The sequence below is a fragment of the Heterodontus francisci genome, chromosome 14, assembly GCF_036365525.1.
Source record: "Heterodontus francisci isolate sHetFra1 chromosome 14, sHetFra1.hap1, whole genome shotgun sequence".
In the NCBI taxonomy this organism is placed as follows: domain Eukaryota; kingdom Metazoa; phylum Chordata; class Chondrichthyes; order Heterodontiformes; family Heterodontidae; genus Heterodontus; species Heterodontus francisci.
Genome location: NC_090384.1, coordinates 52,519,010 through 53,056,659, shown reverse-complemented (window position 1 = coordinate 53,056,659; position 537,650 = coordinate 52,519,010). Strand labels below are relative to the sequence as shown.

General features: G+C 43.4%; 2 protein-coding genes and 1 long non-coding RNA gene across 7 annotated transcripts; all 3 read left to right on the top strand.

Annotated features, from left to right (window-relative positions):
• The first annotated feature begins 17,881 nt into the window (after positions 1-17,881).
• On the top strand, positions 17,882-18,915 carry LOC137377302 (uncharacterized). The gene is made up of 2 exons (XR_010976385.1): positions 17,882-17,944; positions 18,886-18,915. It is a non-coding gene; the product is annotated as an uncharacterized lncRNA (long non-coding RNA).
• A 9,731-nt stretch (positions 18,916-28,646) lies between these two features.
• Positions 28,647-37,902, top strand: LOC137377301 (troponin I, fast skeletal muscle-like). Its single transcript, XM_068046861.1, has 5 exons — positions 28,647-28,683; positions 28,787-28,918; positions 29,868-29,957; positions 34,725-34,907; positions 37,771-37,902. The coding sequence occupies exons 1-5, from the start codon at positions 28,672-28,674 to the stop codon at positions 37,861-37,863; spliced, it is 510 nt and encodes a 169-aa protein (XP_067902962.1). The 5' UTR covers positions 28,647-28,671; the 3' UTR covers positions 37,864-37,902.
• A 54,919-nt stretch (positions 37,903-92,821) lies between these two features.
• On the top strand, positions 92,822-482,316 carry lsp1a (lymphocyte specific protein 1 a). 5 transcript variants are annotated; one of them, XM_068046217.1, is made up of 14 exons: positions 92,824-92,996; positions 312,857-313,021; positions 350,317-350,776; positions 356,948-357,090; positions 399,649-399,895; positions 402,917-403,057; positions 414,682-414,723; positions 417,494-417,537; positions 419,637-419,718; positions 422,399-422,530; positions 425,204-425,302; positions 441,442-441,534; positions 445,482-445,590; positions 478,960-482,316. In XM_068046217.1, exons 1-14 carry the CDS (start codon positions 92,926-92,928, stop codon positions 478,989-478,991), a joined length of 1,860 nt encoding a protein of 619 aa, XP_067902318.1. In that variant the 5' UTR covers positions 92,824-92,925; the 3' UTR covers positions 478,992-482,316. The 5 variants fall into 5 exon arrangements, with proteins under 5 accessions (XP_067902321.1, XP_067902318.1, XP_067902319.1 ...); XM_068046218.1 differs by lacking the exon at positions 92,824-92,996 and adding an exon at positions 266,838-267,196; XM_068046221.1 differs by lacking the exon at positions 92,824-92,996 and adding an exon at positions 309,989-310,005.
• The last annotated feature ends 55,334 nt before the right edge of the window (positions 482,317-537,650 follow it).

Genomic DNA, 537,650 nt, shown 5'->3' with positions numbered 1-537,650 from the left:
CTTCTGGCCGCCGAGGATAAAATACCAGGGTCGGTGGGAGGAGGCCCTTAAGTGCCAGTTAATTGGCCTGGGGCAGGCGAGCCATTCTTCGCCGCCAACACCCTGCCTCCCACTCAATTTTAACCCCCCCCCCCCCACCACCACCAACAACCGGCTCGTTTGGGGGGCCGTAAAATTCCGGCCCTGGTCTCGGGGTACTATTAAAATACAGGTCTGGTCACAGGTTGGTACTTACATAATGTGATGCAGGCCAAAGTTACATCAGTAGCTTTGTATCACATTCTGTTCAGCAAATAGAAGTTCTGAGTGTGAGCTCAAACATTCAATCACAGAAAAATAGAACTGGTAATAGTGTACAAAATCATGAGCTGGACGGCAAGCTCTTTGCTAACATAACTATGAGGTTTAAAGAGTTCCAAGGTTGTGATGTCTGAATTTTGCACTGCACTGGAGTTGTACTACAGTTATGCCAAAGTCTAAGCAATGCAAAACTATTTCCAGAGGTGGTGTCACATCTCTTGACCTTAGTGCAACTTGCAGTCAAATTGTTGGTCCTAATCCAGTTAGATTGCCACCCTTGCATTGCTGTGTGTCTGAAATCATTTTGCTTCAGTGCAAAATAGTATGGCATCAAAATACAACTCTGATTTACTTAAGGCAAATTTTGTAAACAACTGCTCCATGCCTGGAGATTAACTGGCCATACAAGTCCACTGACCACTGCATTGTTTCAGTGCTTCAGTTCAGCTAGACAGTAAGAAAAAGATACTGTCAATTTCTAACAGTTGTTGCCATTTACTGCAATATTACAGTTTTTCCTTTGCCACTGATCTGATCCAGGAACTGGGTGGGGGTGGGGGGAGGTGTGGTTGGTTGCTGACAGCTTCCTTGCAGGCATGGGGGAAGCACCTGCTCCTTCTGGCCCACAAAGAGAGCTGAAAAAAATACTTACCTTGCGGAGCTGGAAGCTCATATCTCCTTTCATTGCCAGGTTTCCCGACCCCCTGGTCCTTGTGGGTGTGGGGTCTTGATGGTGGTGGAAGGGTCCGATGTCGAAGGGGGAGGAGCAGATGGATCATTGTGGGTGGGTTTACATGGTAGCTTGTTGGACCTGGAGTAAACACACCTTCTGTTCCTGACTCTCAAGGAGTGCTATTAAGACACTTAGCTGATGGATTCAACCCTTCTCGCCTCCTTTAAGTTGCCAAAATCTCAAAGCTTGTTAAATCTGCCTGCCTGTGGTCAAAAATAGAATGACTGTTAAAATGAAGGCACGCAACCTCATTAGAATATTTCAATGACGAACCCACTTCCCGTGAGTGGATTGGTCGCCCGTCCCTCGTCTCACCTTCATCAAACTGGGAGTGAGTGGGTCTGATTCCTGTACTAGATTTTTTGCATTGTAACTTCTAGCAGGACCCTAACCCAGCTGTGTTTGGGAGTTATGATTCATCCCATTGTCCCCACAGCAGGAACATTGAAACTGTCTCAGGCATGTATGGTTGACAGGGTTTTACCCTCCCTAAAGTAACCTATCTCTGTTTTAACATTTCCAGAGTCATTTATTTCACATATTTTAATTCAATTTTCATAAATACAACAGCAGGTTGGGGGAAATTAAAATAAGACAGGAAATTAACCTGCAAATAGTAAATGCTCCCAACTACTTCGCTATCATTGACTCTGTTCTGCATTACTATCGACTCCATTCTGAATTAGTATTGCCACACATCTAGTCTCATGGCAACATCACGGTATCATTCAGTTGTAGAGAAGGGGAGGGGGCTGTATGCTTATACTTTGTAACACTTTAACGTAGATATGTTTAGGGTAGGGAAACTCAAATCTAGTCATTCTCAGAAAGGAATGACTCACAGTACTGATGGGCTTAACCTTAGCCACTGTAATGAAGGTGTAAGTAAGTATGCTCCATTTCCAGAATTCAAAAGAAGAAGATTATGCATTCTTTAATGTGGCCCATTCCCACACATTGCATTCAAGGAAACAGTGTACCTAAGCAGCAAAAACAATGTAAAAACCTCCGTCAGAGACAACATGATGGCTGAGGTAGGAAATGGAAAAAAGTCACCCTATGTGGTATTCTGAGATAAAAACAAGAAATGCTGGAATCACTCAGCAGGTCTGGCAGCATCTGTGGAAAGAGAAGCAGAGTTAACGTTTCGGGTCAGTGACCCTTCATCGGAACTGACAAATATTAGAAAAGTCACAGGTTATAAGCAAGTGAGGTGGGGGTGGGGCAAGACATAACAAAGGAGGTCTAGATTGGACCAGGCCACATAGCTGACCAAAAGGTCACGGAGCAAAGGCAAACAATATGTTAACGGTGTGTTGAAAGACAAAGCATTAGTACAGATTAGGTGTTAATACACTGAATATTGAACAGCAGCAAGTGCAAACCTGAAAAAAAACAATGGGTAAGCAAACTGAACAAACAAAGATGAAATGAAATAAATGCAAAAAAAAAGATTGTAAAAAATGTAAAAAAGAATGTTAAAAAAGGAAGAAAAAATAACTAAAAATGAAAGTAAAATGGGGGGCTGTCATGCTCTGAAATTATTGAACTCAATGTTCAGTCCAGCAGGCTGTAGTGTGCCTAATCAGTAAATGAGATGCTGTTCCTCGAGCTTGCGTTGATGTTCACTGGAACACTGCAGCAATCCCAGGACAGAGATGTGAGCATGAGAGCAGGGGGGAGTGGTATTCTGAGGTAGTGGGGCAGAGTGCAGGAAGCTTTACTCTCCATGTAACCAGGACGTGCTTGATACTCTATTCAGCTCCCAGTATTAACAACCCTCACCTTGTAAAACACAGAATTCATAAATTATAAATTATTTATGTAAACTGCTAATTATGAAAATATTAAAAATGACTGCTGAAATGTGAATGGAAGACTAGCTCCTGAACTGTTCCTTTTGAACTGTAGGATTTGGATTAACAGAAAAGTAATAGTCTATGTATGAGATTGAGCAGGCCCGTTATTGATTGCCCCTACACTGTAGCAGAGTTGCAGGATGCAGATGGATGAACTCCACGCACAAGCAACTCAGCATGTATTTGAACTCCGATACAGTGGAGCCAACATTACTATCGCAGCCACAGCCCACTAACTCTTAATTAGCAGTACCTTAAGCATTCTGAAAAATATATCAATGACTGACTTCAAAGTGGATAATGCACAATAAACTTTACATCATGATTCATAATATCGCTAAACTACATTTACTTGATGTTCAGTAACACCCCATAAACAAATCTATTTTATTGTCCTGATTTCATTTCATTTATACATTACTGTTTCGTTAGTTTAACTCCAACAGTCCCTCAGCCTGGCCGCTTGTCAAACTCTGCCTTAGTTTTCAGAGCACTGTTTCTGTCTCAACAGGAAGACGTTGTACATTCTATATCAGGAAAATAGAAGCTCCACTTACGTGGATTTCTCTGTCGCTTGGTTCAGATACTCTTAAGCATGTTTATAATTTTTTGTCTGTTAGACACTCAGTTCACCAAAACGCACACACACACAGACTCACACACATCACCAAAACCACCATTTTAAAAGCAGTAGGTGAACTTGTCCACTATTTTGTGTAAAAAAATGTCATCATTATTACAAAATGGTTCCTTCTTTGCTCTGTGATATTTTTGGTAAAATTAATCGACCAAAGGAACTTTATCCACAACATCCCAAATAGATTAGCTATCCCAGTATGCAGAGTAGCATCAGAGCAACATAACCTATTAGAGTTCACCATTTAAAAAAATATAGACAAAAGTGGAAATTTTGAGGTAACCTGCTGATCGATTTTGATAAAGTGTTCTGGAAAAATTGTTCATGCTGTTGAAGCTTTCATAAACCTGGAGAACCCCAATTAAACATTCGTAAGTTAGGATGAAATAGTGAATTCAGGCAAAATCACAAGAGAAATAATAGACACATAGGATGAGTATACCAGACAGGGCCATTGAAGCAGACAGTGTCAATGTGTTCATGAGACAACCAGGTACGTTTCTGCAGAAAGAATTCTGAGCTGGTGACAAAAATAGGAAGATGGATTAAAATCAACCAAAAAGGACAAGACTGGTCAGCTAAATGGGATCTTCCTGTTCCTAAAATACCTTCATTAGTAGAAACTTATAAAGAATTATCGACAGTGAGTCACATAGTTTTGACAAATATAACTTGTTAAGTAGAGTACAGTAGATCCTGCTTAATTGAACATATTGAGAATTTACTTCACTTCAAGTAGTTCTAAAGTATCAATTTGTCAAATTATTAGATTTGCAAGACCCTGTACAATTCACTGAACCAATGTGAGTCCCACCCTGTAGTTTACCCAATACAGTATACTAACATAGCATGAGCCCACCCTGAAGTGTACCCAGTGCAGTTAATTGACTCAGTGTGAGCTCTCCCTTTAGTGTATGCAGTACAGCATAATGGACCATAGTATTGTACCCAGTAATATACAATAACACAGTATGAGTGCCACCTGTATTGCACCCACTACAATGCACTGATGCTGTGTAAACTGCCCCTGTAGTGTACCCAGTATAGCACAGTGATGCAGTGTGAACACTCCCTGTAATGTACCCAGTACCATACATTAACACAATATGAGCTTCTGCTGTAGTGTACCCAGTTCAACACATTAATGCAGTGTGACCTCTCCTGTAGTGTACCTAGAACAGTACATTTACACTATGTGAGCTTTCCCTGTAGTGTACCTCGTACAGTACAGTGACACAGTGTGAGCTCTCCCTGTAGTGTACCCAGTACAGTACAGTGACACAGTGTGAGCTCTGCCTGTTGTATGCCCAGTAGACGACAGTGACACAGTGTGAGCTCTCCCTGTAGTGTACCCAGTACAGTACAGTGACACGGTGTGAGCTCCCCCTGTAGTGTACCCAGTACAGTGACACAGTGTGAGCTCTGCCTGTTGTATACCCAGTAGAGGACAGTGACACAGTGTGAGCTCTGCCTGTGGTGTACCCAGTAGAGGACAGTGACACAGTGTGAGCTCTCCCTGTAGTGTACCCAGTACAGTACAGTGACACAGTGTGAGCTCTGCCTGTGGTGTACCCAGTAGAGGACAGAGACACCAGAGACACAGTGTGAGCTCCCCCTGCAGTGTACCCAGTAGAGGATAGTGACACGGTGTGAGCTCCCCCTGCAGTATACCCAGTACAGTGACACTGTGTGAGCTCTGCCTGTAGTGTACCCAATAGAGGACAGTGACACAGTGTGAGCTCCCCCTGTAGTGTACCCAGTACATGGTACAGTGTGAGCTCTGCCTGTAGTATACCCAGTAGAGGACTGTGACACAATGTGATCTCCCCCTGTCGTATACCCAGTAGAGAACAGTGACACAGTGTGAGCTCCCCCTGTAGTGTACCCAGTACAGTGACACAGTGTGAGCTCTCCTACAAGAGAAGGGGCGGTATTGGACCTAATCCTCGGGAATTAAGCCGGTCAAGTGGTAGAAGTGTCAGTGGGGGAACATTTTGGGGATAGTGACCATAACTCTGTAAGATTTAAGGTAGTTATGGAAAAGGACAAAGAGAGACCGGAGATAAAAGTACTGAATTGGGGGAAGGCCGATTTCAATATGATAAAACAGGATCTGGCCAACGTGGACTGGGAGCAGCAACTTGTAGGAAAGTCTACATCAGACCAGTGGGAGTCATTCAAAAAGGAAATAGTGAGAGTTGAGGGCCAACATGTTCCCATAAAGGTCATAGAGTCATACAGCACAGAAACAGGCCCTTTGGCCCATCATGTCTGTGCTAGCCATCGAGCACGTAACTATTCTAGTCCCATTTTCCAGCACTTGGCCCGTAGCCTTGTATGCTATGGCATTTCAAGTGCTCATCTAAATACTTCTTAAATGTTTTGAGGGTTCCTGCCTCTATCACCACTTCAGGCAGTGTATTCCAGATTCCAACCACCCTCTTAGTGAAGAGTAGGACCAACAAGTCCAGAGAACCCTGGATGTCAAGGGATATAGAGGATTGGATAAGGGAAAAAAAGGAGGCTTATGGCAGATTCAAAGTGCTGAAAACAGATGAGGCCCCAGAGAAGTATAGAAATTGTTTGGGGGTACTTAAAAAAGTAATTAGGAGAGCGAAGAGGGGACATGAAAAAACACTGGCGGACAAAATAAAGGAAAATCCGAAGGCATTTTGTAAGTATATTAAGGGCAAGAGGATAACCAGGGAAAGAATACGGCCCATTAGGGACCAAAGTGGCAATCTGTGTGTGGAGCCGGAGGACATGGGTGAGATTTTAAATGATTACTTTTCATCTGTGTTCACTATGGAGAAGGACGATGTAGGTGTAGAGATCAGGGAGGGGGATTGTGATATACTTGAACAAATTAGCATTGAAAGGGAGGAAGTATTAGCCATTTTAGAGGGCTTAAAAGTGGATAAATCCCCAGGCCCAGATGAGATGTATCCCAGGCTGTTATGTGAGGCAAGGGAGGAGATAGCAGGGGCTCTGACACAAATTTTCAAATCTTCTCTGTCCACAGGAGAGGTACCAGAGGACTGGAGGACAGTGAATGTGGTACCATTATTCAAGAAGGGTAGCAGGTATAAACCAGGTAATTACAGTCCAGTGAGTCTAACATCAGTGGTAGGGCAACTATTGGAAAAAATTCTGAGGGATAGGATTAATCTCCAGTTGGAGAGGCAGGGATTAATCAGGGATAGTCAGCATGGCTTTGTCAGGGGGAGATCATGTCTAACAAACTTGATTGAATTTTTCGAGGAGGTGACTAGATGTGTAGCTCTCTCTGTACTGTACCCAGTTTAGCATAGTGACAAAGCTTGAACTTTACCTGTATTGTACCAGTACAGTGACACAGTGTGAGTTCTTCCTGTAGTGTACCCAGTAGATGACTGTAACACAGTGTGAGCTCTTCCTGTAATTTTTTTTCATCGCTCATGCGATCTGGGTGTCGCTGACTATGCCAGCATTTATTGCCCATCCCTAATTGCTCTTGAGAAGGTGGTGGTGAGCTGCCTTCTTGAACTGCTGCAGTTCTTTGGGTGTTGCTACACCCACAGTGTTGTTAGGAAGAGAGTTCCAGGATTTTGACCCATTGACAGTGAAGGAACGGCGATATAGTTCAAGTCAGGATGGTATGTGGCTTGGAGGGGAACCTGCAGGTGGTAGTGTTCTCATGCATCTGCTGCCCTTGTCCTTCAAGGTGGTAGAGGTCGCAGGTTTGGAAGGTGCTGTCTAAGGAGCCTCGGTGAGTTGCTGCAGTTATTCTCGTACACGGTACACACTGCTGCCACTGTGCATCGCTGGTGAAGGGAGTGAATGTTGAAGGTGGTGGATGCGGTGACAATCAAGTGGGCTGCTTTGTCCTGGATGGTGTTAAGCTTCTTGAGTGTTGTTGCAGCTGCACCAATCCAGACAAGTGGAGAGTATTCCATCTCACACCTGACTTGTGCCTTGTAGATGGTGGACAGGCAATGGGGAGACAGGAGGTGAGTTACTCGCCACAGAGTTCCTAGCCTCTGACCTGCTTTTGGAGCCACAGGATGTTGTCCAGGTCTTGCTGCATCTGGACATGGGCTGCTTCATTACCTGAGGAGTTGCGAATGGTGCTGAACTTTGTGCAATCATCAGTGAACATCCCCGATGAAGCAGCTGAAGATGGTTGGGCCTAGGACACTACCCTGAAAAACTCCTGCAGTGATGTTCTGGGCCTGAGATGATTGACCTCCACAACCACAACCATCTTCCTTTGTGCTAGGTATGACTCCAAACAGCGGAGAGTTTTCCCCCTGATTCCCATTGACTCCGGTTTTGCTAGGGCTTCTTGATGCCATACACAGTCAAACGCTGCCTTGATGTCAAGGACAGTCACTCTCACCTCACCTCTGGAGTTCAGCTTTTTTGTTCATGTTTTGAGAAAGGCTGTAATGAGGTCAGGAGCTGAGTGGCCCTGGCTGAGCCCAAACTGGGCACCACTGAGCAGGTTATTGCTAAGCAAGTGCTGCTTGATAGCACTGTCGATGACCCCTTCCATCACTTTGCTGGTGATCAGGAGTAGAATGATGGGGCAGTAATTGGCTGGTTGGATTTGTCCTGCTTTTTGTGGACAGGACATAGCTGGGCAATTTTCCACATTGCCGGGTAGATGCCAGTTCTGTAGCTGTACTGGAACAGCTTGGCTAGGGGCGCGGCAAGTTCTGGAGCACAAGTCTTCAGTACTATTGCTGGAATGTTGTCGCGGCCCATTGCCTTTGTAGTATCCAATGCCTTCAACTGTTTCTTGATATCACATGAGCTCTCCCTGTAGTGTACCCAGTAGAGGACAGTGACACTGTGTGAGCACTTCCTGTGGTGTACCTAGTAGAGGACAGTGACATAGTGTGAGCTTTACCTGTAGTTGTACCCAGTAGATGACAGTGACACTGTGTGATCACTTCCTGTTGTGTACCCAGTAGAGAACAGTGACACAGTGTGAGCTCTTCCTGTAGTGTACCCAGTATAGCACAGTGACACAGGGTGAGCATTCCCTGTAGTGTACCCTGTAGAGGACAGTGACACAATGTGAGCTCTTCCTGTAGTGTACGCAGTACAGCACAGTGACACAGTTTGAGCTTTACCTGTAGTGCACCCAGTACAGTGACACAGTGTGAGTTCTTACTGTCGTGTACGCAGTAGAGGACAGTGACATAGTGTGAACTCTCCCTGTGGTTTACCAAATACAATACATTGAACAATTGTGTTCTCCCCCTATAGAAACATAGAAACATAGAAAATAGGAGCAGGAGTAGGCCATTCGGCCCTTCGAGCCTGCTCCGCCATTCATTGTGATCATGGCTGATCATCTAACTCAGTGACCTGTTCCCGCTTTCCCCCCCTCCTATCCTTTGATCCCTTTCACCCCAAGAGCTATATCTAACACCTTCTTGAAAACATACAATATTTGTGGTAGCGAATACCACAGGCTCACCACTCTCTGGGTGTAGCTTGCACATAGTGGCAGCTATTCCACCATGAGAGCTGTCTTTGCCTTGCTTTGAAGTTGCAGTTGTGGCTGCTGTTGTTGACAGTTTCCAGTCATGGCTACTTGTGTGAATCAAAGGTGTTTCATGCACTGGCCCTCATTGAAGTTGAGGAAAGTGAATTGCTATCTGGTGACCCTTGGCAGATATGGCCTCCTCCTGAGAATGCTTCTCCCCTTCCCTTCCTCCTCGTCCCTCTGCTAGCAACTTGTACTTCTCTGCTTGGCCTCTCTTCATTCTTCCAGTCATGCACAATTCCCAGAGGAGGCCATTTCTATCTGGAAGCAACTTGTTTCAGCACAAAATTTTAAATCATCAAAAAACTATTCAGGACCAGTCAAACCTGTTGAGTATTAAAACTTTAGCCTAGCATAGGAAAGCTCCAAAAACATGTATAATTGTACCAGCAGCCAAAAATAAATAATCCAGCAACTAACCCGTAAATGTTACACCCTTAATCAAAAAAGATGTAAGTATAAATCCAGCAACTACAGAAGAGTCAATTTAACCTCGGTGTGGGAAAGCTTTTAGAAGCGATAATTCATGACAAAATTAACAGTCATTTGGACAAGTGTGGATTAATTAAGGAAAGCTAACACAGATTTGTTAAAGGCCAATTGTGTTTAACCAACTTAATTGAGATTTTTGATGAGGTAACAGAGATGGTTGATGAGGGTAATGTGGTTGATGTGGTGTACATGGATTTCCAAAAGATGTTTGGTAAAGTGCCACATAATAGGATTGCCTGCAAAGTTGAAGCCATGGGAAAAAACCGAAAGTAACAGCATGGAGGAAGGTATATAGTGGGGTTCCCCAGAGGTTGGTACGAGGACCACAACTATCATTGATCTATATTAATGACTTAGGCTTGGATATTGTTATGAAAGTGCTTCCGTTTTTTATTTATTTTTATTTTTTTGAGGACTTGCATTTAAAAATTGTGGAAAGTGATTAATTTGAAAGACTGACGAGATTCCAATGATGCTGGACTTTGTTTTTTTTTCAAAAAAGGGTCACTGGAAGGACTTGGAAGTTTGTGTAAAAACAAACCCTTACTGGAAGTCACATGTCTTAAGTTAAGTAAACAGCAGGAGCCTTGATGATTATAGGAGTTGTTTATAGAGAAGTGACATGTCAAGATTTATGGTGGTCAAGAGTTGGTTTCATTTTTGGATATTGTTTTGGTTCAGCTGGGGGTAAGCCTGCAAAGAGAGAAGCCACCAGCTCATCCTTTTTCCACCTCTTTGAGAAACCCTGAGAACCTAGCATGATAGCTAAAATCCCTGATGCAGTGATTCCCCTGGAATGCCTGCCAGACTAATCCTCGACGTCACCTGAAAAGAACTGCTCCAAAAAGATCCCAGAGACAATTGTCTACATGTATTTGGATGCCAGAATAGGGACCACCTGTGAACATACCATATTATCCTTTTCTTTCAAGAATTAACAAATATTTGGCCAAAGTATTTTTGTCTTATTTTTGGAAAGAGAGCTCTACAGAGAAAACTTAATTTTTCCTTTAACCGGTGTGTGTGTGTGCTTGTGGGTTGGGTTAATTTAGAAGGGAACTTTTATATTTCAACCTGTACGTTAATAAGCTTTGCATTTTTATTGAATAAGTCCTGTTTTATAATAAATTAATAATTTTGTTATTTATTAAAGAAACTTGGTTGGTGGATATTATTCTGAAACTAAAATAGATAAAGTATATAATTGCCCGTATCAGTAACTGGGTAAAACATTTAAATATCTGTTGTGACCCGTGGAGAAGTGGAGCGAGAGAAAGACAGTGCACTCCTCCAGTCTCCATTGTAACAATATACATGGTATAATTTCAAAATTTGCAGATGACACAAAACTTGGAAGTATTGTGAACTGTGCAGAGGATAATGATAGACTTCAAGAGGACACAGACAGACTGTGGGAATGGGCAGACACGTGACAGATGAAATTTAATGCAGATAAGTGTGAAGTGATATGCTTTGGTACGTAGAACGAGAAGAGGCAATCTAAAATAAAAGGCAAAGGGGTTGCAGGAGCAGAGAGAGCCCCAGGTATATGTGCACAAATCAAATAAAGTTGCAGGACAGGTTGAGAAAGTGGTGAAAAAGGCATATGAGATCCTGAACATTATAAATAAAGGCATAGAGTACAAAAAAAGTTATAAAACACCTTTATAAAGCACTACATCAGCTTCAACTGGAGTATTGTGCCCAAATCTTCACTGTCCAGAATGTCCGCGGCCACGGCGTGCGGTAAGTCCATTGTAGAGGAGAAGGAGCAGCGGGACCCTAGGGAAATAGGTTTACCACAGAGGGGAAGCCTTGCGTAAAGGTGCCCCGAACACTCAAAAAGCCATGAACGGCTCCTCGGCCGCAACTTCAAAGCGCCCGCCGGAGATGGCTCGGAGAGCATCTGCAGCGCAATGTCGGCAATGCTGGTACCGGCGCCCGAGGATGTCACTCACCTCCCGAAGGACGCGAATGAGCTTTCCAGACGTCGATGGTGGGAACTGAGGAAATGGCTTATTACCTGCACGCCTTTCCCCCCTTCCCCCCCTTCCACCCCCCCTTCCCCTTCCCAGCTCCACTCTCTCAGCTCACCCCCCCCCGCACCCCCCTCCCCCCCTCACAACCCCTTCCCAGCACCCCCCTCGCACCATCTTCCCCCTGAACCCCCTTCCCCTGCACCCCCCCCTTACAGCCCCCTTCCCAGCTCCCCCTCGCACCCCCTTCCCTCCACCCCTCCCCCTCGCACCCCCTCCTCCCACCGGCATCCTCCTACACCTGTGTAGGGGCCCTAACAACCCCACTGCCTTGTGGGCATCTCGGGAGAGACTAAGGCTAAGGGAGTAAACCCTAACAGAAAATCCGGAGCTGAACCCCGTAGGCGGTCATGTGTCACCCTTGGCATGTTTCCGGCAGTTCCTGCAGCCATACCGGTGCCAAACGTCGTGCTCTGCACTCCTTTGGACCCCACCAGAAAGGCCGAGAGGAGGGTTTTGACGCTTGGGCAACTCTCAACCTCCTTACTGTAAATACACAATCTTTAATAATTCAAAAAAAGGTACAATTGCTTCAACACAGATCAGTAGATCACATTAACAACAGTGGATGGTGCTGTATGACAGGGATTCTCAACTGGGGTCCATCAGAATGTTTCAAGGGGTCTGCCTGATTCCAGATGAAACTGCCTTCCACCCAGCATCACCTCTCATCACCGATTGGCACCAAAGCCTTTTGCATCTTTATTTATAGCAGGAAGGTGGAGCTGTGGGAAAATACTTCAGTGCAACCAATAAGGATTGAAGGTGAGGAGTACAGAGTCTAATGGAAGTTGGATGTATTTCAACATGTTCCAGTTACCCCACGCATCATGTTGTGCAGCCTGAGCCTGGGTTTTCTCAGTGCAGCTGCAAAATGTCTGTAGACTTGCGCGAGTGGTCTAGACCTCTCACCCTGACCAAGGTGGGTGAGAAGCTGATGCCACTCCTCTGCTTCAAATATGGCAATGCAGACATGGACATGATAGTAAATTACTGACCCCACCCAGGTACTGACTCTGAGAGCCAAATACACAGGTACTGTTAATGAGCTGCAACGTGCAACAAGAAGCAAACAAAAAGGGATGAATTAACCTGCATTTGAAATGCTCAATGGCACTTTGGGAATCAATCCAGCTGCTGTAAATTAACAATTTAGGGGGTGAGGGAGCAATGTCAGGCTGACCTTAACATTGGGCTACATGTTCTGTGCCATTGTATCACTTTTGGTTTCTGTTACTATTAAAACTGGATTTCAATTTAATTACTATTGGAAAGCAAACTGAATAAATAATGAACTATTCCTTCAAGTGACTACAGTAGAAACTGTGTTTATTTTGCTGCTGCAAAGCTTGCCACCATCTTCTTACATCGTGGCCTGGGCCTCGTGCATGGTCTTTCTTCTGCTGGTCGCAAACTTCCCAGCAAAAAATAATTAACAAACTCCTTTATATATTTTGATAGTTCTTCTCAGATTTTAAAAAAATGATGTTGAGTATTTATTAATATTTTTATAGACACCTCTGCTTATGTCCAGTTTTGTATAGCTTTAGAAACAGGCAGCTCTTTGTGGGGTATTTTATTTATAATTTTATAATGAAAGTTGGGGCAAATTCCTCAGGATATTTTCCTGCTCAATCCCAGGCTCAGAAATGTCCTTGTTATATTGTATGAGAATTGCTCTGCAGCCCAGTCATTGAATATCATGGGGCCACCACTTCCAACTCTGACTAACCTGATTAGTGCTAACAAAATATGGTCTGAGAGCCTTTTCACAAGATCATGATAATTACAGATGAGGTAGGCTTTTTGGGCCACATTAATTCACCCATTCAAGGTTCATATTAAGTAAGTAAAACAAAAATAATAATAAATATATATGTTTAATTGTATAACTAATTTTTATACTGAAAAAAATATTTTTGCTGTGTTATGGGGGTCCGTGGAATTTTTAAAACACTGCAAGGGGACCTCAGAAACAAAAGATTTAGAACCCCTACTCTATGGCATAACAAGGGAGATGTTCCTAAGGCTGGACCTAGTCATGCTGGGGGCCTTATTCCAGGAGACTGCAGATATCAGCAGCGACCTGCTGTGAGAACCTGAGCTTCCTGAGACACTGGTGCTCAGACATGTCGAGAGATCTGACCCTCTGCTTGTAGATCTAGTTTCAAGATCTTGCCTCCTTCCAGCTGGATCTCAGTGTCCATCCCCTCTCCCCTGTGGACTGAGGAGAAGCTGTTGCTGGTGTTACTCCTGTTACTGCTGGGCTGATTGCAGTGGTGTTGCTTCTGTTCTTGTCACTCATCAGAGGTGGAAGGTGGAGCTGCATATGCTGCTTCCATGCTGTGCTGAAGGCTGGCAGCGGGGAAGTGCAGCTGAAGGTGAGTGAAGTGCTAGACAGGTGAAGTGCCTTCCAAGAAGTTGGCAATCACCTGTCAAGCAGTGATATCACTCTCTGAGTGGAGGAGCGCTTTGAACAGCAGCCTTTCACCTGGCGATGGCTGGAGCTCTTCAGTGTAACTGATCAAAGCCTTCTCAGCTTGTCAGTTTCACGGAAGAAGCTCTTGCCGTTGTGCATTCTTCTCGGTAACACTGGTGTTTTGCTGACTGGTCTGGAAACAGGTTCCCTGGCTGGGAAATCCAGAATTGAGGGTTAAAACATATCTAATTGCCTTTTTAATGAACTTAATTACTTACCCCACAGATCCAAGTGCGCTCCCCGCTTGCCTTCAATCCCGCCCTGGGTGAAACCTGGAAGAGGGCAGGATGATGTCGAGATCCCGACCCAATGTCATTTATAGAGATTTAACTCCCCACATGCACCCAAATCACCTGCCCTTGCCTGGGAAAATTCTCCCTTTTGTGTCCCCCTCAGAGCTTTCTTTCCCACCTAATTTGGTATAGGCAGCAAACTTGGATACATTACACTCAGTCCCTTCATCTAAGTAATTAATATATATTATAAATCACTGAAGTCCCAGCACTGATTCTTGTTGTATCCTACTAATAACAGTCTGCCAACCTGAAAATGACCATTTATACCAAATCTCTGTTTCTGCCCTCTATCCATGTTAATATATTACCCTCAACCCCATAAGCCTTTACCTTGTTTATCAGCCTCATGTGTGGCACATTATAGAATGCCTTTCGAAAATCCAAACATACTACATCCTCTGGTTCCTCTTTACTAACAACATCCTCAAAATATTTTTATAGACTTGTCAAACACGATTTCCCTTTCATTAAACCATGATGATTCTGCCTAATCATACTGTTGGAGAAATTTTCTGAGCTTTGCTAATTATTACATAACTTTGTAGAAGCAGAAAAGCAGGACACAGCTTGTAGCTAATCTAACCACAACCAACGGTCATAAATTGTAGACAGAGCAACTAACCACAATCAGACATTATGGCCAAATATGGTGTCTGGAGTGGGCATTGAATTAAGGAACTAGCTTGTTATTGTTGAAACTGATGTTTTGCTGACCTCGGACCCTGCATGGTGCACCGTTATGTAGGCAGTCTTGTGGGTGCTTATCTAATTGTGAAACTGTTAGCTCTGCCTTTTTTATAATATATAAGTCCACGGCGATCTGTAGCTCTTTGGGAGTAGCGCTGGACCGCATTTAGGTAAGGTGTGCTCCCCCATGATATCATGCAATAAAGGGTTTGATTCTCAACGTCTGAGTCCGGAGAATTTGTTCAATAATTGGGCACAATCTGGATTTTCTCCAACACATACTATGATTTTTGAATTTCGAATTGCCCTGTTACTATTTCCTTAATAATGGATTCCAGTATTTTCCTGATGAGAGATGTCAGGCTACTCTTTTCTCTCTTCCTCCTTTCTTGAATAGGGGTGTTATATTTGCTACCTTCCAATCTATTGGGACTATCTCAAAATCTAGGGAATCCAGGATGAACAAGGATTCACCAAGGGGGAGCTAAAAACACGGTGTGTTTAAAATTAAATCCTGTTACAGTAAGTCCAGGTGAAGGCTGAGAGGAACCCCGAGACACCTTACTCACCTGGTCATGACACTATCTAAGTGGTATGATACAACATTTGGCTTTCGCTTCTTATAGTTGGTGAAAATATTGTTACATGGCCATAGAAAGTAATCTTGAAAGTGTGACAATTTCCAGAATTCTGCAGGAATCATATACAGGACTTTTTACCTGAATTTCTTTTTAGAGTGGCATGACTCTTGTAGGAAAATGCACCGATGTCTCACAAATAGAATGATCAATCATATTTTTATTTGTTGAAGAAGGAATGTTGACCAGGACACCGGGATTACTTTTTGGATAGCACTATGGTATCTTCAATGTCCACGTGAACAGAAAGTCAGAAACTCAGCTTAATGTCACATATGAAGGGCAGCATCTTGGACAATGTGGCAGTCCTTCAGTACTGCTCTGATGTGCCAGCATAGATCATGTGCTCATGTCATAGGCAAGAAAGCGATTGAGCTAAGTGATTTTCTGAATCCTATTGTAAAAAGAAGACTGCAGCATCACAATGCAGCTGAATGGCTGATCACTATTTTAAGGAGAGAAGCAAAACAATGCTAGATCTACTCAAGGCCCTTTTGTATTAGATTTGGCTTCAAGGGAGTGACTCAAAGGAAATCTCATTGTCTCCAAGGGCTACAGATCCCTTTTTCATATGCTGCCAGTTCCCATTGGAATGCCAAAGGAAAAGAGGTGCTTGTTCCTATGCTTCAGATCTCTGTTCTAGGAACCCACAAAGGTTCAATTCCTGAATTCTGTAGGAAGCAACCATATTGTATCTGGCAGCCAACAAGACAATATCAATGTAAACATGCCTCTGGTGATGCCTGCTTGTGAACAACCCTGATGCTTATAAATTGGTGTTATGTCTAGGTTCACAGCATGATGTAATCTCACTGGTCAGATATAACTTTTAAACAAAATCTGATCCAATTTATATATCATAAACTGCAGCTGTAACAGGCAAATCACATCTACAGAAATCAATCACGCTAACTATACAACAGCCTTGCAACAAATTCCAACCAGGTTCAGTGAAACAATTTTACTTGCCAGAGCCTCAGACACCAAAAAAAATTAAACCAATATAAAAAATACACAGCAAGTCAATCAGTTTCTGAAAAGTTGAAAGCCAGTTTATATTTTGAGTGGAGACCCTGCCTCATTTCAGATTTTCAGCAGACTGCCATTCTACCTCAAATTTTATGATCATTTTTGTTTGTGGTTATACTGTGCTGCCTGTTTGAGGTCAATAGCTACAGATCACATTTATACCGCTATGCTGTAGCTCTGAATGTCAGGAGAGATCTCTGCAAATGCTGACAATGTATTGACAGAGCTCCATTGCCAACCAATGTGTTTTGAGTGTTTTGAAAGCAGAGGTAGAAATGTCCACAGACAGATCATTAATAATCAAGGGAGCAGGGAATCTTCCATGGGTTCTCCTACTAGCACTGTAACTTTGGCAGAAGTTCAATGGAACTCCACAGAAATGGCATAGACAAACATTTTTACCATTTATGCCATTTCTCTGGAGTTCTGCTGACCTTCCATCAAAGTTTCAGCAGGAGATCGTGAGAACCCCCATGGAAATTCTAGGCAAAGGTTCTGCTTGTATTTATAAAGCAGTAAGGAGGCTTTACTGATTTCATGAGCACTTTTAAAATCTGCTTAATATGCCTAATATTCCATGTGGTGTCATGGCCAAGCAACGTGAGATGGCACCCCTAAGACCTTTCAGATTGAGACCTCACTCCAAAGCTTTCCTGTCACTTTTTGCGATGTTGTGAAGTGAACCTATTTTGCAATAATACAAAAGGGACAAAATAACTGCAAATTAAGGTCATCTGAAAATGATCCGATCTGTTTCTCCTTTCTGAACATTTTTAATCTCCTTGTAAGAGTCTTATGAGGAAAAAATAAGAATTAAAATACTCCAGTTGCTTTCTGACATGTTTAATGAGTTCATGCAGCAGTACACCATTACTTCTGATGGTTGAATGTCAATTCATCCTTTGCAGTCCTGCATTTATCAAGTACCTTCAAGCGGGTGAAAGTTTTCACAGATTTTTTTAAAGGTCTCCACAGCTCTACAGTTCCTTGAAGCTGTCTTGCAGCTGATTTATTTATACTCTAAAAGCACAGCTCGGGTATTTCTGGAGGCTGGTGTCTATTGGTCTAAGGAGAACTCATTGCCATAAAGAGAAAGCTGTGTTTTGCTGACCCATCACACAAAGCAATTTATACCGCTTGCTTTTGAAAACTGTCTGTGGCTCACAAGTCGTCACCTCAGCACTCCAGACTCACTGTCCTCTGTACGTCTTCTTTGTCCCAGGTGAGCTTTAATTTTGATTTTCAAACCTTTTTTATATCCATTTTAGTAATCTTTCTTGCTAAATGTTAATATTTTCAACCTGCAACTGTCAGGTTTTATAATTGCAATCGAACATCTTTTATTCAACTGCCTACCAAAAGTATTTGAATTTGTATTGCGACCATGGATGTATGAAATAAAGCAAAATTGCTTCTATGACCGTGAATTAATATTTTTCTATACATATTAATATAAATATTTGTTGGTGTGTTAATTAATTTTTTAAAAATCTTTTAAAATAATGAGTCATATGAGAGTATGTCCAATTAGGCATACTATTAATGTTTTAAAATCATTACATACAATGTGGGATTTTAAAGAATGTTGACTATTCAAATAATCTCACAATAAGTACATTACAGTTACACACTTTCAAAAGTTAATGCTTACATTTTTCCTCATTAGTAATTTGTTTTCATCAGTAGAAGCAAGGGTATAACAGTTTAGAGATGTTTGTTGGATTTTGCAAAGAGAAAACTTGGTTTTATTGGTATTTGCCTTGCAGCCACTTGGCACTTGTCTTCGACTGTGTGAGATTGAGAAATGACTGACATTAAGGAGCCCATCGACAAGCACCTGCTCCCCATGGTGCTCTGACCAAATTTAGAAACACTTTCTCAAATTAATTTCCAAATGCCACCCATTCTTAAGGATATAGTTTCTGCACAGCTCATCTTTCCCTCTTGGGTCTGATTTTGAAAACTGTTACAAGTCATCAATACTTTGAAGTTGAGGTTTTTTCCTTCTTCCTCATTGATTAATTGAGTAAAACAGCAATGCCACCAATAGCGTCTTTGTGCAAAAACGTTTTCATTGAGGATATTTGCATTGAACATTACCCATAAAATAGATATTTTAGGTTAAATGATTAAGTTAGTAATCCAATTGTTCTTTATCAACAGGTCATCACACACAACTATCAAAATGGGAGAGTGAGTATTACCTGTAGTTTTAAAATAACTTATGTTTGGTTTGTACTGTTTTGTACTGTTTCTGGTATAATGGGCATATAATTGGCAAATTTATTTCAATATAGATGAGTTTGAAGTGATGCATGTTGGTAGGAAGAATAAAGAGGCCACACATTACTTGGATTATAAGAGTGTGAATGGAGTAGAGGAGCAAAGGAATCTAGGGAGTACAGATACATACATTTCTAAAAGTAGCAACACAGGCTAATAAGGCTATAAAAAAGCAAACCAAGCACAGGGATTCATTTCCGGAGGGATAGAATTGAAAAGCAGAGACATTATGTTAAACTTGTATTGAACTTTGGTTAGACTACACTTGGAGAACTATGCAAAGTTCTGATCTACACATTATAAAAAGGATATAGAGGCATTGGAGAAGGTGCAAAAGAGATTCACAAGGATGATACCAGAACTGAGAAGATATACTTATCAGGAAAGGCTGAATGAACTGGGGCTTTTTTCTCAAGAAAAGTGAAGACTGAGGGCTGACCTGATAGAGGCCTTTCAGATCATGAAAAGGTTTGATTGTGTAAATGTAGCGAAAATACATACGAACATACAAATTAGGAGCAGGGGTAGGCCATTCGACCCCTCAAGCCTGCTCCACCATTTGACAAGATCATGGCTTATCTGATTGTGGCCTCAACTCTACTTTCCTGTCTACCTCCTATACCCTTTGACTCCCTTGTCAATCAAGAATCTATCTAACTCAGTCTTAAAAATATTCAATGACCCTGCCTCCACTGCTGTCTGGGGAAGAGAATTCCACAGACTCACGACCCTCTGAGAGAAAAAAATTCTCTTCATCTCCATCTTAAATGGGAGACCCCTTATGGTTAAGGCTGCTTTTGCTGACAACACAACCACTAGATGGTGCACTACTTGCAGATGCGCAAATGCAGTCACATCAACTGAAACGTCACTGTCTGCGACATCTCAGGCAGCTGCCAGTAATAAAGATGGCACTGTTCAATTTGACAGAAAAAAAGTGAAATTAATCCAAACCCCCTCACCCCTCAATGGCCATGATTGCTGCCTCCATCCCCCCCAACAGTTCCCCCCTCCCTTCTGCAATCGTCACCTTAATCACCACTTTCGTCCACTCGGTGCATGATTACGCCATTACGTTGTGACATCATGACATGGTGATGGAGCGCACATGCGTGGATTCATACTGGCAAGCTGGCAAGTTCTGGGACTCACTGATGACATCGGCGATCACTCTGCGCATGCTCTGCACTGTCAGGTGACACTTGTATTTTTAATATTGTCCCCTGGTTCTAGTCTCACTCATAATTTGAAACATCTTCTCAGCATCCACTGTGTTGAGTCCCCTTTAGATCTCACAGGTTTCAGTCAGATCACCTCTCATTCTTTTAAAGTCCAATGGATACAGGCCCAACCTGTGCAACCTTTCCTCATAAGATAAATCCTTCATCCCAGGAATCAGTCGAGTGAACCTTCTCTGAACTGCTTCTAATGCAATTAGATCCTTTCTTAAGTAAAGAGACTAAAACAGTATGCAGTACTCCAGATGTAGTCTCACCAATGCCCTGTACAACTGTAGCAAAACTTCCCTAATTTTATATTCCATTCCCTTTGCAATAAATGACAACATTCCATTTGCCTTCCGAATTACTTGCTGTACCTGCATACTGACTTCTTGTGAACTGTTTCCACTTGTGGGAGTAACCAAAACTAGAGATCATAAGTATAAGATAGTCACTAACAATTCCAACAGGAAATTCAGGAGAAAGTTCTTTACCCAAAGAGCAGTAAGAATGTGGAATGCACTACCACAAGGGGACATTGAGGTGAATAGTATAGATGCATTTAGGGGAAGCTAGATAAGCACATGAGGGAGAAAGGAATAGAAGGATAGGCTGTTAGGGTTAGATAAAGAGGGGTGGGAGGAAGCTCATGTGTAACATAAATAAGTTGGACCAAATGGTCTGTTTCTGTGCTGTAGACTCTATGTAACTCTATATAATCTCTAGCGATAGTTATACATTTCTGGTACCCTTTAACTTTGTGTTAATAAACAATGAATGTGGAGAATTTGAACTTTGTTTGGATTCTAATGAACTGTTCTTTTCTTTTACAGCGATGAGGTATGGTGTTGGGTGCTAGTCCCAGAGTAAAGTGTTTGTGACTGCATGATACTGGGGAAGACAGAATGAATGTAATCTTATTCATAATTCAAAGATCACATTCACTGTGCAGCCCAATGCACTTCATGATAGTGCTCTGTGTTCTAACATAGCATCAATAGTGTAGTCATTAGGATATCTGCGAAACCTAATGCTAATTGTGTGAAATGTTCCTGCATGTTCCCATGAAAAGCTTTTTTACCACATTGTGGTAAAGCACAATAGTTAGCTTGTGAAATGGTGTGTGATTTACACTTGACCTTTGCAAATAATTATGGATAATATCCTTCCAAACCTGGGCTGTGTCTGGAACTACATAATGCACAGATGAAGTAATGTTACTTTGCCACTGGAGATGGTGATGATAGAGTGATTGGAGGTAATGAATTATGAGTAACACACAGAAGAGCACACAACAGCAAAATACTGAGGATGCTGGAAATCTGAAATAAAATCAGAAAAGGCTGGAAACTCTCTGCAGGTCTGACAGCTGCCATGGAGAGAGAAACAGAGCTAAAATTTCAGGTCGATGATCTTTCATCAGATCTGCTTTTATGCACATTTGCAATGTAGGACTGTTTTTTCTCTCCATTTTTTCTCCCCTTCTCTTTAAGATGATGACTAATAGTCAGGAACAGGTCCTGGGCCACTGGTAGCCTCTGGTACTTGACAAGCAAAGATAATGAGTTTTAGGCTATGATACAAGTCTTGACAAAGCCATGCCCGATATTGTTCTGAACCCACAACTACACATTCCAATATTGGTGACCAGAGAGTAGACAGGAGTAGCAATCCTGTCTGATCTTTCCCCTCCCCAACAGAAGATGGTGAAGCTCACTGCAGTGCCCTCATTGTTGCCTTGGCCTAGTTCAGCACAGATAGGTGAACCTCTGTCCCTTCTACCTCAATGTGATTCAGTACCACACCGTAGGGTGCATTTACCCACCAAGCCATTGGCAGAGCATTGACTTGGTCCTTTTTCTCACTTGCAGATATGTTTTCCAATTTTTCAGGGAAATTTATTTGGGATTGCCAAAGACACAAATAATTTGAACTATGCAGCTATCAGTGTAAATAAATATTTTAGATGAACGGTAGGTGTTGGGGACAAAAGGGCAAGGGAATAATTATACATAAAACTTTGATGGAGCAGGATTGATGGATGCTATTGTTACAGACAGTGGTAAGTGGTATGGGTAACTTTCACTCCTCACTTCACAACTGACCGCAATCATGTTTTCTTAAAAATGGTGTGTTAGTGCCTAAGTGTTTTAGGCTCAAATAAACAGTCAAATGACAGGTTTTGTCGTAGGTTGAAGAAAAAGAGATTACATTTCTGCAAACAGCAAGAACCTTAATTTCGCAACCTTTGCCTACTCGCTCATTCACCCACATGCATACACAAGAATAAAGAGAGAGAGAAAGGGTAGGATGCAATTTAAGTTCAAAGGGAGGTAAGAGTTTGTGGTTTACAGAAAACCTGTTGTATCTTCTCAAAATGAAATGTCTTTTCAAAGGTGCAGGCCTGGCTGCTTGTAGTTGTGAACTTGCTGAGGTGTTGAAGTTTTCTGGTGGTTAAAGCTCCAGACTGGAGGCGGTGGTCACTTTAAGTTCTCTGCTGCAGCAAGTTGAAGTATAGAATTAGCAGCAGGGCTTCTTCCTTGTGCGGGTCCAATATCACAGCCTTTGGCTGGACTGGCTTTCGTTGTTTTGTTCTCGATCTCCCCTCTCTCTCCAGAGAGCTTCCTTTTAAGGTAAAACTCCATCAGTTTTGATTTTCTGTTAGTGACACATGACCCTCTCCCCGGTGTGACCACACAATAGACCAGGATATGGAAACCATGGCTATCTGTTGATGTCTGAATGGGGGACATTCTGTTATAATGGTGCTACTCCACGTCTATTCATTTTGGTTTGGGCTTTTAGTCAGCTTGTCTTCAGAACCCTTTGTTAGTTCATTCATGTAGATAGGAGTCATCAATAAGCAATGGTGCTCCTTTCAATTTCAATGGATTCTCCCGAGAGCTATTCAGACACAGTTAATGAATTTCATCTTTGCAGGCAGGTTTGTTGATTTCCAGTACAGGAGGAGTCATATGACTGCTGCTCCATTTTGACTGTGGTGCAAGTGTCCATGTTATTGTGGTTTAGTTTAACAGTTGACATTTTTATTTTCATAATTCCTCCAATTCATTGTTCATTTCATCATGGGTCTTTCCATTCATGACAGTGCGTTCTTAAAAGGATTTGCACAGTTACTAATCGAGAGTCCCAAATCATAGGGTCAGATTAAGAGGAGAAACTACTCCCCTAATATTAATGTTAAGGGAGAAGTGAAATGATTGTCTTTGTCTTACTTGAGCTCTGTGCCTAAATGGTATGATTATATGCTCGCTTGATATGCCCGCTTGATTGGCACCCATCCACAAACATTCACTCCCTCCACCACCGACGCACCGTGGCAATAGTGTGTACCATCTACAAGATGCACTGCAGCAATGCACCAAGGCTCCTTAACATCACCTTCCCACAACCTCTACCACCTAGAAGGACAAGGGCAGCAGATGCATGGGAACACCATCACCTGCAAGTTCCCCTCCAAGCCACACACTATCCTGACTTGGAACTATATCGCCGTTCCTTCACTTTCACTGGGTCAAAATCCTGGAAGTCCCTTCATAATAGCACTGTGTTTGTACCTACCCCACATGGACTGCAGTAGTTCAAGAAGGCAGCTCACCACCACCTTCTCAAGGGCAATTAGGGATGGGCAATAAATGCTGGCCTAGCCAGCGACACCCACATCCCATGAATTAATAAAAAAAGGTATAATTTTAAAGAGGGTGCAGGAATAGGGACCTGGGGGTTCACATATACAGATCCCTGAAGGTAGCAGGACAAGTTGATCAGGCTGCTAAAAAAAAACATATGGGATTCTTGGCTTTATAAATAGAGGCATAGAGTAAAAAGCAGGGGAAAATATGATAAGCCTTTACAAATCACAGTGTGTTCAGTTTTGTTCTCCCAATGATTCATGGAAGTACAGGTTGGCCACTTAGCTGTGCCATAGAGGCCAGCTATGGGACTTCTTAAATTTTAAAAATCTGTAGCTGGAGCTAAATTTTTAATTTGCAACTTTTTGAACAACTCATAAATGCAAGACTACGTAGATGTTGTTTCTCTGCTGTCACCAATGCTCTAGAGTTTACCTCAGGATATATGTGGCAGATTCCATGACACTGGGATTCAAGACAAATTTCAACAACTTCCATTTAAAGTGCTTCAATATAATTAAAAGAGAATGTTAAATACAGCCTATGAATTCAGTTAATATATGTCAAGCTTTCCACTGGTCACTAAAACAGAGATTGTACCATTGCTTAAGCTGTACTCTCTTTGTTCGCTGGTGGTAAAAAGCTGTATGAAAGGTTACCTATACAAAGTATTTTAAAGAAACATTGAAGGGACAAACTGCCCATTATTTTATCATTACACGTGGATTGACCACACTTCATTTAAATTCATACAGCTCTTTGCAAAGTAACTTTCAGAGAGTCATCCACGGTTTGGGGAGGTTATCAGATGTACAGCACCTCCATTTAGATAAAATATGGCTTATTAAACTGATCTCTTGATGGTTCAGTAGGTAAAAGCATGACCCAATGTGGAACAGCCCACTTGATGCAGAATGGTCCCAGGTTTAATCCTCTTTCCGTGCTTATTTAACTGTTTGCAGTTGGATTTTAATAGGAGTGCAATGAATGCCCTGAACTTTACGACTACTCAATCTGCCAATATGATACATACAGATTCTATTATATTGAAAACTGATTCAGCACCGTACATATTTTAGCTGATGTATTTTTTGCTGCCAATTTTCTTCGCTCCTTACCTGAAGATAGAAACCCATATTAAGGTATCCTTCCACAGGTGCCAGTCAGTCTCTGGGACAATGCTTGAGACTTTAACCCCAGCCTCAGCATAGCATTCCCTACTTCTGCAAAAGAAATAATCCCAAAGTGGAATAAATGTTAACATGTTAATTTATATATGGAACGTATCATTGAAATCAAGTGATCCGCTCTCATTAATTACAAGAGAGATCCAAATGAGAAGACTCAATGCACTGAAAGTTGCACTATGTAAAGTCCAACAGATTGTAGGTGCCAGATGGAGAGATGGGTGGAACAGTATGTTGAGTTGTACTCCAGGGAAGGCTCCGTCCCCGAAGAAGCTCTTGAAACCATAGAGAGCCTGCCTGTCATGGAAGACCTAGATACCAAACCTACGATGGAGGAGCTTGGCAAAGCAATTGACTCATTTGCCATTGCCAAAGCTCTAGGTGATGATGCTATACGACCTGAGCTCATCAAGCATGGGACACTGGCACTCCTGCAGCGTCTGCACAAACGTCTCTGTCTCTGCTGGAGGGAGGGCGCAGTGCCTCAGGATCTGCATGATGCAGAGATTGTGATCTTGAACAAGAACCAAAGCAACTGCAGAAATTACAACAACTATCGAGGCATCTCCCTGCTGGGCATCGTGGGAAAAATATTTGCCTGTACTGCCCTTGTCAGACTGCAGATCTTGCCTGAATGTATCTATCCCGAATTCCAGTGTGGTTTCAGAACTGGAAGATCCACAATTGACATGATCTTCTCAGTCCGGCAGCTGCAAGAGAAATTTTGTAAACAAAGGAGACCACTATATATTGCCTTCATCAACCTCACCAAGGCAGGCAATCATGTGAGCACAGGCGGTCTATTTAAGCGGCTGAAGAAAATTGGCTGTTTGCTGAAGCTGCTCAGCATGATCTCCTCCTTCCATGGCAACATGAGGGGTAAGGTGGGGTCAAACAGCATTGCATTCTGGCACATTTTGTGCTGTTGTCATCGGTCTTCAGTTCATCTACAGAGAGTGTCTACTTACAAACCAGAACCGATGGAAAGCTGTTCAGATTTGCCCGCCTGAGAACCAGGACAAAAGTTCACTAATTCCTTGTCAGAGAGTTGCTGTATGCCGATGATACTGCATTAGCATTCCATACTGAGGAACACATTTGGCAGCAAATGGACAGACTCTCTCATGCTTGTAAAGAGTTTTGTTTGACCATCAGCATTAGGAAGACGAATGTCCTGGTTCTGGATATTGCTGTACCACCATCATTCAGCATTGATAATAGGACCCTAGAGATTGTTGATAGCTTCACTTATCTAGCCTTCATGATCACTAGCAATCTGTCACTTGATGCTGAAATCAATATGCCCATTGCAAAAGCTACAGCTGTTATGTTCAAGCTGACTAAGAGACTGTGGAACAACAGCAACCTGATGGAGAACACTAAACTGCAAGTCTACCAAGCTTGTGTCCTCAATGGATTCCTCAATAGTAGTGAGACCTGGACAACATATGCCGGGCAGGAGAAAAGGCTGAAGAGTTTCCACCTTCACTGTATTATTGGCATCTCTTGGCGGGACAGGGTCACCAACTCAGAGGTCCTGGAGCGTGCTAATTCCGTCAGCATACTCATTGCTAAGCCAACTACATCTGCGCTAGCTCGGCCACATTCATCGGATGGATGACGGCTGTATATCCAAAGAACTTCCGTACGGTGAATTGACCACCTGCTGGATCTCCATACCTCCACTACAAGGACATCTGGAAGTGAGATATGAAAATGGTGGACATCAACACGGACAACTGGGAGACAGCAGCCGACGGCAGGGACTTCTGGTGGCTGAGTGTTCAGAGGGGCATCGGAAGAGGCGAGGAGAAATGGAAAGCTTAGTTGGCTGAGAAGAGGCCCAGAGAAAACAAAGGCCAGCAAATCCTTCAACTTCTCAGCCCACCACCTTCTTCTGCAGCAAATGCAGCAGAGACTGCTTTGCCGGAGTGGGGTGTCTGATACACGTCAAGTAATGTTTCACACACAGTTGGCAACAAAGATGCAAACCATCATCCCACAAGACAGAAGGATGCCAAGATTTATAAATAAGTATAAAATTAGACATGAGCAAATGGATTAAGACTATTGAAGAAATTATTGCCCTGTAATCACTTCTGGGTGTCTAACATTTTCTGAATTTGTTTGACTCTTCAGAGGATCTTTAGTCCATTTTGAGAATATATTTTCTGAAATCCTTCCATATTATTAAACTGCAAGCTGCCGTGTGGGGCAAGGAGCAACAATCAAAAAAAATAAGTACACTTATTTATATTCAGTCTGAGGATATGGGTGTCACTGGCAAAGCAAGCATTTATCCCCAGCTGCTCATAACGAATCTGTTTTTATGACAATACAAAAATTGTATGGATAATTTTACTAATATTAGCTCTTTGTTTTGTATTTTTTTAACTGAATTGAAATTGCCTTGGAGAAATTTGAACTCAAGTCAATTTAGTCATGTAACAACCAAACTGAATTGACTAAAAATGCTTCAGGTGCTTTACTGGTGATAGAACACAATGATGTTTGGGTTTGGACAGAAAATCAAAATTCCACAGCCAATAAAATGGCTACTTAAGTTACAAGAATATATCTCAGTTCAATTTTTTAATGGAAAACCATTAGTGAAATGATAAGGTTCATAGTGAAGATCATCAACAAAGGGCAGAATTTTCCCCAAGGGCTTCGGGACCCAACCGTCAGGGTCACAAGGGGGTCAGAAACCCGCACCGTGTGGGGAACAGTCACCTGGCTGTGCTTTTCCCCAAATTAGATAATTAAAGACCTGAGAGCAGGCTCATCGTCCAATTAGGGACAGTGGACGGGTTCAAAAGCTGGACGGTCAATAGGAGGCCCTCCAGCACTGAAGAAGCAGCAGGTTGCCTTGTCAAATAAGTAAGAGAGAGGGTGCTACCATTTTGAGATGCCCTATCTCTCACTTTTTTAAAGTTAAAAAAAAAAAGCATTTAGCAGCTTCCCACCACTGTGAAAGGGGAGCCCAGCAAAGTCATGCAGACAGGAAGGGCCTCTAAGCCTGCCTGGAGCACTGGCCCCTCCGGTCTGCTGTTGGGTGGCTGCCTCCAGGAAGTTACACTGTTCCCCAACACCTCAGGGGACCTGGAGGCCAAATGGTAAATTCCACTCAGCCGCCATCAATGGCCCTTAATAGGCCTTTAACAAGCTGAATTGGCTACCTGGTGCTTGCGGGCGGGTGGCCCTGCTGCCCCCACTCCCCATTCTGCCTTCAGGAAATTGGCCTGGGGCGTAATAGTGCCAGGAAACTGGCAAGCCGTCCGGTGACGCAAATCTATGTGCTCGTCCCTATCGAGGCCTAAAAATTCAGCCCAAAGTTGGGAAGAAAAGATAGAAGATGAAATAAATCAAGTGGTTGAGCGACATCAATCCTGGGCTTTAAAAAGTGTGGGTCATTGGAGGAAGGTTTCTTGGAATTTAATTCCAAGATGAATTGTTGAACTGGAAATTCTTGCACACTAACTGCATGTTCCTTTGCTGTGCCAGCTATTTGCATTAATCTGCTTTTAAATTACTTTCTAATCCTTCTTCCCTTTCTCTGATCTTGTTTCACTACAGAAAAAATCCAAGCTAACCTCTTCTCGCAGAATGCATCTAAAGGTAACTTGTCAGCCTAAGGTGCAATTTCTTTATACTGATTGTCATGTACAATATGTTAATTGTTTTCTATTTAACTAAATGCTTCATCACAAATGCATTTCAGAGTTTGCTGCTCTCTCTTGCCAAAGCTGCACTTGAGAAGGAAGAAGCTGAACGGATAGCGGAAAAGGAGAGGTATATGGAAGAACATTGTGGACAACTGCAGACTCATGGGCTTTCAATGGCAGAGTTACAGGTTATTTCAAGATCATTTTCTGAAAAAAGCAATCTACTTTTCTTTTTGGCCAAGATGAAATAGAGGGTAGTGCTCTCACTGAGAAAATGAGAAATGCTGCTTCACTTACCAATAGTCCCACTTGAATACAGACCCAAAACCATGATTTTCTAAACAAATGCATTTTAAAAGGGTGACATTCTCATATGCACTTGAATCCCTGTTCCCTTCACAACCTAATGACCTAACTTGTAAAATTTAATGCAATAATTCACAAAACACATAGTATAAAACAACTATCAGCAATTTTTTGCTTTTCATATTTTTCCTTTTCTAACCTCTCCCTCATTGTAGCCATCGGCCCCATGCCCTAGTTCAAAAGTAACCTCCTTCTAAGGGTTTCACCACCTATTCTGTTCCACAGGTGGACCCGTTTGAAACTGCTGCCTTATGGGTGGAAGCAGACATTTTATCAATTCCCTTTACTGGAGCAATACGAAGATATACAGCCTTGAGAACTATTTAACCTAAAACATGCATTTTGAATAAAAAAATGTTTTGAAAACTTTCTGCTATTGTAATGTCATAACTTCACTGGAAATTTGGCGTAAACTGGGTTTCTGCCTCACTTCTGGCGAAGTTACATGGACGCAGCAAGAAGTCTGAGGAAATTCAGGGCCAATGAGTAAACTTGTACAATGATTCCTCTCCTTCATTTTGACTTCTCGTGGACTGTTCCGCAGCTCACCAATGCTGCCTTGCAGAGGAAGAATTCAAACAGGACTTTCTAGACAGTCAATTATTTCTTCCCATTTGGATTTCACTGTTCCATCCAATGCAGTTCCCAGCAGGCCTTTTTGCCAATTCCAGTGATAACATGGATGTGCTTTAAACTGCACTACATTTCATAATGAAAAGAAAGACTCATGGCCATTGCTGTGTTGAATATTCTCACTATCTGTCTCAACAGGACTTATGTAAAAAACTTCATGCGAAGATAGATGTGGTTGATGAGGAGAGATATGACTTGGAATCCAAAGTTACGAAGAGCACCAAAGAGGTAATGGTCACTTTGACACGTATCTCCCGTGAACAACCTCACCATATTTTGTTCCTTTTTGGAGAAATATTTTAGAATAATCCCAAGGACTAATACAATATGAAGTCCTTCTAAGCGTTTTAACTGTAGAAAAGATTCTTAACCTTTAAACCTGTGCTTATGTTATTGTATCATATGAAATAGCTATAAAGTAAAGCATTAATACTGAAACCAAAAGTACAATCAAAGGAAACAATAAAACCAAGGATATCAACAATGCATGATAATCTAGAAGTCCTCACTCTAAGAGGGTGAAATTGGCCAATGCCAATAGTGCAAAATGGACTGGTAATGAATCAGCAGCTCACTTCACACCACAATCAATTTTCTTTTCCATAGAAGTCACTACCGATTCACTATCTTTCTATTTTGCACTATTGGCATTAATCAATTTCAGCTTCTAAATCTTTTTTCATAGATCATAACATGAGAAAGAGTGCAATGAAGAAAGGTCATTCAGCCCTTTATGCTCACTCCTTCCACAAGACAATAGACTATCTACTCAATTGTGGATATAATCCCATCCACTTCATCTGCATAAATACTTGTTGATTCCCTGAAAGTAATTAAGTAAAATACAATATTCATCTCTCCCCACATCTCCTCCATAAACTTCCCACCCAAACATTTCTCATTCCTCTTCTTCCAGTGGGTCTTACAGCAGATAAACCAATGGGGTGGATTTTTCTCCTCATTGCACCTAAGGAATGCTCAGTTCACAGAGTAGCAAAGAGGAAATGAGGGTGACAACCCACTGCACCAGGTCTCTGCTTCCACAAAACTTCCCTAGGATTTCCAGAACTTCCTTTGTTCAACATAACTTGGAATTCACCATCTTTATTTCAATGTATCTCCGTAATGTTTAATATTGTTCCCAACCAGATATTTGGTTATTTTCTGAATGAATGAGTCAATGAACGTCAAATGCTTTTGCTTCTATTTATGTTAATAATTCATAAGCCTTGTATTATGAACCAATTACAATTTTCAAGCTTAAGTATTCAAAATAAGCGCCATTAATAAATACAAGCTTCATACTTGAATACTTTAAGTACGAATCATATGTTAGCAAACATCCTGGAAGGACTATGCCATCACTGAGCATTTGTGTCTTTCAATTGTCTCCCAAATATGTACACTTGATTTGGGCATTGTAAAGGATGCCAAAAAGGCACTCTGTTTTTCCTTTATTGAGGTCAATACAAAGACAAATTAGATGACTCAGATTCATTTAAAAAAAAATGTTTTTGCTCTTTTTCAAATATTTGTGTCTCCCTATGCTACTTGTAGCACTTCTGCTAAGAAGGTGGGCATGTAACTCACTTTAGATCTCTGCCAACGGTTCTCTGAAAACCAACACTGGAAATGATTGAAAATGGATGACTATTCATCTGGTTTCTATGGGAAATATACAGCCTGCAGTCTGTGTCTTTTCCCAACAGTACAGCTCTATTTCAAATCTTGCCAAGCTACAATGTGCTGTTCCACCAAAGAGCTGTTAACCATGGTTCATATGAAGAGGGACTGTACAACTTTGTTGGCAGAGATTAAAATGAAAACATATTTGGTGTCCCACATGAAAGTCAGGAGAATATTTCATTGCTGAAGAGTCAAACTCAAATCTAGGTAGGGAAGACCATGCATGTCTTCATGGACACCAGTTGTCTCCTCCAAGGCTTTAACTAAAAGGCTGAATTATGGAGTAGTACTGTTTTACAATTGGTTAAGATTTAATTAATACTAATGTCAAGTATATTGTTGTCATTGTACTAACCAAATCTTTTGCAATTCTGCAGTAGTAGAAAATATAGTGGGGTTGAAATTAGTCTGAGCCTGAACAAACAGGCCTGCACTGTACCCCAGAGGTAGCTTGGCCCACAAGAAAAAGCGGGTAACTGCTAATAGCAGGCAATGGAGAGGGTGGGGGGCCCATCAGAAGGATTTTGAGTTGGGGGGAAGCACTCTGCTGTTCCTGCTCAATGGAAAGGGCTGCTTAAATAGAAAATTAAAATTAACTTTTAGTTGGCAGCCACAGGGGCCACTGAGCAATCCTAAACAGGACAGGCCCAACAACTGCCCTGCTCATCGGAAACAAATTTTGGAGAACGGTCCTTCAACAGGTGCTAAACCTCTCATTAACATATTCATATCTTAGGTAGTTGCCTGGGACATCTATAAATGGACATGATGAAATTATCAGAATGGCCGCAGGCTATCCCACTGCTAAATTGGTATGTTTTCCGCCTAATTTACACCCAAAAAGCGCAATGCGTTCCAATTTCTACCCCATAGAATATAGAATCCTCATTTGGAGCTACTGAATTTCGGAAAAATGGTGTCAAACTTGCCCCAATGAAGTAGAGCACTGGAGCACAGAGACAGAAGCACTTTTGGTATTTACATTTTCCTCACTTTTTTAATGTACTTGTTATCATGGTAATCACTTCCACAAAGGCACTTGGCTAACTAATGTAGCTAAATGTCCACAAAATGCTATTGCCCACTGCAAGGTTTCAAGCGACCTTGTCGGTCATATCATACCAGTTGTTTCCCTGCAATACCTAGTAGCTTCTTGTTCATTATCTGTAATTTGCATCCTCTTGATGCACACCAATGAAATTCTGTGGCGAATAAGTAGAAAGCTAAGAGTTATCAATGAATAGAACATATAATTAATCAGTTGCAGTGTTTCTAACAGAATCTTGAAAGTTGCATTTTCTTTTAGCAGAATATAATACAATACAATATCATACAGAAGACTGCTTGGTGTGAGCTAACGTAAAACTAAGTTAAATGTATCTTCAAAAATAAAAACAGAAAGTACTGGAAATACTCAACAGGTCAGGCAGCATCAGTGGAGAGAGGAGCAGAGTTAACGTTTCAGGTCTTGACCTTTCATCAGAACACTTTGTGTTCTTCATGTTGATGAACACTATCATCTTTGAGTGGTCAGAATCTTTAAGGGTTCATTAAAGGCAGATATTACAGTCAGATCCTTACTGGGTCGTGTGCTTGTGGTGGATTAATGTATATATTTTAAAGGTAAAGTAAGATTAAAATTCCACAATGCCACAAACATTTTCTGATTGCAAGATAAAGGATTAAGATGAACTAAATCAGGAAGTAGTAATCTGGTGATTTTAAACTTGGGTTTTAACAGGCTGTAGATAGTAGGAGAAATATAGAAACAGTAATACACCATTGAGCCCCTTGTACCTGTCCTGCCATTCAGTTTGATCATGATTGATCTGTATCTTAGCTCCATTTACCAGCCTTGGTTCTGTAACTCTTAATACCTGTGCCAATCAAAAATCTTATCAATTTCAGTTTTGAAATTTTCAATTGATCTAGCTTCAACAGCCTTTTGCTGAGAGTTCTAGATGTCCACTACTCTTTATGTAAATAAGTGCTTCTTGACATCAACCCTGAAAGGCCTAGTTCTTAATTTAAGTTTCTGCTCCCTTGTTCTGAACTTTCACAACAGAGAAAAAAGTTTTTCTTTAGCTAGTCTATCAACTCCTTTGATCATCTTAAACACTTTAAATAGATCACCCCTTAAATCTTCTATATTCAAGAGATTACGAGCCTAGTCTTATGCAACCTTTTCTCATAGTTAAACCCTTTTAGTCCCAGTATGATTTGTTGAATCCGTACTGCACCCTCTCCAAAGCCAGTTATAACCTTCCTGAGGAGTTGTGCCTCGAGCTGAATGCAGTACTCCAGATGGGGTCTCACCGTAACTCTATACAGCTGGAAAATAAATTGCAACAATTGTATTCCAGCCCTTGAAATAAGGGCCAAAATTCCATTAGCTTTCTTGAATATAACTTATAAATTTCCACTAACTTTTAGTAATTTCTGTGCTTGGACCCCTAAATCTCTTTGTTCATCCACAGTCCCGAGCTTCTTGCCATTTAGAAAATATTGTGATCTATCTTTCATAGGTCCAAAGTAGATGACCTCACACTTTCCCACATTGAACTTCATCTGCCACAGTTTTGCCCACTCATTTAATCTATTTGCCCCATTGCAACTTTCTGCTCCTTTCTGCAGTATTTACTATGCCACCTAACTTAATGTTGTCAGCAGACAGAGAGGTACTGTGAAACTGAGTTATAGTAGAAGACATGAGGGATTGCAGAAGGGGCGAGTGGCAGTAGGCCCATGGCAGCAGTAGCAATATTGCTGAGCATCAAATTAAAGGGAGAGGGGCCAGTAGTCGACTTCACGCCCTCTCTTAATGCTCCTCATCTCTTCAATGAGGCACCAAACCTTTTTCGACGTTTTTTAGAAGATCTTCAGGACTCTTCTGCTCCCTCTAATTGCTCTGGTAGTGACAGACACTTTGGTACTGGTGGGAATTCCATCAGGAGTCCACCCTGCATAAATAATCAGCCCCAACTCAGGAAATAAGTTTGAGGTAAATTAAAAGCAAAATACTGCGGATGCTGGAAATCTGAAATAAAAACAAGAAATGTTGGAACCACTCAGCAGGTCTGGCAGCATCTGTGGAAAGAGAAGCAGAGTTAACGTTTCGGGTCAGTGACCCTTCATCCCAATCCAACCCGCTTCCAACATGAGTAAGAGATTGTGGACCTGATTTCAGCACAGTGAGGATGCAGGAAATAGAAAGATTGTATCGGATGATCAATTTACAGCCTGCAATTTATTTTGGGCCACTTCCTATTTACATGTAAATGTTAATGTTTGACTCTGTCAATGCTGCAGATTGATGACCTGAATCTGAAAGTCTTTGACCTGAAAGGCAAATTCAAGAGGCCACCACTCAAGAGAGTCCGTATGTCTGCTGATGCCATGCTACGCGCTCTGCTAGGCTCCAAACACAAGGTGTCCATGGACTTGAGAGCCAATCTGAAGCAGGTGAAGAAAGACGACACTGAGAAGGAGAAGGTAAGGCAACATCCCCGAAAACTGTGGCTGACATTTTAATTCTCCCTTTGATAGCTTATACCTCTGCATTGGCCACTTGAAGTGAGGACACGTTTTTGAATCAAAATTTCCTTAGCCTGACTGAGGTATTACTGTTACTAGTTTAAAGTACCTGACCTCAATCGGGTTCAAATATCAGATCACGTAGCTACAAGCTGACTAATTGCCAAATTATTTATTTTATAGGTACACTGTTATCCACTTTGATAAATTAATTTTTTATTTCTATGATAGCTTCACTCTTTTAGACTTCCCTCCATCTTCCCTGACTACTTATCTCTGAGGCCCATATTGAGGTCTTGTCATTAGGCAGTGTAATCATCCACTGGGAAATCCATAAGTAGAACTGAATTATGTCACCTCTTCCCCTCTCTACCACAAAAAATGATTAGCCTGCTATCAGTACCTCTTTGGTAGCCAGACTGTGATTGGGAGCTCATCATGTGGGATTACCATGGATGAGTATCTATTTCTTATTGTTCTGTGCTATTATGTCAGTGTGCCAAAAGTGCTGCCCCATGGGGGGACATGTAGAAATCAACTTTCAAACTTGGAAAATACTGTATCTTTTTAAGAATTAAATCCTGTATCTAGCCATGGATTTAACACATTTGTCATATGAAAGCAGCAAAACAAAACTTTATCCTGCCATTTTTGTCAAAGTAGGAAGTCCTACGTGTCCCTGTTTGGTATCCCTGAGGGTAGTCCATCATCTCTAGGCCACAGCCAATGGTGCTCCAACAGGACTGCTGGGAGGTGCAGAAGAATAGCTCAGACATACTTCTCCCTATATTTTCTTTTACTCATACCTCCGCCCAGGAGATTTTCTGCTTCCATTCAGCATCTCCCCGCAATGGCACAGCTAAGAACAGAAATTTAATGGGATGTTCAATTGCTGACTAGGGCTGAGTTTTCTGATCTCAGCTGGGGTGACAGTAGGGATCTGACAATTGACCTTAACCTCACTAACTAAGGAAGAGAAATCAGCAGAGGTTTCTACCTCTAACCATTGCCCAGAAATTCCTGCTGGAAATACGTAAGTGTGCAAAATAGTTGAGGCGGAATCAGGTTTGGCTTTAATACCATTCAAGTAAAATAGCTTGTTGACACAGCATCAAGGATCACATACAAGAATGGACATCTTGCCTACATTGAACTAACTGATTGCAAACTGCAAATTTAGTGCTTCAGTTCCTAATTTTCATATAGAATTCCTTAGATAGCTTCATGATAGCTTAGTGAGTAAATGCATTTTGTGAAGTGGTTATGTACCACATGAACTAGAAGGTTCCAGAGTCAGTAACCAGCCTTTGTTGATTTAGCTGATCCCAAGTAGCAGCAGGAACATCATGCAACAACAATGTATATTTATATAGTGCCTTTAATGTAGAAAAGTGCCCAAGACACATCATAAAGCAATAAAAAAGAGACTTTGAGCTCAAGGGCAATTAGGGATGGGCAATAAATGCTGGCCTGGCCAGCGTCGCCCACATCCCATGAATGAATAAAAAAAAAGGAAGGGGAAATTAGGATGGGTGACCAATAGCTTCAACAAAAAGGTGGGTTTTAAGAAGAACCTTAAAGAAGGAGAGGCAGAAGGTTTTAGGGAGAGAATTCCACTACATGGGGTCTAGGCATCCTTGGCATGCCCACCAAGGTAAAGGGAAGAAGGGACGCACAAACGGATTCAGAGGAATGGAGAAGCAACATTTCAGTCTGCAGAATTAGTCTTAATGGGAGTAATTTTAACTTTTGGTGGCAGTATTTAAAGGGTGATATTGGATCAACTGCCTGTTATGCATCTCACCCGGTTTTCAATCGGAGGAGGTATGTATATTATGGGCAATCAATCTGATATTGTCCATTTTACACTATCAGTAAAAGTTAAAATTACCCTTAGTATTTCTGAGCTAGAAATAAAGAAAAAAAGATCCTCAGGTTCCTATCCCCACTTAGCAATTCATTCAGGGAAGTGCACCTATATGGACATCTGGCAGGGGTAGAACCAGGCTAGTCGTAATGCCCACACAGTGCTTGCCTTCACTGTTTCAGGTCACTTACTAAGAATGACCATTCAAGCAAAATGCTGGAGCTGGGTCAGTGCTGTACCCCAGCATGAGTCAAATGCTTTGATGAGAGGAAGGAAGAAAACTGAAATAAAAGTCACACAGAATTATATTTGTGTTTCTCTTGCTGTAAATCCCAAAATGGTTGTGGGTGGGTGACGGAGGGGCAGAAGGTTCCATCCTGTCATCCTCCTCTTCTGAACGTGCTTATGGCACAATTCCAACATCATTCAGAGTCTCGCAGAGGTTGTTTTTCTTGATGTATGAGGCTAGACAGTGAGTTTCAGCAGGCTAATTTAACAGAGAACAACATTGCCAAGCCCAATGCTATCCTCAGATGACATCCATGCAATTTCTAGCAAGGATCTCTGGATAACTATCAGGAGCTGCAGAGATGGCTGATTTTTATTTCCCTTTCTGCCTTGGCTGAAGTCAGCTAATACAAAATAGACAGGGAATGATTCCTGAGACCTCTGTGGTCTGTAAGTTTCAGTTTCACCTGGGCATTTATCATGCAAGCCAATCCAAAAGCCACAAAACTGGGATTAAATGTACATTAATGTTTATCCCAGTTTTGGAAAATTGAGGGAAAAATAAATTCCATAGGCCTGTGGGTGTTCACACCTATGACTGTGCCCATGTAATGTGCATTTGTATCACATGTTTGTTCAGTGTTTGTGATAGACCAGGGAAGGAGAAGCCAACTGATTGTTTTGCTGAACCTCATCCTTAAATTTCACAAACTACTCTCACTGCAGGATCTGATGCGTGATGTTGGAGACTGGCGTAAGAATATTGAAGAGAAGGCTGGAATGGAAGGCAGAAAGAAGATGTTTGAGGGCGCTGAATAAAACCTGTCACCATAAAACCAAATACTGTATTACATTTAACATTTGTAATAAAATATACGTAGGTCAACATTGTTCTCATCGATATTGGAAATATGTTGTGCTGATTTAGTTTGTCCCATTTGGAATGAGAGGATAAAACAGCTGTTGGAATGCGGGGCTGGGACCTATATTGAATTCAATCTATAATTTTACTGCTTGATATTGCGCCATTGGTTAGGCTTGCCATTTCAATTTAATTGTGATGATATTTTGAACACCAAGTTGCTGAATGTGCAAGCTGATAATGTCACTGTGAGGGAAACTCAGCGTCTGGGACCTTGTTAAACTTGTGTATCACCTTAACCAATCAGAATGAAGGTTGTGAAATTGACAGTGCAAGGACTGCAAAGGAAGTGTAAATTAGAGTGGGTGTATTCAATGCCAAATAAAGTACAGAAAGAGAAATAAAGAGAGGGAAAGAAAGGTTGAATTAAGAGAGAGAAAATAAAACAGATAGAAAAGTGTAAAATAAATAATTTTTAATTTTACATTTTTCAAATCTCCAACAACAATAAAACCTAAAGAATGAGACTTTATACTTACAATTGTTCACTTTCGGTGTCAGAGAGATTGGTTGACAGTAGTTCATACTTATCATGTCATTAAAAAGGTACTAAGATTGAAATGAATAGGACTTAACCATATGTGGCGAGTTTAGTTCGTATCTACCATGCAAATACAGCAACTTCACACCATTCAATGCATTTCAATGCTGAGCCAGACAACAAGCTGCCATTTTCATGAAGCTAATGACAGTGTGGCACATCTTGGACAACTTTTGGAATTCCACATTTGCCCTCACCTGAGGTTGCTGTACCATTTGCCTATAAATAATGGTGGGCGGCTATTAGCCTCACAGTTATTTTGACAGCAAATTATGGCCCATCACGTATCTCCATGCAGACCTAATATATGCTAAGTGTCCATTATTTAGGAATGACAAAAAGGCAAATAATAACTTTGTAGCATCAATTGTGAGAAAATTTATTTTATGATTTATGTACTGCACATCTAAAATTACAGTGTAAATAAACTCTTCAAAGCAGGGTTGATTTTTTAAATCATGAGTATTTTGAGGGTTCTTTTGGTCACCTCTGCTGTAATGTAGGACATTCATGCAAATACATGGTGAAGTGACCAGCATCCTTGTGCAGTGTTCTCAATGTCAGTAATGGAGTCTGCAACATGTCAGTAGCAATGGGGGTTTTGGCTACAGGGTGACTTGGTAGAAGACTGCATGGCCAGAACAACGATATCGCAGCATAAAGTGTCAGAGCCTAATTTCCAGCTGTGGCACCCAGCTATTCATTCTCAACATAAGCATGTGCAGGAATTCCACCTGCTATTTTCTGTTTGCAATCACACTAGTTTAGGAAAGGAGGAAGATAGGAGCATGGAACAAAGGGTAGGTGATTCCCCATAGGGACAAAACAAAATCTTGAGTAGTAATAATACAAGGTCGGCATGGATTTGGCAGAAAAGGGTTTGCTCGGAAATCTCCTGAAAATGTTACAAATAAAATAGTTAAAGAAGCTCCTATGATATAATTTATTTGATCCTTTCAGAAAGCATCTGATAAGATACAACATAAAAGCTTCTGATTAAATTAAAGCTGCAAGGATCCAGAGTAGTACATGGGACTGAATAAAAAATAGTAATTGGATATTACTTGTGGATGCATTGATTTGGAGACCCCCAAGAGTCAGTGCTTGGAATTCCATTGTTTCCAATCTACATAAATTGCCTGGATATTAAACTAATTATAACCTGGGCAAATTTGCTAATGCCACAAAAATAGGAAGCACAGTAAAGGCAGATGGTGCAGCAAAAGGTTTTCGATCTCTTGTGTGGGTAGGTAGGCACATGCTAAATGGAATTTAACAATAATAAATGCAATGTATTACACATTGATCAAAAATGTGTAGCATAGGCATATAATGAGCAAAACTGAATTAGCATGGAGCCCCTTCTTCCATTGAAGTCAATGGAAAAGAAAAAGCATGTGAAATGGGTCGCCGGGTTATCACCCATTTAGTGCTACAGTCCAAGATGTTCAATCTCAGGGGGTTTTAGAAGGTTACCTGTGAGTAATAGATATTGAATCACTTTCAATATCTAGACCGGTTAATGAAGCAATTTAAAAAGCTAATAGAACTGTGGGGCATGTAGCCAGAAAAGCAAAGTATAATTCCACTGAAATTATGTTAAAGGTTCACAACGTAACTCAGTATTACCTTGAAATTTGAATCGGTTTTCTTAGCAGAACATGTAGTGTTCTTCTGTCTCTTACTTTAGCACAGGCATATTATACTTTAATTCAGTAACATTGCCAACAGTACACGTATATCACAAAACAATACAGTACTTCCCTTCGAAAGTACAGAAAAAAGCCACAAGAGCACAAGAAAAATACAAAAAAGACAGATTAAATAGGTAAAGAGAATAGACCAATGAAGAAAAATGAGAGAAGCTTACATTTTCAGTTTACAATAAAGGTAATTAAGGAGGTGCTGGGGGGGGGAATATCATAAAAATATATGAAATAAAGAAACAACTTTAACTTGCATAGTGTTTTTCATGGCTCCAGAATGTCCTAAAGCTCTCAAACCTCACAGCCATTGCAGTACTTTTCAGTGTAGTCACTGTTATAATGTAGGGAAACATGGCAGCCAATTTATTTCTTATAGTAAGGTCCCATAAAAAAGTGATGGGATAAATGATCAGATAATTAGTTTTGGTGTGGTTGGTGAAGGGTAAGTGCTGCCCAGGAGCCTGAGAAAGGTCCCCTGAGTAAAATATTAAACCATAAATATGTATAGAAAATCATAGAAGTATAGAATGGTTATGGCACAGAAGGAGGCCATTCGGTCCATCGTGTCTGTGCCGGCTCTCTACAAGGGCAATTCACCTAGTTCCACCCACATAATTCAATGTAAGTCAAAAATACAGGGACAAAGCTGTAAATGGAATTTAAAGAAAGGTAAGATTAGATATCAGAGAAAACTTCTTGACTCAATGTTGAAATGTTTGGAATAATCTACAAAGGAAAATAATAGAAGCACAAATTTGGGGGTTATTAAGAATGTATTGAGATGCCATAATGGGAGATCTAATGCACTGAAGGGATGAGTTTTGATAGGCGAATAACCTTTACTTGTCCTTGACTATATATTTTATTGCATTCTTTCCTATAAGTCATAAAAACTCAAGGCCATCAGTAATAGAAGTCTATAAGACTGGGATCTCGTGGTTAGGTAATGGTGTGCACTGTCAAAAATCAAAAAGGATGAAAGAAAAGAAAGAGAGGCAACTGATTTTTTTTTCTACAATTAGAAAATTCAGGTGACTGTTGCAAGATTAGCAGCTTTCTCTCATCAGATTAGAATTGTTGAATTGCATGACAGCCAGATTCAGCATTCTAAATTCATTTTCCATCTAATTTACCTGAACACCAAGGGCTGAATTTTGTCCTATGGGTCAAAATAGGTCATGCTGGCAGCATTGGAAGTGGGTTCCGTTTTCATTTGGCAGTTAAACGACGGCTGCAGTCAATCTCGTGACGGCCAGCCAATTAAGTAACATGAGGTGCGGGGGACGTCCAATCCTTGGCCCAAGGTGGGAAGTCAGGTCACGAGGTCGGCTTATGTTATGTGGGTGGCACAGTGGCGCAGTGGTTAGCACCGCAGCCTCACAGCTCCAGTGACCCGGGTTCAATTCTGGGTACTGCCTGTGTGGAGTTTGCAAGTTCTCCCTGTGTCTGCGTGGGTTTCCTCCGGGTGCTCCGGCTTCCTCCCACATGCCAAAGACTTGCAGGTTGGTAGGTAAATTGGCCATTATAAATTGCCCCTAGTATAGGTAGGTGGTAGGGTAATATAGGGACAGGTGGGGATGTGGTAGGAATATGGAATTAGTGTAGGATTAGTATAATATGGGTGGTTGATGGTTGGCACAGACTCGGTGGGCCGAAGGGCCTGTTTCAGTGCTGTATCTCTAAATAAAAATAAAATGTTGACATCACGGCAAGTGCTGGCAACATATTTAAAGGGCTGCCAGCCCTGCATTCATTGTTGCTCGAGCAAAGGACTCCATTCTGGTATTGCAGCATTGAGTCATTCTGCTACTGCTGCCTTAAGCCATCCTGTTATTGCTACCTTGAGCTATTCAGCTGCTACTACATTGCGACATTCTGCTACTGCTGCCTTGAGCCACCCTGTTATTGCTGCCTTGAGCCATTTTGTTATTGCTGCCTTGAGACATCCTGCTACTGCTGCTGCTGACCTTGACTGAGGAGTCCACCATCCTGCTGCTGCTCTCTTGACTGAAGCCTCATACCAACCAAGGAGCTCACCAGAAGGCTACAACAACAATGGCAGAAGGAAGGCTCCGGATGGCCCCACAGTTCAGCAATGCCTCCCTGCAGGTTCTCCTTCAGGCTGCAATGGCATCACAGGAGATCCTCTTTCCTGGGTACAGGAGGAGGGGAGGGTCCTGCCTGACCAAGCAAGCCTGGATGGAGATTGCAGAGGAGGCCAGCAGCCATTGGGTCAACCCCGCACCCTCCTGAGCCTGGATCCAGTGCCACAAGCACGTCAATGGCCTCATTCAGTCTGCAAAGCTGAGTACTCCATACCTCCTTTCCCTTTGAGGCTTGCATGTGGCAACGCGAGAGAGCTGCGAGAGAGTGTACTTGGTGGAGTGGGTATGACCACCTATTCAATGGCAAGGGGGTCATGCAGCAACCTATCCTGTCAGAGGCATGGCTGCATCTCAGTGAGAGGCACCCTTCTGTGTTTGCTGACCCCCACAAGGACGCTGTGTGTAAGTGGCATTTGAATGACCCCACTATAGCCGGCTGGCCCACCACCAGCATAGGCATTGTGCTTTTCTCCATTGGGAAACTAACAGTCTTCTTTTTAGTGCTTTCAGAAGAAGACAGCACACAACAACAGGGAGAGGACCAAGACTGGCGGAGGGGTGCCATACCTCCACATCCTCACCCCCATCGAGGAGGAGGTCTTGGTTTTGGCAAAGCACCAAGGTGACATGCAATTGCTTATGGAGAGACAGGGGTGCCAGCCCAAGTGGGTGAGAGAATGGGTGGAGCTGCACAAGGGTGCATCTGGCAAACACAAGGCATAGTGCCCATGTCACCACTGCTGGACACATGAAGCTCCACAGCAAGCATGTTTGGGATGAGGCGATGGGAAGCCCTTAACCCATAAATGTTTATGTTCTCTCATGCAGGTCAGGGCCAAGCCGGGGCACAAAGAGCTCAAGAGACCGGGGGCCAGCCGGCCCCCTCTGAGCAGGAGGAGGGATCCTCAGAGGGTGCAGTGTCACATCATTCCCTTACACCCTCCACCAGAGAAGATACTCTCATGTTGCTGGGTATGCGTTCATGATCAGATTCAGGGTTACAAGCTGGTGAGCACATCACAGGCATGCCCGAGCAACTGACGAAGGCTGTAACAGCCACAGCCACTGATAGTCGGATGATTACGCAAGGCCAGGCCTGTGCTGGGCCCCAGACTGATGACGTCCCTCTGGAGTTGGCTGCAACATGGCAACTGCTACAGCTGCAGTGAGAGTTAAGGGAACATCTGGCAGAACTTCCAGAGGCTATGCATACCCATGCACGGATGGAGGAGTCCATCCAGGCCTTGAGTGCTGCCATGTTGCTGGCAGGTGTGTGCTTGGCTTCTTCCATCAAGAGATTGGTGACCCTTAAGGAGAGTCTAATCCAGCAGACCACTCAGTGGATGCCGGAGATGTGTGCAGTCCTGCATTCCATCACCTTGTCCATGAGCTCTATGCGGCAGTGGCAAGGCAAGAGGGGGCAAGGCACCTGGATTCTCCACCAGGTCCTCGTCCTTCTTAGGTCAGCAGGTGTGCCTTGCAAGGGAGGCAGAGCAACTGATTTCTGCATCTGGGAGCTCCTCAGCCCCCTGCCAGTGGCACCATCGCCTCAAGAAGCCACGGTGACAGAGGAGGGATTTGCACCTGTGCAGGAGCCCCTCAGCATTCCGCGGCCCTCCAGGTCTCTGGCAACCAGAGGATGGCTGCCAAGGTTATTCCAGGGCATGGGGCAGCATGATCAGCGGCCTGCCTCCACTTTAGCTGCAGGCACAGGGGTAGCACCTCACAACAGCACTCACAAGCGAGGTAAGAGGATCACCTAGTTGCACTTAGTGTTCACAGGTGATCACAGCATGTAGATGTTAAGTCTTGTTTCTAAAGAGTGGCTCAATAACTTTTCTCTCACTGTTGATGCTTCTCATTCTAATTCTTGTTGCCCTGTGAGATCTCATCTACAGCCTTGTTCCCTCAATGGACTTCAAGCGATAGACCAAGGTTCGTCCGTCTAACTCCTCAGCCTCGCTACTGCACGCTGTGCACATGAGTAATGGCTGATGGAAGGCAAACTGAAGGGTGCGACAGCAGGAATGATTAAAGTAATGGCAATCTCTCTGCACCTCCATCCCCCACCAGGGAAGTCTGAGGGCTCTCTGCTTCTTCCTTGAACAGAGGCCCAACCAGTCCCCATCCACCACCACTCTCCTCTGCCTGGCTGAACTTGTTCTCATATTGAACAACTTCTCCTTCAACTCCACTCATCTCCTTCAAATAAAAGGTATTGATATGGGTGCCTAGTTATGGCTGTCTTTTGTCGAGTATGTTGAACATTCCTTTTTGCAGTCTTACTCTGGCCCCCTCCCCAACACTTTTTCCGGTGCATTGATGACTGTATCGGTCCCGTTTCCTACTAATGCCCCGAACTGGAAAACTTCATCAACTTTGCTTCCAATTTCCACCCTTCTCTCCGATACTTCTCTTCCCTTCCTCAACTTCTCTGTCTCCATCTCTGGGGATAGACTGTCTACTAATATTCATTATAAGCCCACCGACTCCCACAACTACCTTGAATACACTTCCTCACACCCTGCTTCCAGTAAGGACTCCATTCCATTCTCCCAATTTCTCCATCTCCGACACATCTGCTCTGATGATGAACCTTCCACAATAGCATTTTTGATCGGTCTTCCTTTTTCCTCAACTGAGGATTTCCCCCCACTGTGGTTGACAGGGCCCTCAACCGTATCCAACCCATTTCCCGCACTTCTGCCCTCACCCCTTCCCCTCTCTCCCAGAACCGCAACAGGCTTCCCCTTGTCCTCACTTTCCACCCCATCAGCCTCCACATCCACAGGATCATCCTCTGCCATGTCTGCCAGCTCCAACGTGATGCCACCGCCAAATGCATCTTTCCCTCCCCTCCCCTACCCTGTCAGCATTCCGAAGGGATCGTTGCCTCTGTGACACCCTGGTCCACTCCTCCATTACCCCCAACACCTCGTCCCCTTCCCACGGCACCTTCCCATGCAATCGCAGGAGGTGTAATACCTGCACTTTTACCTCCTTTCTCCTCACCATCCAAGGCCCCAAACTATCCTTTCAGGTGAAGCAGTGATTTACTTGTACTTCTTTCAATTTATTATACTGTATTCGCTGCTCACAATGTGGTCTCCTCTAGATTACAGAGACCAAATGCAAATTGGCTGACCGCTTTGTGGAACACCTCCGCTCAGTCCACAAGCATGACCCTGAGCTTCCGGTTGCTTGCCATTTCAACATCCCCCCCCACAACCCCCGCACCCCCCCACCTGCTCTCATGCCCATATTTCTGTCCTTGGCCTGCTGCAGAGTTCCAGTGAACATCAACGAAAGTTCAAGGAACAGCACCTCATTTTCCGATTAGGCACTCTTCAGCCTTCTGGACTGAACATTGAGTTCAATAATTTCAAAGTATGACTGGCTCCTTTTTATTATTATTTTATTTTGTTTAATCATTTTTTTACCATGTGCCTGCCTTTAATCAGGTTTTACATGTTTGTGCTTTTGGCTAGGGCTGTACATTATTCTGTCATTAATTTGTCTTTCACCACACCATTAGCACACTCTCTTTGCCTTTGCCCCATGACCTCCTTGTCAGTTAATCTCTCTGGTCCTCTGTCCTATCACAGACTTCCCTTTTGTTCTCTTTCTCCCCCACCCACCCACCCCAGTTTTACTTGCTTAAAACCTATTACATTTCTAACCTTTGCGAGTTCTGATAAAAGGTCACTGACCTGAAACATTAACTCTGCTTCTCTCTCCACAAATGCTGCCAGACCTGCTGAGTATTTCCAACACTTTCTGTTTTTATTTCAGATTTCCAGCATCCGCAATATTTCGCTGTTATTATAAAGGTATGGCTTTATTGGAATCTTTATGAAAGGGCAAAAGGGGCACAGGAAATAGCGTCCCGAGCCTTCCCTGGACATGTATCAATATGCTTTTCCTGTGGTCCAAGGGGTCCCTCATCTTGCACCACATAGTCAGCTGGCTCCTCCACATCCTCATTGTCAGAGGAGACATCGCGATCAGCTATGTCCTCATTGCTCAACACCACCCCTCTCTGCAGTGCTAGATTTTGCAGTGCACAGCAGACCAGAACAATATGCGAGAGTCTCGCTGGGGCAGACTGAAGGGCTCCACCAGATTGGTCTAGGCACTTGAATTGCATCTTCAGAAGACCAATGGCCTACTCGATGGTTGCTCGAATTGACCTTTGGCGTGTGTTGAACCTCTCCTCTGCATCTGTGCGTGGGTTCCTCACATGCGTGAGTAGCCACATCTTTAGTGGGTTGCCCTTGTCTCCAAGTATCCATCCCTGAATGTGAGCAGGGTGCCAGAAAAGCAGTGGCATCTGGGACAGGCGAAGTATGTAGGCATTGTGGCTGCTTCCCGGGAACCGTGCCCACATCTGCAGTGGTCACAGACCCGTTTGTTATTGATAGAATGGAAGCCCTTCCTGTCGATGGCCACGTGTGTGCAGTCGATGAGGTCTTGTGCCTGGGGACATCCAGTGATGACCACGAACCTAATGGCCTTCTCTGCCTAACATTCTGGATTGGTGTGGTAGAGCACATAGTTGCTGGCCCTCTTGAACATGGCATTTGTCACCTCCTTGATGCAGCAGTGGGCTGCAGACTGGGAGACCCAACAGATGTCCCCAGTGGATCCTTAGAAAAAGCTGGAGGCATGGCAGTTGAGAGCCATGGCGATCATCAGGGCCATAGGCATTGTGTGTCCACCAACCCCCTGGGCCTCAGCTCATCCTGCAGAGATTAGTGACAGTCTCCCTGGAGAACTGCAGTCTTTGCTGGCACTGTCGCTTGGACTTCTGCAGAAACTGTAGCCTTGAGCAGTACACTCTCTCCTGGGTATAGCCTCTTCTGCACACTGGTGCCTATTGACGTGCCCCTCTGTGCTCTTCTCCAGCATGCCCACCCGGAGGTTGACCCTTTTGCTGGTCCTGAGGTTGGTGATGTGCCCCCACTGATGCCTGGACCTCCTTCCCTCTGACTGTACCTACTCCTCAACTGGGGACCAAGGCCTGCTGGATGAGGCCCATGGCAGGGGTCCTTTCTTTGACTTATAGGCCTGCTTTGCAGATGGCTGCCCCACTCTCAAACCTGTCCTTGAGTCCTTTCCTTGGATTAAGTGCCCACTTATGTGGTCCTGGCAACATGTCCCCACAGTTATGGCACCTTCTCCCCACTTCTGCTGACATCATTGCACGCCACCCTTCCTGCCACCACTTGCTGGCACTCCCAATAGTTTCCTGAGAGAGCCAGCACTTATCCCCCACTTCCTTGCCACCTCATTTCACTAGGCAGGGCTCTGAAGCCCCATGGTCCCTGTGCACCATTAATAAAATGAGAAAGCCTCCCAAACCTCTCAGTGTGGGAGCTATGTTTCATGTTCACTCTTGACCCCTCTGGATGCATTTGAATAAAAATATACTGATTTTACAGATGTGAACATTGCTTTGATGTATTGGTTGACTCCCGATTGTCTTAAACAGATATGTTATGTGAGAATATCTAATTCTGAGGTGGCTGATTAATTTTGTATTCCAATGTCCCAGATAGTTTGTCACTTTGGAAAGAAAGTATGTAGAGTGAATCTAACTTCATAGCAACGCCACTACATAAATTAAGCTGAAATCCCTTCCAGGCCAAACCGATTAAAAGCTCGAAATGTTGTACTTACTCATGAAGAATGGTGGACAGCTCACCAAGACACTGGAGAAAGGCCAGTATCTATGCAACAATACCTCAGCCCAAGTCAGTCAGGTGAAGGGAAAAATACACACCATGGATTTTTAACCATTGAAGTTGACTTGGTGTCAATATGTGAAAAATCTCCATTTACCCCCCTCCCACCCCCAAAATGGAGATTTGTGGTCTACATTAGCAGCCAACACATTCCATTCCATTGACAGACAATTATATTCAAAGAGAAAGAATGAATTAGAGATGAGATCACTGGAAGATTCCAAGAATTTAATCTTGGTAAATTTCAGGAAAGAACACTTCTACATATCAAAATGAGACACAACATCTGAGAACAATTTTGTCACATTCCTGATGTGTGATACCTTCAGAGACTGACATGGCATTGTTGATCCCCTGAAAATGGAAGCACCCTGCCCCATTAGGTACACTCATTGCAAAGAAATTTCAGTCAAATTTGCCAATGAAGCAAAGAGCAATGGACAATTACTGTATAATGGTCTTTTTACAGAGTGGTTATAAATTACACGATGAAGGCAACTCATACTCTGGCAGTGAGTCATGTTAAAAAAGCTGAATCTTTACAGCTTGAGCAGATGATGAAAGGAAAGGGGGAAGAAAAATTCTTGCTGAAGTACATAAAATATTAAATTTCTTAGATAAGGTAAATCGGAATATTCCTTTAAAATAAGGCAGCTTAATAGGACCATAAAAAGTTATTTGAAGTCTGTAGAAATAGCCCATAAGGGATCAAGTATATACACTGCAGCTGTGGCTGATAACACCACTGAATCATTCAAGGATAAGACTTGAGAAAATGATAAAATGACACATACTTCCACCAGGGTTAGCTAATTGCACCATCAGCATCCTCAAGCAGATTCAAATACCTTGACAGATCAAGGGATATGTCATAGTAACAATCAGCTAACTCTCAAAGTAATCTGTTGTGTGCTGCACAACTTTTACAAAATTACATAGCAATGAAGCAGTGCGGAGACGAAAGGCAGCAGTAATCAAAGGAAGATGATGGACTGGATTGCATGCTGGGAGACTTAGCAGCACAATGAACACTTCAGTCAGTAACAGTCAGCAGACAGATTAAAACTTATACTTTCAATACACCAACAGTCCTCTCCACAAATACCTGATATCCTTGCCAAATAAAGCATCACTTCCATTGAGCCTAGTCATAGGTCAAAACTTGCAAATGCCAAAAGAGCTTCCAAGACATTTTTTTTTATCAGTCTTGTATCACCAAACCTGTGACCTCTACCACCTAGAAGGAAAAGGGCAGCAGATGCATGGGAACACCACCACCTACAAGTTCCTCTCTAATCACAAACTATCCTGACTTGGAAATATATCACTGTTCCTTCATCATTGCTGGGTCAAAATCCTGGAACTCCCTAACTAATAACACTGTGGGAGTGCCATCACCACACGGACTGCAGCAGTTCATTAAGGCGACTCACCACCACATTTGCAAGGGCAGCTATGATTAGGTAATAAATGCTGGCCTTGCCAGAAATGCCCACATCCAATGAATGAATACAAATGCCAGCTTTTATTCGTCCTCCAAGTGTGTGGTGCAAGTGTCTTCAATGTCTTCGTGAATGTACGATGCATATCTCCTTCCTAAATGTGTGCTGTTTTTAAATGTCCTGCTAGTGGTAAGGTTGATGGACAATGGTGTCTGCTTCAAGGGATGGATGTCACCTGGTACCCCCTTGCATTGAGTCAGTAGATGGCGCTGCAACTACAGGTGTCACAGGGATTGATGCAGTGACTGTACCTGTATGTTTGGGGAATGACTGCAATCATTTGAATCGGGTAGCTGTGATGTGGACACGCGGAATTGCCCTAAAAGTGATCTCCATTATCTGACACAATTCCTGCTATTCCACCATTGCTGTGCACTCTCCCAGCACAGCTAGCAATCTATGTGAAAACAGACTGCTGCATAGCAGTGAGGTTGTTGTAGCCCTGTGGAATGACTGCCTCAAATTGATTCCATAACGTGGTGAATCTAGGCACTACATGATCCGATAGAATGGAGCCCAAGGCCCAACCATAGCATTTGCAATGCTTACTATACATAAATGTATGACCTCAGCTAGGGGTTGCTGCAGTAGAGGCTAGGGGAATCAGAAATTGCCACATTTTGCATGGTGGTTTAAGTTTGGTCAGGTGGCCATTAGGACTGCACAGATACAGGTTGTGAACTCCTCCATATACCCACTCCCTCCCGAATTGAACTGGTATCCTCAGTGTGAAGATGGGACTTTGTCTCCACAGGGACTGTGTGACAGGTAGATTGGCGAAGGTGAGGTCAAGTAGGTTTTTCTTTCGTGTTGATTATCTCAGCACCTGCCAGGGCTCACTCTCTCCTGATTATATACCACTGTGGGACAGGACCTACCCAGGGATGGGATGTTGAGTTATGGACATGATTCTGTGAGTATGACTGTGCCAGAGTGTTATTAATAAATACAGTGAATAGTTGAGGCCCCAGCACAGATCCTTGTCCAACACTGCTAGTCACTTCCTTCTTAGCATGGGACAAAGTGAATACAAGCTTGGGCCAAATAAGTTTTTCTTGTCCAATTAAAAAAAAAAATGTTTTCAATTCCCCAATCGACCCCTGCCCTTCTGGAATCGACCTCCCATACTGACATCCGCCCCATCACCAGTATCGAACCCCCCTCCCCAGAATAGATCCCTCTCCCTGGGGATTGACCTCCTGCTCCCTCCCCACTGATCGACCACCCCCTCCCTCCCACCCACTGCCAAGATCAAACCCTCCCCCCCTTCCTCTGGATTGGACCTACCTTGTCCTGAGCCCTCCACCCACCTTTCCCCATCCAACTAGAAGCGAAACCTGTCAATCAGCCTTGCCTGTGGGCGGGGAAACTATAAGTGACACTGCAGAGTTAAAACTTTACAACATGCTGGGGAATCCTGGGTTCCAGGTTCCCTGTGCCTTACCGACACTCCCACGCCTGGTGGACCAGATAAGGTAAAGTCCAGGCCTATAGGTTTAAAAAAAAATCAGGAGCAATATGGTTCATCATGAGACTTGGTACTGAGTACAAAATTAAATGATCTTAGTTTCTGTAGTTTGCAAAATCGCTCTGAACTGCACAATTATTACATTAATGGTAAACAAATTGATGAAAAGAAACACATTTAATGAGATAATGGAAGGCATCTCTTATATGATCCTTTTATTCTGGTTTTATACGGCCTCCTTTGTCCACCAGGGTGCAGCAATTTGTCCACTAAACAGCCGATCAACTCCAAATGCATTCCACCCACATTCTGAGCCTTAATTCATATTGTGCTTGCCAATAAAATCAACCAACAGTTCTGTGGTTAGGAAGGTCGAAAGCTAGACTCTGTCCAGCCACAAAGCCACGCCCAGTCATCTCTATACATGACGCTTCGTTTAACACCAGTTGTACCACAAACTCTCCGACATTTGCTTCAAAAAAGTTTCCGAATAGACATCACTTGACATTCTTTTCATGTGTTATTTTCTGATCAGCAGTCGAGTTATTGGACTCCAGTTTTTTTCTCCCCATCTCTCTGGAAGGTGCTGATTTAAGCTGTGCTATAGTTCCAAGGATGCTGACCGTCTTCTTGAGCCACACTCAATTGGCTGTTCTTCATGTACAAGCCTTCATAATGAGTGCCAGCACATTATCTGACTTGGTGGGGCAGAATCACATGTAAGCCTGATCCTTTACCCAGTTGAAGATCAAACACATGTACGTTCTTGGAGGGATTGCTGAGTAATGACTCGAAGCAGGGACCATGGTGAATGTTATGAATAATAACATGGTTTCCTCTTGGTTCTCTGTTTCACACAGATAGTGTTTTTACCAACTGAGCCATTGGCTGAGTTATGGTTCTGCTTTTTCCTGGGGAGTCTTCAGTGGACACAGTTTCTTTTGAAGAGCAGCATTGTTTTAATACAAGTATTTGGGACTGGTGATTTATAGAATAACAAGGGCACATACGAACATACGAATTAGAAGCAGGAGTAGTCCACTCGACCCCTTGAGCCTGCTCCATCATTCAATAAGTTCATGGCTGAACTGATTACTCCACATTTCCACCTATCCCTGATAACCTTCCACCCCCTTGCTTATCAAGGATCTATCTACCTGCCTTAAAAATATTCAAAGACTGCTTCCACCGCCTTTTGAGGAAGAGCATTCCAAAGACTCATGACCCTCTGAGAGAAAAAAAATTCTCATCTCTGTCTTAAATGGGCGACCCCTTATTTTTAAAGTGTGACCCCTAGTTCGAGATTCTCCCACAAGGGGAAACATCTTTTCCACATACACCCTGTCAAGACCCATCAGGATCATGTATGTTTCAGTCAAGTCACCTCTTACTCTTCTAAATTCCAGTGGATACAAGCCGAGCCTATCTAATCTTTCCTCATAAGACTGCCCACCCATTCCAGGTATTAGTCTAGTAAACCTTCTCTGTACTGCTTCCAAAGCATTTACATCCTTCCTTAAATAAGGAGACCAGTACTGTACACAATACTCCAGATGTGGTCTCATCAATGCCCTTTATAGCTGAAGCATAACCTCCCTACTTTTGTATTCAATTCCCCTCGCGATAAACGATAACAATCTATTCGCTTTTTTTAAAATTCATTCATGGGATGTGGGCATCACTGGCTATGCCAGCATTTATTGCCCATCCCTAATTGCCCTTGAGAAGGTGGTGGTGAGCTGCCTTCTTGAACCGCTGCAGTCCATGTGGGGTAGGTACACCCACAGTGCTGTTAGGAAGGGAGTTCCAGGATTTTGACCCAGCGACAGTGAAGGAACGGCGATATAGTTCCAAGTCAGGATGATGTGGAATTCTTTCCTAATTATGTGCTGTACCTGCATACTAGCCTCTTGTGATTCATGTACTAGGACACCCAGATCCCTCTGCATCTCAGAGCTCCGCAGTCTCTCACCATTTGGATAATATACTTCTTTTTTACTCGTCCTGTCAAAGTGGACAAATTCACATTTTCCCACATGATACTCCATTTGCCAGGTCTTTGCCCACTCACTTAACCTATCAATATCCCTTTGTAGCCCCCTTATGTCCTCTTCACAAGTTACTTTCCTACCTATCTTTGTGTCATCAGCAAATTTAGCAACCATACTTTCGATCCCTTCATCTAAGTCATTTATATAAATTGTAAAAAGTTGAGGGCCCAGCACTGATCCCTGTGGCACACCACGCGTTACATCTTGCCAACCAGAAAATGACCCATTTATGCCTACTCTCTGTTTCCTGTTAGCTAACCAATCTTCTATCCATGCCAATATGTTACCCCTACACCTTGAGCTTTTATTTTCTGCAATAACCTTTGATGGATCACCTTATCAAATACCTTCTGGAAATCTAAGTACAATACATCCATCAGGTCCCCTTTATCCACAGCACATGTAACTCCCTCAACGAACTCCAATAAATTGGTTAAACATGATTTCCCTTTCACAAAACCATGTTGACTCTGCCCGATTACCTTGAATTTTTCTAAATACTAGCTTCTAACATTTTCCCTAAGACAGATGTTAAACTAACTGGCCTGTAGTTTCCTGCTTTCTGTCTCCCTCCCTTTTTGAATAATGGATTTACATTCACTATTTTCCAACCTAAAGGAACCTTCTCTGAATCTAGGGAATTTTGGAAAATTAAAAATAACTCATCAACTATCTCACTAGCTACTTCTTTTAACACCCTAGGATGAAGTCCACCAGGACCCGAGGACTTGTCAGCCCACAGCTCCAACAATTTGTTCAGTACCACTTCCCTGGTGATTGTAATTTTCTTGAGTTCCTCCTTCCTTTCCATTTCCTGACTTACCGCTAATACTGGGATGTTACTAGTATCCTCAATAGTGAAGACCGATGCAAAATATCTGTTTAATCATCTGCCATCTCCTTATTATCCATTATTAATTCCCCAGACTCACTTTTTAAAGGACCAACGCTCACTTTATTAACTCTTTTCTTTTTTAAATATTTATAGAAACTCTTACTATCTGTTTTTATATTTCTAGCTAGCTTTCGCTCGTACTCTAATTTTACCTTCCTTATTAATCTTTTAGTCCTTCTTTGCTGTTTTTTATATTCTGTCCAATCTTCTGACCTGCCTCACATCTTTGCGCAATTATAGGCTTTTTCTTTAGAAACATACATAGAAAATAGGAGCCGGAGTAGGCCATTCGGCCCTTCGAGCCTGCTCCAACATTCATCATGATCATGGCTGATCATCCAACTCAGTAACCTGTTCCCGCTTTCGCCCCATACCCTTTGATCCCTTTAGACCCAAGAGCTACATCTAACTCCTTCTTGAAAACATACAATGTTTTGGCCTCAGTTCTTTCTGTGGTAGTGAATTCCACAGGCTCACCACTCTCTGGGTGAAGAAATTTCTCCTCATCTCAGTCCTGAAAGGTTTACCCTGTATCCTTAGACTATGACCCCTGGTTCTGGACTCCCCCACCATCGGAAACATCTTCCTGCATCTACCCTGTCAAGTCTTGTTAGAATTTTATATGTTTCGATGAGATCCCCACTCACTCTTCTGAACTCCAGCAAATATAATCCTCACCGACTCAATCTCTCCTCATATGTCAGTCCCGCCATCCCAGGAATCAGTCTGGTAAACCTTTGCTGCACTCACTCTATAACAAGAACATCCTTCCTCAGATAAGGAGACCAAAACTGCACACAATATTCCAGGTGTGGCCTCGCCAAGGCCTTGTATAATTTCAGCAAGACATCCCTGCTCCTGTACTCGAATCCTCTTGCTATGAAGGTCAACATACCATTTGCCTTTTTTACCACCTGTTTCACCTACATGCTTAGCTTCAGCGACTGGTGTATGAGAATACCCAGGTCTCGCTGTATATTCCCCTCTCTCAGTTTATAGCCATTCAGAAAATAATCTGCCTTCCTGTTTTTGCTACCAAAGTGGATAACCTCACATTTATCCACATTGTACTGCATCTGCCATGCATTTGCCCACTCACTCAACTTGTCCAAATCACCCTGAAGCCTCTCTGCATCCTCCTCACAACTCACCCTCCCACACAGTTTTGTGTTATCTGCAAATTTGGAGATATTACATTTAGTTCCCTCATCTAAATCATTAATATATATTGTGAATAGCTGGGGTCCTAGCACCAATCCCTGCAGTACCCCACTAGTCACTGCCTGCCATTCGGAAAAAGACCCATTTAGCCCTACTCTTTGTTTCCTGTCTGCCAACCAATTTTCTATCCATCGCAATACACTACCCCCAATCCCATGCACTTTAATTTTACACGCTAATCTCTTATGTGGGACTTTGTCCAAAGCCTTCCGAAAGTCCAAATAAATCACATCTACTGGCTCCCCTCATCAACTCTACTAGTTACATCCTCGAAGAATTCTAGTAGATTTGTCAAGCATGATTTCCCTTTCGTAAATCCATGCTGACTCTGCCCGATTCTACTACTGTTCTCTAAGTGCTGTGCTATAAGATCTTTGATAATGGACTCTAGAATTTTCCCCGCTAACGACGTCAGGCTGACTGGTCTGTAATTCCCTGCTTTCTCTCTACCTCCCTTTTTAAATAGTGGGGTCACATTAGCTACCCTCTAATCTGTAGGAACTGTTCCTGAGTCTATAGCATCTTGGAAGATGACCACCAATGCATCCACTATTTCTAGGGCCACTTCCTTAAGTACTCTAGGATGCATACCATCAGGCCCTGGGGATTTATCGGCCTTCAATCCCATCAATTTCCTCAACACCATTTCTCTACTTATACTGATTTCTTTCAGTTCCTCTCTCACACTAAGCCCTGTGTTCCCCAGCATTTCTGGTATGATATGTGGGTCCCCCTTTGTGAAGACAGAACCAAGTACGCATTTAGTTGGGTCAGCCATTTCTTTATTCCCCATAATAAATTCCCCTGTTTCTGTATGGGACCTACATTTGTCTTCACCAATCTTCTTGTCTTCACATACCTATAGAAACTTTTACAGTCAGTTTTTATGTTCCCCGCAAGCTTGCTCTCGTACTCTATTTTCCCCTTCTTAATCAATCCCTTGGTCCTCCTTTGCTGAATTCTAACCTGCTTCCAAGCCTCAGGTCTGTTCTTTTTTCTGGCAAATTTATATGCCTCTTCCTTGGATCTAATGCTATCTCTAATTTCCCTTGTAAGCCATGGTTTGGCTCCCTTTCCCGTTTTACTTTTGTGCCAGACAGGGATAAACAATTGTTGCAGTTCATCCCTGTGCTCTTTAAATGTTTGCCATTGCCTATCCACCATCATCCCTTTAAGTAACATTTCCCAATCCATCATCGACAACTCGCGCCTCATACCTTCGTAGTTTCCTTTATGAAGATTCAGGACCCTAGTCTCAGAATCAACTACGTCACTCTCCATCTTGATGAAGAATTCTATCATATTATGGTCGCTCATCACCAAGGGGTCTTGCACCACTAGATTGTCAATTATTCCTCTCTCATTACACAATACCCAGTCTAGGATGGCCTGTTCACCAGTTGGTTTCTCAACGTATTGGTCCAGAAAACCATTCCGTATAAACTCCAGGAATTCCTCCTCTACGGTATTGTGACTAATTTGATTTGCCCAATCGATATGCAGATTAAAGTCACCCATAATTACAGATGTTCCTTTATCACATGTGTCTCTAATTTCCTGTTTAATGCCATTTCCAACATCACCACTATAGTTTGGGGGACTATATACAACCCCCACTAACGATTTTTGCCTCTTAGTGTTTCTCAGCTCTACCCACACAGATTCCACATCGTCAGAGCTAATATCTTTCCTCACTATTGCGTTAATTTCCTCTTTAACCAGCAATGCAACTCCACTGCCTTTTGCTTTTTGTCTGTCCTTCCTAAATACTGAATACCCCTGGATGTTCATTTCCCATCCCTGGTCACCTTGCAGCCATGTCTCTGTAAGCCCAACTATATCATACCCATTTACATCTATTTGCGCAATTAATTCATCCACTTTATTGCGAATGCTCTGCGTGTTAAGGCACAAAACCTTCAGGCTTGTCTTTTTAACATTACTTGTCCACTTCCCACTATTTTTCACTGTGGCCCTGTTTGATTCTGGCCCTTGATTTCTCTTCCTATCACTTTTCTTATTCCCCTTACTGTCTTTTGTTCTTGTCTTTGATTCCCCCCTCCTTTGACTCCTTGCAAACGTTTCCATCCCCCTGCCATCTTAGTTTAAACCCTCCCCAACCACTCTGGCAAATACTCCCCCTAGGACATCAGTCCTGGTCCTGCCCAGGTGTAACCCGTCCAGTTTGTACTGATCCCACCTCCCCCAGAACCGCTCCCAATGTCCCAGGAATCTAAAACCCTCCGCCTCACACCATCTCTTCAGCCATGTATTTATCCGATATATCCTGCTATTTCTACTCTATCACATTAAGTTTGATACTACCTTTAACTATTTTAGTTAACCATGGATGGCAGGTCCCAGCCTTGGAATTTTTCTTTCTCGTTGAAATGTATCTTTTCTGTGTATTCTGAAATATCCCCTTAAATGTCTGCCGCTGCATCTCTATTGACCTATCCCTTAACCTGATTTGCCAGTTCACTTTAGTTAGCTCTGCTTTCATGCCCTCATAATTGCCCTTATTTAGTTGCCCTAATACTTGTCCTGGACCCACTCTTCTCTCCCTCAAACTGAGTGTAAATTTCAATCATATTATGATCGCTGCTACCTAGGGGTGCCTGAACTATGAGGTCATTAATTATTCCTATCTCGTTGCACAGTACCAGGTCACAGTAGGCGTAAGGAACACCTCTACCTACCGATTCCCCACACACCATACACACCATCCTGACTTGGAAATATATCACTGTTCCTTCACTGTCACTTAGTCAAAATCTTGGAACTCCCTACATAATAACATTGTGCGTATACCTACCCCAAATGGACTGCAGTGGTTCAAGAATGCGGTTCACCACCAACTTCTCAAAGACAATTAGGGGATGGGCAATAAATGGCAGCCTTGCCAGAGATGCACACATCCCTTTAACAAATAAAAAAAGGATAAACCACGGAGTGGATTGATGACTGAACTAAGCCATTCATGTGACAATTTGTTTTCTGTAAACCATTTTTGTTCAGATTGGGATCTATTTACATCTGAATCACATAATAAATTTGGAGGGGATTTCTTAAAACACAACAAATCATGCATATCGAACAAAAGCTATGAAATAGCTGCTCCAGGGCTCTGTGGGATGTCTGGCAGTGTGTGTTGGTATGCTAATGTTCACAATCAGAATCTATAGAGACAAGAGCATTGGCAGACATGGGAGGCAAAGAAACCAGGCCAGGATGATACTAACCTTCCAGGTAGTAAGCAAGGAAGAGGCTCTGAGTTTCCATAGGCCATGATATTTACTGGGGCAGCATTTCCAAGAGGGAAGCAGGAATTATGACCAGGAAACCTAGAGGTCCGGGTTTCTTCAAATGCTGTGGAGGTTTAACTATACAAGTGTGTGTGTATGTGCATTTTTAACAGGTTCCTCATCCGGAAGCCAGGCTAATTGCCAGGCTTTGCATCCTCTCGGGCAGCGAATCTTGCAGAAGAGGTCACAGGCCAGGAACTAGTAAATTACCTGTTCCTTGGGGTAGAGATTGCAAAGAAGGGGAATGGGTACAGCGTGGTTTGGAGGATCGGGGTGATCAGCTGGATTCAGAGACAGATCATGGGCAGACATGCGGGATTGATGATTACCAAGAGGGATGGTCATGATCATGGGGGGGTGCAGGTGGTCAGCTATCACAAGGATTGGTCGGTGATCAGGGGGGTGTAGTTGTTGATCACAGGGATTGGTCAGTGATCACAAGGGTGTGGTCATTGCTCACGGGGATTGCTCAATGATCGGGGGTTGTGGTCAGTGATCACAGGGGTTGGTCGATGATCACCGGAGGTTGGTCGGTGATCATGGAGGATGTGGTCAGTGATCTCGGAGGGGTGGTCGGTAATCACCAGGGGGATGGTCGGTGATCATGGGGTGTGTGGTCAGTGATCATAAGTGTGTGGTCGTTGATTACCAGGATTGGTCGGTGATTAGGGGGTTGTGGTCATTGATCACAGGGGTTGATCATTGATCACGGGGTGGGGGGGGTGCGTGGTGCGGGGGTGGCTGTTGGTGATCCTAGGGAGGTGTGATTGGTAATCATAGGGGGCTGGTCGGTGATCGGGGGGGTGTGGTCAGTGATCACACACCCACACACCCCATGATCACAGACCATCCCCTGTGATCAATGACCACACCCTGAAGGCCTGAATGTAGTGGGGTGGGGAGCAAATTGTTGATCTCAGGGATATGGTCTGATAGCGGGGAGGGACGCAGGTTAGTTTGAGAGGCTGGGAAGATGCACTGTTGCTTCTCCTGGCCCACAAGCATTACTGGAAAAGGACTTATCTCTCCCATGTTCGATGGTTCTATGCACCAGTACTCGCATTCAGTTATCTGCCTGGTTTCCCGACCCAGGAAACCTTGCTGGCTCGCATTAAAACTGGAAGAGCAATAAAATCTGAGACACATACCCTCATTAAATATTCAAATAACTGTTACCCCCTTCTGGGAGTGGATTAGTCATTCACCTCCCTGTCCACCTCCATTAAAACCAGAACTGGGCGAGTTTGAGGCAGGTTGGCTTTGATTTTAAGATTTTTAAAATTTTAATATCCCACCTGATCCAAAGCCATGTTTTTGGGGTTAAATTATCCCCCTAGAGTCTACAACAGAAACAGGCCATCAGCCCAACTGGTCTATGTCTCCTCCCAGCCCTCTTCATCTCACCCTATCAGTATATCCTTTTATTTCTTTCTCCCTCATGTGCTTACCTAACTTCCCCTTAAATGCATCTATGCTTTTTGGTTCAATTATTCCTTGAGGTAGAAGGGAAGCACAGAAATATAAGTCAGGAGGGTTGTATAGTAAAATAATAGTTATGGTACTGGGCTGACAAACCAACGTTTAAATTTCACCATGACAAGCTGTAAATGTGAATTCAATAAATCTGGTAATTTATGGGCTGGTACATGTAACTCCAATTCCACACTACTTGGTTGATTTTTAGTACCCTCTGAAGTGGCCTAGCAAGCCACTCAGTTCTAAACAATTGCTACAAGATTCAAGAATAAGGAAAAGCATTTCCACATGGTACAGTTTGCACATTGCATGATACCAAACTAGCAACACAGAGGTCATGAGTTCAAATCCCACATCCCAAGAATGAAAGTGGAACATTGAAGGAGGGAGCTGTAATAAAAGCAATATTACAGAGATGAAAAGGCGATACAGAAAATAAATGAGCAACAGTTTGGAGTTAAGTTGTACTGTAAAGGGAAAGTCTGTGTGATAAATTAATTCGAGCAGTGATGAGATGCAGATACCAAGGTGTATAACGTACCACAAATAACTGTTTTGCCATCTCCTATATTGCAAAGAGCAATGACCCTAACATTATCAACCTGGCATAAACTTTTAATTACCTCCCCTGTCAACTTAGTATTTATCTCTATTTTCTATCCTTTAGCCAACTTCCTATCAAACTTGCCATATTTCCTGGTACTTTATCAAATACCAGTCAGTGACCCTTCATCAGAAAAGTCTTTTATAAACCTGTGTCAGTGGTCCTTAATTAACCCATGTTCTTCAGGGTGCCTATTAATTTTATGATGTATTATGGTCTCTCAGAGCTTAACCACTCCTATTGTAAGGCTGACTATTCTCTCAAATCCCAGTTTATCCCTTTCCCATCTTGAACAGAGGTCTTCCATTAGCAGCTCTCCAGTCCTCTGGTGTAACTTCCATTTCCAATAATATTTGAATAATTAGAGCCTCCAGTATTTTCTCTCTGACTTCCTTTAGCGCTCAAGGATACAGAACATTGTGGCCCACTGACTTTCCACGTTATCTTCCTTACCAATATTCTACTTTGCTACTTTGTCATTCCCATTATCTCACATTTGTATTAAAATTGAGGAAAAGCACTTGTTTAGTATCTAAACCATTTCTTCCTCCTCCATGGGACAATTTCCTTTTCCATCTCTAATTGGCCCTACCCTTTCATTAACTATTCTTTTATTTTATTCTGTATTTGTAAAATATTTTGTTATTTCCCTTATGCTACATGTTATTTTCCTATACACGCCCTCTTAGTCTTTATAATCTTCTCTATTTGCCCTTTATATTTTCTATCCTCCACTTGATTTCCCTTATGCAGATTTGTCAGAAGGGCTCTTGTTCAAGTTTCATTTTAACTTTAACCATCCCAGGGAACTCTTACTGTGACAAAAGCAAAATACTGCACATGCTGGAAATCTGAAATAAAAACAGAAACAGCTGGATATACGCAGCAGGTCTGGCAACATCGGTGGAGAGAGAAACAAAGTTAATGTTTCGGTTTGATGGCCTTTCATCACAGACCTGACAGGTTAACTCTGTTTCACTCTCCACCGATGCTGCTTGACCTGCTGAATATTTTCAGCATTTTCTGTTTCTATAACATTTACTGCTTCTTGAATGCAATTAAATGTCATCATAATGTGACCTTTATTTGGAAAGCAACTTTGAAAGCTCTTGCTAATGAAATACAGGGAATGGATTACACTACCAACAGATGTTTCAATAAACACAGGGACAGACATGATTTCTTGATTTAATTACTTAATATGCTGTTATGGCACACTGCTGCACGAATTGAAATTCTAAATTACTTTTCAGCTCATTTCTGCAATAATAGATTAGAAATAAGGAGATACGGTGATCTAGCCCAATTCACAGCAACTACTCTTCCTCTACTGTGTCTGGAGAAAATATCAGGCCAAGATTTTGTATAAGTCTCCAGCATTTTCTATGCGAACAGTTAAAAAGGTAGCTATCAAATAGAGCTGCCATATATTCAACTCCATGATGAAATAGCATCTGCAAAGTTGCCCTTGGCCACGGTATTCATTTCATAAACAACACTCTCTGTGGTTAAGTAGAGTAAGTAGGATCCATTCATTCTTCCTCTCTCTGTCCTCACAGTCTGTTTACAATAAGCCAGTGCTGTAGCTCTTGCAGATCATAAACCTGCCTCTGCAAATCCTTTGGGAACAGATATCATTATTTGTCTAATAACAGAAGATCAATCAATGTGACAGTTACAGAGAGTTCCATATGGCACCACAAAAACTCAAGGAAATTGCCATTAAAAAAGAAACTATCTTGGTGGGAAGGCATTGGGCTAACTTTCTCTAAACAAGTTCAGTGGGGGATAAAAACGAGAAATGCTGGAACCACTCAGCAGGTCTGGCAGCATCTGTGGAAAGAGAAGCAGTGGCCCTTCTTCGGAACTGAACCAAATCTTAGGCTTTCTGAATATCACATATTCCAGTTTGTGGGACATTAACATACTTTATTTGTTTGCTCAATGGATTTCCTTTGTTTGATTGAGAACCTCCCCTCAATCCTGTGGCATCTGAGCACAATAAGTGATTCATGTTTTGTCTCTACTTTATCTTAAAGGCAATGGGGAATTTGAATTCTCAGACAGTCGAGCAGTGCAGCACACAGCCCAATTGCCCAAAATGTGCAGTGGGAGGTCCTGTCCATGTTAAACGGCCTGTTGTCATTTAAACAGAGTTGGCGAGACCCCCGCCCCAAATAGTCATGCAGAGGCAGCTTGTCAAGTCTAGGTGGCACATTATCAGGGAGCCTAAAGGACAGACAGCCACCACAAGGTAGGATGTTGGGTAGGGGGTTTCTGGAGCATTGAAGTGTAGGCGGGGGTGAGGGCAATGCTAGGGTGGCAGTGACCCATACTATTTTTAAAGTGTCTGGAGAACATTCCTGCTTCTTCTGGGCCCTGAACTATAAAGCTCTGGTTTTAACTCTAAGTGGGAATCGGGCGTGGGCACAGCAAGTAGCAAACGTTCCCTGATATTGGCAGCATCAGGTCCAGGCGATTTTAACACCTTGACTAAATTTCCCCAGTCAGTTTACCATCTGAAACCAGTAGGAAGTGGCAGCTGGCCAGTGGATTGGAATTGAATATCTGCAAGCCCAATGCTGACAACCAAGACTGAAAGAACTGTTCCCAGCACGCAGAGGTACATTGTGGGGAAAAGGTTTTGTGAAGGTCTCATGATTGGAAATTGCTAGGGGAGTTCCAGAATAGGGAAGGCCTAAACTTTTCTTGTGGGGCAATGAGGAGCACTCCTGTTTCTTCTCTGTCCAGAGATGTTTGGGCTAGTCTCCTTTCTCGCAGTATAATGTCCTAGTGAACCACAGGTGTTTTCAATTTGTTGACTTCTCCTCTGGCCTGTTTTATGACCTTTTCAGTACTGCTTTACCCAGCAACCCAGAAGTTTCAGCAGCAAATTTGTCAGTGGCTTTTAACCCAATTACTGGCTGGGATTTTATAGGTGCCCCCCCGAGGCTGCGGGGGGTGGGGGGGGGGGGTGCGGTGGTGGGGTGCAGTTTTCTGCCATGGTGTATCACGATGGGTGATGGCAGGCGTCAAGGGCCTGTCGTCAAGTGATCTTTCTGAGAGTAGGGCAGGCCATCGACAGTCTTCCCACCCAGAGGCCAATTGAGGCCCTTAAGTGGCCTATTAACGGCCAATTAAGGGCCTCTTCCCGCAGCCCACTGGGATCTTACCAGCGGTAGAAGGGGCCTCCACCACACAGGGAGGGCACCTCGTAACATGAAGCACCCTCCCTATGGGCTTGGGGGAGTGGTCCCTTCTCCGTGGGCAATCTCCGGCCAACAGAGGAACCCGCCGGGAACTACCCCCTGGGACTCCCCTCCCCCAGACAGTTTGACCACTCCACCCACCTCCCCCCAACCCGCAGGGGCTTTCCGGACTGGACCCGCCGACACCACTTCACTTACCTGAGGACCGGGGTTCTAGCGCTGGGCCTGGGTCCAAGGCCTCTTCAGTAATAGCAGCTCTTGATGGCACTGCCAATACTGCTGAGCTACTGGCCTCTGATTGGCTGGCAGCTCTTGGAGGCGGGATCTCTGTCTTTAAAGGGACTGGAATCCCGGCTCTTGAAAATTAGATTTAAAAAGATTGGAGGATCACTCCGGGGTGGGGGATGAAGGGGGGGAGGTGGCGGTGTGCACGAAATGGCGAGGTGGGCTTTTCTCTGCCTTTTCAGCCCAGTGCTGGGGCCCCCGCCTCCGATACAAAAACCAGCCCACTGTATTTGCCTCTGCCCTCCAGGTTGTTCTATTTCAGAAAGCTTGTTGTTGAAGAATGATACTGGAGCCAACCTTTACTCAGTCTTAAATTTATTTTACAGTGTAAAAGGATTACTAACATATAGCTCCTTACTCAAACCTCCACCAGTCTCAGTAAGTGTCTCCTATTAAGTGCTCAAGTAAGACCCTAATTAATACCCTCCACTTGCATATAATTAAACAACTGAGTCCCTTCTTTCGCTTCAGAAGAAGCTTAGAGTTTAACATGCACAAAATACATTTCAAAATAAATTCCATATTCTGTACAAAGTATTACATTGCGAGACACCATTCCTCTAGGATCCCTAACAATTTCTTGCACAAACATTTCTTTTTGTAAAACAGATAGCTGATGAATTGCATCTACCCACTTAAATTTGGAGATTTCCTTTCTCTCCAGCATTTGTTTCAATGCAGCAAGATCAATCTGTAGTCTTTTCTCACTCTCACATTTTGTAGCGTTGTTATTATCCCACAAGGAACTATTATCTACATACCATTCAATGGATATGCTATATTCAATATGCCCCTTGTACAGAATCTCACCTAAAATAGTTGACAAATGCCTCCACAAGAGCCAGTGTTTCTGCAGCTAATGTACCTTGAACAACCCTTTTTATTTTCTTAGCTTCCCATGCTAAATGACAACATTTCACATTTTCACCCATCAGAGATATTATATCAGCTGCACTCAAATACCTATCAGGAAGATTAGCATATGAAGCATCACTAAAAATGATTAGCTTCATATTCTTTGGGTCACCTAAGGATGGGAACTTAAGTATGTATTTCTCCAGATTGCAATTCTCCATATTTAATTTTTTTAATGTTAATATTTGCCCTTAAAACATTCTCAACTTTCAGGTGTTTCATTGTAGTGCTTTACTCCAGCACATCAAAACTAGCATGCAGAACCAGTTCAACCAGTTTCTTTGACCAATCAAACTTTGCAATTGCTCTGTCTCTTTTATTACGGACAGGGAAGAGATGATAGGGATGGCGTTCCCTTTTCCAGCTCTCGACAAACCAAAGATAGTGTGTTTAAAAAAATTGTTTTTCCTCCTGAATGCTTAAATCGTCAGGAACAGACAAATGACAGGTTTTCTCGTAACTTTTACAAGAAAGATAAATGTTTATTGTGCAACACCCGAATATGCGGACCGACACCCACCCTCACGCTCATACAGATACACACACACTCAAGAACAGATTGCGATTAAAGAAGTAGCATGCGTTTAGATCTTATGATTTCTCCCTATCATCTTTCCTCTGTCCGTTATAAAAGAGACAAAGCAATTGCGCCACCAAAAGAGAGACACACAATTCTGAGCCTTTACTGTCCCTCATGCTGATCCTGATGCTGAGACCAAAACTTATCCAGTTCCAGCACGATCATCCATCATTTTGATGAGCGCAGAAAGGGGGTGAAGTTGGACCATGCAGTTCTCATTTTTCAGATGCAAAATTGTCCATGTTAGGCAGTCAATAATGTTGGAAACACGTCCAATATGTCTCAGCTGGCCACCTGTAAACAGGTGCTAGACACCTTGGCAATGCTAATAAGTGGCCCAACATTTGCTTTAAGAACCAAACTGGAAATTGGTTTGCCCTGAATGCAGCAGGTGCAGGAGTGCTCCTATTAGCTTTACATTGGATTCGTGGCCTGCTATCAATCACTGTTCACCCCTCTACAAATTGCCACCTCTACATCCTCCTCCACCCCGCTCACCCCTGGTCTCAGGCCCTTGGCTGGGATCCAGGTGGCATATCTTGCAACCTGGCAAGCTTTCTCTGGGATCATGAATGAATCCTCTATCTCCTCAGTATTATATGAATGAGGCCGGTGGACCAATTTGCCAACCTCATTATATGCTTGTCCCGATTCAAGAATGATCAAATATCGAGGCCAGTTAGAATACCTAATTAAGACAGGAGTAAAACAGGAGAGGCAAGAGGGATGACTAGGAATGTTGATGGAGACAGAAATGTGAAGAGTTTTGGCATCAAGCAGAGAGGTACATTTTGTTCATCTTTTGATTTCAATCTTTCCTCTACTCTCTGCAGCAGCTTTTGCAAATTGCAGAAACTTAAAGTTCAATCGAGCTAAAGGGCAGGATTTTGGTGGCCAAATGGTGATGGGAACAAGGTCAATGGGCATGTAACTTCCCAACTCCAGCTGTCGTGCCGGTTTCCCAATGCCATTATGACAGATCAGAAGAACGAGAGGCGATCTCATTGAAACATATAAGATTCTGAAGGGTCTGGATAGGGTAGACACTGAGAGATAGTTTCTGCTGGTCAGAGAATCTAAAACACGGAGGCAGAGTCTCAGGATAAGGGGCTGATCATTTAGGTCTGAGATGAGGAGAAATTACTTCATTCAAAGTGTTGCAAATCTTTGGAATTCTCTATCCCAGAGGGTTGTGGATGCTCCATCGTTGAATACATCTAAGGCTGGGATAGACAAATTTTTGGACTATGAGGGAATCAAGGGATATGGCGAGCAGGCAGAAAAGTGGAATTGAAGCCTAAGATCAGCCATGATCGTTTTGGCTAACGAAAGAAATCAAGAATTGTATTACAACAAAGGAAGAGGCGTATAAATTTGCCCAAAATAATGGTAAGCCTGAGGATTGGGAGCATTTCAGAAATCTGCAAAGGAGGACCAAGAAAAAGATTAAGAAAGGGAAAATAGAATGAGAGTAATCTAGCACGAAATATAAAAATGGACTGCAAGGCCTTCGAAAGGTATGCAAAATGGAAAAGTTTAACAAAGACAAATGTGGGTCCATTACAAGCGGAGTAAGGAGAATTTATAATGGGAAATAGGGAAATGGCAGAGAAACTAAACAAATACTTTGTGTCTGTCTTACAGAGGAAAATACTAAAAACCTCCCAGAAAAAATGGAGAATCAAGGGACTAGTGTAAACAAGGAACTGCAAGATATTATTATTAATAGTAAAAAAAAAGTACTGGAGAAATTAATGGTACTTAAAGTGAATAAATCCCCTAGACCAAATGATCTACATCCCAGAGTATTGAAAGAGTTAGCTGCAGAGATAAAAGATGCATTGGTGGTCATCTTTCAAAATTCTATAGACTCTGGAATGGTTCCTGCAGATTGGAAGGTGGCAAATGTAACCCCACTATTTAAGAAAGGAGGGAGAGAGAAAACAGGGAACTACAGACCTGTTGGTCTTACATAAGTCATAGGGAAAATGCGAGAATCTATAATAAAGGATGTGATCACAGGACACTTCAAAAATAATGGTTGAATTGGGTAGAGTCAACATGGATTTATGAAAGGGAAATCATGTTTACCAAACCTGTTGGAGGTTTTTGAGGATGTTATTAGCAGAATAGATAAGGGGAAACCAGTGGATATGGTATATTTAGATTTTCAGAAAGCTTTTCATAAGGTCCCAAGAGGTTAGTAAACAAAATTAGAGCACATGGGATTGGGGGGAAATATACTGGCATGGATTGAGAACTGGTTAACGGACTGAAAACAGAGAGTAGGAATAAATGAAATAAAAACGAGAAATGCTGGAAATACTCAGCAGGTCTGGCAGCATTTGTGGAGAGAGAAGCAGAGTTAACGTTTCAGGTCAGTGACCCTTCATTAGGAATAAATGGGCCAAAGAACAAAGAACAAAGAACAGTACAGCACAAGACCAGGCCATTCGGCCCTCCAAGCCTGTGCCGATCTTGATGCCTGCCTAAACTAACACCTTCTGCACTTCCGGGGCCCATATCCCTCTATTTCCTTCCTATTCATATATTTGTCAAGATGTCTCCTAAACTTTGCTATCGTATCTGTTTCCACCACCTCCCCTGGCAGCAAGTTCCAGGCACTCACCACCCTCTGTGTAAAAAACTTGCCTCGCACATCCCCTCTAAAATTTGCCCCTCGCACCTTAAACCTATGACCCCTAGTAACTGACTCTTACACCCTGGGAAAAAGATTCTGACTATCCATTCTGTCCATGCCGCTCATAACTTTGTAAACCTCTTTCATGTAGCCCCTCCACCTCCGTCGTTCCAGTGAAAACAATCCGAGTTTTTCCAACCTCTCCTCATAGCTAATGCCCTCCAGACCAGGCAACATCCTGGTAAACCTCTTCTGTACCCTCTCCAAACCCTCCACGTCCTTCTGGTAGTGTGGCGACCAGAATTTCACGCAATATTCTAAGTGTGGCCTAACTAAGGTTCTGTACAGCTGCAACATGACTTGCCAATTTTTATACTCTATGCCCCAACCGATGAAGGCAAGCATGCCGTATGCCTTCTTGACTACCTTATCCACCTGCGTTGCCACTTTCAGTGACCTGTGGACCTATACGCCCAGATCTCTCTGCCTGTCAATGCTCCTCAGGGTTCTGCCATTTACTGTATACCTCCCACCTGCATTAGACCTCCCAAAATGCATTCCCTCACATTTTTCCGGATTAAACTCCATCTGCCATTTCTCCGCCCACGTCTCCAACTGATCTATATCCTGCTGTATCCTCTGACAATCCTCATCATTATCCGCAACTCCACGAACCTTTGTGTCGTCCGCAAACTTACTAATCAGACCAGCTACATTTTCCTCCAAATCATTTATATATACTACAAACAGCAAAGGTCCCAGCACTGATCCCTGCGGAACACCACTAGTCACATCCCTCCATTCAGAAAAGCACCCATCCACTGATACCCTCTGTCTTCTATGACCGAGCCAGTTCTGTATCCATCTTGCCAGCTCACCTCTGATCCCGTGTGACTTCACCTTTTGTACCAGTCTGCCATGCGGGACCTTGTCAAAGGCTTTACTGAAGTCCATATAGATAACATCCACTGCCCTTCCTTCATCAATCATCTTCGTCACTTCCTCAAAAAACTCAATCAAATTAGTAAGACACGACCTCCCCTTCACAAAACCATGCTGTCTCTCCACTTTTGGATTGGCAGGCTGTGACTAGTGGGGTAGCGCAAGGATCAGTGCTTGGCCCAGCTATTCACAATCTATATCAATATAAATGTAATATTTCCAAGTTTGTAGCTGACACACAACTACGTGGAAGTATGAGTTGTGAGGAGGATGCAAAGACTCTTCAAGGGGATTTGGAGAGGCTAAGCGAGTGGGCAAAAATTTGGCGCTTGGAATGCAATGTGGAGAAATGTGAGGTTATTCACTTTGGTAAGAAAAACAGAAATACACAATATTTCTTAAATGATGAGAGGCTGGGAAGTGTTGAATTTGAAAGGGATCTGGGTGTCCTTGTTCATGAGTCACTGAAAGCTAACATGCAGATGCAGCAAGCAATTAAGAAGGCAAATGGTATGCTGGCCTTCATTACAAGAGGAGTTGACTATAGGTGTAAAGATGTCTTACTGCAATTGTATAGAGCCTTGGTGAGACCACACCTGGAGTATTGTTTGCAGTTTTGGTCTCCTTACCTAAGTAAAGATATACTTGCCATAGAGGGAGCGCAACAAAGGTTCACCAAGCTAATTCCTGGGATGCAGGGATTGCCCTATGAGGAAAGATTAAATAGACTGGGCCTTTATTCACTGGAGTTTAGAAAAATGAGAAGTGATCTCATTCAAACATACAAAATTCTTACAGGGCTCGACAGGGTTGATGCAGGAAGGACGTTTCCCCTGGCTGGGGAGTCCAGAACATTCTCAGAATAAGGGGAAGGCCATTTAGGACTGAGATGAGGAGGAATTGCTTGACTCAGAGGGTGGTGGATCTTTGGAATTCTCTGCTCCAGAGGGCTATAGAGGCTCAGTCGTTGTGTATGTTCAAGACTGAGATCGATAGATTTCTACATATTGAAAACATCAAGGGATACGGGGATAGTGCAGGAAAATGGTGTTGAAATAGATGATCAGCCATTGAATGATGGAGCGGGCTCGAAGGGCTGAATGGCCTACGCCTGCTCCTATTTCTTTTGTTCTTGTGTTCCTGAGAATGGCAGAGCAGGCTCAATGGTTCATATGGTCTACACCTGCTCCTATTTTTCGCGTTCTTGTGAGTCTGGAATGCTATAAAGTGCTCAGTCGAAAGATGAGGTGCTATTCCTCAAGCTTGGATTGAGCTTCATTGGAACACTGCAGCAGGCCAAAGACAGAAAGGTCAAAGTGGGAGCAAGGTGGAAAATTAAAATAACAAGCAACAGGAAGTTTGGGGTTGCACGTGGGGACTGAATGGAGGTGTTCCGCAAAGCGATCACCCAATCTGCGTTTAGTCTCCCCAGTGTAGAGGGGAACACATTGTGAGCAGTGAATACAATATACTAAATTGAAAGAAATACAAGTAAATCGCTGTTTCACTTGGAAGGTGTGTTTGGGTACCTGGACAGTGGGAAGGCAGGAGGTCAAAGAACAGGTGTTGCATCTCCTGCGCTTGCATGGAAAGGTGCCGTAGGAAAGCGAGGAGCTGTTGGGGGTGACTAATGAGTGGACCAGTGTATCGCGGAGGGAACAATCACTTTGGCATGCTGAAAAGGGAGAGAGGGAAGATGTGTTTGGTGGTGGCATCATGCTGGAGATGGCAGAAAAGGCGGAGGATGAACCATTGAATATGGAAGCTGGTGGAGTGGAAGGTGAGGACAAGGGAAGGAGGGGAAGGGGTGGAGAGCAGAACTGTGTAAAATAGATCGGACACGGTTGAGGGCATTGTCAACTCTGGTGGGAGCAATCCTCAGTTGAGGAAAAAGGAAAACATATCAGAAGTGCTAGTATGGAAGGTTGCATCGTCTGAACAGATGCAACAGAGATGGAGAAACTGGGAGAATGGAATTGAGTCCTTGCAGGAAGTGTAGTCTAGGAAGCTGTAGGTGTCTGTGGGCTTTTCGTGAATATTGGTTGATAATCTATCCCCAGAAATAGAGACAGAGAAGTCGAGGAAGGGAAGGGAAGAGTCAGAGATGGACCATGTGAAGGTGAAAGAAGGGTGGAAATCGGAAACAAAGTCAATGAAATTTTCCAGTTCAGGGTGAGAGCAGGAAACAGCACTGATACAGTCATCAATGTACCTGAAGAAGAGGTGAGGAAGGGGGCCTGAGTAGGACTGGAACAAGGAATGTTCCACATATCCCACAAAAAAGGCAGGAATAGCTAAGACTCATGCGGGTACCCATAGCAACACCTTTTATTTGTAGGAAGTGAGTGGAGTTGAAGGAGAAATTGTTCAATGTGAGAACAACTTCAGCCAGGCAGAGGAGGGTGGTGTTGGATGGGGACTGTTTTGGGCCCCCATTCTACGAAGAAGAGGAGAGTCCTCAGACAGTCCTGGTGGGGGATGGAGGTGTATAAGGAGTGGACATCCATTGGTGAATAGGAGACTGTGAGGACCAGGAAACTGGAAACTGTTGAAGTGACGGACAGCATCAGAAGAGTCATGGAAGAGACTGGGCAAGGGGAGTAAAAATAGAGTTGAGATAGGATGAAATCAGTTCAGTGGGGCAGGAACAGGCTGAAACAATCACAAATCACAATCACAAATGAAAGTCACCCAAGTGAACCACTTAGTGCAATGATCGAAGCGCTGGCCTTCACTCTTGGCTGCTTCTGCACGGTGCTCCCTTGTGGACTCAGATGAGGTGAACGCAGCCAGTTCATGTGTGCCTGCTTGTGGCTGAGATGCCTGTCGCGGTTGTCCTTGTCATGGAGGTACCAGTGGGGGCAGCCTCCGCGACAGCGGCCTGCTGCATAGATGGTCCCTCAATCAGAGGAGCTAAGGAGACCGATGATGATGATGGCACCCATGAGGGGAGACTCCCTCATCCTCATTGGTGAGCTCCTCAGCCCTTTGATGGTGCTCTGGATTGCTGGAGGTGTAACTGACAACTTTGTGCCATCTTTTCCACTGATGGATCAATGCTACAGAGCATTGCATGCATTCTGTGCATGTCAGTGCATATCAATGCGTTGTTCCTGTATTCACTCCGAGTGCAGCTGCATATGGCTCTCCCTGAGGTTGACGACTGTCTCAATGGAAGAGCTCATATGTTAAAAGATCTGAGCCATGGCGGTGCACATGAGATCAATGGACTCCTCCATTCTCTGCCCATCACTCCACACTGCCTCAGTGTGGGTGCACACCTCACGTTGCTGGTCAAAGTAAAGCCGCCTTGCTGGTGACTGCCGCTGTCCTGCATCAGCATCCAGCTGAGCAGGGCTGTGTCTGTCCTCCAACCTCTGAGGGGAACTACCCACAGCTGCCTCGGCCACTCTCACCTCTCCCTGCTCACTAGTGCTGTGCTGTTCATCCCTTTCTAACTGCACACGAGGACCCACTGATGTGAGTGTATCTGAGCTGGTGGTGGGAGCACTTGAATGCTGAGATGGTGCTGGCTCTGTGGCTTCCACGTCGTTCGAGGACCGCAGTGTTGCCGCTGTGGCACTGGCATGCTCCCACTCCATAACTGGCCCTGTGGAAGACAGAAGCAGGGGATCATGAGAACTCTACTGACAGCAGATGCTTCTGCAGAGCTGAGGCTTCCCAATGCAGCTGAGGCTTTGGCATGCTGTCACGTGGGGATGGGTGCATTCCATCCTATTCATCTACAGAATACAATATCCTTTTACCCTCTCCTATAGGTATTCCCATTTCTCCATCGCCCACTTCCTCATAAGGTGCCACCCTGGTGTTGTCAAATGCTGTTTCCTCCATTGCAGTCAGGATGGCGAACTGGGGCACTCCTCCTCCTGTGCATGCCCTCTCCCTCAGATTTTGTGTGCTGTCCTCCTGCAAGGACAAAAGAGAGAGTGGTAAGGCAATGCTGGCCTCTCTCACCAATTCCAATGGCTCCTTCAAACAAGACATTGCATTTATCAGTGTCGCCAGCTCCTCAATAGTGCTAAGGGCTTTGAGTCTTGCTGATGGGTCAGTGATTATCCTGAACATGCATTTCTCCCATATTCAGGAGCACCATGCGCCCTCAGGCTGCTCAGCTGGGGTGTCTGCTAGTGGCTGCAGACAGGTAGACTGTCATCTGGGTGTCGCACTGCACTCATCTTCCCAGAATGAAGCAGGTCATTAAACCTACAGTGGCACTGCACCCAAGTCTTCCTGATGACACCGCGGCTGCTTACACATTCTGCCACCTCCAACCAGGCCTGATTAATTTAGCTGGGTGGCCTTCTCCTGCCACCCTCCGGGAACAAGACCCCTCACTTTTCATGCACAGCCTTCAACATGACCTCAAGGGCAGCATCACTAGACCTTGGAGCAGCCCCAACTTGGCCTCTGCCTCGCCTCCTGCTGACTTCTGCCTTCCATTGAGTTGCAAGATGGCTGCCACATGAATGGCTGCTGTAATGCCTTTAAATCAGGCCCACTCTTGAAGACTCCTGCCTCCTTCCCAAGCCTGCCAGCACTAATTGACTGCCAAACCCACCCTGCAGCCAATTAGGGCTGACTTTGGGGAAAATGGGGACCCATGACTGCTTTGCCCTCAGAGTGGGGTTCAGACCCCAAATGGAACATTCTGTCCAAATGTTAATAACTTCTCACGATTGCAGCCCCCAATAATATTATTAAAAAAGGCTTCTACAAAACAAAGCATAAAGTTACTCATTTACCAAACTGATTTTTTGAAGTGAACTGAAAGCTCTGGGGTGCTGTGTGATAGAAACCACTAACAATGCATTGTGGTACTCTTAGCCCTTCATTGCTGATACTGATAAGTCCTGATATTCTTCCACCTTTACCCACCTTTGCATAGATGCAAATGGCTGGATCTTGTTCTCCCGCCACTGGGATCAGCAGTGGGTGAAGGAAATGGCGGCCGCCCCACATGGGCCCCGTGCTGCCGCGCCACTGTGATCTTGCTGGGGCGGCCTCAGCGATGGCACAAACGGCATCACCTGATCCCAGAGAAGTTGGTGGTGCCATCTTTAAAAGGCAGCCAGCCTGCATTCAAGCTCTGCCTGCAATGTCGGGAAGCATGCTGGAGCAGGAAGGCCAGGAGTGTTGTACAACTCTTAACAGTCTGCAGGCAGCACCCCTGGGCATCCCTGTGGCCATGTCGGAGGTCTGAGCAAGAGTGCCCCCACGGGTTCAGCGAAGCTGTCCTGCTCACTCTCCTCCAGGCTGCAAAGGAACAGCGGGAGGTCTTTTTCCCCAGCGATGGCAAGAAGAGGTCCTCCCACCTGACCAAGCAAGCCTGGACAGAGATCGCAGAGGAGGTTAGTAGCCGTGGGGTCACCCGATGAGACTGGGTCCAGTGTTGGAAGAGGGTCAATGACCTCATGCATTCGGCAAAGGTAAGTGGCATGTTTCAAAATTGCTCAGTGTGAACTGGTTGGCACACCTGGGTGCCACTGCCATTTCATAGACAGGAAGGGATGGCAGATGACTGGCTGCATATGTTCATCAAGTCACCCTCTTTCGTACCTCAGAGTGTGGCACACCCATGACAGGGTGAGTCATATGCCAGACAAAGCATCCCCCAGGTGTTGTTGAAGCGCCCATGTTGGTACAACCGTGATGTTGATGTTTAGCAATTTTCAATATCTGCATCCTTGCTCTTCCAGGAGAAGAGGGCCCTCAACAGTATGGGTGCCCACCCTGAGGCTGCTCTCGCAAGATGGAAAGGAGGCACTGGATCTAGCCGGGAGCCAAGGAGCCCATGCCATTTCGGACGTGGAGTTTGGGGTCTCAGTTGAAGAGAGTGATTATTGCCAAACACAGAATGATTTGAAATTACATCGTATATGCAGAGGATATGCTGTCATTATTGCGAAATGTGTACCATAACACCTAAATGTCTGTTCTTCACATTGTATCTTGCAGGGCAACAGTCCGAGTTGGCCTTGGAGACCCTGGAAACGACGAGAACCTCTGAGGAAGAGATACACTTAAAGGATGCACCGTCCCATATGGCACTCCTGCACCTTCCACCAACGCAGATACTCTCACTTCAGTGGATATCCGATTGCCATTAGGTTTGGGGTCACATGCTGGTGAGAGCACCACACACGCCTGAGCGGTTGGCTGAGGCTGAGGCAGCCGAGCCTCTGACAGTTGGAAGACTGTGGGTCACCAAGCCCATTCTGAGCCCCAGGCTGATGACGAGCCTCTGGTGTCGACAGCACAGGGAATGCTGGAGTTGCAGGGATAGGTAAGGCAACATCTGGCAGAGATGCCAGACGCCATGTGCAGCCTTGAGCAGATGATGGAGGAGTCCATCCTTACCATTACTGCTGCCATGTCCCAGGCATGTGAGCGCATAGCTTGATCCATGACGAGGATGGCCACCCTCATGAAAAGCCACATTCCACTGATGCTCCATAACCTGCAAACCCTCACCTTGGCCATGACATCAAATCAGCAGTGGCTGGGCGAGAGAAGGACAGGAGCATGGAGAGTGTTCCCGCTTGATTTTTTTTTTCTAAAAATATACTTTATCCATAAAAATCTGTAAAATAAATAAATTACAAAACAGTTCAAGGTTGACATTCCAGAAAGTGCAAAATAAATCAATTTTCTTCAATACAGAACGTGAGTTGCTTCACAACCCTTCCATTCCATTTTACATACAATGTACATTTGCATTACAAAGCAAAACCATATTTCGGTGCATACAGCCCGAGGTGTTTTACACAGGTTCCAGTCCCTCGGTTCCCTATGGCGGGAAGACCTTACACAGTGACCTTTTCCCATTGAGCCTTTGTGGCGGCAGCCCCGAGCTTTAGTGCGTTGCTCAGCACGTAGACCTGGACCTTGAAATGTGCCAGACTGCAACACTCCGTCGTAGACTACTCTTTGCAATGGAAGAACAGCAAGTTTCGGGCAGACCAAAGAGCGTTCTTCAGTGAGTTGATGGTCCTCCAGGAGCAGTTGATATTTATCTCGGTATACGTCTCTGGGAACAGACCGTAGAGCACAGACTTCAGTGTTACGGATTTGCTCGGGATGAACCTCGACAAAAACCACTGCAACTCTTTCCACACCTGCTTTGCAAAGGCACATTCCAGAAGGAGGTTGGCAACAGTCTCTCCCCCACCACAGCCACCTCGAGGGCAGCGCGTAGAGGCGGTGAGATTCCAGGCGTGCGGGAAGTATCTGACGGGGAAGACCCTTCTCACCACCAGCCAAGCTACGTCTTGGTGCTTGTTAGAAGGTTCTGATGATGAGGCATTCTGCCAAAAATCTTTGGCAGTCTGCTCGGGGAACCATCCGACAGGATCCACCACCTCCTTTTCCTGTAGGGCCTTGAGGACATTCTGTGCAGACCACTGCCAGATGGTCAAAACTGTTTTTCTGCACAAACATTTCCGTGAATGATAGGTGGTATGGCACGGTCTAACTAGATGGAGGGTTCTGCGACAATGTGGCCAGACCCATCCTTGGCAAACATTTCCAGGGGACAGATAGAACCTCAGTACGTAGTGATACTTGGTGTTTGCGTACTGGGGTTCTACGCACAGCTTGATGCAGCCACACACAAAGGAGGCCATCAGGATGAGGGCGACATTGGGTATGTTTCTCCCCTTTATCCAGAGGTTTGAACATCGTGTCCCTCTGGACACGATCCATTTTGGATCTCCAGATAAAGCGGAAAATGGCTAGGTGACCGCCAATGCACAGGAGTGGGGTATGGGCCAGACCTGCGCCACGTACAACACAACGTGAACGCCTCGCACCTGAAGACCAGGTTCTTACCCACAATGGAGAAAGAATACTGCTCAGTTTACAGTGTGCCATGGCTAGTTGCTGCTGCTAGATTTAGACGCACGCCCCGGCCCTTCCGAACCATATCCCCAGCACCTTCAAGTAGTCTGACCTGACGGTGAAGGGGACAAAGGATCGGCGGCCCAGTTCCCAAAGAACATGGCCTCGCTCTTGAAGTGATTTACTTTGGCTTCCGAGGCCAGTTCAAACTGGTTGCAAATGCTCATCAGCCTGCAAGTGGATGGCGGATCCGAGCAGAAGATGGCTTCGTCGTCCATGTACAGGGAGGTTTTGACCTGAGTGCCTCTGCTGCCTGGGATTGTCACCCCTCTTATGCCTGCATACTTCCTAATGGACTCAGCAAAAGGTTCGATACAGCAAACAAACAAGACAGGGGAGAGAGGACAGCCCTGATTGACCTCAGATTCAATCAGAAAACTTTCTGATTCTCACCCATTGATTGAGACTGCGCTACTGATGTTTGTGTAGAGCAGTTGGAGCCAATTGCGGTTCCCTCCCTAAACCGCATTTTGGAGAGCACGTCCATCATGTATGTGTGCAATATCCTGTCAAAGGCCTTCTCCTGGTCTAAGCTGATGAGGCAGGTGTCCACCTCCCTGTCCCGTACATAAGCGATCGTACCCCTGAGTAGTGCGAGACTATCAAGAGATCTTCCTGCCGGGTACAGTACAGGTCTGATTGGGGTGAATCACCAACTCCAGAGCAGACTTGACCCAACTGATGATGACTTTGGGCAGAATCTTGTAATCTATATTAAGCAGTGAGTTGGGCCACCAATTTCTGATTTCTGCCCTCTCCCCCTTCCGCTTGTAGATGAGGGCGATGATGCCTTTCCTCATGGATTCTGACATGCTGTCGGCCAGAAGCATACTCTCATACACTTCCAGCAGGTCTGAGCTGATCCAGTCCCACAGAACCGAATACAACTCAACCGGTCAGCCATCGCTTCTGGGCGTTTAACTCGTCTTGAAGGACCTGACGGCCTTTCTCAGCTTGTCCAGAGTTAGCGGTTTGTCCAGACTTTCCCGTTTGCTGTCACCTAAGACCTCCAGGATAGATGAAAGGAAGGACTGGGAGGTCGTGCTGTCTGTGGACTTCACGTTGTACAGCCCGGCATAAAAGGATTTGCTGATCCTTAGTATGTCAGACAGCGATGACACTACCGGGCCATCCTCTTCCTTCAGGCTGCTGATCACAGAGCTCTCTCTGTGTATCTTTTGGAAGAAGAAATGCAAGCACGTCTCATCCTGCTCAACGGAACAGTCTCTGGACCGTAAGATGATCTTGGAAGCCTCCCTGGCAAAGAGCGAAGCCTGCTGGCTGTTCACATTTTGGAGATCCTCCTTGATCTCGACCCTCATCGACTGCAGCTGGAGCAGATTTTGCATTCTTTTCTGGAGTCGGGACATTTCCCTCCGTCTCTCTCTCATCTTCTGAACACCTTTGAGGATAACGAGCCTCTTGATGTTCTCCTTGATCGCCTCCCACCAGTGTACTGGAGACTCAAAGAGCAATTTCATGGTTCTCCAGCCCTTGCAATCCCTCTTGAGTTCCTCAATGTTCTCTGGGGTCAGCAGTTTTATGTTCAGCTTCCATGTCCCCCTGCCAACCTGCTGGCCATCCTGTAGGTGATAGTCGAACAGTAGGAGGCAGTGGTCAAAGAGTGTTCCCGCTTGTAGTCCTTCTTCAGAGAGCAGTGAGGTTCCAACGAGCCTTCAGAGGGAGGAGCAGAGGCTGCACTCCACATTTGTGGTCTCCCCTCAGGGTGATTCTAGTGTGGACACTGACTCCTCAGCCTCTCCGCTGGTAAGTCCAGCTCCAGCAGCCGCAATGCCTGAGGACAGCCGGGATCTTCCAGGCCTCAGGCGCCCAGAAGATAACCGCCAAAGTCATCCCAGGCCAAGGGGCGTCCTGCTCAGCAGCCTGCCTCTAGTTCAGCAGCCAGTGCAGAGGTAACACTGCGAAGGAGCACCCGCAAACATTTTTAAAAGACTCCTTGACACATATGGGCATTCATGGGTAAGACAGATATGTCATTTGTACTTAAATTAAATGTGCTTTTCTGACAACTGTAGCCTTTCCTGTGTGAATAACACATGCCACCATGTTCTGCTTATGTGTCTTCCCATTCCATCATTAGCCTGACAGTACTGCCAATGTAAGGAATAACATAAAAGCAAAATACTGCGGATGCTGGAAATCTGAAACAAAAACAAGAAATGCTGGATTCACTCAGCAGGTCTGGCAGCATCTGTGGAAAGAGAAGCAGAGTTAACGTTTCGGGTCAGTGACCCTTCTTCGGAACTGACAAATATTAGAAAAGTCACAGATTATAAACAAGTGAGGTGGGGGTTGGGCAAGAGATAACAAAGGAGAAGGTGCAGATAGGACCAGGCCACATAGCTGACCAAAAGGTCACGGAGCAAAGGCAAACAATATGTTAATGGTGTGTTGAAAGACAAAGCATTAGTACCGATTAGGTGTGAATATACTGAATATTGAACATCAGCAAGTGCAAACCTGAAGAAAAACAACCTGAAAAAAACAGTGGGTAAGCAAACTGAACAAACTAAGATGAAATGAAATAAATGCAAAAAAAGATTGTAAAAAATGTAAAAAGGAATGCAAAAAAAAGGAAGAAAAAATAACTAAAAATGAAAGTAAAGTGGGGGGCTGTCATTTGAGTTGCCTGCAGTGGACCACCGGCAACAGGAACATATATAGTTTCACATTGTGCCTTCCCCCCAAACAAAAACGGTTCATCCACTTCCAGTGTTGCACCCCCCCAACATTGGTGCCCGAATGCAGGGTTGCCCCCTACCCGCCCCCATCCATGAAGAGGTGCAGAGTGGCCCACTTCATAAAACAAGGGTGCAGGGTGGCTCCCCACCCCACAGCATGGATGCAGAGTTCCGACCCCTTTCCTACCACCGCCCCCCGCCACCACCCACTGCAGCATGGAAGCAGAGTTCCGAATCCCGTCAGGCGATGTAACTCGGCTTTGCAAAGAACACGGAGGAGTGCAGGACAACACGTACTGACCTTCACAGGCTCCAAGGTCTCTCACCTGGTGGCGCGGGCTTTTCCAGGATGGGAAAGTGATGGCACGTGTGTGCCGCACATCCAGCTGAAGATCGTAAACTGCTGGTAGAATCGCACTGCGATACATGATAATTTATGACGATAGGATCTTTTACATATGCAAAGTCAGGTTCTGTTGCAGAGCGGCAGAGGGGCCTCCACACAGCTTCCCCACTGCTTGGAAGATCGGGCCCAACAATCCTGGTGTCGGGTTTCATGGTGGGCCGCTGTCACTCTGGTTTTCTGGCACCACCCCCCCAACTCCTGCCAAGGAACCTGATGTCAGGAGGAGAACAACATCCAGCCCAAAGTGTACTGTCCCTGCCAGGCCTTACGAGGGCCTGAATTTAGTGGGCCGAGGAATCGTCATGCCTGATTGCAACTCTGCCGTTGACAGGGCCTTGTGCCAGACCATGGTGGGTGTAAAGTGCAGCTGCAGGCTTGAGAAGTCTGCAACTGCAGGACTGGCCTCTTGTTTTGAGACCTTCTGCCTTGATGGTTGATCCCCACTATTGTCTGATCTGAGTGTGTCTCAGGTGCATGGGCTAATACCAGCTTCCTTGGTTACCCCTCAAAATGGACACCACTCATTGTTTTGAGAGGAAGCTGAGACAGAAGGGCCAGAACTGCCCCTCCCACATCACTTCCACCATTTTCCTTTCTCTATTTCTGTTGTTGGCACAGATTAGATCCATCTGTTGTGAAGCGAAGAAACCCAAAAACAGTGTTGTCCAACATACGGTCCGTGGGCCAGAGTACAGCCCGTCAAAGGTTTCAATCCAGTTGACTAACAGCAATCTGCCCAGGCGGGGTGAGCACTGATTGGTGTGGATTGGCCATCCTTGCTGTTTTTGTGCTGTTTGGGGAGTGAGCAATTCAATGGCTTCTGTGGGGATTAGAAAGAGAGAGACTGAAGGGAGAGCTGAAAGCGGGCAAGCACACAACCATTGGCACGGGGTAAAGAGGCGCTGAGGAAACACATAGAGAGAGAGTGAGGCTTTCTACACAATCGCGAAGGGTTAAAATTCCTACCAATAATTGAGGGGTAAGTGGCGAAGAGGATTTGTGCCTGTCAATGACCTGCCAGATCTTCATTTCCAGTGGTTTAATTGAATGGTGAAAATAACCGCCACCAGGGTTGGTGTTGATTTTAGGGAGTCCGATTAATGTTGCATCCTGGCCACCCTGCTTCTCCCCTCTCCCACCTCCACCCCCCTCACCCCAACTACACAACCAGGTCCTGCACTAAAGACGCTCTGCGATTTTCATGACCCCCTGTCTTGATTGATTTTGGCAGGCGATTTGTGAGCACTAGACAGGAGTGCCAATGCAGCTCGGTGCTCTGGCCCGGACATCAGCACAAACCTCGGGATGGGGAGGGGGGTCGGGAGGGAGGGTAGGGGGCGGGCTGGCCGACAGCTGCTCACAAAGCGTTTGTGGAGCCAGGCGGAGGAGAATTCCTGCTCATTCCTGCTCCTTCCAGCTCCACGAAACAATCACCAATGCTGGGGGAGGAAAGACACCATCAAATAACTGGACAAAGCCTCCCATTCCATCCATGGGTCCTGATAAATGCTGGTGAACACACTGTGCCAGCAGTTAGCCTAACAGTGTGCCTGTCAGAAAACTGTGCCTGTCTCCATGAATTTAATCCAGCACCAGCCTGGGGAGCCGGTGGGGAAGAGAGAAAGAGAAAAAGGGACAGAGATAGATAGAGAGGAGGGGGAGGGAGATAGAAAAAGAGGAGGGGGAGAGAGGAGGAGAGATAGAGAGAGGAGGGGGGAGAGGTCGAGAGAGGGAGGGAGAGAGATATAGGGAGAGAGGAGGGGAGGGGGGAGAGAGATGGAGAGAGAGGAGGGGAGAGAGATGGAAAGAGAGGAGGGGGCAGAGAGAGAGGGGAGAGAGAGAGAGTGAGGGAGAGAGAGAGATTGGGGAGAGAAATGGGGGGGAAGGAGAGGGGGGGGTGAGAGATGGGGGAGCGGGAGAGAGGGAGATGGGGAGGGGAAGAGAGGGAGAGAGGGAGAGAGAGTGAGAGGGGAGAGATAGGGAGAGAGAAAGATAGGGGAGAGAGAGAGATAGGAGAGCAAAGGGGGTAGAGAGAGAAGGGGACAGAGCAGGAGGAGGGGGAGAGAGCGAGAGAGAGCGGTAGAGGAGGAGGGAGAGAGTTGGGGAGAGAGGGGGAGGAGAGAAAGTGGGGGAGAGAGAGGGGAGAGAGATAGACACAGAGAAAGAAGGGAAAGAGATCAAGATCACTCCTGACAAATGGGCATCGATCTGGAATACACCACATTGCTCCATCAAGTCTGTGGGCAGAGATTGACTACTAATGCAGTAAAAACAATGCCAGGTATGTCACATGTTCAATATAGTGATGAGAAAGTAAGTCAATAAAGTAGTCTTATTTAAAGTTTCTTCACAAAAATGAACATTTGTTGATGCTTTGATTAATAGTAAGATACATTTTTAATGCCTTTATCTTTCCAAAATATTCTCTCCAGCCCCCTGTGTAGGACAAAAATTATAGTGTGTTTCCCCCATGCAAAAAGGTTGGTCACCCCTGATGTAAAAGGATAACAGACTTGATGTAGTGGTCTCCACTTAATTTCCTCTCCATAGTGTCTGGGAACTAAGCAATCCTTAGGCACCAAAGAAATGAATACTGGAGTCATAGTAGTTAAAACAATGAATTCTACAACTACATATGTACAGCCCTACCACCAAACCAAAATAGCTTTATCGTATTTTTTCAATAACCCTGTGAGACAATATCCTTAAATTGTTTTTTTCCATTTTTTACTGTTGATAATCACTTGGACAGGCATCCAATGGCTAGTAAGTGTTCTGACACATGCAAACATTTCTTTTTGTTCAATTAGTTGCTCCCTCTGATGTTAATTCACTCCATGTGGATGCTCCATGTTCTCCTCCCCTCCTGTACTTTGCAATCAGGGAAAAATAAATATCTTTTTATTATAATCTTTAGGGATCTGGTCTCAATATCAGGTGGTTAGCCTGTATGACTAGATAGATATACAAGTGCGGACCCTGAGTAGCCCGGATATAAGGCTGATTTCAAAAGGGGACAAATTGACATCAGTGGGTGGGAGGAACTTGCCGTTAACCGTGCTATGTGGTGACCTCATCCAACAACTCACAAGACAGTCGGAAACTGGCCACATAAACTCTGCTGCGGAGAAGTATTGAAAGCAGAAGGACAGAGAGTAGACCCCTAGCTTGAGAACTCTCCTCCCTTAGGGCAACACTTGTCCTCACTGCGCAAAGACCAGTGGTTCCAGGATTGGCCTGCTGAGTCACCTGAGGACACGCAAAATCATGAACCCTGGCAGATGTCATGCTCGTTTTGAGGGACTGATGATGATGATGATGACTGGTGTTCAAATTTCAGTCTGAAACAGCGGTTGGCTGATTTTCTGCTGATGTATAGAGCAACCCCACATTCTACTGGGGTAGATACACCTGCTGAGCTTTTGATGAAGAGAAGGTTAAGGACATATTGGAGTTTGGTCCTACCTAACTTGACTTGTAAAGTTGAAAGCGAACACTTCAGACATAAATGTCAGTTTGACGCAATCAACACAGAATGCAGTTTCAAGAAGAGTGAGCATGTTTGTGTTTTGAGCCCTTCTCACAAGTGACACAAGTAGGATGTGGGAAATGCAATAGAAGTGTGCGGAATCAAAAGATACTAGGTTGAGATTGATGATAACGTGAGAAGTATCCATGTCAATCAAATCATCCTGGCAAGGGATGAACCAAAACATGAGCACAATCCGCTTGATCATGAGCTCATATCAGAGTTTGAACCAGTTCAAACTTCAGTATCTGAAGTACCAATTTTTGAGAAAGAAACAAGTTCTTCTCTAAGTTCTGAACCAAAACTAAGCAGCTCAAAACCTGACTCTACACCAAAACCTGTGAGGAGACCAGAAAGATTTTGTAAGCCTGTTATTAAACTTGATTTGCTCATTGCGGAGTAAACCACTTTTCTTTCGAAAGGGGAAGCAGTGGAATGCATTTGTACAATATGCTAATGATGTGATAATAGCATGACTTGATGACATCATGACGTAATAAACACTTCCTTGAAATGACCATACTTGGTGTCCATCCTGTCTGTTAGTGCCACCTAAATATGTCACAGAGGTTATTTAGCCCCTCGAGCCTGTTTCACCATTCAATTTTTTTTTTTTTTTTTGCGAGGAGCAGCTTTGACAGAACGAGGTGCGGAGCGGACTTTCAGCTGAGCGGTCAATTTCAGTAAGTTACAAGTTAATCCCCTTTTGTTTCGGAGGACCAGGGGACTGCTGGGTAAGGGAAAACTATTTATTTGGGCAGTGGCAGTACCCGAGACACTACACGTGTAGTGTCTCCCACCCACCCTCCTCCTCTAACCAAAAAAAAAAAGGACTCTGGTGTGTTGATAAGGTAAGCTTTTTATTTAAAAAGTTCAGTCCGTCGGATTGCTAAGCGAACAAGTTTTGACTTTTTTTTTCGTTTGGTTTTTCAGTAGATTTATTGGGAATCTAGAATAGTGGGAATGGAGGTAAAGGCAGTTGTATGTTCCTCCTGCAGAATGTGGGAGGTAGGGGTCGCCAAGAGTGTCCCTGCTGACTGCATCTGCGGGAAGTGCACCCAACTCCAGCTCCTCGCAGACCGCGTTAGGGAACTGGAGCTGGAGCTGGATGAACTTCGGATCATTCGGGAGGCGGAGGGGATTATTGACAGGAGTTATAGGGAGGCAGTCACACCTCAGGTAAAAGAAGTAGGTAGATGGGTTACCGTCAGGGGAAGGAAAGTGGAACCAGCAGGCAGTGCAGGGATCCCCTGTGGCCGTTTCCCTCAACAACAGGTATACCGTTTTGGATACTGTTGGGGGGGACGACTTACCAGGGGTAAGCAATGGGGTGCAGGTCTCTGACACAGAGTCTGTCCCTGTTGCTCAGAAGGGAAAGGGGAAGAGGAGCAGAGCATTAGTCATTGGGGACTCCATAGTTAGGGGAACAGATAGGAGGTTCTGTGGGAACGAGAGAGACTCACGGTTGGTGTGTTGCCTCCCAGGTGCCAGGGTACGTGATGTCTCCGATCGTGTTTTTGGGATCCTTAAGGGGGAGGGGGAGCACCCCCAAGTCGTGGTCCACATAGGCACCAACGACATAGGTAGGAAGAAAGATGGGGATTTAAGGCAGAAATTCAGGGAGCTAGGGTGGAAGCTGAGAGCGAGAACAACCAGAGTTGTTATCTCTGGGTTGTTGCCTGTGCCACGTGCTAGCGAAGAGAGGAATAGGGAGAGAGAGGAGTTGAACACGTGGCTGCAGGGATGGTGTAGGAGGGAGGGTTTTGGTTTCCTGGATAATTGGGGCTCTTTCTGGGGTAGGTGGGACCTCTACAAACAGGATGGTCTTCACCTGAACCAGAGGGGTACCAATATCCTGGGGGGGAGATTTGTTAGTGCTCTTCGGGGGGGTTTAAACTAAATCAGCAGGGGAATGGGAACCTAAATTGTAGTTCCAGTGTACAGGCTGTTGAGAGTAGTGAGGTAGGGGATAAGGTTACAGGGACGCAAGAGGGCACTGGCAAGCAAGAACTTGGTTTAAAGTGTGTCTACTTCAACGTCAGGAGCATCCGGAATAAGGTGGGTGAGCTTGCAGCATGGGTTGGTACCTGGGATCCTGATGTTGTGGCCATTTCAGAGACATGGGTAGAGCAGGGGCAGGAATGGATGTTGCAGGTTCCGGGATTTAGATGTTTCAGTAAGAACAGAGAAGAGGGTAAAAGAGGGGGGGGTGTGGCATTGTTAATCAAGGAAAGTATTACAGCGGCAGAAAGGACGTTTGAGGACTCGTCTACTGAGGTAGTATGGGCCGAGGTTAGAAACAGGAGAGGAGAGGTCACCCTGTTGGGAGTTTTCTATAGACCTCCGAATTGTTCCTGAGATGTAGAGGAAAGGATAGCGAAGATGATTCTCGACAGGAGCGAGAGTAACAGGGTAGTGGTTATGGGGGACTTTAACTTTCCAAATATTGACTGGAAATACTATAGTTCGAGTACTTTAGATGGGTCTGTTTTTGTCCAGTGTGTGCAGGAGGGTTTTCTGACACAGTATGTGGACAGGCCAACCAGGGGTGATGCCACATTGGATTTGGTACTGGGTAATGAACCCGGCCAGGTGTTCGATTTAGATGTAGGTGAGCACTTTGGCGATAGTGATCACAATTCGGTTAGGTTTACCTTAGCGATGGGCAGGGACAGGTATATACCGCAGGGCAAGAATTATAGCTGGGGGAAAGGAAATTATGACGCGATTAGGCAAGATTTAGGATGTGTAGGATGGGGAAGGAAACTGCAGGGGATGGGCACAAACGAAATGTGGAGCTTATTCAAGGAGCAGCTAATGCGTGTCCTTGATAAGTATGTACCTGTCAGGCAGGGAGGAAGTTGTCGAGCGAGGGAGCCGTGGTTTACTCAAGAAGTTGAAGCGCTTGTCAAGAGGAAGAGGGCGGCTTATGTTAGGATGAGACGTGAAGGCTCAGTTAGGGCGCTTGAGAGTTACGAGCTAGCCAGGAAGGATCTAAAGGGAGGGCTAAGAAGAGCAAGGAGAGGACACGAGAAGTCATTGGCGGATAGGATCAAAGAAAACCCTAAGGCTTTCTATAGGTATATCAGGAATAAACGAATGATAAGAGTTAGAACAGGGCCAATCAAGGATAGTAGTGGGAAGTTGTGTGCGGAATCAGAGGAGATAGGGGAAGCGTTAAATGAATATTTTTCGTCAGTATTTACAGTAGAAAAAGAAAATGTTGCTGAGGAGATTACTGAGATACAGCCTACTAGGCTAGATGGGATTGAGATTCACAAGGAGGAGGTGTTAGCAATTTTGGAAAGAGTGAAAATAGATAAGTCCCCTGGGCCAGATGGGATTTATCCTAGGATTCTCTGGGAAGCCAGGGAGGAGATTGCAGAGCCGTTGTTGTTGATCTTTATGTCGTCATTGTCGACAGGAGTAGTGCCGGAGGACTGGAGGATAGCAAATGTTGTCCCCTTGTTCAAGAAGGGGAGTAGAGACAGCCCTGGTAATTATAGACCTGTGAGCCTTACTTCGGTTGTGGGTAAAATGTTGGAAAAGGTTATAAGAGACAGGATTTATAATCATCTTGAAAAGAATAAGTTCATTTGCGATAGTCAGCACGGTTTTGTGAAAGGTAGGTCGTGCCTCACAAACCTTATTGAGTTTTTCGAGAAGGTGACCAAACAGGTGGATGAGGGTAAAGCCGTGGATGTGGTGTATATGGATTTCAGTAAGGCGTTTGATAAGGTTCCCCACGGTAGGCTATTGCAGAAAATACGGAAGTATGGGGTTGAAGGTGATTTAGAGCTTTGGATCAGAAATTGACTAGCTGAAAGAAGACAGAGGGTGGTGTTTGATGGCAAATGTTCATCCTGGAGTTTAATTACTAGTGGTCTACCGCAAGGTTCTGTTTTGGGGCCACTGCTGTTTGTCATTTTTATAAACGACCTGGATGAGGGTGTAGAAGGGTGGGTTAGTAAATTTGCGGATGACACGAAGGTCGGTGGAGTTGTGGATAGTGTCGAAGGGTGTTGTAGGGTACAGAGGGACATAGATAGGCTGCAGAGCTGGGCTGAGAGATGGCAAATGGAGTTTAATGCGGAGAAGTGTGAGGTGATTCACTTTGGAAGGAGTAACAGCAATGCAGAGTACTGGGCTAATGGGAAGATTCTTGGTAGTGTAGATGAGCAGAGAGATCTTGGTATCCAGGTACATAAATCCCTGAAAGTTGCTACCCAGGTTAATAGGGCTGTTAAGAAGGCATATGGTGTGTTAGCTTTTATTAGTAGGGGGATCGAGTTTCGGAGCCACGAGGTCATGATGCAGCTGTACAAAACTCTGGTGAGGCCGCACCTTGAGTATTGCGTGCAGTTCTGGTCACCGCATTATAAGAAGGATGTGGAAGCTTTGGAAAGGGTGCAGAGGAGATTTATTAGGATGTTGCCTGGTATGGAAGGAAGGTCTTACGAGGAAAGGCTGAGGGACTTGGGGTTGTTTTCGTTAGAGAGAAGGAGGAGGAGAGGTGACTTAATAGAGACATACAAGATAATCAGAGGGTTAGATAGGGTGGATAGTGAGAGTCTTTTTCCTCGGATGAGGATGGCAAACACGAGGGGACATAGCTTTAAGTTGAGGGGTGAAAGATATAGGACAGATGTCAGAGGTAGTTTCTTTACGCAGAGAGTAGTAGGGGCGTGGAACGCCCTGCCTGCAACAGTAGTAGACTCGCCAACTTTAAGGGCATTTAAGTGGTCATTGGTTAGACATATGGATGTAAATGGAATAGTGTAGGTCAGATGATCGGCGCAACATCGAGGGCCGAAGGGCCTGTACTGCGCTGTAATATTCTAATTCTAATTCTAATTCTAATGAGATCATGGCTGATCTGCAATCTGACTCTATATACCTGCCTTTGCCACATTTTCATTTAATACCTTTGGCTAACAAAAATCTATCAATCACTTTTTTAAAATTAGCAATGGATCTACCATCAATGGTCATTTGCAGAAGAGAGTTCCAAACTTGGACCAGCCTTTGGGTGAAGAAATGTCTCCTAATTTCACCCCTGAAAGTTCTGGCTCTAATTTTTAGACTATGCCCCAGTCCTAGACTCCCCAACTAGTCCCTCCCAATCTACCCTATCTGTTCCTCTTATTATTGTGAAAAGTTCAAATAAATCACCCTTTAGGATTCTTAATTCCGGGGAATAGTTTAATCTCCCTCAGAGTTTAACCCTTGGAGATCAGGTATCATTTTAATAAATCTACGCTGCACTCCTTCTAAGGCCAATAAGGTGTGGTGCCCAGAAATGCTCAACGTACTTCAGGTGTGGTCTAACCAGGATTTTGTACAGCTGAGGAATGACTTCGATCCTCTTGCATTCTAGTCCTCTAGTCCAGCATTCCGTTAGCCTTTTTGACTATATTCTGTAATGTTCATGGCATTGAGTGTACATTTGGCCAATGATTTTTGTTGTCCATTCATGGTGGATTTATGAATATCTCTTTCAATTTGTTCATGCCTTGAATAAAATTAAGGTATATGCTCTTGTAATTTTATTTTTTTCTCATTTCCCACCAATTTCACCATCAGTTGTCAATCTTCCTCTTTCAACCAGGGACTGGGCAGTGCCAGCAATCAGTTCATTGATACTAATATAAAAGCAGAAAATGCTGAAAATACTCAGCAAGTCTGGTAGAGTTAATATTTCAGATTGATGACCTTTCATCAGAAGTGTTTCTCTCTGCACACATGCTGCCAGACCTGCTGAGTATTTCTAGCATTTTCTGTTTTTAGTTCAGATTTCCAGTATCCACAGTATCTTGTTTTTGTATTAGCTCATTAGTACTGCTGTATGAAGCATGACCCTTTTATTGCCATGCAGCCCTCCATGCTGCAGCTTTGGTGAAGAACTGTCCAGATATCATTTAATTGGGGCAAGCAATGAAATTGAAACAATAGCTGAGTGTTAAGTTCACACATGATCTTCCATTTGTCGCTAGAGTCACTGCTCTACTTTATTCGAGCATAAAGTCATCATAATTCTAAATAAAAAGATTGCAACCAGAGTTTGTTTTCTCTGCTATGTTGTCCGTGTGCCACACTTTGGCATCATACTTGTACAAATGGAAAGTTTTTGCAGTTAACTGGTTCAAATGTCAGATTTATAAAACAACAAATCAGAACAGAACAGTGATGGAACCTGTTTCGGAAACCACACCTGCCAAATGGAAACATATTAATTTCAGCAGATGGAACATTACTTGAACCTTTTTGCTGGACATTGCACAGAACTTGTTTAAAAAAGGCCACAGAGTTGGACAGCTGAAACATGGCTGCACATTTGCATTCTGAGAGACAGTTGAATAGAAAGAAAATGGGAGTGTTCACTGATTCAATTAACAAGATTGGTCTAGGCAATCATAATAATCAACCTTCTTTGTGTAAGAGCCAGAGTTCCACACCCCACCAAGTATGACTGGAGAACTTTGAGAATTAACAACCCTTGCAGAGGATGCTGTTTCAAACAAAGAGCTGGTCACATGACTTACCTGCTGGCCAGACTGGGAACTGTTTGAATTGTGTCTTACAGTAAGGTTTGGGGCAGACTGCAATTTGAAGACCAAAGAGAAGGAAGGTCTCTCCCTCTAGCAAACTCCCAGCGACCTATGACAGCCGCATGAGCCTCAAGACAGAGCACCTCTACAGCCTCTGGTACCAGTGAAGCAAGTTTGAAAGTGTGCTGTGGGCCCCAGAAAGAACTACAACACCACAATTCCAACCAAGGACTTTACAGCAAAACTGAAGACAGTATCTAAATTCTATTTACTATTCCAACACCCGCTCCCTTAATACTTTCTCGCTATCTGTATTTGTGTGTGTGTTTATCTTGTATGCATGCTAGTGTGGTTGCGTCGTGTATCTTAGAAATTTTAACCGAGTTAGAGCGATAAGGTTAAAAAACTTACATCTTTCCTGTTTAAACATGAGAAAACCTGTCTGGTTCCTTCATTTACAACTACAATTAGAGAGCAGTGAGCAGGGACTCACTGAGGTGCTAAATCCTGTTACGGCCAAACCAGGAAAGGGCCAAGAAGGGAGCCTGAGACCCCTTCCTCACCTGGTCGTAACAGATATTTTGGGGGCTAGCATCTGGATTGGACCCACAGGACCCACCAAATGAGAAATTTTAAGTGGGAAATCAAATTGATCCCAATCAAAAAAGAGATTAGGAATACAGGTTTTCTTGTGGTTGTGTGTGCTAGAATAATAACATGTCCATGTCCAAAGCCAGTACAATCCCAAGCCAGGGTGAAGTAACTGGAGATAAGTTTTACAGTATCAGCCACTACAAAGTACTATTCAGTTAATTGAGGATATGTTTCAGTTTAGTTGTTATAATAAAAGGCTTAAAACATGAAATCTAGTTATGCAATTCTTGAAATATCTTGTATTTTCACGTTAACGGTCTCACTGAGGTTGTAACATCTGCACCAGGATCTCCAAGCAAAGAAATTCAGGGCCACAGTCGCCTTCAGTCACTCGCTGTGCCATCCTTGCCCTGCTTTGAAATTGCAGGCTAGTTGTAAGAGGTGGTAAAGTTCTGTGAGCACCTCCTTCATAAAGCACAGACAACACACATGCTGCTCCTGGCTTAGGGTGAGGTATGAGAAATGCTCCAGGAAGACCCTAGTTGGGTAAGGACTCCTGCTGAGAGCCCTTCTCCTCCTCCTCCTCTTCCCATTGCAAGCAACTTGTCCTCTTCTGTACTGCTTCTGCTCCAACTCCCTTCATGCTGCAGCCCAAGGGGAATGGTAACTATAGCACCATGACTGGAAGCAATGACCAGACCTGGCCTGACCAGAACCCTTGAGGTCACAACCAAGGCCATCTCCAGTAGTAGTACCACTCCCTGTCGACTTCACCAAATTTTAAAAACCTCTTCAAACCACCAAGCACTTCTACAAACTCAAACAGAGCCAATAGAAAGTGGTTGATGTTTCCTTTAAATAGCGCTGGTTGGGGGTTCTTCCTGCTGCTGAACATCCTGTTCATATTTGTGTGTTTAAGACAGGGTGTTGGCTGGAGTGCTGAGGTCGTAAACGTTACACACTGACTGGCACCATGATCTTCTACCCTGCATACTTTCGGCACATGTGCTTAATACCCACACTAATGCCCTCACCAAGGTAGCATTTGGCACGAGCTGTGCCGGAAATATTCATGTGTGGCACAGACGCATTGTGATGCCAAAAAAAGCACCCATAACACCAAAACTACAGGTGCAAATGAGCTCAGTTTTGTTGCTACTTAATTTGTAATCTATGGGAAGATCTACTGGAATTCTTTTTCCAAATTCTGTGATTGGAGATATACTCTTTTCACCCACTTCTACACCATAGCACTTTGTTAACACCGGCATAACTCTGACCGCACCCACCACCCCCCCCCCACCCCACCTCCAAACAACATCAAGGAGACTGAGTTAGTCTATAAAAAATCTGCTATTTTATAAATAAAATATTGCATTCAGTGCATGTCCCTCATATTGCCAAGTGTCAAAAGAGTAAAAAAAAAGAATGACAGTTATTTCAGAGTGATTTCTTCTGGCTGGGAGCCAGTCATTTACAATCACCTGCCAATCTCAAAATTCCTTCATCAATTACTATTGACCTTTAATGAGCCTCAGGCTTTATGAAAGTTAAATGTTATGCCCTTAAAGGAACAGGGCACCTAAAGCAGATCTTCACCAAACCGACAGGATAATACATTGCTCATTATATGGTAAGGCAATCCTTAAAGCAGCTTATCATCTGACTTACTATGAGAAATAGTATGGGAGATTCATTACTGTAGAGAAAGAGAACAGAACACTAAAAAGAGTTATGAGCTTGTTGGCACTTTAAGTAAGGATGTTTATATAAAGCACCCATCTCAAATACTTCAGAATGTGTTTTGTTTTGGGGTAGGATATAAGGGTTGAGGGAACCAGATGCCAATATGCCCCTGTCTGAAGGCCTCCTTCTTTGGCACAGCTGGAAAGAAGGAAAGGCATTTCAGCTAGATTTCTCTGTGACTGGCTTCCTGTTTGGAGGGGTTTTGCTTTCTAACATTACAGGAAGAATAATCACCAGCTAAGACTCAGCTGAACACCCAACGAGCAAAAACCTTGAGCTTTGTGCTTTCCAAAATAAAAGGGGGAAACAAAAGAAGAGAAAGGCAGGATGGATGACTTGGAACACCGACGTGAACTGCAGAAACAGAAACGTGAAGAGCTTTGGCGTCAAGCAGAGAGGTACAATTTGTTCCTGTTTTGATTAGAGTCTTTCCTCTGCTCTCTGCAGAGCAGTTTGTGCACATCGCAGAGACCTAAAGTTCAATGGAGCTGAAATACTAATAACTCCCAGTGACTGCAGCCCCCACTTTATTATTATTCTACAAGGCCAAGGCATAAAGTTACTCATTTACCAGACTGATTTTTTTTTAATTGAACTAAAATCTCTGGAGTGCGATGTTCTAGAAATCACTGACTGGGTTATGGTACTTTCAACCCTGTGCTGTTGATACCTGTAACTAATGAACTGATAACATTTAAGATCATGAAATCTGAAGCTAGTTATGCACAGTGGTAATGTTGTCCAAATTGTTTTCGCATATAGTTTTAAAAGTGTAGAATGTTTTCTTGAACTTCTATATATCCCTTGTGAACTGCTGATGACTGGGCAGACAGTAGCACATAATGGATGCTGTGTGATCTGTAGCATGCAGTTGTGTTTTCCATTTGTATTAGAAGCAAGGGAGTACAACCTGCTATATTTTTAACCCTTTCCAGTGCATTTATTTAATTTTAGAAACCTAGTTGCTAGCCTATGTTGTACTGTTCAATCATGAAGTCTTAATTACTTGGTTTGTATTCTGTTGATTACAATGACACTGATGTGTTCAGCCCATTATCTCCTCAGGATGTGGATTTTCTTTTCACAGGCGTTTGTGGTTTCTGCTGATACTGATTGGCTCATGTACATAACCTCATTACTTCTACTGAGATGATAAGCTCAGAAATAGTTATAAGATTTCTAGGGTGATTGTGGTGACTGATTTACAGCTTGGGCACTTCATTATAACACCACCAATTCATCCTTTATTCTGCTTCTGAGGTATATACCCAGCTGGGAAGGTTTTGATCATTGCCTGAGTAACTAGAGCAAGCATCAAGTGGAGGTCAATTACTTCCATATAGGGAGTGAGTGTCACTCAAGGGTGCACTTGCATGCCTTCCATTGTTTTGAAGTATCTTTTATATAAAAGCTGACTTAGCGTTGGCAGGAACAAAGACAGAAGTGCAAGGAGAGAGCCAACTGTGTAACAGCCCTGACAACCAATTTTATCTGCAGCGCCTGTGGAAGAGTCTGTCACTCTAGAATTGGCCTTTATAGCCACTCCAGGCGCTGCTCCACAAACCACTGACCGCCTCTAGGTGCTTACCCATTTGTCTCTCGAGACAAGGAGGCCAAAGAAGATGATGATGATATAAAAGCAAATGTGAGAAAGAAAGTCTTGCATTTTATACAGGGACTTTCATGACCTCGGGACAACCTAAGCACTTTACAGCCATTTAAGTACTTTTGAAGTATAATCAGTGTTATAATGTAGGAAATGCGACAACTAAATTGTGCATAGCAAGGGTCCACAAGCAGCAATATGGTAATAACCAGACAATCTGTTTTATTTTTGATGTTGAATGGTAAATATTGGCCAGGACACTCGGGTGAACTCCCTTGCTCTTCAAAGTAGTATCATTGGATTTTTTTTGACACCAAATGGGGGGGTTGGAGGGGTGTGGGGGAGGGTTGGGGAGTTAGTCAATACTGAGGAGGGCTGCAACAATTTAAAAGACATTAATAAACTTGCAGAATAGCATATAATTAGCAAATGAATTTCAGCACAGCTAAGTATTACAGTTAGTTGAGAATAATAACAAGGTCAAATACTACTTGAAAAATAAGACTCTAAATGGGGTAGAGGAGCAAAGGGATCTCGGATACAAATACACAAATCACTAAAAGTAGTGATGCAGGCTAATAAGGCTGTTTTTTTTTAAAACAAGGACTAGGATTTATTTCTAGAGGAATAGAATTGAAAAGTAATGACATTATGCTAAACTGCTATCGAACCTTGGTTAGACCATGTTTGGATTATTGTGTCATCATATGATAAAAAGGATATAGAAGCACTGGGAACGGTGCAAAGGAGATTTATAAGGAGGTATAATCTCATACTTCCATCAAGAAAGAATGAACAGGGTGGGTCCCTTCTTGAAAAGAGAAGGCTGAGGGGTGACTTAATAGAAGCATTTAAAATTAAGAAAGGTTTTGATAGTGGACAGAGCTAGTGTTTTCACTTGGCGTAATCAATTTAAGGCTATTAATTTAAGACAGTCACCAAGATATCAAATAGGGAATTCAGGAGATACTTGTTTATCTAGAAAGTGGTACGAATATGCAATTCTCTACCACAGGGAGTGGTTGAGGGGAATAGTATAGATGCGTTTAAGGGGAGGCGAGATAAACATGTGAGGGAGAAGGGAATCGAGGGTTATGCTGATAGTTAGATGATGATCAATAGGAGGAGGATAGAATGGAGCATTATCGCCATCAAGGAATGATTGGGCCGAATGGCATGTTTCTGTGCTGTATATTCTATGTAATATCACTCAAGAAGGCAACAGGGATTTTAGATTTCTACAATTTCCTTTAGTAAGGACTAAACCAAGCACTCAGCATATATGATATATGGGTGGCGTCAGATACAGTACAGGAAAATAGCTTGGAATCCGTACAGGGTAATAAATGTTTATAGGCATCCTACTGCTTAGACTTCACAGGACTAACAGGGCGGCACAGTGGCGCAGTGGTTAGCACTGCAGCCTCACAGCTCCAGGGACCCGGGTTCGATTCCGGGTACTGCCTGTGTGGAGTTTGCAAGTTCTCCCTGTGTCTGCGTGGGTTTTCTCCGGGTGCTCCGGTTTCCTCCCACAAGCCAAAAGACTTGCAGGTTGATAGGTAAATTAGCCATTATAAATTGTCACTAGTATAGGTAGGTGGTAGGGGAATAGAGGGACAGGTGGGGATGTTTGGTAGGAATATGGGATTAGTGTAGGATTAGTATAAATGGGTGGTTGATGGTCGGCACAGACTCGGTAGGCCGAAGGGCCTGTTTCAGTGCTGTATCTCTAATCTAAAAAAAACTATAGATTCTATGTAGAATAGCTGGTATACTTTGCAGTCAGACCTCATTTGGTGTTTGTGAACGCAGCCTGGACTCTTCAGAACAGGGCATATAAATGACTTTGAAATAATCCAAAGGAGGACAGCAGCATTCATCATTAGGAATTAGGGAAGGGCCTGCAATGTCACTGAATCTCTATATAAGCTCAGGTAAGTTCCAGTGGTGTGGGCGTAAATAAATATTCCTGCCAAATACTGAATGACAATTGTACTACAGGCAAGAATGTGGGTTCATCTGAAGAGCGGTTGCAAACAGAATGGGCTGAATTTTACCAGCCCCTCGACGCCGCGGGTCGTAGCGAGGGGGCCGGTAAATTTTCACAGGGAGAGGTCCGCCTCGAAGCCCGACGTCGAAGGGCCTGCCGCAAATTACCGACAGCGGGGTGGGGGGGGGGAGAGCATCGGTGCGGTTCCCCTGTCACCTGGTGGTGAGCCCTTCATCTGCATATTTAAATCAAGATTAATGATATTTAAATAAACTTACCTGCAGGCAGTGGCCTTTCCACGCCGATTTTACAGCTGCCATTGGCGCTTTGCGCACCTTTGGAACTCCATACGGAGTTCTGAGGCAAGAACCTAGTGGGGAGGAATAACATTTTCAGGGCGGGAAGGGTGGAGGAGCGGGGAAAACAATTTCTATTGGATCTGGGGAAAGCGGGAAGTGGTTGAGGGCAAAAGTTAGAAGGTTGGGGGGTAAGTTCAGATAGGGGAACAAAGGCAAGTGTTGGTCATATCGGGTAGTGAAATGACCACTGAGGAGTTGGGAAGGGCCTCCACGTCTTTATTATTTAATAAAAAATTCCAATAATTTACCTTTTAAAAAATTAATTATAAGGGCTTAAAGCGCCTTAAAAATGGCAGTGGCACCGGACGCTGTTGCCAGGGACGTGACAGGTGCTACCTCTACGTCATCAGGAGCAGCCGCTCCATCCCCTTTATTTAAATCGACTCCTGCATGTAATATTGTAGGGGCTCAGGGACGGCACATCCACGCGGGATGCAGGCCACCATCAGAGTGCACCACACTCGTAAAATTCAGCCCAATGTTTCAATGTAACAATTTTGCTGTCTGCCATTCAATGTTATAATGGCTGTTTGAAATATTACTGCCAATTTTGTTCTGAATGGGGAATGTAATATATTTTACAATGAATACGGCTGTTATTTGGTGGTGAGTCCTGAAGTATAAATTCAGAGTGAGACTTGAGAAGTGCATTTTCTATCCTTGACTATTTCTTCACCTCACTTTCTGAAGCTCATGACTTTCTGATGGACCACAGTTCCACAGGCACTGGTTACCCTTTAGTATCTTCCTCACCAGTGAGTCTTGTAGGTTATGCCACCATGCATAAGTCCACATGCACATACACTTCTGGCAGGAGTCAATGGATAACCATGAAGATTGGGAACACTGGCTGCTCTTCTCTATGACCCAAGATTTCTAAAATAACTTTTTGCTGTGACCTACCTCTATCAAGAAATGCTGACAATTGTCTTAACTCTTTTCACATAGGATCTTGATAACCAGTAGAAAGAGGATTGAAACCCAACTCTTAGAAATGAAAGAACGATGTCTAATCCAATGCACATCTTGGTTTCCTCTAAAGGTGCATCTGGTTTACATGAATGTTTGAAATCTGGAATAACAACAAAAAGAATTGTAAATATGTAACAGGTCTGTCAATGTCTGAAGGAGAAAAATAGATTAACATCTGGCCAGAATTCCTTTGCAAGGACCAAATTCTTCCTAAAACATTAACCCTTTTTCAGATTGATAAGCCTGTTGTAAATCTCCAGCATTTTCTAGTTTTATTTGTGCATTCAGATCATAGAATGATTACAGCATAGAAGGAGGCCATTAGGCCCGTCACCTCCGTGCTGACTCGCTAAAGGAGCTACTCAGCTCGTCCTACACCCTCACCTTTTTCCCATACCCCTGCAATTTTTTTTCTCTTCATATAATTGTCCAATTCCCTTTTGAAAGCCACAATTAAATCTGTCTCCTCCGCACTCTCAGGCTGTACATTGAAGATCCTAACCACTAGCTTTGTAAATAGGTTTTTCCTCATATTGCCTTTGGTTCTTTTACCAATCAGTGTCCTCTGGGCTTTGGCCATTCCACCAATAGGAACAGTTTCTCCCTATCTTCTCTGTCCAGACCCCTCATGATTTTGAACACTTGTATTAAATCTTCTCTCAGTCTCCTTTTCTCTAAGGAGGAGCCTCAACTTCTCCAATCTATCCCCATAACTGAAGTCCCTCATCCATAGAAAAATGCTAGTAAATATTTTCTGCACCCTCTCTAATGTCTTCATATCCTTCCAGAAGTGTGGTGCCCAGAATTGAACACAATATCTGAGTTGAGGCTGAACCAGAGTTTTTAAAAGTTCATCATAACTTCCTTGCTTTTGTACTCTGTCTTGATTTATAAACCCCGGATCCTGTATGCCTTATTCGCCACTTCTTCAACGTGCCCTGCCACCTTCAACAATTTGTGCACATATACCCCCAGGTTCCTCTGCTCCTGCACCCCTTTAGAATTGTATCCTTGTTCTTCACTTTACATTTCTCTGCATTAAATTTCATTTGCCACGTGTTCGTTCATTCCACCAGCTTATGTTGCCATGGACACAGATTCACACTTTAATGACTGGTTACTTTGGTTTTCAGAGCTGTAACTGTCATGTGACTGAAAACGGATTGTTAACATTATTACAAAATTTTATGCATCATTGCCTATCAGCAGAAACAGTGAGAATTTCTCCTTTTGATTATTCCAGTGAAGCCAATATTTGGGGCTTGCATTAACAATTTATTGATTCTTCCATTTTTGTTTTGATATGTTGACTCATTGGGTTGGAAGGTAGGCAGTGTGTTTTTCTGTCTTTCCCTTCTATCGATGAATCATATAGTTTAAAATACTGGTGTAAAGTCATAAAATTGTTAACAAAATCACATGTTGGCTATATTGCCATATTTACTTCAGAGAGATTACATTATGTCTGTTTCCCTTTCACCAGAAAAGATCTTCGTAGGCCAAATCTATGGAGATTAAAAAGTCACTTTAACTGCAAATGCATCTCTGTCATCCCAAATCAGACAGACTCCAATTATCCAAGTACCCAAATATCCACTTGTTTTGAACGCAGTAGATAGATCAGACTTCTAGTGGTACTCAAACCAAGTCAAGATTCAGGCTGTAAATGCTCTCTTTCAAATATGTAGATAAGAGCTCCAAGTGTGAACATTTTGCAGCATTGATAATATCTTGCTGAGCTGCAAGATGCTGTAAAGTGTTGCACTACAAACTGCTTCATTTGAAGCTTAAAACAATGAGGACTCTGGAAACGAGAAAGGCAAGAATCTGACAACAGCTGAAACTCATCAGTCTGTCAAGGCAAAGTCGTGTGCGTCAGTTGTTTATTTAGATTAATATTATGAGGCAAATTGTGAGAGGATTTTACACTAACTTGGCAAAAGTTCATGAAAAAATTACGAAGATTGTAATTTCCATCAGAACTTGCCTGGTTCTAAAATAAACATAATACATTTTTTTAAATCGCTGTAAAGAACTGATTTCAAACCCTTAGGTTTGTGCTGTGGAATTGGGAACGTCATCATAGGTTTATACTATATCTTTCTCAACGTGTAAATCATTACAAGAATGGTGCAGTGTATAAACTGTTAAGGAAATCTGCTTATTTTCATAAAATTCCTTAAAACTGTGTTATCATTGCCTATAAGAATCTCCTTCCATTCATAAAATAAGAGAAAGAATTGTAATCTCAGTAGTGAAAAAAAAATGGTAAAAGCCTGTTAACTGCTAGGTAATGTTGCAAAGTTATTGTGGATCTATTTCCTCTTCGAACAGTTAGTGATTGCCTCAGCATAGATTTTTTTCCAAACTGATGATTGAACATCTAATCAGAACCTATTAATTTATGAAAGATGTCACCCGAACAAAATCTCTTTGTACTACGTCTGGTTTAGCCCTACATTTTCAGCCATTACCGATGATCTTCACCTAACCCCTGCTACTACCACATGATTGTTCCTATTTGTGGCTTCTCTCCGCTCTGCCCTCAATTGCCATGCAGCCTTCAGTTTTCCTTTGCCATTGGCCTGTCAATGTATGTTTCACATGTTAGATGGGTTTGCAGTACTGTAGTATACTTAACCTGGATGTGTGCAGTAATTAGTGCAATTGAAACACAAATTGAAGTAATGAAGACATTTGGGGTACTAATACAGCAGGTCAGAAAAAGATGAATAAAATTGCAGCTGACATGACTGCTATAACTTAACTATGTGCGCGAAAGCCATTTATATATTATGACCAAGGCGGGAGGAGTGAACTGTTCCATTTCTCCACGGGTCACAACATATATTTAAATTTTTCCCAGTTACTGATAGACTCTATTTCTATCCCAGAATAAAACACATCAGCCAGGTTTCTTTAATAAACAACAAAATTATCAGTTTATTATAAAACAAGTCTTAACCAGTAATGAAGTAAAGCATAAACACACAGATTGAAATATTAAAGTTCTCTTTTTCTTTAGCCTCTCACACAAACGCACCAGTTAACCAGAAAAAGAAAGAGATTTTTGTTTTTAGAGCTCTATTACAGACAAAAATCTTGGGCTGAATACTTGCTCATTCTTGAAGAAACAGCAGATGAGATATGTTGTGTTCCAAAGCTGGAATACAGTCCGGCTTCTGAGTATGGGTCAATGGGATCTTTTAGAACTGCTCTTTTCAGGCAGCATTGAGAATTAATTTAGCAGGCTTTTCTTCAAAGACAGGAGACAAGATGAGTTGACACAATGGACTTCACAGGGTCTTTACAGAGGTGCTGGAAAGCTCAGCTGGGTTGTGGTCTTCTCTCCTTCGTTGGGCATTCTCTTCTCTCCTTGGAAGTTCTCTCCCTTTTTATACAGTTCAACCCCATCTCAAAACAATTCAAAATCGAAACCAACAACAGGAGGTCAACCTTTTGCCCTCCATCAATCTTAACCTGTCACTTCTTTATAAACAACTTCTCTAGGTGTCCAAAATTCTCTGTTGTCTATTGAGCTGGAAGTCAGGTAGATTCCTAAAAAGGCTTGTTGTTGCTGGAAGTCAGGTGGTTTCCCAGAAAGGCTTGTTTTTCTCACAAGACCTCTCAGTGCCCCTTTATAAAGAAATAAATTTCCAGGGACTGTTTTTCAAAGTCTTTACATAACTCCCTTTTGAAAACCCCAATGTTTAACATTTCTTCAATCATTCAAAAATTAATCCTCAAAAATATATTTAACTAAACACAGAGGCACTTTCATAACACCTCCATCCTTGGAGGAATGAAACACCATTTTAAAACGTATTTCATTACAAAGTCTGGAAAAGATAAAAGATGAAAAATTTTAAAACACACTTTCACACTCATACTCATTCACTCTTGTAACTTATACACTTCTATTTTATACCATCTTTGCACTTAGATAACTCAAAGCAAAGTTAGCTTTTAGATAAAGCATCTGCAATCACATTAGTTTTTTCCGCAATGTGGAAAATCTTGTGATAGGGCTGTAATAGTAAACTCCATCAGAATAGTCTGGCATTCTGGTTTTTGAATTTTTCCACCAAATCAGCTGACTGCAACCTTCCAAACACAGCCCTTCAGTTGTTCCAAGTGGCCCTTCCAAATGTCACTGCAGACAAGTACATCAAGGTAAACCACACAGTTAGGAGCACTGGCTACCACTTGGCTCACTAGCCTCTGAAAAGTGGCTGGGGCATCCCCTAGCATGTATGACATCACTGAAAAGACCATCTGGTGTGACAAAGGTGTGTTTCTTTAGCTTGGGGTGTTAAAGGAACCTGCCAGTATCCCTTTAACAAATCTATTTTTGTAAGGAACATGGCACTGCCCACTCTGTCAATACAGTCTTCCAAGTGAGGTATTGGGTAGGAGTCTGTCTTTGTTACTGCATTAACCTTTCTGCAGTCTATGCAGAGTCTAGTTGAACCATCAGGTTTAGGCATTAATACCACTGGTGAACTCCAGTTGCTTTGACTGGTTTCAATTAGATGATTTTCCAACATGTATTGGATTTCTGCTTTCACCTGGGCCTGTTTCTCTGGACTTAAGCAGTAAGGATGCTATTTTATAGGAAAGGATTCCCCTACATTCACATCATCTTTTAAATGCTGTGAGTAGCCTTGTTAGGTCTTCTCATTGTTCTGCATCTAAATATGAAAATATAGTGTCCAATCTCCCTAACAATTCAGTATTAGCTAACCAGACAGTAGGAGGTTCAATTTGAGAATTGCCTAAGCCTCCTTCTGCCTCATCCTCACTCTCCTTTACATCCTTCACCATCCCTACTACTTGACATACCTGTGCTTGCTTATCCTCCTCCTGATGATATTGTTTCAACATATTGATATCACACAGCCAATTCCTTTTCCAGCAATCTGGGGTGTTAATCAGATAATTTATCTTACCAATTCTCTTAACCTCTTTCTATGGACCACTGAACCGTGCTTTCGATGGTTCACTCTGTAAAGGCAGTAATACTAACACTTCATCCCCTGGTTGAAGTGTTCAGGTCTTGGCATCCTTGTCTGCCCATTTCTTCATGGTTGTTTGGGAAGCTTTAAGGAGTTTGTGAGCCATTCCCAGAACATGGATACACAATCCAGCACCGAAGACTCTGCCTTCTGTTCAACAATCCTTTCTTTAATTAGATTAGGTTAGATTAGATTAGAGATACAGCACTGAAACAGGCCCTTCGGCCCACCGAGTCTGTGCCGAACATCAACCACCCATTTATACTAATCCTACACTAATCCCATATTCCTACCAAACATCCCCACCTGTCCCTATATTTCCCTACCATCTACCTATACTAGTGACAATTTATAATGGCCAATTTACCTATCAACCTGCAAGTCTTTTGGCTTGTGGGAGGAAACCGGAGCACCCGGAGAAAACCCACGCAGACACAGGGAGAACTTGCAAACTCCACACAGGCAGTACCCGGAATCGAACCCGGGTCCCTGGAGCTGAGAGGCTGCGGTGCTAACCACTGCGCCACTGTGCCGCCCTATTAGTTTTAGTGGACTTCTTATCTCATGTCTGCAAATTAATTCAAAAGGACTAAAACCTGTAGACTCATTAGGTGAATTCCTAGTGGCAAACAAAAGAAAGTCCAGCCCTTTATCCCAACCATAGGGATATTCATGACAGTATGCCCTGATCATCGTTTTGAGGGTCTGATGATACCTTTCTAAAGCTCCTTGTGCATGTGGGTGGTAGGCTGAAAACTTTAACTGTGTTATACCCAAATTACCCATAACTTCCTGGAAAATTTTAGACACAAAATTGGATGCTTGAATCTCAATCACGAGTCCATATCTAGTGAAGAACTGGGTTAACTTTGCTACCACTACCCTAGCAGAAAGGCAACCAAGTAGCCATATCCATGAAAGTGGTATATATTGGTGTCCTGCTTTTGTTTTCAGTAAAGGTCCTACACATTCTACCAACACTCTACTAAATGGTTCCCCAAAAACTGGTATGGGAATTAGAGGTGCCTGTTTTATAGCAGGTTGCAGTTTTCCCACAATCTAGCACGTATATCACATTTTACAAAACTGCACCAAGTCCTTGGAAAGACCTGACCAGTAAAAATGTCGACTTCTATGTGACTTGGTCTTCTGGATCCCTACATGTCCCACTATAGGAATGTCATAGTTCCTGGCAATACTTTGGCGGTACCACTATCTGATGAGCTACCGTCCATTCTTTGTCCGCAGGTCTGTGAGGAGGTCTCCATTTCCTCATCAGAACCCCATTTTTCATGTAATAGCCTTCTGGATCTGCTTTTGCCTCAGCTTCAGTTAGAGCCAATTGTGCCATTTTATTTAACTCTGGATCAGCTTGCTGAGCCTTGATCAGAGAAGACTTATTAAACATTTCCTTCAGAATATCCAAATGCCCAAAGAAAGTTTCAGATATTCGACTGTCTGACGGTGGTGCCAATTTTACCTCCGACAATGGAACTTGTTTAGCCATTGTGCGGGTTACTACAAATGAAGGAAAAGTTCCTGGAACCTTTTCCTGCAACTGTTCTGTCTCCTTAACTTTGCTTGGTTTTTCCGTGACCACTGGAGAAGCTACTACATTTGCTCCGGCCAAATCATTCTCCAGGAGTAGATCAACTGTCTACTGGCAATCTATGGACAGCTCCGACAGTTACCATTCCAAACATTAGGTCACACTCTAGGTGCACCTGCTACAAAAGTACAGGTATATACTCCCTGCCAAAACCATTTACTAAAACCTTGACATTCTGTGCGCTCTCTGGTGGACATGTTATGCCTTTCCCCAGCAAAAGAGTTTGGATGGCTCCTGTATCCCTAAATATAACTATAGGTTTGCCTGCCTCACTTGAGGGATAAGGAGTTACTTTTCCTTTCGACAAGAATTCCCTATATCTCTCGGGTATCTTATTCACAACCCCTACAATCACATTGGTTTTTGTATTTGTCCTTACAGCTGCAGTCAGAGCTATGGCCTGATCCATCGTACTCTCGGTCAGGGCCCCTTTCTTGTTTGGCTTCATTTACCCCAGTAAATCCCATGGGTTTACAGCACAACTTCCAGCATTCTGAACGAAGATGTCCCACCTTGTGACAATGGTAACACTTAGGCTTGCAGACCTCCCTTCCACCCTTAGCATCTTCCGTTCTGGCCTGGGGAGGAGATCTTGGGCATTCCCAGCTGTCCCTTCTTGATCTGGCTACTTGCCTTCCTTTCACTCTCCCACCTTCTATCCTTCTCTGGTTTGTGGGGTGACGGGCAAAGGCTTATAAACAAGGTCATAATTATCAGCAATTTCCGCCAATTATGTCTGCTTTCTTAGCTCCTGGTTTTAACTCTAACACCAACAGTTCTGCCAAATCCTTTAGTTTAACCTTGGTTAAGCTAAAGCACTCAGCAATACTTCCCCTGAAAAGTAGCAGCAACTGATAGAGACATTGTAGTGGACTAAACGTTAATCGACTGCACAAGAAACCTGTTTTTTTTTTCCCTTTTCCTCTTTTCAATTATTCCCCACTTACAATTTTACGTCGTTGGTGTTGGGATTATCCCACAAAGGGACCCTAATTATATGTTATGACCGAGGTGGGAGGAATGCACTGTTTGTTCTAGTTCCACTTCTCCACAGCTCACAACATATATTTAAATTTTTTCCCACTTACCGATACGGTCAATCATAGACTCTATTTTTATCTCTGAATAAAACACACCAAACCGGTTTCTTTAATAAACAACAAAATTATCTGTTTATTATAAAACAAGTCTTAACTAGTAATGAAGTAAAGCATAAACACACAGGTTGAAATATTGAAGTTCCCTTTTTACCTTAGCACCACCACACACACACACACACACACACACACACACACACACACACACACACACACACAGGTTAATCTGAAAAATAAAGGGATTTGCCTTTTCGAGCTCTATTACAAAAGAAACAGGCAAAGCAACACTTGGGTTAACTACTTTCTAAATCTTGAAGAAAGAGAAGATCTGGAAATATGTCCTTTGTTTTGGTTTGGTGTCCTAAATGTGTATGCATGGCTGTCACTGGGATCTTTCCAGAACAGTTCTTATCAGACGATGTTGAAGATCAGTTTGGGTAGGCTTCCAGGAATTGTAGCAATAGAGGTTTCTGACACAGGCCTTACAGGAGGAATGAGCCACAATTTTAGTCTGCTTCTTGCACTTGCATTTTAGCTCCTCAAGAGATGGAAAACTGGCAGGCTTTTTCCAAACTGCTGGAGCAGACTGAGTTGGGGTGGTTTGTTCTTGGCAAGATTTCTCAAACTGTCTTTTCAAACCATTTTCCATATCCCAACTCACTGTCCAAAGCGAAACCATAAACAATGTCACAAGAGACAAGCCTCCTGACCTTTATAAATCTTGACCTATCGTTTGTCTGTATACATCTTCCCCAAGTCAAAACAACCCCTGCTGGATAATTATTTAACTGTTTGTTTTCAAAGCCAGACCTCTCTGTGACCCTTGTAAAAACCCACCCATGGAGATTTTTCAGTTTTCCCAAAATAAACCAATGTCCAGCTCTAAAATACTTGAGTCCTCAAAGATTACTTAAAAATATAGAAGCTCTCTTAACAATATGTCATCCACAAATTCCAGAATATAATACATTATAAATGCCAAATCAATTTCTGCATTAGGGACAACCGACCTCTTCTTGAAATGACAGCAGAGAATTGAGCTATTGTTAAATGAAATGGATGGTCATAAATGGGGATGTGCTTGTTTGTGAAATATATGAATTCTGCTTTTTCATAGGTAACATTTGGATAACACTGTCTTAAATCTCACCTATCTGTAGTGACCATTGAAAATACACCCAACAATAAACCAATATTTTTCTGTAAGTCTCTAAGCAGCCCCAAAGGCAGTCACTACAAACCAGTTTCACAGTAGTATCTCTCTCTCTCTCATCAGATGAACTTTGCAATGAGCTGTGCAGGAAACCCCAGAAAATCCTTCCTTAAGGTCCACTTCGCAACCCAATACCTATTTAACTGCTTTCAGAAAGAAAGGGATCTTGGTACAGAATATAACCTATCATCATCAGCAACTTCCTCAGTAGGATGCCCAATCTCCTCTGACCAACAAATCTTGAAAGTGATATATCACCGTGACTGCAAAATTTAAAAACTGAAAAACTTCTTGTCTGCAAAATTTGGCTCTATAGCGCCAGTGGTGCTTATAAAATGACAGCTGAACCACTTCCAGCATGACCTGTGCAGCACACCATGCTTGTAGGTACACTAGCGCGGGCATGTCCTGTGTCCACTGGAAACATGCAGAGTGGGAAGATTGTAACATCAGTCACTAATGCTGATTTAGCACCAAACCTGCCAATTTGGACCTCGCAGGTCCTGTTAATGTCCTCTTTTAAACATGTTTAGCTGCACAGAGGATCCGCCACTAGTGCTATTTATAGGAATCATCAAGGGATTTATAGATGTGGTGCTTTTGACTTTCTTTTGCTACTGCAGGGTGAGTGGAAATACTGTGTTGGAGTTCTGAAAAGTTGCTTGTTTCAGAAAGGAATGGCATTGGACTTTGTCAAGGAGGTCACAGGAGTTTAGCCCATCAGGAAGCCTGCTATCACTAATGGAGGCTACAGTTTCAGTCCCTCTTGGGTCACAACAGGGAGATGGAGCACAAGCAGCAGAGAGAGGAATCTGTGCCCAGAGGGAGAAAGAGGAGGGTCTCAATAAAAAGCCAAACCCGCCAAGTGTTGGCAGGGAGCACTTCTCCTATCTCCACCTAAGCCAGGAGCAGTGTCTGAGGTGGCAATGCTTCACCAAGGAGGTGGTCACTGAACTTTGTCACGTCCTACCACTGAACCTGCAGCCTGATAGAAGGCCGGGAATGGCACTGCCAGTAGTTGTGAAGATTACCATGGCCTTCAATTACTATGCCAATGGATTCTTTCAGGTGAGAGCAGGCCACATTGCCGACATTACACAATTGGCCAGCCATTGCTATATCAGGGAGGTGACAGAGGCCCTGTATGCCAGTAGAGGGGACTTCATAGTCTTCTCTCTTACCAGAGAGAAGCAGGAGTAGCGGGAACATGGCTTTGCCAGGCTAGCAGGTTTCCCAATTGTGCAGGGAGCCATCATCTGCATGCGCATGACTCTGCGAGCGCCACATGTTAATGGGAAGATGTACAGGAATCTCTGAACATGCAATTGGTGTAGGACCATATACAAAAGATCCTGTCGGTGAATGCCTATCATCCTGGCAGAAGTCACAGCATTTTCACCCTGCAGTAGTCAGCTGTACCCACTATCTTTGAGCCACCACAATGAACCAGAGGCTGGCTGTCAGGTGACAAGGGATGTGCACTCGGAACAAAGAATCTGGCTCAGATTCTGTCAGACCGGGAGGAAATTGCACACAACATCCAGACAACACTTGATGTTGCAACGGGTGAATGGGGCATTAAGGTTGAGCGTGTAGAGATCAAAGATGTGAAACTGCCTGTCCAACTCCAGAGAGCAATGGCAGCTGAGGCGGAGGCATCGAGGGACGCCAGAGCCAAGGTGATTGCGGCCGAAGGAGAAATGTTGGCTCATGACTCCCCTCCCCCACCTGATCATGCATGGACAGTGCCACCTGGAATGTTGTGGAGCAAACCATTGGCATTCTCAAACAACAGTTCCACCAATGGGTACTCGCCATGTTCCTTCCCTCAAAGACTTTCAGAAACAGTTCCACCGGTTGCTGTAGCCTGAGTGCACCTCCCCTTTAAGGGGGCAGGCTACCTTTAAGTGCAGGCTACCTGTACATCATGCTAGCCATGCGCACTCCTGGGCCCCCTGCTGTGCGTATAGCCAGTCAGCAGCATGTTTTGCACTGGGCTACATGCAACATACATGTTGATAAGCAGGCAACACCAAGTTTGTGTGCTGCCTGCCTCAACTCAACCGACCACGTGTTATCGTACATAGCGATTCCCACGCCTGCTTACTGGACTAGTCAAATTTTTAGCCCCCTTTTGTCTAGGCAGATTATAGTTGATTCATATCTTAAAAACAGATGTATGGTACATGAAAAAAGGGTATTCTGCTCGTCTTTCAACAGTCCTCACCCATGTTAATGTGTTGCCAGTACGGTATACAATGTACACTGTCAACACTCTGCAGAACTGTTTATAGATTGAATGCAAATTAACTGTAATATGGGATCTCTTAACACTCTCGCTAATGTTATTCAAATGGAAAGGTGCAGGATAATTTTTCTTAGATTCCCAATGGAAGTGGTTCTGTTGAATCTAAACAAAAAAAAGGATGGCATAAAACCAATAAAACTCATCAACCCTTTCCTTCCTGCTACTGTTGATTGAAAAAATATTTCTTCCTTCTGTTGTTTATTAACCTGTGGCTGTGTTTATTGGCCATGTTTGCATTCTGCATTATGATTTGGGAACTGTTGGTGCACAGATAGAGTAGTGCTTTGCAGCCCATCTAATATTTATTGTAGAATTCCACTCTCCGTTCAAGGATGCTTGTGGGTACATTGGATGGTTTTAGGGTAGATTCCATTTTTCCAACAATGAGGAATGGCCCGCTCCAAAAATTGCTTTGTAAGATCATTTTGGGAGGGAGAAAAATGTTCTTTTAGTAAATAAACATTGTTAATTGAAAGCTTTTAAAAACTAATTTTGGCTATCACCGTGTATTATCTTTTGCTGTACAGAGCCAAAGAGTGATGGTCTTCCAGATCCAGTCAAGCATCCAGGACCATTACAATGGTTGTAAGGTGTTTATTACTTAACTGAGACAAGCTAATGAATTGTTCATTATTTACACTCTATAAGCAAACAACATCAAAGCTAGCTCATTAGCTTTTTTATCGTATTGGGGCCGAAATTCATAGATGATTTCACCAGCTTCCTGCGGTAACTCTGACAAGAGGCTTGCAGAACCATTCCCCTGATAGAAAACAAAGGATTGATTCTCAATCTTATCTTAAATGTCTTTATCTTTGCCAGTTTTGTCTCCTCCTTCCAAATACTGTTGCTTGTTGGAGTAAGGTTCCTTGGATATCAACCATCTTCTAGTAATGTGCCCAAACGATCATTCATCAAGTGTATTATGTAGATAGGGTGAAATGAAGTAAGGTGGGAGGCCCATGTGAAGCATAAATACTGGTGTAGATCTGTTGTGCTAAATGGCCTATTGCAGTGTTGTAAATTTTTTCTATTCATTCATGGAATGGTGGCATCGCTGGCTAGGCCAGCATTTATTGCCCATCCCTTATTGCCCTTGAGAATGTGGTGGTGAGCTGCCTTCTTGAACCACTGCAATCCATGTGAGGTAGGTACACCCACAGTGCTGTTAGGCAGGGAGTTCCAGGATTTTGACCCAGCAACAGTGAAGGACCGGTGATATAGTTCCAAATCAGGACAGTGTGCTTCTTGGAGGGGAACTTGCAGGTGGTGATGTTCCCATGCAACTGCTGCCCTTTTCCTTCTAAGTGGTAGAGGTTGCAGGTTTGGAAGGTGCTGTCTAAGTAACTTTGGTGCATTGCTGCAGTGCATCTTGTAGATGGTACACACTGCTGCCATTGTGTCTCGGTGGTAGAGGGAGTGAATGTTTGTTTGTGGATGGGGTTCCAATTAAGTGGGCTGCTTTGTCCTGGATGGTGTCGAGCTTCTTGAGCGGTGTTAGAGCTGTACCCATCCAGGCAAGTGGAGAGTATTCCATAACACTCCTGACATGTGCTTTGTAGATGATGGACAGGCTTTGGGGAGTCAGGAGGTAAGTTACTCGCTGCAGGATTTCTAGCCTCTGACCTGCTTTTGTAGCCATGGCATTTATATGGTTACTCCAGTTCAGTTTATGGTCAATGGTACCCCCAGGATGTTGATAGTGGGGGATTCAACTATTTGTAATGCCATTGAATGTCAAGGGGAGATGGTTAGATTCTCCCTTGTTAGGGATGGTCATTGCCTGGCACTTGTGTGCGTGAATGTTACTTGCCACTTCTCAGCCCAAGCCTGGATATTGTCCAGGGATGGCTGCATTTCTACACGGACTGCTTCAGTATCTGAGGAGTCACGAATGGTGCTGAGCATTGTGCAATCATCAGAGAACATCCCCACTTCTGACCTTGTGATTGAACGAAGGTCATTGATGAAGCAGCTGAAGATGGTTGGGCCTAGGATACTATCCTGAGGAACTCCTGCAGTGATGTCCTGGAGCTCAGATGATTGACCTCCAACAACCACAACCATCTTCCTTTGTGCTAGGTATGACTCCAACCAGCGCCGAGTTTTTCCCCTGATTCCCACTGACCCCAATTTTGCTAGGGCTCCTTGATGCCATACTCTATCAAATGCTGCCTTGATGTAAAGGGCAGTCACATTCACCTCACCTCTTGAGTTCAGCTCTTTTGTCCATGTTTAAACCAAGGCTGTAATGCGGTTAGGAGCTGAGTGGCCCTGGCGGAACCCAAACTGAGCATCACTGAGCAGGTTATTGCTAAGCAAGTGCTGCTTGATAGCGTTGTTGACACCTTTCATCACTTTACTGATGATTGAAAGTAGACTGATGGGACGATTGACTGAACCAGGGTTGATCCCCTGGCTTGATGGTAATGGCAGAGTGGAGGATATGCCAGGCCATGAGGTTACAGATTGTGGTTTTATACTATATAATACTATGTCAAGACAGTGGTATTTTACTATGGAGGGTATCACAGCTGAGCAAAATCATGTACTAAACAGCTAGCGTCACTGGCTAGCGATGAGGAGTCGGAACTGTGGCCAACATTCTTCCCCGGCTGCTTCCTTCCACAACCACCACCAACCAACAACCCCCCCCCCACCCCCTCCCCAATTCCCCAACACATTGGCAGCAAGGCCAGTTGCAGCACCCATGCCATCGCTTGGATTAACTAACTTAGCAAAGACTGGAGATAAAACTTGGAACCATCTGGTCTGTATGGATTTTCCTAAGTTTCAGTCTCTTTCTGATCCATTACTGCAGCTACTTGGATGAATAAGTGTTTGAGAGCAAAAGGAGTGATCAATGCTGCTACATTTAAGAGGTGTTAGTCACAACAGCACACAATCATGCCTTTCCTGTCCTATGTGCTGACTACACATGAACACATGTGAATATTGGTAGTTTTTAAAAAACTTGTCAGTGATGAATTTTTGTGATTTCTATTATCTAACAGTTCAGAGCTCCATCTATTGCATCCATCAATAAGCTTTAACCCTGCCTCAGAGGAAACCCTTGCAACATCAGCCTGAATATTTCACTTTCTGCACTTGCCATTTTAGGCCTTTCTAAGATTATCAATTTAATAATAGCTCGTTCTGAGTCATGGGCATATTTTGCGCCATAGACCCATCCATTACAATTCTTTATAGTTTCTTCTGTCCTCAGTGGCTGGATTTGAAGTCTGGAGCCGAGAGATGAAAGGACAGTGTACTAATTCCTTGTGCTACCCATTTCACTCTCTGTTTGATTATTTCCATGTTTTTTCAGTCTTCTCCCCTTCATGTCCTGATTCTTGCTTGGGTACTGTTTTATATTCACTAACATTAATTCAGTCAAATAGCTACCATTCATATTTGAGCTTGTAGGGTATCACCAGTGCTTCTGACATTGATCGAGTTAGGGTACATGGTAGCCAAACCTATCATCTGTTGACATCCATGCAACTCTACTTTCTAGCAAGGAATTACTGGATAACGATGGAGGGTGGGAATTATGCTGTTACATATATAAATCAGTTTCTTGTATTGCTTCTCTTTGTTTCCTCCAATAGCTTCAACCCTGTTCCAGTTAATCCTCCAGCCTTTTGTATGACCTGTTTCCACTAGAACGGTGGAGCAGACTGATAACCACCTTTACCATTGCAGTATTACCCAATAATCAGCCAGTAGAAGGAGCAGTTACATTTGGAGTGAGGAAGAATAAAGCAAGATTTGTCATCCTCTGAAGTGTGCCTCTGTCATGGAGGCTGCTCTAAAAATGGAGACAAAATTGATCCCAGCTACATGAGTAATGGCCAGCTATGTGAATTGGACCCATCAGTTTCTGATCATGCATGAGCGCTGTGGCAGCTGGATGAGGAGGGAGCCACTAAATTCATCTTCTGTAGTCATGGAAATATTTAAAGAAATTAATGATGAGGTGGGGGAAATGGGAAGTTAAAGATGTTTTGCCAGAAATTACAGTAAATTAGAAACCAATGACTGGAAATAGTCCCCTTGAAAGAAAAATCAAAGGAAATTTTGAACAAGTGTTCTCAATGAACTGTGGTTCTTTTGGAATTTGCTTTCCACTCATATAATGACAGTTTTGTTTTCTTTTGTTCCACACATTGCATCAGTGAGAAGTGACTTTAACTTTGTGTCACTACAAACTATGTATTGTAACTCTGGTATGAATTTCCCAAAATTTTAATTCTGACAAACTGTATGTGAGCCAACTTGAGTAAGTAGTCTCAACACTGTTGATTCTCACTGCAACCCACAAACAATTCAGGGCTACGTGGAAAGTGCAGGAACTAGCAGACTTACTCTTGCAGAGAGCCAGTGTGGACACTATGGGCAGAAAGGCCTCCTTCTGAGCTGCAACCATTCTATGATTTTAGAACTTCAATTTTTGTTTTATTTTAATGTCAGTGAAACATGCTTGCTAACATTTAACATTTTCAAACTATGTTTGGACACTTATTTGAAGAAATCTGCACATTCTTATCTTGTACTGTTATTTACAATGCAACTGTATCATTATAAACCATGAATCAGAAATAAACTTGAATTGTATTCTACTGAGCTCTTGTGGACTTTAGCAGTGATGCATGGACCCGATTTGAATTGTTTGCCCCTATGGCAAATGCATTAGATTTATTTCCGTGAAGGTAAAAATCCTTACAGATATTTATTAGCTTTGCTATAACAATGCAACGCATATGTGTCGTAAGGTGGCAGCTGGACAAGTGGTTCCCAGGTATCTATCCACACGCTGATTATTAGGATGAATGCATAAACAAGCTGAGGATTATTCCATGCATAACACCAACAACACCCCAACCCCAACTGCCTCCTATTTCACCTTTCCTGCTGAGAGGAAGTAAAAAGCAATTCTTTGGTTAAGTTTGCAAGTGGCTAATTGTTGAAGATCAAGTGAGACCTGTTATTTAGGAGAAAGATGGGGTAGGTGGGAGCTAGCTTAACTATATATAATCACTGTACAAACTGGCATTTCTGCCCAAATTTACAAATACAATGCACAGAGCAGAAATACAGGCAGAATTCCATAAAGTACACCAATCAAACTTACACTAGGTACAAATGGGAATGATTTTTTTTGAAATAATTGGCCCAAGTTCTTTGAACTTCTTTTGGTAAACTGTTAAAATATCAGGTGATGCATAGATTAAAGTTTTTCCTCTAGTTCTATCCAACTCTGTATGCCAGGAGTGGAGAAGCAATGAATAGAAATTTGAAGAATGGTCCTGTGACCATCCATTGATACACTGGACCCTTGATGGAGAAGCAGTCTTTTTGAAGATTGCCTCAAACTTGTATAAAGATAAATGAACCTGACCCATTTTTAGATCTTTTGAAAGTTTTTCCAGAAAGAGTTTACTTTAAATGTTGTGCTTTAAAGAATAGTGCGTTCATGCAAGTTTTCAAAGTGTGCCAGATGAGGTCAAATATTCACAGGACACAATCTTTGTGTAAGCCCACCAGCAATGTAAAAATATAAACCTGCCCAATTGCTTTAGGGGATTCAGGCTGCTTCCCTGTCCTGGATCTTGCGAGTGGATTAACCCTCTGGAAGTTAGGACACCTCAGTTCACTCAGACCTAATGGATCCAATGGACTGGGAATTCCTGGCATTGGGAAGCTCAATCACCCTGAGACATTTGCCTTTTAATGGGTGGTTGGAGATTCCATCCCTTAAAATGCAAGTTGGAAACATCTAAAATTAAAATTATTCTGTGGAAACAAAAAATTTGAGGGGTGGGTGGGAAGGGTGCATAACAGGCAGCTGACCCACTACTGTTGGTTTCTGCCTGCTGTTACGACCAAGTCGGGAGGAGTGCAATGTTTATTCTAGTCCCACTTCTCCACAGGTCACAACATATATTTAAACTTTCCTAATTATCAATATGGTCAATGATATACTCTATTGTTCCCAGAATAAAACACCCCAACCAGGTTTCTTTAAACTGAATTTTGTTGTTTATTTATTATAAAACAAGTCTTAACCAGTAATGAAGTGAAGCATAAACACACAGGTTGAAATATAAAAGCTCCTTATTTATTTTAGCCCCCCACCCCCAACATATGCACACGTATACATACATACATACATCAGTTAACTGGAAAAATAAAAGGGATTTTGGTATTACAGCTCTGTTACAAAAAAAAGGAGAAAAAAACACTTTGGTTGAATACTTTCTCATTCTTGAAGAAAAAAGAGAAGATATGGAAAAATGTATATAGATGGCTGTCACTGGAATCTTCCTCGAACAGTTCTTTCCAGGCGATGTTGAAGATCAGTTTGGGTCGACTTTCCAAGAAATGCAGTAACAGAGGTTTCAGATAGGCCTTGCAGCAGAAATGTAGCAACAGGATTTTCAGTTCCCACACATTTGATATGCAGGGTTTCATCAAATACAGGAAAAAAGAGGAGACTGCCAGAATGGATATGCAAGGTTTCTTTCCAAGAAAGAGATGAGCAGGGTTTTTCTTGGCAGGCAAAATCAAGTGACTTTTTTTTTAACAATTTAAAGTGAAACCAAAAACATTCCGTAAGTCAAGCCTCCTGACCTCTATAAATCTTGACCTGTCTCTTCTCCGTAAACATCTTCTCCAAGTCAAAACAACAAGCTCCCTGGTGTTACTTTATCTGAAAACAGGTGCCTTCCAGTAAGGGCTTGTTTACAACCCTAGTCCAGAAAGCCTTCTGGTGACCTTTTTTAAAAAAAACCCACAATATTCAGCATCTCTTCAAGCTTCCAGATGAATCAATGTCCATAATTCAACTATAAGTCTTGAAAAACATATTTTACAAAAAATAGAAGCACTCCTGTTCTACTGTCCCCAAAATGTAAAGTGCTCCCTACACCACCCCCTCCCCGCCACTCCCCTCCGCCCAAAAAAATGCAGCAAGTGCAAGATCAGGGGTTCAAGCTCACAACCTGCTAAGTTAGCTCACATCCTGCCCATTGGCTGCACTATCACACCTGATGTCAGGAATTATAGGAGTAATTCCATGAATCCACAACTTAATGGGGATGTGAACTCACAGGGAGCCCTGGCCAGAGAATCATTGCTCTAGTGTTGTAACTCTACCTCTGCTACTGATTCCCCTCCTTGGAGAACAGGATCACAGAATGATCCTCGAGATTCCAACCATTTTGCATGCAATTGCTTAACCCTTAACCTTTGCTCAGATCTGAGGACCTGGCAGGTGATCTAATCCTACATTGGTCATATTCAATTCTCAAAAGGTCAGTGATGCCTGTGACCAATAGAATGATTCAAGAAAAAGGAAACAAAATTGAGGTTCAAGTGCAAATTAAATCCATGCCAATGTAACAGCTGCTCCTACAACAGGATGTACATAGTGTCAGCATATTGCTCTTGTCCCTATGTGCTCTTTACCGGATTAAATCTGAAATCTTTGCGAAATTGAACATGCACTATGCCTGTCACAAACATCTAATGAAAAGAACAGTAAACAGATGTAAAGCACTTCCACTTTGATCTGGTAGCCAAATTCAATAAAAGAGGATGGGAAAGTTCTATAATTTAAAATTGGATCCAGATTGTACATTTTGTGCAGTTGCCGTGGATACTGGGTTTTGATTTAGTGACTACAACTTGTAAATTCTGCATATTTTGCAAAATGCATCCAAAATAATGAATTCTATTGAACCGTATTAAAGCCAGAACATAGAACTTAGTGATGCAGAAGAAAGACACACTGTGACCAAAAATGAGTTTAAAAAAAAAACTGGCAGTACCATTTCTGGCTGTCAGAAATTGAAAGGAGTTAGTAAAGTATTTGGTAATAAATTTGAACGGAGGCAGCAAAACACACTTCGTTTGAAAGATATGCAGCTAAAAATTCAATAGCTCCCATTTTCAGGCCTATGGGTTGTGATTTCTGAGCATCCTGCGCCCAAACCGGTTGAGGTAGGCAGCTTTCAAACTTTGTGCTGCTTCCTCATTTGATTGTAGCATTTAGCCGAGCACAACTTGTGCTACCAGCTGGCTGATAGCTCAACAGGGGGCTTAGTAACATGAGTGGCTTGCACATATTCCAGCTAGTATCCACCTCTGAAAGACATGCCTGCCCCTCTTAAAGGGGAGCTGCACTCATTAGATGGAAGCTGCTGTTGACTGGCTATAGTGGAAGCAAGTAGAAGTTAAACAAATGGAGCACCAGGGAAGAGTGAGGGAACACAGATACAGTAATGGAGACCTTTGTTTAAGAGGTCAACAGGAGAGAGGCCTCGTTTCTGCAGGGGCCAGGAGGACCTCAAGGAACACCCTCAGAAGGGAATGGGAGCAGGCAGCTAAGGAAATCAACTCCTGGAGTCTGGCCCCAAAGACCTGGCAGTAGTGCTGCAAGAAGTTCAATGACTTCAAATGGGTGGTCAAGATCAGTGAATGCAGCTTCAAATAACATTTCATGCCCACCAGAGCAGCAGCCTTTCAGGTTATTCAATGTACCACGCTCCACTCCAATCACTCACCCATCAGTTGTCCCTAGCAGTCAGGACTGAGGCCGAACATTCAGTTGCTTCACCTCACCCTCACACACCTTCCAATGATGCAAGCCTCATATCCACTTCTTACTGCCTGCACATACCTCCAGTTATTCAGCTATAGCAGACACACCACCCAAGTACACAGTGTAACATAACCATTGACATTCTTCCCTCTCTGTTGAAGGACAAGGTCTCACAATAGAAGGGAGCAGAGCAGAATCAGTGGGGTTCAGGCACGCCTGCACCTTCTGAGCCCTACAGAGGAGATGGCTCTCCACATCATGGACTGGCTGCAACAAAGCCAGTGGCATCCGGCATTATCGATAACTTGTGGATGACGGTATGCTCCTGCCTTATGCCCCTTCTTGAATTCCTAGCTCACCTTCATCCTGTTAACTGGCATGTGTGCAAGCTGCTGATGTGACCACAGATCATTTGCTTTCCACCCCACCCCATGCCTTCCCTCACCCCAAAGTGATCCTTTCTGATTTTCTGCTTTCAATCACCCAAGAACTGCCATCCAGCCCAGCTACAGCAGCCTCAGGAAGAAGGGTAAGAGCAACGCAACAAAACTGATGAAGTATCGCCATTTGATTTGACACTCTCAGCCACCAGTTCAGATGCTGGCACTGTGCGATCTTCAGAAGCTAGTATAGACTTGGGATCAGCACATGGTGAGTCATCAGGCATGAGTGGGATGCAGCCAGACCAGGGGAAAGGATAGTTCGAGCGCCAGCTTGCCAGAGGATGAGGTTGAACATGAGTTCTGATACAGAGGACACCGATGAGGACATTGACATGTCGGCCTAAAGGAGAACGTTGATGGTGATGCACACTGAGATGCATGGTGCATTGGCAGGCCTACCAGACAGCCTCTTGTCACTGAGGAGCATGGCAGAGTCTGGGTCCAATGTGGCAGAGGGCATCATGCAGAGCTTGGCTTCCATTGTTTCCAATAGTGAAGTGGTGGTCAACTCCATGACAGCAATTGCAGACCCAGCTGTGATGAGGTGTCTGGATGCCATTGTCTCAGCTTTCACCTGCAGCACAGGCAGAAGTCACCAGTGCTGTGGTGGAAGCTCAGACTGAGGTCATGAGATTCATTTACACTTCCATGCAGGCTCAGGCTGCTGCCTTCCTGGCTGTGGATCTCCGTGCTCAAAGGGACTTGCAGGGTCTCACAGCAGTTGTGCAATCTGTGTTCCAGCAAATTACTAGGATTGGTGAGGTGCCACCATATGGGAGTGCAAGTGGTTCAGTGGAGCACAAACTTACTGTCCTCTCTCTGACAGCATTTGTGGTCCCACTACTGTCACTCTGCCGATGCCCTTGCTGCTGTCTCTCAACCAGCAGACCAGACTGCTACTGCCCATGACAAGATGGCACAGTCTAAAGTCAGGCCTTCGAGGCCCAGAGCTGCTCGAGGACCTCCTGTAAAGCTATCTGCAGTCTTCCACATTGAAAATCAGCAACCTTCCACCAGCCCTGCTGCAGCCACTGGAGTCACACTGTAGGAGCACTAGGAAAGGCAAAGGCACCTGTAAGGCGGGCACTAAGGGGCTGCACAAGGGTGATTAGTTCATTTATGGTTGTATAATTGGATGTGGTGTTGGATAAAGATGTTTTGGCAAGGTTTTTGTTGGTGGCTTTTTTGCAGGAATTTGTCCAAGAGGATGCTGTGATGGGATGTTGTAGATGGATGGGAAGGTGGGGAACAGTGAATCAATGTTTGTTTGTTTTATATTCATTCATGGGATGTGATCATCACTGGCAAGGCCAGCATTTATTACCTATTTCTAATTGCACTTGAGAAAGTGGTGGTGAACTGCCTTCTTGAACTGCTGCAGTCTGTCTGGGGTAGGTACACTCAGTGCTGCTAGGAAGGGAGTTCCAGGATGTTGACCAAGCGACAGTGAAGGAATGGTGATATAGTTCCATGTCAGGATGGTGTGTGACGTGGAGGGGACCTTGGAGGTGGTGTTCCCATGCATCTGTTGCGCTTCTACCTCTAGGTGGTAGAGGTCGGGGGTTTGGAAGGTGTCGTCGAAGGAAGCTTGGCAAGATGCTGAAGTGTATCTTTAGATGGTACACACTGCTGCCACTGTGCACCGGTTCTGGAGGGAGTGAATATTTAAGGGGGTGGATGTGGTGCCGATCAAACGGGCTGTTTTGTCCTGGATGGTGTCGAGCTCCTTGAGGGTTGTTGGAGCTGCATTCATGCAGGCAAGTAGAGAGTATTCCATCATACTCCTGATTTGTGCCTTGTAGATGGTGGACAGACTTTGGGGAGTCAGGAGATGAGTTCTCACTGCAGAATTACCAGCCTCTGACTGATCTTATAGCTGCAGTATTTATATGGCTGGTCCAGTTGAGTTTCTGGCCAATGGTGACTCCCAGGATGATAGTAGGGAATTCAGCAATAGTAATGCCGTTGAATGTCAAGGGAGACATTCTCTCTTGTGTGACACTTGTCTGGCGTGAATGTAACTTGCCACTTTTCAACCCAAGCCTGAATGTTGTCTAGGTATTGCTGCATGCAGGCACAGACTGCTTCATTATCTGAGGAGTCTTGAATTGTACTGAACACTGTGCAATTATCAATAAACATCCCCGCTTCTGACTTTAATAGAGGGGAAGTCATTGATGAAGCAGTTAAAGATAATTGGGCCCAGGACACTACCCTGAGGGACACCTGCAGTGATCTCCTGGGGCTGAGATGATTGGCTTCCAACAACCACATGCATCATCTTCTGTGTTAGGTATAACTCCAACCAGTGGACAATTTTCACCGAATCCCATTGACTTCAATTTTGTCGGGTCTCCTTGATGCCACACTTGGTCAAATGCTGCCTTGAAGTCAAGGGCAGTCACTCTCTCCTCACCTCTGGAATTCAGCTCTTTTGTCCATGTTTGGACCAAGGCTGTAATGAGGTTTGGAGTTGAGTGGCCCTGGTGGAACCCAGTTGTCCTGGATGGTGATGAAAGGATGACATCCTAAGGGAAATGGAGTCTGAATAGGCACTCATGAACAGGGCATCTGGAGTGAAGGGCTCCCAGTTCCTTCTGCCTCCCCTTCTAAACAATGGATGATCCTTAAGGCTACGTATGTTCCAACAGGGGTGAAAGGTAGGGGGAACAAAGCCAGGGCTCCTTGTATGACGAGGGAGATAGAGAATATGATGAAACAAAAAATGGTGTATGATGCATGTCAGGTGCATTCTCCAAACAAGAACTAGGCCAAAACAATAAGTTGGGAGCAAAAGTGAAGTGGAAAATAAGACTGGCAAAGAGGGAATGAGAATAGAATGGTAAGTAACATAAAAAGGAACCCAAAATCTTTCACTGGCATGTAGATAGTAAGCAGGTAGTAAGAGGCGGGGTATGGCCTATTAGGAACAAAGAGGGTGATATGCACTTAGAGGCGCAGAGCAAGGCTAGAATAATTAGTGAGTATTTTGTATCGGTGTTTTCTCAGGAAGAGGATGCTGGCAAAGCATCAGTCGAAGCAAAGGGAGTAGAGGTAATGGATGCGGTGAAAATTGGCTGGCTATACTTGGAGTACATAAGTCACCTGTTCCGATGACTTGCATCCCAGGTTGCTAAAAGAAGTGGGAGTGGAGATAGTGGAAGGACTTGCCATAATCTTCCAGTCTCCCCTAGATACTGGGGAAGTGCCAGAGAATTGAAGAGTGGCAAATGTGACACCTTTATAAAGGACATTCCTTGTAAGTACAGGCCAATCAGTTTAACATGTGTGGTGGGTAAGATTTTAGAAACAATAATCAAGGAACAAATCACAGGCACTTAGAGGTTTGAGTTAATTAAGAATAGCCTGTATAGATTTGTAAAAGGCAGATCATGCTTGACTAATCTAATTGAATTTTTGATGAAGTAACAGAGAAGGTTGATAAAGGGAAAGCGTTGGATGTTGTCTGTATAGATTTTAAGAAAGCGTTTGACAAAGTACCATATAAAAGGCTGCTTAACAAATTTGAATATATTTAAATAAAATTGACTCCAATCTTATCGTTGGGCCGCGACCTTTGAGTGGTGGCCGACACTCATGTGCCTTCACTTCCCCATCTGGGGAAAGCAGATGCCGCAGTGGTGGGGAAGGGGAAAACTTAAGAGTTTTAGTGCGGGGATGGGGGACGGGTCATATTTATACCATTAGTGCAGGGTATAGTGGGAAGGCGTGACCTGTGCACTTTGTTCAGTTTGTGGGGGGGGGGGGGGGGAAGGTCATGTGGTAGGTAAGTGCTTTGGGGGAGGAGAGGGCAAATAATGAATTTTACTATTGGGGGGTGGGAAAGGAGTGGCAGATTTTTAATCAGTTCTGTGCGGGGGCGGGGCATAATTTAAAAAATTTAAATTAGCCGGCAGGGCTTTAAAAGTGGTGCCAGCGCCTGCACACAGGCTGCTGATGCCATTGCTGGTGTCCGAGCCCACCGCCTCCATGTGATTGAGGCATATTTTGTGGGCCATCGCGAGTAAGATCACAGCGGTGTGTGTGCTGCCATTTTTATCATCTGCCACAGCTACTGGCAGTGGGTGCATACAGTCCAGCCCATTGAGTACAATAGCAGGGACGTTCTGCTGAACCTTTATCAAGCTCTGGTTGGGCCACAACTAGAATATTACATCCAATTCTAGTCATCTCACTTTAGGAAGGATGTGAGGATCATTGACAGGGTGCAGAGGAGATTTACCAGAATGGTTCCAGGAGGGAGGGATTTTAGCTACAAGGTTAGGTTGGAGAAGCTGGGGTTGTTCTCCTAAGAGCAAAGGAGATTGAGAGGAGATTTGATAGAGCTGTGCAGGGTTAGATAAAGTAGACAGAGAAAAACTGTTCCCATTAGCTGATGGTATGAGGATTAGGGGACACCAATTTCAGGTTTTGGGCAAGAGCTGCAGGGAGGATGTGACTAAGAACTTTTTTATGCAGCGAGTGTTAATGACCTGGAACTTGCTGTCTATGAGGATGATGTAAGCGGAGGCTATGAATAATTTCAAAAGGAAGTTGGATGGGAACTTGAGGGAAATAAACTTCCAGGGCTACAGGGATATGGCAGGGAAATGGGACTGATTGAATTTCTATATAGAGAGCCGGCATGGACTCAATGGGCCAAATGGCCCACTTCTTTCCCATAATGACTCTGACTCCTTCTCCCAAGGTGGACTTTGTATGCTTTGTAGAAATGACTCAGAAAAGCAAGATTTGGAGGACCGAGCAGACCACCATGAATATGGAGACACACTCCACAGAGTATTGTAAGGCCTTTCCTGTACACTCCAGGCAGCAAAACCATTGACGAGAATGCCGATGGTCTGCTCCACAATGTTTCTGGTGACAGCATGGCTCTCAATGTACACCATTGTCCTAGTTGGATGAGGCATTGTGTGGGAGGTGTGGTCATCAGCCATCTGTGGTACCCAGATCTCCAAGCAACTACCCTGTGGTCACATCGAAGTTTACAGCGATGGTGATCTTGTCGGCCACTGGCAGTGGCATCCTCGTCCCGGTGTGAGTGCTACTCCTGTTGAAGGAGGTGGCACAGTTCTGTGACCACCTCCTTGGTGAATCTGAGCAGCCTAAGGCATTGTTCTTGGCTGAGGTGGAGGTAGGATAAGTGATTCCTGAAAACCTTTATTGGTTAATGTCTTCTGTGGAGAACCCTTCTTCTCCTTCTGCGCAGAGCTTTCCCTCGCTGCAGATTCTGCTCCATTTGCCTGTCCTGCTGCAGATCCAAAGGCACAGCAACTACAGCCCCCATAATTGTTGCAGCCTTTATGTGGACAGGTCACAAGACTCCTCTGCCCTCCCTGTGACAATGCAGCAACACTACCAAATTCAGCAACTCGCCACAATACCTCCAAAAACACTTCACAGTACTCCCACAACTTTGCCAAGGCAGAAGTAAGTCAAAAGCACCTCACCTGCAAGTTAGATAGCTGGCCCTTTAAATAGCACTTGTGTGGGGGGTGTGGAATTCCTCGTGCAGCTGAACACTTGTTCAGCTGTGAATGGTTAACACAGATGTACACTGGATGCGCACGGTTGAAGTTGCAGAACGTGCATCAAATTAGCCAGAACAGGTATTTGACATCTCGTTCTGCCCAATGTGAAAGCTACCAGTGCACCACATCCAGGCTAGCGCCCTTCCCAGCATGAGATGCCATTGCTGGAAGTGGCCAGAAGCACTGTACATGCCATTTTCTTACATCAGGTTTCAGTAGTTCAATCACTAGCAGCCATAGAGTTATGCCGGATTGAAGGATGGGTTCTGGACCAGGCCACCAGAAAAAGCATTAATGCTGGGTCTGTTGTCACCGTTTAAAAAGAAACTGTTTAAAACTGAACTGCGGGTACTTCAGATAGGGTCTGACCAAGGCTGCATACAGAATTGGATGCAGATTGGGCACCTGTTATCTCTTTTAAGGATGTTAATGAAACAGGAAAACAAAATAAAGGGTAATTGGAAGAAAGAAAACAATTTTTTAAATGGTAACATTGAGCACTGCTGCAAATGATTAAAATTAATTTTATCTCCAGGAAATCCTGGAAGCTGTTCTTAAACTGACAGAGGCTGTCAACAGGAAACCTGGGTTTTATCTATATAATACATGTCGTCAACTATCAACTTTAGGCTACCACATGATGCACGTAAGTGGAACAATGATCTGATGCCAATGTTTGTTGACCTGGTCTGATCCAATTCATCTTCTATTCAGCAACCACCAGTACAGGTATCACATTTTATAGTTGACGGTAAAGGCAGTAGGGTGGCACGGGATGTTGGTACTCCAATGTGATCAGCCATGTAATGGTAGGCCCCAGGCGTCCACATAGCAAGGCCTGATCAATGCTGGCTTGCCAAAGGAATATGACCAGCAAATGCAAAGTTCTTCCCCCTTAGGATATAAAGGGACCATTGAACAATGAGTCACCTGGGGCTTTATGATAGTAAAACCATAGAATGGTTGCAGCACAGAAGGAGGCCATTTGGCCTATTGTGTCCATGCTGGCTCTCTAAGAGCATCTCGCCTAGTCCCACTCCGCCACATCTTCCCTGTAGTCCTGCAAATTTGTTCTCTCCAAATAATTATCCATTTTCTTTTGAAGGCCTCGATTGAATCTGCCTCCACCCCATTCTCAGGCAGTGCATTCTAGACTCTAACCATTCTATGTATAAAGTTTTTCCTCATGTCGCCATTGCTTCTTTTGCTATTCACCTTAAATCGGTGTCCCCTGGTTCTGGATCCTTCCACCAATGGGAAAAGTTTCACCCTATCGACTCTGTCCAGACTGCTCATGATTTTGAACACCAGCTTCTCCAATCTATCCAAACTATCCATGCAACTGAAGTTCCTCATCTCTGGAACCACTCTTGTGAATCTTTTCTGTACTCTCTCTAATGCCTTAACATCCTTCCAAGAGTATGGTTCCCAGAACTGGACGCAATACTCCAGTTGAGTCCGAAGCAGTGTTTATTCAGGTTTAACATAGCTTCCTTGTTTTTGTACTCTATGCCCCTATTTATAAAGCCCAGGATCCCACATTCTTTATTGTCCATTTTCTCAACCTACTCTGCAATCTTCAATGATTTGTGTATATTTACCCTCTACCTCCTCTGCTCCTGCACCCCCTCTCGAATTGTACACTTTAATTTATATTGCCTCTCCTTGTTCTTATCAAAATGAATCACTTCCCACTTTTCTGCATTAAATTTAATCTGCCACTTATCTGCCCATTCCAACAGCCTATGAAGTTTATCACTATCCTCCTCACAGTTCACAATTCTTCCAGGTTTTGTGTCATCCACAAACTTTGAAGTTATGCCCTGTGCACCCAAGTCTCTGTCATTAACAGATATCAAGAAAACCAGTGGTCCTAACACTAACCCCTGGGGAACACCCCATCCATTCCTCTAGTTCAAAAAACAACCGTTCACAACTACTCTCTGTTTCCTGTCACTCAGCCAATTTTGTATCTATGCTGCTCCTGACCCTTTTATTCTATGGGCTCTAATTTTGCTGAGAAGCCTGTTGTGTGGCACTTTATGAAATGCCTTTTGGAAGTCCATACACACCACATCAACCATATTACCTTAATCAACCATCACAGTTACCTCATCACAAAAATTCAAGCAAGTTAGTTAAACATGATTTACCCTTAACTAATCCATGCTGACTTTCCTTAATTAATCCACATTTGTCCAAATGACTATTAATTTTATCCCAGATTATTGTTTCTAAAAGCTTTCCCACCATTGAGGTTAACCTGACTGGCCTGCAGTTGCTGGGTTTGTCCTTGCACCTTTTTTTTGAACAAGGATGTAATATTTGCAATTTAACAGCCTCTTAGATACAGGGGTGGTGCCAGGGGGATTGGCAGATTATGGCCAGTGACTGCAAATTCCACCCTCAGTATCCTCAATACATCTGATCCGGTCTTGGTGACTTAATCAAATTTAAGTATTGCCAGCCTATTTAATACCTCCTTTTTATCAATTTATAGCCCATCCAGTGTCTCAACTACCTCCTTTTTCACTATGACTTGAGCAGCACCTTCGTCCTTGGTAAAGACAGATGCAAAGTACTCAGTTAGTACTTCGGCCATGCCCCCTGTCTCCATGTGTAAATCTGCTTTTAGGTCCATAATCAGCACTACTCCTCCTTTTACCACCCTTTTACTTTTTATATGCCTATAAAAGACTGATGAAAGGTCATTGATCTGAAACACTGGGCTGAATCCTCTCTGTGGAAGAAGGAAATGGAAGTCGAGTCTGTTTCCAGGCTGCAAACCCAGCCCTGGGGGGAAGCAATAATTGGCCCCCAGTTTCAAGGGGGCACCCCCTTAATTAGCCTGGAGATGGATTTGGTGGTCAATTGGCAGCCGTGGGGGCAAGAATGGAGGCAAGACTACTTGTGTAGGCCTGATTTACCATTTGAGTGCTGTTTCTTCAGACTGGAAGGCCAGAGAATGTCTCAAGAGAGCCAGAGGCCTGGACCCATGGAAAAGCAGCCCCTCGATCCTCCGATGCGGATCTGGAAGTCCTTTTGGAGGCTGTGAGGGAGAGGAGGGAGGTCCTTTTGCCTGAGTGTGGCAGGAAGAGGCTACCCACCCAAAGAAAGCAGACATGAATGGATATTGCTAAGACAGTCAGAAGAAGTAGTATGGTCTGAAAGAAGTTGGATCCTGTGTAGGAAGTGATTTAATGACCTGATATGCTCTGATAAGGTGAGTGCTACCCCCCAACCCTCAGGACAGGCCTCTGGGTATTAACCCTCCAGCAGACAAAGCGCCTGAGGAGTCCGAGGCCGCTTGCTGCTCCTGAACATGGGAGGGGTGTGTGCCCAAGGCACTCGCTCACCCCTCAGAATAGCTCAGCCATAGTGCTGATGCTGATTTCCAGCACTGAAACATGCAGCTTGTAATGATTTGGAGCAGCTGACATTGGCCATAGAGGACAGTAGTACCTTATCTCAGTCTCTTTTGTCCTTGCATGAGAAATGGGTTCATAATGCTCAAGAGAGGGCCACACTGGTGGGGGGATTCCTTATCTTCAAGTCAGCACACCCAAGGAGGAGGGAGCAATGGAAATAGCCAAGATCGCAGACAATGAAGGAATCGGCCATTGCAAGCTGGGCACTCATGGTGGACCATGGTGATTAGAGAGGGCAATGTGCTCATTAAGGGAGAGTCTTGCACTCCATCCCATCTGACAGCATACTGAACACTGTGGTGCATTGGGAAGCCTCAGCACTGCAGAGGCTTCTGCTCTCCAAGGCTAGTTCTCACGATCTCTTCTTGTGTCTCCCATGGTGTAGATGTTGAGCCAAGGAGACCAACTTCCTCACCATCACCGAGCTAAGAGCTGCAGAAGAGGTCCGGAGAAGCACTTTCATAGCTTACAAGTGCACTGTCCACCAGCACAGATACACTCACCTCAGTGGATACTCACACATGGTTAGATGGGATGGCACTGGGTGAGGAGCACGACTGTGCAGGAGGAGGTGTCAGTGACGGAAGCAGCTGCGAGTAGTTGCCCTCCGAGGATGGAGGACTGACACAACCCTATTCAGCTGGGCACAGATGCAGGGCATCAGGAGTCACTGGAAAGAAGACTCCACCTAGATCAGCAGCATGCTCCCACATGAGTTCGCTGAGGCAGAGTGGGGTAATGGGCTGAGAATGGAGGAGTCCATCCAATTCATGTGCATCACAATGGCTCAGGGCTTTGAGCACATGAGCTCCTCCATTGAAAGTGTGGTCAACCTCATGGAGAGCCAAATGTGGCAGCACTTGGAGTGCATGCAGGAACTGCGCACTGACATCCACAGGGTGCATGCCACACTATTTAGCCTGGACCGATCAATGACACTGGTGGCTCAAAGTTGTTTGGAGGGGATACCAGGTGAGCCCTAGCTGGTGTTGCCCTTCAGTCATCTGAAGAATGGCTGAGGATGTCACCAAGGAGGGTAAGGGTGCCACCCCTCACAGGGCATTATCATTATCATCTTCATCTTTGATCTCCTTGGCCCCCTTGACAGAGGGAACATCTGTGATGCAAGACCATTGACAGAGGCTGCCCCTCCAAAGATTTAGGTTCAGCAGCCTTTGGAGATGCCCCCATGAGCACCTCCATGATGAGGACAACTGCCAGGTGCATCTCAGTTGCAAGCCGAGACAAGTGAGCAGGCTGCCTCCACATCCTCCCAGGCCACAAGGGGAGCACTATGTGGAAGTGGCTGAGTGCACAGGCCACCACTTTACGCAGAACATTGAATGGGCCACTGGGGTGTCTTTTTCCTGTAACTGTGCACTGTTACCCTTTTATGAGCACCATGTAAATAATGGCACTTGAAGCCAGACATGATGTTCTCCTTTTATCAATGGCGGTACATCAAAAGAAGAATGAGGAGATGAGGGACAGCAAGGGTGCATCTACAGTGACTGTGAAACCTCTGGGTATATGTGCATCCTTCATTGGCAGTAAGAGTTCACATTCCAGGCTTCAGTGGAAGTAGTCGTTTGGTAGTACAGAACTTGAGTATTGCTGAAAATAGAGACATGTTGTCGAAGATTTTCATCTTGCACTCATCAGGACAATTTGCAATAATACCAATGTAAGGGAAAGCAACAACTTTATACTGTACGAGAAGACCGTGCTGATTGGTTAGCCCTTACCAACAAAGTCCATTTGCCAACCAATCAGCACTCTCTTCTCATACAGTATAATGTTGCTTTCCCTCACATTGGTATTCTTGCAAATTGTCCTGATGAGCTCAAGACGAAAAGCCTCAGCAATATTTCTCTATTTTCAGTAATATTCACTGGAAGTGTTTAGTCCAGCTTTGGCAAATAGGGCATCTGTGATCTGCAAAATGCAGTGATGTGTTGCCATTTGAGAGATGTCACCAGGTTCTGCAGCTGATCCTTGGAAGGAGCCAGGAGTGAAGAAGTTAAAGACCACAGTGACGATGACAGCTATTAGCAGGGCATGGTGAATAGTGCTGTGAGGTATGAGGTCCTCAGTGATGAGGGCACAAATGTCTGTGACCATCTGCCTGGATAGTCGCAGTTTCCTGTGGTGTTGGATCTTGGTCATCTCCAGGTAACTCTGTAGATCTTGTGCTGAGGGTATGGCTTCCATTGCCTTCCTGCCCTTCATCCTCACCCCTGCCCTCCTGATGCCCCAGGTCCACCCTTCCTGTGAAGAGTGTTGTTCCTCATCGCCACTGGGTCCAAAATCAGAGTCGTGTCCCCATTGCCATGTGCTGCTATCCTTGTGCTCAGGTAGCCCCACCCCCAAATTTTGCTTGGCAACCTTACCCCCTCCTCTTATGCCCCTGTGATGCCAGAAGGGCGCTGACCCCACTGCACTACCCAAGCGCATACTGCCCACTTTCCCCATTACCTATGCTGACTCAATGGCACCATTCCCCCAGTGGGCGAGTCCTCCTTTGTGTCATTCGCCCTTCTATGGGGCAGAGCTAAATTGTTGGGGTGGCCATGACTGTCTCCCCACTGTGTGTCCACCTCCATTCGGGTGGTTTGCCCCGACAGTGCATGCAGCCTGTGCGACCCCGTGCCCACCTCCCCACCCCACCACCCCGTGAAAATCTCAACATCCCCTCAACAAGCTTTAGATCTCCTAAATGATCTAAATAGGCCTTTGTAATGGATCAGATGAGATACTGGCACTGGAAATGGCATCAGGTAAACTGGCATGTTGGCTGGCGCTGGTATTTTTGACCTCTGTCCGCTGTCATTCCCGCCTCCAGTGGGACCCGAAAATTCAGCCCATTTACTCTGTTTCTCTTTCCACAGATGCTACCTGACCTGAGTATTTCCAGAATTTTCTGTTATTATTGACCATTATTTAGGTATGATCCTTGATGATTTGTGTTAATAAGCATTAGGTTTAAACTCAATCTGGCCACAGCTGGGGGTAGATTTTACCTCCTTGGCCAATGACCCCATAGTGAGGATGGGGTCTGGTCCATTTTGAAGGCCGGGCCTGGCTTATAAGGCCAACAGGCCCAAGAGAAAAATCAGTGCCTGAGGGCAACCAGGAGATTCTGGGCCACTGCAATATTTGCTTCCAGCCTTGAAAAGTTGGTTCAGGGATCTGTTCTTGGGAGGGGTGGGGGAGAGAGCATACGGTGGCAGTGGCCCAGGTCCTGGCCTCATTAAAAATAACTTCTTATAGAAACTTGCCTTTGGGCTCCCCTTCAGCTGGGCAGGCAGGTAATACTTGGTGAAGGAGCCTGTGTGGTGCACACCCCACCTGGTTGAGTCCCAAAGTGGCATTGGGGTCTTAGTAACAATACAGAACCCTGATTTAACTATGCATCTATTCCAAGGGCTCCAGCAATATGGTGTCAGGTGCAGTGACAATGGGAACAGAGTGATAAGTTCCTCTTTTGTCACTTTTGGGGTGTTGCCTTCATTTTTCTGTCAAGTGGGAAGCTTTGCTATCTCCCCACTGACATCCACATACACAATTCTTTCAGTTGCAGGGATAGTGATCAGGAACAAGCTGATTGTGTCTTTCTGTTCCCTAAATAAGGGTACTGACAGTTATAACAGTTCTACTATTGCCCTGGCTGAGATACTCTGACTTGGTATACACAGGGGTCATGCCTACGGCCTTGCCTGTATTGCTTACTTATACATTGGACATTTTACCAGATAAAATGTGAGAAGGGGAGTGCTTTATTTGTAGAGCTGCTGTGCAAGGTTCAGGATGTTGTCACTTGCCGATCTTCCCCCACAACCTGCCGATCTTCCCCCACTTCGTTCACATCATTGTCAATGGTGCCTTCAGCTGTCCAGGCTCTCAACTCTGGAATTCCTTGCATAAACCTCTCTGCCTCTCTAGCTCTCCTCCTTTAAGAAATTCCTTTTAAACCTATCATTTTGAACAAGAGTTTTCTCACACTTCCGTATGCATCCTATGGCTTAGTGTCAGTTTTTGTCTGATTACTCTCCTGTGAAGCCTTGGGACACTTTATTACATTAAAGGCACAATATAAATGCAAGTTGTTGTTGGCAATCAACCAGAAAATTCTTTAACTACATGTCAGCGGAGTTCACAGCAGAACAAGTGGTTTGAAATTTAATTACGGACACTGAGGAATGTCTACTCAAGGCTCTAATTTTTGGCAAAAGATTACGTGAGATGATTTTTATGATCAGATTAAAACCTTTTAGTCTCACCAGGGGCTGAGAGGCCATTTGCCCTCCCTGGGATCTCCATGGTTGGAATAACTCAATTTGGCACCAGGCTGTGTATATACTGTTCGAGGTATTGTAGGAATCTCTGTTCACTTTTCTTTCAATAGGAGAGAAGAAGAAAAATGTTTTTTAATTAGAAAGCATCCTCTTTCCTTTCACATTAACACATTTCCAATCATAATATGACTACATGACATGACCATCTGTTACACTATCATTTACCAAATATTTAGCAGCCTGACTGAAATGCAAGTCTTTCTGACCCTTTGATTAACAGCTGTCATTTAGCATTCAAATGGCATCCAAGAGTGATTCAATATATTTGCTGTCTGGAAAAATCTGTTAATGCTGTTGATTATATTCAAGGACGAGGTTGCACATTGCTTGGCAGTGGCAACAAGGGTGAAATATATATTGTATGATGCAAGGAAATTATATCCAGTCTACTGTGAGCAAGTTCTTCACTAAAAAATATACAATTAGGAACATGAGTAACCCATTCAGCCCCTTGGGTCCACTCTGCCATTCAATTAGATCATGGCTGATGGGCATCTCAGTTGCATGTTCCTGCCTTTGCTTCATATCCCTTTATATCCTTACCTAACAAAAATCTATTTATCTCTTGCTCTTGAAAGCTCAACGTGTCTGAGCATTTACAACCTTTTGGGCAGAGAATTCTAAATTTCTTCTATCCTTTGTGAAAAAAGTACATCCTAATTTCCTTCCTAAATGGCCTAGCTCTAATTTTAAGATTGTCACTTGGTTTCCCCATAATTTTGCTCTATCTACCCTAGCAAATCTTTTTAACAGCAATAACATCCCAGGGTCCTTCACAGGAACATCATCAAATAGAATTTGACAATGAACCACATAAGGAGATGTTAGGACAGATGACCAAAAGCTTGGTGAAAGAGATAGGTTTTATGAAATGTCTTAAAAGAGGTGGAGAGTCGAAGAAATTCAGGGAGAGATTTCCAGAGCTTAGGGCCTTGGTTTTCATTCATGGGATGTGGGCGACGCTGGCTAGGCCAGCATTTATTGCCCATCCCTAATTGCCCTTGAGAAGGTGGTGGTGAGCTGCCTTCTCGAACCGCTGCAGTCCATTTGGGGTAGGTATACCCAGAGTGCTGTTAGGAAGGGAGTTCCAGGAGTTTGACCCAGCGACAGTGAAGGTGATGCCGGGTGGTCTGTCCGGTTTCATTCCTTTTTATTGACTTTGTAGCGGTTAGGTACAACTGAGTGGCTTGCTAGGCCATTTCAAAGGGTGTTGGAGAAAAATCCAGATTATGCCCAATTATTCAACAAATTCTCCGGACGCAGACGTTGAGAATAAACACTTTATTCATGATATCATGGGGAGCACACCTTACCTAAAAGCGGTCCAATGCTACTCCACAGAACAAAGGAAATCCACAATGGATATACAGTTACTCAGCCCATCCCGGCTGGACATAATCCAATCAGAATGGTTATTGATTACTTACATTACACATAGTACCAATTAGATTACTCATTAGGCATCAAGTGGCAACGTGATCAGCTCATGCAAGCCCCTGATCACCAATTGATGATCTCAGGCCCCATCAATTATTCCAACTGTCACTTTTAATTGGGCCTGCATTCCTGAGTGCTTCGTGTAGTCTGCAGTTACACTGATAAGAGGGGGCCCTCTTGTTGTCTGTGCCATGCTGTACCAAGCTCCAACTGTGAACTAACTAATCTGTCCCACAATGCCTCGGTCGAAAACTCCATTTTGTATCAATATGTGGCTATACTTTCAACTCATATATGAAAGAATATATGTATATGTATTCACTAGGATTATATTAATCTACTTACTAAAATAATAGTTATAGAAGCAAAAGCTCAGCAAAACTGCTCCCACAGAGGGCATGTAAGAGTTAACCACATTGCTGTGGGTCTGGAGTCACATGTAGGCCAGACCAGGTAAGGACAGCAGATTTCCTTCCCTGAAGGACATTAGTGAACCAGATGGGTTTTTACAACAATCGACAATGGTTTCATGGCCATCATTAGACTAGCTTTTAATTCCAGGTTTATTAATTAAATTCAAATTCCACCTTCTGCTGTGGTGGGATTCGAACCCATGTCCCCAGAGAAATATCCTGGGTCTCTGGGTTACAAGTCCAGTGATAATACCACTACGCCACCGCCTACCCTTGCTGAAGGCAAGGCTGCCGATTGTGCAGTGATTTACAATCTGAGATGCTCAGGAGCACAGATATCTGAGGGTTGAAGGGCTGAAAGATATTAGAGATAGGAAGGAGAGAAGTCATGGAGGGATTTAAAAACTATGATGAGAATTTTAAAATCAAGGCATTGCATAACCAGGAGCCAATGTTGGCCAGCGAGCACAGGGGTGATGGGTGAAGAGGACTTCATGAAAGTTAGGACACAGGGAGCAGAAGTTTGGATGACATAGTTTACAGAAGGTAGAATGTGGAAGGCCAGCATTTTCACACATGCCGGGTTGGACTTTGTGCAGGAGGTCGGGCTCAGTTGCTGAGTCGAAAAGGCAGGGGGAACCACGCCTCTGCATTTTCTTGGCCCCCAGAGTGATCCTCCAGTCTTTGGGGTCAAAGTTTTAGGAGGCGGGATCCCCGACCCTTTAAAGACTTTATAGGGACAGGCATCCCGCCTCCAAGAGCTGCCAGTCAATTAGAGGGTCGGCAGCTCAGCAGATCTGCGGCGCCACCAGAAGCAGTGGCCACCACTGTTACTGCAGAGGCCTCAAACCTAGATCCAGTGCTGGCACCCTGGAACACAGGTGGGTGAACACACAAGAACAGAAGAAAAAGGAGCAGGAGTAGACCATGTGGCCCATCGGGCCTGCTTCACCATTCGAAACAATCATGGTTGATCTTAGGATTCAACTCCACTTTCCCGCCCACTCGCCATACCCCTTGATACCTTTAGAGACCAAAAATCTGTCTATCCCAGCCGTAAATGTATTCAATGATGGAGTATCCACAACCCTCTGGGGTAGAGAATTCTAAAGATTCCCAACCCTTTGAGTGAAGTAATTTCTCCTCATCTTAGTCCTAAATAATCGGCCCCTTATCCTGAGACTGTGTGCCTCAGTGTTTTAGATTCCCTGAACAGCAGAAATGATCTTTGTCTACTGTATCCAACCCCTTTAGAATCTTATGTTTCAATGAGATCACCTCTCCATTCTTCTAAACAGCTCCCCCGCCCCCACCCCTGCCGGGGCCAGCCTGGAAGAGGGGGGTGGGGGGGTGAGGGGGGCAGGGTACAGTTGCCCACGAAGGAGGGACCCTCTGCCCAAGCCTGCATGGAGGGTGCCTCATTTTACAAGGCCCCCCTGCCATCGGTAATATCCCAGCAGCGGCTGGAAGAAGCCCTTAATAGGCCACTTAAGGGCCTCAATAGGCCTCTGGGCACGAAGGTTGTCGTCAGCCTATCCCAACCCCAGGAAGATTGGAACCAGGAATCCCAGCGTTGGTTTCCGTGGCGGGTGGTTCTGCTCCAGTTCTCCAGGATAGGTTCCAGAACCTATCATTCTAAGAAACTGTCCCTAATGCATTCTATGAACTTTCTATAGGACCAACACTCACGTTGTTAACTCTTTTCTTTTTTAAATATCTATAGAAACTTTTACTATCTGTCTTTATATTTCTAGCTAGCTTTCTCTCATACTCTAATTTTACCTTCCTTATCAATCTTTTAGTCATTCTTTGCTGTTTTTTATATTCTGTCCAATCTTCTGACCTGCCACCCACCTTTGCGCAATTATAGGCTTTTTCTTTAAATTTGATACTATCTTTAACTGTTTTAGTTAACCACAGATAGTGGGTCCCACCCTTGGAATTTTTCTTTCTTGTTGAAATGTACCTATTCTGTGTATTCTGAAATATCCCCTTAAATGTCTGCCACTGCATCTGTATTGACACATCCCTTAAACTGATTTGCCAGTTCACTTTAGTTTGCTCTGCTTTCATGCCCTCATAATTGCCCTTATTTAAGTTTAAAATGCTAGTCTTGGACTCACTCTTCTCTCCCTCAAACTGAATGTAAAATTCAATCATATTATGATCACTGCTACCTAGTGGCACCTTAACTATGAAGTCATTCATTAATCCTATCTCATTGCACAATACCAGGTCTACCAAAGCCTGCTCTCTGGCTCCAGAACGTATTGTTCCAAGAAATTATCCTGAAAACACTCTGTGCTCCTCATCTAGGCTACCTCTGCCCATCTGATTTTTCCAGTCTACATGTAGGTTAAAATCCCCCATAATTATTGCTGTACCTTTTCTGACAAGCTGTTATTATTTCTTCCTTTATACCCTGTCCTACAGTATGGTTAATGTTAGGTGACCTGTACACCACTCCCACAAGTGACTTCTTGCCTTTATGATTTCACATTTCTTTTTGGTATCCTCAGCAATTTTATCTTTCCCATTATGGCTGTCCAACTTTCAGGGTGTGGGACAGGAGCAGAATTTTTTCACAATTGTGATACTCGTCCAGCATTATAATGGCATCAACTAAAAATCATATACTTCATTTTACAAAAGTGTAACAACACCTGTATATATCAAAATACATGGTATTGTTTGATGGCCAACAAATGTTTAATGAATGTCCCTTTTCCATAGTGCATAACATGCAACAAAACAGAAAATGGTGGCCAAATTAAAAGCTTCCTGGAGTGCACTTTAAAGCAGCTCAATTATTTTTGTTTCCATGGATTTCATTCCTTTGTCCTGTCTTATGCATCATTCTTTTTCCCACAATATTTCTGGCTGAGTAGTATTGCTGCTGTGTCTGAAGCTTGACTTATGTCAAGAAAAGCATTTTTTGCATGACCCTACCTTACTCTGGGCCACTGCTGAAACTTAGGGGCCCTGATAGATCCCAGGCCAAGTGTAGTGTGAGGTTACAAGAGTCTCAAAAGGGCTAAGGGAATCAATGCTTAAATATTCATCCAGTTCAGCACGATGGGTCATGTTCAGCTCTCAGGGCAGCTTATATTACTCTGCATAGGTCTGCAGCAAAGGAGATTTTTTGGTGGTGTCTATGCATTATTGGTTGTCTCTCTCCAATCAACATACATTTATTTTGATCTCCTTTTAGAGTGAACAAGGTGAAGAAACATTTGAGGAAAGAATGCAGTTTATTTGTCCTTTTTTATTTATGTCTGTATGAAAGGGCAGCTCACAATAAACTGTTGGCTGCATCAATTCATGCTTCAGATTTGGGCCTTATTTTGCCCCCTGCTCATTATTAGAAATGTTGTTGCTAGGCAACTAGATAGCTAGCCTTGCTTCATTATACAAGGATCTGATGGTTTTCCCCCAGAAGATCAACTTGGAATTTTGGTAGTCACTTCTCAGATCAAAAAGTAGTTGGATGGATACCCTACACTAAATCATTGGCAAGTTTAAAGAATAACCCAACTAAACCATCAGTGCTTTACGGCAAATACCAAGCTAGAGTGAAATGCTTTGAGCAGTTAGACCACCATAGAAAGCAACAAAAAAAAAAATCAATTTAAAGTAATCCAGAAAGAACATGAAAAACACTGCAGTACCAGTCATATAATGCTGCACAGTTAGGTTCTACCCTTGGCTTTTATTATTTTTTTGTCCACATCATACTGTGCTGGACCTGGGGAAGCACAGTGGTAATGGCCCTGAAGTGCGTCCATGGAGGAGGAGGAGAGACTTTTCATGGCCTATTCTCCCTGAACACTGTCCCCAGTGACTTACGTGCCCATTGAAGCCTCCAGTCTCTGTGAGGCCTTCAATGGGCTCTATATTTCCACATCTTTGTGGTGCTTCTACCTCTTTAACATTTTCTAGTACTGCAGTGCTGTCTCTGCTTCAGCATTACCAGGGTTTTCTCCTTTGCATTGGTGGATTCCCTTTTGGCAGGAATGCTGCTTGGAACCCGCTGCGCATACTTAATGCCCCTAACCTAGAAAAGTGGGTGGATGTTGGGGCAGATATAGGGGGAAAGCAAGGCATGTGGGGTAGATGGGATGGGGGGGTGGGGGGGAGTTCTTCCCCCAAGCAGAGCATTTCCATTCATCCCTGCCCTGTCCATGATTTTAACAATACATGAGGAAGATCATTGAGATGAGGTGTATCACAGTTCATTGTGAACTATTAGAACAGCCCACTCTTGTGATATTATATTCTACAAATCCTTTGTAATCTAACCCAGCATAAGCACTAACTTACATTCATGTAACACATGTTGCACAACAACACATCCCTACACACTTTAGAAAGAGATTGAGGATATTGAGGAAGTGGGGAAGCAAATTAGTGGAAACAACCATGGGAATGGTTGAAGATGTAGGATTTGAGTAAGATTTTAAAGGTGAGGTAGCAAACAAAAGTTTAAGAGAATGCTACAATACAGGGGCAGAGTGGATAAAGGTAAAGGCTCTTGACATCCATGATCGCATGGTGGGGGGAGGAGAAAAGAAAGTAAACCACTTGAAAAGACCATTTATCAAGACATAACCATGAACCCCGTGGTGGTGGGAGGCCAGAAATCACTGACGTCATGTTGTACCTTTTTTTATCCATAGATCTCACGCAGCATCTTTTAGTGGTCTATTCTATGTGCACAGTGCTCAGAATAGTTTGAACAGAACACCAGTTTAAAATAGAATGATGATTAGACAAACTCCAGATGGGTTAATGTTACTGTTAAATCAGTGGATAAAAGACATTAATTTTCAACAGCATCATTTCAAATCAGAAGACTTTATTCACCTCTACCATTTTGAAACAAGAAGCTGTAATGGAGATTTTTGAGTCCTATTTGTGTTCTACCTTTTATTTTGACGAGTGACTTTACTATTATTTAAGCCTGGATAAAACTAAGCACCCTTGGCATTAATGGTCCAGTGGGAGTCTAAACTGACCTTATTCACAAGAATAATAGTGAATGCATTTTACGTAGTTAAGGGGGCAATTTTTGCACAGCCTGTTAATTTTTTTAAATCTTACTGTCTTCCATTAATGTTGATATTAATTATAATAAAAGGTATCAGTGATCTGATGTCATCACAGCACCACATGCCCTTTTATTTCTGTACATGCTTTGTGAGTTGCTTTTACTTAAAGAGCCAAGTCAGGAAAGTAATTGGGTTTTGTGTCTGATAACGCTTACTCTTAACTGCTGTGGGAATACTAATTGCTCCATCTATGGATAGCAGAACTTGACTTTAGTGTCTCAGCAGCCATCTTTTCACTTGTGAGCTCCTGTAACATCTATTACTGAGATTAGTGGCTATAGAGTTTCACTGAAGTGCTCAAATGTACGTCTGCAAGGAGATCTCTTACTAAGTTTGTCACACAGCACAGACTCTTGGCATGGAGAAGAAGAGCATGTGCTATCTTTGGACTGATTGAATTCAATACCATTCATGGAAGAACCACTATGATACCAAGCTTCATAAGACATTCCATGTGACATTCCAAGAAATAGCCAGAGGTATAATTTAAGAAAAAGGGAAAAAATATAACCTCCTTCCAAGCTAAACTTGAAATTTTTGAAACGCTGCAGTTGGCCATGTGTATCTAACTTTTTATGATATGAGTTTAGAGATACAGCACTGAAACAGGCCCTTCGGCCCATCGAGTCTGTGCCGACCATCAACCACCCATTTATACTAATCCTACACTACTCCCATATTCCTACCACATCCCCACCTGACCCTATATTTCCTTACCACCTACCTATACTAGGGACAATTTATAATGGCCAATTTACCTACCAACCTGCAAGTCTTTTGGCTTGTGGGAGGAAAGCGGAGCACCCGGAGAAAACCCACGCAGACACAGGGAGAACTTGCAAACTCCACACAGGCAGTACCCAGAATTGAACCCGGGTCCCTGGAGCTGTGAGGCTGCGGTGCTAACCACTGCGCCACTGTGCCGCAGTGGTAATTGGTAATTGTGTGGTAATTGTGTGGAAGTTTTCAGCAGATACACGAGGTGCTAAAGAGCCTTCAAGGTGACCAAGATGGAGTCTCAAGCTACAATGCCGACTTAGCCCACGTTTAGTGCAAGACACCATCTTGGAGTTGAAGCCAATGCTTAAAATGATGTTGATTTCTGGGTCCCAACCCTGCTGTGTCTGTCGGCACCTGCCTGGGAGAGCTTCCTGCCCAATTAGCAGGCTTCCTCCAGGTCCAGAGTCCAATTAGGGACAGTGGGCGGGTCACTAAGGCTGCAGGCCCAATCAGAGTGCCTGCAGCCTTGGAAGGCCAGCAGCCCCACTGCCAGAGGAGGCGCTGTCATTGTCAGAGGGGGGACATGAGAGTGCCTACATCTTGAGGCACCCTCTGAAGAGATATTGAGTTCAATTAAATAAACGGTGGCCACAGCTGTGAGGCCACCCCTGTGTAGGGGAAACTCCTCCAAGAATGGCCGGCAGCTGCAATTCTGGCCATTTATGGACATGGCTCTGGTTGTTGGGGTTTTAAAACAGGTGGCCTTGCGGACCTCCAGACCAGCCACTGGCAAGCCACCTACAAGAACCTGCCTGGCTTAGCTGTCAGTGGAGGGCCGGTCCACTGCCAGGAATATCCCAGCACCGTGCCCAGTCAGCTCACAAATGGGCATTATACAGATTGACTACTTGTCACTGATGGGTTGGTAGCCTCTTCAGATGCTGTCCTGCCTCCGAGAAAGTTGCCTAGAGGCGGGAACAAGTAAAGCTGCTGACATTTGTATTTCTCATAAATTCCTTTCTGTCTCGCCTTGAAGCTTGCCCCCATGGGACCAAGAAGTTGCCACCCTTTATGTTCTGGGTATATTGCTGGACCTCCTCTCGATTTTGCCAGTTTGAAATTTTGAGATCTACAACTGGGTCCAACATCAATGCCACTATCAATGCATTTTTCCCTCTCCTCCCCTTTCAACAATCTGATTGGACCATTCCCTCCAATGACACCCTGGTCCACTCCTCATTCACCCCCAACACCCATTCTCTTTCCTATGGCACCTTTCTATGCAAGCACAGGAGTTGCATCACCTGCCCTTTTACCTCCTCCCTTTTCACAGCGCAAGGCCCCAAATACTCCTTCCATGTGAAACAGCGATATATTTGTACTTTTAATTTAGTATACTGTATTCGTTGCTCACAATGTGGTCTCCTCTACATTGGGAAGACCAGATGCAAATTGGGTGACTGCTTTGTGGAACACCTCTGTTCAGTGTGACCCCGAGCTTCCAGTTGACCGTCATTTTAATTCTCTACCTTGCTCCTATTCTGACCTTTCTGTCCTCGACCTACTGCAGTGCTCCAATGAAGCTCAACGCAAGCTCGAGGAACAGCACCTCATCTATCAACTGGGCACTTTACAGCCTTCCGAACACATTTAATTCAACAATTTTAGATCATAACCTATGCCTCTACTTTGTTTCATGTTTCTTTGCTGGTTTGGTTTTGCCCCCTCATTTCTCTTTTATTTCCTTTTACTTTGCTTTCGGACAGCAGCTATCCTGCCATTCACACCTCCTCTAGACACATCTTTTGTTTCTTTACTTGTCCCATTAACACTCCCTTTGGCCTTGCACCATGAAACCTTTTGTCATTGAATCTCTCCTGCCCTTCACCTTATCACAGACCTTCCCTTTTGTTCTTCTTCCCGCACTCCCCCACCCTCCCTTGTTTGCTCAAAACCTATTACGTTTCTAAGTTTTCACAGTTTTGATAAAGGTTCACAGACCTCAAATGTTGGGCTGGATTTTGCAAGTCTTCTGGGGATGGGCTAGGAGGTGGGGGGGTGGTGGTGCTCACAAAATGGTGAGGGAAGGCTGGGTGGAGTGCATGTCATCTTCCTGCTGCCATGCTTTACCAGCAGGGAAGGTAGAGGATGGCCCTGCCACTCAGAGGCCAATTGAGCCACTTAAGTGGCCAATTAAGGGCCTCTTCCCACCACTGCTGGCAATTTACCAGCAGCGGGTGGGCCCTCCGTCACATAGGGAGTCCACCTGGTAAAGCTGGGTGTCCTCCCTGTGGGCTCAGGGTGGGGCTCTCTTCCTTGGGCACTCCTTGGCCCATGGACTGTCCCCTGGCAGCAAAGGGATGGCAGCCCTGACTGTCGTGTTCAATGGTTTAATTCATCTGTGTCTGATTGAGTTAGTCTGTTCACTGATGTTCACTGTGCTTATTTGCTTCAGTCTGTGGGTGGAGCTTGAGAGTTAAGGAACTGAAACCATACGTGAAGGTTCTGGAATAAACAGTCCTGAGTTCTGGTTGACATAATGTGTAAACATTTTGTAAGTGCTGAGATCTTTAAAGTATTGTAAATAAACCTGTTGTTGACTTGGAACAAGTGTCATCTCTGCATTGCTCTGAGATAAATCAGATATATAAAATATCCAGCAAACGGGCGAACACATAACACTAACGGCATTTTATTCATTGCCCCCCGACTCCAGTAAAATGTGGCCGGAGTCCCACAAATGACTGAGATGGGGTTGCCCCCATCTTTCCGGTCCATTGTCAGGAACCCCCCAAGTATAAAATTCAGGCAGCTAAATCTGTTTCTCTCTCTCCACAGATACTTCCTGACCTGCTGAGTATTTCCAGCAATTTCTGTTTTTATATCAATCATTTGCGTTCTTTGAGCTGTGGAACAGCTTTATCAACAAACTTTTTTTTTCTTATTGCAATAAATTCTAACCATGATAATCAGAACTGAACAAGAAGAAATGGACAAATAAAAACTGCATTTTACAGTGATTGGGTGGGGTTTAACATCCCAAGATACATACAGTAAGTACATAATATTTGGTAAACTATCTCTCCTTGTTACATTTTTACTGGTTGTACTATTGCTATTGTGTAATTGAATATATGAAAAATAAATGGATAACTAGCTGATATAATTTGGAAAATTGTAACTGGGACATTGATCTAAAGCATCAAAAATCTTTGTTATCCCTGCTACAGACTGAGTTCCACTTTTAGTGCTCAAAATTTCTCTTATTGTTTGAGCCACTGTTTTACTTTATAGGCCTTGGAAGCTTTTGAAAGAAAGATTTGCATTCATATAGCACCTTTCATGATCTTGTGACACCCGAAAGTGCTTTACTGCCAATTAAGTACTTTTGAAGTGTAGTCACCATTATTATGTAAAACAGGACACTTTGCAGCTAATTTGTGCGCAGCAAGGTGCCACAAACAGCAATGTAATAACTAGACCAAATGGTTGTTTTAGTGACTTTGAGGGATAAATATTGTCCAGGACACTAGGGAAAACTCCCCTGCTGTTCTAATGAAGTTTGGAAACTTTTACATCCACCTGAGGGAGCCTTGGTTTGACATTTCTGAAAGACGGCACTTCCTACATTGCAGCACTCTCTTCGCGAATTTGTGCTTAAGTGTTTGGAATGGGACTTGAATCCACAACCTTCTGACTCATAGTAGAGAGTGCTACCTCTGAGCCATAGCTAATGATTTTGATCTCTGCCAGTGAAGAAAACTAAAGTGGAAAACTCTATTCCACTGACATGTTAGCATTTCAAAGGCAATCATGTCTAATCAGTTTTGCTTGAGTTTTAACACAGTTTTAAGACATCAGAATATTACTTTCAAACCCTTTTCCTTCACTTTCATTTAACTTTCTTGAGATTCTAACTACAGCTTTACCAATACATCTTGAGTGCTTCACATTCAGTCAATTGCCATGAAGTCATGACTGTCATTATATAGGTGAACACTGCAGACATTTTGCAAGATCCACAAACAGCCATGAGATGAATGAGCAATTAATCTGTTATTGATGGAGAGATACATATCAACTAAGACATGAGGACTCCTTGTTTTTCTCTGAAAAGTGTTCTTTGTGTACAACTGTGATATTTTAACATCATGTGGAACAGTTGACAATATAGCGTTCCCTCAATACTAAACAAGAGTGATGAGATTAAAGTCGTCTTTTGATTTCTACAAGGGTCCAATGAAAAATAACTTTTGTAAAAAGCAGCAAGCAAATGAATTGCCGACTGAGCTACTGCAGTAAATACCATGTTGCTGCATTTTGCAGTTTCTTACAGTAAATTTTGACATCGCGATGCACATTGTGTTTTTTCAGTTACTGGTTATTCTGAACAGTTCTGGGAATTGGAGAGAACATAAGTGTGTCACTGACAAATGTGCTGTGAATAATTCCTTATCCTCTTGGGGGCTGCATTTCCCACAGGAAAATTCACACACATGGACACAAGGCTGCATATTCATCAACCAAAAACAGTTTCGTCAGTCATTCGTCTTACTGCTAAATGTTCGAGCTTGCCAAAATGGCTTGTCATGTCTGCTACATAATAACATATTGCACTTCAAATTCATTTATAGAATGTAGAGCACTTAGAGATGTAAGATACTTGATAGAAGAGATTTTCTTGGCTCTGTTGACGGGCATTGGATCAGCAGGGTGCAGTTATTATAAGGAAATCTGGAATAAGGAATGCACCTCTGTTAAAGAACCCAGTGGAAGTCTTCCTTCTCTTTTTGCTCTCTTGTCTGTCTTCAAGCATGCCAACCATCAACATTTTGTTTAATCTCCCTGTGACAGCTTGTTACTGTTTCTCAAGATAAAACAGTTTTGTTCAGTGCCTTTGGAAGTTGTCAGTATCAACCAATCAGAATAGTAATTTCCAGACTTATGTTCTTTGGACATTTAGAAACAGAAGGCCCAATTTTAACCCTGCCTGCCTGGTGATAACAGGGTGGGAGTTAAATGGCAGTCTGGTGCTACCAGCTGTGTGTCCCATGCCATCATCCCAGTGTCATTTTAATTCTTGGATTTTCAGCGAATAATGGAAATGTGTTCTCCATTTCTTTTCAGCTACTCAGAGTTGCCCTTACTGATGTGTACTATTTATTGTGTGAATGGAAATCGAGTCATACAATTCATTCCTGCTCCCTTCACGGGTCCACCCAACATTGCATGGCCTACCAAGACAAACAAGAAGCCTGCTTTCAGGCCCTCTGATTACAATGCTCTTTTATCTGTGAATTATTATCTAATCTTCTCCCTCTCTATAAAAGAAGAGTGATTCATGCCAGGCTGTCTCGTACATTCTAGCATTCTAGAAACACAAAATTGGCAGTGAGCAGGTCAGCAACCTATCCTCTTGACTGGGACTTGCCCTGCAGGACATGAAGGAGATCCAAGAGGGAGGAACCATTTAATGGTAAAACTAAACATTAAACTATTTTCTTGAGACCTTTCAGGGTAGTACTAGGAGTCATGTAATTTTTTAAAATTGGAGATTAAACTGTCTGACGATAATCAGAAAGAAAGAGGTCAGATCAGTATCAAGGCAGCATAGAGCTGATTAGAGCAAAGATTCTGGTTATCAGTGGCAAGAATGACTCATTTCCATGGACGAAAGTGATCACAGATGTGGAACAGAATCCAGCCTACTGTGATCTATTCTCTAATCAGCCCAACTAGCGTAAGATTTAAACCAGCCACTATATGTAAAGGTATGTTTGGATATTTTTCATAAAAAATAAATAAATGTTTTGGAAATTTATTTTTATCAAGCAATCCCGAATCATGCATTGAAAGTTTACTTTGATAAACCTAAGTGAAAAACCCAGAACAGGGGCCTAGTAAATCAAAAATTAGTCATTAGCAATGTTCCCTCTAAAATGTGCGTGTGAGCAGCATTCTGGAATGTACTGTGCATTGAAATAAACAGACTGCTCATAATTTCACAGCTCATCAAGAGGAATTTCCAGCATTGTTACGGTCAGGTGAGGAGGGGGTCTCAGGCTCCCCTCTTGTCCTTCCTCTTACTTGACCGCACTAGGGTTTATTCCTTTTTTAAACAGTGGTTGTGCGAACCACCTTGGTCAGTTTTTTACCTTTTACCTTCAACGTGATCATGAAAGAACCAATCAGACAGGCTTTCTTGAGTTTAAACAAGAAAGAGGTGAGTTTATTATATGTAACAATCTAAAACCGATCTAGAAAATTAATACATTTACACCACACATTCACATGAGACTCTCGCACACAAATAGTTTACAGAGAGAAAAGTCAATTTTGTAGTTGGATTAGAGTCCAGAATAAATGGAAATTACATACACAGTCTGTGAGGTTGGTGATTTGATTCGGTGGTCTTCTGGCTGAAGTTATATTTTTGAAGTCCTTGGCTGGTCAAAATGCACTTTGTGGCTGGCCCACTTGGCTCAAGGCTTTCTTGGAGGCTGACATGTAGGTGGCCTTCTTCCCCTGGTATCTGTCTGTAGCAATCGGTAGATTTGGAGGATCCAGAGTCGCAGATGGGGTTCAAACTTGCATTGGCTGGAGAGAGAGAGAGAAAGGCACTCAGCCATTCTCTTGCTGCACAGTCTGAGCTACTGCCTGTCTACCTTTGTTCAAGGAAACTTTTAGCTTTCACAGAGATGGATAGACAGATACATGACAGGCTGCAGGATGCCAGTATTTAGCATTTGCATCCATCATCAGCCAGAAGGGCTGAGTGGATGATCCATTTCTGCCTCCTCCTGAGGTTCCCAGTATCACAAATGCCAGTCTTCAGCCAATCCGATTTACTCCATGTGACCAAGAAATAGCTAAAGGCACTGGATACTGCAAAGACTATGGGCCCTGACAACATTCCGGCAATAGTACTTACAACCTGTGCTCCAGAACTAGCCGCATCCCCCCCACCCCACCCCCCCAGTCAAGCTTTTCCAGGACAGCTACAGCACTGGCATCTATCCGGCAATGTAGAAGATTGCCCAGGTATGTCCTGTGCACAAAAAGCTGGGCGATACTTGGTCAGTCGGATTTGTCCTATCTGTCTACTCTCAATCATCAGCAAAATGAGGGAAGGGGTTGTTAACAGTGCTATCAAGCACCAGTTGCTCAGCAATAACCTGCTCAGTGATGCTCAGCTTGGGTTCTACCAGGACCACTCAGCTCCTGACCTCGTTCCAGCCTGGTCCAAACATGGACAAAAGAGCTGAACTCCAGAGGTGAGGTGAGAGTGACCGCCCTTGACATCAAGGCACCATTTGACTGTATGGCATCAAGGAGCCCTAGCAAACTCAATGGGAATCAGGGAAATCTCTCCACTGGTTGAAGTCACACCTAGCACAAACAAAAATGGTTGTGGTTGTTGGAGGTCAGTCATCTCAGTCCGAAGAGATCACTGCAGGAGTTCCTCATGGTAATGTCCTAGGCCCAACGATCTTCAGCTGCTTCATCAATGACCTTCCCTCCATCATTAAGTCAGAAGTGGGGACGTTCGCTGGTGATTGCACAATGTTCAGCATCATTTGCCACTGCTCATATACTGAAGCAGCTAATGTCCATATGCAGCAAGACCTGGACAACATTCAGACTTGGGCTGATAAGTGGCAAGTAACATTCAGGCCACGCAAGTGCCAGGCAGTGACCATCTCCAACAAGAGAGAATCTAACCATCTCCCTTTGATGTTCAATGGCATTACCATCACTAAGTCTCCCACTATCAACATCCTGTGGGGTGGGGGGGGGGTCACCATTGACCAGTAACTGAACTGGAGCAGCCACATAAATGCTGCGCCTCCAAGAGCAGGTCAGAGGCTGAGAATTCACCTCCTGTCTCTCCAATGCCTGTTCACCATCAACAAGGCACAAGTCAGGAGTGTAATGGAATACTCTCCACTTGCCTGGATGAGTGTAGCTCCAACAACACTCAAGAAGCTTGACACAATTCAGGACAAAGCAGCCTGTTTGGCACCCTATCCACCACCTTCAACATTCACTCCCTCCATCACAAACGCATAATTGCAGCAGTGTGTACCATCTACAAGATGCACTGCAGCAACTCAGCAAGGCTCCTTCGACAGCATTTTCCAAACCCACAACCTCTACCACCTAGAAGGACAAGGGCAGCAATTGCCTGGGAACACCACCACCTGCATGTTCCCCTCCAAGCTGCACACCATCCTGAGTTGGAATGATATTGCCGTTCCTTCACTGTCACTGAGTCAAGATCATGGAACTACCTTCCTAATAGCATTGTTGGTGTACCTACACCAAAGGACTGCAGCTCACCACCACCTTCTCAAAGGCAATTAGGGATCGTCAATAAATGCTGGCCTAGCCAACGATGCCCACATCCCATGAATGAATAAAAAAAACACTTGGAGGGGGTTTGCTCTTTCAAAGTCCAGGTGTTAGGATTGCCTTGAATGTACTAATGAAGCAATCTTAGGTAATTAAATCACTTAAAGCAAGGCACTATTCTAGGTCCATGCTGCTCAGACCCCTGTCTCCAGGTGGGTCTTTGGAATGTGAAAAGGTGTCTCAGATGCAAATTGCAGTGGCGTTCTTGGCTGCTAACTTTTTTTTAAAAGTTAACTGCAGGATTTTTTTCCATTAAAAGATTAATGTAAGTTTCCAACTGATGTGTTAATAATCCCTCATTTGGCATATTGTGTTTTCTTCACACCATGGACAAAAATATAGTGCTCAAAGGAGTTTGTAGCACATTCAGTACAAAGAAAAGGGTAGAGTCAACATTGGTCATTTGCGAATACAAAATTTGGGTTTCAGCAGCTTGAACATTGTCGAAGATAACAAATTCTGAAGCAAAGAAACTCCATGAATTTGAGCTCCTGGGAAAGAAAGAACTAGAGTGGAAGACAATGTGACACAATGAGGCTGAAGAATGAGTAAGGGAATGTTTTGCAGTCCAGGAGGAAAAAGAGAGCAAATTTCAGAGATGGGATGTCTATAGAAGTCTGAATAACAGCAAAAAAATAATAACATTCCAATAAGGAGGGAGGAAGAAAGGGTTTGGAAGGTGGCAGTGAGAGAGGAATAATACATCTCATGACAGACATTTATTTTCTATCTTGTCCAGGGATGCAAAGAAGATGTTAGAAGAGCCTCTTCCAATATAGGGGCAATATTAAAGTTATGGGTGGATTCAACTATCTTCTAAAAGTTCCTGAGGGGAAAAGGGTTTGGCATGCAAGGAGAGACAGAGGTAGCTTTAGAAGTTAGAGTTCCACTTGAGGTCAGAGAAGATGATGAAGTGTTAGAAGTAGAGTAAAGCTTAATTTGCATTGTTCATTGGCATCTCCGAAGACTGCCAATTGTGTACTCCTGTGACATTTCCATTTCCCACATCTGCCTTTCTTTTTAGCTTTCCTTGTGCCTGTTAGAATTCAGTTTTATGTTGTGAAGCAATTTAGAACCTGTAAAGACTGCTCACTTACAGCTAGTAAACAGAGTAGACTTTCATCTCATCAGCCTCAGCTGGATTCTAAATCAAGTCCCAAAGGTGAAAGGACCATATCTAATGCAACTGCATCACCCAGTGCCTGAATCTATTTTTTAATCTTTTTGCTTAACAAAATATTTTGTTTCTGGTTCTTAAGAACTTACAGCTGTTGTATTCCCAGAGAATGTTTGTTTCGGATCAGTTTGTTAATCATTAATATTTCCAGCCATTTCTTTGAGGACGTGATCGAAAGTAAATCCTTTGATGTGCAGCAGACAGAAGTAGAAAAGGAATGTAATTTTCAGAACAGCTTTTATCGTAGCACAATACAATAGGTGGAGGTGGTAGCGTAGTGGTATTGTCACTGGACTAGTAACCCAGCGACTGAGGGTAGTGCTCTGGGGACATGGGCTCGAATCCCACCATGGCGGAAGGTGGAATTTGAATTCAATTAATGAATCTGGAATCAAAAGCTAGTCTAATGATGGCCATGAAACCATTGTCATAAAAGAACCATTTGGTTCACTAATGTCCTTTAGGGAAGGAAATCTGCTGTCTTTACCTGGTCTGGCCTACATGTGACCCCAGATGCAATTGGTTGACTCTTAATGCCCTCTGAGATGGCCTAGCAAGCCACTCAGTTGTATCAAACTGCTATAAAGTCAATAAGGAATGAAACCAGTCGAACCACCCGGCATCGACCTAGGCACCAGAAACGACAACGGCAAACCCAGCCCTATCAATCCTGCAAAGTCCTCCTTACTAACATCTGGGGGCTTGTGCCAAAGGTGGGAGAGCTGTCCCACAGACTAGTCGAGCAGTAGCCTGACACAGTCACACTCACTGAATCATACCTTACAGACAATGTCCCAGACACTGCCATCACCGTCCCTGGGTATGTCGTGTTCCGCCAGCAGGACAGGCCTAGCAGAGGTGATGGCACAGTGGTATACAATTGGGAGGAAGTTGCCCTGGGAGTCCTCAACATCAACTCTAGACCGTATGAAGTTTCATGGCATCAGGTCAAACATGGGCAAGGTTACCCCCTGCCCCCTCAGCTGATGATTCTGTATTCCTCGATGTTGAAAACCAACTGGAAGAAGTACTAAGGGTAGCAAGGGCACAGAATGTACGCTGGGTGGGGAATTCATTGTCCATCACCAAGAGTAGTGCCACTACTGACCGAGCTGGCTGCATCCAAAAGGACATAGGTGCTAGATTGGGTTTGTGGCAGGTGGTGAGGGAACCAACAACAAGGAAAAACATACTTGAACTGGTCCTCACAATCGGCCTGTCGCAAATGCATCTGTCCATGACAGTATTGGTAGGAGTGACCACCGCACAGTCCTTGTGGAGACAAAGTCCGGTCTTCAGATTGAGGATACCCTCCATCGTGCTGTGTGGCATTACTACTGTGCTAAATGGGATAGACGTCGAACAGATCTAGCAACTCAAAACTGCGCATCCAAGAGGCGCTGTGGGCCATCAGCAGCAGTAGAATTGTACTCAACCACAATCTGTAACCTCATGGCCCGGCATATTCCCCAACCTACAATTACCATCAAGCCAGGAGACCAACCCTGGTTCAATGAAGAGTTCAGGAGGACATGCCAGGAACAGCATCAGTCATACCTAAAAATGAGGTGTCAACCTGGTGAAGCTACAACCCAGGACAACTTGTGTGCCAAACAGCATGAGCAGCATGCGATAGAGCTAAGTGATCCCACAACCAACAGGTCAGATTTAAGTTCTGCAGTCCTGCACATCCAGTCGTGAATGGTGGTGGACAATTAAACAACTAACAGGAGGAGGTGTCTCCAAAAATATCCCCATCCTCAATGATGAGGGAGCCCAGCACATCAGTGCAAAAGAAAAGGCTGAAGCATTTGCAACAATCTTTTGCCCGAAGTGCCATTTCAGCCTCCTCCAGAAGTCCCCAGTATCACAGATGCCAGTCTTCAGCCAATCCAATTCACTCCACATGATACCATGAAATAACTGAAGGCACTGGATACTGCAAAGGCTATGGGCCCTGACAAAAGTCCGGCAATAGTACTGAAGACCTGTGCTCCAGAACTTGCTGCGCCCCTAGCCAAGCTGTTCCAGTACAGCTACAACACTGCTATCTACCCAGCAATGTGGAAAATTGCCCAGGTATGTCCTGTACACACAAAGCAGGACAAGTACAACCCGGCCAATTACCGCCCCATCAGCCTACTCTCGATCATCAGTAAAGTGAAGGAAGGTGTCGTCAACAGTGTTGTCAAGCGGCACTTGCTTAGCAATAATCTGCTCAGTGATGCTCAGTTTGGGTTCCACCAGGGCCACTCAGCTCCTGACCTCAATACAGCCTTGGGTCAAACTTGGATAAAAGAGCTGAACTCCAGAGGTGAGGTGAGAGTGACTGCCCTTGACATCAAGGCAGCATTTGACCGAGTGTGGCATCAAGGAGCCCTAGCAAAACTGAGGTCAATGGAAATCGGGGAAACTCTCCGCTGGTTGGAGTCATACATAGCACAAAGGAAGATGGTTGTGGTTGTTGGAGGTAAATCATCTCAGCTGCAGGACGTCACTACAGGAATTCCTCAGGGTAGTGTCCTACGCCCAACCATCTTCAGCTGCTTCATCAATGACCTTCCTTCAATCATAAGGTGCGAAGTGGGGATGTTCGCTGACGATTACGCAATGTTCAGCACCATTCGCAACTCCTCAGTTACTGAAGCAGTATGTGCTGAAATGCAGCAAGACCTGGACAATATCCAGGCTTGGGCTGATAAGTGGCAATTAACATTCATGCCACACAAGTGCCAGGGAATGACTCTCTCAAACAAGAGAGAACCTAACCATGTCTCCTTGAAATTCAATGGCATTACAATCGCTGAATCCCCCACTATCAACATCCTGGGAGTTACCATTGACCAGAAACTGAACTGGAGTAGCCATATAAATACCATGGCTACAAGAGCAGGTCAGAGGTTCGGAATCCTGTGGCGAGTAACTCATCTCCTGACTCCCCAAAACGTGTGATGGAATACTCTCCACTTGCCTGAATGGGTACTGCTCCAACAACACTCAAGAAGCTCGACACCATCCAGGACAAAGCAGCCCGCTTGATTAGCACCCCATCCACTAACGTTCACTCCCTCCACCACCGACGCACAGTGGCAGCAGTGTGTGCCATCTACAAGACGCACTGCTGCAACATACCAAGGCTCCTTCAACAGCACCTTCCAAACCCACAACCTCTACCTCCTAGGAGGACAAGAGCAGCAGTTGCATGGGAACACTACCACCTGCAAGTTCCCCTCCAAGCCACACACCATCCTGACTTAGAGCTATATCGCCGTTCCTTTGCTATCGCTGGGTCAAAATCCTGGAATTCCCTTCCTAACAACAGTCTGGGTGTACCTACCCCACATGGAATGTAGTGGTTCAAGAGGCAGCTCACCCCCACCTTCTCAAGGGCAATTAGGGATGGGCAATAAATGCTGGCCTAGCCAGCGATGCCTACATCCCAAGAATGAATAAAAAAAATTAATGTAAAATATGAATTGCTTCCTACTGTCCAGCTTGATCACACATGAATTGTATACTGGAAAAGTTGTGTGAATAGTGCCTGGGCTTGATTTTGCTGAGGTCCCAACATCAGGATCCGTGATGGTGGGTAGTGGAGGGAGTGGGGGAGCAGGCAAGAAGATTGTACCGGCAGCGGGCCGCCATGGAGCTCGATGTCGGGAGTGCCGGGCCCGATCTACCCAAAGGCGGTGAGGCTCCGTGGCAGCAACCAACCCCCCCCTCCCCCCCTCCATCCCCCGGCCAATGGGCGACGGGACCCGATTTTGATTATGTAAATTAAGAAAATGAATATATTTAAATAAAATTGTCAGTGAGCTTATCTGCTGCCCGCATTCTTCCAAGCGGCGGTCAGCACTCATGCGCCTTCACTTTCCCGTCCAGGGAAAGCTGGCGCCACCGAGGTGGGGAAAGGGGTACTTAGGTTTTTCAGTGTAGTGGGGCGGGGGGGTGGCATTTTCTGGGTCAAATATGAATTAATAGTGTAGGGGAGGGGGCGAAGGGTGACCTCTGCACTTTGAACAGTTTGGGGAGGAGAGGGGGGCAAAGTCAAATCCTGCATGTAATCTTTTGGGGGTGGGGGTAGAGGGCAACTATTTAAGTGTTATTGGGGAGGGGAGGAGTGATATTTGATATAGCGGGGTACACTGGGGGTACAGTTTGAAATATTTAAATTTAGCGGCAGGTCGGCTGGTCTTTTAAAAATGACGCCATTGCCGGTATCGCAGAGCCCACCCCCACCACATGATTGGGAGGGGGGGGAGGTGTGGCGACCTGACCAGCATATTATCTTGAGCTGCCATGTGGTAGAACGCGGCCGCATGGCGGCACGCAGCCCACACCATTTTTTTCGCCCACCACCGCTCCCAGCAGCCGGAGAATAAAATTCAGCCCAGTGAATGGCATAAGGTGGATAAGCTCTTCACAGTTGTGAGTCTGATGAGATTTCAAACCACTTTTACTTTTGCAACTGTACTGTGGATTTAACAGAATGGTGGTCCCTGTGCTAAAATGGACAGTATCAAATGCAAAATGAATCCAGGGATGCACATTGGAGGTCTTCCTGCAGTGGAAATAATCCTGTCAAAATAAACTGGGAAATTGAGGCCTCTTACCTGATGGAGATGGATGGTCATGTCCTGAAAATGGATGGGGAAGACAGACCACCCTCTTCCTGCTGACACTTCCCCTGGGCCTACTACTGGGTGGCTTCTAAGTTAGGCCCATTTAAAATGCATTTTGGGGATCCCATGATGAACACAGGACCCCTGTTGCCATTTTAGAACAGTAGAGGTCGAAATGTGCGTTTATGCACGCTCTGTCCAAAGCGGTGCCAACTGTTATTGGTAAGTCTGTTCATTTTTTGGGGCAGGGAGAAACAGTTTTGTTCTGTTTGTCCCCACCCACCTTCTGAGGTCGAACGGCGCCCTCCCACCAACCCTCCCCCCGCCCCCCCACCATCCTGCACCCCACTCCACTCATCCTGACCATCAGCATTTACTGCAAGGACTTACTGCACTTACCTGTTCTAGCTCTATCAATGAATTAAGCAGCTTCTTCAACCCGTTCAGTTGTTAAACAAGAAGTTCTTATTTCTGTAGCAGCACAAGAACTAACCTGTGGAAAGCATATGGGCAATGTGTAAGTTGACATGCTTTGCAAACTGAGACATGCTACAGATTGCCTTAGGTACAAGAGCCCAACCAAATTTTTTTTAAATTCATTCATGGGATGTGGGCGACGCTGGCCAGGCCAGCATTTATTGCCCATTCCTAATTGCCCTTGAGAAGGTGGTGTTGAACTGCCTTCTGGAACCGCTGCAGTCCATTTGGGGTAGGTGTACCCACAGTGCTGTTAGGAGGGGAGTTCCAGGATTTTGACCCAGCGACAGTGAAGGAACGGCGATGTGGTTCCAAGTCAGGATGGTGTGTGACTTGGAGGGGAACTTGCAGGTGGTGATGTTCCCACATATTTGCTGCCCTTGTGCTTCTAGTTGGTAGAGGTTGCGGGTTTGGAAGGTGCTGTCTAAGGAGCCTTGGTGCATTGCTGCAGTGCATCTTGTAGACGGTACACACTGCTGCCACTGTGCGTCGATGGTGGAGGGAGTGAATGTCTGTAGATGGGGTGCCAATCAAGCGGGCTGCTTTGTCCTGGATGGTGTCGAGCTCCTTGAGTGTTGTTGGAGCTGCACCCATCCAGGCAAGTGGAGAGTATTCCATCACACTCCTGACTTGTGCCTTGTAGATGGTGGACAGGCTTTGGGGAGTCAGGAGGTGAGTTACTCGCCTCAGGATTCCTAGCCTCTGACCTGCTCTTGTCGCCACGGTATTTATATGGCTACTCCAGTTCAGTTTCTGGTCAATGGTAGCCCCTACGATGTTGATAGTGGGTGATTCAGCGATGGTAATGCTGTTGAATGTCAAGGGGAGATGGTTAGATTCTCTTGTTGGAGATGGTCATTGCCTGGCACTTGTGTGGCGTGAATGTTACTTGCCACTTATCAGCCCAAGCCTGGATATTGTCCAGGTCTTGCTGCATTTCTACACAACTCCTCAGATACCGAAGCAGTTCATGAATGGTGCTGAACATTGTGCAATCATCAGCGAACATCCCCACTTCTGACCTTATGATTGAAGGAAGGTCATTGATGAAGCAGCTGAAGATGGTTGGGCCTAGGACACTACCCTGAGGAACTCCTGCAGTGATGTCCTGGAGCTCAGATGATTGACCTCCAACAACCACAACCATCTTCCTTTGCGCTAGGTATGACTCCAGCCAGCGAAGGATTTTCCCCCTATTCCCACTGACCTCAGTTTTGCTGGGGCTCCTTGATGCCATACTCGGTCAAATGCTGCCTTGATGTCAAGGGCAGTCACTCTCACCTCACCTCTTGAGTTTTCAATCCTGTTAGCCCTGAATTGGGATGATAAGGAACTGGGCCATGTGACTATCTCTTAAATAGCAGCAGGAAAGAAGTCAGGAATAAACTATCTCCTCCTTCCAGCTTTAGTATATGACACACAATAACTGTGTGTAGGTCATGTGACAGGAGCACTGAGTTTTGGTAAATATATCTGCATGCCAGATAGATTCTATAACTCAGCTCACTCATCAGCTTCGCAAAAGGAGATACTTTTCATATCTATCTTTTTGTCATAACATACATTAAAGCATGGCACAAAAAAAAATCATTTGGCCCATTAAGCCATTTACAGTCTACCCTATCATGAACTATGAATTACAACTTTGGTATGGGCTCAAAATAGACATTAGTCAATCAGAAGCCCATTATCCACCCCACCCAATGTGTATAGCAGGCTGCTGTTCCACTAATGCCTGTTCTGCATCGCTGCCAAAGATGAATCTCACCCTGTAACTCCTTACTTTGCTGAGGAAAAATGTATCATCAATACTTACTAGTTCCAACTGAAAACTGCATAATATTTGGGCATCCTCATATCGCCAGTGTTTATCCTGGTCAATTTGCCACCTGATCCTCACAGCACAGGAGTCATCATCTGCTGTAGAGATAAACGGAATAACACATGATGTTCTCAGGACTGGAGCAAGGTTTAGTTGAGCTTAGCAAGAAATATGAGGCAGAGACTGAGACGGAAGCAGCATGCAGTTGAACATAATGGAGTCTTTATTCTGTTTTACTTTCACTTCCTCTCCTGGCTCGTGTGCAAGGTAGCCTCAAGTGAACAATATGTACAATGAAATTCTCAAAACACTACAACACACAGACTGGGATATGTTATGAATAGTGCTGCTTAAAGGAATTCAGTTGACATTGTAAACCAGGAGATTACAGGTGGAGATAATCATCATAGTCATTCAAATTTAGAGATATGAAACTGGCTTGTAATAAGTTTCTGTTATTCTTTAGAACACTCACTGCTCACTACTGGTCTTAAATTGAGGTTTTTGCTTTTTACCAGGTACAGTAGCATAAATATGACAGCACTTTTTCCATTGGCCAATTTCCTGATGAAATGTCATCATTTTCGTGAAATGTGTAGGCTATCTTGGAGTTGCATTGGAGGCCTAGACTATTTTGAGGTCCAGGCTTCATTGAAATAGAACTGACAAGCTTACTGCCCCAAACCAGCATCCTGATTCAATTTAGTGGATTCAGGCAGCTGCGATATCAGATGGCCCAGAGACAGTTGATTTACAGCTGAATAGCTTACCAAGTCATTTCAGAGACCATTAACAGTCAACCACATATTGTGGGATTGGAATCACATTCGACCAGCTTAAATAGGGTATCGGGTTAGCTTCCCTGAAGGGCATTAGTGAACCATTTGAGTTTTTAACAACAATCTGTCTTTGTTTCCACCAGCAACTTGCCCACTTGCCCAATCAGACTAAAACGTCAATGCCCTCTTTAACCCGGACTTGAGCTCCATATCCAACATCTGATCTGTTGCTAAGACTATCACTAAACTATTAACCGATATTTTACCTCTTGCTCAACATTATTTAAATGCTTAATAACACTTTTACCTCTTCAAAGACCAACTTCATACCACATTCCTACTGTTTGCCTCCCTGCCTGCACCCTCTCCCCCTTGTAAATGTTGTTATCTTCACTTTAATTTTTTTTAAATCCAGTTTTCTGACCTCCATAAACTGCTGCCCCCATTTATTTACCTCACCCTGCACTACTCTCTATAGATCCACAGCTCACTGGTTGGGTATAAGGAGACATATTTTTATGTGGATCTTTGTTTCAATCACAACATTTTAATTAGCCAGCTTTTAACACTGCTGATATCCTGGTGCCAAGTACACTAACCAACACCAGGTTTCATGCCATCTAAGACTACTCCTGAATTTAACTTTCCTTCTTTCCTATTCTTTTCAATTGTATTGGGTTCCATCTTCGGCTCATGTGGAGCATAAATGCTGACATGATCAGGTGGGCTGACTGGCCTGTTTCTATGCTGTAGGCTTGATATAACACTGCAGCTCTTTTATTCGGGGTTTCTCAATATGAAAAAGTAACATCTTATGAATGAGACGTTAAACTGAGGCCCTGTCTGCCATCCATCTCAGGTAGATGCTAAAGACCCCTGGACACTATTTTGAAGAAGAGCAGGGGTGTTCTGCTCAGTCTCCTGACCAACATCACTGAAATAGATTATCTGGTGATTATCATTCTGCTCTTTGTGGGACCTTGCGCAAATTGACTGCCACGTTACAAAAATAAGTATGTTTTAAAAGTTCTTAATTGGTTGTTACGCACTTTGGGAGGTTTTTAGGTTGTGAATGTTACTATATAAATGCCAGTCTGTCTTCCTTTTTTGCACTGGCTTATGGTGACCACTATTTGAATTTTCCACAACCAAGGGAGGGCGCTCTGTGTCAATGTGCCTGCTGATCAACCAAGGTCGCTTAACATCTATGAAGTGCAAAGTTTCTGTTCTGCAGAATGAAGTTTAACCGTGCATATTTATTCGGCAGCTTTTTTTTTATCAATGTAGAAAATCTCCTTGTGTGACAAGAACTTGCACATTGCTCAGCTAAGCCCATAATTGTTTCCATCTCTTCTTTCAGGTTAACACAGAAGTGAAAGAGAACATTTTAATCCATGCTAATTTTTTTTTTGGTGGTGGGGGGTGGAATATTCTGACTGGATTATTGGGGAAGTGAGTTGTTATTGTTGGAATCCACTCAAGCCAGAATTTGCACTGCCTCCATAATTTATATGTACACCTATAGAAATAAATAGACCAACAACACAAAACATATTTATAGATATTTCATTAATTCCGAGAATATGAGTGCTGCTGGCAAAAGAGGTATATTTTGCCCATCCTGAGTCCTGTTTACATTTTAAAAAAAATGCCCAAGGTGCTTTACAGAAGTTAGTTTTAAAGAACAAAGAACAAAAAAAAAGTACAGCACAGGAACAGGCCATTCGGCCCTCCAAGCCTGCGCCGATCTTGATGCCTGCCTAAACTAAAACCTTCTGCACTTCCAGGGACCGTATCCCTCTATTCCCAGCCTATTCATGTATTTGTCAAGATGCCTCGAAAACGTCGCTATTGTACCTGCTTCCACCACCTCCCCCGGCAGCAAGTTCCAGGCACTCGCCACCCTCTGTGTAAAGAACTTGCCTCGCACATCCCCTCTAAACTTTGCCCCTCTCACCTTAAACCTATGTCCCCTTGTAACTGACTCTTCCACCCTGGGAAAAAGCTTCTGACTATCCACTCTGTCCATGCCGCTCATAACTTTGTAAACCTCTATCATGTCGCCCCTCCATCTCCGTCGTTCCAGTGAAAACAATCCGAGTTTATCCAATGTCTCCTCATAGCTAATGCCCTCCAGACCAGGCAACATCCAGGTAAACCTCTTCTGTACCCTCTCCAAAGCCTCCACATCCTTCTGGTAGTGTGGCGACCAGAATTGCACGCAATATTCTAAGTGTGGCCTAACTAAGGTTCTGTACAGCTGCAGCATGACCTGCCAATTTTTATACTCTATGCCCCGACTGATGAAGGCAAGCATGCCGTATGCTTTCTTAACTACCTTATCCACCTGCATTGCCACTTTCAGTGACCTGTGGACCTGTACGCCCAGATCTCTCTGCCTGTCAATACTCCTAAGGGGTCTGCCATTTACTGTATATTTCCCACTTGCATTAGATCTTCCAAAATGCATTACCTCACAGTTGTCCAGATTAAACTCCATCTGCCATTTCTCCGCCCAGGTCTCCAACCGATCTATATCCTGCTGTATCCTCTGACAATCCTCAACACTATCTGCAACTCCACCAACCTTTGTGCCGTCCGCAAACTTACTAATCAGACCAGCTACATTTTCCTCCAAATCATTGATATATACTACAAAGAGCAAAGGTCCCAGCACTGATCCCTGTGGAACACCACTAGTCACATCCCTCCATTTGGAAAAGCACCCTTCCACTGCTACACTCTGTCTTCTATGACTGAGCCAGTTCTGTATCCATCTTGCCAGCTCACCTCTGATCCCGTGTGACTTCACCTTTTGTACCAGTCTGCCATGAGGGACCTTGTCAAAGGCTTTACTGAAGTCCATATAGATAACATCCACTGCCCTTCCTTCATCAATTGTCTTTGTCACTTCCTCAAAAAACTCAATCAAATTAGTGAGACATGACCTCCCCTTCACAAAACCATGCTGCCTCTCGCTAATAAGTTTGTTTGTTTCCAAATGGGAGTAAATCCTGTCCCGAAGAATCCTCTCTAATAATTTCCCTACCACTGATGTAAGGCTCACCGGCCTATAATTTCCTGGATTATCCTTGCTACCCTTCTTAAACATAGGAACAACATTGGCTAGTCTCCAGTCCTCTGTGACCTCACCTGTAGCAAATGAGGATGCAAAGATTTCTGTCAAGGCCCCAGCAATTTCCTCCCTTGCCTCCCTCAGTATTCTAGGGTAGATCCCATCAGGCCCTGGGGACTTATCTACCTTAATGCTTTGCAAGACACCCAACACCTCCTCCTTTTTGATAATGAGATGACTGAGACTATCTACAGTCCCTCCCCTAAGCTCATCATCCACCAAGTCCTTCTCTTTGGTAAATACTGATGCAAAGTACTTGGACGAGGTACTCATTTAGTACCTCGCCCATTTCCTCTGGCTCCACACATAGATTCCCTTCTCTGTCCTTGAGTGGGCCAACCCTTTCCCTAGTTACCCTCTTGCTCTTTATATACGTATAAAAAGCCTTGGGATTTTCCTTAATCCTGTTTGCCAATGACTTTTCATGACCCCTTTTAGCCCTCCTGACTCCTTGCTTAAGTTTCTTCCTACTGTCTTTATATTCCTCAAGGGATTCGTCTGTTCGTTGCTTTCCAGCCCTTACGAATGCTTCCTTTTTCTTTTTGACTAGGTTCACAATATCCCGCGTTATCCAAGGTTCCCGAAACTTGCCAAACCTATCCTTCTTCCTCACAGGAACATGCTGGTTCTGGATTCTAATCAACTGACGTTTGAAAGACTCCCACATGTCAGATGTTGATTTACCTTCAAACAGCCGCCCCCAATCTAAATTCTTCAGTTCCTGCCTAATATTGTTATAATTTGCCTTCCCCCAATTTAGCATCGTCACCCGAGGACTACTCTTATCCTTATCCACGAGTACCTTAAAACTTACGGAATTATGGTCACTATTCCCGAAATGCTCCCCTACTGAAACTTTGACCACCTGGCCGGGCTCATTCCCCAATACCAGGTCCAGTACAGCCCCATCCCTAGTTGGACTATGTACATATTGTTTCAAGAAGCCCTCCTGAATGCTTCTTGCAAATTCTGTCCCATCCAAGCCCCTAGCACTAAGTCAGTCCAGTCAATAGTAAAATCACCCACCACTACAATCCTGTTACCTTTACATCTTTCCAAAATCTGTCTACATATCTGCTCCTCTACCTCCCGCTGGCTGTTGGGAGGCCTGTAGTAAACCCCCAACATCGTGACTGCACCCTTCCTATTCCTGAGCTTCACCCATAATTCCTCGCTGCACGGCCCCTCCGTGGTGTCCTCCTGCAGTACAGCTGTGATATTCTCCTTAAGGAGTGTCTTAAAGTTGGAGAGGTAAAAGGATTTCTAGAGAGAACTGCAGATTGTGGGGCCTACATGGCTGAAGGCACGGCCAATATTGCTGGGTAAAGAGAAGGAGAATGCATAATGGACCAGTGGAATGGACAGTAGGGGCCTGGGAGTTTATAGGGCTGGAGGAGGTGCAGAGAAGACTGAGGCCATGAAGAGATTTATACACAAAAGATCAGAATTTTAGGTCAGTGAGAACAAGGGTGATAGGTGAAAGGGACTTGGTCTGGCATAAGATATGAGCAGCAGAGTTTTAGTCAGCTGCTGTAAATAGAGGCTGGAGGATGGGAAGCCCTTCAGGGGAGCATTCTAATAGTCAAGCCTTGAGGTAACAAAGGCATGGATGATGGCTTCAGCAGCAGATGGATAGAGGCAGGGGAGAAGATCTTTGCTATGGAGAGGATTATGGAGTCAGAAGCAGATCTTGGTCAGAATCGGTGGTGAGGATACAGAGTTTATGGTGGGGTCTGAGGACAATGGCTTTCATCTTCTCAATGTTTAACTGGAAGAAACTGTGGCCAGCAGTCTGACTAGAGGCAGCATAGGTAGTCGAGGGAAGATAGAGCAGGGTGCCATCTGATCTTCAGACTGCGGATGATGTTGCCGAGAAGAAGCAAATAGATGAGCAAGAGAAGGGGATCAAGGATTGATCCTGTGGGTACTCCAAAGGGAACGGTGCAGGATCAGTAAAAGTGAACTAAACTAGGACAGTCCTATTGTGCTCAGGCACCAAATCACTCTCTTTATTTTAGGTGTGGAAATTTGCACTGCACCAAGTTACTTCTGATTATTATATACTGACCAGTGCATCATTTGATTATCACTTGATAAGTTTGCAGTGATTACCTTGCATTCATTTGATCTTCCAGTGGGTGATTAGCTATAGGAAGCCTATCCTCTGTTGCCATCACTCATACCAACTGTTTCCCATAATAAGACTACTCTTTATTCATGTATATTGTGGACCTCATTTAATATTAATTTGTCAGTGGGTAAAGGAATTACCTGGTGCAGTATTAACCCAAATAACAGTTCTAATCCCAGTCTACGCTGTATTAACATAATGAGCTGGGGTTGGGGGGAGATCAGCCAGGATTCCTGCTCTTGGTCACTATTTCATTGCTCTGTTGGAAAGTCTATTTGTAAATTTGTGGATATTGGGTAAGAACAGATTTTTTCTCTTGTGATATCCCTGTGGGTGAATAGCCTGCCAATACATAGTGTATAGCCACCTGCATGAAAAATGGCCACTTAGACAAGATGCTCTAGGACAATACATTGCTATGGATTGGACCCCTTGCACATTCAGGGGAGCAGGAAATAAAATTAGAAAGGAATAAGAATTGACAACTCGGGGATCAGGAGACATTGATAAACCTAGAATAGTGCTCCTGCAGTTTATGAAATCACTGGGCGTATTATTGCCTTGCAACAGGCTGAAGCTCATGTGTTGTGTAAACAGTGAAAGAATATCAATCATTTAGGGATGTGTGTTCAAGGCAGTGATTTACTGAGAAATTCAAATAACATCTAAAACCTTCCTTGTTATCTATTGTCTTGTATGTATGAGCTATAGAAATTACAGCAAATGGGGCATGGATGGATACACCTGCTTGTCCACTCTAACTTTAGTGAAAAAGCCAGTGAAAACAATAGTAAGACTGGCTACACTGCTTTTCTGGCATAACGGTTCTTCTGCCAAAGTTACAGCAGGCAAACGTGAGTTTGCCCCCAACTGTTATACCCCATCTGTGTGATGCGGACATTGGTTGTCAAAATGGGGAAGTGCTCCAATCTGACCCTCACTGTGATGATGTTCAAAAAAGATAAAGGGATCATTTTCACTTTGGGCAATGATGTAGAACAGACGATATCAAATTAGCTGCCTACTCTATGCCCGATTTTTTTTTTTTTTTCTTCTTTCCGTTACCATTGACTTCAAAGAATAGGAGAATTGGGCACGGTCTATATGGGTGACTAATTTGGCCTAACCATCAGCCTCAAGAAAATGAACATCATGGGGCAGGATGTCAGAAATGCTCCATCTATCAATATTGGCGACCACGCTCTGTAAGTGGTTCAAGGGTTCACCTACCTAGGCTCAACTATCACCAGTAACCTATCTCTAGATGCAGAAATCAACAAGCGCATGGGAAAGGCTTCTACTGCTATGTCCAGACTGGCCAAGAGAGTGTGGGAAAATGGCGCACTGACACGGAACACAAAAGTCCGAGTGTATCATGCCTGTGTCCTCAGTACCTTGCTCTATGGCAGCGAGGCCTGGACAATGTATGTCAGCCAAGAGCGACGTCTCAATTCATTCCATCTTCGCTGCCTCCGGAGAATACTTGGCATCAGGTGGCAGGACCGTATCTCCAGCACAGAAGTCTTCGAGGTGGCCAACATCCCCAGCTTATACACACTACTGAGTCAGCGGCGCTTGAGATGGCTTGGCCATGTGAGCCGCATGGTAGATGGCAGGATCCCCAAAGACACATTGTGCAGCGAGCTCGCCACTGATATCAGACCCACCGGCCGTCCATGTCTCCACTTTAAAGACGTCTGCAAACGCGACATGAAGTCCTGTGACATTGATGACAAGTCGTGGGAGTCAGTTGCCAGCGTTCGCCAGAGCTGGCGGGCAGCCATAGAGGTGGGGCTAAAGTGTGGCGAGTCGAAGAGACTTAGCAGTTGGCAGGAAAAAAGACAGAGGCGCAAGGAGAGAGCCAACTGTGTAACAGCCCCGACAAACAAATTTTTCTGCAGCACCTGTGGAAGAGTCTGTCACCCTAGAATTGGCCTTTATAGCCACTCCAGGCGCTGCTCCACACACCACTGACCACCTCCAGGCGCTTACCCATTGTCTCTCGAGACAAGGAGGCCAAAGAAGAGAAGAATTCGATATCACCACAAATTAAAATTACTCCTAATGTGCCCATAAAACTTTACTGGAAGTCCTTCCTTTTAACGAGTCAGACCAACTGTGGGGGAGTTCAGCCAGGCCTTGGCGCCTCCAGTCACTGTATTGACTGAGGAGTAGCATTGTGACAGAGGACAGATTGTGGCCATCTGTACTGAGTTAGACCAGTCACTACCAACCTTCACTTGAGTCAGCTATTTTTCTATTATATGTGCTGCTATTTTACTGTGTTTGGACTGTATGACATTGCTGATTTTAGAAAAGCACGTCCTCAAGAGGTTTACAAACATATGACACAATAATGTCAATTCTATTGAGAGAAACAATTTGTTAGTAACGTGCAAAAAGGCAAAAAAGGCACAGCACTATACTACCACCCCAAACAAAGTTTATTTCAACACCTCTGGTTGAAACTGAGCTACATAAAATCAGAGTGTGATGTGTTGGATAATCCCTTTGTCTGCTATGTTAATAAAGACTTTAACTCACTTATTTTAAATAGCTAATAGCATTGTTAAAATAGCAGACAGATAAATTCATATGAACGTGTCCATGGGTTTGTTACTAATATCATAATGCAACTCAACCCATTTATCATGGAGAGTGTCCCTTTAATTTTGGAGCTGATAAGTTTTTTTTTTATTAATAGGTTCAGAATGGGGCTGGTTTACATCAACAATTTATTCTCACAATGCATTTAGAGCACTTTGAAGCTGCTGGGCATAGTTTGACAGCAGGAAAGACCAAAATTCAGTACTTTTACACTGAATTGACAGTCTCATTCAGGTCAAAGGAATGGCTGATGTTGGAACTGCAAATGTCACTTGCATGTGGTGGGGAATGCTCTTTTAAGATTGGAAAGAAGGCATGTTACGGGAGCAATGGGGGAAGCTTTGCCTTTTATCTGGCTCCTGTTATAACACTTCAGTTCTGACACCAGATGCCCAAAATTAAAAAAAAAATGTTGAACTCTAACACTTCACCTCAATTAGCAAAAAAATTATTCCATGCCTCAAAATCTAATAACAGAATTGAAGCAATATGCTCCTGTCAGCAACATATCTATATGCATATCAAAGCAGAGGTATGGAGAGTAATTCAGCTACCTGAAGGAAGCCACATCAAAATAATAAGAAAGGCGAAATACCAGCAGCCATTAGAAGGGTGGTTTTGCATTTGTAAAAAGTGGGTAATGTGGCAAGCTATCAGTATAAAACCACCTTCCACCAAAATAAACTGCTGGGCCCAGCCACAAGGCACTCAACCCTCATGAGCTTAGTCATCAAGCACTGCGCTGCTTCAGGACCAGATATATATATATATATATATATATATATCCTGTTATGACACTACTTTTTTGTTTGCACATGGAGGTTGGCCTGTCCTTGTCCTTGATGTAACTGTCTTAGTCTCAATTCTCAGGCCTTCTACTTGTATGGAAAACAAGCCTTGAAAACAAGTTTTAATCTAATGCTTTGAAAGTTTACTTTGACCTTCAAAATGAAACAGTAGGAGCCAGGGGAAAAATAATACATGGAAGTAAAAGGTTTAAATTATTTTTAGAAGGGTTACTGTAATAGATCACTGTTGTATTGTCGGGAAATGGGCAGTTAAGTTGTGCACAGCAAGGTCCCACAAACAGAATTGAGATAATGATGAGACAGGCCTGCAAATTCTTCCGAGCTGCTCCCACTCTGCTGTTGGAATATCTGTTTCTGCTGCACTGCAGGTGAACAGAGGCAGAGTGGGAGCTGCTGGAAGGAAATTCTAGGGCAAAACATTTTGAACACTAATACTTTTCACTTTATTTTCTATTTACCCCTATTTTATCTTCTTCCTTATATTCCTCCTCCCCACATTTCATGCTTCAATTTCAGTTTAACTTTTTCTTTTATCTAAGGCTGTCAGCTTCAGTTCACCGGTAGCTAAAATATACTCATTGGTTCAAAACTCATTCCAGAAACAAACACCTCATCTAGACAGACAGTTCAATGCTTAAGGAATGTTGCACTGTCAGAGGTATTGCCTTTTGGATTAGATGTTATACCAGGGCCCCAACTGTGTTCTCAGGTGGGCATCAAAGAATGCGTAGCACTGTCAAAGAAGAGCAAGGGAGTTTTACTGGTTTATGTTTCAATGATTTAATTTTGTAGGTGTCGGATAAATATTACAGTAATAAGGCAAGTCCTTATGTTTGTTAGCCCTAAAATCATGCTTTAAGTATTGAATTAACTTGCCTGAAATTCTCCTCTCTATCAGTTTCGCATAAAAGGTTAATGCCTCTAAGATAGTTGAGCAAGGACTTACAATGTGTTAAATGCTCATCCTTTAATATCCTGTGGTCTAACCTCAAAGCCTAGCAGTCTTTCTGGACCAGCTTTTCTTATGTTTCCAGTTTTTGGTATGTGCTAAAATCAGCCAGCCCAGAGAAGAAGTTATTTTACTGAACTGCGAGCAGTCTAAGCTATAACACACACTGTTGGTTGCTCTCCACATTAAATAGCAGTGTGTCTGTGATGTTTAATGCAATACTCCAATTGAGAGATAATTGGCAACTTAAGAAATATGTGCATCACAGTATGATAATAATTGTGCCTAAACAAGCCTACTGTATTCTCACAGTGGGCGTGCTGCTGGCTTTAGTGCATCTTGGTCTTTCACATGATTATTCAGGGTATAGCTCTCCAGCGGGGTATAGCTCTCCATGTGGCAATGTCCACAGACTGGCAAAGGCTGCATCATGGACAGTTAGTGACCATGGATCTTTTGATGATCGTTTATCAACCTTCTCTATCTGTTGTGTTTATCCCGTATTCAACATCTGCTCTGTTAATAAGAAATTCAGACCAAAGAATTGGCACTGCTCTTACCTCTGATTTGTTGCCAGGCATATTGGATGCCATGTGGTATGTGGGTAGTAGTAGAGGGCTGAACTGAAGGCTGATCTGTGTGTGTGTCCCCCTCCCCCACCCCCACACCAACCTTGGATCGATTTTTCAGTTTCTCTAATTGTAACCCTACCCCAATCCCGTTCCACCCACCCATGCACCAAGCTCTTTTTCTCTGATCCTCTTCCATGAGTTTGTTAACTTTGGATGGGTTGAAACTCCACCTTTCTTGGTCCCTTCTCCACAGTTAGGCCTCCTATTACCAAGAGATACAATGTCAATATCTCACTGATAACATACCACATGTTTGCCACCAGATTACCAGCATTTTGGGCACATGGATGGCTCAGTGGACATATGCTCTGTACCTTGTGATACTGATCTATAAACAACATTTCCTGCATTGGCTGAATCCCCGCATTTCTCATTTGGGGTGAGAGTTCTGCCTGGGTGGATAATGATCCTGGCAGCCCTTGGCCATGTGGCACCATCAAGCTTGGCTGATCCACTTTGGGGTAGCCCCAAGGCTGAGAGAAAAATTGCATTAAAAATATAACTGCTCCCACTGCTTATATGTTTTGTGTTGATGGCTTTCTCCCACTAGCTCAAATGTTACACTGAGATTCAAAATGCTGCCAAATCACCAGTAAACTGGTGTGTATGTGGGTTCATGAACTTTATTTAAACTACACTTGTTTTTTAAAAAAAAAAGAGTAATGTAATTGTACTGGACTGTATTTTAGAGTTTGCAGCACAGCAATCCTTCTCACCTCCAGTGAAGAGCTCTACACTGTCTTTTTCTGGCTCATCATTGGCAGCTAATCCGTCTTGTTTAGGAAGACAATTTTCATGCTGAGTCTCATCGCTTTGCTGTTGCAGTCAATACAAACTGTAGCCTGACAGAAATGGCATGGGGATGAAGTCGGCAAGGTAATCGCACTTTAATGAGATGTGAATAGTTGATTGAGCAGCTGAGTTAGCCCAACTAACCAGAGCGTTTAATATGGTATTAGCAGTGCCTTTGTCATTGACATCTATGCGAACTGCAAATGGCTAATGTTAGTTGCCCAGTATAAATGGATACCTGCTGGAACCATGGGTTGAATAAGTGTTGGGGAGTGTACTGCCTGAGCTTCTGAAATCAATCATGCTGTGAAATATCATACAGATTCAAGCAGCCTTTCATTTTAATTTTTCTGCCTCAGCAACACCAGATGCCAGGAGCAAACATTTAATGTTGCTAGGGCGAAAGTGACAGGGAATATGTTGGATGATAAACTCCCTTCATTTTCATGCAAAATGCTCATCCCTATTGGGGGGGCGTAAAATTCTGGAAGAGACAGTGGCAAATAGGAAGCCAAAGCAGAATTTCCTGAAGAATGTTTCACTTTGATCTGCTACAGTTGTTCAAAGCTAGAATAACCGGAAAGCTAAGAATCTAGGCTTAGAGTTAATCCTTGGACTGTGCTGATTTTGCTTATCTGAAATAAAAGAGATCTAATGAGGCGCAGAGAGTGTGTGAATAGCTAAACGAGGATGGGTAGGTAGCAAGGGAAGCATAAAAAACTGGCAAACTGGAGCAGGTTACGGTGGCCCAGAAGTTTGGTTGGTGGAAGAAACAAGCAGGCCGACACTAATGGGGTATGACCTTCCCACCAGCCATGAGCCTGTACTGTTCCCTGTGTTTCTGCTCTTCTCCCACTTTCTCAATCTCTTCCCCATTCCCCAGAACCCTTATAGGATTCCTACATTGAAAAGCTGCTGCTGATTTTCAATTCTCAAACCCACAACCCTGTGGTCAACTATAATACTTAAACTGCTGCCCTAACTTGACATCAGCAAAGTCAGGACAGGCCAGGGATCTTTTTGGCCTGTTTGCCTCAACTACTTACTGCCTCAACCTTTTTTGTGCCTTTGTCAGTAGATATTAGTCATAGAATCTGGTAGATGGTCAGATAGATGGAACTAGAGGTGGACTGGCTTCCCCCCCAAAAAAGCATGGGATTCTCATGCAAAACAAGTCTGTTGATAATATATTGTGCACTGAAAACATTTATGGGAAATCTACTGATTTTCCATATGGTTAGTCTGCGCATAAAACCTGTGACCCCTTCCTTTCACTAAGTAGTGGGGTTACTACTATTTCAATTCATAAATTCCTTCTCTGAGAGATGCACAGCTCCTCAAGACACAGTGCTTAAAGTACAGTGTGACAAGAGCACTGTACAGTTTGATCATTATGTTCTATGGCTTATTTTATAGTTTTAATTATGGAGTTCAACGTCCATTAAATACAATAGCATGGTGGTTATGTAACTACACTAGTAATTGACTCTCACTCAGGCTGTTTGACTATTTGAATTTAATTTAGTGTGTAAAATGTTTTTTTTTAAATCTGGAAATAGGGGGCTGGACGGCTCATTTAAATGGCTGGGGCAGACCACCTTGCCCGATGACGTAGAGGGGGCGGGCGGGCGGTCCATCCTTGACAACAGTGTCAGGCACCAACGCCATTTTTAAAGGGCCTTGAGCCCTACATTATGATTTAAAGTTTTAAAGAGATATTGCAATAAAATTTATTTTTAAAAAATTAAATAAATTTTTCTACCCCCTCTCCCACCACCCCTCCAATAACCATACACTCTATTGAAGGATCACTGACCTAAAATGTGAACTCTGCTTCACTCTCCACAGATGCTGAGTATTTCCAGCATTTCTTGTTTTTATTTCAGATCCCAGTATCTGCAGTATTTATTTTGCTTTTATTACCATACACTCATTCCTTGCCCTCTTTCCCACCCCCAAAATACTTACCTTGTGTACCTGATCTTCACCCAAAGTTCACAAACTTTTAACTTCACCCCTTCCCACATCCCCTACACCAATCAGATTAGTTTGATCCTGCTCCCCCACTCACACACTGAAATACTTACTTGCTCCCCCCTCCCCACCAGTGACCCGGATCGGATCTCCAAACGGGTATCCGAAAGCACGGGAGTGCTGGCCACCGGCAGCAATATCGCTCCGGAACTTGCCTATAAAAATTTTGGTCCTGTTGCTGAGTGGCAGGGGGGCCGCCACGAGGTCTCGCCGCCGCCAATATCGGGCCAGGCCTTCCCGGCCTCGAAACCTGTGGCAGGCCTCTCCCGGAGCCATTTTCTGGACCCCCCAACGACCCCGCCACAACCCCCACGTCAGGGGGGCTGCAAAATCCAGCCCAAGAAGTTGGTACCAGTAAAAGTGACCACGAAGCTGTCAGATTGTTGTTTAAACTCCCTCCAGTGTCCCACTTTTTTTTCATTCTTTCATGGGATGTGGGCGTCGGTTGTCAGGCCAGCATTTGTTGCCCATTCCTAATTGCCCTTGACAACGGAGAGGCTTGCTATGCCATTTCAGAGGGCAGTTAAGAGTCAACTACATTGCTGTGGCTCTGGAGTCACATGTAGGCCAGACCAAGTAAGGACAGCAGATTTTCTTCTCTAAATTAGTGAACCAGTTGGGGTTTTACAACAATTGATTGTTTCATGGCACCATTACTGATACTAACTTTCAAATCCAGATTTTTATTAATTAATTGAATTTGTTAATAAATTAAATTTAAATTCCACCAGCTGCTGTGATGGGATTTGAACCTGCATATCCAGGGCATTAGCCTGGGCCTTTGGATTACTAGTTCAGTGACATTACCACTCCGCCACTGTCTCTGCTTTAATTAATGCCCTTTAAGAAGGAAAGGAAATCTGCCATCCTTATCCAGGTCTAGTTGATGTGTGACTACAGTCCCCCAATGTTGTTGATTCTTAACTATCTTCTTAAATGGCCTAGACAATCACTCCATTGTGTGAAACCACGAAAAATAAATTAAATAATAAAACTGGATGGACCACTCTGCTGCAACCTAGACATTGAATCAGGAAATGATTGAGGCACACCAAGCCAAGTGGACCCTGCAAAATACTCCTCACTACCTTCTGGGAACTGGTGCCTTGTCAAGCAACATTCGAGTCAGATTTTCAGAACCATAGCCAAGAGTCAGCAGGCCAAACCGCTCCCTACTGATGGGACAGACCCACCAGAGGTGGGGCACAGTGGTATAGTTGGGGAGGGAGTGGTGCTGATGATTACCACCTACCGCTGTCCCTCAGCTGATGAATCAGTGCTCCTCCATGTTGAACACCACTTATAAACACCACTTAAGCAAGGGCACAGAATATACTTTGGGTCAGGAACTTAAAATGTCCTAGTGGTTAGGAAGTACCATCACTGATGAGATAGCCAGATCCTGAAGAACACAACTGCCACTCTGTTTTCAGCAGGTCGTGAAAGAGCCAACTCAAGCTAATAACCTACTTGACCTTAGTCTCATCAATTTATTTGTCGCAGGTGCATCTGTCTGTGATGGTATTGGTAGGAGTGACCCCTTTCTGTGGCTCACCACCTTGGCGTGGAGAGGTTTGTGCATCCCAAAGATGCCTTGAGTGATGCTATTGGAAACTCCTTGCTCCTGGTAGGGCCCCTCATGGCAGGAAGGTCAGGGGAAAGTACCAGACAAAGTGCGGTCCATGTCCTCAACGGCAGAGCAAGAGAAAGAAGACATTCGGTTGAATTTTATGATCCCACCACTGGGAATGGCAGTCCCACTTGTGACATCAGCGGCTGCGCCACTGCAATTAAGCGGCGGACAGCCATTTTGTATAATGGCAGTGGTTGTCCCCCCGGTCATGTGGCGAGGGCAGCAATAGAGACGCTGTTCACTGCGTCATCTAATGTTGGAGCAGGTGCTGGCGCCATCTTTAAAAGCCTCCTAACCCTGCATTTACACTCTCCATGCATTCAAGCCCCTTGCAGAGTTCTCCCCCCCCACCCCCCCAACCCCCCCACCCCCCATTCACACACAAGCCCCTTGCAGAGTTCCCCTCGGTCACACACAGGCTCCTTGCAGAGCTCCCCACCACTGCCCCCCCATTCACACATAAGCCTCTTGCAGCAATCCGCACCCCCCCCCCCCCCCGCATTCACACAAAAGCCCCTTGCAGCGACTTTCCCCCCCCCCCCCCATTCACACAAAAGCCCCTTGCAGAGTTCCCCTTGGTCAGAGTCAAGCCCCTTGCAGAGCACCCTCCATTCACACACATGCCCCTTGCAGAGCTCCCCCTATTCACACATAGTATGCCATGGTACTTTGCCACCTCCGACAAAAGCGGCACACTGCGTGTTTCATGGCGGACAGCTTTGTGGAGATTCTCCGCGGCCCCCCCCCCCACCCCCCCAACCCACACCATTGAGCCCGCCTCCAAAAAGAGAACACCTATGCGTGTCACCGGTTGTGAAGGCAGAAGAAGGCTGCAATGACAAGGTGGTCCCAGTCATTGTGATTTGACACATCATCGAAATATGACCACCAAGCTATCAGGATCGTGTGGGCAATGATGGCACCCCAAGGTTCCCACATAAAATGAAGTCACGTGCAGGTTTCTACCAGGTTCCATCTGCCAAGTCCTATGGCGAAGGAGGATTGGTGATGGGGACAGGGCTGTGAACCTGGGAGTCCCTAATCAAGAATCTGCACACAGGCAACAGATACATGAAGGTTGTTGGTCTCCTGTGTTGGGACAGTGGAGTCCTTGGACAGCAGAATCTGTGACTGAGCAGTCCTTCCCAGGATACCACTGCTCACCTAATGGGGAAGGGGCTAGAAAATGTGCCCCATAAATAGACTGCCCCACTTTCTCCTGGCTGGGGAACTGCATCCAACGGGATCACCAATTTTTGTGGTTAATAAAAGAAAACTCTAAATTTTGTAACTTGGAATGTTAGAACACTCATGGACAATCTCAAGAGCAATCATCCGGAAAGAAGAGTTGCAATTGTATCATGTAACTCCAAATTGACATCGCTGCCCTCAGTGGGACCCGCCTTCCCGGGCAGCTGAAAGAATAAGCAGGGTGATGCACCTTCCACTGGAAAGGAAAGGCTGACAGCGATCCTTGTGTCCATGGAATTGGCTTTGCAACCAGAATAGAATCTTGGATGCACTGCCAGGACTCCCCAACTACATAAATGAAAGACTCGTGACACTTCACTTACAGCTCAGCCATAACCAATATATCACCCTCATCAGTGCTTATGCCCTGACCCTTGACTCTGATGAAGATGTTAAGGAAATGTTCTACTGCGACCTTGATGAAGTCTTCACTGTCATCCCAAAAGAAGAAAAAAAGTCATCTCTCTCGGGGACCTTAATGCCAGGCTTGGCTGTGACTGCGAAGACTGAAGAGGAACCATTGGAAAAAATGGGCTGGGAGAAGCCAATGCAAATAGCGCATCCTGCTGACAAAGTGTGCTCAGCATGGCTCCATTATAACAAACACCCTCTTCCATCAGAAGGACAAATATAAAACCACATGGAGGCATCCTAGATCAAAGCATTGGCACCTCCTGGATTATGTCATTGTTCGAGTCAAAGATCTAAGTGATGTCAATATGACTCGATCCAGGTAGGGGATTGATGCTTGCTGGATAGCTCACTGGCTTGTTCAATTGGTGATGGACATCCACCTAACACCAAGACATTGCAGGGCCCAAAAGTCCAAGAGAAAGAAGATCAATGCCTCAGCCCTAAAAAAAAAAAAATGCCCGACCAAAAAGAAGAATTCCAACTGCAACTCATGACCAATCTGGAAAATTTTCACACATCCAACTCAATTCCAGAACAGTGGAATCAAATAAATTCAGTTATACTCGACTCTTGTGCTCAGACCATTGGGTTTGGACATTGCCATTACCAAGACTGGTTTGACAAAAATGTTGCTCAAATATGTGATGACCTGGAACAAAAATGAGTAGCCTTAGTTGCCTGGCAGAACAACCTAAGGTTGCAATTCAAGGCGGCAGCATACCAACAGCTCAAGGCTGACAACCAAAGATAACTGGAAGATAAAGGACATGTGGGGGGAAGAGAAAGCCTGAGAGATCCAACAATATGCTGACTATAATGACGTGAAGCTTCTTTGAAGCCACCAGAGCCATCTATACACAGAGGTCAAATGGGCAAAATCCCCTTCATTCACAGGGTGGTGTTTCTGTTCTTAAATATGACAACGCCATCCGTAAACACTGGAAAGAACATTTTGAACAACTCGTCAACCATGAATCCACAGTAGCAACTGATACTCTCCAGACTATCCCCCAGTATCCTGTGGTAGAATCCATGGGTAAACCACCATTGATGGGAGAGCGGCAACAGCGGCATAGTGACGCAGTGGTTAGCACTGCAGCCTCACAGCTACAGGGACCCGGGTTCGATTCTGGGTTCTGCCTGCGCGGAGTTTGCAAGTTCTCCCTATGACCGTGTGGGTTTTCGCCGGGTGCTCCGGTTTCCTCCCACAGCCAAAGACTTGCAGGTTGATAGGTAAATTGGCCATTGTAAATTGCCCCTAGTGTAGGTAGGTGATAGGGAATATGGGATTACTGCAGGGTTATTATAAATGGGTGGTTGTTGGTCGGCACAGACTCGGTGGGCCGAAGGGCCTGTTTCAGTGCTGTATTTCTAAATAAAAAAATAAAATTAAATAAATGGATGAAAAACAATAAAGCCTGCGGCCCCAATGGTATTCCATCTGAGGTCTTCAAAGCTGGTGGTCCATTGCTCACATCAAGACTCCATACATTTATCCTATGGATCTGGGTGGAAAAAGAACTCCCTCTCCACCCCCCTAACTTCAGGAATATGACAGTTTTACCTAACTTCAAGAAAGAATGCTGTGGAAATGATCAAGGTATTTCCCTCTTGTTCATAGCAGGGAAAGTCCTGACACATATTCTCCTGAATCGCCTACTTCCAGTGACTGAGGAAATTTTCCCAGAGACACAGTGTGCCTTTAGACCTTCCAGCGGAACCTCCACTATGGTCTTTGTTGCCAGGCAAATCCAAGAAAAATGTCGAGAACAACATCAGGAACTCTTCATTGCATCCATCAACCAGACCAAAGCATTTGACTCAGTAAACCGAAGGCTCTGTGGGTGATGTACCAACGATCTGGATGTCCAAGAAACTTCTTCAGTCTTGAAGTTGCTTCATGGTGATATGTCTTAAGTGGTAGATCTGAAACAAACGCCTTCAAAATCCAGATTGGTGTCAAGTGTGGCTGTATGATAGCACCCATACTATTCACAATCTACCTGACGGTGACTATTCTCCTCATCAAAGATCAACTGCCTTCTGGTGTCAGTATTAAATACTGTCTAGATGGAAAGCTCTTTAATCTCAGTCGCCTCTGTGCCAAAACTAAACTGGCTACCATAGATATAGATGAGCTACAGTTTACGGATGACTGCAGTGTCTTGGCCACTCTGCACCAGATTTGCAAGCCACTCTCGATCTCTTCAATTCTGCATTCAAGAAATTAGGCCTGTCCTTGAATGTTGTCATATATAGCATATATCAACCCACACCTGGTCAGCCAAGTATTCCACATATGTTGAAGGAGTGACTCTGGAATATGTTCAGCATTTCTCATACCTTGGCAGTTAACACTCTCAAAAGGCCACCATTCACGAGGAGATCCAACACTGGATCAGTTGCGCTAGTTCAGCCTTCTCCAAATTACATCAGTGATTGTTTGACAACAAAGACCTCCACAAATCAGCAAAAGTCTTAGTGTATACAGCAGTTGTCATCATTGCGCTCCTGTACTGTAGCAAGGCCTGGACTGTGTATCAGCGATACATAAGAGCACTAGGGGAATTCCATCAGCAGTGCTTCCACGGCATCCTCCGGATTCAATGGGTCGACAGTTGAACAAACGCCATTGTCCTTCTTGAAGCCAGATCCACAAGCATTCATTCAGGCAAAACTCCTGCAAAATCAACTCTAATGGACTGGCCACTGTGTCCACATGGCTGAAAATGTTCTTCCCTGCCAAGTCCTGTTTGCACAACTCTTAAATGGCCAACATTCCAGGGTAGGACAAAGAAAATGCTTCAAGCTCTCCTTGAAGCATGGCTGCATTGACCTTAATGATTGGGAGGAGCTTGCTGCCAACAGCTCAGAATGGCGACAACTTGTCCACCAAACTGCATCATGCTTCAAGTCCCAATACCTTAATGATGAGGCAGAGCGATGGAAGGAAAAGGAAGCAAATCCTACACTCTGGATCCCACTACCTGGTGGGATGTCCTGCTCCACGTGCCCAAAATTGGCCTGTTTAGTCACATGAAGACCCATGGCAGAAATTCACAACCCTGAGTAGACATCCTCATATCGAGGGATAGTCAATGTCGGGAGTGACCACTGCACCGTTCTCATGGAGACCAAGTCCTGTCTTTACACTGAGTACATCCTCCATCGTTTTGTGTAGCACCACCACCATGCTACATGGGATAGATTAAGAACAGATCTAGCTGCTCACAACTGGCAATTCATGAGGTGCTGTGAGGCACTAGCAACAAGAGAATTGTATTCCATCACAATCTGCAACCTCATGACCCAACATATCCCTCAGTCCTCCATCATTATCAGCTCAGATGACAAGCCCTGGTTCAATAAAAACATACCATAAATACCTGAAAATGAGGTGACAACCTGGTAAAACTACAACATAGGAGCATATGCATGTTAAACAGTGGAAGCAACATGCTATAGACAAAGCTAAGTAATCCCATAACCAACAGATCAGGTGAAAGCTCTGCAGTCCTTCCACATATTGTCTTGAATGGTGGTGGATAATTAAGGATGAGGCTTCATGAAAATCCCGAGTCTCAATAATGGTGGAGTCCAGCATGTGAGTGCAAAAAACAGTTGAAATGTTCGCAAACATCTTTAGCCAGCAGTGCTAAGTGGAAAATCCTTGCAACTTTCCTAAGCTCTCTGAACCTGCCACTCTGGCCTCTTGTGAATTTCTCCTTCTTTGATTCACCAGTGGTGACTGTACCTTAAGCTGCCCAGGCCCCACGTCCTTGTTCATGGATACCCTCCCTAATCCTCACCATGTAATTGTCCTCCTTTAAGACCCTCCTTTAAAACTCACCTTTTTGACCAAGCCTTTGTTTACTCCTCTTAATAATCTTCTTTGGCTTGGTGTTCATTGCTTTTTGATAATGCCTCTGCAAAGTACCTTGGGATGATTTTCGATGTTAAATGCACTATATGAATGCAAATTGTTGTTAGATCCATGCAACTTATTTGAAAGATTTTAATGTGAATGTTTTTAACACTACATGAAATATCCTCACAGTAGCTGATTGATGAAGTACTTACCAGTTTTAAAATCTCTTGAGACACCATTTAATCCACTTTTCTTGAGGATTTTACAGGAAAAAAATTCAATTGGTCTTGCAATTGAATAATTAGCAAAACTATGGCACTTCAGATATACTAAACAATCTAGTCGGTAAGACTGGTCACAGTAAAAATACTAAAAACAGAAACATATCAAGGCACAGTCTCAACTAATTTCAGAATAGGCATGCCATTGGCACACAACGTAAAACTGCAACCTCATTAAGCAAGATCACAAGATCATTGCTACTGTGACAAATGAAAAGTTATCGCTTGGATAATCCGTCTGAGCTGAGAAATTAAGGTAGATTGCTATAAATACAGGAAACTTTACTCCATTTAACCCTTGCTATACTTGAATTGGAACTTTGCAATGGGTCACTGTAGAAGAAGCTTTAGTTTGTGTTTAGCCTGTGCTCTACCAGACCTGGGAGCCCTTGATGCTGAAATATGGAGGGATAGTTAGCTTCCATCTATCCCTTTCTGCACGTAACCTAGAATTGCCTAATAGGACAATGCATAGAGAGAGATTACTTTGTATGTAACTAAAGTTTTACCTGTTCTGTGAGATTTAATTATATAGTGTATAACAACAACTTGTCTTATATCGCACCTTTAACATAATAAAATTTCCCAAGGCACTTCACAGGAGATTAAATTAACAAAAAATGACAACAAGTCACAAAAGGAGATATTAGTGCAGTTGACCAAAAGCTTCATCAAAAAGCTAAGTTTTAAGAAATGTCTTAAAGGAGGAAAGCAAGGTAGAGAGGCAGAGAGGTTTAGGGAGGGAATACCAGAGCTTAGGTCCCAGGCAGCTGAAGGTACAACCACCAATGATAAAGCAACTAAGATCAAGGATACTTGAGAATCAGAACTATAGCAGCACAGATATCTCGAAGGGTTGTGGAGCTGGAGGCGATTACAGAGATAGGAACGGGCGAGGCGATGGAGGAATTTGTAAACAAGGATGTGAATTTTAAAATTGAGTCATCGCTTAACCGGGAGACAATACAGGTCAGTGAGCCCACGAATGATGGGTGAATGGAACTGGTGCAAGTAAGTGCATGGGCAGCAGAGTTTTAGATTAAGTCAAGTTTATGGCAGGTAGACTGTTGGAGTTTTGTCAGGAGTGCATTGGAATAGTTAAGTCTGGAGGTCACAAAGACGTGGATTTCTACAGGAGATGAGCTAAGGCCGGGGCTACAGAGGTGGAAATTGTAGTATAAGGGCCTGAAAGGGTTAATCTTGTGTCTAAAGAATACCTCCTATCATGATGATGGAAGAGATCACATATGAGAGAGACTTGAAGCTAGTTGCAGCGTGGCTTTTGGCGGAGTTGTACAGACTAGTGTGAAGATGTACATAGTTCTAATATAATAAATATCAATGTTCTAACTAATTCAAAAGTATCTCTATCAGCTAGACTAAGTAAGATGGCAGCATACCAAACCAACATACAACAGAAATAGGTGGTCTTAGTGATGGCGCAGATACGTGGTCAGAAGCTCATCTTGGGGTCAAATATAATGCCAAGGTTGCGAAGAGTCTGGTTCAGCCTCAGACAATTCCCAGTGAGAGGGATGGAGTTGATGGCTAAGGAGCAGAGTTTGTGGCAGGGACCAAAGGCAATGGCTTCACTCTTCCCAATATTTACTTGACAGAATTTCGGTTCATCTGGCTCTGGATGTCGGACAGGAAGTCTGATAATTTGGAGACAGCGGATGGGTCAAGAGAGGTGGTGGTGTAAAGCTGGGTGTTCTCAATGTACATCTGGCAGCGGATGTGATTTCGGTTGATATAGCCAAGGGCGGCATGTAGATGAGAAATAGGAGGGAGTCAAGTGTAGATCCTTGAGGGACACCAGATGTAACTTTGTGGGAACAGGAATTTTGTGTAATGCAGAAGCAACTTTACTCTGCATCCAATCTGTACTGTACCTGACTTAGAAGGGCTTAATACTGACACTGGGTGCAAATAATGGAAACTATTTGATTTCTCATCATGACTGACCTTCACCTTGAACAAAAATAAGGAAGAGGCAGCATTGCAAAGAGAGCTCAGAATGCTGATGTTCAGACTGAATATCCATTATTATCATACATATATTTTCAGTGACATGCTGCTGGGCAATGGAAGTGCACAGACAGACTAGTTAAGGGCACAATCATCTAGAAAGGTCTAAAGCTATAAAACTCTTGTCTACATTTTTTTTTGTATTTTTATCTTATTTCACAGTTGTTAATCGATGTGCATTTTTCCTGGCTGTGTTAAAATATAATAAATGCCATTTCTGAAGAGCCAGAGTTAAACAAATGCATGTAAAATGATTAATGTACAGAGTTCTTTAAGGAGTGAGGATGATAAATTTGTATTTCTGTTTGCATTATTAAACTAACATTTTCTTTGATAAGTCTCTTCTTGTAGAGTTAAAATGACATAACTAATGGTGTGTTCATGGTTAATATATAACTCTGTTGTGCATTATTGGCAGTTATGCATACAATAGTCGTAAGTAGTCACATAAGATACCATCTTATGCTTCCATTGTGGGATTTTCTGAGTTGTCCTTTTTGAATTTGTGCTTTCTGTAAATGCATAAATGAAAGATATGAATTTGTGATATTTAAGGCAAAAAAGATATCTGTTACCTGCTCCCTGCCTCCAGAAGATTTCCGACTCTGGAAGCACGAGCTTTCTGCTATGTCTGGAGGCTTGTTCCATGTCCTCAACATTCCACACAGATTATGTCAGTCTGTTGGGAATGCTGGTCAGGATTTTGGGGCTGCATTTGCATTGGACTGATCACTTGTGTCTGTAACAAGAGGCAATTTTTTTTAAAGAAAGGGAAAATGTGAAGAAATCTGTGAATAAAAAAAAATAGATTACTGTCTGGAAATATGAGGAATTAAGACTTCAGGGACTGCAGTGGGATTTTTATTTCTAAATGCCTTCCCTTTTAACTGTCTCTTCCTTCATTACCTCATCCAAACTATTATGTGTGGGCAGGGACAGTGAGTGTCAGCAGGCCATTGAACCACAGAGCACAGAAGACATTGAACCATTATAGTAGGACAAAAGGACAAATTTAGCAGTCATGTTAGGAACTCATTCTTCAGAGTGATCAATACATGGAACTGAATTCCAGGTAGATTAGTAGCGGCAAAATCTTAGTCATGGTGGGTTGCTGTGATGGAGGAACTGCAGGCTCTTTCTGATATGTATTTTTCAACTATGTGTATCTTGTGATCACAGCTGGGCTCAATCCTGTCCTCACCCAAGATCTATTGGCAGGCACTCTCCTCGCACCACTCCTCAGTCCAAAGGTGTCTAAAGTACCTGTAGCATTCTTACAATTGCCTCAACTGAGATCACCTAGTTCTGCACAAGCTAGGATTGAATGAAGTACATGTGAAGTGCAGCCACTGTTGTAATGTGGGAATCATGACAGTCAATTTGGGGTGGGGCTTGAACCTACAATTCTGTGATTCAGAGGTGAGTGCTACCACTGAGTCAAGCATGAAGAATTTCTCTTTGGAAAGCTTTCTCTACTTTTCTGTCACTGTGACAAATTAGCAGAGCTTGCTGGAAGTACTTAGTATTAATAAACTCTACACCCATCAATGCATCTAATTGTGTCTTCTGTCATGAACCTTGAATGGAGAACCGTATCCTGTAACATTAGCCATAGTGGAAGAGAACTGTATGCCCAGCATGGAATGTTGAGGCTGTCCATCCTTGAGCATCAAAAAAGCTTCAGGCTTGTTTTTTTTTCACTTGTTCTTTCATCTCTGTGCATGGATATCTTTTGCTATCAGGTTTAAAGAATCCTTATAGCATTAAAACAGCAGAGTTCCCTCCAGGTAATGCATGCTGTTTCGAAGTAGTGGGTTGGTACAGAGAACCCAGATGGGTTTGAAGGGAACAACAGCTTTCCTATTGACAGCTCCTTCTGGTAGCTATCGATATCATTAGGTAATAACTTGATTAACAGGATACTTTGGTGCGCTTGTTACTGTCTGACTTTTAACTCAGTGGAAACACTGACAGCAAGTTTGCAACTTCTTACAAAACCCCCATACTAAAGACTGGGTGATGCAATGAGTTAGTCACAAGGATGAAAGGAATGTGCTGAGTACAATTTCAATTTAGATTGATGGGATGAATTTGAATGCAGATCAACCAACCATAAGGATATAAATGAATTTATTTTGGGTAGTCTGAAACAGTTGAGCGGGTATAGGTGGAGAACAAATTGGCACTGATTTGCCTCAGTTACAGGATGACATGGGAAAGAAAAAATCCACACTAGTGCGGTGGAAAACACTTTTCTGAAGCTAGGATGAAGGCTGTTGTTGAGGGCCATCAGTGTGAGCTTACTCTAAAACATCTGACCCAGGAATGCTTGCTTACCAGAAATAGCTGTAAGAATGATCAAAGATATTTCAATTGACACCTGGATTAGCACAGGAATGTATCTTCAAAAAGTTTGTATAGATATTAAAAGTTGCTTAACAAGTTTCTCCTTTTATGAAATCTACACTGTACAGTCGTTGAACCATATGGACTTTGACCCTGGATAGAGGTACACAGAGGGAAATCACATTATTAAGTGAAATCCAGGTGTTGGCTCTTTGCTGACTATAATAATGCAATAAATGCACCTGGATGTGACTTGATAATGTTCTGAGATGATTCTTGCAACTATGCCTGCAATACTATGAGCAAGTGTTCAACTTGGTACAATGATGTATTAGATCACTTTTCTTCCTGCAGATGAAACTAAACCAAAATTTCACCCAGCTCTTTAGATTGATGTTAAAGATCCTACAGAACTATGCAAAAAAAAAAGCAGGTAATTCTGTGTCTAGGCTGAGATTCCTCCCTCAGACTAAAAACAGATTAACTGGTCATAAAGTCTCATTATTGCCTAGACTAGTCACTATATTACAAAATGTAATTAAAGAAAGACTTGAATTTATATATTACCTTTCATGGCCAGAGGTTGTCTGAAAGTACTTTACAGCCAATGGTGTACTTTTGAAGCATAGTCACTGTTGTAATATAGGAAACACGGCTGCCAATTTGCACACAGCAAACTCCCACAAACAGCAATGTGATAATGACCAGATAATCTGTTTTTATGAAGAATGATGGAAAATACTGGCCATGATACCAGGAATAACACCCCTGATCTTCAAAAGAAGTGCAATTGGATCTTTGATGCCCACCTGAGAGGGCAGACGGGGCCTCGGTTTAATGTCTCATCTAAAAGACAGCACCTCTGACAATGCAGCAGTCCCTCAGGACTGCACTGGAGTGTCACCATTGATTTTTCTACTGAAGTCCTGGAGTGGACCTTGAACCCATAACCTTCTGACTCAAAAATAACAGTGCTACCAACTGAGCCACAACATTATTTAGTTGAAGTGCTTCAACATATTTTGATAAGATGCTGATTAAGTGCAAGGATTATTCTTCTCTTGCTATAATTAGTCTGTCAAGTTGGACAATATGCTATTACTTACTGCTGGAATAACCGGATAATTTGTTATGTGATATTAGTTCAGGGATGAATATTGCCTGGGACACGAGGAGAACTTCTTGCTGTTTCACTGATGCCATGGGATATTTTATAGAATCATAGAAAGTTTAAGGCACAGCAAGAGACCACTTGGCCCATTGTGTCTGTGCAGGCTGATAAACAATCCACTTATTCGAATCTCAACTTCCAGTATTTGGTCCGTAGCCCTGCAGATTACGGCAATTGCGGTGCATATCCAGACTCCTTTTTGAATGAGTTGAGGGTTTCTGCCTTAACTACCCTTTCAGGCAGTGGGTTCCAGAACCCACCCCCCACCCCCCCACCCCCTACAACCCCCAGGTGAAAGTTTTTCCTCATCGCCCCTCTAATATTTCTACCAATCACTTTAAATCTATGCCCCCCTCATTACTGACCTCTCTGCTAAGATGAATAGACCCTTCACCTCCACTCTATTTAGGCTCCTCAAAATTTTGTACATTTCAATCAGTTCTTCCCCCAGCCTTCTCTGTTCCAAGGAGAACAACCCCAGCCTATCCAATCTTTCCTCATAGCTGCATTTTTCCAGTCCTGGCAATATTCTCGTAAGACTCCTCTGTACCCTGTCTAGTGCAATTACATCCTTTCTGTAATAAGGTGACCAGAACTGCACACAGTACTCAAGTTGTGACCTAACCAATGAGTTATACAGTTCCAGCATAATCTCCCTGCTCTTACATTCCTCACCTCAGCTAATAAAGGAAATGATTCCATATGCCTTCTTAACCAGCTTACTAACCTGTCCTGCTACCTTCAGGGATCTGTGGACATCACTCCAAGGTTCCTCATTTCCTCTACACTTCTCAAGATTTTCCCATTAATCGTGTATTCTTTTACCCTGTTTGACCTCCCCAAATGCATCATCTCACACTTCTCCAGGTTGAATTCCATTTGCCACTTTTCTGCCCATCTGACCAGACCATCAATATCACCCTGTAGCCTACAGCTATCCTCCTCACTATCTACTGCACGGCCAATCTTTGTGTCATCTGCAAACTTCTTGATCATGCCCCCTACAGTTATGTCCAAATTGTTAATATATACCACAAAAAGCAGGGCACCCAGTACTGAGCCCTGCAAAATGCCACTGGAAACAGCCTTCCAGTCGCTAAAACCCCCGTCAACAATTACCCTTTGTTTCCTGCCACTGAACAAATTTTGTATACACCTGGATCCCATGGGATTTTTTTTTTTAACCAGTCTGTCATGTGGGACCTTGTCAAAAGCCTTGCTAAAATCCATATAGACCACATCAACTGCACTACCCTCTTCTATCTTCCTTGTTATTTCTTCAAAAAATTCAATCAAGTTGGTCAAACAAGATCTTCCCTTAACAAATCCATGTTGACTATCCTTGATTAATCTGTGCCTTTCTTAGTGACAGTTTATCCTGTCTCTCAGAATAGATTCTAGTAATTTGCCCACTACTGAGGTTAGACTGACTGGCCTGTAATTATTCAGTCAATCCCTCACTCCATTTTTAAACAGAAATGCAATGTTAGCAGTTCTCCAATCCTCCAGCACCACACCTGTATCCAGTGAGGTCTGGAAAATGATGGTCAGATCTTCTTCTATTTCCTCTCTTGCCTCTTTTAATAGCCAGGGGTACATTTCATCCAGCCCTGGTGATTTATCAACTCTCAAGGATGCTAATCCCATTAATACTTCTCTTCCTATGTTTATCACATCCAATACTTCACACTTCTCCTCCTTAACTACAAATCTGCATCGTCCACCTCTTTTGTGAAGACAGATGCAAACTATTCATTTTACACCAACAAATTTAAGGAGCTTTTACTTCTATGCTAGATCGTAGGATCCCATGTGCTCTGTTCTTTGCTGCTTTTAAATTCAATGTCAGGAGCGATTCTCCACTGGCACACTGGGTTCCATTGTTAACAGAGTAAAAGAAATGGATTACCTTGACAGACCTAGACTACACCTGCAATACTATGAGCAGTTCTGGGCATCACTCCTTAGGAAGGATATATTGGCCTTGGAGGGAGTGCAGCATAGATTTACCAGAATGATACCTGAACTCCAAGGATTAAGGTGCGAGGTGAGACTAAACAACCTTTGATTGTATTCCCTGGAATTTAGAAGATTTGATTGGAGTTTTCAAGCTATCAAGGGTAGGTTGGGCAAAAATATTTCCCTTAGTTGGGGAGTCTGGCACTAAGCAGCATAGCCTAAACATTAGAGCCACATCTTTCAGCAATGAAATTAGGAAACATTTCTTCACACAAAAAGTAGTAAAAGTTTGGAACTCTCTTCCACAAACAGCAATTGATGCAAGATCAATTATTAACTTTAAATCTGAGATTGATAGATTTTTGCTAACCAGAAGTGTTAAGAGATATGGGGCAAAGACAGGTATATGGAGTTATGTCACAGGTCAGCCATGATCTCATTGAATGGTGGAACAGGCTCAAGGGACTAAATGACCTACTCCTGTTCTTATGTCTCTATCCAATTTACTCCAAAGGGGTAATTTTCTGTCTTCCCCCTTTTCAAGAGGGACCTTTTATAATTCCAGTGTGTATCAGAAATTCAGGCAAGCACTCTGCAGAATTTGCTGACCATTTATAATTAAATGTTGAAAATTCATGCCCAAATTTCCAATACAGTCTCGGCAAGTGAAGAAACCTGCTGGAGCGCACAGTCAGAAAATTACCCCTTAGGAACTGCCCATAGACATCTTTGTGAGTCTAAAATGTAGTCAGGACCTAGGTTGTTTACACTGTGGCGTGCATCTGATGGAGGGATACCTTGCAGTCTAAATGTGCCTTTAGAAAACCCAGCAGCTTCTAACAATCCGAGTATATCTGTATTGGGGAAAAGGTATGTTCACTTGATACCTTCTGACTCCTGGAAGTTGTCACACTGTTCCATTCAGTTTGTAAATGAAAACGTAATAAAAGCCACAAGCGGTCGAATGACCTTTGTGCTGACATCTTTTATCTTTGAGATCTTACTCATAATCCCCCTCTGTACCTCCTTTGTAGTACAACTGCTGAGTTACCTGCACCTGGATGGAGCCCTGGGCTATTCAGCTACTCATTAGAAGATAACACACTGCTTCTTTTGCTGAGCTCCGGCCCCTTATACTCCAATATATAGCCACTGTTCCATAAGTGCCATATAAATCTTTCTTTGTATTGTTCTTGTGGTCTGCATTAGGGGATAATGCAGAAAATGTCACACATCTTGCATTGCCAGGAATCATAACTATTACAGCCAGTAAAAAAATCACATTTTTCTTTGTGATTATTATTCCTATTGCAGCACACATCTCATGGGCCCACTTCATGAGGTGTCTAAATTTAGACACTAATATTACCCAAGAATAGTTTAAGCAAGCTCTCTGGGTTTGATTGCTGGTCTGTGTTGAATCAACTGAACGTAGTTGGAGCAGTCGCTATGCCATTGCTAATTGTCTCAGTGCTCCGAGCCTAAGAATGGTGGTGCAGGGGGAAACAAAATTCAGCCAGGGTTTCTGCTCCTGATTGTTGTTCAATGACTTGCTGCAAAGTGCATGTCTAAAAGTTGGAGGGTCGGTTTGAGCTCAGCTATAATACAAGATACTGGAGAGCTCCTAAAATTTCTGATGCCCTCGTGATTTCGGGTGAAGAGAATAGAAAACTGAAGTAGCATAAGAGAAAAAGAAACTTTCCCTGCTTGACCCATGGCAAAGCACTGCATCCAGAATACTCCATCCTCTGCCTGATTCATAAGCTTTTTAGAAGCAACCAAGATAAGACTGATGAATTTTTTAAAAATTCATTCATGGGATGTGGGCGTCCCCGGCAAAGCCAGCATTTATTGTCCATCCCTAATTGCCCTTGAGAAGGTGGTGGTGAGCTACCTTCTTGAACCGCTGCAGTCCAGTTGAAATACCCTAAATAATTCTAGTGATCACACCAGGAAACACATAACACATAGGTTCATGAAGCACATGGGATTAGGTAACTGCTTTGGGCCCAATTTTGGGCCTGAAGTGAGGGCTGCATATAGAGCTGGAGACCCAAACTGGCCCAAATTTGTGCCTCTGGACTTATTAACATTATTTGGACATGCTACTGACGCCTGCCACAGCTCCACAGGCAGCTTGCCTGTTTTAAACAAATGTCTCGCTGGCAGGTAAATCCGAGGGGAGGGGTAGAATGGCAACTAGGATGCTAATTCACATGCTGTGGAGTCAAGGGAGAAACCCCGCTCTTCTTGACTCCACAGGAATGTTTTTTAAAAAAAAATAATTTTTAAAACTGCTCTGCTCTGCCTAATTTGGCAGATTGGTGCTGAAACAGGCAATAGGCCAAGCATTTGCAGATGTAAGGGACCTAACACCTGTTTTAGATGGCCAATAGGAATGCCTGAAAAAATTGTCTACCCCATTTTAGGATTGAGTGTCTCAGGTGTTGTATGGGTGCAGGATGTTAGTCCCTAAAATTGGCCTTTGTTGCATTTGTATTATACCTGTAAAATGGGAAAAACCATTCCAATTTCTACCCCAGGGCCTCCATCTTTCAATGAATCATATTCTATTGTAAGGGCCTACTCTTATTGTACCCTTTATACTGAGAAAAGTAGCAAAGACATTTCTAAGTTTAAATTTTAACAAACAGATTAACTTTTATTGAACAAAGCTAGGAATAATTCCATACTCTGCCCTCCTCAAACCCAATTTTCTGATCCCTACCTTTTTTATACTATTGGAATTTCAATTTTCGCTTTGTTGTCCAGTTGAGCAGATGGTTTATCCCAGTGTTTTTTTTTTCATCAATTACGTCTGCACCTTTCTCAAAATAACAGATGAAACCACCTCTGCTTTTGCTTCACGAAATCTCCAGAACTTTCCAGTGCAATCATAAATCCCTCCAACTCTTTACATATGATTGTGTTTCTGCTGAGATGCTTCCTCCTTTCACAGTAGTTCATTTGATCATCTGACCATTCAGCGTTGTTATGTCAGCTCTTAGACTCAACACACACATTTATGGTTTCTACAGCTCCTGGGTGCTCTGAGCAGAAAGTCGCAGGTTTAATCTCTGTTCTGAGTTGAGTGAGATAATCTCAGCTAGCACAGCAGTGGAGGTTGCTGCAATGGTCCCAGCACTCCCTTCTCAGGAGGTGGTGACAGAAAATCAGCCTGGTTTCCTGTTTCAGATTAGTATTAAGAATGTTACGACCAGGTGAGAAAGGTGTCCAGGGGTCCCTCTCAGCCTTCACCTGGTCTTACTATAACAGCGAATAGGGTTTAATTTTAAATACACTGTGTTTTGAGCTCCCCCTTGGTGAATCTTTGTTCACTGCTTTCCAATTATCAAGCAAAGAAATGAGCTTTAGGCTTTCTTAGGTTTAAAGAAGAAAGGTGAAATTTATTAAAGCTTAAACTCTAATTCGGTCGACACCTACGGATACATGCCGCGCCCACGCTAGCATGCATATGTGATACACACATGCAAATAGAGACAGAAAAGAGCAGAAGAAAAATCAAGTGGAAAGGTTTGAGGCAATATCTGAAGAGTTTGTTACGGTTCTTCGAGCTCACTGTAGAGTCCTTTTGAAGGTTGATCTTGTTTTTCGTTGGGGCCCAGTATTCTTCTTAAACCTTATTCACTGTAGGAGACTTTTCTCTCTTGGTGTTCATGTGTCTTCAGTGGGTTTCAGTTCCATGAGAAAGAAATGGCAGCAGACAGGAAGAGAGGAGGTTTGTTCCAGTCCAGGTTAAAGAGCTTTTCTAGTTCAAACACTGTCTCTACAACTTAAAACTCCCCAAGTTGGCCAGCAGGGTAGTCACTTGACCGGTATAACCACTTCTGGCTTTGTGTATTGGGTGGGTCAGGGAATAGTCCTTTGTTCCAGGCAGTGTTTGTTAATATGAAAAAATGTCCTTCCAGCCAAGGGCTTGGCAACCCCTCATATCAGGTCTTCTCTTCTTCCCAGTAACAATTTGAAATTTAATTCCACCACATGGACATTAATGTGCCTCATTCTTAGCAGATGGGGGCCTGCATGACCAGAATCAACTGCTGGAAAACTTGTGCGAATGTTAGATAAGAACAGATGAGGCTCTGTTGCGATGCCCTCCAAGACCAAATAGTCTCCTGGCACTTGATGTCTAGACATGCCTGAGAAAAATGGGCATATAAGCAAGAGAATGGTTGTGGACCTGTAACCCAAAAAAGGAATTCAGCGTTTTCAAGACAGGAAGGGTGGAAATTAGAAATAAAAATAAAGGAAAGTAAATCAGCTGATTGTGGAGATGGCTGTTTTGATAACTGAAGGTGACTGAGTTTAAATGAATCTGAACCCCTTGCAGTGCATTTTATTGTATCCAAGAACATGGCTCTATCACCCATGTAGCTGCTTCAAATTTCTTAGTTAATACACAACAGAAGAATGAAAGGTGTTGAAAAAGAAAATGAGAAAATATCCTCGTCTCTGATGTTGAGTTTAGGGGTTTAGTCTATTTTCAAAAAACACCTTTCCCAGAGTTGATGGGGTAATGTTGATTTTGTGGGGTAGTGCAAAAATAGATTATAACAATTCTGAAATAAAAGTTAGAGATGTAAAATGGCTGCCAATTCACTCACCCATTTTGTGCTGTTGCACAAAATAAAAATTAACCCTTTAGGCTTTTTTCCTTACATTTTTAAATTATTTTATTTTTAGTTTCACACTTTTTCTTATGCCTCCTTTTTGTCCTTTCATATATTATCCCTCTTCTCTACCATCTTCTTCATTTTGGAATAATTACTCATGCACCAAAACTATTCTTTAAGGTTGTCATGTTTTTGGCTTTTACACTAGATGTTCTACTCTGATTCAACATCATCCACCACTCTCATTAGGGCCCCCTATATCTTTATCTGCCCAATATCTAGGTGATTGATAGGCAGACCTAGTGCTCAAGCAGAGAACCCTGGCTACTGCCTGCTGGCAGACAGAAATATATCTTGTGCTGTTAAGTGAATCTCTTCACCTTCGATAGGTGGATTGAAAATATGCTCAAAATCTCAGTTACAGAACAACAATTTATTTAACATTGTGCAGGTGAATGAACAGTAGTTCGTACAAAAGTGTTTAGCCATTTATAAAATTTCACACTGCAATAAAAACACTTGCACTGAGCTATCTTTTAACATACATTGAATCTTTAGCAGATATTTACTTCTTACATAATAAAACACGATCATGGATCAACAACCTGGACTCTCTGCTGGCATTAGACTGTAAATTGCCTGGTTTCTGAGGTACACTCAGCCACTGAAGTATCATTTCAATTCCTCTAACATCTATTAACAGGAACCTGCAGTTACTTAAACTATATTAAATGGATAGCAATTCCTAATCAATTACATACAACATGTCTAATTGAATGAGATGGCTGGTTTCATTGGAAGGCTGTGCCAAATATTTTGACTGGCCTGCCAGACAGGCCCCTCACCCCTATCCATTTCAATAGCAGCAATCGGGTCATGCATGCCAAGAACTTCCAGAACTACACATATCACTGCCTTGCATCGAGGTGTAGACACACAAAAAAATTAATGGTATGGAATTTGCGGTAGTAATAACGGTGATGCTGATGGCATTCATCATAAACCTGTGTATAACTGATAGCCACTTCTGAAAAATGCTGAATTTTGTGGGCTCCCTAGGAATGGAGATGGAGGCCAATTTAGTCCAGAACGGGGGGGCCAAGAAGAGTCTTCCAGCCTCAAGACAATTAAGGCCCTTACATGGCCATTAAATGGCCACGTAAGGGCCTCTTCCAACCTCCACCTTAATTTAATGGAAGGCATAGGGGCCCACTGCCACGGGGAGATGGCGCCAGGTAAAACTTGGCCTTCTAGCCGGGTCAGAAGGTCCTTTCCCACACCCCCCCCCCCTCCCACAGGAAGACACTCTCCACCCCCACCCCACTGCCACCCATCCTCACCAACTCCACACCCCCACTGCTATGTCAGGGCCTGCCTAAATGGCCCCAGCGACCCTGGGCCCACTCACTTCTCACAGGATCTTCTCTCTCCTCAGTACTGTACCGGCAGCGGCCACTGTGCCCAGTGGTACTGTTGGTACTGCAGAACTGCTGGCCTTCCGGTTGGCCGACAGCTCTTGGAGGCGGCAGCTTGTCCCAAAGAGGGATGGCAGACAGTTAATTGCCTGCCTGCCTGCCATGAAATAACAACTGGGGTCTGGCAAAGGGCCGTGGCGGGATCTCCCCCAACATTCCAGCCCACCGTTTGGACCTCCATCACCAGAACAAAATTCAGCCCATGCAGTTAAACGTGAAAATCCGGAAGATTTTGTCAGAGGTACCCTGCTCCTTTGCAGGATGTACTGTTGTAGTCTTCTACAAAGGAATCAATTAAAAATCACTGATTTATCCTGAACCTCAAATATTTACACATTATTCGCACTGTAAAAATTGATAAAGTTAAGCCTTGCTCAATCAGGAGTAACTGAGTTTTTAAAGGTACTCTAAGTCATAATTACTGCTGGAAAACCTCTCTGACCCTGAAAAATATAAGTTTATACGTGTGGAGCCTCATTCCTTCAGAAGAACATTTAAAAATTGTAGATTTTTAACTTAAGTTTTTGTTCTCATACTTACGTTTTGCCCTGCATCCCATGTTTATGCCCCAATCTTTATTTTGTTTTCTGTATAATGATATAAATGTGACATGTTGTTTCCTGCTTTGCTGTCTATGAAAATTCTTCAATCTTGATTGGCTGATCAGCCTGTCTGTTACCAGTTCTGTAGAAGACGTCAAATTTAAAATGAAAAGAGGAAATCTGCACTCCAGAACTCACTAATCCTTTACTGGCAATTTTCTTCAAGGTCAGTGTCGAGTGCTGTCCTTTCAGTGCTGATCACAAAATCCAGGCATTGAGTAATTTGGTCGGTTGGCCAAATGGTGCAATATTCCTACTAGAGTATATTAGGAGTGACATGTTCGATGAGTAAAAATTCCTGCCATTTGGACTAAGACAAGCGGAATTTGAGTTTTGTTTTAACTTTGTGTCTGAATCACAGGTGGCAAGCAAAAATATAGGCCCCTGATTAAACTTACATCTGTTCTAGATATTCGGACTGAGTTTTTTCATGCTTCATTAGGTAAGGTGCAGTTTTTCTGCCCTGTCACTCTCCCGTTGTCTTTAATGGGAAAACACAAAGAGGTAGTGTTTGTAACAGGCCTGCACACAGTTATATGATTGATGTTCTGTTATAGGAGAAATATGATATCTTTCCACATCAGTATGACCAATCTCCACAGCATGGCCAGAACCACAATAGCAGCATGTGGAGTGAAACACCTGCAGTCCCATACTGAGAAATACTGTGCTAGATTTTACTTATTTTTCAACAATTTTGCTATTCTTTTTAAATAAGATGATTTTTGTTTTGCCTGGACTGGATATAAACACAAATGAGTTGAGAGGACAGTATGCTAACCCATTGCATCATCCACACCCTAATCTAAATCCCAACTAACTGAATGGTATCGATACATTATTTGTTAATAAGAGAAATGTTGGTGAAAGCCCAGAGGAAATTAGTCTGCATTTCGGAGGTTTAAGGTAGCTTTAGAAACTTGAATAAATTTTGCATGCTGCTCAATGGGATTTCAAGTTAATAGCCTAGAAATTGGATTGCAGCACGTTTGTTTTCCACGCATGAAATAGGCACCTAATGCTCCATTGTGGATTGTGGCCTGCACCACAGGCCATATTGGATCAGGTTCCTCTGCAGCCATCCAAGGCACTCACTGGCACTAGAATCACAGAATCATGCAGCACAGAAGGAGACCACTTGGCCCATTGGGCCTGTGCTAGCTCTTTGAATGTGCCAGCCAATTACTCCCACTCCCCTACTCTTTCACATAGACATGTAGATTTCTCCTTTTCAAGTTTATATCCAATTCCCTTCTGAAAGGTCCTCTTAAATGTGCTTCCACCATCCTTCCAGGTATTGCATTCTAGATCATAACTCCTATCTGCCCAACAACCCCACCAACACACCCGTGACTTTTTTGTCAATTATTTTAAATCTTTGTCCTCTGCTTACTGACCCTCCTACCAGTGGAAACAGTTTCTCACTATGTCCTCTATTAAAACTCCTCATCATTTTGAACCTCTCTATTAAATCTTCCCATAATCTTCTCTGTTTTAAGGAGAACAACCCCAGTCTCTCTGGTTTGTCTGATCTAACTGAAGCTGTTGTACCATTCTAATAAATCTCCTCTGCACCCTCTCCAAAGCCTTGATATCCTCTCTAAAGTGTGTAGCCTAGAATTGAACACAACATTCTAGCTTTCGATAAGTCTTGGTGGAATAAATTTGCTCCCTCCCTCCTCAATGATTTGCTCCTGCTTTGCGTGGGAGGTTTGCTTCTGGTTCACCATAAAATATCTAAATAATTCCAGTGGTCAACCAATGTTATTGTGACATAAACTGTCCCATGGATGTTCAGGTCCACTCTTCTGTCCAACACTCCCAGTTCATACTGGCACTCCTCCTTGAGTTCAAATTGACACTCGTTTTTTCTCTTTTCACCCAATGCCCACCCCCAACCATAATTCATGCTGGTCCTCTTCTGGTACCCTGCCCCTCTCACGGCGTATTTCACTTTGTTTAGAGTGGGAAAGGAAAAAGAGGCCAATCACTTGCAACATTTCGTCCCATTTCCCCCACAAAGCACAAACTACTGTCTCTTCCCCTTCTTTGCTTCTTCACTTCCATTGATTTCTCCATATAATTTCTATCCATTTCCTTTCTTTTGGTGCCTCCTCTGCCCATTCAGTCCTGTTTTCACCCATGTCTAGTTGCTATTACACTGAACTCCTTTTCACTGTGCTCCCAACACTAACTGGGATTGCAGTTTGTGTTACTAAAGATGGGACCCCCTGTTCTTGTTTACAGTATATAAAGGCTGCAATTCCTGCCATTTGCTAGCAGTCATGCTAAGAGGACAATGGAAATCGCTCCAGTTCAACTGCAGTTAGACACGGAGGAGTGGGACTAAGGCATTTCGTCTGGTACATGATGATGATCAAAATATATGCATGTGGGCATAAATCAGCACAAAATTTCTTGTATCTGGCATTTAGTTGAAAATGTCATGGAGATAATCCGTTGAGGTGACTGGTGTCAAAATGAGGAGGTAGGGGTTGCTCTGCTGGATCTAGGACTGACTGTCCAACTACCAACAGGGAACTAGATCAGTGTACCACAACTAGTAAAAGGGTCTCTAATTTTGAGTCAGGCAGAATTGAGATTAATCAGAACCAGTTCCCAATCCAAATGGTGCTTTTTGGGCTTCTGGAATCTGCCATTTCCACTTCATTCATCCCCTCTCTCTCTCGCCCCATCACTTCTATCTCATTTTCACTTTTTGACTTCCATTTCTGTCCTCCATTTTTATCTTTCACTCTCTCTCCTTGTTTCTCACCCCAACTCATTTACCTCTTTGCTATGTTGCTTTACATCTCCCTTCTTTGCTTCTGTTTTAATCTCTCACTCTTGCTTATCTCTGCAAGCACAGGTGGCTATAGACAGCAACATTGTGATTTGAATGGGAAGACAGTTTAGAGACGACAGTATTGGTCACTCAGTTTGAGAATTAATGGATAGGATGATTTCAGGATGCTATAGCCCTGCAGTTGGAGAGAAAGTCTGATTTTTGGGTGCACAGTCTGAATGGGCAGAAATCTGAGCAACCCTCTGTGAATTTATTCAAGCAAGGTTTTATTGTGCTTAGGTGAGTCCTGTGATCATAATAAGCACTGAATAAGGCTGACAAAATCCACCCAGTCATACCTAAAACACAATCTAATTGACAGACATTATTACAATCATTTAAGGTTTTCTGCCACTACTTGCTTTTTGCCCAGATGGATACACCACCAAATACATTCCAGCTGCATATGAATCATCTTCAGCCAAGTCTGGCTCTGATCTTCTCTCAAACCCACAAGGCTGTCCCTGTCTCTTCTTCCTTTGCTTTTCCCTCTCTTCAATTTCTTTCTGTTCGCTCTCCTTCAAAAGCACAAGCTGGCAGAAATAGCTCATCTTCTTCAAATCAGAATAAAGCAAAACTGTTGGAAAAGTGGTACTAGATCTCTCAGAAGAATTCCAGTGGGCTGACGTGCTTCCATCTCATCATAGCTTGGCTTGTCTGGTTAGGACCTGCTGCATGTGGGATTATTTTAAGAGCAGACAACCTTAAGGAGCTGTAAGTGAAGATCATCAGAGGAAGTGATGTCATGTCACACATGACCAGTTAGTTGTGGGTGGAGCCCGATAGAGCAAGACGTGTTTAGATGTAGCTGTGCAGTAACTGTTCCAGTTTACTCCAGATAGTACTTGTAGTCCTGTGAGACCTACAATAAATTACACACCAAAGGGACAAGTAATGTTACATGGTGGCAACTTGTGGATATATTTTTTTTGAAGACCACCAAATATGATATGGTGACAAAATTTGGGATATATTCTTTCTGAAGACCATCAAAAACTACATTGTGGCAATGTTGGATTTTTTTCTGAAGAATGCACCAACAAAGAGCAAACAAAGAACAGCAGATTGCCTACCTGGAGTGGCTGAAGAGACTGGACAGAAGTCAGCAAGACACTCCACAATACTGCAGTGAGCTAGACTGCAGACAGGACCCCAGGAGTGTTAAACTCTGAGTACAGCAGGCAATTTGCCTGGAAACTGGAGCTTTCACCTATCTGGTAGAGGGCCAAAAAATTTGAAAAGCAGTAGCTGAAGCCATTACTGTTTTTTAGTTTTCCCTTTTCTTTTGCTTCATGGACAGGTCCTAAGCTGAAAAGAGTGGGAAGAACCCAACGATTCCACTGGAGGTTCAGCACAGTAAGAAAGGCTGGTTGTGGCAGCTGCCGGTACTGCAAGCTCCAGCCCACTTTAAAAAAAACTTTCTCTCAGTTCATAAAAAAGCTCTTCAAGTATTTTTGTTCAAAAAATCAAACAGCTGTGTCAACAAAAAGCTGATCTCTCTTGATTTTTTTAAAGAAAGGACAAGCTGTGTAAATAGGCTGTCTCGCGGTTAATAAAGATGTAGTTTCTCATTCTTAAAAGGGGGAGAGCTGCAAAAATGAATCTGCCTTAAAAAAAGAAACAGAAAGAAGTGTGCCTGTGAAAAGAAAACCTGTGAAAATATCCTATATTTATATAAAAAATTCGGATCATCAAGACAATTGCTTTCATATATTCTGTTAAAGATTTTATCTTTGGATAAATGGGGGATGTTATGGGACAACCTTAGAAGTGGACCACCTTTAGGAGCTGTAAGTGAAGCACTAGAGGAAATTATGTCATGTCACACATGACCAGTTAATTGTGGGTGGAGCCCAACAGAGCAAGACATGTTTAGATGTAGCTCATGCAGTAATGGTTTGTATATGTTCCAGTTAAAGTATAATAAAACCCATATTTACTTCCAATATTACTTGTCCTGTAAGTCTGACAATAGATTACATACCGAAGGAATGATTAATATTACAGTCACCTCCAGTTAGGACCTGCCTGAGGAACTAGCAGTACTGGAAGTTCCAAAAGGAGAGTGAGTTTGGGACAGGACATGTACATCAACCAACTGCACTCCCAGAGCCTATGGTGCTGTTGCTGTTTGAAGACCTTTCTCCAATCCGGTGCAGCTTGTTTCAAACCATAAAGCAATTTAGATTCAGCTCCCATGCCAGTTGTTTGATTGTCTTCGATATGGATAAATTGTTGGGATAAAGAAAAGAACTTGCATTTATAAAGCATTTTCACGACCTTAGGAGGACCCAAAGTGCTTTACAGCCAATGAAGTATTTTTGAAGTGTAGTCACTATTGTAGGAAACACAGAAGCCAATTTGCACCCAGTAAGGTCCCACATCCAGCAATGTAAAGGGAACGTCTCCTGCTCACACTATGGGCTGAATTTTACTGGCCCCTTGACGCTGTGGTTCGCGGCGTGGGGACCAGTAAAATGCTGTGGGGAGAGGCCCGCCTCGACCCGCGGCATTAAGACGGGCCCACTGCATTTTACTGGCGGCGGTGGGACCTCATGGAGGCCCCCCCCGTCGCATGGCGGCGGCACCACAATTAGCATGTAGTAATGCCTCCTTACCTATGCTGATTATGCAACCCGTGGCCTCTCCACCAACACTGCCGGATTTTTCGTTGAACGGGGGGCCGTCACGTGTCATCCCGTTCACAATCTGAAAAGCTGCTGGTCTTCACTGTGCATTATGGAAGGGAGGAGAGAGGGGGTGATACACAGGGGTCTAACTCTGCATTCTGAAAGGGAGAGGCTCTGGGATTACTGGAGGGAAAGCTGTACTGGCATGAAGGGAGTTACCATGTACCATCCCTCCGTTAACAGTGTACGCTCTGTGTTTGTGAGGAGGCTATGGCAAACTAGGCACCCTGTGTGTGGGGAGGATGCCAGAAAGGGCAGGAGTATTAAGGTGTTATGGAGGATGGGGGCAATCAATTCAGCTGGTAGGATCTTGATGTGGTCATGTTGTGCCACTGAGTGTTGGCCAAGAGGGGAAATGCCATTGCACACCACATAGTTGATCCAGGAAAGCAGTTGATGTACCCGTCAACACCAATCCATGCCTTGTTAGGAACCTTCAAATACATGAAGGGTTCAACTTTATTTATCACATGGAAATAGGTATGGCTCATCCTACATTGTGTGATCCTCTGCACGTGACGATCCGTATGCGCCAGAGGCAATATCAACAGGCAGGTGTGAGCCACGTAGAAGCCCCCAGTCGTGAGCAGCAGCCCTCAAGGCAAGCCCGCCATTACGGTTGCCATGCATCTACAGGCCCCACATGACATACCATCGAATGTCAGAGCACCAGTGTCAGAGGAGATTGCGCATATAGAGAGGGTGGTGACAGGCCTCTGTGCCCTGCTCAAGGATGACCTGCAGCCTATGGGCTCCAGTGGACATCCCATGCCTTTGTTCCTCATAGTGGCAGTGGTTCTCAAGCCTGACGCCTCTGCAGCCTTTTAGGAGCCCACCAGAGACCTTTGTGGGGTCACACAGTCAGCAGTGCACCGCTGTATCAGGGAGGTCACCAATGCCCTGCACCGGAGGGCCAGTGAGGATGTCTGCTTCAGGACGGACTCTCACAGCCAGGCCCAGACGGCCATTGGTTCTGGCACCATTATCGGAGAACCATAGATTATAATGTTCGTAGACTGTACTCATGTGGCCATCAGGCCTACTGCCAGGCTACCACCTGCAGACGTCACCATTAAAGGAGCCCTCTCAGTCTAGGTGAAGCTGGTATGTGAACACCGCAGATGCTTGCAGCGAATGTGTGACTGCTTCTCAGGCAGCTGCCATGACACCTGGGTCTTGCACCAGTCCCGGCTGTCACCGCTGTTCACTAAACTGGCTCAGATGGAGGGGTAGCTTCTTGGAGATAAGGGCTATCCTTTGCAGACATGGCTCCTGACACCAATGAGAGACTCCACCACTGCTGCAGTGGAGAGATACAACACCAGCCACTGAGTTACATGAGGCACCATTGAGTAGGAGATCGGCATGCTGAAAGAGTGTCTCCAATGCCTGGATGGATAGGGTGATGACCTGTACTATGGGCCGAAAAGGCCAGATCCTTTCTTTGCTGCTCTGCACAACTGCACACCCAATAGGCCTGGCATGATGAGGAGAGACATCAACAGGATTTCTCCTCAGACTATGAGGACGCTGAGGACCTACAATCTGAAAGACGCATGGGAGGGCAGATGGTACCCAGGCTCTGCACGCAGGGCTAGCAGTGAGCTAGGGATGTACAGCAGTGGCTTATCAGACAAAGGCTGTCTGCTCCATAGGAACCGACATGAACTCTGCAAGCCACACATCACCCTCACCCACCTGTTGTGCACCAGTCTAAATCTGTAGCATCCCTGTGTAAACCATTAGAGGCAGCAGCTGACTGAGCCAATGTCCGTGTCACTGAGTCTGTGGAGACGCTCATGAGTAGTGGCGGCATGGCAATGCTATTATTGCATACGTTGGCTCTCCTGAAGGGCCAACAGTGCAAAGGGATGTGACATTGACACTACATGCTGGCATACATCATTCACACAGAGAAAAGGACACCTATGTTGGTGAGGAACATTTAATGAAAGACGTATTTACGTTGCTGTGACATCCATGCATTCCCATTTGTGTCAATGTGTCCTCTGTAAACCTCTAATACCTTTTATGGTCTATTTAAGCCTCACGGCCTGGAATGTGCAAATTTAAGATTATTCACCCAGGTGCGGCACGCCTATAAGAAGGAATGTAACACTTGAGTGGAAGAAGAGGATCGCAACTTCACAGGACACTGGGACACAGCAGGGTAAGTATGTGGCAGCAAAGCAGAAAGTGCTGGGGTAACTTTCAGGTCTGTGAACTTGGACAAGTTAACTCTGCTTCTCTCTCCACAGATGCTGCCTGACCTGCTGGGTTTCTGCAGCACTTTCTGCTTTGCTGCCAGATTGACAGCAGCCCCACTCTTCAGCAGTCAGGTAAGTATTTCTTTGACAGCTGTCAGGAAGTTTAAAATGGGGCCCCAGCACTTGCTACACAGCTGTCAATGGGTTCCTCACTGTGCCGAATGTCCCACCTCTCCCCACATAATATCGGTGGAGGGTGGGTGATGCGGCTCGACGCAGTGATGCGAATGAGCCCCCACATGTAATATTGCGGGGGCTCTGCGACGGCCACTAAATGCGGGCGCCCTAATAAAATTCAGCCCCATATCTGACCTATTGTAAGGTGATGTTTAAACATCAATAACAAGATATTGGATTGATACAGAACCTTTAACATAGGGAATAATAAGACAAAGAAGGAAAGGTGGGTCCTTTTTATGCCAAAGTCTCACTACAAATAGTTGTTTATAAAGAAATATTTAAGGTGCACATGAAATACTTGAAAACAGCACATACCATTTAATTATGAGAAACGCTATAATAAAAGGCAAAGACAATAGTGTCAAAATGTAATATTACTGTTCCTTTGGTATGTGAACTATTGTAAGATTCACAGGACTCCAAGTAATATCCGAAGAAAACGTGGGTTGTTATTATAACTTTAACTAGAACAGAAATACATACAACTACTACAGGAGACACATTTACACACAGCTTACTCTGTCGGGCTACACCCACAATTCCCTGGTCATGTGTGATACAACGTCACTTCTTCCAGTGACCTTCATTGACAGCATCTTAAGGTGGTCCCACAACATCCCCTTTTCTCCAAAGATAAAATCATATGTACAAAGTACAATGATGTTGCAGATTGGACTAACTATACATAATTAAAACAAAACATTATTTACAAGTAAGCAAGTTTAACACTGTCTAATATGTAGAGGATGTTTGTTTATTCATCCTGATCTTGTTATCGTAAATCTCTTCTTCTGAGCTCGTCTTGACAACTCCTCTAAGACTCTGGTAACTCAGACCTCTGGTTAGCATGTTCTTCCTCTGTACCTGTAGCCTTTGGACTTTGTCTTTTTTGACGTTGTCACATGTACAGTTGTCGTCCAGCTCCCTGAGTTGATTTCAGTTCCAACCGAGAATCGTACCATTGGGTGTCTGAACCTCGTACAATCTGGAATGGTTGCATATCCTAGCAACCTCTGCAGGATACCAAGTTCTCGACGCATGATTGAGGACTCTGACCTTCTGTCCAACTCGCAATCAAGCCAGTTCTGGTCCTGCTTGCCTGTCGTACGATGCCTTCATCTTCACTTGTTTAGAAAGCTTAGAAAAATTATGACTGGCAACATCATTAATCAATGACAACCCCTCTGGCCTCCGGATATTTGCTGCAATGAACTGAAGCCCAAGGAGAGACTCCTGGTCATATTGCCTCTTCGTGTCAAGACTCCCAGCCATTGTGTCGTCCTTTATGTGTGCTAACCTGATACATTCAGCCGAGATATTTTCTACCATGTTTGGTGCATTACTGACTTCATGTATTGTGACTGTTCATAGACATCAGCATACTGGAAGTCCTGCAACAGCTGGTCCAATTGTGTCTGCAATATAAAACATTTGTGGTAGGCATTCTGAGCTCCCATAGCTGCACTGTAAGGTTATCATTGCAATGCACTTGACTGGAGAACCATTGTAGGCAGTCAGCCTAGCTGTGGTGAGTCATACCATAGATTCCCATTTCTTTAAGTATATGTCCTTAAATATATGGATGGGCAGAATGTTTGCACTTGCTTCGGTGTCAATTTTCATTCTGATCATATGCCTGCCACTCTTCTGTGGACACATAATCCCGATCATGATGAATGCTTCAGATTGTGTGATCACATTGACATGTTGATCCAAATTAACTATGTGAAATGCTTGCTCGCTGTTCGCAAGAGTGCATTCTTCACATGTGTCCTCCTGACAATCTGTCTCTCTGCTGACCTGCTGTATCTACTTGGGCTTTTGTTGTGTGTTGGCATACCTCTTGTTGTGTTTGCCATCTTGTCTTGCAGACATTCTCTCTGCGTGTGATCTTCCACCATTCCTGTGTGCAGTATCTGAGCTCAGCTTTCTGCATTTCTTTTCCAATGTCCTTGCATGCTACAAGCTTTGCACTGGTCCTGGTACACCAGACAACCATGAATTGGGTGAGTCAGGCGACATTTGCCACAAGGCTTAGCAGACTTCTGAGTCTTGTTTACCATACCTATTGTCATAGTTGCCCCCAACACTTATAACTGTTGGCGCCCAGCCATGATGGCTTCAAATTTCCTTCCATCATTGAGTAGTGTATCGATGGTGCGCCTTTTCTTCTTTTCTAGCAGGTCTTTTTGAAAGTTCTTTATTGGGGTAGATGCAATTACTAGCTCTATAATCCATTACAAAATTCAGTATCTGTGAAGTTACATTCTTGAACTTTGTCTCGACACCTTGCTACAAACTGGTCAATGGACTCATCTTGCCTTTGCCGGTTGGTCATAAGCTCAAGCCTATGTACTCGGAAATTGACCTTTTATCTTGAATTATTCCTCCAGGAATGTTCATAGCTTGCTAGGGTTCTTCTGATCCTCAGCTGACAATCTGATGTGTTGATCCATTGCAGGCACTCGTTGCCCTGTGCGATCCTGATTTTTACAGCTTGTTTCTCTGGTTCGCTCACTTCTTGATCCAGGAAACACAATTCCATCTGCTGTCGACACAGTTTAAATTCAGATGCTATAGTCAACACCTTCCATTCCATAACTGGATAGCTGAAAAGCATTTTCTAGATTATCCTGCTTTTTTTTAATAAATAAAGGACTTTTCACAGGTTTTTTGTCTCATAGATATGGCTTTCAGTTTCCTTTTATTGACAGGTTCGTTTTTGCAGCCTTGTCACTTTTAAGAGTGAGACAACAGCTGCTTTCTTTGCTTACACGGCTTGTTTGATTTTTTTTTTTTAAATGGTCGGACAGTTTTTTTCCTCTGCAGAGGGCTGAAGCTTGCAGTACTGGCAGCTGCCACCACCTGCCTTTTAGTTTGTGCTGGACCTCCAGTGACACTGCTGAGTGCTTCCCGCTCTTTTTGGCTTAGGCCCCATCCACAAAGCAAAAAAGGGAAAACTAAAGTAGTTATGGCTGTGCTGCTTCTTTTCAAATTTTTTGACCTAATGTCAGATTAATTGAAAGCTCCGATCCCCAGAAAATTGTCAACTGTACTCAGAATTTCAACACCTCCTGGGGTGCTGTCTGCCATCCTAGCTCACTGCACTGTTGTGGGGTCCACTGCCAACTGCTCTCTGCCTGAATCTTCAAACACTCCAGGTAAGCAAATAGCTGTTCATTGTTCTCTCTTTGTGTGTTCTTTAGAAAAAAAAATCAAACTTTGCCACGATGTAATATTTGGTGGTCTTCATAAAAAAATATATCCCAAACATTGCCACCATGTAGTATTATGTGTTCCATTGGTATGTAAACTATTGTAAGATTCACATGTCTCCAAGTAATATCCAAAGAATACATGGCTTTTTGTTATAACTTAAACTAGAACAGATAAATACACAGCTAATACAGGAGGCATATCTACACATATCTTACTTTGTCGGGCTACACTCACAACTCCCTGGTCATGTGTGATGTGCCTTCACTTCATCCGGTGACCTTCACTGACAGCCTCTTCAGGTGGTTCTTTTATACAGAACCTTTCAAGTAGGGAAAAATAAGCCAAAGAAGGAAAGGCAGGTTTTTTTTATGCCAAAGTCTCACTAAAAATAGTTGTTTATCAAACAAAAATTAAGGTGCACGTGATATATTTGAAAAGAGCACATGCCATTTAATTATAAGGCAAAGACAATAGCATCAAAGGCAGGGGAAAGGAGCAGATATTTTTCTATTGGAATGAAATATCATAAAGCTGTATAGTTGCGGAAGGGAACCCATTATAAACTTCTGTGGCATATAGATATATCTATATCTTTGATTTACAGTCAACTGAAAACTGTTGGGTGTAATTTTTATGCAATTTTGGGAGAACTGCTTCCTCTGTATAATATATTCTCTTGGCTGTTTAGAGAGAGCTGGACTGTTTTCAATGAATGGGACTGAGCGCATGATCGATTGCTGACCATAGCCTGCCAGATTTCATAATTCATTACATATCTCATAGCACAAGTGTAATGCAGGTTCAAGTCTTTCCACACTGCAAGCATAATATTTACCTTTCTCACCTGTTTGTGCTGAAGTCAGTTGTTGATGTCACAGGGACCCTTATGATATTGGGACAGCAGAAGACCATCAATCTAGCAATGGTATAATGTATTGCTGGAGACAATAGGAGGAATTCCATCTCCTTGGCAGGAAACTGGAAATAATAGAAGTGACTTTTTTAACCTTACCCACCTGTGGAGACCAGGCAGCTGAGCGGTTAAAATTGACCTTGCAACTTATCGACTAACATCCCGCTCCAATCTATTCTAACCTGCTCTTTTGAGCAGGTAGCAGGGATACCCACCTGAAACTGCCAGGGTCTTACCTTAATTATGCAGATCGGAATTTGATGAAGTCATTTTTAACTGTGGTTTTCATGGAAAAGCTGTTGTGATTTTCCCCAATCAGGTGAAAACATTGGGAAAAGGATTTGGGGCCTGAAGTGCCCCAAGAAAGTAAGTATTTGTTAAATTTCTTGTGGGGACAGTAGGAACAGCAGAGTTTCTCTGGGCTGCACAAAGAAAGCTTAGGCCTCCCCTGCCATGGGCTCCCCCACTTTGATCCTGTGACATCCTTCCAAGTTCAATGGAAAAGTAAAATGGGTGGAGTATAAAACAGGCTTACAAATCACAATTGCCCATTTTGTTCTACTGCCCAGGTGAATTTCTACCCCTTACAATCTTGGGCAAGTAATCAAATTCTTAAATCATAATGAGCTATTTCCATAAATCTGTCCTTTGACATTAAATGGTAAAGCCTTCCATTATATCTTTACTTTCCAGCCACACTTGTCATGTGTATTTGAGCATGATGAACTGTTACGACAAGGTGAGAAAGAGGTCTAGGATTCAGCCTTCACCTGGTCTTACTGTAAAAGGATTTAAATTTTAAACACACTGTGTTTTTAGCTCCCCCTTGGTGAATCTTGTTCACCACTTTCCAATTATAAGGCAAAGAAACCAGCACACACAAGCTTTCTTAGGTTTAAAGAAGAAAGATTGAAATTTATTAAACTTAAACTCTAATTCGGTTAATGCCTACGGATACACGACGCTCTCACGCTAGCATGCATATGCGATACACACATGCAGATAGGGACAGAAAGAGCAAAAGAAAAATAAAGTGGAAAAATTTGAGGCAATCCGTAAAGAGGGTTTTTTGTACTGTGCTTCGAGCTCGCTGTAGAATCCTTTTGTAGGTAGATCTTGCTTTTCATTGGGGCCCAGTATTCTTCTGAAACCTTGTTCACTGTAGGACACTTTTCTCTCTTGGGGTTCATGTGTCTTCAGTGGGTTTTGCAGTTCCATGAGAAAGAGATGGGAGCAGACAGGAGAGGCCATGGCGAGTCAGCCAGGAGAGGTCTTTTCAATCCAGCAGCAAACAGCTTTCTGCTGACCCTCAGTTCAAACAGTACAATTCAGAACAAAACCCAGACCTAGTCATGTGACTAACTGGTTTGACCAGGTCTGTTTGTGGATTTTTTTGGAGCAGGGGATAGCTCCTTTGCTCCAAGCACTGGCTGTTAATATGCAAAAATGTCTTTATAGCCAGGGGCCTGGAAACTCCTTGTCACAGGCCTTCTCTACTTCCCAGCAAAAACTTGAAATTTAATGCCCATGTGGTGAAATTAATGTGCCTCATTCTTGGCAGATGACATTAAAACAAACTTTTCCTTAGCTTCATAAAGTTCTGCTTGATTGTTTACAGTGTTAAGTCATAAACACCAAGAATAGCAAATTTTATAACATTGTTACAAACAAGTGAGAGATGATAAGGATGGTTCCCCCTTTTCACCTCTTAACTGACCGAAGACAGCGTTTCTTTTTAAAGGGTTTTTTAAAAAAATCCCTGAGTGCTTTAATTGTCAAGAACAGACAAATAACAGGTTTTCTCATAAGTTTAAAAGAAAGATAAATGTTTATTATACAACACCTGAAATATATGCAACAACACATAATCTCACACTCCGACAGATACACGTACATTCAAGAAAATATAGAGATTATAAAGACAACGAATTTGGTCTGATGATTTGTAAAGAGTTCTCTGTACAATTTGCTTTTCCCCGGGGTGAAGATTTGAAAAGATTCAGGCCTGTAATCTTTTCCCTTGTTCACTGAAGAAAGACTTGGGAGGTTCAGGAAGATGGATGCACTGCTACAGACTGCTGTTATATTCCAGCCAGAGATCAATGGCAAAGTCCTGGTATGATTTGTCAGGTAGGGAGCTCAAGGCCAACTCCCGTCTCTATGTACATGTAGTTCAAAACTGTTAATCTTAGGCAGGTCCTTTCTCTTCAATGGCATAGCTGGATCTCTTTGTCTGACCAGAATATACCTTTATTAAAACTCCTTATCAGGAACCTAGTTTCTGTCATATGACCATAGTTTCTTTTTCCATTGTCCTCATAAATAGTTTCTGATGGCCATTGTTAGACAATGGAGTCTGGGTGTCATTCATCCTCATCTCACTTTGTTAAAATAGGGCTTTTCACACCCATTCTTTGGAATTTAAGTTTGGAATCCAAAGATCTGTATCAGTATTGTCAACCCAATCAGCTGGAGAGAAGCAGCCATGACCAAAGAAAGGGTCGTTTGCATTTAATGATTTCTCAGGGATGTGTCCAGAAAGGTCATTTGTATATTAATGACTTCTTCAAGACTTGTCCAGACAGGAAAATTAGCTCAAGGTTCTTGTAGTTTTACATCTATTGACAGGAAAGGAAAGGTCACCTGACCTCTTTTGTTTACAAGAAAAGTGTCAGTTTCAGGTTTACTTCCTAAGTTCATTTCATAGTTCATAAGTTCAAATTGCATGGCATTACAATATCATAGTGCATTCTATCAGCATGCTTGACAAGAGAAAATGCCACAAACACCTTCTTGTTTAATGATGTTGTGAATTGACTGGTCCTTCATTTTTGCCCCTTGTGCCATGACGGGCTAGCAATTCAAAAGCCCGATAACACTATCAAGATAATTCCCTCTTTAAAATTTGGAATATGGGTTGACATAATAACAGGATGTTCAATGAGCTCACTTACCAGTCTTACTGTTAATGAGCATTTCTTTGCCAGTTCAATATGCTCCTTGTTATTTTGAATTGGCCTCATGCTGCTGCTATATCCTTCACCACCTTTTTGGTCTTGAGTTTTCATCATTCCCTCTCTTTTGGCCTTTTGCTCTCACTCTCGCTCCTCTTCCGATCTATACTGTTCTTGCTCTTTCTCACCTGAAGTGCTTGGAATCAACTGAAAGTCCTGCTCCTATAGTTCAAATTCTCTCTCTCTTGTTTTTTCTTCTGAGTCTGATAGTGTCATTTCAATTTCTCTTTGACATTTTTAGAAATGATAGAGTTTCTATTTGCTGATCATTTCTGCAAGTGGTCTGAGCAGCTTATATTTGGGCCTCTGCCTATATTGCCCAATGTCTGGTATTACAATAGCATTATCCAGGTTTGTAACAATAGCTTGTTACCAATTATCATATAGGTGAATTTATGTAAGGATCCAACTTCCCAATGAGCATTCATTTATTTGGAATAGTAATGGAGGATGTGCAGCAGTGCCAGAAGGAGGAAAAGAAAATGAGGCAACTTATGAGGAGAGTATGCCTACAAGATATTACCCCACTTCCCACAAAGAATGTACGGAACATACAGATTCCGTGACCTGAGTGAGGAACGCTGATTTAGACAACTGCTTTTCACTAAAGTGGCAGTAGGAAAGCTGAGCCAACTATTGCATGAAGACTTGCAAGAAAGATCATTTGGATGGAGAGCTCTGCCTATGGCTGTGAAAATGATGACCATGCTCAGTTTTTATGTCACCTGTTCATTTCAAGTAGACATAGGGGTTCTGCATAACATCACCATGTTGTCATGTGGGCAACTATCTGTCACATATTTTTAAAGTGAATTGGGGAATTCATCCTGTAACATCCTTCACCATTCAGTATAATATGTATATCCTTTAGTATTGTGCCTCTTCATGCTGCGAGGTTAGTACCCTTATTAAGCGTTACTGTGACAGTTGATCTAATGCAGATGTACGTGGAAGCACCAGCACTTCAAAGATTGCTATTTCTTTATTACCACTAAAGACGTTCCCTTTTTCCCATAAAGCTATTGCTTTTCAAAGATACTGAGGGGTAGTTAACCTCAATCATCTCAGGCATTTACTGTTTCCGTGGAATGTGCAGATCAAGCTTTAGTGATGGGAATAGACGTTATCTCAAGTAGCAGTATGGTTAACTAATTTTCTTCTTGGAAAGAATTTGTTTCCATCCCTCCTTCTGCATATTTTTGTGGCACATTTCCAAACCTATTCTATAAACTTGTTTCATAGAGTTTGTCTATTGCTCTAGATAAGGTGTACTTTTGAAAGCATGCTTCTCTTAGAATGTGTCAGGATTTGTTCAGTCAAGCTGGCTGGTGATCTGCACATCAGACACAGCTGGGTTTAGCTGTTTGATTTCATCTGAAATATAGGCACTGATATTTGCATTGGGGGGAGTTCCCGAAAATCACAGGAACAAGAGTTTCCTGCCAAATTTAATAGCAGGACCTCATTACCATTTTTTTCTTCTGTTTCCTGTCTGGCAGCTGACTAGATTGACAGGGTGGCTGACTGCAGTGTGGGAAAGCCAGTGGCAGAAGGCTGCAACTGAGTATGGTCCCTGGCAATTAGGAAAGATTACGAAGTGGGGTGGGGGATGTTGAATCAGCAATTGGGAGGGAGGGATTGTGGGGCATGAGCCTTGGAATCACGGCTGGAAGTGGGATGTCGGCAGTTTGCGCACGAGGAGGTTGGGATCGTGGGTTGAAGGGAAGGGGTGTTATCAGATTGAGGGGAAGGAGGCTCGTATTGAGGGCTGGGGGAGCTGTCATCATATCGAGGGGCAAGATGCTCAGGACTGAGGGCACTGTTGGCTGATTGAGGGGCAGGAGGCTGGGATCGAAGGTTGAAGGGAAGGGGTGTTGTCAGATTGAGGAGCATGAGGATTGGGATCGAGGGTTGAGGAGGTGCTGGAAGATCATGGGGCAGGAAGCCGGGATCACCAGTTGGAGGGTTGGGGTGGGGAGTGGTCAGCAGCAAGGAGAGTCTTCGATTGGCGGAAGGTTTGTTTGAGGGGCTGGGGAAGAACTCCTGCTCTACCTGACTCACAAGCAGTGCTCCAAAATGCATTTACCTTTTTATTTAGAGATACAGCACTGAAACAGGCCCTTCGGCCCACCGAGTCTGTGCCGACCAACAACCACCCATTTATACTAACCCTACAGTAATCCCATATTCCCTACCACCTACCTACACTAGGGGCAATTTACAACAGCCAATTTACCTATCACCTAGCAAGTCTTTGGCTGTGGGAGGAAACCAGAGCACCCGGCGAAAACCCACGCGGTCACAGGGAGAACTTGCAAACTCCGCACAGGCAGTACCCAGAATCGAACCCGGCTCCCTGGAGCTGTGAGGCTGCGATGCTAACCACTGCACCACTGTGCCGCCCCTCTGCAAAAGCAAGAAAAAAAAGTGACCTCCTGTCACCATCTGCTCCCATCTCCATTTAGCTTCTGGGTTTCCCGAGCCATGGCAAACCTTGCAGGCTACCACTAAATTTAAGTCAGGTTCCCCACTTTAAATATTATAATGATGTGCCCATCGCTCCAAGACGGGACACAGGCATGCCTTGCAACCTATTGCCATAAAAATAGGAGAGGCATGTACGTGGTGGGTGAGCATCATAGTTTTTAATTTTTAACCTTCTCCAATGAATCGTCAGGGTGGCATTAATGAATCAGACTGAAAAAAGATGTGATTCCATATGGATAGGTGACATGATGGCTCTCACCAAGATAAATTGAGCATTAGAGAAAGTTTCACCATTCAACCCACCCTACTTCCCATTTGCAACTGTTTAATTTTTAAAGAACTGTGATTAATTAACATTTATTCCATCTCTGTATTTTAAAGTGAGTAGTGATGATATTTTCAGGAATTGGGCTTGGAGAAGATAGGCACGAGGGAGCAAAAAAATCTTAACGTGCATGGTTGAAATTACAGGAATGTAGAAGTAGCTAAGATGATTTATATTATCTACTGGTTTAATCCAGCCCCCTCATGCTCCTCCCAGTCCGCGCCTTGAATTAGTTGTTCTATCTCTGCTGATTTTAATGCAGTTCCCTCATACTGTTGGCCTCAGTAACTCTTGTCAGCCAACACCCTGTAATAATGATGATCTCTTCTGACATTGATCGAATTCCTTTACATTCCTTGAGTCACTACATCATGTCAAGGACAGGGCTTCCTCTGATGTGAATTTAGCTCCCGTAAAATCCATGGCTCAGTAACTTCAGCCAGCCAATGTTGTGATGATGCTTACTGTAGTGATTTTTTAAAAAGTCATTAAGTGTAAGTGTTTAACTTCAACCAGGCATGTTAAGAGGTATGCCAAGCCCTATAATTTGCTGAGAAACTCCTTTCCCTCTGTATATCAGTGTGACTTGCTGACATTGTTCATGTTGAGAAAATTTGATACTTTGACAAAATATCATGTCTTTCGTGTGTGACATGATTACATAGAATTACGTAAAGAGTCCATTTGGCACGAGTCTGTGATTGTGTTTATACTCAACGTGAGTCTCTTTCCTTTCCATCTACCTCATCTCAGCCTTTCATCATATTTGTCTGTTTCCTTTCCTCTCATGTACTCCTCTAGTTTGTGGTGTTCAGGAATAAATATTGATCAAGACACCAAGACAACAGCCCTGCTGCACCTCAAAATACTCCCGTGGGATGTTTTATGGCCGTCTGAGAGGACAGATGGGGCCTTGGTTTCCTATTTCATCCAAAAGACAGACAGATTCAATGAACAGTGCAGGAGGGCATGCCAGGAGCAGCACTAGGCATACCTCAAAATGAGGTATTAACCTGGTGAAGCTACAACACAGGACTACTTGCATGCCAAACTGCGTAAGCCGCATGCGATAGACACAGCTAAGCGATCCCATAACCAACGGATCAGATCTAAGCTCTATAGTCCTGCCACATCCAGACGTGAATGGTGATGAATAATTAAACAACTAATGGGCGGCACAGTGGTGCAGTGGTTAACACCGCAGCCTCACAGCTCCAGCGAACCAGGTTCGGTTCTGGGTACTGCCTGTGCGGAGTTTGTAAGTTCTCCCTGTGACTGTGTGGGTTTCCGTTGGGTGCTGCGGTTTCCTCCCACAGCCAAAGACTTACAACTTGATAGGTAAATTGGCCATTGTAAATTGCTCCTAGTGTAGTAGGTGGTAGGCGAATTGAGGGAAGGTGGGGATGTGGGGAAGTTGGGGAAAATGGGATTAATGTAGGAATTGTATAAATGGGTGGTTGATGGTCGGCACAGACTTGGTGGGCTGAAGGGCCTGTTTCAGTCCTGTATCTCTCTATGACTCTAACTGGAGGAGGTGGCTCCACAACTATCCCCATCCTCGATGATGGGGGAGCCCAGCACATCAGTGTGAAATATAAGGCTGAAGCATATGCAACAATCTTCAGCCAGAAGTGCTGTGTGGATGATCCATCTCGGCCTCCTCCCGAAGTCCCCAGCATCACAGATGCCAGACTTCAGCCAATTCGATTCACTCTGTGTGATATCAAGAAACAACTGAAGGCACTGGATACTGCAAAGGCTATGGGCCTTGATAACATTCCAGCAATAGTATTGAAGACCTGTGTTCCAGAACTTGCCGTGCCCCTAGCCAAGCCGTTCCAGTACAGCTACAACACCGGCATCTATCCAGCTATGTGGAAAATTGCCCAGGTATGTCCTGTACACAAAAAGCAGGACAAGTCCAACCCGGCCAATTACTGTCCCATCAGCCTACTCTCAATCATTAGTAAAGTGATGGAAGGTGTAATCGACAGCGCTATCAAGCAGAACTTGCTTAGCAATAACCTACTAAGTTTGGTTCCGCCAAAGACACTCAACCCCTGACCTCATTACAGCCTTGGTTGAAACATGGACAAAAGAGCTGAACTCAAGAGGTGAGGTGAGAGTTACTACCCTTGACATCAAGGCAGCATTTCACTGGGTATGGCATCAAGGAGCCCTAGCAAAACTGAAGTCAATGGGAATCAGGGGGAAAACTCTGCTCTGGTTGGAGTCATGCCTACTCAAAGGAAGATGATTGTGGTTGTTGGAGGTCAATCATCTGAGCTCCAGGACATCACTGCAGGGGTTCCTCAGAGTAGTGTCCTAGGCCCAACCATCTTCAGCTGCTTCATCAATGATCTTCCTTCAATCATAAGGTCAGAAGTGGGGATGTTCGCTGATGATTGCACAATGTTCAGCACTGTTCGCGACTCCTCAGATACTGAAGCAGTCTGTGTAGAAATGCAGCAAGACTTGGACAATATCCAGGCTTGGACTGATAAGTGACAAGTAATATTCACACCACACAAGTGCCAGGCAATGACCATCTCCAACAAGAGAGAATCTAACCATCTACCCTTGACATTCAATGGCATTACAATCGCTGAATCCCCCACTATCAACATCCTAGGGTTTACCATTGACCAGAAACTTAGCTGGAGTAGCCATATAAATACCGTGGCTACAAGAGCAGGTGAGAGGCTAGGAATCCTGCGGAGAGTAACTCACCTCCTGACTCCCCAAAGCCTATCCACCATCTACAAGACACAAGTCAGGAGTTTGATGGAATACTCTCCACTTGCCTGGATGGGTGCAGCTCCAACAACACTCAAGGAGCTAGACGCCATCCAGGAAAAAGCAGCCCACTTGATTGGCACCCCATCCACAAACATTCACTCCCTCCACCACCGACACATAGTGGCAGCAGTGTGTACCATCTACAAGATGCACTGCATCAATGCACCAAGGTTCCTTAGACAGCACCTTCCAAACCCATGACCTCTACCAACTAGAAGGACAAGGGCAACAAATGCATGGGAACACCACCACCTGCAAGTTCCCCTCCAAGTCACACACCATCCTGTCTTGGAAGTATATCGCCGTTCCTTCACTGTCACTTGGTCAAAATCCTGGAACTCGCTTCCTAACAGCACAGTGGGTGTCCCTACCTCACATGGACTGCAGCGGTTCAAAAAGGCAACTCACCACCACTTTCTCAAGGGCAATTAGGGATGGGCATTAAATGCTGACCTAGCCAGCGATGCCCACATCCCATGAAAGAATTTAAAAAAAACTCCACTGGTGCAGCACTCCCTCAGTACAGCATTGAAATACATAAATTTAAGAATTGGACAGGAAGAAACATACAAAAATATGTTCGAGATAAGGCTGAATCTTTTTGTTTCCTATTGATAAAAGGAACTGCTGGTTATATTTTAAGTGCCGTTACTGAACTGTAACAAAAATGTACATACTTATAGTGAGCAATCTCTTTATTTAACATGTGTATAGCTCCTTGTATCTCAGCCTTGATCCAAGCAAAATCAGTCAATGGAGTTTTCTACTGAACTTTTTTATATTTTTAAAGTTTGAAGGGAGTTACGACACAGGACAGCAGAATAGAAAATAAAGGAAAAAGATGGAAAAGAGCAGCAAACAAGAAAAAGCAAAGGGACAGTTGAACTTCATTTGAACTGGAGCTGATGGGGAAAGGGGGAATCGATATGTCACATCAACTAATTAACTCCCGAAAGGTATATCTTTCATTGGAAAAAGGTCACATTCTTAGACTGTTTTTAAAGACTGTTTTTTGAGGTGTTGTTAAAGTTCTGCTTTGTTAGTTTTAGTTCAGGACAGGGGCAAAGGGGAGGGTCAAACAGGTGAGTTGTTAATGTATACCTTTTGATTTTTGTTGGCTTTAAAATTGAAACAAGTCTCATTGCATCACAAGAACAGCAGAACCTTCAGCAATGATTTCCAATATCCCAGATATTGTTTGACAACAGCGAGAAGTGCATTTTAATTTGATTTCAGGCTAGATATTGGATGAAGAATAACCTTTGTTGTAGCTTAGCTCAGTTTATATAGTATCTTTTTTAAGCCAAGTTTCTTGTGCAGGACATCACTAAAGTTTGAAAGAGTAGGAGAGATGAGGTGAACAAGATGCAGTGGTTTGATGATAAGCTTGAGTTTAAAAACCTGAACATTGTAGAAAGGGAAGACCGAGCTACATAATAACTTACAGTTGGGGGTTTCAGAGGTCGTAAAGGACTCGGTAAGATGTCTTGCTTGGGACATTTTATTGTATTTAAGGTGCTATATAAAGGCAAGCTGTTATTGTTAATTTCAATGTAGTGAGGATGCAAGGAGGAGGAAATTCATTTGGAGCTCACAAGGAATGAGATACAAAAGTTCAGCAAATTACTGACCATAATAGTATTGATAAAACTGAAGAGAGAACCACTTGGATAAGAGTGAGCATCTGGGGGTAAGAAAGAGTGTTTAAATATGACTATTCAGATGATGTGTGAATGGGTAGATTTGTAATTTGTTCATATGTACACAAAGTACACTTACTCACAACATAAAAGTGCTGTGAAGGCTCTGTCTTGCCTTAAGTGTTCTCCAATAAAAAAAGACATTCTGAGGGGTGACAACGTCATAAATCACATTTTATTATTAATATTCAATTGAATCTTTGCAAAAGGAATAGTCTTATTTTCACTGGTCTTGCCTTAAATTAACCAGCTATAGTCTGTGACTTCATTAAAACTGGATTTTCAGTTTCACATAATTTTTCATTTTATATTTTAACAGTTGGTTGACTTAAATATATGACAAGTCTATTATAGGACATTAGGTGAGGCAGGTGCCCTGATGACTTCATGCATAAAGTCTCCACCCAGCGAAGGACTATAGCACGCAGGTGAGGAGATCCTAGGTCTGTGGTAAGTTAGTGAATCTCAGCTGGTGCAGTAGCAGAGGCTCCAGTGCCTCTGTCTAGGGAAGGGAATAAAAACAATCAGCCAGTGTTCCTACTGCCGATTTACTAGAGATTACTGCTGCAAACTGCACATGTGTATAGAGGGTGAGGGTCGGATTGAACTCAGCTGTATTGCCCCCTTCACAGTCAAATGCCTCAGGTGCTTTCTGTTTAGGCTCATGAATAAAGAAGCACTTGGGTGACATACAGGCAGGCAGCCGGTGATTGTGGAACCATATCCCAGCATGAATTAATTGCCTGGAATTTCCTGAAGATCACATATGGAGAAATTTATGCTGCTTTCTTTGGTGATCTTGCTGATGGGAACTTGCACTGAAATTTCCTGTGAAACTGAGTTATCTACACCACAATGTAAAATTCAGCAAAACAACAGCACCAACAATAGAGGTTAACAACGAGTGGGCTTCTTTGTCTTCTGCCATGGCTCCTCATACTTCGAGACTCTTGCCTCTGTTGCCCTCTCTTTCTTATTATGCAGAATCGAGGAATTCCCATCGGGAAAGCAATTCCAACTGTTTAGGCCTTCTGCAAGCATGGGGAGATAATGGTCCGGACAAATTTCCTCCGGAAAAAATATGACATGGCACGATTCCACGCCCAAGTAATTAATGCTTCTATTATACTCTCCACCAGCAACCACAGCATCTTTTAAAGTAAGAGAACACACGATCAATGATGCATAGAGGGTGCTTTCTTTTTTCTGAGAGTGTGGGTCTGAAGCCCTGAACTCACATCAGCAATATGACCGGAATGTAGTAATGATGGTTAAAAACTCCATAAGCATTCAATGCTGGATCTGCTTCAGGAGCTACATGGGAATTTTCCATCCAGCAATTTGCCAGTGATCTTGCTTTGCCTTTCTACGTGGCCTCAAAAATCTACAGCTGCACCAGTGTATGACTGGAAACTGGGCTGAGACCTGGTTCTGCCAGGTCCTGACTTTGCAGCAAACATTCCAGAATTGCCTTCTGGGACAGTATCCTTCACTTGTCCCTCACAAGGCATTATCATAAGGGACGGGAAGGGGACAAAGGCTCCCAACAAAAGTTTTAAAAAAGGAATATTTTAAGGGGGCACTGGGGGCATTTATAGTTTTTTTTTCGCCTGCAGACTCCAGCCCCAAACCAGCCCAGAACTACTCTGCCAGATGTTCTGCAATTATGGCAATAGTTGGCACCTAGATCCATCTCCAGAGGGTGCCCACCATTGACAAGATAACAAAGGTCCCTTCCCTAACGCTGTTAAGTTTGATAAGGTCAAGGGTGAGCAACAATCTGAGAAGTGTCAGTATTTGGATTTTCAGGGGTGTGGGAGATGATAGCTCTCCAGCTAAATGACATTTTATTTTATTCATTCATGGGCTATGGCACTGCTGGCAAGGCCAACATTTATTTCCCAACTCTAATTGCCCGTGAGAAGATGGTGGTGAGCTACCTTCTTAAACCACTGCGCTCCGTGTGGTGTAGGTACTCCCACAGTGGTTCTGGAATTAGCAGTTCTGCTGTTGGAAAACATAAATGGCTGTCATTGAAACAATTTTAATGTCAGCAGCTTCTGGCAAAGGTTTCTGGCCAGAGAAAGAAAGTTCCAATCATGACTTTTGAACAAACTGTATAGTTGTTTCCTAATTGCTGCTAACATTGTGGAATTCACCCTGCAATGTAAATAGGGCACATTTGAGAGCACCAAGACCCCAGTAGATTGCAGAACAAGTAGGAGCTTTCCTGTAATATAAAAGGGGCCATTAGTTTTGTATTTGTAATTAACGCACTGAGCATGTATTCTTAAAATGTGCAGGACAGCACAAAATATTTTTGATTAGCAAAATCATTTGTTTAACTGGGTATGTGAAAGTTTCCAAAGCCAATGTATTTAGTTAATCTAACTCAATATGAATCATCTGAGAGAACGTTATGTCAGTGACTGGGATCCAAAAGATCAGCTGAGATGCAGAACTGTAAAAAGAGCAGCCGTTACATTTACTGGCCAGATGACTCCTCTCTTCGTTAGCACTGGCTCTAGAATTTGGTGGCATCCAGATATGATTGGGGCAGCCACTTCACACTCTATAACAATGTTACTTAATGCATAGCCGCAGAAACTAGTCTATATTAACCCCAAAGTTAAACAATGAAAACAAGCCAGAAATCATTGCCATAAAATTTATAGCTTTGGGAAGATATTAGGCGAGCTGTGAAACGTTTTAGTTGAATTTGCTTGCATAAAACTGTTTAAATAAATTTCATTATTCTCTTCAGCCAAAAGTATGAAGGTTTCTGGACTCTTTCTGAACTAGCCATGGCCTATTGGCAGCATTAATGAATGAATGCAGCCAACATCTGGAACTGATAAAGGACAACTGAACAGTTTCCTTTTTTATTTAGTCTACAAAAGCTTTTCAGGTTTCCGTGGCATAATGCAATGTATCACCCTTCCCCCTCATAATACATTGTAACTTCTGTTTATGCTGATTAAAAGGGATGAAAAATGTTTGCACTATTTGCCCCCACTGTCAGGTCAGTTATAGAATAGGACAGTTGTATTGTCAAGTTCTTTCAACACAGAGCTTAAATCTGATATCACCTTGCATTTGTATAGTGCCTTTAGCAATAAAAGAATTCTTATGACACTACAGAGGGAAAAAGATGTTGGCATCAATTTTCCCTTTAGTTTCTCTTCATTTGTTGCACTGCGTGCTCCCTTTTAAGCTTACTTTGCAACCCCGCAACTTAGAAGGAACGTTGGTTGGCTCCAAATATTTTGTGGAAGATAAGGAGCGATGACTGAAAACATGGTTAAAGACATGTTTTTGAACCATAGAACCAAAGTCTACAGCAAAGAAGGATATCGTTTGGCCCATTGAGTCTGTGCTGGCACTTTGCTAGAGCAATTCAAAATTAATCCCACTGACCTGAGCCTTCACCATCACCATATATCTTCCACTGCTTCAAATATTTATCCAGCTATCCCTTAAAGGATACAATGAGCTCTACTTCAAATACTCCCTGTGGTAAAGTATTGCCAGCTCCAACAACTCTTGGTATAAAGAAATTTTTCCTAACTTTTCTCCTTCAGACAATCCTTACGATTGTCATTGTGATGACCTTAAATCTATATACACTTACTGTGCTGAGTCGGTTTTGAAATGGTAGTGCAGAGCATTAACCCTTTCTTGTTTTTAAATCCAGCCTACAGCAATTGTGTTGCCTTTTACATAGGTTGCCTTTATTACTCTCCAGTTTTCTCCGCTCCCACCCCTCATTGCACCTCAACTCCACTGAAAGTGCTAAGCACTAAGGTGCTCCAGTGACTTGCCCAAGTGACCATTCTTCTGCGAACCTAGACATTGATAGTTGCCAGGCTATTAAACTGTGGGCAGTATCACAACACAGAACAGCCTTATCCTCTTATTCCCTGATACATACACTTTCTAGCAAAGGTCACTCAATGATCATAAAACCATAGAATGTTACAGGTCAGGTAGCCCATTAATTCTACATGCACATTCATTTCCACATGAATCACCTAGTTTAATCCGACACACTCATTCGCAGTCTATGTCCTCTGATATCCTTTTTTCAAATAGCTATCAAATTCCCTTTGAAAAGTACTAATGAATTCTGCTTAAGCATGTGGTGGAGGCTTCCAAATGCTAATCACCTTCCATGTAAAGATGCCTTTTCTAAACTTCCTTTTAATTCTTTTGTGATTAAATTTGTGCCGCCTTGTTAGTCTATTACTGACCAATGGGAAGAGTCTTCCATGACTTACTTTATCATAATCCTTCATATACTTAAAGACCCTGAACAAATCACCCCTCAACCTTTTCAACTCCAGGGACGAAACCATAACTTCTCAAGTCTTCCTTTATAACTGTTACTCCTTCATCCCAGGTAACATCCCAGTGAATCTACCCTGCATCGTTTCCTTAGCTTTTATATTCTTCACTTAATTGGTTTGCAATTCATATATATTGTTCCAATTGTGGTCTGAGTAAGTTCCTGTGCAAGTTCAATACGACCTCCTTACTTTTATGTTCTATGCCTGTGGATACAAAACCAAGGAAACAAAAGCAAAATACTGCGGGAGCTGGAAATCTGAAATAAAAACAGAAAATGCTAGAAATACTCAGTAAGTCTGGTAGCATCTGTGGAGAGAAACAGAGTTAACGTTTCATCAGAACGGATTCTGTTTGCCTTTTTTATGCCCTACCCACTTACGGTTCTCCCTTTAATGACCTGTGTATCAACGTATTCAGGCCCTTCAGCATTGGAGCATCACTCGCAGCAGGAATTCTGTTTTCAGCAGCACACACCCTCAACCTCACCTAATACAGTATGCTGTCTGTCTATCTTTTAAATTGGCATCTTCCCAATTGTTCTGATCAGTGCATAATATAGTTTATTCAATTGCTTCTGATTTTAGTAGGAAGGGGACTTGGTGGGAGTGAACTCCTTGCTGCTCCTGACTTAAGGGCACAAACTATTATGGGTAGAATTCCTGCTGTTGCTAATAGTGCAATATAAATGGGATGGGGGATATAAGCCTGTTTACATCTGGTGTATCGGTTCCAGTGGTAACACAAAACCAGAGAGTTCACAATCTTGATGTCCAGCCTCCTTGCTAACTGATTCACATCAATTCAGCTTTGTGCCATCTGCACTCAGATGGTTAAAAAATAATCAGAAGGCTGATGAGTGACTGAACCACTCTCTTGTGGAATTTTTAATTGCCTTTTTCTCAGTCTTTTTGTCCAATTTTCTCCACTCCTCCCCTGAAGGCACCCACTCTTACTGGGGTACAGTAGTGGCAACTGACTACCAATGGAATGTGAAGCCAAACTGTGAACGTCAGAAAGTTCACAGCTGATCCTAATCCTGTGCTCAACTGACATCCACACATTCACACTTCCTTCAGAATGTCAACCACTGAATAACATGTTGCTCCCTAGCCAATAGATATTGAGGTAGATTTCAACTTGTCACCTGGGAGTCAAACTGGAATTGGGGATGGGCTGTCCGTTATAGAAACCACTCACTTTTCATTTTCGTTGAAATCACACACATGCACAAATACATCCCCCATGACTGAATCAAGTCCCCTTGAAGTGAGGCATGGGAACAGGATGTGAGGGAGATTACTGATTTGGTTTAGCAGTGAGGAGAAACAGTATTGTTCCCTGTCGTGGATTTGTGCTACAGGAATAGTCATGTTACAAGAAAGAGGCCTTCAATTTTGTATGACATTTGACACCCGTCCATTACAGCAATCTGACTAAACAGCACAAGCCAAGCTCCTCTTGCTGGTGCATTGCTCCCTTCCACACAGATGCTCCTGTCTAGTAATTGTACATTACTGTATCTGAAGCAGCCTGAGGTAGGGGTTTATGATTTCTTTGGAAAGGAAATGTTTTCCTTGTGATGTACTTATTGTACTGTGCCTAAGGTGGAACCACGAATGTTCATACTGTATATTTATCTCATTTGGATAGGATTAATCTATCCGTATATTTATACAAAAACCAGGCCTGTTTCCATTGGCAACCCCAGTTCAATTTTGAGTAGCTGCTGCCTTGAGGGTTCAATGTACTATGTAGTGTGGCCACACCCCCCTCAAGTTGTTATTCAGTGCCACATTTCATGTAATTTTCCTCTAGCGGAGATCCAAGATGTGCACCCGTTAGTGCAAGCTCCCACCAAAGGTAAGGCACTTAAGTGACCCAGGCCTGACCTCAAATATTGCAGTGGTGTCAGGAGTGGAGATCAGCATTATCTGTTCCAATGCGTTAATGCTGGTAAATGGCCCTGCCGCTCTTCAGGGCTGCATTGTCTAGGCTCACAAACAAATAGTGGCCACTAAGGTGAGGCACCCATGAGGACTTCTGGCATCTGGTGGCCTACATGGCACTACCAGCAGCAGAGCTATGAAGTCGATTGAAGGTGGCAGAGGGGGTGGGGGAGAATTTTGTAAATCTAGTTCAAACAAGCCACAGTCTTGTCAGTGAATTTACTTCACATGAAATACACACCCTCTCCACATGATTGATATCGTTGTTTTCTGCTGGTGAATATAAGGAGAACAGATGTCTGGCAGGGAACAGACAAGACAGCAATTGAATCAAGCAATTAAGATGCTGTCATAAATGCTGAGAATGCTTTTTATGGAATGGCCTATGAATGTTACCACAAATCAGATTAAATTATATCTAAAACTTAATACTTTCTATTCTTGAGTTGTGAACATGTTTTTTAACATTTTTTTTTAATGTAATAAATATTGAGCACAATGTTGACCATTCCAAAGGTGGTATGACGTAGATGAATCTGTAAGACAGCTGTTACCCCAGTTTAAAGTACACAGAACAACAGAATCAATGCCAGATAGTAGATTTTGGTTCTTTCCCAAAGTTCATGCCTCCTTTCCTAAAAGCACTGGCTTATGCAGGATTTAATTCTGCCTCTTCCTTGGGGTGCCCATTTTTATAACTATGCCCAATGAAACATTTACCCATTGAGCCATCACGGAGTTATCCTGTTTTTCCTATAGCATTTAGAAAATATCCTTTACATTGGAAATGGAAGTTACTGATCATGCTAGTTGATGCTGTAAAGGATCTGCTCAGATACTGTCCTTCTTGCTTTGAAAACTGCTGTTACACCTGTCTCAAACTCTGACCACGGCCCCTCTACCCTGGTCAAATACCACCCACATTTCCAATCTCCCTTTTCTCTCCAAAGTTCATTTGTCATGTGTCATCCATCTTTCCTGCAACTCTGTCTGAATCTCTCCAATCAGGTTTCCATCCCTGTCACAGCACCGAAAAAGCCCGAACCAAAGTCACAAAAGGCATGCTCCATGACTGTGGTACACTATCTTTCTTCGTCCTCCTTGACCTCTCGGCAGGCTTTGAAGTGGTTACTTGCAGTAATGCTCCTCCAATGACTGTCCTCTGTTGTCTAGCGCAATGGGACTACCCTTACTTGGTTTCATTCTCCTGTATCTGATCATAGCCAGAGCATCTCCAGCAATGGCTCTTCTTCCTGCTCCTGTATTGTTAGCTCTGCAGTCCTGCAAGGATCTGTCCTTGGCCCATTGATATTTCAGTGTAGTACTGAGGGAGTTTTGTGTCAAAGGTGCAGTTCTCCAGATGAGACATTTAGCTGAAGTCCTGGTCTTTTTGTGGGTATAAAAGATGCCATGGTACCTTTCTGAAGAAGAGCAGGGAACTCCACTGATGTCCTGACTAATCTTCATCCATCAACCAACACCGCAAAGCAGATTTAGTGGTAATTCATCCTGTTGCTGTTTGTCGTGTACAAATTACAGTCATGTTTACGCACAAACAACAGGGAATACATTTCAGAAATAATTAATTTTCTGTGAAGCATTTTGGAACTTGTGAATATAGAAGATACTATATAAATCTTTATTTAAAGATCCGGCATACATGCCACACAAATACTATATCATCTGCAGCTGATAAGGCTCCAAGAGTTAATTGCCTGGCACTACCCATGGTATGAATTACTTCAGTGCCAACTTCTACTGAAATGTATCATTTTCATATTTTTTTGGAATTTCAACTAGTCATGACCATTTTCCACATTACAATTTAGAAATGAAGTTAATACATAGCTAGCAACCAGTACAGTGCTGTTAAATTGCAGTCTCATTTTAATATTATTGTGATCAAATTGCAATGATTCAGTAATAGCATAAATGCTTGCATTATATCCTTGTTATAGTTAATAGTGGTGGCCAGAGGAGATTCAATACAGTGTTGGTAATGAAGGGCAGAAATCTGATTAGGGTTCACGTCAGGCATAACTGTTTGAGAAGAGATAGTTGCAACTGTATCCATATGCGTGAGGAATGTGAATTAGTTCAAGCTTGTGAGAGAATAAATGAACAGGATTTAGTCTGGAAAAAACAGGGAGAGTGTATATTGGCAGTAGCATAATGTGTACAAGGGAGAAGCAGAAACATTAATCAATGGGGTATAGTTGCTTTACAAACTGAATTTAGTGGTGATTAGTTTGCACAATAAGGCTGTATATGGACATGGTGACATCTTAGAATACAAATGCAAGCAGATCAGACTGTGACATTTTTACACCTCAAAACAGGAAGATATGCCAAGTACATTTATTGGCAACCAAAAGATGAACATTGTGCCCAGGCAAGTAAATTTGTCTGCAGTGCACCAAAGATGAAAGCTAAAATAGAGGAGAGTGAGAGACCCTTTATATTCCCCTTGTGGCTTGATATATAAAAACACCTATAAGATATTATAGACCGAAAGATCCCAGATTCAATCCTCAGTATGTGCAGAGTTTTCTGATTTCTCTGAAATAACTGTCGTACTATTACTGTAAACCACAACATCCCTAGATTAAGAGGAGAAACTAGCCAGGATTCCAGCCCAGGATTGGATATCCAATAATTCCTGCTTAAAGGTATGTATGTGCCTACGTCAAACAAGAATTGGTGCAATTTTAAAGGGGGTGCAGGAACAGAGAAACCTGGGGGTTCACATAAACAAATCTTTGAAGGTGGCAGGACAAGCTGTTAAAACCACTAAAAAAAAGTATAAAGGATACTTGGCTTTATAAGTAGAGGCATATATGGGTTGGATTTTATGTCGAGCGGACGGGAGCTGGCTACCAATGTAAAAGTCGGTGGCGAACCCACTTCCGCCTGGCCCGGGGATTTGACCTGCATTTTATGGGTCTCTGGGCTTTAATTGTTTCGAGGAGGGACTTCCACCCGCTTGAGGGAGGAAGTCCCGCCTCATTGAGCTGCCTGCCAATCATCAGGCCGGGAGATCTTTCTCCTGGCAGTGCCACCGGGAGCGGTGGGACTGCAGCCCAGCGGAGGACATGGAGCCAGGAGTCCAAGTAAGTTGGGGTTTGCCTCGCCGGGCTAATCGGTCGCACCCCAGTGTGGCAAGGATGGTCGTTTGGAGGCAAGGGGGGGCGGGAGGGTGTCTCAGGTCCTTCAGGTGGTTGGGGAAGCGGGGGCGACCCTCAATCGGGCACCCGTGCCTGTTTATCCACTCCCACAACATACACCCCCACCCCCGGTGCGCTGAGAGGCCGCCAGGTATCACTGGGCAGCCTTTCATGTCTCCCGGACGCCCACTTGCCACGGGTAGAATCCCCATGAAGGCGGGCGAAGGCCCTTAAGTGGCTGTTAAGTGGCCACTTAAGGGCCTTGATTCGCCTAGGACGGGTGGCCCATTTCCTGCCCCCCGCCACCCACAACCCACCCACGTGAAGTGGGGCAGAGGCGGGAGCAGGTCGGGAAGGCCTCCCAGAGCCTCCCACTCAATTTTACTTCACCCACCCCACCCCCCCGCCCCCCCCCCCCACCATCCGGCTCGCTGGGTTTGCGTAAAATTCCAGCCATAGAGTGCAACAGCAAGGAAGTTATGGTAAACCTTTATAAATCACTGATCAGGCCATAGCTGGAGTATAGTATTCAATTCTGGGTACCATACTTTAGTTAGGATGTCAAGGCCTTGGAGATGGTGCAGAAGAGATTTACTAGAATGATACCAGGGAAGAGAGATTTCAACTATACAGAGAGACTAGAGAAGCTGGGATTGTTCTCCTTGAAACAGAGAAGGCTAGGGGGAGATTTAATAGAGGAATTCAAAATTATAAGGGGTTTTGATTGAGTAGATAGTGTTACAACCAGGTGAGCAATGTGTCTAGAGGTTTCTTGTTGTCTTCATCTGGTCTTATTGTAACAGGGTTTAATTTTAAACACACTGTGTTTTGAGCTCCCCTTTTTTGTGAATCCTTGTTCACAGTTTCCAATTATAAGGCAAAGAACTTTTAGTGCACACTGGCTTTCTTTGGTTTAAATCCGACAGAGGAAATTTATTAAAACCTTAAACTTAAACTCTAATATAGTTCACAGCTATGGATATACGATGCGCTCACACTAGCATGCACACACGATATAAACATGCAGATAGGAATAGAAAACAGCAGAAGAAAAGACAAGTAGAACAGTTTGAGGCAATATCTTGTTACTGTTTCTCAAGCTCACTGTCGTGCTTGATTGAAGATATGGTCTTGTGATTTGTTGGGGCCCAGCAATCTTAAAACTTTGTTCACATGGCAAACCCTTCTCTCCTTGAGTTTCACATGTTTTCGCAAGATTCAGTTCCATGGGAACAGATGAAAGCAGGCAGACAGGCAGGAGAGGAGATGTTCTCAGTCGCAGGTGAAGGTCTTTACTCCATAAGCACACAGCTTTGTCTCAAATCCCTTTGTCTGAAGTTCAAATTCAAAAACGCCAGTCAGCTAGCCATGTGACCAAAACTGGCTTGACCACTTCTGTGTATTGGATCTGCTGGATCCCCATTGTTTCAACATTGTCTGTTACCATGGAAGTGTCTTTGCTGTCAGGGCTTGAAATTTTAGGTTTTAATGTTCATGTGGCAAAATAATGTGTGCCTCAGTCTTGACAAGTGGGGTTTGCCTGACAATAGTGAGAAACTGTTTCTTCTGGCAGGAGGGTCATTATCCAATGGAAACAGTTTTAAAATAATTGGCAAAAAAAACCTAGGGGTGAGATGATGAGAATTTACTTTATACAGCCATTCTGATCTGAAATGAACAGCCTGAAAGGATAATTTTCAAAGGGGAATTGAATATTTACTTCAAAAGCAATAACTTTCAGGACTATGAAAAAAGAGTGGGGGAGTGGAACTAATTGGATGTCTCTACCAAAGAGCCCGTAAAGGCAAAATAAGCCAAATGACGATCTCCTATGCTGTATGATTCTCTGAAGAAAATTGGGTTCCAGTGTGATGCTGTCCCTGGTTTAAAAAAATTCATGTTTAAGTAGCTTGCTAACACCTTTTTAGCTCACTCATCAGGCATGGACATTTGGACAAGGTTCTTTATCACAAAGCAAAGAGTCAGAAGGGTCAGGAAAGAAAGAGAAAATTAACGAAAAAGAATCCTTCCATTATATAAATGTTAATATTGTCACCTCTATACCATGCCACAATGGTTAATCATCTGGTAAGATCTTCATTACAACATCCATCACAAATTCATTCCACTGAGGAAGGAAAAACAAGCACAGCACATTTTAGTTGAACAAAGCTTCACTTCATGAGATAACTTTATCATTATTATCTGTCCCAGATGTGTGGTGATCCTGTAGTAGTTCACTTCCCTGCTCACTGTTGCCAATAATGCCTTGATAGATCTCTCTTGTTGATTGGTGGATGATTATGCTATCAGTCTTCCCCTGTATTTGCCATCAGTCCTCAAGTGACCCAGTTGCTGACTGAGAACCTAGCAAGATTGATCTTCTGTCTCCAGGCTACTAGAACTTGTCAGAAACAATGAGGAAGGATGAGGGTTGAATGGATACATGGCAAAAGAATGTTGTCTCAGTATCCAGAGTAAGGAAACAGAATCTCAATAGCTAAAGCAATATGTTGGTTGTTCTGCAGGATGTGGAATATCACTTCCATGTTTGCAGTCAGCCTTGGATGTTCCACTGAAGGTAGAAGAGATTAGGTCCTTTCCCCAGAGAGACTGAGTGAATGTCATTGGACCAATTACATGCTGCTCCTGATCACCCTTATTCAATTCCTGGTGACCACTCAGAGTGTACTAGGAGAGACCTGAAAATAGATTGTTTGTGTTCTCTTTTGAAAGGTGTAATTTATCTGAACCCTTTATATTCCTAATCAGATTGTTAGTCTGGAAAGCAATCTGATAGAAAAGAATAGATATTTATCCAGCATTCGGTTTATTATTCCTCTTCCTCTTCATGTCATATTAGGCCCTTCACCTTCATGTATTCCACCGCAACTAATCTTAGGCCTTTTAGTAAATATACATTGTGGAAACACAACAAAGTAGATTGTTGAAAAGCTGGTCTTCTGATTTGGATTTGTAGAACCAAAAATTGACTGGATATTTTGAAACTGAAACGGAAGTTCTTGAATGCCAGATTAAGTTGCTACAAGATAGACAGTTCATTGCCTTTATTCCACTCCCTGAAGTTGTTGACTTCTGCTGGTAGGGTTCCCTGGGTATTGGTTGCCTCCAGTATCTCAGCCAAGTGGCTAATCTTTGTCAATGAGCCTAGATAGTAAGTATTGCCTGTTTCTCTCTCCACAGATAGCACCTGACCTGCTGAGTATTTCCAGCATTTGCTGTTTTACTTCAGATTTCCAGAAACGACAGTATTTTTTGCAGTATTGATAGTCTATTCTAATAAGAGGGGCACCAATGCATAATTCGGTATGTGGTTTGTGCTAATGTGCACTTTCTGGCAGGGTTCATTGGATAGAAATCACAAGGGAGACCCTGGCTAATTTCCCCCTATCAGGACCAATTTTCATAGGCGTTACATCATCCAGGGTGAAATCAGCTAAGTGCGTTCACATGGGAACTAAACCTGGGTCCTTCTGATCAGTATGCTTTAGATATACACTGTCTTTGCCAACTGAGCCATGACTTGGATCTAACTCATTGGGACCATTTTACTGACTTTAAGACAGGCTGTTTGATTCTTCCATGCATAAAAATGCTTGTAGTGCCATCCAAGTCAGGATGAGTCAACTTCCCAGCAAAAGGAAGATATGAACATTCCTTTTAAGAAGGCAGATGTAAAGGATGAGGATGAAAGTGTTTCAAAACTAGAAACTAGTGAAGGAGGCTGGGTGCTACAGGATGTTTTATCTTTTTTCATTATCATCTTGATTCAAATCAGTATTTTGGTTCAAATCCAACTTGCACTGCCAGGAAGAAAGTCTTTCTTTCCGAGCTGCCAGTATACTTGGGGCAGTCTGAACCCAACTCAGTTAGTATGGTATCACAAAATGAAACTACATTTACACTAGCAATAATTTAACAACCTTACTCAAAGATGCACCAGGGTGGTGATATGAAGAATGGAAATATCATGTTGGTACATTAGTGTTTGTACTTCTAAAGTTACAACATTGAGGGTAAAATCACTAGTTGTGATATGAAGTGAATATAGAAATGAGCTGATCAGAGATTCTCTGGTTGGTGTTTATCGTGAAGTCATAAGCACATTCAAAAGGAATGTGTTTGATTTTTCTTTTTACCACTTGGGTGTAAGGCATTGTCTGGGTGGAGTACACAAAGGAAAATCTAGCGTGGAGGATCGCTTGCCTCTTGCAGAATCTGCTGGATTTTCCTTTCATTAATTTCAATGGGAGGAATATCAGTCAACTTCTGTTACCAGTGTGAATAACTATCCCCAATGTGTTTACAGTTTCATTAGGAAAACTTCAGAGGAGATTTCCTCAAATGCATTTCTGATGATGCTGCATGGAGTAAGCACTGCAATTCTTCTCTCTATTGTTCAGACAGGCCAGTTAACCCATACTATACCTGACCTTGAAGTGGGAGTACTTAATGCTGCAACTTGGTATCAAAAATGTTTGATTTTTCTAGCACAACCCTCTCATTACTGAATACAAAAAAACTCTTTCAAAAATATATTAGTCAAAAGCATTGAGAAATGGAAAATATTGTGCCCATTTAGTTATGCTCAATTGGAAATTCCCTTTTACCCTCCAGACAGGCACCATTGGAAAGATGGATTAGCCCCCTGTGGAATGACTGACCATTCATCAGAGAAAGCCACACAGGCAGTTGAGCTGATATTTGATTAGCTTCTCTTCTACCTCTCTGTTAACAGCCATTTTTCTCATTAATCCTAGTCTTCAGGTGGCTAGTAAACATGAAGCCATCGTGCGTAGGCCGCAGAATACAAGGTACATCTGTGTTCCTCGTCTCTGCGTGAACCTTTCCCCTCAAATTCATGGCAGTCAGTTTGTTTCGATTATCAGGATTTAGCAGCAGCTAAGCCCACCCTAGTGCAAGCACAGGGTAAAGTTCAAGGGAACATTAATCAAATATTTAGAGAACATTTAGCAAGGATTCCACAGGATTAAATTGTGCCTCTTGAAGGATTTTTACATTTTAGAAAACTGCAACTGATAGGAAACAAGTGGCCCTCAGGTGTGGTTGCTGATGTGAACTGCTTGACTTACACTGTTCTGGGATCATGAGACTTGTTTTTTACTGGGTGTTAGGAACTGCAGAATAGGGTGCCTTGGCCCCACTTTCTGCCCAGCTGTAGCAACTGTTGGAGAGCAGCATAGGGTGGAACTATAAATAGAGGAGGGCCACTCTTCTGAAAACGGGATCCCATCGGTTAGACGGCTGGAGTGTGGTACAGAAAGATGCCTAACAGTGTGAGTTGAATCCCCATACTGGCTGTGGTAATTCATGGAGGCCTGCCTTCTCACCTTACCCCAAGACTCTCAAGCTATACATCACCAACTGTCTCTCTCCAATGGAGAGAGATGATGACTATGGCTGCAAAACAATATGTTAAAAGCACTTATTGTCTAATTCCATTTTATTTTTTGGCCCAGGTTATATAGTATTTAAAGCACAGAAACAGGCCATTTGGCCAACAGGTCTTGCCAGTGTTTATGCTCCACACCAGCCTCCTTCCACTCTTCTTCAACTAACCCCATCAATATATCCTTCTATTACTTTCTCCCTCATGCTTTTATCTGGCTTCACTTTAAATGCATCTTTGCTATTCACCCCAACTACTCCTTGCAGTAGTGAGTTCCACATTCTAACCACTCTCTAGGAAAGAAGTTTCTCCTGAATGACCTATTAGATTTATTCATGACTATCATCCTTCTAGCCCCCAGTTCTGGTCTCTCCTGCAAGTGGAAACATCTCCTTTACATCTACCCTATCAAACCCTGTAATAGTCTAAAAGACCTTTATGAGGTCAACCCTGTTTTCTCTTTACTACCAGCCTGTTCAATCTTTTCTGATATGTATAACCTCTAAATTCTCGTAACATCCCAGTAAATCTTTATTGCCCTTTCTCCAGTGTCTTTGTATCCTTTTTATAATATGAAGTACTCCAAGCGTGGTGGGTTGCCCGAGCTGGATTTACATTACATTTGTGTTTTAAAAGTCTGAAGTAGCTTGGCTTTAAAGGTTTAGGTAGAGAAGTGAGTTAATGTTTAGAGAGTCAGTAAGTTGTGTTCTTTATTACTTCTCATAACTGAGGAACATAGCAGAATGAATTGTTCTCATTGTTCATCCGTGTGTTTTATATGATATTTTAAAGCTGTGTCTCAACTTGGTAACATCCTATTTCAGTCTATAAAAAGAGAATTCATGTGGTGATACAATCCTATATCAGTAGCCAGGGTCTGTTGTGATCCCCAGATTCTGCTCTCATTTAACTTGACTCTAGGCAGAAAAGGGAGTGAGCAGTGACACTGAACCTGAGAGAATATCTAGCACTAAAATCTGAAAAGTTGACAGAAGTTGTCCGTCATTTTATAATGCTGTATAATTTGTGATCGGAGTTGAAGGGCTTTGGCAAAAGAAACTTGCAATGCTTCAGGCATTTAGCTGATTCCAGATATTTTCAGGGGTTCACTGACTTCATGAACTGTTTCTTGAATTAGCATCCATTTAATTAGGACCACTTTAAGGATACGTTCTGTGAAGCCACATCATATTCCTGCAATATGGTATACAATCCTTACACTTGTACATCATATTGTGCATTGCATTGGATGGAAATGGTTAAGCACAGGAAACATTTTTACTCTACGATGTAATTTGATCTTAAAGTAATGTTCCTTCACAACAAGACTCCTGGAAAATGTTGAAGGATCATCCATTCATAACCATGCTCTCATATACTGAGATTAATAAACAAACATTTTTTCAAAACTGTTCTACTGGATAAATAAAATACTTCTGCCAGTGATTTTCCCTCCTTTCCTGAAGGCTTGGATTCTTGCTGGGACGTGGCTTCCTGTTTTATTGGCGCTCTCTGGTAACTCACTCAATTGACCATTCTTTGTACGAAATTAGACAATAAGGCCCTGGATATTTTAATCATAAATAAAAGCAAAATACTGCAGATGCTGGAAATCTGAAATAAAAACAAGAAATGCTGGAAATACTCAGCAGGTCTGGCAGCATCTGTGGAGAGAGAAGCAGAGTTAACGTTTCAGGTCAGTGACCCTTCATCAGAACTGGATATCATGATCCTGCTCTATTACCATAATTACAGTGGAGCAGGAAGCATGGCCCACTGGTCAGAAGCAACCTAACCTCTTCCAGTGTTCCTGGGGTCAGGCGATTTTGCATACATCATATGGGTGCATGTGCCAGTATTGGTGAGACTCTGGTGCCTGCTAGAGGAGGCAAGGCAAAATGTGGCACTGGCAAATTATGTGTGAACAAAGCCAGCAGGATCGGCTTATTGAGTTTTTTGAGAAGGTGACCAAACAGGTGGATGAGGGTAAAGCCGTGGATGTGGTGTATATGGATTTCAGTAAGGCGTTTGATAAGGTTCCCCACGGTAGGCTATTGCAGAAAATACGGAAGTATGGGATTGAAGGTAATTTAGTGCTTTGGATCAGAAATTGGCTAGCTGAAAGAAGGCAGAGGGTGGTGGTTGATGGTAAATGTTCATCCTGGAGTTTAGTTACTAGTGGTGTACTGCAAGGATCTGTTTTGGGGCCACTGCTGTTTGTCATTTTTATAAATGACCTGGATGAGGGTGTAGAAGGGTGGGTTAGTAAATTTGCAGATGACACGAAGGTCGGTGGAGTTGTGGATAGTGCCGAAGGATGTTGTAGGTTACAGAGGGACATAGATAGGCTGCAGAGCTGGGCTGAGAGATGGCAAATGGAGTTGAATGCGGAAAAGTGTGAGGTGATTCACTTTGGAAGGAGTAACAGGGATGCAGAGTACTGGGCTAATGGGAAGATTCTTGGTAGTGTAGATGAGCAGAGAGATCTTGGTGTCCAGGTACATAAATCCCTGAAAGTTGCCACCCAGGTTAATAGGGCTGTTAAGAAGGCATATGGTGTGTTAGCTTTTATTAGTAGGGGGATCGAGTTTCGGAGCCACGAGGTCATGCTGCAGCTGTACAAAACTCTGGTGCGGCCGCACCTGGAGTATTGCGTGCAGTTCTGGTCACCGCATTATAGGAAGGATGTGGAAGCTTTGGAAAGGGTGCAGAGGAGATTTACTAGGATGTTGCCTGGTATGGAGGGAAGGTCTTACAAGGAAAGGCTGAGGGACTTGAGGTTGTTTTTGTTAGAGAGAAGGAGGAGGAGAGGTGACTTAATAGAGACATATAAGATAATCAGAGGGTTAGATAGGGTGGATAGTGAGAGTCTTTTTCCTCGGATGGTGATGGCAAACACGAGGGGACATAGCTTTAAGTTGAGGGGTGATAGATATAGGACAGATGTCAGAGGTAGTTTCTTTACTCGGAGAGTAGTAGGGGCGTGGAACGCCCTGCCTGCAACAGTAGTAGACTCGCCAACTTTAAGGGCATTTAAGTGGTCATTGGATAGACATATGGATGAAAATGGAATAGTGTAGGTCAGATGGTTTCACAGGTCGGCGCAACATTGAGGGCCGAAGGGCCTGTACTGCGCTGTAATGTTCTATGTTCTAAAACTTCACTGAAGTTTGAAGTTAGCACTCTTTATGAAAGGCAGCCCCTTAACTTCCAAAGTGTTCCAGGTCTGCAACGCTCTTGTGGATCCGACTTACGCTTCTGCAGTCAACTGGATGCTGGTATCTCAATGGTGTTCAGCTCACTGATGGTAGAAAAGACAGAAGCAGCAAATGGTATGCACCGCCTCCTTTTTGTTTGCTGGTGGTGGACAGAACTACTGCCTGTTTCTGCCCATAGTGGAAACTGTCTTGGAATGATCTTTGAATGAATACAATCCAAGATTATGCAACCTGTTCTCATAATTTAACTTTTTAAACCCTGATATACTTCTGGTGAATCTGTGTTGTACCCTCTTTAAGGCCAATATATGTTTTCTGAGGTTTGGTGCCAAAAACTAAATGCAATTCTCTAGATGCAGTTTAAGGTTTTGTACAACTGAAGCATCACTTTCTCACTAACAAACTCCAACCCCTTTGGGGGATAAAGGTCAAAATTTGTCTTTTTAATTACTTCCTGTATTTTTGCACTGGCTTTTAGTGATTTGTGCACATGGACACTCAAATCTCTTTGTTCTTCCTCAGGTATCTCCTCATTAAGAAAATATTATTTGCCTTTGTAAACCAAAGTGGGTGACCTCACACCTCCCTGCACTGAATTCCATCTGCAATAGTTTTGCCCACTCACTTAGTCTGTGTCCCTTTATAACTTCCTGTTCCCATCCAGACAACTTATGTGCCTCCTAACTTAGTGTACTGCCTATATCAGGCTCAACTTCAGTGTCAGCATTGCAGTACAAATGAAGTCATGATCCTGCTGAAAGAGTCAAGCACCATCACAGGATGTGGTTTTCTGGAGGTTGTCCATCTGCACCAGTGAAGACAGCAGGGAATATAAACAGTTTTCAGTGAGATAAATGGACATTGCTGGCTTTCCCTGACTTCAAGGAAAGTCCGCAGTCAAAAAAAGAAAAGTCATGATTGTACATTAGTAATAAGTATGCGGTGCTCTGAAATCTACCTCACAGCAATGGGAGTTCCCACTCATTGCAGAACCTCTTCACAGAGAAGTGATTTGTGCAGTATAAAGGTATACAGTTAGACTGCTAATTTCTTGTCATTGTGCTGTGGTTACAGCTGGGTGACGAGGGCTCCCGGGATCCCTCATGGAGCTGGCAGGAATAGGCTGAAGCAGAAAAACCAGTATAACCAGTAACCAGTCACAGGCTCAGCAGGAGACTGAAGTCTCTCAATCACCAAGGGAAAAGCAGTAACTGATCAATGTTACTTTAAATAAAAACAAGAAATGCTGGAACCACTCAGCAGGTCTGGCAGCATCTGTGGAAAGAGAAGCAGAGTTAACGTTTCGGGTCAGTGACCCTTCATCGGAACTGACAAATATTAGAAAAGTCACAGGTTATAAGCAAGTGAGGTGGGGGTGGGGCAAGCGATAACAAAGGAGGTCTAGATTGGACCAGGCCACATGGCTGAGCAAAAGGTCACGGAGCAAAGGCAAACAATATGTTAATGGTGTGTTGAAAGACAAAGCATTAGTACAGATTAGCTGTTAATACACTGAATATTGAACAGCAGCAAGTGCAAACCTGAAAAAAAAAACAGTGGGTAAGCAAACTGAACAAACTAAGATGAAATGAACTAAATGCAAAATAAAAGATTGTAAAAAATGTGAAAAAGAATGTAAAAAAAAAAGGAAGAAAAAAATAACTAAAAATGAAAGTAAAATGGGGGGCTGTCATGCTCTGAAATTATTGAACTCAATGTTCAGTCCGACAGGCTGTAGTGTGCCTAATCGGTAGATGAGATGCTGTTCCTCGAGCTTGCGTTGATGTTCACTGGAGCGGTCAGTCTGCAAGCAGGACCCTGAGCTTCCGGTTGCTTGCCATTTCAACACTCCCCCCTGTTCTCATGCTCACATCTCTGTCCTGGGATTGCTGCAGTGTTCCAGTGAACATCAACGCAAGCTCAAGGAACAGCATCTCATCTACCGATTAGGCACACTACAGCCTGTCGGACTGAACATTGAGTTCAATAATTTCAGAGCATGACAGCCCCCCATTTTACTTTCATTTTTAGTTATTTTTTTCTTCCTTTTTTTTTTACTTTCTTTTTCACATTTTTTACAATCTTTTATTTTGCATTTAGTTCATTTCATCTTAGTTTGTTCAGTTTGCTTACCCACTGTTTTTTTTCAGGTTTGCACTTGCTGCTGTTCAATATTCAGTGTATTAACAGCTAATCTGTACTAATGCTTTGTCTTTCAACACACCATTAACATATTGTTTGCCTTTGCTCCGTGACCTTTTGCTCAGCCATGTGGCCTGGTCCAATCTAGACCTCCTTTGTTATCTCTTGCCCCACCCCCACCTCACTTGCTTATAACCTGTGACTTTTCTAATATTTGTCAGTTCCGATGAAGGGTCACTGACCCGAAACGTTAACTTTGCTTCTCTTTCCACAGATGCTGCCAGACCTGCTGAGTGGTTCCAGCATTTCTTGTTTTTATTTCAGATTTCCAGCATCCGCAGTATTTTGCTTTTATTTTAATGTTACTTTAAATATCGCAACAGAGCAGCAATTCAGAGACAAAATTGGGTCTTTCGCTAAAACCAGTGTGGTCCAGAGCAAAAGCATCTTCTTGATGTTGAGATAAGTCCAGAAATTTAAAACTAAGTTTCAAAGAAGATCTATATGTAGATTTTTCCAGACCTTTTCCACAGCTCACAGATCAGAAAAACAAAAAAAAAGCAGCAAATTATAGACGGAAGCAGAGTCTTACATTTTTCTAATGTTGTCCAGTGCAGAAGCATGATCTTGATGTCCAGTGAAGCCAGGAATTTGAAGCCAGATTTGAGACAGAAAAAATAAACACATCCTGGTCATATCCAGATCTTTACCAGAGCTCACCAGGTAAGGACAGGGGATGAGGTTAGTACCAGCAGACAGAGTCTATTTAACCAGCAGTTAACTTGAAGTTTGGGCTAAAAATGTACCCACTGTTAGAATTAGGAGAACTTAAACAGCAGAAGAGAGGATTTAATGGGGAGAAAGAGCAATGGAAGGCAGAAAATGGCCAGGGATAGATGTGAACATTGAGGAGCACCCTAGCGAGCACTATTACTGCCCCTCACCCCTTGCCTTGTCACAGCAACCTTCGGAGCAGGCTTTCAGCAACCCCTTCAGGAACGCCCTGATGCAGATCCACACGGCCTGCATCCGGGCTCGCCAGCTGGACATACTGGCCATGTATATGTGTTAGTCCATGTCCGTGTAGCCAAGCCTGGTCTCGAATTGTCTGTCATCCCTGCCATTGGAGAAAGACCTTGCTTCGCTTGGACCGTGTGGTAGTTGGTGTGCAATGGCCACCCCACATTAAAAGAACCCATGCACAGGCATCTTCCACGCTCTCAAAAGACCCACGACCCTGGAGTGGAAGTGAGACTGCCTAAGTAGAAGACAGCTGGGTACTGATGTGAAAGTGGCAGTATAATTCTGGCATCAGAACCTGGTATATCTTTAGAATGCGCAAAAGCCAGTTGATGAGATACCATCTCAGGGAGACTGTCTCACACCTATTGGGCTTGACACTGTGTAGAATGTAAATTGAGTGACGTGTGAAGCTGAGTACCCAGGTGGCCACTTGGATCTCCTGGGAAATCTGTAAAATTAATATTTAGTATACTTCATTTGTGGGAAAACAGACATTCCCACCCATCTATTCATAATATTTCAAAACATATGCTGGAGGGCAAGATGTAATGTGAAGCCTTCAGTCTAATTGAAGATTTGCCTATTGTGCTTTTCTCTCTATTTTCAAGTTTCAGTGTAATAGTGCAGGATAACTACTGCCTGATTTATGAATCTATGGAATATTGAAGTAACCATAGATCTTTGTTGGAATGCCTCCATAGAATCTGGTAGGAAGCTAGCAGCACTGGCTACATTTGCCTTGCAGTGGCCCCAAACCAAATTTCGGTTTGGGGCCCCTTGATGAAGTTGAGAGAAATTTACCTCACTCCTTAAATTTATCACTGAATCCACTCAGAGCTGCTGATCGACTTAGGGCCCTGCACAGGTTGCACTGTCCTACTGTTGGCCCTGGATTCTTTCACACATAGTTTTGGATTTGCACTTATATAACAACTATTCTCAGGACATTCCAAAGAACTTCACAGCCAATGAATTGCTTTTGAAGTAGGGTAACTGTTGTTATTTAGATGCACAGCAAGGTCCCACAAACAGCAATGAGATAGTGACCACTTAATATGGAGCAGTTGGTTGAAGAATAAATATTGTCCCGGGTACCAGGAGAACTCCCTTGCTCTTCTTTGAATAATGTGATAGAACCTCTTGTGTTCACCTGCCAGGACAAATGGGGCCTTGCTTTAATGCCTTGCCTGAGAGATGGCACCTATTGTGCACTGACGTCTTGGGACAAACCCATGACGTTCTGATTCAGTGGCGAGAGCGCTATCACTGAGCCAAGACTGATTTGGAGAAATTTTTCTATAGGGCCTTGGTTGTACGAAAAATGACTTCTCTGATAATACAGCACTCCTCAACACAGCACTGAAATGATAGCCTAGATAATGTGCTTAATCCTCCGAGTGGTACTTGAAACTGCAACCTTCTTGCTCAAGTGTTGAGAGTACTACCACTTAGCTAAATTTAGATTAAATTTGACTGCATATTAAATTGAGCCCAGAAACTGGTTTCTGAAATTTAAGATAAAAAGTTGAGACTAAAATTACATTTAAATTCTTTCTATAACTAAACAACATCTGTTAGTAACCTACAACTCATGGACATTGAAACAGATAAATGGTTTTAGGTATCATGCAATCTCCAGTTTATTATTTTCACACATTTCTAGTGGTCTTGAATATTCAGAAGTAAAACTAAAAGTGACATATTTCAGACATAAATTTTGGGGTGAAAAAACTATTCCTGAAAAGACTAGAAGAAAAATATGGAAAACAAAAGCTGCATTTTAAACTGTTTTTCTAATACTAAAATTGAAATTTGGAAATGAAAGGCTAGATTAAAATTCAGACTAAATTGCTTCTAAGAATATATTTTTAAAAAGACCTAAACACAAGTTTCAAGGCTAAAATAAACAATAAAATGAATTTGATGACTGAAACAACACTTGTTGCATTAGCACTGTGAAGTAAATGCAGTGTAATTGGAGTCAAACCGCTACAAACAGGCCCCTTGAGTAAGGGGTGGGGGATGGGAGCCTTAAAGCGAAAACTTGGACACCAATCACAATCACAGCATACAATGCAATGGGCTTATTCTCTGTAGTCCATGATAACATTTTACAAGCCACATCCGACAATTTGACAAGGATCATTTATTTCAGTTGGTACAAATAACTGCTACCCAGGGTGCAATGGAAATAAAGGCTCATAAGCACGCAAACAACAATGACCAGGCACTCCCTCCTGGCACTGAAAGCATGTGCTAGTCAGTTATCAATGAAAGATGGTGCTTATTATTGAAATAAAGTGTATAGTTCTTGTTTTAAACATTCGCATCAATTTATCATAAGCCAGTTCTGTATTCTATTTCCAGAAAGTTATCATTGGTCCAGGTTTGAAGCAGTTCATTCTATTTTGACATGGGCTACATGCAGTTCAATCAACCTGTCAACTCACAGCTCGCCGTATTCAAGGGAATGACCTGCACAGGTCACAGGTCATCAAGAATCCACACTGCCTTCTAAGGAAAGTGGAAAAAATTCTTCTCGTCAAAATGAGCAACAAAATCATAAATGTGAATATTTCTCCTGTTTGGTATCCCTCATAAAATTATGAATGCTTATGATTTTATGAGAAATAATATATGAAGAAAATATTCTCATTTAAGACATTGCTACACATTGCAACTTGAAGAATTCCCATCCCATATTTACTTGAATAGTTTGTAATTTGTTAAACCAAGCTAAGGTATAGGCTGAAATCTAATTGAAGGGTTAAGATAGTTGATAGTATCAGCAGAGCTCCAATGGCATTATTCATGGTCAGTTAATGTTTATGCTCTTGCAAGGGGTGGGTGCTGGGGTGCAGAATTGAAAAAGACACATGTGCTACTGAAAGGATTTGGCGGGGGTTGGGGAGGGGGGGGGATGTTCAATATTTGTGCTCCATTACAAAGAGGTGACTGTTTTTTGATTGCTTTCTGGGATATTTGACCCAATTCAGATCTTGTGCATGGCAAACTTAGGCTAGATACTTGTAGGCTGAAATCCCTTGAGTCTGATCCCAGCAGTTGCACTGGGATCACGATTGCCAGTACATTCCAGCACTGACGCGGTTTGTGGGGTCAGTAGAAGGGCACCACATCAGCATGTAGCAAATTGGCAGAATTGCCACAGGCAATTGCCACAGGCCCAACCCTGTTGCTCACCTGCTCCTGGCTCTGCCCCTTGCCACCATTTTTATTATAATAATGAAAACCTGGGAGTGATTTACAGGTTGAATCTAAACAAGTGGCTCTCGTGTAATAAATAAATAAATAATGGATACATGGGAGTTACTTTCAACCTGGAATCTACATCAGGAGTTCACGAGTTTTATATATAGAATAATGGGTACACCAACATTAACATGCAGGCTAAAATCTAATCGAGGAGTTCAGATATCATATATTGGAAGAGCAAAGCTTGAGTAACTTAGTTTTCCACCTTACAACAATAATGGCATTTCAAATACACTTCAGTGGCTTAAAGGACTTTCGGAAATCCTTACCCTGAGTCTACTATACAAGCTCATTTTCTCAGCTTATTTGAGCCTTCCCAGGCCACACACTAAAGGTAGTGTGAGAAAGAAACAAATGTTGACACATCCTTTCATGTTTTCTTTCCTTGCAGAATGAGGTAAGGGAGTTGCTGTAACATGGGCATTTATTGAACAATAATTTCTATTTGATGATTAGGGAATGTTTTGGGTAGTATATATTAGAAAGCTTAATAAAGTTCTTCCTGTGAAAGGTGCTTGGTGTCCTAAAGTGTTCTTCTAACCAGGTAAATAAATAAAGAATGAAATGGGGGGGGAAACTGGGCTTTTGAATGAATGCACATATATGAAATCTTCTTATAAATAGGCTTCATTGTATTTCTGTGTCTAAGTTTGGCTGAAAGCCAGGAGTGATTTTGTACTGTAACAAAATTGAAATTCCAAGCATTCTTTTTCTCTGTTAAAGGGACAATCTCAGTTTATTTGGAGAGTTTTCAGGTAGATTCATTTCCAATTAAAGGCTCAAATCACTCAGGAGTTTTCAGGCCAGTTTATTGCCTATTAAATAAACATTCCCATCTCTTTAGAAAGTTTTTGGGCTGCTTCATTTCCAGTGGAAGAGGCAATCTCACACTACATGAGAGATTTTTGGGAGGCTGTTTTAGTTCAGGATGCAGTCCCCTTTCGTCAGGCTCAGTTCTTGTTAAGGGGTGGTCTCAGGTAATGAGGACATTTTTAGATTTACTCAGAACCTATAAAAACAGCAGGATTACCTCATGGGAATCATCCAGCTCCAAATTAGAAAAGTGATCTCACCTAATTAGGGAGCCTTTGGGTGAGCTGAGTTCCTGGAAGAGCGAACAACATGAATCTATGAAATAATCTCTTCGATGTCTGCTTTGTTGATCCCCATAAACCTATGCCACCCATTCCAGTGTAATGTTTCGCCTGCACTTTTAATTTTTTTCTTTTTTCTTTAATTCTAGCTGAAACAGACAGTTCAGTGCGTGAATCGCACCAAATTATGCATGAGCATCATAGTCATAAATTCTAGTGTGAAGAAAGATAGATTGCATTTATATAGCACCTCATCAAATATTTCAGAAATATCCCACATGCTTCACATGCACTGAAATATTTTGAAGTGCAGTGACTCTTGACATGTAGGCAGACATGGCGGCCATTTTGCACACAACAAAATCCTAGATACAGCAATGAGATGAATGACCAAAAGCAAAGGAAGATGGTTGTGGTTGTTGGAGGTCAATCATCTGGGCTCCAGGACATCACTGCAGGAGTTCCTCACAGTAGTGTCCTAGGCCCAACTATCTTCAGTTGCTTCATCAATGACCTTCCTTCAATCATAAGGTTGGAAGTGGGGATGTTCGCTGATGATTGCACAATGTTCAGCACCATTCGTGACTCCTCAAATACTGAAGTAGTCCGTCTAGAAATGCAGCAAGACTTGGACAATATCCAGGCTTGGGCTGATAAGTGGCAATTACATTCGCACGACACAAGTGCCAGGCAATGACCATCTCTGACAAGAGAGAATCTAACCATCTCCCCTGACATTCAATGCCATTACCATCGCTGAATCCCCCACTATCAACATCCTAGGGGCTACCATTGACCGGAAACTGAACTGGAGTAGCCATATAAATACCGTGGCTACAAGAGCAGGACAGAGGCTAGGAATCCTGCGGCGAGTAACTCACCTGCTGACTCCCCAAAGCCTGTCCACCATCTACAAGGCACAAGTCAGGAGTGTGATGGAATACTCTCCACTTGCCTGGATGGGTGCAGCTCCAAAAACACTCAAGAAGCTCAACACCATCCAGGACAAAGCAGCCAGCTTGATTGGCACCCCATCTACAAGCATTCACTCCCTCCACCACCGACGCACAGTGGCAGCAGTGTGTACCATCTACAAGTTGCACTGCAGCAATGCACCAAGGCTCCTTAGACAGCACCTTCCAAACCCGTGACCTCTACCAACTAGAAGGACAAGGGCAGCAAATACATGGGAACACTACCAGCTGCAAGTTCCTCTCCAAATCACACACCATCCTGACTTGGAACTATATCGCCGTTCCTTCGCTGTCGCTGGGTCAAAATCCTGGAACTCCCTTCCTAACAGCACTGTGGGTGTACCTACCCCACACGGACTGCAGCGGTTCAAGAAGGCAGCTCACCACCACCTTCTCAAGGGCAATTAGGGATGGGTAATAAATGCTGGCCTGGCCAGCGACGCCCACATCCCATGAATGAATTTTAAAAATGTAGATAGCATTTTTTTAATGTCTCTGTAGTTGCCTATCCAGTAGATAGCTGATCTGCCTCTAAGCTTACACTTCTCCATTCCAATGTGGCCATCATGTATCTTCTGAGACGTTGTCTCTGCATCATTTTGGGCAAGACTGTCTTCTTGTGAGATGTCATTTCTGATTAACCAATACTGCTCTATTACTGGTTGTGTTTGTTGCATCTTGGTTCACTAATGTCCTTTAGGGAAGGAAATCTGCCGTCCTTACTGCAGACCCAGTCTAGCAGCTATGTCCTCTAGGACTCGGCCAGCTCGGTAAGTAGTGGTGCTACTGAGCCACTCTTGGTGATGGACATTAAAGTCCCCCACCCTGAATACATTCTGCGCCCTTGCTACCCTCAGTGCTTCCTCCAAGTGCTGTTCAACATGGAGGAGGACTGATTCTTCAGCTGAGGTGGGGCAGTGGGGGGTGGGGGGGGGGGGGCGGTAGGTGGTAAACAGCAGGAGGTTTCTTTGCCCATGTTTCACCTGATGCCATGAGACTGCATGGGATCCAGAGTCGATGTTGAGAACTCCCAGGGCAACTCCCTCCCAACTGTATACCACTGTTCCACCACCTCTGCTGGGCCTGTCCTTGCTGATGGGTCAGGACATACCCAGTGATGGCGATGGTGGTATCTGGGACAAGAGAGAATCTAACCATCTCCTCTTGACATTCAATGGCATTACGATCACTGAATCCCCCACTATCAACATCCTGGGGGCTACCATTGACTAGAAACTGATCTGGAATAGCCATATAAATACTGTGGCTACAAGAGCAGGTCAGAGGCTAAGAATCCTGTGGCATAACTCACCACTTGACTCCCCAAAGCCTGTCCACCATCTACAAGGCATAAGTCAGGAGTGTGATGGAATACTCTCCACTTGCCTGGATGGGTGCAGCTCCAACAACACTCAAGAAGCTCAACACCAGCCAGGACAAAGCAGCCCGCTTGGTTGTCACCCCATTCACAAACATTCACTCCCTCCACCACCGGCGCACTGGGGCAGCAGTGTGTCCCATCTACAAGATGCACTGCAGCAATGCACCTAGTCTCCTTAGACAGCACCTTCCAAACCTGCGACCTCTACCACCTATAAGAACAAAGGCAGCAAATGCATGGGAAGACCACCACCTGCAAGTTCTCCTCCAACCCACACACCATCCTGACTTGGAACTCTATCGCTGTTCCTTCACTGTCGCTGGGTCAAAATCCTGGAACTCCCTTCCTAACAGCACAGTGGGTATACCTACCCCACATGGACTGCAAGTAGTTCAAGAAGGCAGCTCACCACCACCTTCTCAATGGCAATTAGGGATGGACAATAAATGCTGACCTAGCCAGCGATGCCAAAATCCCATGAACGAGTAAAAGAAAATCTATTCTGACCATCCCTGTATCACTTGCTAACACAGCATCGGTGACTCTTCATCTTTTCTGGTCTCAGCTCTGATTTGACTCAGTTCCAGTGATGTTACATTCACTATGTGATGTATTTTTATACCTAGATCTTTTATCTTGTGTTTCTCCTGTGGTGACAGATGAGGTAAGGTATCTGCTGGCACTACTTCTCTTCCTGGCTTGTATTTCAGAGTAAAATTGTAACTCTAAAGCCTGAAGAGTAACCTCTGCAGTCTTGCTGGTGCTCTACACAGATTTTTCTTGTAGATCTGATCTAACGGACAATGATCACTCTCCAGTATGAATTACATCCCATAGAGATATATATGAAATTTCTCACATCCATATACCACTGCCAAAAGCTCTCCTTCTATGTTGACTTATCTGGTCTCAGCTGATGTTAGAGCTTTGGTATGAGTGCTATCAGCTTTCCTTCTTATAGTAGGGCTACTCCCAGTCCTTTTGTAGAAGCATCTACTTGCGGTGACAGCTTTCACTTTGTTGTAGTATGACAGATTTGTCTCCTTGCATATTACTTCTTTGAGTTTGTTGAAACTCCTCTCATGTGATTCTGACCACTGGTACTCAACGTCTTCTTTCATCAGCTCTCATAGGTTTGCTGTGCGCTCTGACATGTGAGGTGTGACAGACCTCAAGCCAAGAAGACTTCTCAGGTCTTTCTTGTCTCTCAGAGCTTCCATCTCAGAGATAGCTGTGATTTTCAGGACTCGGCTTGACTCCATCAGGTGTGTACACCATTCTGTCTCCTTTACAATGCATTTGTCTGCATTTAGCTTGATACTAGCTTTTCTGGTTCTCTCCATGGCTTCATGTATGTAGTAGTTATGGGTTTTCTTAGCTACACCATATATCTGGATATCATAAGTGATATGACCAGGTGTGGAAGATGTCCAGGGGTCCCTCTCAGCCTTCACCTGGTCTTTCTGTAACAGGGTTTAATTTTAAGCACACCGTGTTTTTAGCTCTTGCTTGGTGAATCCTTGTTCACCGCTTTCCAATTATAAGGCAAATAAACCAGCACAAACAGGTTTTCTTAGGTTTAAAGAAGGTTGAAATTTATTAAACTTAAACTCTAATTTGGTTAACGCCTACGGATACATGACGCGCCCACGCTAGCATGCATACGCAATACACATGTGCAGATAGAGACAGAACAGAGCAGAAGAAATAAAGTGGAAAAGTTTAAAGCAATCTCTGAAGAGCAGTTACAGTTCTTCAAGCTCACTTTCGAATCCTTGATTGTAGGTAGATCTCACTTTTCGTTGGGGCCCAGTATTCTTCTTAAACCTTGTTTGCTGTAGGAGACTTTTCTCTCTTGGGGTTCATGCATCTTCAGTGGATTCAGAGACTTGTGAGAAAGAAACGGGAGCAGACAGGAGAAATCTTCTCAGTCCAGGAGCAAACAGTCTTTTTTTCAGTTCAAACTCTCTGTGGCTAGTTCAAAAAACCCCTGGAACAGCCAGTTAGTCATGTGACCAGCTGGTCCAACCAGGCCTGACCCCTGTGGATTCCATCACCCCAGCAGGCCCAACAGGCCCTGGAATGCACTTCCCCACCCCCTCATTGTCCGGTGATCACATACATTGTGAGTTTAATGTGTCAGGGAATGGTCCTTTGTCTATACAAGAACTATCTGTTAATATGCAAATGTTGTTTTCCAGCCATAGTTGATCTGTTTAACAAGTCATTTCCTCGCCCCAGCAACAGATCAAAATCAATGTTCATATGACAAAACCAATGTGCCTCATTCTTCGAAGGTGGGGCCCTGCATGACAATAAGCCATGCTGATTGCTCCTTTGCATCCCTGTATCTCCTGTATCACATCCTGGCTCATTATAAGGCCAAAAGGTAGGTGCAGGAATTTGTACCGACCAAAGGGTGTGTTGAATGTTGTCACCAGCGAAGATTCCTGGTCAAGCTTCACATTTTAGTCACCATTTCTAGCATCAAGCTTGCTGAAAACCTTTATCCCATGTTATGTTTACACCAAGTTTCGGGATATAATATGTATATCTGATTTATCTCAGAGAAATGCAGATATCACACTTACATTAAATCACCAACTGGTTTATTTACAGCACATTAACTATATCAGTTCTTATACAATCCAATCTCCGTACATGTCTTCACAGAGCAGAGCAGTCAGTGTGTTTTCTGTAGAAGATCCAACCAGTGTCTTTTAGTTTTACTTTTAACTCTTAAGCTCCACCCATAGGCTTAAACAATCAAACACATGAACACAGATAAGTGGACAGACAAATACAATCAAACACAGATCAATCAAACACTAAACCCCTGTCAGTGCTTGCATGATCTCTTGCAGTGTTGGAATAGGGTAGTGATTTCTCTATTGCTTGATTAAGATCTTTGGGATCCATACAAATTTGTAACCATCCATTTGACTTCTCTCTCACCACAATGGAACTTTGCCAATCTGGAGGCTTTGTGACTCTGGCAATCATTTTATTTTCTTCCTTCTCTTTGAGTTCTTTTTCAAGCTTTCCTTTTAGCTCTATTGGTACTTTACATGAGGGATGAATCAATGGTTTCTTCTCGGGGTCAATGGTGATGTGATACCCAAAATCTTCAAAGCACCCAACTGTCCCATTGGATACATACGCTCTGGATACATTTGGACCAGATCTTCCTTGCTTTTCAATGGGTGTGCTACCTTTGACCTTTATTGATGCCTCCTTCACCTCATGGTTTAGTGAAATCAGCTGCAGCTCTTCACAACTGCTCAAGCCCAGAATAGCTAGACCATCTGTTACAGAGAATATACAGTTAATGTCTTTTCCTTTGTGCGTCCCTCTGATTTGGATTATTTCCGGCTGTTGCATCTTAGTTCCACCATATGCTGTCAGCATGACGTTGCTTGGTTTCAGAGTGTCTGTCTTTGTGTAACCATTCTCTGTCAATTTTTCAGAAAAGATCTTCTGGTATAGTCTGATGTTACTCTATGCTCCAGTATCAAGCTTCAGCTTCATGTTTGTGGTTGTGGGCTTACCTCTCACCTTCTTCCTGATCCATATGGTTGTGTAAATTTCTTTTCTCTGGGAACTTTAGCCTCCTGAAATTTCATGTAGCTCTATGATTCCAATGTTTATTGCATCCTCAAACTCCCCGTCATTTTCCAGGCTATAGATATTTTGGGTTTTTTTTATTTCTCTTTTGCCCTGTTGCTCTGCCTCTGATAAATCCTTTATCACTGACTTTCTTTGGCCTGCACGTCTTTTCCCAGTAACTGGGCATTCCACATGCTCTGCAGTTTGATCCGTATGCGGGACATTTCTTTCTGTCAATGAACTCGTGGTCGTCCACGTCTCTTGCGTGTCTTTCTCTGTCCCTGGTGTGCATTCCTTTGTTGCTGTTTCCCTATATCACTGAGCCTTTCCCTTGATTTAACTGAAGACTAGCCATTAGGGTAATCAGTGTCTTCAACAGTTAACTCATGGCTTCATGTGCTCTGGCAGTATCCACAGCCTGCAATATTGTGAGCTTGTCCTTTCCAATTAAAGCTTTTTGTACATCAGGGTTGCAGAGCTCCACATGAGCTTATCTACCAGCTTTTCATCCATGTCCTTGAATTTACACTTGCTGGCTATGTTTCTCATGAAGAAATTGTCAATAGGCTCCCCTTGTTCTTGTCCCAGGCTCTGAAATTCCTAACAGTGGATCCGATGGGTTGACTTTGACTGAAGAAGTGCACTGAATTTCTTAAAAATCGTGTCTGTGTTTTTACTATCGTCCTCACTCATTTCCCAGCTATTGAAAAGATCTATTCCTTTCTCTCCTGTCTACAAAGGATGTAGCTGACCTTTTCATCTTTTCTCGTGCCTTTCAGAAAACTACTGAATGTCAGTTTGCACTTTTTCTTAAATGTTTCAAATGCCTCCACGATGTCATCAGCCACCCAATGCATCATGGGCTGGAACTGCATATTCATTGCAGCAGCGGCAACCATGTCATATTTCTTTTACAAGATTTATACAGTGTTTTTTTTCTGGTACTATTTCTGGTTGTTTTTCACAGTCAAATTCAGCATTTGTATTGCTCACAGGGTTTGAATTCTACTCCGAAACACCTTGTTGCCACCATATTACATCCTGTGGTTCCCAGAGCTTTTTAGATAGTCACACTTTGGTACAGATACTGGAACTTGCATCATATTTTCTCACATCTCTCCATTTGTGATGGAATGATACAATGTGTGTTTGGTACATAGGTTATAGTGCAGTAGTGAATGATGTGGCATTGTGGAGAGATAAATATACATATTCTTGAACAATGTAGTTCCTAAATCATTTTTGGATAATAACAATATTACATAATCTAATAAACTTTTGAAACCTTTCAAGAACTTTAAAATAAATAAGAAAGTGCACTGGACAATCTTTAAAAAGATGAGCTAGGTAAAACAGTTTTTTGAAAAGCACTTATTACTTGCTTACAGAAAAGAAGATGGCAGTGCAAAAGCCAGATGAGAGGAACAGGTGTCATAATTTTAGTGAGTAAGACCTCAACACACTTCTCAATGAGGTGGAGGTGAAGCGTCACCGGCTTATCGGTAGCGATAAGCATAGGGCGCCTAGAAAAGTTACGACCTTGATGTGGATGGAGGTTGCAGAGGCTGTGACTGCTAACAGCACTGTTCCACAGACGGTGGAGCAATGTCACAAGAAATTGAATAAATAAATGCAATCTGCCAGAGTTTGTAGCATTCTTGGGATGTTTTTCATTTAGATTTTCATTTAACATTTCAAAAGTTATGAAGCAAAGATCTTGTTTTTGAGGTGGATGGGGTGTTCAAGGTTAGATGACATTAAGTAGTTGTAACATTCAGTTGCCTTTGTAGATAGGGCTCACTAAGAGCTTGTAAAGATCTTTTATCTGCCCCCCTCAGAGTGGAAGTGTGAAATTGTCTCCAAGCCACCCAACAAATCTTACCCAAACCAACAGAAGGATATTTATTTTGTATGTCAGTTTAGAATAAGATGGCTCATAAGGCCTCCGGGCCTTCATTTACCAGGGCGTGTGGGGGTTGTTGTGGCTTTTCTGAAGTATCTTAATGAGTATGAAGAGAGGTATAGGCAGTGTTATGTTAATTACTGAGAATTATAATTATAAACTTCTGTTTGTGTTCTAATTGAGTCTGCTGTTGTATTTACACATTGGCCTTTGATAACTTTAGAATATTTTTATTAACATGAACCATTTAACATTACAACAGTTTACAAAGTAGAAAATACCTAATTAGCACAAATGGTATGAAAAGTCTTGCACTGAGCAGCTGAAGTTTACGTTGTTCAGCAATAACTACCTCAAAAGACTTGCAGTGATCCTTTGCTACTAAAATAAAATGTTACTTGTTTCACTTTCCATCTATATGTTCTTTGATCTGATTTCCTGGGGGAGGGAGAGGAATTTTGTCACTCTCAATGTCCAAATGTATCAGCCACCTGCTGCTGTCTATTCATCCTGGCGCCCGCAGCCAGAGCTTCCTCAGGTGATCCACGAGGAATTTCTCCAACGACATCCATGTTGGGATCCTCCATTTCATCCATTTGTGGCACAATCTCGTCTGCAGTTGGGGATACAGCAAGGCAATGATTTGCAGTAGTACTTCTGGATCAGCTTGGTGCCTGACTTTTTGTTGATCCCGTATTGGACTGTCATATAACAGGAACTATACAAAATTGGTGCACAGACCAGAAAAGGCATCGTTCTCCCTCAAAGAATTAAATTTTATTGCAGTACCTGTTAGAAAGATAAAGCAAGATTTTTGGGCCTGCCGGGGCGAGGACAGAGGCAGATGAGGCCGTAAAATACCAGCGTTGGCCGAAGGGCCGGTTTACCAACCTTATTCCTGGTGCCGGCCTTTTTTGCCGAGGCAGGATTGGGACCGGAAAGGGTACTTGTCCCCAAGTGGCGGGTAGTCGATTAGGCTCATTAAGAGCTGTGTTAAGCCCACTTAAAGGAGGCCGGCTGAGATTTTCCAGTGAGCCTCCAGTTTCTTGCACAGGCGGCAGCCAGTTTAGGTGGCTGGAGGTGGGCACCTGTTGGCAGGCCAGACAGCCAGTGCTCCAGGCAAGTCTAGAGGCCCGCCCTGCCTCCCTGGTTGTGGATGCACCCACAGGCTGCCCTGTAGAGGCATCCTCCCCCACTCCACCCCTAACCCGCCCACAGTGGTGGCCTGGCTGCTGTTGCTGTTTTTTACTTTAAGATTGAAAAAAGTTGGTTAGAGGACACCTCCATGTTGAAGTGCCCTCTCAGTTACTTATCATCCATTACAGGCTGCTCCTGTCAAGCTGGAAGGCCTCTTTTATTTGTGCAAGTCATGGGCTGGGGGCATCACTGGCATTTGTTGCCGATCTCTAATTGCCCTTCAGAAGGTAGTGGTGAGCTGCCTTCTTGAACCACTGCAGTCCATCTGGTGCGAGTACACCCACAGTGCTGTGAGGGAGGGAGTTCCAGGATTCTGAACCAGCGATGGTGAAAGACGGTGTTATATTTCCAAGTCAGGATGGTGTGTGGTTTGGAGGGGAACTTGCAGGTGGTGGTGTTCCCATACGTCAGCTGCCCTTATCCTTCTAGGTGGAAGAGGTCACGGATTTGGAAGGAGGCATGGTGAGCTGCTGCAGTGCATCTTGTATAAGGTACACACTGCTGCCACTGTGCATCGGTGGTGGAGGGAATGAATGTTGAAGGTGATAGATGGAGTGTCAATCAAGCGGGCTGCTTTGTCCTGCATGGTGTCGAGTTTCCGGAGTGTTGTTAGAGCCATACTCATCCAGGCAAGTGAAGAGTATTACATTACAGTCCTGACTTGTGCCCTGTAGATGGTGGACAGGCTTTGGAGAGTCAGCAGGTGGGTTACTTGATGCAGAATTCCCAGTCTCTGACCTGCTCTTGTAGCCACAATATTTACGTGGCTGCTCCAGTTCAGTTTCTGGTCAATGGTACCCCCGGATATTAATAGTGGGGGATTCAGCGATGGTAATGCCGTTGAATCTCAAGGGGAGATAGTAGATTCTCTCTTGTTGGAGATGGTCTTTGCCTGACACTTGTGTGGCACAAATGGTACTTGCCAATTATCAGCTCAAGCCTGAATGTTGCCCAGGGCTTGCTGCTTATGAAGACAGACTGCTTCAGTATCTGAGGAGTTGTGAATGGTACTGAACATCATACAATCATCAGCAAACATCCCCACTTCTTACTTTATGATGGAGGGAAGGTCATTGATGAAACAGCTGAAGAAGTTTGGGCCTGGGATTCTACCCTGAGGAACACCTGGGGTTGAGATAATTGGCTTTCAACAACCACAACCATCTTCCTTTGTGCTAGGTATTTCTCAAATTAGTAGAGAATTTTCTCCCTGATTCCCATTAACTTTAATTTTGCTTGGGCTGCTTGATGCCAAACTTGGTCAATTGCTGCCTTGATATCCAGGGCAATCACTCTTGCCTCACCTCTTGAGTTCGGCTCTTTTGTCCATGTTTGGACCAAGCTTCCAATGATGTCAGGAGCCAAGTGGCTCTGGCAGAATCCAAACTGAGAATCGGCGAGTAGGTTATTGCTGTTTAAGTGGCGTTTTATAGCACTGTCGACAATACCTTTCATCACTTTGCTGATGATCGGGAGTAGACTGATAGGGCGGTAATTGGCCAGGTTGGACTTGTTGCTTTTTGTGTACAGGACATACCTGGACAATTTTCCACATTGCCGGGTAGATGCCAGTGTTATAGCTGTACTGGAACAGCTTGGCGAGAGGCATGGCTAGTTCTGCAGCACAAGTCTTCAGTACTATTGCAGGTTATTGTCAGGACACACAGCCTTTGCAATATCCAGTGCCTTCAGCCGTTTATCACGTAGAGTGAATTGAATTGGCTGAAGACTGGTATCTGTCAGCTGCGGACCTCAGGAGGAGGTCGAGATGCATACAACATGATGGCATACAACATGATGGAGGGTATCCTCACTGGGCACTTCTGGCTGAAGATGGTTGCGAATGCTTCGGCCTTGTCTTTTGCACTGATGTCCTGGGCTCCCCCATTGTGACCATGGGGATATTTGTGGAGCCTCTCCTCCAGTTAGTTGCTTATTTGTCCAGCACCATTCATGACTGGGTGTGGCAGGACTGCGGAGCTCTGATCTGATCCGTTGGTTGTGGGATTGCTTAGTCCTGTTTATTGCATGCTGCTTCTGCTGTTTGGCATGCAAATAGTCTTGTGTTGCAGCTTCACCAGGTTGACACCACATTTTTAGGTATGACTGGAGCTGCTCCTGAAATGCTCTCCTGCAGTCCCCATTGAACCAGGATTGATCCCTGACTTGATTGTAATGGTAAAGTGAGGGATATGCCAGGTCATGAGGTTACAGATTGTGGTTCAATATAATTCTGCTACTGCTGATTGTCCACAGCATCTCATGGCGCTGCCATGATCTGCCAGATCTGTTCTGAATCAATCCCCTTTAGCATACAACATGATGGAGGGTATCCTCAATGTGAAGATGGACTTAGTTTTCACAAGGATTGCACAGTGGTCACTCATACCAATACTGTTATGGACAGATGCATCTGCAACAGGTAGATTGGTAAGGTCTAGTAGGTTTTTCCCTTTTGATGGTTGACTCACCACCTGCCACAGGCCCAGTCTAACAGCTATGTCCTTCAGGATTCAGCCAGCTCGATAAGTAGTGGGGTGCGGCAGAGCCACTCTTGGTAATGGACATTAAAGTCCCCCATCCAGAGCACATTCTGTGCCCTTGCCACCCTCAGTGCTTCTTCCAAGTATTGTTCCACATGGAGTAGTATTCTGATAGGCCCTCCAGCTTCAAGAGTCCACTTGCCACCCTTAGTTGGACAGGGAAACTTTCTCCATGCCAATTAAGAGGACCCACCATCAAAAGGGGACTGTTTACCCCTAGGGGAGGGTTCAGGACCTGGAAAAGGTCCCAATGGTTAGAGAAATATCCAAGCCTGTTTGCGAAGAAGACACTGAGACTAGGATGCTTTGGTGGAAATTGTTTATTGCTTGCTACAGAGCTTACTTCTGCTCTCCAAACAAGACCTCCAGACAATGCTGGCTTGATCTTTATATATACACACTTGAATACAATTAACTAATTAACACCCAATACCTGTTCATTCTATTATCTTGAACTACCAGGTATTTATCATCCATTAAAAGAACTTCAGACCCTAACACCAACTTCTGTTTCCCATCCCCATACAGAAAATCCAGTCCATAGTCACCGTTATTTTGAAGTCATCTTACAATGTCATATTCATGTAAGCAGGATTTTAAAACATCAGATAATTTTTTTTAAAGTCACTTCAATCTTGCTCAAGGGTCTTTTACATTGAAACGTCAAGTAAGTCAGATAAATACTGATAAAATGTCATGTACATTTAAAGACGCAAACAAATGAACCGCTGGGTTGAGCAATATCGAGAACTGTACTCCAGGGAGAATGTTGTCACTGAGACTGCCCTCAATGCAGCCCAGCCTCTACCAGTCATGGATGAGCTGGACATACAGCCAACCAAATCGGAACTCAGTGATGCCATTGATTCTCTAGCCAGCGGAAAAGCCCCTGGGAAGGACAGCATTACCCCTGAAATAATCAAGAGTGCCAAGCCTGCTATAGTCTCAGCACTACATGAACTGCTATGCCTGTGCTGGGACAAGGGAGCAGTACCCCAGGACATGCGCGATGCCAATATCATCACCCTCTATAAAAACAAAGGTGACCATGGTGACTGCAACAACTACCGTGGAATCTCCCTGCTCAGCATAGTGGGGAAAGTCTTTGCTCGAGTCGCTCTAAACAGGCTCCAGAAGCTGGCCGAGCGCGTCTACCCTGAGGCACAATGTGGCTTTCGTGCAGAGAGATCGACCGTTGACATGCTGTTCTCCCTTCATCAGATACAGGAGAAATGCCGTGAACAACAGATGCCCCTCTACATTGCTTTCATTGATCTCACCAAAGCCTTTGACCTCGTCAACAGACTCTTCAGACTACTAGAAAAGATTGGAAGCTACTAAGTATCATCACCTCATTCCATGACAATATGAAAGGCACAATTCAACATGATAGCTCCTCATCAGAGCTCTTTCCTATCCTGAGTGGCATGAAACAGAGCTGTGTTCTCGCACCCACACTTTTTGGGATTTTCTTCTCCCTGCTGCTTTCACATGCGTTCAAGTCCTCTGAAGAAGGAATTTTCCTCCACACAAGATCAGGGGGCAGGTTGTTCAACCTTGCCCGTCTAAGAGCGAAGTCCAAAGTATGGAAAGTCCTCATCAGGGAACTCCTCTTTGCTGACGATGCTGCTTTAACATCTCACACTGAAGAGTGCCTGCAGAGTCTCATCGACAGGTTTGCGGCTGCCTGCAATGAATTTGGCCTGACCATCAGCCTCAAGAAAACGAACATCATGGGGCAGGACGTCAGAAATGCTCCATCCATCAATATTGGTGACCACGCTCTGGAAGTGGTTCAAGAGTTCACCTACCTAGGCTCAACTATCACCAGTAACCTGTCTCTAGATGCAGAAATCAACAAGCGCATGGGAAAGGCTTCCACTGTCCAGACTGGCCAAGAGAGTGTGGGAAAATGGCGCACTGACACGGAACACAAAAGTCCGAGTGTATCAGGCCTGTGTCCTCAGTACCTTGCTCTATGGCAGCGAGGCCTGGACAACGTATGTAAGCCAAGAGCGACGTCTCAATTCATTCCATCTTCGCTGCCTCCGGAGAATACTTGGCATCAGGTGGCAGGACCGTATCTCCAACACAGAAGTCCTCGAGGCGGCCAACATCCCCAGCTTATACACACTACTGAGTCAGCGGCATTTGAGATGGCTTGGCCATGTGAGCCACATGGAAGATGGCAGGATCCCCAAAGACACATTGTACAACGAGCTCGCCATTGGTATCAGACCCACCGGCCGTCCATGTCTCCGCTTTATAGACGTCTGCAAACGCAACATGAAATCCTGTGACATTGATCACAAATCGTGGGAGTCAGTTGCCAGCGTCCACCAGAGCTGGTGGCAGCCATAAAGGCGGGGCTAAAGTGTGGTGAGTCAAAGAGACTTAGTAGTTGGCAGGAAAAAAGACAGAGGCGCAAGGGGAGAGCCAACTGTGTAACAGCCCCGACAAACAAATTTCTCTGCAGCACCTGTGGAAGAGCCTGTCACTCTTGAATTGGCATTTATAGCCACTCCAGGCACTGCTTCACAAACCACTGACCACCTCCAGGCGCTTATCCATTGTCTCTCGAGATAAGGAGGCCAAAGAAGAAGAAGACATTTAAAGATCTTTTTAAATGTCACTTCAATCTTGTTCAACAAAAGTCAGATAAATAAAATCCATTTTAGAAGTCTGATAAGTCATGCTAAAAAGTTACATAGAATTAAGAAATAAAATTCAACATTTAAAATGTCTGCACTTACCTCTGAAAGTTCCCTTCTGCTGCTGCCAGTGCCATCCTGGAGTTGTGGAGCTCCTGAACACAACAGGAAAAACTCTCTCAAGCAGGCTCTGTGCCTCATAATACCAGCTCTAATCAAACTCATGTAAAAGTCAGCATTAATTGTGGGCAAATAGCCAGAATTCACGGTTTATGGACCCCTGCCGCTTTGCAAAGCAGTTTGGCAGGATCATCAATGGAGGCTCCTGTGGAGTGTACTCTTGCATACCGCAACTTCTGGTTTTCGGCACAAGCATGCTCATTTGTGCACGTCAGCAGTTGTGGTGTCATAGCGACCCTCAACACCGGTGAACATCTTAGCATTCCCCACTATTGGGACCGCAAAATCCCGCTCAAAATTACAAGCTCAGAATATCCTAAAGCATTTTACAGACAGTGAAATACTTTTAAAGAATAGTTGTTATTGCTGCAGTCAATTTGTGCACAACAAAGTTCCACAAATAGCAATGAGCGAAGATAAAATACCAGATAATCTGTTTCAATTATATTAATTGAGGGCCTAACATTGGCTAGGACACTGAAAGAACTCCCCTGCCCTTCTCCAAAAAGTACCATGGGATCTACTATGTCCACCTAAGAGGGTAGACTGGTCTTCAGTTTAATGTTTCACCTGAAAGATGTTGACTCCAACAGGACCACATTCCCTCAGCACTGCACTAAAAAAATTAAGTAGCTTGTCAAGTTAATCTATATTTCTTGTAATGGTCTGATTTTCACAAGGAGCCCTGATGGGTGAAACTGTCTTTAAAAAGTGATGCTAATGGTGAGATTTTCTAGTTTCCCTAACTCAACGACATTCCTCCCATCGCAAGCACACCAAAAACAGATTACCTGGTAACTCACCTCATTTGTTTTTTGAAATACATTGCTGTCTGTATTTGCCTAAATGATGATAGTGACTTCAAGAGTAATCCATTGAGTGTGAAGTACTTTGAGGTGTCCAGGAGATGATTGCCTGTTGAGCTCATTGAAGAACTCATTAACAGGCTTGTCAGAATCAGTTTTTAATTTTTAAAGGCTGGGAACATGGAGGATGCCGTGGGGGGAACACTACAGGGAGTTCAAGACATGAACGTAGTGAGGGTGGGGGGGTGGCATAAGGGCTTTGGGAAGGGCTGATTAAAAGACTGCAGAAGCACAAGGTAAAGCTCAGCTGCCTCAAAAGTGCCACAGAATAGCTATTGCTGCAGCTGTAAGACTTGCTTTTCTTAGTGGAGAGTGGCAGGAATCCGGAAGGGACGTGAGCCCGTTAGCATCACTTGTGCATCTGGAGTTGGAGGGGAAGAAGCCGAGCTGAGGGAGGCCAGATGGGAACAGGCCACTCTGACAGTGGGCAGAACAGCCAGGATGAGCTGCAGCAGACGCAAGCTCCTGGACAGCAGGAGGCCAAAGAAGCACAGCGGGGAGTTTCAAAGGGAAGAAGGCACTACCCAAGACATTGGGCTGGATTTTAAAGCCTCTCCGCCACTGGGAACGGTGGCGGAGAGGCAATGAAGATTGCAATGGAGGAGGCCCGCCACCAACCCCGATGGCAGCAGGTCCCGTACCGATCTCACCGCTCGGCGACAACGCCCGCATTAAAATATGTTAATGCCTACTTACCATGCAGGCCGCAGCAATTCAGCCACTACGTTCCAATCTTTATTCTGGTGGCCGACAATGCCGCGGCTTCAAATCCCCATTTGGGGAAATGAGGTGCAACACCTGTGGGGAGGGGGGAGGAGGTGACTTTCTCTGTGTGGGAGGCAGGGGAGCGGGGTAACAAAGCTGTGAATTGGTCAGGGGTGGGGATGATGAAAAGGGGTAAAGGACAAAGGTTCCGAACTTTGGGGGTGGGGGGGAGGTCAAATTGTCAAGGGGGGGGATAGGGCAGGAATGTTGTGATATGCCATTGGGGGTGGGACAGTGCATGGAAAGGTGATTTTATTCATTTTTACAGTAACTGCCCTTTAACTTTCAAACGCTCATAGAGGGCTGTAAGCTCTTTAAAAATGGTGCTGGCGCCTGCACATTGGCGCCGGACGCCATTGCCTGCGAAGGCTCACCTGCCCCTCCATGTGATCGGGGGGATGGTCGCCCCAAACATGGTAATGAGCTGCCGCGTTTGGAATCGCGGCGGCTCCGCGACCTGGTGCTCACGTGCGCGGGTCGCATTTTTTTACGCACACCGCCTATTTCGGCGGCTAGGTCTTCAAATGCAGCCCATTGGGTCTACCACCAAGAATCAGCTACTTGCAAATGACAGAGCACCAGTGCTGTAGGTAGCTATGCCTCTCCAGGCAGATGGTCTCGATTATTGTGTGTTCTAACCCTCAACAACCTGAGATCTCACAACCCCCATGGCAGCCCCTTACCTGCAGCTGTCAAGGTCTCCATTGCTCTGGATCTCTATGAAACCGGGTTGTTCCAGGGATCAGCTGTGGACCGAGGTGGCATTTCGCAGTCGGCAGCTTATCTGGCCATCAGGTAGGTCACTGATGCCATTTTCAGGAGGGCAGGTGACTCCATCCACTTTGGCACAGATGGGCCTGTGCAGGCACAGATGGCATTAGGTTCAGCCTCCATTGCTGGATTTCCCCAGGTGCAGGGCCGCATCAGTTGTACCCATGTGGCCGTCAAGGCGCCGAGCGACTGGCCAGTGAGATCCATCAACAGGAAGGCCTTCCACACCCTAATGTCCAACTGGTCTGTGACCACAAAAGAGCTTCCTCCATCTGTGTGCTTCCTTTCTTGACAGCTGCCATGACCTCTTCATCCTCCGCCAGTCCAGGCTGCCTTGGTAGTTCACTCCATCCCCCAATGTGTGTAGATGGTTACAAGAAGACAAGGGAAATCTCTTGAAGACAAGGCTACTGAGCCCTCTATGGGAGCTCCAGACAGAGGCACAGAAGTGACACATAGAAACATAAACATAGAAAATAGGAGTGGGAGTAGACCATTCGGCCCTTCGGACCTGCTCTGCCATTCAAAAAAGATCATGGCTGATCGTCTGATTCAGTACCCTGTTCCCGCTTTCTCCCCATATCCCTTGATCCCTTTGGCATTATGAAATCTATCTATCTCCTTCTTGAATATATTTAATGACTTGGCCTCCACTACCTTCTGCGGTAGAGAATTCCACAGGTTCACCACCTTCTGAGTGAAGAAATTTCTCTTCATCTCAGTTCTAAATGGCATGCCCTGTATCCTGAGAATGTGACCCCTGGTTCTGGACTTCTCAGACATCAGGAACATCCTCCCTGCATCTAGCCTAGTCCTGTTAGAATTTTATAGGTTTCTATGAGATCCCTTCTCATTCTTCTAAACTCCAGTGAAAATATAGGCCTAGTCAAAACAACCAATGCCACCAGCTCAGCAGGCCAAACATTGAGCCGGGTTTATGAGGAGGAGAAAGAGGGAGCAGAGGGGGATAACACTGAACAGAGAGGTGCCCCTGCTGCACCACATGGTGGCCTCCTCCTGCCACCCTCTGGGAAGAGGACCTCCCTTCCCTCCCTCATGGCCTCCAGCATTAGATCCAGGTCAGCAGCAATGAAGGGTCTGCCCTGCCCCTAGTACCAGCCCTCCAGCTACCCTGTAACATCTTGCTTCCCTCTGGTGCTTTGGAAGGCAGATCTCTCCCTCAAGGCAACTAGCAGCCTCTGTGATGGCTGCTGTGGAAGTCCACATGAGCCCCACACTTGATTTGACTTAGTGCCATTTTCAATCCCATTGGCTCGAAACGGACAGGAAACCTGGCTCCATGCCAATTAAGGCCTTATCCACTTGAAAATTGCAATTCGAATCAGCTTCCCACAGGAGGCAGAATTCTGACCCAAAACCAGACTCCGTTCCTGTTTCCTGCCTCCATAATGAAAATCCAGTCCCCACTGTTTAGGTTAAGAATGGTTACTGGTGTTACGACCAGATGAGAAAAGGGTCTCGGGATTCCCTCTCAGCCTTTGCCTGGTTGGCCCATAATAGGGTTTAATTTTTTTTTAAACTGTGGTTTTAGCTCCCCTCAGTGAATCCTTGTTCACTGCTCTCCAATTGTAAGGCAAAGAAATCAACCAGACAGGTTTTCTTAGATTTAAACAAGAAAGGTGGAAGTTTATTAACTTTAAAACTCTAATTCGGTTCAAAGTACTACGAATACACAACGCAACCACAGTAGCATGCATACACGATAAACACACACGCAGATAGAGACAGAAAATAAGTAAGGATAAAGGGGAAAAATTTGAAGCAATAGCTGGGGTTCATTTACTGTCCTTTGACTTCAATGTAGAGTCTTTTATCGCAGTTAAAGCTTGCCGTTTCGTTAGGGCCCAGTGCACTCTTTCAAACTTGTTTTGATGTAGGAGTCTTCTCTCTTGAGGTTTAAAATGGCTTCAGTGGATTTGGAAAATCATGAGAGAAAGAGACCCAGGGAGAGAGACCTTCTTTCTCTGTTGTCTTCAAAGCAGTCTCTGTCTTCAAACCTGTCCTGTGAACACAATTCAAAAAACCTGGGCCAGCAGGTTAGTCATGTGACTAGTTGTTTTTTTATCAAACTCTCCTGCATTTTGTGGATTCCTTTCATCTTAGCAGACACCCGCAGTGTGCGGTGGGGGGAGGAAAATGGAATGCTCGCTTGTTCCACGTTCAGTGTCTGGTGATCAAAATCCATTTGGGTTAATTGGATCAGGGAGCAGTTCCATTGTCTTTTCCTAGGTGTTACGACCAGGTGAGAAAGAGGTCTAGGGTTCCCTTTCAGCCTTCACCTGGTCTTACTGTAACCGGGTTTAATTTTAAACACACCGTGTTTTTAGCTCCCCCTTGATGAATCCTTGTTCACCACTTTCCAATTATAAGGCAAAGAAATAAGAACAAACAGGTTTTCTTAGGTTTAAAGAAGAAAGGTTGAAATTTCTTAAACTTAAACTCTAATTCAGTTAACACCTACGGATACATGCTGCACCCCACGCGAGCATGCATATGCGATACACACATGCAAATAGAGACAGAAAAGAGCAGAAGAAAAATAAAGTGGAAAGGTTTGAGGCAATATCTGAAGAGTTGTTACGGTTCTTCGAGCTCACTGTAGACTCCTTCATTGCTTTTCGTTGGGGCTCAGTATTCATCTTAAACCTTGTTTGCTGTAGGAGACTTTTCTCTCTTGGAATTCATGTGTCTTCAATGGATTCAGAGGCTTGTGAGAAAGAGATGGGAGCAGACAAGAGAAAGATCTTCTTAGCCCAGGAGCAAACAGCTTTCTGCCCAAACTGTTTGTACAAATTCAAAAAACTCAGGTTGCCCCGCAGGTTAGTCATGTGACTAGCTGGCTTGACCATGTGTATTTTGTGCATTTGGCCATCAGTCAACCTGGAATGCGAGCTCCCCCACCATCAACGTCTGGTGATCAAAAGTCCTTGTGGGTTGAATGCATGAGGGAATGGTTGCTTTGTCCTTCCAAAAACTGTCTGTTAATATGCAAATGTATTTTCCAGCCATGGCTGATCTGTTTTAACAAGTCCTTTCTTAACTCCAGTAACAGTTTAAAGTCAATATTAATGACAAAATTAATGTGCCTCATTCTTGGCAGGTGTGGGCCTAGCATGACACTAAGCAACTGTCTCTTAGAATGCAAATTTTTCCAGCCACTGCTGATCTCTTTAAACAAGTCATCTCTTCAGTCTAGCAACAGTTAAAAATTAATGTTTATGTGAATAAATTAATATGCCTCATTCTTGGCAGGTGGGGTCTTCATGGCACTGGGGTTAAGGGTTTCTGAAACTGTTGGAGTGATACGCCAGCAAGTCGCTTCAGAAAAGGAAAAAAATGATGAAAATAGTGGATCTCTGGTGAAATTATTTCTTTAAAATTAGCCCCAATGGTAAGACCCTCTCTTTAATGAAGAACCAGTTTCCTCTCAGGTCAAAGTGCCTCCATTATCTGCAAGTGCCTAAAGAAAGAAAGACTTGTATTTACATTGCATTTGTCAAGTCTCTCAAAGGACTTTCCACCAATTAATTACTTTGAAATGTCTTGTTAAAGAAGGCAAATGTGTTAGCCATTTTGTGCATAAACCAGATTCCATATACAGCAATGAGGTGAATAACCAATTAATTTCTTTTTGGATGAGTGATGAATGTTGGCTAAGTAAGCAAATTGCTGATTAGTTATTTTTAATCGATACGCCTTAAGAATTTTACCCCCTACTTCAGTTCCTGAACATAAACGTTTGGCAGCATAATTACAAATGTAAGCTAGTTACGGAACTATTAATTAACTTCTGTGCTCAAATCCTCCCAAAGTTCTTCACATCCAATGAAATATTTTTGAATTGTAGTTATTATTACAATAGTCAATTTGCACACAGCAAGATCCCAGACGATGGCTGTGAAGTGGGGTGGAATCAATGGCCAAGCATATGAAGTTTGTGGTCTTGCCAGTGTTAACAGGAAAGGATTGCGGCTCACTTAAGATTAGATGTCAAACACACAGAGTCAATGGACAGGTCGAGGGAGGTGGTAGAAAGGTAGAGCTGGGAATGGGTTAGCATACATGTGAAAGCTGATGTATGCCTCTGGATGATGTCACCAAGTAGTAGCATATAGATGAGGAACAGGAGTCTGGAGGTAATGGCACAGGAGTAGCCATTGCTGGAGATGCTATAACTATGATTGGGTAGGTGAGAGTTGAATTATCTGTGACTTTGATTAGTGCCTCCTCCTGAGGTCCCCAGCATCACAGATGCCAGTCTTCAGCCAATCCGATTCACTCTATGTGATATCAAGAAATGGCTGAAGGCACTGGGTACTGCAAAGACTATGAGCTCTGACAACATTCCAGCAATAGTACTGAAGACGTGTGCTCTAGAACGTGCCCCATCCTTAGCCAAGCTGTTCCAGTACAGCTACAACACTGGCATCTACCCAGTAATGTGGAAAATTGCCCAGGTATGTCCTGTGCACAAAAAGCAGGGCAAATCCAACCTGGCCAATTACCGCTCGATCATCTGCAAAGTGACGGAAGGTGTCGTTGACAGTGATATCAAGTGGCCCTTGCTCAGCAACAACCTGATCATTGATGCTCAGTTTGTGTTCTGCCAGGACCATTCGGCTCCTAACCTCATTGCAGCCTTGGTCCAAACATTGACAAAACAAACGAACTCCAGAGGTAAGGTGAGAGTGACTGTTCTTGACATCAAGGCAGCATTTGACCGGGTATGGCATCAAGGAGCCCTAGCAAAACTGAAGTCAATGGAAATCAAGGGGAAAACTCTCCTTTGGTTGGAGTCATACCTAACGCAAAGGAAAGTGGTTGTGGTTGTTGGAGGTCAATCACCTCAGTCCCAGGATATTACCTACAGGAGATCCTCAGAGTAGTGTCCTAGGCCCAACCATCTTCAGCTGCTTCATCATTGACCTTCCCTCCATCATAAGGTCAGAAGTGGGGTTGTTTGCTGAAGATTGCACAATGTTCAGCATCATTCGCGACTCCTCAGATACTGAAGTAGCCTGCGTCCATATGCAGCAAGACATGGACAACATTCAGGTTTAGGTTGATAAGTGGCAAGTAACATTCGCGCCATACAAGTGCCAGGCAATGACCACGTCAAACAAGAGAGAATCTAACCATCTCCCCTTGATGTTACCATTACATTACCATCCACTATCAACATCCTTGGGGTCACCATTGATCAGAAACTGAACTGGACCAGCCACATAAATGCTGTGGCTACACAATGGGTCAGAGGCTGGGAATTCTGCAGCGAGTAACTCACATTCTGTTTCCCCAATGCCTGTGCACCATCTACAAGGCACAAGTCAGAAGTGTGATGGAATACTCTCCATTTGCCTGGATGAGTGCGGCTCCAACAACACTCATGAGGCTCAACGCCATCCAGGACAAAGCAGCCCATCCACCACCTTCAACATTCACTCCCTCCACTACCGACGCATAGTGGCAGCAGTGTATACAATCTACAAGATGCACTGAAGCAACTCATCAAAGGTCTTTCAACAGCACCTTCCAAACCCGCGACCTCTATCTCCTAGAAGGACAAGGCAGCAGATGCATGGGCACACCACCACCTGCAAGTTCCCCTCCAAGCCACACACCATCCTGACTTGGAACTATATTGCCATTCCTTCACTGTCACTGGGTCAAAATCCTGGAACTCCCTTCCTAACAACACTGTGGGTGTACCTACACCCCAAGGACTGCAGCGGTTCAAGAAGGCAGCTCACCACCACTTTCTAAAGGGCAATTAGGGATGGCCAATAAATGCTGGCCTAGCCAGTGATGTCCACATCTCCAGAATGAATACAAAAAAAATCAATGCAATGGCAGGGGCCAAAACCTGTTTGGAGGGATTCATACAGAGACTTGCAGGAAACATGGGCACGAATGCATAAGATGACCATATGTTCTCGGACTTTGTAGAGGAAAGGGAGGTTAGAGTTCGGGTGGTATTTTGCTCGGAGAGAAGGGTAATGATGACAGTATTGAAAGGTTGGGGGACAGTACTTGAGAAGAGTGAACCATTTACAATGTCTGTTAGCATGGAGACCAGAAAGGGAACTTGGTTGGTCAGCAGTTTACTGGGAACAGGGTCAAAGGGATCAATGGATGTTTTCATTGATGAGCTGAGATCATAGAGGACATGAGGGGAAATTACAGACCAACTAGAATATGTAGGGCCAAATTTTCAGGCCCCTCCGACGTCAGGAACTGACGTAGATCGGGCCCAAAAACCAAAAGGCCGGCCAGTGTGCCAACTTCCTGACGTCAGACATTTTGGCCGACGCGGGTTCAGGGAAGATAGCCCAACCCCACGAGGCAGGTAGCTAGTTAGGCTTGTTCAGAGCCTTATTAGGCAGGGATTAAGGAGGCCAACTGACATTTTCCAGTTGGCCTCCAGTTTCCCCACGTGATGGGGCAGATTTATTGCCTGGAGGCAGGCACCCAGTGCCAGCGCTCCATGCAGGCCTACAGGCCCTCCTTGCCTGCCTGGATGGGGGTGCAGCCAAAGGCTGCCCTGTAGGGTTCTTCCCCCTCCCCCATCCCCACCCCACCCCCAATAGTACTGACCTGCTGTTTTATGTATTTTTTAATGAAAGTTTTTAAAAGGTAGTTGAAGTGCCCACCCAGTTACTTACCTTGTACTGCAGCAGGTGCTGCTCTGAGGAAAGCCTTTGATTGGCCCTCCAGCTTTGAGAGCCCACTCACCGCCCCTAATTGGATAGGGAACCTGTCTCCATGGCAGTTAAGGGGGGACCCTGATCAAAATTTGAAACAGTGACTATTTCCCCTGGGAACGTAGGAACATAGGAGCAGGAGTAAGCCATTCAGTCTGTCGAGCCTGCTCCACCATTCCGTTAGATCATGGATGATCATCTACCACTTTCCCGCTCTGGGGGTGCGTTTGGGACTCAGAAACAGTCTGGGCTTCTGTTTCCTACCTCCACGGCGAAAATTCAGCCTGTAGCTTCAACGCTAATGTAAGGGAAGATCTAGAGGCAGGTCTGGTTTAGTGCAGATGAGAAATAATGGCAGCAACTAAAAGGATTGGTACAATCTTCGCAAAATGAAATTGCTGTAAATTGTGATTTTTAGTAAAATCCAAGAAGGAAAATGCAGATGTTGGTAGTTCATTTTCTTAGGGGAGAGATGTAAAGTGACTATCACCCTGAGGTGTGCTGGGTGATGGCCTAATAACTCTCCAGCTAATCAGCTATCCGATACCAAGTCCACAGCAGGCTCGTTCTCCAATTTACTGCCGAGGCTTACAAAGAATTTCTCATTTTCATGGTAAAGTTATGAGGGGAATTTTCTCCAGAAAATTTCACCCATCATGGGCCAGTCTGAATGCCAGTGTGCCTTCTGACAAAAGATTACAATGTGGCATTGACAGTAATCATGTATTATAAATTCCTATACAGGTTGACATCCTGGACATCGTTGACTAACTAGGTGAAAAACAAAATGTGAATATGGCTTCCAAGTGTACATTTTCCAAATACATCTCTTAAGTGCAAATTGGGCATTGTGTTATGAGCATTCAGACAGCTATTAGTATGGTGTGCTGTGTGATTTTGTATTGTCAGCTTCATTTATATTGTGTGGGTGAGCTCATAGCTCCTAATAAGCTTGGCTTTGGGTGCTCACCAGAGAGGGCAGGAAGTTGTGTGTAACCAACTTGGAAGGGGAAATTGTAGCACATAATCTGAATGGTTGTGATATTATTTTGCAGTGCGTTACAGGACAATAGTCTAGCTTACTTTAATTATTACAAATTAATAGAGAGCTGAAGGGATTGGAAGAATTGTGGCCATTTCAAGATAAGTGGCGATTTTGGGCATAACAGTGTTATCAGCTATGTAAATGTTATTTCGGAAACAAAAGTAGCTGGCAAAAATAAATGGCTAGCATAATAATTGTCATGGCAAGCGATGGAGCCTATGGTCAAGTGATAGAATGGCACAACACTTCAACCTCTTGTTTGATACCAGGCAAAGTGGATGTGCTGCAGAACTGATTCACTGAAGTGTTGCAGATTCCTTTGTGGACCATCTTATTAAAATTTCTCAGATGGGGAGTTTTCAAGGTCATTTTTGCAGTCTCTGCCTAGGTGGTTTAAAGATGGTACAGCCAGGGCCTTAGTCTTGACAGGAATAGATGTCTCAACTTCCTCGCTGGCTGGCTTTCTCGCTCTCTCTCTCTCTCTCTCTCTCTCAGAGAAATCTCTCTTTTTTACGAAAAACCCTTTTCAGGCTGGGGTTTGGTCACATGACCATAGATGTCCTTCCCTGGTGTGTACAATCAATGTCTTTGAATGTGGGGCCATTATTACACAATGTGGTTGGAATGTGGTTTATGTTGATAAAGTGGTGTTACTTCCCACCTATTATCTTGGCTTTGTATCTGGAGTCACTCTGTCTGCGAAGGTCTTTGTCAGCCCAATTCTTGAAGGTAGGAGCCATTTAGTATTGGCCTACTTAACATTTTAATGTGTTTTCCCTAGAATTAGTCCAGACATGATGATGAGTATATGTGCAGTATATTTGCAGTAGAGGAGGGGTCAGCTGGCCTCTTACTCTATCTAGTCTGCAGCAACATGTGTCCATTTTTTGGAGTTTAATCCACCAGTTCATTTTTACATTTCTTAATTGCTCCAGTTGAATGTAGTTCATCACTGTTCCTTTCATGAGCATGACACTACTTAGTATGCTTGGGCATCATCCCATTGGGTAAAATACTGAAAAAGGCAGAGGAAGAGGACTTGAGGGTGCTGCTGCAGTTGGGCAGTGGTGAGATCAAACTCATGATGTATATTAGTTGCAGGCATTCTTGCAGAAGATGGCTGCATCTGACTGTCTGCTGAACAAAGCCTTGGTAGATGCGAATCAACGATGCAATGTGAATGCAGACCTGGCTGAACACTCCAGGCCTCCTCCTCTTCCCTTTTCATTTCAATCTGTATTTCTACCCGTGGGTCTGATGTGTTCTGCCACAGACTCTGTTACCTATCATGACATTAATTGTGCCAACCATTTGGTTTTATCCATCATTTTTGATGTCTAAGACAACCTTTGCATTGGCTGAAATACACTTGAAATGTGGATGGGAGGGTTTCAGCAGTGGGCAATGCCTCCCTCTGATCTGCTTGACATCCCTACATTATTTTAGTAACATAAGTAGTGGAAGATTTCCATTTGGAAACCCATTGTCCCAATATCTGAGATGTAACAAAAAAGATTGCCCGTGTCAGAGCACTTGATGCAAAGTTTTCTGACAAACTAGGTTGAACCAGGAAACTAGGAGAGAAATAAATAAAAGTTAACTGGTAAAATTCTTTCGGGGGAATTTGTGTTGATTCTACATGTTTATATAATGGAACAGCGATCAATATTACTTTTTTTCAAAGGAATTTAAAGATTTCCCTGCTCTGTCTCACTTGTCCTAATAGTGTAATTTAAAAATAATAAATACTCCTTTTTAAAAATAATCTACAAAAACAGGGTAAGCCTGCAGGCATGCAGAAAAGGAAAGAAATATGACTCCAGATTATGCCATGTCTGACCCAGTGATCCTGCAGGCTGATAAGCCTCACATTCTTACTGAACTGACTGTGCGGAAAGACAGGCTCTCGTCTGGTTGATTGGTAACCCTGCAGTGTAATCTTCACAAACACACCTCCCCCATTTAGAGAAGCCTACCTAATGAACTCTTGCTATCCACAATCCTTACTGCAGGAGTCAGAGTAGAGAGTTAGAATGGCCAGCAGCAGGAGGCAGCATCAGTTGTATTACATCTAGATTGGGAAGGTATCATTGATGTGGAAAACTTCATTATAAGCTGTAAATCAGCACCCCCACCACGACCACCCAACCACCACCCCGGCCCCACCCCCCCACCAACCCCAGCCCTTGTTTGCCTTGGAGTAATCCAACATGTCAGTAGCAAAGAATTATCTTTATCTTTCAGCTTGAATAGCTATCTCTTGCCATGGAAACCATATTATCCAGTACTGTTGGACTACTGGGAAAGGTTACGGCACATCAGCACATGTGCAGTTTTCAGAGGAGAAAACTTTGTGTGTTATTTTGCAAAGGAAGAAAAGCTGGAAGTAGTTTCTCTGGCAGAGCTGAGGTGTCACAAGAGTCTCTCCTCATAACTTAGAGGCGGGCAGAGCTGCCAACATCTCAGGACTGTTAAATAAATCAAGATTTATTATTTAAAAAGAGCGAAAAATCACAGACCAATTTAAATACTTAAATCTCAGCAGGAGCTTTTACATTTAGTGCTTCTGTAGTCGGATCATGTGCGATTGACGTCAATCCTCCAGCTCCCCATGTTTTTATTGGCAAAAGCTGTGCCCTTATTCCAACAGCAGAATGTGGGTCTACGATTTTGCTATCAGAATAAGGGAAACCGTTTTGGTTGTGTAAATGCTGGGAGCTGATCCGCAGATGTCACTCTCCTCCAAGCCAAACTACGTAAGCTCTAAATAGACAAGTAGGAGCAAAATAGGTCCAAATAAGTTACATTTTAAACCAAAATCAGCAAGCCTGACTCAAAACCATAGAATTATACAACACAGAAGGAGGCCATTTGGCCCATCATGCCTGCGCCAACTCTTTGAAGGAGCTATCCAATTAGTCGACTCCCCTATTCTTACACCATAGCCCTGCAAATTTCTCCTTTACGAGTATATATCTAATTCCCTTTTAAATGTTACAATTGAATCTGCTTCCACCACTTTTTCAGGCAGTGCATTCCAGATCACAACAACTCGTCGTGTAACTAAAATTCTCATCGTCTACCCTCTGGATTTGATTGAGAGTTGATAGATCTAAAACAAGCAATCGCTGATCAGTGTCTGAAGGTTAATTTTGAACGAGTGAAATTAGAGTTGGTTTTCTTTGTCTCTAATATTAGGTGGAATGTGGTATTGCCTGGGATTTCTTTCTCTCTCCCTTTCCTTCAGGAAGGTCACATGGCCTCTGGAGTGTGTGGATTTGGGTGAAGGGAGGGAAACGATGCAATCTGTGTTAGCAGTGCTGAATGAGAAACACATGCAGCATGAGGGAGTGTGGAGTTACTGAGCCTGTCTGACTGTGGGGTTGTACAGAGAGAGCTGGAGGAATTAACACTACAGTTTGCACGAGAAACCCAATAAGAAAACTTTACCCAACAAGAGGAGCTTTCACTGAGCATTTAAAGCTACGGAGCCTTGAGACAAGAGGAGACACATCCAGTCCTGAACCAACAACTAGGGAGAAGACTTTTTCCTTTGTTTTGTGTTTGTATGATTTACACTGAAGGACATGACCAGTGCAGTATTTAGGAGAGGATCCAGCAAAGAGGGTTTGAAAAACCTCTTGCGGTAAGTGAAAAATATGCCTGAGGGAAGAATTGCCCTCTGCCCCTGTTAGAATTGTGAATGGAGCTTTTTAAGATATATATTTAATCTAGTATAAATTGCAGATCAGCGTTCCCTTCTTTGCTCAGGAGTTATTCAATTCTGTGCACCATGGTTAATTTAGTTCTCTGAGCCAGGAAATATATTTTTTCTCTGTACATACAATTGGATTCAAAAAGCATTGCTTTACAAACAATAAGCTGCCAATATTGCAGAAGACTGCACAGGCAGTGTGTGGCATGTTATGCTTTTACATTTGTACGTGGAAATAAAAGCTGCTTGAATTGCTTATTATTTTTAAAGGGGGTTGTATCTGACTCCCAAGGCTTTTGACTTTTCCTGCCGTTTGGCAGCTGAACAGTGCATTGAGTCAAAGGTTTTTTTCTTCAGCAGCAAAGCTCTGTGCTGAGCCTATGGTTGTTTTAATTCTGCTTTTAAACTGTGGGACATTTACTGGGATTAATTGATCTCCATCACTGCTTTAAACAGCTTTCAAAACATTGAATCTTAAAGGGCCACCACATTCATGAACAAGTGGTGGGGCAACCGTATTCCATCCATTTACAAATTCTTAATGTAAATTATGTTAAAATGTGTCATAACTTCACGTGGAATCATCATAATAAAAATTACAGCACCCTGCTCTCTGCAAAAGAAAAGTTTAAAAACATATTTTCCCAAGAACTGCCCCTTTAATAGAAAATCAGTGATCTTGTTGGCTACAACCCTATCCAGTTTTTAGTAAAAGCATAAAATATATCCACTGAGGATGACTATTGGTTAGGTTAGAGATACAGCACTGAAACAGGCCCTTCGGCCCACCGAGTCTGTGCCGAACATCAACCACCCATTTACACTAATCCTACACTAATCCCACATTCCCACCTGTCCCTATATTTCCATACCACCTACCTACACTAGTGACAATTTATAATGGCCAATTTACCTATCAACCTGCAAGTCTTTTGGCTTGTGGGAGGAAACCGGAGCACCCGGAGAAAACCCACGCAGACACGGAGAACTTGCAAACTCCACACAGGCAGTACCTGGAATCGAACCCGGGTCCCTGGAGCTGTGAGGCTGCGGTGCTAACCACTGCGCCACTGTGCCGCCCGCATCGACACATTATTTAACTTTTAACTCTCCAACCTATTTGCCTCACAAGTCCAGTGGTAGACATATATATTTGAAAATTGGATTTGTGATACATACTGAATATGCAAGAACACAAGAAATAGGAGCAGGAGTAGACAATATGGCCCATCGAGCCTGTTCCGCCATTCAAAATGATCACGGCTGATTTTAGGATTCAACTCCACTTTCCCGCCAGCTCACCATATCCCTTGATTCCTCAAGAGACCAAAAATCTGTCTATGCCAGCCTTAAATGTATTCAACAATGGAGCATCCACAACTCTTTGGGGTAGAGAATTCCAAAGATTCACAACCCTTTGAGTGAAGTAATTTCTCCTCATCTCAGTCCTAAATGATGGGCCCCTTATCCTGAGACTGTGCCCCCCGTGTTTTAGATTCCCTGACCAGCGAAAATAATCTCTGTGTCGACCCTATCCAGCCCCTTTAGAATCTTATATGTTTCAATGAGATCACCTCTCCACTCTTCTAAACTCCAGAAAATACAGGCTTAATTTACTTAGTCTCTCATCATAGGATAACCCCCTCATCCAAGGGACCAATCTAGTGAACCTTCGCTGTACTGCCTCCAATGCAAGTATATCCTTTCTTAAATGTGAAGACCAAAACTGCACACAGTATTCCAGATGTTGTCTCACCAAAACCCTGTACAATTGTAGCAATACTTCCTTATTCCTGTACTCCAACCCCCTTGCAATAAAGGCCAGCATGCCATTTGCCTTCCTAGTTGCTTGTTGTACCTGCATGTTAACTTTCTGCATTCCTTGTACAAGCACTCCCAAGTGCTTGTACATCCCTCGAAGTGACTTCCAAATTGGAATCAAATTCATGGGGTTCAGATGGCAAAGTGTAGCTAAGCACTACTTGGGAATAAGTTACAGGCTGGAATCTAATCTGAGGTGCAGATGGTTTAAATGTAGAATAATGGGATACCTGGGAGGGAGTGAGAGGCTGAAAGCTAATCAAGTGGGTGTGGATGTTTTTTACATAGGATAATGACACCTCACAGTGATTAACAGGTGGGGATTTAATCAAGGGTTGGGATGAAGTACCAAATTGTAAGTGTGAATATGGTTACAGTTTTCTCTTGTGAGTTTGGTTTGTGTTAAAGTTTGTCAGTTATTGGCACATTTCATTATGCTGATATACAATGACATTGATCCAAGATGATTAATAGGATGCTACACGAGCAGGGTTATTGAGAAATTGCAGATTACAAATTAAGAAGGTTTCTGTCACTTTCCCTTGATGACTCCGTGTGTAATTCAACCAAGGATGGTCGGATGGTATTGTGTCATTCAGATCGGTTTGATCCCTTATGTATGCTGAGTTGGTTGACCTTAGCTTCAGTGGCAATTTGGAGTAACAATTGATTTAATAGAAGGGTAAACATAATCCTATCCCTGATTTCCCAAGAATTAGTATAAAATTGCCAATCTCATGTCACACTTATGGCTGCTATGGAAAATAGATAACCGTTAGATTGGTGCAATGGTGAGTGCTTTTCTGAGATTGGATCTGAGGTACACTGTTGGACAGGGCAGTGCCGAGCAGAACAGAAGGAGCTTTAGTCTGCATCTAACTGCCAAATATGACTTTTAAAGTTGATAAAAAAAGGTCATTTATGGAACAAAATGGGTTATGTCAATGCAGCTGCTGTTGGTGAGAAAAGCATTTTGTAATTCAACTAAATTGATGCTTGTCCTTTCTGTCATATTCTGTGTTGTTCCCACCAGCTATGGTTGGGACAATCAAACTGTTGCACTGCGCAGTATGGCTGCACTCACATGACTGGGACTGAGTCAATATACCTGGGCAGAATAGAATAAGCTTAACTCTATCTAACCCATACTGTTTTATGCCTTTGTTTTATTCTTTCATTGGATGTGGGTGTCACTGGCAAGGCCAGCATTTGTTGCCCATCCCTAACTGCCCTTAACAACTGGGTGGCTTGCTATGCCATTTCAGAGGGCAGTTAAGAGTTAACCATGTTGCTGTGGGTCTGGAGTCACATGTAGGCCAGACCAGGTAAAGATGGCAGATTTCCTTCCCTAAAGGACATTAGTGAACCAGATGGGTTTTCACGACAATCGATGATAGTTTCATGGCACCATTACTGAGACCAGCTTTCAATTCCAGTTTTCTATTAATTGAATTTAAATTTCACCAGCTGCCAAAGTAGGGTTTGAACCCATGTCCCCAGGGCATTAGTCTGGGCCTCTGGATTAGTAGACCAGTGACATTACCACAATGCCACCATCAACCCTCATGGGTATCGCTGGGTAGCAAAAGTGGAAAGTGTTTCTCTTCCATCACTAACGTCCCTCACCATCATGAGACCTAGGACTCCAAAAGTCAGTGCAGTTTTACGATCTGTTACTCTGTCAGTTTCGTCGGCAGACGTGGTCTCTTCAGACTACTACCAAAGATCGGATGTCCACCAAAGCTATTAAGTATCATCACCTCATTCCATGACAATATGAAAGGCACAATTCAACATAGCGGTGCCTCATCAGACCCCTTTCCTATCCTGAGTGGTGTGAAACAGGGCTGTGTTCTTGCACCTACACTGTTTGGGATCTTCTTCTCACTGCTGCTCTCACATGCGTTCAAGTCTTCAGAAGAAGGAATTTTCCTCCACACAAGATCAGATGGCAGGTTGTTCAACCTTGCCAGTCTTCGAGTTAAGACCAAAGTATGGAAAGTCCTCATCAGGGAACTCCTCTTTGCTGACGATGCTGCATTAACATCCCACACTGAAGAGTGACTGCAGAGACTCATCGACAGGATTGCGGCTGCCTGCAACGAATTTGACCTAACCATCAGCCTTAAGAGAATGAACATCATGGGACAGGACGTCAGAAATGCTCCATCCTACCTACCTAGGCTCAACTATCACCAGTAACCGGTCTCTCGATGCAGAAATCAACAAGCGCATGGGAAATGCGTCCGCTGCTATGTCCAGACTGGCCAAGAGAGTGTGGGAAAATGGTGCACTGACACGGAACACAAAAGTCCGAGTGTTTCAAGCCTGTGTCCTCAGTACCTTGCTCTATTGAAGCGTGGCCTGGACAACGTATGTCAGCCAAGAGTGACATCTCAACTCATTCCATCTTCGCTGCCTCCAGAGAATTCTTGGCATCAGGTGGCAGGACCGTATCACTAATGCAGAAGTCCTCGAGACCGCCAACATCCCCAGCATATACACCCAACTGAGCCAGCGGCGTATGCGATGGCTTGGCCATGTGAGCCACATGGAAGATGGCAGGATCCCCAAGAACGTATTGTACAGCGAGCTCGTCACTGGTATCAGACCCACCGGCCGTCCATGTCTCCACTTTAAAGACGTCTGCAAACACGACATGAAGTCCTGTGACATTGATCACAAGTCGTGGGAGTCAGTTGCCAGTGATTGCCAGAGCTGGTGGACAGCCATAAAGGCAGGGTAAAAGAGGGCTGAGTGGAAGAGACTTGTTGGCAGGAAAAAAGACAGAAGTGCAAGGAGAGAGCCAATTGTGTAACAAGCCCCAACAACCAATTTTATCGGCAGTGCCTGTGGAAGAGTCTGTCACTCTAGAATTGGCCTTTATAGCCACTCCAGGGACTGCTTCACAAACCACTGACCACCTCTAGGCACTTACCCACTGTCTCTCGAGACAAGGAGGCCAAAGAAGAAGAAGACTCTGTCAGTTTCAGGCTTTCATGAGAGAAAACTACAGGCTAAAGTTTTTTTGTGTGTCATCACTGCACAGTACCACTAATACTATTCCAACAAATTGCATTTATATGACACCTTTTAATATAGAAAAGCATCCCACAGTGCTTCACAGAGGCGTAAACTGAATGCCTCAGAGTGATATTTGGCTTGTTGGCATCAAATACTATTTCACAGTATCGAATAAATGCTAATCACATTATTTTTAAAAGCTCCTGACACATGGATTTCACGGAGATAATAGGACAAAGGGCTCAAGCATAATGAATGGAAAAGAAAATGGTAATTGCTGTCCTATGAAAATTGCAGGATAGCAAGCCTATAAAAGAAGGCCTGAAGTAAATAACCCTTTTCAGATTCTGCCTATTAAAAGGATTGTGATACTCTGCTGTGCCAAACATTTAAGTCTATCTGCAGAATGAGAACATTTTGGTAAATCCGCTTTAAGATATAGGATCAGCATCATTTCAACATGATGTTGTTAGCTTTGTGTAGCATTCCTTGTCACTGCCAAGGAATCGTTGCCAGGTTTGCATGAAGAGCTTACTGGGTGGTATTAAACTGAACCTCACTTGGTTCTAACTTCTTCTGATGCAATCCAATCAATAACAATTTTGTGCCTATGTAGTATTCTGAGAGATCCAGACAAACCAATTTAAACATTTCAAGGACAGCTTCTGTTGTTTTTACTGACCAATATGGAACTGAGCCATGCAGACCGTGAGGTTTCCAAGTCCCATCCCTGATGGATACCGAGTTGACTAATTTCATCTCACAATTGGTTTGAGTGGCCTGATCTGGTAAGAGAAAAGGAATCAGTCATTTTTCTCATTCCTAACTGCTACCCAGCGACTCCTGCTGGGAATTGTATGTGAAGCTGCTGAATGAGGAAGCTATTGCACTCAGCTGCAATGATTCTACAATGAAAAAATCCATTGGCTCCCGTTGCCTTTGTTCACATCTGAAAAGTAACTATAAGGGTGGGGTACCAGAGGATACACATAGAACCAGTGAGAGTGAGCATATTGTGAGGATAAAAGGGGAGAAAATTACTTTGTTTTTTAAAAAGCAGCCTTGGAGAAGCTGTCCACACAGGAGTAAATTACATAGAGTCCATGGCACAGAAACAGGCTCAACTGATCTACACCAGTGTTGATGCTCCACAAGCCTCCTCTCACCCTTCACCTAACACTATCAGCATAACTTCAGTTAGTACTCCAACCTTACCAAGAAACCTCACAGTAGGCACTGATTGATTTAATACCATCTTGACAGGAGATCCAAATTTATTTCAAGAGAAAACGTATAATTTATATTTTGAGTGGGAAAGTTACTGTGCCTGCATATACATTTTCCTTAATACATTCAATGGGATGTGGGCGTCGCTGGCCAGGCCAGCATTTATTGCCCATCCCTAATTGCCCTTGAGAAGGTGGTGATGAGCTGCCTTCTTGAACCGCTGCAGTCCATTTGGGGTAGGTATACCCACAGTGCTGTTAGGAAGGGAGTTCCGGGATTTTGACCCAGCGACTGTGAAGGAACGGCGATATAATTCCAAGTCAGGATGGTGTGTGACTTGGAGGGGAGTTTGCCGCTGGTGGTGGTGTTCCCATGAATTTACTGCCCTTGTCCTTCTAGGTGGTGGAGGTCGTGGGTTTGGAAGGTGCTGTCTAAGGAGCCTTGGTGCATTGCTGCAATGCATCTTGTAGATGGGACACACTGCTGCCACTGTGCGTCGGTGGTGGAGGGCGTGAATGCTTGTAGATGGGGTGCCAATCAAGCGGGCTGCTTTGTCCTGGATGGTGTTGAGCTTCTTGAGTGTTTTTGGAGCTGCACCCACCCAGGCAAGTGGAGAGTATTCCATCACACTCCTGACCTGTGCCTTGTAGATGGTGGACAGGCTTTGGGGAGTCAGGAGGTGGGTTACTCGCCGCAGGATTCCTAGCCTCTGACCTGCTCTTGTAGCCACGGTATTTATATGGCTACTCCAGTTCAGTTTCTGGTCAATGGTAGCCCCGAGGATGTTGATAGTGGAGGATTCAGCGATAGTAATGCCGTTGAATGTCAAGGGGCGATGGTTAGATTCTCTCTTGTTGGAGATGGTCATTGCCTGGCCCTTGTGTGGTGCATATGTTACTTGCCACTTATCAGCCCAAGCCTGGATATTGTCCAGGTCTTGCTGCAGTTCTACACGGACTGCTTCAGTATCAGAGGAGACGAGAATGGTGCTGAACATTGTGCAATCATCTGCGAACATCCCCACTTCTGACCTTATGATTGAAGGAAGGTCATTGATGAAGCAACTGAAGATGGTTGGGCCGAGGACACTACCCTGAGGAACTCCTGCAGTGGTGTCCTGGAGCTCAGATGATTGACCTCCAACAACCACAACCATCTTCCTTTGCGCTAGGTATGACTCCAGCCAGCGGAGGGGTTTCCCCCGATTCCCATTGACCTCAGTTATGCTAGGGCTCCTTGATGCCATACTTGGTCAAACGCTGCCTTGATGTCAAGGGCAGTCACTCTCACCTCACCTCTGGAGTTCAGCCCTTTTGTCCATGTTTGAACCAAGGCTGTAATGAGGTCAGGAGCTGAGTGGCCCTGGCGGAATGCAAACTGAGCGTCACTGAGCAGGCTATTGCTAAGCAAGTGCCGCTTGATGGCACTGTTGATGACACCTTCCATCACTTAACTGATGATAGAGAGTAGGCTGATGGAGCGGTAATTGCCGGGTTGGATTTGTCCTGCTTTTTGTGTACAGGACATACCTGGGCAATTTTCCACATTGCAGGGTAGATGCCAGTGTTGTAGCTGTACTGGAACAGCTTGGCTAGGGGCGCGGCAAGTTCTGGAGCACAGGTCTTCAGTACTATTGCCGTAATATTGTCAGGGCCCAGAGCTTTTGCAGTATCCAGTGCCTTCAGTCGTTTCTTGATATCACGCGGAGTGAATCGGATTGGCTGGTCTGGCATCTGTGATGCTGGGGACTTCAGGAGGAGGCCGAGATGGATCATCAACTCGGCACTTCTGGCTGAAGATTGTTGCAAATGCTTCAGCCTTATCTTTTGCACTGATGTGCTGGGCTCCCCCATCATTGAGAATGGGGATATTTGTGGAGCCACCTCCTCCAGTTTGTTGTTTAATTGTCCACCACCATTCACGACTGGATGTGGCAGGACTGCAGATCTTAGATCTGATCAGCTGGTTATGGGATCGCTTAGCTCTGTCTATTGCATGCTGCTTACGCAGTTTGGCACGCAGATAGTCCTGTGTTGTAGCTTCACCAGGTTGACACCTCATTTTGAGGTATGCCTGGTGCTGCTCCTGGCATGCCCTCCTGCACTCTTCATTGAACCAGGGTTGGTCTCCTGGCTTGATGGTAATGGTAGAGTGGGGGATATGCCGGGCCATGAGGTTACAGATTGTGGTTGAGTACAATTCTGCTGCTGCTGATGGCCCACAGCGCCTCATGGATGCCCAGTTTTGCATTGCTAGATCTGTTCGAAATCTATCCCATTTAGCACGGTGATAGTGCCACACAACACGATGGACGGTATCCTCAATATGAAGGCGGGACTTCGTCTCCACAAGGACTGTGTGGTGGTCACTCCTAATAATACAGTCATGGACAGAAGCATCTGCAGCAGGCAGATTGGTGAGGACGAGGTCAAGTATGTTTTTCCCTCGTGTTGGTTCCCCCACCACCTGCCGCAGACCCAGTCTAGCAGCTGTGTCCTTCAGGACTCGGCCAGCTCAGTCAGTAGTGGTGCTACCGAGCCACTCTTGGTGATGGACATTGAAGTCCCCCACCCAGAGTACATTTTGTACATCTGTGTACTTATCCATGTCTATGCGTGTACATGTCTATGTATGTGCATGCCAGTGTGACCATCTGTGTGAGCACACCAATGGGTGAGTCCATGTGTATGCATGTCAGTGTTTCAGTTCCATCAGTGTGCATCTCATTGTTATAGTATGTGCTTTGTGTCTCCAGACTCTTCTATGCTGCGGGCTTGATACCAGTACCAACTATTCAAGCTTGCTCTGTGCTATTCAGTACTGAGGGATGTAATGAAATGCACACCTTGGGGTACTGTTTGTATTTTTGCAGTTGGTGAAGGAACAACTGTTGTCAGCTCTTCACTAAAATAAAACAATAAAAAGTGGTCCAGAAGATACTTGGGAAACATATCCATTTTAAAATGAAAACTTTGCTCCAATTGCCATTATATTTGTGAAGCCCAAGTGGAATGTGTTACCATTTCAAGAGTAGAAGTGTGCAGTCTCACATCACTTACCAATCTCGATGGAACATTAGGATCAGTGACTCCAATCCCCAATTATTGTGTCAGTCCAACATCAAAATTGTGGTACTTTGCATTAAATGCTACAGTATAATTGGACTTGTCAGTGGGTGACTGAATGTTTGAATCAATTGTGGTCAGAATACATGCCTCACTGTTTATTACAGCTATACTACAACTTTTGCATCAATACTATTTTGCAACAATATGAAAGTGGCAGCATATCTCCAAAGTCAAATGCAAGGTAGCTCCTGAGCAACTGAAGGCAAAGGAAGCCAGCATGCATTACTTGGGTTTGAGAGCACGTGGAGCATAATTCCTGTACAGTATGAAGTCGGTTTCAAAAATGCTTAGCTAGATCTTTATGGCTGACTGGATGCTTTATAAATTTGGCATTGAACCTCTTCATTGTGATGTTGAAGTGCAGATTACTCGCCATACCTTTGTCAAAGTCACAAAAAGAGAGAAACCCATAAATCCATGTTAAGCATTGGACTGTAGAATCCTTTCTTGGTCAATAAAGTACAATTTACAGTCCACAAAATAATTCCAGTCTCACCGCTTTGGATTCTACAACGTGATAGTAAACCGAATATCTGGTTATTACCTCACTGCTGTTTGGGGAATCTTGTTGGGTGCCACATTTGCTACATCACAACAGTGATTACACTTCAAAAGTTCTTTGGGAAGTCCTCAGGCAATGAAAGCGGCTATCTGAATGCAACCATTTCTTTTTCAATGTAGGACCACAGTTTGAATTGCTGTTACTGTGCTTGTTTGTGTAGATTTGTGTATGGGAGGAGGGAGAGAGGAGTTAGGAAATCTGAGCTTCACCACTTCAGCTTTGATGAGTCTGCTGCGGTGACTAAAATCTCAGCCAAGCTTCCAAACTACATTCAGTTGATCACTTGGTGTCTACAGTGCCAAAGATTACATCATCATCATTAAAGTGCTTCTCCTTTATTCTTTTCTCACTCAGACATGGACATATATGATTCACAAAGACTGTGAAACAAAGCTCAACATGTCCTGCAAGACTGCAGCATTGTTTCCAGGCCAGTAGTTCAAAAGTTCAAGGAAAATGTCAAGGAAAATAGATTGATATTTTTAAAAAGAGAAGACATTGAGATGACTCATTGAAAATTCAAAGATAACACCAAAGCTGATGCAGACAAATTTCTCATTATGACAAACGGTTCAAATGCCAGAGGAAAATTGTCAAAAAATAGGATATTGGGAGTAAGAAGAGATATCAGGGTATTTTTTTTTCCTCAAAGACTTTGTGGAATAAATGACCAGAGAAAGCCATTGAAGGGGACAGTGTAAATAGATTTTAGGTAGCTGGATGCAATTTTAGATAGAAAAATGACAAGTAGGTAGAGGAGTTGAGATAAATGATGTTGAACCTCCACAGGAATTCTCCTAATTTTTCATGGTAACTATTGTGGAAGATCTGCAGAATCCATGGACAAACAGCAAAAATGGCATTGGTGCCATCACTCTGGGGTTTCCCTGGATCATCCACTGAAGCTATGGGAAGAACTCCCATGAAAATTCAACCTCAGCAAATGAAATTGGAGGAAATGGCTTTTTTAATATTCCTATTGTTTAAAAAAAGCTTAGAGGTTTATTAAATGTCATAAATTGAGTAAAGTTTTTTTTTAAATGATCCTTTTTGATAACTTGGTCCAATGTTAATGTTTAGAGAGGCAGTCATCAACAGCTTTGAACAGATTTACAGCACACAGTTAATTGACAGAACAGCAGTTATTTTTCAGTTTGGGGACTAACTGCAACAGTTACCTCCGCAAGACACTGTCTGGTACTGAAAATAAAACAATGTCAATATTACAGAAAACATTCTTAATATAAAACATTAGAAATAAAATACTAATAAGTCAACAAACACAGATGACAGATAGAAATTCACCATTGTCAGTGGCCCTTTAAGATCGGAGGACCCAGTTTGAAAACCTGTGCTGTACGACTGCCCCTCATCTTGCCTATTAATCTGCAAAGCTGAACTCTCCTGGCATGGCATTAAGGAATTCAGACTAATAGGTCCTGAATTTCATTCCTGCTAGAATGAATGTAAATACTGACAAACAGGTTGTGCAAGATGAAGCCATAGTCACTTTGATCAAACAGGTCAGCTATATGGTGTTGCCAGGGTGTTAGGACATATGCAAAGTTGTAAGTGTCTGGTCACCCAGCAGTCAGCACCATCTCACTGCGGACTGATTCCTTTCTTTTGGCTGTTTTCTTCACAATATTTTTTTTGTTAAGAAAACGTGCAGGCACCAAATGAATTATTGAATGTTCAGACTTTCCCTCCCCCTCTCCCTCTCTCTCTCTCTCACACACACGCACACACACACGCACACACCCCCAAAGGTATGAGTGCACATAGCTTATAACGTATTACATTTCTAACTTTTGCCAGTTCTGATGAAAGGTCACTGGCCTGAAACATTAACTCTGCTTCTCTCTCCACAGATGCTACCAGATCTGCTGAGTATTTCCAGCACTCTCTTATTATTTCAGATTTCCAGCATCTGCAGTATTTTGCTTTTATATTATTATGGGAAATATTTAAGCTGGAAATGGAAGAACTATAAATTATATGCAACTAAATAAGGTAAAAGAATTTGTCAAACACTGAATAGGTGGGTTCGATTAAATTTGAAACTAAAGTAGGAGCATTTAGTATTAACAGGGTGAATAATAGAAATAGAAGTCACAGCAAATATAAAGAATATTTCAGAGCTACAAAAAGATTAAGAAGTCTAAAACAGGAATATTAGGGGAAAATTAGCAACAACATTAAGGCCAATAAAAATGCTTTCTCTGGGCACATTAGTCGGATGAGAGTAATCGTGTAGGGGTAAAATGAACAAGAGATACAGGAGGTAAACTTGTGTGTGGGGGGGGGGTATAATTTTAACTATCATTGGATGGTGTGAGGTGATCAATATTGGATTGACTGCTCATTATATGTCTCACCTGATTATCTTTTCTGTTGACTTCAAAGGAAGGGATATTTGAGCAGGATCTACAAGTCTGACAGCAACCATTTTACACAATCCAGCAATGGTTAAAAGTACCCACCAATAGAAAGTAAGGGAATGAGAGACATACTAAATAAATACTTTGGCTTGGACTTCATAGAGGAGGTGAATATTCAGATCATAGAACCACAGGAGATGAGTGGAGGTTATAATAGAAAAAGCAATACGACTACCGAAGTTACTTAAATCACTGAAGCCTGATTGTTTATATTCAAGGACCCTGGGGGAAGCTAAGGAAGAAATAAAAGAGGCTCTTGACTGTAGTTTCTGAAATTCTATGAAAAGGAAAATTGTGTCAGAGGGTAGGAGAGAGTCAAATACAACATTCCTCTTCTAAAAGAAATAAGAACAAGCCAGAATATTATAAGACTTGGTTCATTTGATGATAAAGTACAAGAGTCTATCAATACTTTTTTTAAAACACACTAGGCAAAAAAACAGACAAATTTATGGTGCACGGAATTCAGGGGAATATGATGACATGCAAAAAGGAACAGTTGGAAAGCAGAAAACAAAGAATAGGGAAACAAAGACATTTTTAAGAGTGGAATGATGCAGTAAATAATGTTATACAGGGATCTATGTTGGGTCTGTTCTTATTTGCTGTGTAGATAAGTTATTGGGATTTAGGAATTGAGGAAACAATATCAGAGTTTGCTGATGATATCTAATCGGAAAGATGGCAAATATTAATGAAGATTGGGAGCACAAATGCAGGACATAGCTTCACTGGGCTCCGAGTGAGCTCATCTCTCGAGGACTAATACAGAATAATATACTTCAGATGCTAAAAATAATCTGAAATAAAGACAGAAAATGCTGGAGATACTCAGCAAATCTGGCAGGATCTGTGCAGAGAGAGAAACAGAGTTAACATTTCAGGTCTAACATTACAATGAAGGGAAACTGGACATCAGGAACCTGAGTGAACAGGAGAAGCAACTGCATAACTCCCAACCAATCAGATTGAAGGATTGTGATATTAACAGTGCAAGGACAGAGAAGGAAATGTAAATTAAAGTGGATAAATTCAAAGAGAGATCAGGAACAGAAAAAAAAATATAGAGGGAAAGAAAGATTAGATTAAGAGAGAGGGAAGAAAAGATAAAATGGAAATTTTAAAAATGTAAACTTTTTAAATAGCATTTTTTAAATTGTCAATAATTAAAACCTGAAGGATTGAGACTCCACACTTCTAATAGTTATTTTTCAGTGCCAGAGAGTTTAGTTAGCAGCAATTAACATTTATCATGTCATTAAAAGGGTTCAAATGATAAGACCTAACTTTCTATGGTGAGCTTAGCTCATACTTACTACCCAAATACAGGAATTTCACATCATTCAATGCATTTCATGGTGAAGCAGACAGCGAGATGGTATTTTTGCATTGCCAATCACGAAGTGGCAAAACTCAAACAGCAACTTTTGGATGTTGGAATTTAACTGTGCATCTGCCGTTAAGCTGAAGTTGCTGTACCATTTGTACGTAAATAACAACAACACCATTAGCCTCTCCATTATTTTGAGAGCAAAATCTGTCCCATAATGATTTTGCTGTGGTGAGGCTTTACTGATCAGAGGAACCTGCTTACTTATGTTCAGCCATTTATATCTGTTTATAGAGTATTTACATATAGTTATATAGTTTACGGAGGGAATCCATAATTGGATCAAATTTCTCTACACAAACATCAGTAGGGCAGTCTCAATTAATGGGTGGGAATCAGAAAGTTTCCAGGTCAAATCTAGAATCAGAGAGGGCTGTCCTCTCTCCCCTGTCCTTTTTGTTTGCTGTATCGAACCTTTTGCTGAGTCCATTAGGAAGGATACGGGCATAAGATGGGTGACAATCCCAGGCAGCGGAGGCACTCAGTTTAAAGCCTCCCTGTATGTGGACGACATCGTCGTTTTCTGCTCAGACTCGCTGTTCATTCGCAGGCTGATAACCTGTGACCTGCTCGAACTGACCTCGGGAGCCAAAGTAAATTGCAGCAAGAGCGAGGCCATATTCTTTGGGAACTGGGCTGACCGATCCTTTGTTCCCTTCACCATCAGGTCAGACTACCTGAAGGTGCTGGGGATATGGTTCGGAGGGGCCAGGGCATGTGCCAAAACCTGGAAGCAGTGAGTAGCCATGGTAAAACATAAACTGAGCATGTGGGAGTAGCGTTCTCTCTCCATTGTGGGTAAGAATCTGGTCATCAGGTGCGAGGCGCTCATTTTACTCTATGTGGTGCAGGTCTGGCCCATAGCCCAGTCCTGCGCCGTGGCGGTCACCCGAGATATCTTCCGCTTTATCTGGAGATCCAAAATGGACCATGTCTGCAGGGACACGATGTTCAAACCTCTAGATGAAGGGGGAGAAATGTACCCCTCATCCTGGTGGCTGCATCAAGCTATGCATAGAACCTGAGTACCCAAACACTAAGTGAGGTTCTATCTGTCCCCAGTGTTACGTAGGATGGGTCTGGCCACATTGCCACAGAATGCTCCATTCAGTTGGATCGTGCCATACCAACTATCTTTCGTGGAAAGGTTTGTGCAGACAAACACCTTTGACCAGCAATCCATCAGGTAGTGGTCTGCACAGAATGTCCTCAAGACCCTACAGAAAAAGGAGATGGTGGATCCTGTTGGATGGTTCCCTGAGTCGTTTGGCACAATGTCACATCACCAGAAATTTCAAACAAGCACCAGGATGTAGCTTGGCTGGTGGTGAGAAGGGCCCTCCGCATCAGATCCTTCCTGCACGCCTGGAATCTCACTGCCTCCACAGTGGGGAAGACACTGTTGCCCACCTCCTTCTGGAATGTGTCTTCGCAAAGCAGGTGTGGAAAGAGATGCAGTGGTTTTTGTCGAGGTTCATCCCGAGCAGCACTGTAACACAGGACTCTGTGCTATAAGGGCTGTTCCCAGGGACACACACCAAGATAAACATCAACAGCTGCTGGAGGGCCATCAACTCAGTGAAGGACGCACTTTGATCTGCCCAAATTTGCTGGTCTTCTAGCACAAAGAGTAGTCCATGACTGAGTGTTGCAGACTGACACATTCCCAGGTCCGGGACTATGTGCTGAGGGACGCACTAAAGCTTGGGGCAGCCACCGCAAAGGTTCAATGGGGAAAGGCCACTGTGTAAGGTCCTCCCACCATAGTATACCGAGGGTCTGGAACTCATGTAAAACCCCTCGGGCTGTATGCACCAAAATATGGTTTTGTTGTATAATGCAAATGTACATTGCATGTAAAATGAAATGGCAAGATTATGATTATGATTAGATATACAGCACTGAAACAGGCCCTTCGGCCCACCGAGTCTGTGCCGACCATCAACCACCCATTTATGCTAATCCTACACTAATCCCACATTCCTACCAAACATCCCCACCTGTGCCTATATTTCCCTACCACCTACCTATACTAGTGACAATTTATAATGGCCAATTTACCTACCAACCTGCAAGTCTTTTGGCTTGTGGGAGGAAACCGGAGCACCCGGAGGAAACCCACGCAGACACAGGGAGAACTTGCAAACTCCACACAGGCAGAACCCAGAATCAAACCCGGGTCCCTGGAGCTGTGAGGCTGCGGTGCTAACCACTGCGCCACTGTGCCACCCCACAAGAGTTGTGGGGAAACTCATGTTCTGTATCGAAGGAACCTGATTTCTTTTGCACTTTCTGGAATGTCAAATTGGAACCGTTTTGTAATGTATTTTGTTCAGATTTTTATGAATAAAGTATATTTTTAAAAAAACATTATATTTATATTTGATCCCAAGATGAGCTTATGGTCACATATCCGCACCATTGCAAAGACTGCCTATTTCCAGCTCTGTAACATCACCCAACCTCTGGACTTGACTATTCCAAAGCACTCCTGGCCAGCTTCCCACTTTCTACATTCCATAAACTCGAGGTCATCCAAAATTCTGGTGCCCATGTCCTAACTTGCACCAAGTCCCGTTCACCCATCATCCCTGTGCTCGCTGACCTACATTTGCTCCCAGTTAATCAATGCCTCAAATTTAAAATAGTCATCCTTGTGTTCAAGTCTCTCCATTTCCTTGCCTCTCCCATCTCTGTAACCTTCTCCAGCCCGATAACCCTGCCAGATATCCGTGCTCCTCCAATTCTGGCCATATGCACCTCCCTGATTTTAAGTGTTTCACCATTGCTGTCTAGGCCCCAAGCTCTGGAATTCCTTCACTAAGCTGCTCTATCTCTCTTTCCTCCTTTAAAGTACTCCTTAAAATTGACCTATCTGAGCAAGCTTCTGGTCTTCTGCTGCAATACCTCCTAATGTGGCTCATATCATTTTGTTTTAAAAAGGTCCTGTGTCTCACCATGGGCGGCTCAGTAGCACAGCGGTTAGCATCACAGCCTCACAGCTCCAGTGACCCGGGTTCAATTCTGGGTACTGCCTGTGCAGAGTTTGCAAGTTCTCCCTGTGACCGTGTGGGTTTCCGCCAGGTGCTCCGGTTTCCTCCCAAAGACTTGCAGATTAATAGGTAAATTGGCCATTGTAAAATTGCCCCTAGTGTAGATAGGTGGTAGGAGAACTGAGGGAAGGTGTGGTAGGGAATATGGGATTAATGTAGGATTAGTATAAATGGGTGGTTGATGGTCAGCACAGACTCGATGGGCTGAAGGGTCTGTTTTAGTGCTGTATCACTCTATGACATTTTACTACATTAAAGGCACTATCTCAATACAAGTTATAAGTTAACCATATTATTAAGAGGATTTAGAGGCACTGAAGAGGGTGGAGAGAAGATTTACAAAGATGATACCAGAAATGTGTCAGTATACATATCAGGAAAGGATGAACAGGTTGGGTTTCTTTTCTGCTGTAAAATGAAGGCTGAGGGGTGACCTAATAGAGGTATTTCAAATAATGGAAGGTTTTGATAGCGTGGATACAGAGAGAATGTTCCCTCTTGTGAGGAAGAGCATAATAGAGGTCATCAATATAAGATCATCACCAAGAAATCTAATAGGGAATTCAGAAGAAACTTCTTTACCCAAAGAGTGATGAGAATGTGGAACTCACTACCACAGGGAGTGGTTGAAGTGAATAGTATGGATGCAAAGCTAGATAAGCATATGAGGAAGAGCAGAATAGAGAGTTACGATAATAGATTTAGATGAGGAAAGATGGGAGGAGGCTCAAGTGGAGCATAAATGCTGGCATGAACTGGTTGGGTCGAATGGCCTGTTTCTGTGCCGTATATCCTATGTATGTAATCCTATGTAAAGTTGTTGTTGTAAAAAGTAGGAACTAACACAGAATGAATTGTTGTTGCACAGACCATACACAGCATATTTTGTACTATACCACGGTCACTACTTTATACCTGCTGAAACAAATATGCACAGTTAAATTGTGAGATTATAATCATGCAAGCTGCTCCAGTTTGTGCGTCACCTTGACATGTAAGCCTCCCACTATGATCTTATGATAGCCTCTTTGAAGCTGGTAAGGGGCAGAATGTGCTGCATCTGCCACTGGTTTGACTGCAGTGATTTTTGTTGAAAGCAGTCGCCTTCGGTAGAGAGATAGGAGCAGATATTTTGTATGGTGTATTTTAGGTTACAGCACAATCTTTCCTTGGCCTGGCGCTTGTTCAGCAGTATTAGTAGAGTGGGTTTCCAACTGGCCATTCAGTTAGGCATTAGTTTTGCATTCCTGACAGTCTGTTTAAACAGTGAAGAAAGAAAACAGGAATTACCATTTAGTGCACTCTGCTTAAAGAGAAATTTCATCTGCTCGCTGCACACACTTTATCAGGAATATATTTGACCTACCAACAAACTGTTGACAGTGGATCAAACACAAACCAATTTTCAAAAAGATTCCTCTTGTTCAGCATCAAGGAGTACATGATTTGCTCAGGATACTGTCACTTCAACCATCAGTATGCTTTCAAACCATTTTTCCCATTTAGATCATGTAGCTCTTATTTATCTTAACTTTCACTGAGGTAAATATCCATTAGGTGACTTATAATCAAATACAAATGGACAAGGAATTTAAGAATCTGAAAAGGCTGCAGTTGTTCACCTATGTTTGACAATGCTTATTTCTCTCCTTATCCCTTCCACCCACCAACCTGCTCCCCTCCCCCACCAACCTCCCCCACTAGCGCCCTCACACACACACACACACACATACATACATACATAATGCTAATCACAGTTCTCTGTGGGGTTTAATTTCCTAGTAGGATTGTGTCGGGTAACATAGTATCTTCCTAAGTGATGCTTATCAGCTCATTGCCACCTCCACCAGCATTCCAGTATGTTTGCTAGGAAGAGTAATCTTACAACATTTGCCTAAGAAATTGAATATCTCAGATTACAGTCGATTCATTGGAAACTGTTTCCTGCAGGAATTCTCCCTGCTTTGCCGGTCACAAACAAGAGGCGGCATCTTCTCCATAATCCATGTATTAGTTTCAGGTCAATTTCATCTCTTTAGACACATCAACCAGCTATAGGAAGAAAGAAGGAAAGAACTCACATTTATATGGCACCGTTCCCAAGCTCAGGATGTTCCAAAGTACTTTGTAGCCAATGAAGTACTTTTTGAAGTCTTGTCACTGTTGTAATGTAGGAAACATAATCATTTGTGCACAGCAAGATCCTCCAAACTGCAACGTTTGTGAGAGATAAATATTGGCCAAGGCACCAGGGAGAACTCCCCTCCTCCTCTTCGAACAGTGCCTTGGAATCTTTTACATCCACCTGAGAGGGCAGATGTCATTTCAGTTTAAGTTCTCAGTTGAAAGTAGGCATTTCCAGGAGTGCAGTACTCCCTCAGTACTGCACTTTAGTAGTACTGTCAGCTGATTTTTGCACTCGAGTCCCTTGATTGCACAGCCTTCTGACTCAAGGATTATCTGCTGATGTGCAAGCAGCTCCACTTAGCCACTCACCTGGAGGAGGTAGTTAGCGATGTTGCAACCTGTGCAATGTTGCCAAACTAAAGAATAGAAACCAAAATTAGTAAGGGCTCCCATTCTCAATCCTAGTCATAAGTACTTCCCATAGCATTGATTCCACTTTTTCTTGGCATTATTTGTAACCTGTAAAGTTCCATGGGATGTTTGTTATGAAAGGTTCTATTTAAGTAATGCTCCACATGTCATATCAGTGTTACTCGACTCTATCCTTAGCATGAGAAGCATGAAATAGCACAGATGGGCAGACACAAAAGTTAAAGCATCATTTGAATTTTGTGTGGTTATGTTCTTGCTATAACTGATCTGGAGAGATGGCCTGAAAGCACCTTATGACCTATACTGCTATATATTTATGGAAGGTTATGTACAGTTCACAGTTCATTGTATGGATTTTGCAGGTTTTGTGCCAAAAGCCCCAAAATACCCATTACAGATGAGATAACAAACAGCAATTAGTTTGAATTTGCAAATCAGAAACAAATAATGGTAATGTACCAGAGTTTGTGGGAAAATAACAGCGAGTTTATCAGTGCGTTTAAAAAAAAAAGTAATTTGAGGCAAGGAAGAGATACACCATGAGTTGCAAATTGCCATGAATTGCTGAATGATTTGCGTCGCTTCACATGAACCTTGCCAAAACCAGAACTCACTATCAATTTTCATGTGAGTTTCAAGAAATTACTGCACTTATGCTGTTAGAATGAATTCAAGTCACCATAGAAAGTTGGAGTTGGTAACCATCAATATAAATACAGTTTTTTATTCATTCATGGGATGCAAATATCACTGGCAAGGCCTGCATTTATTGCCCATCCCTAATTGATGAAGAGATTTATGTTCCTGCAATGTCACTCAACCTCTCTGGCCCAGAAAGGCAACAAGTGAAACTGTGGATTCACGTTGCTGCAGGTACCAATTTGTTTCTAGAAGTTTTTAAAATTTAAATTTGCAAAAAATTTCTTGCTTTCCTTTTCAGTCGCTTTTTATCATTCTCTTCATCCATTTTTACTTTCCCTCACTTTATTTATCTTCCCCATATCTAATTTGACTTTAGTCACCCTATTTCCTTCTCTGTCATTCCTTTTGTTTTTTTTCTTCTCTGTCCTTAAATCTCTTGGTTAAGGAGATGGATGTAGGTCTTGTCATTCACCAAGGTCTCAGTTGCCCCATTGAGTTTGCTGTGTCATACATACATACACCCCCTACAATAAATGCCAACATTCCGTTTGCCTTCCTAATCACTTGCTGTACCTGCATATTAACTTTTTGTGATTCATGTACCAGAACACCCAGATCCCTCTGTACCGCAGAGTTCTGCAACCTCTCTCCATTTAAATAGTATACTGCTTTTCTATTCTTCCTACCAAAGTAGACAAGTTCACATTTTCCCACATTATACTCCATCTGCCAAATTTTTGCCACTCACTTAATCTATCCAAAATCCTTTATGTTCTCCTCACAACTTACTTTCCTAAAATAAAAGCAAAATACTGCGGATGCTGGAAATCTGAAATAAAAACAGAAAATGCTGGAAATACTCAGCAGGTCGGGCAGCATCTGTACAGAGAGAAACAGTTAATGTTTCAGGTCTGTGACCTTTCATCAGAAGTGGCAAAGATTAGAAATGTAATAGGCTTTGACCAAGTGAAAAGGGGGAGGGGGCAAAGAAGAACAAAAGGGAAGGTGTGTGATAGGGCAGAGGGCAGGAGAGATTAAATGACAAAGATGTCATGGAACAAAGGCAAAGGAAGTGCTAATAGTTATATAAAAAGACAAAGCATTAGTCCAGAGAGAGTGGTAATGGCAGAATAATGAACAGCTCTGTTCCAAAGCAAAAACCTGAAAAACATGTTTAAGACAGACCCACGGTTCAAAACTAAAGCTTTTTAAAAATTTAATTCACCACCCTGCTCCCATGCCAACATTTCTGCCCTGGGGCCATCTGCAGTGTTCCAGTGAACCTCAATACAAGCTCGAGGAACAGCCTCTCATCTTCCGATTAGGTGCTCTACAGTCTTCTGGACTCAACATTGAGTTCAACAATATCAAAGCATGACTGTCTTTTTTAAATTATAAATTTTATTTTATTTTTTAACCATGGACCTGTCTTAAACATGTTTTTTCAGGTTTTGCTTTTGAACAGTGGCGCAGTGGTTAGCACTAGCGACCCAGGTTCAATTCTGGGTACTGCCTGTGCGGAGTTTGCAAGTTCTCCCTGTGTTTGCGTGGGTTTCCTCCGGGTGCTCCGGTTTCCTCCCACATGCCAAAGACTTGCAGGTTGATAGGTAAATTGGCCATTAGCAATTGCCCCTAGTGTAGGTAGGTGGTAGGGAAATATAGGGACAGGTGGGGATGTGGTAGGAATATGGGATTAGTGTAGCATTAGTATAAATGGGTGGTTGATGGTCAGCACAGACTCGGTGGGCCGAAGGGCCTGTTTCAGTGCTGTATCTCTAAACTAAACTAAATAAACAGAGCTGTTCATTATTATACCATTAACATTCTCTCTGGAATAATATTTTGTCTTTCAATACAACTATTAGCACTCACATTGTCTTTGTTCTGTGACATTTTTGTCATATAATCTCTCCTGCCCTCTGCCCTATCACACACCTTCCCTTTTGTTCTTCTCCCCCCACCTCCCCTTTTCACTTGCTCAAAGCCTATCACATTTCTAACCTTTGCCAGTTCTGATGGAAGGTCACAGACCTGAAATGTTAACTCTGTTTCTTTCTCCACAGATGCTGCCAGACCTGCTGAGTATTTCCAGCACTTTCTGTTTTAACTTTCCTACCTATTTTTGTGTCATCGGCAAATTTAACATTTGGTCCCTTCATCCAAGTCATTTATATAGATTGTAAATAGATGAGGCCCCAGCACTGATCCCTGTGGCACTCCACTAGTTAAAACTTGCCAACCTGAAAAAAACCTATTTATCCCTACAGCTAACCAATCCTGTATCCATGCTAATATGTTACTCCCTACACCACAAGCTTTTATTTTGTGTAGTAACCTTTGATGTGGCACCTTATCCACGTTGTTTGTTACTTCCTCAAAGAACTCTGCCTGATTACATTAAGATTTTCTAAGTACCCTGCTATAGCCTCCTTAATAATAGATTCTAGCATTTTTCCTATGACAGATGTTAGGCTAACTGGCCTGTAGTTTCCTGCTTTCTGTTGCCCTCCTTTCTTGAATAGAGGAGTTACATTCACTATTTTCCAATCTGATGGGACCTTTCCAGAATCTAGGGAACTTCGGAAAATTACAACCAATGCATTTACTGTCTCTGCAGCCACTTCTTTTAAGACCCTAGTATGAAGTCCATCAGGTCCTGGGGACTTGTCAGCCTTTAGTTCTAATAGTACTCTCAGTATCCTTTCCCTGGTGATTAAGTTCTTCCCTTGCTTTTACCTCTTGATTTATAAGCATTTCTGGGATGTTATTTGTGTCTTCTACAATGAAGACAGACACAAAATATCTGTTTGATGCTTCCTCCATTTCTTTATTTCCCATTAATAATTCTCCAGACTCACTCTCTAGAGGACCAATGCACTCTTGAGTTACTCTTTTCCTTTTAAATACATGTAGAAACTCTTACTATTTTTATATTTCTAGCTAGCTTTCTCTCATACTCTAATTTCTCCCTTTTTGTTTTAGTCATTCTTTTGCTGGTTTTTAAATTCTGTCCAATCTTCATAAAATTGCACACTTTTTCTTTCAATTTGATACTATCTTTAACTTCCTTAGTAGTCAAGGATGGAGCGTCCTTCTCCTAGAGTCTTTCTTTCTCACTGGAATGTATCTTTGCTGAGTGCTATGAAAATGTCTCCTTAAATGTCTGCCATTGCAAACTACCCCTTAACCTAATTTCCCAGTTCACTTTCACCAGATTTGTCTTCAAACCCGTGTAATTGCCTTTATTTAAGTTTCAAACACTAGTCTTAGACCCACTCTTCTCTCTCTCAAACTGAATGCAAAATTCAATCAGGTTATGATCACTGCTAATGAGAGGCTCCTTTGAGGTCATTAATTAATCCTGCCTCATTGCTCACTACTAGGTCTAGAATAGCCTGCTCTCTGCTTGGCTCTAGAACGTGCTGCTCTAAGAAATTATCCCAAACACTCTAAGAATTCCTGGTCCACTCCTCCATTATCCCCAACACCTTGTCCCCTTCCCACTCAATCGCAGGAGGTGTAATACCTGCCCTTTTACCTCCTCACTATCCAAGGCCCCGAACACTCCTTTCAGGTGAAGTAGCAATTTACTTGTACTTCTTTCAATTTAGTATACTGTACTCACTGTTCACAATGCAGTCTCCTCTACACTGGGGAGACCAAATGTAGACTGGGTGACCACTTTGCTGAACACCTCTGCTCAGTCCAGAAGCATGACGCCGAGCTTCCGGTTGCTTGCCATTTCAACACTCCCCCCTGATCTCATGCCAACATTTTTGTCTTTGGCCTGCTCCAGTGTTCCAGTGAACATCAACGCAAGCTCAAGGAGCAGCACCTGATCTTTCGATTAGGCACTCTACAGCCTTGCGGACTAAACATTGAGTTCAATAATTTCAGAGCATGACTGGCCTTTTTTAATATTTTATTTTTTAACCATGTGCCTGCTTTTCATGTAGTCAGAGCTGCTCATTCTTCCGCTATTGACAGTCTGTCTGGACTAATGCTTTGTCTTTCACCACAAGCATTAACACATGCTTTGCCTTTGTCCCAGGACAGCTTTGTTATTTAAACTTTCCTGCCCTATCACACACTTTCCCCTTTATTCCCTCCCCCACCTCGCTCCCCTCACTTGCTTACAACCTAATTCTTTTCTAACCTTTGCCATTTCTGATGAAAGGTCACAGACCTGAAACATTAACTTTGCTTCTCTCTCCACAGATGCTGCCAGACCTGCTGAGTATTTCCAGAACTTTTTCTTTTTCTTTCAGATTTCCAGCATCTGGAGTATTTTGCTTTTACTCTATGAATTCACCTTCCAGGCTACCTTTGCTGATTTGATTCGTTCAATCTATGTTTAGATTAAAATCATCCATGATTGATTATTGCCCTACATTTCCTACAAGCCCCATTATTTCTTCCTGTATACCCTGTCCTACAGTGTAGTTACTGTTAGGGGGCCTGTAAACTACTTTCTACATTTTGCTATTTCTTATCTCTACCCAAACTAATTCTACATCTTGATCTTTAAAACTAAGGTCATCTCTCACTATTGCCATTATCAGCTTGTGCTTCCAGCAAATGGCAGTGCAAAAACTTTTCCAACAGAAAGGTGCAGGAGAAAAATCTAACTCGTAGGGTATGCTCCAGCAAATTCTAGGCCAATAATTAGTAAAACAAATGTTGTTCGCTTGGGATGGCTCATGATGCAATGTCATTGGGTGGGAGACATGGGTGGCAATAAATCAAAGTGAGACATATTGGTCCAAATTGTCCTGGGTATCACATCCAGGAGCACCTGAAAGGGAGGTTCATGAAAATACAGCTTCCCATCGGACTGCCCATAAACTTCATGTCCTCATCTGAAAAGGTATTGTCCTGCAAGAGGCGCAGACATTCATATAAATAGCTTTTGTCATGTTTGATGTCAGAATGAGCTGCAACCAAATTAGGAGGATGCTAGTGTAAGGGGTGAGGGCTTGCCCCAGTACCCAGAAATGCCTCGAATGTCGGATGTCTTGTTCAAACGAGCGATCTTTATTATGAGCATGCAAGGAGAAGTCCTATTCCCACGAATGATCATAGGCGTTCTATTAGTACAATGCTTGAGCAGCCTATTTCTACAGTTACAAGAGGTTTACTTGACAAGCTGTTTCTTTAATTACATCATCTTCCCACCTTACTATCTGCCCTGATCTCATCTACCTCTTGATTAGATTATTCATGTGAATTTCTGTGTCTCATGGACAAGCGTTTCTCAAGTTTCGGGGGCCTAAGTTTTCCGCCAAGTATCCCATGATGCCCATACGCCAGTCTCCCCTTACACTAGCAAAAGGTGTTATAAGACCTAAATCAGCAAGTATTCTGAGGTACAGCAACTTAAGTCATGGAGAAACTGTCATTGCTTGGTTGATATTCTGAACATTAAAGGAACGGTGTTTCTCAGACATTTTAGCTGCCATGTGGACATCTGTCAAAACTGCACAGTCAACATTTCCTGAATTTATGTTGTCTGGAAGAGGATGATGAGCTGGAAGCTCTCTTGGCTGTAAGATCAGTACAACTGTCCAATGCAAAGTACCCAGCTGAGTGGGTTAGTGGATCCGACAGACATTCCTGGACTATTCTAAAAGGAATGCCTCTGGGTTAATATGTAGGTTACCAGAGAGTTATGTCACCTGCTGGGAGAGGGTCTGGAACCTCGGTCCTGAGCCTCCATTCAATGTCTATGTCAGTGAAAATCAGCACAGTACTCAGTTTCTATGCCACTCGCACTGGAGGATGTCAGGGACAAAGATTGTGCAAGTCATAGGTTCGTCTATGGATGCCTTGTTTGCTATGTGCCCTAGGAAAATTAGCTCTATTGTTACACTGTCAATACATGTTTTGAAAAAAACACTGTGGTCATTGCTGTTCTATTCCAGAATGCCAGTTGGTGAAGGGTGAAAATGGAGTCAGTCTTTATTCAGTCTTATATTTATTTACCGAGTCAAACTTTACAAGCGTATACCTCCTTACTCACCCCCACAATGTTTCAGTAAGTGTCTCTTTATATGTGCTCCAGTAAAACATCAATAATGCCCTCCACCTGCATATAATTAATACAATTGATGTACAATTAATAGTTGCTTTACATCTGCCTCATACTCAAGTCTCCCCAGATGATGAACTGGCCAAATCAACTGGACCATAGTATGTATTGCTGACTAGAGGAGCAGTGTTTAATCTTTGAAGATGAATAACTTGGAGTTACAACTGAGGTGCATGCTACATCAGTCCAGGTGCTGGTAAGTTGCCATATGACTGTGACTCATTAGTCCAGTTCATAGCAAACTTGGGAGGAACGTGGTAGACATCCTCATGTTACAGGAGTTTGTTTCTTATCTCTGGAACCTTGGAGGAGAAGATGATATACAGCCTCAAGGCAGTGATTCTTTAGTCCCAGCTGAGGAAATCAATTGAAAATATCAGAATTTTTTGTGCATAGTGCTTTGGATAAATGGAATTTCACCAACATTGAGAAATGTGGTTTGGAACCACATACTCTAGAAGTTACATCCCACAGTATTAGGATTTTGTACGTCAGGTTAGAATTCGGCTTCTATAAATGAAATAGAGTCCCCATCACTTGCACCATCCACAGGCAGCTCCCTTATTGTGCAAATGGTGCTAATTATTTGCCATTTACACAAAGGCACTGTTTATAACACATTTAGTGTGCAAGCTAAACTTATATTACATCCTATACCAAATACTACACTTGGACCATGAATCTCAAAATAGTCATCCCATAAAATGTTTCGGATGACATCCTACTGGCCATAACACCACTTGAGGCCTTTGGTGGACTAAAGCCTTATCATCCCCAGGCACTTTGTCATGGATGAGAGCCATCACCAGACCATTCTTGAAAGAGATGCTCCAAGATATGTTGTTTATACCTCACAGATGCAGGTTTATCTTCCGCTTCTTATAGCGAGCAAATCACATTAACAGGAACACGTTCACTGTATGCAGTGATGATCAACTTTCCCTCCAAGCTGCATAGTCACACAGCAATCCAGAACTTAGCACTCGGCCTAAACAGGCCGTGCACATGAAGCGGTCCCTTTAAGATGTGTCTGTGTGCGGCTGCACAACAATCTTAAAGGAACTGTGCAGTGCAACAAATGGGGTGTGCACAGTGAAGGGAACATTAGTGAGGACTGTATTGATCTGTCATTTTTGACTGGAATTGAGTTAGTCCTGGTTACTGAGGTAAACTAGCAAAATCATAAGAAATTAGTGGTTTGTAAATTCTGCCCTATGTTTGATGGTATGAATGTCACTGGATAGTGTGTCCCTAACCTCAACTGCTGTCCTTGCTAATTGGATGCCCTTGACTTACAGATGAGCAATGTCATAAGATAAGGGTTACTGAAACTCAGTTCACTAATTCAGAGTAACTGGGAGAAGAAAAGGAAGATAATTCACCTATTCATCCAGTTGGCATCATGCCACAGTCCATCACTGGACATAGATTGGTAATGAATGATGAACCTCAGATGCAGATAACAGTGTGCAAGGTTAGCAAACAGGAAATGTATGATAAAAAGATGTTGAAGCTTTGGAAAAAGAAGCCAGCAGTTATGGAAAGGGGCATTTTGAGAAGCAGATAATTTCATTAAAAAAATGGCTGAGCACTTTAAAATAACCTGGTAAAGATATTACACCTGTATCATGATCCATATAGCGTCAGTTTGGCTCAATTCATAGGTCATCTCAACTCTTGAGTCAGAAGATTGTGGCCTGGAAATTTGGATCCTGGAAACAGTCCCAGACCTGAATGTTGAGGCCTAGGAAGCACCCAATATTAGGCCTTGGGCTTCGTTATTACTGAGCCAGCTAACTGCAGATTTGTAGTCCCTTGAGTTTAAACATTGAGGAGATGATCTATTTGTAAACTATAGACTGATAATAAGATAGATGCAGAGAAACTATTTCCTCTGGTGGAGGAAATCCAGAAGAATGGAGCACAACCTTAAAATTAAAGCTAGACAAATCAGGAAGCATATCATCACAAAGTCTAATTGGAGATTTGGAACTCTTTCTCCCAAAAGATTGTGATAGCTGGGTCAGTTGAAATTTTCAAGCTTGATTTCTGGATTTTTGTTAGACAAGATTGTCATGAAATATGGAGTAAATACAGGTAAATGGAGTTGAGGTACAGATTAGCCATAACCTAACTGAATAGCAGAACAGAATTGAGGGGCTGAATATCCTACTCCTGTTCCTTTTTAAAGGCCAGCTCAGGTCTGCAAATGAAACCCGACCCGAGCCCAACCCGGCCCGAACCCTTTCATTTTTTTCCCGTACCCGACCCGACCACCGGAAGGCTCAGTTAACCTAGCTTCTGTTTTTCACTTTTTAAGCTTGTGCAGCAAAAACTGAAGGATGTTTAAAAAGTACATTAAGATTGTAGCCGGAGGTGGTGATAGAGTGTGTCTGACCCGGCGCGACCTGAGCCCGAATGCCAGACCCAGAAGAGCGACCCAACCCAACACATGTCGTCGGGTCCCGTCGGGTTCGGGTCGGGTAGCCATGCTCTCGTTCCTATAGTAGAAACAGCCTTTGTAAAATTGGCATTCTGTAATTACACCCTCCCACTAGTGGTGGCACATGAAATTTGCATCACCCATCTCCTCAGCCTGTACTGTATGGAAACTCCTAAACTGCAACCAATTCTACTTCTCTGCTTCCCAAATTGCCATAATATTTGTCAAAGTATTGTATAAAATTAAGAATTAGAATGGGAATTGAATTATGCCTGCACACTCTGATCTCATTACACGCCTGCCATCTAAACCAATTTCACCTGAAGGCTACACTTGGCCTTTACTGCCCATGTGCAACAACATGGATGATCTGACTAATGTACAAAAAAATACAATTGTAATTCTCTTCCTATTGCAAGCAAGAAATGTTTTGGGCAATAATTTTAATTTGAGTTGAAAAAAGGAGCTTGCCAGAGCTGACTGAATTAAAACATAGAAACATAGAAAATAAGAGCAGGAGTAGGCCACGCGGCCCTTTGAGCCTGCACCGCCATTCAATACAATCATGGTTGATCGTCCAACTCAGTACCCTGTTCCCACTTTCGCCCTGTATCCCTTGATTCCTTTAGCCCTAAGAACTATATCTAACTCTTTCTTGAATATATTTAATGATTTAGCCTCAATTGTTTTCTGTGGCAGAGAATTCCACAGGTTCACCACTCTGGGTGAAGAAATCCCTCCTTCAGTCCTAAATGGCTTACCCCTTATCCTTAGACTGTGACCCCTGGTCCTGGACTCCCCTGCCATCGGAAACATCCTTCCTGCATCTAGTCTGTCCAGTCCTGTTAGAATTTTATAGGTTTCTATGAGATCCCCACTCATTCTTCTAAAGGGTACAGAAGAGGTTTATCAGGATGTTGCCTGGTCTGAAAGGTATTAGCTATGAGGAGAGGTTGGATAAACTTGTATTGCTTTCACTGGAATGACGGAGGTGGAGGGGCGACCTGATAGAGGTTTACAAAGTTATGAGTGGCATGGACAGAGTGGATAGTCAGAAGCTTTTTCCCAGGGTGGAAGAGTCAGTTACTAGGGGACATAGGTTTAAGGTGCGAGGGGCAAAGTTTAGAGGGGATGTGTGAGGCAAGTTTTTTTACACAGAGGGTGGTGAGTGCCTGGAACTTGCTGCCGGGGGAGGTGGTGGAAGCAGGTATGATAGCGATGTTTAAGAGGCATCTTGACAAATACATGAATAGGATGGGAACAGAGGAATACGGACCCCGGAAGTGCAGAAGGTTTTAGTTTAGACAGGCATCATGATTGGCGCAAGCTTGGAGGGCCGAATGGCCTGTTCCTGTGCTGTACTGTTCTTTGTTCTAGCGAAGACAAGCCTAATCGACCCAATCTCTCTTCATACGTCAGTCCTGCCATCCCAGGAATCAATTTGCGAGTTCTGATGAAGGATCACTGACCTGAAACGTTAACTCTGCTTCTATCTCTCCACAGATGCTGCCAGACCTGCTGAGCATTTCTAGCATTTCTTGTTTTTATTTCAGATTTCCAGCATCTGCAGTATTTTGCTTTTATTTTACTGCTACTCTTGATGTGGGTTGACACAGTCTTTGTGATCACTGCGAACTGTGTTCATATCATTCACGTTTTCAGGACCAAACAACATGATCATCATGGAAATAATTCCAGTTCGGACCCATCTAAGTGTTCACAGAAATGATCTAGAGCTGGGACAATAGGCATATCCCAGAGTAAGAAATGAATCAAGGGCAGAATATGTGAGGGAAGGATGCAGGAATCAGGCCTTGTTGATAATAAATTTCACTGAAAACCTTAACACATTCCTTCACACCATGACACAATGTTAAGGAAGAAAAAGTTGACTTCATTTCCTCAGATACTTTGGCATTAAAGACCCTCCATGGTGGCCAAGTTGGGGTCTTAAGCTGAAACACTGGTGTTACGACCAGGTGAGAAAGGGCTCTCGGGTTCTCTTTCAGCCTTCAACCGATCTTACTGTAACAGGGTTAATTTTAAACACTTTTTTTTAGCTCCCCCTTGATGAATCCTTGTTCATTAACTTCCAATTATACAACAAAGAAACTAGCCAAACAGGTTTTCTTAGGTTTAAAGAGAAAAGGTTTAACTTTATTAAACTTAAACTCTAATTCGGTTAAGACCTACAGATATGCAACATTCCCACGCTAGCATGCATACACGATACACACATGCAGATTGAGACAGAAAAGAGCAGAAGAAATAAAGTGGAAAAGTTTGAGGCAACATCTGAAAATGGTTTTGGTTACTGTTCTTCGCTGGTTATAGAGTCCTTTATTGTAGGTAGGTCTTGCTTTTCATTGGGGCCCAGTATTATTCTTAAAGCATGTTCAATGTAGGAGACTTTTCTCTCTTGCGGTTCATGTGTCCAGAGGCTTGTGAGAAAGAGATGGGAGCAGACAGAAGAGGTCTTCTCACTCCAGGAGCAAACAGACACTCTCTGAGTTCAAAATCTCTGTGGATAGTTCAAAAAAAACCTGAACCAGCCAGTTAGTCATGTGATCTGCTGGTTTAACCAATTTGTGGATTGTATCACCTTAGCAGTCTCTGGCATGCTCCTCTTACACACAATACCTGGTGATCAAAGTCCATTTTAGGATAAGTGGATGAGGGAAGTAATCTTGTCCTTATTGGTATGCAAATGTCCTCCATCCAAGACTGGCAGCACTTGTAACAGGCCTTCTCTTCTTCCTAGCAACAATTTGAAATTTAATGTCCTTATGGCAAAATTAATGTACCTCAATCTTGGCAGGTGGGGGCCCAGCATGACACTGGTTTAGCCCCATTTAGCGCAAGACACAATCTTAGTATAAAGGTTGAAGCTTGCCCGAGGACTGATTGTCCAGACGGTCGTTAAGGGGCTGATTGTTATTTAAATTGCCTGTTCATGCTCGTTAAAAAGGCTGTATGGTATTTTCGTAAATAGCACTTGGCCTAACACCCTCTCCTAACAGCTGATTAGGAGTAATTAAGTCATTGCAGAGGATTTTGAGCACTACCTAAAGGTATATCATCTTTTACTGTTCACTTGCTGACCGAAGTTTGAAGAGGACTTTTGAAAGATATTAGGAGTCTTTCTGAGACGGTTTGTCAAGACTTCACCAACACTCTATCAATACTTATTCTGGAAATTCTCTGAGGACTTCACCTAAAAAAAGAGTAAGTGCTGTGCTACTCTACCTTATTGTATATCTTATAGGAGTTACAGGGAGAAAGGGAGTGATTGGTCATCTTGCTAGGGGTTCCCCTTGTCCAGCAGAAAGAAAGGGAGGAGACATGAGGCCAGGCGGAGCAGCACCAGCAGCTGCAGAAGAGAGTGACAGGAGGGCAAGATGGACTCCTTTCCTCCACCTGAGGGTACAGGGCATCCCTCCTTCACTGGTGCTCGTCCACCAGGGCATCCAGTACAGTGTCTGAGACCCTGTGGGCCCTCTCCTTTGGTTCCTGGCACCTGCTACTGTGTGCTAGTCAACCCACTCCAGACCTTCATTGGAAGTGGGTACATGGAGCTGACATATACTGCTCCCTGAAAATTGTGTCTGATCAGTGCTGTTGTTAGAATGGCACAGAAATACAAAATCAAAAAAGGAGGAAAAGATGTCTTAAAAAGTCATAGCAGAGCCATTCAGATAAGGAAATGATGACATTTAAGCTTAGTGCAGTAAGACCCCAGCATCAAAATTTGTGCACAATGTATCCATATCGTATCACTAAGTCCAAGGCTTCTGATGGGTGTTAAGGTCCAACAAGACGACTGTACTGATATGACAATCATGGATATTGTTCTGGTGTTGAAGCCAAGCCTTCTTTGATGAATTATAGTGCTCACAGTAGTCAGCTATAGCTCAGCTGCTGCACTCTCACCTCTGAGTTAGAATACTGTGATCTCAAATGCCACTCCAGAGACTTGCACACAAAAACTAAGCTGACACTCCAGTTGATGGAATGGCACTGGCAGAGCTGCTGTCTTTTAAATGAAACATTAAACCAAGGCCCATCTGTTCTCTCAAGTGGGCATAAAAGATCCCAAGGCACTGTTTGAACAAGAGCAGGGGAGTTCTTCCTGATTTCCTAGCCAACATTACTTCCTTAATCAACATCACTAAAAACAAATTATCTGGTCTTTATCTTGTTGCTATTTGTGACACCTTGCCGTGCGCAAACAGTGACTACACTTCAAAGGTATTTCATTGGCTGAGGTTGTGAAAGGCACTGTATAAGATATAAATCTTTCTTTTAGAACAAGGAGACGATTTTTAGCCCCCGATGAGGGTGGGCACAGAGGCAGGCGAGCGTGAAAATTCGCTGCCCACCGGCATACTTGTTCCCCAGCAACATCCTGTTCTCATGCCATTTTCCTGGATGGGACATTGGTGGGGGGCGGGGAGAAGCGTGACAGGACTACCCGCCCGCAAACAGTGGGTAGCTGATTCAGCTAATTAAAAGCCTATTAAGGCCTAGTGTCAGAAGCCATCTGGAATTTTCCTGGAGGCCTCCAGATTCCTGGAGGCATCGGGGAACAGTGTAGCTTTTCGGAGGCAGCCTCCCAGCAGCAGACCCTGAGGGCCAGTGCTCTCGGCAGTCCTACAGGCCCTCCCTGCCTGCCTCGCTTCAGCTAAAACCGCAGGCCATCCTGTGGAGGCGTTCCTCCCCACCCCACCCCCCCACCACCGTCACTATATGGGGGCCCAACTAATAAGGCCATTTTTTTTTTTAATTTTAAAAAGGTTGGCAAGAAGGTGGCTCCATCTTGAGGTGCCCTCTCCCTCACTTACCTCTAAAGGCATTCAGCCACAGCTTCTGAGCTGGAGAGCCTCCTATTGACCTTCCAGTTTCGAGAGCCCGCACGCCATCCTCAATTGGACGCTGAGCCTGCTGTCTGGCCACTAATTGGCCAATTCAGGGAAAATCATAGATGAGTGACTGTTCTCCAATTTGAACCCGACGGCAGGGTCCTGAAGCCCATGGAGAAAATCCTGCCCCAGGTCCATCCTTACCACAGATTTTTGGGCAGGTTTGGTGTCCTCTGCTGGGTTCAGAAGATTAACACAGAATAAAAGTTTCAGCAAAAAACAGTGTGTTGTGGAGGGGAGGGATGTGATGTATTTAAAATTTAATGGATTGCAAATGGACATTATAGGAATTCTGGTGAAATTGTGCTCTTAGAATATTTATTAACATTGTTTATTTCTAAGCTGTCATTCAAACTTTGCAATGGGGAGCTCTTTAATTAACGTGACTCCCCAAAGGGTTATCAACAGCCATCATTCAGGCAGGTGGGGTCATATCACCTTTCCTTCCCCTGTACTGTACTTTAAAATTAAATCTTTAGAGCTCAATGCAGCGAATAATGACATCTACCATGGTTACAGTAAACATATAATATAGTATTCTCCTCTATATCTCCTCCAAGGAAAAATGGTACCTACTCACAAATTATTTTTTTCACCTTTATTACTGTATTTCAAGCAGAAAATATTTGTGCCACTTAAAAGATACCCAATGGTACTGCAGGAATTCATTATGGTTACTTCATGTTGCCAGAGAATTGGTGAGCTTTGCATCTGCTGGTCCCTCTGTGATGGGACCTGCCACTTTGTCACTGCTGCTAACAAGTTTCTTTGGAAAATACACTTAGGAAATTCTAGTGTGTGTTAGTCTAGTGGTTATGGTGCTGAGCTAACAACAAAAAGGCTTTGAATTCCAATCCCACCATGGCAATTTCTGAAGCTAAATTCAATAATGCAACACTTAGTTTAACACCAGGAAAAAAAAATGAAGTAACCAATTGCTCAAAATGAACAAAACAGTTCACTAAGTAGATCATAGGGAAGCTGTTACTCTTATTCAATCTTACCTATAAGTGATTGTTGATGCTCAATGCTCTTTGAAGTGATTAAACAAGCCATTCTGTTTCACAAAAAAATAAGAATAGTCAAGGAATGTGACCATGACAGTGGCATTCACATCCTGAGGAAAAAAAAGAAAATGTTGGTGTCTATAATATTTTCTATTTGATTGGATTTGAAAATGTAGCGCAGTGTTAGAGCTCAGCTGAAGAGCTGCTGTCTCTTTCAACTCTGCAACCCACCCTCCCCCTTACATAATGCAAATCCATCCACATTCTAGTCAATTCACTTATTAACGCAATATTAATTTCTATGGGTCTTATATTGCTATAAATATGGTAGTTGTGATGAAATCACCTCTTTTAGTATTGCTGATCCACGACCTTGACAATGAGTAAACAAAAAGGAAATGACCAGTTAGCACCTCAGTGTAAGCATGCAGGATAGCTAACTTTAAGTTGCCTGCACAACTGAAGTTGATTTTTGTAGAAATATAGAATGTGGTCATTACACGCGGTTGGTTGTGAAGGTGAAAAGTCTTAGAGGAGTTTGTTTGTGACAATGAATTTTATTGGCTTTATGAATTCACCAGCTGTCAGGAAATTCCACAATGAATCAGTATTTTGAGATTCATCAACAAATGTTGCCAAATATTTTGACCACGGCATATGTGACCTAGTTTCTAGCTAAAGTGGTTATTGTTTTCTAAGTTAGGGCCTTTAAAAATAACTATCTGGCTAGGAAGCAGTATGATATTATCAAGATTAGTGTGGATGAATATCATACAAAACATGCTGGTTTCTCAATGTTGACACCATTGAAATGTCATGCAAAGGAAGGTGATGGATCTGTGGAAATGTTAGAACAAGAAAGGCAACTAGACATGAATAAATAATGTAGGATTTAATATTTCCTGGCAGTTTACTTGAGTTAGGGGCAGGGGAAAGCTTTGCAGAACCTTCCCTTTGAAAATAAATTTGAGTTGGATACATTCCACGATAGAGCAGATTGTACTTGATCTGTGGCAGGTCATTTCACGCTTTTCTTATGGTCACGTGACTATATTTAAGTGCCACACCTTTCCACAGGTTTTGGTTCTATCTTGCTTAAAGGAGCTGTACGATTCATTTTTTGTCCTGTTGGTATTTAAAATGCTAATATTGTGATTCTACCACCAAAAGAAAGGTTTAGGAACTAGAAATTAATTTGACCGGACAGAGACGATTGAACATGCAATGTGTTCTGGAAAATGGTGGAACGCAAATCCATGCCCGAGACCATCCACTTAACGATTTTATGATCTGAGTTTTGATGTCCTGACAAGATGCCAATCAGGCAGACCATATATTAGTAAATATATCAATCTCTCACATCCTGGTGTTGAGCAGCAAGATGCCATTGATAGAGGCACTGATACTAGTTGCTTGCCTGCCACTTCATCCAGAGGACAGGAAGATTTGAAAGAGAAAGTATTGTTTAGAAGGGACTACACAACAATTATTTACATCACTCTGATGTACATTTATTTAAAGTTGACCACTTTCCAGTTGCTAAAGATACTTTTTTTTTTATTTGTGTAATGGTTTGTTACTGCACATAACGGTTACTGATCTGAATTTCACATTTGTTAACATGCCTGGGATTGACAAAAAAGGAAACTTTTTTTCCTTCATGTTTTCCCTTATCTCTAATTTTGAAGGTGTTGACTCATTGCTGGAGTGCAGATCCACTGGCACTGTTGCCCTTGCCTCTGGTGCAATGACATATTACATATATTTGTGAATCCCCCTTACTTCAACAAGTGTCTATCTTATGCCGACTCAGCAAAGGTATCAGGCTATTCAAGCATAGAGGACATTATAACCAAGTCTGATCCTATCTTAACCTGAAGTTCACAAACATTTAAATCCAACAAGCATCCATGGATAATGCTGAGGGATAGAAATCCTGTTAATTTTCTATTCAGTAATCCAGGGGCACTGAGGCCAATTATAGTGGCCTATTGACACTCCAACTGAGATTAGACAATTTACTACACAGTGGAGGGAGAATTTTATGCTCTCCCCGCATTGGGTTTGGAGGTGGGGAGAGCATATAATCGGGCGGAAGGGTGGCGGGGGCACCTTGCCACCTTCCTGCCTCCACCCAAATTAAGTCTGGGGTGGGAAATGGCCGTTCTGTCCCGCTGCCAATTGAGGCCCATAAGTGGGAAATTAATGCCCAATTAAGGACCTCATCCTGTCACCGCTGGAATTAGTCCAGTGGTGGGCGGGCCTGTCGCCACACGGGGAGGACACCAAGCAAACCCATGCAGGTTGCTTGCTGGCTCCGGGGTGTTGTGGGGGGGGGGGGGGGGGTGTCACTCGTTAAAGGGCACTTAGTGCCTGAACGAGGGACCCAGCATCGCGAAGGGGGAGCCTGCTGAGAGCCAACCCCTGACCTTGCTGCTGACCCCCCTACACCCCCTGCACCGCAACCCCCACCCCGCAAAACCTCTCCCCCCGACTCACCTGTGGCCTTGGTCCCTCAGCAATCCACAGCTACCAGTGGGGCCATTACTGGCAGCAGCCACTGCCTCCGCGGTGGCGCAGCTCAGTAAAACAGCTGCCAGCCTCTGATTGGCTGGCAGCTCTCAGCAGGCGGGACCTCCGCCGCCGGGTTCCTTAATCCTGGGGAAGGCTCGCTGTTGTCCTCTTAAGTGCCTAATTGGCACTTGATCTTGTGGCATTTCCCCAGAGGAAGTGATGCGTGGCTCTCGCCAATGCTTTTGCAGGTGGTTGAGACCCCTGTTGTCTGGATAAAATCCTGGCCTTAGGATTGAACCTGGAGCCATCTGGTCTGAAATAAAAACAGAAAGTGCTGGAAATACTCAGCAGGTCTGTCAGCATCTGTGGGGAGAGAAACAGAGTTAACATTTCAGATCAATACCATCTGGTCTATATTACTTAAATACCCAGTGGGAGAGAGAAAAATGAAGCTAAAGTAAAAATCAAATGCAAGACGGTTGAGAGTCCCCAGGTATCGTGGAGAGAGTGGATTCCCACTTAAGAGGGAGCATTCCCACTAAGTAACAAAAAATGTGTTAATTAAACAATATGTTTAGCACACCAAGAAAATCTTCTCCTATTTTGAGTTCCCAATCTCATTTGAGATGGAAAAAGGCATTGAAGAAAGGTGAGGGGCATTCTCACTGGAGTTCGGGTGTCTGGGTAAAAGAAATAAAACAAAAAATGAATGGATAAAAACATTTTCTCTAAAGCAGGAGCCCAATTGCTATGATATGACGACTGAAGTTTGTTTTTGTTGGCTGGATGACTGCTCTTTTTAAAAACTCAATTACATTGTACCGAAGGCATCTGTCTCCCAAATGCCCATTCACAGAATCAGCACCCAGGCATGAGATTCCATTCGGTGTGGACAAAAGTGAGAAGGCAGCTTGAACAAGAAAATATCAGTCATATAGCCCACAAGATACTTGTGGCTGTAAAATATATTTTAAATTGAAGTCATCAGAGGTATCTTTTTAAAAAGTCCAGGACACAAAACAGACAAGAGGGTTACTTCACATTGTACTACTGTTTGTTCAGGACATGCTGACCAATGATCTCCATTTTCAAAGTAGTAATCATACGAACATACATACAAACATATAAATTAGGAGCAGGAGTAGGCCACTCGGCCCCTTGAGCCTGCTCTGCCATTCAATAGGATCATGGTTGATCTGATTGCAACCTCAACTCCACATTCCTGCCTACCCCCAATAACCTTTCACCCCCTTGCTTGTCAAGCATCTATCTACCTCTGCCTCAAAAATATTCAAAGACTCTGCTTCCACCACCTTTTGAAGAAAAGAGTTTCAAAGATCCCAACGCTCTGAGAGAAAAAAAATTCTCCTCATCGCTGCCTTAAATGGGCAACCCCTTATTTTTAAACAGTAACCCATAATTCTAGATTCTCCCAAACGAGGAAATACCCTTTCCATATCCATTCTGTCAAGACTCTTTATATGTTTCAATCAAGTCACCTCTTACTCTTCTAAACTCCAGCGGGTACAAGCCTAGCCTGTCCAACCTTTCCTCATAATACAACCCGCCCATTCCAGGTATTAGTCTAGTAATCCTTCTCTGAACTGCTTCCAATGAATTTACATCCTTCCTTAAATAAGAAGACCAATACTGTATGCAGTACAGTACAGATGTGGTCTCACCAATGCCCTGTATAACTGAAGCATAACCTCCCTACTTTTGTATTCAATTGCCCTTGCAATAAACAATAACATTACATTAGTTTTCCTAATTACTTGCTGGACTGTATACTAACCTTTTGCGATTCATGCTGAGATCATCATGGATAGCACGTTTAGCAAGGTGGTCACACCGCAGGCAAATGCTGCAAAGGCAGAAAGGGAATGGGTGACCACCAGGCAGAGTAGAGGAAGGCAGGTAGTGCAGGAGTCCCCTGTAGCCATCCCCTTCTCTAAAAGATATACCGCTTTGGATACTGTTGGGGGAGATGGCTCAGGGGAAAGCAGCAAGAGCCAAGTTCATGGCACCATGGGTGTCTCTGCTCCACAGGAGGGGATGAAGAAGAGTGGCAGGGCTATGTGATAGGGGATTCAATCGTAAGGGAAACAGACAGGTTTTTCTGCAGCTGCAAAAGAGACTCCAGGATGATATGTTGCCTGCCTGGTGCGAGGGTCAGGATGTCTCTGAGCAGCTGCAGGGCATTCTGAGGTGGGAGGGCGAGCAGCCAGTTGTGGTGGTACATATCAGTACCAACAACATAGGTAAGAAAAGGGATGAGGTCCTACAAGCCAAAGATAGGAAGTTAGGACGTAAATTAAAAAGTAGGACCTCAAAGGTCGTAATCTCAGGATTGCTACCAGTGCAACATGCTAGCAAGAGCAGAAATAGCAGGATATATCAGATCAATACGTGGCTGGAGAAATGGTGTAGGAGGGAGGGATTCAGATTTCTGGGATATTGGGACTGGTTCTGAGGAAGGTGGGACCAGTACAAGCTGAATAGGTTGCATCTGGGCAGGACCGGGACCAATTTCCTCAGTGGGGTGTTTGTTATGCTGTCGGTAAGGTTTAAACTAGAATGGCAGGGGGATGGAAATCTGAGCAGGGAGACAGAGGAAGGGGAAACAAGGATAGAAATGAAAGACAGAAAGGTAACAAGCAAAAGTGGAAGGCAGAGAAAACAAGGGCAAGAAACAAATGGGGCTATAGTGCAAAATAAAGCTAAGATGACTAACAATATTAAAAAGACAAGTCTGAAGGCATTGTGTCTTAATGCGCGGAACATTCGCAATAAGGTAGATGAATTAACAGCGCAAATAGATATACACGGTAATGATGTAGTTGCAATTATGGAGACATGGCTGCAGGGTTACCAAGGATGAGAACTGAACATCCAGGGGTATTCAATATTTAGGAAGGACAGGCAGAAAAGGGGAAGGAGGAGGGGTAGCATTGTTAGCAAAGGAGGAAATTGATGCAAAAGTGAGGAAGGATATTGGCTCGGAAAATCATGATGTGGAATCTGTATGGGTGGAGCTAAGAAATACCAAGGGGCAGAAAATGTTGGTGGGGGTTGTCTACAGGCCCCCAAACAGTAGTGGAGATGTAAGGGATGGCATTAAACAGGAAATTAGAGATGCATGCAATAAGTGTACAACTGTAAACATGGGTGACTTTAATTTACATATAGATTAGTCAAACCAAATTAGCAATAATACTGTGGAGGAGGATTTCCTGGAGTGTGTACATGATGGTTTTTTAGACCAATACGTTGAGGAACCAGCTAGAGAACAGGCTATCCTAGACTGAGTATTGTGGAATGAGAAAGGATTAAATAACAATCTTGTTGTGCGGGATCCCTTGGGGAGAAGCAACCATAACATGATAGAATTCTTCATTAAGATGGAGAGTGAAGTGGTTGAATCCGAAACTAGGGACCTGAATCTAAATAAAGGAAATTACAAAGGTATGAGGCATGAGTTGGCTATGGTAGATTGGGGAACTTTACTAAAAGAGTTGATGGTGGATAGGCAATGGATAATACTTAAAGAACATGTGCATGAATTACAACAATTATTCATTCCTGTCTGGCACAAAAATAAAACTGGAAATGTGGCTCAACCATGGTTTACAAACGAAATTAGGGATAGTATTAGATCCAAAGAGGAGGCATATAAAATTGCCAGAAAAAGTAGCAAGTCTGAGGATTGGGAGCAGTTTAGAATTCAGCAAAGGAGGACAAAGAGATTGATTAAGTGGGGGAAATTAGAGTATGAGAGTAAACTTGCAGGGAACATAAAAACTGACTGTAAAAGCTTCTATAAATATGTGAAGCAAAAAAGATTAGTGAAGACAAATGTAGCTCCCTTCCAGTCAGAAACGGAGGAAATTATAACGTGGAACAAAGAAATGGCTAAATGATTAAACACATACTTTGGTTCTGTCTTCACAAAGGAGGACACAAATAACCCCCCAGAAATGTTCAGGAACCAAGGGTCGAATGAGAGGGAGGAACTGAAGGAAATCAGTATTATTAAAAAATGGTACTGGGGAAATTAATGGGGTTAAAGGCTGACAAATCCCCAGGACCTGATATTCTACATCCCAGAGTACTAAAGCAAGTGGCCCTGGAAATAGTGGATGCATTGGTGGTCATCTTCCAAAATTCTATAGACTCTGGAGCAGTTCCTATAGATTGGAGGTTGGCAAATGTAACCCCACTATTTAATCAAGGAGGGAGAGAAAAAACAGGGAATTACAGACCAGTCAGCCTTACATCAGCAGTGGGGAAAATGCTAGGGTCTATTATAAAGGATGTGAAAGCATAAATGGGATTGAACAAAGTCAGCATGGGTTTACGAAAGGGAAATCATGCTTAACAAATCTATTGGAGTTTTTTGAGGATGTAACTAGTAGAATAGATAAGGGAGAACCAGTGGATGTGGTGTATTTGGATTTTCAGAAGGCTTTTGATAAGGTCCTACATAAAAGGTTAGTGTACGAAATTAAAGCACATGGGATTGGGAGTAATATACTGGCATGGATTGAGAATTGGTTGACAGACAGGAAACAGAGAGTAGGAATAAACGGGTCTTTTTCTGGGTGGCAGGCAGTGACTCGTGGGGTACCGCAGGGATCAGTGCTTGGGCCCCAGCTATTCACAATATATATTAATGATTTGGGTGAGGGAACTAAATGTAACATTTCCAAGTTTACAGACAAAGCAGGGGGGGAATATGAGCTGTGAGGAGGATGCAAAGAGGCTCCAATGTGATTTGGACAAGTTGGGTGAGTGAGCAAATGCATGGCAGATGCAGTATAATGTGGATAAATGTGAGGTTATCCACTTTGGTTGTAAAAACGGAAAGGCAGATTATTAGCTGAATGGTGATAGATTAGGAAAGGAGGAGGTGCAATGAGGCCTGGGTGTCCTTGTACACCATTCACTGAAAGCATGTATTCAGGTGCAGCAAACAGTTAGGAAGGCGAATGGTATGTTGGCCTTCATTGCAAGAGGATTTGAGTACAGGAGCAAGGATGTCTTACTGCAGTTATACTGGGCCATGGTGAGACCACATCTGGAGTATTGTGCGCAGTTTTGGTCTCCTTATCTGAGGAATGATATTCTTGCCATGGAGGAAGTGCAAAGAAGATTTACTAGGCTGATTCCTGGGATGGCAGGATTGACGTATGAGGAGAGATTGGGTTGACTAGGCCTATATTCACTAGAATTTAGAAGAATGAGACGGTATCTCATAGAAACCTATAAAATTCTAACAGGACTAGACAGGCTAGATGCAGGGAGGATGTTCCTGATGGCTGGGGAGTCCAGAACCAGCGGTCACAGTCTCAGGATACGGGGTATGCCATTTAGAACCGAGATTAGGAGAAATTTCCTTCACTCAGAGGTTGGTGAACATGTGGAATTCTGTACTGCAGAAAGCAGTGGAGGCCAAGTCATTAAATATATTCAAGAAGGAGATAGATATATTTCTTAATGCCAAAGGGATCAAGGGATATGAGGAGAAGGCGGGAACAGAGTACTGAATTAGACGATCAGCCATGATCTTTTTTGAATGGCGGAGCAGGCCAGAAAGGCCGAATGACCTACTCCTGCTCCTATTTTCTATGTTTCTATGCACTAGGACACCCAGATCCCTCTGCAGCTCAGAGCTCTGCTATCCCTCATCATTAGATAATATGCTAATCAGGAGGCCAAAATCCTGTCTTGACAAAGTGTCAATACGGCAACATATTTGTTGGGACATTTTACTACTGTATACAATCTGTGTTCACCAATAGCAAATCAATTTTTTCCTCCAAATTTCTTCCATCCCCACCTGGAGACATTGAATATTGATGGGATATGGTTCCAACAGTGACAGCAGCCATTCAGTGCCTCACCCAAGTGGATCTTCTTAATGTGAGTACATACATTGTGAATGTCAACAGACTATTCTTTTAACACAGTTGATACTTAACACATGATTTTTGCCAAGACACAGTGTTAAGGCCCGACCACAGACATACAATTGGTCATCATGCAAGATTGGGTTGAGATGTTAGGATTTTTCTGATGTTTGGTGCATCACTCACAATAATTTGTCAAATTGTATAGGCATTCAAAACATAGAAGTCATGTCTTAGTTGGTATATTTACTGCCTGGCGTGGATCAAGAAGGCAACAGATTTGATCACTGGTTTGTAAGGAGTTAATTGATCACAACCAGGATGGCAGAACAGGTGTCATGTTGGACTCTAGGGTTTGGAAAAGGAAAGATATGACAAAATTCCTGCCACTGATTGCTATTCATCGACCTGAAATGTTAACTCTGTTTCTCCACAGATGCCACCAGATCTGCTGAGTATTTACAGCATTTTCTGTTTTTATTTCAGATTTCCAGCATCTGCAGTATTTTGCTTTTGTAGATATAAGATAGTTGGAGTTAGGGGATTGGGCAGGAAGCCATTCCACCAGCTCCCTGGAACCTATTGCTACTTCTGGACTTTCCAGCTAGAAGTAACAGGCAAATTTGAAAATGTCTACTCATATTTGGCAGGATATATTCAAATTAGATGTTAATAATTGGAAGTTTTTCAGATGATATATTCCAATCATTGACACCTTAGCAATGTTGTGCATCAGAAATGCAAATTCTCCTTACTGTCTGTGGGATCTTGCTGTGCACAATTGGCTACCCCAATTGCTTACAGAACAATAGTGACTACACATCAAAAACTAACTAATTTTCTCAAAGAACATTTTGGAGGTCCTGAGGCCATAAAAGATATACATAATTGCAAGTCTTTTTTTCTTTCCTTCTTTCTTTGCCATATTTAATGTTATATTAGTGTGTCAGTTGTGGTTCAATGGGTAGCCCCCTTGCCTCTGAGTCAGAAGGTTGTGAATTCAAGTCCCACTCCACAACCTGAGCACAAAAATCTAAGCTGACACTCCAGTGCAGTGCTGATGGAGTACTTTTGGATGAAGCATTAAACAGAGGCCATTTCTGTCCTCTCAGGAGGACATCAAAGATTCCATGGCTCTATTTCAAAGAAGAGGAGGGGAGTTATCCCTAGTGTCCTGGCCAATGTTTTTCACTTGATTGACATCACTAAAACAGATTATCTGCTCATTATCACATTGTTGTTTCTGGGAGCTTGCTGTGTGCAAATTGGCTGCTGCGTTTCCTACATTACAACAGTGACTACAATTCCAAAGTTGTTCTTTGGCTGTAAAGTGATTTGGGACATCCTGAGGTTATGAAATGTGCTATATAAATCCAAGTCTTTTTTTCTTTTTTTTGTCTCTACATTTGCTGTGGCTCAATCAAAAACTGTAACTAACTGGGATATCAAAGCATAAAATCCTTGGAGAAACAGTCCTGCTTTTGAGAGCTCACTTGGCAAAGACAAAGGCACTTTACTTAAACAATGAATAGCAAAATCTATGAGCACACACAATTGTATGTTTATGGCCACTAGTGGTGTCTGAGCTAGGGTGGTCTTGTTTAGATTAAGTCAATCCTTAATACTCTGATGATATACATTGTTTGTAGCACTTTAGTGCATTCAGTGATTATTTTCCCAAATGCACATGTCTGTTAGTAATCAAGTGTGTTGGCCTGGTTGACTTACTGCTGCTCCACTTTATTTAGTCAAAAAAATCAAAGCCAATTTCCTAGAGTGCAGCTGAAGAAGCCATTTTGAGTACCGTCTCTTTCTGAAGTGCACCTCGCATGGAACCTCTGTGGATGTTCTTCCAATCTCCCATGATACCTTTGGTGAAAGATTTGTGGAAACATTGCAAAAACAGTGTAAGAAGCTACTTACATTGTTTATGCAGGATTTCCTCTGATCTACTGCCAAAGTTCTGGTAGGAGATTGACAGAACCCTTGTGGAAAGTCCACTCACCTGTTTTTAAGCAAAGAAATCCATGAGCTACATACAAAAATGTTCCTTCTTTATCCTCGTAACTTCTAATAAGGAGAGGACTATTGACAGTGCTGACACCTTGTATTCTGAGTTCTAGCTCGCTCTGTGTCCTGGTAACTCCCCAAGCTGCTTTCTCTTCTGGTTGTTCCCACTTAGTACTGTTTTTACTTCTGGGTAGTTGGATAGTTGTCATCAGTGATTCTTTAGAAGCCTCTGTAAATTACTGGACCTTGTGTGACTGGATATCCATTAAAGGGATGTTGTTTTCAGCAACTACTTGCATTTCCATAGAATTTATTATGAACAGAAAGCTGCAATAGACCCCTTTCCTAAGAAGAAAAATAGAGGCCAATGAGCAAAAATGCAAAATTAAAGTTGATAAGTAATTTTGAGAAGAGGCAATATGAAAAATTTAGGGAGGGAGATCTAGAGGGAAGGAGATGAATGGCTGAAGGAGCAGCCAGCAACAGCAGTGCAGAGGATTGAGGAGTAGCCCACTATTGGGCAAGAGAAGGATTTGACACAGCATTTTATTTGCATGCAGAGAGAAAAGATGATGAGTTTATGCAATGGTGCATTTGAAACCCAATTTACATGGTTTGGGGTGTGTTTGCAAACAAATAAATCCCCTTTTAAGGAAAAATATTTCAACATATTTTTTCAACAACTTTTTGTAGATAGCATGGTTATGAAAAGGTCTTTCATTCTAAACTTCCTTGCTGCATAAACAAAGATTCTCCTCATCTCTCCCCTCGTTCTTTTGCCAATTAGCTTTCTAGTGACTGTGAACAGACGAATATAATCCAGTATTACTCACAGTATTGCTCTCTTCTGATAGGCTGACTGCACAGAGGAGCATGGAAGATGAGGAGGAAATAGCTCGTGAGCGCCGCCGTCGAGCACGTGAAGAGAGACGCTATGACCAAGATGACAATGGGTCCTACACCAGCAGCACATCATCTACACCAGTATTTGAGAGCCTCAGAACAACCGAGGAAAACCAGTAGGTCCCTGAATATAAGCAGTTTAAAAATATTTCTGAGAATTGGACACACAGCAGTTACAGTGGGAGTTACAGATGAAGTAAGGCATGTGGACACAAATACCTCAAAAGATGTAACAATTTGTGATCTTGTAAGATGAGACCTTTCTATTTTATTAACGCTTGCTTTAATTTGTTCACTTTGTGGAAGTTGAAAGGTGTAATGATTTTGTGCGTCCTTGTTCCAAATTCCACTTTTACTGGCCCAGGTTGTACTTCTTGGACATGTCAGAGGAGACCTGCCTTTGGCTCCTCAACCTAAGGATGGAGGCTGCCACAGAGCTGTCAGTATATATCACAAGGATGACTCGGGGCTTGAGTGCTTTCAATTGCACTCCTGTGTTTAATTTGTAAACAGGAGAAAAAGGGCACTTAAGAAGAGATGGAAGTGAGAAGTTGAGAAGCTAAACTCAATAGCAAAAGTATTTATCAATTTCAGCACTGAGAGAATGGGGGAGATTTTGCAATTTAGTGTTCCTATCAAAGAGTTTCACATGATGCGTGATAAGGGTATGGTTATGTTACTGCATGAGTAATCCAGAGGCCTGGATCTCACCATAGCAGCTGGGGAGTTTAAATTCAATTAATTAAAAATATCTGGAATAAAAAGCTATATCAGTAATGGTGACCATGAAACTACTGAAATGTTGTAAAAACCCATCTAGTTCACTAATGCCCTTCAGGGAAGGAAATCTGTCGTCCTTACCCACTCTGGCCTATATGTGACTGCAGACCCACAGCAATGTGGTTGACTCTTAACTTCCTTCTGAAGTGCAAGCCACTCAGTTGTATTCAAGAAGGTGGCTCAACACCACCTTTCAAGGAAAATTAGGGATGGACAATTAATACTGGCCTTGCCAGCAACAACCACATCCCATGAATGAATAATAAAAAAAATAAGATGGGGTTACTTTTCATCAACAGAAAACCTTGGGGAGCAGCATCTGATATGTGCTCCCAGCATGCAGAGCTCTGCACTGGAAGCACTATAAGCACAATATCTAAAAATTTACTCCAATCAGCCATCATAATGGAACTCTCATCCCATTTACGCCATAAATAGAACTGACAAATATTTGCTAGCCATTTTAAGTTAAATGAGCCTGGCACACATTTTTAAAAAATCCCTCTGTTGTTTAATGTCAGAGCACAGAAAGAAGTTGAACAAGAGATCAGAGTAAAATAAAATAATTTTATTTACACCCAGCAAGAAGGAAGTAGGCTTAGGTCAGATGCCCGTTTTTAGTCGCCACCCTATTTAATGTTCCATTGGAGTTGGACGGTGTAAAATGGGTTTCCAATCCTTTACTGCTAGACAGTCCAGGTTTAAGTTACCCACCTTGTGGCTTTTCCTTTTCCCAGAATGGAATGTTTTCATGTTCGTCTGGTTGGACACAAAAAAGATTTTTTGATATGGAAGTAACCTATACAAGAAAGCTACAGATACAGCAAAAAGAGTAATGGGCACCAGATACCAATACAAATGGTGCAAGGCATTGTGGGAAAATGGCAAGAGATTTAAGCCAGCAGCATATTGTTGGATAGACCTGTACTGACCTATGCTTAAACATCCCTGGTTGGTGAAATCTGATCAAAGATAATAGTTTGGAAAACACATACCACAGCTATGCAACCAGAAGTGTTAAGTGGATAGTTTCCTCCAAAAAGAAAGAAAAAAGACTGACGGACTAACAGGCATACATTTATAAGCAAGGCTCTCCCAAAGTGTTTTACAACCAATGAAGTTCTTTTGAAGTGTAGATACTGCTGTAATGTAGGAAACACAGAAACCAATTTGCATACAGCAAAGACCGACAAACATCAAATAAATAATTAACCAGACCATCTGTTTTGCCTGGGATTTTTTTTACATCCACCTGAGAGGGCAGATGGGGGCTCAGCTTAACATCTCGTTCGACAAATGGCACCTCCCTCATCATTGCACTGAAGTGCCAGTCAAGATTATCTGTTTAAGTGTCTGGAATGGGACTTGAAACTACAAGCTTCTGGCTCGGAGGTGAGAGTGCCACAACTGGCACTATGAGTGAATATTTAGAGATACAGCACTGAAATAGGCCCTTCGGCCCACCGAGTCTGTGCCGACCATTAACCACCCATTTATACTAATCCGACACTAATCCCATATTCCTACCACATCCTCACCTGTCCCTATATTCTCCTACCTATACTAGGGGCAATTTATAATGGCCAATTTACCTATCAACCTGCAAGTCTTTGGCGGTGGGAGGAAACCGGAGCACCCGGAGGAAACCCACGCAGACACAGGGAGAACTTGCAAACTCCACACAGGCAGTACCCGGAATTGAACCCGGGTCGCTGGAGTTGTGAGGCTGTGGTGCTAACCACTGCGCCACTGTGCGAATATAAAACGGGTTTCACTCTCATTAGTGACTGAAGGAAAAAATATGCAAAGGAGATGAAGAATGTTATTAAAAATTTAAGTAATAGTTTTCCATTTTGAGCAGGCAATATCTGTACAAAGATCTACCTGGTCAGATCTAGCATTGGTTAGATGCACACTGAAGCTTCCAATTCTCTATCCCTTCAGCCTACCTCAGATGAACACCACTTGATGCACAAATATGTTTTTTTTTCCTACTTTTCCACATTTATTATCCTTGTGATCTCGGACTCAGATTGCTATTTGTGCTCTCCATTGTGCTCAATTTTATATTATTAACCTGTACCCACTAAGAGGTATATAAGATTGTAAACAATATAGAAAAGATAAATCTGGAATACCACTTGAAATTGAGCCATGACAGTAGGACTGGGAGATAAATTTTGCCTTCACTGCTTGGTCTGTTATCTGGTGGAGTGGATTGCCATTCTGAACAGGTTCTACAAAGGGAAAAGCAAAAAGCAAAAGGTAAAATATTTCTGATCAGCTGTCTCTGCCAGATCCCTCCCTTCCACTAGACCACCTGGCCAAACGTCCTTTGAGGTTCCCCACTGCCCTAGCCCTGAACTTGCATCTTTCTCTAGTTTCTCTTCTATCTCACCTCATGCGCTCTCTGACTTCATCTTGTCCATGAACCCACCTCCTAAGCCCTCGATTCTATTCCCACTAAACTGCTGATCACCCAACTTCCCCTCCTGATCCACATGTTAGCCGATATTGTAAACAGTTCTCTCCCCTTTTAAATCTGCAGTCTTCACCCCCTCCACAAAAACCAACCCTTGCTCCCACCATCCTTGCAAACTACCATCCCATCTCCAACCTCCCATTCCTCTCCAAAGTCCTTGAACTTTCCAAATCTGTTCCCATCTTTCCCAGAACTGCATGCTAGAATTCCTCCAATCAGATTTCCGCCCCTGCCACAGCACTGAAACAGCTCTTATCAAAGTCATAAATGACATCCTATGTGACTGTGACAAAGGCAAGCTATCCTTTCTTGTCCTTCTAGATCTGTCTGCAGCCTTTGATACGGTTGACCACACCAACCCCCTCCAATGCCTCTCCACTGCTGTCCAGCTGGGTGGGACTACTTTCACCTGGTTCCATTCTGATCTATCTAATCGTGGCCAGAGAATCACCTACAGTGGCTTCTCTTCCTGCTCCTGTACCATTACCTCTGGTGTCTCCCAAGGATCTATCCTTGGGGCCTCCTATTTTTCATCTACATGCTGCCCCTCGGCGACATCATCCAAAAGCACAGCAATGTACGCTGCCAGCTCTACTTCACCAGCACTTCTCTGAACTCCTCCAACATTACCAAATTATCAGACTGTTTAACAGACATCCAGTATTGGATGAGCAGACATTTTCTCCAATGAAATATTGGGAAGACTGAAGCCATTTTTTTGGTCCACACTCCAAACTCCATTCTCTAGCTAGCAACTTCATTCTTCTCCCACACAACAGTCTGAGATTAAACCAGTCTGTTCACAACCTTGGTGTCACATTTGACCCCAAGATGAGCTTCCAACCTCATAGTCGTGCCATCACTAAGACCCCTTTTTCCTACCTCCATACCAATGCCCAACCTCACCCCTGTCTCAGCTCATCTGTTGCTGAAACACTCATTCATACTTGCGTTACCTCTAGACTTGACTATGCCAATGCACGCCTGGCTAGTCTCCTACATTCTACTCTCCGTAAACTTGAGGTCATCCAAAACTCTAATTCTACACTCTTGTGCATCCTTGATTTTAATTGCTCCACCATTGGTGGCTGCACCTTCAGTTGCCTAGGCGCCAAGCTCCGGATTGCTCTCCCTATACCTGTCCACGTCTCCACCTTGCTTTCCTCCTTTCAAACACTCCTTAAAACCTACCTCTTTGACCAAGCTTTTAGTCATTTGACCTAATATCTCCTATTTTGGTTTAAAACACTCATGTAGAGCGCCTAGGGACATTTTATTACGTTAAAGGGGCTATTTAAATATAAGTTGTTTTGTAAAATATTTCTAACCTGCGTATTCAATTCAGTTAATGTTTCAGATATTAGGGTGGCACAGTGGTTAGCACTGCAGCCTCACAGCTCCAGGGACCCAGGTTCAATTCTGGGTACTGTCTGTTCGGAGTTTGCAAGTTCTCCCTGTGACCGCATGGGTTTTCGTCGGGTGCTCCGGTTTCCTCCCACAGCCAAAGACTTGCAGGTGATAGGTAAATTGGCCATTGTAAATTGCCCCTAGTATAGGTAGGTGGTAGGGAATATGGGATTACTGTAGGGTTAGTATAAATGGGTGGTTGTTAGTTGGCACAGACTTGGTGGGCCAAAGGGCCTGTTTCAGTGCTGTATCTCTAAATAAAATATAAAATATAATTCAGGTCATTACAACATGAATTGCCCCTGAAAGTAGCAAGTCACATTTGAATCATTCTTTTATCTTCATTTCTGACTGAAGGGTTGACACTGAGTGCAAGATAAGGATGCACGCTTTCCAGATAAAGGCAGAAGGAACAAGATCCTTGCAAGTTATGGTTAGGGGCAGAACTGCCCCTTTGGCATGTTTCAGTCCAAATATGCTGGACTTTAAAAAAAAAATTGGAAACATAATTAATTGAAATTTTTTTTCCTAACAGCCCACTAGTTGACAACAATGTAGAACTACAAAGGGCAAGTACTTTTATGCTGGTTAATAGTTTGTCTAGGATGATCATAGAACTCAGCAACATTTCACCAAGTCCAAAGCCATACAGGGGAATGGAATAAAGAGCAAGAGGTGGAATCCTGTTCTACCATTTGCTTTGTGGCAGATGGTTTTCCCTGTAATTTCCAGCAGTCAGCTCGGAGTGACCTGCCTTGGGTTACAGTGGAAACACACAGGTCTTCAGGTCTCACTCTTGCTCTCAGCACCATCTTTTTTGGCTTGAGGAGGGCCCCCTGTATGTTCAGCTTTCCTTTCTCGTCCAGGGCTGCTCGGACTCCTATCACCCTCCCACCTTTTATCCTTTTTGGGGTTGTGGGAGTAACTAGGGAAGAGTTTCCCTTGAGGCAAGGACTTATGTACGAGAGAAAATTCATCAGCCAGAACTGTGGCCTGCCTGGCTCTGTGAACCTTTTGTTCCTCTGCATGGGTTTTAATAGAAAGGGGAAGTGAGTTTTTAAATTCCACGAGGAAAATCACCTCTCTGAGGTCGGCTGTACCTTAAGTACCCTTATCCATTGGTCAAAAACAAGCTGCTTAACTCTTTCAACTCGAGGTAAGTTTGGAGAATTAGGAATTTCTAGCGGTACGCTTCCGGTACTAGTTCATATGACCCGAGGATAGCGTTTTTAGTAAACTCATAATTCAATGAACTTTCATCCGGCAACAGTGAATTAACCTCATGGGCTTTTCCTGTTAGCTTGTTTTGTAACAACAAGGTCCAGCTCTCGGCCAGCTATTTCAACCATCTTGCAAGCTGTTCAAAAGAGACAAAAAGTGCTTGCACATCACCCTCATTGAACTTCGAAATCAATGGGGGAGAACTTTAAGAGCTCAGAACATGGCCCTGGGCTAGGGGTGGCTTCCTCACTAGCCATGCTTTCACTGGGGGTACAGTGTCGCCTCCCCTAGTTAATTCAAGCGGCCTTAGCTCTCTTTCCTGCTTCTCCTTCTGGAAGGTTCTCTCTTTTTCCCTTTCTTCCCTCTTTTTCCATCCCTTTTTCCTTGTCTTCCAATACGGGTTTCCTCTGTTCTCATTGTATTTTAGCTAACATTACCCTGTTTGTTTCTGACCCCAACCCTTTTTCTGAATTTTCAGATTCAAGTGAAAAATGGTTGGCCACAAGTCTTAGGATTTTGGATTTCTTAGCTTTTGCATGGAAAGCAATCCCAAACTATCCAGCTACATTCCTCAACTGTTCAATAGATAGGGCCTTTAACTTATCTCAAGTTACTTCACCCTGACTTGGGAAGGTACTGGCCTTGGATGTGGATATGTTAGTATGCTCCTATTTTCTATGTTTCTATTCTAGCAGCAAAAACCACAAGAAAACCTGTATTGAAGTTTAAAAAAAAATTTGATAAGGATCAATTTGGTTTCCCACTTCCAATTTTTTGTTTGTCATTAGGTTACGATCCCAGAGTATAGCCCCCAAATTTCCGTTATGGCCAGGTGCAGAAGGGGTCACCCTTCCTTTCGTTTGACTGCAACTGGGTTTATTCCTTTTTTTAAAAAGTGGTTGTGCTTACCACCTCAGTGAGTGTTTGACCGTGTTCCTCAACCCTGATTGCAAAAGAAACAATCAGATATGTTTTCTTGAGTTTAAACAAGAAAAAGGTAAGTTTATTACACTTAACACTCTACCCGGGTTTAAAAATACACGACACATTCACACGAGAGTCACACACGCACAAATAGATTACAGAGGGAAACAGATTTGGGGGGTTGGATTCAAGTCCAGAATAGAGTCATAGAGAGATACGGCACTGAAACAGGTCCTTCAGCCCACAGAGTCAGTGCCGACCAACAACCACCCATTTATACTAATCCTACATTAATCCCATATTCCCTACCACATCCCCACCAACTACCAACACTAGGAGCAATTTACAATGGCCAATTTACCTATCAACCTGCAAGTCTTTTGGCTGTGGGAGGAAACCGGAGCACCCAGCGGAAACCCACACAGTCACAGGGAGAACTTGCAAACTCCGCACAGGCAGTACCCAGAACCGAATCTGGGTCGCTGGAGCTGTGAGGCTGCAGTGCTAACCACTGCGCCACTGTGCTGCCCGGGAACTTAAATGCAGTCTGTAAGTCTAGTCGTCCTCGGCTGAAGCTGTAGTCCTCGTTCGTCCAAGTGCACTGTGATTGGCTTGCTTTGCTCAGGGCTCCTGAAAGCAGAATTTGTTGTTGATTCTCCTCCCCTGGTTGCTGGCTGTAGCAGTCTGTAGGCTTGCAGGAAGTCCCCTAGTCGCTGCCAGTTCTTTTCTTGATATTTTCTGGGGAGACACACACACACACGCACGCACGCACACACACACACACACACGGAGCAGCCGCTGTCTTCAGTACTCTCAGTTACTGCCTATCACATGGTTCTATCAATTCCCTTTGTTTCCAATGAGGCTTTTTCTGGACTCTTCTAATGAAATGTAAGGATCTACATGCCCAAGGAGGGGGTTGGCTCTTTCAAAGTCAATGGTTGGGAATGGCTGTGCTAATAAAGCCATTCTAGGTAATTCAATTACTTCGAGCAAGCTATTGTCCTAGCTGAGCTTCTGTTAGATTTTTTGTCTCCAGTCCAATCTCCTGGTATTTCAAATGTAAATTGCAGTGGCCATCTTGGCTGCTAGTTTTTGTTAAAAGTTAACTTGTAGAATTTTTCCATTAAAAGTCTAATGTAAGTTTCCAACCAATGAAATTAATATGTCCCATTTGATTTGTCATATGGGATTTTCCTGACAAAAGATATACTTGCATTGGAGGCAGCACAGCAAATATTCACTAGTTTAGCTCCTGGGGTGAGAGGGTTGTCCTATGATGAGAGGCTGAGTAAATTGGGTCTATACTCTCTGGAGTTTAGAAGAATGAGAGGTGAACTCATTGAAACATTCAAGATTATGAAGGGGCTTGATGGGGTAAATAATGAGATGTTGGTTCCCCGGCTGGGGAATCTAGAGCAAGGGAGCACAGTTTCAGGATAAGGGGCCAATCATTTAGGACTGAGATGAGAAGAAATTTCTTCACTCAAAGGATTTTGAATCTTTACAATTCTCTACCCCAGAGTGTTGTGAATGTGCCATCATTAAATACATTTAAGGCTGAGATAGACAGATTTTTGATCTCTCAGGGTATTCAATGCATCCATTTAAAAAAGATGGTCCCTCAGTGTACTGCAATAGCCTACATGAACAGAATTGGTTTCAAATCCACCAATGTGAAGGTAATCAACAATGCTGTATCAATGTAGGTTAATGCATTTTTTTCAGGCACCAGTCACTACGCTTTAATTTTAAGACAATTATTTGTGTCGGGTTTATTTGGAGGCAAAGGCAAACCCAAGGATGGATCCTCGAGTCCAAGACTATCCTCTTCAACCATAGTTAATGCTTTTGCACAAGTCACAGATGGAAGCATAATACAGATGCAATGATGTCTGTGCAACAACCAGGATCATTATAGAGCATATCACGGGCAACTTGAAGCATCAATGAATTTGTCGATAGATCATAGGGCACCTCATTATACAGTCCACCAAGTCTATTATTGTCTGCTGCATGCTCCACAATATTGCAGCACAAAAAAAAAACTTAACCATGGAGGAGGAAGTTAACTCACAGTCAAGGCTGAAGCAGAACACATACTCTGACCAGAAGGATACCATTACAGAAAATGCAATGCAACTGGGAAGAGTGGCACATCAGGCACATTTACCTTAGTAAAAAGCACCAAACTATAGATACTGGAAATCTCAAAATAAAAACAGAAAAGACTGAAAATACTCATCAGGACAAGCAGTACCTGTGAAAAAAATAGAAGTCAACATTTCTAGTCTCAGCAGCTTTGAAGTTGCATGACTTGCTTAGCATTTCCATCTTTTTCTGTTTTTACATTCAACTTGGTGCAAGTGCTGCTCCTTTAAGGAACCCTGTTCGCATGTGGCCATCCAGGCTGTGCTGCAAGTAACTTCCACAACACTGTCCTCTGTTTGTAGTTCCTCCATTACTATCGACGCCTATGCTTTGCTGTGCTGCTACTTCCTTCTACGCAGTCAAAAGGAAACTCTAAAAGTTCAGCTGCAGTGTACCATTTTATTCACCTATTTTGTGTCATATGTCATTGTTGTTAGTGTCTTTTCCCATGATGCTTTACCTTATTACAAATGTTAGGGCAGCAGATGCATGGAAACACCACCACCTGCAAGTTCCCCTCCAAGCCACACACCATCCTGACTTGGAACTATATCGTCATTCCTTCACTGCTGCTGGGTCAAAATCCTGGAACTCCCTTCCTTACAGCACTGTGAGTGTACCTCCACCCCAAGGACTACAGCAGTTTAAGAAGGTAGCTCACCACCACCTTCTCAAGAGCAATTAAGGATGGGCAATAACTGCTGGCCTAACCAGCAGTGCCCACATCCCATGAATAAAGAAAAATAACTTCTAACCTCTAACCTGTAACTTCCTCTAAGTGATTCCCAGTTGAAGGGGTAAGCGCAGTGGCTGACTATATGGTTCAGTGGAAGGGCTTGAGATTCAGGTGTCCTGCACTCAGTAAAGTGAACATGTATAGGTTTTGAATCAATACAGGGCAAGGATGACTTTGACACTCCTGCTGTTGAATGGTATTGAATACAAACACACACAGTCCAGGCTTCCACGTGAAAAATGTGAGGTAAAGAAAGAAAGAAGCCACTTATTTATATAGTGCCTGAACAATTGTTTGGAATCCACTAAAGACAATGAATTCATGGAATGTGAGCAGTGCTGGCAAGGCCAGCATTTATTGCCCATCCCTAATTGCCCTTGAGAGGGTGATGGTGAGCTGCCTTCTTGAACCGCTGCAGTCGGTATAGTGTGTGTACACCCACAGTGTTATTAGGGAGCGCGTTCCAGGATTTTGATCCAGCAATGATGATGGAATGGCAATGTATTTCCAAGTCAGGGTGGTGTCTGATTTGGAAGAGATGTAGTCAAACATGACAGCCAACTTGCATACAGCAAGGTGAACGTAAGCAGCCGATGAATAAATAACCAGATATCTGTTATAAGGAGAAATGGTAGCCAGAACTAGATTGCAATATTCTTCTTTAAATAATGTCATGGCATCATTTATATCCACCTTAGGAGGCGCAGTTTAACATCTCATTTAACATTGCACCTCAAACTTTGTAGCATCCCTTCCATACTGCAGAAAAGTGTCTGCCTCGATTATCGGCTCAAATTTGTATTGGGGATTTATCCACAATCTCTCTAACCCAGAAGTGAGACTGTTAAGAAGTCAGTCAAGCTGACACACATCACATTGTACCTTAAGAACAGTCAGCACCTTCAAACAAGAATTAGAGTTTCTTTTAAAAATTCCAATAAATCATCAGTTATGTGACTGGTTTTCAATGCCCTGTTTTGAGTTCTGCCAATATTTAATGTTAGATATTTGTTCCTGAAATACATGACTGAATTCTACTAGCCCTCGTGTTGGGAACAGAGGCGGGGGTGCCAGTAGAATCGCGGGGTGCCACATCGGGACGCTCCCTGTCGCTTTCTCAGCAGTGGGCTGCGAAGCGGATCAGCTGCCCTCTCCACAGAGGTGGGCAGCAAATTTGCATAATGGCCCTTTTAAGCCCCATTTTAAGGGTGTCACCATTTTGCTGACAGCAGAGCGACCCAGCGCCGCATGGGGAGGCTGACAGCTTCATGGAGGCGGCCTCCCTATGGCAGCCCAGGGGGCCTGTCGGAGCCAGAGGCACCCTGGCCGAAAGAGGGGGACATAGGCATGGAAGGCAGCCCCTGTGGCTCCACCAATCCCCCAGGAGGGGTTTCTCTTCCGTCTGTCTGGCCTAGTGCCTTCGGTCTCCTAATTTTAAATTTTACTTCACTGCCTTCGGGAACCTCCATTTTGAGGTGCCCAAGGTTTCCGACCTGCCTCTGCAGCATCCACCCCTCCCGGTAGGGCGGCTGGGGCTTCAGAGCTGCAGAGCTGCCAGCCCTCTGACTGTGCCAGCAGCATCAGGAGCCCACCCGCCACCCTTAATTGGACTGCAGGCCTGCAGGCAACCAATTAGGAGCCCCCCTGCAGTAAAATCGCCAAGCCGGTCCCACTGCCAGCAAGTGTGGGCTCGGGACCCACTTTTCTGTCTGATGTCAGGATCCCGTAGCCCGCAGTAAAATTCAGCCAGTAGTTCCTTTCTGAATTTTCCTCACCATGTGGAGAATAAGGAATCATTAATTCTCTGGACAATGGTGCTGGTTGAGTGGCGAGAACAGCAGAAGGATGGCCTGACTTGACAGCAAACCGCGAAGTACCAGAAGTTTAGGGCACAGTCGTACATGTTGCTGAGCTATTGTCACACCTGGCGCTAGTTTAAGCCCCGGTGGTTGAGAATGTGCAAGAGAAAGACAGTTTCCAAATTTCTCTTCATTTTTCAAAGATTATTTATCTGAATTTTGTCCTCTGCTGAAGGTGCTCACACCTTGCTGGTTATCCAAAGACATTGGTGCCTCCACCCTTCTTTTTTTCTTCTTTGGCCTCCTTATCTCGAGAGACAATGGGTAAGCGCCTGGAGGTGATCAGTGGTGTTTGGAGCAGCGCCTGGAGTGGCTATAAAGGCCAATTCTAGAGTGACAGACTCTTCCACAGGTGCTGCAGAAAAATTTGTTTGTCGGGGCTGTTACACAGTTGGCTCTCCCCTTGCAACTCTGTCTTTTTTCCTGCCAACTGCTAAGTCTCTTCGACTCACCACACTTTAGCCCCACCTTTATGGCTGCCCGCCAGCTCTGGCGAACGCTGGCAACTGACTCCCACGACTTGTGGTCAATGTCACAGGACTTCATGTCGCGTTTGCAGACGTCTTTAAAGCGGAGACATGGACGGCCGGTGGGTCTGATACCAGTGGCGAGCTCGCTGTACAATGTGTCTTTGGGGATCCTGCCATCTTCCATGCGGCTCACATGGCCAAGCCATCTCAAGCGCCGCTGACTCAGTAGTGTGTATAAGCTGGGGATGTTGGCCACCTCGAGGACTTCTGTGTTGGAGATACGGTCCTGCCACCTGATGCCAAGTATTCTCCGGAAGCAGCGAAGATGGAATGAATTGAGACGTCGCTCTTGGCTGACATACATTGTCCAGGCCTCGCTGCCATAGAGCAAGTTACTGAGGACACAGGCATGATACACTCGGACTTTTGTGTTCCGTGTTAGTGCGCCATTTTCCCACACTCGCTTGGCCAGTCTGGACATCGCAGTAGAAAGCCTTTTCCATGCGCTTGTTGATTTCTGCATCTAGAGACAGGTTACTGGTGATAGTTGAGCCTAGGTAGGTGAACTCTTGAACCACTTCCAGAGCGTGGTCGCCAATATTGATGGATGGAGCATTTCTGACGTCCTGCCCCATGATGTTCATTTTCTTGAGGCTGATGGTTTGGCCAAATTCATTGCAGGCAGCCGCAAACCTGTCGATGAGACTCTGCAGGCACTCTTCAGTGTGAGATGTTAAAGCAGCATCGTCAGCAAAGAGGAGTTCCCTGATGAGGACTTTCTGTACTTTGGACTTCGCTCTTAGATGGGCAAGGTTGAACAACCTGCCCCCTGATCTTGTGTGGAGGAAGATCTTAATGTCAGCTTAATAACAGCTGTGGGTGAGAAATTTTGCTTGTGTTGATGCACAGGTGGCCTTTCTGCTTGGAATGATGCAACTTCTTTGGTCTGAGTCTAACCTTGCTGCACACCAGGGAGTGGTCGGTGTCGCAATCCGCACTGTGGAAGCTGCGTGTGATTTGAACACTGTTTAAGGCGGCTCGCCTTGTGACAATGAGGTCCAGCTGGTGCCAACGACGCGATCTTGGGTGCCTCCATGAAACCTGCTGACAGGGTTTAAGTGTGAAAGAACAAGTTGGTGATGCAGAGGTTATGATAGGTACACAACTCAAGCAGTCTCTGCCCATTGTCATTCATCCTTCCAATGCAATAGCGCCCAAGGCAGGAGGGCCATGAGTCATGGTCGGCCCCAACCCTGGCATTAAAGTCCCCCAGCAGGAATAGGTGTTCGGTGTTGGGGATGCTGCTAATGATGTTATGGAGTTCCTCGTAGAACTGATCTTTAGCTTCATGTGACAGTCAGAGTGTTGGAGCATAGATGCTGAGTAAGTGTACTGGACCAGAGGTGGTGAGCAGTCGGATGGACAGTATGCGTTCCGAGCCATTTGAGGGAGGCTCTATCATGCTGACCAATGAGTTTCTAATGGCGAAGCCCACTCCATGCTGTCTTGGTTCTTCAGGATCCCTGCCCTGCCAGAAGAAGATGTAGTCTTGCTCTCTCAGAGATCCGCTCGCAGGGAGGCGTGTCTCCTGAAGTGCTGCAATGTCTACATTGAGTACACTGAGCTCGTTGTTAATGATGGCGGTCTTCCGAGAATCGTTTATTTGTGTAAGGTCTTCCGACAGGCCAGGACACATAGTTCTGACATTCCAGCTTGCAAAGCGAAGGGCTGGTACCTTCTTTCCTTTTTTCGTGTTGTTTGGTGCAGTGTTTCAGTCCACCTTTCGGGCAATGACCCTGAGCTCCAAGCACCCATTGAAGCAGGTAGCCTCCACCATATGGTCATTATTCATGTGTGTAAGGGGATTATTTGATTGTGGGGGGTATTGTACCCAAGCAAGCTCTGTCCTCATGCAACATATACACACAGACACAGAGCAATAATGAGAGTGAGGATTCAGGCCAACTTTTCTTTTTCTGCTTAACCGAAGGAAGCTGAAGTCAAATGTACCACAATTAAGACTATTCTTGAGTAGACTCAGCGCAAACTAAGAATTTTATCTGGCACCTTTCTGGTCTGTGTAACTCATCTACTCGCTGAAGTATCAGGGAGGCAGGTAAACATTTCAATCCTGTTGGTGTCCCGTAATGTGGGTCTTAGTCCTTTTTATGTAGGTTTCTAATTAAATTCAATTTCTCATCCCTAATTTGAGTCGTAGCTGCTGAAAGCATGGAAGGTTTACAGTCATGTTACAGGAAGGGAGGAATGTTTTGGGGGATTTTTGTTGGAGCAAAATTCCTATTAATCAGACTGGTTGTTGGCATTTGGTGTTTAAAGAATATTTCCCTTGTGGAAATGTTTAAGAATTTCTCTTATTCCAACACTTCTCGGTGCCAAATGCCATTACTTACAAAGACTTTTTCTATTTGGGTGGCTGCACACTGGGTTCAGATCTTTGCTAGTGTTACAGTCTGGAATGTTTTAAGATTAACCATTTCTACTTTGGCCTCCTTTTAATTATTGTATCTTTACTGAGGTTGTTCTCATTATCAGTGCTGGAAGTACTTTTAAGCCACCCTTTAGTGGAAATTGAGGTACAATGAGCATCATTGATAGCCCATGGACAAAAGTATTGGGAAGTAATATTGACTTTGTGTGATAGTGTAAAACAAGCGATAGCAAATGGGCAGCCCATCTAACATCTTTCCTGCTTGACTTCACAGGAAATAAAAGCTCAGGAGAGATGTAAAATGGGTTGGCAATTTCATTATCACTCGTTTTTACAATATGGGACAAAGTCAACATCAATGCCATCGTGTAATGTGATACTGAGCCACACGAACCAGGAGGTTCCCATTCAATCCCCAACCTATAAGTTAGCTGATCTCAGCCAACATGGTGTGATACAGATAGACTCAGTGTGTCCACAAGATAAAAGGAAAAAATGAACTAAAAGTTGTCATTCTTGATCATTATCCAGTGATCCTTGCTTGAAATTGTAGGTGGAATTTTGTGCTCACCCCCACGGTGGGTTTGGAGGTGGGGAGAGCATAAAATGAGGTGGGATGGTGGCAGGAGTGGGGGACTCCACCACCGTCCTGCCTTCGCCGAAATTTAGTCCAGGGCAGGAAGGCCTGTGAACGGCCTTCCCGCCCCGGCACCAATTGAGGCCGTTAACTGTGTAATTAACCCCCAATTAAGGGCCTCTAACCGCCACAGCCACAATTATCGTGCGTCAGGCTGCCCTGTCAAAGGCACTTAGTGCCTGAACGAAGGACTCTGCATCAGGAAGGCGGGGGGACCTGCTAAGGGCTAGCCCCTTGCCCTTGCTGCCACCTACCCCACCCATGACCCCCACCCTACATGACCCCTGAGCGACCTTAAACCTGGTTCCAGTGCCACTTCTCAGTGTCTGGTCGCTGCAGCTACAGTAGCAGCCACCTCCTCTGTGGTGGCACTGCAGTGGCCGGCTTCTGATTGGCTGTCAGCTCTGCAAGGCCAGACTTCAGGCAACAGGATCCTAAATCCTATGGAAGGGCTGCTAATGTCCAGTTAAGTGTCTGATTGGCACTAAATTTGGCAGGCCTTCCGGAAAAGAGGTGATAAGGAGATTTCGGCATCAGTTTCCCCCGACATCGAGACCCCACTGCCAGCATAAAATTTCCCCTGTGTGTCTGTGTATGGACACAGGGCAAGAACTAGAACAAGCTTGGCTCTGATGCCATTACAGTCAAATGGCCTGCCAATATTCAACAAGAACAACAACAACTTGTGTTTATATAAGTGCCTTTATCATAATAAAATGTCCCAAGGCACTTCAGAGGGGCATTATAAAACCAGATATGACATTGTTATGAAGAAATGAGGAGGGGTCAAAGGGCTGCCCTCTTTCCCTCCCCTTGTTTGCCCACAACAGATTTATTTCTTTTTGAAGTGGATATGCTTGCCAATTTAGTGAGTGTACACTTGTTTATATGCCGTGATCGTAAAACGAGCCAATCGGACAGGTTTTCTTGAGTTTTGAAAAAAAAAGGCAACAGTGATGTCACAGGAAAGCTGCAAGGTGATTGGTTGGTTGGTGAGGGAATAGCTCTAAATAGCTGGGTAAGTATCTAAGGTAAGAAAGGTTTACAGTTTATTTCATATATAGTAAGTAGTGTTTTTTTTTAGGGAGTTCTGTAGTAACGAGGACCAGGGAAGAAGGGCCCTAGAGTAATTGATATTATTTGACATTAAGATCTTCCAAAAGGTTATTTTAAAGGGTTAAGTCATGGCAGGAGAGCTCAAAGCTGTGGTGTGCTCCTCGTGCTCCATGTTGGAAGCCGGGAACATTTCCAGTGCCCGGGACCGACATGTGTAGGAAGTGCCTCCAGCTGCAGCTCCTGGAAGCCCGGGTAAGCATTCACGAGGCGGAGAGTATAGAGAGGTGGTCACACCGCAGGCTCAGACTCCACAGGCAGCAAGGGAATTGGTGACCACCAGGCAGAGCAAAAGGACAAGGCAGGCAGTTCAGGAATCTCCTGTGGCTATTCCCCTGAAAAACAGATATACTGCTTTGGATACTGTTGAGGGGAATGGCCTCTCAGGGAAAAGCAGCAACAGCCCAATTTGTTGCACCACGGTTGGCTCTGCTGCACAGGGAGGGAGTAAAAAGTGTGGGAATGCAATAGTTATAAGGGATTCAATTGTAAGGGGAATAGATATGCGTTTCTGTGGCCGAAAAAGAGACTCCAGGATGGTCTGCTGCTTCCCTGGTGCTATGGTCAACGATGTCTCAGAGCAGTTAAAGGGCATTCTGAAGGGGGAGGGTGAACAGCCTACATTGTTTGAAAAAAAACCTCCTCAAAACCTGGGGAAGAGTGCAACAGTTACAGAAATGAATTAAGTGCAATTGCTCTTAAACATTCTAATTGTGTAGTATTGTCATTTCTTCAATATAATCTTAGTCTGCATGCATTTCCTGTCTGAAATAAGCCTTCTTGCTGTATCATACTTTTGTGGCAACTCTTTCCATTCTATATTCCAATGTACATGTTCATAATGGAAATGGTCGATGTAAGCTTACACATTGGTACAAACGGCAGAGGTAAAAAAAAAAAGAGGATGAGGTCCTAAAAGCAGAATATAGGGAGCTAGGAAGTAAGTTGAAAAGTAAGAACTCAAAGGTAGTGATCTCAGGATTACTACCAGTGCCATGTGCTAGTCAGAGTAGAAATCGCAGGATATATCGGATGAATACGTGGCTGAAGAGATGGTGTGAGGGGGAAATTGGGACCAGTTCTGGGGGAGGTGGGACCGGTACAAACTGGACAGGTTACACGTGGGCAGGACCAGGACTGATGTCCTGGGGGGAGTATTTGCTAGAATGGTTGGGGAGGGTTTAAATTAAAATGACAGGGGGATGGAAACCTTTGCAAGGAGTCAGAGGAGGGGGGATCAAAGACAAGAACAAAAGACCGTAAAGGGAATAAGATAAGTGATTGGCGGAGAAATCAAGGGCCAGAATCAAACAGGGTCACAATGAAAAATAGTGGGAAGGGGACAAGTAATGTTAAAAAGAAAAGCCTCAAGGCTTTGTGTCTTCATGCGCGGAGCATTCGCAATAAAGTGGATGAATTAATCGCGCAATAGATGTAAACGCGTATGATATAGTCGGGATTACGGAGACATGGCTGCAAGGTGACCAGGGATGGGAAATGAACATCCAGGGGTATTCAGGATTTAGGAAGGACAGACAAAAAGCAAAAGGCGGTGGAGTTGCATTGCTGGTTAAAGAGGAAATTAACGCAATAGTGAGGAAAGATATTAGCTCTGACAATGAGGAATCTGTAAGGGTAGAGCTGAGAAACACTAAGGGGCAAAAAACATTAGTGTGTGTTGTATTTAGACCCCCAAACTGTAGTGGTGATGTTGGGAATGGCATTAAACAGGAAATTAGAGACGCATGCGATAAAGGAACATCTGTAATTATGGGTGACTTTAATCTGCATATAGACTGGGCAAATCAAATTAGTCACAATACCGTAGACGAGGAATTCTTGGAGTGTATATGGGATGGTTTTCTGGACCAATACGTTGAGAAACAACTAGAGAACAGACCATCCTAGATTGGGTATTGTGTAATGAGAGAGGAATAATTGACAATCTAGTGGTGCGAGACACCTTGGGGATGAGCGACCATAATATGATAGAATTCTTCATCAAGATGGAGAGTAACGTAGTTGATTCTGAGACGAGGGTCATGAATCTTTGTAAAGGAAACTACGAAGGTATGAGGCATGAGTTGGCTATGACGGATTGAGAAACGTTACTTAAAGGGATGACGGTGGATAGGCAATGGTAAACATTTAAAGAGCGCATGGATGAACTGCAATAATTGTTTATCCCTGTCTGGCGCAAAAGTAAAATGGGAAAGGTAGCTAAACCATGGCTTACAAGGGAAATTAGAGAAAGCATTAGATCCAAGGAAGAGGCATATAAATTTGCCAGAAAAAACAACAGACCTGAGGATTGGGAGCAGTTTAGAATTCAGCAAAGGAGGACCAAGGGATTGATTAAGAAGGGGAAAATAGAGTACGAGAGCAAGCTTGCGGGGAACATAAAAACTGACTGTAAAAGTTTCTATAGGTATGTGAAGAGAAAAAGATTGGTAAAGACAAATGTAAGTCCCTTACAGTCAGAAAAAGGAATTTATTATGGGGAATAAAGAAATGGCTGACAAACTAAATGCATACTTTAGTTCTGTCTTCACAAAGGAGGACACAAATATCATACCAGAAACGTTGGGAACACAGGGCCTAGTGAGAGAGAGGAACTGAAGGAAATCAGTATTAGTAGAGAAATGGTGTTGGGAAAATTGATGGGATTGAAGGCCGATAAATCCCCAGGGCCTGATGGTATGCATCCCTGAGTACTTAAGGAAGTGGCCCTAGAAATAGTGGATGCATTGGTGGTCATCCTCCAAGATTCTGTAGACTCTGGAACAGTTTCTACAGATTGGAGGGTAGCTAATGTAACCCCACTATTTAAAAAGGGAGGTAGAGAGAAAGCAGGGAATTATAGACCAGTCAGCCTGACATCGGTAGTGGGGAAAATTCTAGAGTCCATTATCAAAGATTTTATAGCAGAGCACTTAGAGAACAGTGGTAGAATCGGGCAGAGTCAGCATGGATTTACGAAAGGGAAATCATGCTTGACAAATCTACTAGAATTCTTCGAGGATATAACTAGTAGAGTTGATGAGGGGGAGCCAGTGGATGTGGTTTATTTGGACTTTCAGAAGGCTTTCGACAAAGTCCTACATAAGAGATTAGCATGTAAAATTAAAGTGCATGGGATCAGGGGTAGTGTATTGCGATGGATTGAAAATTGGTTGGTGGACAGGAAACAAAAAGTAGGGATAAATGAGTCTTTTTCCGAATGGCAGGCAGTGACTAGTGGGGTACCGTAGGGATCGGTGCTAGGACCCCAGCTATACACAAAGTATATTAATGATTTAGATGAGGGAACTAAATGTAATATCTCCAAATTTGCAGATGACATAAAACTGGGTGGGGGGGGTGAGTTTTGAGGAGGATGCAGAGAGGCTTCAGGGTGATTTGGACAAGTTGAGTGAGTGGGCTAATGCATGGCAGATGCAGTATAATGTGGATAAATGTGAGGTTATCCACTTTGGTAGCAAAAACAGGAAAGCAGATTATTATCTGAATGGCTATAAACTGAGAGTGGGGAATATTCAATGAGACCTGGGTGTTCTCATACACCAGTTGCTGAAGGTAAGCCTGGTGGTCCAACAGGCGGTAAAAAAGGCAAATGGTATGTTGGCCCTCATAGCGAGAGGATTCGAGTACAGGAGCAGGGATGTCTTTCTGCAATTATACAGGTGAGGCCACACGTGGAATATTGTGTGCAGTTTTGGTCTCATTATCTGAGGAAGGATGTTCTTGCTATAGAGGGAGTGCAGCGAAGGTTTACCAGACTGATTCCTGGGATGACGGGACTGACGTATGAGGTCGGTTGGGATTATATTCACTGGAGTTCAGAAGAGTGAGGGGGGATCTCATAGAAACCTATAAAATTCTAACAGGACTTGACAGGGTAGATGCAGGAAGGATGTTCCTGATGGCAGGGGAGTCCAGAACCAGGGGTCATAGTCTCAGGATACGGGGTAAACCTTTCAGGACTGAGATGAGGAGAAATTTCTTCACCCAGAGAGTGGTGAGCCTGTGGAATTCGCTACCACAGAAAGCAGGTGAGGCCAAAATATTGTATGTTTTCAAGAAGGAGTTAGATATAGCTCTTGGATCTAAAGGGATCAAAGGGTATGGGGCGAAAGCGGGAACAGGTTACTGAGTTGGATGATCAGCCATGATCATAATAAATGGCAGAGCAGGCTCGAAGGACTGAATGGCCTAATCCTGCTCCTATTTTCTATGTTTCTAAGAAGCTAGCTTTATTGTACTTAAACCAATCTAAGTAAAATAATAAAATATGCTCCAACTTTCACACACGCACGCATACATATACACACGTTACAGAGTGGGGAAGGATAGATTGGTCAAAGTACGCTCCAGAGAAATAAAAGGGGCGTACAGTCTGTGGAGGTTGGTGACACGGCTGGCTTCAGGCTGAAGTCAGTGGTCACGTGACTTTCTTTTGGTCCTGAGGCTTCCAGTTTGAAGATGCGGATACTGATTTGGTGGTTCTCCAGAAAGCAAAATTGGAACCATAGAAAAATTATGGCACAGAAAGAGGCCATTCAGCCCATTGTGTCCACGCCGGCTAAAAAAACCTAACCGCCCAATCTAATCCCACCTTCCAGCACCTGGGCCATGGGGCTGATTTACTTCAAGAGGGTGAATTTGTCTGTTCTTTCTGGAAAGTTCTCTACTCTCAGTAGCTCACCCCTCAGGCTTAAGTAATTAAGCAACGTGAGCATCGATCGGTGAACAAACACGATCAAACACAGATCAGTTATACCACTGAACACTACAGGCTGCTGCAGGGGATATGCCTCGGTGATCACGGTCAGCAGGCAGAGTTTGAAGTTTCCAAGGTTTGAGTGATTCAGCACCACCGGTTTAATATTCAGGTTTACAGCCGGTGGATTAAAAAACTTGTCATTCGACATAGTGCATTTTCGTAACCACACCGAGCCATATCAGGAGCTATTAGGGCAGATGACCAAAAGCCTGACCAACGAGGTAGGTTTTAAAGACCAACTTAAAGGACGAGCGAGAGGTAGAGGAGGAGAGGTTTTATAAGGGAATCCGAAAGCTTAGGTCCCAGACAACTGAAGGTATGCCCATCAATGGTGAAGCGATTAAAATTGGGGGTACTCAGGAGGCCAGAATTAGAGGAGCACAGATAGGATTGTAGGGATGGCGAGGTTACAGAGACAGGGAAAGGCAATGCCATGGAGGGATTTGGTTAACCGGGAGTCAATGTACGTCAGCAAGCACATACCTAACAGCACTGTTGGTGTATCTACACGACATGGACTGCAGCAGTTCAAGAAAGCAGCTCAATGGCACCTGCTCAAGGGCAATTAGGGATGGGAAATAAGTTCTGGCCTAGCTAGCGATACCCACATCCCAGGAACGAATATTTTAAAAAGTGTATTGGGTGAACAGGACTTGGTGCAAGTTAGGACATAGGCAGCAGAGTTTTGAATGACCTCAAATTTATGGAAGGTAGAATGTGGGGGACTGACCAGGATTGCATTAGAATAGTTAAGTCTAGAGGTAACAAGGGCATGGATGAGGAATTCAGCAGCAATTGGTCTGAGGTGGGGGTGAAGTTAAGAGATATTACAGAGGTGGAAAGAAACAGTCTTAGCAATGATGTGGATATATGGTTGGAGGCTCATCTCGTGGTCGAATATGACACCAAAGTTGCTCACAGTCTGGTTGAGCCGCAGACTTAACCAGGTACAGGTACAGAGATGGAGTTGGTCGCTAGAGAATGTAGTTTGTGGAGGGACCAAGGACAATGACTTTGGTCTTTCCAATATTGAATCAGAGGAAATTTCTGCTCATCCAGCCAGTACTGGATGTCAGACAAGCAGTCTGACAATTTAGTGATTGTCTGGGCTGGCACATGAAATATATGTACTTGGGTGAGGTAGCAAAGGACACACAACAACTGTGGAACCATAGCCCAGTGAACAATCAACACCTTCAGGAGAGGAGAAAAGAGTTGATGTTGATTGTAATCCATAACTTAAGTATAGAGCAATAGAAGTTTACAGCACAGAAGGTGAGTCAAACAGCCTATATTAGATGTGCCAGCTCTGTGCTAGGGCAGTACAAATCTAATCCCACACTCTTGCTGTCTTCCTTTCTCTTCGTACCTTCCTCTGTACACAAGTTAATTGGTGACACAGCATGTTGACAGAAGGTTTCATTAAGACTGAAGGCTTTCCACCTTCAATCTTAACCCATATCAAATGTTTGCTCATGGCCAGCCTAGTGTTGGGTAAAGGGTTTTGCATGTGGTTGTGGAAGGAAAGCAGAGTCATTGTGAATTGCTCTTGGTGATTCCATTCAAATGTTTCTTCAGGTGTACAGAGACACATTAATAAATAAATTTTACAGAGGCTTTAGGTTATGGTTGTTGGTTCTTCTATTTCATATAAATAATCGATGTTCCCTCTAAACTGCACAAGTGTACAAATGCGCAGCAATTGGGATTGTATTGCACAGTACGATAAGCAGGCCGCACACAATCAACCTTCCCTTTAAGAGGCACATCTGCCAGCCATGCAGTAATCTTGACTGTACCAAGTAGTGCAATAAACAGGCTGTGCACCACCAAGAAAAATTAGAGGGGACATTGATAATAAGGCTTGCATTTATCACATCAAAATGCCCCAAAGCACTTCATACAATGAAGAACTTTCAATGTACAAGTGGGCTGGTTTCTTTTGCATGGGCAGTGGGGGTTGGTGAACATTGGTATCATATATTCTGCTCCATGAGCTTGGGGAAAAGTAAGCTGGCATTTATACCTAGGAGAGAGAGGGAGGAGTCCACCACATTTGCTTATTGGCAGGGAGGGGTGGATGAGGGGAAGGTACAATGATCACTGTTTGACATGGTGTGGATTGCAACATTTCTGTTCAATGGGAATCTTTGGCCAACAACTGTTCACTGGGCATGATGTCTGTAGTATAATGTAATATAGGGTTGTTAGTGGACAGAATATGTAAATAGACTGTGAACATCATCACAGGAAGTAATGTAATGTAATCTATACAGAACCTCATGGAAGAATTGTAGTGGAAGCCTTAGATGCAAGACGTTTGTAAATAACTCCTGTTATTTTAACACTCAGACTCATATATATTCTGTGCTAAGTCAGTAGTGACCAGAGTATTACACTGTCTAGATTGATCAGGAGAGACAGAGAGATTGGGATGATCCCAAGTTCCAAATCAACATGAGGTGGAATCTCTGCTGATTTGGAAGGGGTTGGTCACCTCTATGTTCAGTTGCAGGGAGAGTGAGCACTATCTCTGCTCTACATGAGGGTGGGGGAACCCATTATATGAAATGGTTACTGCTTTGTGGGAAGGATGTTGTTTCCCTTTTTGCTCAATGGGGTAGGGCTTTGGGCAGGAACTCTGCACATTTTTGAGGTTGGGGTGGGGGGGTGGATAATCAATCTCTGACTAATGTGAGGCGGCTGGTGTCACCATGGTTACTGCTGAGTGGTGGACAACGTGTTTCACACAATCTGTGCTTAATGCGAAGGTGCAGCTGCCATGTTTGTTGATTGCTATAGAACAAGAGTGGTCGTAGTGGGGGAGTGGAGGGAAGGCAGGAGAATGGCTGGTAACTCTAGGCAGGAGGACTAAGTTCTTGATTTGCATGTGCACTTTTGACCCTTTTCCAAAAATTCCACTTTGCCTTGCATGCTTGGTAAACATGCATCCATTGCATAGGGATTGGGGGTTTAGCTGACAGCTCTTCTCACTGTCATCTTGTTTCAATTTCTGCTCTGTGGTGGGCAGGGAAATGGGGTGCACTTCTTGAGGGGGAATCAGCTTCAGAGGGTACTGTTCAAAGTGCCCTGTCATTTTGCACTATTGTCATTTTTGCCTACTACTTTTCTTTGATCAGTGTGGAGGCCCTGCTCTCACTATATGCTTCCTGTGTCCACTCCCTTCTGCCTTGATTTTCAAAATGTTTCTGCCATGCTCAAAACAACGTTCCCACTTTCATCCAGAAATTTTCAAGTCATGCATTTGTCATGCTTCAGTCCATTTGGCAACAGAGTTTTAACAACCCAGGATTTATTTTCAAAAAACTCTGGCTGTTCACAAGTGCAGGCTGGTACATTCAGACCACAAAAGTTGTTCTGCATTATTGTCTGTTTGCTATGGCAACCATGGGAAGCAACATTTGAGTATTTTCTTTCTTTTTTAAAACAAACAAGTGCACGAGGAGTATGGCGGTGCAGTCTGGTGCTGTCACCTAATGTTAGGTGTTGCTCTATTGTAATCATGTAGTCATGATGTCACAGTGAGGTCTATATCTTCAGCATTCTGAAAGCACTCAACATTTTTAATATATAATAGATATTGGTTGAGGGATCAATCTCAGGAGCTTGTCACCAATAGAGATATACAAGAAGTGATATCCATTAAAGGAAGTAGAAATTTCAACCCATGAGTCATCATTCCACAGCTAGTATCTTGCAACACTGCAATGGAAATGGGGATGGTCCTGGCTGCAACGCAGTAATGTAAATGCAGCATATCAGAGACATATCAGATGTCTTCCCAGGATCAATAAAAGAACAGATGTGTTTGCTCCAATAACTCAAAGTCGATAGAATGTGAAAATCTCCCGCCTTGAAAACAGACAAACGCTATTCTTGACCTTACTGCTTCAGTGTCTACAAAGTGCTAGAGAATCAAAAGACAAGTTGGATAATCCCCAGTTTTTGAAGAATATGAGGGTTCAAGATGTCAAAGACCAGAAGCATCTTGGAAGTTAGGTTTCAAGTGCTGTTACTTAGCAATTAGTTTGATATTATGTGATGTGGATGAGCCGTTCATAATAAACATCGGCTAAAGACGCAGGCTGCAAAATTGAGCTCAGTAGTGTGCATAATTTTGGTGCTATGGGTGCTGCTTTGGTACCAAAATGGTGTCCTTGTTATGCATGTTCTGCCTCTTTCAACAGTTTAGGTGGAACTTAGATCATGGGAAGGGCATTAGTGCAGGCATTAGCAGCATGCACTGGAAGCATGCAGAGTAGGCAGAATGTGATGTGAAATGCTGATGTGACACCAGCGCTGCCATTTTCGACTTCACTGATCTAGCTAACGCTGTCGCCTAAACACACACAACTGAGTGTGTTCATAGCAGAAAGGACCCCACCCCCACCCCCCACCCGCCACTAGTGCTCTTTAAAGGGATCATCAACGACTTGCTGGCTAGTTACAGATTACTCTCTACTGAGTTCGTGGAAGTGCTTGGTGTCTTGATGAGTTGGTGTGCCTGGCCAGATGACAGTTATTGAGTATCTGAAAGGAGAAAGATACAGGGGTAGAGTGGTGGTGAGGGAGAGAAGTAAGAGGTGCATGCTTACACCATCTGCAGCTGGAAATAGAGAAAGTTTCAGGGCTATGGGGAAAGTGCAGGGAGTGAGAAAAATTGGATAACCATGATCATGCCTGGAACACAGGTAGGATTTTAAAAACTTTTTTTGTAAAGTGCTTTCATGTGCAGTAATATAGTTTTTATAAAGAGCTCTGGCTTGTTAGATATTAAATAAGGCACTAATGAAGTTTATATGTTTGAAAACAATAGAGCCTCATGATATGTGTATTAAATCTCTTGATTTTTAAGAGTTTGTCTCATGATTTATGAGATGGTGTGGTCGGCATGTTTGTGTGAAGTTATGAATGAGTGAGGATTGTTGGTAGGTGAGAGGTTAGTGAAGGGGTGTAGTGAATTGAGCAGTGTGTGAGGCTAATTTGAAGATGAATTTACTGATCTTGACCACTATTATGAGATCATTAAACTTCTTAAAGTACTGCATCCAGGTTCTCAGGGCGACAATGTTTGCATTGACCTTTTGCTTCCTTGCCCTTCTAAGCGTTTGTCTAGAGGGCCTCCTGTGGATACAGGACATCACTCCTCCTGTCCACTTCTTGCGCAGGGCCTTAAGTGGTGCATCAGAAAATCTGGGTGCCCAACCTCTGCCATGTTGCACTATCTTCACTCTTCTTGTAGGTCATTCATGCTTCTACAACGATTTTGAGTACCCGCTGCTGCTGGAATCCACTTCTCCTTTAAGAGGTGCAGGCCTTGCCCACGGATGAACAGCTATTTGTTGTCACTGACGACTACAGCAGATACCCAATCATGGAATTACGAATGTCAACTTCAACAAAAGCAGTCCCAAAGCTTGGCCAGATCTTCGCTGTGTTTGGAATCTCTCAGAGGCTAAGAAGTGACAATGGACCCCATTCAACAGCGATGAGTTCAGCAAATTCGCAAACAACCTAGGGTTCGTTCATAGCATTTGCTACAATATTCAGCCAGAAATGCTGAGTTGATGATCCATCTCTGCCTCCTCCTGAAGTCCCCAGCATCACAGATGTCAGTCTTCAGCCAATTCGATTCCCTCCACATGATATCAAGAAACGACTGAAGGTACTGGATACTGCAAAGGCTATGAGCCCTGATAACATTCCGGCAATAGTACTGAAGACCTATGCTTCAGAACTTGCCATGCCCCTAGCCAAGCTGTTCCAGTACAGCTAAAACACTGGCAGCCACCTGGCAATGTGAAAAATTACCCAGGTATGTCCTGCACACAAAAAGCAGGACAAATCCAACCCGACCAATTACCACCCAATCAGTCTACTCTCAGTCATTAGTAAAGTGATGGAAGGTGTCATCAACAGTGCTATCAAGTGGCACTTGCTTAGCAATAACCTGCTCAGTGATGCTCCGTTTGGGTTCCGCCAGGGCCACTCAGCTCCTGACCTCATTACAGCCTTAGTTCAAACATGGACAAAAGAGCTGAACTCAAGAGGTGGGGTTGACATCAAGGTAGAAGTTGACTGAGTATGGCATCAAGGAGCCCGAGCAAAACTGGAGTCAAGGGAATCAGGGGAAAACTCTCCGTTGGTTGGAGTCATACCTAGCAGAAAGGAAGATGGTTGTGGTTGTTGGAGGCCAATCATCTCAGCTCCAGGACATCACTGCAGTATTTCCTCAGGGTAGTGACCTAGGGCCAATCACCTTCAGCTGCTTCATCAATGATCTTCCTTCAAACATAAGGTCAGAAGTGGGGATGTTTGCTGATGATTGCACAATGTTCAGCACCATTTGCGACTCCTCAGATACTGAAGCAGTCCATGTAGAAATGCAGCAAGACCTGGCAATATCCAGGCTTGGGCTGATAATTGGCAAGTAACATTTGCGCCACACAAATGCCAGACAATGACATCTCCAACAAGAGAAAATCTAACTATCTCCCCTTGACATTCAATGGCATTATAATGGCTGAATCCCCTTGTATCAACATCCTAGGGGCTACCATTGACCAGAAACTGAACTGGAGTAGCCATATAAATACCGTGACTACAAGAGTAGGTCAGAGGCTAGGAATCCTGTGGCGAGTAACTCACCTCCTGACTCCCCAAAGCCTGTCCACTATCTACAACACACAAGTCAGGAGTGTGTTGGAATACTCTCCACTTGCCTGGATGGGTGCAGCTCCAACAACACTCAAGAAGCTCGCCACCATCCAGGACAAAGCAGCCCGCTTGATTGGCACCCCATCCACAAACATTCACTCCCTCCACCACCGACGCACTGTGGCAGCAGTGTGTACCATTTACAAGATGCACTGCAGCAATGCACCAAGGCTCCTTAGACAGCACCTTCCAAACGACCTCTACCACCTAGAAGGATAAGGGCAGCAGATGCATGGGAACACCACCAGCGGCAAACTCCCCTCCAAGTCACACACAATCCTGAATTGGAACTGTATCGCTGTTCCTTCACTCTCAGTGGGTCAAAATCCTGGAACTCCCTTCCTAACAGCACTGTTGGTGTAGCTACACTACATGGCCTGCAGTGGTTCAGGAAGGCAGCTCACGACCACCTTCTCAAGGGCAATTAAGGGATGGGCAATAAATATTCACCTAGCCAGTGATGCCCACAACCCGTGAATGAATTTAAAAAAATGAAAAATCACATCCCGTTGGTCAAGAGCTAATGGAGAAGTCAAGAGCTTTATGCGAACCTTGAAAAAAATGATACATACAGATACAGCTGAGAGCAAGTCATGGATGCAAGAACTATATCACTTTTTTCGTAATTACGGAGCGACCCCTCAATCGACTACTGGAAAATCTTCAGCTGCACTCATCTTTGCACGTCCTATGTGCACACTGAGCTACCTTGTGGAGGTAATGATCAACATGAACTCAAACGCGATGGAGAACAGAAGAATCGAATGAAAACAATGCAGAGCGAAACATGAAATTTAGAGCTGCACCGCTTAAACCAGGGGATAAAGTACCTATGAAACATATGGTCATGTTGGAAAACATACAACCCCATATGACATCCAACCATTTATTGTGACCAACACATGAATCAATGATCATGGCTAAGCGCGGTTCACAAATCATCAAGAAACATGTCATTCTTCAAAGCACTGAAAACAGCACTCATAAACATTGAATTTGATTCCGACATCAACACATTGGCACCCCATGAGTCAAATAAGACGCCGTTCGATGTCAGATAATATCCTACATGTGAGAAAAAACACCCACCATACTTAACTGACTATGTTACGAAGTGAACTATTTATGTTTAAGTTTATAGTTTACACGTTGGGAAACGAACCATTGAAACATGATATGTCTCTCATTTGCTAAGAAGGGGAGGAATATAGTGCTTTGAGAATTGCATTGTACATATGTGCATGATAGTCTCAAGTGGACCATATGAGCCAGCAGAGGAAGCTGAAAGAGAAGGAGTAAGTAAAACAGAATAAAGAAGACTCCATTGTGTTCAACATCATGCTGTGTCTCAGTCTTTGCCTCATATTTCTTACTAAACTTGGCTAAACCTCACTCTAGTCCTGAGAATGTCACAATTCCCACACCCGTTTTTGGTGTCTATTGAATTTTTAGCCCATGATCTCTTTCCCTGAGAGATTCATTCCTGGTAGCATCACAACCATTCACATTGCATCAGCTGAAGCCATTGAATGGATTATTAACCATGACATTGAACTATAACAGCTTCCTCAGCCACATAGCCCATGAAATAGTTTTCCATCTACCTGCCTAAAGAAAACAGTGGTTTTCCACTGTTCTATGTGAAGGAGTTCCTGCAAATAGTGACACATTCCCAGGGGCTTTCCTCCTGTCCCAGATTCCAAAATTGATTTCAGCTATCTGAATGAAAACTACTATTGCAGAAAATGTTACATATGTCAGCTGAAGTAAGTCAACAAATACAGGAAAATAAAATTGACAATAATGGACCATAAGGCTCAGAGTTTGAAAACCTATGTTATAAACATATACTCAGTCCTTCAGTGATACCTATTAGTCTGGAGTGCATTCATTCAGTGTTAGGCAAAAGAAACAACGCTTTTAGCTCCCCCAATGACTTACAACATTTCTCCTCCACCATCTTTCCCTCACTTTAATTTGGGCTGAAAGGCTGTTCAATGATAGAGGACATCACAATGCAGCAATGTCCTGGCTGTGTCCTGTATTCACACTTGCTCAGTTCCGTGGCTAAATTGGTGGTATCTCAGCTCTAAGTGGGAAGGTTTTGAGTTCAAGCTCTGTTTCAGAACTTGGCCACATATCTAGACTGACACGTTAGTGTAGTACTGAGGGAATGCTGTATTGTTTGAGGTACCACCAATTGTTTGAGATGTTAAACCAAAGTATTATCTGCCTATTTCAATAGTTTAGGTGGAACTTAGATCCCTTGCCTCTATTTGAAGGTTCTTTTAGTGTTCTGGCTAACATTTTCCCCATAAAGCAAAAACAGATTAATTGGTCAATAATTTTCTTGCTTGGTTGAGGAATCTTGCTGTGTGCAAAGTGTCTGCATTTCAAAGTTGTTATTTATATGTGAACCTCCGAGCAATGGGATGAGACACTACAGCAATGCATGGCTTTTCTTTTCATTTTTCATTACACCGTTTGCTTTCCTGACCTTTCCTGGTTTGGTTGTCCTAACTTGGAAGAATCCCAAATATATTTAGTCTGTGTGCCAAAGACCTCTCAGAATAGAACCTCAGGAAAAATGTGGCATCCTCTTCCTAGATTGAAACAATTAAAATTTCTGCACCCACAGACTTGGAGGTTTCCAATGGCATAGGGTGATATTTCCAGGTTCATTAAGTTTTACACAGGCCGGATAGAGTGAAAAAAGCAACTCCCCTCACATATATCAAACCCCTGATAAATGTCATTGGATGCTGTGTGATGTTGGTTGTTGAAAGTGGAGCCCATGACTGTGTTCCAGAACTTGAAACTCAACACTGTAATATGCTGTTTTGAAACAAAATTGTTTTGCTTTAATATAACGAAGAAAATAAAGAGTTGCATTTATCCAGTGCCTTTTACGACTTTTGGCGGCCCTGAAATGCTATACAATCAATGAAGTATATTTAAGTGTGATAATATGCATCCCAAGTCTCCCTCTTCCCCTTTTGTTTTAAAAAAACTTCACAATGACTGTCTGTATCACAATAAGACTTTTTGCTTAGATTTTTTGATCCATTTAAAATAACACTGATGTTTAAAATAATGCTAATTGGAAAATCATGAATTTTGAGTGAAAGAAGGCAATAATAGAGTGGCCGTAAAGGTAGAATTTCTGTGAAAATAGTTCCCCAATGAATTTATGAATGAGTGCATTGCAGTCATGTTGATAAGCTGCATTGATCTGGCGACTACCAGGTTCCATCCCTGATCGGTGCTGAATTAGCTACTCTCAGACAGGAAGTTAATTGGGTTGCTCCAATTGGCCTCAGTGCCCTGCACTCCAAAGCAAAAATTGCAGCAAGCTTTTCTGCTATCCACTGACATCCTGCTAGAAAGTGTGTGCAAGAATGGCTACTTGGGTGTGATACTGGAGGACTTCTGGCTCCCAATGAACCAGACTCCATCATGATTCAGAGCCTTGAAACTGGAAAAACACGAGATACCTTATAGATAAAATCTTTGTGATATTTTCTGTACTGTAGTATTGTATGAACCACTGTATAATTAAACTTACAATAAGGTGCAAGCCTGACATGAATGAGATTATTCACAAAGCCCTTGAATACAATTTGAAGGATAGTTGCAATGATTCTGCGTGAGGCCCGTCATGTGATCTCAGTCTGCAAAAAATACGGCTCACGTCCTTGACATTGACATCGTACAAAGCACCAAGGCAACCAACCGATCTGAATGTACAGATTACACAAAGAATTAGCAAAACATCTTGTTTCAATGATTTTCTTTTACAAAGCACACAGTGGCTGCAATGGATAGACTCATGTTACAGTACATGGAGTCATTGAAGGACATAAACTATACACAAGAGGAAACCACACTATTAATGTTTGCTTTCTTTCCAAGCCAAGCCATTTGCTGGCAAGAAGTCTATGAGCTAATTAAAAGCAGGAGGTTCCTTTGCTGTGAAGAGTTCTTTCAGAGGCTTCCCATAAAAATTCGGTGTTAATTCTATGCGAATCTGTGCTGCTTGTCACTTATCAGTTGTGTAGACAGCCATGTTGTTTAAGGATGGGCCTCGGTGGCTCAACAATTGACAGAGCCCAATCCTGATCATGAGAGAAAAGCCAGTTTGACTCATTGTATTTATCTCCTCCACCAAAAGAGTGTAAGGTTGCCCTGAGTGTGAAGCCTGATATAGTTCAAACTGAACATTTTGAGTTCCTGTTACCCGCTCTTAATCTTTGTTTTGGATCCTGGTTGGTTTGTGCTTTTTGTGGTGAACTTTTGTGCTCATCAATATAAGAAACATCAGGATTGGAGAATGGAGTGCAGCATTGTGGTTTTGCTCCAGTGACAGTATCTACTGTGAACCAACGATGTGGCTTAACTCCAGTCACTGAGAAACATCAAACTCCCTTATTGTTGCAGCTCCATTTTTCACATCGACGTGTATGGAAAAGCATAAAGAAAAATGTGAGTTATGACACAGAAGAGATTGTACAAAGAAGAGCAGCAACTTAATGCAGCAACCTTCCAACACGGAACAAATCAACTTTATCATACCATCACTGAAAGACAACAACTATGGTGGGTGCAATGATATTAACTGCTGCCAAGGAAATGAACAAGGCAAACTTGATCAAATGGAAGAAATTGATGCAAATTTGGTCACTTTTATGGTGGGAAGAATTTTGACTGCAAGATGAAAGACCAGGAAAAACCTGTGAGAAAACCCGGGATAGAGAGAGAGAAAACCCAGGAAAGAGAGAAAGAAAACCCGGCATAGAAAGAGACAAAAACTGGGATAGAGAGAAAACCCAGGATAGAGATAGAGAATACCTGGCATAGAGAGAAAAACCTGAGTTAGAGAGAGAACGAAAACCCGGGATAGAGAGAAAAACCATGATAGAGAAAACACCCAGGATACAGAGAAAAGCAGGGATAGAGAGAGAGAGAAAACTCAGCATAGAGAGAAAAACCGGGATAGAGTGATAGAAAGAAAACCTGGGATAGAGAGAGAGAAAACCCTGGATGGAGAGAAGGAGGGAGAGAGAGAGAGAGAAAACCCAGCATAGAGAGAGAAAAGTGGGATATAGAGAGAGAGAAAAGCCGAGACAGAGAGATCTATCTAAAAAAGAACAGTGTGCAAAGTTATGGGTAGAAGGCAGGGGAATGGCACTCATTGAATTGCTGATTCAGAAAGCCAGTGCAGACACGATGGGCTCAATGGCCTCCTTCTGTATTGTAATTCTGAGATTCCTTTAGTTGCAGTATGTTAGAAACATCGTAAAAACAGGAAAATTTCCTATCCTTGCTATTTCCAGCAAAATAGTAGATTTTGAGACGTAGGAAACTATGACACAGGAGTAGGACATTCATGCAATAAAAGCAGAAAGTGCTGGAAATACTCAGCAGGTCTGGCAGCATCTGTGGAGAGAGAAGCAGAGTTAACGTTTCAGGTCAGTGGCCCTTCTTCAGAACACATGCACAGAACACAAAAACTTTCTGTTTTTATTTCAGTATCTGCAGTATTTTGCTTTTATTTTAGGACATTCATTGTTACAAATGTGGGTCTGCTGTAGAAACTTTTAGTGCTCAGTCTCTCTCATAGTTTGTCTCACCTCTTACATGCTGGATTAGACTCACACTGCCAAATAACATCTCGTACAATGGCGTAACCTAAAAATATAAAAATAGGACTAGTTTATGATCTGATTTGAGTATTCGTAACGTGTTTGTATGTCTCCAAACTTCTTGAAGGCAGACTGTGAAAAAACCTGGTAAAATGAGGCCCAATATGAATTGTTTTTCACAGCAATGGTTATGTTCAGATTCCATTCAATTAGTGCAATCCTTGTATAATAATACAAAATAATGAACATGCTGTGCTTTTCCACATCAATAGGTCATCTTAATTGACTTAATCAAAGTAACTCCTAACTGCATGCTAAGCTTCAAAGCCTGGCAAAAATCTGCACTTGTAGCTTTCTGTTTAATAATCTTGCTGAGTGCCAGTATGTCTGTCTTTTTTTCTTATCTACCTGCGTTCACAACCATAGGGAAGAACTATGCCAGCCAACAGCTGCCCATTGCCTGGGACCAGAGACCTCCCAGTGCAGTGGTATGAGGTGATTATTGATTGTTTCCCATAGATTGAAAAAATAATGTCAGAGCCAAACTCAATCTGTCACCAACACAACAGCATGGCTGCTGGGGTTCCAGGTTGTCTGGGTGGAACGGGGGGCGGGGGTGGGGGGTTCCTACAATATGCACCAGGAAGAGTCTCCCAAACTATAGTAGTGCATTCCATCCTGCACAATCTTGCCACACAGAGATGCCTGCATTTGGAGGCAGCACAGTCGCAGCAGTCCTCATCGAATGAGAAAGACCAGAATGAAGGCAAGGAAATAGCAGAAGAAGGAGTGCCACCTCAACTGGGAGGAATGAGTTAACAGATCATTGACCCCAGTGACCAGTCCATTCCCCATTCTGAAAACCTGTACAAAACCCCACTGCATCAACAACCCTTTACCACCTCCTTTATCATGTATCGAAGAATATTGAAATCATTCAGCCAACTTCTATAACAGCAGCATGCTGACAATGCAGACTAAGAAGTGATATAAATATATGTGAGTGAAGGGAGTTATGTTGATAGAGGAGTGACCATTTTTTGGAGTTGTAGAATGCACATTTTTACAGCACTATATCCCATGCCCCATGGTGCATGAGACGTTGACGTATCAGGTCTGATACAAAGACTGCAACAACTACAGGGGAATCTAATTCCTTAGTGTCAGAGGAAAGGCCTTTGCTAGGGTTATACTTAAAAGACTCCATTTAGTTGCAGACCAAGTCTACCTGAAAGCGCAATGCGTTTTCCATGCCAGCAGATCTACTGTGGATGTGATCTTCTCCATACGCCAGCTACAAGAGAAGTGTAGGGAATAGAGTATACCCCTTTACCTTACTTTCGTAGATCTCAGTAAGGCAATGGACACCATCTGCAAAATATTGTCTCATTCGCTCCTTCCATGACAACATGCACTGCACTGTACAGTTTGATGACTCCACTTCTGACAGTTTTGGAGTGAAGAATGGCGTGAAACAGGGTTATGTCCTAGCCCCCTCTCTGTTTGGCATCTTCTCCATGCTCCTGACCTTCGCCTTCCCTGTAGATATGGAAGGAGTCCACTGGCACATTAGGTCAGACGGCAAACTCTACAATCTATCGAGGCCGAAAGCGAAGACAAAAACACATCACATCCTGATCAGACAATTCCTCTATGCTAACGATGTTGCGCTAGTCGCTCATACGGAAACTCAACTACAAAGACTCATGGACTGTCTCTCCCATGCCTGTAACTTGTTCTCCTTGACTATAAGTGTCAAGAAAACTGTGGTGATGGGACAAAGGTGTTGCATCTCCGTCCCTGATCACACTAAACAACACCCCACTGGAAGTGGTTAGAAAATTCTGCTACCTTGGGTCCACGCTGACAGACAATCTGTCCCTTGATGCAGAGCTCGATACACGCATAGGGAAAGCAGCTACCACCTTTGGCTGACTTATGAAATGCGCATGGGACAACACCAAGCTGACCCTTAGGGTCAAGCTGATGGTTTATAAGGCCCGTGCTCTCAGCACCTTGCTGTATGGCTGTAAAACATGGGCGACTTACAGTACCAGGAAAAGAAATTCAATAATTTCTTGGCTGTCTGCAACGCATTATGTATATTCTGACAGGACAAAATTGCAATGCGACAGTCCTCCCAAAGGCAGAGCTCCCAAGTGCATTGGCACTAATCAAACCAAGGCAAGTTGGTGAATCGGGACACGTCCACAGGATGGAAGATGGTCACATACCCAAGGATGTTCTGTATGGTGAGATTGCTGGAGCCAGATGACCAGTGGGGCGCCCAAAGCTCCAATTCAAGGATGCTTGCAAACATGACACGAAGGCCCTAAATGTCGACTATTGCACCTGGGAGTCACTAGCTGGTGAAAGAGGGAAATGGCGACACATCCTGTGGACTGGTGTGCTCTGCCACGACAGCCAGTTGCTACAGCAGCTTGGTAAGAGGCACCAATACTGAAAACAACAACTCACAGCGTCATTTGGCAGCTTCACGTGTGGCACTTGTAGCAGATACTGCCTACCAAGGATTGACCTTCACAGCCACAAACAAAGGTGCACCAAGAGAAGGCACCCCACCGAAATGGATTGTTTTCTGCGTGTCCATCATCTTTCATAGATGAAAGGATGCCAACCAACTGTGGTAGACTGTACAAAAACAATTCTGAAATACTTTTCACTCCCTGAGCTTTAATAAGTACAACACAGGGAATGGATTTCTGCTGGGGTCCTTCTGCTGATCTACCACAATTTCAGCAAAAAAGCCACAAAAATCCTGGAAAAACACCATAAATGCCATCTTTCCAGAATTTCCATGACTCTTGCACTGAAGTTATGGCAAACATTTGGGAAAACCCTTCCATTTCATCCCCATATAGATCAGTACTGAACTCTATACACTAAGAAGGTTCCAGGTTCAGTTATTGATAACTATTAGGTAGTAACTGCTGTAAAGTGCATGCATATGTATGTCAAGTGAGAAGATAATCAAGCTCAGCTATGATTTGCCTCCCATGGCCAAATGGTCTGCTGAATATTCAGGGTCACAAATGATGGGCTTGATCTTGTTCATCCCCCAACAGCGGTTTTCATGGCGGGGGGGTGGGGTGGGGGGATGTGGCTGAAGAATCTCAGTGGCTGCCCCGGAACCCCAATGCCACGATTGCAGGTTATGATTCTCTCGGGGGCGGGATAGGCCAACATCAGCCTTCCCACCCAGAGGCCAAATAAGGGCCTCCTCCTGCAGCCGCTGGGATCTTACCAGCAGCATGGGGGTTTGGAGGGGGTGGGGGGGGGCGGTCTCTGCCGTGCGGTTAGGATGCCTTGGAAAACGAGGCACATTCCCTGTGGGCTTGGGGACGGCCCCTTCCTCCTGGACCGAATGCCCACCTTCCCACCCCCACTTCCGTACTAGCCCCAGTGATCCCGCCTCACCTACCTGTGTTCTGGGGTTCCAGCGTAGGCCTGGGTCCGAGGCCTCTCAAGTACTGGCAGTGGCCTCCGCTCCCGGTGGTGCTACTGATCCTGCTGAGCTGCCTGCCCTGTGATTGGCTGGCAACTCTTGGGGGCGGGATCCCCATCCCTATTAAGACTTTAAAGGGATAAGGATCCTGCCTCCTTAAACTTTCACCCCAAAAGACTGGAGGATCACGCTGGAGAGCTGAAAAAATGCAGAGGCGATGATCCGCCTGACTTTTCGGCCCAGCAATGAGAGCTTTGTCTCCTGCAGAAAATCCAGTCCTACAAATGGTGCATTAGGTGAGGTCCTGGAAGACCAGAGACACTACTGTACCTGGTATGAATCACCTCGGGAGAGAAACGGCTGAGGGAGAAAATCAATGGGAGCGGAGGGAAAGCTAGGTGCTTCCTTTTGGTAACATGGAATAGCTCAGATTTTGAAATTGCTTTTTTTATTGTGACAGAATACATTTGTGATAATTGATCATCAGGTTAATGAACCTGGAAGCAACAACTATTAATAATTCACAATTTTTGGTTTCTCATAATAATCACAGGTATGACTTCAACTCCAAGTCGACCAGTTCTACCCTGGATGAGGACGAGGGCTTCAGTGATTGGACTCAGAGACGAGAAGAGCGTCGGCAGAAACGCAGGGAGGAGCTGGGACAGTTAGAGGAAGACCATGTTGATGAATCGCGAACGGGGCATACTTATGCTCTAAGGGACAGAAAAGGGCAAGAGGATCAGGAGGGGTCAAGTGTTGGTAAACTGAAAATGTGGCAGGTTGAGGAGGATGAAAGAAGCAGGTTCCAAAGAAAACAAAGAGAACAAGAGCAGGAGGAGGAAAAATATCAGCAGAGAGCCCGCGAAAGGAAGCAAAGGGAGTTGGAGGAGATGGAAAGAGTGCAGAAAGATCGTCATGATAGAGAGAGATTAAAGTATGTGAGAGAAGAGCAAGAGCGACTGGACCAGGAGAAAACCGAAAAAGAAAGACGAAAAGTGGAGGTGGAAAAGGTAAGGAATGAGACATATTCTTACATGTTTTTGTCTTCCTTCGATAATTCTCTTGGGTACTGTGGTGCTGATCACTCCAATAAGTGCTTTGAATATCCTGCATTCAGGACTGTACCCATACTGCCTAATATCTAATTATACTTGGACAATAGTATAACCTGCAGGTGTAATAATAACATTGCCTTGAGATCTGAACATTGTGTCTATTGTATGTGTGCTTGCATGCACAGCTAAATATGAATTGTTCAGCTGCATTATTTTACAGAGTAACAGAGGTAACTAAATCTTGCCCAGTATCATAGAATGTTTACAGCACAGAAAGTGGCCATTCAGCCTGTTGTGTCTGTGCCATCTCTGCAAGACTACTGAGCCAGTCCCACTCCCCGCCCTTTCCCCATAGCACTGCAAATGATTTTCTTTTCAGGTGCTTATCCAATTCCCTTTTGAAAGTTCCGAATATATCTGCCTCCACCATACTCTCAAGTGGTGCATTCCAGAGCCTAACCACTCGCTGCATAAAAACGTTCTTCATGTTCCTCTTGGTTCTTTTGTCAACAGTCTTAAATCGGTGACCTCTGGTTCTCGACCCTTTCGGCAATGGGAACAGTTTCTCTCTATCTGTTCTGTCTAGACCCCTCATGATTTTGAATACTTTGATCAAATCTCCTCTCAACCTTCCCCTTCTCTAAGGAGAAAAACCGAATCTTCTCCAATCTAGCTACTGTTATGGTGGCATGGTGAGGGATGTGGGTGGTCCCCACTGTTCAACCCCCACCTGACCGCAAGTGTTTTAGTTATTAGGGTTTTAACTCCTTTGTGTTTTATTTGTGAAATAAACAAACAGCAACATGTTTAAAACAGAAGATTAATTATTTATTGAGCAATATGCCTTAACTTTTCCTGGCCAGCAAGTGGAAAGGCTGCCCTTTGACTTTTTCCCCTTTCAATGATTCGTCTGCAGGCATGTCAATCAAATTAACTATCTGACATCCCACTTGGACTCTCAAGACACCATCTTTTGTCAACCTCAAAATAAATATACCATCATGATTTAATTAATCTGGGATGAGTCAATTGTTCTCATTGTCTCCAATTAACAAGTAGATGATGAGCTATGACATTCCACAGAATGGCTCTTCGAATACACATCTGTAGCTGTGGTTTTCTGGAACTTTGCAAATTCACTTTGTTTAAAACAACAGTAAATATATCCCATTCCCAAATATCTTCTGTGGAAGCTCTAAGAAGATTTGAAATCCTGAAATGTCACACTTATGTACAATGGAAATCAGGTTAAGCAAAATGAAACTTGGAAAAAGATTATTCATGATGGTTCCATCTTTACCAGGAGGTTTTATTGGGGTGTCAGTGATGAGAGAGAGCGCGGCACAGTGGCGCAGTGGTTAGCACCGCAGCCTCACAGCTCCAGGGACCCGGGTTCGATTCCAGGTACTGCCTGTGTGGAGTTTGCAAGTTCTCCCTGTGTCTGCGTGGGTTTTCTCCGGGTGCTCCGGTTTCCTCCCACAAACCAAAAAAGACTTGCAGGTTGATAGGTAAATTGGCCATTATAAATTGTCACTAGTGTAGGTAGGTGGTAGGGAAATATAGGGACAGGTGGGGATGTTTGGTAGGAATATGGGGTGAGTGTAGGATTAGTATAAATGGGTGGTTGATGTTCGGCACAGACTCGGTGGGCCGAAGGGCCTGTTTCAGTGCTGTATCTCTAATCTAATCTAAAAAAATACATGATCCATATTAGGCATTCCCATACTAGATGTATAGTCAAGCTCACTTAATCTGCCACAAGAACATATCTTAACTCCAGTCTAAAAGGCAATCTCTGACTGCATCAGCTTGAAATTTTTCATTTTGTATCTCAGTCATCCATGTCAGTCAGATTGCTATCTTAGTTTTGTGTGTAGATCTCCACAGTCTAGGAACTGGTTTCACATTTTCCAAACTCTGATCACTTTGACCATTATAGCCAGCAAGGAGAAAAAACTTTCAGGTAATCATCTTGGGACATTTTCTATGTCAACTGCACTATATAAATGCAAGTTGTTCTTTCATCAATCTGGCTGGATTTGATTCAGATTTTAGATGTGATAAGACTGTGTGCTGACTCAGTCCCCTAGACGCAGATATTTAAATCCTATACCCTTTTATCATTCCAGTAAAGGCTTGCCTATCTTTCAGCCTTGTGTTCCAAAGATGGACCCAGTCTGAAACATTTTCTATCCACAAATGATGGTTTCATTGCTGTACTTTTCAAGCACCTTCTGTTCTTTAAAGAGTGAATGCTGGTTCTCTAAAATTAGCTTAAGACCCTGTGGTTTGGCATTCTGCTAACTATCTGGAGCTCAGGGTGATCTGAATTCAAGGGCTGGATTTAGTGTTTGCAACATGGCTTCTGTGATGCACCAAGTGAGCTCAGTTGCCACTGGCTGGCCAACCAAATCACATGGTGGGTAGCCAATTATAATAATGGAGGCGTGGGGCGAGATTTGAGGTGCTGAATGCAGTGTCGAATGATTCTGGAGCAGGTGCCTACGCCATATTTAAAGACCTTCCAGCTGTTCTTTCATTGCTTCCTTTGAGTCCTTCATTGTTTGCTACTGAGACTGGTGCTGGAGTGACTCCTGGACCGCACCCCCCCTCCCCCTCCCCATCCTCAGGCAAGACACTGGGTGGCCCCACAGTTTAGCAATGCCTACCTTGAGATTCTCCACCTGGCTACAAGAGAAAGGTGGGACCTCTTCTTCCCCTACAATGGCAAGAAGAGGTCCTCCTGCATGACCAAACAAGCCTGGATGGAGATCACAGAAGAGGTCAGCAGCCCTGGCGTCACCCCACCATACATAAGCCCAGTTCAGTAAGAGAGTCAACGGCCTCGTTTGGTTTGTCAAGGTGAATGCTACATACCACTCTCCTTTTTGGGGCTTGCATGTGACTATGCAGGACGGTGCATGATATGGGGAGGGAGGCACCATAAAGGCACAGGAAAACGGGGATAGGCATCAACACATCCTGCCAGATACATGGATGCATCTCAGCCACAGGCCACCTTCTTTCACAGCTCACCCCCATTACCTCCCTTGAGAGCTGATGTGGGGATGAGCCGTAAAGGAAACCCCAGCAGGGAGCAAGGGGCTACCACTTGCAGATCTGTCATTGCTCTTCCTGTGAAGTATGACTCTTTCCACTTGCAGGACAAGCAGGCCCATAACAACGGGGAGACTTTGCAGACTGACAGAGGTATTGCAGACCGATGGCCTCTCTCAGCTACTGAGAATGAAGCACTGGAATTGGCGGCAAGCCAGGGTGGCCACTCAATATCAGTCGGTGAGACTGGAGTCTCTGAGCAAGAGAGTGAGAATTGTCTTCACTAGACATCCAACACACTTCTGAGATCCACTTACCACATGGATATCATGACAAGATCTGCAATGCCTACCCCACACATGTTTGTGTTCTCTCATGCAGGTCGTCACCTGCAGGAGACTCCAACTGAAGGGGAACAGCCATCACCCTCTGAGGATGAGCAGTCAGAGGATGCACCGTCACATGACTCTCTTGCACCTTCCACCAGCACAGATACTTTCACCTCGGTGGGTTTGTACTCGGCTGTGGAATCAGGGTCACAAGCTGGTGAGAGCATTGCACACGCGCAGCTGGCTGAGGCTGAGACAGCCGAGGCCTTCGACAGTCGGAGGACTGTGGGTGGCCAGGCCCGTGCTGAACCCCAGGCTGATGACGAGTCTCTAGTGTTGACAGCACAGGGTTTGCTGGAGTTGCAGAGAGAGGTAAGGCAACATCTGGTGGAGCTGCCAGAGGTCATGCGCAGCCATGAGCAGACGATGGAGGAGTCCATCCATGCCATGAGTGCTGCCGTGTCTTAGTCATGTGAGCGCATGGCTTCCTTCATGAAGAGGTTGGTGACCCTCATGAACAGCCTGATTCCACAGATACACGCAGACCTGCACATCATCGCTCGGCCGTAAGCTCAACGTAGCATTGACAAGGCAAAAGAAGGATGAGGCACCTGGAGTCTTCTCCTTGTCCTTCTCTGGTGAGCAGAGAGGTCCAAGTGAGCCTTGAAAGGAAGCAGCAGAGGCTGACCTCCACATTTGGGGGCTACCCTTGGTGTTCTGAGTGTGGACAGTGGCTCTTCAGCCCCTCTACCTGTGAGCCTGCTCCAGTAGCCATGACGCCTGATGAGAGTCCTGCACCTGTGCGAGAAACCCTCAGGCAGCCGGGCCTTCCAGACCTAAGACAGCCAGAGGATGTCTGCTGAAGTTATCCCAGACCAAGGGGTGCCTGATCAGCAGCCTGCCTCTAGCCCAGCTGCTGGTGCAGGGGTCATACTGTGTAGAAGCACTCGAAAACGTATTTAAAAAAAAACACCTAAACACACTTGGAGTTTCATGGGTGCTTGAAATTTGCTTATTTGTTTTCTGCTATCAAGTTTATTTGCTTTTGAAGTTGACATTGTGCAAAATGCTTATTCCTTCATGCCTTAATTGTGAGATGCTAACTTCACCCTTCTCCCATGGGCTTCCAGTCTATGCTCAGCCCTCCTTTCCTAAGTGCCTCGGATGTGCCAGAGCACGTGTGTGATCTGGGCATTAGGCACAGAACCCGAACAAAAAGGAGGCTACAGACTGAATGCTTTTAAGTAAGTTTTTATTGCTTTCACTTTGACAGGCAAGCATGGTGGCTGGAAGCTGGTAAGTATGAGACCATCTCTTGCCTCTTGGCCCTCCCTCCATTGGAGGTGCTGCATCACACCACGGGGGTCCACAAAGACATGGTATAGGAGACTCATGCCAGGTGATCAGAAGTCCTCAAGTCCTTACAGAGACAAAGTTGACCTGGCATTTTTGCCTTTGCGCCTCCTCTCAGCTTACTCACTGACTGCCCTCAGTGCCCACCCTTGCTGACAGCCAACCCTCTCACCCAGCAGTATGGCCACCTGAGATCAAGCCCACCCATACCAACCACCCGTGCAGAGCACAAAGCACTGCTGGCCAGCAATGTCCTCCGCTACCCCCCACGTCCCCCCTCCCCTATCCAGTGATGGTCATGGCTGCCTTCCCATTGCGGCACTGAAGCCTCGCCTTGGTGTCATCAGCTTTCAACGACCGGGGATCCAAAGGCATGTGAGGGCCGCCTGTCGACCACTTAATTCCAAGCCCCCCATTTAATTGTGATCAATTGCATGCAAATGTATTAAAATTAACTATTCAGCAATTCAATTGGCAGTCCCATCAGGACGGCAATGTTGCCTTGGTGCTTTTCCGTCTACTGACTAAATCCAGAAGGGACATCACAATGTCAGATTTCCGAGCGGATGCGTTGATCGCTATTCTCCGGTCCACCATGGCCCCATTCCCATTCCAAACGGCCTCACTAAATTCCACCCCAAGTGTGTGGAAGATTAGGCACTTCAGCAGCAGTCAGCATGTGTTGACACTCATTGGCTGTCTCCCGCCAGCATCATCAGAATCACTCTTTTGCTTCTGAACTGACTCTTTTTCCAAAAACACTGAGCCATTCTAAATGCAACATTATTTCTTGATGTAATTTGTTTTCCTGTTTATTGAACTGTGCTTTTACCTGTGCTAGATTTTAACACTTAATGGTTATATCTTATGCTCACATGCAAGAAAATTCTTCAGTCACAGTGACTCTTAATACACTGAGAGTCCAGTCTATCTGAGTCTAAATAGATGGTACCCTTGGAATTTCTGATTATTACCTGTGATATAGTTTTGGGTTTGTGAGAGGACTGCAAATCCTCAAATTGCATTACACTTGATAAATGTGTTAGGCTACTTTTATCCAATTTCCCACTGGCTAAACACCTGTCCACAATTTGGCATTAATTGTTTATCTCACTCAGTGATGGAACATGGTGGGTGTCGAAGAGAGATCAGTCAGATTGATGCCATAGAGAGTGCTACTCTGAGGATGCTGTTAAACATGAGTTTATACCCAAATACTTTATTGAATTTGATGGTGCTTAATGCTGGAGAGAATAAATGAAAGTATTCTAGAGCCCAGTACAAATGGCCCTGAGTTCAATTAATAGAACAATTTGTACCCAGAAATGACAGAATTGTGTTTTGAACCTGAATTCACAAACTGCTTATTTTATTCTCTGTCATTCAGAGACCTAAAGAAAATGAGATTAAGCTGTCCCACATGGGCATGGCATGGACTGAGCATAGCGATTATGAGGAGGAAAATGATGATGATACACAAGACAAAATGGTATCGTACCATGGCTACAGGACAAGCAAGACAATTCTGAGGTACAGTTCTGTAAGAAAAGTTACTAACAGAATTGATAAAGGGGAGTCCGTGGATGTGGTATACTTGGATTTTCAGAAGGCTTTTGAAGTCCCCACAGGAGGTTGGTTAGCAGAATTAAAGCACACAAGGGAGGTAATATACTGGCATGGATTAAGGATTGGTTAACAGGCAGAAAGCAGACAGTAGGAATAAATGGGTCATTCTCACATGGGCGAGCTGTGACTAGTGGGGTACTGCAGGGATCAGTGCTTGGGCCCCAGCTGTTCACAATATATATCAAATGATTTGGATGTGGGGACCAAATGTAGTATTTCCAAGTTCATGGATGTCACAAAACTAGGTGGGAATGTGTGCTGTGAGGAAGATGCAAAGTGGCTTCAAGGGGATTTGGACAGATTTAGTGATTGGGCAAGAACATGGCAGATGAAATATAATGTGGAAAAATGTGAGGTTATCCACTTTGATAGGAGGAACAGATGTGCAAAGTATTTTTTAAATGGTAAGAGTTTAGAAAGTGTAGATGTACAAAGGGACCTGGGTGTCCTCATCAATAAGTCACTGAAAGCTAACAAGCAGGTGCAGCAAGCAATTAGGAAGGCTATTTTTTATGTTAGCCTTTATCGCAAGAGGATTTGAGAACAGGACTAGTGAAGTCTTTCTTCAATTGTATAGAACCTTGGTTAGACCGCATCTGGAGTACTGTGTGCAGTTTTGGTCCCCTTACCTTAGGAAGGATATTATTGCCATAGAGGGAGTGCAACGAAGATTCACAGACTTGTTCTGGGATGGCGCGAATGTCCTCTGAAGAGAGATTGGGGAAACTGGGTCTGTATTCTCTAGAGTTTCGAAGAATGAGAGGTAATCTCATTGAAACCTACAAAATACTTAAAGGGATAGACAGGGTAGATGCAGCTAAGATGTTTCCCCTGGTTAGGGAGTCTAGAACCAAGGGACACAATTTCAAAATAAGGGGGAAGTCACTTAGGACAGAGATGAGGAGAAATTTCTTGACTCAGAGGGTTGTGAATCTTTGGAATTTTCTACCCCAGCAGACTGTGGAAGCTCAGTCATTGAGTATATTTAAAGCAGAGATTGAAAGATTTCTAAATACCAATGACATAAGGGGATATGAGGATAGCGTGGGAAAAAGGCTTTGAAGTGGATGATCAGCAATGATCATATTGAATGTCGGGGCAGGCTCGATGGGCTAAATGGCCTACTCCTGCTCCTATGTTCCTAAAACACGTGTGGAGCATCTGGGTAGAGCAAAATGACCTTTCACCTCTCATTCATTTCTGTTTACACCCATTCTGCTTGTTAACCAAACTTAAATCAGATATTTTCCAATTGAGATGCTGTTACTTTGAAGTCCTTTTGTTCTTTGGAATTCTCTACCGCAGAGGGCTATGGAAGCTCAATTGAGATTGTTCAGGACAGAAATCAATAGATATCTGGATATTGATGACATCAAGGGATATGGGGATAGTGTGGGAAAGTGGCATTGAGGTAGATGATCAGCCATGATCTAATTGAACAGCGGAGCAGGCTCAATGTACTGAATAGCCTACTCCTGCTCCCATGTTCTTGTGTTCCTATGTTCTGTTGTTGCTCACTAGTATCAGAACTATAAAGATGGACAACTTATGGAAATTACTATATTATTAAAAACACATGTTATTTGTCAACCACCAGTGTATCTCTTTGAGTCTTATGTCATTTCCAACTAGGAATTTTACGGCTGCACTTGTTTTACAGTTCAACTATACTATAGGGTTAAGCAATAATCCCAAGTTGGTCAAATGAAGTTATTTGGGTAAAAACAGATGTCTTTGGAATTTTGAGTCTCTTTGAATCAGAAACGTTGTCCCCTTGTCAATGTAAAGTTGGTCTATCATGGTGGTTGTATCCAGCTGGGATAAATGAATAAGTTCAGAAAGAGAGAGTGTTGAAATGTACCTGACCAAAAGAATCAATTAAGGCCGATATGTTCAGTCCCTAAATCAAAAAAAAAAGACGTTTTGTGCATTTCCTTGAGCCCGACTGGTTTCAATGTGTATACATCCTTTTTTTTAATAATGTGCTATTTTATTGACAGGTGACCTAGTGGATGTATTCAATCTATAGTTTATGTGTAAGTCCTTGGTGACTTGGAAACACTCCCTAACCTCAGGTACATCTATGACCTCAGGTACACCTATGTCAACTCTATGATTCTATGACACCAGCATGGCCACTGCTTTTTGGTCCCTGAATTTAAAGATAAAGAACAAAGCTTTGTTGACTAGGTGGGTAGGATTTATAGCTAGCTTCTCCACATGGGGGGAAATTTCATGCTGTCCCCGGCGGTGACTTTGGAGGTTGGCATATAATCGGGTGGGGGGAATCCCCACCACCTTCCCACCTCCACCCAAATCAAGTCTGGGGCAGAAAGGCCAGTGGACGGCCATCCCACCCTGCCGCTACTTGAGGACCTTATGTTGGCAATTAATACCAATTTGCAGAAATCAACAAGCGCATGGGAAAGGCTTCCACTGCTATGTCCAGACTGGCCAAGAGAGTGTAGGAAAATGGCGCACTGACACGGAACACAAAAGTCCAAGTGTATCAAGCCTGTGTCCTCAGTACCTTGCTCTACGGCAGCGAGGCCTGGACAACGTACGTCAGCCAAGAGCGACGTCTCAATTCATTCCATCTTCACTGCCTCCGGAGAATCCTTGGCATCAGGTGGCAGGACCGTATCTCCAACACTGAAGTCCTCGAGGTGGCCAACATCCCCAGCATATGCACCCTACTAAGCCAGCGGCGCCTGAGATGGCTTGGCCATGTGAGCCGCATGGAAGATGGCAGGATCCCCAAAGACACATTGTACAGCGAGCTCGCCACTGGTATCAGACCCACCGGCCGTCCATGTCTCCGCTTTAAAGACATCTGCAAACGCGACATGAAGTCCTGTGACATTGATCACAAGTCATGGGAGTCAGTTGCCAGCGATCGCCAGAGCTGGCAGGCAACCATAAAGGCGGGGCTAAAGTGTGGTGAGTTAAAGAGACTTAGCAGTTGACAGGAAAAAAGACAGAAGCGCAAAGAGAGAGCCAACTGCGTAACAGCCCTGTCAACCAATTTTATCTGCAGCACCTGTGGAAGAGTCTGCCACTCTAGAATTGGCCTTTATAGCCACTCCAGGCGCTGCTTCACAAACCACTGACCACCTCCAGGCGCTTGCCCATTGTCTCTCGAGACAAGGAGGCCAAAGAAGAAGAAGAATACCAATTGGCAATTGGCCCAGCAGTGTACAGGCCTGTCAGCGCATGGGGAGCAAGCCAAGCAACCTCGTGTGGGTTGCTTCCTGGCTCCAATGCGGGGGGGGAGGGACAGCAAGGGCGGTCCCTCGTTAAAAGGCATTTAGTGCCTGGTCAAGGGACCTAACATTGGGAAGGGGGGGCCTGCTTTGAGCCACCCCCTTGCCCTTGCTGCCCACCCCCGTACACACCCCTCCCCACGACCTCCACCCCATGAAACCCATTCCGTCCTGACTCACCTGTGACCTGTGTCCAGCACCTCCAGTGAGTGCTATACCGGCAGCAGCCACTCCCTCTGCAGTTGAAGAGCTGCTGGCTTCTGATTGGTCAGAAGCTCTCAGCAAGCAGGAGTTTCGTTGCCAGGGCTCTTAAACCCAATGAAGGCCCACCGCTGTCCACTTAAGTGCCAAATTGTCATGTGATGCAGCGGGCCTTCCCCAGAGGAAGCTCTGGTTGGTGCTTTAGCCAGTGGCTGAGACCCCCATCACCCAGATAAAATTTCGACCATGTTATGCAAAGTACCAGGTTTTCTGGTGCACTCGACAGAAGTATGTCATTTATTCATGTGAGTTAAAAGGAAAAGTATCATAGGAACTTCAAAGAAAGAATAGACTTCCAAGTATTGAATGCCATGGCTGAAAATATGAATTCCCACATGGTGTGAAGGTGGAGTATAATTACTTTAATGTTTCCCAAAGACATAACTCATTATGTGGGTCTAAGACTGGTGTTTTAAACTTAAATAAAGGCAATTAGAAGGCTATGAAGACAGAGTTAGCCAAAGTGAACCAGAAATTTAGGATAAAAGATAGGACAGTGGAGAAGCAGAAGCAGATATTTAAGGAGATTTTTCATAACTCTCAACAAAGATATATTCCAGTGAGAAAGAAAGATTCTAGGAGAAGGATGCACCATCCATGGCTAAATAAGGAAATTTAAGAAAGTATCAAATTGAAAGAGAAATTCGGCGAAGATTAGTGGTAGATCAGAAGATTGGACAGATTTTAAAAGGCAGCAAAGAATGGACTAAAAAACAAGAGGGAGAAATTAGAGTATAAGAGAAAGCTAGCTAGAAATATAAAAACAGATGGTAAGAATTTCTACAAGCATTTAAAAAGGAAAAGAGTAACTCAAGTGAGCATTGGTCCTCTAGAGAGTGCGTCTGGGGAATTAATAATGGGTAACAAGGAAATAGCGGAAGTGTTGAGCAGGTGTTTTGTGTTGGTTTTCACTGTCTCATAGGTACTTGAAAAACCAGAGGTAAAAGAGAGGGAAGAACTTAAAACAATAACAATCACCAGGGAAAAGGTACTGGGAAAACTATTAGAGCTAAAGGCTGACAAGACCCCATGACCTGATGGCTTGCATTCGAGGGTCTTAAAAGAAGTGGCTGCAGAGACAGTAGATACATTAGTTGTGATCTTCCAAAATTCCCCAGAGTCCGGAAAGCTCCCAGCAGATTGGAAAATCACAAATATAACACCTCTATTCAAGAAAGGAGGGAGACAGAAAGCAGGAAACTATGGGCCAGTTAACCTAACATCTGTCATAGGGAAAATGCTAGAATCCATTATCAAGGAGGTTATAGCAGGACATTTAGAAAATCATAATGTGATCGGGCAGAGTCAACATGGTTTTGTGAAAGGGAAATCGTATTTGACTAATTTATTAGAGTTCTTTGAGGAAGTAACAAGCAATGTGAACAAAGGGGAACCTGTAGATGTGGTGTACTTGGATTTCCAAAAGGCCTTTGGATAAGGTGCCACATCAAAGGTTACTACACAAATTAAAAGTTCATGGTGTAGGGGGTAGCAAATTAGTATGGTAGAAGATTGGTTAGCTAACAGGAAGCAGAGAATAGGAATAAATGGGTCATTTTCAGGTTGGCAGGATGTAACTAGTAGAGTGCCACAGGAATCAGTACTGGGGCCTCAACTATTTACAATCTACACCAAGGAGTTGTATGAAGGGACCGAATGTACAGTAGCTAAATTTGCAGATGACACAACGATAGGTAGGAAGGTACATTGTCAAGAGGACATAGAGTCTACAAAGGGATATAGATATGTTCAGTAAGTGGGCAAATATTTGTCAGATGGCGTATAATGTGGGAAAATGTGAACTTATCCACTTTGGCCTAGAAAAGCAGAAAATTATTTAAATGGAGAGAGACTGCTGAACTCTGCAGTGCAGAAGGATCTGGGTGTCCTGGTACATGAATCACAAAAAGTTAGTATGCAGACAGAGATGAGAAATTTTTTCACTCAAAGTGTCATTAGTCTGTGGAATTTGCTTCCTCAGAAAGCAGTGGAGGCTGGATCATTGAATATATTCAAGGCTGAGTTAGACAGATCCTTGATAGGCAAAGGAGTCAAGTGTTATGGGGGGCAGATAGGAAAGTGGAGTTGAGGCCATGGTCTTATCAAATGGCAGAGAAGGCCCGAGGGTCCGTATGGCTTCCTCCTGCTCCTAATTTGTGTGTTTGTGTGTTCGTATTCTGTAGATGTGGGAGCAGGAAATTTGTCTGCTACTGGGCTTCTACCATTGATGTTCATGAGCCAATCACAAAGGCTTAGAGATGTAATATATTCAGGTGGCATTAGCAGAGAAAATGGACATCAAGTAGGGCTATTTCAAGAATGTGTTTAGTTACATCATCACATCCCTTACCCCCCCACCCCCACCCACCCTCCTCCCCGGCACCGGATTGAGAGGCTGGCGCCTGCTCATCTCTGCTTGTTCCAGGTCCCATTTACCGGGTGGTGGTGGCACCCCTCCACCGCCTTTGTTCGGCGGAGAGTTTCATCTGTTGACTTAGACAGGAGTTTTAGAGAAGTGGTTACACCCAAGCTGCAGGCAGATAGATGGGTGACCGCTAGAAGGGACCGCTAGAAGGGGCAGGCAGTCAGTGCAGGAATCCCCTGTGGCTATCCCCCTCTCTAACAAGTATACCGTTTTGGATGGCCAGACATTGTGGTACACATCGGTACCAATGATATAGGCAGGAAGAGTGATGAGGTCCTGCAGGGGGAGTTTAGGGAGTTAGGTAGTATGTTTAAAAAAAAACAGGACCTCTAGGGTTGTAATCTCTGGATTACTCCCTGTGCCACGTGCCAGTGAGGCTAGAAATAGGAAGATAGTGCAGCTAAACATGTGGCTGAGCAGCTGGTGTAGAAGGGAGGGTTTCAGATATCTGGACCATTGGGCTCTCTTCAGGGACAGATGGAAACTATACAAGAAGGACGGGTTGCATCTAAACTGGAGGGGCACTAATATCTTGGCTGCAAGGTTTGCTAGCGTCACTCGGGAGGGTTTAAACTAGTGTGGCAGGGGGGTGGGAACCAGAGCAGTAGGACAGCTAATGAAATAAATGAGGAGGACATCGTAAATTAGGCCAGTAGGACTAAGAGGAAGAGCAGGCTGGGACATGTTGCTGAGCACAGCGGGACTGGTGGTCTGAAATGCATTTGATTCAATGCGAGAAGTATAACAGGTAAGGCAGATGAACTTAGAGCTTGGATTAGTACTTGGAAATATGATGTTGTTGCTATTACAGAGACATGGTTGAGGGAAGGGCAGGATTGGCAGCTAAATGTTCCAGGCTTTAGAAGCTTCAGGCAGGATAGAGGGGGATGTAAAAGGGGCGGGGGAGTTGCATTACTGGTGAAGGAGAATATCACAGCTGTACTGCGGGAGGACACCTCAGAGGGGTCATGCAGCGAGGCAATATGGGTGGAGCTCAGGAATAGGAAGGGTGCAGTCACGATGTTGGGGGTTTACTACAGGCCTCCCAACAGCCAGCGGGAGGTAGAAGAGCAGATAGGTAGACAGATTTTGGAAAGATGTAAAGGTAACAGGGTTGTGGTGGTGGGTGATTTTCACTTCCCCAATATTGACTGGGACTCACTTAGTGCTAGGGGCTTGGATGGGACAGAATTTGTGAGGAGCATCCAGGAGGGCTTCTTGAAACAGTATGTAGATAGTCCATTCTGGAGCTGGTATTGGGGAATGAGCCCGGCCAGGTGGTCGAAGTTTCAGTGGGGGAGCATTTCAGGAGCAGTGACCATAATTCCATAAGTTTTAAGGTACATGTGGATAAGGATAAGAGTAGTCCTCGGGTGAAGGTGCTAAATTGGGGGAAGGCTAATTATAACAATATTAGGTAGGAACTGAACAATTTAGATTTGGGGGCGGCTGTTTGAGGGTAAATCAACATCTGACATGTGGGAGTCTTTCAAACGTCAGCTGATTAGAATCCAGGACCAGCATGTTCCTGTGAGGAAGAAAAACAAGTTTGGCAAGTTTCGGGAAGCTTGGATAACGTGGGATATTGTGAACCTAGTCAAAAAGAAAAAGGAAGCATTTGTAAGGGCTGGAAGGCTAGGAACAGACAAAGCACTTGAGGAATATAAAGACAGTAGGAAGGAACTTAAGCCAGTAGTCAGGAGGGCTAAAAGGGGTCATGAAAAGTCATTGGCAAACAGGATGAAGGAAAATCCCAAGGCTTTTTATACATATATAAAGAGCAAGAGGGTAACCAGGGAAAAGGTTGGCCCACTCAAGGACAGAGAAGGGAATCTATGTGTGGAGCCAGAAGAAATGGGCGAGGTGCTAAATGAGTACTTTGCATCAGTATTCACCAAAGAGAAGGACTTGGTGGATGATGAGCCTAAGGAAGGGAGTGTAGATAGTCTCAGTCATCTCATTATCAAAAAGGAGGAGGTGTTGGGTGTCTTGCAAAGCATTAAGGTAGATAAGTCCCCAGGGCCTGATGGGATCTACCCTAGAATACTGAGGGAGGCAAGGGAGGAAATTGCTGGGGCCTTGACAGAAATCTTTGCATCTTCATTGGCTACAGGTGAGGTCCCAGAGGACTGGATAATAGCCAATGTTGTTCCTTTGTTTAAGAAGGATGGCAAGGATAATCCAGGAAATTATAGGCCGGTGAGCCTTACGTCAGTGGTAGGGAAACTATTGGAGAGGATTATTCGGGACAGGCTTTACTCCCATTTGGAAACAAACGAACTTATTAGCGAGAGACAGCATGGTTTTGTGAAGGGGAGGTCGTGTCTTACTAATTTGATTGAGTTTTTTGAGGAAGTGACAAAGATGATTGATGAAGGAAGGGCAGTGGATGTTATCTATATGGACTTTAGTAAAGCCTTTGACAAGGTCCCGCATGGCAGACTGGTACAAAAGGCAAAGTCACACGGGATCAGAGGTGAGCTGGCAAGATGGATAGAGAACTGGCTCGGTCATAGAAGACAGAGGGTATCATTGGATAGGTGCTTTTCTGAATGGAGGGATGTGACTAGTGGTGTTCCGCAGGGATCAGTGCTGGGACCTTTGCTGTTTGTAGTATATATAAGTGATTTGGAGGAAAATGTAGCTGGTCTGATTAGTAAGTTTGCGGACGACACAAAGGTTGGTGGAGTTGCGGATAATGATGAGGATTGTCAGAGGATACAGCAGGATATAGATCGGTTGGAGACTTGGGCGGAGAGATGGCAGATGGAATTTAATCCGGACAAATGTGAGGTAATGCATTTTGGAAGGTCTAATGCAGGTGGGAGGTATACAGTAAATGGCAGAACCCTTAGGAGTATTGACAGGCAGAGAGATCTGGGTGTACAGGTCCACAGGTCACTGAAAGTGGCAACGCAGGTGGATAAGGTAGTCAAGAAGGCATACGGCATGCTTGCCTTCATCGGTCGGGGCATAGAGTATAAAAATTGGCAAGTCATGTTGCAGCTGACTTGCTGCCAAGCCTTAGTTAGGCCTTATTGCGTGCAATTCTGGTCGCCACACTACCAGAAGGACGTGGAGGCTTTGGAGAGGGTACAGAAGAGGTTTACCAGGATGTTGCCTGGTCTGGAGGGCATTAGCTATGAGGAGAGGTTGGAAAAACTCGGATTGTTTTCACTGGAACGACGGAGGTGGAGGGGCGACATGATAGAGGTTTACAAAGTTATGAGCGGCATGGACAGAGTAGATAGTCAGAAGCTTTTTCCCAGGGTGGAAGAGTTAGTTACTCGGGGACATAGGTTTAAGGTGCGAGGGGAAAAGTTTAGAGGGTATGTGCGAGGCAAGTTCTTTACACAGAGGGTGGTGAGTGCCTGGAACTTGCTGCCAGGGGAGGTGGTGGAAGCAGGTATGATAGCGACGTTTGAGAGACATCTTGACAAATACATGAATAGGAAGGGAATAGAGGGATATGGGCCCCGGAAGTGCAGAAGGTGTTAGTTTAGGCAGGCATCAAGATCGGCGCAGGCTTGGAGGGCCGAATGGCCTGTTCCTGTGCTGTACTGTTCTTTGTTCTTTGTTTTATGTCAGAAAAGACTTTATAACTTCTTATTCCTCCTAACCCTCATACAAACACACCTACATTCAAAAACCAACAGTAAACTGGTTCTAAAATGATGCTTTAAATTAGAGCTGTTTCTTAGGAATAAATAAAACAACTGGGTTGTAAGTCTTGGTGGGTTACGTTCCTGGTTCGGTGAGGTGTCCCAGAGTCAAACAGTCAGATGCCACTCAAAGTTTCCAGGCGTGTTGATGAAGTGTATAATGGATAGGCATTCGCAGCACTTCAGCTGCAGTAGGCGTCACACAGATCTTTCACAAGGAGTACAATAACAGCTCTATTCAGATTTAGAATTAGCAGTCTATCAGTAGAAACTTTACTGAGTATGCAGAACTCCCAGAAACACAAAAGACAACAGAAAGTCACTCCTGAGGCAGAGACTTCTTGGAGACTCGAAGTAAAAAATAATTTCCTACCTCCAATAACGCGAATATACCTTTCCAAGGGTCTTTTCCTCTTTAGGCAAAACACAGCCTGTCGGCCAATGTCGATTTTCTGCTGAGAGAGACAAATTATTCCTTCCTTCAGGAGAGCACTCTTCACTGGTCTGCCAGTTCAAACCAGTTCTAGCCAGTCTTTACATACAGTCAAACTGATACAATATGGCATGTGATCTCTTTCTCTTGCTGTTGCTTAGGAAACAGGCTTGCAGCTCACACAATATTCCCAGAGAATATAAAAACTGCTCTCAGTCTTAAAGGCACACAGACCCCCTTTAGTTTTTAAACAGAGAAAAAAAAACACTTCCATGACAGTCTTCATATTTCTAGCACCTCGCCAGAGTAGGTTTTCAACTTAACTGTGTTCTCAGTTAGAGGTACATCACTGAATTTGCTCTCGTATGCATATCTACCCATAATTTGCAGCCGTATCAATCGCGTGTTGATGTACTGTCAATTTACCAACAACTTTGTACAAAAGTCTCTGTCATTTGAGTTATGTTCATGGCATAAATTTTGTACTGTCCTAGCTCCTCACCACTTAGGCACTCAGGATTCACTGTAAAATTATGAACTCCATCTTTATGACGTTGCTGTTTTCCATTCCCACTGGGATGAGTTCCCTTTCCTGCTTTAGCCTTCACACGGCAAGCAGTTGCAATATGGCCTTTCTTTTGACAGTTAAAACACTGGGCATTTCTGTACTGACATGCCTGTGCTGTGTAGTTGTCCTTGGTGCAATAACAAGACACTAAACTGTTATCACCAGTACTTTTCTGACTAGGTCTCTCCACCTTTGGCTTGGTGGAAGCCTGCTAGCAGTGGACAGAAGCAGTACTAGTCACTGGCATAAGACAAAATTCTGCCATCTCTATAGAAAGAGTAATCTTACACGCTCGCTCAAATGGAAGATTTTGTGTGTTTAGTAGCTTTAATTGGATTCCTTCATCCACCATTCCACATACAAATCTGTCTCGTAATGCAGGGTCTAAGAATGTGCCAAAGTTGCCAAAATATAACAATAAATTCTTCAGTGTCACAATGTACTCACCAACTGTTTCACTGCTTTTCTGAATATCTGGTTCCAAATTGTAGCTTTCTGCTATCTCTAGTGACTTAGGGTTGAAATGGTCCTCCAACTTGGTAATGATTGTTTTGAATGGCACATCTTTTGCCTTGTCAGGAGCAAGAAGGTTTATTAACTTGCCAGACATTTCTGGGCCAGTTTCCATTTGCAAAATTGCTTTCTTGCACTCAAGAATTGCCTTATTCTGAGTCTTGGCCTCTTCACTTTCACCTTCAAATTCAGTCAATTCAATCACAAATGTTATTAACTCTGAAAAACATGTCCATTTTTCAACATATGAATTGAATGGTTCTCGAGCCCTCTCATATCTTCCTAGTCTTCCGATGTATCCCGTTGGTGCAGCCATATCACAGTAACCCAGTAAGCACTTCACTACAGCTGTCCTCGGCAGTGTTACGGACAAGTGGGAAATCATCGGGGTGGTTTCCCTTTTTCACCTCTCAACTGACCGAAGACAGTTTATTAGAAATGTGTTTTAACCCCTGAGCGCTTTAATGGTCAACAAACAGACAAATGACAGGTTTTTTCATTAGTTTAAAGAAAGGTAAATCTTTATCAAACAACACCTGAAAAAAGACACACACACACACACACACACACACACACACACACACACACACACACACACACACACACACACACACACACACACACACACACACACACACACACACACACACACACACACACACACGCAATGGGCGGCGCAGTGGTTAGCACCGCAGCCTCACAGCTCCAGGGACCCGGGTTCGATTCTGGGTACTGCCTGTGCGGAGTTTGCAAGTTTTCCCTGTGTCTGCGTGGGTTTTCGCCGGGTGCTCCGGTTTCCTCCCACATCCAAAGACTTGCAGGTGATAGGTAAATTGGCCATTGTAAATTGCCCCTAGTGTCGGGAGGTGATGGGGAATATGGGATTGCTGCAGGGTTAGTATAAATGGGTGGTTGTTGGTCGGCACAGACTCGGTGGGCCGAAGGGCCTGTTTCAGTGCTGTATCTCTAAATAAAATAAAAAGTAAATAAAAAAAAAATAATGAGAGATTAAAAGATAACATGCGTTTAGGTCTGATGGTTTTAAGAAGAATTTACTGTAAATCTGGCATTCTTCACCTGGGATGAGGATTTAAAAAATGGTGCAGGCATGTTTTCCCTTTATGCTGGTTCACTGAAGACAAAACTTGGAAAGTTTCAGGAGGGCGAATGTGTTGTTGCAGACTTCGTTTTGTTGTATCTCAGTCACAGATCAATGTCAAAACCCTGGTACAATTTCTCAGGTACAGAGTTCAAGGCCACTTCCAGTCACTTCCTTCTTGTAGTTTAAAGATGGTGTTCTAGGCAGGGTCCTCTTTCTTATGCTGGAGCAGATGGAATCTCTCTCTCTCTCTCTGGCTCTCTGTCTTTGTCTGCTCAGCATATACTTTTATTAAGCTCCTTATCAGACCCCTGGTTTCCACCATGTGACCATGGTTTCTCTTCACCATTGTCCTCATAAAGGGTATATGATAGTGGGGCCATTGTTAGACAATTGGCTCTGCACATCACTCATCTTCATTCCATTTTGATAAAGTGGAGTTTTTCACACCCATTCATTTGGGTTTGAATTTGGAGACACCATGTTCACCATGCTATTGTTGACCCAATTTGTTGAAGAGAGATATCCATTAACACAGAATGGGCCATTTACATTTTAATGCTTTTTCCAAGGTTGGTCCAGACATGAAGATTGACTCAGGGTTCTTGTAGTTTCCATGTTTACTGACAGCACACGATAAGGTTACCTGACCTCTTGACTCCATCTTGTTTTTCAGGAAAAGTGCACATTTTCGGGTTTATTTTTTATGTTCATTATATAGTTCGTATTTCTTCCTTGCGTGAATATGTTATACCTAAAACCTGTCTCGTTGGTGGTTGAAAATTTTCTCTTACACAAATGAGCACTTTGAATTTGATGCATATTAGGATCCTGCCGCATCCCATTCAACTTAGGAGACAGTTTGAGGCTCGGGCTTTGCACAAACCAGCCAAAGTTTCCACCATCTGGACAGGTAGGTCTGTGGGAGCTGGCTAATCTTGTTCACCACAGTCCCTGCTGCAGTTTGGTGCCTCTATTTATGGATTTTTATCCATACTCATTGCCATTTTCTGTAATATAGTCAGGTGGTACGAGCAGACACAATGAACACCAAGCATGGCCCGTTCAAGGAAGTGTTTATTTGCATCATTGTGTCATTAGCATAATATAAAAGAGACAGAACTCCGATTGTGTGATTTGTGTGATATGAATGTACAAGTACATAGCACGTTCATGTGAAATTGAATTGTCTTTTCCATTGTTTGGTGTTTTAGCACCTCCATTAAAATAACTGATAAAGAAATTTCATAGAAACATGCAATTTTACTTCATTAGAATTTGAGAAAAGTGAAGCTCACAGCTGTCCTCCAACACATTACCATTTCTGAATAAGTTTAATAGCACAGTGGGCTGACTTTTATGTTGCCATTTAATTATGCGACACCCAGTGTGGAGGTTTTAACTAGGTAAAATTAAATTCCCCCATTTTACAGTCACCTGTTCAATAATAACCTCTTACATTTTCGTGGTATATGATCGTCTCCATCATATGGAGAGGACATTACAGACATAAGTAGGGCTATGATTGTATGTCACAGTGTGCAGTGCATTAAATGAGATTTCCTTATTCACTGTGGGGAAGCGCCAGCTCCATTGTGGCACATTTCTTGTATGGAATTAGAGATGCAGATCCAAGCACTAAACTAATGTATAACTTCCTTCTTCACCCCCAGGCCAACTAACAGTGTGTTAACTTAATCTTGGGAAATTGGGAAAGCTTGATACCAGGAAGTTCACAGATTTGAGTCCCAAGCTGTGCTGAGTTAGATGATCTGAAGCAGGGAGCAGCAGGAATGAGAATTTTGGCTTCAGTCTCTGTGGACTAGGGATGAATAAAATAAAACCACTTGGGACTACTGCTGTCTATCTACTGACCCCTGCTGGAAATGCTCATGTATCGGTGTCAAATGACAGCCGAATCAACTTCCCCATGAGCAAATAAATGGTGCATTTAAGAGGAAGCTAGACAAACACATGAGGAAGAAAGAAATATATAAGATGATTTTTTTTTTATTCATTCGTGGGATGTGGGTGTCACTGGCTAAGCCAGCATTTGTTGCCCATCCCTAATTGCCCTCGAGAAAGTGGTGGTGAGCTGCCTTCTTGAACCTCTGCAGACCTTGGGGGTGTAATTACACCAACAGTACAGTTAGGAAGGGAGTTCCAGGATTTTGACCCAGCAACAGTGAAGGAACGACGATATAGTTCCAAGTCAGGATGCTGTGTGACTTGGAGGGGAACTTGCCGGTGTTGTTGTTCGCATGCATCTGCTGCCCTTGTTCTTCTAGGTGGTAAAGGTCACGGGTTTGGAAGGTGTTATCAAAGGAGACTTGGAGAGTTGCTGCAATGCATCTTGTATATGGTACACATTGCTGCCACTGTGCGTCAATGGTGGATGGGGTGCCAATCAAGCCGGCTGCTTTGTCCTGGATGGTGTCGAGCTTCTTGATTGTTATTGGAGCTGTACCCATCTAGGCAAGTGGAGAGTATTCCATCACGCTCCTAACTTGTGCCTTGTAGATGGTGAACAGGCATTGGGGAGACAGGAGGTGAGTTACCCAACACAGAATTCCCTGCCTTTAACCTGCTCTTGTAGCCACAGCATTTATGTGGCTGGTCCAGTTCAGTTTCTGGTCAATGGTAACCCCCAGGATGTTAATAGTGGGGATTCAGCAATGATGCTGCCTTTGAATGTCAAGGGTAGATGGTTAGATTCTCTCTTGTTTGAGATGGTCATTGCCTGGTACTTGTGTCGCGCAAATGTTACTTGCCACTTATCAGGCCAAGCCTGGATATTGCCTAGGTCTTTCTGCATATGGACATGGGCTACTTCAGTAACTGTGGAGTCGCAAATGGTGCTGAACATTGTGCAATCATTAGCAAACATCCCCACTTCTAACCTTATGGTGGAGGGAAGGTCATTGATGAAGCGGCTAAAGATGGTTGCGCCTAGCACATTATCCTGAGGAACTCCTGCAGTGATGTCCTGGGACTAAGATGATTGACCTCCAACAACCACACCCATCTTCCTTTGTGCTAGTTATGAGTCTAACCAGCAGAGAGCTCCTTGATGCTATACTTGGTCAAATGCTGTCTTGATGTCAAGGGCAGTCACTCTCACCTCACCTCTGGAGTTCAGCTCTTTTGTCTGTGTTTGGACTAAGGCTGTAATGAGGTCAGGAGCTGAGTGGCTCTGGTGGAACCCAAACTGAGCATCAATGAGCAGATTATTGCTGAGCAAGTGCCGCTTATAGCACTGTCAACAACCCCTTCCATCACTTTGCTGATGATCAAGAGTAGACTGATAGGGCAGTAATTGGTTGGGTTGGATCTGATCTGCTTTTTGTGCACAGGACATCCCTCAGCAATTTTCCACATTGCTGGGCAGTTGTAGCTATACTGGAACAGCTTGGCTAGGGGGCGCGGCTAGGTCTGTAGCACAAGTCTTCAGTACTATTGTTGAAATGTTGTCGGGGCCCTTAGCCTTTGCAGTATACGGTGCCTTCAGTCGTTTCTTGCTATCACATGAAGTGAATCGAATTGGCTGAAGACTGGCATCTGTGATGCTGGGAAATTCAGGAGGAGGCCAAGATGGATCATCCTCTCGTTACTTCTGGCTGAAGATGAAAGCAAATGCTTCAGCATTGTCTTTTACAGTTATGTACTGGGCTCCCCATCATTGAGGATGGGGATATTTGTGGACCCTCCTCCTCCTGTCAGTTGTTTAATTGTCCACCAGCATTCATAACTGGATGTGGCAGGACTTCAGAGCTTAGATCTGATCTCTTGGTTGTGGGATCACTTAGCCTTTTCTATTGCATGCTGCTTCCGCTGTTTGGCATGCAAGTAGTCCTGTCTTGTAGCTTCACCAGGCTAACACCTCATTTTTGGGTATGCCTGGTGCTGCTCCTGGCATGCCATCCTGCACTCTTATTTGAACCAGGGTTGGTCCCCGGCTTGATGGTAATGGTAGAGTGGGGGATATGCTGGGCCATGAGATTACAGATTGTAGTTGAGTACAATTCTGCTGCTGATGGCCCATAGTGCCTCATGGATGCCTAGTTTTGAGTTGCTGGATCTCTTCAAAATGTACTCCATTTAGCATGGTGGTAGTGCCACAGAACACGATGGTGCGTATCCTCAATGTGAAGATAGGACTTCGTCTCCACAAGGACTGTGCAGTGTTCACTCCTATCAGTACTGTCATGGACAGATACATCTACGACAGGTAGATTGGTGAGGATGAGATCAAGTAGGTTTTTCGCTCTTGTTGGTTCCCCGACTACCTGCCGCAGACCTAGTCTAGCAGCTATGTCCTTTAGTACTTGGCCAGCTCGATCAGTTGTGATGCTATCGAGACATTCTTGGTGATGAACATTGAAGTCCCCCATCCAGAGTACATTTTGTGCCTTTGCTACCCTCAGTGCTTCTTCCAATTGGTGTTCAACATGGAGAAGTGCTGACTCATCAGCCGTGGGGAGCGGTAGGTGGTTATCGGCAGGAGGTTTCCTTGCCCTTGTTTGACCTGATGCCATGAGACTTCATGGGGTCCGGAATCAATGTTGAGGACTCCCAGGGCAATTCCCTCCCGACTGTATACCACTGTGCTGCCACCTCAGGTGGGACTGCCCTGCCAGTGGGACAGGACATACCCAGGGATGGTGATGGTGGTGTCTGGGACATTGTCTGCAAGGTATGATTCCGTGAGTATGACTATATCAGGCTGTTGCTTAACTAGTCTGTAGGACAGCTCTCCCAATTTTGGCACAAGCCCCCAGATGTTAGTAAGGACGTCTTTGTAGGATTTGCTGTTGTCGTTTCCGGTACCTAGGTCGATGCCGGATGGCCCATCCAGTTTCATTCCTTTTCTTAGGCTTTGTAGCGGTTTGATAAAACTGAGTGGCATTTAAGAGTGAACCACATTGCTGTGGGTCTGGAGTCACATGTAGGCCAGACCGGGTAAGGACGGCAGATTTCGTTCCCTAAAGGACATTCGTGAACCAGATGGGTTTTTACAACAATCGATAATGGTTTCGTGGTCACCACTGGACTAGCTACTAATTCCAGATATTTTTATTGATTGAATTCGAATTCCACCATCTGCCATGGTGAGATTTGAACCCATATCCCCAGAGCATTAGCCTGGGGCTCTGGGTTACTAGCCTATTGACATTACCACTATGCCACTGCCTCCCCTATGTTGATAGAGGTGAATGAAAAGGGGAGGGAGGATGCTTCTGTGGAACATAATCACTGGCATAGACCAATTGGGCTGAATGGCCTGTTTCTGTGTTGCACATTCTATATAATGTTATCTAAGGAATAGTCCGCTAACCTTTGATCCAGTTTTGCACATGAAGGACGGAATTTTATGGTCCCCCGGGAGACAGGATTGGAGGCGGGGGGGGGGGGGGGGCCCATAAAATAGTGACAGAAGGCGGGGGATTGGGGGGTGTGTGGAGTGTCTGTTGCCTTCCCGTCGCCCTGCAATTATGTCAGGGTGGGAAAGGCCAAAAAGGGCCTTCACATCCAGAGGTCAATATGAGGCCCTGAAGCAGGCAATTAATAGCCACTTAAGGGCCTCTTCCCACCTCCTCTATAATTTCGCCAGTGGCAGGTGCTGGAGGGTGCTTCTGCCACGTGAGACGGTCACCCAGTAAAATAAGACGGTCTCCCTGTAGGCTTGGGGTGGTGGGAAGGCCGCCTCAGAGGACAATCTGTGGCCCATGGAGGGCCACCAGTGGCAAAGGCTTCCCCTCCACTGCCCCCTGACCCCAGTGTCCACCTTACACCACCCCCCCCCTTCTCTGGGGCCTGCTGGACTGGCCCCAGCAACACTGCCACACTTACCTGCGGTCCAGGACTCCAGCACTGGGCCTGGTGTGGTATCAGCAGTGCCTGCTGCTCCTGATGGTACTGCTGATACTGCTGAGCTGCTGGCCCTCTGACTGACCGGCAGCTCTTGGAGGCTGGTCCCAGTCCTTAGAGGGACAGTGGCCCTGGCAGCAGCCTCTTAATTGACCATCAACGGCAATATGCCACCCAGGTCCCACCAAAGTCGACTTCCCCGTTAAAGACAAAATTCAGCCCCAAGTTTCAGGTCTCAGCTACCATTAGAATCACTTGATGTGCTAATGCAAAGCTGCATGGTTCCCTTAAAACAAATTGTTCTTGGAATGTGGGTGATGCTGGCAAGGCCACATTCATTGCCCATTCCAGGAGATGGTGGTGGACATTCTCCTTGAACCATTGCAGTCCGAGTGGCTCCTACAATAGCATTAGGAATGAAATTCCAAGTTTCTGACCCAGAGATGATGAAAGAAGATGATAAATTTTCAAGTCAAGATAATATGTGACTTTGAGAACAACTTGGAGATGATAGTGTTCCCACACATTGCTGCACTTCTTCCTTTTAGAGGTGGTGGCCACAGAGGAAGGAGATGTTACTGAAGTAATGCTGGCAATACATTCCAGTACATCCTGCAGATCTTACATACTGTGCCACAAAGGGGTTAATGTTGTGTCCTGTGACAAGGGCATCAATGAACAAATTGCTTTGTCCTGGATGTTGTCAGGCTTCTTGAATGTTGCAGATGTTACAATTCAGTTTCAGCAACTTTGTCACACTTCTCCTCATGGAGCATTGCTTATTACTTACTCTGGTAACCAAGAAGCATTATCCCAAGTAGACATGGCAGCTGAACATAGTATTTGTTAAAAGCAAAATACTGCGGATGCTGGAAATCTGAAATAAAAACAAGAAATGCTGGAATCACTCAGCAGGTCTGGCAGCATCTGTGGCAAGAGAAGCAGAGTTAACGTTTCGGGTCAGTGACCCTTCTTCGGAACTGACAAATATTAGAAAAGTCACAGATTATAAACAAGTGAGGTGGGGGTGGGGCAAGAGATAACAAAGGAGAAGGTGCAGATTGGACCAGGCCACATAGCTGACCAAAAGGTCACGGAGAAAAGGCAAACAATATGTTAATGGTGTGTTGAGAGACAAAGCATTAGTACAGATTAGGTGTGAATACACTGAATATTGAACAGCAGCAAGTGCAAACCTGAAGAAAAACAACCTGAAAAAAACAGTGGGTAAGCAAACTGAACAAACTAAGATGAAATGAAATAAATGCAAAAAAAGATTGTAAAAAATGTAAAAAGGAATGTAAAAAAAGGAAGAAAAAATAACTAAAAATGAAAGTAAAATGGGGGGCTGTCATGCTCTGAAATTATTGAACTCAATGTTCAGTCCGGCAGGCTGTAGTGTGCCTAATCGGTAGATGAGATGCTGTTCCTCGAGCTTGCGTTGATTAGTATTTGTTAATGTCCCTGAGTAGATTGCTATGAGGTACAGAAGAAGTGCTGCAGTGACATGTGTTGTAATTTTCTCCACATTCCCTTTGGGGAAGCACCTCAACTAATGTAGTTCTTCCCACTAATGGGGACATCAGTGACCTGTTATATATGAGACATCTTCCTATAGTCGATAGGGAGACAGATCCATTGCATCCAGTTCAAAAGAATAGAGGAGTTTGTAGTATCCCATTTGTTGGCCGCACTGTGACATTTTGTTAATGGTGGAATGTGATACATTAAGACTCCCCTGCTAATGATTACACTGTGATATGTTGACATCCTATTAATGGGTCGATTATGATACTACGACATGCTGCTAATGGGACCAATGGGATATATTGACCTTCTGTTAGTGAACAGGCACTGATACATTGGCATTGTGATAACCAATATGTTGTAATATTCTGAATCTGATTAATAGATCCACTGTAATACATCCACATCCTGTAAATCGGAACACTTTGATGCATTGTCATTCTGTTAATACGCATGTGGTGCTACATCGGCATGCTGTGAATAGGCACAAATACAATGGCCCCTGTTTTAGGCATTATGGCCTGGAAATTGGGCCATTTTTCAGAGACTGCATGGTTTGCTATGTCCCCAAAATGGCTGACAGGGAACGCATGCACAGTTCTGACTGGAAGTGCACTGATTGTCATATTGGATACAGACAAATGTCCTTTCCCTTTGTCTGAAGCAGGCATTGGATCCTTTGCATATGCCTGAGGTCCCTGCTGTAAGATTGATATGCCCTGAGTCAACCAGCACTACCTCTTGCTTCTCTCAATCCCACACTTGACCACCCTCCCAATGGCCACTGCTCCCAGCAGAGAGAGCCCTGACCTCCAGGTTCCCAAGTCCTGAACCCTGATCTCTATCTTTTGCCACCTCACCAAATTTGGCCTGCGTTTCACTCCAAGGCCATCACTTACCAATGGGCTGCTGCAGCACTAGCAACAGCCTAAACATCCACCATTTACTTTCTTGGCTTTCTCCCACAGCACCATTGCTATGCAAACAAGGTCTGAGTTCCAATATCCAAGGCTCCACGGATCCTACCATTTGTGTGCATCATAAGTGTCCTAAAAGTGGGAACTCCCTAATTTCCAGGCCATTGTGATGCTTTGACATCCAGTTAAAAGGCACATTGATATATTGGTTTTGCATCATAAGCATGCATTGTATTTTATTAACCAGCACACTGATACATTGTTGTGCACTAGTTACTGTGATGCACTGGAATCCTGCTAATAAGCATATGCTGTAATAAAATTGAATCCCGTTAGTGGAACATGTGGTATCCTAGTAATGAGTAATACTCTATTCCATTCATGGAGACTCTAATCCACAAGTGGGCCATTTCAGCACACAAAAACTAATTGAAAGTATAAATGCATTAATTACACCCATTTATTTCCACTAATTCCAGTGACAGTAGTTGCATGTTAACATTACAGAGGACTTTCTGGCTGTAGCTGTGTTATTGGCTGGAAGTATGACATCAGCTTCTGCCCAAAAGGTTGACCTCACCCATTCGTTTCACAAAACATCTGTTGAAGTGACTCACAAGCTGAGCTCTGATTTTCCAGCATTTCCTCTACTCTCCCCTTTTAAAACCTCCCCTGAGTTTTAGTAGGAGTGTGATGGGTATGACCTGAGAGACCGACTGCCTCACTGTATTTAAACAGTACATTAAAAGAAATGGAACAATAATTACACGACTGCTAAATGTGATTGTGAAAAATGGGGAATCGGTGTAACTGATAACATTAACTATTAATAATAAATGTGTGAGTTGTTGAACACTTTTAAATTAAAGAGAAAGCTCTGAAATGCTCCAGTGGATCAATGCATGGCTCAGAATGCTACTGAGCTATACAGATGAGAAAAGACACAAATTGTCTTGTGATCATTGGATCTCAGCCAAGGCATTGAGCGTCATTTGAAAAGTGTGGTCTGTAGGCATGTGTACAGCAATGCAGATAGATATGACAACTTCCCTCCCCTGAACAACTTTACTGATCCAGTTGCGATTTTACAACACTTTGGCAGCATTCACGGTGATGTTTTCAGGTGTTAGCCCAACAGTTGTCAGATTTATTAAATGCAGTTTTACCACTTGTCACAGTGGGATGTGAGCTTTCACTCTCTGATTGCTGATCCAGTAACATAACCACTTAACTATCATACCCTCATTGCCATCCATTTACCATTATCCACTCAGTTCTATTCCTGCCCGCGTCTGGCAACTAATACACCATACTTTCCCTTCTCAACACTGTTTCTAGAGCCAATGACAGGGTTGTGGCCTTTGTACATTAAAGGGAGGAACTGTTATTCTTACTAGAATTCCCACCTACATTAGATGGAGATGCAGTCCTTGCCATCAGCGCTGGGAGGAGGGAAGCACGTAGTCTGGTGAAATTGCAGACTTGTGTAAGAGTGGCGCTGGGAGAGAGGAGCTAAGCTTTGGTGATATTGTCAGCAAATACTGGCACACTGATCGGACGCCCAAAATATTGTCAGTGTGAAACACTGGTGATTGGCATATATGGTTCCATGGATGGGTACAACTTTGGGGTTGTGCCAACTGTTTTACACAGTGAGTTCCTTGCATCAGCTATGCTGTATGCCAGCAATGTCAATACTAGATAAGTACTAGGTGTACGCTTTGTGTGTGATTAATAGAGAAAGTTGCTTACTGCTTGAGGGTTTTTAAGGACGACCAGGCAGAATTAATATAGTCACTTGCTATCCTTCTTTATTGTCCCCTTTCTGCATTTTCTCTTCTTTTCCTTTTGCTTTTTCATCCTCTATATTTATCTTTTTTTCCATAGTCTGCTAGTTGTGAAATCTGAAAGTTTTACTTCTTGATAGAGAGCAAAAGAGTAATCAAGAAAATGCCATAATAACATGGCCATCTCAGTGTACACAGTGCTGGTGAAAGCCCTCTATTTAAACTATAGGCCAGAGGGTAAGAAGATTGTAAATTCTAACCCATTACGAGGACCCCAATGCATAATTATGTACTGAGGGAGTGCAGCACTGGCAGAGATGCCATCCTTAAAATGAGAGATTAAATTGTTGAGGTGGTGTTAACGATCCCATGACTGAAAAAAGAACAGGGACTTTGGCTATGTTGCTGAAATACAAAGGGGTAGAAGTTATGTTTCAGTAATATAAAGCTCTGTTTTGATCTCACGTGGAGTACTTTATTCAGTTCTGGGCATCGCACCTTAGGAAGAATATATTATCGTCGATGGGGTTGCAGCACAGATTCACCTGTATGATACCCTGAGGGTTAAATTATGAGGACAGGTTGCATAGACTCTGCTTTATTTCCTTTGAATATAAAAGATTAAGGGGTTCTCTAATTGTGGTGTTTAAGATGATTAAAGGATTTGATAGGGTAGATAGAGGGAAACCATTTAATCTCATGGGGAAGTCCAGAACAAGGAGCCATAACCAAAGTTAGAGTTAGACAGTTTAGGAGTGATGCCAGGAAGCACTTCTTCACACAATGGGGATTGGAAATCTGGAACTCACTTCCCCAAAAAGCTGTTGAGGTTAGGTTCATTGAAAATTTCAAAACTGATAATGATGGATTTTTGTTAGGTAAAGATATTAAGGGTTACAGAACCAAGGTGGGTTATTTGAATTAAGATACAGGTCAACCATAATCTAATTGAATGGTGGAAAAGGCTCAAGAGGCTGAATGGCCCAACAATAATTGCAATCCAATAAAAATTTAGTTTCATTTACACATTTTGAACTATACAGAGTTACATTGTGTGCTATGCCCAATTGGCTGCTACAGGGTCTGAGTGTAACCATCACCTGACAACAATTTACAGCTAGTGTTAATATAGACCAACAATAAGCCCAAGGCATAGGTCCTAACTTCTAAAATAAGTACCTACGCACATGTCAATCTGTGCTCAAGGCTCCCTCCATAAATTGGTTGGTAAGGGCAGTGCCCAGTATGGACATGAACCATGTAAGTCAGGAAGATCCCAGATTCGATTCCCAGTATGTGCTGACCTACTTGATCTCAGCTAGGCGAAGGAGATGCTAAAGTGTTCACTGCTGGAATGTACATGGCAGGCCTTATACCCAAACCTAATCTGATCATCACTCGGCATCACTCCTAGATCTTTCACTACTGCTTGACATCTTTTTCTCCTCTGTAAATCACATTGCTGAATCCATTGAGGCTGGAGATGCTGGAGTGGAGGGAAGGAAGATTGCTTGGAGAGGTTGAAGGGCATGGCCTGAGGTGTAGGACTGAACAAAGATGCAGAGAAGGTGGAGTGTATCAACAGAGTCATTTATAAATGAGAACAGGGATTGTAAAATGTAGTCACAGGGACCCAGGGCCGTATCTTATAATGGGCTGCTGCCAGGGCGGCTGTTCCCCCAAGAGCTGCCAGCCAATCAGAGGGCTGGCAGTTCAGCAGCGCCACCAAGAGTGTTGGCCACTGCTGGGCTGCACCTGGAGGAGGCGGGCACATCGATGGACATGTGCCCTCACAACTAGGTAAGTGGGGTCTGGGGGAACCAGGGTAAGACAGGCAGGCCTTGGTGAGGGGGTGGGGGAATTTGATGAGCCCAGGTGGCACCATTGCCACAGGGGGAACATTTCTGCCAGGGGGCACCTCCGTGGGCCAAAGAGTGCCCAAAAAGAAGGGTCCCCCCACCCCCGGCGCTCACTGGGAGGCTGCCATGGTTTTCCTGGCAGTCTCCCCACACGGCAGAGTGCCCCCCTGTCGCTGGTTAAATGTCAGCAGAGGCAGGAAGAGGCCCTTAATTAGCCACTTAACTGGCTTAGTTGGGCTCTGGGCAGGAGGGCCGTCAGCCACTTTTCCTGCGGCTGGCAAGATGGCGTGGTGGTGGGAAGATAACGGGCATGCCATCCGCCACTTTCCCACGCCATCTTGCCAGCCGTCCCGCCTCCCAGCCTGTCCCCAAAGGGCTGGTAAAATCCAACCCATTGTCTCTGCTGTTTGCAGTAATTGTTTGTTGGGGACAAAGACAGAGTGATGACCAGTTTTGATCCCCAGTCTTATAAATTTTTAACCTCCAATATGTCACTGTTCGGAGGGAGGGAGTCACTAAGAATAGGGGCAGTGCCATCAAGAGAAAAACAAGGACTTCCTTATGGAAGGGCAGGAAAATTGATGCAAAGTTGCTCCCCTCCCCTACTTTTACACATTTCCAAATTGTTAGTTCATACCGACTTGACAAAAATTGAGACTTCACCACTTATCTGCACCTTTGGCAGCAGCTGGTGAATGCTCTAGATGTTTGGGTAGGGTATTGCAGGAGTAGGAGGTTCTTTTCCTGGCCCTAATTTTGAAATTGTAAAAATGCTTTTGCATTGCTACTAAGAGTTAACGTTGTGACTCTCATGCATTGTGGTTATCTTGTACAGCTTCCTTCCTGTGTAGCTCCTTCTCTATTTCTTGGTATTGCACTGAGGCAAGACCTGTCTTTGCTTCTCCGATGGCTGAGAATCAGAAATGTTCATCGCGACACTCCTCGTACAGGTAATAGAATCCTTATCACCTTCTGCAGCAACTTTGGACTTTGTATAGTCCAGAGTAATGCCGATTGAGTGACACAAATTTTGGTGCAATAGATACCGCGCCTGTGTAGGAAACACTCAGACCTCTGTGCGACAACTGTGTATGTGCACTGAGTTCCACCTTGAGTTTGTCATAAGCATGATCTCTTATCTCTCTTACAGCTAGGAGTTTCATTATAACAGCTTTCTGAGGTCACACACCAACGAAACAACTGATTTATTTTTATTCAATCATGGGATGTGAACGTCGCTGGCAAGGCCAGCATCTGTTGCTCATCTCTAATTGCCCTTGAGAAAGTAGTCGTGAGCTGTCTTCTTAAACCACTGCAGTCTGTGTGGCGAAAGTACTCCCACAGTGCTGTCGAGTGGGAAGTTCCAGGATTTTGACCCAGCGACAATAAAGGAACAAATGAAGTCATCTTGGTGTGTAACTTGGAGAGGAACTTGCAGATGGTGGTGTTTGCATGTGCCTGCTGTCCTTATCCTTCTCAGCAGTAGAAGTTGTGAGTTTGGGTGGTGCTGTCTAAGAAGCCTTGGCAAGTTGTTGCAGTACATCTTGTAGATGGTACACACTGCAGCCATGATGCGCTGATGGTGGAGGGAATGAATGTTTAATGTAGTAGATGGGGTGCCAATCAAGTGAGCTGCTTTGTCCTGGAGGGTGTTGAGCTTCTTGAGTGTTGTAGCTGCACCCATTCAGGCAATGGAGAGTATTTCATCACACTCCTGACTTGTGCCTTGTAAATGGCAGACAGGCTTTGATGAGTCAAGAGGTAAGTTGCTTGCTGCAGAATATCCAGTCTCTGACCTTCATTTAGTATGAAATAGCATAATCTGTGCAGCTTGGAGCAGGGTGGAGCTTTCTACAGGATTACTGTTCTTAACACAATTACTCTGACACTCTTTCCCAGTCTTGCCCATCCATCGGGGAACATGGTACAATTCCAGTATTTTGGATGTTACCAAATATAACACCAATATTCAAGAAAGGAGAGAGAAAGGAAACGGGGAACTACAAGCCAGTTAGCCTGACATCAGTCATCGGGAAAATGCTGGAATCTATTATTAAGGAAGTCTTAACAATGCACTTAGAAAATCATAGCATGATCTGACAGAGTCAACATGGTGTTACAAAAGGGAAGTCGTGCTTGATGAATTTATGAGAGCTTTTTGAGGATGTAATTTGTAGGGTGGAGAAAGGGAAGCTAGTAGATTTCGTATACTTGGATTTCCAAAAGGCATTTGATAAAGTGCCACACAAAAGGTTAATACGCAAGAGAAGGACTCATGGAGTTGGGGGTAATATATTAGCATGGATAACAGACTGGTTAACAGACAGGAAGCAGAGTGTAGGGATAAATAGTGCATTTTCAAGTTGGCAGGCTGTAACTAGTGGGGCACCACAAGGATCAGTGCTGGGGCCTCAGCTATCTACAATCTATATAAAGACTTAGATGAAGAGACTGAGAGTAATGTATCCAAGTTTGTTGACAATACAAAGCTCGTCGGGAATGTAAGCTGTGGGGAGGGCACAAAGAGGCTGCAAAGTGATATAGACAGATTAAGCAAGTGGGCAACAAGGTAGCAGATGGAGTATAGTGTGGGGAAGTGTGAGGTTATTCACTTCGGTAGTAAGAATAGAAAAACAGAATATTTTTAAAAGGTATGAAACTTTTAAATGTTGATGTTCAAACAGACTTGGGTGTACTTGGATAAGGAACACAGAAAGCTTGCAGGTACAGCAAGCAATTAGTAAGGCAAATGGCATGTTGACCATCATTGCAAGGAAATTGGAGTACAAGGTCAAGGAAGTATTGCTAAATTTGTACAGGGCTTTGTGAGAACACACCTGTAGTATTGTGCAGAGTTTAAGGAAGGATATACTTGCCTTGGAGGAGGTACAACGAAGGTCCACTGAATTGGTTCCTGGAATGAGAGAGTTGTCCTATGATGAGAGGCTGAGTAAATTAGGCCTATACTCTGGAATTTCAAAGAATGAGAGGTGATCTCATTGAAACATACAAGGTTATGAAGTGGCTTGACAGTGTGGATACTGAGAGGTTGTTTCTCCTGGCTGGGGAATCTAACACACAGGAACACAGCCTCAGGATAAGGAGACAATCCTGTAGGACTGAGATGAGGAGAAATTTCTTCACACAGAGTTGTGATCTTTGGAATTCTCAACCGCAGAGAGTTGTGAATGTTCCATTGTTGAATATATCCAAGGCTGGGATAGACAAATTATTGATCTCTCAGAGAATGACAGAATATGGGGAGTGGGTGGGAAAGCGGAGTTGCAGCAGAAGATTAGCCATGATCATATTGAATGGAGGAGCAGGCTCAAGGGGCCGATTGGTCTACTTCTGCAACTATTTTTAATAATCTTATGTTCTTAACTCAGCGCTATAGGAATGAAAGTTAGGGGACAAGTCACTGCAAGCTGCTCCTGTGTGCTGGGACAGCTGGAATCTTAGGAATGACCTCCTGATAGCTAAGCAGGCAAATGACCTGCTCAGTGTGGTTCTGGGTGGTGCAGAGTGGGTGGAGAGCCCAGGTTTGTTCCCAAGTCTGTGCTGTATTGGTTGATTTCAGCTAAACGGCAGTACATATACTACAATTCATCTTAACATCCCTGAGCTAGAAGGATAAAAATCAGCAGAGGGTCCAGCTGCTGATCGTGATCCAGTATCCCTTGCTAGAAAGTGCACATGTGTAAACAGGATATAATGGCAGCATTGAGCTCCACCAATAATATGCTCTTTAAGTGACACATTAAAAATATTTAGTTGGGTCAAGTACTAGAGGATTGTCAGTGCCTGTGGAACAGGATCCCAGCATGTCTTAGGAAGGAAAAAAAATGGGAGTGGTTATCTGAAAGCTGTCAGTTTTGATTGACAGCACTTATAGTGAATTGAGGATATCTCTATATTTACTGGTCGTGTGACATAGATGAATATGCCTAATAATGCTGCCAGTAAAATTCTGAGTGTTAACTCAATTGAACATCAAAGTTATGGGCAGTGTTGCCATTTTACTTTTTAATATATGTTCTCAATGTGCAGGAGACACTGGCAAGGTCACATCTGTTGTCAATCCCTAGTGTTTCTGAGAAACTGATGGTGGGTATTCTCCTTGAACCACTGGAGCCCATGTTCTCACGATGGTGTTTGTAGGGAGCTCCAGGATTTTGACCTTGATGATGAATGAAAGGCTGGTGTATGTCCAAGTCAGAATAGTGTGTGACTTGGAGGGGAACTTAAAGGTTATGATGTTAACTTACTCTTCCTCTTCATCCTTCTTGGTGGTAGAGGTCATGAAGCCAGGAAGTAGTGTTGAAGGATGTTTGCCAGTTGCGGCAGTGCATCCTGTAGATAATACATACTGCAAGCACAATGCAGTGGATACTGAATTCAGCGGCAGAGATGCTGATCAAACAAACTATGTTATCCAGGATAGTGATGAGCTTATTGTGTCTTGTTGTATCTAGGTTTTGCCCTCCTCTTGCAGGCATGGTGTTGATGTGACTAGTTCAATTAAGCTTCTGATCAATGGTAAACCTTAAGAATTTTATTGTGGGGAAATTAACTCTGGTGAAATCATTAAAGGTCAGAAAGGATGTGATTGAGTTTTTTTTGTTCAAAACAATGATTGGCTAACTCTTATTTGCATTTATATAGCACCTTTCACAGCATCAGGACATTCCCAAAGCGTATTCCAACAAAATTAGTACTTATGAAGTGTAGTCACTGCTGCAGTGTGGCTGCCAGTTTTGTGCACCCCCAAACAGCAAAGTGATAATGACCAGATAATCTGTTTCTATGTTTTGGTTGAGGGATAGATATTAGACAGGACACCAAGAAGAACTCCCATGCTTTTCTTCAAAAACCACACCATGGGAACTTTTACATCCACCTGAGAAGGCAGGTAGGGCCTTGATTTAATGTCTCTTCCAATGCTTTGCTGGAGTGTCAGCCTAGATCTTGTACTCAAGTTCATGGAGTGAGATTTGAATCCACGGCACAGTGGCGCAGTGGTTAGCACCGCAGCCTCACAGCTCCAGGGACCCGGGTTCGATTCTGGGTACTGCCTGTGCGGAGTTTGCAAGTTCTCCCTGTGTCTGCGTGGGTTTCCTCCGGGTGCTCCGGTTTCCTCCCACATGCCAAAGACTTGCAGGTTGATAGGTTAATTGGCCATTATAAATTGCCCCTAGTATAGGTAGGTGGTAGGGAAATATATAGGGACAGGTGGGGATGTGATAGGAATATGGGATTAGTGTAGGATTAGTATAAATGGGCGGTTGATGGTCGGCACAGACTCGGTGGGCAGAAGGGCCTGTTTCAGTGCTGTATCTCTAAACTAAACTAACTTAGAGGTGAATGTTCTACCACTGAACCACAACTGACACTTCAGCAATATAGATAGTATCTGTTATCTGTCAGTGCAAGCCTGCATGCTGTCCAGGTCCTACTGTAGGGTAGCATGGGCCGTTTTTTTACTGGAGGAGTTGTGAGAGCAGCTGTTACTCCAATGAATGAGCAGTACCTGGAGAAGATGCAATATAAAGTTTAGAACTATGAAAATATTTTCATTTTGGGTGTGGATATTGGGTTCTTTCCATTGGAGGTACAGTAGAGATACTTGTGACTCAGGCGATAGTTACTTTGAGCTCTTTCATTGGTCAGATGGTGTATATAGAAAGCATGTCTTTGCCTTCCTGTGCATTCTTGTTCCCTCTCGTGTACAGGATACACTGTTGAAACTGTGGGACACAATTTCAACACTACAAGCCAGGCTGACCACATAACCAGAGAATGGCACAGTCGTGAATCCATTGCCCTTTTGTTCACTTGGTGAGTGATAGTTGTATCGCATACCACAGTATGTGCTGCCCATAATTGTGTTGGGGTGTTTTGTAAGTAAAAACTTCTTCCACCGTATTTAATTTCTTTATAAATTCATCTTTGGAAGCTTTCTCCTCTTCCCTCATAAAGGCCCAAATTCTTTCTGAAATACTGTTCCCCAGAGGTTGGCAGTCCTTGGTACTTCACTCAACCAGCTTTTTTCTTATTCGTTCATGGGATGTGGGCATCACTGACAAGGCCAGCATTTATTGCCCATCCCTAATTTCCCTTGAGAAGGTGGTGGTGGTGAGCTTGTTTAAAAACAAACACTTTCTGGAAATGACATGTCTTGTGCTAAGTAAACAGCCAGACTCTTATGGACTATGGAACTATTTGGAGTTATTTACAGAGAAGTCATATGTCTAGAGTTGTGGTGGTCAGGAGTTTTGGGCGTGGACTGTTTGAATGCAGTTGGTATGTATGAGAGAGGTCACCCAACTCATCCTTTGCCACCTCTGTTGAAAAATCTTCTGAGGATCCAGAAAGTAATTCTTCCCGAAAAGCCCGCAAAACTACTCCTCAACATCTCCTGGAAAGGACTGCTCCAGAATTCCAGAACGATCCCAGTGACAGCCATCTATGTGTACCTGAATGCCAGACCGAAAATTATCTGGAACATTTCATATCTTATCCTTTTTTTCCTTCAAGAATTAACAATTATTTTCTCAAAGTATTATTTTTTGTAAAGTTGATCTCTGCAGAGACAGCGTCTTTATCTTTTCTTTAACGTGTGTGTGTGTGTGTGTGTGTGTGTGTGTGTGTGTGTGTGTGTGTGTGTGTGTGTGTGTGTGTGTGTGTGTGTGTGTGTGTGTGTGTGTGTGCGCGCGCGCGTCTTGGGTTATTTCGAAGGGAATATATTTATACTTGCATATTTCAACCTGTGTTAATAAGCTTTGCATCTTTATTGAATAAGTTCTGTTTTATAATAAATTAATAATTTGTTTATTAAAGAAAACTGGTTGGTGGATTTTTATTCTGAAACTAATATAGATAAAGTATATAATTGGCTCATTCGGTAACTGGGTAAAACATTTAAATGTATGTTGTGACTAGTGGAGTAGTGGAACTAGAGAAAGACAGTGCATTCCTCCAACCTCGGTCATAACAGATGAGAATTTTAAATTCAAGACGTTGCTTGATCAGAAGCCAATGAAGGTCAGCAAGCACAGGGTGATAAAGGAATGGGACATAGTGCAAGTTAAGGCACGGGCAGTAGAATTTTGGATGACTTCAGGTTTACGGAGAGTAGATTGTGGGAGACCAGCCAGGTGTGCATTGGAATAGTCAAGTCTGGAGGTAACCAAGGCATGAATGAGGGTTTCAACAGCAGATGAGCTGAGACAGGCGAAGTCGGGCATTGTTAAAGAGGTGAAAATAGGCGGTCTTAGTGATTGTATGAATGTGAAGTCAGAAGTTCATCTCGGGGTCAAATGTGACACCAAGGTTGCAAACAGAGTGCGCTTAATCTCAGAATGTCGCAAGGGAGAGAGACGGAGTCAGTAGCTAGGGAACGGAGTTTGGAGTGGGGCAGAAGTCTTCCCAATATTTAATTGGAGGAAATTTCTGCTCATCCAGTACTAGTTGTCTGATAAGCAGTCTGATAATTTAACAACAGTGGAGGAGTTGAGAGAGGTGGTGTTCAGGTAATGCTGGGTGTTGTCAGTGTACATGGGAAAACTAATGCTGTGCTTTCAGTTGATGTCACCAAGGCGCAGCATGTAGATGAGAAATAGGAGGGACCAAGGATAGATCCTTGGGGGACTCCAGAGGTTTCTTTATTCGTTCATGGGATGTTAGTGTCCTTGGCAAAGCCAGCATTTGTTACCCATCCCTAATTGCCCTTGAGGTGGTGGTGAGCTGCCTTCTCAAACCACTGCAGTCAATCTAATGTGGATACGCCAACAGTGCTGTCAGGAAGGGAGTTCCAGGATTTTGATCCAGCGACAGTGAAGGAATGGCGATATATTTCCAAGTCAGGATGGTGTGTGGCTTGGAGGGGAACTTGCAAATGATGGTGTTCCCACACATCTGCTGCCTTTATCCTTCTAGGTGGAAGAGGTCACTTGTTTGGAAGGTGCTGTCGCAGGAGGGGTGGTGTTGCTGCAGTGCATCTTGGATATGATACACACTGCTGCCACTGTGCATCAGTGGTGGGGGGAAGTGAATGTTTAAGATGGTGGATGGGTGGCTGATCAAGCGGATGGCTTTGTCCTGAATGGTGTTGAGCTTCCTGAGCATTGTTGGAGCCGCACTTGTCCAGGCAATGGACAGTATTTCATCACACTTCTGACTTATGTCTTGTAGATGGTAGACAGGCTTTAGGGAGTCAGGAGGTGAGTTACTCACCACAGAATTCCCAAACTCTGGCCTGCTCTTGTAGCCACAGTATTTATGTGGCTGCTGCAGTTGAGTTTCTGGTCAATGGTAACCCCCAGGATATTGATGGTGGGCGATTCAGCAATGATAATGCCATTGAATATCAAAGGGAGATGGCTAGATTCTCTCTTCTTGGAGATGTCATTGTCTGGCACTTGTGTGATGTGAATGTTACCTGCTACTTATCATCCCAAGCCTGAATGTTGTCCAGGTCTTGCTGCATATGAACACGGACTGCTTCTGTATCTGAGGAGTTGCGAATGGTACCGAGCATCAAACAATCGTCAGTGAACATCCCCATTTCTGATCTTATGTTTGCGGGAAGGTCGTTGATGAAGCAGCTGAAGATGTTTGGGGCTAGGACACTACCCTGAGAAAATCCTCCAGCAATGTCCTGGGGCTGAGATGATTGGCTGTAACAACAATAACCATCTTCTTTTGTGCTTGTTATGACTCCAACCACTGGAGAGTTTTCCCCTTGATTCCCATTGACTTCAGTTTGGCTAGAACTCCTTCATGCCACACTCGGTCGAATGCTGCCTTGATATCCAGGGCAATCACTCTCACCTCACTTCTCCAGTTCAGCTCTTTTGTCCATGTTTGGACCAAAGCTTAATGTGTTCAGTAGTTGAGTAGCCCTGGTGGAACCCAAACTGAGCATCAGTGAGCAGGTTATTGCTGTTTAAGTGGCACTTTATAGCACTGTCAACGACACCTTCCATCACTTTGCTGATGATCAAGAGCAGACTGATGGGACGGTAATTGAATTTGTTGTAGATAGGACATACCTGGGCAATTTTCCACATTGTCTGGTAGATGCCAGTGTTGCAGCTGGTCTAGGTAATGGTATGGGAGCGGGAAGAGAAGTTATTGCAGGTGATTCTCTAACTATGATTAAATAGATAACAATGGAACCAGGCGAGAGCAGTCCCACTCAGCTGGATGACATTGAGAGGTGTTGGAAGCGGATGGTGTGATCAACCATAGTAAAGGCTGCGGACAATTCAAGAACATTTTCACAGTGACATAGGATGTAATTTGTGACTTTAATATATGCAGTTTCGGTATTCTGGCGGGGTGGAAATCTTACTGGAGGGATTCAGACATGGAGTTTCAGGAAAGCTGGGCACGGATTTGGGAGGTGACAGCACATTCAAAGTTTTTTGAGATGAAGGGGAGATTTGGAGATGGGTTGGTAGTTTGTAAGGACAGAAGGCCAGGTTGTTTTTTTGAGGAGAGGGATGATGACGGCAGAAGAAAGGAAGACAATATCTGAAGAGCGAGAGCTGTTAGCAATATCAGTTAACAGGGGAACCAGGAAGGGAAGTTGGGTGGTCAACAGTTTAGTGGGAATAGGGTTAAGAGAGCAGGAGGTGGGTCGCTTGTTCAGAGCACAAGTAGAGATAGGAGAGAACGTAGAGATCAATATGAATTTAGGACTAGGGTGGGGTGAACCTCAGAGGAAGTTTGGTCTGGTGGGCTGGGCAAGGGAGGGAAGATGGTCTCAATCTTAGTGACAAAGAAATCCATGAGGACTCGCACTTCTTGTTGAAGGTGAGGGGAGAGGAGACAAAGGAGAGGGTTATAGCAATAGAAAAAAGGAACCAGGAGTTATCTTTGCATTCCACGATGATCCTGGAATAGTGAACAGTTTTGGCAGATGAGAGCAGGACCCAATAGTGCTTATGTGGCAGATTTGGCAGCGAATGGCTAAACCAATTGTCTGTCATATCCATTCAAGTCTGCATCCCTTGGACTTAAGGAAGCAGAGATGAGGGCTATACCAGGGGGAATGGCCAAGGTGAAAGAGAGTAATGATTTTAATGGCACTAGGGCATCGAAAGATGGAGCTGAGGGTGTGGTTGATCACATTGGAAGCCGCAGAAATGTCATGGTGAATGGAGGGCTAAAGGCTGGACAGTTGGGATTTTGAAAATGCAGTTGTTTTCCAGGGAAGACACAGAAGGGTTGGGATGGAGAAGAGAACTTGGGTAGAGAGCGATACAAAGAAATGATCAGAGATGGCCTTACCTGTGATTGACACAATAGAGTAGCGGGGCCACATTATATCGTAAGGTCAAGGGGACGGCAGTGAAGATAGGTTGGGGAGTTATATACACCTAGACACCAGGAATTGAACCCTGGACCTCTTATGCTTGTCTTAGCACTACAGTGGCAGTGCTGGCAATTGACTATCCATTGGGGGAGCTTTTTACATTTTCTCCCATGGTACTACAGACAACAGTCAGAGAATAGCATATGAATGTTTTCTATCTTATATTGATACTTGTTCTCTCTGCCACTCACCCATATTTATACTGCTTGTATACAATTAAAAATGTTAAATAATTTTCACTGAACACTCTCACATCATTGTCATTTATTCGGGTGTTTGTGTAACTGTGCACAACATGGGGAACTATTTTCAGAATTAAAAACAGAAAGTGCTGGAAAAACTCAGCAGGTCTGGCGGCATCAGTCCTGAAGAAGGGTCACTGACCTAAAACATTAACTCTGCTTCTCTCTCCACAGATGCTGCCACACCTGCTGAGTTTTTCCAGCACTTTCTGTTTTTATTTCAGATTTCCAGCATCCGCAGTATTTCGCTTTTATTTTCAGAATTGCCTCTTTTAAAAGGGTATTCCAGCAAAACTCTATCATAATCAGATTAGAGTTTGAATAGTCCCAACCCACTTTCAGGTGCTTGCAAGCCCAAAGTGCAACACTGCCTGTGTTTTGGTATTAACTAGCATTAAACTGTCAGTCCCACTTTGAGAGGCCACAGATTGGCTGATGTGGCAAAATAGGTAAAGAAAATATCACATTGCAGCTGCAAAGTGTACTCCGTGACTGTCACAGCAAAGGCATATTGTTGGCACTGAGTAAAAAAAAAACTTTATCATGCATTTATTTTATACTGTACCTGACCTGGATTCTGATCCTGGGTGATCAAGATGCAAGTATTCTTCAACTTGTTGGGCACACATATTCACAAGGACTTGTTTTCTGTTTCTTTGAAGAAATAAATATTTTACGAAGATTTTTAGCCTTTACCTAAGGATTTACCAACCTCTTATTGCTAGGTGGTGGCAGGGGACCAGAGGGATGAACCTTATCTGTATCAGTTCCTGAGACTGTACTTCAGATTGGTGGTAATCATTTGCTTATTCCCGCATTCACTTGGTATCCAGAAAGTGGTGCAGTATGCTGAGGTTACTTTTAGAGAGGTGATCTTATCTGTTAAGCACTGTCTATCTTGGGTTTTTCAGTAGGGACAGTCATTAATTGACAGATTGGGTAAACTGATTTCATTGCAACTATGTGTGTGTACATGTGTGTAGTATAGAATCATAGAAAGTTTACGGCACAGAGAGAGGTCACTTGGCCCATCATATCAGCACCGGCCAAAAAACGTTCCATCCATTCTAATCCCACCTTCCAGCATTTGGTCCACCTAGCCCTGCAGATTACAGCACTTGAGGTGCACATCCTGACTTCTTTTGAATGAGTTGAGGGTTTCTGCCTCAGCTACCCTTTCAGGCAGTGAGTTCCAGACCCACACCACCTGCTGCAAGAAAAAACTTTTCCCCACCTCCCCTCTAATCTTTTTACCAATCACTTTAAATCTATTACCCCTAGTCACTGACCTCTCTGCTAAGGTAAATAGGCCTTTCACATCCACTCTATCCAAGCCCCTCAGAATTTTGTACATCTCAATCAAATCTCCCCTCAGCCTTTCTGTTCCAAGGAGAACAACCCCAGCCTATCCAATCTTTCCTCATAGCTGCATTTTTTCCAGTCCCAGCAACATCTTCATAAATCTCCTCTGTACCCTTTCTATTGCATCCTTTCTGTAATGAGGTGACCAGAACTGCACATAGTACTCAAGTTGAGGCCTAACCGATGATTTCCAGCATTGGTTCCAGCATAACCTCCCTGCTCTTATATTCTATACCCCAGCTAATAAAGGAAAGGATTCCATATGCCTTCTTAACTATCTTATCGACCTGTCCTGCTATCTTCAGGGATTTGTGGACATTTACTCCAAGGTTCCTCAATTCCTCTACACCTTTCAGTATTTTCCCATTAATCTTGTAGTCCTTTGCCTTGTTTGACCTCCCCAAATGCATCACTTCACACTTCTCCAGGTTGAATTCCATTTGCCACTTTTCTGCCCATCTGACCAGACCATTAGCATCTTCATGCAGCCTATGGCTATCTCCTCGCTATCTACCACCCAGCTAATCTTTGTGTCATCTGCAAACTTCTTGATCATGTTCCCTATGTTTACGTCCAAATCGTTAATATATACCACAAAAAGCAGGGGATCCAGTACTGAGCCCTGCGGAACACCACTGGACGTAGCCCTCCAGTTGCAAAAACACCTGTCAACAATTACCCTTTGTTTCCTGCCACTGAACAAATTTTGCATCCACCTTGCTGCATTTCCCTGGCTCCCATGGGATTTTATTTTTTTAACCAGTCTGCCATGTGAGACCTTGTCAAAAACCTTGCTAAAATCCATGTAGACCACATCAACTGCACTAACCTCATCTATCCTCCTTATTACTACTTCAAAAAATTCAATCAAGTTGGTCAGACAAGATCTTCCCTTAACAAATCCATGCTGACTATTCTTGATTAATCTGTGTCTTTCTAACTGACAGTTTATCCTGTTTCTCAGAATAGATTCCAATAATTTGCCCACTACTGAGGTTAGACTGACTAGCCTGTAATTATTTGGTCTATACCTCGCTCCCTTTTTAAGCAGAGGTACAATGTTAGCAGTCTTCCAATCCTCTGGCATCACACCTGTATCCAGTGAGGACTGGAAAATGATGGCCAGACCTCCTGCTATTTCCTCTCTTGCTTCTTTTAACAACCTGGGGTACATTTCAACCGGCCCTGGTGATTTATCAACTTTCAAGGATGCTAATCCCATTAATATGTCCTCTCTCCCTATGTTGATCACATCCAATACTTCACACCCCTCTGACTTAACTAGAATTTCTGCATCGTCCCCCTCTTTTGTGAAGATAGATGCAAAGTATTCATTAAGAACAATACCAACATCTTCCACGCCTACACAATGGTTACCTTTTTGGTCTTTTATGGGCCCTACTCTTTCCTTAGTTATCCTCTTACTCTTAATGTATTGAAAAAACATCTTTGGGTTCACCTTGATTTTGCTTGCCAATATTCTTTCATGCCCTCTTTTTGCTTTCCTAATTTCATTTTTGATTTCACTCCTCCACTTTCAATACTACTCTTGGCTTTCTGTCGTGTTGAGTTCTCTGTGTCGGGCATTAGCTTTCCTTTACTACTTTATCTTACCCTGTAAGCTCCTTGACATCCATGGGACTCTAGATTTGGCCATCCCGCCCTTTTTCTATGTGGGAACATGTTCTCTCTGAACCCCTTGAATCTCCCCTTTGAATGCCTCCCACTGCCCTGACACTGATTTACCTTCAAGTAAAGCTACCTTCAAGTATCTGTTTCCAGTCCACTTTCACTAAATCACTCCTCAGCTTAGTAAAATTGGCCTTGCCCCAGTTGAGAACTCTAACTCCTGTTCTATCTTTTTCTTTTTCCATAATTATGTTAAAACTAACTGAATTATGATCACTACCACCAAAATGCTCTCCCACTGCTACTCCTTCCACCTTCCCAACTTCATTTCCTAAAACTAAGTCTAAAACTGCACCCTCTCTTGCTGGACTTCTATATTCTGACCAAAAATGTTCTCCAGAATGCACCTCAAGAATTCTGCTCCCTCAAATCCTTTCACACTAAAACTATCCCAGTTAATATTGGGGTAGTTAAAATCCCCTATTACTGCCCTATTGTTCTTGCACTTCTCAGAGATTTGCCTACATATCTGCCTTTCTATCTCCCTCTAATTGTTTGGGGGTCCATGGTACACTCCCAGCAGTGTGATTGCCCCTTGTTTGTTCCTTAGCTCAATCCATATGGCCTCATTAGATGAACCTTCCAACATATCATCCCTTCTCACAGCTGTAATAGTTCCTTTGACCAAAATTGCCACTCCCCCTCCTTTCTTATCCCTGTCCCTATTGCTTCTCAAAACCCTGTAACCAGGAACGTTGAGCTGCCATTCCTGTCCCTCAGCTAAATGTCTGTAATAGCTACAATATCATACTGCCATGTGTCTATCCGTGCCCTAAGCTCATCTGCTATACTCCTATTGTTTGTATACTCCTTGCATTGAAATAGATACACTTGAGCATTGCCAAACTCCTTTATTTATTTTCTAAACTTTGTTTCCTCTGTCTTCCTGACTAATCCACTATTTTTCCGCCTTTCATTTCATTTCTGATTTTGTCCAAACAGAGTCTACTCTCAGATTTCCATCCTCCTGCCAAACTAGTTTAAACCCTCCCCAATAGCACTAGCAAAACGTCCCGCAAGGAATTCAGTTCTGGCTCTGTCCAGGTGCAACCCTTCCAGCCTCTACAGGTCCCATCTGCCCCAGAGCCAGTCCCAATGTCCCAAAAATCTAAAGCCCTCCCTCCTGCACCATCTTTCCAGCCACGCATTCATCTGTCTTATCCTTCTATTCCTGTACTCACTTGCACATGGCAGTGGGAGTAATACAGAGATTACTACAATTACTGCTTGCTAATTTTTTACCTAGCTCCCTAAATTCTGATTGTAGGACCACATCCCTCTTTCTACCTATGTCGTTGGTTCTGATGTGGACCGTGACTGCTGGAATTTCACCCTCCCCCTTCAAAAAGCTCTCCAGCAGCTCAGTGACATCCTTGACCCTGGCACCAGGGAAGCAACACACCGTCCTGGATTCATGTCTGCGGCCACAGAAATGCCCGTCTAGTCTCCTGACTATTGAATCACCTATCACTATGGCTCTTCCAGTCTTCCCTGTACCCCACTGTGCAGCTGAGACACCCATGGACTTGGCTCTGGCTGCACTCTCCATATGAACCATCACTCTCATCAGCATTCAGAACTGAATATCTGTTGGAGAGTGAGATGCACTCAGGGGTCTCCTGCACGACCTGCATGTTTCTTTTTGATTGCCCGGCGGGCACCCATTCCCTCTCTGCCTGCATAATCTTAAGTTGTGGGGTGACCACATCTGTGAACATGCTATACATGTAGCTCTCATCCTCATGAATGCACCGCAGTGTCGCCAGCTGCCACTAAAGTTACAAAACCCAGAGCTCAAGCTGCTCCAATTTATAACACTTCATGCACAAGTGGTTATCCAGGATACGGGTAGCATCCTTGAGCTCCCATATAGCACAGGAGGTGTACTCTCGAGGTTGAAGCAAACCTGCCATAGCTTTATTTATTAGTTGACCCTTTGCTACCACTAAAACAAAATGTTACCAGTACTAAAACACCTTGGAACTATTAATAAAACCTTACCAGTACTGATAAATCCTACTAATAATCAATACAGTTCACTAGTTAAAATAAACTTTACTCACAAAAAAATACTCACCAGTTACTCACTTGTTCCTTATTATTAATACTTAATTTTTTTTCTTGTTTTTAGCTGTTGAGACGCAGGCTCAAGCTGCAATACTTACCATCCAATCACCTACCTGCTTCCCTGTGATGTCACACCTCTTTTTGCTCTTTCTGAATGTGGGCTCCGACTGGTTACAGGTGACAGCGAGCCCTGCTGGTCTCACTGATTCATGCTGTTTATAGCCCTGCTGGTCTCACCGATTCTCGCTGTTTATAGCCCTGCTGGTCTCGCTGATTCACACTGTTTATAGCCCTGCTGGTCTCGCTGATTCACACTGTTTATAGCCCCACTGGTCTCGCTGATTCACGCTGTTTATAGCCCCGCTGGTCTTGCTGATTCACACTGTTTAAAGCCCCACTGGTCTCACTGATTCACGCTATTTATAGCCCCGTTGGTCTCACTGATTCCTGCTGTTTATAGCCCCGCTGGTCTCACTGATTCACACTGTTTAAAGCCACGCTGGTCTCGCTGATTCACACTGTTTATAGCCCTGCTGGTCTCGCTGATTCGCGCTGCTCCGACTGAGTGCAGGCAAATTTACTTTTTCTTCATTAATTTATAGTTACCCTTCTTACCAAACTCCCTCACTTACCAAGCTCCCTTCTTCACACTCTATGCCCTCCAACAGCACCAGGCTTCTCCACTCCACTCCTGTTGGCCGCAACAACCATTTCCATTCAGCACTTTTTAATATATATATATATATATAAATGTATTTAAAAATCCATCAATTTTTTTCTTACTTTAATGGAAATAAAATTGGGAAAGGTGGAAAATGAGTGGCCGATTTGCTAACACATATTTTACACCTTTGCATAAAGTCAAAAATACCCAATCTGATTTTGGAGACAATCCAATTTTGACATTTTAGAATAGAATTAAGTCTGTTTTGATATCATCACCTACAACCTGTAGATTCAGAGAAAGGTCATTTTCAAAGATTCCATCTTTACATTTTTCTGCCCTGCATTCCTGGAGGTCCTTACTCATACTGTGCTCCAGTTCCATATGCACCACACTGTCTCCTATCACACTGAGTGCAACTGTAGCTCCGAACTACCTGTGTCTTACCATTTTAATTCCTTCTCCCACACCTACTCTAACCTCCCTGTTATTGGACCTGTACACTTTTCTAACACAAAACTTCAAGAACAATATCTCATTTTTCTCCTATGCATCCTGCAACACTCCTATCTGAATATTGACCTCAGTTAATTCAGACTTTAGCTATACCCTCATTTTCAAACCTGTTTTGAGTTCACACCTGACTCCCCAAGTTTTCTCCCATTGCCCCTTTTCCCACATTTCTCCAGGCCTCCCACTATCTTTGTTATTTACACACCCTTTGTCTCTTTAATATCTTAATGTTTCTGTCCGTCACTTGCCTGAGATAATATATATTTCCTTTACAATTTTTTTCTGATTGTATTAATTGTATTGTCTGCATCTTGTTTTTCAGTTTTGAAGAAGGTTTTGCACCCTGAAATGTAAACCTGTCTATTCCATTCACCTGATGTGTGTTTCCAGCAATTTCTGTTTTTACACAGATTTACATAGAATGCACAGCACAGAAATAGGCCATTCGGCCCAACTGGTCCAGACCGGTGTTTTTATTCCTCCTCCCACTCCATATAACCTTCTATTCCTTTCTCCCTCATGTAATTATCTAGTTTCCCCTTAAACACAACTATTCTATTCACCTCAACTATTCCTAATGGTTGCAAGTTCCACATTCTCACCACTCTCTGGGTTTCAATTTCAGCCAATGTCTGGAATTATTCTATCATGAGAATCTAAATGGATATGGTAGCATAGTACTTATGCTATGTAATCCAGAGGTTCAGACTCGATCCAGTAACATGAGTTTAAATCCCATCATGGCAACTGGGGAATTTAAATTCAGTTAATTAAATAAATCTGGAATAAAAAGCTAGAATCAGTAATGGTGGTCATGTAATCACTGGACTGTTGTAAAAACCCAACTGGTTCGTTATTGTACTTTTAGGGAAGGAAATCTGCCGCTCTTACTCAGTCTGGCCTTTATGTGACTCTAGACACAAATATTGACTCTTAACTGCCCCCATGAAATGGTTTAGCAAGTGATTCAGTTGTCAAGGTGGCTCAACACCACCTTCTTGAGCAATTAAGGATGGGCAATAAATCCTGGCCTTGCCAACAATACCTTCAAATGAATAACAAAAATAATCACAGCTAAGCTTGACCTGGTGTTCACCTAATTCTGCAAAGTGAGCAGGAACCCTGCTTACTGCTGCCTCAGCTAACTAAACATAAATTAGCGATCAAACCTGGACCTTCCTGATCTGTATAGTCCGGTACTGTGCTGGGCCATTGCGAAATGAGGTTCTGAGGGAGGAAAATGGAGGCTTCTTCATTTTAAGCAACCATTTGTGATGGGCTCCTCTTGATTAGCAACAGTTAATAAATATTGGTTGTTCTTTTTTCTCCCCACCCCATCCATCTCCTCCATGCAAATTCCAGCGAGTTTCCTGAAACAGATGAGGATGGAGAGCTTACCCGCCTGGAAGCTGAACAGAAGCTGGAGCAGATCCGCCGGAGTCTTGATGAGAAGGAAAGCCAGGAGTATGAGCGCCTGCGGCAGCGGGGTCATGATGCTGAGCTCGAGCTGGAGGAACTGAAGAAGAAGAGGGAGGACCGGCGTAAGCTGCGGGAGGAGGAGGAGCTCCTTCGGCAGCAACAGGAGCAGGAGCTGCAAGCCAGAGAGGAGGTGGGCGTGTTTAGCTACAACTTCTAGCCTGTAATGTTGAGGTTTAGGGGCACTTCCAATGGTTCAAAGGTAAAGTCACCAACTCGGATCCATACAGACTAGGAAATTCTGAAGGCTTGCTCCACCGTTTGTGTTGATCAGCTGTTCTCAGCCATGTACAAGAGTAGGTGTGCTACTATTGGCTCTGGTGCTTTTAGGAAAGGGAAAAACGCCCATGCTCCCTACTCCTGATCTTTACTGAGTTACCTCTACTGGAAGTGCACATGTGTGGACAGGTGACGATAGGATCAGGCTCAGCTGAGTTATCTTTCACAGTCAGTAGCTACCGACACACTCACTAGACTTGGGTGAGGTACAAGAAGGTAACTGGCCACCATGGGATTGTATTATAATGCCAAAGACTTTTCACATTCACCTGAGCATACTCAATTTAATGTCTCATCTGAAAGCTAGCATGCCCAGCAATGCAACTCACCCTCAGTAGTGCACTGAGATATCAGCCCAGACAATGTCCAATGAAGCTAGAAGTCAATATTTTGACTCCTAGGTGAGAGTGTTATCCACTGACTCCACACTGTCAAAATAGACCAGTAAAACCAGTTTTTCCCATTTATTGTCCTTTTTGGCATGCTGAAACGTTACTTGCAAACATGGCCTAGCCTTAAGAATTTATAGGGAGAGAAATTTGTTTGCGTAGCACTATCTCTATGCAGTCTTGCATCAATTCCTGGGGGAAGGCAACTTTCTTCCCTGATATTATTGTTACGTGATCAAATTTTTCCCCCTTTATAGTGGCGCAGTGGTTAGCACCGCAGCCTCACAGCTCCAGCGACCCGGGTTCGATTCTGGGTACTGCCTGTGTGGAGTTTTCAAGTTCTCCCTGTGACCGCGTGGGTTTTCGCCGGGTGCTCCGGATTCCTCCCACAGCCAAAGACTTGCAGGTTGATAGGTAAATTGGCCATTATAAATTGCCCCTTGTATAGGTAGGTGGTAGGGGGAAGGTGGGTTTGTGAGAAGGTAATGGGATTAATGTAGGATTAGTATAAATGGGTGGTTGATGGTCGGCACAGACTCGGTGGGTCGAAGGGCCTGTTTCAGTGCTGTATCTCTAAAAAAAAACTAGTGGATCTCCCAGTGTTTTATAATGACAACATTACACAATGCATTATTGTGCTGCTACAGAGGAGCTGTCCCTTTGAGGCCAGAATTTCTAATTACTGTGAATAAACGCAGCCTTCAATTGCTCAGAGCTTTCTTGTTGTTTAGTTGGGATACTTTGCAAAACCAATTGGTAAGAGTTCAGGGAAAGCTACAAAAAAATAGCTTTTGGAAGCTGCTGCAAAAAGATGCCCAGTGAGCTGATAATCTGGAAAATGAGACATGATCAAGGAATAGCTCCATCCTGACTCTCTTAAAATGCTCAGATGGTACTGTGTCTACTATAAGCACAGAACAAACTCTAGGAAAGCCCCAGCAATTCCTATTTAAAGTAAAGTGTTAGAAACCCAACAAAGTGGAACTACACCTCTCTTTCCTGACCTTTGCAACCAGGAAACTGGACTTTCCCCAGGAGAAGCGGTGATTATGTGTTCAATGTGTACAATGTTCAGTATTTCATTCTTCTCTGAAACTTATGTCTGGTTCTGAACTGCAAGTTATTGAAATGAATCATTATTTAGTGACTGCTGCATTTATCTTACTGGCTGAAACTGCAATCACACAACAGAAACTACACTTCCTCCATTGTATGCATCTTGCTGCATAAAGATGTGTGTTTGTATCATTAAGTTAAGCAGTACATAACAGACAATGATTAGTTTGTACACCTTTCCTGGATTGTAGAAAAGCACAGCACTTAATCAGTCCTAACAGTGGAACCTTTGCTTGAGCATGCTAATAGTATTCCCCATATTGTGTTGAGGCATGTGTGTCCTTTATTTATATACTGCTGGTAGTCCTTAATTTATCATGGGGTCATTATCTAAGGCTTCAGAGAATACTGTTGGTCTCTCGTAGCCATCTGTATGGCCTTCCAAATCATTTGGACACTGTGCACTATTAGATAATGAAAGCACCGTAGCTTGGTGGTGCAGTGGCAGATAATCTGTAGAAATTCAGGATCAAGTTATTTTACAATTGTTTTGGATTATTTAAGAGAACTTAGTCGAAGGGATAGGAAGTGTAAATTAGCTCAATTGTAAGAATCAGTGTTTTAAAATGTTTAAAGTTTTCTACATTTAAAGCTGGCTTAGAACTAGAAATTCTATACCTTCACCACCCATTCCATCCCCCTCCCTGATTACAGTCTCAGGGTGAACCAACCAATCACTCCTTCAGCCATCTTGGAATGCCGTGCCCCCTAATCCTCTCCACCTCCTTCTACTCCTTTTAAGATCCTCCTTAAAATCCACCTCTTTGATCAAGCCTTTAGTCACCATGCCAGTATCTTCTTAGTTGGCTCAATGTTGCGTTTTGTCTGATTACACTGCAGTCAAGTGTCCTGGGATATTTTGCTACATTAAAGACACTATCTAAATGGAATTTGCTGTTGTTGTTCAATTGTTTTAGTTTTTTTCATCTTGCATGCTCATGGTCTACTGGAACAGTTGAGAAAATGGAAGTTACAGCTGGTAGTCAATTACATGGGAAGAATGATCCAATCAGTTGTGGTAGAATAATGAAGATCTGAGTGATGGCAGGCTGTGTTTGTTCATAACAATTACACCTTCTGCCCAGTAATTTTGTTACGGTTAGAATACATTTAACTATGATTAAGAGTGATTGTGAAATATTACCAAAAAAGTTACAGGAAGTGTTACAAAAAATTGTTAAAGGATGTGTGATGGTGCGGATTATAAAGAATCTAATTTATGATGGACAGGCAAATAGATAAAATAGAAATTGCCACTTTTTTCTGAGTGCAATGAAAATTGTATTTGTGAGGTGTCAGCATTACAATTATAACATTCAAAGTCATGTTGTGTGGAATTGTCAATACAAGTAAATTTTGTCCTCATGCAGGAAGAGAAAAGAAGAATGAGAGAAGAGAGAGAAAAACGAAGGCTGGAGGCAGCAGAGAAACGTCAGAAAGTTCTTAGTATTTCAGGTAGTGAAATGGACGACCCATTCATTCCCCTCAGTCCCAGGAGCCCAACATTTAAGGTAAGAATTCCTGATGAACACTGGATTTTTATGTTGTATTTTGTTTTGCTTTGGCACTTCTCGGGCAAAGTCAGAAGAACATAGCATTTGTGGTGCTATACAACAACCTAAGATGATGATGCAGGATAGATGATAGCACAGCAACATGGCGCGAAAACAGTAATGCATTTGGATAAAAGGTATAGATTGAAGGTGGAATCCTGTATCATTCTAGGCATATGTTTACACTATACTGGCACTAACATTATAGCAACATGGAGTTTATTCACAATGTGAATGCCACTCTAGCAATGAATGCATATTTTCTTTGCTCTACCAAAATGTTTGCAGTATACATGCTGCTCTGGCCCATGTGGAGCCTTGCTCAATGTATGGGACAACTTTATGGCATATCGGCTAAGATAGTTAGCTAACATTCTTCATAATTGAAATGATTGGGTAACATTACTTCAATGTCTATCCATATCTCTGCCTCAAATTCATTCCTAAAATTGCATTGATCAGTTGGTGAGCCAAATTTGTGTCAAGCACACTGCATAGTCATTGCAGCCCATACTGGCAAGGAACAGAAACAACATCGTTTCAGTGTTCATGAAAAGAGATTTGAATGCATTTTGTAACCCAAAACTTATCATGGATTCCAGAATAAAGCCTCAAATATGAATTCATGTGAAATTAACACTTGTGGTTGTCTCACCTAAAAAGAGATGAAGAGGAGGTATGCAAAAAGTTGACCATCCTCAAAAAGGAAAAGTCATCATCTCCGGATGGAATGCATCCCAGGTTACTGAGGGAAATTCTGGAGGCTCTGGCCACAATCTTCTTTCTTAGATATGAGGTTCCAGAGGACCTGAAGGTGCAAATGTTACAACCCTGCTTAATATGTAAATGAGGTATAAACCCATTACCTATAGACCAGTCAGCCTAACATAGGTGGTGGGGAACCTTTGAGCAGTAATCCAGGACAAAATTAATTGGTATTTTGAAAAGGATGGACTAATAAATGAAAGTCAGCACAGATTTTTTAAATACAAATCATATTTCACTAACTTGATTGAGTTCTTTAAGTAATGGCGAGAGTTGATGAGACCAATGCAGTTGATATTGTTTTTATAGACTTTCAAAAGGTGTTTGACAAAGTGTCACATAATAGACTTGCTAGCAAAATTAAAGCCAATGGGATTAAAGGGTCAGTGACAGTAAGGATATATAATTGGCTAAGGGACAGAAAGCAGAGAAGAGTGGTGAACAATTGTTTTTCAGACTGGAGGAAATATACAATGGGGTGTCCCCCAGTGCTCGATGTTGGGACCACTGCTGTTTTTGATGTATATTAATGAGCTGGACACGAAACTCAGAAATGTAGTAAACAATGTGGGGGATTGTAACATACTTCAGGGGGACATAGGCTGGTGAAATTGGCAGTCACTTGGCAGATGAAATTTAGTGCAGAGAAGTATAAGGGGATACATTTTGGTAGAAACAATGAGAAGAGGCATTATATATAAATTAAATTAGAGAGACATGGGGGTGTATGTACACAAATCTTTGAAGGTGACAGTACAAGTTGAGAATACTCTTTTAAAAAATGGGTTCTTTAGTTTTGTTAATTGAGGCATAGAGTACAAAAGCCAGGAAGTTATGCTAAACCTTTATAAAACACTGATGAGGCTTCAGCTGGAATATTGTGTTCAATTCTGAGCCGAAAACACTTTAGGAAGGATTTGGAGAGGGTGTAGAAGAGATTTACAAGAATGGTATCAGGAATGTGGAATTTCAGTTATTTGGAGAGGCTGGAGAAACTGGGGATGTTCTCCTCTAAACAGGCAAAGTTAAGAGGAGATTTGATAGAGGTTCAAAATCATTAAGGGTTTTGATGGAGTAAATAAAGAGAAACTGCTTCCTATGGCAAAAAGGTCAGTAACCAAAGAACACAGATTTAAGATCATTGGCAAAAGAACCAGAGGCAACATTAGGAAACTTTTATTTATATAGCAAACTGTTGTGATCTGGAATGCACTGCCCAAAAGGGTGATGGAAGCAGATTCAATAGTAATTTTCAAAGAAAATTGGATCAATACTTGTAGGGAAAACATTAGAGTTATGGGGAAAGAGCAAGGGAGTGGGATTAATTGGGTAGCTCTGCCAAAGAACTGGCATAGGCACAATGGACTGAATGATCTCCTTCTATGCTGTGTCATTCTATGACCTCTTTAGCCACATGTTTGTCTAGACCTGAAATTGAGGGACTCTAACCCTTGTCTAAATTGAATCTGTCACCAGACCTCTTGTTACCTAGCAATGTGGATGCTAAGGAGAAAAATTCAGCACTGTCTGGTTTCACACACTGGTGTGTCTTGAACCAAGTTGGCCATGTTCAGTTCAATATACATAGTGGAGCCGTATAGACTAGACATGGCTCTGTATGTCACTGATCTCTATGTCCAGAGTATTCATCAAATTAGGTTTTAGTCTCATTTCTTGTTTATGGTTCTGTTGTGTGGTGGCCACTCAGCTTGTACCAGCAGGGATGCAGAACAGAACTACAAGCATTAAAATGAAGCTGAAATCAGAATTTTGGAAAAGGTAAAGAGAGGGGGAGCAGATAATTTAATGTAGCCACTTCAAAAGAACTAAGCCATATAGACCAAGGATGTCGCATGCACAAACCCCCAATCTGTGCTCAGTTACTGATCTCAGCTGGGGTAAAATAAGTTGCAACAAATGACCTCAGTGTCCTAAGGCTAAAGACATTTGATCACTTTCCAGTGAGCTCTGCTAGAAACTGTTCATGTGTGTTCAGGCCAGAAGAAAATGGGGATCTATTCTGATGCCATTGCAGTCAAATAGCTTACTGGTTCTCACCATTTTTATTAAAAGATGAAGAATTCCCATCTGAACAAGGCACCAGGATTGCCTACACCAATGGAGCTGTACTCCAGAATAAGTCAGTGTCTTCTGGAGAATCAGGGTGAAAATTGAAGAGAGTGGGAAAAAAGTAGCACAATGGGTAGAACAAATTTCAGCAGCAACCTATAACTATTGTATTGCCATTTCATTTGTACAATTTTCAATTTGAATTATCACCTTTACATATGTTGTAGCTTTATTTAAAAACCAACTTTTGTGCCATGTACTCACCACGTCTGTAGGCCTGAATGTGATTTGAATGTCTCTATCATTTTGTCTTTAACAGGAGTGATTTCTATTAGCCGTTTCCTGTAAGTTGCATTGTGTGTGTGTGAGATGGTTTGTTGTGCCTCTGTGCATCATGCCTACAGCTTATCTTCTGTGCACACACTCAAACAATGGCCTAGCATTTCACCTTCATAACTGTTGCACTAAACTCTTATGACAGATTGAAGGCCAATGTGAGGAGCTTAGAAATAAAGAATGTTCTTTGAAGGGTTCTTTTCTGAAAGATATATATCTCTGGTGCTGTGGAGCATTTGGCCACTAACTTGCAGTCCACAGCATGGTGGGATGTATATCCTGAACTCCATATCTGATGTCAGCATGACCAAGTAGTTTGCTGATTCTCCCAGTCTAGGCTCAAAGATAAAGAATATTCTCTGAGTAAGTTACCAGGGGCTGCCTAAAGCCATGGAATTGTATTTCTTTGCAGTTCCCAGAAGACAGGAAGGCAGAAATGTAAAGGAAAATTTCTCTGAGCAGCTCTTGCATGTCTTCTAGAAGGAAAAAAAAGGGGATGGAAAGGTAGCTGGTCATCATGTGGCAAGAGTGAGGATGACATCGTGAGTCAGGCTGACCAATTATTGCACAATTCTCTCATGTTTGATTGTGCTCCCTGCTTCCATTGTGACAGATTCACATGTCTTTTTCATATCCTGTTTTACTAGAACATTACAACAACTCTAGTATGTGAAAGTAACAAAACAACACACCTCTATGCACATAGCTATAAAGCAGTCACTGAAACTTTGTTTGATTTGCAGTATTTAACACTGTTCAACTTCCAGGGTAAGTGGCTCAATATGGAGTCACCAATTTATTGGTCTAGCATTTGAAGTTTAATGAAAGGTAGAGGCAACATTTAAACCTCTGGAGGTTCTGAAAGATTACTTTGTACCAATCAATGTATCATGCATCATACTGCGGCTGCTGTTTCAGAATTTGAGTTCTCATTGAATCATTAACATACCCTAATGAGAGTCAGTCTTTAGGAGAGGAGAAGCGAGAACAATGTGGTATAAATGGAATACAGATAAGTCATTCATTATCCATAATTATCCCCATTCGTGAAGGTATAATTTACACCTTGCTGCTTTCTTCCGATGGCTCTTGATTCTCTCACTTAAACAAATTTGTCTTTAATTTATGGAGTGTGTCTGTATTGCCTAGGACTGCAGTTGCATAGTCTGTCTTGAAAATCTGTGGCATTGTTATTGCTGTCTCTATAGTGCACAACCTTTTATTTAAATAGAACTCATTTTGGAGCCATCATGGTCAATGACAAATTAGATGCCCATTCATATTGATGAGTTTTGTGTAGACTATTTAAAGAAGAGGCTTTAGTGTAAGAGTCATCTTGCTGCTCCCATGAAAGGTTTCAGTTAGCTAGCAGATGCTACACAAGGATGCCCAGCAGAAGGAGGTAATTTAATTTTCCACTTTCTTCTCTCTCTCTCTCGCTGCGAGTAGTGCCTTATTACTGCCTAGCAATTGATTGATGACGAGGTAGAAGTCAGGAAGCTGGCATGTTGGACTCATGGGCAAGATTGGCAATGAATCTGTTGCACAGCTTCTTAAAAGACAACCCTACTGGGATGCCAGATTAACCCTTGCCCACTGCAGCCCTTCTTTGTTTTGTGCCTCTATTGTGAAGGTTTTACTCCAGTTTGAATTGTTGGTCCTATGATTTTCCAATTTGGGTTTGGCTGGATCGATAATGGTGCTTCACCAGTACAGGTGATAGGTAGGAAAATCAGCCCTTCCTTTCTATAACATAGTTTAGCCCTTTCAATGTAAGTGCTTTCAGCTCAATTTAACTCTGTTCTAGATATACTTTGCCATATTTTGATGCACAGCTTGAGCAAATAAAAGCTACAATCAAATTGTGGGCTGTGTTCCTGTTTTAAGGAAGAGTTTGTTTGTTTTGTGTGTTGCCTGGACAGCAGGGAGCACCTGTTTCCTGCTTCCTGACTCCACTTTCCAATCACCACATGGACAATGTCGTTCACAAAAATAGTCGGTTTCCTCAGTTGCCATGCTGAAAGTCCTGTAAAATGACACTGCAGGTAATAAAATGTATTGAAATGATAATTCAAGTACTTTTCAAAAACATTTTAAATAATTTATTAGGCTATTCTTTGCAATAGTGAACACAACAGCTATCCAATATTTGTCCATATAAAAGCCTCAATCAGTATTCCCTCCAAGATATCTGGTGCAGATTTTCCTGTTGTTTTGCCTGAGTGTATTGGATTGTCTGGGTGCAGCACGTAGAGAAACATGAGGTGGGAAGGACCTGCCTGAGGATGAAGTGGGTAAGAGGTGGTGAGGTACAGATCAGTCATGATCTAACTGAATGGCAGATAAGGCTCGAGGGGCTGAGTGGCCTACTCCCATTTCTATGTTCTTAGGCCTGATTTTCTATCCATTTGAAGTAATACGTGAAAAATCAGATGATCAGATGTACATTGAATCCTGCACAATTTCCTTTATATTCCAGACACAGGCCACCCAATAGACCAGGACCCAGAACAGAAAAATCTGCACTATGATTCACTTATTAATGCACAGAACATAATAAAAATTACCTGCCATTGACTCAATGGATATAGGTTTATTATTAAGCTGTACAGTCTAGAGGGTCGCACATTTATCCAAGTTAGCTATGTGGCCTTGTCCAATCTACACCTTCTCCTTTGTTATCTCTTGCCCCACCCCCGCCTCACTTGCTTATAACCTTTGACATTTCTAATATTTGCTAGTTCCGAAGAAGGGTCACTGACCCGAAACGTTAACTCCGCTTCTCTTTCCACAGATGCTGCCAGACCTGCTGCGTGGTTCCAGCATTTACTGTTTTTATTATCCAAGTTAGCTGCTCTCTGCCTGATCAGCAGTTGGGCTGCTGTTGTTGACCTTCCTTAAGCAGGTTAGGTTAAACAGGGGGCAAATCAGTCAGAGTTGCTACTCCTGATTGCTATCCAGTTATCCCTATTAGAAAGTGCTGTTGTGTAGTTCTTCAGTAAGAACAGCATCAAACTCACTTGTGATGTCTTCAAAGGTGAAATCACCTGGTGACACTGTCTGCATTTATACATGAAGAATGGCCACTAGGCAAGGTACAGGGTGATGGGCCTCTATGAAGCAGTGGCCTTCATTTTAACTGAGGGTGGGATTGGCATATGGGGCATGATGATCAAGTCAAGTATTGAGCTCACACTGAGGCCCAGAGAGATTTTGGTTCCCCAGCTTCATATAAATATGCAGGATTGAACATCTGAATTGCACCCTGGCTGGGGCCCAACCTGCATATTTAAAAAGGACCTCACTGGTGGGTGTTTTTGCCACCTGCAATTTAAAATTGCAGTTACCCAGGTCAGGACTGTCCACTACCACTTCCCCCCACCCCCCCCCCCCCCCCATGCCTCTTCCCCCACCCCCCCCGCACCCCCGCCAAACCACTTGCTCTCCGCCAGAAGGGGGAGTGTTAAAATAGAGTCTAGTATCTTAGTGTTACATCTTCAATACAAAGGGAAAGAAAATAGGCAAAACATTATTGTATTTGGTGGTATGTAGGAAAATAGGAACAAAGGAATATACAGGACCAGAAAAGACAATTGTGGTCCATAAGGTCAGCTCCAATAAAGACCAAACATGTCTAACCAGCATCCTGCCCCTCGAGTTTTTCATTACTCATGTAAAAGTTAGCATAAAGACACACAGCAGAAGATGGACCACATTTTCAGCAACTCAAGCTTATTTTGACTTATTAGTAAGCAGAGAGGAATTGAAACCATGTCACTATATTAAAAGGATGCAGCTGAAAAAAAAAATATGCACATGCTATCAACATTTCCATTGATCAACTGCCAATCCTTTATCAATAAATATTAAGTGATGATATCACTGTGACTGAGAATTAAATGGAAAGCACTGAAAGCTTGCCTCTGCATTGAGAGCAGCTGCCTGCACAATATCAGATGCCAAAGTAGCCGCAAATATGGAATTATCTTTACAAATCAATGCACACTAGGGAGGAATTGCAAGGCTGTAATCTTATTTCAGGCTGCAAATAATTAACTGTCTAAAAAGTGATTTTTGTTTTTCTAAGTGGAATGAAGGGCAGCATCGAACTCATACTGGAAATAAGTAATTTTATTCATCCAGAGGTGACAAAACAGCAACAAAATGACTCAATTGAGAAGAAAATTGGCAAGAAAAGCGATATTTTTAAAAATTGGACTACAACGTGAATGTTTTCTGACATCAATCCTATATGGCCTGGTCAGCAGCTCATTCTCCTTGATAAGGATTGGTGGAATGAAAAAAATCTTTTGCCATCAGGAATTTTTAATTAATCATTTGCAATATAATTTTTCACTTCCAGTCATTTGACATAGATCGATCAGTGATCTCACACTGAGCAGATACCATTTGGATTGTGCTGTGTGCTATTTTACATAGTATTAGGTATAGTACTGCCCTTTCCTCTTTTGGTTATTTTAACAGTTGAGACATATGCCAGCAGAAAAGGCAATCTAAGAAAAAAGGCAAGTGAGATTCTGGGTTCTATACATGAGGCACTGAATATTAAAAATGAGGAAGTAATGTTGAATTTATACAAGACATTGGTTAAGGAGCAGTGAAGAGTATTGCATTAAGTTCTAGGCAACCTATTATAGAAAGGGTATTAATGCCAAGAGTGAGGATTCGGAGGTAAGAAAGGCTTGAGAATGATTTTTTTCCCCTCAGAGGATGTTAAGGGAGGATCTAATGGAAGTTTTTAAAATTATGATAAGCTTTGACAGGGCAAATAGTTTCCACCAGTTGGCAAACTAATAACAAGAGGCTTAAACTCTGACTTTTCCAATCTGGGGAAAGTTAAAAGAAGATAAGATATTTTATTACATGTGCCTATTGAAGCAGAGGTTATAATTTAAAAGGAAATTGGATAAAATCTGAAAATGAAATATATAAAATTATACAGGGAATTTTTTTTATTCGTTCACAAGGTGTGACCAGCTTTTTAATTACCCACCCCTAATTGCTCTTGCGAAGGTGATGGTGAGCTGCCTTCTTGAACTGCTGCAATCCATGTGATATAGATACACCCACAGTGCTGTTAGGTAGGGGGTTTCAGGATTTTGACTCAGTGACTATGCAGGAATGGCCATATGTTTCCAAGTCAGGATGATGTGTAACCTGAAGGGAATTTTGAGGTTGTGATGTTCCCATGCACTCGCTGAGATTAGATAGCTCTGGTTGAAGGACAAGCACAATGGGCTGAATGATCTTCCTTTATGCTATAATTTCTATGATTATTTAATGGTAATGAGCTGCTTGAACTAGACATAACTTCATCTGAACCCTGCAATTGGATATCAGGGTTTAATCCACTCCCAAATAAGTTATTCTCTCTATAAACCATCTGAATGCCCCAATTAGATTCAACCTTTAATTCACTCCTAGAAGTCCATTATTTTACATATATTCCATCTCAGTGTCTTAATTTGATTCCAGCCTGTGACTCATTTTCAGATATCCATGACTTTATACATAATGGTCTAATTGCTTCAGAAAGAAACAAATATTATTTGGTGATGCAAAGAAACTTTAGGCCCACTTTGCCATATAGGATGTACCATGTATTCTTAAAGCAATGATAGAATACTAGAACTACCTCTCATTCAGTAGGACTTAAAGTATGTTTCATAATGAGTCAAAATCATAGGACAAAATAGACCTGCACTTCCACCAGTTTTAATACTTTGTGAATGAAGTCTCTTCTGTTCTATTTAACACTTTGTTTTGTGAATTTTGTTCTCACTGAAGTGGGGATGTTGATGTGGGGAAATAGAACACTTCCATTTCGCACAGCCCTTGCCACATGAAGCCCCTTCTACTCTTCCCAACAATTTATGTTAGCTCCAATCTAAAGAGAACCCCTTGCTACACTATGGTGATTTCTCTCTCTTGAATGACATTGTCAATTTGTTTAATGTCCATTCTTTGAACAAGGCAACAGTTATTGCAGATTATTATGTTGCATCATAGTTCATTTTTTAAAAACATGACCACAAACTGACTGAGGCATCTGATGAATTGTGAAACAGGATGTTGTGAAGATCTAGTTTGTCCTGTTACTGATTTAATATAGGCTTACAAACAGGATACTATGCAGTTTCACACTGTGGTGTGTACCCAATCTTTTGTATAAAGAATGTAGTTTGGTCCTGTGTAGCATGTCCAAACAAAAAAAGCAAATGAAACCATCCCACTGATGGCTTACTGACTTCAGTTAGAAAGATTGGTTCCAATATTTAGGGAGAGGAAGGGAGGGAATGGGGAACACAGTAGCAGAGGAGAAACACGGAAATCCCAAGCAAATGGAGGTCCTGCTGATATTAATGACAGGATCTTATTTTTTAAAATTTATTTTCCTGTCCAGCAGCTAGCCAGATTGACAGGCTGGCCAGCTGCTGGGTGGGAATGCTAGCTGCCAGATGGAAAAGCCAGCAGCAGGAGGCCTCAGACAGAGACTTTGGGGACTGTTCCCGGCAATCAGGGTATATCGGGGTTTGGTGAGGGTGGGGTGGGAGGGGTGCAGTCACAGCCTGGCAACTGGCAGGGAAAGACTGGCAGGGCTTGAGGTCAGGATATGGAGGAGTGGTGGGGCCAGCTATCTGTGGGGCAGGGGGCTTAAGATCAGATGTTGGTGGGGGGAGGGGCACAAGGGGTGGAGGGTAGGTGGTGTGGTGGTGAGCATATCACAAGGCAGGCTGAAGATAAGGGCTTGGTGGCAAGGTTGGGGGGAGGGTTAGTGTGGAATCCACTCGTGGCAACAAGGAGGGACTACGATCAGCAGAATGGAGGCCGAAGGCTTGCTTGAGGGGCCAGGGACTGGTGGAGATGCAGGTGCAGGGGTGCTATGGTGGTGGAGAGCACTTGCTACTCCTCCTGACCCAGAAGGAACTTATTATCGACCCCATTATCTCAATGTATACAACAAGCGTAGTTGGTTTCTACTTTTCAACTCCAAAACAGAGGAGGTAAGCCATTCACATCCCTCCCTTCTCCCACTGATCGCAGTGAAAGGGAAAATACTCAGATGGACTTACTGGAATGGAGCCAAGAAAGAGAGCAAGCTGATTTATGGCAAAAGGGAGGAGGAAATAAAGTAAAGGAAGGAGGCAACAGGAAAAGAATCACTAACCTGACAGAAACACATTCAAGATTTATTGAGCCTAGCCATTACAGATTTTAGCACCTTATTCGGTCCAGGTGTGCTAATGTAACCATGTATTGGAGGTTTTCTGCGTATCAAGCATTGTATCAGCTGTGGGTATGCAGGGTTTTTGACTTTTGCTTAGCTGCTGTGTAATAATACATTTGGTTGCATGATATACTGGCTGCGATTCATTCTCATTTATCTAGTAAAAGAAAACAATTGGCAAGACATCAGTTGCTCGAACAATAAACAATGTTGACCCTGTTATTTTAATAAAGGGTTCTGCATAGCGGTAACTCAACTATCAATTGAGCAAATTATGTTAAACAGTTACTTATTACTGTTTTTTTTACCACTGGGATATTTTTGGGTAAACCTCTGTATTTCCCTGTAATTTATTTTTCCGTCTTCCTGCGGTGGCACCTATGTAGCTGAGAGCGTGGTGCATATCCTTCTCTCAAGCTGTTACCAAAACCCTCAGTAGTTAACTGCTTTGGAATTGTCAGGGACCACTCCGGCATAACAACTCTAATTTCCTTTCTCTGCGGCCACAAAATGCTGCGGTTTTCACCTGCCCCTCCCTGCTCAACATTACTCAGATGAGGAACTGAGTAGAGTAGTACTCAAAATTGTATCCAATTTCATACCATGGTACAGAGCACTACTATACCACCACCCACACTATTTAGTTTTTAGCACCCAGTGAAATCAATCATGTTCCAATTTCATCTTTTTCTGATTTACAGAATGCTTTTGTAATGTATGTACTTTTCGTGGGCTGAGATCTGACAGAAAGTTTAGAATACAGCCTATTCCCTGGCCTCTGCAGCCAGTGTCCATAAAGAATCATCTAGCAGCATCTGTATGCAGACGGAAAAAAGAATCCATTTTTATTTTTGCAAGTATCTGCTTGAAAACTGCTCAATTCATTAAATATGGCAATCTGAAGCTTCAGGCACCACAGCAAAGAATGCCTTGTTTGAAGGAGGCAGTCTCATCTGCTAATAGTAGAAATTCCATTTTGTCACGTCTCTCGGGTGTTTTCCCAGACCATAGGTGGTCTTAGCTGTTACCATACTGAATTCTCCTGTAATTCTTTGCCAATAGTACTAACCAGATTTCTCTTGGTTATCTTTGGGCTGTTGCTATTTTTCTGCCTTTTTGTCATGGCATTCCTATCTCCTATCGCCTGTGTCTGTAATTTCAGAAACAGTATGACGAGGAGATGACATCAGAAACATCCTGCTTGGTGAGTTAATCAAATGCACAACCAAATGCGAATGAGGCAGCAGACCAACATATCTGCTTAACCTGCTCCACCATTGCTATCTTTTCATCTTCTTCTTCTTCCCAATTTACTCCAAGTTTCAGTGAACATACCTGATGAAAGGTCACCGACCTGAAATGTTAACTCTGCTTCTCTCTGCACCGATGTTGCCAGACCTGCTGAGTATTTCCAGCATTTTTTGGTTTTTTTTCAGTGAACATACTGAAGAAATGGGGTCTAATCTGACCAGTGAGGCCTTTGCCACCATCTATGCAAATCTCATATTCAACCATTTGGCCAATTTTTATTTAGTGGGATTTTAATTACTTTGATTACAATAAATTACCCAATCTTTGAATGGCAGCTGCCTAAATGGATTCATTATCCAAGGTTGACAGTGCTTCCTTCAGTTGTGCTCTGTGCAGTTATCCTACCTCTTCTACTGTTCTAACTCAGATCAACTAACTCAGCACAGAACAGACATAGAACCTGGGACATTCCTGGCCTACATAGCTCAATTTACTCAATGTATCAATGACTGATTTATTTTTTCTCTTTCCTAGCCCATGTGTATTGAGGTGGCTTGTTGTGCGTCTCCCCCCCCCCACCCCCCCCCACCACCCCCCAACCCATCACTCCTCTGGCTCAGACAAACCACTTAGCACAGACCAGAAATCAAACCCAATGCTTTCCTGGTCTTTGCGGCCAAGCTTCACTGAGCTACTGAGCATCAGCTAGAAACTACAACAGCTTCTTCATAATGGATCACCTTGAAGACAGGAAGCTGCAGCTTGCTTGGCCACATTCATTGCTTGTATAATAAAAGCAAAATACTGCGGATGCTGGAAATCTGAAATAAAAACAAGAAATGCTGGAACCACTCAGCAGGTCTGGCAGCATCTGTGGAAAGAGAAGCAGAGTTAACGTTTCGGGTCAGTGACCCTTCATCGGAACCTTCATTGCTTGTATAGTGCTTAAGTATGTTTATGGAACAGTTTTCAAATTCAAACAAGTCCCCCCCACCCCCTCCACTCATCCCTTTCAGGTTTTTTGTTTCCTCATGTAGTGACCTGCTCCTTGGGCTCTGATGCCACCTCTTGACGTCAGCATTAAAAAGTAGAACTCCCAAGTGTCCTGCCACATGGCTGAAGCTTTCAATTTACTGTTTTACTCAACATTTTAATTGTTCTCTATCATAATTACTCAACATTCACCTTTTGAAATTAATCTTTTCAATCTCTCAACTCCCAAGGATTAACTTCTGGTTTCACTTTTCTGAAGTACCCACCTGTCCTGCATGCCATCTGTGCTGGTGGCAGTGCTAGAATCCCCAATTTTAACTTACGGGCAGTCCTGCAGGCAGGAGCCAATATGGACAGGAAACAGTGTGAGGCACAGGAAATCTAACTCCTGGACCTCATCTCTTGGGCTCTGTCAGTCTCCTGCCTGAGCCTGGCAGGAGGCACTAACTGGATGGAGTGAAATTTTGGGCAGCCAGAGACTAACACCAGGGAGCCAGAGGGGCAGTTTCGGTGAGTCAGGGAATGTTTAGAAGGGGGTTTGGCAGGGCACCATGATCGGGGGAGGGAGAGGGAAGCCCAGGATAGGAGAGACCAATGTTTCCTTGTCGGGCCTGAAAGTCTACTGCTCCTGTTGGCCCATAAAGAATAAAAACAATTAAATTAACTTACCTTTCTGGGATTTTTCTGGCCCCAAATCAACTTGCTACCAGGTTGGCTGGGTGGAAAGGCTGATCTGCATATTTAAAGTTGGACATCATTGTCTTCTGGGGGCATCCTCTTGCCTGCTCGAAAGAGAAGGTTAAGATTGCAACCTGCAGGATTGGAAGGTTTATTGCTGTAGCCCTTTTAACTGCCCACCAACCCACTCACTAAGACATGAGGTGGTATACAGCTTCCACTCAGTTGAATAACTTCATATAGAAAGAGTTTTATGGAGTGAGTCTCATCATTATAAATTCCTTTAAAGATCAAACCATCAAAAAATTATTCAGTTGAAACTTCCTTTTTGTTTTATTTTACCTTTTTTATTAATTTAAAAGACTTCCAGTTACTGACTGAGCTAAGAAAACATCAGTGGAAATATAGTTAGTAACATGGGGTTTTGGATAGAAGTTAATGTCCCTGAATATGGAAGGGAGCTGGCTCGATTAGTATCGGTGAAGACAATTATTAAAGAACCCCTTATTAATGACTTGTTTGTTAATTCAACTCCCTAGTACTAGTTGGATCAGTACATCCAATAATTAATTTGTTCCTTTATCTGACAATGTCATTAGCAACGCCTTGAGCTCAAATACTCCACGCCAAAAAAACAAGAATTAAATGTATATTTTAAGGAAACAGACTGGGAGCCTTCTTCTTTAAAATTGACTGTTTATTTTTGATTGGGAGAAGTTCTTTATGCTTTCCATCTGTGAAAAACTTACCCAAGCAACATGTGTGAACAGCTATCATTACAATGAACACCTTCATATGCTGTAGATACAATACCTGTACAGGTAATTTGATGTTTTGCATAATTTTAATAGGAGCTTGTCACTGTATGATGATTCTCTCTGTGATTTTCTCTTCTTGCATCTTCTTGGTTAGAAACACCAGACTGAATTAAGCTGAGGGATGTCCATGGTAACAGCAAATCAGTAATCTATTTCTCAGGAGAGAAGCTTTGGCCAGAAAACTTATGTTGCCATTAAACAATGAGACTAAACTCTGCTGTTTCTGATTTCTAGATCAGCGAAAGAACGGAATCGTTGAACCGTTCGCTGAAGAAGAGGTAAGAAAATCTTTAGAAGTAACATTGTTGCTCAGATCATTTTCCTCATCAACACTTGACTTTACCTTTCACTCTCCCCTGCATCTTGGTTTCTCAGTTTAACCCCTACAGCTCCTTCCTCCTCAGTTAGTCCACCAGATCTGCCACCAACACCTGAGGCCACTAAGCACCTCTGCAAAACCCCAGGATCAAACTCTGCTGTCGCCTGGTTGACTTTCCATTCTGTTTCAATTCTGTTACTCCATTGGCCAACTTCTTCCATCATCTCAGCTAATACTCTGCTCTTCCAATGGTTCCTGGATACACCCCTTTTTAACTATTGACTTATCTCACCATTGTGCCTTAACCCTGAAACTTTAACTTTGGACTCATTCATATTGTATGTTCCCTGGTTTGCCTAAAGCTCTGCTGTGCCAATGTAGCCCAGACTCTTTCAGTCCAGTCAGTTATGGATTTTTGCTGGTGCTCTGGACCTGAACCCAATACTTCCATCTCCTGCCTCCATTAGAACAGCAACTGCAACTAGCTCATCCTCCTCTCTCTCTCAGACCTTCCCACTCAGTGATCCCATTGGGGAGCTAACCTCCTCCCTGACCTGCTCACTTAATCCAGCACTGTCTCACTGGACTTGCGGATGGAGCAACAATCACCACGGTTGCCACCAGGATGTCTATTCACCTGTGAACATTTGCCATTTAATCATTGATGATTGTTTTAACCTCGACTTTGATGGAAACTTTGCCATGTTCATGGGTGGGGACACCTTGCTCACAGCAAAGCCTCCCCGGCTAGCCATACTTACTACTATCTCTCCTCTCCAAACCCCTTATTGTCCTTATCAGTATGTCACAAAGTGGCCTCTCCATCTACTCCTTTGGTACCTTCTCCTCGTTTAGTTATCTCACCCTGTTCCAGCCATCACCTGAGCCCTACACTAGGTTTTTCACCATCATATCCTCCCTCAGCCACTGCAACAAGCAACTCTTCATCCTTAGCAATTTCAGTCACGACCTCAAAGTTCCTTGCCCCTTTTCCTCTCAATTCACTTTCCTGCTGTCTTCCATACATTTCTCCCTCCAGAGAAACTCTTCTCCCTATATTCATAGTCATGACCTCACCCTCTCCCATGTCGTCTCTGGCAAGGACAAACTTGAGCTACCTTGCATGCAACCATCCATTGATAGATTTGACTTTGCCGCATCAAGCTCTATCAGACCTTGATCTTCTCTGCCAAAACTGCTTACTCATCCAGAATCATCCTGGAAAACCCACCTTCTTTTGTTTGCTTCCAACTGCCTGCTTAACATTCTCTCCCCTGCCTCCTCCACTCTCATCTCTAAGAATGTATGAGAAGCTCATGGATTTATTTTGACAACCAAGAGAGAGACCATATATTGTGCTGCCTCTTCTGCTTCCTTCTTCCACTTGCTCAACAAGCCAAACCTCAGCCTCTTACCCATCCCCCCTATCTCTGAACACCTGTTTCTCACATTTTTTCCTCTTCTTCCCTTCACGCCCTTTCCAAGCACAACTCATCCATAAGACTTACCTCCTACTCCCTCAAATCCATTTCCACTAAACTCCTGATCCTCCAGCCCTACAACTTCCCACTCTCCCACAACCCATCCCTCTGTTCCTCTGAATCTGACCTCTTATGCATTCCCCCTCCCTGTGCTCATCATTCATAACTGTAATTGTAGCCATCAATGCTTCATGCTCTATAATTCCCTCCACAAACTTCTACAGCCCTTCACCCCCTTCTCTTTTTTAAGACTCTCCTTTTAAGACCCTCCTTAAAACCCTACCTTTTGCCGTCCTTACCATTCCTTTGGCTTGTTGTCCATGTTTTGTCACACATCTTGAAGCACCTTTGGACATATTTCTGCATTAAAGGTATTCTATAAATACAAGTTATTTTTCTTGTTACATACACGTTATAATGCTTGTGGATATGATTCCACTATAATGCTAAAATGTGGACAGTTAGGAAAAATGGTTCCCCTTCTAATGTTTTAATGTTTCTATGTGACAGTGCGACTTTTAAAAATATTTTTTTGAAAATATAACTTTTGTTATAAAATCCATTTTTTAAATTGCAGTAATAGTGTTAAGAAGACCCAGCCCATAACGAACATATCAAAGATTGACGAACGATTGGAGCAGTATACCCATGCCATTGAGGTAATCTGATTTACTCATGTACAGCCACAGATACGTATTGATTTTTACCCACAAACCTTAATCTCTTGAAAATGGAATTGTTTTAAGAATCTTGGATATGTGCGGGTCTTGCAGGTTTTATTGCTTTATCATTTTGTAAAGTCACTTTGTGCAGCTTGGAAAGGTATATGACAATCGCCTGATAAACCCGTTGACTGGGCTTTAGTGCTACTGTATGGCCAGGTCTTAGTGTCTGGACAAGAAAGCTTAGGGTTACTGTCCCTTCAAATTTTTTTCCCTCCCAATGGAAAAGTCCTTGAATTGCATAGTGTCCTTCCACACAGTGACTATGAAGTCATCACTATGAATCTGCTTTTTACTATTCACTGCCATAGTGGACTAAAGCTCATTGTGCGATTCGCTTTTTAGTTCTCAATATAAAATAATTTATTAATGAAGGAGTGGTAGAGAATTCTTGTTCAAATTTGTAGCTGGTGTCTATTACCACTGCCATTTTGTCAGGCCACAAGTCTTAACATTTCAGAATAAGTCAGTGTTCTAAGATTTGCTGTCATCTAAGTAAGTGTGTTAATAACATAATCAGGATCTGAGCCTGATTGTGGAAAGAGTGGAATGCTTCTCCAGAATTAGGGTTTGAATCAAACTGATAAATGTAGTAGAAGTCTCCTCTCTGCTAGCAGTGCAGGCTCTATATGAAATGGACTTGGGTCAGTCTTCATTTACTTCCTGTTAAATGTGGAGTTACAGTTTAGGAACTGCCCCAAATTTGCATAAACTGGCAACCAGATTCTTTGAAGTATGGAATTCTTTCATTCTTGCAGGAACCACAAGTATAACTATATGGGAAATAAAAATGCCATGGCAATATAATAAAGGGAACTATTCTGAGGTTCAGGCTGGCATATTGTTAGTGTAGAATATAGAATCATACAGTGGCCTCCTTCTGTGCTGTAACTATTCAGCCCATCAAGCCATGCCAGCTCTCTTCAAGAGCAATTTAACTAGTCCCACTCCCCTGTCCTTTCTCCATAACCCTGCAATTTTTTTCCCTTCAGATGCTTATCCATTTCCTCTCTGAAAGCAAGTAGAAATGACATTGGAGGTAACTTTTCTCTGTGTCCAACCTTACTATACCTGACCTGGAAATACTTGGTACTGATCCGGAAATAGAAAATGTTCCATTAGACCACTATCAAAAATTCTTGTCCTAGAACATGCAAATATTGACCCAAAAAAAGGACATTGGAATTAACATTGCTACACTTGAAATGCTGTGAAAACAGCATCCAATTTTCATCCGATGCTACTAATTGTATCTCAACTGATATTAATTCAGTTCCCTCACTTTCAGGCTCAGTATCTTGTCCCAGCCAGCACCCTGGCTTAAGGGTTGTATCTCCACTGGCATTATTGCAGTTCCCTCACACTGCTGGCTCAATAATTCCAATGTTAATAATTTATCCTGATTCCAATTCAGCCACACCATCAGCCTTGAGCCAATATACTTTTCCCCCATGTGTACCCTGCTGCGATACAATTAGCATTGACTATTGTAAGTGGGTGAATATTGAAAATATATTAAGGGAAATAGTTAGAAAAAGGCAAACGAGGATGGTCACCTCAATACATCCCAAAATGCTTTACTGCCAATGAAGCTTTTTTGAAGTGGAGTCACTGTTGTAATATAGACCAGGAAGAAATTAACAGTTTAATTCCTCATGTAAAATTGGAAGTCTTGGCAGGAATTTCCTGCGGGTTTCTGAACCCCGCCATCAGGCTCAAATGGGGGTCAGAATCCTGCACTGTGAGAAACCTGTGATTTTCCCCAGATTGGCCAAGTAATGGCCACAGGGCAGGCTTGCCATCCTATTAAGGAAAGCGGGTGAACTCTCAAAGCTGAAGGGACAATCACCTCAGTAGAGGTGCCCACTCTCCAACTTTTTCCAAAGTTAACTAAAAGTTAAAAAAAAGGCAGCAACCTGGTCACCACTGTGGACGGGTACGCCTCCATAGGGTGACCTGCGGCAGCTGCGGAACCCAGGCAGGCAGGCAGGGAGTGCCTCTAAGCCCGCCAGGAGTGCTGGCCCTCCTTGTCTGCCATCAGAAGGCCACCTCCAGGAAGCTAAACTGTCCCTTGCTGTCTGCGGGGAGCGGGAGGCAGACTGGAAAATCCCTGTCGGCCTCCAACAATTGGTCTTAAGTGGTCATTAATTAGTTGAATTGGCCACCCGCTGCTTGAGATGGGTAGCCCTGCTGCACCCTCACTACCATACCACCCCCACCCCCTTGCCGCCCCCCCCCCACCCCCCATCCACACAATGCCACCTCTGGGAAAATGGCCCAGGAGTGGGATGGTGCCAGGGAACCTAACACTCGTTCTGATGAAAGGTTTTTGACCTGAAACATTAACTCTGTTTCTCTCTGCTCAGATGCTGCCAGACCTGCTGAGCGTTTCCAGCATTTTCTGTCTTTATTTCAGATTTCCAGCATCCGCAGTATTTTCCTTTTGTATTCGGCCTTACAGTGTGTTTGAACCTAGGTAGTGAGTACCACTAGAAACTGCCTGTCTCATTACCTTGGGGTGGTGTATTAATTCGTTGATATTACTCCAGACGATTGTTGTTTGTTTACCTTCATTTAATAATATTACACTCTCTCTCTCTCTCTCTCACACACACAGAGCACAACAAAATCACTCAGACACACGTCACTGGACATGCCAAACCTATCAGAGGATGTTGCCACCAAGAAGAGCCTATGGGAGACAGGCGATGCTGCAAGTAGCTCAGTTACCAAAGGGACACCATGTAAGGTAAGAGACTATTTTTGTCACTTGTGCGCCAAATTGGACCATCATCTACAAGTGCACACTGATCTATTTGGCTTGACATCTGCAGTTGGGTGAACTGGAAACCCAATCTCTCCTGTGAGACTCAGCAAGGTCTTCCAGCTTAATGTTGAAAATCCAAGCCTTCGTCAGCTGTCATATCCTGTATCTTCATTCAGTGTCCTAGCCAACACCACAAAAGGATTTATTTTAAGATACCTCAAGAAAGCTGCTGTGAATGGAAACAGCCAATCTGTTGTAACATGGGGAATAGAAGTCCAGTGAAGATCAATATCCAGATTTTAAAAATTCACTTCACTGGAAGTAGGGAAAATAAATACGCAGGCATATCACAGCTATTAGTCCATCTGTTCCCACACCCACCAAGGAATAATTTTAAGCATTGTTATACATTAAGTGGCTCCTTAGAAAACAAATATGAAGTTCTTTACCATAAATCAGCTCTCTGTGCTATTTGCTGTTGTTGTGCAAACACTGATCTTTCAAACTGCAGAAAATTTGAGGAAGTTGAAAGTTCAGACAAATATTGAATGTGTGAAGTACAAAAAAAAATTATTAGTCACTCAAGGAGTATCTTTGGCTCCAGAAGCATTGGATTGCCATTTATTCTATTTGCTACATTATACCAGTATACTAAGCAATCAGATAAATCGACATACATTAAAAAATGGAGTGGCCAATCAGAACTGAGGGTATCAGTCTTGAAATGAGTTAAAATTGGAAAGTTAGCGGCTCCTTGCCAACATAATTCTATTGTAATTCACCAGAATTGATAAATACCTTGCTCCTTTCAGTCTCTGGATCCCTTTTATGCTGGGTTTTCTAACTTGCTCTATTATTGTGTTTAGCAAAAGGTGTGGACAGTATATTTCCAAGTCAGAATGGTGATTGACTTGGAGGAGAACTTGCAGGTGGTGGTGTTCCCATGGCCCTACTGCCCTAGTTCTTCTAGGTGGCAGAAGTCACGGGTTTAGCAGGTGGTGCCAAAGAAGCCGTGGTGAGTTGCTGCATTGCTTCTTGTAGATGGTACACAGTGCTGCCACAGCCTACCGAAGTGAACATTTAAGGTGTTGGCTCAGGTTCCATTCAAGCAGGCTGCTTTGTCCTGGATGGTGTTGAGCTTCTTGAGTGTTGCTGGAGCTGCACTCAAGCAGACAAGTGGAGAGGATTTCATCACACTCCTGACTTGTGCTTTGTAAGTTGTGGAAAGGCTTTGGGGAACCAGGAGGTAAGTCAGTCACCACAGAATACTCAGCCTCTGACCAGCTCTTATAGCTACAACATTTATATGGCTCGCTAAAGCCTGGCTCAGGTATAAAATTAAAACCCGACGTAGGCCCGACCAGCCAACAGCCAACCCGGGCCCAAGTCCTTTAATTTTTTTAAATGCCCAACCTGACCTGAAAATAACAAACATATTAATGAAACAGAAAACAAATCGAAAAAAAACAGTACAGTCCAGCCCGAGTCGAGCCGAGCCTATATGCTGGACTTAGAATACAGACCCGACCCAACCCGACACATGTAGTCTGTTTGGTCGGGTTCGGGTCGGGGAGCCAGGCTTTATGGCTCGTCCGGTTAGGTTTCTGGTTAATGGTAACCCCCCCAAGATATTGATAGTGGGGGATTCAGCGATGGCAATGCTGTTGAATGGCAAGGGGAGATGGTTAGATTCTCTCTATTGTTGGCTATAGTCATTACTTGACACCTATATAACATGAATGTTACTTGACATTTATCAGCCCAAGCTTCAATGTTGCCCATGTCTTGCTGCTTGTGGCCTATTATCTGCCACTTAAGGGCCTCCTCCTGCCTCCGCTTGTACTTCACCAGCAGCCGGTGGGCAGCTGCGTTCCCCCAGGAGGCCACCATGTAAAATCTGGCGGCCGTTTTGCAGGCTGGGAGAGGCCTTCCTGATCAGGCACCCTGTGCCCCATGGAAGGTCCCCCCCTGGTCCAACCGCCCACAATACACAACACTCCTGCTCCCCCCCACCCAACCAAGCCCCCTTGCCTCGCCAGAGCCGGCCGATTGTCCCTGGCAAGCCCCCACAAACTTACTCTCATCCCGGGGCCGGCGTCCCTCTTGCTGCTGTGGCTGGGTGCAGTCCCAGCAGCGGCCACTGCTCCTGGTGGCACTGCTGGGGCTCAGCTGCCGGCCTGTTGACTGGCCAGCAGCTCTTGGAGGCAGGGCTTCCTGGCTGAGAGGCGTGGAAGTCCCGCCCAAGGCCATTTAAAGGCCTCGGAGGCATAAAATCCTGATGTGGCTCCCAGGCCTGGTGGAGGCTGGCTCATACCTGACCTTTTGGCAGGTGGATGGGGCCTCCCGCTCAACTTAAAATTCTGGCCCCAGATTCTAATGAGTTTTTGTTAGGTTTTAACAAATCCTTGGCTAGAAACAGACAGAAAAGCAATGCTGGCCTGCAATCAATCTCTAATACTGCCAATATATTTTAACCAACGAATGATTGAAAATTAAAAAGTGATTGTTAGAAATGTTGTGCATTTGGGTAATCTGACTCATCGAAATGTAAGATAGGCCTTGGTATTGCTTGGTACTTGGAAAAAGACAATATCAATAATGAACATGTTTGCTCTTGTTATCCCTCTACTTGCTGATCTCATCTGTTTTATCCAGGATACTGACGGACTGAAAGTGGGTGTCTGTGACCTCATCAATCAATGGGTGAGCAAGAACCCGGAGCTCAGTCCCAGGGCCAGCCCCTCCAAACCAACGGTAAGGACACATAACTGCATTCTCTGACTTTTAGTTGGCTTTTCATTGCAATGGCAAATGTTTATTACAATATAATGTTTTGGAGGGGGACAGGTCCCCTTCTGTACTACATTTTTGTACTGACAGCTAGTCTCTTGTGGTTTGTGCTCACTTTGAACAGAAATTGATGATAAAGGGGAAAAAAATTGCACCACAGGTATCTTATCTCAAATGATACAAAATATGAGTTTTTCCATTTGTTTCCTTTCTTCGTCTCTATTGAGAGCAAATATAAACATGACACAAATGATACTATAAAAACAAAAGTGTGAAGGACATGCCTGCCTTTAGTGACATTCTGTTAATCTGAATGTTCTAATTGGCATTATTTTAATGCTGACATTAACCTATATATTTCAAACAGAATAACACCAGCGTTAATGTAATGCTGATCTGAAAACCTAGACTATTAAGCCATGTGTCCAACAAGCTGGTATACTACTGGAGATTTTGGTGTGTTGAGAATAGAGGATACAGCCATTGTTTTCAATTAGAAATGGAATTATAAAGTATCCTGGGGTCAATCTCCAGTCAAAGCATGGACACTACAGTAAGGCTCAGATGGCTCCTACTGGAATGGTCTCGTGTGGATGTTAAACGACCTCCACAGTCAAATAATGTGTTAGCATTCAGTGCCTTAGCTCACACATAAAGCAGGGCCAGATGAGTGAGAGGTAGCAGAGAATGTCCTGCACTTGTAGAGACATGCCTCGCCCAGGACTGGTGCTTCCAGGGGAAGAGTAGGAAATACTGAGGACAAAAATGGAACTTGTATACCTTTTCAGTGAATTAAAAAGAAAATCCTTTATGCTACAATTTGCCACTGAATAGACAGGCATGATCATGTACTGTGCCAAATGTATCAATGTACAAGTGTGATTTGTTTGGACCAGCTGATGGCTTACGAATAAACACAGAACACTGAGATCATTTTCTAGAAATCTTATGACTCACTTCAACATTTGTTTCTCTTAATGTATGAATCACAGTAGCTAAAGGAAATACAAAGTCCACTTCTGTATCAAGGGCTACAATGTAGACTTTAGAGATTATGGAGTATGTACTTAACAGTCAAAATAAGATACCTGGGTTGTACTCGAGTCAAGGAATTAATATATAGAATATATAATTAATATAAAACAGAAAATGCTGCTAATACATGGCAAGTCCAGAAGCATCCAAAAAACAGGATTAAATTTTAGGTATGGACACTTCATCAGATAGTCTACATGAAATGTTAAGCTGTTTTCTCTTGAGATATACTTTCAGCAATTTCTATCTGTAATTTAGATTTACAGGCAATTTTTTTATGTGTGATGGACACTGTGGGGTGGGTTACAGGCTGGAATTTTGTTGAGGGGTGAATAGTTTAATATAAAATTATCCCAAAACAAAAACTGTCATCCAGTGAAACTTTCCCAGTGATAGCAGTGTTTATTCCAAGATCAGTTAGGATTGCGACTCAAATAAAAGCAAAATACTGCAGATGCTGGAAATCTGAAATAAAAACAAGAAATGCTGGAAATACTCAGCAAGTCTGGCAGCATCTGTGGAGAGAGAAGCAGAGTTAATGTTTCAGGTCAGTGACCCTTCATCAGAACAGAGGGTTGCGACTCAACTGTTTTTTGAGCAAAGTGTCGGACAATCCACAAGAGCTACACCAGAAATTAAAAGTATGTTCTCTTCAATGTGTTAATTTATTTTGCGCTGGTTTCCATCTTGTGAAAGGGAATTATTATTTATTGATATTAAGGCTTTCTAAAAGAATGTCAACTGCAGCAAAGCAAGCAAATATAAGTTAAACTACAAACCAACTCCATGGCTAGTTTTAGCTTGCGTATGTGAGGATGGCTTGTTGGTCACACTCTTGCTGCTGAATTAAAGGTTGTGCGTTCAAGCTCCACACCAAGATTTGACTTCTCAGTCTGGGCTGTCACTCCAGTATAGTACTGAGAGTGCTGTCTTTTTCCTGGAACTGCTGTCCTTTGGATGAGATGCCACCAAGGTTTTGCCTGTTCAATTGGCCAGCATTTCTCCCTTAACCAATGCTATGAAAAAACCTGACTAATTGATCATTCAGCTCATTACTATTGGCGACACATTGCTGGAGAAGAATGGCTACTTCATTTGATGACAGAATAGCAGCCACTGCAGCTCACAAAGAGGTTTGATATCTTTTGGCAATGTGAATATCTTTCATTTCTTGGAAAAAGGAAGCAGTTCTAAGGTCTGTCCACTTTAGTTAAAGACTTAAATCTTTTAGTAGATGTTGTTTTTCATCCTGTGCCTATTTGTTCTTTTTCTTCTCTTCTTCAGGCTTTCTCCAAACCTTGGATTTGCTTTACCTCTCAGTATCCTCTGGCTCTGACTATTTTCTCCTTCTGCATCTTCTGTGCTTTTTTTAAAATCATCCTGTATCTTGGCTGTCTCATAAGGTAATTTTCCTGACATCTCTGAACAAACTGCAAGGCGTGTTGAAAAGTGGCCAGTTTGGCATGTGTGACTAATATAATAGCAGACATGGTTACCCTGGAGCTGGGAATGCATTCCTTTCCATTCACTAAGGTTTCTTGGGGTTTTTTGTAGCAAAATATCCTGAGGATAGCCTATTCAACATCTTTGCAGGTCCTTTTAAGTCACTAAGAACACATTCTTTAGGAATAAATTCTGTGGGATTTTCAGGGTCAGGGTGTAGAACTTTTCAGAGAAATCTCTGTAGGTTCTGATATGCTATGTTTCACATTACCAAATATGAGAAGATAAATAACAGAAGATTACCATGGGGAAAGCAGTAATGGCTTTGATGGAAAATATCTTCTCTGCAGTTGGGACAAGGAGGAAACCCAAACAATACTATAGTTGTCCCTCAGTTTTCTCCTCTCCTGTTTTTAAAAGTGTTGACACTTGCTAGGCTATGGATCCAAGGACATTGAGTACCACCCAGTGTCCAACCTAAGTGGCATTCTTTGATTTGGGTGAATGTGAGATTTTAACTCACTCAAAACAAAGTTAAAATTAGGTCCCATTCAATGAGTGTCTATTGCACATGGGGAGGCATGACAGCTCAGCTTCATCCCGTCCTCACCTGGCATCGGTACATGCGCATTTTTCACTAATGTGATGGACTGAGACAAGGAACGCGATTACCTGCCCCCCCCCCCACCCCACCAACACCCCCCCACCTCCCACCCCACTCAGGGTATTGAGCCTAGATTTTGCAAGCATACTACTACTTTTCCTGAGATCAAGATGATTTGGGTTCTGTAATTCTCCCTCGGAACTCCCAATGTCATTCTGTGTTTGGTTGGGATCTCGGGCATTGAGACCACTTGTGCCAGTTTCTCCTTCCTGACCAAGATGGCATTCTCTAATTAGGAGAATCCTAAGGTCCCATCTCTGACATCAGAGAAGAGTGACAGCCCTGTGATCGTCCACGCAGTTAAAAAGCCATCACAAGGTAACTTCCCCTGTACAATGAAGCATATACTGAACTAGTTTTATCATTCAGGGGTCACTAAAGTTCCCTGGGAATGTGGCAACAGAAAGCAAATGTAAATTCTTTGAGACACCCCAATCCCAAATTTTACTCTTCTGTTTAAGCAACATTCAATTTCAATTCATGATGTGCTCAATTGAATTTAACTGTAGAAGCAACCTGTAATTCCCTATAGTGTAAACGTTTATTGTGATGAAATATAGGTATGATGGGCTTAATTAGGTAGAATTTAGATATAATTAATACATGATACCTTTTAGAGTTAAAAATTGAATCAATGGTCAGTTTTCAAGACTCACTGAAATTCCTTTTAAGGGCAGAGTTAAAAATCCATAAACATCCCTGTTACAATAGAATGTGAACCAGAAACACCTTTTAAGTTTAAAAAAAAATCCAGGTCTTCCACGGTCTCTGCTACAATGGAATTAGAAGATGAAACACACTGAGATATCCTATGTGAGGTCAGTACTGATAACTATAAACTTAATTTGTTGATAGTGTTAGTGATACAGGCAGACTGACTCAAGAGGATGGTACAAGGTACGTTTATTACATGACAAATTACATGTTATAAAAAAAAAATTTAAAATCCATTTGCGGCACCTTTGATTATTTTTGAGATCTCCTGAAATATTTGTGATTTTTTTGGACTTTCTCCCTAAATCACATATTATTATATGGCTGGGAAGATGGGTCGGTAGGTGGGTGACCTCTTCCACTGATGCTGGTCCTGAGCAAATCGTAAAGAACTGTGCAAGAACAGCCTGAGGTGATTCTTTTAGTTCCAAGTTGGAGAAGCACCTGGACTGTGCTCAACCTCCTTGTGCCTCCCTACCCCCAAAAGCACAGCTGAGGCTAGAAGGGCTTTGAGTGTCCCTATCATCCCATTTGTACTTGCAAATGGATGACAATGACGGATCAAAAATGGCATGTGTAATAGAAGCACTGACTTAACATCAAATTCCCACCCATTACAATGTCCAAGTGGAGTTGAGATTGTGTTTTGAGTTGAAATGTGTAACCATAAGTGGAAATATTGATATTTGTTTCAGTTTATGTGCTCAGGGAATTCTTAAGACAGTGTTACGACAGAGGTGGGAGGACTGCACTCTTAATTTAGTCCCACTTCTCCACAGATCACACCATATATTTAAACTTTTCCCACTTACCGAAACAATCAATTATATGCTCTATTTTTCCCCAGAATAAAGCACACCAACCAGGTTTCTTTAATAAACAACAAAATTATCCATTTATTACAAACCAAGTCTTAACCAATAATGAAGTAAACATATGCACAAACTGTAATTAAAAGCCCCTTATTTATCCGAGCCCACACACAAACACAACTGGATAACCGGGCCAAATAAAAGGGATTTTTGTTACAAAAAAGCAGAAGGAATAAAGAAATATTTCGACTGCTGGTGCCTTCCAGTAAAACTTGTTTACATTCAGTCCAAACCTTCTGGTAACTTCTTTTATAAACAACCAGAAAGTTCAGCCTCTTCAAGATTCCAGAGGAATCAATGTCCACAATCCAACTATAATTTCTTAAAACATATTTTACAAAGAAAAATAGAAGCACTCATGTAATAACAAGTTCTCAAAACATAAAATACCAGCTAGAATTTAAGCATAAAGCATGGAATTTTATCAACTTAGTCCCTGCCGGAATCGCGGGACAATTTGCAGATCGAGAACCTGAATGGTGAAGGAACAGGTTTTTCTGAACCTCCTTCCCAGAGCCACAGCATTAGCATCCCACCTCTGGATTGCTCAACCAATTAGGGAGGATTTTTACTTAAAGGGACCACGGCATGGGTTACAATAGCTCACTAGCACTTGGATTTTTTTATTATTCTTTCACGGGATGCGGGCATCACTGGTAAGGCCCGTCCTTAATTACCCTTCACAACTGAATGGCTTGCTGGGCCATTTCAGAGGGCAATTAAGAGCTAGCCACATTGCTGTGGGTCTGGAGTAACATATAGGCCAGACCAGCTATGGATGTCAGATTTCCTTTCCTAAAGGACCAGATGGATTTTTATGATAATCAATGCTAGTTTCATGACACCACTACTGAGACCAGCTTTCAATTCCAGATTTTTATTGATTAATTGAATTTAAATTCCACCGCTGTTGTGGTGAGATTTTTAACCCATGTCCCCATGGTATTAGCCTGGATCTCTAGATTACTAGTTCAGTGACATTACCACTACACCACCATCACTGCCAGCAACTACAGCAACAGAGATGGAACCTGGGATGGCTGCTCCCCGGGTCTCTTACTCTTACTTGGAGATCCTGCTGTGGGATCTGAGGTGATCTTTCCCTAGGACTGGACGAAAAAGACAATCTCTCCATCCAAGCAAGCGTGGATGGAAGTGGTCGAGGAAGTTAACAGCAAAAATGTGTTCCTCCAACCTGGAGAAAGTGCACCAAGAGGGCAGCAAAGATGAGTGGCATAACACTTTCAGGTGCCAAGCTCCATGCTCTGACTTTCCCAGCATTATCCTGCACAGCATTCCTCACAACACACCTTGCAGCTCCACTAATGCCTCTTTCTGCAGCACCTCACACCTCCATCTGAGCAGCCAACACTCACACTCATCCTATTGCCCTCTCACACCCATGCCTCACAGTCACTTTCCACACAAGCCATTGTGAACGCTCACAAGTCTCTGCTTTCTCTCTTTGCAGAGGAGAGCACACAACCCTAGCAAGATTGGGGAGGGACGGGGTGGCCATCCAGTGACAGGAACTTTATCAGCCCCTGGAAATGTGTGCCCACTTGGTCCACTGGGAATGAGGTCTTGGTCTTGTTCCAGGAGGCTGCAGATGTCAGCAGCGACCTGCCATGAAAACCTGAGGCACTCGTGCTCAGACATGTGGAGAGAGCTGATCCTCTGCCTGTAGATCATATGTTGGGCATCTCTCCTCCTTGAACTGGATCTTGTTGTCTATCCCTTCTGACGGCTGAGGAGTAGGCTGCTGTTACTGGTGTTGCTCCTGCTGCTGATGGTTCTGCTAGTGGTGGTGTGGTTTCTGCTCTTGCCCCTCATCAGAGGTGAAAGGTGGAGCTGCATAAGCTGTTCCCATGCAATAGCGAAGGCTGCCAGCGGGGAAGTGCAGCTGAAGGTGAGTGAAATGCTAGACAGGTGAGTGCCTTCCAAGAAGTTGGCAGTCACTTGTCAAGCAGTGATATCACTCCGTGGGAGAAGAAGTGCATTGAAGAGCAGCCTCTCACCTGGCCATGGCTGGAGATCTTCAGTGTAACTATTCAAAGCCTTCCCAGCTTGTCAGTTTCACTGACGAAGCTCTTCCCACTGTGTACTCACCTTGATGATCTTGACAAGTTGCTGGTAGGTCAGGAAACTGGTGCCCTAGTTGTTAGATTGAGGTTGAAAACTGTTTTTAATTAGCTTTTCTTATGTACCTTAATTACTTACCGGCCAATCAAAGGGAGTTTGCTGCTCACTTTCAATCCTGCCCCAATGAAACCTGTTGTGGGGGTGGAGGGTAGGGGATAATGCCAGGATCCTGCCCCGATGTCAATTTTAGGGGATTGATTCCCCAGCCATGCCCAAGCACACCTCCCCTTGCCTGGGAAAATTCCACCCAAAATGTTTTGTTATTTTTGGGCAGCCTGCTATACTGAGGAGTAGAGCTATGGAATCCAGATCTGAAGGTAATATTTCCTAGTATTAAACATTCAAACCTCAGCTTCATTTCACCCCAATTAAAAAAAAACAAATGAAAAACAAAATATGGCAGATGCTGGAAATTTGAAATAAAAACAGAAAGTGCTGGAAATACTCAGCAGGTCTGGTAGCGTCTGTGGAGAGAGAAACAGAGCTAATGTTTTAGGTCGATGACCTGAATCATGCCCCCCCACCCAGTCACTTTGCAGTTGCCAATTACATACATCAGGACTCAGTTAAAACTGTTTGCGAACAATTTATTCACGTAACTTTTAAATTGTCAGTTGCAATCATGTTGAAATTTCAAGCCTGACACAAATGGATACAGGTTTTTGGAGGGCAGTGTCATGGCTATTCTGTGCCAAATCAGCCAAGTCTGGACACCTCCCCCCCTCACCCCCAACCTCTTCCCCCACAATCCTTCAACCTTAGCTCTGCTTCTGGAGATCCTGAAGGTTCCTCTGGTCCAATTGCAAAATTAAGCTTTACACTTCATAAATATACCTTTAAAATGCTGAAATAACCTTAAACACATTTTAAAACTTTAATTTTTTAATATAAAAATTCCTTAATACTTAACCACAAGTTTCTCTCAGGTGCCTTGTGGCCCACTATATGAAGGCCCCAATGCTTGCTTTATAGTGATGCTGTTACTCATGGTGCCCACTACTAAGTAGTGGAGGGAAATGAAGCATATCCCACCTCGCCACCATCATTCATTGGGAATACAGTGGGGTTGTAGCAGGTAATGCTGCCCACCATCAGCAAGAGAGAGGAAAATGGCTCAAGTGCTTTTCTTGGGGCAGGGTTATGGCTTCAGCTTTACTACCCAAATTCCCTCAATTAGCTACTTTGGGTAGACCAGGAAATGTGTGGAAAAATGAAGGAAAATCTGTTCCAAGATGTTCTGTGCATCTGGAGGCATGCACGACTCCTCAGTTATATTACAGTTTGAAGTGACTCCCACAGTTGCTTGCTATTGGATATGCCACATTGTACAAATGGTAATATTCATTGATGTCCCCATGAATTCATTGCAATGTTATGCAGTGGCTTGCTGCTAATGTTTACAACTCTTAGTTCTCTCTGGTTCATATGTTTCGATACAATAAAGCCAGGCGGAAGCCGATAAGAACCTCGGCTGAGGTCCCCTCGCTGTCATGTGTACAACGGTTGATATGCAGCACTCCATTGTGGCCTGAAGGAGCAAACAAATAGACCTTCTGTTGCCTTAAATTCAAGGATTGCAGCTCAATAGAGATTTTCTTTCAATAGTATCAGGTAAATCATTACAAAGCAAACCAATCTTTTCCATGGTAACCTGATTTTAGTGAAGAATGATCCTGACAAATTACATGACTTTGCAGTTAACTTTTCTAACAGAAAATTAATACCAAATGTTTGTCGGTCATTGTGCAGTTAACAGGCCTGGTTACTAAAAGGAGAGAGAGCAGATTACAAGTTATAAGAACCTTTCACATTGCTGCTCGTGCTCCAGGAAAGTACCACTATGTGGCCTCTTAGTGCTGCTAATGGTGAAGCTGTTGAATCTGGTGACAGTACATAAGCAAAGGAGTGGACCTCTGCTGCCTGTAGAATAAGACAAGTAAGGCAGGCTGTTTGCAAGCTTAGCCTGCTGCGGGGACATCTGCATGTTTGCTGCCAGTCATTATCTGGTAAAGTAAAACTATTTACAGACACCTATTTTTAAAGTATAATTTTCAGCTGTGAGTCTGGCTATAATTGGCCTTGGTGATGTTAGGTGAGAGAGGGGAAATCATCAGGTAGGACTCCATCTCCTGATCTTGTTCAATTCACATATGTGGGCGTTGGGTGGGGACAGGATGTGCTGCCTTTTGTGGAGGAATAAGCTGAATAGTCACGGTCTCAACTCATGCATGAAAGAAGGACCTTTGAGCAAGATAATTTTGCCTCTGGAACTGTGCCCAGCCAGAGTCAGAGCCTTCAGGACAAAAAGGAGAAAAAAATCTCACTTCAAAAGTGAAAATGCTGCTCCAGATTAAAAACACTAGGAGGGATCACTGGACAATGATTAGGAGCAGGAAAATGAGTTGATATTTTGACCTTCCTTTGCCAGGTGCCCTGAGGCCAAAGTCATTTTCTCTGAATTGAATTGAATTGAGGCACTGGTTCCTCTGTTATGTCAGTTATATTTACCAATAGATACAACATCAACTATTATTTTCCCTACAGTGACGTGAGTGAGCAGCAGCGAACACACTGCCTACTCTCACCTTTGTGAAATTGAGGAAAGGCTGACTTCCATATATTTGTGCATTTAGTGCTGAATGTCAGTTTTCAACTGATTTAAAAGAGGTGATTATGTTGCCACTCTTTAAAATATGAATGGCGGTATGATATTGCTCAGAGTTTATTATTTAACTTTAAAAACAAGGTCTTTTTTGATTACCTCAGAATTGGCCTATGCTTTTATTTGAATCTGGAAATTTCCTCTCTGACCCCATAAGGTGAATAAAACCAGGAGATCACTGACCATGAGGTACAAACCCAGATCCCACCTACTTTCTGTACACAGTAGATGGCACATCCAAGGGAAAAAAAAATATCAGTAAAATTAAAGGCAAAGAAGTTTATTGTTCTGGTTCTTTCACCACCAAGCTCCTTTTTAAATTATCTACGGAGTGTAAGCCTCCTCTTTCTTGCTCTCTTGGACTGTAACTGTCCTATGTGAATAAACTGTGGACAGTTTCAATTTGGTTCCTTGAGGCAGGCAAAAAAAGCATAAAAACTCCCACAATTCAGTACAAATTGACTGTAATTCAAAGAGAGCACAAGAATGACTGGCATGTCATCTTCTGAAGTTAGAAATAAAGCACGAGGCCAAGGGAACTCTACTCTGCAAGTGGCTGAACTACACCTTATCTGCAAGTGCTTGGTTACTGAAATAAAAGCAAAATACTGCGGATGCTGGAAATCTGAAATAAAAACAAGAAATGCTGGAACCACTCAGCAGGTCTGGCAGCATCTGTGAAAAGAGAAGCAGAGTTAACGTTTCGGGTCAGTGACCCTTCCGAAGAAGTGGTTCCAGCATTTCTTGTTTTTATTATTATTATTATTGCTTGGTTACTGACCCTGGTTCTTAAAATCAAAACTTATTCTATTCACCACCTAATGGCCATAAAAATTCACTCCATTCTAAAAAATTGAGAAAGTTGAGATGTAAGTTTATGCTTCTGAAAACAAAAGTAGAGCATGATTTTTAGATTTAGTAAAACTCAATGACATGAGTCCAAAAACTGAGGTTCATTGAAACTCGAGTGTCAGCCTTCTGGGACGGTACTGTACTTGAATACAAAATTTGATGCCTTTTCGCAGAGACAGAAGTAGTTCATTGATGCATAAATTATCCAAACTGGAAGTATTCCCACCCAAGATACCAGACACAGAGAAAACCAGAATAGGATATAATTTGAGGTTGTAAGACAATAACACCCCCTACTGGCTGTCTCCATTGGTTACATGCTGGATAACATTGGCATACATTTATCATTGGCTGTATAGCTAAACCTATGTCAGCTGTACTTTAAGATTGATAGACAATTAGAGTACAGCTGAGAGAGATTAATTTGTCTTTAACAACTCGCCTGAGTAAGGCACTTCTTATTCAGTCAAATGTATTGGAATAATTGTATCAGATGTTTTAGCTTAATTTAGTTACGAGTAGTCTTACATTGGAATCAGAGGTTTGTGACTTCAAGTTATATTCCAGGATTAAGCATGTAGGTTAATAACCCTGTGGCTGGCAGAACTTGGAGATATTGTGTTTCAGGTGAGATGTGAAAACAAGGTCCAAGTGCAAGTTAGAGATGCAACTCGACTATTTTAGATACTTTCTGAAGAACAACGAGGAAACCTGACTCTCAATTTTCTTGCAACCAAGGTTACAAAAAACAGATCAGCTGGTCATTCAACTTGTTGCTGCTTGTAGGATCTTTCTGTAAGGAAAATGTTAGTCAAATTGCAGAAACACTCACTGAGGTTTTAAAAAACAGTAACTCATTATATCTGAAGTGCTGCAAGACGATATTGAGAGTAGTGATATGTTGCTAAATAAATGCAACTCCATTTTTTTTCTTTTGTTACTCAACATCTGGTGAGCAGAGGCAGTTTTTTTTTAGATTGCACCATCTCCAATGTAGAGGCTGAGTTTTATGATGTGTTATTCTAGCTTGTTTTAGCATGGAGTTTTAACTGTTCCATTATTTTACACCCCTTCCTTTTCAAAATGTTGGAATAATTCATGATGGGTGTATTCAAAATATTTTCTATTAAATGGAAAAATTGTTAATGCTGCACTAGCATTCAAGAATAAATTAGGTCTGTAATCAGATGAAAACTAGCAACATTGAAATGCTAGTTATCCAGCTGAATTTTCCTGGCTTAAAGCCTTGGATAAGATGTTGCCTTATTGCACAAACCAGTAACACCAATCTCATCCTGTTCAATATAAATCAGTTACACAGTCCTAGGAAGGCTCAATGTACATTAATGGTATTGTTTTTATTTAATTTAGAGATACAGCCCTTTGGCCCACCGAGTCTGTGCCGACCAACAACCACCCATTTATACTAACCCTATAGTAATCCCATATTCCCTACCACCTACCTACATTAGGCGCAATTTACAATGGCCAATTTACCTATCACCTGCAAGCCTTTGGCTGTGGGAGGAAACCGGAGCACCCGGCGAAAACCCACGCAATCACAGGGAGAACTTGCAAACTCCACACAGGCAGTGCCCAGAATTGAACCCAGGTCCCTAGAGCTGTGAGGCTGCGGTGCTAACTACTGTGCCGCCCGGTATATGCTGTGTATGCTTTTGTTCAAGGGACCAGGGTGTGCTACACCATATGTACAAAATCAATATGTAGAGACCTTGATTACCACCATTTTCCAATATCTACCAGTTAAATCACTTGTATTATGGGGATTAATAGAGATTTCATTACATTGGTGAAATTGTAGATAAGTTACTTACTTTGGCCCATATTTTGCAGTCGTCATGATTGTTGTCGTTACTCATCTGAAACTGAGTCCGTACATGTGCCGTTAAATGCAGAAATTGAGACGTCGCTGTCAGTGATTCTGTGTTTCTCTGGAGGGTGTGCTATTGAGGTTCCTCCAGAATGCAATCAATTAGATATCATTGAACTGATGAGAATACTGATCTTACACACTCTGTCTTGCTGTGAAAATTCTTGAAAAAGTTACACCTTGTTGAATGAGGGCTAACTGGGATTTTAATGGTGTGCTAAATTCATAATTATTGCTAAAGAATCACACTAGCCTGGAACAGTATATTTACATTTGTTGAATTTCAAATTTCTTGAGTATGATCCAAATATTTTTTTTAATTTGTTTCATATTTCAGTTTTTACCTTAATCCCATGTGTATGTCCCAATCATTTATTATTTGTAAAATTAAAAATTAATAGTGAAGGGATTCTGTAGTTTTTACTTTTGTGGTTTGCTGTTTGTGAGATACTTCAGTGTGATTGGCTGCTTACCCTGCTTGATGACATCCCTGCTGCTGGATGCCTGGAGATCCACTTAATTTGCTACCAGCCTCAAACTGACATTGGGAAAGGAGAAATCCACACCAGAGAAATGGCTAAAACTTTGTGGTCAGTTTTCTTTTGAAGCCAGTGATGAGTGTTGTTGCGTCACTGCTGACCATGAAATCTAGCCTTTTAATTTGGAATCCCAAAGAACAAATCTCCTTCTTATTCACTCATTGGGCTGGATTTTACCTTAGGCGGATCGGAATTCACCACCGATGTGAAAGTTGGTGGTGAACCCGCTTCCACCTAGCCCGGGGATCCGTCCTGCATTTTACGGGTCCCCGGGCTTTAATTGTCCAGAGGCGGGACTTCCACCCACTTGAGGGAGGAGGTCCCGCCTCAGTGAGCTACCGGCCAATCAGCGGGCCAGCAGCTCTTAGTCCCAGCAGCGCCACCGGGACCGGTGGCCACTGCTGGGACTGCAGCCCAGCCGACGCCATGGAGCCTGGAGGGAAGGTATGTTGGGCTTGCCTCACCAGGGTGGTCGGTCCTTCCCTGGTGAGGCTGGAGTGGTTGTTGGGGTAGAGGGCGTCTTGGGTCCTGGTGTGTGTTGGGAGACGGCGGCCCTCAATCGGGCACCCTGTGCCTGACTGCCATGTCCCATCGCAGGGCGCGGAAAGGCCAGCAGCTATCGCTGGGTGGCCTTTCACGTCCCCAGCACGCCTGCTTGCCATGGGTAAAATACCCATGGAGGTGGGCGAGGGGCATTAAGTGGCCACTTAAGGGCCTTGATTAGCCTCGGGTGGGCGGGCCATTCCCCCCCCCCCCACAAACCGCCATAAACTTGACTGGAGGCGGAAGCGGGGCGGGTAGGCCTCCTGGACCTTCCCGCTCAATTTTACGCCGCCCGCACGCCACCATCCGACCCGCTGGGGTGGTGTAAAATTCAGCCCATTGTTTAGAATGCACTGCTCTTTTATTCCCATTTTATAGAACTTGAGAAGTTGCAATTCTTTGGATATAATTCCAATAAAAAAAACCTCATTCGCTCCCATCATACAGAATTCCCTTATCATTCCTTCCCAATAGTTCAATCCCTTTGTAGCAGATGTGTTTGGTTTTACTTCAGTGGCTGTTCCTTTAAATTCCGTCATTGATAAGCACTCTGAAAACTGACTGTGGTTCAAGTTCTGGTACCATGCTTATCTTATAATGTTGCAAGTTTCATCAGTTACAGCCCTGAGAGGATCAAATGAAATTTTAATACTGTTCAGATTGTTCACTTTCTATACGACTGACAGATGATTTTCAATTAAAAAATTGATTGAGCAATCAATTATTCAAAATCCAGAAAGTCTGGGAAATGTTTTTTTCCCCAGGAAAAGGAGATGTTCTGTTTCAATTTAGGAGTCAGTTTGAGAGAAGGACCTGGTCAATTTGAAACTTCTAAGAGAAAGAAAAAATCCATTTGCAGCTTCGAAGAGATATTTTAGGTTAACAAAGGTTTTCGCAGTGGTCACAAATGTAAGAAAATAAACACCATGTAATATAAATGCTACTTAAAAGGGTTAGCTTAGAACATAGAGTTGTATCCTTTTATTAGTTATATGAGGAGGAGTTTAGATTAGATTAGATTAGATTAGAGATACAGCACTGAAACAGGCCCTTCGGCCCACCGAGTCTGTGCCGACCACCAACCACCCATTTATACTAATCCTACATAATTCCATATTCCTACCACATCCCCACCTGTCTATATTTCCCTACCACCTACCGATACTAGGGGCAATTGCTAATGGCCAATTTACCTATCAACCTGCAAGTCTTTGGCTTGTGGAAGGAAACCGGAGCACCCGGAGGAAACCCACGCAGACACAGGGAGAACTTGCAAACTCCACACAGGCAGCACCCAGAATTGAACCCGGGTCGCTGGAGCTGTGAGGCTGCGGTGCTGACCACTGTTAATTCAAAAGATTTCTATTACAAAATATAACTGTTCCATGACTGTTACTTATTTACGTCTTTTATTACGTAAATTCATTTAATCGCTTTAAACTTAAAATATAGTATGAAGGTATGATGCTGTATTCATTCTTTGAAGATGAGAGAGAGCCTGTGAAAGAATAAGATAAGTAAAATATAACAGGTTTTGTTTTGTTCATTATCCTGTACATATTATCGAAGGCTTACCTAGGTATTAAGATAAGTGAGGACAGCCACAAAGGTAAACAGAATGGGGTCATGGGTATGAAAGTAATTCAAAATCTAAATGCCAAGCAAAGACTCGAGTAAGCTGGGTGGAAAAGAATGACAAATGTAACAATTGTAATTAATTGAGAAATGCAGTGTAGATTTTTATTTGGATAAATCGTGTTTGAAAAAATCTGGATGAATGGAATTTCACATTGATCAATCTTGTGTCATTCTTCAAAAAGAACACAGTACCTTCCCTTTAATTGTATAGGCTCCATTTCTCCCCTCCCCCACAAGATTAGAAGTAGTTTGATCAATGTCCAAGGGGGGCACATGTGTGACTCTGGTTGCAAATGGTTGGACCCCCCCATGTCCCAGATGCTTGTTTCCCTACTATAATGAGATAATGGGCTGGATTTTAAAGCCCCTCCGCTGTTGGGAATGTTGGCAGGGGGACAATGAAGATTGGTGCGGCAGAGGCACGCCACCAACCCCGATGGCCAACCCTCATAACAATCTCGGCGGTGCCGGCGAGACCTCATGGCGGCTGCCCTGCCACTTGGCGACGGGACCTCCATTTCAATATGTAAACTAATTTACATACCTGATTTAATGAGGGGCCCGTCGCCTCCTTAATCGCCACATCAATCCTCATTCGGGCAGCCGACAATGCCGCACCTTCAAATCCCCGTTCGGGCAAACGTGGCACAACACCTGTGGGGAGGGGGAGGAGGACATTTTTCTCTGTGCGGGAGGGGAGAGCAGGGTAACAATGATGCAGATTGGTCGGGGGGTGATGGGAAGGGGTAAAGTGCAACGGTGCCAAACTTTTGGCGAGAGGAGGGGGGAGGTCAAATTTTAAATATCTGTATTCCGGGAGGGAAAAGGGCAGGAATGTTGTGATTTACCATTGAGAGGGTGGGCGAGTGCATGGTACATTTATTTTATTTAGTTTTACGATACATAATCTTACCTGTCCTTTTATATTTTAAATGTGCATTGAAGGATGTAAGCCCTTTAAAAATGGCACCTGCGCATCGGCGACAGACGCCGTTGCCTGCGGCGGCTCGTCCACCCTCTCCACGTCATCGCAGGGGATCTACTTCGGCAGCAGACTTAAAATGCAGCCCAATGAGTGGAATCTAATTGTTGTTTTGTGTTTCTACAGGAAATTAAGATAGGGGATGTGAGGAGCAAGAAGAATATTTGGGAGAACAAAACTGATTCCCATTCTCTCACCAAACCAACAAATATTGGAAAGGTGAGTAAACTAGCCAATGTCATGGTGTTCAGAAGACTCCAACTAAAAGCATTAGAAAGAGAATAGACCTTTCAATGGAATCTTTGTATAATCCATGCAAGACTACCCCAATCCTGTACCCATCCCCCACCAAACTTGGCAGGCTGGATTTTGTGACACCAGCGGGGCTTCTGGCGCCAAGACAAAATGGCAGGTGGAATCCCGCCTCGAGGCCCCCCACCCTGCCCTCGCGGCCTTGCATTGTTCTGGTATCTAAGGGGTATACGCTGGGATCCCCGTACCTTTAAAGACGGGGTCCCACCTCCAAGAGCTGCCTACCAATGACAGGGCTGTGGCTCAGCAGTATTGGCAGCGCTACTGGGAGCGGTGACCACTGCCAATACTGCAGAGGTCTTGGACTCAGACCCAGCACTGGAACCCCAGCCAAAGGTAGGTGAGGCAGAGTCACCGGGGCCAGTCTGCAAGGCCCCAGTAAGTTGGGGGGTGGTGGGAGGGTGGGTGTTGAGTGCAAGGACAGGGGGGTCCATGGAGGTGGAGTTATTCTCAGCGGGGGTCCTCCGTGGGCCACAGATTGTCCATGGAGGAGTGTCCCCACCCAAGCCTGCGTATTACTAGGTGACATCCTTGCGTGGCGGAGGCACCCCCGTCACTGTTTGAAACCTGGCAGCGGGAGGATGAGGCCCTCACTTATGGGCCTCAATTGGCCTCTGGGTTGGAAGGCTGTCATCGGCCTATCCTGCCCCCGACAAAATGGCTTGGCGACAGCAAGGCGGCAGGCCCCCCAACCTCCAACCCCGTCTCAGGGAGCCCTTAAAATCCAGCCCAGCATCTCTATACTCTCATTCAAGTCGGATGTGGGTCAAACAGATGTATTCTATTTTTAATGACCCCAGTGGAAATGTCATGATTTGAAGAGGACCAGACAGAACAAGTTTGGTAGAATTGAATGCTGTTTAAGCAGTTGGGCCAACTGGATAACTGCAACTCTGGCATGCTACAGTTTCAATTTGAGGACTGACCAAGGCAATGCATGACAAACTTCAAAGGGATGTGCGTGGATTGATCTCATCACTCCTAATCGAAGGAGATAGTCTATGATTGCTTTTTGGGGGGTAGAATATTCCAGAAACAACTACACAAATAAAAGTCATCAGATCTGTAGTGAAGAATAAAGTTGTGCATATTATTTTAGTCTGCTACTGATTTAGTATATATAAGGTGATAATATGCACACCCAATGTCTGGTATATCATGCACACAGTTTCAGTTACAGCTCATTTAGTCCAAGGGATGAGCATCTAAAAATTTAGCATCTGTTTTGGGCGACCTGAAGACCGATCGTAATTTAAAGATACATTTTCTCCAGTTGGAGCAGCTCTCGAAAGCTATAGCTTGGCTATTTTGAGACCAAACATATTTTTGTTTCAACTGTTCTGAAGGCTCCAGCCCAGCCCAGTTGGCTGATGTGTTTTTGCATTGGCCCCTGTTTAATTCCTGTATAGAAATGGATTGTTTTACATTATTTGGATTGATAGGGAGGAGGTCTGTTTATTAAATTACTTTAAATGGGGTTCCAAGATGGTAACTATACAGGACTGAAATATACCACCTTTTTTTTTCATTGATTTTGAATTAAACTTGCTGGCAAACATGAGACACCTTGGGGTAGAAATTCGTCTCTGACCATGGTGCAAGTTGGGTGTTATTGGATCGGTCACCAATTGTACACAGCTCCTGATGTTCAGTTTCATTCACTGCAGTAGAATTAACTATCAGGCACTGAGGTTAACAGGTGGCCGATCTGCTGCCAATGGTTTATACCCGAGAAGCTTTTTCTACTCCCTTTAGTTTTATACGCGTTTGTGTTTATGTTGAAAACATTTCCCTGTAAGATATAGGTTGGAAGGTAAAATGATTTCCAGTCAGAATGAATGGAGAAAACAGACTGTAGGAAAATTCTTGTCTTAAGTTGAAATAACTCAAGAGCAAACAAAAACACACTCTTGAGGCGGTATTTTATGCTTTCCCCTGTGGCAAGTTTGGAGGTGGAGAGGGCATTTAAAAGGATGGGATGTTGGCAGGAGGGGACCCTGCCATCTTCCTGCCTCCACCCCAATTAAATCTGTGGGGGGAAGGCCTCTGGATGGCCTTCTGCCCTGCTGCCAATTGAGACCCTTAAGGGGCAATTAATGCCCAATAAAGGGCCTCTTCCCACCGCCGCTGTATTAACCCAGCAGGGAGCATGAGATGCAAACCCTCTGGTACAAGGTCTCCCGAGCAGGGGGAGGGGGTGCCCCTCGTTAAAAGGCACTCGGTGCCTGATCAAGGAACCTGGCATCAGGAAGGGAGGGCGCCTGCTGAGAGCCACTCCCATCCTTGCTTGCGATCCCCCTACACCTACTTCCCCCTTAACCTCCACCCCACAAAACCGCTCCCACTATCACTTACCTCTGCTCTGGGTCACTCCACAATCCTGGTCCTCTGGTTGTTGCTGTTCCGGCAGCAGTCACCACCTCCCCTTTGGTGCTGCCAAGCAAAAGAGCTGCTGGCCTCTGATTGGCTGGCAGCTCTCGGCGGAACTTCCTGTCCCCCGGGTCCTAATCCTCGGAAAGGCCCACCGGTAGTCTTTCAAGTGTCTGCATGCTTTGTAATCCGGCGGGCCTTCCCCAAGGGAGGCAACACGGGTCTCTCACCAACTCTCCAGCTGGTGGCCGAGACCCCCATACCCTCCATAAAATTTGCTCCATGATGTGGGGAGTGACAGATTATGTTGCATTTTGACATCCTTAGTACTACTTTTGTTGTGTCCCATGCTGTTACAATCTTTGCTCACTTGACTGAAGCCAGTGGGCAACCACACAAACTAATGGTATCAGTTTGACAGTGCCAAGATCCAGAATTAATGCAATGATGCAGAATTTTACAATAACAACTTACTGATTCAGCACCTTTGACATAAAAGTGTCCCGAAGCACATCCCAAATTCTATTACTTGAAATTAAAATTTGTATAATACGATGAGTTAGAAATTCAGTCATAATATACTAATATTATTGAGGATATTTTTATCAGCCTGTGGCCCGGATTTTGCTGTAGTAATGATGGTGAAGCTGTCAGCATTCACCATCATTATGCCACTGAAACTGACAGCAACTTCGGATATCCACATATGTGCAGAATAATGTGAAAGTCCAGAAGTTGTTGTCAGTGAGTCTAGGCTCCTCCATAGGATGTGTTGTAAAGCTTCTCACAGACTGCAATCTTGATTGCAATCATGATTTGGCAAAACTTCCACTTTTACGCTGTTCGTCTCACATTAAAAGCCCTTGAGAAAGTTACAATTTGTTGAATGAGGTGCAACTGGGTTTTTAATAGCATACTAACTTCATAATTACTGCTAAACACACTCACTGGCTGTGAAAAGCTAATTTTATATTAAATGAATGTTAAATTTCTCCGTAATGATAAAAACAACACATACTTTTAAAAACATTAAAACAATTTTTTTTTAAGTTTGTTTAAATTCATTTTAGCTTCTATTTTAATCCAATTACAGTCATTTATTTCACTGGCTGAAAATTTAAATTAAAAGTCAAGGGATTCAGTGCTTTCAACTTCCTGGTTTGCTGTGTGTGAATTCATCAACATGATTGGCTCCTTACCTGCTTACTGACATCACTGCTCTTGCATGCCAAGACATCCTCTTGACTTGGTGCCAGAGTTAAACTATGGTCGGGAACGGGGAAAGCCACGCCATAGAGATTTCAGATCTTTGTAGTCAGCTTTCTCTGAAGTCAGTGGCAGCCGCCCTTGCTTCGCCGCTGACTGAAAACTCCAGGCCTATATCTGCAGAATATCAACTAAGCCGAGTTTAATTTATTTTCGTGTATCTCTGACTACAATAAGTAATTCAAAATAAAATAATCGTGCTTTCTGGTTTATTTTAGAATCATCCCTCTGGTGCAAAGTACAAGTTTGTGGTGACTGGTCATGGCAAGTATGAGAAGGTTGCCATCGCTGATGATGAACACAGCACCGATTCAAATAGTCAATCAAGTAAGTTCTATCTGTTTTGATGTGACGAAGCAAATCAGTTATAAAAACAAGAAATGCTGGAATCACTCAGCAGGTCTGGTAGCAAATGTGGAAAGAGAAGCAGAGTTAACGTTTCGGGTCAGTGACCCTTCTTCGGAAGGACCTTCTCTTTCCACAGATGCTGCCAGACCTGCTGAGTGGTTCCAGCATTTCTTGTTTTTATTTCAGATTTCCAGCATGCGCAGTATTTTGCTTTTAAGCAAATCAGTTATTGGACTTGGGCAGGGCTTTTTTTATTAGAATTAGAATATTACAGCGCAGTACAGGCCCTTCGGCCCTCGATGTTGCGCCGATCATCTGACCTACACTATTCCATTTACATCCATATGTCTATCCAATGACCACTTAAATGCCCTTAAAGTTGGCGAGTCTACTACTGTTGCAGGCAGGGCGTTCCACGCCCCTACTACTCTCTGCGTAAAGAAACTACCTCTGACATCTGTCCTATATCTTTCACCCCTCAACTTAAAGCTATGTCCCCTCGTGTTTGCCATCCTCATCCGAGGAAAAAGACTCTCACTATCCACCCTATCTAACCCTCTGATTATCTTGTATGTCTCTATTAAGTCACCTCTCCTCCTCCTTCTCTCTAACGAAAACAACCCCAAGTCCCTCAGCCTTTCCTCGTAAGACCTTCCTTCCATACCAGGCAACATCCTAGTAAATCTCCTCTGCACCCTTTCCAAAGCTTCCACATCCTTCCTATAATGCGGTGACCAGAACTGCATGCAATACTCAAGGTGCGGCCTCACCAGAGTTTTGTACAGCTGCATCATGACCTCGTGGCTCCGAAACTCGATCCCCCTACTAATAAAAGCTAACACACCATATGCCTTCTTAACAGCCCTATTAACCTGGGTAGCAACTTTCAGGGATTTATGTACCTGGACACCAAGATCTCTCTGCTCATCTACACTACCAAGAATCTTCCCATTAGCCCAGTACTCTGCATTGCTGTTACTCCTTCCAAAGTGAATCACCTCACACTTTTCCGCATTAAGCTCCATTTGCCATCTCTCAGCCCAGCTCTGCAGCCTATCTATGTCCCTCTGTACCCTACAACACCCTTCGACACTATCCACAACTCCACCGACCATCGTGTCATCCGCAAATTTACTAACCCACCCTTCTACACCCTCATCCAGGTCGTTTATAAAAATGACAAACAGCAGTGGCCCCAAAACAGAACCTTGCGGTAGACCACTAGTAACTAAACTCCAGGATGAACATTTGCCATCAACCACCACCCTCTGTCTTCTTTCAGCTAGCCAATTTCTGATCCAAAGCTCTAAATCACCTTCAACCCCATACTTCCGTATTTTCTGCAATAGCCTACCGTGGGGAACCTTATCAAACGCCTTACTGAAATCCATATACACCACAACCACGGCTTTACCCTCATCCACCTGTTTGGTCACCTTCTCGAAAAACTCAATAAGGTTTGTGAGGCACGACCTACCTTTCACAAAACCGTGCTGACTATCGCAAATGAACTTATTCTTTTCAAGATGATTATAAATCCTGTCTCTTATAACCTTTTCCAACATTTTACCCACAACCGAAGTAAGGCTCACAGGTCTATAATTACCAGGGCTGTCTCTACTCCCCTTCTTGAACAAGGGGACAACATTTGCTATCCTCCAGTCCTCCGGCACTACTCCTGTCGACAATGACGACATGAAGATCAACAACAACGGCTCTGCAATCTCCTCCCTGGCTTCCCAGAGAATCCTAGGATAAATCCCATCTGGCCCAGGGGACTTATCTATTTTCACTCTTTCCAAAATTGCTAACACCTCCTCCTTGTGAATCTCAATCCCATCTAGCCTAGTAGGCTGTATCTCAGTAATCTCCTCGGCAACATTTTCTTTTTCTACTGTAAATACTGACGAAAAATATTCATTTAACGCTTCCCCTATCTCCTCTGATTCCGCACACAACTTCCCACTACTATCCTTGATTGGCCCTGTTCTAACTCTTATCATTCGTTTATTCCTGATATACCTATAGAAAGCCTTAGGGTTTTCTTTGATCCTATCCGCCAATGACTTCTCATGTCCTCTCCTTGCTCTTCTTAGCCCTCCCTTTAGATCCTTCCTGGCTAGCTTGTAACTCTCAAGCGCCCTAACTGAGCCTTCACGTCTCATCCTAACATAAGCCGCCCTCTTCCTCTTGACAAGCACTTCAACTTCTTGAGTAAACCACGGCTCCCTCGCTCGACAACTTCCTCCCTGCCTGACAGGTACATACTTATCAAGGACACGCATTAGCTGCTCCTTGAATAAGTTCCACATTTCGTTTGTGCCCATCCCCTGCAGTTTCCTTCCCCATCCTACGCATCCTAAATCTTGCCTAATCGCGTCATAATTTCCTTTCCCCCAGCTATAATTCTTGCCCTGCGGTATATACCTGTCCCTGCCCATCGCTAAGGTAAACCTAACCGAATTGTGATCACTATCGCCAAAGTGCTCACCTACATCTAAATCTAACACCTGGCCGGGTTCATTACCCAGTACCAAATCCAATGTGGCATCGCCCCTGGTTGGCCTGTCCACATACTGTGTCAGAAAACCCTCCTGCACACACTGGACAAAAACAGACCCATCTAAAGTACTCGAACTATAGTATTTCCAGTCAATATTTGGAAAGTTAAAGTCCCCCATAACCACTACCCTGTTACTCTCGCTCCTGTCGAGAATCATCTTCGCTATCCTTTCCTCTACATCTCTGGAACTATTCGGAGGTCTATAGAAAACTCCCAACAGGGTGACCTCTCCTCTCCTGTTTCTAACCTCGGCCCATACTACCTCAGTAGACGAGTCCTCAAACGTCCTTTCTGCCGCTGTAATACTTTCCTTGATTAACAATGCCACACCCCCCCCTCTTTTACCCTCTTCTCTGTTCTTACTGAAACATCTAAATCCCGGAACCTGCAACATCCATTCCTGCCCCTGCTCTACCCATGTCTCTGAAATGGCCACAACATCAGGATCCCAGGTACCAACCCATGCTGCAAGCTCACCCACCTTATTCCGGATGCTCCTGGCGTTGAAGTAGACACACTTTAAACCAAGCTCTTGCTTGCCAGTGCCCTGTTGCGTCCCTGTAACCTTATCCCCTACCTCACTACTCTCAACAGCCTGTACACTGGAACTACAATTTAGGTTCCCATTCCCCTGCTGATTTAGTTTAAACCCCCCCGAAGAGCACTAACAAATCTCCCCCCCAGGATGTTGGTACCCCTCTGGTTCAGGTGAAGACCATCCTGTTTGTAGAGGTCCCACCTACCCCAGAAAGAGCCCCAATTATCCAGGAAACCAAAACCCTCCCTCCTACACCATCCCTGCAGCCACGTGTTCAACTCCTCTCTCTCCCTATTCCTCTCTTCGCTAGCACGTGGCACAGGCAACAACCCAGAGATAACAACTCTGGTTGTTCTCGCTCTAAGCTTCCACCCTAGCTCCCTGAATTTCTGCCTTAAATCCCCATCTCTCTTCCTACCTATGTCGTTGGTGCCTATGTGGACCACGACTTGGGGGTGCTCCCCCTCCCCCTTAAGGATCCCAAAAACACGATCGGAGACATCACGTACCCTGGCACCTGGGAGGCAACACACCAACCGTGAGTCTCTCTCGTTCCCACAGAACCTCCTATCTGTTCCCCTAACTATGGAGTCCCCAATGACTAATGCTCTGCTCCTCTTCCCTTTTCCCTTCTGAGCAACAGGGACAGACTCTGTGCCAGAGACCTGCACCCCATTGCTTACCCCTGGTAAGTCGTCCCCCCCCAGCAGTATCCAAAACGGTATACCTGTTGTTGAGGGAAACGGCCACAGGGGATCCCTGCACTGCCTGCTGGTTCCCTTTCCTTCCCCTGACGGTAACCCATCTACCTACTTCTTTTACCTGAGGTGTGACTGCCTCCCTATAACTCCTGTCAATAATCCCCTCCGCCTCCCGAATGATCCGAAGTTCATCCAGCTCCAGCTCCAGTTCCCTAACGCGGTCTGCGAGGAGCTGGAGTTGGGTGCACTTCCCGCAGATGCAGTCAGCAGGGACACTCTTGGCGACCCCTACCTCCCACATTCTGCAGGAGGAACATACAACTGCCTTTACCTCCATTCCCACTATTCTAGATTCCCAACAAATCTACTGAAAAACCAAACGAAAAAAAAGTCAAAACTTGTTCGCTTAGCAATCCGACGGACTGAACTTTTTAAATAAAAAGCTTACCTTATCAACACACCAGAGTCCTTTTTTTTTGGTTAGAGGAGGAGGGTGGGTGGGAGACAGTACACGTGTCGTGTCTCGGGTACTGCCAGTGCCCAAATAAAACAAATGTGAAGTTATTACCAAGTTAATTTTCTATCAGGTCAAAACATTCGGGCAATGATAATGTAGCCTGAGGTAATCTTAATACTGCTGTCCTATTTGTTTTGAATTTGAAATAAATGTATATTACAGAACAATGTTTTAAGATCTAGAATTGCATTAGTAATTCAGTGCGTGGGATAAGCACCCTCGGAGTATAAAGCAATTTGAATTGATACAAAGCATTCCTAGATTGGCCTTCATTTTAAATAAGTTTAATATTTTCAGAGAGCCAACTTTCTGCTAATACAAACATTTGGATGCCAGTGAATTCATATTAACGTGGCCTGAGAGCAACCTAGAGCTGGCAGTAGACCACTGGTTTGCTGGCCCATGTCACTATACAGGTACCAGGTCTTGTAATATAAGTGTGCTCAAGATCCCCTTCAAATTCCTATGTCGAAAGCTCAGGAATGCTATGTTGGCTTCAAGGATTTGGAGTGGAGAGAATGTTGATGCAGTAATGGCCTTCTTTTCCTAGATCACTTGAATGTGATTTGTAAATTTGTCCTGATATATTGTTTGCAGTAAATGCTATTTATATCTTGTGGTCCAACATCAATGTTGCATCTATCATTATTTACATTATTTGAAAGGCTATCAAATTTCCAAGTCTTTGATGCACTTTATAGTATCCAGTTGGAGTGCCAACTGTTCCTTAGACATATGGTTAAATGGAAAGAAGATATGTTTCTCTGGGGCATTCCTGAATGGAGATCACTGTGGATCAGATCCATCTATCTGTCTTTAGTTTTTCATATTTGTCTATGTGGCACATTGACTATAGCTTTAGCGTGATGTATCCTGTAAAATTTAAAAGTAATTATTTCTCATCAGTTGAACGTTTGTATAGTTATTAACCAATTCAGTGGCCTGACATATCATTGCTAATGCTATTGGTATGATGGGTTAGATATTGTTATGCGGCAGTCGATCCTATGTATAAATTAGCACTATTTGCGGATTATCTCCTTCAAATCCAGTTATAGGCTTGTGCCGGTCAAAGCACCATACAAACGCTTTAAAATTGCAATTTCCTGCTGATCATCCTCCTGCTTCCCAATTACTTTGAAATCCATTGCTCCTAAAAATTTAACTTGAAATCAATGTCTTTAAATAGAAAATATGGCTTATTGAATTTGATACATTAGTTTTATTTCTGTGCTGCTCACAGTCCAGCCTTTTAGTCCTCCTTCAACAACATATCGGGCAACCAAGCAGAAATTGCTTCTGTCTACTTTGTCCCCAACTTAATTATTTTTTATAAGGATGAAGAGATGACCCTGCAGTTTGGTACGTGAGAGACGCCTGGGTTGATTCTCCTTCAGATTTGTCTGCTTTCTCTTGTGGAGAAGTGTCTGTCCTCTCTGCCACATAGCTGAAAGATCAGGAACAAGCAGAACAAGTAGGGGGGAGCTTTAACAGCCAAGAATAAGTAGCTTGCCTCCAAATTTTACTGAGCAACACGTTTCCTGGGTCTTGGGAAACTATCAGGGAAATGGAGACATGTTTGAGCAGCAGTTCAGGTGAATATTTAAACTTGTCATTATCCCATTTGAATAACAGTTCACTTATTGCAGCTGCTTGCTCAGTTCCCTCTGGTAAATGCTTGGCACAGAGTTTTTGTGTGGATGCAGAGTTTTTCAACCTTCAAGGATTTCAAATTGATGATCAGGTGCCTTGGATGTGCTGTGGTGGGATCAGCAGTTGCACAAGAGAGGGGTGCACAGGAGGGAGGTCGAGGTTGCAGGAGGCACTACACATATCACAGGATTTACAGAGGCTCAGCTTCCTTGACCTCTCAGAAGAGCAATATTTCAGAGGCTGAGGAGGCTGCATCAGTTGACGGCAGACATCTGCAGCCTGTTACAGGAAAACCTGCTCCATGGTGGACCTGGTGGCCATGTATTACCAGTGGCTGTGAAAGTGGCCACCACCCTCAACCTTTTCATCTTCGGATCCTTCCCAGACACTGCCAGCAACATATCCATAATCTCCCATGATCTGCACATACAAGCATAAGGCAGGTCACTAATGGTTTGTTTACAGGACCAAGAATTATGTAAATTTCCCCTGTGATGACAATAGCCAGAATGAGCAGGCACTTGGATTCGCCTTTCTGGCTGGATTCCCCAGGTACACAATGCCATCGACTGCACAAAGCTGGCAATCCAAGCACGAACGTAGCAACCAGGAGTTTTTATAAACCAGAAGGGATATTCATCTATCTTGTGAAACCACAAGAAAAGGTTCCCTACAATGCTATGATGCTGATGCAGTCTAACATTCCAGACCTTTTCCTGACAAGCAGCAGTCTTAACAGCTGGCTTGTAAGAGGCAAGGGACACCCCCTTCAAGCTTGGCTCATGAGACCAGTGAGGAAGCCCACAATGAAGAATAGGAGCACTACAACTAGAACTGCATGACCACCATGTGTGAAAGTTGAGTGGGCGTAAGAGGTGATGTGATGGAGAACACTTAGCAAGATAGAATGAAAATGTTGGGGGGCGGGGGGGTTTGTGGGGGAGGTGGGCGGCACTTAAAATACAGATAAATTAGCAAATGTACTCAGTTTTCCTGGCTCATTAAACTGCTTCTTACACTGCATCCATGCACGGGGCACATTACTGCTGCTCACTTCCTCAGCTACCTCCAGCCATGCCGCCTTGCAGCATCAGGTTTCTTCCTCCCATTGTTGGGGAAAGTATCTCCCTCCTCCTCCTGACTGCAACCAGCAGTAATTCCAGTGAAGCATCATTAAATATCGGTTCTGCTCTTGTTCTATGTGTTCTATGATCGCCATTCATCCTGTGCACCTCCAATTTCCATTTGTAGACTGTCTCTTTAAAGACAACTGAGATCATGTCATGCAGGTGCGCATCACACCTGCTGCACGACTTGGAGACACAAAATCTGGAAGTCAAAGCTATTTGGTACAGTTGCGATCACAGACTCCGACTCGCTCATTTGACTTGCGGGTTCCCCCCAGGCAATTCCACCCCTCTCCACACCAGTTTAGAAGCCGTTTTCAGATTAATGTTGGGTTCATTGACAGGGGAGAGGGTCGAATCATGGCAATGTGGCAATGGATGAATGTTCTAGAGTTGAATTGATTTCCTTTAGGGATCAGGAAGTATCTAGGTAGAACATTCCTTGAGGAGATTAAATGAGTGAAGTAGAGTCCATGACCAAGTAGATTGTACATATTCTGTGGATGGAATGAGCTTGGAGTGTGCAGTGGCCCTTTGCTTGTTCCATTCTTCATTTTTTATGTAGGAAGTATTGTATCCCTGTGGGTCTCTCCTCCCGATGTGTAGCAACTTTGTAAATGTACTTCTAAAGACTTCTTCTGTTCGGTATTCCTAGTAATACCAGACACATGTTGTTTCTGATTTTTCTAGAAATACATGGACAGAAACTTGGTTTAATTTCACTAGGGAAGGACTTCAGCTTACTCAAGTTACCTGCCCCTCATCCAACTGGATCATGATCATTTAAACATTTCAAATGGGCTTCCTTGGTATTCCTGCCTTTGTCAGGTGCCTGCATCGGATGGGGGAGGGTGTATTGCTGCAGCAGCCTTCAGGTGCCTCCACCAGTGCTACTGAGACAACTGCCTCAAGGGCAGTTGAAGAGGAGGCTTTAATTAATCCAAAAACGTCAAATTTTCAGCGGGGTGGGGAATGGTGCGAAAGGAGTGCAATCGATTGTATGCTAAGGTGAAAATGGTGGGAATTACATTTGGCGCAGTGGTTAGCACTGCAGCCTCACAGCTCCAGTTCAATTCTGGGTGGAGTTTGCAAGTTCTCCCTGTGTCTGTGTGGGTTTTCTCTGGGTGCTCCGGTTTCCTCCCACAAACCAAAAGACTTGCAGGTTGGTAGGTAAATTGGCCATTATAAATTGCCACTAGTATAGGTAGGTGGTAGGGAAATATAGGGACAGGTGAGGATGTGGTAGGAAGATGGGATTAGTGTAGGATTAGTATAAATCAATGGTCGGCACGGACTCGGTGGGCCGAAGGGCCTGTTTCAGTGCTGTATCTCTAAAAAAAAAAAAAAAATTATTTGATGTATTCCCATCATTTGTGTCTAACTACAATATGTCTACCCATATTTGGCTGGATGTAGTGTACATCCAACCTCACTTCTTGGCAGAAATTGTGGAAGTGGCATTAAATGGCAGGTGCAGCAGGCAACCAGCAGAATGACTCACTATCTGATTTCCCTCTCCAACTATTGCCGACCTACCAAGAATTGGACAGAAGAAAATCTACTCCAAAGCACAAAGGAAATCTTCACAAACACATTACCCCATGCTGCTGTTTCTCATCATTTTAAATTACATACTAAGCAACCTAAATTTGAATTTAATCTCTGTATGATTGAATTAGTGGCTAATAATTGGGGCATCATCTGTTTGGAAGAGAATGAAGTACAAGATGTGCCAATTTCCTGCTTCTTAAAATTCCTGTTTCACTTTGATGGCTATTACCCAAGATGAACTTGTGTTCAACTAGAGAATTGATGAAATGACAGTCTAATACAAGTGTACCGGTAAGCTTAGTCTTTTAATCACAGTGCCATGTTAATATTTTGTTTTTCTGTTGTCCAAATTTAGCTCAACAGCCAAGAATCATTTTTGTTAAATAGGAAACCAGCTCATGGCTAATTGACAGTTGGATTATGTTTTTGTTTATTCTGAGTTAGTAACTGCACCCATATCTACTGTATAACTCGATGGGCAGCCCAGAGCTCTTTTTTTACAACCTCCTCCATTACCCCCCACCACTCCCCGCATCGCTCTCCACCCCCACTCACTTGATGCATAGAGTTAACTTGTTTTCTTGACAAGCCCAAAGAGTAGTGTTGCCACCAGAACAACCTGGTAGGAGTTTTAAGAATGGCCACTCCATGTGCTTTTGTTTCCATTGCTTCTTCCCCACCTACTCTCTTAAATTCACATTTTTTGGCCTTTTGCATGTTTTATTTTTAACCATACTCTTGCCACAAGAGATTTTCTGGAGTATTTAGGGTATTTCGTGCTTTTTTGTCCAATTTTTTCTGTCTAGTGGATATGACTCCATTTCTTCAGGTAGTCTGTAAAGAGTAGTTGTGAAGATGCATTGGAAACTTAGGCCAGACTATTCCGGTCTTCTAAAATTCACAGGGTCCTGACCAGAGGTCGGCAAAGTGTCCATGCACGGATACCAGTGTCCGTGGCAAAACTTTTGAGATCTCTGATAATTTTGCATGTTAGAATTAGAATTAGAATTAGAACATTACAGCGCAGTACAGGTCCTTCGGCCCTCAATGTTGCACCGACCTGTGAAACCATCTGACCTACACTGTTCCCTTTTCATCCATATGTCTATCCAATGACCACTTAAATGCCCTTAAAGTTGGCGAGTCTACTACTGTTGCAGGCAGGGCGTTCCACGCCCCTACTACTCTCTGAGTAAAGAAACTACCTCTAACATCTGTCCTATATCTCTCACCCCTCAACTTAAAGCTATGTCCCCTCGTGTTTGCCATCACCATCCGAGGAAAAAGACTTTCACTATCCACCCTAACTAACCCACTGATTATCTTATATGTCTCTATTAAGTCACCTCTCCTCCTCCTTCTCTCCAACGAAAACAACCTCAAGTCCTTCAGCCTTTCCTCGTAAGACCTTCCCTCCATACCAGGCAACATCCTAGTAAATCTCCTCTGCACCCTTTCCAAAGCTTCCACATCCTTCCTATAATGCGGTGACCAGAACTGCACGCAATACTCCAGGTGCGGTCTCACCAGAGTTTTGTACAGCTGCAGCATGACCTCGTGGCTCCGAAACTCGATCCCCCTACTAATAAAAGCTAACACACCATATGCCTTCTTAACAGCCCTATTAACCTGGGTAGCAACTTTCAGGGAATTATGTACCTGGACATCAAGATCTCTCTGTTCATCTACACTACCAAGAATCTTCCCATTAGCCCAGTACTCTGCATTCCTGTTACTCCTTCCAAAGTGAATCACCTCACGCTTTTCTGCATTAAACTCCATTTGCCATCTCTCAGCCCAGCTCTGCAGCCTATCTATGTCCCTCTGTACCCTACAACATCCTTCGGCACTATCCACAACTCCACCGACCTTAGTGTCATCCGCAAATTTACTAACCCACCCTTCTACACCCTCTTCCAGGTCATTTATAAAAATGACAAACAGCAGCGGCCCCAGAACAGATCCTTGCAGTACACCACTAGTAACTAAACTCCAGGATGAACATTTGCCATCAACCACCACCCTCTGTCTTCTTTCAGCTAGCCAATTTCTGATCCAAAGCTCTAAATCACCTTCAACCCCATACTTCCGTATTTTCCGCAATAGCCTGCCGTGGGGAACCTTATCAAATGCCTTACTGAAATCCATATAGACCACATCCACTGCTTTACCCTCATCCACCTGTTTGGTCACCTTCTCGAAAAACTCAATAAGGTTTGTGAGGCACAACCTACCCTTCACAAAACCGTGCTGACTATTGCTAATGAACTTATTCTTTTCAAGATGATTATAAATCCTGTCTCTTATAACCTTTTCCAACATTTTACCCACAACCGAAGTAAGGCTCACAGGTCTATAATTACCAGGGCTGTCTCTACTCCCCTTCTTGAACAAGGGGACAACATTTGCTATCCTCCAGTCTTCCGGCACTATTCCTGTCGACAATGACGACATAAAGATCAAGGACAAAGGCTCTGCAATCTCCTCCCTAGCTTCCCAGAGAATCCTAGGATAAATCCCATCTGGCCCAGGGGACTTATCTATTTTCACACTTTCCAAAATTGCTAACACCTCCTCCTTGTGAACCTCAATCCCATCTAGCCTAGTAGTCTGAATCTCAGTATTCTCCTCGACAACATTTTCTTTCTCTACTGTAAATACTGACGCAAAATATTCATTTAACGCTTCCCCTATCTCCTCTGATTCCACACACAACTTCCCACTACTATCCTAGATTGGCCCTAATCTAACTCTAGTCATTCTTTTATTCCTGATATACCTATGGAAAGCCTTAGGGTTTTCTTTGATCCTATCCGCCAATGACTTCTCGTGTCCTCTCCTTGCTCTTCTTAGCTCTCCCTTTTGATCCTTCCTGGCTAGCTTGTAACTCTCAAGCGCCCTAACTGAGCCTTCACGTCTCATCCTAACATAAGCCTTCTTCTTCCTCTTGACAAGCGCTTCAACTTCAATGTCTTGCTCTAAGCCTTTAAACTTATGTTTTAAAATAACCTAGCAGCTAGGTTATCCAGCATACGGCCTGTAGGCTAGCATCCGGCCCACAGAAGGTTTCCATCTGGCCTGTCAGTTCTCTATGACTAACAGCGGGCTGCCCATGGCTCAGCTTTTATTGACTGCTCCCTTATTAAAGTGTACATCGGGCGGAGGGGGTAGGCAGGCAGGAACTGCGTCTGACGGACTGTGTATACCTTTCTGTGATTGCTCAGTGTCTCTGAGTGACTGGGCTGCCTGGGCACGGTGAGCGCTGATTGGCAGTTTGCGGTGCAGGCGCGCAGGGATCGGCACCCTCACTGTTTTTGTGTGGTTCAAGGAGTGAGCGGGAATAGCCACTGTGTGCGGGAGGAAGAGAGAGGCCAAGGGGAGAGCAGGAAGTGGGCCAGCACACAACCAGAGGTGCAGGGTGAAGTGGTGCTGAGGGATCATGCTGAGAGTCAGGCAGCTCTGTAAACAAGCAGCGGCCTGGGAGCAGAGGGAGGGAGAAAGAGAAAGACACAGGGAGGGGGAGAGAGGGGGGCGAGGGACGGACACATAGAGGGGTGAGGGACGAACACAGGGAGGGAGGGGAGAGAAAAAGATCTCAAGATTCCACCTGACAGATGGACATCTATCTGGATTCTCCCCATTGCTACATCAATTGTGCAGGTAGACAGTGACTGCTTGTGCAAGCAAAAACAATGCCACGTATCTCACTAAATAGGAAGAAATGTGTTTCAAATTGGACTGTGTTTTGATGGCATTACATTGGCTATACACTTTATATACAGATTAATTGCCCGCATATCTGTGGCTAAGTCAATAATTTTGTCAAATATCTGTGGTGCAACATGTTGGTGCTTATCCCTAGTTCTGACAATTTCCGGGTCCTAACCCCACCCATGTCAGCATTCCATCTACCTGTGCGATTTTAGGGGAGGCAGCCAATTAACAGGTCCCCTCCTTGTTCACCATGCGATTAGGGACGGCGGGTGTCACATGATTGTGAGAGGGCCCGAAAGGATGGCCAGCCAGTAGCCCCACTGTGAGTGCTGCTCAGACAGAGGGCGAATGAGTGGCCATCTCAAAATGGAGGCGCTCACGAAAGGGTCCAAACGGCACAAGAAAAACGAAGGCCAGAACTGTGAGGTGCATCAGTCTGATGGGGGAACCCCTCCACAGGACTGCATTTGGTTGCGAATGTATTGCATATAGCCTTTCTGATTCTTTACACTAGCATTTGAAACATGCTATGAGGTACTCCAACCTCCCACCGTGTAGCATTGCCAAGCTCCAGACACAATGGGGGTCCATGTGATGCTGACAAATTTTCCTCCCTCTCCGTAAATTGCCGATGATTGTAATTGCCTGCCTGCCTGCCTCCGGCGAGCGGGTTCCTAATTCCAATGACAGCCCCGCCCTGGGAAGCTCATTCAGAGGAAGGACCACATTGGGGAGCCATCCTGACGGATGTTTTCTCTGTTTTCCTGGCCCCCGGCTGTCAAAGCTACTTCCAAGGGACTGGGAAAATTCATGCTTTAGGGAAGGGAGAAGGTGTAGGAGATGTATCTTGTCCTTGGCAGGTAAGGGAAGGTAAGGTTGGGGGAGGGTGTATTTGTCCCTGGTGGTGTATTGAGAGAATGCAATCTCGATATCTTTCTTGAGTTTCTCTCCAATCTCCCCTCATGCCCTCTTCAAGCTCATCTTGCCCACGAAACCCACCTCCTGCCCTCTCAACCCTATTCACACTAAACTACTGACCATCAAACTTCATGAACTCCAAACTTCCTTTTCTGGCTCTCACGTTGGCTGATATTGTTAACAGGGTATTTTCCCGATTCACAGGATTTAAAAATAGCTCCCTGCTACTTATAGGCCTGTTAATGAGCTCTTTAATAAGTTCAACAGGCAATTAATAGGACATGAGCACCCAACCCGTTCCCTCCCTGCCAGCTGAAGTTTAAAAATAGGATCACATTCCAGAGGCAGCGGGACCCAGTGCTGACGACATTTGAGCCCCCAGCTCAATTTAAATAATTACACAAGAAGATTTCATGTTTTAAGACTTTTATATAACAACTAAAATAAAAGAAATCCCCTTTTACTAAGTAGTACTTTGTCAGTAGCTGATACCCCAAATTATAAAGAAAGGTATTTTCTTTACTTATTAAAACACTTGGAAACCTGACACCACAGTTATACATTATTTAATCCTCTTTGATGGTGAAATCTTTGTGGTTGAAAGTCCCAAAGTTCTCCCAGTTGCAATGGGTTTGATCTCCCAGACCTTTCTGAAAATCAATGTCCTCTTCGCTCGCTTCTCTGAGTACTTTTAATCTGGATGATCGTGAATATTACCATTCCTGATGATCCTGTTGAACTTTTACTTCTCCATGATCTTCAACTTTCAAAATAGGTTCCAGTCTTCACAGCCTATCACTGTCTCAGGCTTCTGAGAGCAGGTGTTCCCTCTCTCCATCTCAAGGCTGCCACCACTGGTTGTCTTCCTTACAGCCTGTTCTGAGGTTGCAACCATTGGTTTCTTTTCTTACAACCTGTCTGCCTTCAGAAAATCTGTTAAATTTATCTGGACTCAAAAATCAATAGCTTGTTGTCTTTTTCCAATAAGCAAAGTCCAGAAGTCTGGTTTTGCAGAGCCACCTGGGCCTTCCATTGTTCCCGGGTGTTAACAGCTGTTTAGTGTATTTGCATCTTCAGAATCACTGACTCCTTGTTTATAACCTGAAAGTCTGGGAGGATGAAACCCGTTGTTCTTCTGGTGTTACCCCTGCAATCTCTGATTTTTCCCAAAAAAAGTCTTTGATCTGTATTCTCTGTTGTCCTGGCAACCAAGATTTCTGTCTTGGCCTTTAGCAGATTGGATGCGAGATCAGCTGACTTTCCGGACTCCATCTTAAACTTTTAAAATTCACAGTTTTTAAAACATAATCATTTTACAAGTTCAGAGTTCATAACAATAAGGACTGGACTTGGAACACCAGCTAAGTTTCTGACTGATAATGGAGGGGAATTTGCCAATGCCGAGTTCAAAGATGTGTGAAAACATGACTATCATGGCCATGAATACCACAGCTGAAAGTCCTTTCAGCAATGAACACTGTGAAAGGAATCATGTTGCATAAAATCTTAGCTGATCAACCAGACTGTAAGTTGACAATCTCCCTGATATGGGCAGTTCATACAAAGAATTCACTTCAGATGGTTGAAGGATATTGTCCTTATCAGTCTATAGGAGAAATCCCAAACTGCCTTCTGTGCTCTGTGATAGTCCTCCTGCTCTAGAAGGTACTAGAATTAGTTCAATTTTTTCTGCTCATTTGAATGCTTTACATGCAGGGAAATGGGCTTTCATCAAGACTTAGGTCTTGGTGAAAATTTGGAGAGCTCTGAAGCATCGTATAAGACCATCCAAGACAGAATTTAATTCAGGAGATTTGATGTATTATAAAATTATAGGTTATGATGGTCAGACAGTTGTTATTAAACTTCTGCTTCTAGTTCTGTTCAGAGACTGTTCTGTAGCCTTCATTTCATTGTGTAATCCAGTCAAGCTATGGCCTCTACTTGCACTTCGATGTCTGTCAGGACTGCTACTGTGAAATCACCCTCTTGCACTATCAGAGACTCTTTCTGTTGTGCGTGATCATTTTCTGACGCAAGAGTCACTTCCGGACCCACTATTAGAACTTGCAGTGCACTTTCTTACTCTCCATTCTTTGACCCTAATCAGCCAGTCCATGTTAAGGTTCATTCCTCATGATCAATCAGGAATGATTACAAAATCTCAGACTCTGAGCAGCTGATAGAAGGAAACGAGGCACCTTGTACCTCAAATGCTCATGTGTTTTATGATGAAGGTCCTGAGGAACAGGACATGGTAGATCAAGGACTGGATAGTGGTAATGTGAGTGATCATGACACACAGGACAGAGCCATCACATCCAAAGACCAATTGCCCAGAGTGGGTACTCGAGCGACATATATTCCAGAGAAGTCGAATGAATAGAGGAATATGACTATTATGGGACATGCAGGAAAAGCATCTGGCAAGTTTAAATATTGGTTGAATGTTCAGGATGATGGCCAAGAAGTGAGGTCCATGAACTGGCAAAATAGGGTCAAGGAGTGCAGAGTAAGAAAGTGCACTGCAAGTTCTAATAGTGGGTCGGGAAGTGACTCTTGCATCAGAAAACGATCACGTACCAGAGTCTCTGATAGTGCAAGAGGGCGATTTCACAGTAGTAGAGTCTTGACAGGCATCAAAGTGCAAGTACAGGCTGTAGCTTGACTAGATTACACAATGAAACGAAGGCTACAGAACTGTCTCTGAATAGAACTAGAAGCAGAAGTTCCCATGGCCGTGAACTTTTGCCAGTAAACTTGAGGATAAACCAATGAGAGGCAAAACAAAAGGAATTAGATAGTTATAGAGAGTTTGGAGTATATTCTGAGGTACCAGATAAGGGCAGCCAGCCTTGTCATGTGGTTGGATTTGTACTGAAAAAGACCTCGTAGATGGGACTTATAAGGCTAAAGCGAGTCTAGTTGCTAGGGGTTTTGAACAGCGACTGCATGATTAGTTAGAGTGGACTGTCCCACAGCTGGAAAAGTAATCTTGAAAATCTTTTTGGTTCTTTTGGCCACATATTCATGTGAGTGAACATCAATTCATATAAAAGCATTAAAGTATTTCTGCAGAGAAGTGTTTCTGAAACTGCCAAAGAGGCAGCAGATGCAGAAGGAAAACTATGCAAACTAAAGAAATATGTCTTTGGCCTGAATGATGCTTCCAGGGGGTGGTATTTTTCAATGAGATTTGTTTTGCTGAAAATAGGCTGCATTCAACTGAAAGCCAATCCTGCAATGTTTTATTGGTATCATAAAGGGAAACTTTCAGGCATTTTCATGATACATGTTAATGATTTCTTATGGGGTGGTACTGTGGAATTTGAGAAATGTGTTACTAATAGGAATAGAGTAGAACTTAAGTTTGGGAGTCAGCCTTCTGAAGCTTTTAAATATATTAGTTTAGATATTAAGCAGAGTAGGTCTGGATTAACTTTAAATCAACCATCCTATTTAGCAAGTGTTACTCCCATCCTAGTTAATCATGCTAGGTCATCTCAGAAAGATGATGTTATATCGAAAGAAGAGACAGAACAATTGTGAAGCCTGATTGGTTAGTTAAACTGGATGAGCAGCCTAGACCAGATGCTAGTTTTGATGCGTTGGAGTTAAGTACTATGATGAAACACCTTAAAGTCAAGAATGTTTTAAGAGCAAATAAAATATAGAAAGAATTAAATCGGGAGAAATGCATATTTAAGTTCCCACCCTTAGGTGACCCAAAGAATATGAAACTAGTCATTTTTAGTGATGTTTCATATGCTTATCTTCCTGATGGGTATTCGAGTGCAGCTGGTTTCATAATATTTCAGATAGGTGAAAATGGGAAATGTTGTCCTTTAGCTTAGGAAGCTAATAAAATAAAAAGGGTTGTTAAAAATACTTTAGCTGTGGAAACACTGGCTCTTGAAGAGGCAATGGATATGAGATTCTGTTTGTCAAATATTTTAAGTGAGGTTCTATCCAAGGGGTGTACTGAAGACAGTATACCCATTGAATGTTACGTAGATAATCGTTCCTTATGGGATAATGTACACTCTATATAAAGCATGCGTGAGAAAAGGTTGCAGATTGACCTGCTAGCTTGAGTCAAGCGCTGGAGAGAAAGGAAATCTCTGAAGTTAAGTGGGTGAATGCAAGTCATCACCGGTCTGATTGTTTTACAAAAAATTGCTTGGATGAAGGACTTGTTAGGGATCCTAGAGGAGGGGAAATTTTGTTTATGCATATTAACTCTAAGTTTCATTTAAAAATGAGGAAGGGAATCTGCTAATTGTCTATGAATTATGTTAAATTATATGCAGGTGGAGGCCATTAATTGGGGTCTCACTTCACATAAAAAGAGACACTTACTGAAACTGGTGTGGTGGTTGAGTTAGGAGGTGTATGTTTGTGATGTTTCACTCTGTAAAGAACTGCAAGACTGAGTAAAGATTGGCTTCAATATCGTCCTTCATCAACTGACTTTCCGGAATAGAACACCCCATGGTACTTCACAAAAACATAAGGAAAACACTTGTGAAAAAAGTCATGAAGATCTGCTATGTTTGGCCTGTTAGGATAATGGATCCTGTGTGGCTAACATCAACTGCTTGTTGTTACCTTTCATGCTTCTGGCTGGCAATTCCTGTCAAAGTTCAGTTACAGCTTGGAATTGAGCCCCATGTAGTTTGAAGTCTTCCATTTTGTCTAAGGAGCAGAAGTAATAAGAATGCTGATTTCCAGCTCACATCTGCATAGTTTTAAATAAAGGTTTGTATAAGTTGTAATTAGAAATTAAAATAACTGAACAGTTTTTGACTCATTTTGTTTAGAATTTTAATAATTAAAATAAAAATCCAACTAAACTGTATACTTCACAACACCAGAGAAAGAAAATAGTCCTTTACAGACATTGTCATCAAATTCTCTTTTCATATTCCTTGTTCTGCATTGTCATTAAACTCTGTAGTGATGAAATGTACCATCACTCTGAAATACTTGAATAGTCCAATCACGAGCGACAAATTCCCTTCCAGTGTCCAGTAGTTGAGATGTTTTAAAATCTCTATTATATTAATCTGAGTAATCCAGGAGCTATAACATTTTCAACCATTGTCACCACAGGGAGCCACAGAATAAAAAGATTACTTTGGAATATCTTTATTTATTTTAATAGGTCTTCTTAACACTGTTATTGTGTGTTGTATTTATAGCCTGATTTCTTTAACAAATGTAGAGAAAGTTTGTTAGCAGAGAGCTTCTCAGTAACTCAGTCTGCTTTGATACAGAGTGGAGATGTCATTAAGTATCAATAGGTGAGGTTTACACAGTACAGCAACTTCAACTTTCATGTCCAAAAACCTTGATGACTACAACTAAGTAGCCAAAGTAAAATTTCAATTGGAAAATCAAACAGACCACTATTTCTGTTCTGGCAATACCAATTCTCAAATACAGACCATCAAGATGATAGCCATGAACAATCAGATAACCTACTAATAGAGTGCCTAATGATTAAATGACTAGCAAGATCTACACTGTAGAGAGATTTGTAGGTGAATAATCAGAGATTATCTCTCGGGCAGAGTTTCTTTTTCCTTTATGCAGAGTTTTCAGATGTTGTTTCCAAAATGTTGAAGCACCTGTGCAGTTAGTTTTAAGCCAATTTTGTGCACATTCAAGGACATTGACACACTTAAAACACCTCTAATTAATCTTTAGCTTATGCTATTTCAGAAGTTGAAATAGTAAAATTACACAAAAATAATTTCCACATTGTGGCAAAAATAAAGCAAATAGTTGTTTGGTAGTCAAGAACTTGAGTATTGCCGAAAATAGAGGCATGTTGTCAAAGCTTTTCGTTTTGTACGTCCCAAAGACTGGCGGACCTTATCAGACAAAATGTCCCTTCTGCTGTTCACAATGAGCAAGGTACAGGTCGTACCTAACCAGCCCATGCTTGCAAAACTCAAAACACAGTGTCCAACATTAGATGCGATTCCGCGATTGGACAAGATTTGCTAAATAATCCTCAGTGTGTTAAGAATTAAGCTGACAACCAATTTAAGATTATCATGGGGCTCACAGTATGTCGCATTTGCACTTATTGGAAGCTACATATATTAATACATAGGGCCCTGTTCTTTGCAGACCGAAAGAACATGTACACACATTGCGCCTGTTTCAGCTAAACAAAATAAGTAACAGCCATTCACTGGTTCATTCCTCAGGGCAATGCCTTGACCAGAGTCAAGCTGCCTGGTTTAAATTTCAGACAAAGCTTGTTTAACTGTCAGTCATCATAAACTGGTGCATTCTCCATGGCAATGCTTCTACCAATAAGAGTTCACTTGCCAACCAATCAGCACTCTCTTCTCATACAGTATAAAGTTGGTGTTTTCCCTTTACATTGGGTATTTTTGCAGATTGTCCTGATGAGTGCAAAATGAAAAGCTTTGACAACATGTCTCAATTTTCAGCAAAAATAAAGCAATTTATGAGAAAAGAATTATCTAGGAAAGTTTGTCCTGGATATAATACAAAATAATGGTTACCTGAGAGTTATCACTACAGTTTTGACAGGCATATGCACTGCTAATGATTTATTTCAGTCATCTTTCCCTTGGGCACCTGAGCCCCACCCAATGCAATCTTTGGGCAAGCATGGTGACGGATGACTAGCAATGCAACCTGAATCAGAAAGGAGTTTACTTCAAGATGAAATTAAGTCCTGCAAAGGCACCACAAAAATGTTGCTGCTGGCTGTTTAGGTTCCCCCAGAGTTCTTCTCACTCTCTTTACAGCTTTCTTCTGGCTCAGCTCTGCTATGGACCCTGCTATGGGTCCATTTTACCACCCCTGGATCAGTGAGCTACCTGCCAATATGAAATTCCTTTATGCATTACATTTATCCCAGGAGAAAAGTCAGGAGCCAACAGGCTCTTTCATGGAACAAATCTAACATATGGAGGAATTTCTATCCATTAAGAACTAGCAATGAGGGGGAGTGAGATTCAAGAAAATAAAGTCTCAGAAGTTCAGATGGCATCATAAAGGACAGGAAACAAAAATGCTCAAATCTTATCACTTTTAAGATAGCCTGTTATGGGATATCTGATAGACAGAACATTTTCCAAAGCTTCCAAAAAGATTGCCCCTGAGAACCAAATGTTATGTTTTAATTTTTTTAAACAATCTGTAAACAAATTATTGCCAGTCTGGTCGTATTCTAATTACTGTATATAAAATTATAGTATTGAAATGACACTGAATTTTATCATACCATGAAATCCTTTTGCCAGCTATTTTAATAGTGGCTAACTGCTTCAAGTAACTCATTTATTTTAAATGGAATGACCCCTCTGTTAAATAGCAGAGATAGGAATTTCCTGTGAACACAACAGTGCTGTGTCACCGCATGGGAGGTTATTAGTTTGTTTCCATAATTCCCCAACAGTTTTGATAGAAAGACCATTGCATCTTTCAAAGCAACATTGGATAAACATTTAAAGCAGAGAAAGATATAAGGCCATAGGAGAGAATGGCACAGCGGAATTCATTTTGGATTGCTGCAGTGAAGATCTGACACAATGAGCCAAATGACCTCCTTCCATGCGGCAAACTGCTTTGTTTCTATTCGATGAGTTACCAGTCTCAATTATACCATGCTGAGGAAGCCAGGGTTGACGTTTCACGGTTATAGATAGAGCAGAATTGGTAGGGGTGGGGAGTGTCGGCAGGTTGTGCTTTCAGGGGTATGAATAATATATTTATCAAAATACAAGGCTATTAAATGGCAGATTTTTGGCTTCCATTGGTCTCCTGTTGCTAGAAACAATTGCAATTTATAATAATACTCCTGGCCTTCCATGATTATTTCTAATCTTATGGAAGAAAATCCATTAAGCTGTCTTGTTTCAGTGGTATAGGTGACATTAACAGTGTTCCTCTACAATGAGGCTTTGACCATTGCTAGGTTGGACCAACCATTCAGATGATATTTGAGATGGTAGCCCAGTTTAAGGAAAAGGAAGCCAATGGAGTCAATAGGATTTCCATGTGCTGGGGATTTAAACAGAGATTTGGGATTATGTAAAGAATGCTGTCTGTTGCCTCTGTCCTATTGTAGCAGACCCAGCAGTGCTTGATAGCATGTTTGTTCCCTACAACTAAATGAAACACTCTGAACTGGAATTTGCTTCTTATCCAAAGATCACTTTTTTTTTCTATTTGAAATGCCAAATGAAAAAAATGAGATAAATCATAGAGTCAAGGGGCAATTTTATGCTCTCCCCCGCAGCGAGTTTGGAAGCGGGGAGAGCATAAAATTGGGTGGGATGGTGGGCGGGAGGGTTCCCAAGATCATCCCACATCTGCCAAAATTTAGTCCAAGGCGGGAAGGCCTGTGAACAGCCTTCCCGCCCTGCTGTCAATTAAGGCAATTAACTGGGCAATTTAGCCCAATTAAGGGCCTCTTCTCGCAGCAGCTGAAATTAGCCTTATGGCGGGCGGCCCTGGCACCGCATCGGGATATGGGGGGGGCGCCCACTGAGAGCCAACCCCCTGCCTTTGCTGCAAACCACACCACGCATCCACCCCCCCCACCCCCTCACTAGACCCCTCCCGCCCTGACCTACCTGTGGCCTGGGTCCAGCGACACTCCTCAATCTCTGGTAGGTGCAACTCCAGCAGCAGCCATCACCTTCGCGCTGGCACTGCAGCTACCAGCCTCTGATTGATCGGCAGCTCTCCAAGGGTGGGACTCCGTCCACTGGGCCCTTGATCGTATGGAAGGCCTGTTGCTGTCAATTTAAGTGCCAGATTGGCACTAGATTTGTCGGGCCTTCTGAAGAAGAAGCAACTTGGGGATCTCGGCAGCACCTTTTCCAGACATCAAGACCCCCGGCACAAGAATAAAATCCCGACTGTAAAGTCATTTATGGCACAGCAGGAGGCCATTTGGCCCATTGAGTCCATGTCGACTTTCCACAGAGCTATCCAGTCAGTCCCACTCCCCTGCTCAATCCCCGTAGCCCTACAAGTTTATTTCCTTCAAGTGGCCATACAACTTCCTTTTGAAGTCATTAATGTCTCCACTTCCACCACCATTGTGGGCAGCGAGTTCCAGGTTATTACCACCTGCTGAGTTAAAAAAGTACTTCCTCATATTCCCCCTACATCTCTTTCCCAAAACCTTCAATCTGTGTCCCCTAGTCCTTGCACCATTATTTAATGAGAACAGTTTTTCCTTGTCCAACTTATCTAAGCCTGTAAATATGTTTTAAACCTATATGAGGGTTTGAGGACAGAGCTGGCTAAAGTAAACTGGGAAATTAGGTTAATGGATAGGTCATTAGAGATGCAGTGGCAGACATTTAAGGAGATATTTCATAACACCCAGCAAAGATACATTCCAGTGAGAAAGAAAGACTCTAGGGGAAGGATGCACTATCTGTGGCTAATGAAGTTAAAGATGGTATTAAACTGAAAGAAAAAGTGTACAATTCAGCAAAGAGTAGTAGTAGGTCAGAAAATTGGACAGAACATAAAAAACAGAAAAGAATGACAAAAAGAATATGAAAGAGAAATTAGAGTATGACAGAAAGCTAGCTAGAAATATGAAAACAAGATAGTAAGAGTTTCTACAAGTATTCAAAAAGGAAAAGAGTAAGTAAAGTGAGCGTTGGACCTCAAGAGAGTGAGTCTGGGGAATTAATAATGGAAAATAAGGAAACGGCAGAGGAATTGAACAGATTTTTTACATCTGTTTTCACTGTAGAGGATACAAATAACATCCCAGAAATAATTGTGGATCAAGAGTTGAAAGGGAGGGAGGAATTTAAAACAATTACCATCACCAGGGAAAGGGTACTGAGAAAATTATTGGGACTAAAAGCTGACAAGTCCCGAGGTCCTGATGGACTTCACCCTCGGGTCTTAAAAGAAGTGGCTACTGAGATAGTGGATGCATTGGTTTAAATTTTCCAAATTCCCTAGATTCTGGAAAGGTCCCATCAAATTGGAAAATAAAAACTGTAACTCCACTATTCAAGAAAGGAAAAAGACAGAAAGCAGGAAACTACAGGCCAGTTAGGGTAACATCTGTCATAGGGAAAATGCTGGAATCTATTATTAAGGAGGTTATTGCAGGTCATTTAGAAAATCTCAATGCAATCAGGCAGAGTCAACATGTTTTGTTAAAGGGAAATCATGTTTGACTAATGTATTAGAGGTATTTGAGGAAGTAACAAGCAACTTGGTGAAGGGAAGCCTATAGATGTGGTGTACTTGGATTTCCAGAAGGCATTTGACAAGGTGCCATATCAAAGGTTACTAAACAAAAGAACCCATGGTATGGTGGAGTGGGGGCTAACATATTAGCATGGAAAGAGGATTGGTTAGCTAACAGGAAATGGAGAGTAGGCATAAATGGGTCATTTTCAGGTTGGCAAGCTGTAACTAGTGGAGTGCCACAGGGATCAGTGTTGGGGCCTCAACTATTTACAATTTATATCAATGACTTGGATGAAGGGACAGAGTGTATGGTTGTTAAATTTGCTGATGACACAAAGATAGGTAGGAGAGTAAGTTATGAAGAGGACATAAGGAGTCTGCAAAAGGATATAGATAGGTTAAGTGAGTGGGCAAAGATTTGGCATATGGTGCACAATGTGGGAATGAGTGAACTTGTCCATTTTGGGCAGAAGATTGGAAAAGCAACATATTTAAATGAAGAGAGATTGCAAAGCTTTGAGATGCAGAGGGATTTGGGTGTCCGAGTACACAAAACACAAAAAGTTAGTTTGCAGGTCAAGTGATTAAGAAGGCAAGTGCAATGTTGTAATTTATTGCAAGGGGAATGGAATATAAAAGTAGAGATTTTTTGCTACAGTTGTACAGGGCATCGGTGAGACAACATCTAGAGTATTGTGTACAGTTTTGGTCTCCTTACTTAAGGAAGGATATAATTACATTGGAAGCAGTTCAGAGATGGTTCACTCGACTGATTCCTGGGATGAGAGGGCTATCTTAAGAGGAAAGGTTGGACAGGTTGGGTCTGTATTCATTGGCGTTTAGAAGGATGAGAGGTTATCTTCCTAACATTTAAGATCCTGAGGGGACTTGACAGGGTGGATGTTGAAAGGATGTTTCCCCTCGTGGGAGAGACTAAAACTAGGGGGCACAGTTTAAAAATAAGAGGTCTCCCATTTAAGACAGAAATGAGGAGAAATTTTTTCTCTGAGGGTCATGAGTCTGTGGAACTTTCTTCCCTGGAGTGCCGTGAAGGCAGGGTCATTGTATGTTTTTAAGGCAGTGGTAGACAGATTCTTGACAAACAAGGGAGTCAAAGAGTATCGGGAGTAGTCAGGAAAGTGGAGTTGTGTCCACAACCAGATCAGCCATGATCTTATAGAATGGTGGAGCAGGCTCGAGGGATCCAATAGCTTATTCCTGCTCCTAGTTCATACATATGCAAATATCTAGCTTGACTTTTTAAAGCTTCAGCATTATAGGAGGAAGGAAAAACTGATCAACTCCAATGTTGTGGCCCTAGAAAAGAATGAGTTCGCATATGAAAGAGTTAGACCAAAGCAAGTGGGAATAAAATTCAACATTTATCATGCGATATAAAGCATGATGTTATTTTATGAGATCTTATCTAGTCTTAGTAAGACCTCATAGTAGCACTCATAGAAGGGGAGGAAGGAAAGCAAAGAATTGATATTGAAGTTAATGTAAAAGAAAACTGGATAAATGCACAGGTGACAGTCAAGCTAATGTAACCATTTACTCCAGTGCAAATCTAACCTGAAAAATAACACACAAACCAACAGGCTTGCACGTTAGAGCCAGTTGTCCATTTCACTGTATTTAAAATAAAAGTATTAGTTTTTCCTCGGATAATTAGATTAGAGATACAGCACTGAAACAGGCCCTTCGGCCCACCGAGTCTGTGCCGAACATCAACCACCCATTTATACTAATCCTACACTAATCCCATATTCCTACCAAACATCCCCACCTGTCCCTATATTTCCCTACCACCTACCTATACTAGTGACAATTTATAATGGCCAATTTACCTATCAACCTGCAAGTCTTTTGGCTTGTGGGAGGAAACCGGAGCACCCAGAGAAAACCCACGCAGACACAGGGAGAACTTGCAAACTCCACACAGGCAGTACCCGGAATCGAACCCGGGTCCCTGGAGCTGTGAGGCTGCGGTGCTAACCACTGCGCCACTGTGCCGCCCTTGATTGTCACAATAATTTTGGTTCAAGGAGTCTGGGATCCCATAACATGCACTCTGTACTGCTCCATCAATACTCAACAGAGATATCATCAGCCTGGGGCTGGGCAGTGTTTCTTTAACACGGTCCCTTTTTGGAATGGCCTAACGGAGCAATCATCTTTAACTGCGTCCCTCCCTGCCATATGAGCTATGGCAAATGTTGAAATCAAGTGACCCTGAGAAGGGAAAAAGGAGAGGAACTAGGTTGACAAAGGGGAGCTGTACAAAAAAATATAGATTTGAAAGTTGCTTTTTTTCAGAAAAAATCTCAATCATCAACCAGTTTAAGAGTTTGCCACAAGGTCTGTAGTATCAATGGAATTGTGGTGATATCACTGGTCATCAATATACACTGGATTAAAAATTTCTCTGCTTGGCATCTGTAGGGCTATTATAAAAGTATTTGTGAAGATCTCCCTTTTTAAATAAGTGAACATATTTACAATTTCATCAATTTCATCAGTTAAAATCTTCACAAAGAAATTTATGACATTATTATACATAGTGACCAGAGCAATTATTACCTAGTGTTAGTTACCAGTAAATGGGCCAAATAACTTAAAATATAGAAAAAATACAGACTGCTTTCATTGAGTGACTGCACTGATAGGCAATTATCAATGCGATGGACTTCACATTGAAGATGAAAGGAAAAACTGAGTACTGGGAATCTGGATGAAAACAGTAAATACTGGAAGTAAATAATAGGCCAGTCAGCATCTGAACAAGAAAAGATAGCTTAATGTTTTGATTGGAGACTTTCATCTGAGCAAATAGTTCTTTTCTTATTTCTGATGGAAATATTCCATCCTAAATATTAATCCATTTTTTCAGATGCTGACAGACTTGTATATTTCCAGCTATTTCTGCCTTTAGTCTCTTCCCTGTTTTCCATGTAACAGTATAACATCATCAATTAAGTTCTGACATTGCTACCTACCTGACAAATTCAGACACCATGGGGGTAATTTTCACTTTTGGAGATAGTGTAAAATGGGCAACATCAGATTGGCTCTCTTTTATGGACGTCTCCCAATTTTCATTGGCATGGACTTCAAGAGACAGGAAAATTGGAAGAGGTCTATAACAGGCAGCCGATTCAATATTACCCTGTCACCAAAATGATCCCATATGAACCGTTTAAGATAAAGGAATGAGGCAGTGGGAGTGTCCATGTGCTGAGGATTTAAATACACAGTCAGTATTATGCAAGGAGTGCTGGTTGTTACATCTGACGTGGCAGTGGTTGATCATGTCACTTTGTGCAAAGTCAGAAAACCTATATTCCCAACTGTCTCATTCCTCAAATATATGCATAAATTTTATGTTTCAGTGCTCTTACGATGCAGGGTCATGTGACATGGTATGAAACCATCTATGTATAAGGGCTTACAATATATTAATTTTGATCAATCTCTAATAGAACATTTTCACATCATGAAAACTAACAGAACACTGACATAATTGCAATATATCTTTAATCTTAGAATCATAGAAATTATGGCACAGCAGGAGGCCATTCGGCCCATTGTGTATGTGCCAGATAAAAATGTGCTATTCCCTCCCTAAATCTTTCCACCTCTCCACATCTCTTTTCTCTCTTAAGACACTCCTTAAAACCTACCTCTTTGAATAAGCTTATGGTCATCTGCCTTAATGACCCCTTATGTAGCTCAGTATCAAATTTTGTTTGACAACACTCCTGTGAAACACCTTGGGCAATTTTACTACATTAAAGGTACTATATAAATGCAAGTTGTTGTTGACAATGTTCATAGAATCATAGAAATTTAAAGCACGGAAGGAGGCTGCTCAGCCCATCATGTTAGTGCTGACTGAAAAAGCCTAATCCTGCTTTCCAGCTCTAGGTCTGTAACCTTGTAAGTTACAGCATCTCAAGTTCTTTTTAAATGCGATGAGAGCTTCTGATTCTAACACCTTTTCAGGCAGTGAGTTCCCAGACCCCCACCATCCTCTGGGGAGAAAAGTTCTCCTCAACTCCTCCCTAATCCTTCTACCAATTACTTTAAATCTATACCCATTGGTTATTGACCTCTCCACTAAGGGAATTAAGTCCCTCCTATCCACTCTATCTAAGTCCCCATAATCTTATTCACCTCAATTAAATCTCCCCTCTGTCTGCTCTGTTCCAAGGAAAACAACCCCAGCCTATCCAATATTTCCTCATAGCTAAAATTGTCCAGTCCTAGTAACATCCTCGTAAAGCACCTCCATACCCTCTCCAGTGTGATCACATCCTTCCTGTAATGTGGTGACCAGAACTGTACACAGACCTCTGGCTGTGGTCTAACTAGTATTTTATACAGTTCTAGTGTAACCTGTCTGCTCTTATATTCCATGCCTTAAGTAATAAAGAAAAGTATCCCCTGTGCCTTCTTAACTACCTTACCTACCTGTCCTGCTACCTTCAGGGAGCTTTGGATATGCACTCCAAAATCCCTCTATTCCTTTACACTTCTTGGTATCAAGAAGTCATATGTGGTCCACTTTCTGGATGAACCATGGGATATAATTGATACTGAACTGTGAATTTCAATCGGTATTGAACTGTGAACGTTTCGTGCCCATATTTACTTGAATAGAGTTGAAGGAAATTACATAAAAAGGAATTCAAAGCTGTAAAGGGTTTTTTTAAAAATTCCCAATAGCTAGGGTTAGAACTACTAATGCTGAACTGAGAGGCCCCTGTGCTGTCTCGCACATGATGTAGATCTTGCTCTCCAATGCTCATTATTCTTGGCAAAAGCCTTTTATCCCAACTAATCACACTAATGTCTTGCTTTAACTGCCCATCTCCATGTCATCTTTGAATCTTCATGCCATGGCTTACCTTGCAGGTACCAGTCAACAGTCTTCTTCAATCAATCTTCTTTCAAGCGATCAGAATACATTCACACACCAATTGAACCACTAATGATGGTATACTAATTAAAAGATTATAGCAAGCTAAACATTGTTCACAAAAGCAGAACCTGGTTGAAATTGCATTTTATTCCATTCAGTAACACTTTGTTATGTGTATAAGAATTAAACTTATTAAAATACTATTCAATATTGGCAGCATAGATGCTACTCTGTATATGTGTACTTCTTTTTCCTCCAATAATGCAAAAGCTATTGACCTATACCAGTGGATGTCAGTTGCTTAATTGTATTGCTAGCTTGCATGATCAGCTTATTTCATTTTGTTATGTTTGCCACCCTTTTGCAGTCCGATTGAAGTCCTTAAGTTCATCATTAGCAATAGCTTTGCGACGCAGCCCTGATTCAATCAGTGTGCTACTTATCCTCTTCAAGGACCTTACAGCTGCTTCTTTTAATTTCCTAGCGTCAAATCGAGGTCTAAAGAGCAGAAGAGGCAGACGGCTACTGAATACTGGAGTTGCCTGTTGCATTTGGTTGGATTTATCTGGACCTGGATCCTGTTCACTTACTGTGTGCGCTTTAGCTGCAAACATTTGAAATAGTACAGCATCCCACATCTTATTAGCTCGTGAGCCCTTTGCCTTTTGATGCTCTTGTTTCCTATCCTGTATCTTGTCTTGGTTGTGTTCTTGTGATTCTGATTGTGACAGCTCTGGTTCTGGTTCTGGAAACTTTGGTGGCTCTTCTTCCACTACCATGTGTTTCTTGAGACGACTCCACCCACTCACCTTGCTTCTAGGTGGTTTAGCTCTCTCTAGAGACTTCAGCTGCGGTTCTGCTTTAGGAAATAACTTAGCCTCTTCCTCGTCAGTTGTCTCAGCAACAAAGTCAAGTGGCCGGGATTCAATTTCTCTTTTGTTTTTCTGCATGGTGGTCATCTCCATATGATGGACTTCTAGTTTAACAGTACCAATGCCAACTGTGAGAGCATCATTTTCCATAGTTGAGATATTGGAATCCTTTTTGGCAAGGGTTTCTTGAGGCACCTCATTTCTAAGAGTCTTTGCTCTCGGAGGGTCATATGTGGGAGTCTTGGCTCTCGGAGGGTCATATGTGGGAGTCTTGGCTCTCGGAGGGTCATAGGTGGGAGTCTTGGCTCTTGGAGGGTCATAGGTGGGAGTCCTTGCTCTCGGAGGGTCATAGGTGGGAGTCTTTACTCTTGGAGGGTCATAGGTGGGAGTCTTTGCTCTCGGAGGGTCATAGGTGGGAGTCTTTGCTCTCGAAGGGTCATAGGTGGGAGTCTTTGCTCTCGGAGGGTCATAGGTGGGAGTCTTTGCTCTCGGAGGGTCATAGGTGGGCGTCTTTGCTCTCGGAGGGTCATAGGTGGGAGTCTTTGCTCTCGGAGGGTCATAGGCGGGAGTCTTTACACTGTAAGTTTCAAACACAGGAACTGCAGCACTAGTCACATCATTAGCATCAAAAATGTTAGTAATATGAGCTTCAGGGACGGGAGCTTTAAGTATAATAGATTCAACTATGGAAGCGTTTGCTGTGGGGACCTCAGTACCAGGCCATGATCTTTGTGTATAAAAGCTTGGAGAAAACCGTGGTGATACAGTCAAAATGGGGAATTCTTGCATTTTTATAACTGGTTGAATACTCGGGATGGAGAATGTCTTTACAGGAACCATAGGCTGTGGCACTTTTCTGAATGCTTGGTTCTGATGTTCAGCTGGTGACTGAGGGGCACTGATTAGTATTTTAGGGAGAATCTCGATTTTGCCCTTGTAGAACGATTTATGTGCAGGATATGGACTTGCGACATGTGCACGGGTTACTATTGCAGGCCCTTGCCTATAAGGTGATCCTGATATTTTTGGAGATTGAAAGGATCGTGGAGATCGAGAACGGTGTTCCCAGTGTTCTAGGTCAGGACTAGCTTCACTAACAGGAGACAGACTAGAGCGGAAGGGTTTAGATAAGTGAGGGTGAGACTTATCTGATGCATCCACAGGCTGTAAAGATGTTTGTGCAGCCTTCCGCTTTGCAAGCCTCTTCAAGATTTTTTGTAACTTGATGTTATCCTTGTTGGGCTTTGGTGCCAGAGGTGGTGGTGGCTTTGGGTGAGGTGATGCACAATGACTGGTAGCTGGTAGAGTTGTTACAGCCATGAGCATTTTAATTCCCTGAAATGAAATGAAATGAAAATTTCAATTCTATTGATGATTTTATTTTCCTAAGGAAATTCATTGACATTAAGCATTGCCAGTTCAGTTCAATTTCTTAGAAAAAGAGCATGATCTCGGGATAGATCCTCTCTGATCATCCATGATCTAATTGAATGGTGGAACAGGCTTGATGGGCGGAATGACCTACTCCTGTTCCTATGTTCCTGAGCTTAGTTATTGCAGGGGGGTCTACAGCTGCCTTTCAACATAAAAGGTTTCAAATTTAATTGCTAATCCTATCCCTCATTCCAATTCACCAACCTCATGGAGAAGTTATGAATCTGTCTGTTCTTAGACAAGTCATAAGGTCCAATGTCCCCTGCATATAATTCTATAAAGAAGTGAAAGGGATGGAACTGATATCTAGCCCCCAAATGACTTATGCCTATCACTGACTAATCCTGAGTGTGATTAACAATGGTTGTGGAATAGTGCACATCTTGATGACCCTGTTGTCTTGGCTAGTAAAGGGGATATCTCATTATTAGACTATTGAGAAAGATATGACACAATGAGAAAAGATCAAGGCTGTGGGATTAGTTTTAGATTGTTCTTAAAAGAACCAGGCAAGGCACAATGGGCTGATTGGCCTCATTTCTGTACTGTAAACTTCTATGATTCCACTTCTCTGGTTGTTATTGGACACATTTTCAAAGCAGAGTTGATCATTTATGTCTCACAATACTCTACCTTCTGGGCTGAAGAAGAAAATGTTAAGTGAAGAAAAGTGGTGAGGGCGGCACTTTTAGCCAGAATAGCCCTCGACCTGTGTATGAAGAAATATAAGGGCAAACTTAAGCATGAAGAGAGTAAGTACCTCCTAAAGGAGAAGGGGCTTGAAATGATGCAGCTGCTTAACTCAACTGGAGTCCTTGTAGTTGCAGTGTGTGGTGGCTGACAGTTGCGTCAAATTTTAGAGCATGACAACTGACTTGCTCCAAAGGCAATATGTGTGTAAGGTGAGCTGTGAGCAGGAAGGATCATTACTTCTAACCTTATAATAATTTAGAGGGCTAGTCCTGAACAGCATGCAGAGTCAGCCATTCTTTCCCCTTCCCCCACACCCTCTCCAGAGTTCAACCAGAATCAGATATAGTTACACCAGGTTCCCTACAAAAACAGCACAGACTGCAAGTCAGCAACCTGCAATGTTACTAGCTCAAACAGATAGAAGCTGCAATAGCTTACTGATCATTGGTGCAGTGAAATGCTTCTTATTGGGAATACTGGGGTGAGTAAATGTTCCCCATGTCTAGGCATTCCCGTTTATTACATATGGGGATTGATCCCAACTGGGAAAGAAATGTACTATGTGTTGATGACATAAAGTCACCAACAGGTCTCAAATGGTAGGATCACACTAAATGATAAGAGAGAATAAAATTAGTTTATTGACCTCCATTTGATTGGTTTATTTTTAAAGAAAGAAGGTTTTCACTAAACCTGTATAAATCATTGCTTAGGCCTCAGCTGGACACCAAATTTTATGAAGAATGTCAAGGCCTTAGAGAGGGTACAGAGGAGATTGGCCATGGTGATAAATGCGATAAAGGACTTAGGTGGCGAAACTAGAGAACTTAGCATTTCTCCTCCATGCAGAGAAGGTTAAGGGCAGATTTAATCAAAATGTTCAAAATTAGAAGGAGCTTTTACAGAGTAAAAAATGAGAAACTACTTCCACTAGCAGAAGAGGCAGTAACGAAAAGATGCAGATTCAAGATAATTGGCAAAAGAACAAGAGAGTAGATGAGAATGTTTTTAAAGCTGCGAGTTGTTATGATCCGGAATTCACTGTTTGAAAGGGTAGTGGAAGCATATTCAATAGTAACTTTCAAAAGTGTATTGGGTATTTCATTGAAAAGGAAATCTTTGCAGGGCTATGGGAAAAGAGCAGGGAAACAAGAATAATTGATAGCTCTTTCAAAGAGTTGACACAGGCATGCTGGACTAAATGTGCTGTATGATTTTATGACGCAGCATCAGTGATTTATGTAAAATGTTTTCAAACTGTCCACCAAACGAAAGGCCACAGTTCTTGGTTAACAACATAGAAAGAAAGATATCACACCTCATCACATCTCAAAAGTGCTTCATGTACAATTAATTCCTTTGAGGTGCAGCAACTGTTATAAAAACCAAAAGTGGCAGCCTTGTTTTGCACAGCAAAATCTCATAAACATCAATGAGATGATTGTACAGTTAATTTATTCTGAGTCATATTGAGAATTGGTAGCGGTGTTGCCATGGAGAATGCACCAGTTTATGGTGACTGACAGTTAACTGCCAAGCTTTGTTTGAAACACCTCTACCAATCAGAGTCCACTTGCCAAACAGTCAGCACTCTCTTCTCATACAGTATAAATTTGTTGCTTTCCCTTACATTGGTATTCTTACAAATTGTCCTGATGAGTACAAGATGAAAAGCTTCAGCAATACTCAAGTTCTGTACTACTGAACGACTATTTACAATACTTTGTTGGGACAGATTAAAGATAGCTTTACTTTGTATCTGGCTCTATTATATTTCACTTAGGAATGCTTATGCTGACTTTGGATGTCCAAAACAAAAAAAAGTTCCATCACCTAACACAAATATCATTAATTTTGAGTTGTGGAAAAAAATTGACCAAAAGCATAATATATATCATATATAATATTCCTTTCTTTTTCAGCTGAAGTTGAACATTATGATCAAGAATATTGAAGAACTGGAGCCAACATGTGGACCAAGAGCTGTCGAACTTATTAATTTTATGTATTAATTTTTGTTTACCTATAAACTAGTTATTCTTGCTTATATCATCACTGTTATGTCTTTCCCTCTGATACTGCCGTAGTTTAGACACAATTTATGTATTTGAAAAAGGGCACCTATTCTCTAAAAGGTTGTGCAGAGACACATGTCAAAGATGAGGACAGAGTAACCCAATAGGCCCCATCTTATTCCAGTTCAGTACAGTCAAGGCTCCCAATTTTGAAAAACCAAGAACATTGTTTTCCGAACAGTAGCAGCCTCAGATTAGTTCCTGTTGATTGTATGTTGGAGGTAAGAAAACCCAATTAATACATCAATTTCTGCTCTGGAACAGTAGAACTCTATAAACATGCACATGCACACACAAAAAACTTTAATGTTGTGAGAGAGCCCACTAAACAGTTGAGTCTTTTTTGACATTAAATTAAGTTTTTAAAATGTCTATGCAGCGGGAACTTTTTAAACCTGGCTTCACATGAGCCTTTGTTATAGTGCAATGGATGCAAGGCTTGAGCAGCATTGGAATACCTCAATGGAGCTGGTCTCACCTTCATCTCACTTTCTTGCTTAAGTGCATGACAGATAACTGCACATTCACCCAAGTTAGGTTACATACTTTGCGTCAACATGATTTGTCTACTGGTTTACCAGTATCAGAATATTCATAATAGGCACTCGCTTCTTTCAGTCCTCTGCATTGCATGCAAAACTTTGTCTAACAATTAATATTTTAAAGCCAGTTCAGTGGCACAGAGTATTCTTCAATTTGCAAATTGCTTAGATAATTGTTATAGTGCATACGTTATCATTTAACCCTTTCTTACCCGCATAAATAGATTTAGCTTTGATCAAATTCTGCTCCCGAGGACTGATATTTTTGTGTGTAGTTTCCTGAATGAAATGGGAGTAATTGAACTTGCAACTGAGGAAAATGAAAAATAAAAAAACTCACCAATTGACTAAAGCAATATTCAGAGTACACTCATAGCAATCAACACCTGACGTGATTCTGAAAGAATCAGAATAGGAATGGTTCACTAGAGTGTCCATCATCAACCCAAAAGATACAGAGAAGTCCCTAGCTGATGAAAGGATTTGGTTCATTTTGGAAAATGCAGGAATATGTTGTGATATGGGAGTTGGCACCTAAAAATTTGTTATACTATTAAGATGGAATGATATGTACATACGAAAAACAAGCAAAAAAATTGTAAATTCATATACCATTTACGAGGTTCTATTCATAGTTTTGATCATATGATGTCTTCTCAGTTCAGAAGCACCATTGTTTAATTGTCCATTTGTAAATATGAGCTGGGTTTCAATAAATAGCACACTGCACCAATTATAACTCAATTATACATCAGTTTTCATTGGGGAATGGTTTTGACTTTATATCAATGTATTATGTGTTGTGTAATTTGATTGTGAAATTGCCTAAATTGAATGGCAGATCATCTTGTATGGATGAGGAAGACTATTCAGCTTACCCCAGCTCATGCAGATAGAAAGAACCAAGTTTCCACCATGATAGAATCAAGGTGTCTCTTATTATGACTCCATGATTTTTCCCTCTACAACTGTACCTGGAAATCTATGTCAAGTGTTAATTACTCTTTCTGTAAAAAATCGACTGATACTAGCCTTTCACGAATTTGAACTTATGCTATCTTGTCCTGTCACAGTTTAACTTGAACTATTGCTCTTGATTTAACTTTTCATGACCATTTAGGAACATATAGAACTCTTTTTTAAGTCCCTTCTTAGTTACCTCTTTTCCAAGCTGAATAGCTCATATTCTCCAGTCTTTCCTCATAATCGAATCAGTTTTAGGCCAGATTGTCCTATGAGTTGCCAGGAAGCTTTAAAAATTTCATTCTAATGTCATGGAGTAACGCAGAGTTAGCAGTATATGTCAAGCCTGCACACCACGTCAATTTAAACAACTGCTAACTCATTAATGACTTGGAGGAACAGAGAGCCGTATATCCAAGTCTGCTGAAGACACTGTTGGGTGGCACAGTAAGTGAAATAGATGGACACAGAAAGTTGCAAAGGGACGTTGTTAGACTAAGTACAGAAATCACTAAAACCCTGTACAGGTACAAAAAAAGTTAAAAGGCTAATGGAATATTGGCCTTTATTTCAAGATGATGGGACTACAAAAGGGGGGAGTTTTGCGTAATTATATCAAGCACTGGTTACATACCATTTAGGAGTACTGAGTTCAGTTCTGGGCCCCACACCTCAGAAATTACTTATTGGTTTTAGACAGGGTGTGGTGCAGAATGGCGAGAATGATACCTGGGCTAAAAGGGTTAAATTATGATGGCAGGCTGCATAGACTATTAGAACATGTATAGAACATTAAGGGAGGATGATGAGGTGCTGCAAATGATTAAAAGATTTGATAGGGTGGATAGAGAGAAACTATTTCCTCTGGTGGAGGACAAGGGAGCTTAACCTTAAAATTAGAACGAGACTGTTTATGGATGACATCAGGTAGCACTTCTTCACACAAAGGGTCATGAAAGTCTAATATACTCTCCTTCAAAAAGCTGTTGAGGTTCGGTCAATTGAAAAATTCAAGACTCATAGATTTTTGTTGGTTATTACGGGATATGGGGGGGAAATTCATTCGCATAGTGCCACTACGCAGACTTATGGCAATTCCCCGGGGGCAGGCAGTATTGCCTGTGTGGCCGTGCAGTGCTCGTCATTGAGGTCATGCCTGTGGGAAATTGGTGTAAGACTGCATAAGCTGCACTATGCAATTGAAAGATGAGTAAATGGAATTATAGCACAGATCAACCATAATTGAATTGAATGGTGGAACAGCATGTTGGGTTGAATGGCCTACTCCTGTCCTATGTTCCTATCAGTCTCAAACTGATGCCTATAGTATAACTCCACCAAGCGTGTGACATGATTATATTTGGATGTGGTGTCCACCACTGTTAAGCAGCTTGCCAGTGCTCACTGCCTAGTTAGACATGAGCAGATGCTCCAAGATGCCCAGCAGCCATGCAGTCATACTCCAGCCAGTATCAGTGCCTTTGGTAAGGAAAGCAAGAGAAAGCACCGCTTAAAAAAAAACAATCTGGAGATTTGCTGCTTTAACATTTAATTGCAATGCAGTATTCTGTTTAACATGAAACTGAGCTTTTTTATTGTTTACTTCAATCGTGCACAAAAATAAAATGTTTGTTTGAAAAAATAAATTGAATTTACGATAGCTATTGACAGTTTTTATTAAATGTAATGTTTGACCTAATGTGATGTAGTCCTGCTATCCCCTCATTTACAAACAAACAGTCTCACCCTGCACTGAATGGAATTTACACAAGAGTCTTCTTGTTAGAAACCTGAATTACAGGCTCCTCCCATTGCTCAGGAGCACCTACTTGGTGAATAAGAGAGGTTAGACTATATCCTGGAATCTTTCTCAAAGATGTGCAAAAGCAAATGGATGATTAACAGTGCATTCATATTGGTCAGTCTGGATACTTCTCTGGTCTAAACTGGTTTGGAAAATAATTTTTATAACCTGACTACAATAATCTGTTTGATTTGCGATATTTGAGTGATACTTTGTGGACTTTCTGTTCCAGTATGATCTGTACAGCAAACAAGACACCTTGGCATTGTTAGAGAAGTTAAAAAAAAAACTCATGTGTTAGTTCATTAGTGGAATTGCACATTTGTCACTGATTCCCATCAAAAAAAATTCAGAAGAGCCATCTCAGATGGCAGCCTCCATTCATGATTATTGAATAGAACTATAGCAACTTACAGCACAGAAGCAGGCCATTTGGCTTGTCATGCCTGTGCTGGCTCTTTGCGGGCTTGGGGTGGGGGTGGTACCTCCTTCATGAGCAATTTGTGGCTCTCGTGCTGAGTCCCACACCCCACTTTTTATTCAGCTTGGGCATTCAATAGCAATTGGCAGTAGGGAATCTGGGTAGTTTCCCCCCAATTCCTAGTGCAAGAGATCAACAGTCAACTCGGCATAGAATTGGGATTGAATCTGGCCCCCTCTGCTCTTTAGGATTTTGTGCACATCACAAGAATGAAGAATATTATACTCAGCAATAAAACAGCAACATCTAACAAATAAACATTAACACAAGGACATACTGAAGTGGCATTGCCATTTCACACTGTAGCTTGCAATATATAGATAAACCCTCATCTAGACGAGTGGCAGCACCAAATTCAGAACAAAGTACCACTGGTAAGATTCAATAGTTATAATGAACTCTGCCTGTACAATACTGGGGAATAGAGGGCCACAGGTCAATCGATAGTCAACCTGTTGTGTATTCATTCATTACAGGAATAATCCTTCTATTGATCAAGCTGGATAGGCATAACAAGGATCTGCACTTCTCTTCTGGCCCACTTGCTTTGGGTAGAGGTGCCCTTTTACAGTCCAGACACCCAATATCACCATCCTAGCTCAGGTTCAGCACAGACCAGCTACACAGAAAAACTCCCTCTATTCTACCCCACAATAGGGGCTGGATTTTGTTCTTATCCGGACGGCGGGTTTCGTGACCAGCGGACCGAAGAATCAGGGCAGAACCACTGCCGCCATCCCCCAGAATCTGACACTGGGGATCCCGGTTCCAAATCTTCTAGGGCGGAATAGGCTGACGCTGACCTTCCTGCCCAGAGGCCAATTAGGGGCCTCGTCCCACTGCCAGCGGGATTTTATCAGGGGCGAGGGGGGGGGGGAGGTCTCCACCGTGCAGGCTGGATGCCTTGGAAATCGAGGCGCCCTTCCTGCGGGCTTGGGGGGGTGGGGGGAGTACCTTCTTCATGGGCAATTTGTGGCCCATAAGAACCCCCTCCTCTTGGACCGAATGCCCATCCCTGTACTCCCTTTGCTGGCCCCGGCGACCCCGCCTCACCTACCTCTTCTCCGGGGTTCCAGTGCTGAGCCTGGGTCTGAGGCCTCTGCGGTACCAACAGTGGTCACTGCTCCCAGTGGAGCTGCTGATACTGCTGAGCTGTCAGCCCTCTGATTATCCGGCAGCTCTTGGGGGTGAGATCCTCGTCCCTATTAAGTCTTTAGAGGGACGGGGAACCGACCTCCTTAAACTTTAACAGCAAAAGACGGGGGATCGCTCCGGGGGGAGGGGCTGAAAAAATGCAGAGGCAGGGCTTCCCCCACCTTTTCGGCCTGGTGCTGGGAGCCCCGTCTCCTGCACAAAATCCAGCCCTAGGTCTTACACCAACATTGAGAACAGCACTTCCTACTGCACCAATGTGTTTTTTCCCCCATTCTCTATACTTATATTCTTTGATATTTCCAAATGAGATTGACAGGTCAGTGCTGTACTGTAGGCAGATTTGTGTTGTGAGCCTGCAACCCATTAAGAACATAGTTGAAACTCCCTAAGTTAATTCCATTTAGAGTCCTCATAGGCAGGATACAGGTAACTTTCATTCCCTCAATCTGTACCATAATTAAACCCTAGTCCCAAAGATAAATAGATGGCATACTAATATTAAGTGACACTAGTAGACAACGTATACGCTGTTAGAAGTGACAATTAATACTCCCTTAACCATTTTATCACACTGGCGATAATCCAGTCAATTTCTCTTGTGCCAGTATTTAATACATCTCATGCTTTGTTATTATTCCAACAAGATTTGTTAAGGAATATTTACTATTTTTCAGCCTTTCCAAATACAATCATAATTTTTCTTACCATTTGGTTAGACTATTACAGCATGTAATGAAGATCAACTCCAATTTGTCAATGTCAACTTGATAACACAGAAAGGAAATCTCTACCATTCTCTGGGATCCAAGGGTTCACTAAGTCAGACCTAAAATCAAAGATAAAAATTATTAAGCTTGCACAAAATCCACACAGTCTATTAAATTGCCTCAAAGCACGAAGATTGTTTGCAATAGGTTAAATAGAAGAGGCATATTGGTCAGTCAAACCCTATGCCAGCAATGTAAAGAGTAATGTAGAAGTTGTGCAATGGGGATGTATTTTTGAATTTGGTACTTAGAGCATGTTGTTGGGGCAGAATAAAGTACACTTTCCTCTGGATTCAATCTGTTCTGTATCTAATCAAGAGGTGCTTGATGCATGACATCAGTGCCCAAAATGGAGGAGCATTCTATTCCTCAACAATAACATCCCACACCTTGATGAACACAAAACTCACTAAGAGAAAGTTAGGGATTGAAATCATATTTTCCAATACTAGTAATAAACACAATAATGCAGCCATAGTAAAGACCTCTGCTATTTTAACGCAGATATTAATTGAGGTTAACCTTTTATTAAAATAGCAGAAAATAAGTTTCAGATAAAAAAGAGCACACTTAACGATAGTGTGATTCCAAGAAATCAGAGTCTTTGATGCACAGCCCATATGCACATTTAATAGCTGACTCCTGGTGCTGACAGTGCCAGTGTGAAATAATCCAGCCTGTATTTGTTGAGTAGTATTCTGATATTTACCTAGCTGTTATTCTAGGATTATATGAAGGTACTGCACCAACACAAGAATGTATTCACAGAATAAGTCATGTGGATTATATTAAGTGATCTACTGGTAAAAACATAGCACAATCCAAATTAACTGCACAACATTGGGAAGAAGAGGATGTAGGAATGTGCTAGTGGTGTAATTTGATTGGTTTATTGACAATGTATGAATCTAGTACAGGAAGGGAGCAACACAATATTTTATAGACGCAAGATACAAAACTCAGCATTAAAAAAACTCACACATAGTCATTGAGGTTGAAATTGCATTGCATTCCCTTAGTCAACTTTATTAAATTTAATGCTCTTGTTAAAATAGCAGACAGAGTAATTTCATATGAATGTATTGACATTTTTTAATAATACATGGGATAATGTAACAAATATTGACTGTTGATGTTTTCAAAAGGAAATTAGAACAATCCCAGTGTCATCAAAGAATAGATGAATGCGGGTTTGTAGTAGAAAAATATCCTCAAAAATTATCGGGTTAGCTCCTGAAACAGGACAAGATAACAGAGGGAGTTAGCTGGAGTTCTCTTAACCCTACATTTTTATACTCATGTACTTTTGTCACAGACTGACTTCTAGGTAGTGTTAAATCAGGGAAAGTTAAGAAGCTTCCTGCTTTTGGCATTGAAATGGGTGTAGGATTTGTCCAATTATCTATCTATATTGGCTCTGGTGCATGAAGTCACAGCAGTTAAACTAGTTATTGTACTTTCATTCGCCTACACAACAGTTATTACACTCCAAAATTATTTCATTGTGCACAGTGGCATAGCAAGTGTGTGAAATATTTATCCATGAATTTTGAAATTAGAACTTGGAGCACAAATCCTATTGTTTGAATTGTGTCAAACGTCTTGAGATATTTCAACATTGTGGCCCAGATTTTGCAGTCTTAACTTCTGTAAAACTCACAGGAACTTCCTGAATCTGCACACGTGCAGTTAAATGCAGAAATCCAGAAGGTGCTGTCAGTGATTCTACACTTCCCCAAAGGGTGTGCTGCTGAAGGCCTCCCCTACCCCCAAAGTGTCCAATCAATTGGAAATCAGTGAACTGATGACAACTTGCACTTTTATGTGATTTGTCTTGATGTAGGAACCCTTGAAAAAGTGATATACCTTGTTTAATGAGGTGTAACAGGGTTTTTTAATGGCACACTAATTTCATAATTACTGCAAAACACACTCACTGGCCCTGAAAGACTAATTTTATATTTTTGGAATTTCAAATGTCTCCATTATGATAAAACAAATTCCATGGGCTGGATTTTAACAGGCTGTCGCCGGATGGCAAAATTTGCAGCCCGCACACGGGGGCCGCACGTCGCGGAGCAGCCACGATTGCAAACACGGCTGCTCATCTGTATTGGTGCGGAGCCCGCCCACCCCAATCACACAGAGGGGGTGGGCAGAACGACGTTGCGAATAGTGTCAGGTGACAGATGGTCAGGTTCTGGCGCCATATTTAAAGGGGAGCCAGCCCTGCGTCAGTTACAATGCTGCAGTTTCAGTGTTCAGTCTGAAGATTCAAACTGCTGAATGAGGACAACCATTGACTGTAACATCCCTGCTGCCTGGAAAGATGACAGAGGTGTGATCCAGGGTGGCCCCACAGTTCAGCCTACCTGCTCATTCTCCTCCAGGCTCTGTGGGCAACGCAGGACGGCCTTTTACCCAGCAATGGCAAGAAGAGGCCCTCCCGCCTGACCAAGAAAGCCTGGACGGAGATTGCAGAGGAGGTAAGCTGCCATGGGGTCACCTGCCATGACTGGAACCAGTGCCGCAAAAGGATGAATAATCTCATTCGCTCGGCAAAGGTAAGTGCCACTTTTTTTGAGGCCCCATCTGACCCGGGTTTGCCCACACAGAGTGACACATGGGTGCCACTGCAAGGTCAAACACAGGGAGGCCGGGTGGGGAGGATTAGTGCCACATGGGTGTCTGCATGTGTGAAAGAGTCAATCCCTCATATGCACCCCAGAGCATGGCACCTACATAACAGGCTGAGTCCGTCATCCACCTTTAGTTGTAGCGTCTCTGTTGTGCAAAGAGTCATGTCGTTGTATGTAAATGTTTAACATCTGCATCAGTGCTCTTCCAGGCAAAGAGTGCGCACAATGCGGGGGAGTCCTCCAGGACTGGAGGAGGGGTGCCGGACCTCTGACGAGGCTGAGGAGGAGGCCCTCGAACTACGTGGCAGTCATGGAGGACGTCCAATTTCAGATGTGGAGCTTGGCTTCCGTGGTGAACATTCATCTCTTTGACAAACACAATGATTATTCAAAGCATTTCTTTTGTGGACCCAATGCTGTCATATTAGTGATATGTACACCAGTGAACCTAAAACTGTGCTCTTCACATTGTATCTTACAGGGCGACGCTCCAAGGTGGCATGAGAGACCCCGGAGAGTGCCGACACTTCTAAGGAGGAGAAAACCTCAGAGAATGCAGCGTCCCATGACAGTCCCACACATTCCACCTGTGCAGAAACACTCACATCGGTTGGAATGCGTTCGGCTCTAGAGTCTGGGTCACAAGCTGGTAAGAGCACCACACACTCGCCCGAGCAGCTGGCTGAGGCTGAGACAGCTGAGGTCTGACAGTCAGAGGACTGTGGGTGGCTAGGCCTATGCTGAGCCCCAGGCTGATGACATGTCTCTGGTATTGACAGCACAGGGCATGCTGGAGTTGCAGGGAGAGCTAAGGCAACATCTGGCGGAGCTGCCACAGGCCATGCACAGGCATGAGAGGATGATGGACGAGTCCATCCAGGCCATGGCAGCAGCCACGTCCCGGGCAAATGAGTGCATGGCTTCCTCCATGGAGAGGTTGGCGATCCTCATGGAGAGCCACACCCCAATGATGCGCGCTGACCTGCAAACCATCACCTCGGCCATGAGCTGGATGCAGCAGTGGCTGACCGAGAGAGGGAATAGGAGACTGGGCACTGTCTCTGCACCTGGTCCTTCTCAGGAGAGCAGTGAGGTTCCCACGAGCCTTGAGAGGGAGGAGGCAAGCCAGCCATCCATACATGGGGTCTCCCCTCAGGGCTCCTCAGCCCCTCCACCAGCAAGTCCAACTCCAGCAGCCACGATATCTGAGGAGACTCCTGCACTGGTGCAGTAAGCCTTCAGGCAGCCAGGGCCTCCAGGCCTCCTGCACCCAGGCGACGACGCCCAAGTCATCCAAAGTCAAAGGGCGCCCTGATCAGCAGCCTGCCTCCTGTCAAGCTACGAGTGCAGAGGCTGCACAGAGAAAGACCACCTGCAAACAGTTAGAAAAGACACAATGACACATATGGGTTATCACAGATGCGACGTAAATGTTCTGTTAACCTCTCATTAACTGTGTTTGTCTAACAGGTGTCTCCTTTTTAATGTGTTAATGACACATGCCAGCATGTGCCGACTATGTCTCTTCCCATCACATCATTGCCCTGGAGCAATGCCAATGTATGGAAAAACATCATCGCCGTGCTAGTATGCATGATGAATGCACTGTACGGGTGCAGTCACATGGGCAATGACAGTCATCTGCTGCCAGTAATAGTGGTGACACAGATGTCACAGATGCAGAAGATTGTCCACCAGATGAAGCACGGTGATGTGTGACATGGGGAGCATATTCTGCACCTCAGAGATAGTGGAAGCGCTCAGCAATAAGGCGTTGCTGAGCATCCCTTGCTCTTTGCTCACCCTGTCTGCCATGCCTCGATGATCTCTGTCATCCCATGCATGCATGCTGCTGCACTTCCTCTGTGTCCTCATCATGGGAGCATGTCTCCTGCTCGCCTCTCTACTTTACCTGCAAGGACTTCCCTCTCTGTATTGCAAAGTTGTGCAGAGCACATCAGACAGCAACAATGCAAGCTACCCTTTCTGGTGAGTACTGTAGGGCCCCACCTGAACTGTGTAGGCAGCGGAAGTGCACCTTGAGCACGCCGATGGCCTGCTCGATGGTAGCTCGTGTCTAGCCCTGGCAGGCTCTCCTCTGCATCGCTGGCAGTGTTTCTCACTGGTGTCAGAAGCCTTGTCTGCGAGGGGTCGCCCTTGTCCCCAAGAAGCCACCCCTGGATCTGAGACGATACAGTGAAGAGCCTTGGCACCTGGGACTGGCACAAAATGAATGAGTTATGGCAGCTGCCTGGAAAGCGGTCACATACTTGCATGAAGTGTTTACTGTGGTCACATACTAGCTGCATGTTAAGTGAGTATACACTCTTTCTATTCAAGAATGCAGCTGATGGTCCGACACGAGCCTTGATGGCCACATGCACGCAGTCAGTGAACCCATGCACCTCTGGGACTCCCGCGATGGCCCCAAATCTGACGGCCCTTTGGAACTGACCATCAGGGTGTGTCCCGAAGCACAGATGAGGTGAGGTGAGAGTGACTGCCCTTGACATCAAGGCAGCATTTGATAGAGTATGGCATCAAGGAGCCCTAGCAAAACTGGAGTCAATGGGAATCACGGGGAAAACTCTTCGCTGGTTGGAGTCATACCTAGTGCAAAGGAGGATGGTTATGGTTGTTGGAGGCCAATCATCTGAGCTCCAGGACATCACTGCAGGAGTTCCTCAGGGTAGTGTCCTAGGCCCAACCATTTTCAACTGCTTCATCAATGTCCTTCCTTCAATCATAAAGTCAGAAGTGGGGATGTTCGCTGATGATTGCACAATGTTCAGCACCTTTCACGACTCCTCAGATACTGAAGCAGTCCGTGTCCATATGCAGTAAGACCTGGACAACATCCAGGCTTGGGAAGATAAGTGGCAAGTAATATTCGCGCCACACAAGTGCCAGACAATGACCATCTCCAACAAGAGAAAATCTAACCATCGTCCCTTGACATTACCATAGATGAATTCCCCCACTATCAACATCCTGGGGGATACCATCAACCAGAAACTGAACTGGAGTAGCCATTTAAATACCATGGTTACAAGAGCAGGTCAGAAGCTGGGAATCCTGCGGCGAGTATTTCACTTGCTGACTCCCCAAAGCCTGTCCACCATCTACAAGGCACAAGTCAGGAGTGTGATGGAATACTCTCCACTTGCCTGGATGGGTGCAACTCCAACAACACTCAAGAAGCTTGACACCATCCAGGACAAAGCACACCATCCACAAACATTCACTCCCTCCACCACTGATGCACAGTGGCAGCAGTGTGTGCTATCTACAAGATGCACTGCAGCAATGCACCAAGTCTCCTTAGACAGCACCTTCCAAACCCACGACCTCTACCAACTAGAAGGACAAGGGCAGCAGATGCATGGGAACAGCACCACCTGCAAGTTCCCCTCAAAGCCACACACCATCCTGACTTGGAACTATATTGCCGCTCCTTCACTATCGCTGGGTCTAAATTCCCGAACTCCCTTCCTAACAGCACTGTGGGTGTACCTAGCCCATATGGACTGCAGCGGTTCAAGAAGGCAGCTCACCACCACCTTCTCAATGGCAATTTGGGATGCACAGTAAATACCCAAAAACAAATTTAAAAAAACATATCCAGCGGCCCTCCTTGTCAAGTTATCGGTGACCTCCCTGATACAGCTGTGCACTGGAGATTGTGAAACGCCACACAGATCGCTGGTGGGTCTCTGTAATGATGCCAAGGCGCAGAAGGTAAGAGCTGTGGTGACTTTGAGGGCCACAGTCATAGGGTGTCCATAAAACCCCCATCGGCTGCAGCTAATCATTCAGCAGGGCACAGAGATGCGTCACAGTCTCTCTGGACATCCACAGCTGCCTCTGACACTGGCGATCCGACATGTGCAGGTATGTCATGCGGGGCCTGTAGACCCATTGTCTTCTCAAGCATTGAAAGCGCCTTGGTGGCTGCTGCTGCTTTCTTCCATGAGCTTTCACATGCACTGTGCCTGCCTATTGGTTCGGCCGGACTCTGGCAGATGGCTCCTCACGGCACTAGGATCAGACAGCATGGATCATCCCCATCTGACTGCTGCAGGTGAACTCAGTGCCTTCAGTGGATCAATGGCACCTATCAGGGCAGACGGTGATGTACATTGGTGCTTCAGCTGCGTTCCATCATCACCTATATAGTATGGTATGACATCGCCCACACTCGCTTTGCATGAAAGCGGGGCAGAATGAACACGGTCATGTTATTGACATAGTGAGGGTGCAACCATCGGCCACGTGACCTTTGACCCAAGACCATTTTTGGGTCATATCCCGCACAGAAGGCGTGATGGAGTGTTATTGCTCCCCCACTTCACCAAACAGCGTTGGCCGAGTTCAGGCTCAACTCCCTTCACCGTCCCCACCAAATGCTTGCATGCGCAGACTGACCCCTTTTTCTGTAGAAGGGCATGGAGTCCCTCCCTGATTTCATGCAGAGTTATGTCCCGGTCATCGGAGACCCCCACCCACCTTTGTCTGCTCCGAGGACTGATGGTTTGTTGCCGCCAGCTTTTCACGGACGTGAACGTGAAGGCACGTGATTGCCGCACGTCCAAATGAAGATTGAAACCTGCTGCCTGAATCGTTGCAGCCTGCATGGTAAGTACCAATTAACATATTTTAATGCGGGTGCCGTCGCCGAACAGCGGGGTGGCCTCAACGAGCCCTCACCGCCGCCACCAGGATCAGTACGGGCCTGCCGGCATCGGGGTCAGTGGTGGGCCTCTGCCGTCCCGATCTTCATTGCCCCCCTGCCACCGGGAATGGTGGAAAAGGGCCTTTAAAATCCGGCCCCGCATGTTCTTAAAATAATTTTTTAAAGTTTGTTTATGATATTTCAGCTTCTACCTTCCCAATCGTTTATTTCACTCTCTGAAAAAATTAAGTAAAAGTGAAGGATAATCAGTGCACTTTACTTCCTGGTTTGATGTCTGCAACAATACTTCCATGTGATTGGCTGTTTAATGTGCTTGATGACATCATAGTTGTTGGATGCCTGGAGAGCCTTTTGATTTTTTTTAAATTCGATTTGGCACCAGATTGAAATGAAAGTTGGAAAAGGGGAAATCCATGCCACAGAGATTGCTAGATCTTTGTGAGTAACTTTCTTTGAGGTCAGTGGTGACGCCGTCACTTCACCACTGACTCTGAAATCCAGTTCAATAAAGTACTTTGTGAGAGTTATTATTAGCAATAAAAACAGAAAATTCTGAAAATGCAGCCAATTAGCATTGGTATAGAGTAAAGACAAGTTAAAGCTTTAACTTTTTCAGTTATTATATAATAATGTTTGTTCTGTAGGTGAATAACAATCCTGGAAATTAAAATCTTTCAGTTTGAATTCAGGTGAGAGCCGAGTTCCGTGATTTCAGCTGAGGCAGTCTCACCAGCTCTGGCCTGGGGAGCAATGCTCGGAAGGTACCATGCAGGCTGCTCACGAGCTTTCCCTTCTCAGATACAGCGCGTGCATGGCCATGGCCGCACAAAAAAATTTAAATGTACCGTGCGCAGAAATGAATAGGTTGTACACAACAAAAATACTTTTAAAGGAGGGAACCTTCCTGTGGAGTGGGAAAGAAAAGATCAATTCTTTATCACTATCTAGTGATTGCTACTGGAAAACATGTGGGGATATCAGGGGCATAATTTCCTCTGTGTATTGGATGTATAATAAAACCTGAAATGTGTTTAGAAAGAACAGACAGTGTAATTATACATAAAGCACAGAAGAAATCATCACTCCAGATGAATGTTTAGTTGCGATTCCCCCCGTGGTCAAATAGACTGCCAATACTTAGTGTTTAGAATCATAGGTGTTCCCTCACTCCTCTCCATAATTGTATCATAAAGCAAACTGGTGGGTAAGTGTATCACCCGGTTTAGTACTAAACCACAAAGCAATGGGAATTTTGTTCCATTTAATCCTTCAAGACAGTTTCTTCGTGTTTCCCATAAATCTAACCAACAGCTCCCTCCTTTAAGGCTCCTTCTTCATCTATTGACATTCTTGGTCCTGTTACAGCCTGGAAATTGCTGATGTGGTCTAACTCTAGGTTATTAAAAGTTTTTTTCCAGAGAATTCACTCCTGGTTCACAAGCAATGGGCAGGATTTTCCGTTTTGGGTCGGGACCCTGATGTCAGGGTCAAATGTGGGTCCCACCCCCTGCACTGTGTCGGGAGCAGTCATCTGACATCGAGTTTGCCTTGATTGGCCAAATAGTGGCCAAAGGGTGTGCTCACCCTCCAATTCAGGACAGTGGATGGGGTCTCAAAGCTGGAGAGCAAATAGGAGGCCCTCCAGCAAGGAAGGAGCTGCAGCCTGACGTTGCAGGTAACAAAGAGAGAGCGTGCCTCCATCTTGAGGCATCCTCTCAGCACTTTTAAAAGATTTGAGCTAAAAAAACATGGCCACAACTGCCAGACTGCCTGCGGCTGCAGCTGTGGCTAGGTAAGCAGAGAGGGGCCTCAGAATCATCCTGGAGCTCTGCCCTGCAGGTCTGCTGGTGGGACGCTGCCTCCAGGCAGCTGCTGTTCTGCCAATGCCATGGGATTCCACAGGCCGATTGGAAAATTCCAGTCAGCCTCTGATCAAGCCTTAATTGGCCTTTTAAACACTTTAACTCGCTGCCCGCTCCTTGCGGGCAGGTAGCCGTTCTGCCCCGAACTGGCCTTCCTGAAAAAGCTCAGGGGTGGCATGGTGCCAGCACGGTGGCAGGCACTGTGAAATTACATGCCCGCCTGCCCCTGTTCCCACCCCTATATATTGAGGAGTAAATCCTGCCCAATACTGTACAAACTCGATGTCAGAGGCCTGTGAGAAGGAAGCAGCACTGAATATTGTAAATCAGCTGTGGATTGTAGTTAAGCATCTGAAATAATGACAGGAAGGCAAAGCTTGCAGATCACTCACCAAATTGGGCATTCCTGACTTGGGAAAGTGAGTTTGGTCAGAAAGCCAATCTGCAAGGAGTCAGGGAGAGAAGACACAAAAAATTGATGCACATCTCCCCTCCATCCCACCACGCACCCCCACCCCCCCCCCCCCCCCCACACACACACACTCACACTCACACACACACACACACACACAAAATAAATCAATAATCGGTCAGCCACCACACTTCCAGAAGTGAATGACTTACATGCAGGACTTTGGCAATACAAAGCCCGGCAAGGTCTAAAGCCAGTAAAAGTGAAACTCTGCATTCAGCCAACCACTGTACGTCTTCTACAGACAAAGGAGCAGTAGGTCAGGTGTCACATGTCTGAAACAAAGCACAAGCACATAGGAGCAACACTGTACCAATTCATGTCATCATCATTGGCATACTATATAATAGAGGTAAACAATTGATTTGAACCTTGACTTTAACAAGATCTCCTGCATGATTCCGTGCTGTCGGCCATATACCTTGCCTATATTGAAATTAAAAGAAAGCCTTTCTATCACATAGGGCACAATATTATGTACAGAGACTCAGGGCTGAATTTTCCTGAGGCAGATAAAGAGGCAGTACTGGGAGTAAAAGATGGAAAATAGCTCGTCAGTTTGGCTGTCCGTGCATTCCCAAAACTGAACAATCTTGCTGGAGGTGGGGTGAGCACAGCACAGGCTACCTGCCCAGCAGTGGTGGGTAGCCAATCAGACTCATTAACTGGTCAATTGGGGAAAAGGAGACGGCATGGCTGGGATCTTTCCGACAGCAGATGTTCCCCCCCGACCTGCCAGCTGAGGCTTGAGTCTAGCAGGTAACTGGAGAGTACTCCCTCCACAATGATGGCCTGACAGTTGTGGTCATGCACAATTTTTAATTTTTTGCAATGCTGCAAAGAGCACCTCCATTTTGAGATGCTCCCACAGTCTCCTGCCTGCCTCAGTAGTGCCCACCTCATCCAGTGGGGCTGCCTGCCGGACATCGCTGCAGACCCTCCTATTGGGCCTGCCGCTTCCTTGGTCCGCCTGCCATCCTTAATTGGATGGAGCTCCTGGAGGCAGCTTCTTAATTGGCTGCCTCCGAGAAGACCTCAACCAATGTTTTGCTCTGGCCACTTCTGGGTTCCCAGCCCGGAACTGAAGTTGACATTTGGATCACACGCATCCGGGAAAATTCAGCCCTCGAAGAGCAACGTGGATGCAGACAAAGAGCTTCAGAGCTCTGAGAAAGCCAGTAATTCTGTAGAATTGCACTGTTGCCTTGCATTGCTACTGATGGGTCAGTGGCAAAAGCTGTCTTTGTCATGCACATGCAACTTCATTGATACTTCTGCTGCTGACATAAGTATTGAAGTGTGTGATTAGATTTATATCGCTCTTTTTGCAATTGTCTTATTGAAGCAGTTGGTGCAGCTGAGCAACTGTTCCTACTAATAAATGAGCTAAACCCCTCAACAGCTCCTTGTAATGTCATCCAATGGCTGGGAGTTTCATCTAACATCTCTCTCACACTCCTGGAAAACCTATCATTTGAGGAGGAGAATGAAGATGGTGTATGACCAACACACAGGGGAAGAATTACCTCAGCTACATGTAGGAAAAAAGGTCATGCCATACACCCCACAATGAGAACATGATTACTGCAGAGATATCCAAAATTTGCAGTGAGCCTAGGTCCTACAAGGTAATAACAATTAGTGGAGTGGTGACGGAACAACAGGACAACAACTAACACATTGACAACATTCCTGTAAACCAAAAACAGCCAAGGATGACATCCCCAGAAGATTATACCATAACCAGATCTGGAAGAGTTGTCAAACCACCAAAACAATATGTGGACTATTAAGCTTCTGCATGTGTAAAGTTCATAATTGCTATACCTGTGTAAATAATTATGATGTTATCTAATTTTCCGTGTTTTTACTTTTGGCATATGAGACTTATCTTTGGAAAGAAGGGGGATGTTGTATGATGTCCCTTTAAGATCTTAGTATGCTAATGAGCCAAGTACCAGGACACAGTCATGTGACTTGAAGCCAGAGTCACTCTGCAACCGTAACACCTAGAGGCAGGTTCTGTAAATAGTTACCCCTGTACTGTATAATAGTTTAGTTGTAAGAAACCTGCTTGAGATCTTCAACCAACTGGACTTCACGCATCTCATTTATATTGACGTAGGCAACATAAAAGAACTCACTACACTTCACAGAAGGGGAAACAGACACCGTGCCGATTCTGATGAAAGGCTATCAACCTGAAACATTGGGCTATATTTAACTGTCAAAATAGCTATGAGGCTCATAGCACTCACTGTTGTTTTTGCACAAATGGTACAGAAACTTCAGGCAACGGCCAGATGAACAGTTAAACTCAAATATCTAAAGGATGTTGTCTGAGTTAGGACACTCCTCCGTTAGCTTCACAAAACAGCAACTCCCTAACTGGCTCACAATTGAAATGCATTGAATGCTGTGAAGCTACTGTATTTGCAATCCAGATATAAACTGAACTTGTCACAGAAAGTTAAGTTTTGTTCATTTTCATTTAGGTACCTGTTTTAAGGTTTTATAAGTATTACTTATTGTCACTCAAACTCTGTTACTGAAAATGAACTATTACAAGTATAGAGCCTCATTCATTCAAGTTTTAGTTATTGGAGATTTTAAAAATGTAGAATTTTTCATTTCTGTCCCTGTTTTCTCTCTCTCTTAATCCAGTTTTTTATTCCCTTTCTTTATTTCTCTTTGTGTACCTGATTTGACATTGAATTCACCCATTCTAATTAACTAACGACATGCATTGCCATAGAAAATTTTGGCCCATTAATTCTGCTTCTCTCTTCACAGATGCTGCCTGACCTCTCAATGTTTCCGCCATTTTCTGTTTTTATTACTGAATAGGTGACTGATTCCATCACATTTTTCCATTACTAATACTTGCAATTTATTCCTTCTTGGATAAAATCTAGCATCCCCAAACTGTCATGTTTACTGAAGTAGAAAATAAGGACCAGCTATGTTTAGCACTTGTTGAAATAAATTCTTTCCTTGTCCCGTTGAAAGTTCCTTAACCTAATTTTAGAAGAAGCAAAGTCTAGCTGCCATCTGACACTGTCACCTGTTGTTAACTCCTCATGATACTGGGCTCAAGACTGTCACAAACTCAACATTTCTTTCAGCCACTGTCCTACAGTGATTGAAAAATTAACAAGTAAGTGTGGTTTCAGAACTAATACTAAAATTCTGTAAAGGAAACATATTTGATCCGATGTCATACATTGAGCTGGGGCTAAATGTGGGAATGTGTTGTTTCCTGACATAGTGCTACCACGTAATCTGGATTCCCTGAAGTAGGTCTTCTTTTAGTGTAATGTTGGTTTCTCCTTCCTCTTTCACTTTCATGACAATTTTGACCTCATGAAGTACTCTGAATTACATCAGAATCCCTTGGCTACAGCATAGATAGATCTAAGAATATTAAACAGAGACATCTGAGTGGTACAATAGTTAATACATCATCCTTTCACCTCTGGGCTAGAATCTGGTTCAGAGTGATAGAGTGAATGATTTCCTTCTAACAGCTGTAAGGTTCCTGGTTTAAGAACATGAAGCATAAAATGAGAAGAGGCTATTCAGTCAATCAAATCCATTCCTTCCTTGAAACAGATACAATCCATTCTGCCATGATTTCTACCCAACATTTAATGCACTGAGAAAAGAATATACAAAGGTCTTCTTTGTTCCTGCAAAGGTAGATCTCTTCAAACTCAAGAATATCTATCCAACCTTACAGTATACATCCAGAACAGCTGTCTTCTTGACCTGACATTTACTTGATTCCAGCAGCTCATGAACTACCAATCTTCAAACATTTGATCACCTCTATCTATACTTAGCCTTGTATCTCTTAACCTCATTTCTCACCGATACTCATCCCTCTTTTAAAGGTATTAATTAATGCAATATGAATGACTTTAGCTGCAGCATTATTCTGCATACCTTTCTTACTTTCTTGAGGCTTTCTTAGTATAATATACGCATATATTCTGTTTTCCTGCACTCAGTCCAATATATATTTGGGCATGTTTGCTAGCTAAGTTTTCCCAGTGATGTACCCTCACCCACCATAATATTTTAGAGATTACCTGATTACTTTATGGACAGTGGAGCGGGATTTGTTAGATCTTTTCTTGGAATTAACCAGCTTTGTCCTTTTTTTTTACTCCTATGGAAGTTAGTATTAATACCAGTTGGACAGGAGATTGCAAGAGTTTGCACTGTCTGGTGGGTAGAATGGGGGCTGCATATAGTGCAGCCAGAATGGAGATGTTTGGGTAATTTAGTCATCAATGATACTTGGAGACCACATTGATGTAAGTTATTGGGATTGTTTTTATGTGCATAATTTTTTATATGTAACTATCCTCCACTCACTGCATATTTCTGGAGAAATCCCTATGTCTTTATTGGGAAAAAGATTTGCTTTGCTGTTTGCTTTAAAATATAATTGTTTGCTGTAAGCCCTGCCAAAAGTCCCACCTATCTCCAACTTCATTGGCTGACAGTGCAACTCATTGGCTGACAGCAGTGTCAATAGGCATTCAGTAGAATGAGCAGTGGTCTGCCTGAAGGCCTTTTAATCCTTCTTTTCACGAGCTCATGATACAGATTACCTGCTTATATCAAGTATACATCCCTCTCAACAGTTTGGAGAATACTAAAATTGAATAGAAATATCCTGCCATAATAGGAGTAATTGCTTTGTTAGGTCTGTTATGAAACCACACCTGCCAAATGGAAACATATCAATTTCATCACACAGAACACTATCTGAATCTTTTTACTGGACATTGAACATAACTTGTTTAAAAAGACCACAGAGCTGAACAGCTGAAAATATGGCTGCACATTTGCATTCTGAGAGACAGTCGAATAGAGAGACAATGAGAGTGCTCCCTGATTCAATTAGCATGATTGGGCTGGGCAACAGTGATGATCCGCATTTTGTCTGTGTAAGAGCCAGCACTCCAACTGCCCCCCTCCCACCGAGTGTGTCTAGTAAACTTTGAAGAATCAACAACCCTCGCATGCAATGCTGTTTCAAACAAAGAGCTGGTCACATGACTAACCTGCTGGTCAACCTGGGAATTGCTTGAATTGTGCCTCACAGAAAGGTTTGGGGCAGACTGCGATTGAACTTCAAGAAGAAAGCACCCCTCTCTCTCTCCAGTAAAGTTTCAAGGACCCACAGAAGCAGCTTAAGAGGACTTCTTCCACCTTCTGGTACCAGTGAAACAGGTTTGAAAGTGTGCACTGGGTCCCATAAAGAACTGCAAGATCAACCTTGCTTTCATTTTTGGATCGCCATGTTGAGCTGCTTTGCACAAGTCTGTGAAGGCATGATGCACTGGCACTCTATGTTGACTTGATATTCTCCTTCTGAGGTCATCATTCCAACAGTCACAAACCATTTATCACCTATCGACCTGACTGAACCAACCTGTTGTATGGTTTATAGTGATTTGTCAGAATCTTCAGCTGACATCTCTCCAGTGGCTACCTGTACCTGCTTGTTGTGCTTCCTTCCAGCCAAACGCTTGTGTGCAAAATGATTCAGCTTCTTGCAGTGAGAACACTGATTTCCCCACGCTGGACATGCCTTCTTCTCCTGTGCGTGATGTTGTCCACAGTATTTGCATTCCGCCTTTTGTCCGTGATCTTTTTGCCCTTTCAGCCTGGAATGTCTATCAGCATAATGCAAGGCCTGGTCTGTTCTACATGAATATGCTCTAGCTACTGATTTACAACCTCAGCACTTCTGCACATGTCAATTGCTTTCCTGAGAGTAAGTTTATCCTCTCTCAGTAGATATGCTCACACTGAGGGATATCTTATGCCTAATACAATCCGGTCTTTAATTAGATCATCTTTTAGTTGTGCAAATTCACAGGATTCTGTGAGCTGTGTTAATGCAGTCACATATTGATCAATGGACTCGTTTTCACCTTGGGCTCTAATACTGAACACATACCATTCATTTGTCACATTCACTTGGGGTCCAAAGCGTGCCTTCAAAGTTTTCAAAGTTTCTGATGTCTGTTTTTTTTTATTCTTCAGAGATTTAGGGTGGAATACATTTTGTAACAGTCTCTCCCCAACAGTGATAAAAGTGGAGCTACTCGCAGCTGCTCTGGTTTGTTAATTAAATCTATCACAATTTCGTAATTTTGCCATTGTGAGTGGAAAGACTACCAGTTCTGTTTCATATCACCTTTCATTTCGACCAGCGCAGGCAGAGGAAAATCTGCAGCTATTGTCTTACTCTGTGCTTTCAGCTGTTTCTTTGTTCCATTTCTGTGGCTTTCAGCGGCTTTTAGCAGTTGTGACCATTCCTGTGGCCTTTGTTCCATAGCTGTGCTTCTTCACCACTCAATCGCAGCTCCACTCTGACACCACATTATGAGCTTACAAGATACCAATCTGGTGTGTACTGAGTCTTTAATGAAACTGCTTGTAATGGCTGCCTGCAGTCAGAATGCCTCATTATAGAGATCGCATGACTACAGCCAGCCAGAAGGCACATTGCTATAGTATTGCATTTCTATCCCAAACAGTAGTTCAGTTTTAAGCTTTTCCTGGAACTTGTCTTGAGCAATAGCAAGAACACAAAAATAATTTTATTTTTATAAAAGCAAAATACTGCAGATTCTGGAAATCTGAAATAAAAACAGAAATGCTGGAAATACTCGGCAGGTCAGGCAGCATCTGTGGTGAGAGAAGCAAGTTAATGTTTCAGGTCTGTGACCTTTCAGTTCTGTTAACAGCCCGTTAAAGAAGAACTGGATGAGAGCCATCAACCAGATGAAGGTCTTTACATCAAACCAAAGACAGTAACTGAATTCCATTTACTACTCCAAACCCTCCCCCTTTAATTCTTTCTCCTCCTCTGTATCCACTTGTGTGCGTGTTTATCGCATATGCATGTTAGCGTGGTTGTATCGTATATTTTTAGTAATTTTAGTGAGTTAGAGTGTGAATGTTAATAAACTTACATCTTTGCTGTTTAAAGTCAAGAAAGCCTGTCTGATTGGTTCATTTACAATTACAATTCGAAGGCAGTGAGCAAGGACTCACTGAAGTGAAGTTAAAGACACTGTGTTTTTAAAAGTTAAACCCTGTTACGGTCAAACCAGGAAAAGAGCGAGAGGGAAGCCTGAAGCCCCTTCCTCACCCGGTTGTAACAGGACATTAAAGAAGGGTAATAAATTGTTAAAGTTCCTCAGTCATTGAAAACAATAAGGATAGTTGCTTATTAATACACTAACCCTCTTCCTCTCTGTCTCAATACTGAAGTCTGCTATCTTCTGTATAAAGCGATACAAATTTGCTCTGTTTTTAAAAAAACAACCATTAAACATAACTTTTTTTTATGAAGAAAGAAAAGCAAAAATGCTGGAACATGATGCTCTACAGTTAATTTAAAATAATGTTCCAGGTTTATTTTTCCATTCCCTTAACAATCATTTAAAGCTGTATAAGATCACTTCTTAAAGGCCTCATTTCCAAGGATGTTTTACTATGTTAAAGGTGCTATACATGTGCAAGCTGTTGTTATTGTACATAATTGCAATGAACCAAACTGATTTCCATTGAATAAAAAGGTAGAGGTTCCAGGAAATCAAATCTTTTCCCAGTTACTTCTATTGTATAGAATTTAATATGTTTATTAATTTTAGTAATTAGCTCTTACTTAGCAAGTTAAATTTTGAAAGAAACATCAGTGTGGTTCAGTGTTTCCTTGTTTTGGCTGAATTACTTTTGAGTTGAGTATTTTACAATGAAACTAATTCTCCAATTTACAGCACTCGTAATCTAAGTACAGAGTGCTCTATTTGTCAGGAATAAGAAATTGGTGCAATGTATGATGAAACAGGCAAGCGCAAGTTTCTAACAAGGCTGGCTTTATTATCTCTAAGGCTACCAATTCCAGAAAGGTACTTAGATCAAAATTTTGTGTATGGGGGTGACCTCATAGAAGTGATTTTAAACATGCGCACTGCTGACAGGAGCCTTGATCATCAGCAGCGGGATTCAGGGCATGCACTGAATTTCAGATTTGCAACAAGGCAAAGCTCCTTGATGGCAGCACAGATATGTAAAATTACAAAAGCAAAATATTGCATTTGCTGGAAATCTGAAATAAAAACAGAAAATGCTGGAAATACTCAGCAGGCCTGATAGCATCTGTGGAAACAAGAAACAGAGTTAATGGGCTGAATTTTGTAAGCTCACCGCCGTTCTCTACGGCAAGCTTGGAAGAATGCGTGGCACATGTGCGACTTGTGCGCCACTGAGCCCCCACAATATTTGGCGTGGGAGCTCATTTAAATGGAGGGGCAAGGCAGCCGCCCCTGATGATGTAAAGGGGGCAGCCGATTGCCCCCAGCAACGGCATTTGGTGCCACCGTAGGGGCTTCAAGCCCTTACCAGTACTTTAAATTTTTTAAGTTACATTGTGGGCAAAGTAAAATTTAAAACTTTATGAACAGATTGAGGCCCCTCTCCCACTCGCCCAATGACCATTTCATGTTATTTACACACTGCAAAACCTCTTCTTCCCAAGCATCAACTATGCCCCCCTGAACTTAGTAACTTTGCCTTTCAACCCTTTCCCACCAATCCCTCAGCCAATGGAAGGGTTTTTCCCTGTTCCCCACCCCCAACCTTGCCCTGAGAATTCCACTCCTTCCCCCTCCCCACCAGTGTCATGCCTCAGAACTCCAAACTGAGTTCCGAAGGCATGAGAGTTCCAGCTGCCGGCCAGAATATCAGTGTGGGACAGCTGCCGGTACAAGGTAAGTTTATTTGCATGTGTTTTAATTAACTTTAATATTAAAATGAAGGCAAGGGGCGGCCGCACCAAGAGGGTCGTGGTGGGCCTCTCCCGGAAGAATTTTCCAGGCCCCTCCGCCATGACCCCCGGCATTGAAGTACTAGTAAAATTGAGCCCAACGTTTCAGGTCGATGACCCTTCATCAGCAAGCCCTTTTACCTGTCTCCAGTATTCTCCTTCCACCTGGACCCTTCCCTCTGTCCTCTTACCCTTTCTTGATTGTTTCATTGAGAACTGACGGCGTCACATCAGCCGTTTCAATTTCTCTGCTCCCCTCACTCACTCTAACCTGTCTCTGATCTTGCTGCACTCCATTTTCTCAGGTTCAACCCTAACCTTGTAAAATTACTCTATAAATATGTTTATGATCTTATACATAACCCTTCAAATCCTAGTCGATTGTCATAATGCTGCCGGACCTTTATACTTTTGAGGGTTCCACCAGTCTCCTATCAGAGATGCAGAAGGATTCCGCAGGATGCACATGGAATTTCCACATGTTTAGTTTCAGCAATGTTCAGCAATGTGAAGGATGTCAGTCTTCAAGATTGATATCTCAGGAACAGCAAGGGATAGATGCTAACCATTTTTTCCTAAGTTCTTTATTCTGTTCTCAAAGCACACAACACCCCCAAAAGCTTTAATAAGAATGGTCAGGTGGGGAGGGTTTGGAAGTAATCTAATTTCAATATAGAACCTAAAAAGAAATGCCTAGATGCAATGTGCTCTCCAGCTATCTCAGTGCAGACAGTTCAACTTCCTGCCATTTAAATCTACTTGTCACAAGTGGAACAAGAGTTTTTTTTTAGGAAAAGGAAGAGACCATTAGGGCCAACAGAGATAAGCCTCACAACCCAACAAACCCACTTTCTCAGTCTCTTCTTTCTGGAAATATATCTAATCATTTTCTGAACTCATTTATGTTCTCCACTCCAACTGTCTGCCACAGTAACTTATTATACAACTTTAGTTCTCGTGTGGAATAAAATGTCTTGAATTCTCTTCTTAATCCTATTTTTTTCATTTTGGCTGAGACCCTCTGATCACTGAATCCATAATGACCAACGTCTCAATGTTGCCAATTTCATTAACACCTTGAAAATCTCAATGGAGGCTCCCCCAGCAGCTCAGCAAGTTCATCCAGTAAGTAACTGAGATATGCAAACCAGGAAGATTCCATGTTTGATCCCCAGTCTGTACTCTTGGAGCTGATGTCAACCAACGAAGCAACATGGACGCCATAATTTGCTTCTGATCCCCATGGGTTAACAAAGTGAAAACCAATCAAAGATCCCATTCGCATTCAATGAATGCAGCAGGAATCGTGTGTGTAAGGAACTGAGGTGAAAAATCGTTCGGGCTTAACAGTTGGACCATTGCTAAATACACTGCCACAACTCAACATGAAGTTTCAATCAAGAAGTACACTCAATTAAGTAATGTATCAAAGAGTGATCATTGGCTATGGAATGGTACCGACCCCAGCAGCAATCAACTTATTTGTAGGAAGGATGACTAGAGAAAGAAGACTTCAAGAAGATCATCTGTTCCACTTTAGCCTGACACTTCTGATCTATGGCTACCCAGTAGGGAAGGTGATGAACAAGTCGGAGGACCTTCTTGTAAGTCCCGGACCTACTGAAGACAGTCATTCATAGGTCTAGAATGAGTTCTGGTTGCATGCCTCTTCTTTCCATTCTAGTCTGGCCCGTGTGGCATCGAAGAGGGAACATGCACAGGCAGGATTTTATTCTGTCCTTGGAGATGGGCACAGAGGTGGGGAGGGCAAACAAAATGGCAGGGGGTGCCATTCCCAATGTCACCTGTGCCCCCTGTCTTTTTGTCTAGGGTGGGAAAGGACGGGGACAGCCCTTAAGTGGGCAATTAATGGCCATTTAAGGACCTCTTCCTGCCTCCACTTCAATTTTGTAGAAGAGGGATGGGCCCACCGCCATGTGGAGAGCCACCAGGTAAAGCCTGGCAGCCTGCTAGCAGGGTCAGGTAGGAGGGTGCCTCCTGTATTAAACTGGCTGATTGTATTGAAATAGTTAAGCATTGTACTATGCTATGCTTCCTCTCTGTTGGGAGGTGTAAATAAAGTTCCAACATGGCTGCTTCCAGTAAAGACCTCATGTAGTTTTATTCTGAATACACAACAGAAACATGATGACAAAGGATGGGATTGATTTTTTTTACATTTCATTTGAGAGATTACAATCCGAAGAACATTCTGACATACTTTGTGTAAATCACAAGGTTGATTTTGAGGAAGTTTGAGCAATTTGAAAGATTGCTTTGTGTGTCTGCAATTCATGTTCAGCTACAACTCAGTGAGGACATAATTTTAAAAATATGTCACTGAAGACATATTTTGGGACAATGGGGGAAATTCAACCATAACAAAAAGGACTGGTGTAATTATGAACGAAGGTCACACATTTGGCTTAAAGCTAACAAAATTGGAGATCAGGATAAAGTAAATGTTTTCCTCACCATGATGGGGCATGATGCTTTTGAGGTGGTGCTTAACCAATGCTGTCCACAAGACCCCAGTACTTTGGACTGTTTTGAAATAGATTCTGGACTTATATTACGGCTTGACTAAGAATGACATTGTGCTGCAAGTTACATTCCGTGAAAGGAAGCATTCGCCAAATGAGTCTATTGCAGATTATAGTCTTCAGTTAAAGAAACTTTATCCGCGCTGTGGTTATGGTGCAAACTTAGAAGTCAACCTTAGGGACACGTACATTGGAGGTCTGAAGAACAGTAAAATCCAGGCCAAGCTTTCGAGTAAAGGCAATAAGCTGATGTGGAAGGAGGCCTGTGATGAGGCCAAAGCCATGGAAATGGCAGGAAGAGATAGCTGAAGATTGCAAGAAAGTTTTTTTCCTGCATTGGCAGGGGAGGTCCACCAGGCAGGAACCAGGCAGCCAGGTTTACAGGCTCAGAATCAGAAATTTAGATGTTATCATTGCCATGGTAGCCACCAACCCTCCAAATGCTGCCATCTCCAGTCCTACATGCCTGTGGGCAAGTCAGTCATATCCAGACGGCATGCAGGAGTAGAGGAAACAGTAATGCTCCAGGTCGCTGTAAAGCTCCAAGTTGCAGAAATGCACCAGGTTGAGGTTGTGGTAAGGCTAAAGCTAGTTCAGGATCCTGGAGGTCCTCAGATGCACATATGGATGATATGGAAACAGAAGTTGATGTTATCGAGTAGGATGATCAAGGGTTGCACTCAATCAGAGAGCAAAAAAAAAAATATGGAAGTTGAGAGAAAAATGGCTAAAGATATAATTCCAGCAACCACAGTAAAAATGAAAGTCAGAGAGTCACAACTTATATGTGTCATTGATACAGCTGCAGCAGTGTCTGTTATCTCAGAAGGAGATTACAAGAAGTCCCTAAGTCACATTCTCTTACGAAAAATTAGTGTGAAACTGACTAGCTATTCCAATAACAGTATTTCAGTATTAGGTTAAATGAGTGTTAAGGTGGAATACAATGATGCATCCTATTATTTGCCATTGGTAGTAGTAGGACAGAACAAAGTCTCCCTGATGGGAAGAAATTGGCTTAACAAAATACATTTAAACTGGGCCAAGTTATTTACAGTCAGCGAGACATTAGTCGTCTCAATTTCTCTGCCCCCCTCACTCACTCTAACCCGTCCCCCTCTGAACTTGAGGCACTCCGTTCTCACAGGTCTAACCCCGACATGGTCATCAAACCTGCAGACAAGGGTGGTGCTGTTGTTGTATGGCGTACCGACCTCTACCTTGCAGAGGCTCAGCGCCAACTCTCAGACACTTCTTCCTACCTCCCTCTAGACCATGACCCCACCACCGAACATCAAGCTACTGTCCACAGGACTGTCACTGACCTCATCTCTTCTGGAGATCTTCCCTCTACAGCTTCCAACCTCATAGTCCCGCAACCCCGGACAGCTCGCTTCTACCTGCTTCCTAAAATCCACAAACAGGACTGTCCCGGCAGACCCTTTATGTCGGCCTGTACCTGCCCCACTGAACCTATTTCTTCCTATCTTGACTCTATCTTTTCTCCACTGGTCCTGTCTCTTCCCACTTACATCCGTGACTCTTCTGACGCCCTACGTCATTTTGACAATTTCCAGTTTCCTGGCCCCAACTGCCTCCTCTTCACTATGGACGTCCAATCTCTCTACACCTCCATCCCCCACCAGGACGGTTTGAGGGCTCTCTACTTCTTACTTGAACAGAGGCCCAACCAGTCCCCATCTACTACCACCCTCCTCTGCCTGGCTGAACTTGTTCTCACATTGAACAACTTCTCCTTCAATTCCACTCACTTCCTTCAAGTAAAAGGTGTTGCTATGGGTACCCGCATGGGTCCTAGTTATGCCTGTCTTTTTGTGGGATATGTCGAACATTCCTTGTTCCAGTCCTACTCAGACCCCCTCCCCCAACTCTTTTTCCGGTACATTGATGACTGTATTGGTGACGTTTCCTGCTCCTGCCCCGAACTGGACAACTTTATCAACTATGCTTCTACTTTCCACCCTTCTTTCACCTTTATATAGTCCATCTCCGACACTTCCCTTCCCTTCCTCGACTTCTCTGTCTCCATCTCTGGGGATAGGCTGTCTACTAATATCCATTATAAGCCCACCGACTCTCACAGCTACCTCGACTACACTTTGTCATACCCTGCCTCCTGTAAGGACTCCATGCCATTCTCCCAGTTTCTCCGTCTCCGACGCATCTGCTCTGATGATGCTACCTTCCATGACAGCACTTCTGATATGTCTTCCTTTTTCCTCAACCAAGGATTCCCCCCCCACTATGATTGACAGGGTCCTCGACAGGGCCCTCAACCGTGTCCGGCCCATTTCCCGCACCTCTACCCTCACCCCTTCCCCTCCCTCCCAGAACCGCGACAGGGTTCACCTTGTCCTCACTTTCCACCCCATCAGCCTCCATATCCAAAGGATCATCCTCCACCATTTCCGCCATCTCCAGCGTGATTAGAGATACAGCACTGAAACAGGCCCTTCGGCCCACCGAGTCTGTGCCGAACATCAACCACCCATTTTATACTAATCCTATATTCCTACCAAACATCCCCACCTGTCCCTATATTTCCCTACCACCTACCTATACTATTGACAATTTATAATGGCCAATTTACCTGTCAACCTGCAAGTCTTTTGGCTTGTGGGAGGAAACCGGAGCACCCGGAGAAAACCCACGCAGACACAGGGAGAACTTGCAAACTGCACACAGGCAGTACCCGGAATCGAACCCGGTCCCTGGAGCTGTGAGGCTGCAGTGCTAACCACTGCGCCACTGTGCCGCCCTGTGATACCACGACCAAATGCATCTTCCCCTTCCTTCCCCTGTCAGCATTCCGAAGGGATCATTTCCTCTGCGACACCCTGTTCCACTCCTCCATTACCCCCACCACCTCGCCCCCTTCCCACGGGACCTTCCTCTGCAATCATAGGAGGTGTAACACCTGCCCATTTACCTCCTCTCTCCTCACTATCCCAGGCCCCAAACACTCCTTTCAGGTGAAGCAGCGATTTACTTGTACTTCTTTCAATGTAGCATACTGTATTCGCTGCTCACAATGTGGTCTCCTCTACATTGGGGAGACCAAATGCAGACTGGGTGACCACTTTGCGGAACACCTCCGCTCAGTCCACAAGCATGACCCCGAGCTTCCGATTGCTTGCCATTTCAACACTCCCCCCCTGCTTTCATGCTCACATCTCTGTCCTGGGATTGCTGCAATGTTCCAGTGAACATCAACGCAAGCTCGAGGAACAGCATCTCATTTACCGATTAGGTACAGTACAGCCTGCCGGACTGAACATTGAGTTCAATAATTTCAGAGCATGACGGGCCCCCCCCTCCCCCATTTTACTTTTATTTTTAGTTATTTTTTCTTTTTTCTTTTTTATATATCTTTTGTGTTTATTTTATTTCATCTTAGTTTGTTCAGTTTGCTTACCCACTGTTTTTTTTTCATGTTTGTAGTTGCGACTGTTCAATTTTCAGTCCATTAGCACCCTATCTGTACTAATGCTTTGTCTTTCAACAGACTATTAACATATTGTTTGACTTTGCTCCATGACCTTCTGGTCAGCTATTCTGTGACCTTGCCCTATCTACACCTTTTCTTTTGTTATCTCTTGCCTCATCCCCGCTTTACTTGCTTATAACCTTTTACATTTCTAATATTTGCCAGTTCTGAAGAAGGGTCACTGACCTGAAATGTCAACTCTGCTTCTCTCTCCACAGATGCTGCCAGACCTGCTGAGCATTTCCAGCATTTCTTGTTTTTATTTCAGATTTCCAGCATCCGCAGTATTTTGCTTTTATTTACAGTAATGATCAGTAAGAGTGCGTCTGATATTGAGGAAGTGAAGACTGATTCATTTTGAGCCCATCAGTTACCTATAAATTACTTTACATACACAAATGACATGCTAGTATCTGCGAGAGAAATTTCTGAAGAAATTCAAAAGGATGTGCTACTCAGTAAAGTACTCAATTATGTCATGAATGGCTGGTCTAAAGTGGGTGATGAAGACAAATTGCAGAAGTATTTTACATGTATAAATCAACTAAGTGTAGATCAAGGCTGTCTCCTATGGGGTTTAAGAGTCATTATACCGCCAAGGTTTAGGGAGAGATTGTTTAGAGGAACTTCATCAAGAGCACACAGAGATAGTCCATGTGAAAGCAGTAGCAAGAAGCTAATTCTGGTATCCAAGGTCGATAGAGATATTGAAGTATTGATGAAAAGTTATGAGGTGTGTCTCAGAATGAGAAATGATCCAATCAAAGTTCCTTTCATTCCATGGTCAAACACAAGAAAACCGTGGGAACAAGTATATCGATTTCTTTGAAGTGGAAGATTAGCAGTATTTTGTTTAGGTCGGTAGCTATAGCAAGTGGATAAATGTTAAGTTTATGCTCAAGACCACAAGTGTCAAAATTATTGAGGTTTTGAGAAGTTGGTTTGCAATTTATGGTTTCCGGAAGTGTTGGTGTCAGATAATGGTCCACAGTTTATGTCAGAAATATTTCTGAGTAAGAATGGAGTCAAACAAACTCTAATCCCTCCATATCACCCAACATCAAATGGTGCTGCAGAAAGAAGTGTACACATTTTGAAGCAGTCTTTGCAGAGGTATTTGCTAGGTGTCAAGCTAGGCAGTAATATCCATGCTTCTCTTCAACACAGAACAATTTTCTGTTCTCTTACAGAATAACCTCACAGTCTACAACAGGTTGCTCACCTACTAGTTAGTGTTTAAACACACTCCTAGGACAAGGTTTAGTTTGTTTAAGCCTTATGTCTTCTGATTTGTGCAGTGGTCAGGGACAGGAGGATGTAACTGTGAGTAAGGCAGATAAGGGTATCGAGAAGGCAGATGTGGAAGAGCCTCAGCTCTTGCAATTGTCCAACAGATTTGAGGTTCTTTCAGTTTGTATGGATAAGAACGAGGGCAGCAGGGTGGATAAGCAAACTGACTATGGCACCTTGGTACAGGAAGCCATTCAAGCGGGGAGAGTAAATAGGTATGTAGTGGTAGTAGGGGACAGTATAGTGAGGGGGATAAACACTGTTCTCTGTAGCCATGAGCGAGAGTCCAGAAGGTTGTGTTACTGGCCTGGTGCAGAGGAACTTGCAGTGGGAGGGGAAGGATCCAATTGTGGTGGTCCACGTGGGTACCAATGGCACAGATAAGACTGGGAAAGAGGTTCTGCATAGCGAGTATGAGCAGCTATGGGCTAAATTAAAAAGCAGAACCTCAAAGGTAATAATCTCTGGGTTATTATCTGCGCTATGAGCAAATTGGCGTAGGGTAAATGAGATTAGAGAGTTAAACGTGTGGCCCAAAGATTGGTGTGGGAGAAATGGGTTTCAATTCATAGGGCATTGGCACCAATACTGGAGAAAGTGGGAACTGCACCGTTGGGACTGTCTGCACCTGAACTGTGCTGGGACCAGTGTTCTGGCAAGTTGTATAAGTAGAGCAGTAGAGAGGGCTTTAAACTAAATAGTGGGGGTTAGGGATCAAGTGGGGGAAGAAGTGATAATTTAAAGAGAGAAGAGAAGGCAAGAGAGCAAGATAGCAATAAGGGTAATGATAATCAGGGTGTGACAGGAAGGGCCAGTGCATACAAACTCAAGAGTGAGCCAGCAGAAAAGACAAGAGGTTGTGAACTAACAGAGTGGGTGGAGAGATCGGGAGAGGTGAGATTTAGAAATCCAAAGAGAAAGGCCAATGCATTGGAACAGTATAGCATTGTGGGTAATGACAAGTACAATGGGACAAGAAGGGACAGAGAGTTTAACAGAAATTGTACATTAGCAAATGAGGTCACTGAAGGGAATAGAAGCAAAAAATGAAATTAAAGGTTCTGTATCTGAATGGGCAAAGCATCTGCAATAAGATAAACTAGTGTCACAAATAAAGGTGCTTGATTTAGATCTAATTGCCATCACAGAGACGTGGTTACATGGTGATCAAGGTTGGGAAATAAATATTCCAGGGTACGCAATAATTCTGAAAGACGGACAGAATAGCAAAGGAGAAGGGGTAGCGCTGGTGGTAAAAGATGACATAAGGGCATTTGTGAGGAAGGATCTGGCCTCAGAAGATCATGAAGTAGAATCAGTATGGGTGGAAATAAGGAATAGCAAGAATCAGAAAACACTGGGGGGAGTAGTTTATAGGTCCCCTAACAGTAGTTATAACATTGGACAGAGCATTAAACAAGAAATTATTGGAGGTTGTAACAAAGGCAATGTAATAATTGTGGGGGGCTTTAAGCTTCATATAGACTGGGACAATTAAATTGGCAGGAAGGTCTAGAAAATGATCCTGTAGAATATTTTTGGGACAGTTTCTTGGAGCAATACATTGTGGAGCCAACTATGGATAAAGCTATCTTAAATCTAGTACTGTGCAGTGAAGCAGGGTTAATAATCAATGTCTTAATAAAAGATCCACTAGGAAACAGTGATCATAATGCCACTGAATTCCATGTTAGGTTTGAAAGTGACATGCTCCAATCACAAACAAGAATCGTAAACTTAAATAAAGCCAATTAAATAAAGCCACGTATGCATGTGGGGAGAACTGGCTAAAGTAAATTGGGTAAATAGGCTGAAAGGTATGGCAGTAAATGAACAGTGGGAAACCTTTAGAGAAACAGTTCAAAATGTTCAACAAGAATACATTCCCTTGAAAAAGAAAAACTCAGCCAGAAAAACCCTAACGTGGCACATTCAGGAAGTTAAGGATAGTACTAGATTAAAAGGAAAGGCTTACAATGTTGCAAAAAGGAGTAACAAGTCTGAGGATTGGGAGTGTTTTAGAAACCAGCTAAGGGCCACCAAAAAGTTGATAAAAAGGAAAAAATAGAATGAGAGTAAACTAGACAGTATCATAAAAACAGATTTAAGAACTTTTATAAGTATATTAAAAGGAAGTGTGTAGCTAAAGTAAACATTGGTCCCTTGGAAACAAAGACAGGAGAAATTATCAGGGGGAATGAGGAAATGGCAGAGGCATTGAACAAATATTTTGTGTCTATCTTCACAGTAGAAGACACAAGTTCCATATCAGAAATAGGCAGTAACCTAGGGGCTAAAAAGAGTGAGGAAAGTAAGGAAATTCACATCATCAGCAGAAAGAAAGTATTGGAGAAATTTAAGGGACTAAAATCTGACAAATGTCCAGGACCTGATGGCCTACATCCTAGGGTTCTAAAAGATATAGCTGCAGACACAGTGGATATACTAACTATGCTTTTCCAAAATTCCTTAGCTTTGGGATCAGATTGGAAGTTGGCAAATGTTACACTGCTTTTCAAGAAAGGAAAGAAAGAGAAAAAAGGGAACTACAAGCCATTTAGTCTATCAGTTATTGGAAAAATGTTGGAATCTATTATCAAGGAAGTCTTAACAATACACCTAGAAAAGCACAGTATGATTAGAACAAATCAACATGGTTTTATAAAAGGGAAATCCTGTTTGACATATTTATTAGAGACTTTTGAGGATGTAACTAGGAGGGTAGATAAAGGGCAACCAGTAGATGTAATATACCTGGATTTCCAAAAGGCATTCGATAAGGTGTCACACAAAAGGGTAATTGGTAAGATAAGGGATCATGGAGATGATTGGTTAACAGACAGGAAGCAACAAGTGGGCATAAATGGGGCATTCTCAAGTTGACAGGCAGTAAATAGTGGAGCGCCGCGAGGATCAGTGCAGGGGCCTCAGCTATTTGCAATATATATTAATGACTTAGATGAAAAGACAGAGAGTAATGTATCTAGGTTTGCTGATGATACAAAGATAGGTGGGGATGACACAGAGAGGCTGTGAAGAGATATAAACAGGTTAAGTGAATGGGCAACAAGATGGCAAATGGAGTATAATGTAGGGAAGTGTGAAGTTATGCACTTTGGTCATAAGAATAGAAAAGCAGAATATTTTTTAAAAGGTGTGAAACTTGTAATTGTCAATGTTCAAAGAAACCTGGGTGTGCTTGTACAAGGAACAAAGAAAGTTAACATGCAGGTACCGCAGACAAATAGGAAGTCAGATGACATGTTTATTGCAAAGGGATTGAAGTACAGGAATAAGGAAGTATTGCTACAATTGTATAGGGTTTTGGTGAGACCACATCTAGAATACTGTGTGCAGTTTTGGTCTCCACATTTAAGAAAGGAGAGACTTGCAATGGAGGCAGTGCAGCGAAGGTTCACTAGATTGGTCCCTGGGATGAGGGGGTTGTCCTATGATGAGAGACTAAGTAAATTGGGCCTGTATTCTCTGGAGTTTAGAAGAATGAGAGGTGATCTCATTGGACCATATAAAATTCTAAAGGGACTTCATAAGGTAGACACTGAGAGATTATTTTCACTGGTCAGGGAATCTAAAACACGGGGACACAATCTCAGGATAAGGGGCTGATCATTTAGGACTGAGATGAGGAGAAATTGCTCCACTCAAAGGGTTGTGAATATTTGGAATTCTCAACCCCAGGGGGTTGTGGATGCTCCATCGTTGAGTACATTTAAGCCTGAGATAGACAGATTTTTGGTCTCTCGAGGAATCAAGAAATATGGGGAGCAGACAGGAAAGGAGTTGAATCCTAAGATCAGCCATGATCGTTTTGAATAGCGGAGCAAGCTCGATGGGCCATATGTCTACTCATGCTCCTATTTCTTGTGTTCTTGTGACATCAATAGCAAAGCAAGAGGATAGCAAGTGAAGATGTGTCATGATACTTGAGGTATGAAACTTAAAGAGTTCAGTGCTGGTCAGAAGGTAATTGTGAAAAGCCAGTGAGGTGATGAGGAGAAGTATGCGTTTGGAGTTGTTGTAAATAGACTAGGTGCAATCACATATCTAGTGAAGGTTAGAGAGAGACTCCGTCAGTGTTATGTAAATCATTTGCTGACAAAGGGAGAGCATAAGAAACTCCTATAGTCCAAGTTACTTTATTTATTTATTTAGAGATACAGCACTGAAACAGGCCCTTCGGCCCACCGAGTCTGTGCCGACCATCAACCACCCATTTATACTAATCCGACACTAATCCCATATTCCTACCACATCCCCACATTCCCCTACCACCGACCTATACTAGGGGCAATTTATAATGGCCAATTTACCTATCAACCTGCAAGTCTTTAGCTGTGGGAGGAAACCGGAGCACCCGGCGAAAACCCAGGCGGTCACAGGGAGAACTTGCAAACTCCGCACAGGCAGTACCCAGAATTGAACCCGGGTCGCTGGAGCTGTGAGGCTGCAGTGTTAACCACTGCGCCACGATTCTTACAGTACCAAGAGAAAATCAGGAAGAAAGTGAAAGCCACAAAGAAACCTAAAGTTTGCTGGTATCACAGAATCCATTGGTAGAGCAAAGTGAATCAAGGTCTTTGATTAAGACTAATCAATCAATTTCACAGTCCCAACCATTAAGTGGAGTTTGTAGTCAAAGTCAAAGTTCAGGGTCAACACAGTCTGAGATGTTGAGAGAGCAGAGTCAAGCTAACGAAAATGGAAGAAGATATCCAGACAGCAAAATAAGCCAGATAGGTTAATTGAAAGTATATAGGAAGGAAAAAATAAGTTGTTCTTTTCATTACTTTTTCTCAATGATGATATTTTTGTCAAAGACATACTGGTGTTAAGGAAAAACATTCTTTTTTTTACATGTAAATTACTCTGGGAATATTAGTTATATATGTTTTCATTGTGGTCACAATAATCACAGGCATGCAACCCAATCTGTTAAATTTCAGAGTATTGTTATTAAATTCTGGGGAATTATGTACAAGTACCATTTTACATTTAATGTAAACAAAATTTAAGTGGAGAGGGAGTGTAATATACAGTATTAAACTAGCTGATTGTATTGTAATAGTTAAACATTATATAATGCTATACTGCCACTCTGCTGCCCTCTCTGTTGGGAGGTGTAAATAAAGTTCCAACGTGACTGCTTCTTGTAAAGACCTCATGTATATTTACTCTGGATACACAACAAATAGCCACCTAAGGGCCTCTTCCCAACCCCACTTCAATTTTGTAGAAGGTGGATCGGCCCGCCGCCATGTAGAGATGCTAACAGATAAAGCCTGGCGGCCTCCTAGCAGGGGTCGGGCGGGGGAGGAGTCCCTCCTTTGGGGGCAATCCAGGATCCCCCAGTGGACCCCAGAGCAGTGATGGCTGCCTCCCCTCGGAACATCCCCCCACTCGCACCAACACCTTCTTCTTCTTCTTAGGAAGTCCCTCCGGAACGAAAATGATTTTCTTCCACTCTAGGGTTGTGGGTCCTTAGGTGACTGAATAGTTCAATTCTGGATCCGCACACTCTGCCACAGGTGGGCCAAGTGGTGTTTGATGAGGCGAGTGAATGGGACATTTGAATTTGAACGCTCATTCTGTTGTTTGCACTTAGTCGCTGCCTGGGCATGTCGACTTTGTTCAAACTGGCTGGCACCTTCGCGGATGCTTCTTCTCCATTTTGGGCAGTCTCGGGCAAGAGATTCCCACAAATCAGTGGAGATGTCACATTTTTTTCAGGGAGGCTTTAAGGACATCCTTGTAGCATTTCCTCTGCCCTCCTGGTAGCCTCTTGCCGTGACGGAGTTTGGAGTAGAAAGCTTGTTTTGGGAGTCTTGTGTCAGTCATGTGGATGATGTGGCCCGCCCAACGTAACTGACTAGCCATGACCAGTGTCTCGATACTGGTGATCTTGGCCTGAGGGAGGACACTGATATTGGATCGCCTGTCCTGCCACTGAATTTGCAGGATCTTGCAAAGGCACCTCTGGTGATATCTTTCCAGGGCTTTGAGATGTCTGCTGTACAGTGTCCATGTTTCTGACGCATACTGAAGGACAGGTAACACTGCAGCCCTGTAGACCATGAGCTTGTTCCCAGGTTTGAGGTCTTTGTCGTCAAACACTCTTTTCCTCAGACAAGCAAAGGCTGTGCTGGCACACTGGAGGCGATGCTGAGTTTCATCGTCAATGTCTGCCCTTGTTGAGAGGAGGGTCCCAAGGATGACCCCCAAGGTATGACCCCCACCCTCACGCACCGTTGATGAGGCTACCTGAATGGCCCTGGTGACTCCGACCCCACTCCCCTCTCCCAGATTCTCCTTTGGTCTTCAGTACTGCAAAGCTTCCAGCTTTCCGGCGGGGAGTTCGTCCCTTAAGGACAACAACCCCAACAGTGGGCAGTTAATTAGCTGCCCAACAGGGGTCCGACATAGGGCCGAGGGGAGGTCTGCCCCATCTTCCAGCCCATCGCTGGGACCCCTGTCGCCGGAATTAAATCCTGCCTGCAGTGTCCATTACACTTGGGGCCTTACAATACTGGTTGGCATCATGAGGCATTGAGTGTCTTACCAACAGCCAAAGAAATCTTATATTTCAAATTATGGGTTTATTTTCATTTAATTAGCTTTTATATGTAATTATATTAGTGGTGCCTCCTGAGTTTGAGGGGGCTTTTATGCATTTGCCTTTCTGTTCGTGACACTGTGACAATCCAGCATCAGGTCCTATTGGTTTATTTAAAGTAGTCAAAAAGATCACCTTAAAGTTTATTTCTATTTTTAACTTAATCAGCTGTGAAATGAGCCTAGTTAGGAGATTAATTCACAGATTAGCAGCTGGGAATGTGAGACAAAGTATCTCAATCCTACCGTTGCAGATTCCATGCATCATTCAAAAGGATTCAAATGTAGTATTTGAAAGAAAATCAAAAAAAACGTAGAAGACCTTTCATACAAAAGCAAATAAAGTTTCTTAACAAATTACCAGGGAAGGTCATTGAAGTAGACAACATAAATAGGATTAGGAGACAATTGGATATAGAGTTATAGAGTTATACAGCACAGAAACAGGCCCTTTAGCTCATTGTGTCCATACCGGCCATCAAGCACCTAACTATTCTAATCCCATTTTTCCAGCACTTGGCCCGTGGCCTTGTATGCTATGACGTTTCAAGTGCTCATCTAAATACTTCTTAAATGTTGTGAGGGTTCCTGCCTCTACCACCTCTTCACACAGTGAGTTCCAGATTCCAACCACCCTCTGGGTGAAATTTTTTTTCCTCAAATCCCCTTGAAACCTCCTGCCCCTTACCTTAAATCTATGCCCCCTGGTTATTGATCCCTCCGCGAAGGAAAAAAGTTTCTTCCTATCTAACCTATCAATGCCCCTTATAATTTTGTATACCTCAATCATGTCCCCCCTCAGCCTTCTCTGCTCTAACAAAAACAACCCTAACCTTTTCAGTCTCTCTTCATATCTGAAATGTTCCAGCCCAGGCAACATCCTGGTGAATCTCCTCTGTACCCTCTCCAGTGCAATCACATCCTTCCTATAGTGTGGTGACCAGAACTGTACACAGTACTCGAGCTGTGGCCTAACTAGCATTTTATACAGCTCCATTATAACCTCCCAGCTCTTATATTCTATGCCTCGGCTGATAAAGGTAAGTATCTCATATGCCTTCCTAATCACCTTATCTATGGACAGGTCCACCAAGGTCCCTATGACCCTCTGTACTTCCTAGGATCCTACCATCCATTGTATATTCCCTTTGCCTTGTTAGTCCTCCCAAAATGCATCTCTTCACACTTCTCAGGATTAAATTCCATTTGCCATTGGTCCGCCCATCTTACCAGCCCATCTACATCATCCTGTAATCTAAGGCTTTCCTCCTCACTATTTATGACCCACCAATTTTTGTGTCATCTGCGAACTTACTTATCATGCCTCCTAAATTCACATCTAAATCATTAACGTACACTACAAACAGCAAGGGTCCCAGCTCTGATCCCTGCGGTACACCACTGGTCACAGGCTTCCACTCGCAAAAACAACCCTCGACCATCACCCTCTGCCTCCTGCCACAAAGGCAATTTTGGATCCACTTTGCCAAATTGCCTGGCTTCCATGAGCTCTTACCTTCTTAACCAATCTCCCATGCGGTACCTTATCAAAAGCCTAACTGAAGTCCACATAGACTACATCAACTGCTTATCCTCATCTGTACATCTAGTCATTGCCTCGAAAAATTCAATCAAGTTAGTTAGACACAATCTCCCCCGACAAAGCCAAACTGACTATCGCTGATTAATCCCTGCCTCTCCAAGTGGAGATTAATCCTGTTGCTCAGAATTTTTTGAAACAATGGAGTTAAGGATATAGTGTGTTGCTCGGGTTCATCAATGAAAAGGGAGTGGCTTTTCTGTCTAATGTTGTGGATTGTAATTGTTACTTTTTAGTTAGGACAAAAGTCATGCTTCTAAACTCTTACAGCACAAAGAATTCCCATTTATATAAGGCTGCATTTGCTGACAATGCAACCACTAGGTGGCGGTGCATAGGCACACGCCCAAATGCAGCCTATGACACTGAAATATCACAGTCTGTGACGTTCAGGCACCTGCCAGGATTAAAGATGGCACTGCTCAAATAATCAGACAACGGCAAAGTAAACACATGGCAGCACACAATGGCCGGAGAGAGCGGGCGAGCAAGTGGGTGGGGGGTGGGGGGTGGTGGGGGGTGAGTGATCGAGCGGGGGTGGGAGAGCAAGTGAGCGGGGGGGGAGTGCGAACGAGCAGGGGGGGGTGGTGGGGAGAACAAGCAGGCAGAGGGCGGAGAGCAAGTGAGCAGTCGTGGGGGAGAGCGAGCGGGCGGAGGGAGAGAGCGAGCAGGCGGGCGGTGAAAGTAAGCGGGTGGGGGGGGAGCGAGCAGGCAGGGGCAGGGAGAGCGCACCCGCACCCACCGCCACCAAGGTCTTTGGCCGCGCTCTCCCCGCATAACGCAATGACATCACCTGCGCATGCGTCAACCAGCCCTGGTAATCCAGAACACAGCGCACGCGCAGAGAGCAGAAGCTCATTTGCGCATGTGCGCAGCTTGGCGCAGTCTGATGACATCAGCAGCCGGCTGCGTTGTCAACAATCACTTTGTTTATATAACACCTTATCGTATTTCAAAGTGCTTCACATACAATGAATTGAACTACTGTGAAGTATAATGACTATTTATATGTAGGCAAGCATAGCAGCTAAGTGTGCAGAGTAATATCCCACACAAAGCAATAAGATGAATACTATTTAAATAAAAAGGAAGAACTGCAAACCGTGGAATCATACAGCACAGAAGGAAGTCATTCGCCCATCACGTCTGTGCCGGCTCTTATCAAATTAGTCCCACTTCCCTGTTCTTTCCACATAGCCATGCAAATTGTTTCCTTTTCAAATATTCCCTTTGGAAGTAACTATTTGGCCTGCTTCCACCACCCTTTCAGACAGTGCAATCCAGATAAAATGCTGAAATCTGAAACAAAAAAAACCTAGGAAAAACATGTTACAATGTTTCCGATGTGTACCCTCCATCTAAACATGATGAAGCATACACAGCTGAACTTCATAACCTGCCTTTTCTCTTTACAGATGCAGGCAGTCTACTGCACATTTCCAGAATTTTCTGATTTCATTTTTGAAATCTGTGTTTTGGTGTTGTTGGTTGAAGGAGGAATGTTGTTCATGACATCGGGAGAACTGTCCATTCTTCTTCAAGGACTGCTATGGGATTTTTAACATTCACCTAAATCATCGAAACAGGGCAGGTAGTACTCAGTTTAATGCCTCATCTGAAAAACAGCTCCTCTGACAATACAACAACCCCTTAATACTAGACAATGTCAGTTTACATTATGAACTCCTATCCTGGTGTGGAACTGGAAACCTTTGACTTAGAGCAGCTAACAGTCAAACTTGAAAAGGTACAACATAAAATATGCAAACTCTCAGTCATAAAACACCTAGAAAGGTTTAGCTACTTATTACAGTGAGCATCTTTCCAAAAATACTACAAAGAATGTAGTTATTTTCCACACACTGGATAATTGCAATCCTATCACTAATAATAATGTATTTTGTTTACCAACTCTGCTTTGATTTAAAAGTGTTTCCACCTAAAATCAGGTGGGTTTGGGTTGGGTGGGATGTTAAAATGTTAAAAAGCTGACTCTTGGCCCAATGGAACAGCGAAATAGGTTCAAGGAGTGAAATGGCTTACTCCTGTTCCTATGTTCATAATCCGCTTCCAATCTGTCCACTTTGGGTTTTAACAACGGTGGGACAGGGTGTGGGCAGGAGGCAGATTGCAAGTTTAAATATCATAATGAGGTTGCATGCCTTATATTTAACCACCATTTTAAATTGAATCATCCTCACTGATGTCCTGACAGAGATCTACTAACTCAGCACATACAGTAGATTGAATCTGTGACTTTCCTGGCTTGCTTGGGTTGACTATTTACCAGATAAACCCATCTGAGGAGCCTGCTATTATTATTATGGAAACCTATTCTGTTGTTTGGATATGAGTTTTTTTTTTGCAAGGGACATTATTATGTTTAAAGGGAGTTTTGCAGGAGGCTGAGGCTCTCGATCAACCTGTCCATCCACTTCCACTTCCATCCACTGCTCTGATTTCCAGAAAGCTAAGCTGCATTACAAACTGTTACAGTGCGGTTTTCACACACATCTCACAATGTTTTTCATTTCAAGGGATGTTAGTAATGAAATAACTCTTCAGCAAAGCATAGACATGGCTCGCAGCAGATCAATGTTACAGCATCACCCATGGTTCCATTTACAGTTTTATTTCCAAACTTAGTACAGTGAAATGCAACTCATTTCTCCAGGAAGACAGTGCTCCATTAAATAACAAGGTCAACCTGGAAACCTAGCAGCTAAAGGGAGGTCAGAACTGCTGAATCCAAGAGGTAATTGCCTTTCCATTTACCTGCTGGATCAAGTTTACCTGCTTCACCAACAGCCAATGATCAGACACCCCTCTGATCCTTCCAGTCTCCTCAATGAGGCCTCCAATCTCTTTCCCTGACTCTTCTGATTTCCTCTACAAGGCCTCTCATCTCCATCAAACCCCACTGGCTTTCAATCTCCCTGATATCAGCCTCCAATCTGCCTCTGGTTCCCTATCTCCCCCAGCTCTTGCCTCCTCCACATTGACTGGCTCCATACCTAGATCACCCTCTGCTTCCCCGATCTTCCCCTCCTGGCATCCTTGATCCTCCCCAGACGATCTCTGGTGCCGCTGGCCTACCCTCTCATCAGCCAGCCCACCTCTCAATCTAGCTGGCTGCGGGCTGGAACACTGAGACAAAAAATGATAATCAGGTTCTGCTATTAAATTTGGGAGGACCTGCAGCAAACCCATTCTTTCAGGATTCCTGGCCTCAAAGCAGCTCCCACCACCTCCCAACTCCACCCACTCCCTGTCCACCTCTGAGTTAATATCCAGTCCACTCGTCTTAAGAATGAATCCCAGTGGGTATTCCCTGATCTAATCTTATTACTTTTCTTAGCAAATTGACCTTGTTATTAAAGGAGCAATGTCTTCCTGGGGAAATGAGTTGCATTTCATTGTACTAAGTTTGGAAATATAACTGTTAATGGAACCATGGGTCATGCTGTAACATTGCTCTATGTAAGCCATGTCTATGGTTCGCTGAAAAGTTATTGCATTACAATCGTCCTTTGAAATGAAAGATGTTATAAGATGTGTGTGAAAACCTCACTGCAAGAGTTTGTAATGCAGCTTAGCTTTCTGGAAATCAGTACAGTGAATGGAAGTAGAAAGACAGACTGCTTGAGAGCCTCAGTCTCCCACAAAGCTCCCTTTAAATATATAATGTCCCATGCAAAGAAAAAACTCTTGTATCCAAGCAACAAAAATGGTTTCCATAATAATAATAGCAAGCGCCTCAGATGCGTTTATCATGTAAATTGCTGACCCAAGCAAGTCAGGAAGGTCTCAAATGTAATCCTCTATATATACTGAGTTAGTTGATTTCTGTTAGGACATCTGCAGGGATGCTTCAATTGGCCTTGATGCCCTGGTGTAGAAAACAAAATTGCAGGGATTTCCACTTTGACTGCAATTGAGCAACCACTGCTGGAAGGTTTAGACTCAGTTGTGAACTTCCTGTGGTTAAATGGTGTGCCAACACTCATTGTTAAGGGTCCTACACAAGGAGTGGCTACAGGTATTGGGGGGATGAAGATCAGCACAGGTGGAATTTAACTGCAGAAAAAAACCTACGCCAAAAATTTACTTGGGTTGTCTCTTGATTGGTTGCTGTAACTTTGCAGGAGCCCTGGACAGACTCATTAAAGGGGTTTCCACTAATTTTTCATTGCTTATACAGCGGACGATCAGCGGAACCCCCGAAGAAACCTATCCGGTAGCATTCTTGCTTTTCAGTCAGTAGGTCATGAGTTCAAACTCTACTCCATATATTTGAGCACATAATCTTGGCAGATGCTCCAGTGTAATGCTCAGGAAATCCTGCACTGTTAGAGGTGCCGATTTTCAGAAGAAATGTTAAAACGAGGCCACATCTGCCTTCTCAGGTGTATATAAAAGATTCCACTATTCAAAGAAGAGCAGCAACGTTCGCCCCAGTGTCCTTGTCATTATTCATCCCTCAAATGTGTTTCCTACTACTACTTCAAATGTATGTAATTGGCTGTAAAGTGCTTTGGGATGTCCTGACATCATGAAAAGCACTACAGAAATGCAAGTTCTTTCTTCTTTCTATATGGACTTTAACAGAACTTTATACTTAAATGATCCTACAGTTAGGCAGAGATTAATTGCAGTCAAAACTGATTAATGCATCATCTGAACTTTAGATTAGAGATACAGCACTGAAACAGGCCCTTCGGCCCACCAAGTCTGTGCCGAACATCAACCACCCATTTATACTAATCCTACACTAATCCCATATTCCTACCAAACATCCCCACCTGTCCCTATATTTCCCTACCACCTACCTATACTAGTGCCAATTTATAATGGCCAATTTACCTATCAACCTGCAAGTCTTTTGGCTTGTGGGAGGAAACCGGAGCACCCGGAGAAAACCCACGCAGACACAGGGAGAACTTGCAAACTCCACACAGGCAGTACCCGGAATCGAACCCGGGTCCCTGGAGCTGTGAGGCTGCGGTGCTAACCACTGCGCCACTGTGCCACCCTATTCTTGTCTGTAGATTTACAGAATTGTTCCTTTTTATATTGGTTTTAATTTGTTGTATTTTTTAATATATTTTCCTAATTTTCTCACCTCCTCTGCTGAAGGTGCTGATCTCATACTGAACTATCAGTCCAAAAGTGCCAGAATCCCTCCGGTTTCCTTAGCTATATGCCCATTCCTCATGTATGAGCCCAGACAGTATCATCTACAGGTCATTGAGAACAGCACAGCCTAGCCTAAACCTCTTCACACTGGACTCAACACAAAATGCATTTCCAGCAGAGGTCACTGCATAGCAATTGGGAACATTGTTTTATTTCTCTTTTCCTAATCTAAGGGTACTAAGGCCCATACCACTGCTCTGGCTAAAATTAAATAACAACATTGATCAGGATCAAAGCTGACACCTTTGTAGTATTTTTGGAAAGATGCTCACTGTAATAAGTAGCTAAACCTTTCTTGGTGTTTTATGACTGAGAGTTTGCATATTTTATGTTGTACTTTTTCAAGTGGGATGTATGCTTCTGAATTCACTGACACAGAGTATCAGTTACATGCTAGCCATTCACTTCAGGAATCTGGTTCAAATCCAGTGCATCTTAACAGGAGGAAAGTCTCCTCTCATTGCTACGTAGAAAGTCCCTGACATGAAGTTCATTTAAAGCAGTTTTAACTCATATCCCAGTAAACAAAGACCGCAATGCAAACATTTGTAATTCAGTGCTAATTAATAGTAAATTGTCAGCTTCAATCTGAGCAGCCTCAAGGGCATCAGGTCTAAAAAGTTGAATTAATTCATATTAGTGCAATTAGTGTTAAGGTTTAAGCGCATTATAAGAGTAAAGTAGAAGGAGTTTTACCCTGAATACTTTTCTAACACTGCTGTCAAATATAACTGTATTCATATTTACAAGCATGTCTGGTTTGGGAGGAATTATAGGCTGTAAATGTTCTCAAGCTGGTTTAGGCCTGTGCTCTTTATAGGTTGTAATGCAAGAACATTCTGATGACAACGGTTTACAGTAAAGTATTTTTAATCATAGGGATGTGGAGTTCTGACTGATCAATACATTGATGCTATTCCTTACTTTCTGAAATTCAGTCAAGCTTTTAGGAATGCCAGACACTCCAATACTCTCGCTAGCTGCTAAACTCATTACCAACTAGTGAAAAGTCTTCTTCACAGCTACTTGTGTCTAAAATGCCTCGTTTAATGAGAAATATTAAAAGGTTCTCCATAATCAGCAATCCACTAAACAAGCCATGGGCACTCATGGCTGTGAAACATGCAATTTCTGAGAGTGCATTTTCATTGGAAAGAAATAACTTGCATTTATATAGCGCCTATCACGTCCTCAGGATATCAGTGACTGGACAATTGCAGCTATGAGGAAAGATTGGATAGGCTGGGGTTGTTCTCCTTTGAAGAGAGGAAGCTGAGGGGAAAATTGATTGAGGTGTACAAAATTGTGAGGGGCCTGGATAGAGTGGAGGTGAAGGGCCTCTTTACCTTAGCAGAGAGGTCAGTGACTAGGGGCATAGATTTATACTGATTGGTAGAAGGATTCGAGGGGAGATGAGGAAAAGTGGTAGAGACAGAAAACCTCATCTCATTTAAAAGGTGCCTGGATGTGCACCTGAAGTGTCGTAACCTGCAGGCCTATGGACCAAATGCTGGAAAGTGGGATTAGGCTGAGAGGGGTGGGGGGTTTCAGCCAGTGCAGACACGATAGGCCAAGTGGCCTCTTTCTGTGCTGCAAACTTTCTATGATTCTATTTTTTGGTTCACAGCCTTTTGAAATGTCATTGTTGTAATGTAGGGCAACATGGCAGCCAATTTGTGCACAGCAAGGTTTCTCAAACACCAGTGAGATAAATGATCAGACAATCTGTTTTTATTGATGTTGGGTGAAGCATAAATGTTGGCCAAGATAATAGGAGAACTCTGCTCTTCTTCAAAGAGTCTCATGAGATTTTTAAGTCTGTCTGAGTGTACAGATGGGCCTCGGTTTAATGTCCCATCTGAAAGATAGCACCTCTGAGAGTGCAACACTTCCCCCAATAGTGCTTTGGAATGGACCTTGAGCTCCCCCTACAACCATCTGATTCAGTGGTGAGTGCAAAGAAGCAAGAGTGTGCCAAGAGGTAAGAGTTCTACCACCAAGCCAAGAAGCAAAAGGGCTACCACTCAACCAAGTTGCATTTAAGGGAAAGCTAGATAACCAAATGAGGGAGAAGGGAAAAGAGAGTTATGCTGATAGAGTTAGATGAGGAAGAATTGGAAGGGGCTTGACTGGAGCATAAACACCTGCATAGACTGGTTGGGCCAAATGGCCTGTTTCTGTCCTGTATATTCCATGTAATTCTATGTAAAGAATGTTACCACTGAGCCAAGAAGTACGAAGGTTACCAATAAGTCAAGGGACAATTGTGTTATCATTGAGCCAAGAGTTAAAAGTGTTATCTCTGAGCCAAAAGGTAAGAGCATTACCACAGGATCAGATCATTGTTGCAAGAAAGTGGCTGTTTTCTCATTTTTCATTAAAATTTGGATAGGGTGGAAATTTGTCTGGGCTTCTAACAAGGCTCAGATTCGACATTGCGCAGACAGCCCACACCCCAACCAGGAGACCATATTTTGGCTGGCCAAAAATTGGGCCTCATTAACATTAAATGCATGATCTGCCTCGACAAGCATCTATATTTAGAAGTTGACAAATAGCAGGACACTAATTTCACTGACCTGAAGTGGCCCAAAACTAAGTCCTGGAATGGGGTATTGGACAAGGAAAAGGCTGAGGTGAGGTGTCAGGTGTGATCACAACAACTGTGGAGTTGGTAAGAGCATTTGGTCCTCCTGGTTCCACAGGAGTTTTTTTTTTAATTTTTTTTCTTGGTGGATTTAATAACCATTGAAGAATCCTGATCAAGGCAGGCCCAGCACCTTTTCCACTGATCGGAAATGAATTACCAATAACAGTTCTTAAAACAGGTACTAGGTGCTTAATTAACATATGTTCAACAATGCTTAGTTTGGGTTCTGCCAGGCCCACTCGGCTCCAGACCTCATTACAGCCTTGGTCCAAACATGGATACAATAGCTGAATTCCTGATGAGATGCCCTTGACACTGAGGCAGCATTTAACTGAATGTGGCATTAAGGAGCCCGAGTAAAATAAAAGTTGATCGGGGGGAAACTCTGCATTGGATGGAGTCATACCTAGCACAAAAGAACTTGGTTCTTATTGTTGAAGGCCAATCATCTCAGCTTTAGGACATTGCTGCAGGAGTTCCTCAGGACAGTGTTGCTTCAGCTGCTTTATCCATGACCTTCCCTCCATCATAATGTTAGAAGTGGGGCTCTTTGCTGATGATTACACAGTGTTCAGTTCCATTCACAACGCCTCAGATAATGAAGTAGTCTGTGCCACTGACAACATTTGGGCTTGAGCTGATTAGTGACAAGTAGCATTCGCACCACTCAAATGCCAGGCAATGAACAGCTCCAACAAGGGAGCATCTCCTTGACATTCAACAGCATTACCATCATCTTATCCCCCAGCATCATCATCCTGGGGGTTACCAATAACCAGAAACTTTTCTGGACCACCCACATAAATACTGTGGCAACAAGAACAGATCAGAAGCTGAGTATTCTGCAGTGAGGAACTCAGCTCCTGACTCCCCAAAGCCTTCCCACTACCTAGATGGCACAGGTCAGGAGTATGATGGAATACTCTCCACTTGCCTGGATGAGCACAGCTCCAACAACACTTAAGAAGCTTGACACCATCCAGGACAAAACAGGCCGCTTGATCGGTACCTCGTCCAGCACCATATACATTCTTCCCTCCACCACTGGCGCACCATGGCTGCAGTGTATACTTCCTACAATATGCGCTGCAGCAACTCACCAAGACTTCTTCAACAGTTCCTCCCAAACCTGTGACACTTACCACCTAGAAGGACAAGGGCAGCAGGTTGTTTGGAATACCACAAACTTCACCACACGGATTGCAGTAGTTCAGGAAGGCGGCTCACCACCATCTTCTCAAGAGCAACTAGCAATTGACAATAAATGCTGACCTTGTCAAAGATGCCCACATTCCATGAATGAATAAATTTTAAAAAATGCAAGGTGCCTATTGGCTGATCTGGATGATCACCCGGGACATCTAAAAAATGGAACTGATGAATTTAGCAGTGGCCCACGTTCCCGCACAGATTGGGTGCAGGTCGTGACACTGCTATATTTGTCAGCATTACAACCGTTTTATGGCTCCAATTTCTCTCCCAATTTCTTTGTTCTGCATGGAATTCAATAAGTCCCAGGAATAACAGACTGATTACTAACAGGTGTGTTGAACAGCAAAGGACAGAAGATGGGATAGATTCAGTCCAGCCACATACTGTTATTGGATACCAAGATCAGTAGCAATGTAAGTCAGCTTATATTTTCACCCCAAATGACCTCTGTACAACAGAGAATGAGACCAGTGTCACTCATTCAAAATATGCCTGTTTGACATACCTATCCATATATTAGTCACAATAATTTGTCCAACAGCTATACTTCTAGCTTTGTGACCAAACTGAGACTTATTTTATTGCTTAACAGAATATGTTTCATTGTAATAATGTTGACTGATAACAGGAACACTGCCTGTGTATTTCTACCTTTGTTAGTTAAAAGATTACTGAAGAAAGGATATATCAATAACGTTGTCTAGACTCCAATTTGCATATGGAACTGTAACACTCAGATCAGCATTTTCATTGCTTATGCAAAATTCAGGTATTCAGCTAGCAAATTGGACTACATATGGTAAGTGTAGAAATGTTAGAGTCATGATAGAATACTGCCCAAGTTACCTGTCCTATTGATATATTGTGTATCTAAAATTATATTAAATTGTGCAGTTGACATTTTACTGTTATTATGTAAATATCCACACAGATAAAAGACTGTGAACTTGATTTTTTTTCCTTTTTAATGTTATAATTTAAACCAATTATTGAAATAAGACACAGCATAAGAACAGTACCTTAAACATTGAAAATATCTTGGTGCATGGCAGTTTCAAAGAGATTCAAAGTTCACATATACATTACATCTGCGGATTTGTGACTGCCGCTTTTATATTAGTCGTATTTAATTCAATTAGATTCTAATCTGTATTTAAAGTGTATTAACTGTACTGGTTTTGTCTTATTTTTGGCCTTTCATATACCAAATTAGGTTCACTTATTAAATTACATTAACGCCGTCACATCAAAGCTCCCTTGGGCTTTCTCTTTTTCCAGTTTGCATTCTTGATTGTTTTTTTGTTTAGCTAACAAGGCTAAAGTAAACGGCATTTACCTGCAGCTTTGCAGAGAGGGTTTGAGGTGCTTGCTGCAGCTTGCAGATCCCTGTTAGTTCGCTCAGTGAGATTTGCCGCTCAGACCCTCGGACTGCAGGTTGGAGAGCTCATCCTGCACTGCTCTGTGCCTTCCTGCAGCTAGAAGGGACAAGCTAACCTATGCTCAAAATAAAAAGCGCCTCTGGTGTTTCGTACTTGGGCATTTATTAAAGTGCCCATACTCCATACAGGGCTGGTATGCCGTCTCTCTAATTCAGGGCGTGTTTCCTTTTCACCCCATTAGTTTTGTAACATTACCCAGAGACAACGAGTTTCTTTTAACTCTATTCAGGGAAGACTGACTCCTATTGGTTTGGGGCTTGATATTACACCATCACGACACGTACCTGTGTGCGTGTTGGCGGCGGGTGGGGGATATGTGTGTGTGTGTGTGCGTGTGAAGGAAATCGTGTTGTGTGTGGGTGTATGGGGGCAATGATGGGAGAGTTGTGTGTTGTGTATATGTGTGGGGTGTTGTATCTATGTGTGTGGTGCTGGGGATCAGATCCTTGTGAGATTAACTAGGAACTGAATTCAAACTATAGTTAGTTAGATCCACACTAGCTAATCTATAGACTCAAATTAACAATTAAGGGGACATGAATTTATTCAGTCTTTGGGTAAAGTATTTTCTTCGTTTGATTAAGGCATTATATAAATACAGTTATTAATGATCAGGAATTGAAGATCGATTTTTTTGAAAGATTCTAAACATTGCAATCGATAGTTTGACGATCTGTACAGTTATGACGCAAATGTTCGTATTAAATTCAAATAGAACGTAGCTAAACTTTCGTTTCAACAGTCTTTGGATACTTAGAAATCAAAAGAAAAATTTGTCATCATGAGCTAAGGGCTGGAAATTCTAACATCAATTGTATCGCAAACGTCAAATTCTTGGGTAAACAAGTTAACAGTGGGTACAGTTTGTTAATTCGCACGCAGAATGCAGTATGTATGTATGTAGTTAAAATAAAGCAACAAATGCAGGAAATCTGAAATAAAAGCACAAAAATTACTTGGACTGCAGAGCAGATCAGTCAGCCTCTGCAGAGAAGTTACGTATATAGAAGAGGTAATAACAGGGCAATAGGGGCAAATATTCTGCTCGGTTGATTTTTTTCCCTCGGGGAATTAGCTCCATGGAGGATGGGTCTGGTACCTCCAAATCCAGCAGAAATTTCTGCTTGCTTAGGTTCCACAAATAACATGAGTCTCCCAACTTGCCGCTTCCCTCCTTCGCATACCCTGTGCATCTCTTTAAGCTCCTGCTAAAATTAGAAACGGTTTTTTTCTCTCTCTCTCTCCTCCCGGTGTTCTTGAAGTGGTTGGGACCAATCCGGGTTCCCCGCGGATCGGATTTCACTATAAGATCTGGACTTCATCACCTTGTGAAGTGCAGCAGAGCTGACCGCCTGTTAAAGCCACCAGGGATCTCCCTCGATCAGCTTCAGTTTGCGGTAAGATCCTGCTGTTCCCTTTCTCTGGACGAACTTTTTTAAAATCATGGCCAATCTTAACAAAGAATAGGGAGACTTTCTTGTTGAACAGTAGTGTGATTAAAAGAAGACAAGGATATTCATGTTTAGATATTTTTCAGCGAGCAAGTAGTAAGAGCTGATCAATGATGGAGGTTCCATTGGGCAGAACACAAAGCCTCATGTTCACTGCGGTCAACTCTTATTCGTGTACAATATACTGGTACAAGTTGGACAGTTTGTGGAGAGTAATGTGCCTTGATCAGGTGTTTAGCTATTAAATGAATATTAAATATGAGCCCGTTTGGCTGCATTGCGTTTGGCATACTTGAGCATCTCGAAATAGGACTGGATGTGGTTTGAGATTGATGGGGGTTCATTTTGATTTAGGAAAGTGCATCGAATTTGATTAAGACGCAGCGCTGTGAACCTGCCTCTGCGCCGTTAGTCCGAAATGGGGAACTTTATTAAAAAGGATTATTTCTGTAAGCAATGACTTACACATTCGGACACTTCCGCAGTTATATGAAATAAAAAGCTAGTTTGTATGACATGGGTTCATGAGTTAGCCGCGCTGTCCGGTTTGAGAATGCAGTGATCTGGATAGCTGCAGTGATGGGGAGGGGAGGATGTGGGGAGTGAGTAGACTGTCGATCTTCGCTGTTCGCTGAGGCTTTGCATGTAAGGCTCCCGAAAAAATTCATGAATTGTACAGTTACTCGGTGGTGTCCGGTTGCGTGTTCGAAAGACCCAAGTCTGACTGAATCGTATTAACAGCATTCCTCATGACATATCACTGGACCAAAGAAAGAACACACCTGGAAATAGAGAGATCCGGAAAACAGAGAGAAACTGAGAGCTGGAAAATAGGGAGATAGATAAAGCTGAAAAAGAGAGAAAGGGAGCTGGAAAAGAAAGAACGAGTGGGACAGACTGTGAAACGAGAGAGAAAGAACCACAAGAAAAATAATTGGAGGAAAAGTTTGAAAGTTTCGTTTTCGCTTTACAGCGAGGAAGCGGGACGGTTGTACTGCACTGGGCTGTCTCCTCTTCCAGAACGTTTAAAGCAGAGAACTCTGGAAGTGAAATATTTAAAATATGTAAAATGTCGAAAACAAGCAGAATCACAGACAATATGGCAAACTTCACTCATAAGAACAAAGCACGAAATAATGCCACAGATATAAATAATTAGGAAAGGAGTTATTAACGTCCTGCGAATTAGGTATAAGATGATGAATTAAAAGTGTCATGCTCTAAGTAATCCGACTATGCGGTGTTTAATGTAATTTATTTAATTAATATTTAGCTAATGAAATAACAGGAATTAGATGTAATCCACAGCCAGTGAATGGGCAGCAGCTGCAGCCGAGCCCTGTCCCAGACACGGGATTGCCTTCGTGGACATTGAAAAGGCATCGCCTAATTAGGAAGGAGAGCGGCGTCTGCGAGAAATATCCTAGTGATCGCTAGAAGCTGAAGAGGTGGAAATAGGATCTTGGAAAGCAGGAGCTGTGCATTCCCAGCTGTTGGCTTTGCACCCCATCTCCTGCTGAACTTTTATAAAGACGTTTATAAATGGACATGTATTCAACCGGTCTGCTCTTTTCACCTGTGTGGCTTGAGGATCTATTCCAGAATGGAGCACTACATGATTTTTAGATTGCACATTGATCCCTCCCCACAGTCAGTGCCTGTCTGTGACCCCAGTATAAGATAACTAGCTATATAAAAATGTTTTGCATTTACGCTTTTTACGACCCCGGGAAATCCCAAAGCACTTTAAATCCAATTAAGTACTTTTGAAGTGTTCTCCCTGTTGTAATGTAGGAAACAGGATGAGTGAAGTGAATAGCATTTTCTACCTGGGTTTATGGGTGTGTTTGCATTTTCATATCAGTATTTGTATTTTCTATGTGTGCCTCTGTTTGTTTCTACCTTCAAAATACACGTTTGAAAAGACACTATAATACAGGAAAATTAAGACTTTAAAAAGTTTTACTAATGAGAGATTCTTGGGGAATGTAGCTTTGTGTCACGAAAACATCAGAAACCGTTTTCTTTTGCTTCTGCTCCACTCAGTTCGGTAACTAAAGCACACAGCCCAGCAGGTCCCAGCTTCGATCCCAGTCTCTGCTGCCAGCTGATTTCAGTCAAGGCTTGGTTGCGATGCCCCTATAGTTAAATAGCCGTTCATACACTTACTCGCATCTCGCGACAAAAGAACAAGTACTAGTGCAAGGTTGCAGCGGCAGTTTAACATTGTACCTCAGCAGGAGCCAATACCTTCCAGACAAAGAGACAGACGAGGATGAAAAGAGAATAAAAGCAAAATACTGCGAGAAATCCGAAATAAAAACAGAAAATGCTGGAAATACTCAGCAGGTCAGGCAGCATCTTTGGCGAGAGAAGCAGAGTTAACGGAATTTCTGCAGTATTTCCCATTTGTCCTCTCTAACTTCAGCAGAAGTGCGACAGCCACCGAAAAAATGGCATAAACACTACGCCGATTAAACTGGGGTTTGCGCGGCTGTTCCACCAAAGTTACAGCGGCCAATCTGCGTGTGGAATCAGCCCCACAGATGGGAGTTTTAAGGGGTTTAATTGCAAGTCTATTGAGTCGGATAATGTACCTGAATAATCGCTTTCCTTGTCCTGTATCATCTGCTTAGAATGAATCAAGAGTCCTGTCTGCTGCTGGCATTACATCGGGAGCAGGCAAACGCACAGTGACTGCTTTTAAGAGTCTTCAACTTTCTTTTCAGTATCGTTTCAATGTTACATTTTTTTTTAAAACCTGAACATAAAGTTTGGAGCACTTTGTTGGAGTACATTTCCACTATCACAAATGTGCATATCAGGAAGTTAGGGCCGCACCACCATCACCACTGTGCACTTACACTTTGCATCTTGGAAATTCGGATACCTGCTACAATTCATTAAAATGATGAGTAAATAATGTGTAGTGCATCCATATTGCTCGTATACAGGGCTGGTGGATGAGACTCTCTGCTGGTAGTGCGAACTGAGACTTGTTTGCCATTCCCAAGCGATAGTGTGGTTGCGGGGCAGGTCAGGGATGTGCTTGGTTTCACCGTGCCTGGATGGGTTGGGCTTGATGGCCCTGAAAGCGAGCTCTCCTATTTCTATAATCCTATGTAAAATTTTAGGAACCTGTTTTTTTTTAAATGATTGTAACACTTGGTTTAATGGAGTTTAAGTGTCATTGCCTCTTTTTGATCCATGAAAAAAAGTTGCAAATATTTACTTGATGTCTTTCTCGACTCGACAAATCAGTAGAAAATACACAACGATAATCTCACAGCGCGAGTAGGTCTGGAAGTGAGAGTGTGACAGGTCCCCATGTCTGTATGGACAGCTGCTGATGCTGCTATGCAGACTGCTTTACGGCGGCAGTGCTATCTACCCTGCATTTTTGATGACTATATCAGAAAGGCGGTATTAGCTCTGCACTGTTAATGAGGCTATTTCTGTTTGGTGGTTTTCATGACACGATGCATACTTTAAATTGTAAGACCGAAGGCAATGGTCCTTACATGATGTGGCTATTCTAATAGAGATTCTCCCTTTTTTTGCAGATCTAAGGGGCCCAGCTCAAAATGTCTGACACTGAAGAAGTGTAAGTATTTATTTGAAGTATTGTTAGGCATAATGTAGCTCAACCAGTATTTGGGATGACCCAGTTAAAGAGCATGAGCTCCATCTCAGTTTTGACACCCGCCAAATACTATGTTATTTTTTAACTGCGGGCCAGAAACTTTGGGCTGAATTTTCCCAGCCCATGAGCAATGGCCTGGGAGGGGGGAGGGCTGGCAAAAGGGCAGGGAGGAGGCATTGTGATGGAAGCCCGACGTCTTCCCGTTGCCATGTCATATTGCCAGCGGTGGGAAAGTTGGCGGCTCGGCTGCCAGCTGGGTGGCCAATTGAGCCAGTTAAGTCTCAAATTAAGGATCACTTCCCTCCTCCCCGGGCATTTTGCCCGCTTCGTGAGGGTCTGCTGCCATGTGGGAAGACCACCCGGTAAACCCTGGCAGCCTCCCAGTGGGTTCTGGTGGGGGAGCCCTCCTTCATGGGCTCTGCATGGCCCACAGAGGGTCCCTCCTGTGTCCATGGCCACTGTCATGTCACTGTCACCACCAACCTCTGTTCCCCCTCCCCCCCCACCCAATCGCCGGGACCTGCCTGCCTGGACCCGGCTTCCCCCATCCCCACTTAACTTTCTTCAAGTGCACCTGGCCATTGAGGTGCCCTCTCCCTGGTGTTGCAGCCTCAGCAGTAGCCACTGTTAGCAGTGGCACTGCTGAGCTGCTGGCCGTCTGATTGGGCAAGCAGTTCTTGGTGGTGAGCCACCATCCAATTGAGAGCGGTGGCCCCAGCAGTGGCACCTTAATTGGCTGCCACTGGCAATATGCCACCCTGGGTCTCACTGCTGGCCCAAGTGGGATCAGCCTTTGCCTTCAGCCCCGGCAATGGTACCTCATCATCACCATCAAAATTCAGCCCTTTGTTCGGGACCCAGACTTTGTAATTCATATATTTTAAAGTCTTTAAACAAATCAATGTTGATGTGACTATGCATTGTTTGTTTGAATAACCCCATGTTTTTTCTCCTCTTACAGATACGAAGGTAAGGCCATCCTTTGGCTTGCATGTGCAGATAAAATGAAGTCAAGCTTTTTACGCACATATATATAGCAATCATTGCAATAATCTTTGTGTAGAATGAGAATTTAATCGCATTCTAATGCCTAATTGTTCACAATTATTTGTTTCAATTCACTTTTTGTCCCTGTAGAATGTGCAGTATTTGAAATTATTTCAAATTAGATTTAAGCTCTGAAGGTCTTTAGTTATGCAGCATGCCAGCAGCCCACCTGTTCCAACAGCAAAGAGGCCATTCTGAGCCCTGGGCTTCATTTAAATAGAACCAGAGATCTGTGGATAGCACACAGTATCAAGTGGTTTGGGGCTGCCCGACTGGCAGCAAGGTAATTTGGTGAGGGAGGTGTAGCCCAGGCTAGCAATGGGCCAATTTATTTTTGTGTGGTTAGATGTAGTACTCCTGTTCCTCCTGACACCACAAAAATAATTTGAAACTTGTCCATGCTGGCTCTCTGCAAGAACAGCTCCACTAGTCCCACTCCCTGGCCCTTTCCCCATAGCCCTGCATTTTTTTTTTCTCTTCAGCTGTTGGTCCAATTCCCTTTTAAAAGCCATGATTGAATCTGCCTCCACCACAGTCTCAGGCAGTGCATTACAGATCCTAAGTACTTGCTGCATAAACAAAGTTTTTCCTCATGTCATTGTTGCTTCTTTTGCCATTCGCCTTAAATTAGTGTCTGTTGGTTTTCAACCCATCTGCCAATGGGAACAGTTCCTCACTATCTACTCTGTCCAGATGCCCACTCATGAATTTGAATACCTCTATCAAATCACTCCTCAACCTTCTCTAAGGAGAACAACCCCAGTTTCTCCAATCTATCCATGTAACTGAAGTCCTTCATCCCTGGAACCATTCTCCTAAATCGTTTCTGCACCCTCTGTAAACCCTTCACATAATTCCTAAAGCATGGTGCCCAGAATCAGACACAATGTTCTAGTTCAGGCCAAGTCTCTGTTTTATAAAGATTCATAACTTCTTTGCTTTTGCACTCTATTCCTCTATTGTAAAGTCCGGGATCCGGTATACCTTTTTTAAAACCACTTTCTCAACCTACCCTGTTATCTTCAATGATTTGAGTACATAGACCCCCCAGGTCCCTCTGCTCCTGCACCGCTTTTAGAATTGTACCTTTTTATGTTATCTTGCTCCTCCTTGTCCTTCCTACCAAAATGTATCACTTCACACTTATCTGCATTAAATTTCATCTGCCACATGTCTGCCCTTACAACCAACCTGTCTATGTCCCTTTGAAGTCTACAACTGCTCCTCACAGTTTACAATACTGCCAAGTTTTGTGTCTTTTGCAAATTTTGAAATTGTGCCCTGTACACCCAAGTCTAGGTCATTAATACATATCAAGAAAAGCAAGGGTCCTCATACCAACTCCTGGGGAACCCCACTGTGTACCTTCCTTCAGCCTGAAAAATAAACGTTCACCGCTACTCTCTGTTACCTGTCACTCAGCCAACTTCGTATCCATGCTGCCTCTGTCCCTGATTTTCCATGGACTTCAACTCTGCTGGCAAGTCTATTATGTGGCACTTTGTCAAACACCTTTTGGAAGTCCACGTACACCGCATCAATCGCGTTACTCTCATCAACCCTCACTTACCTGATCGAGTTTTTTAATCAAATTAGTTTAACATGATTTGCCTTTAACAAATTTGTGCTGGCTTTCCTTAATTTATCTATACTTGTCCAAGTGACTGTTAATTTTGTCCTGGATTGTTGCTGCTAAAAGCTTTCCCACCACTGAGGTTAAACTGACTGACCTGTATTTGCTGGGTTTACCCTTACACCCTTTTTGGTGTAATATTTGCAATTGCCCAGTCCTCTGGCACCACCCCATTTCTAAGGAGGATTGGAAGATTCTGGCCAGTCCCTCTACAATTTCCACCCATGTTCCCTCTGTATCATCGGATGCATCCCATCCAGCCTTGGAGACTTATGAACTTTAAGTAGTCAGCCTTTAGAATACCTCTTCTTTATCAGCTTTTAGTCCATCCAGTGTCTCAGCAACCTCCTACTTCATTGGTCTCTTCAGTTGTATCACCAGGGAAACTGGTCGAAGAGTGCATGGCACAGACTCTGACCAGTTCAGTCCTAAAATGGCAATCAGAGTTTTTAGATTAGATT

Bases quoted from the DNA above. Each gene is read 5' to 3' on its own strand.
- LOC137377301 (XM_068046861.1), top strand. The intron at 28,919-29,867 runs GTTATTTCAAGA...CTGTCTCAACAG, and splicing joins TTTCAATGGCAGAGTTACAG to GACTTATGTAAAAAACTTCA. The intron at 29,958-34,724 runs GTAATGGTCACT...TCAATGCTGCAG, and splicing joins TTACGAAGAGCACCAAAGAG to ATTGATGACCTGAATCTGAA.
- lsp1a (XM_068046217.1), top strand. From the start codon at position 92,926: ATGGATGACTTGGAACACCGACGTGAACTGCAGAAACAGAAACGTGAA. The intron at 350,777-356,947 runs GTAAGGAATGAG...TCTGTCATTCAG, and splicing joins GAAAAGTGGAGGTGGAAAAG to AGACCTAAAGAAAATGAGAT. The intron at 357,091-399,648 runs GTACAGTTCTGT...TGCAAATTCCAG, and splicing joins ACAAGCAAGACAATTCTGAG to CGAGTTTCCTGAAACAGATG.